Consider the following 576,716-nt stretch of genomic DNA (forward strand, 5'->3'; position numbering starts at 1 on the left):
GTCATGAATACAGCTTACAGTAAAGATTTGTTATTCTTTCTGGTTGCCTAGTAAATGAACACCTTTTCTGTCTTTGGGAAAATCCTTACATTATGATTCTCAGTGAGACAGCTTCCAATTATTGGAGCTTAAAAATGTTGATTATTCTTTTTTTTTTTTTTTTTTTTTTTTGCAATGGGTACATGGTTATGTGGCGTGGGCTCAACAGCAACAATAAAATAATCCACCCAGTCCTTAAGTTAAAAGTTGGAGATGAAAACAAGTGAGATGGCTAAAATCTGCCTCTGGCAACAACTACAGGAAGGCACATTTCCTGGAGTGATGAGGCACAGTGATAAAGCATGATCCTGTTGGCCATTCAAGCTATTTGGTGCCTGGAACCTGCATTGTGATTTGGAAGGTGGTTCCTGGATACACAGCCTGGTGCTATGACCCATCAGAAATTATGAAAGTTGCCCAGTATTCCTTAATAAAATTGTATCCAAATTTAGCTAGCAAAAATGGGATTCAGTTGATTTTAAACCAAAAAAATTTTTGATAAGCTGTTTTTTAATTTTGATGTCTTGATAGCTATGTCTTGTGACTACTACTGTCTTGAAAACATACAAATCAGTGTATATATTCAATTAGGTTTTCCTTTAATTTAATTATATAAAAAAGTATAAAAAATGTTACTTTTTTAAAAATAGCAAATGAAATTTAGAAGTGTTCTCTATGTGCTCCTACACATTTGCCCCACCTGTCTCCAGAGGCAACCACTGCACTGAATGTTTATGAAACAGAGGCCCTGTGAATCCTTACATTATGATTCTCAGTGAGACAGCTTCCAATTATTGGAGCTTAAAAATGTTGATTATTCCTTTTTTTTTTTGCAATGGGTACATGGTTATGCAGCGTGGGCTCAACAGCAACAATAATATATATATATACACACACACACGTACACACAGACACACATATATGTGTGTGTGTATAGTGTATATACAAACACAATATGTATACTGATTTTTAGTATATCTGGAAAATGTATTCATGACTTTTAAAAGTTATTGAGAGATACAAGGCTTCCTGACTGCCACTGATAATGAAAATGAATTTAGATATCACAGCTATATTCTATTTTCAAGAACTGATATTCATTTGATTCTCAAATGCAGAATTTTCAAGGACAATTCAGAATTCATAAGATAGAATCTCTGATTGGTAACTGACATTTTAAACAAGTTCTGGAGATAGTTGTTATACATTCTTAGAGTTGGAAAAGCTCTATTCTCTCATCTGCCGTGGTATTGAAAACAATACCACTACTCATGGAGACTTAAAAGCAATCTCGGCCTGTAATCCCAGCACTTTGGGAGGCCAGGGCAGGTGGATCACGAAGTCAGGAATTCGAGTCCAGCTTGGTCAAGATGATGAAACCCTGTCTCTACTAAAAAAATAAAAAAAATTAGCTGGGCATGGTGGTGGGCACCTGTAATCCCAGCTACTCAGGAGGCTGAGGCAGAGAATTGCTTGAACCCAGGAGGTGGAGGTTGCAGTGAACCAAGATTGCACCAGCCTGGGCGACAGAGGAGAATCTGTCTTCAAAAAAAAAAGAAAAGAAAAAAAAAAAGGAAAGAATCTCAAGAGGAACTGTCTTCTTAAGACATGCTCTAGGACTGGAATTGCTGAATAGTATTAGGGTATTTTATCCGCCCCAAATAACCTTTGTTAGCTATATGTATTCTAAAAAGTCGCTTTTAACTTTGATGACTTTTTTCATTAAGAAAGACAATTTTGATACAATGAACTTTGCCAATCATTTTCTCCATGTTTTGCATATTTGGCTATTTTATAAACATTCTTCTCTACCTGATGATCTTTTTTATATTTTTTTACTGTAGATAATTTACCTTCTTCAAGTTTAAGTTTTGCATATATCTGAAACTAATTTTTTAATATGCTATCATTTGGGCATTTAATTTTATCTTAGTATTATCATACATCTATTATCATTTTTGGCATTTATGTAGAATTTATTTATATTTCACCCATCGTTTCTCAAACTGTTGATGTGACTGATATAATATTCTTCCAATTAATAGGTGATATGGAATTTAATAATTTTCCATTAACTTAGATCAAATCCTGTTTTTAACATAAAACCAAATTAAGTATCATATCTATTGCTTGCATGAAACTGAACTATGATTAAACTAATGAAGCTGATTTTCTATAATCTCCAAAATTCAAGTCTCTTACAACACTTTGCTCACAATGTTCTCTCACTAACTGACACCCTTTGATCTAATTGGCACTTCAGTCATTTAACTCATCTTCACTGTTCTGGCCAATATTCCTGCTTCTAATTGTTATTTTCTTCATGATCAAATCTAAATTACATAGTCTGCAAAATCAACTAATCAAAATTACATCCCCCATATTCCAGTGTAACATGCAAGTATCTCTCTTCCAGATTATTCTACCTGTCTATCTTCCCTGCTCCTATACCATTGTAAGCAGTACGTGTTTGTGGAAGAAAATAAAAACTACGAGGCTCTGCATCACTGAAATTTGTCATTTTCAGTATCTGAATTCTTAGTGAAACCTGTTTTAACCTGTAAGTTTTTTGCTATTATTTTTACATATTAGAGGTTATCACTTAAAATAAAACTCATAAGGCTAAAATTCCTGAAGATGTTATTCAGCTAAAACATTTCTTCTTATACACAGACTCTTAACTAGTTTCTTTATTCCTGTCTAAGAAGAAGGAATTTTTCTTTGCTTTTGTTTTATTACTCTTTTTAGTGGATGTTAGCTCTTTCATCTATATCCTGGAACCCATCTTCTCATGTCTTTTCAGACAATATAAATGTCTTTCTCTAGAGCAGTAGATTTTAAATGTCAATATGCGTACCTTCAGCTCTGTTGCAGAGTCTACTAACGTACATTTTCAACAAGCCCACCCCTGTGAAACTGCTGCAGGCAGCCTCATAGCTTCACAACTTTGAGGATCACAGCTCCAGTACAGTATTTTTAATCACACATTCTCTCTCTCTCTCTCTCTCTCTCTCTCTCCTATGCCACCTTCCTCTCAGATTTCTTTAAACACGTTTAAGCTTCTTTAACATTATAGAAAATTCTATCAATTTGTTTTTTTGTTTTAAACATCAAAGTTCCCCTACCCTGCAAAAACGTAGTCTGCATTTTGTTTCTTCAACACTACCTCACATTAATTATTCACTATATTAGATCTGCCCTCATCTATCACAACTCCACTAAGACTGCTTTTGTTAGTAACCCCTAGTTATAAAATCCAAAGTCCTGTTTTTTAAATTTGCAATTTCTCTCAGCCATCTTTAGTAAGGTTCTTCTCCCTTATGTTGAATTATCTTTTGTTCTAAACAATTTCCTTAGTTGCATTTTTTTTGCTTTCCATAAGTTACTGGGGAACAGGTGGTGTTTGGTGCACCCATCACTGGAGCAGTATACACTACACCCAATTTGTATTCTTTCATCCTTCACCCCCTTCCCATCCTCTCCCTATGAGTCCCCAAAGTCCATTGTGTCATTCTTATACCTTTGCATCCTCACAGCTTAGCTACCACTTATGAGTGAGAACACACCATGTGTGGCTTTATTTATTTGTTTACATAAATATTATTTAGAAACTATTCATTCAGGAATAAAAATTTATCAACAATAAAGATGAGTATATTTGTGTGGGGGTGTGTGTATCTAGCATTTGACAAAGTTTCTGACAAGTTCTAGCTATATCACTTACAACAATATAACATTGAAAATAAAAATAGAAATGACAAATGCATGAAAGGCATATATGTGAATGAAAAACAACATTAGAATAAAATCTGTATCCTCCAAATTTTACTTAGAATTTCCAATTAATTTTACTAAGATAATTCTGAGAGTTTTCTTTTAACCTGAAAAATATTAGTAAAATTAATAGAAAAAAGATAGTAATCTCAAAAATATTAATGAAAAATAGAATTTTTTATAAGTATTAGAACATGCCATTACAAACCAGAGTAAAGAAAATCATGACACAATACCAAGGAGAATAGATCATGAGGAAAGCAAGAAAAACAACAGAAATAATCACTACTATGTATTATGTAACTTCTATCTTAAATTAATGAAGAAATATCTTTAAATATTTATTTTTGGTATCTAAGGTAGTAATCAGTGTTCTCCAAATTAACATGACCCATAGAAAATATACAGAACTGAAAGGTAGACGATGGACAGATAGAATGAGATTTATTATATGAAATTGGCTCTTGTGATTTTGGAGGTGATCATGAAGGTTAAGAAGTCCCATTATCTGCTCTTATATCTCCAAGTTGGAACCCCGTGAAGACTATTTGTATAGTTCAAAGGCCTGAGAGCCAGAAAGCAAATGGTACAGATTGCAGTCTAAAGGCCTGAGAAGAAAGATCCCTGACGGAAAGAGACTAATAACTCAGATGAAACAGTTAGGCAGAGTGGGAATTCAACCTCCCTCCACCATTTTGTTATATTCAGGCCTTCAACTGATTGGGTAGTGCCTACCCAATTGTTTGAACAACCTGTGCTTTACACAGACACACCCAGAAATAATGTTTAATAGTTCAACTAGGCATCTTGTGGCCCAACTAAGTAGACACATAAAACTAACCATCATAATAGATTTTTAACTTTTAAAAGAGTTGCTAATATTCTATTATTCTCCTTCTTAAATTTATTTCATTGAAATAATTAGAATTATAGGCAAAAGTTAACATTCAAAAATGGTAATTTTGGTATTACACATAATTATAAAAATAAAAAATTAACATTTCAACAATCTAGATATATAAAATTGTTATGTATCTTCATACAAACTAAACCAAATTATAAAACTGAATAATTTTATTATTCTATTAAGAAAAATACTCATTTTTATTTTTAAAAATAGAATGTTTCACAGAAATTTTCTTCTAAATGTATCTGATTAAAAATATTCAGTCAAAAAATACGATTTAAAAATTTCCTAAAATTTTACAAATACTCTAATGCAACTTAAAAAATGACAAAAGAAATTTTTAAAAATAAAAACTTTAAACACATTCCACAAATGTCACATTGCCTATGGTAATCTGGTATGATTTTCATACTGTATATTTTTCTACTTTCCAAGTGTTTCATTATATTGTTTTAACCAAAATAAATATTAATAGTTTATATTTACATTAAACCTCCTAAAATTTTCCAAATATGATATGCAAAATAACAATTAAATCAATTTTTATATATGCATTTTTTTAAGAGACATGGTCTTGCTATGTTGCCCAGGCTGAACTCAGAATTTCAGGCACAAGCCAACCTCCTGCACCAGCCTCTGGAGTAGCTGAGACTATAGGTGCCCACCATCCCAATAAACTTTTATTTTATACATAATTATAATTTTCAACATATTAAATGTTTTAATGGAATTATTTCATATTTACATAATATTTTTAAATATAATAAAAAGTGCCTTAGTAATATATACCATATTTTTATAATAGTGAGGCATCCTACAAATTCACACTGAGTAACTAATGCTAGATGTAAAGAAAGATGAAATATAAAATATTATTATTTGATTCCTAATACTTGAAAAATAAAGATGAATTAACACTTTTCCCAATTTAATCCAATACCTAAATACATTTAACAACTACCAAATACATCTGTTACAGATGACTTGAATCATATTGTATATTGTAGCCCTGATTTGGAATCTGGTACTTAACACTATATATATGACCACAGCATTGGAACTCAAAGGATAATCTCAAATAGTAACATTTAGATAGCTATGAGGTATAAATGGAACGTGCACTGGGGATAACTCATTTACTTTTATAGCAGAAGTTTTTCTTTTTCACTCAGTCTTTTGGTGGATGGAAGCACAAGGTGAAGATGAGAATTGTGCTAATTTTTAGGGGATGACAGCCTTATGCTAAATTATTTTCAGTTTTCACATTAGACAAAATACGAAAGCTGAAATTTTAAAAAGTTGGAAAACAATTCAATTTCAATAATTTACATAGACACAAGAACAGGTTGATTTGCTCTTTTTTAATTGAATATTTTAAATGGCTGGGGACTTGAAGATTTTCAATACTTTAAAATTGTCAATGCTCGGATTTTAGAAGTGTCTTTGATACCTGTACAATATTCACACTTTCATATAAAACAAACGTTTGTTTCTCCAATAGTTTTTAAGCCTTTACTTTTAAAATATTAAATACTCTTTCCTATGCAGAAAGAGTGATTCTAAAGTGTAATATAACTTATTAACTTTCAAAGTAAGTAAAAACAACACATAATTTCCTCAGGTATTAAAATATCAGTGTATGACAAAGTTTACCTAGAGCTGAATTTTATGTCACAAAATCTTCTGAGGACATGTGTTACTATTTCTCTCATCTTTCCCAATGTTGAACTAAAATGCATCCTTAAGGTTAATTGTAATTTTAAATATAGTCCATATTACTAATTTTAAAAGAAGGTGATTAGAATGTCTACATGTCTCAATTGTTTGTTCTCTTATTACCATAATTAATTTTATTTGAAGTCGAAAGAATAAAAAAATTTTCTGTACCAAATTATATTGCTAAAAATTGAATGTAAACATCACAAAATGAAGAAAAATTAGCTACATCAACATTAAGAAAAACTATAGGTGCCAGAAATATTTTTAAAAATCAACTTCTCAGTATCAACTGTATTTGGCATTCACATCTCCTTTTTAATTCTAGAAAAATATTATTACAATATTCAAAATGGTTACAGCCCTAGCATACAACAGCTGCAACCACCATTCAAAGTTTTACACTGATTATACTCATTAATTGCAACTGGGATGTAAAACAGATTTCATATTAATGCTATATCAAAATGAAATAAATTAAAACAAAACTATGTTTTACAAGTATGATATTATTTGGCAGAATGTAGGATTTAGGGCAGCATTGGCCAATTAAAACACCACGCTAGAGCTTGAAGCAAAAGGTTACTTTCACGCTTGATTGGTATATGTCAAAACAGGCATTGTGCCTCTTGGCCACCCTTGTAGCAAATGAAATAAAAAGCTAGACTATACAATAAAAGGTGACCATTTGTGCACTTCCATTTTAAGTAATGAGTTTTGAGAAGCCTTTTTGTCTCCTTGGTAGGCTGTCTAATCTCAGCTCCCTCCTCACTTCAGCAATACATATTTCACTTACTTATCCTTGTATATTCATCAGGCATCTGTGTTTCAAGTGCAAGAATTTTATTCATGACTAACTTTATCCTTTAAGGAATGAGCCTGCTGGAGTGTGACATATACAATGCCATGTAATTTAAAAATCGAATATATTCCTATACAAAGTGTGGATCCAATATTTCTAACTTCAGACACCAAATTGTTTACAAATGAAGAAAAGCAAACCACTCTGGCATTAGATTTTGGAACTATATGCTGGGTAAAAGTAATTTGTCTGTCCTGAAAGTAATTCCTGACCTGATAGGCTGATTGGATAAAGGTTTAGCATTGAATTTGAGATGAAAAAAAGTGAAATAGAATGATTCAAGAAGACTTTTGCACTTGCTGTTACTGTTCTGGTAACATTCTAGGCTAACTTCTATCTCCATGCCTTTGCTTATTCTGTTTTGTACCTATAATGATTATCTTTCTCATTCTCAGCATCTAAATTGCATCTACCTTTTATACTCTAGTCAAGTTACACGTCTTTGTGAAAATCTTCTCTACCTCATCAGTAAATAAACAAGTTTACTTCCACTAATCCTTCTAAACTGTCTTTTGTTTGTCTTATACACAGCTAATTCAGTGGTACTTAGAAAAGAGCACAAACATTGTAGTTAGAGGATAATCTGAATTTTATCTCTGCTATTTACTAGCTGATGTCATTATCTCACTCAAAAAGAAATAATCATAACATATTAGAAAATAGTTAAGATAAAATATTTTAAAGCAAAAGGAAGTGTGTGGTAACAGGAAAAGTTTTTATATTTTAAAATATATTTGTATTTACTAATGTACTTTTCTTTTTATGTAATAATTTTACATCTATGCACTTTCTAATATTGTTTAGATTGTAAATCCCTGAAGAGCTAGAACTGAGCCATGCACAAATGTTGATTTGTACTTTGGAGATTTTTGGTACATTTATGTAATCAATGAATGAACTAATGAATCTATCTATCTACCTATTCATCATCTATCTATTGTCTATCATGATATCAGAATGGATAAAAGGCCCAGATCATCACAGAGAATAACGCAAAGGAGAAATTTTTAAATAGTTAAACATATGTTGACATGAGCTAGAATATTATTTTTCTCAAATTGTATTATAACACATAAAAAGTCTAGTAAAACAAGTATAATTTTATTTAAGAAATAAAAATATAAAGTGGACTTGGTAAACAACTATAAGAAATTATGTAAGGAGAAACAGTAATATTAAACTGCTCACAAGTTAGAGCAACGAGCACAGGGTTAGAACATATCAATAGTAATTGTTTTTTGAATGATGAGAATTTAATTAAAAGAATAAACATCACGAAGAGCAGAAGTAATAGCTGTCTTAATTATTACAAATAATTAAATGCTGAAATTTATTTTTATCTCCATAATGTCTTTACATGTTTGCCATAATCTCTCCTTTATGCAATATAATTGTTATATTTAAAGGCCAGCAATTGTCTTCAGAAATCCACAGTCAAATTAAGGCCAACATATATTTATAAACCATTAATATGTCAAACAAAGTGTTTTAGGAGAGGTAAAATTGCCATAGTAGACAATCTGAAAGAGAAGGCATGTTTCCATGAATAAACATTGTCCTAGACATTGTCTTAGGAGAGAGAATTAAAACGACAAAGACTTGGTTATTGCTGTGAAACTTATAATTTATAAACAAAACTCACAAATTAAATAATAATATAAGATATGCTTCCCTAATTGTAAAATAGATCTTTAAAATACTTTGATACTGCCTCTCATTCCCACATTTCCTCTTTCAAATATTCACAATCCCCCACTCAGCCTACTTGAATCAGCTAATTTTAACTTCCATCTCTTAAATGGATTTCACTTAAGCAGGAGGAGATTCATTAATTTTTACACAGCACTCACAAGGTAATAGTGAGTGGTACTACTAGAATTGTTACTTAGGGTTTTACTTTTAGTATTTGGGTTTTTACCTTTTCCAGTTTCCCAAATTTTATTCTCACATCTAGCAAATAGAAGTTCCTCTATTACAGTCTCCATTCTTTTTTTTTTTTTTTTTTTTTTTTTTGCCTATCAGTAACTCAGTTATTTTGGAAAGTGCAACTCGTCCTAAAATATTTCCCTAACTGAATACCAGACTATGACCCATAAACCTGTGATCCATACACCCTGCTAAGAGTAAATAAACATTCTTGATGGCACTCTCTGTTCTATTAGAATTTCTTAATGTTGTGTCTTGACTTCTGAACTCTATGATACTAGTTTTATAGACACTCTCAATTTCTTTCAGTTACATATCCTAAGATTGCCTGCTGAACTACAAATCCCTGCAGTCTCTTCTTATATGGTGAATATCCTGTATGTCCTACAGATCTTTCTAAAATTCATTGACTTGTGCCCATCTTTAGTGTTTGAATCTATTTTCAGTTCTTATTTCTCTATAAGACATTCCCATCCTTACCCTTAAAATGCCTTATCTGTGTGCACTAAGATGTATCAAAGCCAAATTACAGAACAAATAATGATTATTATATCCCAAGCCTCACTAGGCTATGGGTGTTGTTTCTGTAAGATGTTTTCCTAGATTAAAGACCTTCCAAGGAAGAGAATCATTTTAATCTCTCCAAGTGTCTTCAGAATGGGCAGCCAAAACACTTAGTTGGGTTGTCAACCTGGTCACATTATGGGTAAAATTATAATAAGAAAAAAAAAATATCCTGGAGAATTGCTTGCAACTGTAGAAGGCAAAATAATGGGTCCTCAAATATGTCCATGTTCTTATCCCAGAAACCTTTGAATATGTTATGTTACATGGCAAGAGAGAATTAAACTCACCAAATGGAATTAAGGTTGCTAATCAGATAATCATAAAATAAGGAGAGTATCCTGGATTATCCAAGTTGATATAATGTAATCACAATGACCCTTTAAATGTGAAACAAGGAGTCAAAGGGTCAGAGTCAGAATGACGTAACATAAGAAAGATTCTCAACTGTCCATTAATAGCTTTGAAAATGGAGGAAGTGGCCATGCTCCAAGAAATGCAGGCAGCTGCTAACAGCTGGAAAATTCTAGAAAATGCATTCCCCCTTAGAAGCTCCAGAAGAAATATAGTCCTGAAAACACCTTGATCTTAGCCCGGTGACGTCTATGTCAGAATCCTGATCTCTAGACCTGAAGACAAGATATTTATTGTTTTAAATCATTAAATTTGGGGTAATCTGTTAACACTAGCAATAAGAATCGAATACAACAAAAGTTCAACATTGCTAATAAAGTTCCTCAGATAAGGACTTGTAATTCTTGAGCACGTGATGTTCCCTTTAATTATCATCATAGTTTGAATATAAAATAGCACCTCATTAAAGCAGGATGAATTTTATTGGGTTAGAATAGAGATGTCAAGACCAAAAGAATCAACTTCAAGTCTCAAAATGCAAAACAATTGACAATTGATCATCATATTCAAAAAGGTTTCCACATAGTTTCTTCATGTTTAAGTCCCTTCTCTCTGTTTTATCTCCAACTTCCATTCATAATCTATTCTATAAAACTTAAATGCTATTCATGAATTTGTTCATGTGCTTACAAAAAATAGCTGAAAGCATCATAATCTGAAACACACTCAATTTGGGTCTGTTGGAGCAAGTTAACATTCATGGGTAATTAAGCTTGGTCCACATTTTCACACTTTTTCTCTGAACACAAAACACCTTGAATATAGGGAATTTTGGCTGTGCCTCTCTTTTATGTAGCCTATCTTGTTTTATTGTTCCTAGTGTTATTTATGGTTACATTTCTAAAATATTCTCTTTTTATTTGTTAGTTGAACAAATCAGATAGAGAAAAGGAAAACAAACTTACTCTGCAGAGCTCAGTAACACAAGCTACACATTTCCACTTATGTTCTGAATGATGCCATGCCTATGCCAGCACCATCTAGTGAAATCATTATCAAACTTCACCTTGAAATATTTATGAATAGGCTGCTGTATGTGAGGTACTAGGGACCCTCCACCAAATTAAGAGGCACTTCATTTTTGTCTTAGTCATGACCTTTGCTGACTCCTAGAAAAGAAAATTTATGTATCCTCCATATCTTGGGAAGTGACATAGAACAATGTTAATGGAGTGAATTTTAAAATGTAACAAAAATAAGCCTGTCCAGCATCAATCTGTTATGACTATTATCTGAATTTTCCTCAGAAACATTAAAATTCAACTGGATCTATGAAGTAGTATTGTGTGTGGTATGAATCTTAGTTGCTACAAATATCAGAATGTTCTTGAATATTTGGATGCTTTGAGAGAAAATATTAAAATTCTAAAAATATCAGAATAAACAGAATTAGAACATTAAAACTTTTAAATCCTTTTATATAAAGGCAGATTTATATATTTATATAAAGATATTTTAAAATATTTTTATTACTCTATTTTTCTGTTTCTATTACCTGGTAAAGAGCTTTATTCCTCAACTGGAAATATGTTACTTTCTTCACAAAACTAAAAGATATCTTTGTACTAAAACATATAAAGTATCATGCAAAAACTGACATTTTTACAGGTTTGAGTTAAGAAAATCTGTGCATAATATCATTTGTAAAAAGATTGAAAAAGTTAATATATTTAACAATCAATTCAGGCTACACATTGCTTTTATCAAATTATTTAATTTGTGTCCCAGTAAATATATTAGAGATACTGCATTACTGTCATCTTGGTCACCTGTTTATACTTCTTCAATTATTTTTTTTCTGTGAAGCAATCTATATTTAAGTAATCAAATTGGGAAATGACTATAAACTTTTTTGTTAGAAAAATATTTAATACATAATGTAATTAGGAGATTATTTTTTAAGAGTGTGTGTGTGTATGTGTGTGCATGTATGTCGGTGTATGAGTGAGAGAAAAAATTACAACTACTGATTTATATATAACAATTAGGTCAATATTGTAGAAATTGGTACATTCAAAATAATCTGAATGATTAGCATTTCAACTGATTTTAGGTCAATTTAATATTTTGAGTCAACTAAATATTTTGGCATTATCTTTCAAATAATGATTAAATTATAATAACAGTTACCAATTGCTTGCTCTGTGCACACTACTGAATTAAGTACTCTCTAGGGAGTATCTCATTTACTGTTCAAAACAATGCCATGTGGTAGTTATGGTAATTATCCATATTTAAAATGAAGAAAACTGAAACTTAAAAAAGTTAAATCAATTCCTATGGTGACCACATCATCTAAGGTAGGTAGGACATGGTTAGATAGAGAAGGGGAAGCTATTAATAAGCATCTATCTGACTTTATCAGTATATATCAGAATTAACTTGGCAAATCAAGATATATGGTTACTCTACACATATAGTAAGCAGCAAAATTAAGACTCAACCCTAAGGAACCCAAGTTACTTTCCAAATATATGATTTAACTACATGGTGAATCTACATAATACAGAGAGTAGAATTTTAAACATTCCATGATTGGTTTAGCATCATGAGCCAATATCCTAATCAAAATTAAATATTTTCCCTGTCAGTTATTTGTCTCCTTTAACTTTCATTTACCCAATACCAAGCCAATCTGTATATCTGAAGTTGTAAGAAGTGACATAAGATGTTTCGCTTCTGTATTTCTGCAATGTTTTTCCTTCAGCTCTAAGTGTCAAATCTTTCTCCATTTACATGCCTTTCGAATTTGATTCTCAGGTAAACATTTCCTTTTCCAAGATGTCTTTCCATATTCATCCTTGAACATTTCAAAACATGTTATTTGTATTGTTATCTTGATAATTATTTCAATTCTCACAATATTCATTATACTTTTATGTACACTTTGTCACTCCTAAATAAAACCTCATCTTTTACACGATTGAAATGTTACAATGTGTTTAGTAATATGCAAATTCATGACTCATCTTTGTTTTTAAAATTTTATTTCTCTTCAGAATGAGCAAACCTTAAACATTTACTTTTTAGTTTACTCTGGGCTTGAGGCTAACATGTAGATGCCTAACATAGAAATCAAGTTACATGAAAACTGTAATATTCACAATCTACATAGGCACTATAGATAAATCAATTTGGGCTATCAATTTACTTTTGTAAATATTTGATGTAATCATATATTACACATTTTGATATGAGTTTAGATGTTTTTCTCATCCTGAGATTTTCTAACTTTAAAACTCAGGTTACCTAAGTTTGTCTAGTAAATACTTATTTCTTTTATTAAGCTGTGCAAGCTAAGCTTCTTGTATCAGAAACTTTGTCACATATATTTTCATCTCATCATTGCCTTTGTAATTGAGTACTATGCAGAAAAATCACTTTGCAAAATGATCTTTCTTAAAAAGATGCATACTCACATACTTTTACTCTGGCACTTTAAGCTGAAAGATAGTATTGGAAGTTATTTATATGTCATTATAACTATTTTTTAACACAAGAGATTCTCCTGAATGCCACTGACAGAGAGAAACTAATTTGTTCCACATGGATGATGCTTAACGCTGGTGTAAGGCAAAATGATAGCTGTCCATGTGCCGTATGTATTTACAGGAACCTTTAAAGAATCAATTAGCTTAAATAATCTGTCTAACTATATTTCCACAGGGTCTAAATTCCTATCAATTAAAGTCACTCCTTAAGTATATTTTCAAGAAAATGAGCCTTGAAGGCATTATTTTAGAGGAGAAGAACATGAGTATAGATTTATCTTTATTGAAACTGGGCTGGAGCAAATAGAAGAATTCAGAGGTATTAAGTTAGTAAAGAAGTCCATTTTGATGTTAGAAGCAAGCAGAAACAAATTCTAAACTAATGAGTCTTTACCAAGAGTATGAAATCCCAATGAGTTGTGTTTTTATAAACATAGACACTCTAATCCTACCAGCAAAGGATTTTAAGTTTCCTGAATCCTATAAACTAAAAATAAAATACTAAACTGCCCCAACTGACTAAACAGATATCCTCTTGGCCAAGGGCATAGAAACTTTCAAAACAGAATTACCAGCCATAATGGATGGGAGATAAGACAGGTCTCATTATATTCCCATTCTTTTGCAGCTTAGACATACAACTGATCACCACAATGTTAAAATAGAAATCATAAGATTGACAAAGCAGAATTTCTGTGGCCATAAGATACCAAATCATATACAAGGCCTAAAGCCATGCCAGACAAAGTTTAACTTATGCACCTCTACACTTAAAGAATAAACTATGTTCTGTCACAGTTTTTCTTCTTCTCTAGCAGCCAAAGCAGCACTGTCCTGAGATAAGCAATATTAAAACAATTTGCAGCTCATCCACTGCCAGATGCTGACTAACTTACCTCCCCTATTCCACAAGCCATAATTAAAGCTTTGGTTGGACAAGAGACTGATTTCAGTAACTTTCTCAGGATAAGAAAATCACCGACCATGGACAGGTTCTGGTTGGTTTACAGAGGCTGCGCACTTGAGTGCCTTTATGTCCCTGTGTCACCTTTTAACATATACAGCCTAATTGTAAAGCATTTAAATGTTTAATTCTCAACCCAAAAGTGAACATGGTTGATTTATATGCAACATGGATGTTTTTTCAGTACACATGCTTTAGGACCCCTTTCCTGAATATTCATAGCTCCTTCTGTAACCTGTTAAAGAGGTATACTTGGCCAACCTGTTCAGCATACACTCCTGTCTCATCTGTCCTTCACTTGTAGTGCCTGCTTTCAGTTTTGGCCAGAGGCATACTCCCAGCCTGTCAAGATTTATTTACTTATAAAAAATAAAGTCTACATTCTAAATGTATAGATATTGTGATTTTTTCTAGTTGACAACCCTAAATAATCTCAGTGTGCATCATAATCAAAGCAATAGACGGACATAATTGTGTGTTTTCTGTATCTAGGGAGGATCTTTAGGCCTGGAGAAGGTCCCCCAGCTCCAGAAGGTACAGAGGCAATAAAGAGAACAAGAAGAAACAAGATAATTTTGACTATATCACATATCCATCTAAAAGTTTTGGGTTGAATATTTCTCATGTTCACTCCAAGTACATCTACTGACTTTGGTACTTTAATTCTGAGCAACTCTGTTGAATACTAAGCAATGTTTTCGTTCTCAGAGAGTTATCCAAAGCAGGGCATCCAGCCAGTTTGAAACTGTATAGGAAGTAAGTTTCAGACTTAATGCCTTATGAAAGCTTGGTTTGATTTTTAACAATACATATCTGTTAGGTAATGCAGTACTGAAAAAGGAGAATTTCATTATCTCTATATAGAAGGAGAGAGATCTATCTTCTAAGCAATGGGCCTCAGGAGGAATTTCCTATAAAGTGACTGCATTTGGACTCAATGACTAATACTCCTGGACCCTGGTGAGGAAAATATTGCAGTGCTGTCACTGTGGGTCTTGATGCAAAGAAATCTGCTGGTCAAGATAAAAAGAGAAATAACGAGAGGAACAGACACCTGTTCAGTCTGGCTGAATTTTGATATTTTGCCTACTAAACAAGTTTCTATTTCATACTTTTAAAAATAGATGTATTGAGGCTCAGCAATACATTTTACATATGTATGTGTTTGTGTATATGTGTGTATATATGTATGTTCATATTTCCTTTTTCATGGATATTACATATTCATTATGTTCCCTTTCCAGAATGTTAAATCATTTGATACACTTATAAATATATATCCTTCAAACTCATATTAAAGATTTTCCTCAAATTGGCCAGGCACAGTGGCTCACGCCTGTAATGCCAGCACTTTGGGAGGCCAAGGCGGGCAGATCACGAGGTCAGGAGATCGAGACCATCCTGCTAACACGGTGAAACCCCATCTCTACTAAAAATACAAAAAATTAGCCGGCTGTGGTAGCAGGCACCTGTAGTCCCAGCTACTCTGGAGGCTGGGGCAGGAGAATGGTGTGAACCCGGGAGGCGAACCTGCAGTGAACTGAGATAGCACCACTGCACTCCAGCCTGGGCAGCAGAGCGACCCTCCATCTCAAAAAAAAAAAAAAAAAAAAAAAAAAAAAAAAAAAAAGAACATTTTCCTCAAATGACCTTCTGTAAGAAACCTATAAGAAACCTTCTGAAATGTACCTGGATACTCCTTGATTCTATTGTTCTGAAACTGAAAATTTCAGAATAAAAAACATGGAAATTCAGAAACAATTTATTGATATTTAGGTTTTTGAAGACACTCCATATACTTTTCCATAGTGGCTGCACCAACTTACATTCTCCCAAACAGTGTACAGGATTCTCCTTTATCACACCGTCTTCATCTTCTGTTATTGTTCTTATTTTGGATAAAGTCATTTTAAATTGAATGTGATCATATCTCATTGCAGTTTCGATTTATATTTTTCTGATGATTAGTGATTTGAGCATTTTTGCACATACCTGTGGCGATTTGTATCTTTTCTTTTTAGAAATGTCTGCCATATGATCCAGTAATTTCATTGCTGGGTGTATGTCCAAAATAAAGAAACTCAGCATATCAAAGAGGTGTCTGATCTCTCATGTTTACTGAAGCAATTTTCACAGTAGCCAAAATATGGACTCCACCTAAGTGTCCAGTAATGGGTGAATGGTTTTTAAAAGGTGGTATGAATACACAATGGAATATTATTCAGCCATAAAAAGAATGAAATACTTTTTCATTTGCAGCAACATGGATGAAACTGGAGGTCATTATGTTAATTGAAATAAATCAAGCACGGAAAGACAAATATTGCATGTTCTTACTCATATGTAAGACAAAAAAAAAAAAAAAACAAAAAACGAACTCATGGAGATAGAGTGGAAACATGGTTACCAGAGGATGGGAAGGGTAGTTGACCAAGTGGACCTAATAGACATCTACAGAACTTTCCACCCCAAATCAACAGAATATACGTTCTTCTCAGCACCACATAGCATCTAAAATCGAATAAATAATTGGAAGTAAAATACTTCTTAGCAAATGCAAAGGAAGGGAAATCTAACAAACAGTCACTCAGACCACAGTGCAATCAAATTAGAACTCAGGATTAAGACATTCATTCAAAACCACACAACTACATGGACACTGAACAATCTGCTACTGAATGACTACTGGGTAACTAACGAAACTAAGGCAGAAATAAAAAAGTTCTATGAAACCATGAGAACAAAGACAACATGTACCAGAATCTCTGAAACACAGCTAAAGCAGTGTTAAGAAGGAAATTTATAAATCTAAATGTCAACAGGGGAAAGTGGGAAAGATGTAAGATTGACACCCTAATATAACAATTAAAAGAACTGGAGAAGCAAGAGCAAGCAAATTCAAAGGTAGCAGAAGTCAAGAAATAACTAAGATCAGAGAAGAACTGAAAGAGACAGAGACACAAAAAAACCTTCAAAAAAAAAAAATCAATGAATCCAGGAACTGGTTTTCTGAAAAGATTAACAAAATAGATAGACCTCTAGCCAGACTAATAAAGAAGAAAACAGAGAAGAATCAAATAGATACAATAAAAAATGATAAAGGGGATATCACCACTGATCCTACAGAAATAGAAACTACCATCAGAGAATACTATAAACACCTCTACTCAAATAAACTAGAAATTCTAGAAGAAATGAATAAATTTCTGGATACATACACCCTCCCAAGAGTAAACCAGAAAGAAGTTGAATCCCTGAATAGACCAATAACAAGTTCTGAAACTCAGGCAGTATTTAGTAGCTTACCAACCAAAAAAAGCCCACGACCAGATGGATTCACAGCCGAATTCTACCAGAGGTACAAAGAGGAGCTGGTATCATTCCTTGTGAAACTATTCCAAACAATAGAAAAAGAGGGAATCCTCTATAACTCATTTTATGAGGCCAGCATCATCCTGATACCAAAACCTGGTAGAGACACAACAACAACAATAAAATGTCAGGCTAACATCCCTGATGAACATTGATGTGAAAATCCTCAATAAAATACTGGCAAAATGAATCCAGCAGCACATCAAAATCTTATCCACCACGATCAAGTCACCTTCTTCCCTAGGATGCAAGGCTGGTTCAACATACACAAATCAATAAATGTAAGCCATCACATGAACAGAACAAACGACAAAAATCACATGATTATCTCAATAGATGCAGAAAAGGCCTTTGATAAAATTCAACACCTCTTCATGCTAAAAAACTCTCAATAAACTAGGTATTGATGGAACATATCTCAAAATAATAAGAGCTATTTATGACAAACCCATAACCACTATCATACTGAATGGGCAAAAGCTTGAAGTATTCCCTTTGAAAACTGGCACAAGACACGGATGCCCTCTCTCACCACTCCTATTCAACATGGTACTGGAAGTTCTGGACAGGACAGTCAGACAAGAGAAAGAAATAAAGGGTATTCAAATAGGAAGAGAGGAAGTCAAATCGTCTGTTTGCAGATGGCATGATTGTGTATTTAGAAAACCCCATTGTATCAGCCCAAAAAAGCCTTAAGCTGATAAGCAACTTTAGCAAAGTCGCAGGATACAAAATCAATGTGCAAAAATCACAAGCATTCCTATACACCAATAACAGAAAACCAAATCATGAGTGAACTCCCATTCACAATTGCTACAAGGAAAATAAAATGCCTAGGAATAAAACTTACAAAGGATGTGAAGGACCTCTTCAAGGAGAACTACAAACCACTGCTCAAGGAAATGAGAGGACACAAACAAATGGAAAAATATTCCATGCTCATGGATAGAAAGAATCAATATCGTGAACATAGCCATAGTGCTTGAAGTGATTTATAGATTCAATGCTATCCCCATCAAGCTACCATTGACTTTCTCTACAGAACTGAAAAAAACGACTTTAAATTTCATAGGGAACCAAAAAAGAGCCCATATACCCAAGACAATCCTAAGCAAAAAGAACAAAGCTGGAGACATCATGCTACCTGACTCCAAACAATACTACAAGGCTACAGTAGCCAAAACAGCATAGTACTGCTACCAAAACAGATATATAGACCAATGGAACAGAACAGAGGCCTCAGAAATAACACCACACATCTACAACCATCTGATCTTTGACAAACCTGACAAAAACAAACAATGGAGAAAGGATTCCATATTTAATAAATGCTGTTGGGAAAACTGGCTAACCATATGCAGAAAACTGAAACTGGATCCCTTCCCTATACCTTATAGAAAAATTAACTCAAGATGGATTAAATACTTAAACACAAGACTTAAAACCATATAAAACCTAGAGGAAAACTTAGGCAATACCATTCAGGACATAGGCATGGGCAAAACTTCATGACTAAAACACCAAAAGCAATGGCAACAAAAGCCAAAATTGACAAATGGGATCTAATTAAACTAAAGAGCTTCTGCACAGCAAAAGAAACTATCATCAGAGTGAATAGGCAACCTACAGAATGGGAAAAAATTTTTGTAGTCAATCCATCTGACAAAGGGCTACTATCCAGAATCTACAACGATCTTAAATTTACAAGAAAAAAAAAAAAAACTCCATCAAAAAGCGGGCAAAGTATATGAAGAGACACTTCTCAAAAGACGAAATTTATGTGGCCAAAAAACATATGAAAAAAAGCTCATTATCACTGGTCATTAGAGAAATGCAAATCGAAACTATAATGAGATACCATCTCACATCAGCTAGAATGGCCATCATTAAAAAGTCAGGAAACAACAGATGTTGGAGAGGATACAACCAATGCTGGAGAAATAGGAACGCTTTAACACTGTTGGTGGGAGTGTAAATTAGTTCAACCATTGTGGAAGACAGTGTGGTGATTCCTCAAGGATTTAAAACCAGAAATACCATTTGACCCAGCAATCCCATTACTGGGTATATATCTAAGGATTATAAATCATTCTACTATAAGGACACATGCATATGTATGTTTTTTGCAGCACTACTTAGAATAGCAAAGACTTAGAACCAACCCAAACGCCCATCAATGTTAGACTGGATAAAAAAAAAAGTGGCACATATACACCATAGAATACTATGCAGCCATAAAAAAGAATGAATTCATGTCCTTTGTGGGACATGGATGAAGCTGGAAACCATTATTCCTAGCAAACTAACATAGGAACAGAAAATCAAACACCACATGTTCTCACTCATAAGTGGGAGCTGAACAAGGAGAACACATGGACACAGGAAGGGGAACATCACACAGTAGGGCCTGTCAGGGGGTTGTGGGTAAGGGGGGGGTGAGCATTAGGAGAAATACCTAATGCATGCGGGGCTTAAAACCTGGATAACGGGTTGATGGGTGCAGCAAATTACCATGGCACATGCATACCTATGTAACAAACCTGCATGTTTTGCACATGTATCCCAGAATTTGAAGTATAATGAAAAATAAATAAAAAATAAAAGATGGTACGAATACACAATGGAATATTATTCAGGCATAAAAAAGAATGAAATACTGTCATTTGCAGCAACTGCGATGGTATTGAAGGTCATTATGTTAAGTGAAATAAACCAAGCACAGAAAGACAAATATTGCATGTTCTTACTCAAATATAAGAAAAAAAATGAAATCATGGAGATAGAGTAGAATCATGGTTACCAGAGGATGGGAAGGGTAGTGGGAATGGGGCTGGGTAAGGGATGTTTAATGGGCAGAAAAATACAGTTAGATAGAAGGAATAAAACCTAGTGTTTGGTAGCACAATAGGGTGACTATAGTTAACAGTAATTAATTGCATATTTCAAAATAAATAAAGAATAGAATTAACGTTTCTAACAAAAACAAATAATATTTCAGGTGATGAATATCCAAATTACCCCAATTTGACCACTGTACATTGTATAGTTGTGGCAAATATTACCTGTACTCCATAAATATGTTCAACTATTATGTATACATGTAATAATTAGAAATAAAAATTCAAAAAATAAAAATAATTCTTCTAACTAAAAACACTTTTGGATAAATGTTCAAATACCAAATGGATACTATAGAATTTCTGTAAAGAAAAAAGATAATGCAAATGCTGCATACCAGCTTCTATGACATGCATTTAAACAGTGACTTGAGGGAAAATATAGATTTAAAGATAAACAGAGCCAACAGGAGATATGCAAATATACATGTATCTATATCTCTATGTATGGAGAGTGAGAGTAAGAGACAGATTTAGGTTAAAGAATTGACTCACATGATTGCGAGCTTGATAAATCCAAAATCTGCAGTGTCAGGCAGATTGGAAAACCAAGAGTGATCTTGTAGTGTTAGTCTGAAGGTAGTCTGCTGGCAGAATTTCTCTTCATTAGGTATGTTGCTTTTTTATTTCCATTAAGGGCTTCAACTCTTTGGATGAGGCCCATGGATATTATAAACATCTAGCATAAGATTTGATCAAACAGTTGGATATCACAGCATAGGCATGTTGATATAAAACTAACTGCCACAATCCATGTCAATAAAAACATACTTAATGTCTAACAGGACAAAGAGTAACCTACGAGAAATCTCAGGAAATTATAAAATACATTTTTAAGCAAGCTAAAAAAATAAAAAAAATACAGGTAATTATTTTGAAACCATTATATATATGGAAACAATTTATCATAATGTGATCCATGCTATGTTTGTAAATAAAATGTTTACGTGTTCAGAAGCTGAGCTTGCATTATCACTTTTTTAAACGTGAAAATAATGTAATCCACAAATTATTTTATTTCACTAATGAAAACTTTATTTTATATGTTTGATTGTAGAATTATCTGTTCTAAATTCAGTTGGAAATCAGAATGTTTCATGTATTGTTATAATAATAAATATATTATGCCAGATTGAAGCTGTAACACTTATTTGATGTGAAGCAAAATTTTAAGTTCTGGAGTTTATGAAATGCCAAACAATAAAAAAAATTGGAAAGGTTTTTATGAAGAGTTTAAAATTATTCTTTCTAATCTAACTTTGTTTCATTGTAAAACTTTAAAAAAGTTATAAATGTGTAATGTCTGTGCTATTTACATATATAAAATAGTATGAAGCTATTTACATATATAAAATAGATTGAAGCTTTCACTAAACATGATCCTCTACCAAATTAGTGGATAAAGAGATGATTAGATAACTGAAAGAAAAGAGTAACAATGTCCATAAAAAGATCAAGTTCACAAAAATGAGCTCTAAGAAAGCTTCAGTGCTGACTTTGTTTTAGATGCCTGAAATTAAATCAACATAGTTGTCACAATTTATATTCTAAATATTGCATCATTGTCACCTACGCACCATATGGTGTATCAAATGACAATGTAAAAGAGTCCATCAGCATAAGAGTAAAAACTGCCACCATTAAATCAATCCCATTACAGAAGAAATGAAAAATAAAAATATGATTTTAGTATAGCAAACCAGATGTTCTTTCATGAGTTCATGAAATTAAGAACTATATAAACCTGCAATACAATTAAATGTATCATCAGGCCTTACAGAATCTAAGATTAGGTTTGATTTAAAGAAGGGTTCCAAAAAATTTGACTCAGGATATGTTTCTCTTTTATATTCGAAAGATAAAGTTGATAGTTTAATAGTGAACCAGAGTAGAAATGTGGTTTACAAATAATCTAAATGAAAAACTATCCTCATTTTGAAAGAAAAGTCTAAAACAGAATAATGCCATTGTTGTCCTCCAAGAAGCCGCAATTAGATATTTTTTAAAGACATCTAAATTTACTGTAAAATTGATCTAAACAAGTATAATTTGCGAAAAAGTTATTGTCAGGTGATATTTAGTTGATATCTACATATATAAATATTAATAATAAATTGAACTATATAGAAGTTGATCTTAGGAGAAGCTTTATTATTAGCTTTATTTTCAATAAGTTTTCTAATACTATTTATTTTCCATGACAAGGTATTGAAAAGTAACCAATAATATAGAAAATTAAATCCTTTATTTTTCATATATAAAACCTGATCCTACCAAAAAATTGGATCTTTTAAAAAAAGAGTGAAAAAATTATTTCTTAACACCACATCTAACCATATATTTGGGTTTAAACAAGTTTTAGCCTTGTTCTTTGGGTATTGTAAAAGTCATTAATTTTAAAAAAAACAAGATTTTATGGTGCATTCATTTGCCTGAATATGTGTATTTGTAAAGACGTAAAAATTGCATTCATAATAATGTTACATTATTTCTTTTAAATTTATAGGCAGATGGTATGGGTAATACAAAGAAAATTATATTTAAGCTGATTCACAAAGTTAGAATTTTTATCATATTAGGAGCAATTTTCAAATAAAAATCTATGAAAGCTTTATTTTTTTATAACTTTTCACATAGTTCAATAGTAGAGACTAAATTCTTATAGCCAAAAGTTGAATAGAATTATTTGTGTATCTAAATTAGCCTAATGCAATTTAGCATATATTTTTGTTAGATGCAAGAGAGCATAAAATGAATTAATGGATACTTTAACGTCACTTGCTGACAAAGAGCCTATATAAGGAGATTTAACATTCCTACATGACTTCTAAAATATTTACTGAGAAGTATAAAAAATGAATAACTTATTTCAGCAATTTCTGCAATTTTTGAAAGTTGCAAGGGAGTTTATTTTTCACTTTAGTGGACTCCACTTTAATCAACTAATAATTTGAAATAAATTAATGCATTTTTGTAAAAACACAACTAAAGCATTAAATAATAGTACCTCTAAAAGACACAGCAATTTAAGTGTATTAACCCAAACAAATATTTATAGATGTGTTTTTTAAAGAAAATATGAATCCAATTTTTGGCTTATGTACCAAAAAAAATAGTGTGACCACTCTGTGTTAATCTCCATCTTCCACTCACCTCACTGCAGCCTCAGCAATGTGAAGCCAATCTGCAGTTTCAGAGGGCAAGCAGTTTCTGAGATGTTGATGAAGATGGGCAAGATATTAGCAGCCAAGCATCACCAGTTTTACAGATCTATGATTTGTTTTTCTGCCTGAAGTGTATCTAGAGAGAGAAAGTTACAGAGGTTTTCTTTCAAATTTAATCTGTCAACCAATTCTGTGGATTCTAACTTCAAAATGTATTCAGAAATTTAACATTGTTTATCACTTCCATCTTATCCAAGTAAACTTCAGCTCTTGCCTCTTAGCAGGTCTTTCTGTTTTTGCCTGTAGCAACACTAGAATCTTCTCTCCACAGAGTAGCCAAAGTCATCTTTACATGTATAACTCATAATGTTCACCGTATGATCCTGGCAAGAGTTGTCTTCTGCCTTTGCGTTAGGAAAGAGTTTTGGAATAGACTCTAACAGGTTTCATAAAACCATATGTCATTTTCTCTTCATATGTTTTATTAGGGATACTGACTTTGGTTTCTCACTTTAATTATCAACACCTTTGAATTCTTTTGATTCTCCTCTTTTTCTATCTACTTTTATTTTTCCATGGGATTGCTTCCTTCTTTCAGTACTCTTACGTGCTGAAGCATGATAGAGTTGGGGAGTGGCCCACATTCCTTGAAAAATCCTCATGGGTGAATGGATAACTCGTACTGCTTAGGACTGTCTGGCAAGGATAAATAACTTACTGCTCAAAATAAAGTATAGTGGTTTTTCACATCACTCAGGAAAAAAAAAAAAGGGAGGTCCCATTAACAGTATAGGTTTTGGAACCTTGCTTTCCCTGTGTTGCTTATTCCCTTCCAACACCTTGGCCTTCCTGGTATCCTTTAAACACTGCCACTGCATCAGGCCTTTTGTTCTTGCTGTTTCCTTTGCCAGAAATGCTCTTCTCCAGATTTCCTCACAGCTTTCCATGTAACATTCAGGCCATACTATAAAATTCGATTTTCTGTGAAGCCTTCTGAGAGATTCTCTCACCAGTACCTCCTATCACTCTCTGTTCTCTTGCAGTTTCAGTTTTCTTCTCAGCATCTATTAGCTATATCTAAAAAATTATCTGCACATAATGAAGCATTGAACAAACAATTTTTAGTAAATTAATGATTGTGATTTATATTATGTATAGGATAATATAGGATAATTCCTATCAAGTCAATTTTCCTTAGTTCCTGTTCTGTATTTCTCTCCATTCTGGGCTATAAAGCTGCCTTTAAGTATTAAGTATGGGAAAAAAAAGAATCATTTTACATTTGCAGAGTACAGACTCTCCAAAAGTATAGTCCCTGATTCCCTACAGTGGAACGACTTGTGTTACCTAGTAAATGCAGATTTTTGCTGCTTTCAGGAACTCCAAAAGTTAACTGAATCAGAAACTCTAGGGGTGGTCATCTGAAACTTTCATTTTTAAAAAGTATTTCAGGCGATTTTTATGCACACTGAAGCTCAAGAACCACTGCATAATAGCTTTACTTCTGTTCTGTCATTTTTATTAAACTGGTTTGTACTCTCCTCTTTCCATGAAAAACCTCTGATAATACAGGGTTATAAATAAGTAAAATTTTTGTACTTCAAGATCTTCAAAGCACAATATTAAATGCATTACTGTTGTGAATCTTAGAATATTTAAAAAATAGGAGGAAGTCTCTGAATTAGTATTAGAACTGTTTTCTCCTTGTTACTGAGTTTATCATGATGATAGGATAGTGTTAGAATTGAAAGAAGACTGGAAAAATATTGTATTATTTTCACTTCTATAATCACTGTGATACATTCTTTGTGCATGTCAAATTTTAAATTTCCCAAATCCCATTTTATTATGGCTACTATGTCACCAATAAAGCATTCCAAGATCATTCAATGCAAGTTAATTCTATTATTTCATAAAATATAAATGAGTTTCTATCTTCATTTAACTTTCTGTAGGAATTCACTGGCCAAAGAAAAGGTCAACTCAACAGTATGTGTTATAGTATTTACAATTATTAATATACTTTTTCACAGATTTAAATTTTTAATGTATAATGTTGCATTTGTCACCTAGTAAACGTTTTATTAAAAATAGTTTTCAATATACATGTAATAAGATTTTGTGCATGACCCTGCATAAGAGAATATATGTACATATGTACAGATATCAAAAATATATGCATATAAAAATATACATAAATTTAAGCATACATATAAATGTGTATATATGTGTTTGTGTGTTACTTTTCAATATATAAACAGAATGTTCTAGTCCTTTATGGAGGCCCAGACAAAAATAAGGGAATGAGGGAATGGGTATATATACATAGAAACACACCTAGTGTTCTCATATACATTTCTGAATACTTCCTTATTTTTAAGATTCATTTTAATGGACCTAATAATGGAAAAAAATCAGTAAAATAATACTCTAGATATAAAATATGAAATTAGAGGATAATCAAAATGTATTTAATACATGTTCTTATAACACAAATCCATAGCAGCTTACTTAGCCATATGGTAAGCAAATATATAACACCTTAATAATAAAGAATGAGTGTGAAATATGGTGGCTCCTCTACAAATTTTCACATGACTCTCAATCTTCAATATTATTATTGCTAAATCTCTGCTTCATTAGGCCTGTGTGAATTGTCTACAACAAATAAAAATGATTATTTTATCTTCTCATTGAACCTATGTAAATTGTCTGCAATAAATTTAAATGATTATTATTTTATTGTCTATTGACATGTAAACTAAAACATTGTCATACGGCTGAGTAACTGTTACGATTTTTAGCAACTTCAGATTTTTCATATAATAATGATTCTACTTAACTAGTACTTTAAAATATAGCAAACACTTGATCATCTATCACCTAATTCAGTCCCTAACAAGCAAATTACTATGATGTATTTAAAATAGACATTATAATCCTTCATTTCATACTATGCAAAAGAATGACCAAAGCAAATTGCCTAAGATTAGACTTTGTATTGGACATGCTGACAATGCAGAAAGATTCATATTTGAATGTTTAAATTACAGAAAAATCTAATTTTCTATATAGATATTTTATATATATAAATATTACATATTTATTTGTTTTTTGGTCTTGTTTTTGTTTTTATGAAACAGGAAAGAAAGACATTTTGATGAGTTGACAAAAAAGGAAGTCAAAAGAAGTCAGAAGAAAGGATATTGTGATCACATGAGGACAGGTAGAATATCTATAAAAATCACTCTGACCTTTTGATGACCTTGATCTATATGAGAGAATACCTGCACTGACAGAATAAACACAAGGGAAAGGCTTTTGCTGTTACTGTTAAATATTCTTCTGCACATCAAATATGTGTACTTAGTGTTTAAAAACTGTTATTAAACAGGCTGGGCATGGTGGCACATACTTGTATTCCTAGCATTTTAGGAGGCTGAGACAGGAGTATCACTCGAGGCCAGGAGTTAAAGAACAACCTGGGTAACATAGCAAGATCCTGTCTCTACAAAAAAATAAAACAAAATAAAATAAAAATAAAATAAACTTAGCCACATGTATTAGGCTGTTCTCATACTGCTATAAAGAATTGTCCAAGAATTTATAAATGAAAGAATTTTAATTGAATCACAGTTCAGCATGGTTAGGGAGGCCTCAGGAAACTTACAATCATGGTGGAAAGGGAAACAAACATTTCTTTTTTCACATGGCAGCAGAACAGAGAAGTGCAGAGGGAAGGGGAGGAAAAGCCCCTTATGAAACCATCAGATCTCTTGAGAATTCACTATCATGAGAGTAGGATGGAGGTAACTGTCCCCACAATTCAATTACCTCCCACTGGGTCCCTTCCATGACACATGGGGATTATGGGAAGTACAACTCAAGTGAGATTTGGGTGGGGACACAGCCAAACTATATCATCAGGCATAATGGCGAGTACCTTTCATCCCAACTACTTTAGAGACTGAGATGTGAGGCTGGCTGGAGCCCAGCAGTTTGAGGTTGCAGTAAGCTGTGATTGCACCACTACACTCCAGCCTCGGTAACAGAGCAACACTCTGTCTCGGGGGGAAAAAAAAAGTATATATATAAATTATTATTAAACTTAAAAATTTGGATGTGAAAAAATTCAAAATAAAATAACTTTCATGAAAAGTTTTTTTGAAAAATAATTGTGGTATGAATTCCAAATCACACATTATCTAAAATAGTATATACCCAGTGAAGCAAACTTTTTAACTTTTATTTGAATATTGATAAATGATTTAAGAACACTGGTATAAGATGACCTATATGTTAGCCCCAGCTTTGACCCTAAATAGCCAGTATCTTAAACCATCTGTGCTTCATTTTTTAATCCATAAAATTAGAGCCTGGATAAAGTGTTGCTTAAAATCTCATCCTAACTCCTAAGATTCTATGCCCTTAAAGCTTCCTAAAGCAGATTCTAATGCGATAGTCTGCTTCTTCTTTTAGCTCTCAAATATTGTCATGCTGAATATTACTTAGGATAGAAAAGCCATCAGCTACCTATTCAATTATTCCATTATATACAATGGCTTCTAAGCTTGGTATTAACAGTATATGACTGTTTTACCTTTTTAGTTTTTAATCATCATTCAGATCACCTTAAGAAATTATAATGACAGTTAAAATGGCATTGTCCACTATTAAGACTCTAACAGTAACATTAGTTTTCAATCTTTGAATAGTTAAATGAAAGACACACATAAATGATTTGAAGTTGTTTTAAAAACATACACTGTGAAAATATACTTCCTAGATAAGGAAAGGGATGTTACCCTGAAAACAGCAAGACCATTGAAATATTTGTTCTTTTGTTGACATAATTCAAAAATATTCTCTGGTAGTGGTAGAAATGACCAGTATTCCAGATATGAAGATTTGGGGTATTTTCTTTTGTGTGTGTGAAGTTTCCAAAGTTGTTTAGGATTCAAAATTTTTAAATGCTACTATTAATAGACTTAATAATTGGCAAATATAATAAGAAAAATAAGATATTAAAATACTGTTTCTAGATTACAAAATGCATATTTACTTTAAAGAGAGAAAATACCCTGAAATTAATATCTGTGCTAAATAGGTTTTATTTATTTATTTACTTATTTATTTGAGATAGGGTCTTGCTCTGTGGCCCAGGCTGGTGTGATCACAGCTCACTGCAGCCTCCACCTCCTGGGCTCAAGCAGGTCACCTCCGTCTCCCACACAGCTGGTACTACAAGCAAGCACTGACATACCTGGCTAATTTTTAAATATTTTGTACAGATGGGATCTCTTGTTCAGGCTGGTTTCAAGCTCATGGACTCAAGCAATCCTCCTGTCTCAGCTTCCCAAAGTGCTGAAATTACAGATGTAAGCCGCTGCACCCAGAGTTCTGCTAAGCAAGTTATTAAGCTCTCTACTGAATTTTTTTAATAAACATCTATGGCCAGTTGTGATATCACTAGCGCTGTGGGAATCAAAGATCCTGTTCACTATCAGCTCTCTGTCACTGCTGGCCCAACACCTATGCGTTAAATAAACATAAGATTTAGATATAGGAATCTGTCAAATCTCATTTATAAATTTTCTGTTTAGAGTTTAAAGGCTATTCCTCATTTATACACCTCTATATAATCGAAATGTTTCAATGGAATTCATATATTTGTATTATTTTGGTTAAAAAAATCTACCTAGTTTTTAAATAAGTTAACTGGATGCCTTTATGTCAGTAGTTTTAGTAAAATAGGATAGATTTTAAATTTTATAGAAATATAATACACAAACTTCACAAATGTGTTGGTTATCCCCTTTATTTTACAATGAGAATATAAAGGCATAAACAGATAAGATTTCCCTGTTACTAATGCTTAAGCTAGTGTCCATAGTTGCAGAAGTATGCCAGAAACTATGTGTGATATCATTTTGGTGTAATATTTTTCTGGTGAATGATATTCTTTAATTTAATTCATTTAATTTTATTTATTTATTTTGAGACGGAGTCTCGCTCTATCACCCAGGCTGGAGTGCAGTGGTGCAATCTCGGCTCACTGCAAGCTCTGCCTCCCGGGTTCACACCATTCTCCTGCCTCAGCCTCAGGAGTAGCTGGGACTACAGGCGCCCACCACCATGCCTGGCTAATTTTTTTGTATTTTTAGTAGAGATGGGGTTTCACCATGGTCTCGATCTCCTGACTTCGTGATCCGCCAGCCTGGGCCTCCCAAAGTGCTGGGATTACAGGTGTGAGCCACCACGCCCAGCTACGAATGTTATTCTTTAATTTTTTTTTTCCCTGACCCTCAAAGCTTATATGCTCCTTAAGGACTAGAAAATTACAAACTTTATTTCTCCATGGTTTTAGTAGTTGTCAGTTGGGATGGTTAGTTTTATGTTTCAAGCTGATTGAGTCTTTGGATTCCCAGATATTTGGTTAAAGATTAGTTTTAGATGTGTACGTGAAGTTTTTTCAGAAGAAAGTAGCACTTGAATTGGTTAATTGTATAAAACAAATGTTGCTTCCCAATGTGAAAGGACATCATCAAATTTCTTGAGGAACTCAACTGAACAAAAAGGTGAAGAAAGGGAGAATTTACTCTCTCTGCCTGACTATATGAGCTGGGACATCAGTCCTGTCTGCCTCTTTGACTAAAAATTAAATCATTAGCTCTCCTGGTTCTCAGGCCTTAGGACTAAGGCCAACTTTGCAAAAGCTATATTTTAAAAAGGCCCTTGCAAAGAGATGCCAAAGCAGCAGGGCCACCCAGCAGAGCTATGAGGATGACATTGCCACCCCAGTGGACCTGAAAGGTGGGGGTTATTGAGCCAAATAGGGTTACTCTCAAAACTTAAGATCCAGTGTAATTTGTCTTGCTAGGTTTAGGAATTGTCCAGAGACCTTTCTTCTTTTCTATTTTTCACTTTTGGAATGGAAATATCTACCCTATGCCTATCCCACTACTGAATTTTGAAAGCACACAGTCGTCTGGTTTCAGAGGTTCACAACTGTAGAGGAATTTTGCCTCAGAAAGAAAAGTAGTGCCAGTTGTACCCATAATCTGATACAGGTGAAATTTCTATGAGACTTTGGACTTTAGAATTTAGAATAGAGAGCTGGTACACGTTAAGACTTTTGGGGCTGTTGGGATGAAAATATGTGTTTTGCATGTGATAAGAACATGAATTTGGTGGGTCAGGGGCATAATGCGATGGACTTGTGTCCTAAAATTCTTATGTGGAAGTTCTAAGCCCTAATGTGAAGATATTTGAAGATGGAGCCATTAGGAGGTAATTAGGTTTAAAGGAGCTGATGAGGATGGAACACTTATCATGAGATTAGTGCCCTTATAAGAAAAGATATCAGAGAGCTTGCTTCCTCTCTGATTCTCTTGCCATAGCATGCACTGAGGAAAGGTCATGTAAGAACACAGCAGGAAGGCATCAATCGAAAAGCCAAAAGGAGGCCCCTCACCATGATCTAAATCTGCTGGCACCATGTTCTTGAACTTCCCAGTCTCCAGAGCTATGGAAAATAAATGGCTATTGTTTAGGCCTCCTAGTTTGTGGTATTTTGTTATAGCAACCTGAACAGATGAATACAGATTTTAGTAATGGCAATGGAGCATGTTAAGCTATCTCTTCTAAAGTAAAGAGTAAGTTCTTGCATCTGGCCCCTCCTATAACTAAAAAGGAGTTAACAACACTTAGTGGACCACTGTGGATTCTGGATGCAACACATATCTCATTTGGATGTGTTACACTGGCCCATTTATTAAACTACTCCCCAAAACCCTGCAGTAGATCCAGGCAGGTTTGCAAGCTGCTTTGTCACTTGTACATTATGTTCTAGAAGATCTAGGGTACTTGAAGTAGCTATGGCAAGTAAGGATGCTTTTGAAGCCTTTGGCCTGCCCCTGTAAATGAACTGCATAGCACATCCTTAGGACTTTTTACCAATCTCTGGCATCCTCCCCAAAGAGAGTAGATAACTACTCTCCACCTCTTGGCTTTCTACTGAGCCTAAGTAGAGACTGAATGCTTAACCATGGCCCACCAAATTAGTATGCAAATTATTTGTCAGTCATGAACTGGATGTTATCTGAGCCACTAAGTCATAAGGTTGGGTGTGCACAGCATTACCAAATCATCAAATTAAGTTGTATATATTTAATTGGGCTCAAGAAGGTTACGAGAGCTTGGAAGGGTAGTGAGAGGGTAGGGGAAAGCGACAATGGTTAATGGAAACAAAAAATGGAAAGAAAAAATGATATCTAGTATTTGATAACACAACAAGGTGACCATAGTCAATAATCATTTAATTGTGCATTTTAAAATAACTAAGAGTATAATGGGATAGTTTGTAACACGAAGGATAAATGCTGGAGGTGATGAATACCCCATTTACTCTGATGTCATTATTGTGCATTTCATGGCTGTATCAAAATCTCTCTTATACCTCAAATACATATACACATTATGTATCCACAAAAATTAAAAATATATATTTTTTAAAAGTCCTGAAGTCACATGAAAAAGTGGCCAAATGTTCATAGTCTCCACTTCTCCTACGTTGCCTTTTCTGTCTCATCCTGCACTAGGGACACAAGAGGACATCTCAGGCCAGGAATTAAGCCTAGCTAACAGATAGTTGTAAGTGATATGTTGGCATCATGCAGAAGTGGACAGCTGAGGCAATACAGGCTCTTTCTGGGACATCCCCCCCCCAAAAAAAAAACCAGTGTTGCAGGAAAATCTGCCCAGCTGGTAGAGACTTGAGAAGTTCACTTGGTTGTCCACTTTGTTGGGAAAGAGAAGGGGCCATATGTGGGATATGTGTATTGTGACCGAAAGTTTGGCTGGATGGTCAAGGACTTGGAAAGAATTCAGTTGAATAAATAGTGGCAAAGTCATGTGTGGATGAGGTATGTAGACGGATCTCTTTGAAAAGGCAAAAAATGGAGATAATTTTGTCCTATATAAATGCACACTGAAGAAGGAACTCAGCAGAGGACAATTTTATTAATCAAGTAGAACAGATGACCTGTTAGGCATTGGCTTGACAACATGTATTTCTACCCACAAAGGCTGAGTTAGCTCCAGCCACTGCTGTGTGCTCCATCTCAGTAAAGACCAGGCACCAGTAAAGGCCAACACTGAGTCCCTAGTATGGCACCATTTCCCGGGGTGATCAGCCAGCTAACTGGTGGAAGGTTGATTACAGTGGACCTCTTTCATCATGGAATGCACAGTGTTTTGTTCTTAATGGAATAGACACTTACTCTGGACATAAATTTAGCTTTCCTGCACACAATGCTTCTGCCAAAACTGCCAACAATGAGGTTATAGAATGCCTTATCCATCAACATGGTATTCAACAAAGCACTGCATCTAATCAATGAATTATTTCAATTATATAAACATCTTAAGCTTATGCTCCTAGTATATTGGTCTTTTCATATTCCTAACCATTCTGAAGTAGCTGGCTTGAAGATATGACAGAATGCTATTCGAAGACTCAGTTACACTACTAACTTGATGATGATGCTTTGTGGGGCTGATACAAAGTTCTTCAGAAGACTATGTATGTTCTCAGTTAGTGTACGATACATGATGTTGATTCTCTCTAGCCATGATTCATAGTCAAGATGCTGGACTGGATCCCACTAATGCAATCTCCAAGCTCATCTCTGGGCATTAAGACTCCAAGCCTGCCCAGCACGAGGCTGGACCCAAGATCCCAGACTCCAGGCCAGCACCCATGTGTATAACCAGAACTCACAGACCTAGCCTCCACATTTGCTCCCTCAGACTCAGGCATCAGGCCAGCACCCAAGGATTCAGGCTCCTGGCTTTCCCCAATGCCAGGCTAGCCCTAGATCCTAGGCTGCTCCCCACTGACCCAGCTTCAGGTGAACTCATGGTCTAGGCCTACTCTAATAGACCCAAGTTCCAAGCTTGTTCTAGTACATGCCAGCATTAGGTTGACCTCTATGGACACAGGCTCCAAAACCACTCTTACAAATCTAGGATCCAAGCCAGTATATGTGGAAACAGCACTTATGCTTGACTCCCAGAGACAAACACTTCTGGTCTACCCCAGTGCCAAGCCAGCCCCCACAAAATTAGGCTCAAGGCCCACCCAGCTCCAGGAGAGCTACCATAGACTCAAGTTTTAAGCCGGCCTCCATGGACACAGGCTCTATCATGCCCTCATGAACCCAGTAGACAGGTCTACCCCAGCTAATTCCATTATCAGGCCTGCCCCTACAAACCCAGGATCCAGGTCCTCTTTATGGCATATCCAGCCTCTAGGTCTGCCCTAGAGATTCCAAGTTCCAGGCATTACCCTAAAAAAACAGGTAACTGTCAGGCCCCTGTAAATCCACATGTCAGACACCAGGCCAGACTTTCCAAGGACAGCAACAGCAAGCCCAACTGCAGACTTTCCAGATAGCATATTCTGAAGCTATGGACAGTCTAACTGGTGAAGAGCTTTTACTCCTGAAACAAATATATAAAGACTCTAATAATCACCTACTTCTTCCAATGCACAAATATCAATGCATGGCCACAAGAATCATAAATAATTATAAAAACATAATACCACCCAAGGAATAAAGCACCAGTAACAGGCCTTAAAATGGAGATCTGTGAGCTGTCTGATCAATAATTCAATATAAACATCTTAAAGAAGCTCACTGAGCTATGAGACCACAAATAGACAAATAAACAATATTATGAGAACAATACACAAGCACAATTGGAAGTCTCAAAAAGGGAGAAGCCATGAAAAAGAACCAGACAAAACATCTGGAGACAAAAAAAGACAATGACAGAAATAAAATGCTCAATAGAGAACTTCAGTGCCAGACTTGATGAAGCAGAAGAAAATATCAATAAGCTCAAAATCAGGCATTTAAAATTTTCTAGTCAGAGGAAGAACAACAAAAACAAGAATGAATAAAAGTGAGGAAAATAAGCAGGAGTTATGAGACATTGTCAATAGGACAAAAATATGCACAAATCAGATAAAGAAATGGGGGCAGAAAGCTTATTTTAAGAAAATGACAGAAAATACCCCAGACATGGAGAGAAAATTGAACATCCAGATCCATAACTCAAAAATCTCCATATAGATTAAATATAAGTAGATTTTTACTGAAATACTTTAGAATCAAATTTTCAGAACTCAAAGACAAGGACAGAATTTTGAAAGAAACAAGGAAAAAGCAATTCACAACATGCAAGTCTGCTATAAAGCTAAATAATTTTCCAGCAGAAACACAGCAGGCCAAGAAGAGTGTGATGATATATTCAAAGAGCTGAAAAATAAATAAATAAAAACCTGTCAACTAAGATTTCTATACCTGGCAAAGGTATTCCTTAAAAATGAAGGATATATAAAAATTTTTCATAGAGAAAACAAAAGCAGTGGCTGTTCATCACCACTAGATTTGGCTTGTATTAAATGATAGAGTTCTTTGAGTTAAAATAAAAGGATGCTAACTAACAACATGAAAACACATGAGATTATACAAGTGACTATAAAGGTAAAATTATCATTAGATTCAGGATATTCTAATGATGGTGCATAAATCATGCTTAACTATAATATAAAACTTAAAATACAAAAATGTTAAAACTAACTAGAGCTTGATATTATCACTTGTTAGTGGGTTCACAATATATAAAAGTGGTAAATTGTAAAATAAATAACATAAAATGTGGAGCAAAAGAAGTTAAAATATGCAGGTTTGTATGCAGTTGAAGTTTAGTTATCAGGTTAAAATAGAATGTTATAATCATGGATGTTTTATGTAAGCTTCATGAAAATAACCAAAAGCAAATACTATAGATACACAAAACTGAAAAGAAATTAAGCAAAGTATATAACCACAAAATAATAAAATAGCAAAGAAAAAAGAGGAAGATAGAAAACAATTAACAAAAGAGGAGTATTAGAAGCTCCTTACTTATCAGTAACTACTTTAAATATAAATGGATTAAATTCTTCCATCAAAAAGCACAGAGTGGCTGAATTGATTTTTTTTTTTTTTAATCTAAACGTATATTGCCCACAAGAGACTCACTTTAGCTTTAAGGACATGCAGACGCTGAAAGTGGATAGCAGCAAATCCTTCCAAACTCTTCAAAAATTGAAGAGGAGAGTATACATCCAAACTTACTTTACTGGGCAGACATTACCCTTATACCAAAGTAAGACAAGGACACTACAAGTAAAGCAAATGACAGACCAATTACCTTGATGAACATAAATGCAAAATACTCAAGAAAATACTAGCAGACAAAATTCAACATCATATAAAAAGGATCATTTACCATAATCAGAAAAGGTTTATCCCTATATGCAACAATGTTCAACATTTACTAATCAATAAGTATGATACATCACATTAACAGAATAAAGAATAAAACCATATGATCAAAATGAGGCAGAGCAAGATGGCTGAATAGAAGCCTCCAGCAATCTTCACTCCTGGAGGAACACAAAACTGAACAACTCTGCACACAAAAAAGCACCTTCGTAAGAATGAAAAATTAGGTGGGCTATCACACAGTACCTGGTTTTAACATCTTAAGAAAAAGGGCTCTAAAAATAAAAGACAAGGCAATCTTAAATCACCTACACCACCTCTCCCCAGTCTGCAGGCAGTGGCCACATGGCACATATAGAGAATCTTGCAACTGGGGGAGAGAGTGTGTATCAGAACTCAATGCTGCCTTGTCATAGTGGAAAGCAACATGGGGCAGAACTTAGCCAGCACACATGAAGAAAGACCAGCCCTAGCCAGAGATAAATTGTCTCTCCCAGCAGTCAGAACTGGAGTTCCAGCAAGTCCCACCTCCACAGACTAAAATGCTCTGGGGTCCTAAATAAACATGAAAGTCAATGGTATTATCCCATTCTTGCATTGCTATAAAAAATACCTGAGAATGGGTAATTTATAAGAAAAGAGATTTCACTGCCTTATGATTCAGCAGAGAGTAGAGGAAATACAGTGTCAGCATCTGCTTCTCAGGCGTTCTCACAAAGTTCACAATCATGACAGAAGGCAAAGGGGGAGCAAAAGTCTCACATGGTGGGAGGAGGAGCAAAGGCAGGAGAGGTGCCAACACATTTAAACAAGAACTCATGAGAACTTACTTACTATCATGAGGATATGGCTCCAACATGTAGAGAACACCAGGGTTCTTGGTCCTCACGACAGTTTAGATAAAACAACACAAACACATGTGGAGTGGTTTTAAGAAGCAGAGAGTCTAATACGCAAGAAAGAAAAGAAAAAGAGAAGGCAGAAGGAAGAGGCTCCCCCATACAGAGACAGAAGGAGGAGGGCTCCAAAGCAGAAAGAGGAGGTCTGCAAGTGCGGCAGACATCAGCCAGGTATATATGCAGAGGCTGGAGGAGGCAGTATCTGATTTGCACAGGGCTCAGGGATTGATTTGACCAGGCATGTCATTCACTTAGCCCATGAAAAAGCTGGCTTTCTCACCCCAGCCTTTTAATATGCAAATGCACGGCGCCATGATGTTCCACACACATGGGGATATATGGGGGTGGCCATGTTACCAGGAACATGTGGGGAAAGGGCAAGAAGGCCTTAAGAATCGCCATGTTTGGGTGGATCCAATTGTTAATGGCCTGTATTTGCATATCAAAGGTTGCCTGTGGGCTCTAAGAGCTGGGAATTTACAAGAAACTTTTTCTGAAGATTCTTTAAAAAATGAAAACTTCCCAAGGACCCCTTTTCCTCTCTTATCTGCCTAAAATAATTTCTTAATAACTTCTACAACATTAGTACCAATCCAAGAGGGATTCACCTCTGTGATCCAATCCTCTCCCACCAGGATACACCTCCAACATTGGGGATAACATTTCAACATGAGATTCAGAGGGGACACATTTTCAAACTACATCAGCAATCTAGGCCACAAGGACTGCAATTCCTGGGCAAGTCCTGGTTCTGTGCTGGCTTAGAGCCAGTTGATTTAAGGAGCGGGTGACCTATTGAGATACCAGCTGGGGAGGCCAAGGGAGTGCTCTCATCACTGTTTCCCAAACCCCAGGCAGCACAGCTCACAGCTCCAGGAAAGACACCTTTATTATGATTGCGGAGAAGAGAGACGAGAATAAACAGAACTTTGCCTTGCAACTTGTTACCAACTCATCCACAGTAGAATAGGGCACCAGGCAGAGTCCTAAGCACCCCATTCCAGGCCCTAGCTCTTGGATGACATTTCTAGATACATTCTGTGCCAGAAGGGAACCCACTTCCATGAAGAGAGAGACCCAGTCCTGGCAGGATTCATCACCTGCTAACTAAAGAGCCTTTTAGCCCTGAATAATCAGTAGTGGTAGTCAGACAATACTTGCTGCAGATCTAAGGTGAGATTCAGAGCCATGCTGGCTTCAAGTGTGACCCAGCACATTCCCAGCTGTGGTGGTTGTGGGGAGAAACTCCTTCTGCTTGAGGAAAGGAGAGGGATGAGAAAACGGGACTTTGTCTTATGGCTTGGGTACTAGCTGGGCCACAGTAAGGTACACTACCAAGCTGCCTACTGGGATCCCCAGTTCCAGGATCTGGGTCTGGGGCAGAATTTATGGACCTGCCCTGGGCAGGACAGGACCCCATTGCCCTGAAGGGAGAGACACAGCCCTGGCAGCACTTACCAGAAGCTGACTGAAGAGCCCTCAGGGCCTTGAGTGAAGATTAATGGTAGCCAGTCAGTACTTTCTGTGGGCCTGGGGAAGTAGTGACCAAAGGGAAAGACTCCCCTGCTTGAGGAAAAGAGAAGGAAGAGTGCGAAGGTCTTTGTCTCACAGCTTGCGTGCCAGCTCAGCCACAGTTAAATAGGGCACCACAGTTAAACAGGTAAATTCCTGAGGCTCTTGACTTCAGGCCCTGGCTCCTGGATGGCATATGTGAACACACCCAGGACCAAGGGGGACCTTGCCACCCTAAAGGAAAGGAACTGAACCTGGATGGATTCACCAGCTGTTGATGGTAGATCCCCTGGGCAATAAGTGAACATATGTAGTAGCCAGGCAGTGGTGGCCCTGGGTCCTGGGCAAAACTCAGTGCTGTGATGACTTCAGGTCTCATCCAGGGCAGTTTTGGTGGTGGTAGCCACAGGGGTGCTTGTTTCACATCTCCTCCAGCTCCAGGAAGCTCAGCACAGAGAGAGACTCAATTTGATTGGGGGAATGTCTGGAAAAAGAACAAAAGTGTCTGCCTAGTAATCTAGGGAATTCTCCCAGGTCTTACTCAAGACCACTAAGGTGGTACCTCTATGAGTCTGCAAGAGCCACAGCATTATTAGTCTTGGGGTGCTCCTTAATACAGATACAGCTGTAGTAACCAAAGACTTAGATCACTACACCCAAGTACCTTTGAATACTTGAAGGCCTTCCCAAGAAGGAAGGGTACAAAGAAGCCCAGATTTTTAAGACTACAAAAAATACCTAACTCTTTAATGCCCAAACACTGAAGAACATCTACAAGTATCAACACAATAAAAAAGTACCCTCACCAATCAAACTAAGTAAGGCACAAGTAATCAGTATCAGAAAAACAGAGATGTGAGACCTTTCAGAAAGAGGATTCAAAACAGCTATCTTGAAAAAACTCAAATTCAAGATAACACACAGATGGAAATCAAAATTTTTTCAGATAAATTTAACACATATATTGAAATAATTGAGAACAATCAAGCAGAAATTTTGGAGCTGAAAATCCAATTGACATACTGAAGAACACATCAGAGTCTCCTAACAGCAGAATTGATCAAACAGAAGAAAGAATTAGTGAGGTTGAAGATAGGCTATTTGAAAATGCATAGTCAGAGGAGACAAGAGAAAAAGGAATAACAAAGAATAAAACATGCCTACAAGATCCATAAAATAGCCTCAGAAGGGCAAATCTAGAGTTATTGGTCTTAAATAGGTGGAAGAGAGAGAGAGAAAGAAGGAAATCAAGTTAGACAGTTTATTCAAAGGGAAAATAATAGAGAATTTCCAAAACCTAGAGAAAAAAATCAATATTCAAGTACAAGAAAATTATAGCTATCAAGCAGATTTAACCCAAATAAGACTGCCTCAAGATATTTAATAATCAGACTCCCAAAGATCAAGGATAAAGAACAGATCCTGAAAACAGTAGGGCAAAAGAAAAATAAAATACAAAGGAGCTCCAATACAGCTGGCAGCAGACTTCTCAGTGGCAATCTTACAGGTTAAGAGAGGATAACATGAAATATTTAAACTGCTGAAGAAAAAGAAAGCCTTTATCCTAGAATAGTATATCCAGCAAACATATCTTTCAAACATAAAGGGAAATAAGGACTTTCCCAAACAAACAAAACTTGAGGGATTTCATCAACACCAAAGCAGTTCTGCAAGAAATGATAATGGGAGTTCTTCAATCTGAAAACAAAAAAGTATGCTAATAAACAATAAGAAATCATCTGAAATTAAAAAAATACAAACAACAAAAACTCACTGATAATATCGAGTACACAGAAAAACAGAATAATGTAATACTGTAATTGTAGTATGTAAAATACTCCTATCATAAATAAAAACAAAAGATCTGATAAAAAATAATAACTTTTGAAGACATAGTACAATAAAATATAAATGGAAATAACAAAAAGGTAAAAAGCATGAAAGCATGGGGATGAAATTAATGTGGAGTTATCAGTTTTCTCCTTGATTATTTGCTTGTTTATACAGTTCGTATTGTGTTCATCTGTATACAAAATGAGTAATAAGTTATTATTTGTAAGCCTTATGGTAACCTCAAATCTGAAAACATACAACAGATACACAAAAAGTAAAAAGCAAGTAATTAAAACATACCACATGAGAGAAAGCCATCTTCACTAAAAGGAAGATATGAAGGAAGAAAAGAAAGAAGACGTAAAAACAACCAGAAAACAATGGCAAGAGTAAGTTTTTAGTTATCAATAATAACATTGTATGTAAATATACTAAACTCTTCAATCAAAAGATATAGAGTGGTGAATGGATAACAAAAATGACCCAGTGATCTTTTGCCTAGAAGAAAAATCACTTTTGTTATAAAGACACACATAGACTGAAAATAAAGGGCTGGAAAAATATATTATACACCAAATGGAAAACAAAAAAGAATATAAGTGGCTATACTTAAATCACACAAAATAAATTTCAAGACAAGAACTATAAAAAGAGACAAAAGCGTTTTATAATGATGAAGGTATTGATTCAGCAAGAGGATATAACAATTCTAAATATATATTCACTCAGCCACTGGAGCACTCGGATATATAAAGCAAATATTATTAGAGTTAAAGAGAAAGATAAACCCCAATACAATACCTGGAGACTTCAACATACCATTTTCAGTATTGGACAGATTATTCACACAGAAAACCAACAAAGAAACATTGAGTGCTATAGGCCAAATGGATCTAATAGATATTTACAGATAATTTCATCTAGTTGCTACAGATTACACATTCTTCTCCTCTGCACATAGATCATTGTCAAGAATAGACTGTGTGTTAGGCAAAAAAAAAATCTTAAACATTTTTAAATAACTGAAATTACATGAAGTATTTTCTCTGAGCACAACAGAATAAAACTAGAAATCAACAAGAGGAATTTTGGACGCCATAAACACATGGAAATTAAATAATATGCTCCTGAATGACCAGTAGGTCATGAAAACATTTGGAAAAAGATTTAAAAATTTATTCAAACAAATAAAAATGAAAACACAGCATACCAAAACATATAGGATACAGTGAAAGCAGTACAAACAGGGAAATTTATAGCTATAAGTGCCTACATAAAAAAGAACTTCAAATAAACAACCTAATCACAAATCTTAAAAACTAGAAAAGAGCAAACAAAACTCAACATTAGAAGAGGAAAAAAATAAAGAACAGAGCATAAATAAATAAAAGTAAGATGAAAAACACAATACAAAATATCTATGAAATAAAATGTTGGCTTTTGGGAGAGATAAACAAAATGGACAAACCTGTAGCCAGACTAAATAAGAAAATAAAGAGAAAAGACCCAAATAAATAAAATCAGAGATGAAAAAGGAGACATTACAACAAATACCAACAGAAGGTTAGAGGATCATTAGAGGCTGCTAAGAGCAGTGATATGCCAATAAATTGGAAAACCTCAAAGAAATGGATGCATTTCTAGACATATAAAACCAACCAAAATTTAACCATGAAGACATCCAAAATTTTAATAGACCAATAACAAATAATGAGATTAAAGCTATAATAAATAGTATCTCAGCAAAGAAAAACCCAGGACACAATGGCTTCACTGCTGAATTATACATAACATTTAAAGAACGAACATCAATTCTACTCCAACTATTCCAAAAAGCAGAGCAGAGGGGAATACTTCAAACTCATCCTAAGAGGCCAGTTTTACCCTCATAACCAAAACAAGACAAAGATATGTCAAAAAAAAAAAAAAAAAAGAAAACTCCAGGTCAATATCTCTGATGAACATTGATGCAAAAATTCTCAAAAAAATGCTAGAAAATCAAATTTGACATAACACATAAACTTAGTTGGTCAAGCAGTGACAGGGTTTGAGAGGTTTGATTTCAATTTTGAAAGAAGCTGTATGTAAGTAAAATGCTAGCAAACATCCTCTCATGATACAGAGAAATGTTTATGAAAAGAAGAGTCACTCAATATTTAAAATTTCATTGTTGTCTTATGTTAATAAGTTACCACAGCCACCCTAACCTTCAGAAATCACCACATTGATCAATGAGCAGCCATCAACATCAAGGCAAGACCCTCCACCAGCTGAAAGAGTCCAACTCACTGAAGGCACAGATGATCCTTAGCATTTTTTAGCAATAAGTATTTGTAAATTAAGTAATATAAACAAAGTAAATAATATATAATGCTACTGAGCACTTCATGGACTACAGTATTGTCCGAATGTAACTTTTATATGCACTGGGAAATGCAATGTTCACATTATTTTGTGGTCTGGAACCAGACCTGTAATATCTCTGAGATTTGCCCTTTATATACCCAAAGGAAATAACTTCAGTATGTGGAAAGAGATACCTCCACTCCCATATTCATTGCAGCATTATTTACAATTGCCAAAATATGAAATAAAGCTAAGTGTCCCTCCACAAATAGATTAAAATGTTTTATATGTGTGTATATATGCATATATAAAAATTGATATATAACATACAACATAAATTTTATATATACATACATATATTTTGTATATACTATATATATAAAATGGAATACCATTTAGCCTTAAAAAATAGAAGATAATCCTGTCATCTGAAACAACCTATATGAATCTCAAGGACACATTAAGCAATTTAAGCTAGGCACAGGAAGGCAAACACCACAAGTCTCATTTACACATAAAATCTAAAAGACAAACTCATAGAAGTAGACAATACAAGGATGTTTGCCAGGGGCTAGAAGGCAGGGAGCAGTATTTGTTAAAGGTTGCAAAATTTCAGTTAGACAGGAGAAAAAAGTTATGGAGACCTATTATACTGCATGATGACTTTAATATTAATTAACATTAATGCATGTTTTAAAATGTATAATTTATACTTGAAAATTTTAAATGTTGTCACTACAAAAAAGTATGTGAGGTGATGGATATGGATATGTTAGCTTGTTTTAATCAATTTACAATGTACCCATCAATCAATAAATCATATTGCATACCATTAATATATACAAAATTTATTTTTCAATTATACCTTGATAAAGCCAGGGGAAAATGAAAACAAAAACAAAACAAAATAATAACAGGAAATGAGAAGAGATTTTGTGCTGGCTGGTGTTATTGATCACGACCACGAAGGGGACGTTGGACTATTGTTCCAAAATCGAGGTAAGAAAGAGTATGTTTAGAATACAGGAGATCCCCTGGGGTGTCTGTTAGTATTATCATGCCCTGTGGTTATGGTCAAACAGAAAACTATAACAACTTATTCCAGGCAGAACCACTAATTGCCCAGACCCTTCAGGAATGAAGATTTGGTTTACTCTACCAGGTAAAGAATCCCGACCAAATGAGGTGTTTGCTGAAGGCAAAGGAGATACAGAATGAGTAATAGAAGTAGGTAGCTGTGAATACTGCTATAACAATATGACCACCAGTTACAAAAATGAATATTGTTAATTGTCATAAGCATTTCCTCTTTAGTTTTTTAATCAATACCTCTGTGTGTGTATACTGCAAATATATATATGTATGTGTGTACACACACACACACATTTTCTCTCTTAGTCCCTTACCACATAATTTTAGATGTATTGACTTTTATATTATAGACATTAAGTTATGGGATATCAAGGAGAAGAATAAACAGTGCCAAAGTCCTTTACCTCCTCTTCAGGGGAACAGGTTAGTGCATTTGGTATGTTATGTAGAATAGTTATATCATGTTAGGCAGAATTATTACTTTACTGTAGTCTTCATTTGGAGATTAAGTATGGTTTAAAGATGTACATATGGGCCGCTAGTTGACTAGGTTTGTACTTGTGATGATTAATTTTAAGTGCCAACCTGTCTGGCCAGAAGACTGGGTCTTCTGCTCTCAGACTGGAACTTATCCCCTCAGTTCTTCTGATTCTCAGGCCTTTGGCCTCAGACTGGAACTATACCACCAGTTCTCCTGGGTCTCCAGCTTACAGATGGAATGTCTTAGAACTTTCCACAGCCTTCATAATTGTGTGAGGCAATTTCCTTAGAATAAATTTCATAAATTTCATGTATCTATATATTGATATATTATATATGTATGTAATTAGGTCTGTTTCTTTGGAAAACCTGACTAATAACAGCAGTTAGGCACCCAGTAGTGCACAAATGTTGAATAAAAGCACACATTTTGCTATTGCACAGACTTGGGAGGATTCTGCCTTCGACAGTTGCTGCTATGTGATCTTAGGCAAGATGCATAACTTCTGAAGCTTTATTCTTGTTCATCTGAAAAATGGAGATAATATTATCTATCTCATATATTTTTCTTGAGGGGATTGAATGGAACATTCTATAAATTGCAAAAACGAGAAATATATGTAAAGCTCACCATAATGTGTCTGGCATATATTAAGAGTTCAATTGCTATTATTGGTAAGCTCCAAAATCTCCTTTTTTACAAAAATTCTCTTTTGGAAGCTTTATCTTGCAATCCCTTTCCTCCATTTATTTTATTTTTTTTTTAATTTAGTGTCTTAGGTTTTAGATAAATAGTTTAAGAACATAGTGAGTTTCTGAGGAGCTATTTGACAATTGAACCTGCTGAAAAATATTCTGCATAAATAATGTAGCTGATCTATTTTCTTAATATATCAATTTAGTCTGATAATGAATAATACATGCAATTCTGACCTGCACACATGTGTATGCACTGGCACACTTTTACTGAAAGTTTACATTGACATCAATCGTAAAAAAATATTTATTCAATAAGTAAATGACCATTATGTACTAATGTCTACTCTATTGCTCCAATATACTGTCTCCATTTTTGCATTCTTGAGATTTACAAAACATTCAATGGATATAATTTTCTTCAGCATAAAATTGGAATATATTTTGTGATAGTTCTAAAATATGCAGAGCATTTCATCAAAATAATGTCAAAGCCAGGAACATTAGGACAAGAAAAATAGGGCCACCATGCAGAGTTTATTTATATAAATAGCAGATACGATAAGATAATATAATATTTTCTTTGTCATATTTGACTTTCTAAAAAACTTTAAGCTTCATTCCCAGAGAGAATTTTCTCAAAAAAGACACTTGCCTCTTCAGAAGATAAATTATAAAAAGGAAATTTCAATTGTGTAACTGTTCTTCCTAGGATTAAAACTGAACCCTCTTTCCATAATGATGAGAACGTTTCCATTTCTTGAATCCTTGCTTTGAATTCATGCTGCTCTGCTATCCTCTTGAAGGTTGTTCTTGATTATAAGTACTGATAACAATTCCCACAAATAGAGGTTTGCTGCAGTCAAATAGAGTTTGCTTTCAGGAAATTTTTTTTGAATTCATATTTTAAAAATTTTTGTAAAAGCATTGCAGTGTTCCTTTTGGCTACAGAGAAATGCTATCAAACATTAAATTAAAAATATATTATTCATTTATGTGATAATTAAATGTGTGAATTGCTAAAGTGATAAAATTTCTCCTATAAATAGCTGGCAATTTTCATGGAAAGAAATGAAATGATTCAAATTTATTAATTTCTACTTGAAATGTAAATTTTGTCATATAAATTGTTCAGTCTTAGGAAAGTTTACTTAAAGACAGATTTGTATTTATTTTAATGACTTTTTGAGCTTGAGAAATACTACCATACCAAAACGAATTCAATCTCTGAGAAATAAAGACGTGAGACACATGGAAGTTAAGTTGAATATTTTTCACAGTGAGAAGCCAACACTATGAATATGGTGTTTCTGAAAAAAAAAAAAAATCAATATTTTACTCATCCCCTAAGTATGTACATGATTCATGCCTTAAAGCAATTTTTTTGCTTTATTTTTGATAGCAAACTATCTAAATGAGATATGCAGCTGTTATGCAATTGTAAATTGATTGGATAATAAGCTTCATTATTAATCAATTGTTATAGCCAACATAATTGCTGGAAAATTTAATTAAAGATAAAAGAAAACATCACTAACTAGATACCCTTAAGATGCCCCACTTTAAAGTTTTCTGAAATAGCATTCCTGGAGAATAGATAATGCAATACAGCCAACGAACAAATATGACCATATAAAAGAATAAAAATATAAAAAACACGGAAGAATCACAATGAAATGATAAACATGTTCAATTATGATATACGTGCTTTATGATAAAACTGTGATTAAATATGCATTACACTCATAAGAGCGGTGTTTTATGATAGAGATGCTCCTTATGATCTCTTCCACGATAGACCAAATGATTCCTGTAGAAATACGTACTTAGATGCCTAAATGCCACTTTCTGGTTGGAGTAACTTTGTTTATAAAGTAAGTAAAATGAAAGATCAAATTTGACAAATACACATTGAACAGAAATAGAACAAATTGATAAAAAATAAAAATATATATTGTAGTAAACATATTGTAGTTAAAATAGTTCATTGTTAATATCATTACAATTTCCATAATTGTGCTTATGTTCCCACAGTTGACAAAAATGCAATACATAAAATAAATTCATAAATTATAGGTAGGCAAAGACACAGTATTTTATCAGTTTTTCCTTATTGAACAAATAAAATATAAATATTTGACATGTTCAACCTAGAACAAGTGTGCAAAATAGCAATGATTTTTAAATCTACAGGATATGATACATTTACAGGGATGCATTATATTAGTCTCTCGAATTTTCTAATTTTAACATTTTATGTAATATGTTTGGAAGATAGATGAGGAAAAAAATCATTCAGCTCTTGAGGTTTCTACACTTAAACCTTGCTCTGAAAGTATATAAGTGTCCTACGTACTTTAAGAAAACTCATTATTGTAGCTATTGAAGATGGTAGCTTAAAGCAAGAAAGATCAGTCAGTGAACCCAGATGCAATTACATGACCTTGTTCTTTAGGTATACAGTGCCAGATTGACAAATAAGTGCATTATTATATTTACTTAAGCAATATGAATAACTAAACAAATGCATTAAAAGTTTTATACATTATAGATGAAAAGTTCATGTTATATAGTGATGCATATTAGTTTTCCTTTAAATAAAAAATAAAAACATCTTTAATATATTGGATTAATATTTACCTAAATTCTTTCAGATAAAAATATTTCTCTTTCATAAAGTAAAACTTATACCTACATAATGAACTATCTTTAAAATATTGATTTTTAAAGTGGATAAAGTTGTAGTTATCTCATGCTGCTACTTGTAAGTGAATATTATTTCTTGCACATGCTATATAGCAGAAAAATATTTTCTCTCATTTGCTTTTTACATTGGGAAACTCAGAAATACCAGCATAGACTTTATTAGCTTCTTCAGTGACACTCTATGATTCAGTGATACTCGAGTACATGATTGAAAAACGTTCATATGCTTTTATTATAGAGGGCTCTTTGTATAATTCTTTTGCAGTCACATCATTATTGAAGTTTTGGTCACCTATATAATTATCACTGCTTATAAAAGACTTTATTGTCCTTGTTTGAAATCCAAACTCTAGAGCTGAATTTTGACTTTATTCTGTGTTAAAGATCTGTATGTCTGTGTATGAAAGATTAGAGACAGTATAGTTTGACGATGCTGACTTTATTCTGAATTGTCTTATTTTATTTTAAAATTTTAATTAAATGTTTAATTTTATTTAAATTTTACTTGAGTAGCTAAGCTTTTATAATAAAATATTTAAAATTTCAACCTAAATATTTGGGGAGACATTTTCAAAATTCTTTTAGGAGACATACAAGAGGAGAAAAAAAAAAGAAAAAAAGACTCCTATGGCTAAATGTATTTTTGTTCATGATTATGTGTTTTGTCTTCTGTAAGAGGACTATACTGGCTTTTTTTTTTTTTTTTTTTTTGGAGAAAGAGTCTCACTCTGTTGCCAAGGCTGGCATGCAGTGGCACAATCTCTGCTCACCGCAACCTCCGCCTCCTGAGTTCAAGCGATTCTTTTGCCTCAGCCTCCCAAGTAGCTGGGACTACAAGCGTGTGCCACGACACCCGGATAATTTTGTATTTTTAGTAGAGACAGGGTTTTACCATGTTGCCCAGGCTAGTCTCAAAATCCTGAGCTCAGGCAATCCACCCACCTTGGCCTCCCAAAGTGCTGGGATTACAGGCATGAGCCACGGCACCCAGCCCCAGCCTTTCTTACTATACATTTATTTTATTTATTTTTTTTGAGACGGAGTCTCGCTCTGTGGCCCAGGCTGGAATGCAGTGGCGCGATCTCGGCTCACTGCAAGCTCTGCCTCCCGGGTTCACGCCATTCTCCTGCCTCAGCCTCCAGAGTAGCTGGGACTGCAGGCACCAACCACCACGTCCAGCTAATTTTTTTTATTTTTTTTTAGTAGAGACGGGGTTTCACCGTGTTGGCCACGATGGTCTCCATCTCCTGACCTCGTGATCTGCCCGCCTTGGCCTCCCAAAGTGCTGGTATTACAGGCGTGAGCCACCGTGCCCGGCCTTCTTACTATACATTTTTCTATGCTTTCCTAAACCATTGGAAGGCTTGCCTTTTAACTTATTTATTTATTCACTTATTTTTGGATGCCACTTTTGCCAGGTCTGAGAAGAAGCTTCATGATTATCTGTCAGCTCAGTTTCTTATGCTTCTTCCACCTATCGCTCAAACAGCAAGTCTCAGAAGACAGTGCGTTTTCAAGAATGAGAAGATACAGTTTGGAGCAGAATCACAAATCAGCCCACAGTCTACATATAATGTGAACGAGAAATAAATGTTTACTTTCTAACCCCCTGAGATTCTACAAGTTGTTGGTTACACAGCATAACTCAGTAAAGGTTGACTGAGTATTGCTAATGCCCACAAAGCTATGTTTGCATTTCCACTGGATGTTTCTGCTCCCATTGTGCACTACTACAAACTTGGGGAATATTTCCTCATGCAGTGGGCAGCACTGCATCTTCCAGGCACCATGACCTCTAACTCTCCTGCCATATCCCATCAGGTCATCACATTATTTCAACGAGGTTTTCTCATTTCCTTCTGTATTAGTCTGTTCTCATGCTGCTATGAAGAAATACCTGAGACTGGGCAATTTATAAAGAAAAGAAGCTTAATCGACTCACAGTTCTGCATGGCTGGGGAGGTCTCAGGAAACACGATCATGGCGGAAGGCACCTCTTCACAGGGGCGGCTGGAGAGAGAATGAGCCGCAGCAGGGGCAGTGCCTGACGCTTATAAAACCGTCAGATCTTTTGAGACTCACTCATTACCACGAGAACAGCACAGGGAATACTGCTCCCGTATGATTCAATTACTTCCACCTGGTCCCGCCCTTGACAGGTGGAGATTATCACAATTCAAGATGAGATTTGGGTTGGGATGCAGAGCCAAGCCATATCACCTTCTAAGCACAGAGTGTCTGCTTCCAGTTCCACTGGGCACTGTCTTACCTGATTGGCAACATCATCGTTTACATGTTTCATTACGTCATTCAGTACCAGAATCTACTCAAATGGACCTCCAATACCACAGAGTTTATTCTATGGGTTAAATGATCTGTGAACTTTCTAGTATAGCAAAGCTGTGTGAATTGCTTTCAGAATTGGAGATATATATCTTTTCCCATGATAATTTACTTTTAGCAACTCAGTTGTAACTATGTATATTGCCACTTTCCTAACTACTTCTACTTCTGCTACAAAGGAATAATAACACATCTAAATGATAAAACATCATTCTGTGCTTAGAATTTCCCCAAATATTTGCAAGTGAGAGGCCATATAAGTGATCTAAATTTTCTGACTTTCACAGCATACAACTAATAAGTATTTTCTAAATGTTGATTAACATTTTAATGCATAGTTTTAATACCATCAAACTTTATACATACAATGGTGTTTATTAAAAATTATAGGAATAATTACTATTTTTCTTCTCCATTAATAATACATTTTTGAACACTAAATTTTTAAAAAGAACTAATACTTTACATGAGTTAACTTAATCCTGATTCTCCCATAAGAATTCTAAAAGGAATCAAAAGGTTACATTAAATTTTGACCTTGATCATAGTGAAATTTATGTCTACAATGCTGAACATACAATGTCCAACCCCCAGTATAAAATATTTCATAGTTCATAATATTCTAATTTCTTTTCTTATGCATAGAATTATATGACTATATATACACATAAAAAATCTGTGCTATGTATAATCGAACTCTGACATTTTGGTTCTAATACCTTCAATTACATTGCATTTTTTAGGTTAATTATCAAATTGGAAATGAAATTCTGAAATAAAAATAAAAGTAAATTTGGTTACAATATATAAATAGGATAATTTTTGTTTTGTCTTACAATAAAACCTAAGAGAACACAGAGAAAACTAGGTAAAAGTAATAAGCTTCAGAACTTAACTCTTTTTTTTTTTTTTTTTTGAGACGGCGTCTCGCTGTAGCCCAGGCTGGAGTGCAGTGGCGCGATTTCGGCTCACTGCAGGCTCCGCCCCCGGGGGTTCACGCCATTTTCCTGCCTCAGCCTACCGCATAGCTGGGACTGCAGGCGCCCGCCACCACGCCCGGCTAATTTTTCGTATTTTTAGTAGAGACGGGGTTTCACCGTGTTAGCCAGGATGGTCTCGATCTCCTGACCTCGTGATCCGCCCGCCTCGGCCTCTCAAAGTTCAAAGTAAGTTGATAGAATTTGCTTTGTCTTAAAATTATTGAGTAACCTAATAGCTATATATCTTTCTTTTTATTGAAAAAGAGTATTTAAAAATTACTAGGTAGTCTGAATAAATGTTAATCCTCACACACACACACACACACACACACACACACAAATGTTTAAACCTTTACATTTATGGGTCCTGGACAGATCCAGGAAAAATGAATTAAAAAGTATCTGCCATATAAAATTAAAAATAATTTGAACATATGGTTAAAATTAAAGAAAAAAGATTTTTCCATACTTATTATTATAAGCACCAGTAACAAAGGTTTGTAAATGTGTTGATTATTTTTGGTTTAAAATATATTGTGTAGACAGATACTAAAAAGCTTTTTTTAATATAAGTGATAGCAGATGGAAATTGTACAGTATCTATTTTTTATTATTTTATGACATTATAACATTTTGCTTAGTAATAGCATTATATAATATTCAGTTTCCACTGTTTCATCTTCAAGAATATAAACATAACTTATTTGTTAAGATATTTTGTAAGTAATTCCAAATGCTTTTTAAACAGAATAGCATATTATAGGTCCATAGTTAAATTCAATTTTTTGTTGTCTTGTTTGTTTGTATTAATAAATACTTCTCAACATTGTATCGTTTTTGATTGTTACCCATTTAATTACTTTTATTTTAAGTCATTTTATAATGCATTACAAGTTTGATATTTATCTTTTGTAATCTAATACATTGTTTTTATTTTAGTAGCATGAATACGAACTATCTGAATTTAAAAATGTGAATTATTTTTATTTTTAATACAAATCAGAATATTTCTTGTGAAGTGAAATGGAAGAGAAAAATCAGCAGCATAAAATAAATACACAAACAGACAAATACATAAATAAATAAAAATGTCCTACATTAAGCCTGTCCTTACTTTAATCAGTATCTTTGGTCTGTTACTATTAGAGGAGAAAGGAAGTAACAGTCATAGTTCCAAAGACTCAGTGCATGTTGCAGCCACTGTAGCATAACACAGTGGGCAAGAGCACAGACTTTATTGGTAATAAACTTAAATTTAAGCTCTCACTTTGCCAATTACTTGCTATGGGACCTTGGGTCAGTTGCTTAATTTTTATAAGCCTTAAGGTCCTCATTAGTAAAATAGTAATGATCATATGTAACTCAACATACTGTGAGGATTAAATGAAAAGTGATATGTAGAAGAGATTAGCATGGCAAGCAGTAGTAAATGATAGCTCTTCTATTGAAATTATTATTATTACTGCTATTAGAGAAGTGACAGGTGGTCCAAAAACAGTCATAGGTTTAGAAATGTCACCTCTTCCAAGATTCAGAATTAGTTGAGTGAAAAAGCAAGAAAGAATGTTTTGCTGCATAGTATTAAATCTGCCATTACCACCTCTATTACTTCCTTTTATCTGGTGATCTCAGCAGTAATGTCACCAGAACAATGGATTCCTCTCAAAACAAACCACTACAGGGCAGAAGAAGATTGTGCTCTGACTTAATAGTTGACATAATTATTATTACTTACATAAGAGTTTTAAAAATATGTTCAATTATGCAAGCTATAATATTTAAATTTTAATATATGAAAATCCATAAATATAACAATTTTATTTATTTATTTATTTATCTATTTATTTATTTATTTATATTTATTTTTGAGACTGAATCTGACTCTGTTGCCCAGGCTTGAGGGCACTGGTGCGATCTCGGCTCACTGCAACCTCCGCCTCTCAGGTTCAAGTGATTCTCCTGACTCAGCCTCCCAATTAGCTGAGATTACAGGTGTGCATCACCATGCCCGGCTAGTTTTTTTGTATTTTTAGTAGAGACAGGGCTTCCCCATGTTGGTCAGACTGGTCTTGACCTCCTGACTTCAAATGATCCACCCACCTCAGCCTTCCAATGTACTGGGATTACAGGAGTGAGCCACTGTGTCCAGCCAATAATTTTTTGTTATACATGTGAAAACCGTATGTTTAAAATGAAATATTTAATTTTCATTATTGTGAAATTTTAGAAGTACTATTCTAGCATATTTACCTATTAAAATAGACACAGCCACACATATTCCTATACTTTTGCTAAAGTAAGTTCTAAAAATTCCTACTGACTTTTTTTGTATATATAATGCATGGAGCTTTGTAAAATAATTGGAACCATATCAATATTTTTAACTCAATAGCTAATACTATTTGAGTTAGACTCAAATAGTAGTAGCTACTATTTGTTAAGTGCTAAACTTGAGCAGATGTTATTCAACAATTACTGAATTGTTATTCAATCATTTTTAAAAACTTTGGGACAAAATATTATTCTCATTTTATAAATTAAGGAAACTATGATGTAGAGATTGTTGCTGTAATATTTCTACAATAAAAATGTTAAAGTAGTACAGCTTTTTGAGAAATCTCTGAAGTCAATAATTAACCCTTAAGTGTATTTTTAGCTACTAAAATGTGATTTTTTTTTTTTTTTGGTTAGTGCCTTCTTATTCTATATTTCTTTTAACATCTCACATCTATTTTTGGAATGAGATAAATAGTTCAGCTTATTAGAGAAAGGGCTAACATGTCAAGTCCATAGTTACACACTTCCTCCCTTATGTAAGGATCTATAAAACCACACTATATAAAGTAGTAATATTACCAGTATAAAAACGAAAACCACAGCCCAGTCTCTCTTGTGTATTATCTATTGTCTCCTTTATTGTCCTAATAGATAATATCTGAAATAGCGGCAATCCGAAGTGAATTTACATTTTCAAGTTAAAAAGCACAACTTGTCTTTCCATCTGCATTCCTCCTATTCCTCCTCTCCTTCTCTGTCCTTTACATTCCACACTAAACCCATTATTACAGTAACGGTTAATAATAAGTTTAAGAAATGAGTCCAGTGGAGAATATAATATGGCAATCCATTAGCAAATTAAAATTCAACTACCTTTAGTCAATGTTTATAAAGTTATGTATTGTTAGATATATTGAATCTACTTTAATTAGTTAATCGGGGAAGAAGGTAGAAGGGAAGTGAAGGATTACCAAGGGATGGGTTGAAAACTGGTTTTCCTTGGAGATATTTGTATGTATATGTAAACAAATACATACAGCTCTCAAAAGCTAATGGATTTGGAAGTGCACCTCATCTATATCAAAAATATTTTAAGCAGCCTGTAGAATATAGATGGATCTGGCGAATTATCAGCTCACTAAAACTAAGCTGTCCTTGTAAACACTGATGAAAACAGATACTCATCACCATATCAAATATATCGCGACCTTGCCAGACATTCATTTTGTGGTCAGTAACGAAATGGAAGTAAGCATGGGTGGGAGTCTGAGAAGCTTTCAGGACTTGGTGAGAAAGATCTTTTAAAACAGGTCTCCAGAGAGGACTGTATTGGAACTGGGATGACACTGTCAACTTATTGAATGACTCAGTCTCCATAACACTATCAGGGATAATTATTCATTGTGTACTTTACCATTCAATGGCAAATAAATATAAAGAGGCATATGAATATAAATATTCAAATTATCAAATGATACTGTGGCTGATAAGTGTTAGAAAACAAGAGAACAAAGTGGTTGTTTTGAGGGAGGAGGCGGAACTTAACTCCAGAGGCAGGGTTCAGAAACTGGACCAGATTGAGGACTGGCTAAAACAGGACCCAGTTGGAAGCAACTTTCCAATCAATCTCACCCACCAGTGTGCCACAGCAATGCATCATTGCCTTGAAAACACCTGGCAGTTACTGCCCATTTCTATGGCAATGACCTGATGACCCAAAAATTTCTGCATAAACCATCCTTTAATCTGCATGTTAGTAAAAATGGGTATAAATGTGACTAAAAAACTGTCCTAAGCTGCTACTGTCTGCCTAGGGTGTAGCCCTGTTCTGCAGGAGCAGTCATGGAACTGTTCACACCTCCACAGCTGTAACATTGCCTCTTCAATAAAGCAGTTTTCTTCTACCTCTGACTTGCCCTTGAATTCTTTCCTAGTCAAAGCAAACAACACTCGCAGGCTAAGCGTCACTTTGGGGCTCACCTGGCCTGCATTGGTTTTAGATTTTTGTAAAACTGACCGATTTCAAAGTTCTGTGTCTTTCATTCTGAGTAATTTGTACAGTCTGTTCTCTAAGACATTGGTCCCCAACTCCTGGGCCATCGACTGGACTGGTCCATGGCCTGTTAAAAACTGGGAGCACAGCAGGAGGTGAGCAGCAGGCCAGGAGCATTACCACCTGAGCTCCGCCTCCTGTTAGATCAGTGGAGGCATTAGATTCTCAGAGGACTGTGAACCCTATTGTGAACTGCTCACGTGAGGGATCTAGATTTCACTCCTTATGAGAATCTAATGCCTGATGATCTGGGGTGGAACAGTTTCATGCCAAAACCAACCGCCAATCCTCCACAGTCTGTGGAAAAATTGTCTTCCACAAAACCAGTCCTTGGTGCCATAAAGGTTGGGGACTGCTGCTCTAAGATATGACTTTAAGCAAAACTACTTATAGTGGATTTATGGCATGTTTGTGTTACTAATTATATGAGTAATACATACATTTTTGGCAATTATAAAAACATGAGGGAAAATATGCTCTTTAATGCCAATATCCAAACTTAATAACTGGTAGTAAGTTTAGGGATTCCCCATTCCTACTTAAATGTATATGTGGGAGTGGATACAAGAGGATACATGCATCAGAAAGTTATTTGCTGCCCAAACTGGAATATTAAACCTCTTCCTCATTCACTTCCAGCACTGATGTGTATGTATTGTGAATGAATAAAGAGGTATTGACTATGAACATAGGTTAAATAAAAAAGAACATTCAGATGTTTGGGACGTCCCTCTCTGGTGCTTTTGACTAAGTTTTTGTCCCTATATTCAAAATAATGAGAGATGCAAGTTAGTAGCTACTTTTCAAGAAAATATGTGATGAGATACTCAGTGAATAAATGAACTTCCGAAAATGAAGAAACATTTCAATGTAGACTGTGAGATTCTATGCAAATTGCAGCACAGTTCAAGAAAAGGGTATTACTCCTTTTGCAGGCAAAAAATTTCTAAAGCTGTGGGAATAGTAGAAGTTTGGGAAGACTCTAGAGAGACTGTTTTGATACAGATATTGGCATGGCTGTGGTGCAATTGTTATGCACTGTTTTCAAATAGTAGCAAATGTAGAAAAGAGAGAATGAGAGAGATACTTCTATGTAATATATTTTAGACTTCAAAAAATAGCCACCAGATATAAACCCAAACTTAACTGAAGGACATGGGACTGAAAATATTACGCTTACGTATGCATAGTTAGCATGGATGTATTTCATAACTGTAGGATGATTAAGGCAGAGCATATGAGTAATATAGCTAGATGATGATGATGATGATAATGATGATTGATGATAGATGTTAGATAAATTTTACTTAATCTTATTTTTCCTTATATCTGTTGTTTTTTCTTTAAATATTTGACTTATTTTACATAAACTCATATTCAGTTTTTTCAGTAGTTTCCTTGTCAACAATTTCTAAACAGAATACTGCTTCACACCATTATTTATGGTGTTTATTTTATAAGCCAGAGGCCACGTTACTTAAATTACAAAAGAATTAAAATAGATATATAACATTTTTATTCTTATTGGATTAGTTTTTTTTTTTTTTTTTGAGACGGAGTCTAGTGCTCTCACCCAGGCTGGAGTGCAGTGGCGCGATCTCGGCTCACTGCAAGCTCCGCCTCCCAGGTTCACGCCATTCTCCTGCCTCAGCCTCTCCGAGTAGCTGGGACTACAGGCGCCCGCCACCACGCCTGGCTAATTTTTTGTATTTTTTTAGTAGAGACGGGGTTTCACCGTGGTCTCAATCTCCTGACCTTGTGATCCGCCCGCCTCAGCCTCCCAGTGTGCTGGGATTACCAGCGTGAGCCACCGCGCCCGGCCATTGGATTAGTTTTAAGTGGTGATTGGACAGTTTATACTGAATGAAAATATAACCATTATAAACAATATCTCAATTTCATGTAGATTAACAAAGACCAATTCTTTATGTGGAGTTATAATTTATTTAGTAGATTATCATTTGATGTATATTTGTGATAGTACTATTGTGTCATATAATTTACCTTTTATTACCAATGTAGAAACTCATTTTTCAAAATATTTATCTTTTTCTTTATGGATAGATATAAAGGTAAAATATGTATCTTGGTGCTAGGCAGAATAATGGATTCCCAAATACGTCTACATACTAATACCAAAAATCTGTGAATACAGTAGATGACATAGCAAAGTAAAATTGATTATAAAGATGAAAAAAATGGCATTAGGTTACTATTCAACCAACTATGAGATGGGGAGACTATCCTGGATCATCCTTGTAGACTCAAGGTAACTACAAGTGTTCTTAAGTGTAAGAGTCAGGCGCAGAACAGAGAGACTCATAGAAATGAAAGCAAAAGAAAGACTGGCCTAACATTGTTGCTTTGAAAATAAAGGAATGGGACTATGAAACTAAGAATGTGGGTGTCCTCTAGAAACTAGAAAAGGAAAGAAAGAAAATCTTCCCCTAAAGACTCAAGAAGAAATGCAGCCTTGATCAGGAGTGATAGTCCATGCCTGTAATCCCAATATTTGAGAGACGGAGGCAGGTAGATCACTTGTGTCCAGGAGTTTGAGACCAGCCTGGACAACATGGAAAAACCCCATGTCTACAAAAAAAAAAACCACACACACACACAAAAATTAGCTGGGTGTGGTGGTACGTGCCTGTAGTCCCAGATACTAGGGAGGCTGAGGTGGGCGGATCATTTGAGACCTGGAGGTTGAGGCTGCAGTGAGCTGTGATGAGCCACTGCACTCCAGCCAGTGCAAGAGAGTGAGACCCCATCTTAAAAAGAAAAAAAAGATGCAGTCCTGACACCTTCATTGTATTCCAGTAAAACTTAATTTGTATTTGTGGCCTCCAGAACTATAAGATAATAAACTTGTGTCGTTTTAAGTAATTAAGTTTGTGGTAATTGTTACAGCAGTCATAGAAAACAAATACAATTTAAAATTTAATTTTGGTTACTTTCTGTAGACATACTTACGACTTTAGAAAACTGATTACCACTCAGCAGAAATTATTCTATAACGCATATTTTCATGTACTCTAAACTAGAATCGTCTTTCAGAGATTTCCTAAGAAAAATATACACCTTAAAAGATTAAAGTGGGGAGAAGTATAATTTTTGTGAATGAAATTTTGAATATTAACTTCAACATATAAATATTCCTCAAAACAATCCATTAATTTAGTGTAATATTTATTTTTAAAGACAAGAAATGTCCTGAGGAAAATCTATAAAGAGATAGCAAGAAAATCGAGGCTCTGTTGGATTTTACAGTGCATTATAAATTAACATTTATTGAAAAAATTATGGAAGTGAAAACATAAGTTAATGGAAGATTTATACAGTTAACAATTAGACCTAAATATGTCTTTAAAAACAAAATAGGTTTTCATCAATGGGCAAAGGACTGACTATCCAGTAATTGGTAGTGTGACTACTGGCTGAAAATTTGGGGAAATCCTTAAACTTTCATTCTTATCTCAAGAAAAGCATTAAAATAAATTTAGGTTGTTACAACAGGTGATTGTAAGGAAAAAAGAAAACTAAGTCAGGAAAGCCCAGAATATAATGCCCATTATTTCGAGGAGAACATTTCATTTACTTAAATATTGGGGGAATTACATATTTCTGTAGACATTATGGAGAAATCACAGTGACATATAAACTTTTAAAAGTATGTATCAATGACTTAGAAATTCTACAAATATGAATTTCTGCATGGAAGTTATTGCACAAGTGATCAAAAGTGCAAGTGCAAAGTTATTTATTGCAGCATTATTTATAGAAGGAGAACTGATTAAATATAACATGGAGTATAAAATATGTAGTAGAAAAATATGTATCAATTGAAATTATTAAATGTATATATGCATATGTCAATGACACAGAAATATACTTATAACATCCTAAAAGATAACTAATGTTTAAAAATTGAGGAATGATGGTAATATAGAGTTTATTTTTGAAGGTATAAAAATAGTCTGAATTTAAATTTTGATGATGATTGCATAAGTTTGTGAATATATAAAGTAACCTTAAATTGTACATCCTGAGGGGTGATTTTAAGGTCTATGAAGTATATCTCAATAAAGATATTTTAAAATATATATATATATCATTATTCAAATGTGGTGTTTATATGTGTTTATGTACATATGCAGATGGTAAGATTAATGTGATTATTTTCTTTATCCTTTACCTGCTTTTAAAATAATCATTCTGATTATAAAAATGATTTTAACTAAAAATGCATTCCAATATTAAAATACTTGTGTTCTGAAAAATTTAACACTTTTAAATAATTTTGCACTATTATATGCTGCACAAAAAGATAACTTCAAGGTGAGCACAAACTAGATGTTAAACTGAAGGATTGTATTATTAGAACTAACATTGCAAATTAATTATTTGAAATGTTTTCTATCAGTTTTGTGAGTCTACCAGATTCATCAAAGAACATTGACTTTGATATTTGTAGACTTCTCGATTATATTTTATCAAATAATGAGTTTCTAAACAGCTAGAGGCATAATTATAATGATAATTTTCCACCACTGATGGTTATAAAAATTAGTAAAATAGTAAATGATTAGTTGTGCCTTTATCTAAATAAAATAAATTGTAAGCATTTACTATTAATAGAAATGTAGGCCAGGTGCATTGGCTCATGCCTGTAATCCAAGCACTTTGGGAGGCCCAGGCGGGCGGGTCACTTGAGGCCAGGAGTTCAAGATTAGCCTGGCCAACAATGGCAAAACCCCATCTCTACCAAAAATACAAAAATTAGCTGGGCATGGTGGTGCGTGCCTATAATCTCACCTACTTGGGAGGATGAGGTAGGAGTATTGCTTGAATCCAGGATGCAGAGGTTGCAGTGAGCCAAGATCTCGCCACTGCACTCCGGCCTGGGCAACAGAGTGAGACTCCATCTCAAAAACAAAAACAAAAAAAGTGTGATTTATTTTCTATATTATCAGGGTTTTTTTTTTTAACAAAAATTATATATTAATTAATACATTGATTTGGATTTATTTTCTATAATCTGTAGAGATAATACTAAACTTTGTAATTTATTACACAATTACATATTGCCCAGAAACATCCATATTTTCAGTCATAATAATCATTACTAGGTCATGAAGGAACATTTACATGGCATACTTTACCACCTCTAAAATCTCTATGGTGTTATGTATCTATTTATTTACGGAATTAACACCTTCTATATTGTATTGGTTATTGAGAAAATTTAACCAGCACATCTTCCACTTATGCATGGCTGCATTATAAAGACAATAAAAGAAATATAAACTCTTCAAATTAAATTTAATTACAATATGTCTAAGGTTTGACATATTTGGTCCTTCATCTCACTATTGAAATCAAATAGATTGAAGATAATGTGGATGATGATGCTGTGATAAATATTGTCCCAGTACAGTTCTCTTATCCTTTCAAAGCTGACGATAAGCGTGTTCTTGATCTGTGATTGCCTTCACAATATACTTAAAAGCCAAGCAAAAACGTCTCTGGATCCCAGATTCCAAACTCTTTCTCCCCTCTGAGTTCCCATGAAATTTGGGTGCACCTATGTGACTTACGACTTTATTTTCCCACTGCTACATTTTAAGTTGTTAAGGAAGGTCTTGTTTCCCACCATAACCATTGACATCCAATTTACCTTGCATGTAGTATGTAAACAATGTAGTAGGTTGAAATAGTGTATAAATATAATATTGATTGAGAGAGTATACTTGAAAATGAATCATTAGATAATTAAGATTGAATTGTTAGATAAATACTGTTCTCTCTCAACTCACCTTGTATTAATCAGGGTTTTCTAGAGGGTCAGAACTAATAGGATAGATAGATGATAAATAGATAGATAGATAGATAGTAGATAGATAGATGATAGATAGATAGATAGATAGATAGATAGATAGATAGATAGATAGATGTAAAGGGGAGTTTATTAAGTATTAAATTACAAGATCACAAGGTCCCACAATAGGCATCGACAAGCTGAGGAGCAATGAAAGACAGTTGGAGACTCAAAACTGAAGAACTTGGAGTCCGATGTTTGAGGGCAGAAAGCATCCAGCAAGGGAGAAGGAAGTAGGCTGGGAGCCTAGGCCAGTATAGTCTTTTCACATTTTTCTGCCTGCTTTATGTTCTAGCAGCACTGACAGCTAATTAGATGGTGCCCACCCAGATTAAGGGTTGGTCTGCCTTTCCCAGCCCACTGGCTTCAAATGTTAATCTCTTTTGACAAAACCCTCACAGACACACCCAGTATCAATACTTTGCATCCTTCAATCCAATCAACTTGACACTCAGTATTAACAGTCACACACCTTAATTCTACTCTCTATATTTTTGAATGATTTTAAGGACAGTCAGGTCAAGTGGGAATGAAAAAATAAGCTTTCATTGTGTACCGTCAATCAGTGATTTACCACATGACTTTTTAACCATTCTTCTTACTTGAAAACAAAATAAAACCAAAAACCTGACCACTGTTAGCATAATAAACAGACAATGTTTTACAAAGAAGATAATAAAATGAAGCAGTAAACAGGTTTCAAATTCTCTATATGCTGCTCTACAGCTACAAGAGAAAGTCCCTAATGTTTGCTATTGCCGTAAATAACCTCTGCCCACTCTGTTGACTATTATGGAAGCTCACTAAGGAATGTTTCTAACAAAGTGCCATATGCTGCTCTCCTTTATATTACACACTAGAGCATAGAAGCAATATATCCCATTCTGTTAAAGAAAATATGAAAATTTATTGAAGTAGAATTTACTGCATTATTTGGTTTAAATCAAATTCATGAGATTTGCCAATCTTGCTAACTACTTTGGAAAATATGAGAAAAAAAGTTCTCTTTTTTTTATTCTGGAGAGGTCAGCTTATTCCGGTTTGAGATATCTCTCATGCTCTTTCTTAGAAACAGGGACTTGATTGTTTCATTACCGTAATCGCATGCATCCTTCAAGCCTTAAGGAGGACTTCGATACACTGAAATTTTAACTCTGTCTGACTCATTAGAAAAAAAAAGTGAATTACTGATCATTTAATTTAGTTTTTCAACAAAGTTATGTGTCACACTGAAGATTAAAGACATTGAAAATGTCTATTCCTTGATAATAAACTTTTTCATTTCTTTAAAATGGAAATCTCAGAGAAAGTGATTCTGAAATGAGAAATTAAGGTTTAAAAACAAAACGTCATACATAGTTAACCTCTATTATCACCAACAACTCACAAACCATATTAGTCTTGAGAATAATCAGATAAAATTTAGCAAATTACATAAAAAGGGGGTAAGAAAGACAATATCTATTATTAATAAAAATAGAAAATGATCTGTATTTTAACTCACATATTTTCAGCATTAATGCCAGTTATTGTAGGCATTTGTTGAGAGAAATATTTTTAAAGGAACAGAAACAGTCAGAGCATTGGCAAGCACTGTGATAGTGTGGAAATATTACCACTTACAGTCAACAGAGTTTAACTCTAATCTGCTACTTTGAAGGAAAACAATTCACTGAGTTTTGTTATTTTAAATAAGGAATATAAAAAAGAATTTCAAGATTTCTTTACCTTTTGTGTCCTTTGATTTTAAATTGTGTATTTATATGCATTATTTCATGATACAATTGATAACTAAAAATTCATGGGGATCTTTTGCAAGCATCATGTAAAAGGACAGCATGAGTTGAGAAAATTATACCAGTTTTAAGTAAATATCTAAATACTTATACTAATGTGGAGAATCAGATGTGACACATAATTGAGAATATAAAATATTGTGACATATGTGAGCATAGTAAGCACTCAAAATGTGTATTAAATGAATACATAAACAAATGACATATTTTAAAAAAGAGAGAATGAAAACATGGTTGAGTAGATCAAATTTGAAACAGCTTTAATGTCATGGGAAAAGGAAATGCTTAAGATGAAAAAGTGGGAAACAGATGGAAAATATAAATTTATATACTAAAAAGAGAAAACTGTGCCAAAAACTGTTTGGAGCTTTTAAAGGTTATCTTATTTAATCCTCATAAAAATACTTCAAAGTACCTGAATGTCAATCTCACCCTTTCACTTAAAGGAAATGAAAAATCAGACAACATAAAGGCCCTTTTTTATTTGTTCAGAACAGTGTAGAATAAGAAAGGTATATGTTTCCTTATGACCCCAAATTGATATTATATGGAATAACTTTGAGAAGGAGTGCCTTTTCAACTTTCATTGTACCTCCTTTTTACCTTTCAATACAAATTTCCCTCTGAAAAGGCAATTTCAAAAATACTAGTAAAGAGAAACAGGTGCACATATGAGTTCAGACAGAGAAGCTATGAGCTTTCAATAAATTAATAAATATTGCTACAGCCAAGATGCATTCCAGGACAGGAACAAGGTGACCTGATCATGTTCTGTTCCAGGTTGCTGTGTAGCCAATAACCCCAGAACCTTCTTAGAGAAGGTGGGTGGAAGCAGATGATCTACATCAATGGTTGCAAATTAAGGGCTATGAGAAGAACCCATCCACAGCCTATTTTGATGAAGAAAGTTATACAGAATACAATTTTGCCAATTGTCAGTGGCTGCTTTTGCACCACATAAGCAGAACTGAGTAATTATTGCAGAGACTATATGGCCTGCATAGACTAAAATATTTACTATCTGGCCACTTACAGAAAAAGTTTATCAATCTGTACTGTAGATGCCTAATTAGAAATGGTACACTCTCAGATTGTTCATTTTGTCTTATTCTCTACCCGTTAAGGTTCACAGCACTGTCATTGTAGAAGCACATAATTATTGCCCACTTTAATTTTTTTTTTACCTGGAAACTTACCTTTGAAAGATAATTTTTAAAAGAAGTTGTTTTCTTTAATATTTTCCTTTGTTGTTTTTATAGTGCAGCAAACAACAGAAAAAGTCTCTTACCAGAATGTAACTATAACAAAAATATTTGTCTAACTTTGGCATCATGCCAAGGAAAGACCTGAGATGTGTGAATATTTTCCTTGAGAAATGTTCATTTGTAATAATGCCAGTGTAACAACAAAAACCCGTATCAATGCAGGGTTTTGATTGCATTGTGTAAGATAAATTCATTTATGCTGTACATTAGCAAGCCTCCAGAGAAAATACAAAATGTAAATACATACAAACGTGAGTCTCAAATTCAGAATCCTTCCAACAATGGAGAAGATATTATGAATTTTGAACGTGATGAAAGTTAATATTGGAAGTGTATATATTTATATTTTAAACTAGCATCATCTCTAAAACAAACACGAAAGAAACTCAGAATTATTGGAATATTATTACTGCTGTGGGTAATATTACATAAGAAAGTAGTGGAAGGTCTTTGTTTAACCAAATTCTAATTGTAACGTTACTTGGTTTTCTGCGTTGGACCCAAGATACAATGTTTTGCTTGCTACTGGTAGTAGTTTCTGATATCAGTAAATTTACAATATAGGAAAGCAAAAACAATCCAAAATTGGATATAGCTTTTCTTTTAACATTGAGTACTAATGGCCCAGCTGCTTTGTTTCTTCAGCAATCACATATTTATTCAAAATTACTGGAACTGGTATGTGGCAATATGTAGAATTCTGTTGATAAAAATGATATAAATGACCAAAGTGTATACATTAATTCAATGATGAACTGTAAAACTTTTTCACAATATGTATTACAGATATTTATTATTTGGAATAGGTCGACTAATAATGGAACCAGTTGAGTCTCAACTATTAATTCCATCAGTTAGGTGAGGTATTTAACATGTCTGGGTCTCAAATACCATCCTTTTCAAAAAATACTTTATTTGATTAACACCATAAAATCAGTACTTTGGTCTTTGAAACCTTAGATATGAACTGGTAATTAAATCACAGTTCTTTTTATGTATTAATTCAGTATAATTATTAAAGAATTTAACATGTCTGGGCCTCATTTAGTTAATATTCAAAATTGGAATACCAACATTTAATTAATAAGAATCTGTGTGGTTTAAATAATAATAAATTGTTCTTATCACATGATATGAAAGAAACACTCAAAAGAGTCATCATTATTATCAATGATGAGGAACTGCGAAAATTGAGAAAGGTGCTAGGGAATGCTAAGAAAGAGCAATTGAAATTTTCCAGATTAGAATAATAATGAGGAAGACAATTTTCTTTGGCTAGACAAATATATATTTTCAGCATAGTTCTTTCTTGACTTTTACAATTGAGTCTGGAGAATAAAAATGTCACGGTCTTGGCCTCCCTTGTGTGTAAAGTTTGCCAATTGATACAGTTCCCAATGGAGGAAGTCAGAAGCACGCTGCCTTTATCTTTTCTTGTTTTTTCTTACTTATAATAAAAGGGACAGACCTTGTGTTCCCATTCTTTCTTTCATAATTCAAATATTATACCTAAAACATCAGTACCATATTAAAGCTATACTATAACATACATAAAGGACAAGAGAATTTCTGAATACCAAATCTAATTTTAAGCTATTAAGCCACTTACCTCCAGATATATAGTTTATAAAAAAATTAAACATATATTTTAGTATCTGTAGACTTTTTTCTTATTAGTAGCTCCATTCTCTCTTAAGTGACATATAATTTTTTAAAGCCAGATATTGTTAACTTTCCAGTTGATATTAGTCATGACATTTGGAAATAATACATTTTTTATAATTGTTATTCTAGTCTAAATTTATGGGCATTCAGGTTGATGATCTTTGGAAATAACATACATTTAAAAATTGTTGGCCAGGCATGGTGGCTCACATCTGTAATCCCAGCACTTTGGGAGGCCAAGGTGGGTGGATCATGAGGTCAAGACATTGAGACCATCCTGGCCAACATGGTGAAATCTCGTCTCTACTAAAAATACAAACACTAGCTGGGCATGGTTGCGTGTGCCTGTAGTCACAGCTACTCAAGAGGCTGAGGCAGGAGAATCATTTGAACTCGGGAGGCGGAGATTGTAGTGAGCTGAGATTGCACCACTACCCTCCAGACTGGCAACAGAGTGAAACTCCATTTCAAAAAAAAAAAAAAATTGTTGTCCTAGTCTATGATTGATGGGCATTTAGGTTGATTCCATGTGTTTGCTATTGTGAACAATGCTGTAATAAACATACATTAAAATGTGTTTTTATAATAGAACAATTTATATTCCTTTGGGTATATACTCAGTAATAGGATTGCTAAGTCAAATAGTATTTCTATCTTTTGGTCTTTGAGGAATCACCACACTGTCTTCTACAATGGTTGTTGGGAAACTAATTTACACTCTCACCAACAGTGTAATAATGGTTCCTTTCTCTCCACAACCTTGACAGCATCTGTTATTTTTTGACTTTTTAATAGTAGCTATTCTGACTAGTGTGAGATGGTATCTGATTGCAGTTTTGATTTACATTTCTATGATGATCAGTAAAGTTTAGCTTTTTCTCATATGATTGTTGGCCACATGTAAGTCAGCTTTTGAAAAGTATCTGTTCATGTTCTTTGACCACTTTTTATGAGGTTTTTTTTCTTGTAAATTTGTTTAAGTTTCTTATAGATACTGGATTTTAGATTTTTATCAAATGCATAGTATTCGCAAAAATTTTCTCCCATTCTGTTTGTGGTACATCTAAACCATGAAATACTATGCAGTTGTAAAAAAGAGTGAGATTAGTATAGGAGGCAGGACTAGGTTGCAGCTCCCACTTAGAAAGACAGAGCAGTGTGTGGAGACTCACATCGTGAACTTTTGTTCCAAGAACTACCAGAGGAGCATACCAGGAAAGCTGAGAGAATCCACAAACCCTTTGAAGCAACCGGATTACTACTGCAGTCTCCTTGAGATGCCAAAAAACTGAGCCTTGCTTTCCCAGGGGGGAGGTTGGTGTTCTTGGGAAAGTTCTGAGCCCTGGTCACCAGCTGCCTGGAAATAGACTTAGGTGGAGGGGCATTGTGGGAGTCAGACCAGCCTTTAGGGCTTTGGGCTGCATAGTAGTAGGGTGAGGTCTGTGACTGCTGGCTTTCCCCCACTTCCCTGGTGACCTGTATGACTCAGCAGATGCAGCCATAATCCTCCTGGAAACATAACTCCATTGGCCTGAAAACCATACCCAATCCCCTACAGCAGCTACAGCAAGCCCTACCCAAAGAGTCTGAGCTCAGACACACCTATCTGTGTCCCCACCTGGTGGTCTTTCTCTACCTGCCTGGTTGCCAAAGACAAAGGACATAATCTCTCGGGGGCTCTATGGCTCTGCCCATTGCCTGAGAAACCTGAATACTTAACCAAGCAACCTTAAGGCAAGTTTGCATCCTCCCTATAGTACTGCAGGTGATGAGTTCTGCAGTACTCCTCTTGGCTGGAGGCCAACAAACACAAGCCAGTGCACTAGACAAATATACAAAGAAAGATCCTCACAGAATCCACTTCCCTCCCCTGCTACCTCTACTGGAGCAGGTGCTGGTATCTGTGGCTAAAAGACCTGAAGACAAATCACATCATAGGATTCTTTGCAGACACTCCCCAGTACTAGCCTGGAGTCTAGTAACTCTGCTGGATGGCTAGACCCAGAAAAGCAAAACCAATCGCTGAAGTTTGGCTCCCAGGAAGCCCCATCCCTAGAGGAAGGGAGAGAACACCAAATCGTGAGAGCACACTGTGGGACAAAAAAATATGAACAGCAGCCCTTCAGTCCCAGATCTTCCCTCTTACATAGTCTACCCAAATAAGAAGGAACCAGAAAAACAATTCTGGTAACATGACAAAACAAGCTTCTTTAGCACCCCCAAAAGTTCACACCAGATCACCAGCAATAGATCCAAACCAAGACAAAATCTCTGAATTGCCAGAAAAAGAATTCAGGAAGTCGATTACTAAGCTAATCAAAGAGGCACCAGAGAAGGAAAAAGTCTGATTTAAAGAAATCAAAAACATGATACAGGATATGAATAGAAAAATATTCAGTACAATAAATAGCATAAAAGACAATCACAACTTATGGAAATCAAGGACACACTTCACATAATGCAAAATGCATTGGAAAGCCTGAACAATAGAACAAACTGAAGAAAGATGTCAGAGCTCAGAGACAAATCTTTCAAATTAACCCAACCCATCAAAGTCATAGAGAAAATAATTTTCAAAAAAATGAAATAAAGCCTCCAAGAATTTTGGGACTATGTTAAATGTCCAGACCTAAGAATAATTTGTGTTCCCAAGGAAGAAGGGAAATCTAAATGTTTGAAAAACATATTTGAGAAAATAATCTAGGAAAACATCCCAGGCCTTGCTAGAGATCTACACATCCAAATACAAGAAGCTCAAAGAACACCTGGAAAATTCATCGCAAAAAGATTATCACCTAAGCACATAATCAAAGTCAAGATGAAGGAAAGAATCAAGAGCTGTGAGAAAAAGCACCAGGTAACCTATAAACAAAAACCTATCAGAGTAACAGCAGATTTCTCAGCAGAAACCCTAAAAGCCAGGAAGGACTGGGGTTCTATTTTTAGCCGCCTTTAACAAAGCGATTCTCAGCCATAAATTTTGTATCCAGCAAAACTAAGCTTCCTAAATGAGGGAAAGACACAGTCTTTTCCAGACAAGCAAAGGCTGAGAGAATTTGCCACTACCAAGCCAGCACTACAAGAACTGCTAAAAGAAGCTCTCAATCTTGAAACATATTATCAAAATACACCAAAATAGAACCTCCATAAAGCATAAATCTCACAGGACCTATAAAACAAAAGCACAATGTAAAGAAAAAACCTTATTCAGGTACCATGTAGCACAATAAATAGAATAGTACCTCAGATCTCAATACTAATGTTCAATATAAATGGCCCAAATGCTCAAATTAATAAATACAGAATGACAAAATAAAAATTCAACAGCCAAGTTTCTACTGTCTTCAACAGACTCACCTAACACATAAGGACTCAAATAAGATTAAGGTAAAGGGGTGGAAAAAGCTATTCCATGCAAGCGGACACCAAAAGCAAGCAGAAATAGCTACCTTATCTTAGATGAAACAAACTTTAAGGCAATATCAATTTGAAAAGACAAAGAGGGACATTATGTAATGATAAAAGGAAAATATCACAATCCTAAATAAATATATACAACTAACACTGGAGCTTCCAGATTTATAAAACTATTACTACTAAACCTAAGAAATGAGTTAGATGGTAACACAACAATAATAGAGGACTTCAATACTCCACTGACAGCACTAGACAGGTCATCAAGACAGAAAGTCAACAAAGAAACCATGGACTTAAATTATACCCTAACAACAAATGGACTTAACAGATATTTTCTTAACTGACGAGTTAATGGGTGCAGCACACCAACATGGCACATGTATACATATGTAACAAACCTGTACATTGTGCACATGTACCCTAAAACTTAAAGTATGATAATAATAAAATAAAAAAATCAAAATACTGTAAAAACAAACAAACAAAAAAACAGATATTTACAGAATATTCTACTCAACAACTGCAGAGTATGTATTGTATTCATCTGAATATGAAATATTCTCCAAGATAGACTGTATGATACGTCACAAATCAAGTCTCAGTAAATTTAAGAAAACTGAATTTATTTCAAGTACTCTCTCAGACCACAGTGGAATAAAATTGAAAATCTACTCTAAAAGGAAGCCTCAAAACCATGCAAATACTTGGAAATTAAATAACCTTCTCCTGAATGATCACTGCGGCAACAATGAAATGGAGATGGAAATTAAAAAATTCTTTGAACTGAATAATAATAGTGACCCAACCTATCAAAATCTCTGGGATACTGCAAAACCAGTGCTAAGAGGAAAGTTTATAGCATTAAATGGCTACATCAAAAAGTCTGAAAGAGCACAAATAGACAATCTGCGGTCATACCTCACAAACCTGGAAAAACAAGAACAATCCAAACCCAAACCCAGCAGAAGAAAATAAGTAACCAAGATCAGACCAGAACTAAAAGAAATTGAAACAAAAAGGACACAAAACATAAATAAAACAAAAGCTGTATATTTGAAAAGATAAATAACATTCATAGAACATTAGCAAGATTAACCAAGAAAAAACAGAAGATCCAAATAAGCTCATTTAGAAACAAAACAGGAGACATTGCAACTTGTATTAGCCCATTTTCATACTGCTATAAGGAAATACCAAGACGTGGTAATTTATAAAGAAAAAGAGGTTTAATGGATTCACAGTTCCACATGGCTGAGGAGGTCTCACAGTCAGGGAGACAGTGAAGGAGGAGCAAAGGCATGTCTTAAATGGAAGAAGGCAAGAGGGTGTGTGCAGAGGAACTGCCCTTTCATAAAGCCATCAGTTCTCATGAAAATTCTTCACTGTCACAAGAATAGCACAGAGAAAACTGAACCCCATGATTCGATTACCTCCCACCAGGTCCCTCTCACTACATATGGGGATTAGGGGAGCCACAATTCAAGATGAGAGATGGGTGGGCACACAGCAAAACCATATCATTTTACCCCTGACTCCTTTTAATTTTCATGTCCTCACATTTCAAAACCAATCATACCTTCCCAACAGTCCCCCAAAGTCTTAAATCATTCCAGCACTAATTCAAAAGTCCAAGTCCAAAGTCTCATCTAAGACAAGGCAAGTCCATTCTCCCTATGAGTCTGTAAAATTAAAAGCAAGTTTGTCGTTTTCTAGATAAAATGAAGGTACAGGCATTGGGTAAGTACACATGTTCCAAATTGGAGAAATGGGCCAAAACGAAGGGACTACGGGCTCATGCCAGTCCAAAATCCAGCAGGGCAGTCAAATCTTAAAGCTCCAAAATGACCTCCTTTGACTCCATGTATCACTTCCAGATCATGCTGATGCAAGAGGTGGGCTCTCATGGCCTTAGGCAGCATCACCACTGTGGCTTTGCAGGGTACAGCTCCTCTCTTGGATGCTTACATTGGCTGGTGTTGAGTGTCTGCAGCTTTCCCAGGCAAATGATGCAAGCAATTGAAGAATCTACAATTCTGGGATCAGGAGGATGGTCGCCCTCTTCTCACAACTCCACTAGTCAGTGCTCCAGTAAGGACTCTGTGTGGGAGCTCTGACCCCACATTTCCCTTCTGCACTTCCTTAACAGAGCTTCTTCATGAGAGATCCACCCCTACAGCACACCTCTGCCTGGACATCTAGGTGTATCTATATATCCTCTGAAATCTAGGCAGAGGTTTCCATTCCTCAATACTTGATTTCTATACACCCACAGGTGCCCAACACCATGTATAAACCACCAAGGTTTGGGGCTTGCACCTTCTGAAGCAACTGCCTTAGCTGTACATTGGCTCCTTTTAACTACAACCAGGATGTAGGACACCAAATCCCGAGACTGCACAAAGCCTCAAGGCCCTGGGGCTGGCCCATGAAACCATGTTTTCCTCCTAACTCTCTTGGCTTGTGATGGGAGGAACCACTGTGAAGATCTCTGACATGTCCTGGAGAAAATTTCCCCCATTGTCCCAGTAATTAACTTTTGGCTCCGTGTTACTTATGCAAATTTTTTCAGCCTGCTTGAATTTCTCCTCAGAAAATGGGTCTTTCTTTTCTACAGCATCATCAGGCTGCAAATATTCCACCCAGGTCACCTGTTGAACACTTTGCTGCTTAGAAATATCTTTTGCCAAATACCCTAAATCATCTCTCTGAAGTTGAAAGTTCCACAGATGTCTATGGCAGGGGCAAAATGCCTCCATTCTCTTTGCTAAAGCATAACAAAGGTCACCTTTATTCCAGTTCCCAAAAGTTCCTTATTTCTCTCTGAGACCACCTCAGTCTGGAGCTTTTTGTTCAAAACCATTCAGCAAGTCTCTAGAAAGCTCCAAACTTTCCAACATCTTCCTGTCTTCTTCTGAGCCCTCCAAATTGTCCCAATCTTTGACTGTTACCCAGTTCCTAAGTCACTTCCACATTTTTGGGTATCTTAAAAGAAGTACCCCACTCTACCAGTACCAATTTACTATATTTGTCCATTTTCATACTGCTATGAAGAAATACCTGAGATTGGGTAATTTATAAAGAAAAAGGTTTAATAGACTCACAATTCCACATGACTGGGGAGGCCTCACAATCATGGCAGAAGATGAAAGAGTAGCAAAGTCACATTTTACATGGTGGCAGGCAAGAGGGCATGTGCAAGGGACCTGCCCTTTTATAATAACATCAGTTATCCTGAGACTTATTCACTGTCATTAGAATGGAATAGGAAAAACCCACCCCATGATTCAGTTACACGCATCAGGTTTCTCCCACAACACGTGAGGATTACAGAATCTACATACAATTCAAGATGAGATTTGGGTAGAGACACACCCAAATGATATCACTACTGATAGTGTGTCCAGAATTGGTTCCTTCCAGTGGGTTATTGGACTTGCTGACATCAAGCATGAAGCCATGGACCCTCATGGTGAGTGTTACAGTTCTTAAAGATGGTATGTCTGGAATTTGTTCCTTCCAATGTTCAGATGTGTCCAGAGTTTCTTCCTTCTGGTGGGTTTGTGGTCTCGCTGACTTCAGGAGTGAAGCTGCAGACCTTTACAAAGAGTGTTACAGCTCATAAAGGTAGTGCAGACCCAAAGAGTGAGCAGCAGCAAGATTTATTGCGAAGAGTGAAAGAACAAAGTTTCCACAGCATGGAAGGGGACCTGAGCAGGTTGCTACTGCTGGCTCAGGTGGCCAGCTTTTATTCCCTTATTTGGCCCCACCCACATCCTGCTGATTGGTCCATTTTACAGAGCGCTGATTGGTCCATTTTACAGAGTGCTGATTGGTCCGTTTTTACAGAGTGCTGATTGGTGCATTTACAAATCTTTAGCTAGACGCAGAGTGCTGATTGGTGTGTTTTCAATACTTTAGCTAGACAGAAAAGTTCTCCAAGTCCCCACCCAACCCAGAAGCCCAGCCAGCTTCACCTCTCAATAGCACAGAAATACAAAAGAATATTCAAGGCTACTATGAACACCTTTATGTACATAAACTAGAAAATTTAGAGGTGATGGATAAATTCCTGGAAATATACAACTTTTCTAGATGAAACCAGGAAGATATGCAAACTCTGGACACACCAATAACAAGCAGCAAGTTTGAAACAGTAATAAAAACACTGCCAACAAAAAATAGTCCAAGACCAGATAGATACACAGATGAATTAAATCAGACATTCAAAGAATTGGTACAAATATTATTGATACTATTTCACAAGATAGAGAAAGAGAGAATCCTCCCTAAATCATTCTATGAATCCAGTATTATCCTACTACCAAAACCAGGGAAGGACATAACAAAAAAAAAAATTACAGACCAATATTCCTGATGAACACAGATGCAAAAATTCTCAACAAAATACTAGCAAACCAAATCCAACAGCATTTTAAAAAGATAATCCACCATGATCAAGTGGGTTTCATATGAGGGATGAAGAGATGGTTTAACATCCACAGATTAATAAATGTGCTACACCACATAAACAAAATTAAAAACAAAAACCACATAATCATCTCAATACATGAAGAAAAAGCATTTGACAAAATTCAGCATCACTTTATAATTAAAACCCTCACCAAAATCAGCAAAGAAGGGAGATACCTCAAGGTTATAAAAGCCATCTGTAACAAACCCACAGCCAACATTATACTGAATGTGGAAAAGTTGAAAGCACCCTGCTTAGAACTGGAACAAGACAAGGGTGCGTACTTTCACCACTTCTATTTAACATAGTACTGGAAATCATAACTGGAGCAACTAGAGAAGATAAATAAATAAAGGATATCCAAATTGGTAAAGAGGAAGTCAACTGTCCCTGTTTGCTGATGATATGATTGTATACATAGAAAACTCTAAAGACTCATCCAAAAAGCTGCTAGAACTGGTAAATGAATTCCGCAAGTTTCAGGATACAAAATTAATGTACAAATCAGTAGCTCTGCTATACACGAATAGCGACCAAGCCGAGAATCAAATCAAGAACTCAATCCCTTTTACAATAGCTGCAAAAAAATAGTAATAATAACAAAATAAAATACTGAGGAATATACCTAACCAAGGAGGTTAAAGACCTCTACAAAGAAAACTAAACAACACTGATGAAAGAAATCACAGATGACAAAAAGAAATAGAAACACATTCCATGGTCATGAAAGGGTAGAATCAGTATTGTGAAAATGACCATACTGCCAAAAGCTGTCTACAAATTCAGTGCAAGTCCTATCAAAATGCCACCAATATTCTTCACATAAATAGAAAAAAAAAATCCTAAAATTCATATGAAGCCAAAAAGAGACTCAACATAGCCAAAGCAAGACTAAGCAAACAGAACAAATTTGGTGACATCACATTACCCAACTTCAAACTATAAGGCCACAATCACCAAAACAGTATTGTACTGGGGTAAAAATAGGCAAATAGACCAATGGAACAGAATAGAGAACTCAGAAATAAAGTCAAATACTTACAGCCAACTGATCTTAAACAAATCAAACCGAAACATGAAGTGGGGAAAGGACACTCTATTCAACAAATGGTGCTGGGGTAATTGGCAAGCCACACGTAGGAGAATAAAACTAGATCCTCATATTTCACGTCATACAAAAATCAATTGAAAATACATCAAAAACTAATCTAAGACATGAAACCATAAAAATTTTAGAAGATAACATCAGAAAAACCCTTCTAGACACTGACTTAGGCAAAGACTTCATGACCAAGAATCCAAAAGCAAATGCAACAAAAGCAAAGAGAAATAGATGGACCTTAAACTAAAAACTTCTTCACAGCCAAAGAAATAATCAGCAGAGTTAACAAACAACCCACATAGTGGGAGAAAATCTTCACAACCTATATATCTGACAAAGGCTAATATTAAGAACTCACAAGGAACTCAAACAAATCAGCAAGAAAAAAAAATCCCTTCAAAAAGGTGGGGAAGGACATGAATAGGCAATTCTCAAAAGATGTGCAAATGGCCAACAAACATACAGAAAAATGCTCAACATCATTAATGATCAAGGAAATGCTAACCAAATTCACTATGTGATACCACTCTACTTTCTGCAAGAATGGCCATAATTAAAAAACCAAAAAATATTAGATGTTGCCATGGATGTGGTGAAAAGGGAGCACTTTTACACTGCTGGTGAGAATGCAAACTAGTACACGCACTATGAAAAACAGTGTGGAGATTCCTTGAGGAGCTAAAAATAGATCTATCTTTTGATCCAGCAATCCCACTACTGGGTATCTACCCAGAGGAAAAGAAGATATTATACAAAAAAGATACTCGCACATGCATGTTTATAGCAGCTCAATTTGAAATTGCAGAAATATGGAACCAGCCCAAATGCCCATCAATCAATGAGTGGAAAAAGAAAATATTATATATATATATATATATACACGTATACATATACAGATATATATATACATATACACATATATGTGTATATATACATATGTGTGTGTGTATATATATATATATACACACACACACATACATACCATGGAATACTACTCAGCTATAAAACAGAATAAAATAATAGCATTTGCAGCAACCTACATGGAATTGGAGACTATTATTCTAAGTGAAGTAACTCAAGAATGGAAAACCAAAAATCATATGTTCTCACTCATAAGTGGTAGCTAATCTATGAGAACTAAAAGTTATAAGAATGATAAAATGGACTTTGGGTACTCAGGGGAAAGATTGGGAGGGGGTTGAGGAATAAAAGACTACACAGTGGGTACAGTGTACACTGCTTGGGTGATGGTATTACTACAATGGTTAAATATTTGTACAAATACAATGGTTTAATATTTGTAGTAGAATTGTATGAATAATTCATAAGTCTTTATGGATTATGTTGAACATTATGTTACATAAAAGTATTGAGAACTTATGAATAAAAGTACATGAAGGAGAAGTAAATGTTTATTCAGTAAACCCAACTTAACTGAATTTAGGAAATGCCCTGGAGGCTTAATGATACTCAATCCAGCACATCACTAGCTAACAATGTTTTATAACTTTTACTGTAAATTATATTTTGTTGTTTATTGAAATTAGCCTGGCAAACATCACTTTTAAAGTGAGGAGTTTTAAGTGTTGAGTAAGTTGTAGTGAGGTTGTTTTCAGTTATCTCTTTACATATCATTTGAGTAAAAGTTGTCAGTTTAAATTTAAACTAATAAGTAATATAATAAGTCAAGGCAGCCTCTCTAAGTCTCAGAAAGTTAACTTCAATATTTGAATCTCTTTGGCTTCATTATAGCAGAAAATTCCATTATGTAAATAGTCTTCTTAATTTTATTGAATTTAGTAACAACAGTTCTGATTTAGATGTTTAAATCATAATTGTGTGCTTCTAATATATTTTTATTGTGTGTCTATCAAAAGCAAGCATTTAAAAAATCAAATCTTTTAAGGCTCTTTTGCTAGAATGTTTTCATATTGAGATGATCTGATATTGGTAAGTTTAAATTACATTCTTAGAAAATACAGTCGCCAACAAGACTACTTACACCATTTTAAATGTTACTGATACTAAGACTAGCTTTTGATAAATAATTTTTTCTATTCTGCTGTAAAAACCATTGTTAAAAATGTACGATATAAACCCGAGATATTTTCCAAATATTTAAAGTGTTTAATATATGCACACAGCAATACTTCTACTTAGAGGCCATGAAACTTGATAATTATAAAAATATAATAGTAATATTTTGTGATTAGATTAAGCATTAGTCTAATGTTTAATAAGGATCTTTCAGTTTAACTTGCAAAGGTAGCTTTGAACTTCAAATGAGTGTAAGTATGGAAGAGGATTTGTAATTGCTTTGCTTCTGTGGATAAGCACACAAGAAAACCATTCAGTCATATTTTTCTATAAAACTACTGAAATTGGTGGATGCAAAGAAGCCTTAATGAGTTGAATTTAAGAAAAGTGCAAAGCTTTCTAGTTAACTGGAGAGTCACATTAGCAAAAGCTAGGGTAAATCATGTCCAGGATGTAAATAGTTTGAGCAGTGTGTCTGCAATAGAGAAATGGATTTTGCATGGGAGAGGAGAAATCAGGAAATTCTAACAGTGTGGACAGTTAGGGCAGATTAAAATCTAATAGAATTCTCAACGTAAGAAAAACATTAACAAACCCACCAGTTTTTCACCCTCTCCAGCTCAAAAATTTACAAACAAATTAATATTCATGAAAGGAATAGAAATTTAATAATTTATTCAATCTTTCTTGTTATCATGGGGTTTGAATTCCTGGGAACTTCAGAGTTGAAGCTAACTGCAAATCAAAAGCTCATGGAAATACTGCGCAACCACGTTCCAGCTTAAACTCTGTCAAAATCAAGAGTCGGCTGGGAGTTAGTTTACCCAGATATCAATTCAATATGAGGAAAGATGCAGGCCTGCCTCCAAATCAGCTGGACTCTTGTTTATGCCAATAACCTCCCAAACAAAAGGCCTTACACTATGTGGAAAACACAAACAATATTACTTCAGACTCCACTGTTCTTTTCTACATTATGTCTGTAATGGAATAAGAAAAATTATATAATATATGAAAGAAGCAAGAAAATATGGCCCAAAAGGAAAGAGGAAAAAGGTAACCAATAGATAAGAATCACATTTGACCCAGATTCTATCATGAGAAGATATAGGAAGACAAACAAATTAAAACATAAATAAGTTGAATATATAGTACAGATTACAGCAGCAGTCACTGAAGTTTATTAAAAAGCCAACTGTAGAGCAAACTAATAAAGCCCAACATTTTTCTCCAAAATATTAAAATGCTTAAACAGCTAATGAGGCTAAGTAAGGAAAAAGAAAATGCAAGTTACCGACATCATGAATAAAGACAGGATTCCAGTGCACGTTAGAAAGGATAACTGTGTGATATTATGAGCACCTTTACACCAACAAATTCAAAAACTATGTTTATATAGACAAATTACTTCAAAAACACCATTCACTAAATCACACAGAAGATAAACTAGAAAATCAGAAAAGCCCTATATCTAAAGTAAATTAATTTATCAGACAGTTTCCCACTCAGGAAACTAAAGGCTCACATGCTTATCTGATGATTACATTAAACATTTAAAAAATACCAATTTTTACAAAATTATTCCAGATAATGAAAGAAGAAATAATACTAGGCATATCATTTCATGGCCAAATTAACCATCTAAATAAAACTTGACAATGATATTATATGAAACCACAGATCAGTAACATCATGAACATTAAAGCATAAATTCTTTGCAAAATATTAGCAAATCTAAATAAGCAATATACAAATATATAATACACCATGATTAAGTGTGATATATCACAAACAAATTAGCATTCAAGAGAGGAATAGAAATTTAATAATTTATTCAATCTTTCATATTATCATGGGGTTTGAATTCCTTGGCCCTTTAGAGTGCAAGATCAGTTTGTTTGAAAAGCAAACAATGCAATTCATCAGATAAAGGAGAAAAAAACAAGCCAAGAAAAGTAGTATCTCGATAGATTGAAAAAAATTTCTGAAAAAATTTAACACGTTTTCTTTTTAAAAACCCTGGGAAAATCAAGAAATAAGAAAGCTATATCCTAAATCTCATAACGATTATCTACCAAAAACCTACAACAGATATCAAAATTAATAGCAAAAAGTTAAAATACTGTCTTCCTAAGATCAAGAAGTCATGCATATGTGCTCTCAGCATGTCTATTCAAAATTTTTTAAAGAAGGTCCTAGTTGTTATAACAAGCTAAAAATGTATATATAGAAGTTATAAAGATAGAAAAGGATGATGAATAATCTTCCTATTCATAGAAACCATGATTTTTTAATATAAAAATTCTACCAGAATCACAAAACAAATTCTAAAAATAATTTCATTTAATGAGGCTACAGTATATACTATAAATTAATTAAATGGGGAGATAATCTTTTCATCAAATATATAGGAACAAAAGGATACCCATAGAAAAGAAGCCACAATTCCTGGCCTAATCATAGAAAAAAATAATTAGAGGTTAAATTTGGCCAAATTTAAAAGGTAAAATCATAAATCTACTCAAAGAATACAAAGGCAATCTTTGAGATCTTGAGGTAGGCAAAGATTTTAGAGACATAAAGCAAAAAGCAACATCTATAAATAAAAATAAAAGATCAGCAAACTAAAAGCCTTGTGCTCATCAGTTCACCATTAAGAAAATCATTTCCCTATAAAGGATTAGGAGAAAGTATTTACAAAACATACCTCTGATAAGGTATTTATATCAAGAATATACAAAGAGCTCCTACAAATCAACAAAAGATTTAAAACTAATGGTTGAAAAAATGGTGGAGTGTGGGAGAACTGCCTCTCCACAAGGAAAATACACACATGGCTAATAAGAAACACTAAAATCTACTTATCTTCATGTATTACTGAACCAGTGTATACTATTTCAATTACCTAGGTGAAATAAATAACTGTTTATCTCCTAAATTTTGTGTTGGTATCTAATTACCACACAATAAAATGATACCTCTTTAGTGTTCAATTTAATGAGTTTTGACATTGCTTACTCTCATATAACTCAACAATGTAGTAAAGATATAGAATATTTTAATCAACCAAGAATATTTCCTTTTTCCATTTCCAAATATTTTCTTTCTACCACTGATCCTTCTGCCCAAAGGCAACCAAGTTCCAATTTCTCTCTCTGCAGCTTAATACTGCATATTATTTTATTTCATATACATGAAATAATATATAATGTAATCTGTTGTTTCTGGCTTGTATTGTTTAACATATTTATAATTCTCTTAGTTGGTATTTAAATAGTGTGATTTTTTTTATGGGTTAGAAATATTCCATTGAATAAATAGTATATGGTTCTTTTAAGCATTGTCCTGTTGGACATTTGTGTTGTTTTCAGGTTTTAGCTATTTTGAGTATGGTTGGCATTAATGTTTCTTATATACTCCAATAGCATGGATATTAGACCTTTTTAATAATTGTTTCAAAGTCCTTGGTGTTCTATTTATTGTTTTCTCAGTTTTATAACTTAATTATTATTGACTTACTCAAATTCAATGCCTGTTCTCTCAACCACATCCATTGTGCTATTGAGCCTAACAAGATATATATTTTTTTAATTTCAGAAATTGTATTGTTTGGTCCTAAATTTTTTATTTATTTATCTTTAATAGTTTATATTTCTTTGCTGAAACTTTTACCTTCCTATTTTTTTTTTCAGTGCGTTTACTTTTACCTCAGGGAACATGTTTATAATAGTTAATTTAAACTCTAATAATTTGAACAGATCCATCATCTCAGCATTGTCAACTATTGATTTTTTTTTCCCTTGAGAAATGTCTACATGTCTCAAATTAGTGTATGTTGTGTAATTTCGGATTGTATCCTGGACAATTTGAATATTATGTTGTATAGACTATGGGTCTTTATGCAGTCCTCCAGAAAATTTTTACTTATTGTTTGCCTCAGCAGGTAATCAATATGATTGGTTTTAGATTGCAAGTTCTATCTTGTCTTCTACGTAATTCTTTCACATTTTTATTACATTATTTTTCATCTGCCTGATGCATGTGCCACTCAAGGCTAACTCTGAGAATTGAACCGTAATTTACATCTGAATCCAATTTTCAATGCTTTTACTATGTTAATTTATGTCGGTCCTACATACTCACACCTCAGGAATAAGCCTGACACTTGTAAGATTTCATTAGAGAAGGGGTCCCCAATCCCCAGCCCACAGACCAGTAGCAGTCCTGGCCTGTTAGGAACCGGGCCACACAGCAGGAGGTGAGCAGCAGGTGAGTGAGCATTACCGCCTGAGCTTCTCCTCTCAGATCACCTGCAGCGTTAGATTTTCACAGGAGCGCAAACCCTGCTGTGAACCGCGCATGCGAGGGATCTAGGTTGCGCACTCCTTATGAGAAGCTCTAATGCCTGATGATCTGAGGTGGAACAGTTTCACCCAGAAACCATCCTCCGACTCCGTCCCTAGGGCCAAAAAGTTGAGGAACTGCTGCATTAGAGGATTCCCTTTTCCAGCTTTCTACTATCTGGGATGCCTTCCCACGTGCTATGGCCCACAGGGCTACTATTTTTCAGTTCCTCTAGCTAAAACATGATGATCATCTCGGAGTTTTAGTCACCCACGCTGCTGCTGTCATGTAGCTCTATGATTAAGGCCCACAAGCAGAAAGAGTTTCTACCAGAGTTTTAGCCACCTTTATCTCCCACTTTACAGCTTTGCAACTGGGACCCACACATGGGGCAAAGTCATGAGAAAATAACTAAAAATAAACTTAACTCTCATACAGATTACTTCTTCAAGTGCTATCTTCCCTCTACCAGCTGCCTTCTTTTATTTAATTTCTGAGTCCTCAAATTATTTTCTTACCAGAATTTTTAGTTGCAGCACTATTAACACCAAACTCATCAGCATGTAAGAGAGGCTGTGGTGAGCTTATCCTCTATAGATCAGAACTAGAACTCAAATGTATGGAAATTTTGCCTCAAAACTTTAAAAACATACATTGAATTCCTCTTACCCAGTTTTGCCTTTACTATAGTACAGGTTAGAAATTCTGAACTATTTTCCGTCTCTTCCATGTTTGAACAAAAATGAAATATGTTGTTGATAATAGGAGTCAAGATTTTCACTACTGGATTTGTAAATTAAAACTCAAAAGGGGAAAATTAGAAAGTTTTATGTAATTGGGGTTATAGCAAGAACTCTGAAATCATATATATATATATATACACACACACACACGTATGTATGTATATTATAAACAGGTTAGTATCCCTTATCCAAAATGCTTGGGACCAGAAGTGTTTCAAATTTCAGGTATTTTTGTATTTTGAAATATTTGCTTATATATAATGAGATATCTTTTAGGTGGGACTCAAGTCTAAACATGAAATTTATTTAAACTTCATATATACCTTATATACATAGTCTCAAGGTAATGTTATACAATATGTTAAATAATTGTGTGCATGAAACAAAGTTGTATATGTTGAGCCATCAGAAATAAAGGTGTAAATGTCGAATTTTTTATTTATTGCACAATTTTGGCATTCAGAAAGTTTCAGATTTTGGAGCATTTTGGATTTTGAATTTTTGGAGTAGGAATGCTCAATCCATATATGTGTTTAGTTTATATATGTGTGTGCATATATCTTCTAGCTTTTTTCACTGAGTGGGTCTAGAACAGAATTATCTAATAGAATTTCCTGTGATGACAGAATGTTTCCTATCTGTGCTGTTTATCCTATCACTAGCCACATTTGGCTATTAAGCACTTTGAATGTGGCTAGTATGACTGAAAAACTGATTTTAAATAGTATTTATTGTAATCGATTTATATTTAAATTAAAATAGCCACATGTTGATGTAGCTATTATATTTGACAGCAAAGAACTAGTAGCACACATATAGCATTAGCAATGAGTACACATAGACCTATTTTTTGATTTTTAAATTCCATATCTTACTAAAATAAAATAATCAGAGAAAAGGCTGATTGCAGAGCTGGGTCAGGGAAACTATGAAGTGAGCTTAGAGAATCATTCTATAACAAAAGGTAAATAAGCATTCAAAGAATGAAGAGACATACAAAAATAATATGATAACTGACTTGAAGGATTCCTACCAGTCAAATCTAGGGCAATTATGAGATTAAAATAAATATCAATCATCACAAAATATAATCTGTTAGATAAAACAGGATTCCATGAGCCCTTTTGACTATAAATTAATAAATGCATAAATAAAAAGAATATAAAACTACTTCTTACTGTGTAGCATCTAATGGTAATGATGGAGGGAATGATGGAGTTAGAAAGATACCTGTGGATGCTAAAACTACTTAGTGAACATGTGATGAATAACCGGATATTTATAATTACTTTCATGTATGTGATATTTATGTTTTAAAATATTTCATATTTATATTTTGAAATATCTCTTATAAAACAAACCAATTACCAAGAAAAATAATATTAACTTTACAGTGAGGAGATTTGGCAGACACAATCTTATGAAAGTGATCTAATTTTATCTATATCAATATAGGAACAAACCAATATCATGTGTTTCCTGATATTGTGCCCTGAGAAGAACACAATATTATTTCTGCAGTATTTCTGCCAAAAATTTATAAACTGGATTCAATTATAAGAAATTATCACAGAAAACAAAATTAAAAGTCATTCAACAAATTAACTTGACTGTACTGTTTAAACGTCAAGGGCAAGGAAAAACAGATAATTTTCTAGGTTAAATGAGACGGAAAAAAATTCGCAATTAAATGTAATGCATTGTTCTAGACTAGGAAAACAAGGAGCCATTATGGACATCAGTGAGACAATTGACAAAATGTGAGTATGGACTGAAGTTAGATATTAGTATTATATCTATGATATAATTCCCAGTTTTGATAATTGCATTGTGGTAGTGTAAGATAATGTTGTTGTATTAAGAAAATGCACACACTAATTTAGGGCAAGACATGGCAAGACATGAATACACTCAAATGGCTCAGAAAAAAAAGATCAGTGTCATAAAGCATATGGGAGGAAATGTAAGGAATTGGTGAATCCAAATGAAGACTTTGTGTAATCCTTGCAACTTTTCTGTAGTTGTGAAATAAGATAAAATTATATAGAGAGTGTAAATCAATGTGTTTCTTAATAAAAGCAAATGTATATGTAGTATTAAAAAACATAAAACACTTAGAAATACTTTTAATAAAAGTTATGCTAAGTCTCTTACAAAACATGACAGACTCACTATTTTAAGATGTCAATTCACTTCAATGTAATCTATAGAAGAAATTCAGCCACTGTCAAAATTCTGTCAGGACTTTTTATAGAATTTGACAGGCTAATTTTAAAACTTTATATAGAATAGAAAAGACCTAAAATATACAACAAAACTTTTTTGGAAAAATATAATAAATAGAATAAATATAATAAATAGAAAATACACAGTGTGATTTCAGGACTCACTGCCATGTTACACAAGTTGAGATATTGCAAAAGATAGATAAATAAATCAATGAAAGAGGATAGAGAATCTAGAAATCAACCTGCACATTATATATTAAAATGACTTTTTACAGAATATCAATGGAAATGAGTGAATCCTGGAAAGTCACTTTCTTTTTCTCAACATAAAAAAAGTCTTCATAGTTTTGTCTTTCTAAAATTGTCACATAATTAGCCTTATATAGTATTTAGTCTTTTCAGGTTCCTTCACTTAGTAATATGCATTTAAGCTTTCTCCATGTCCTTTCATGGATTGGTAGCTCATTTATTTCTAGCAATGAATCATATTCCATTGTATGGATACATCACAGTTTACACATTCTGCTACTTAAAGGCGTCATAGTTTCGTCCAAGTTTTAGCAATTATGACTAAAGCTGCCATAAACAGCCATATGCATACTTGTTTGGACATAAGTTATCAATTCTTTTGAGTAAATACCAAGGAGTGCAATTGCTAGATTTTATGGTATATTTAGTTTTGTAAGAAACTGTCAAACTTGCTTCCAAAATGCCTGTAACATTTTGCATTCCCACCAGCAATAAATCAGTTTCTTTTGTTCACATCACCACCATTTGGTGGTGCTATGTGTTGGTCATTCTAATATGTAGTGGTATCACGTTGTTGTTTCAGTTTGCATTTTCTGGATGATATATGATGGGAAATATATTTTCGTGTGCTTATTTCCCATCTGTATATCCTCTTTTGTTAGGTGTATGTTAAAGTCTTTCACCCATTTTTACATCAGGTTCTTTGTTTTCTTCTTGGTGAGTTTAAGGAGTTTTAAAAGATCAGTGGTTGCCAGGGATTAACAGAGGAGGGAAGGTGAGTAGGCTGAACACTGAAGATTTATAGAGCAGAGAAAATACTCCTCATGGTATCATAATGGTAGACACATGTCACTATACATTTGTTCAAACCCATAGAATGTACAATAGGAAGAGTGAATCTTAATGTAAGCTATAGAGTTTGAATGACAAAAATCTTTCAATGTAGGTTATCAGCTGTAACAAATGTTACAACTCAAAATGTTACTCAAATGTTACAATGTTAAATCCTCTTGGAGGATGTAAATAATAGAAGAAGCTACACATGAGAGAAAGCAGGAGTTAAATGAGATAGCTCTGTACCTTCCTCTCAATTTTACTGTAAACTTAAAACTGTTCTTAAAAATAATAAAAAAAATCTTAAAGAAAGAAAAAGTGACCCAAAGTATATATGCTATGAGTAGTATTACTTTCATAATAAAAATTTATTTTATCACAAGTAATGATTACTTGCTTTTAAATGCTAATTTTAAATATTTTAAATAACTAATTTACCTACATTTGACTATATTTATTCTGAATGTGCCTGAAGTGGGTCAGACTTTGTATGCATTAAAGTTTCCATAAATGTCATTTTGTTAGGAAATTAACATGCAATTCAGCAAACATTACTTCTTAAAGAGCCCAAAATAATAAATGAGCATAAATAAGTACAGAGTGGTATGAAGCATTCATAGTAATCTGTGTACTAGTTCTTATCTGAAAATGTGACTCTACTGTGACATGTAGTACACATACAGAATGTATTACTGTGCTATAAGCCAACTAAAATATTAAATGAATTTATCTTATATATTAGGAATGAGAAAAAATTTGTCACAAACAATAAGCATTACTGACTCTAATTCAAACTGCAACATCTTTTTTTCTTTTGGTAAATGACTTAAGGACATGTTCCTTTTTTTACTCTAAAATATGTGAAGCAATCTTGTTGCATTCAAACCCCACCTACCTAATAACTCATGAATGCAAATTGAGCGTATCCGTGGGGTTTCTAGTGATTTGTTTCTGAAATGCTACCTTTCTCTCGCTTTGATTTGATACCACAATTTTAGTACCACCACGGAATCATCAATTCTTACACAGAATTACTTTAGCTTCTCTGTCTCTTGACTCCTGGTTTCCCCACAGATTTTCTTTATTTTATACTAATTAGAATAACCCTCTGTGGGGAATGGGGGAGGCAGGCTGCATAGAGGAACCAAAATGAGAGAGTTATAAAATCATAAACCTTTGCTAAGTATATTCCCTCATTTACTGAAAATATTTAGAAATTAGGGAAAAAAGAAAAAAATTAAAAATTGATGGAAGTGGCCACTAGTTTAAAATTACAAGTCTTGCTCTTAAGGTCTACTGATTGGCCTTAAGCCTTTTTTTATTATAAATATAATTATAAAATTTTTTAAGTAAACAATATTTTTATTCATACAGTGAGAAAAAAATACCTGGAATGATAAGAATAATTATTTTAAAAAGAGTAGTAAAAACCAATAAATACACTTAAAATATTAACTTTAAAACTTAAAAGTGTAATTTAAAGAGAAGTGCAAACCCCAAAGTATCTGAGACAGTTCTTAATCAATTTAGAAGTTTATTTTGTCAAGGTTAAGGACATGCCCAGGGGAGAGTTCCCTGCCTTTTCCAAAGATTATTCTGAGGGCTTGAATATTTAAGGGGAAAAGCAAGCTGGAGGGGAAAGACAGAGGATGTGGTCACATTGCTGAATCCACATGTTGCAAGAGAAAAGGGGCAGGTCGGGGAATAGTCAATTATGTATTCTTCTCATGCTCAGTAAATCATCACTTAAGGTGAACATAAAGTAGCTACCCGTGGAGAAAGCTATCTGCTTAGGAACAAAAGGAAAGGCAGTTTAATGTTATTTCTTTTAAAAAATTTTTGGAGAAATCATTTTTGAAGAAAATGAGTCTCTGATCTTGATTTTTGTTTGATCTCTCATGTCTAGGACAGTTTATTCTTGGATGAATAGGTCCCACATTGTTAGAAAAGCTCATTTTTAGGAGGTTGTGAAAAAAACAAGGTCCTATGAAGTAAAATAGGGGGAAGAAGAAAAAAAAAGAGGGAGAGAAAAGGAGAAATAACAAACAAAAAAGGGAGAACAATCCTGAAAACTAATATAAGCCATATTACTGTGAAGTCCATAAACCAGTAGGTATGTATGAAAATGGCTTACGTATATGTGCATATATATATATATATATATATCTGTAATTTACTTCTAACATTTAAATTGTCTAGATTTAGTATTTCAAATTCAGAAAAATGGAAAAAAGAAAAAGAAGGAAAAAATTAACATTATTTTGTAGATTTATGGTCAGGATAAGTTTTAGGATTCAGTCCAAACTGTAGAAAATAATAAGAATTGAACAACATTGGATGAGACTAGAATCCAATAACAGGTGAACTATAGTTTATTTTGAAACATTACTTTGCTCTTTTCAATTCCTCAATTTTATTAAAGACAAAATCATAATAGGACAAACTCATTTGTAAAATAAGTTTTTGTCTAATTATACTTGGTGTAAGTGTTAAAGAAAGAGGAAAGAGACATGAAAAGTGGCTCAACCATCAAAGACTGGTTTATTTTAAAGAACTTAAACAAATTTAAAAGAAAAAAACAACTGCATCAAAAAGTGGGCAAAGGATATGAATAGACACTTCTCAGAAGAAGACATTTATGCAGCCAACAAACATATGAAAAAAAGCTCCTCATGACTGGTCATTAAAGAAATGCAAATCAAAACCACAATGAGATACCATCTCACACCAATTAGAATAACTATCATTAAAAAGTCAGGAAACAACAGATGCTGGAGAGGATGTGGAGAAATAGAAATGCTTTTACACTGTTAGTGGGAGTGTAAATTAATTCAACCATTGTGGAAGACAGTGTGGCAATTCCTCAAGGACCTGGAACCAGAAATACCATTTTACCCAGTAATCCAATTACTGGGTATATACACAAAGGATTAAAAATTATTCTACTATAAAGACACAGGCACACATATGTTTATTGCAGCACTGTTCACAATAGCAAAGACTTGGAACCAACCCAAATACCCATCAATGATAGGCTGGATAAAGAAAATGTACATATACACCATGGAATACTATGCAGCCATAAAAAGGATGAATTCATTTCCTTTGTAGGGATACGGATGAAGCTGGAAACCATCATTCTCAGCAAACTACCACAAGAACAGAAAACCAAACACCACATGTTCTCACTCATAAGTGGGAGTTGAACAATAAGAACACATGGACACACCAGGGCCTGTCGGGATATGGGGGACTGAGGGAGAGATAGCATTAGGACCAATACCTAATGTAGATGACCAGTTCATGGGTGCAGCAAACCACCATGGCAAGTGTATACCTATGTAACAAACCTGCACGTTCTGCACATGTACCCCAGAACTTAAAGTATAATGAAAAATTTTTTTTTTTAAAAAAGAAACGAATAAACCTGAGAGGGACTTCCTGCTGAGTTAGGTCAGGAGCATTCTCTCTTAGGGCCTAAGACTGTTTAAGGGTTCAATTCGGTAGAGATTATCACAGGCTTGCAATGTTTTTGTGTCTCTTTGTCTTGCTTATCTGGGAGGGAGAGTTGTGTGTTGGTTCTCATACATTTTCCTGCAGCTGCAGGCATACCCTCTGAGTATGCTTTTAGCTTCCCTATCTTAATGCACCTAAAAGGAAAGGAACGTGCTTATTAGGGTCCACTGTTTTACTGGGGCCCATTGTATGAGTGTGAAATTTGGTGGTTATCCAAGAGACTTTGCCCCCTCCTTCCCTGCCTGAGCTGTTTTATCTGTGATTTCCTGTCTGCTCTTTTTGGCTGCTTGTTGTTAGAAATGATTTATTTCAAATGCATTAGAGGTTAGAAAGGGAGCTGGAACTTAAAATGGCGGTGTTTTTCCAAGATGATGGTGCTCCTGCTCTGTCACTTTCTTTGATTATTTGCATAAGGTTCAGCAAGAATAATATTTGCCGTATAGGCTCTCTCTCTCTCTTTTTTAATTGGCTTTGCAGTGAGCTTTTCCATAATGAATCTAAGACTGGATCCTTTTAAAAGTCTCAAGCCCGACCAAGGATTTATCTGTGCCTGAAGATACCTATATGAATTGGGTGAATTCCTCTTTTTTTGGGATCTGGGGAAAACTTGGGATTTCTAGGCCTGCCAAAAAGTGACATTCTTTATTTACCACAAGTCAGGTATCTATAAAGGAAAAGGTATAAGGCCAGTTTTTCCAAAGAACTTTTATCAGCTCTATAGGTCAGACTCATTTTCTCAAGGCAATCTAAAAGTATTCCATTTTACTCAAAGCCTTGGTAATATAACCAGTGACTCCAATTATGCCTTGTTATAAAGTAAAACATATATTTTTTTTTAATTTTTTGAGAAAGAGTCTTGCTCTGTCACCAAGCGGAGTGCAATGGTGTGACGTCCGCTGGCTGCAACCTCTGCCTTCTGGATCCAAGCAATTCTCGTGCCTCAGCTACCAAGTTGCTGGGATTACAGGCACACACCATCAGGCACACACCATTACAGGCACACACCATATTTTCAGTAGAGACCAGTTTTGACATGTTGGCCAGTTTGGTGTTGAACTCCTGGCGTCAGGCAATCCACCCATTTTGGCCTCCCAAAGTGCTGGTATTACAGGAATGAGCCACGTCACCTGGCCCATAAAACAAATTCTTATTAAACTTATGCAAATAACTATATTGTCAAAAATTAAGAATACTCTCACTCTCTGAATTTTGAAGAAATTGGGTAGGGAGAAAAGAATTATATTTTAAAATTTGCTCATTAGAGTATATTTTACTCAATTTTCAAAAATTACAAATAGCTTAAAAGAAGAAAAAGTTTTCCTGACTCTGAAAAACAAAACAAAAAGAATTAGCAAATTTTTCAACTAAAAAGTCATAAAAGATTATTTTAGTACTCTATTAGTTGAGCCCATGCAATTTATTTCTGTTCTGCTCGGTATTGGATCAACGATCCTCACGAATACATCAGCTTTCCATGAGAGACTTGAAAGTTATTTTTTCTATTTTAATGGCACAGTCTGTCTCTAAAGTGATCAGAAACCTGTATTTAAGAGTACTCCTCAGATATCTATAGATGATTATAAGCTGCCCTATAAAAGGATCAAAGTGAAACAACAATTATGGATCATAAAAACTATAGAACATCCATGGTTGAAGACACGGTTAACAAAGAAATCTGATTACTTCTGTGGCATATAACAAATTTACATGGCAATCATAATTACTTCTGATAAAATATACTAAGATTTATCACAATCATAGGAATCTCACACAATTTTGGAACACATACTACTAACGCATTCATGTAACTTTAATTCAAAGATGATTAAACATTTCATATTTGAAAATGCCTCCTATATGATTTTATTGTACTAAGTGAACCAAACATGTCTCTTTTGGACTTAAGGGAACATGATATTAAAAAAAATTAATGAAGTCTAAAGGACAAACTTTGGAATTTGATTTGAAAATTTATCAGGTATAAAAATTTTAAAACACTGATATCACAAAATAGGATCACAGGTCATTGTAAAATAAGTCATTCATTTAGCCAAAGTGATAACCCAAAGAGTTCACAAAAAAAGGCAAAACCCTTTATTCTTTGAGTAGACTTAATTTTTCAAACAGTAACTCCTAATAAAGAGAGCATGAGGCCAATTAATATTGTCTCTCAAATGTTATAAACAAAGCTATTAAATTTTAATCATCTTGACCACAAGATATAATTTTCATGAATGTCACTATAACCTCTTATGATATTTTTTAAGTTGGTTAATGTTCCAAGAAAATCTTGTTAATCTGACACAGGGGCCCAGATGCTTGTCTTGTTTCACTGTGCCTTTGATATTAATGTTTAATTTATAGAGAAAATCCAAACTAATTTTCTGTCTCAAAATGAGCCCTTACAGTCTCCTGTGCCTGTCTCTTCCATGATAATCCCTGGGCCTGGAGGGGTTGAATAGTTTCAATTTCTGGCCCTGTGTCTCATGAAAGCAGTTTATTTTGATTGTCATCTTCACCTGGGTTTGAAGATGAGGCTTTAACTGCTGCCAGTGTTTAATATTTAGCAGGAGTTGGTGTCCTATTTAGACATAGGAGTCAAAGCCCTGCAACTTAACAGTATAAGCACTTTAAAAGCAATAAAGTTACAGAGATGTAAAAAACTCGTTTTTCTTAAGCAAACCAAAAGTTAGTAACAACGTCATAAGGATTATTTTAATAAAAAATAAAACTGTTTTTAGCCTAGTTACCAAAAAGGAAAAAAAAAAAAAGAGCCTCTGTAGTGTGATTGTTTTTCCCTACGGGTAGACTATTTAGACATAAGAAGAGTGTGTCCTTGGTCATAAGTGAAAATTTTCAGTTTCAGGGAACTTTTTTTTTTTTTTTTGAGACAGAATCTGGCTCTATCACCCAGGCTGATGTGCAGTGGTGTGATCTCTGCTCACTGTAACCTCCACCTCCTGGGTTAAAGTGATTCTCCTCAGCCTGTCAAGTAGCTGGGAATACATGCAAGCACCACCATACTTGGCTAATTTTTGTATTTTCAGTAAAGATGGGGTTTTAACATGTTGGCCAGGCTGGTGTCAAATTCCTGCCCTCAAATGATCCTCCTGCCTCAGCTGCCCAAAGTGCTGGGATTACAGGCATGAACCACCGCACCTAGCCTCAAGGAACAATTTAAAGCCAAGAGCACAGAATATTATATAGGAACGAAATATTTTCTTTAGATCTTTAAGATAAACATTTTTAGCATTAGGCCACAACAGCAATTAGAACCTGTGGGAAAAAAAAAAAATTACTGTATCTGATGAAAAAGTTGAAAGAGAGTTATATCATGCCTTGTTTTCAAAGAGGAGAGAAAGCTAAAAACAGTGAAATGCAATTAAAAATTGAACTTTTGGGTTAAAAATTAAAATCTCTGTAATTTTATTAATAGTAAATCAATAACTTAAGATTTTCTTTCTCTAACCAATTCTTTAGTGTATTAGTGTATTCTTTTTAATATCAAACACCAATTACTAGAAAGACTATTATAAATAATTTTATTTTAATAGTAGCCAACTTTATCACATAAAGATTTTGTTGTTCTCATAAATCCTCTTTTTACAAGCTTTATTATTAGGTTGGTGCAAAAGTAATTAAAGTTTTTGCCATTGCTTTTAAAGTACAACTTAGACAAACCATTTATCACATGCTTGGACTTCTGTTTTACCCTAACCATCCCAATAGCCAGTCATTTTATTTTAAAACAAAAATTTACCATCAAGATTCTCATATAAAATTATTTTCCTTTTAATCTTTCTTACCAAATATACATCTTTATATTCATAACTTTATTTACAACTATCTTATTTACTGGTTTCTTTTATCTTGCTTCATAAATAACCTTTAAATTAAGCAAAAATTATTTTCCTTTAAAAAATACTTTTTTAAAAAAATGTTTTCCTATAATAAATGGTATAAATACATGGAAATGATCCAAATATTTCACAAATATCTATTATTTAGTATAATATAATGTTATTCTAAATTATAAAAAAGTTCATTTACTAGGATTATTTCATTACATTTGCCTATTGAATTTATTTTTTAAGTAATTGACCTAGATTACTTATGAAAACTGTGATAGTCATCATTTAAAGTTATTCCCCTATTCTCTATTTTTATAGCCTGGAATTTCAGGAGTTTACCTTAGTAAGAAACTTAAGGTTAAATAAATGAGTTTTCTTTGCTGCTACCTCAGAATCGAGCTGTTTTCATTAAACCAACACTATTAAGTAAATTATTTATCAAAAATTACTCAAAGATAAGTCTCTTTTGACAGTATTTATAGCTTTATAGCCCTCATGAAAAATTTTGACACCTTGTAATATATAGCAGAGATAAATATAAAACTGCTTGACTGATAAATCTAAACAATATATGTTGAAATTCTGAAAACATTTCTAATTTTAAAACCAGTTTATTTATTAAAGATTTACTTATGTCACATGAAATTGAAAAAAGCATTTGGGCTTAATGTCTCTATTTTTCTGATAAAGTATTTGATTTAAATGCTTCCTTTGGTTTTCTTTATGTCAATTTACTAGAGTTCTTCTATATATTTTTGGTAGTGAAACATATACATAAAACGTAAATACGTAGTATTGAGATGAGATTGTTACCTTGACCTTGACCTCCTTTGTAGGCAGAAACTTGCGTGGCTCCTTTCACTCAGCCTACCACTGGCCACTACCGAGAAGAGGCAGTGTGCAAGCAAGCATGTGCAGGAACTAGAGGGAACAAAAGCTGGAACCGGCTGGTGACTCCTCTTTGGAGAGAGCAGGCTCTGTGCTGGCCACACAGCAGTGCCCAAGCCCCTGCCTTCTCAGCACCTGGGTTCTTGTTCAGCATCCAGGAAAAATCAGGTCACATGAATGGATTGAAGGGTAGGGTATGCAGAGGATTTTATTTGGAGATAATAGTAGCTCTCAGCAGGATGGGAGTTGGAAAGGAGACGGTGCTGGTAAAAGGTGATCTTTTCCTGAAGCCACATCATCTGAAGTTAGCCTCACCAGTCCGTAGTCCCTGACGCTCAGCCAGTAGTATCCCCAACCGCTTGCATCAGCTGCTTGTGTTGCTCTTCCAGCTGACGTCTTTTTATGGGCATAGGATAGGGGCATGGCAGGCCAAAAAAAGCAACGTTTGGGTGGAAAAGTCAGGGTCAGCTGTTTTCTCTTAGGGCCATTGTTCCAGACTTAAGGGTGGGGTTTAGCTGGGAGCCCAGCCATTCTGTATTATTTCTCCCCTCTGAAGAGGCACATCTAACTGCCATTAGAATATGAACAACAACCGATCTTAGCTACTTCCTTCTGAGGGGGCGTTGTGTGGGAAAAATGGCAGTTAGATTCCTCCGAGAAGTCTACCCAAGGGTCCCCAGCAAAAGGGAGCCATTATCTGAGGCTCTGGCTGCCTGCTCATCTGGAGTTTGATGGTCTCTAGGTGAGAGAAAAAAATCAAGCTTTAAAACAAGGTTAAGTGTGCGTGTGTTACATATGTGTATTAGACAAAGGAAGAATCTTGTGGCAAAGATTATAGAAAAGAAATAAAATATGCTAACAATGCTGTACCCCAAGCTGTCTCACCATGGTGAAAGAAATTAAACCTTGTATTAAAACTATGAGAGAGATTACTGCTCTTGCCACATCTGTAGCAGTTAACAGGTGAATCTTAGAAATTCTGGGATTTGTGGGCTTATGTCCTGGCTATTAAAGCTTCTGCCTCCTTTTAGGTGTCAGAAAAACTAAGGTGGCCACTTTCAGGAGTTTCTCTAAGGTACTGTCTGGTCCCAGGGTCCATTTCTGAGTATAAACTGGACATGGTGAAGTTTGTGGGTTGCTCATTCTGCAAGACAGGGAATTAGGTGCTCCTCAATTTCCTTCTTTCTTTCAGCAATAACCTGGGCTGTGAGGGAAAGAGAAAGTGGGAATCCTGCCTTTCCCTTCTGTCTTTATGTCCTGCAGTCCTGGCGACCTTAGCAGGTGTCACGCATGGTTGTGAATGCAGCTTGCACCCATGAAGCAGGGAGGGCCTAGAGAAAAGGAATTATCCACACTCACCTATGCCTCTACCTCCCCTACTGTTGACAACCTTTGAGTTCCCTGGGCCTCATTTATGCCATGGAACATGCCCTCCCTCCCTGATGCAGGGGTTTAATTGTCAGGAATTGGCCTACCCATTTACACTGTGCTTGTTGCCTGGCTTTGGATCCCTCAGCTCTGTTTTTCCTTTCCAGGCCCTCAACCTAAAGCTTGGAACTGAGTTTGAGACAGAAAAAAGGCATTTCAGGGGCTGCATGGATTCATTTAGATTAAGTCTCAGATGGGCTTTTCCAAATTAATGACTAACAGCCAGCAGGGGTTGCTCCTCTATTGCCTCCCTATCACAAGCAGATTGCTGAGTTACAAGAGAATCCTCTTGCTTAGAAAAGAAAAGAAAGCTTAAAGTGCTTAAGGTCGGGGGTGGGGGACCTGGGAGAAGAAAGAGCCTCTTCCTCTGTGCAAATGGGTTTTTTTAATCACTGTATCCCTCCCCCGGTTCAGACCGGCTAGACTTCCATGAAGGAGAACAGAACCAACATTCCTTTTACCCAAAAGAAAGAGGTGACAGTTTATTGGAAAAGAGACAGATTCAACAGTTCCACATTTTGACTTACCCTTTCTCATATACCATATGGGTCCCCAGACGAGACAGGATTGTTCCCTTGATCCTAACCCCCTTCGTGGGTGGGAACTGTAGTAACTTGTTTCACTCAGCCCGCTCTTGGCCACTCCTCACAAAAGGGAGTCTGCAAGCGAGTGCAGGAACCAGAGAGAATGAATGTGGGAACTGGCTGGTCACTACCCTTTGGTGGGAGCACCGTCCAAGCCCCTGCCCTCTCAGTACCTGGGTTCTTGTCTGGCATCCAAGAAAAATCAGGTCACATGAATGAATTGAAGGATAGTGTATGTGGAGGATTTTATTGGGCAAAAAAAGTGGCTCTCAGCAGGTTTCTAGTTGGAAAGGAGATTATGAGGGAAGGTGATCTTTCCCTGAAGCTGCACCGTCTGAAGTTAGCTGTGTCTGCCTGTCTATCCATAGTCTCTGACACTCAGCAGCTTGTATCCCCAATGCTCAACAGCTTGTATCTCTGACTGCTTGCATCAGCCAGCCTCTTGTGTTGCTCTGCCAGCTGAAATCTTTTTATGGGCATATTAAACAATTCAGTTGACTGAGAAGAAAAAAAAAATTCTCAAAAACTAAAATCCCAGGAAAGAAAAATAAGCATAAATTTCTTTTAAATATATATAGTACATATATACATATATGTACATATAGATATGTATATTTATTTATTAAATAAATGGTTAAATATATGGGTTTATATCTTTATGTGTATATATACACTTATATGCATGTGTGTATATGTGCATATTTGTGTGTATATGTGTATATTTAACATATTTATTTACCACATATATCTTTAAAAGCATATATTTATGCTTATTTTCTCTCCCAGGATCTTGGTTTTTCTATACATACATATATATACATACACACACATAAACACACACAGGTATACACACACACATATATATGTACACACACACACATATATGTATTCAAGTACATATATATATACACGGCTGTTTCATGCACATCCATGTGAAGAGACCACCAAACAGATTTTGTGTGAGCAATAAAGCTTTTAATCACCTGGGTGCAGGTGGGCTGAGTCAGAAAGAGAGTCAGTGAAGGGAGATAAGGCTGGGGCCATTTTATAGGATTTGGGTAGATAAAGGAAAATTACAGTCAAAGGGGGGATTCTCTGGCAGGCAGGAGTGGGGGTCACAAGGTGCTCAGTAGGGGAGCTTTTGAGCCAGGATGAGCCAGGAGAAGGAATTTCACAAGACAATGTCTTCACTTAAGCCAGGAACAGGCCACTTTCACTTCTTTTGTGGTGGAATGTCATCAGTTAAGGCAGGAACTGGCCATCTGGATGTGTATCTGCAGGTCACAGGGGATATGATGGCTTAGCTTGGGCTCAGAGGCCTGACATTCCTGTCTTCTTATATTAATAAGAAAAATAAAACAAAATAGTGGTAAAGTGTTGGGATGGTGAAAATTTTGGGGGGTGGTATGAAGTGATAATTGGCGATGTTTCTCAGGGCTGCTTCGAGCAGGATTAGGGGCGGTGTGGGAACCTAGAGTGGGAGACATTAAGCTGAAGGAGGATTTTGTGGTAAGGGGTGATATTGTGGGGTTGTTAGAAGAAACATTTGTCATTTAGAATTATTGCTGATGGCCTGGATATGGTTTTGTATGAATTGAAAAACTAAATAGAATAAGAGAAGGAGAAAAACAGGTATAAAATGTCTAAGAATTGGGAGGATCTAGGACATCTGATTAGAGAGTGCCTAAGGAGATTCAGCATAGTCCTGCCAGCAAAAATTATTTACTTCAAGAGTTTAGAGTGGCAGTTTGGGGATAGCACCAGGAGATATCAGCTGCGATGGCTTGGAGAAACAGTGTAAACTGGCAGTGTAAACAACAGCAGGGCATGTATGAGTAGTTGAGAATGGTGAATAGGAGTATGACAGAAGATAGTAGGGATGACAAGTTTTTTGGGGGCACAGTCTAAGTTGGTCTGGTGTCTGGAATGAGACTGGGGCCTAATAAAAAGGAGCCTCTATACAGGAGCTTAAATGGCCTGTACATTGTAGCATGCTGAGGACAGGTCTGACTTCTGAGAAGGGAAAGTGGTAAAAGTATTGTCCAGTCCTTTTTAAGTTGGTGGCTGAGCTTGGTGAGGTGTGTTTTTAAAAGACCTTTAGTCTGTTCTACCTTTCCTGAAGACTGAGGACTGTAAGGGATATAAAGGTTTCACTGAAAACTAAGTCTGAAAAACTGCTTGGCTGATTTGACTAATAAAGGCTGGTCTTTTATCAGACTGTATAGAGGTGGGAAGGCTAAACTGAGGAATTATGTCTGACAGAAGGGAAGAAATGACTGTGGTGGCCTTCTTAGACCCTATAGGAAAGGCCTCTACCTATCCAGTGAAAGTGTCTACCTAGACTAAGAGGTATTTTAGTTATCTGACTCAGGGCATGCTGACTAAAGCTAATTTGCCAGTCCTGGGTGGGGGCAAATCCTGGAGCTTCATGTGTAGGGAAGGGAGGGGGCCTGAATAATCCTTGCGGAGCAGTAGAATAGCAGATGGAACACTGAGAAGTTATTTTCTTGAGGATAGATTTCCACAATGGAAAGGAAATGAGAGGTTCTAAGAGGTGGGCTAGTGGCTTGTACTATAGCATAGTCTGCCTTTGCTGGTATGTGGCGATTAGTCCTGGTGGAACTGCCATCAATAAATCAAGCGTGATCAGGGTAAGGAACAGGAAAGAAGGAAATATGGGGAAATGGGGTGAATGTCAGGTGGATCAGAGAGATGCAGTTATGAGGGTCAGGTGTGGTGTCTGGAATAATGTGGGAGGCCAGATTGAAGTCCGGGCCAGGAACAATGGTAATTGTGGGACCTAACAAAGAGTGAGTACAGCTGAAGGAGCCGGGGAGCAGAAAGTATATGCGTCAGGTATGAGGAAGAAAATAGATTTTGGAAGTTATGAGAAATGTAGAGAGTGAGTTGAGCATAGTTTGTGATTTTTAGGGCCTCTAAAAGTATTAAAGCAGTGGCAGCCGCTGCACGCTGACATGAGGGCTAGGCTAAAACAGTAAGGTCAAGTTGTTTGGACAGAAAGGCTACAGGGTGCGGTCCTGGCTCTTGTGTAAGAATTCTGACCACACTAACCATGCCTAGGAAGGAAAGGAGTTGTTTTGTAAGGGATTGAGGTTTGGGAGATTAATCGGACACGATCATCAGGGAGAGCACGTGTGTTTTTATGAGCATTATGCCGAGATAGGTAACAGATGAGGATGAAATTTGGGCTTGACTGAAGTAATGGGGGCTATCTGTGAAGGCTTGTGGCAGTACAGCCCAGGTAATTTGCTGAGCCTAATGGGTGTCAGGTTCAGTCTAAGTGAAAGCAAAGAGAGGCTGGGATGAAGGGTGCAAAGGAATAGTAAAGAAAGCATGTTTGAGATCTAGAACAGAATAATGGGTTTTAGAGGGAGGTATTGAGGATAGGAGAGCATATGGGTTTGGCACCACGGGGTGGATAGGCAAAACAATTTGGTTGATAAGGCGCAGATTCTGAACTAACCTGCAAGCCTTGTCTGGTTTTAGGACAGGTAAAATGGGGGAATGGTAAGAAGAGTTTATAGGCTTTAAAAGGCCATGCTGTAGCAGGCGAGTGATAACACGCTTTAATCCTATCAAAGCATGCTGTGGGATGGGATATTGGCATTGAGCGGGGTAAGAGTGATTAGGTTTTAATGGGATGGTAAGGGGTGCATGATGGGTCGCTAAGGAGGGAGTAGAGGTGTCTTATACTTGTGGGTTAAGGTGGGAGATACAAGGGGAGGATGTGAAGGAGGCTTTGAACTGGGGGAAAAGGCGGCAATGAGGTGTGGCTGTAGCCCAGGAATAGTCAGGGAAGCAGATAATTTAGTTAAAATATCTCGGCCTAATAAGGGAACTGGTCAGGTGAGGATAACTAAAAAGGAGTGCTTAAAAGAGTATTGTCTAAGTTGACACCAGAGTTGGGGAGTTTTAACAGGTTTAGACGCCTGGCCATCAATATGCACAACAGTTACAGAAGGAAGGGAAACAGGCCCTTGAAAATAAGATAATGTGGAGTGAGTAGCCTCCGTATTGATTAAGAAGGGGACAGATTTACCTTCCACTATGAGAATTACCTAGAGCATCTGTGATGGTCCTGTAGGCTTCTGAGGCGATCAGGCAGTGTCAGTCTTTAGCTGCTAAGCCAAGAAGATCTGGGAAGGAGTCAGAGAGCCTTGGGCCAGAGTCCCAGGGGCTCTGGAAGTGGCTACCAGGTGAGTTGAACAGTCTAATTTTCAGTGGGGTCCTGCACAGATGGGACACGCTTAGGAGGAATCCTGGGCTGTGGGCATTCCTTGGCCTAGTGGCCAGATTTCTGGCACTTGTAGCAAGCTCCTGGGGGAGGAAGTTCTGGAGGAACCCCTGGCAGCTTGTGTTTCAGGCATTTGGAGTTCTCGTGTGCTGGAGATGTGGCTGGGGTTTGTCTCACAGTGGAGGCAAAGAATTACCACTCAGAAATATGTTGCTACTTGGCTGCCTCTACTCAATTATTGTACACCTTGAAGGTGAGGTTAATTAAGTCCTGTTGTGGGGTTTGAGGGCCAGAATTTAATTTTTGGAGTTTTATTTAATGTCAGGAGCAGATTGTGTAATAAAATGTATATTGAGAATAAGACGGCCTTTTGACTTTTTAGGGTCTAGGGCTGTAAAGCATCTCAGGGTTGCTGCCAAGTGAGCCATAAACTGGGCTGGGTTTTTCATATTTGATGAAAGAGCCTAAATGCTCACTGATTTGGGAGAGAACTGATAAAGAAAAAGGAGCATTAACCTTGACTATGCCTTTAGCTTCAGCCACCTTTTTAAGAGGAAATTGCTGGGCAGGTGGGGGAGGGCTACTCCCAGAATGAAACTATAAACCACACGAGGTGTGAGGAAGTGAGGTGATAAAAATATTATAGGGTGGAGGAGCAGAGGCTGAGGAAGAATTGGGACCTAGCTCGGCCTGGCAAGGAGCAGCCTGGGGAGGAGGAGAGAGGTCAGATGGGTCTGTAGAAAAGGAAGATTAGAAAGACTCAGCGACGCTTGGAGTTGGGACAGAGGGGACAGGTGGGAGGGAAAGAAGGAAGATTGGGGATGAGTTGCACTGGGCACAGAGACTCAGGAGGGACCGATATGTAAAAGAATGCCTGGACGTCAGGCATCTCAGACCGTTTGCCTATTTTACGGCAAGAATTATTTAGATCTTGCAGGATGGAAAAATTGAAAGTGCCGTTTTCTGGCTATTTGGAACCACTGTCGAGTTTGTATTGGGGTCAAGCAGCATTGCAGAAGAAAATAAGGCATTTAGGTTTTAGGTCAGGTGTGAGTTGAAGAGGTTTTAAGTTCTTGAGAGCACGGGCTAAGGGAGACAGAGGAATGGAGGGTGGAAGGTTGCCTATAGTGAAGGAGGCAAGCCCAGAGAAAAGAGAGAGTAGAGACATGGAGGGAAGGGGTTCGGGGGTTCTTACCCTCCAGAAAAGTGGGAAAGGGGTTAGGGTGCAGAAATAAGGGGTTGAGGCGCAGAGATAAGAGGTCAGGGCATGGAAATAAGGGATCAGGTTGCAGAGATAAGCGGTCAGGATATGGAAATAAGGGATGGGGCATAGAGATAAGAGGTCGGGGCATGGAAATAAGGGATTGGGTCACAGAGATAAGAGGTTGGGGCACGGAAATAAGGGATTGGGGATTCTTGCCCCCTAGAAAAGTGGGACTTGCCACTAAGGGTGAAGGAGAAGGGATTGAGGGATTCTTACCCCTCCCCGAGAAAAGCAGAGAAGGGGTAGAGGCATGGAGAGAAGGGGTTGGGGTACTTGCCCATCCTCCAGAAAAGTGGGACTTGTCGCTAAGGGTGAAGGACCAAGGCAGGCATCCCTGTGTGGTCTGACACCTCTGAAATGTGGGTGAATTATCAGAGAGGTGTCCTTGCAATGATTAAACACCAAGGGAAGGCTGCCTTCCCAGTCCATGACTGGCGCTGGAGTTTTGGGTCCACAGATAAAACGTGTCTCCTTTGTCTCTACCAGAAAATGAAAGGAATTGAAATTAAGAGAAGGGAGAGATTGAAGGGTGGCACCAAGATTGGAAGGAGAAAGTGGTTGAGGGATTGTGAGGGAGGTTGGAGAAGAGAGTAAAAAGAGGCCACTTACTGGATTTGAAATTGGTGAGATGTTTGTTAGGCTAGTTGGTCTGAGGACCTGAGGTCATAGGTGGATGTTTCTCATGGAACAAAGAACAGGAGGACACGGGATTGCTCTCCCAAGGAGGTCCCCCGATCCAAGTCATGGCATCAAATTTCATGAGCGTCCGTGTGAAGAGACCACCAAACAAACTTCGTGTGAGCAATAAAGCTTTTAATCACCTGGGTGCAGGCGGGCTGAGTCAGAAAAGAGAGTAAGCTAAGGGAGATAAGGGTGGGGCCGTTTTATAGGATTTGGATAAAGGAAAATTACAGTCAAAGGGGGGTTTTCCTCTGGTGGGCAGAGTGGGGGTCACAAGGTGCTCAGTAGGGGAGCTTTTGAGCCAGGATGAGCCAGAAGGAATTTCACAAGACAATGTCATCAGTTAAGACAGGAACAGGCCATTTTCACTTCTTTTGTGGTGGAATGTCATCAGTTAAGGCAGGAACTGGCCATCTGGATGTGTACGTGCAGGTCACAGGGGATATGATGGCTTAGCTTGGGCTCAGAGGCCTGACAGTATGTACATAAACATGTATTTTTTTAATTAAGCTGACATTTAACTATTGAGCTCTTAAAAAATTCTTTTAAATCTCATTACTATTTTGTAGCTGGTACAAACTGCTGCTGTTTCAAAAGTAATGCAAATATCAAGCAGAAAGGACTTGGCTTAGGATCCATACCGAGGCTGCCATGGTGAAAAAAGGGCAGAATCTTAGCTACTGAATTATAGCATGGGCAACTGCCATTACTCTGTCAGTTTGGCTTGGCTAGCAGAAGTTGGCCTTGTTATTTAAATAAAGTCCTTCAGGTAATCAAAATTTATCTCTTTCTCTCTCTCTCTCTCTCACTGCAAGAATTTAGCCAATTGAGAGGCCTTGTTCCCTATAATTTGAAACTTCCCTTCAGATTTGATCAAGTCAGGTAGAATTGATCAAACCCAATGAACAAAAAATGGAAATGACAAAAACAACAAGCAAAACAGAAACAAAAAACGTTGAGCAAAACAAACAATTGCACAATTTATACAATTACTGTATGCTCTAATTTTAAGTAGAAATTAAGACCAGCTAGTTGTTAATCTTAACTTTTAATCATTAAAGATAATTTCCAAGAATAAACCCCAATTCAGCTACTTACCTAGGAATGGGGCCCAGGCTGAAGACTGCTCTGCACCATCTTAGAAGCAGGAAAAAACTCAAATTTGCCTTCCCTGTTGGAAGTGAGCTGAAACTACAGGAAGGAGTTCCCTGCTCTCTCTCCATCACTGCAGAAGCAGAAAAATTCACCTTCCTTGTTGGAAGTGACTAAAACTCCAGAAAAGTAATTGAACAGGAAAATAAAACTTAGATGTCAAATAAACTTGGGGAGATCATGGATTCTCTGGAGGCAGGAGCTCCCAGGCCTCAGAAAATTGTTCTATTGGTTTGAGCAATCTAGATAACTCAAAGTGGTGTCAAGCACTGATACAAGTCTTGTCAAAGGTCAGGGCTACCTCCACTCAGAGTCCCTTTGTGGTCACCAATTTATAAACCAGAAAGTGTCTAAGACAGTTCTCAATCAGTTTAGAAGTTTATTTTGCCATGGGTAAGGATGTGCCTTGGAGACAGATCTGTGCCTTTATCCAAAGATAATTTTGAGGGCTTCAATATTTAAAGGAAAGGAGCATGCAGAAGGGGACAAAGGGAGGGTGTGGTCACATTACTGAATTCACATATTGTAAGACAAAAGGAACAGGTAGGAGAATAGTCAATTATATATTCATCTTGTACTCAGTAAATCAGCATTTTACATAAGATGATGAACATAGAGTAGCTACCTGTGAAGATATTTAATCCGTTATCTATAGCTATCTTCCTAGGAACAGAAGGAAAGGCAGTTTATTGCAAAACTCAGCTTTAAGCTTTATTTTCATTTTGGCATAGTAAAATGGAATCTCAAGTTTTAATTTTCTTTTTACAGAAGAAAAAACAATATCAATGATTATACTTTTGCAGTAATGTAACTATTGGCAAAGATTGAGTCAAATATGCAGCCTCACGTTGATGGGGTGTAAATTGCTATAACTCTATGAAACACAATTAGCCAATGTGTCTTAGATTTTTACAAAACCTTTACTCATAACATTTAATCCACAAATCAATTTTTTAGGAATCACCCTTAAGAAAATAATTATACAGGTGGACCCATATCTGTGTAAGATGTTCATTAGTAATTTTTGCCACAGTAAAATGTAAGAAACTATTAAAATGTCTATAAAAACTAACGGTTAAGAAATAATATGGTAACTTTATGATGAAACACTTTGTAGTAGTAGAAGCTCTTTATTTTTTAAGAACATTCACTTACATGAAAGGATATTCATAATAAAATATTAAACAGTGTCTGCATATAATACTATTATATTTTGTTAAAATAGCGTTAGAAAATTGGAAGTCAGTACTCTGAAAACTGAGTAATTATTTTGTTTTTTCATATTTTCAAACTTTACCTTACTTCACTCATCAGAGATTGCTAGTTCTGACCTATATCCATTCGCTGTTCTTTATAAGTACTGTAGGATTTCTGTGCTTTAGCGCTACACAGTCTTCCATCAAGAGACAATATTTCCCAGCCTTAGTGTAATCAATTGGTCCTAGATTCTGACCAATAGGCATTAGAAGATGTTTTCCATTGGAAATGCGTATATACTCACCACCTATTTTCCCTGACAGCTGACTAGAAGTGAAGGGCTCTAGAGACACTATCTTAGATTTAGGAAAACTTATATTGATGATGTGAAGCCATCCTATTTCCTGAATCACTTGTTTCTGAACTTTTTAATGAGAAAGAAATAAATATCTTCCTTGTTAAAGCCTCTACATTTGGACTTTCTATTTTAGCCTATGCCATGTACCATAACTAACATGTTTTATAAAGAATATTTTATTACAATATTTTTATAATAAAACAAAAGAAATCAAATGGGTTAAAAACAGTTTTGTTATATAAAATGCATTACAGTATTTAAAAGTCATGAGCTATCTCTAACAGACCGCCTAGCCTCTTCATGCACTGATTATAAAATTTGGAAAGTACTCTTCATATGAAGCACACACACAGACAAAATTTAGGAACATGGCAGTGGGACACAATTCTTTATCTGCTTCAAAGTTTTTCTGTTTGACCACTACTGACCTTTTAAAATAGAAATTCTTTCTTGTGAGGGATTGTCCTTTGCATTGCAGGATGTTTAGTGACATTGTTGTCTCTACTCAGTAGATACCAGTAGCATTCACCCAGTTGTAACAACAAAAAATGTCTTCAGGTACAGCCAACTTTTGTTTCAGAGGCAGATTTAAAATATACACTTTTAATTTATTTTAACATCAAACTTATAGTGTAGTAATGAGCCACATACAAAAAGAATATGATGATACAGTTTCTACCCTATATCATTTCCTTTTACTGTATTTATTTGTTTGTTTTCCACTGCTAAGCTATAATATAATTGTATCATCAAATAAATTCAAACAATAACCTAGATACAGACATTGTGTTACCATTTTTTCTCTAAATAAACCAAAGTCACCCTAATAAATCATCAAAACTCCCAAGCTGTTTTTGTATGGAGCCACTAAAGCAAAGTTCTTTGCAGCAAACAAAATTGCCAGAGGCTTTTGGCTAATAACTCTTAAATACTTAATGACTATTAAAAGCCTGAGTCTCCAGCTTTGGTTTATTCTTAAGTATTGAAAGCTTTGTCTGACCTTGAATCCACATTCTTAATAGCCTCAGAAATGATTGTTTTGTCCTCCTTCAGATAGCATTTTCAAAACATATAAATACATGATGTGACAATTAAGAATTTAAGAAATACAACCTCAGCGTCTCACCACAAATGTTTTCTTTTAATAATAAAACAAAATCTATCTGCATGTGTCATCTTAGGTTTGAATGGTGACTTGATAATAGATAATGGGCACTTAGCAAAACGCATAATCTTGTAAGAAGACTTCAAAAATAAAATACTACAGAGTACTTTTCTTGTTTTTTCAAAGAAAGAGTATGCTCATTAAATTATTTTTAAAGAATTTATATAATTATTTACTCATACCTAATTTCAATGATATAATTAAATAAATGTAATTTGGCAGTATTATATTGTTTTTAAGCTTAAGTGTCATTCTATACATTTACTCTTCAGTTAATTTTCAGTCACCATTTCATTTTATAGAGAAAATTACCATAAATACTCAATCTGCTTTCTGAGATGTGATTTTACATTTCATGCAGGATGAGCTGCAGGAGGTTTAAAGTGAAACACAAAATCCATTCCCACAGTATCTCACACAATCTGAATTAGAGACCTTTAACAAACCTCTCCTAGAAGATCCAAACATCTGTGGGATTGCTTCAAACATCTGTTCTAATAACAAAATTATTTTTTTATTTTTGAAACAAGAAAATAAAAGCCTCATCATACGTATATTGGAAATTGCTCTAAACCTAGTTGATTTGAAGGAGTCAATCAGTCAGTTGATTAGTCAATCAACTGCAAAGCCATAAGACAAGGTGTTTATTGGGGTTTTATGAATTTCATTTCAGGAAACAAACTCCATTAAAGACCAAATTGTGTTCTGAAGAGAGGGATGAGAGTAGGGATTTTTAAAAGGACTCAGAGTGATCATACCAGTTGTTTTGAAGGAAATATCTTTGGTGTAGGCAGCAGGCTTAGTACATATTCATAGTTCATTGGTTGTCACTGTGTAAGAGTTGCAGCACTGAGGAAATTCACCTGTTTTCCAGGGTGATGTGGTCATGGCACTTTGGCCTTGTTCAAAGATTTAGGAGAAGTTAATGTAGTCATTCTTAGAATGGCTTCCGAACTCTATCTTAGAGCTCTGAACCAGGAAGACACCTCTTTGTATATTACATTACATTTCACAAAGGTTTAACATTTTACTATCAAGCTAAATATATATTCAAATACCATGGCTGTGATAAGTTAATATACAGTTACTAAAATCTACAAAAGATACTGTATTATGAAAATACATCTCACCTATTTTAAAAGTGAAGTTAAAAGAAAAAACTAATATTTACGATAGTTTAGGGTCTCTGGAACTCAACAAGCATGAAGTCAAATAATATTTATGTCAGATTTAAGGTGATTTTCCTTCTCATACTTCCACAAAGGGTTAGTTAACTATATCCTATAGTCTGAGTAAAATGTTGAAATAAAATCTTTTCCCTTTCCCATATGTTATGGATATAAATGGATTGGAAGATTATAAGTCATAAGATGGGATTGCTGTTGAAATAAAAATATTGCATGGTTCACCTGACTTCTAGATGAAACCAACAAAAACTGTGCTTTATCCCTTGCATATTACAATAAAACAAAATTGGAAATAGAACTAGAACCTGAAAAAAATAAGTACAAATAGGACTAGATACAGTTATAGCTATAAAATATATATTACATATATAATACCTGCAGCTATAATCTATAAACATATGTGTTCATGGTTATATTCCACTTATTTAAATGCCTAGAGCAAAATATGTAATCTATGTATTATTGAACCACCTAAAATACTTCTAAAACTATCAATAAACTTTTGAATACTGGAATTTAATTAATTATATCAACATTTAATGCAACGCCTGAGTATAGTGTATAGCTTAGAAAAGAATTAAAACTAATGTAATACCTGATTTCTGTTCTTAAAGAGCTCATAGTCTACAGAATAATTTAGATATAGAAATTAAAATATGAATTTCTGGAAGGGTACTTAAATATAACAAAAACAGAAAACAAGAATAAAGAATCAGTAACAGAATTTTCTATAAACTTTTTGTGGAATGTTAAATAATCCAAAATATATCAATCTCACAAGAGATATTTTTTTAAATAGTGCCATTTTGAAATCAATAATTTCAAGCTAGTGCATACCCAGACCTACTCCATATCTCACTGAAACCCTGTCTAAAATATAAAACTAAAAGAACCAAAGGAAAAGCCCAAAAGCACAAAGAAAATCAAGAGAATAAAGCATTTCCAGCACATAAAATCAAAATTAATTTTTCAAAAACAAAGAGGATAAAGGTTGTTTACTGATAACTACACATTCCATAAATAGAAAATTTAATGTGGGTTGAGGGGATCTTTATTGAAAATAGGGAGATTCGGCCGGGCGCGGTGGCTCACACTTGTAATCCCAGCACTTTGGGAGGCCGAGGCGGGTGGATCACGAGGTCAGGAGATCGAGACCACTGTGAAATCCCGTCTCTACTAAAAATACAAAAAAATTAGCCAGGCATGGTGGCGGGCGCCTGTAGTCCCAGCTACTCGGAGAGGCTGAGGCAGGAGAATGGCGTGAATCCGGGAGGCGGAGCTTGCAGTGAGCCAAGATTGCGCCACTGCACTCCAGCCTAGGCGACAGAGCCAGACTCCGACTCAAAAAAAAAAAAAAAAGAAAATAGAGAGATTCAACTGAAAATATAGGCAGCCTATTAATAATCCTTAGTTAAAATACAGGATATTTTGGCTAAAGAAAAGAATTATTTTTAGGGGCAAGAAAGAATTATTCTGGGGAAAGTTAATTAGTTTAGTGTAGGCATTAGTTCCACCAAATAAAAACTTTGCATTGAGGCTTTGGAGAAACCTCATCCTGACAATCCATTGTCTGACAGCTCTTTCTAATGTGAAATTTGTCCTGACAAAATACAAACTCTTACAGTAGCAGTTGTCACACTGAGATACCTAGCAGAGAAGTCCTACTTACAATATACCACAGGATAGCTCCTAGCTCTTTTGTTCTTATGCCTGTACTATGAAAAGACAAATAATGACCAAAAACATATAAACATATCAGTAATACATTAAAAAAAGACAAGTTTATAACAATATCAGAAAAAATACAATATTTGAAAAAGATATAATAATTTGACAAAGAAAAGAGAACTTTAAAAAACAACTTTAATAAATATACTCAAAATAGTAAGATATCCTTAAAGTAAGAATTTTGTGCAGTGATGTGAGCAGAAAACTCTGTATAGTGCTCTTGGAGATTAAAACGCAGGCAAGAAGGCAAAGTCTTCATAAAGTTTTGGGGTAATATTTGTAACCGAGCAGGATATACTCAGTAAAGTATCGAGAAAATATAACATCAAATCATTATCAAACAATAACATCCTTAAAATATTTCTCTTTTGTATGCTTTTCTTAGAAAGTTAGTTGAGATTATCTTCAGCAAAATGGGGAAGTAAATGAAAGAGTAGAAGGGTATAAGATCTAGAAAATGGCAGTGCTATACCGGAGAACATGAGGTTTCAGGGATGGAAAGATAGGGTTATCAGGAGAGACAACTGATTTTTTTAAATGAAACATTTGAAAGAATAATAAAACCTTAATATTTAATAAAAAATGAAAAATTTAGGAGAAACAAATATTTTTAAAAAAATTAACAGTTCAAATATAAAGCTAATTAAAATGTGGCTTGATTATAAAAAACAAACAAGAAACTAAGAACATATAAAAAAGTGAGAGAAAAAGAATCAATTTAGTCTTGATACTACATAAAAAATCTCCTTCAAGTGCCCTAGAGATCCAGACACATTACCACAGAGAAAAAATAAAATCCCAGAAATCTACTTGAAGTGAAAATAATTGCATAATCACAGTAAGATAAATGCCATTAATTTTTTTTTTTAACATCTAGGATCAACCTATGGAAAAAGTGCAGAAGACTTGGCAGTCAGAAAGAGCATGAATATTAATGACTTGGCAATAATAAAAGCAATAGTGTAGATATTGATAGAAGGCAGACCACAGATATTGAGTGAAGGTAGGAGGAGAAAAGTTGGAAGTATGTGGAATCTAATAGCATCATTTCACATAAAGTTTTCTTGAAAGACCGTGAAATAAAAGTGTATTGTTAATAATTTATAATTGAAAAACAAAAAGTATATCAATGTCAGATATTAGGAGGTGTAGGGGGAGGGATAGTTTCAACTTACATAGCATAAATACATCTTGGCACTGAAAATTAAAGCATATCTTGAAACTACTTTTTCTTGATTACCATAAACTAATTTCCATGTTACTTTTTCCTCCCGTGTTAACTGAAATTACCCAAAACAATTACCACCCTTCAAAATCTGAGCTTTTCCCTTTCTTTGTCACTACCATAAGTTCTTCATCTCAAGTAACCATATAAATCTCAAATGCAAAAACGTATTCTTCACTGTTGATACACTGAGTCTGTGTATCAACTGTTTTCTTTTTTCAGATCTTCAAATGTAAGCTGAGATTCATTTTGAAATCACCATGAGGAATAGAAATCATTTAAGTGTTGATGGCCTCATTTGTCTCTGCTTTTAAGCAGATTAAATAGCTCACAAAAGATTCAATAACAATATTTAGAATTTTAAAGTGTAATGTCAGGGGTCATTAGAAAGTCCAGGATAACAGAAAATAGCTGAACTCAAAAATACCTGAGATTTTCTTGCTATGTTTTGCTTTTGTTCTGAATAGTTATCTTATCTGGGCTGAAAAGACAGAAGGTACTGGAGAGTCCAGTGAGAAATTGCTACCTATCATCATTGTTTTTCAGGAGCTCAAGATGTTAGTTTTTTTACTCATTGGAATTTAAAAATATTGTCTTTCAAAATATCTCTATTGGTTATAAAATAAACAGAGAGAGAAAAATAATATTTGTAGAAATTATATGAGATAAAGTAAATGTAGATATGAAAATTTTCTTTGCCAAAATAATTACACATGGCCATGCACACATCTAAAGATATTTCTAAAAGTCATAATGAACATTTTCAAATATGAACAATTCAGCCTATACTAGAAGAGAAAGGGAATTGAAATATTCAGTGGATATTGAAACTAAAGTATTAAGAATATATTTAGGCAGAAGTTACTATTTTAAAAGTTTCAAAAACCATAGAACTGAAAGCAGCGCAATTGTCTCATAGAACTAATATTTACAAGTTTTTATAATAAACATCAAAATTGATCCTCTGTCTTTAAATTTGAAATTTATCTTTGTCTCATCTGAGTCCCCTCCTCTGGAACCCTCAGGCGAGGAACTAAAACTCAGACCACTACATCCAGACAATGAGAGGCCAGACCTCTCATCTATCATAATTACTCCTTAGCCCTCCTTAATTTTTCTCAATTTCTCTCACTATATAAACTCCACAGTTTTGATCTGTTGGGTAGACAGATGTGAGACTGATATCTTGTTCTCCTCAGCTATAGCACAGGAATAAATCCTTCTTCCCTGGTAATACTTGTTATCTCAGTGACTGACTTTTTGTGCTGTGAGCAACAGATCCTAGGCTGCACCCCTGCTGTTTGGTAGCAGAACTGTACAACAAAAAGAGTAAACTCTAATGTAAACTTTGAATTTTACTAAATAATAATGTATCACTATTGGTTCATCTTATAACAAATGTTCAACTTATAACAAATGTAACAAAAAAAGCAAGCTATAAATTACAGAGAAACGTGCAGGAAGGAAAGATAATATGGACACTCTATTTTTTATTCAACTTTTCTGTAAACCAAAAACTTCCTGAGAAAAGCAAGTAATAAAAAATACTTGATAAGTGATTTTCCAAAATGATCACATTATTACAGTCATCCCTCAGTATACAATGAGGATTGGCTCCAGGACATTCTCATGTAACAAAATCCACATATACTCAAGGGCAGTGGGCCTTGTGGAACTGGTTATAGGAAAAGTTGGCCTTTGTATTTGTGGGTTTTGCATCCTGGAAATACTATATTTTCCATGCACGTTTGCTTGAAAACAGTCCACTGAAATTGTACCTGCGCAATTCAGGCCTGTGTTGTTCAAGAGTCAACTGTACTTAGATTTGGCTTTATTCTACCTAATCAGTATTAACCCTGTGTCTTCTAAACCACTCCCATTATTTTAAGCAAATGCCCTATATTTGATTTAGGGAACATAGAATCTAGACTACTTGAATGAGTTCCCAAAGTTGAATAGCTTACAAGAAATAGAAAGAGGGAATCAAATCAAGTCTTAGTTGTTTTGTTTGACATAAGATTATTTTGTATTATTTACTATTAAAAGTAGTTTAAGGAAATACTGGCACTTGGCCATACTCAAATTAAGTACAATCACGGACTCCAATGGAAAGTTGGAGCTACAAGAACATACAATAATTTCATAATAGAAATTCACTGGTTTCCTACCTGATTTTAATTAGACTTGTCCTGTTTTTCTTCCCTCCAACCTACGACTACATTTTGCCATTAGATTTTTGTACCTAAGTCACAATCTTCATTCTTCAGTTGAACAATATGTTCTTAGTTAGAATTCATCTCTTTTTTGCAAGCAGTGTGAACCTTCTTAAGCAGCTGTGCCAAAGGAAGAACTGAATATAAAAATGCCTATGTTCCTCTCACACTCCACAGTTTCCAGTATAGCCAAACCTCAGGAAGATACTGGAATTAGGAACTAGAAATTTCTTTCTCATCATCTACTTTCTGTTTCTGTCTCTACAGACTTGCTTTTTCTGCCTTCCTAAATTCATAGAGGAATATGACTGTCTCATGACACATCAGGTTTTTCTTCTTTAAAACATCCCTAGTTCCCACGTAAAACACAAACTCAATCAGAAATTCTAATTAAAAATTGTCTGAAAGAATAATTCTGATAGGTCTAGCTTTAGGAAGGAATCTAACCCTAAATCTCTGAACCATAAGCAAGTTTGGGAGTGATGAGAGGGTTTTAAAATATTAATATGGCTTATGGGGAGTCACCCTGGTAAATAAGGGGACAGTTTTCTTAAAAGACATTATTAATATTGATCTGGATTAATGTCTGCTATATATTGGTTATTTTACTAGGTAACAGATGTATAATGATACATTAAACCCCCTTCTGGGTAGGGCGCAGTGGCTAACGCCTGTAATCCCAGCACTTTGAGAGGTTGAGGTAAGTGATCACCTGAGGTCAGAAGTTCGAGATCAACCTGACCAATGTGATGAAACCCCGTCTCTACTAAAAATACAAAAATTAGCCAGGTGTGGTGGCATGCACCTGTAATCCCAGCTACTCGGGAGTCTGAGACAGGAGAATCGCCTGAACCTGGGAGGCAGAGATTGCAGTGAGCCAAGATTGCGCAGTTGCACTCCATCCTGGGAAAACAGCGAAACTCTGTCTCAAAACAAACAAGCAAACAAACCAACAAACCCCACTTCTGGATTTCACGGAATGCAACCTCTGAGTGGAGTAATAGGCACATATGTCACTAAACTACTGCATAATAAGATCATACATATATTGGATTCACTGCTGAAAAATCTTTGATGGTTTCAAATTTTTTAAAAGTTTCAACTTCTCAGGATGGAATCAATGTATTCAAGTATCTAACTTACCTTTTTAATGTCTCTTCCAAACAGGCACAATACAGTACACAGTGAATGTGTATCTATATTTTGCTAACTAAATTATATGTTCCTTTTGTGTTGAGTTCATTCTAAATGACTTTTCAAGAATAATTACTGTATTTTATAATTCTGTCATGACACTGAAATAAGCACATACTTAGGTACACTGTGTGCGTGTGTGTGTGTGTGTGTGTGTGTGTGCGTGTGTGTGTGTGTGTATGTATAAAATGAACAGATGCACAGATAAATGTAGCCACTGTTTATATTACTTGGTAACTTAAACTTTTAGCAACAAATTTATATTGGTAAATACTGATTAATGGGTTTCACTTTCTGTTTCTGGCCTAGTCAGTCTTTTCAGCCTGTTTAAGAAAGTGATGGAAAAAATCCCCTATGGTTAATTACTAAATGTTTATGTTAGTAAAAATACATAAAGACATAATCGACTAAAATGTCTGGAAATAATTTATTGCAGGGGACCCCTACCACCAGACCTGTCCGTGGACTGTTAGGAGCCAAGCGGCACAGCAGGAGGTGAGCAGTGGGCTAGTGAGCATTACTGCCTGAGCTCCGACTCCTGTCAGATCAGCAGGGGCATTAGACTCTCATAGAAACACGAACCCTATTGTGAACTGCACATGTCAGGGATCTAGGTTGTGTGCTTCTTAAGGAAATATAATGCCCCACACTTCATTTATGGAAAATTTTCCTCCACGAAACTGGTTCCTGGTGCCAAAAAGTTAGGAATTGCTGATTTATTGCCTTAAGATATCCAACAGGCCGGGCACAGTGGCTCAGGCCTGTAATCCCAGCACTTTGGGAGACCGAGGCAGGAGGATCACTTGAGGTCAGGAGTTCAAGACCAGCCTGGTCAACACGGTGAAACCCATCTCTACTAACAACACAAAAAAAAATTAGCTGGGTGTGGTGGCACATGCCTGTAATACCAGCTACTCAGGAGGCTGAGGCAGGAGAATCGCTTGAATCCAGGAGGCAGAGGCTGCAGTGAACCGAGATCGTGTCACTGCACTCCAACCTAGGCGAGAGAGAGGGAGCGAGACTCCATTGGGGGTGCGGGAGGTAGTTGGGGGTGCGGGAGGTATTGGGGGGTGCAAAAAAAAAGATATCCAACAAAATGAATAAGACAACTGATCAGTTGATGAGCAGAAAGTTAAACATATTTTTTACATAAAGTCTGGAACATTTGCCTAATAGGAGTTTAATATTGCCAATGAGACATTATAGAATTGTTATTTTGTATAAATTTAGGAACACAATCAGTTTCTCTCTTTATCCTCTTTTTCTCACTCTTTTTCTTTCCTTCTCTTTCTCTCTTTAAATAATCCATACTGATTAAAATCGTTTAGTATATCAGGGCAATGGCTTTAAATATGATTCAATAGATACCCCTCTATTTACAATACATGTAAAATTGATATCTGTGTGTAGACAGGGTAGGAATGACAAAGAAATTACGTGGGAATTGATTCATTTCTAATATTAATTTGAAAAAAAATTAATGAGACATGTTATATTGACCAATGCCATTTGTGAAAACCGCGTTTTAACTTTATATTATGTAAATCTTTTCTTTGAAGAAAACTTTTATATGTTCAATTTTAATGATTTCTGCTAGATTTCTTGTAGTTGTGTTTGTTCTTATATCAAAAAATTGAAGATGTAATATGCTAATAGTATTGCATTGCTCTAATGTTGCATGTATGGCTTGACAAACCATTTTATTTATAAATTACAAACTCATGAGTCAATTTATATTTGTCACTGAATAAATGGGCTCTTGAGTCCTGTTACTTTTTGATTAGGACATTAATTGCATCAAGCTGACATGGACTCTATCCAAGATAGTCAAAAATAAGGGAAGTTTAATGGTGCTGTGGCAAAAATATTGGAGGTTTTATTTTCCCTCTGGATAGGCAGAACCATTTAGTGGATTTTGTAAAATATTAAATGTGTATAGAAAATTAATCAATTACTGAAAATAATGTCATGTCAGTATATCATATTAATAACAGATCACATGTATTGGTCTTATTAAATTTCTATTTAGCTTTTTGTGAAAAAACAGAAATACTAATTATTTCCCCTCTTTATCCATTGAGAACATTATATACACTCTCATGCACACAACATCAGGTAGCAAACATGAAAGTCTGTGCTGTTTTACAGGAGGCTATAATCTTTACTTTCTTCTGGAATTTTGATTCACACTAGAAGTGAAATTCTGCTATCAAGTACTAGTGTAACATGTTGGCCTTCAATGTAAGTTCACTTTCAAAAATGAGTTTCTCTATTGCTCAAATGCCTCATCTAGCAAAGAAAATATTAGACAGAAACCAAGTTTTGCATGTTTTCACTTATAAGTGTGAGCTAAATGATAAAAACTCATGAACACAAGGAAGAGAATAATAGACTCTGGGGTCTGTTGGGGATGGAGGAGTGCCGAGTGGAGTGGAGGGCAGGAGGTGGGAAAGGAGCAGAAAAGGTGTCTACTGGGTGCTAGGCTTAATACTTGGGTTATGAAATAATCTATATAACAAACGCTGGTGACACGAGTTCACCTATGTAACAAACCTTCGCATGTACCCCCAAACCTAAAAATTAAAAAAATAAATAAATAAAACTAAGAAAAGAAAATATTAGATAAGAAAGATGATTAAACTTCAGTTCACTTAAGTTACAAATTTTCTCATTTTTTCGTGTATGCCTTCTAATTTCTATGTATTGGAAATCCTATTTTCTGCACCTCCAGGAATACTTAACAAGTGTTAATTCTGGTGCCACTTCTATTTATGGAAAAAGTAGTCTAAGAAGAAACATTAAAAAGGAAAATGTTAAAATGTTTAATGTAAAATGTATCCAGTGAAATCAATGCAAAAGTAGCAACACACACACACACACACACACACCCTTTCTTTTCAAATTTCCCAAACAATTTCCACATGAATGCTATTATGCAGAGACTGTTCTTTATTTCTAAGAAGAGGTAAATTGGGCATTATTTTTACTGAAATTAATAGAAGAATTTCATGTACCCTTTCTCTGTAGCTGGAAAAAGTACTTACCTAGACTGATTTTCTTTTTGTCTCAGTAACATTTTTAGTTTGGACATAGAATTATTTCTTAATGTTTTCCACTATGATTATTTCAGAGCTCTTTCAGCTCCTATGTATGGTTTTCCTAAAGCAAAATTGAAAAATATGTATCTTTAGAAATAAAATAACCTCAATGCCTAGGCTATCATATTATCTCCACTGACGTATTTATAGAATCAAAATTGAAGGTTAAATGTCTCTTGATATGAGGATTCAGTATCCCTATGCCTGCCACCATAATAAGTACAATAATATACGATAGAAAATAGTAATTCAGAATATTTTATTAATGCACAAATACTTCAAAAAGTCACCAAAGAGGGGAAAACCCCATATAAGTGGATCTCATGGAAATGAAAAAATGACTGTGAACTGATTGTGGCTGCTAGGGTCTTAATATTTGTATACTTCTAAAATTCGTATGTTGAAATCCTAACCCCCAAAGTAATGATAGTATGAATTTGGACCTTTGGGAGATCATGAGGCCATGAGGGCAGAGTCCTCATGAAAAGGATTAGTGTTCTTATAAATGAGATCCCGGGCAGTGTGTTTACCCCTTCGTGCACATGAGATGACGGTGAAAAGACAGCTTGTCAATGTGGAAGCAGGCCACCAACAGATACTGAATCTGCCAACACCTTGATCTTAGACTACCCGGTCTCTAGAACTGTGAAAAATAAATTGCTGTTGTTTATAAGCCTCCCAGTTTATGGAGTTTTCTTATAACAGCAGGGATGGACTAAGACAAAGACCTTCTTAAACTGGGGAAAAAAATTGTTTTCTCAATCACGAACTAGAAATTACAAAATAAAGTATTGCTTCTCTGTGTATTTCCCATTTGGTATAATTTTACAATTCACCCTTTGACCTGTGAAAATATCATTAAAATACCCACTAGAGTTTCTTGCACTGTCTAAACAGAGAAGGAAAACTTCCTTGTGGATACTGTGACGTTAGTTCTTTGTATAGCTGCAAAACTCATCAGCATGATAAACCTGGCAATGAAAATCAGAGAATTTTGGAGCTCACACATGCTGTTTTATTTAATACATTATAGTTACTTATGGTATAAACTTTGATTTAATGCAGCCTGGAGAAGCTTCATCACCTCATAAATGGTTAACAATTAGATAAGCCCACACTACTCGCTCATAGATCTGAATAAAATGTTAACAGTTTCTGCCAGCCACATCATTAAAGTCAATTGTAGTTCATCACTTATGCCCATACCTGACAGAATTATTACACCATCACTATTAATATATAGCAATTACTTGGTATATGTTTTTATGGAAGGTTATCAGTCAGTGACTTTTGATGTAATAAACACGCTTTAGAGATCAACTTCAGCATCAAAATGAAGCTGTTTTGAGTACAACAGAAATAACAGAAATATAATAATATCATATGTTCCCTTCTTCAGAGAATCCTTTATTGACAAAGTTAGAAAACTTGTCTTTACTGAAAATTCCACATGTCGTCTATTAAAGCACTTTTGAAATTGGTGCTTCTAAAATTGCAAGATGACTCACAAAATTAAAACCACGAAGTTAACTTGCTCAGTTGAGTCTTAACCTTAAAAAAGGAATAGATTCTGCTTCAAGTCCTGTGCCACTTCTACTACATTATGCCAACTCTGAGAATACAGCCAGTTCTTGGTATTGGAGCTGCACTTATAGCAATGTCTACTTTGGATTAAATTCACTTCAATGACAAGTGACAGCAGTGTTCTTAGGCAATCTATTGTTGAGTGTGCAGAAGCAGAGAAGACAAAGTAAAAAGTGCTAGGACATGGTGAAGGACAAATAGGAGCAATGGAGCAAAGCTGTTTCACATTAGGAAACAGTAGCAGTAGAGAGAATCCTTGAAGTCTGGAAATATAGTATCAGAAGGATCATTTTTAAGCAAAAGTGTCATCAGTTTCTCTGTGAAATATAAAAGGTACTCCTTGATTATAACTCTATTAATTTAGAAAAAAAGCATTATAAAAATAGAAGGGTTCAAATTATTGATGTTTTTAGTCACATTGACATGTCTTACCACTTCAAAGTGATTGTAGACATTAAAATCACATCATTAAAATAGAGAATTATATATCCTATGACAAAATAATACACAATTAACTAAAATTAATATTTTGTGTAGACCTAATTCTAATTTCAAATATATCACCTAGACACAATTTTTGAAACTCTCAATCATGGGTGATCACAGGAAAGGTTTTGGTCCTATCCATTTTTTCCCCCATATATTTCTAGAGCCATATGCTGACTTGCTTTGAAATGCTGTTTTCGTTAAATTGGTCTTTAAATTTCAAATAGAAAGAATCTGCTCTTATCCCTCAGATCTTCAAAGTTTATGTTTTACAAATACTTTATCATTTGTGTTTCTATGGTATTTTTTTAATCCTTTATTGCCTAGTAAATGCTGATGCCTATTGTCACTGCCTTGAGTTTCTGTGTCATCCAACTGTTTTCCTCCCAAGTGTGCTCTTCCAACTTGATAAAATTCCTAATATCCTTGTCCACTAGAATATCTTCTAGAATAAACCTAACCTCAAAATGTCCCCTTCCTCATTAGAGTCATAACCTGTCAGGTTCTAATTTATCTCAGTTTATTATTTTATTCCAAATACATTTTATTTCAAGAACAATTTATCCCAAGTATGCTTTTAATAAGTCTACAAATGTCTCACATTCTACTTTCAAGTCACTTTCTTAGATTTTTTAAATAAATAGGTGTTGTATAAACAATAAATTTAGAAATTCTTTCATTAGACAATTAAATCTTTGTCATTGGGCCAAGGTCTAAACTTCTGGCTTATTTTTATCTTCAGAAAAGATTCCCCATACCAGTAGACAAATCGGTGCCATAAGATTCCCCAATTGCTTAGTCAAGTTGGCTATTCAGTCCTATAGAGAACTGAATATGTCAAATTGTATATAGAGTTTGCAGTATTTATTGTAAAAACCTGAATCAATAGCTAATTATATCTAAATTTAGAGAAATGTTTATATGTAGTTGGAACCATTTATTAGTAATTGGATTATGAAATTTTATCAGAATTTGTAATCAGTAAGATATGGAAATAATGCACATTTTGGGTACCTTTCTAACATTTATACCTAGGTTTCAAAATCAAGTTGAATCAAATGTCATCACAGGGGCCCTCTCAAACACTTGTTGAATTCTTCCTATTGTATAAAACTTGAATAAATGTATATGAGGAAATTCATAATTCTTGCTTAGTAATAATCTGAAATTTTGTGCATTTGAGCTATAAAAGTAAATATTATATCCCTTTAGTATTTATTATGCACTGGGAAAATTTGTGAGTACTTGACATGCATTTCCTTATTTAATTAATATATTATGCCTTGAGGTGAGTACCATGATTACTCCAATTTATTAAGGAGGAAATTGAGACACAATAATATCATCACCATGCCCAAAAGCCACAGAAACAAAATGTGGAAGCCGAGGTTTTAATTCTCATGCTACTGCTCTTAATCATTGAGCAAAAAAAAGTTGAATATATATATATATATGTATACATATATATATATATACACACTCACATATAATTTTGTTATAACAAACATCTATATGTGTATGTGTGCGTTTTTCATTATAGCATAGTGATTCCGTACTCTGGGGCTAAACTGACAAGGTTTGAAATTGAATCACATTACTATTATAAACTGTCTATAATAAGCCAAACTACCTGAACTCTCTGCTTAAGTTTTCTTATCTATAAAACAAATATAATAATAGCACTTAAGTCATATAATTGTTGTGAAGAATAAATGAGTTAATATATGTAAAGTGTTTTAAAAGCTTTTGTATGCTCACCTGTATGTACATTTATAGATAAGAATGAGTTTAGAATATGTTGAACTTTAATGAGCATCTTCTGTTACTTCATTCCCCCCATAATTTTAAGGTTAGTCTTACGTTTGCTTTCTCCTTAATGTCATGATTTAGGAAATATTCTTTGGTATGTCTATGAGAAAAAAAATTCCAATTTCTCTAACTTGGATGTTCTTGTTGGCAATGTGGAATAGTAGAAAATGTGTGTGGTCATTAAATTGCATTGGCCAGTAATCAAATCAAGTAGCATCTGTGGTTTGCTCAGACTAAATATCTTACCTTTGATGGTTTATCATATTGATTTGCTTCTCATATAGCCTTTCAAAAGTGATAATATGAGAGTCAGCATTGTGATTCAGGATCTTTTGTACTATCTTCTGTGTTATCATGATGCAATAAAATAATTAGTAGAATTATGGTTTTTGTGACCCGAACAAACTTATAATAAGGGCATTATAAGTATAATATTATAAGGCTATTATAATAAGGGCAGGCCACACATTGATGCAAACAAAAAAATGTATAGTGATGGTTGTCACATCCTCAAAATAGTGTCATGTGTTCTGGAAGTCCCCAAAATCAGCCTCAGGTTTAATGATTCATTAAAAGAACTCCAAAAACTCAAAAAATCATTAAACTCAAAATTGCATTTTATAAAAGTGAAATAATATAGATTAAAATCATCAAAGGAAAGAGACACATAAAGTAGGGTTCAGGAAAGACCAGGCATGGAATTTGATGTTGTTCTCTTCCTGTGGAGTATGTAGAGTGCCTACTTTTCTCAGCAGCCATGTTTGACAACAAATCACTGAGCATTAGCAATCAGGGAAGATCATCTGGGCCTTGGAATCCAGGCTGCTCACTGGGAGTTGGTCACTGAGACGTGGTTGACTATCCATACGTCTGACGTTATGTGAAGGAAGGAATTTAACCTTATAGGAGGTATTGTTATTTAGATAAACACTTGGAATTGAGTGATAGGAGTGCCTTTGCTATTTATGGTGAGATATTTGACCCACATCTCGTAGTTTATGCTAACAAGATGAGTCGGAGTTGGGGCTGGCCATGCCAGAAAGACCAACAATACAATTAGAGGTTTGGGGGTTTGGGTCACATATCAGGTTGATTTTAAGGGTTGGTGAGAGGGGCCAGTTAAATTGAGTTCAATCCCTTGAACAAATGCATCAATCATATATAGATAATAAAGTATCACAATTTCAGGATACCAAAGCTCTCATGAGCTTCCTGAGTTGGCAATACTCCATGTATATTGCCACACATTGATGCCAGAAAAATAATGCATCCCTGAGGACAATGGAAACTTTGCATTTGGAATTCTCCCAGACTTTGCCCCATGTGTCTCTTTCTTTGGTTGTTTCCAATTTGTATCCTTTTCCTGTCGTAAATGTGACCACAAGTACAATAGTTTTAAGGGAAACATGTTAAGCCGAGCAAATTGTTGAACCTTAGGTAGTTTGGGAAAACCCCTAAACTTGCAGTTTGAGTCAGAAGTCTTGGGAAGACTTAGCAGTCTGGAGGATTATGCCCTTCATTTTGACTAAACTCCTTTGTAACATTATTCTCTAGCTCCTCCAAAGGTCAAGCTGATACCCTAAATTCAAAGCCCCCACCATAAATCACACTGTCAGCATGGACTATCTGGCATGTCTACTCAGGTACCCCCTAGTATATGAAGACAGCATTAGGAGGCAGAACATTTCATGGGCTCAGATGTTATCACCAAGGACCTTAAGGAAAAAAGGTTCACACTTTTCTTTGGGCAAGGATAATCTTTTATTGTATATCCACCCGCTAGCATTTGAAAATATAATTTCTTCTACCTTTTCCATGCTTATGAACCGAACAACAGTAAAAATTAGTATGTTGAAGCCTTAACACAGAGTGTGACTATATTTAGACATAGGCCCATTAAAGAGGTAATTAATTTTAACTGAGATAATAAGGGCAGAGTTTTCAGTTCAGTAGGACTGATATCCTTATAAGAAGAGGAAGAGTCACCAAGGATACACACACTCAGAGAAGAGACCATGTGAGCACACAGTGACAAGGTGGCCATCTGTGAAGCAAGGAGACGGACCTCCAGAGAAACCAACTCTGCTGGCACCTTAATCTTGGACTTTCAGCCTGGAGAAGTGACAGAAAATAAATTTCGGTTGTTTAAGTCATCCAGTCTGTTGTATTTTATTATGGCAGCCATGGTAAACTACTACACCTATGAAAAACCACAAAGTGTTAAGATATTAAATGTAAAATATTGATCAGCTTTATAAAAGATGCCAATTAAAGTAAATGTGTATCTCATGCCAAAAAAGAAAAACCAGGTACAAACATTTTTGTAATATATTCACACAAAAATAAATACAGTATTTCTACCTACTGACAACTCAGGATTTATTATGAGCAGCAAATGTATCCAGTCCTGCTATTGCCATATTTTTAAAGGGTTCTTCTATTCCTTACCTCTGTTTAATGAAAATAAACTGGTTGTTATAAAATTCAAATACTCTGTAGAGAAGATTAGTACATTTTTATTGTCTAATATACATGTTTTATTTTTATTTTTTATTTGAGTTTTCATGTATTGAAATCAAAACAGTCACTTTTTTTCTATTTTAAAGAATTGCCAGCAAAAGGTACAAATTGCTGTACTTTTCTCCTTTTTTTTTTTAATTGAGGTTAGTCATATTTTCTGCACACAGTATTACCTATATAAACAGGATTTGCTTTAGGTTTAGAATTTGACTTAAACAGTGAAAATCAGTGTTTTCTCTTCCCTCAAATGGCTGTGCTTCCTTTACTTTGAAATTTTATAGAATGATGAATCAAATTTGTTCTTAAGAGTTGGGTAGAAAAATCACCAACATTTAATGATAAAGAGATGTTAAAATGCTCATATGTATTCTGCACTTGTTACATAGAAGCCATTGTCATGGGTCTTTAATATGTGCTATCTCATTTTAACTTCATAGTTAATTTTGTTCTTTTTGAACTTTACAGTTGCAAAGTTATAAGAGGAGGGAGTTCAAAATAGAAGTAAAAACAAGTAGAATCATTTCTCATGTGAGTATTTTCAGTTTTGTTTTTCTTAAGAGTCTAATAATAAATGTTCTTTTACTGCATCAAAGAATTTCAGATTATTGAGATCAAGTAAGCATATCTGTAAAATGTTTCTTATTATTGGCTATTGTAATATCAGAAAATCCTATATAGATGTTGTGATTGTTATTTTTCTTCACTTTATCTTATTTGCAAGAGATAATACTGAGATTTTAGGCAATACTGCAGTGTTTAAACTAGCTATATATCTTTTTGTGTATTTGTGAATCAAGTAGAAACTGTTCCTACATGTGTTGTGCTTTAATTAAACCAGCTGTGAACTTATCACAGGGTTGTAGATAGCACCATGCCAATACATAAAAAATTAACTGAACACATATGGGTGATTTCTTTATGCTAGTTGTCCTGAAATTCAATGAGTGCAGCCACAAGGTCATGTTGACAGCAATGATCAGTATCCCTGTCAAGAGAGCTGTGCCAAAAAATCAACTGTAGGTCAGGCACAGAGGCTCACACCTGTAATCCTAGCACTTCAAGAGGCTGAGGTGGGAGGATCTCTTGAGCCCAGGAGTCTGAGACTGACCTGGGCAACACAGGGCAATCCTGTCTTTTCAAAGAAATAAAAATAAATTAGCCGAGCATGCACCTGTGGTCCCAGCTACTCAGAAGGCTAAGGTCGGAGGATCACTTGATCCAAGGAGGTTGAGGCTGCAGTGAGCCATGTTCACTCCACTGCACACCAACCTGAATGACAGAGCAGTAACCTGTCTCAAAATAAAAATAAAATAAATAAACTTTATTTCTCCCCGTATTACAGAGGCAGGACAGGAGTGTCCTAGAAGCTCGAAAGTAAATGTACCTCTTTGGAAGCCTAAATTATATACTCTGTGAATTAACAGTATGCCACTCCACTGCACACTAACCTGGATGACAGGGCGGTACCCTGTCTCAAAATTAAAATAAATACATAAAAATAAACTTTATTTCTCCCCATATTACAGAGGCAGGACAGGAGTGTCCTAGAGGCTCAAAAGTAAATGTACCTCTTTGGAAGCCTAAATTATATACTCTGTGAATTAACGGTATGTTAAAACTATGTTAAATTCTGCTTTGCTATTTTGTTGTGTGATAAAAAGACTTCTAAACTGGAAGTCAGGAAGCATGGACCTCAGCCATGAGCTGCCCTGGCAGGATGTGCTTATCACAACAGTTGGTACTGCCCTCATTGCAACAAATGGGGAAGTAGATTTGACTGCACTTTTTAACAAAAATCTTGAGAATACCAGGAAAACAACTAGCATGAAGGGAAGGCTGGGCAGAATAAATTTCTCATCTTCTTCTCTAGTTTGCTTCTAGAACAAAAAGCAGCTGGAACACAAAGGGCAAACAATAAATATGTATAGAATAAATGAAGGCTTTCCAAAGCAAAGAGATAAAAGATTCAAAGTATACTTCTGTCTTCTATATGCTGTATGACCTTGGAAGAAGGTCTTGGCTTTCTAAACATCAGTTTCCTAATCTATGACATATTCCTCATAGGGATTAACTGAAAAGTAATAGGCTAGAATAGAGGTATAGATACATACATATAAATTTGAGTGTAGGTAGCACAGTATAAGCATTCAATATATAACTGTATAACAATAATGGTGGAAGTTATGCTTCTGTGACTCCTTATATTGAATGTGATCGTTAACTTTTGCCCATGAATATAAAAATGGAGCAGCTTTTCAACTACTCATGAAAAATTATCCCTGCACACTAAGATGATTTAATTTTTCATGGAACATAGAATTCTATGAATCACTTCATACTTAGTTTTCTTAGTCAAAAGTCAAATCTGTAATTTCATTTTCAGATTTAATTCTCTCTGCATGCTAAATTTTTACCTAGGCTGTGAGGGAAGGTTTCAGAGAATAGAAGATTCAGTTAAGAAAAAATATTAAAGATTTCTACTGAGAATTTTCCTTAATGAATTGTAAGCTACTGACCTTTCAAAATAGAGAAATTTCTGTGATTTAAAAATTCTTTTTCATAAAATTTTATTTTTCTTCTTTCTTAAAAAATACATAAAGTAGGCCGGGCATGGTGGCTCACATCTCTAATCCCAACACTTTGGGAGGCCAAGGTGGGTGGATCACAAGGTCAAGAGATTGAGACCTTCCTGGCTAATATGGTGAAACACCATCTCTACTAAAAACATAAAAAATTAGCCGGGTGTGGCAGCACACGCCTGTAATCCCAGCTACTTGGGAGGCTGAGGCCCAAGAATCTCTTGAACCTGGGAGGCAGAGGTTGCAGTGAGCCGAGATTGCACCACTGAACTCCAGCCTGGGTGACAGAACAAAACTCCATCTCAAAAAACAAAAAACAAAAAACAAAAAAAAAGTATTCTTATTATCTTTGGAATGTTAATAATTGTTAAGTATAATTATATGTCAAATATTAATAATATAATAAAACACAAATTCTTATATCTATATTGCTAAGTTTTGTCCTAATAGCTATCGCTGAGGTACACATTCTTTTCTGAAATCCTCCACTCCCTTCCACTCTAAAATTTCTACTTATTTACTACAACTTTTTATATTTTTAATAAATTATTATAAACTTTCTTCTGTAGATCTATCAACCAGGATAGTTCCTTTGCAAATTGTCCAAAACACTGTCTCCTTATCTTTTTCTTTACTTCTAAATATATTATGAGTAAATACTCTTGGCTAGGCACAGTGGCTCACACCTGTAATCCCAGCACTTTGGGAGGCCGGAGCAGGAGGATCATGTGATATCAGGAGTTTGAGACCAGCTTGTTCAACATGGTGAAACCCCATTTCTACTAAAAATACAAAAACAAAAAAATTGGCCACCATGGTGGCAGGTGCCTATAATCCCAGCTACTTGGGGGCTGAGGCAGGAGGATCGCTTGAACCCAGGAGGTGGAGGTTGCAGTGAGCCGAGACCGTGCCATTGCACTCCAGCCCGACAAAAAGAGTGAAACTCCGTCTCAAAAATAAAATAAAATAAAATACTCTCAAAATATTTTAGTACTTCTCTTAACAACTTTCACATAAAACACATTATTTTTTGCAGTTTTAAAAATGCAACCACAAAATAAATATTATTTTTCTTTAAAAAAGTTTCATAATAAAGTGTTATATTATTTAGAATATTATGTTTGATTTGGGTAACATAAAATATAAAGTAATTAATTGAAAGACTTAATGGTTTAATCACTAATGGGGAATAATGTTCATCATTAATATTTGGGTTCAACAAAATAACTTGTGTTCTTGGGGTTAGATGGTTTTCAGAAAGGCTTTTAACAATAAAATGCGTTTTGTTTTTCAGTTAGTAGAAACCTAGAACTAATCAGTAAAATTAAAGTAAAACTTACTAATATATTCTATTTGGAAAGCATTTTTGGCTTCATATATAATATAGTGACTAAGTATTTGTGCAATATTGTCAATAGACAAGTACTTTATTATTATCTAAAAATTGTGAATGAACATCAAATGCCTTGCCTAAGATGACACAGTTTGTGTTCTACAGTTTGTCTCAAAACCTAGACTATCAGACAACCAATCTCTTTGTTCTTTTTACTCTGACAAATTATATTGAAGCCAAAATAAATGAGCATAGAATTTAGCTGATTACTTGGTTTTGACAAACAAATAAGATAGGCTTTTTATGAGAATATAAAAATAGGCAATGTTTTCACTATGAAGTAATCAATATTAGCTGACAGTAATAATAATATTGATGATGCATTCTGTAACTGTTCTCATAAATCATAACCATTTGGTTATTTATTATTTATTAGTTTTAAGCATATTTAATTGTAAAATATTGATGCAAAATAAATAAGTACTATATTGGAGGAACGACTGAAATGAAGTTCTAGCTTCCCTATTTCAGAAACATTTTTTTTTTTTTGCCAAGGAGTTTCTATTCAATATTTGCAGTAATTTTATATGACTTTTTTTTTTTCAGTTCTAGAGGTAATTGGGTACATTACAGATTGTCTCAAATTTCAAGGGCTGTATTCAAAAGTAAACCTTTTTTTAACTGTGTGTGTGAGCACAATTTTTACAAATTTAAACTCATGGCTTTCAAATGGATATTCAGTGGCAACCATCATAAAGTCTGTTTTTGACAGATTTTTAAAAATAATTTAGACCAATAAATGGACTAGTTTATAGCTCTTATTAGTGGATTCTTATTGGTAAAAACCACACTCACAGAATAAGTAATGGTAATGTATAGTGCTTCCTCACTGTTCTACAGTTCTTTTATGTCTATTTTGCATGAGTTAAATGTTATAGATTCATTTGTTTATATATTGATTTTTTAGGGAAGAAAAATGGGGGGGGAAGTAGCATTAGGATAAAAAAATGACAGCTCAGAGGTAAAAATAAACCCCCTTTTTAAAAATAATAACCATAAGCAGGAGTGATAGAGGAACATCTCAAAATAGACAAGGAGTAGAATTGTAGGGAAGAAATTATGAAGTATGAAGGAGGTTTTGGACTATGTGCTCATCCATTGAAAGAAAGAGGGAAAAATAATCCAGTAAATGGAATTATGTAACACTTACAAAAATATAAGTAAACACATTGATTCACATATGGACTAAGAATCTCTTGTACTAAGAGTATACAGTGACCAAAACACTACACATGGGCCATTTTGATATTTAACAGAGGTTCAACTTCAGCTTTGGGGTTATTTAATAGAATATTCTCAATAAATTCTATTCTCAGGGCTTTTTAATGTGCAATTTGAGAGTTTCTCAGAATGTGGTGCATAAGAATTTTTTAGAGTACTTTTAAAGTGCTAATTTCTGAATCCCACTTCAAATCTATTGAATCAAATTTTCTAGGAGTGACAACTGGGAATTTATGTATATAAAATGGTTTGCGAGCAATTCTTAGGCCCAGGAAAGTTTGACGCCTCAGTATTTAAAAAGTTGCTCAGGCATCTAAGATGATTTCATCATCCTTTGCCCTGAGCTTCAAATTTGTTTCGTCAAGCATTGTTTTGCAGGGCAAATTTTGCATCTTGGAGAATGTTGGTTGAGGAACTTGTATAATCATTTGAACAAATGTAAATTTAGTCCGATTCACTTTTATCAAATTTATTTCTCTTTTTCTCTTTTTCTCTTTTCTAAAAACTTATTTAAATTGTTTCATGATACCTATTCATTGTTCTATTTAATGTTAACCTGGGTTAAAGAAAGATACTGTTAAGCTTCTTATTGCATTCTATTGAAATTTAAAAAAATATGTATGTCTGAGTGTTTTTATGTTACACCAATGAAATCTAACAGATCTCTGGTACGCTTTTAGAATGGGCTTTACTCCTGTGGTACAGGACTAAAGGTAATTTTGCCTATCAGGGGTTCTCTGCCAATATCTAGAGACAGTTTGGTTGTCATAAATGAGGCATGAGGAGAGAGGTGAACTATTGGCATTGAGTAGGTGGAGGTCAAAGAAGCTTTTAAACATTCTACAGTGCACAGATGGCCCCCTACAACAAGGGATTATCCCGTCTAGAATATCAATAATGCTGCTATGGAGAAACTCTGGTTTACTCATATTCTATAATAATAATAATAAAATCTACCTCATAAAATTTGAGTTAGTGCTTATAAAATTACATACTATACAGAAAGTCTTATCATTGGTGTTTATAATCATCACTGTCAGCACAAAATCCCATGGGGCTTTGGGACCTTCCTCTGGGGCCCTTGTTTGATAAGTACATTTATAGCCATTAAAAATAAGTGGAATGAGGCCGGGCACGGTGGCTCATGCCTGTAATCACAGCACTTTGGGAGGCCAAGGAATGTGGATCACCTGAGGTCAGGAATTCGAGACCAGCCTGGCCAACATGGTGAAACCCTGCCTCTACAAAAAATACAAAAATTAGCTGGGCATGGTGGCAGGCACTTATAATCCCAGCTACTTGGGAGGCTGAAGCAGGAGAATTACTTGAACCTGGGAAGCGGAGGTTGCAGTGAGCTGAGATCGCACCACTGCACTCTAGCCTGGGGACAGAGTGAAACTCCAGCTCAAAAATAAATAAATAAATAAATAAATAAATAAATAAATAAATAAAAAGTGGAACTATTATTATCACGTTTTTAATGAGAAAAGTGAAATGAGATGTTTTTTGACTTGGCCAAGGTCAAAAAGCAATTTTATGTCAGAGCCAAAACTGACATTTTTGTTTTTATTTGTTAAATCAAAACAACATGTTTATTTAAACTTTATAAATGTTGCAATAACCTGAAACTTATTCATATAATAATTAGGCCACTGTACTAGGGGTAATGGCATTTGTTTTGTGAAGTCAGAATTTATTTTATATCATTTCCCTATATATTTTCAATATTACAACTTATTTTTTTTTTTTTTTTTGAGATGGGGTTTGACTCTTGTTGCCCACACTGGAGTGCAATGGCGCAATCTCGGCTCACCGCAACCTCTGCCTCCCAGGTTCAAGTGATTCTCCTGCCTCAGCCTCCCAAATAGTTAGGATTACAGGTGCCCGCCACCACACCTGGCTAATTTTTTGTATTTTTAGTAGCCATATTGGCCAGGCTGTTCTCAAACTCTTGTTCTCAGGTGATCCACCCAGCTTGGCCTCTCAAAGTGCTGGAATTACAACTTATATTTTTAGTAAAGAACTAAATTACTTTTAGGTTTCAACCACTGGAATTAGTTCAAAATGTTCTTTTTGCCTTTAAAAAAAATGATGGAAGTAAAGCCAGTTATTATACGCAAGACTATATAAGTAGAGCACACCTATGTAAGTATAAACTTACTTCCCACACCAATTTCTCATTTTAGAATGTCTTTGATGTTACAGAAGAGTGTGGGTAGTGCAGGAATACTACCCACATTTTTCTCTAACACATAAACTCAGTCTATGAGAAACACATGAGTCACTCTGAATACATTTATTTGTTTAATTTTAGAATTTTGTAAATTTTGAAATCTCAATGCTTCCTCCTTCAATGCTCAGTGCTTTGTCTTACAAGCAAAACAAGGGTTTGAATGATCACTTTCTCAACAGATGCAGCTCTAAATTATAGTAGAGAGGTTACTCTAAATAAGGATTAGAGGCTGCAGCAACCATCTGTTAAAAACATTCTTCACTTTTATATTCATAACTCCCATGAATGTGTCTGTAATATTGAAGAATTTGAAGGAATTAGCTATTTACAGACAAAAGAATTTTACCTTCTTAAAAAACAGAATCATAACTATGCTATAACTTTAAAAGCATCATTTAAAAAAGTCAAATTTTATTATAAAATACAATAAAATTATATTAAATTTTGACTTCAGTATCTCTGGATCTTTAGTTACTTGTATCTTCAACTTCTTGGAAAAATGGAGCCAAGGGAGTAGGAAAGATGTGTGTTGAAATAATAAATAATAAATAAGTTTTCTTTAAAAAATAAGTATAATGAGAGCCACTTATTTTTATGAAAATGTCATCATTAAAAATATTCTCCACAATTAAAATAAAATGCTCAAGAACTTTTCCTTAACTCAAAATGTGGGTACATGACATATATTATGTGCAGTGTTGGAAAAACAGAATACATCAGATTGAAGAAAACTAGACCAAAAATTGATTATTTTCTGAAGTAGAATCTATAACTCTGAAACTTTATAAGATTTCTAAAGCCAAGCTAAACTTCGCACATAATATTTTTTGACATGTTTCCCTTGAGGTAAAGACTATTCCAGATTTATGAGTGTTACTTTTACATCTACAGAGAAGGTCACATTGGAAACGTTCGTAAAAATCTCAAGAAAATAAGCAAGTTGCTATGTATAATTCATTTTGATCTCCTCTATTCTTGAGCTTTATTATAGGTCTTAAGTGTTTCAAGTAATATTGTATAAAATGATCAAATGAGTATTCAGTAATGGAAAAGTAACTGCATTTGTGTTCCAAGATTTTTAAGAGAAAAGAAATATCAGCTATTAATACAGTTGGCATCATAATCTCAGATATAATGCCTAGAATAGAAGTTATTGCCTGAAGGAAAAAAAAGCCACAAAACTTCTGGCTAAGGAGCTAATTCTGCATGAAAACTATCATTCTAAAACTAATGTTAAACAATATATTTTTTTATTTTTTAAAAGTTGTCCACTAATGTAAAATAAACTCACACTACATAGTCAATCAAAAATTTAGAAATATAAAATTAATACACTAGTATTGGAAGACGGCTAGAATCACAAACTCATAAAAGTGTAATCTTGAAAATAAACTACTTTGTCCCTGTATATCAAAGTATCTAATTGCCACTGGCAAAATTACTAGGAAGAAACTTAAAGTCTCCTTTTTACAAGAAGTTACTTTCTAGAACTATTTTATATATATATATACACACACACACACACAATATATATACATAATACATATATTGTATATATATATGAATGTATATATGTGTATTCGGTAATGGAAGTAACTATTTTCAGACAAAATAATTCTACCTAAACTTTTTTTTAGAACTCTAAATATACATATATATAGGGTTTGGCAGAAACATTCAAACACCTGCATTTACTTTAATAATTTGTATTTAAAACATCTCTGTTCCAGGCCGGGTGCCGTGGCTCATGCCTGTAATCCCACCACTCTGGGAGGCCAAAGTGGGCGGATCAGGAGGTCAAGAGATTGAGACCATCCTGGCTAACACGGTGAAACCCCGTCTCTACTAAAAATACAAAAAAATTAGCCGGGCGTGGTGGGGGATGCCTGTAGTCCCAGCTACTCAGGAGGCTGAGACAGGAGAATGGCATGAACCCAGGAACCCAGGAGGCAGAGTTTTCAGTGAGCCGAGATCGCACCACTGCACTCCAGCCTGGGTGACAGAGCGAGACTCTGTCTCAAAAAAAAAAAAAAAGAAAAAAGAAACAGACAGACAAAATCTCTGTTCTAGTAAATTGCTCATTAATGTAGGTAAGTACACCTATACAAGGCTATGAACAAAAATATTTAAATTTAAAATTTGTGAGGATGGATGTACCACATTTTTCAAAAAGTAAAGATTTCCAGAAATACTGACCCCCTTGGAAACTACCCATCCAGTGTGCATTAGCAATCACAAAGAATAAATCATTGGTTACATTGCTCTATTTTTTTCTAAGGTATTACAAAGCAAAAAATCTTCCACGTGTCCATATAGTATCTGGTTCAAATATATTTGCCAAATATTTTTATATTACAATTTTCCTTTTGCTATTCATTTACTTGAAGTTAATAGAAGTTGTTAGAAAGCAGAGTTGCTTTTGTTGGTGTTGGGGCTGACGGAAAGCCTCCTCTTTCCCTCTGAAGTTTTGCTAAAAATCACCAAAAAGGCAGATTAATAGAAGAAAAATCCTACAAATTTATTTAATGTGCACAGAGGAACCTTTAGAATCAGGACAGAAAGATACAGGGAAAATTGTTCATTTCTATGCTTTGTTTCAGCAAAGTATGGACAGTTGTGTAGAAATATGACTGGACAATAAGGATATGATCTAATGCTGATAGACTGGAGTGTTGAAACCCAGCAGGACCTGTCCTTCCAGATTCTCCTTGGCCTCTCTGTGCAGCATCCTTCCCTTCTGGGTATGGGGCAGGACACTTTCTGGAATAGGGGCGTTATGAACTACAGTGATAAAGTTAGGTCATATAGTTTCTTTATGGCCAGTTTTTACACAGGAATGCAGAGGGAAAGTTAAAGTAATATTTTTAGATTTTACAGTGGGCTTTGTGAAAAAGGGGTTCTGGTTTCTGACTAGCTGTGGAAAAAGGGATTCTAGTTTCTATGGCTAGCCTGGGGGAAGAATGGGATTGACAGTTAGGAGGTCAGGAGAAGGTTAGAGAAAAGCTTTAGCTTCTGAGGCTGCTTCTAAGGCTTTCATTTTGGGGTACTGTTTTCTGAGTTCCAACATTGGAAAATCCATTAGTACTATAAAAATGTGGTAATCGATGTTCTCTAGACACTAAGAAAATTGTGAAAACTGACGGAAGCAATGTGTGTGCTTAAAGGTAATGGCTAAATGAAACAGTATGTTTAAGTTTAATCACTTTACTTCTATCATTGTTGATTTCCTTTACTTCCCTTTTCTAGTATGCCATACTCAATAACTTTTTGATCACATACCAATCAGAAATCAAGCATAGGTCTTAGAGCAGGAAGAAAAATGTCCTTACCAGTTTCGGTTGGTCTCAATATTCTTGATTCTTTCTTACTAATAGCCTTTTGGAACAACTTGATTTGCTTATTTAATCATATTTTCCTTGCAAGTTTTGTTTTCCCTGATCATAGCTCAGCCAGATGTGAAGTTATAATTTGACATTTTAATGTAGGCAAAGTAAGCATCAGCTCTAAAGAAGATCGTATGGAGCTTTAACCATAATATGCATCCACGTATTTTTCTGGCAGATTGTTAGTCTAGGCAATGCCTACTGTTGGTGAAAACAAATTATGACCCTAGTGTTTATAGAGCTTGTAATAAAACAGGGAAAAGAGGAATGATTCAGCTATGATAGTTATATAAAAGTGAGGGCTAAATTATGTAGCATTCATTATAAACACACTCTAAGCCCATAAAATCATCTGTTAATACTAGCTGGAGTGGTATCCTAAAGCATTAAAGTGAAATAGAAAAATTTAGAGACACAGTGGCTCGATTGAAATCCCAGCTCTGCCACATGCTACATTGGTGACCTTTGCCAAGTTTCTTAACCTTCTTTGCCTTGTGTTTCTCATCTGTAAAATAGGAATAATACTGTACTCAGCTCATGAGACTATTGAAAGGATTAAATGAGATGATACATTTACAGCAGTTAGCACTCAAAAATTTATCAGCATAATGGAAGAACAATATGAGTGATAAAGTTTCAGTGAGAATTGGCCTGGCTTGTGTGATATTTCAGGATTGAGTTGACCTGAGTTTTAAGGACTGATAAGCAATTATTAGAGACAAATGAATTTCATCCTCATGGATGGTGTTAAAGTTTTCCCTGCCAGATAAATTGTCAAAAACTTGTAAAACAAGGCCGTAAAAGAGGGGTGGTATATCATACAAGGGGACAGGCACCTCAAGGATTTGGGGTCACACTGTGCCAGTTAACCACATGTGGCTATTATGTACTTTATGACTTGTCCTAATAAAGAGATTCTACTTAAAATATATAGTAGGTGCGTAAGACTTAGTGTAAAAAAATGTATATATAAATCTTTTTAATTTTTCATGTTAATTAAATGGTGAAATGAGAATATTTTAGATGTATTAGTTTACATAAAATATATACTACTAAACTTAATTTTATCTTCTTTAAATGTGTTTACTAAAAAACAAAATTATGTGTACAGCTTGCAATATAATTTTATTTCTCTGTGCTGGTCTAGGGCAATGTATTTCGCTTATGCCATTAATCACTATTGATTAAAGTTCTTAGACTTTTGGAAGTTCCTAGCTAACTTCTGGATATTCAACTAACAGAGATACAAGTAATTTCTGTCCAGTGGAAGAGATAACTCTAAAGATACATGACCTTGTAGACATCAAACTGCTTCAGAAAATATATCTTAACATGACTTTGTTAAATTGTCTGTATATGTTAGTTTTGGTCATGCTCTTTGCACCATCATGAAATCTTACTGATTCCCTCATTAATTAATGAGTTAAGTAAAACTTTTGGCGTGTGTTCACTTTCTGTTTGCTTCAGAGTCATACATTTCTTTGAAAATCATACTTTACAACAAGTAAAACACTGAATTTGCTATAGTTGGTAATAAAAAGCCCTTTGACTATGCACATTATGGGAGAGTAATCAACAGATTTTCATTATTAACTCGGTTTTGGATATGCTACATGAATTTTGTAGGCTGCCAAACTTATCTGTAAATTGCATTAATAACAATTCAAAAGTGTTACATTTAAATATGATAATGTACTTTAATGTCCACTACAGTATTTGAAATATAACAATTATTCAGTAAATGACAATTTTTATTGTTATTTTTAATGAACAATTTATTTTTAAGTAGAATATTCTATAAAGTTTATTTAAATTACATACATAGAGTAGTTACAAGAGCAGAAAAAGAAATATTGAGAAAAGCAACTTGGAAAACATAGGATGCAGAAGACCTAGAAAATTGGTGACTGGAGTAAAAAGAAAAATGGGGGAATGAATTCATTAGGCAGAATAAGATTTAATGACATATTAAAAAGATTTAATGACATATTAAAAAGATGGACTGTTAAAGGAAGAACAAACATAAAGAATGGCAGTGCCATTTATAGAACCATCTAATTGTGAAGTGGAAGGTGGTTTGCTGAGAAGCATTTCTGTTTTTCTCATGTTGTCATTGAAGTATAGGGAAAGTTCTGTGGTTTGAATGTTTGTCCTGTCCAAGACTCATTTAGAAATTTAATTGTCAAAGTAACAGTATTAAGAAGTGTGACTTTTACGAGGTAATTAGGCCAGGAGGACTCCATCCACATGGGGAGGATTTGTGCTACTGGAAAGAACAAGCTTGGCCCTCTTTCACCCTCTCTGCCATGGAATGATGCAGCAAGAAGGCCCTTGCCAGATACTGGCCCCTGGATCTTAAACTTTCAGACTATGAGATCTTAGAGTTTCAGACTGTAAGAAATAAATTTGTACTCATTATAAATTACCCAGTCTCAGGTATTCTGCTATAGCTGCCCAAAGCAAATGAAGAATTCAGAATGATGATTTCTGAAGTCTTCTAGAAATTCCTGGAAACATACAAGTGAAAATTTAGAATAGTTGGGTTTCTTCGGAGATCATTCACAATGGCTTTGACAGTTAAAGCTATGAATGGATGATCTCAGAAGTGAGTAGAGGAAGATAGAATAGAGCCTTATAAATCAGAATGAAGAGGAATAGAAGACAGAGATGGTTAGAGTACACAAATATTGGGAGAGAAACTAAGTGCAATATCAACTTCTCTGGAGTTTTACCTGATATTTTCTATTAAAATAATTTGATTAATTTCTATTTGCTGTTATTTCCAGAATCTGATATATATAATATACATGTTTTATAATGAATGCAATCTTCCTTATATAACAATAACAACAGCTGAACTATGGATTTGAAACCATCATCTCATTAGGCACACTAGCTTCTGAAATCAGGAATTATCTATTAACCAACAACAGAAGTATTAAAATTCATTTTGACAAGATTTTACATTTGAAAAACTAGGTAAAAATTGCCTGCATGCCTGTGCTTGAAGATCTTAGTCTTTCTTAAATAATGGATTTTATCTCTAATTCTATATAATTAGAAAACAAAACATATTTAGATAAAGCATGTATGTCAAATGATAAAGTTACTTCTACCAGTTCATTAGCCTAATATTCATTGCACATTAATATTTTCATATAGAAACTTAAACAAATAGAAACTCTGTTTTATAAAACTGAAGGGTAACCATCTAAGCCATTTATTCTCAAATTCAGCCATTGCTGTTATTACTGCAGAGTAATAAGAACTTAATTTTTATTGAAATAGGAGAAAATTTTAAAATGCTGACATTAATGAAATATAAATATTTAATGAGATTGTCTTCCCTGCATGACTGGCTTTATTTTCAATTGTTTATCTTCATTATAATTCAAAAAATTAATTATACTTTTATTCAGGATAATGTGTATTTACATCTATAGGTCACATGCCAGAAATTTTGACTGTTCTCCCTGAAATTTAATTAGAGTTTCAGAAGCCTCCTCAATAAGGAATTAACCTAACCCACTCTATTTTGAATTCTCTCAGAGAATACATGACAATAATGACTGGTATATATCCTGGATAAACATATTTTATGAAAATTGTTGTTGAACCAAAGTGATAACTTATTGAATGCAATGTTTAAAAATCACAGTGAAAGAATCATAATGAAAAAAGTATAGGTTACAGTTTTTTTCTTTTCCAATTATTTTCAATTAATGCAATACATATTTATTTTTTACATGGGGTTAATATTTGTGTTTCTTTAAGACAATTTCCCTAGTGCAGTACACTCAGTGTGGTAAATTTGAATGGCATCATTGATCTATCATTGACAAAATGATATTATGTTTTCCTTTTATTTAGAAACTACTGTGTCCATTTGTTGAAATACCTTTCGCAAATATAGAGTATAAGGTCAAGGAAATAATAAGTCTTATGGAATATACTTTTGAGTCTTTCTACATTACCAAATTCTCTACCTTCTAATAGAACCAAGAAGTATCAGGAAGCTTAAAAAACATAGTGAGCCTTGGATATAAGAATTAATTTGTTACAGTAGAATTGATACAGTAGATATCAGCTGATTTTCCATTTTTTTAATTAAAAATAAATTCTCTGGGATAATATGTAGAACTTAAGCATTAGTAAAATTTAATTTTGTTTGTTCAATTTATTTGTCTCAAAAGATGCCAAATTAAAGTGCTGTAGCAGTTAAAGATGCTTTTTTACATTAACAATTAGTTGATTTTCACATAATAAAAAATGTTCGCTGGGTCCAATGGCTCATGCCTGTAATTCCAGCACTTTGAGAGGCCGGGGCAGGTGGATCACCAAAGCTCAGGAGTTCGAGACCATCCTGGCCAACATGCTGAAACCCTGTCTCTACTAAAAATACAAAAAAAAGAAAATAGCCGAGCATGGCAGCAGGCACCTGTAATCCCAGCTACTTAGGAGGGTGAGGCAGGAGAATCATTGAATGCAGGAGGCGGAGGTTGCAGTGAACCGAGATTGCACCATTGCACTCCACCCTGGGCAACAAGAGCAAAGCTCCATCTCAAAAAATAAAAATGTTCGATAGTAAAGCATATTAAAATAAAATAGAAGGACAGAAATCATTTGTACCCCGAACATCAGTATCATGCAATATACCCAGGTAACACACCTGCACATATACCCTCTGAATGAAAAGTTAAAAAATAAATACATATCAATAAATAAATAAAATGAAGATCTGACTTATTCTGAAAATTTAATTAGGCTCACCTGACCATGTTTAACCTAAAGTGTTATACCATGATAACACTATATTAAAAGGATAGTTTAAAACAAAACAAGATAATAGGCTTCCACAATGCAGACTCTTGGCCAATCTAGAAAGGTTGGGCCATATGTAATATAGTTTTTGTCATCTCTTTTTTCTAAAATGAATGCTAGAAGAATAGGGAAGAATTGAAGCGCTGATTTTTGTAGTAGTGAATATCCCCAGAAAAAAAAATCTGTTTAATTTATATCACAAAGATAATGTGTGTGTGTGTGTGTGTGTATGTGTGTCTCTCCCAAATACTAACATTACTGACTTTTTCAAAGCCAAGAAAGGGTTGTAAAAGAGGAAAAAGGAAAGAGTATTTTATAGTACTACTTGCTAACTACCTGCTATGGTTTGAACATGTTTTGTCTTTGCCAAAATTTATATTGAAATTTGATTCTCAGTGTGGCAACGTTGGAGGTGGATCCTAGTGAGAGGTCTTTGGGTTATGGAAGTGGATTCCTCATGAATGGCTGGGTGCCTTCTCAAGGTAGTGAGTAAGTTCTTACTCTGGAGAGCCTGGATTAGTTCTTCTGGAAATGGGTTAATTCCTCAGAGAATGAATTGTTTATAAAATGAGGATGCCCCTTGGGTTTTCCCTCTTTGTATGTATCTGCTTCCCTTTGACCTTCTGCTATGTTGTGACATAGCACCAGAAGCTGAGCAGATGCTGGCACCATACCTTTGAACTTCCTACTCTATAAAACCTTGAGCCAAATTAACCTTTTTTCCTTATAAATTACACATATTCAGGCATTCTGCTGTAGGAACACAAAACAGTCTAAGACACTACCCTATTCTTTCTTACATTCTTGTAGGTCAGTTACTAAACAAGGAGCTGGTATGCCTTCTTTAAAAAAAAATGGCATGCCAATTGTTTCTACATTTTTGCCATTCTTGCTATGTATCAAACATTTACATTTCTTCTTGGAACCACATTTAAATGGTTTTTCTTCCCCAAGGGTAAACCTCTTTAACACATAGTATAGGTCAGCTATCCTTGTCTTTTAATTGTTAATTGGACCAGTATACAAAAAAAAAAAAAAATCATTGCAATTTCAAAGGTAAATAATTTAAGTTTTATAAGTGCCTAATTTTTAAAGGGTCAAATGACCTTTTAGATATTTAATTTCTTCCCATTGTTAGAATGGAAAATAATTTTATTAAAAAATGTAGTATAAAAATAACACACATTTCATAAAAAATTTCAAAGAACTGTGGTAAATCAGTGAATTCCAATCAGTTCTTGGAAAGAAGAGAAGTACTTTAAAAATATTTCTTATTTTATTTTTAAAGAGAAATAACTTTGTATTAGTTTGTTCTCATGCTGCTATAAAGAAATACTAGAGACTGAGTAGTTAATAAAGAAAAGCGGCTTAATTGAATCACACTTCTGCATGGCAGTGGAGGCCTCAGGAAACTTATCATCGTGATAGAAGGCACCTCTTCACGGGGAAGTAGCAAAGAGAGTCAGGGCAAGCAGGAGAAATTCCAGGCACTTTTAAAACCATCAGATGTTGTGAGGCTAACTCACTATCAGCAGAACAGCATGGGGGAAGCACCCCCATGATCTGATTACCTCCACCTGGTCCTGCCCTTGACATATGGGGATTATGGGGATTACAATTCAAGGTGAGATTTGGATGGGGACACAGCCAAATCATATAATCCTGCCCCGGCCCCTCCCAAATCTCATATCCTCACATTTCAAAACACAATCATGCCTTTTCAAGAGTCCCACAAACTCTTAACTCATTCCAGCATTAACCCAAAAGTCCAAGTCCATAGTCTCATCTGCGACAAAGAAAGTGCCTTCCACCATTGAACCTGTAAAACTAAAAACAAGTTAGTTCTTTCCTAGTTACAATGGGGGTACAGGTATTGAGTAAATATACACATTCCAAATGGGAGAAATTGGCCAAAACAAAGGGCTATAGGCCCCATGCAAGTCCAAAATCCAACAGGGCAGTCATTAAACCCTAAAGTTCCAAAATGATCTTTCTTTACTCCATGTCTCACATCCACGTCATGCTGATGCAAGAGGTGGGCTCCGATGGCCTTGGACAACTCTGTCCCTGTGGCCTTGCAGGCTACAAGCTCCCTCCCATCTGCTTTCACAGGCTGGTATTGAGTATCTACGGCTTTTCCATGCATGTGGTGCAAGCTGTGTGTGGTCCTACTATTCTGGGGTCAGGAAGACAGTGACTCTCTTCTCACAGCTCCATTAGGCAGTGCCCCAATAGGGACTCTGTGTAAGGGCTTCAAACCCACATTTCCCTTCTGCACTGCACTAGCACAGGTTCTCCATAAGGGATCCACCCCTACAGCAAACTTCTGCCTGGACATCCAGGAGTTTCCATACATCTTCTGAACTCTAGGCAGAGGTTTCCAAATCTCAATTCTTGACCTCTGTGCACCCACAGGCTCAAAACCATGTGGAAGCCACCAGGGCTTGAGGCTTGCACCTCTGAAGTAATGGCCAGAGCTGTACCATGGCCCCTTTTAGCCACAGCTGGGGCTGAAGCACCTGGGATGTAGGGCACCATGTCCCTAGGCTGGACAGAGCAGGGGTTCCCTGGGCATGGCCTATGAAACCATTTTTCTCTCCCAGACCTCTGGGCCTATAATGGGAGGGGCTGCTGTGAAAGTTTCTGACATGCCCTGAAGTCATTTTGCCCTTTGTCTTGGTGATTAACACTCATCTCCTCGTTACTTATGCAAATTTCGGTAGCAGGCTTGAATTTCCTCTCAGAAAATGGGTTTTTCTTTTCTATCTCATCATTAGGATGTAAATTTTCAAACTTTTATGGTCTGCTTCCCCTTGAATGCTTTGCCATTTAGAAATTTCTTCTGCCAGATACCCTACATCATCTCTCTCAAGTTGAAAGTTCCATATATCTTGACCACAGGGGCAAAATGCCTCCAGTCTCTTTGCTAAAGCATAGCAAGAGTCACCTTTATTCCAATTCCCAACAAGTTCCTTATCTTCATCTGAGACAACCTCAGCCTGTACTTCATTGTTCACATCACTGTCAGCATCTTGGTCAAAACCATTCAACAAATCTCTAGGAAGTTCCAAACTTTCCCACATCTTTTTTTGTTCTTCTGAGCCCTCTAAACTGTTCCAATTTCTACCTGTTACCCAGTTCTAAAATTTCTTTCACATTTTTGGGTATCTTTATAGCAATGCCTACCAATTTACTGTGTTATTCTGTTCTCACACTGCTATAAAGAACTACCTAAGACTGGGTAATTTATAAGGAAAAGAGCTTTAATTGACTCATAGTTCCACATGGCTGGGGAGGCCTCAGAAATCTTACAATCGTGGCAGAAGACACCTCTTCACAGAGAGGCATTGGAGAGAATGGGTACAAGCAGGGGAAATTGGGGACACTTTTAAAACCATCAGATCTCATGAGACTCACTCACTATCACTTATCACGAGAACAGCATGGGGGAAACTGCCTCCAGGATCAGATTACCTCTACCTGGTCCTACCCTTGACATATGGGGATAAGGGGGATTACAATTCAAGGTGTTGGACACAGAACAAAACCATATCAAACATCAGTTTCATTGTGCAATAATTATGGAATATACAGTTTTTAAGTGGGCATGTTAAGATCACAGAAAATTTCAAGAAAACATTTTTTCTTATATGGTGTTAGGACAAATCAAAATTCTAGATAAAGGTGTAATTCTACCTATTGAAAATAAATAGAAGAGATTCCCTTCTCTTCCATTTTCTTAGACTATATACTTCAGAAAACTTAAAATTGTGAATAAATTGTCCTCTCTTTTTGTATGTACAAAAACCCTTTTGAAATTTAGATAGGCCTTTTGTCAGCGGTAGACCCAAGAATGTCTTTCTCAAAGACACTGCAACCATATCTTTGAAATGTAAACACAGGGAAGAGATCTCCTTATCTCTGATTCTGTAGGAGGGTAAGAGTCTAACTTTGGTGGACACCTTGCTCTAAGTTGCAAAAATACTTGTTATCATAAAGATATGAGAATTCTATTTTTCCTATGAATAAAGCTAACAAACAAAGATTAGTACCCCAATTACCAGGTAAATCTATGATAAACCCCAAGTGACAAATGGTGCTATCAAGTTCTCTTACTTCAATGCTAGTTATTATTATCTTAAAGACATATATGTAATTGATTTTACTTACTTGGCTACATAAGAGTGTGAAATATCTTTCTGTCTTGGAGGATTTTTTATGAGGTGGTCACATTCTGGTTTAAGTTTTTTTTTTTTTTTTTTTATAAAGCTATTTTCTTTTTCTACTACCTTTGTACAGGGGACTTCTGGGTTGGAAGAGGTTTTGTTTTCAATTATATTCTCCCAACAATAGCATCTATGAAACTATCTTTGCAAGTTCAAACACAAAAACAAAGCTAAACTAAAAGTACTTTTAAGACTAGTGGTAAGGAAATGCAATTGCAACTATAGTGAACATTTACTATCATGCAAATAATTTTTCAATCAGTGTAACATACTCAATTTTTTGCTCATGATGACATTTATTAGGAATCACAGTTTCCATTGTTCCCACAAACATTAGTTAATGTTACATTCTTATAGTTATTCTCAGTTTCAATCATTCTTTAGAAATAAACAGATTTAGTAATACTATTCAAGATCAAAAAAACTAAAAAAATAATTTAGTACATATAGTTTTTCAGCATTTCAGCCTCGGGAGTTTTGAAAAGAAGGTACTTAATTTGCTTTCTATTTCCACAATTAATATGTTAAACCTTCAGAATTTGTTTGATTTCCTTTCTGAGGTAACAAATCTATTATTGCATATACATGTCAATAAAATAGATATCATTGTTATGTAAGTTTCAATGAATGATTTCTTTTTGATAATTAACAGGCAATTTTTGAGATACTTCATATTTAATGATATATTTAATTAGATATTGAAAACACTCTAGGAAGATACTGCGTGGAAAATTGCCTTATTCAAATATGTTTTATGTTTGATATTTTTAAAACAAATAAATATTAAATATTGAATATATTATTTAACTAGTCATTAATCAAAATATAACATTAATTGGGAATTTGCCATTAATATACTGAATATATTCAATTTTTAATTTCATTATTCGAATTTTGGTAACTTTCAACAATTTGAAGTACTTCAGATATTTGACATCATAAAAATTTAGATCTTGATAATTTTTTTAACTTTTTTAATATAAAAAGTTATAAAGATATGCATGATTAAGTGTTTCATTTAGCAGAAAAGCACAGAAGGTTTGAAGAAAATATTTTATTTCAGAATTTAATCTCACATGTGGTCAGATAATCACAGTGTTTTGTTTTTTTGTTGTTTGTTTTGCTTTTTGGGATGATGGAGGTAAAATAATAACTGCAGTAGGAAATTTCTCTTCTAAATAATGATAATCAAGATTGAAAATCTGTAGTACTGGAATGCAGTGACTCAAAGTGCACTAATGTTTTATAAACTGTTATAACAAGGCCACATTTACCTTAGCATTTATTTCATTATTAAATTCACATTTTTACATCTTGTGTGATTTGTAAGAGCAGAAATTTTTTTTAATTCCAAAATGTTTAAATTTACTTTTTAATCAATGATCCTTTGTCAAATAAAGGGTAAACACAGGCTTAATATTTTCAATATGACTCTCGCTGATACGATGGGCTATACATTGCTAAGCCATAGAGTGTAGGTTTAAGTATTGGATAGGGCACTATTAGTTTAATTTATAGATACTAAAGACAATAGCAAACAGTGTCAAGTGAGAAATACATAGCTCAGGGGAAAAATGGGAAGAACTGTTTTCTCATTTTAATGTCTCCCCCCTGGGCCTGATAATTTAAAAAAATAAAATAAAAAACCTCACATTTCTGAGATAAAAGTTATTTTCTCATTATAAACTCCCTAAACTGTGAAAGCACGCTCCAAGACACTTACAGTTTCAAAAGTAGTAGGTGAAAATATTACTGACTCAAGGATCTTCAACACAAATTCTGACTAATGAGCATCTGATCACAAAACTACTGTGCTATCTCAGGGGCAATCCCTAAAATATTAGGCTTAAATATAAAAAGATGGAAAAAAGCAATCATATCAGAATCAGCAGAGACCACACTAGATGGGAAATAGTCTTCACAGAGTTAATCCAAGCAAATCACTAAAACAAACAAAAAAGCAAATAAGCAAATGATAATAGCTACAAGCCCTGGGGAAAAGAATCAGTATCCAGAGTTGCTGCAAAATGTTATAAAAAAAAAAAAATCTCATTTTAACAACAACAACAAAAAATGAGACTTGAAAAGAATTAGGAAGATATGACCCATACACAGGTACAATCAGGCAACAAAAACTGTTTTTGAGAAGAGCTAGATGTTGGACTTTGCACAAAAGGACTTCAAAGAACCTATAATAAATATGTTGCAAATACTAAAGGAAGCTATGTTTGAATAATTAAAGAATGGTATAATACTAAACAGTTATTAAATAGAGAATATCATTAAAGAGTTAGGAACTATTTTAAAATGGAAATTCTAAAGAAGTAAAATAACCAAAGTAAAAAAAAATTACTAGAGAAGCTGTGCAGTAGATTGGAGCTGGTACACGAAAGAATCAATGAAATTGAAGGTAGTTCAATATATACATTTTACAATTTGAAGAACAGAAAGAATAAGGCATTAAAAAAATAAAATCTCAGAGGAACTAGGACATCATTGAGCATGGTAATATATGCAAAATTGGAAGAGCAGAGGGATAGGAGAGAGAAAAAGAAATGAAAAATAAATTACAAATAATGACTGAAAATTTGCCAAATGAGACTAAAAAAACTCAATAATCTTTAAATAGAATGCATCTTCCTCAATATGTGAAAAAGCATCTGCAAACAACCAACAACTAACATCATACTTAATGGTGAAAAAAATTTTTCCCCAACATCAGACAAGGATATCCACTCTTGGAAATGTAGAGACGTTTAAGATGTGATAACTTGAGTCTACTAAAAAAACTGATAATAGACTAACAGGAAAAAAAGGCATACAAATTTTATAACATACACTCTTGTGTATGAGAGGTGTACAAAATCTAAAACCTCAAAGGCAGGATGTCTGGTGCTTTTCTACTATTTTAACGTTACAGAAAGAATAGGAACTTGAACTGTGGCAAAGACAGATATTGGCAAAACAGGTTATGGGAGGGAGAGAAGAGGAACATAGGCATAGGGAAAAGGCCGTCTTGTTGTGTAGATGAAATCTCACAGGTAGCAGCCCTTAGTAAAAATAGATTATAAATATTTCTGTCAGATCTTTGAAGATGTCAGACTCTCAGTTAATTGGACAAGGCAGACTTCAGAGAAAGACTGTTTGCGTCTGTTGTTTTCTTCAACTTATTTTCTCGGCAAATGCAAATCTCCACGGAAGGCAGCATTTTAGCTTTAATTTTTTTTTTCCAGCTCTTCTGAGTAGCCATCTTGAAATATGTTAAAGAGGTATATTTTAGGGTAAAATTTTTGGTCTCCTTCACCAGTTCTGTTTAACATGGCACTGTAAGTTCTAACAAGGGCAATAAGGTAAGGAAAATAAATAAATAGCATCCATATTAGAAAGGAAGGAGTGATACTATATTTGTGGGTGCCATGATCTTGCATGTAACAACTCAACAATCATACACTAAAAACTATTAGATATAAGAAATGAGTTCAGCAAATTGTAAGGTACACAGTCAATATACAAACATAACATTCAGAAAATAAAATTTATTTATTTATTTATTTTTTTTATTTTTTTATTTTTTTTTTTTTTGAGACAGAATCTAGCTCTTTTGCCCAGGCTGGAGTACAGTGGCGCTATCTCGGCTCACTGCAATCTCCGCCTCCCGGGGGTCATGCCATTTTCCTGCCTCAGCCTCCCGAGTAGCGAGTAGCTGGGACTACAGGCACCCGCCACTGCATCCGGCTAATTTTTTGTATTTTTTTGGTAGAGACGGGGTTTCACCTTGTTAGCCAGGATGATCTTGATCTCCCGACCTTGTGATCTGCCCGCCTCGGCCTCCCAAATTGCTGGGATTACAGGCGTGAGCCACAGCGCCCGGCATAAAATTTATTTTATATAAAATTAATTTATATAAAATAAAATTCAGAAAAACAATTTTATTAAAATCTTATCAAAAAGATTAAAGTACTTTTGTTAATAAATTTAACCAGAAAAGTAGAAGGCTTGTACACTGAAAACAATAAAACATTAAAAAAAATCTAAATAAATAGAAAAAAATTTTATGTTGATGGATTAGAAAACAATATTATTAAGGTGTCATTACTTCCCAAATTGATCTACAGATTCGTTGAAATCTCTATCAATATCCAATAGCTTCTTTACAGAAATGGACAAGTTGATGACAGAATTCATATGTAATTGCAAAGGGTTACAAATAGCCAAAACAGTCTTTAAATAAAGAAGCACAGAGTTAGAGGGTTCACACAGCTTGATTTCATTAATTAGTATACAATTACTATAATCAAAACAGTGTAGTACTGGTATCAGGATAGATATGTAGATATACTGATACATATGTAGATATACTGAATAGATATGTGGATATACTGTATGGAACTGAAAGTCTATAATTCAGCCCACACATCTATGGTCACTTGATTTTGGGCAGGGTGTTAAAACTAATATTGGGGAAGGGATAGTCTTTTCAATAAATAGTGCTGGGAAAACCATATATCCAAGCAAAATAATAATAATAATGATAATGATTTTTTTGTTTCACACTGTATACAAAATTATTTCAAGGTGATTGGAAATCTAAATGTGAGCTTAAACTATAAAACACTTAGAAAAACATAGGAATATTAAAAATAAACAAATAGGACTTCTTCAAAAAAATCTTTGTCTTCAAACAACATCATTAAGTGCAAAGACAACACAGAATTGGACAAAATTCCTCTTTAAGTCATATATCTAATTGTAATCTCCTGATGGGTTCATCTTGCCCACTGCCCCGAAAGGCAGATTCACTGAGAACAGCAGGTGGAACTTAAGAAACTACAATCACTAGGTTGGAACGTGTTCTTGAGGATTTCAAGATATTTGAACCCTCCCACATTGCTGATGGGGTTTTAAAATGACACAGGATATTTTGAATTCAGTTTTCCAGTTCCTCAAAACATTAAATAGGCAGTTAACTTATGACCCAGAAATTTCACTCCTAGGTATGTACCCAAGAGACATGAAAACATGTCTACACAAGAAAACTTGTACATTATTGTGCATAGCAGTGTTATTTGTAATGACCACAAATTGCAGATAACCCAAGTAGGGGAAAAATTATAATTTCTTTTCTTTCTCGTTTTAGGTTCTTAGTTGAGACACTCTCCTGAAAACAAAAGTCAGATTAACAAAAGGAAAACAAACAGGTTTATTAATGTGTGGCATACCCATCATGCTGGAGAGCCCTCAGTTCAAAATTATTTCTTTCTCAAGGCAATGGCTTAGGGACCCTGCTTAAATAGTATTTTAACAAATAGCCATAAATTCTATGTAGTGACAAGATCAGAGAGTCTCTTCAGGCTTCCAATAGGTGTGAACATGCAGGAAGGTGACTTTAATGGAAGAGTGAGTCTGCTCCTGGATCCTCTGGTGCTGCTGTCCCTGAGCTCTGTTTCTGAGCTGATAAGCAACTGCTGTAAACGGGCCTTCCTTTAGGTAGAAAAGGCAGAGAGGAAGGGCAGAGTGTCCCTGCGTCTTAACCTTTTTCTTTAATTAAAATCTGCAGCATTTGAAAGAGGAACATTTTGGTTTCCTTCACCTGATTGTCTGTTAAATAATGAATGGGTTAATAAAATATGGTATATCCATATTGATATCAGTATATCCATCTGATACTCTCTAATGGTATATCCATATAACTGAATATTACTATATCAATGAAAGTAATGAAGTATAGATACATACCATATTGTGGATGAATTTAAAAATATTTTGCAAAGGTAAAGAAACCAGTCACAAAAGACCACATATTGTTTCCATTAATAAGAAATGTCCATATAGAGACAGAAAGTAGACTAGCAGTTGCTTAGAACTTCTAAAGGGTAAGAGACATATTTTTGAATTGATGAAAAAGGTCTAAGCTTAGATTATGATGCTAATTGCACAACTCTGAAAAACATACTAAAATATTAAATATCATAATTTAAATGAGTGAGTTTTATGATGTGTGAATTTTCTTTCACTAAAGTTGTTAGGTAAAAATAAAAGGAAGCACTCTCTAATGCTTCGTTTAGGAATGAAATATAAACTTTGCAAAAATACACAAATCTTGTGATTATATAAGGTTTACATATTTGCCTGAAATATTGCAAGTGTTCTGTTTTCTTGCTAAAACATTTTTATTTTTACATATTTCTAAATCTTCAATGATTCATTTGTATTGTCTTGAGTGAATCAGAAGAGGAAAACCCAAATTTTGCATTGGGAAAAGGCCGGAGTGTAAAAAATAAGGTATTTATATGTTCGCTAGTGACATAATAAAGGACAAAGAAATGATGCAGGTCAATCGTTGTGAACTCCACTCTTCTGTATTTTTTTTAAGGTAGGCTGGAACACCCCTTGCAAGTATTTCCCTTCTTTTAAGTGCACATCGGTTGGAAAAAGTTTATTCCCACAGAATATAGTGCTGAATAGTAATCTGTCACTGGAGAAATTTGACTGTCTTTTAAGAAAGAATTAAGAGGTTTTTAAAAAGGCTCTATTATTTACTTTTTGTCTTAATTCTATTATTTTTAGATAAAAATTTCACTGAGGTATTTTTAGAGATTAATTCAAGCCATGGTCATTTAATTAGGTTGTTGCAAAAGTAATTGCGGTTTTTGCCATTACTTTTAATGAAACAAGAAACAAGACAATCAAACAAGAAGCAAGACTGAATGAATATTATTTCATGGCCTCTTTCGGTAAAAATCAAAGAAAAGTCTTCTGTCAAGTTAACAATGCTTTCATCATTTTTCCTCTTTACAGTTAAAAACTGCAAGTTGTGTTATCTTATGGTTTAAGATATTAAACTTTATTTTCTTTAACAAATGAAGGGAGAAATTTCTAGAGAGATCTGGTATGCTCTTACCTCTGAGAGTCATCATTGGATCTTGAGGCACATATGAACCTGAGGCTGAGTAAAATGCATAGAGAACATTTGAAGAATTGGTATCTTTGATTTAGGTATTTTCTACCTACTCAAAACTGTAATTGTTTAATGACAGCTGAAAGATCATTTAGATATATAGTTTTATTCCAATAATTTTTTTCTCTTCATCTGAATTAGTATATTTCAGTATGTGTGTTTTTTCCTAACACTCTCTCCCTTGTCTTGAGTAATTTACATTCATGCTTTACATAGCCTTGCCTACTAAATGTACACAATGCACAAGTGAGTGTGTGTGTATAATAAATAACTTAGAGAGTTTGCTCCATAACCCAAAATTTAATAATGAAATTACAGGAAAAAACAACTACTCAAAGTCAACATTTAATAAAATAGCTTAACAAATCCTAAATGTCTTAATATGTGCTTTAAGCTATTTATTAATAAGATCAAAGTAATATTAGCTTCTCAATTACATCTTGTATGAGAACTTTAATAAACACAGTATCTTTAAGAAATCCAAATAAATAGGTGATTTAGAATTTGACTGGACTGAAAAACAATTTGAAGGGAAAAACTCATCAAGATAATATTAGAGATTAGATACAATGATAAAATGTTTTGTCACAGTATATCAGATAATGGATTATATACTACTTATTATTTATACACATTTATTTAATATACATTGTATTAAAATATTTATAAGTATGAAATCTTTAATAATAATATGTAGGGATAATTGTATAGAGTTCTTATAATACATTTATACTTTAAAAAAATCATCACATTGCATATCTCCTTAAACAATAATGGTTAAGGTGGGCATAAGCCAAGAACAATTTTTGGCAGTAAATATCCCCAGCTGTTCAAACTGAGAGCTCTTAATCCAGTTAGTTATTAACTGCCAAGTAATGTCTAACAGTGGCACATTTCTCAAACTAAAAATTCAAGATATATATAGAAAATTCTATTGTGTCATCAGAAAATATAGCAGTCCAGCTATAATGTATATACATATAGTATATATATATAAATATTTAACCTAATATACTGATTATTGAGGCAATTAAATAATTTGAGAATGTATTTTTAACTATGATTGCTAAAAATTGTGTTTACATATTTTTAACAATAACTGGCAAATATTAACGTTAAATAAAAGTTAGTTGCTTTGGAAGGTTTGAGGATATTTCTATCCCAGTATTGAGTAACAAGTATGTGGATTCTTTCATGCTGCCATATTGGCATGAATATCTTTTACACCTTCAGGAGCTTCAGTATTGCAAAAATAACACATCTTCCATATTCTTAAGTCTCTCAATAACAATAAATGTTAGTTTCAGAGATTTATAATTTCTCAGTAGAGTTCACTTTTCTTGTTTCTTGTTATTATTTTTATCAAAAAAGATATATTTTACTCACTATACAAAAATAAAATTAAAATAAAACAAAAGTAAGCATAGTGGTTTTATCTGTGGTGAGTCTTTTAAAATTCTTTTTAGAGATACATTTGTAATTATTTTAATTGTTAAGAATTCTTCCCTTCCACAATTTACTATCCCACACTTGTCTCTAACTTTCAGATATACTTTTTCTCTTTTAGCAAAAGCACTCCAGGGCAGTCACTCTAACAGTAGCTGTATAAGTTCCACAGAATGCTATTTCTTACTGGTTAGACTTACATTCTTCCCAACTTAGCTATATGAAGCTATTTCATTCATTTAAAATTTAAGTGGCTTCTGGTATGTTCTGAAATAACATTAAAAAATAACAACTATTGGCCTGGCATGGTGGCTCACTTCTGTAATCCCAGCACTTTGGGAGGTCGAGGCAGGAGGATCACCTGAGGTCAGGAGTTTGAGACCAGCCTGGTCAACGTAGTGAAACCCCGTCTCTACTAAAAATACAAAAAATTAGCTGAGTGTGGTGGCAGGCGCCTGTAATACCAGCTACTCAGGAGGCTGAGGCAGGAGAATGCTTGAACCTGGGAGGCAGAGGTTGCAGTGAGCCTAGATCACACCATTGCACTCCAGCCTGGGCAAAGAGAGCGAAACTCTGTCTCAAAAAAAAAAAAAAAAAGTATGCTGGAGGTAATGGATTAATATATGAATTCACTGCATTTTAAAAAAGTATCACTACATTTTCTCTAGTTTGAGTTTCCCTAATGAATTGTCTATTCTGGTTTTAAAGTGTCCTGTAAGGGCTTTCTGCCTATTTTTCCTTTAAATTCTTTCTCTATGCTACTAACAGAGAAGTATTTCTAAAATGCAAAATGTTACTTCTCACTTGTTCACCAGTATCTGATAACTTAGCAGAGACTATATAAAACAGTGCTTTAAAATTGTGCTAGCTACCACAACAGGTAAACCTTGATGAAAAAGAGTATCACACAGTAGTTTGACAAAATTAATTCAGATACTCAGATGACAGAATTTCTCTAACCTCAAAGCTTGGTTCCAAAGTTTACCTTGGACATTGGAAACCATCAAAATGAGAGAAGAGAGACAATACCATATATGAGATTTAATTAGCCCAAGACTTATGGCTTTATGTGGTTTTATATGGCAAATATAATTTTTACCCTTATTTCATTGGCCAAACCACAAGCCCAGACCACCAAAAAAATACGTCAGAATTATATGGGCCAGCAATGTGTTCAGGAAGAGAAAGAAGGTTAAGGTTACTTAGTTTTTACTTGCTGAAAAGCTAAGCAATCTGAAATTCTGGACAGTGCAACCAGGATTTTACTTAAACCTCAGTTACGGTCTTAACTTTGTACCTTTGTCATATATCTTCCAGCCCAAACGTATCATTGCTCATAAATTAGAATTTTATGTGCCTGAACTCATGTTCTTTCCTATACCTTAAAATTCACTGGCCATTGCCAATCAGAATTGCCAATCTTTTAAAATTTGGTGAGTATTTTCTATTCCCTCTAATGATATTCTATTAAATTCTCCTTATCAGAGACACTTTTCTCATTTTTTCTTCCTATTTTAACGCAGTATTAAAAAGGCTTCCACCACTGAGTTGTCATTTTACTGCAAAATTTAAAAATAGTTACAAATTAATTTATAGTTAAAAATAATAGAATATATAATCACAATGTGAATATTGTAGAGAAATTAATTTGGTTTCATTAAATAAGCTTATCACATTTTGCATATATTGATTCTTATCTTAATGTATCAAGAAAATGAATAGAAGTTTGTATCAAATCCCTCTAGCATTTTCAATCTGTTACTTTCCCTCAAATAATATTCAAGTCCTTTAAGACGCTTATGAAAGTTATCAGAGCAAGACCTAATGATTATTATTTCCATAAATCTTTTAATTTAAATGTAACACAGACTTCAGCTTTCTACAGTTTTAATATTGTTTAGCCCCAAACATTTTCCATAATCTAAACCACCTGATATAAAGAAACCAATAAATTAAATAAAAAATTCTTCAATGAGCCAAAGTATTAATCGGGATTTTTTTTTTTTTTTTTTTTTTGACATGGACTCTCACTCTTTTGCCAGGCTGGAGTGCAGTGGCACAATGTTTGCTCATTGCAACCTCCGCCTCCTGGGTTCAAGTGATTCTCCTGGCTCAGCCTCCCGAGCAGCTGGGATTACAGGCGCATGCCACCACATCCAGGTAATTTTTGTATTTTTAGTAAAGACGAGTTTTTACCATGTTGGCCAGACTGGTCTCGAACTCCTGACCTCAGGTGATCCACCTGCTTCAGCCTCCCAAAGTGCTGGGATTACAGGTGTGAGCCACCGTGCCCAGCCTTAATCAGGATTTTGATGTGACTGAGTGTTCTTGGGTTTCATTTTATTCTGCTACTTTTTAGAAGCTGCTTTACCAGAAAAGGAGATACATCTATTTTCACAGTGGGTATTCTATTCTAACTTCGGTATTTCTATTCTGCCTTAAAGCACTACTATTCAATTAGGTAACCACTGTGGTCACTGATAGTGTGAGGCATCAATCAAAATTTTCCTACAACACCCCATAAATGTCACAGGATATTGAAAGGCTAATTTTTAATGAAACACTACCTTTGAGATTTTTATCTTAATGACAAAAATCCATCCATCATGGTTGTGTATTCACACTTTGTGGACATAGATATTAATTATACATTTCTTTGATTTAAAAAATGTTTGCTATTGTATAGCTACATTAAGCCCAAATTAACAATTGTGAACATGGCTAATACCTGCTCCACCAGCCTTATAGCAAAAGGTAGTATGAGAAATAAATTTGAGTAAAAATACAGATATAATGCAGGGGGACATGATGTTATGAGACCTAATGAGAAACCACCTCTCTCGGTTGTAGAAAGTCATTGAAGATTGCCTGGAGGAAGCCATGTTCAATGGGCACATTTATAGAATGATGTGAGCCAGGTACATGTGTGTCTGTGTGTGTTGGGGTTATGGAGAAGGGAGTTTGGTGTAGAGGGGGAAAGTTTAGGAGTTTGTAAGTGTAAAGAAAAGTGTTTTAGACACTGGAAGTAGAACATTAATCAACCAGATGATGAAAATGGATGTATTAGGTTGTTGCAAAAGTAACATTTTATAATAAAATTGACAGAAAACAAGCAGTCATTTAGAATAAGAGATGGTCATGATTGGGAAGAGATGAGGCTTGAAAGGTGAGAAAAGATGGATTGACTTGATAGATCTTTAGATAACATATATTTAGGTAACATATAGATATAATTTGGAGACTTATTTGAATGAAAGGAGGGGTGGAGGTAAGAAAATTTATTTATCAAAAAGACTTTCAGATTTATGGCTGGAGGTGGATACCTTTTCAAATGCTGAAATGAAAAGAGATTCTGTGGGGATATAGTCAGGTTTTGGAGATGTTAAGAGTGTGTGTGTGGGGATACCTGGTAGTTTTTGGCATTTCTATTACAAACAGCATGAAACTCAGGGCAGACATATCTTTTGGAGATAAAGTTTACGAGAAGGACAACTTTTCTGTGGATTCTGATATTCAGAAATCTCTTTCTCAGCAGTATTCAAGCTGGAGTAGCATTTCAAAATTTTGCTTTTAACAGATGTCAATTACCATTAAAACCAATTTCACATTAGTTGATGAATTTAAATTTTATAGTATCTAATGCATGGGCATATGACATCTGTTTCAACTCTCTGGTTTTCAAGAGGTAGTATATGTCTGAAAAATCTATTTTGTTATTTATGCTGTAGTCAGAATACTTGGAGCCTGGAAGTAAAGACTTGGCTATTTTCACAATTATAATAAATGATTCACGAGGGAAATGTTTCTATCTTTCAACATTTATCCTCTGCTATTTTAGTGTTCTTGGTGCATAAGGGGAGAATGCATTTACTAGAAGACACAATGATTGTTTCATGGAGCTGAAAGACAGACACCTGACCATTTTGGCTCTTCATAACCCAGAATCAATAGGCAAATAAAGGCTTTACTATGATCCTGGAAGGATTGATCCAGATTCTTAAGGGACCCTTATACAATGGGTTGAGTGTGTCTGAAACTCAGAAACCTTCCAAAGAGGCTCTAACTAGCATGTCTCTTGTGGAAAATTCATGTCATATTACTATTACACAATAGTCGGATGTCCAGAAGTTTGACATATGCAGGAATAAATAGTTGGTGCATCCTATTTGAAGAATATTAACTGACTGAGGTTTTACTCAAGGAAAAGGACACATAAAATGTGCAGTGAAAGAAAGAAATTATTGATAAAAAGTACAGCATTGTGGCCTGTTACAGAAAAAAGGATATTATTTGCTACCCATACTATATTGTTCAGTCTGTCATCTGTCATCTCTCATCTATCTATCTATCTATCTATCTATCTATCTATCTATCCATCCATCCTTCCATTACTCTATCATATACAAGTCCTTATTTCCTTCTCTCTCTAATATTTTATGTTACATACAGGTCTTGGTGGTGAATCATTTTTAAACTTAGCTCATTTAATATAGAATATAAAGATAGGAATATTGATTTAATTATGAAAGGAATGAGTACCACACAGAAACAGGTATATTGATGGTTGGAATGTTGGATCCTTTCTCTGTAGGTAGAGGGTAAGTTCTTCATTTTTATGGGCATAAGTGTATTATGTTGAATGAGAACATATTCTTACTGCTGGTGTGATTGTTTGTAAGTTTGCATGTAAATAGAAAAGCATGTTAGGATAATTAGTGGCCACATAGGCCAGGGAATTGTATCGCATTTAGCATCAATTTTTTATGGTGAACTGTCTAAAGTGCTAAATATGGAAAGGTAAGAATTGCATTAATCTAATTTTCTTATACCTGAATGAATGTATTTTATTTTTATTTACAAGATGTAGTTGTATAAAATACTGTATGTGAAAACCATGTTTTCTGAGACTTCTGCAGCTTCATTTGGTAAGTCCTATGATGGAAATGTTTGCATTTCTGATGTAGACTTTAGATTGTGGCTATTCACTCTTCTGACTGGTTCATTATTGTGAAAGCAAATTCCAGTTCCCTTGATAACCCAGTTCTATAGTGTAGCTTTTGAAACCATCACTAAAAGCTTAGTCTGCAGTCTTCCTTCAACATCTGCATGCATTTTGCAAGCCATTTAATACCAGTGATAAATTCCTTATGTTTAAACTGGCCAGAGTGATTTTCCTTTCTTGCAGTGGAACACTGATCAATACAATGGAGATATCAAATAAGAAAGTAAGTTTATTTTACGTCTTTTATAATTTTTTTTGAAAAAGGAGGATTTCTGAGTTTGATATGAGCAAAAATTCTGGCATAGTCAATACCATTTGAGAATACTAGGAGACAAAGAAGAGGGGAGAGGCTTCTTATTTGGTATTTAGCCATTTGTGGTCCTGGGTAGTTATAAATTAACTCTACCCTGGTCATATTGCAGGTCCTAATTATGCAGATAATTTTTTATTAATTGGTTAATAATATGAGAAATTATTAAAAATGATACCTCCTCTTTCCATCTTCCTCCTTATATACATCACATTGTAGATGAATCTGTCCCTTTCTAACAGTAAAGGTAAAATAAGGGAATACTAGTTAATAAATATGTCAGCAAAGGCAATTTGGGTGACTTTGGTTCTTTGAAAAGTATCATAGTATGAGAGAATTTTCCTAAAGTGTCAATGTATTTCAAATAGAATATTAAAAAGAATAAATGCATTATTGACAGAACAGGGACAGCATCGAGTGAACAGAGAACCCAGCCATTTATTTCATTCTTTTAATATTTGAATGAGCTTAGAACTTGTATTTTTGAGATGTAAATGGATCCTGAGTTTTTATTGACACAATTTTGTATCTAGTGATACTGTACCTTCTCACAAAGACCCAAAATTATGCTGTGCTAAAATGCCTACTATTATCTCTCCTTCCTTATGACACTGAAAGAGATGTTCCTCAATCTTTATGTGGACCTCGTGGATAGGAATAGGAGACATACACAAAGACTTATTACATTACGAAAAAAATGTAACTACCATTTTATAATGGTAGTTACCAAAAAGCAGTATTTTAAGTAAATCATTGTGCTTTGTGGGCATCACATCCAGTCTAGCTGGTGTGAGTAGTAACTGACTGAACTCAGTCAAGCTTTTTACTACATGTCACTTAAGTATTTCTGCATTTATTACAAGCCTATGGTGTACAACACTGAATCTAACCAGCAAAAAGTAGTATTTTCTATTATCACCTTATTAAAAAGTCCTGGAACTTACAAAATAACATTCTTTAAAAATATTTCTTTAAATTGATTCCCCACACTTACCTTAGGAAATGTTGTGGAAATTAACCCATATTACCTCCTGTTAACAAGAAACTACAAAAAACTAAGCAGAATGAGGTTAAAGTAAGAAATACTGAGTCAAAAATAATTTTCAAAAAAAGTGGCTCCAATTAAAATATTTTCCAAAGCCTGGTTTATTTACACTAACTCAAACTGGTCTTTAGAATGCCTATCTTCCAGTGTCCAAAAAGAAGCTCCAAAAAGGAAATGTACATTTAATTTGCCAAGGATATCACGGGGTTAATTTAAAGGGGCAAAGGAGCTGCAGGCTGCTACCTGAGGTAGGAAGCAAAGCCACCTGCTCTTTAGAATATGGCTGGGTGCCTTATCTTAGTTTTCTTATAATTGCCTAGCTTTGCACAAGATTTTGCTTGTTCATTTATTTATTCTTTTAGGATTTACCTGAGCTTATGTCCTGCAGGAATTTGAGACAGTTTACAGAATTAAATACAATATAAAACAAGGAAATACATTATTTTTTAAAATGAAAACATGCTTGGATTCCTTGCCCTGGTCCTTCCCATATCCAGTTTCAGGTTTGTCCTTGACTTAGGCATTAGCTCCACTTCAGTTCCTACTTAAAGGGAAATAGGAGATCCCGGATTCTTGCAGGTAAGAAGTGCCCAAGTATTAGATGCAGGCCTATTAAGGTATTGGAAATCTGAGAAGAGCGTCTTTGCATTACTTCCTATGTGATTGCTTAGTAATCTAGTTTTTTGCTATATATGAGGTTGCTATATTTGGGGGCCATGGATCCAGAGTATATAGCTAGTGGGAGTACTGATTGAAGTCAGTCAAGCTTTTGACTACATGTCACTTTAGGCTGGAATCCTACCTGCATCCCAACCTTCACACACTAATTCAATTTATCAGATTAGCAAATAAAATGTAGGATACCAGTTAAGTTTGATTTTCAGATAAGCAACACATAATTTCTTTGTGTTTAAGTATGTCCCAAATACTACATAGGATTTTCCTTAGAATCTCAATTTCCTCTTTCATCAAAGGATTATAGTTAACACACACTTGGCAGGATTGTTAAAAGAATTAAGAGAGAGAATGTGTTGTATGGGACCTAGTTATACTAAAACAATTATTCTGCATTTACCTGAGAACCAAATTTAACTGGGCACTTTCTATCTTATCTGGTAACCGTATGCTAACTGCTAAAAGAGTTTCCTGGTGCCATTATTACCTACTGTATGTCCCAAGTTGATAGCTATCAAAGCTTTCTAGCTGACACATACTTGCCTTCTGTTTCCTTTCTGGTCTTCACTAACTTAGGTGAGTTGATTACTTCCCATTTCTGTGAGTGGCTCCCTCTCAATAGTGTGACCTATGTCTCTATATGAATTTCTAGACTTGCCTGCAGTTTTCTGTGTGGCTGGTATTTTCCCAACATGCCCAGTCTCATAAACCTCTCCCATCTGGCCTGTTACTACCGCTTCACTGACATTAAGTCCTAGTTTTGTTTGGGGCAGTTCTATTAAAAGCAGCAAATAAATATGCAACATCTCCTTGGTTCCAGGTATTGTGAGAGAGATTCTGCAAATGCAAAGAGGAACAAGCCATGAGCTCTATCCTCAGGGACCTCAGAATCAACAAAGAAATAGGCATTAGAGTGATAATAATATTAATAACTACTTTTTTTTGATATTTAGTACAGGCCAGAAACATTTTCTTCCTTGACTCTGGAGCAACCCTGCCAATCATGTGTAAATATCACCTCTTTAAGAGAGAGAAAATCGAAATTCTGAGGATAATCAATTTTTCTAAATAAACACTTTCAATGACAGAACTGGAATGGGGGTCCTGATCTCTCACTCTAGATTGATCGTACATTGCCCTGGCCCAGCCTCAACTGAACCCTGTGCAGACAGCTTCTCGTGCAGATAGCTCAAAGGGGCTTCCTCAGTTCCAGGCTTTACATGACATTTCAGCTCAGCTGCTCATAGCTGCCTTGAAAATAGCCCCTGTTTCCAAATTTCACCTTTCCAGGAAGGATATTGATTATATATCCCAGGTCCTATAAGACATAGTATTTTGTTCTCCTGATGATGGACTTCCTGGAATTAGTTGTCTAACTTTGGTTTTTAGGAACTGGGCTAAGGAAGCTCAAGGTTTAAACAAATGTGGCCACTTGGCAGGCATTGTGAGTGGGAGGAAGGGCAGATTCACTGCAAGGAGGACAGGAACATTTCAAACCATGTCTAGCGAAGATGTGTTTCTAAATATGGAGGTACTGGGAATTTTAGGCAGCAGCACTGATATTTCAAGAGGAACAGAAATTCAAAAATTGCTAGTTCAAGAAATTCCTCAGTAGATGTGAATTCACAGGAGTGAAAAGGTATCTTTACATCTCTGATGACCTGCTCTAAGGAGCCCGGGTATAGTTCAGTTTCAGAAAGTACTAAAAGGACTTAACTGATACAGGCAGTAGAACCCAGGTGCAGGATCTTTCTCAGTATCTTTTTTTATATGATTGGATATATAGTCCAATTAGTGCAAGCCCTTGAGATGACTAATATTTCACTAGTGTCAAACTTCCCTTTTAAGCTTTTATTTAAAATATGCTAAGTATTCAAATAAATAAATACACATGGCACAAATAATACAAATGATGAGACATCTTGAAATGTGATGACATAGTAGTATTCTATTCTATGTTGAGGCATTCTAATCCAGAATCTGAAAATAAAAGGACACGTTATTCAATATATAAACATTACTTTGTAAGTGCTTTTCAAATTATTATATACCTCCTTTTCACTGTCTCATAAATTCACATCAAATCTAGCTTAATACAGTATCTCTCTAACCATTATTTTTCCTAACATAGAGGCATTGTCAAAAGAGGAAAAAACAAAAGGCAGGTAACTAATTCAATGAATAGTTCCAAGTACTAATACTGGTAGAATACTTTTTCTATATTCTGTGTACACATTGAGGCTAAAAATATTAAGGGAATGAACAGGAAGAAGGTTATGTAAGCACAAAATATGTGTATATACAGGTAATATATACACACCCATTTGAAACAAAATAAGGTTATTGCCTGTAAATATTAAAAAGCTTTGTGAGACTATGAGGTAGTCATAGCAATGAACACAAGACTACATGTACAAGCTGTGAATTTATGAAACAGATACCCCGATACATGTCAGAATTTTAAAGAAACTGAAAAATATGTTTTTTTGCTATTGGTGCTCTATTTTTTCCAGGCTACTGCTGACCATTACCACCATCAGTTGCACTGCCACTTTTTTATTGCTAAGCATGAGAAGTCATCCTTAACATTCTCCTCCCCATGTTGGTTGAAAAAACCAAAGCTATCAAGGCTAAGTGAGGGCATGTCTGGTTATCACACCCGAATCTCAGAGCTTGAACTAGCTGGCCCAGGAGTCTGGGAGAACAACTTTGCTGATTTGACAATAAATAAGAAAACCTTCCAGAAATTACAATGTAAAAGTAAGTTTTATTGTACATGATTGATGGATCTCAAATACCTGCTAAGTTTAATACTCAGACAGACATGTCTAAAATGGATTTTGAAAGTCTGGCTATCAGCACTTTCAAAGGGATCAAATTACAATGAAAACACAAAATTTTCAGGTTGGCCAGTTTGCTAACTAAGGTTTTGAAGTTAACTGAAATTTTTAAGTTAACTAATTTCTCTCTCCCTCCTTCCCTCTGTTCCTCCTTTCCTCTCTTCTTTCTTCTTTTTCTTTTTCTTTTCTTTTATTATTATTAATTTTTACTATACTTTAAGTTCTGGGATACATGTGAGAACATGCAGATTTGTTACATAGGTATACAGGTGCTCTGGTGGTTTGCTGCACCCATCAACCCATCATCTACATCATGTATTTCTCCTAATACTATCCCTCCTGTTGCCCCTCACTCCTTGGCAGGCCCTGGTGTGTGATGTTCCCCTCCTTTTGCCCATATGTTCTCATTGTTCAACTTCCACTTATGAGTGAGAACATGCAGTGTTTGGTTTTCTGTTCCTGTGTTAGTTTGCTGAGAATGATGGTTTCCAGCTTCATCCATGTCCCTGCAAAGGACATGAACTCATTCTTTTTTATGACTGCATAGTATTCCACGGTGTATACATACCACATTTTCCTTATCCAATCTAACAGTAATGGGCTTTAACATTAAACATTAAAGTAAACATTAACATTAAAGTAAACATTAAAGTAACAGTCTTTGCTCTTGTGAACAGTGCTGCAGTAAACATACTTGTGCGTGTGTCTTTATAGTAGAATGATTTCTAATCCTTTGGATATATACCCAGTAATGGGATTGCTGGGTCAATGGTATTTCTAACTCTAGATCTTCGAGGAATCACTACACTGTCTTCCACAATGGTTGAACTAATTTACACTACCACCAACAGTGTAAAAACGTTCCTATTTCCACATCCTCTCCAAAATCTGTTGTTTCCTGACTTTTTAATGATCACCATTCTAATTGGCATGAGATGGTATCTCATTGTGGTTTTGATTTGCATTTCTCTACTGACCAGTGATGATGAGCTTTTTTTAAATATGTTTGTTGGTCGCATAAATGTCTTCTTTTCAGAAGTGTCGCTTGATATCTTTTGCCCACTTTTTGATGGGGTTGCTTGTTTTTTTCTTGTAAATTTGTAGATTCTGGATATTAGCCCTTTGTCAGATGGATAGATTGCAAAAATTTTCTCCCATTCTGTAGGTTGCCTGTTCACCTTGATGATAGTTTCTTTTCCTGTGCAGAAGCTCTTTAGTTTAATTAGATCCCATACGTCAATTTTGGCTTTTGTTGCCATTGTTTTTGGTATTTTAGTCATGAAGTCTTTGCCCATGCCTATGACCTGAATGGTATTGCCTAGGTTTTCTTCTAGTGTTTTTATGGTTTTAGGTCTTACATTTAAATATTTATTCCATCTAGAATTAATTTTGTATGAGGTGTAAGGAAGGGATCCAGTTTCAGTTTTCTGTATATGGCTAGCCATTTTTCCCAACACCATTTATTAAATAGGGAATCCTTTTCCTTTTACTTGTTTTTGTTAGGTTTCTTGAAGATCAGATGGTTGTAGATATGTGGCATTATTTCTGAGGCCTCTGTTCTGTTCCATTGGTCTATATATCTGTTTTGGTACCAGTACCATGCTGTATTGGTTACTCTAGCTTTGTACTATAGTTTGAAGTCAGGTAGAGTGATGCTTCCAACTTTGTTCTTTTTGCTTAGGATTGTCTTGGGTATGTGGGCTCTTTTTTTGGTTGCATGTGAGATTTAAAGTAGTTTTTTCTAATTCTGTGAAGAAAGTCAATGGTAGCTTGATGGGCATAGCATTGAATCTATAAATTATTTTGGGCAGCATGGCCATTTTCATGATATTGATTCTTCCTATCCATGAGCACGGAATGTTTTCCCATTTGTTTGTGTCCTCTCTTATTTCCTTGAGCAGTGGTTTGTAGTTCTCCTTGAAGAGGCCCTTCACATCACCTGTAAATTGTATTCCTAGGTATTTTATTCTCTTTGTAGTAATTGTGAATGTGAGTTCACTCATGATTTGGCTCTCAGTTTGTCTATTATTGGTGTAAAGGAGTGCTTGTAATGTTTGCATTGATTTTGTATCCTGAGACTTTGCTGAAGTTGCTTATCAGCTTAAGTTTTTGGGCTGAGACGATGGGGTTTTCTAAATATACAATCATGTTATCTGCAAACAAAGACAATTTGACTTCCTCTCTTCATATTTGAATACCCTTTATTTCTTTCTCTTGTCTGATTGCCCTGGCCAGAACTTCCAATACTATGTTGAATAGGAGTGGTGAGAAAGGGCATCCTCGTCTTGTGCCTTTTTTCAAAGGGAATGCTTCTATCTTTTGCCCATTCAGTATGATATTGGCTGTGGCTTTGTCATAAATAACTCTTATTATTTTGAGATACATTCCATCAATACCTAGTTTATGGAGTGTTTTTAGCATGAAGGGGTGTTAAATTTTATCGAAGGCCTTTTCTGCATCTATTGAGATAATCATGTGATTTTTGTCATTGGTTCTGTTTATGTGATGGATTGTGTTTATTGCTTTGCCTATGTTTGAACCAGCCTTGCTTCCCAGGGATTAAGCCAACTTGATTGTGGTGGATAAGCTTTTTAATGTGCTGCAGGATTCGGTTTAGCAATATTTTATTAAGGATTTTCTCATCAATGTTCATCATGATGTTGGCCTGAAATTTTCCTTTTATGTTGCATTTCTGCCAGGTTTTGGTATCATGATGATGCTGGCCTCATAAAATGAGTTAGGGAGGATTCCCTCTTTTTCTATTGTTTGGAATAGTTTCAGAAGGAATGGTACCAGCTCCTCTTTGTACCTCTGGTAGAATTCGGCTGTGAATGTGTCTGGTCCTGGATGTTTTTGGTTGGCATTCTATTAATTACTGCCTTAATTTCAGAGCTTGTTATTGGTCTATTCAGGGATTTGACTTCTTTCTGGTTTAGTTTTGAGAGGGTGTATGTGTCCAGGAATTTATCTGTTTCTTCTGGATTTTCTAGCTTATTTGTGTACAGGTATTTATAATATTATCTGATATTAGTTTGTATTTCTGTGGGATCACTGATGATCTCCCCTTTATCATTTTTTATTGTTTCTATTTGACTCTTCTTTCTTTTCTTCTTTATTAGTCTGGCTAGCAGGCTATCTATTTTGTTAATCTTCTCAAAAAACCAGCTCCTGGATTCACTGATTTTTTGAAGGGTTTTTCATATCTCTATCTCCTTCAGTTCTGCTCTGATGTTAGTTATTTCTTTTCTTCTGCTAGCTTTTGAATTTGTTTGCTCTTGCTTCTCCAGTTCTTTTAATTGTGATAGGGTGCCAATTTTAGATCTTTCCCGCTTTCTCCTGTGGGCATTTATTGCTATAAATTTCCCTCTAAACACTGCTTTAGCTGTGTCCCGGAGATTCTGATACGTTGGTTGTGTCTTTGTTCTCATTGGTTTCAAATAACTGATTTATTTCTGCCTTAATTTTGTTATTTACCCAGTAGTCATTCAGGAACAGATTGTTCAGTTTCCATGTAGTTGCATGGTTTTGAGTGAGTTTCTTAATCCTGAGTTCTAATTTGATTGCACTGTGGTCTGCGATACTGTTTATTATGATTTCCTTTCTTTTGCATTTGCTGAGGAGAGTTTTACTTCAAATTATGTTGTCGATTTTAGAATAAGTGCTGTGTGGTGCTGAAAAGAGTGTCTATTCTCTTGATTTGGGGTTGAGAGTTCTGTAGATGTCATTATGTCCACTTCCTTTTTATTTTCAATTTTATGATTAGTGCAATTTCCATCAGTGCAAATTTCTATATATATATATATATATATATATATAATCCTATATATATATATATAGGATATATATAGGATATATAAATCCTATATATATATATACACACACACACATATATTAAAAAATAGGATATTAGAGAACACTGACTAATACATTAACTAAGAAGGATACTCAGCTATAAAAAGCAAGAGCATTCTAAGCAAAGTCAATACCAATCCAAAATTGTGCCAAAAAAGATGGTAGATCTTTCTAGAAATGAAGAGTAGTTTGTGAAAGTAGGTATGCATTTGGGGAGAAGGTTTAAATTGGAAAGGAAAATCAATAGGTCTTAGGTCCTGAATGTCTGATACATCGTGGTGCAAATTTTACCCTGAAGCGAGCAGTGATTAAACGATTTACAGTAAGGAATTGCTGATGATGTTTGCTTTTTTGGACTATCACTGTTAAAAAAATTTGAAGTTTATGATACTAGTGACAGGGAAACTAGGAAATAGTTGCAGTAATCCAAATAACAAATGAAAAGAGTCTGAACCAGATTTGTTGGACAACTGAATTCAGAGAACAATGAAAGCTTGTATTCTAAAAATACACTTAAAATAATTAAAATAATTTAAAATAATTAAAATAATTAACATTAGGCCAGGCGTGGTGGCTCACATCTGTAATCCCAACTCTTTGGGAGGCCAAGGTGGGTGGATCATTTGAGGTCAGGAGTTCGAGACCAGCCTGACCAAGATGGTAAAACCCCGTCTCTACTAAAATACAAAAATTAGCCAGGCAGTAGTGGTGCACGACTGTAATCCCAGCCACTCCGGAGGCTGAGGCAGGAGGATCGCTTGAGTCTGGGAGGTGGAGGTTGCGGTGAGCCAAGATTGTGCCACTCCACTCCAGTCTGGGTGACAGAGTGAGTCCTTGGCTCAAAATAATTAATTAATTAACATTAATATTAACAATATTTATAGGTTTGGTTAGCTTGTACTTTAAAAATAAACAGTAAAGATTTTACATTGAAAAAGTACATATCTAGAGAGTTAAGTTCACACAAATCTGGTTGAAAAGTTATGTTTTTAAGCTGGATTTTGCTCTCATTCTAATCAGTTTTGTGTCATATTGCTGTTTTTTATTAAAATTGTCATATTTTTCTTTAATCTGTTTATGGACTTACAGAGGGGGGCTCATTTGCTTACTCTTGATGCTCTTAAAGGGTAAACAAACCTCCATGTTGAAGAATTGTGGTGCCCATGGGGATATTCTTTACATAATACTTGGTTGCAAAATACTTTCTCAGTTTACATAGGACCACAATAACCGCTAAAATGTGAAAGAATAACCAGCAATCCACATTCCATAGAGAGTCCAGGAAGGCTGTCTCTGGAACGACAGAAGATGCTTAAACTCAGTCACCAAACCAAAATTGAAACAGATGCAGATGTAGGTTTGCCAGAGTCAATTTTTGAATCCTGAGAGCTTGTCAGAACCTTCCATTTACACAGGACTAGAGAAGAAAACAGGAATGACTGGATTTAAAAAAGACTAAAGGCCTTAATATCATGAGCTTCTTTTAGTGGCCAGAACTGCAAATCAGAGACTGCACATCACGGGATGATTGCCTTGCACTGTCAATTTGTAAATTCTAATAGTACAATAAAGTTTTTCAGTGTTTTGTAACTCTTTTTAAAGAGAATTTACAAATATTTCATGAGCATAATTCCTTTGGAATGTGATACTCTTAGCAAAGCAGCTACTGTCTTAATCTTTTAAATCCTTGTGCAAACCTTTATAGATACACGTGAAACTCTTCGGCAGGCTGTCTGAGCTCTTGTCCTCTCAGAAAATGTGTAGAAGTTTTTCTTTAAAGTTGCACTTGCTGTTTTATTGAAGGAAAAACATCATAGACCCATATTTTCTGAATTATTTTTGAACTTTTGGTCACATTGGCCAAAGACCAAAAGCTTCAGGAACTTTTTTTTTTTTTTTTCTGGAAATGAAAGAGGCAAATTGCTAGAGCATGAGACAAATTTAAAGACATTGAATAAGCAGTAAGAATGTTGTTTAGGCAATATATAAAAAGGGAAGGGAGAAAAACCTGATTCATTATATCTTGGTATCCTAAAATCTTTATTGATCATTTAAATTTAGATGATTCCTATTTATGAAGTGTTTATTGTGTGCCTTTATTGCAAGACTTTGTAGATATACTGCATAACTTATTTTCCACTAATCATTTTCATGAATGTATAGAATAGAGTGGATAAATACATACCCATGATTACATAGCTACAAATATAAAGAGTGGAATTCGACACTAGGTCTGTCAAATGCCATAATGTATTTATAGAATATAGTCAATAGTGACTATCCAAATAATATTAATGTAAGACTGTATGGTGGTGTAAGAAGACATGAATACAATACACACTTGTGTGGATGATGTTCTTGCCTTTGGAGAAATGCCTATTTAAATAACTGTTATACTATGTTGAAGTGCCATTAAAAAACAACCAAAACAATGTTTAGATAAAATGTTTTAGACATTCAGAATAGGGAAATGTGTCATTAGAATAGATGACAAATGAACTAGTCCCTAAAATATATTTAGCTTGTGAAAATGTGGATATCTGGAGGAAGGCTTCTCTAGGTGAAAAGATAATAATTATACAGAATCTTAGATCTGGGAAATAGTATGGCATGTGTGGTGAATAGAGTTAGTTAGATTTGACCAGAGGAGAAAATGCATGGTGAGTGGAAATAAGATACAAAGTAGATTGAGCAAGATTGCAAAGGGCCTTCAGAGTCAAGGAGTGTAGAATTTCTTCACAGGCCATTATGGCATTAAAGGTTTATGAGTCATATTATTACTTTCCTGTGGTGTAGTTACAGATAATTTATATTATCTATAAATTGTTCCTTTGAAACCATTCTTAGGAATTGTATTCTTCGATTCTTTTTCAAATCAACTTGTATGCAGAACCACCATTTATACAATAAAAGTTTTTAGTGCCTCTTTTGAATGAATACTTGTTTGCCTCTGAGAAACACACTTTGGAAAGCCTTTGATATGGGACATAAATTATTTTCCTTGTGTTTCAGAGAATGGGGTACTGAAGCAGAAAAGGATGCCCTTCAATTTGATAGAAAAGCACTACATGAATCCCTGTAAGACTCCGAAAATTAAACTAGGAGCTATGTCAACCTGCTGTCTGTTTTACATCCATGTGGGAGGGTCTACAAGCACTCATGTGGACAGTAAGTGGGGGTCAAGTGCAGTCAGTACACCCTGCTGTTGGCAAGTGCCCAGAATAGCAAATGTTCCTTTGTATAAGGATGAGCAAACAGAAAAAAATCAACATGAGATCTATAAAAATTCTGCACCATATAGAACCAAAGAGTATTACCCCGAAAAAGAATTGCAAAAATAAATCCTACTTCTAAAAATCACTTTCTAAACCAAGTAGAAAAGTGGTCTTCTATGTTCACAGAAAGGTATTAAAAATGTGACCACTGATACAGCTGACATTTGTGTAGTGTTTACTATGTGCTACTTTTAAAACATACATACAAGTATGTATATATTTATAGAAATATATAAAGTTAGCATGTCACTAGTCTACAGCTTGATCATGTTTCTACAAACTGACTTATGTAATCAGAATCAGATAAATGGAACATTATCAGGCTCTACAAGTCTCTTTTGTCTTCCCTTTCTGTTGCTGCCTTATCCCTTCTACATGCTCACCAATGTAAATCACTCCTCTCCAACAGTGTAAATTAGCTTCATATGTTTTTACTTTTACATCACTCTTGTAAAGTGTAAGTTGAACTTTTTGCTCATTTTTTCCCTATTGGATTATCTGTCTTATGGATTTGCATAATCGTTTATAAGGTACTGGTTACACGTATGTTTGTTTGATGTAATGTATGTATTTTGAGTATCTTCACCACTCTTTGGGTTGCCTTTTCACTCTTTTACTGGCCACTTTTGGTAATCCTAATTTCTTAATCTTAATGTATCTGATTTGTCTCTTTCTGTTTTTTGTTCACACTAGGTGTCTCTGTGCAACCGTTTAAGAAATTTTTGCCTACACTGAAATCACAAGGATGCTCTCCAATGTGTCCTTTAAAGTCTTATAGCTTTACTTTTAACATTTAGACCCGTGATAAGTTTGGAATTGCTTTGTGTTTACAGTGTTAGATAAGGTTATCTAACTAACACAATCATTTGTTGAAAATATTTCTGTACATGACTTTACTCTTGCCTTTGTAATAAATCAGTTGATTATATATGTATGAGTCTGCCTCTGGAATCTCTATTTTGTTCTATTGGTCAGTGTCTATCTATTGTTTTAACTACTTCACAGATATTAAGCACCTTTACACCTTTATCCTCACAATGACACAGAAATAATAATTATTATTAACCCCATATTATGATTAAGGAAACTGAGGCAGTGAGATGTTAAGTAACTTGGCAAAAGTCACATTGCTGAGGCAACAGCAAATCCAGTCATTTAAGCTCTGGTAGAAAAAAATGCAACCTGAGCTATGGGTTTAAATGGGAAGAGAGTAGACTGAAGAAATGATTGTGAGAAAATAAAAACTCAATAGCAAAAAAATTTTACATACTAATAGTTGTGAAGTATAAAATTAAGAGGGCATAAAACTCAGTGTTCTTTCAACTTCATCAATCTATATTTCCATCTCAAGATAAACCTTATCCTTATCTTTTGAGACCTTAACTCACCTATATCATTTCTGTAGACAAATTACATACTTTATATGATCACCCTGATCACCCTAGAAGGAGAGGTCAAATAAAATACTGAAAAGTAACTGTAGATATTAGCAAGATCAGTTTTAATGAAATTAGGCCGAAGGCAGAAGCCAGATTTCCAGATATTTTAGGAGTTGATGAAAAGCAAAAAAAAAAAAATGGAGGCATTTAAAAATACCTGGCTGTGAGGAGCATGAGGGAACTACAGTGTTTAGACAGAGCAATAGGTTAAATAGCATATTTCTTTCTTTCTTTTTTTTTGAGATGGAGTCTTGCTCTGTTGCCCAGGCTGGAGTGCAGTGGCCTGATCTCGGCTCACTGCAACCTCCGCCTCAGAGGTTCAAGCAATTCTCCTGCCTCAGCCTCCTGAGTAGCTGGGACTACAGGTGCACACCACCATGCCCAGCTAATTTTTTTATTTTTAGTAGAGACAGGGTTTCACCACATTGGCTAGGTTGGTCTCGATCCTTCACATTGTGATCCACCAGCCTCAGCCTCCCAAAGTGCTGGGATTACAGGCATGAGCCACCGAGCCCAGCCCGGTTAAAAAGTATATTTCTAATATTATTTTTTTGTTTTGTTCCTAAATGCTTGGAAAGAAAAGGTGCTGATGCAGAAAAAGATGAAACAATAGGGGATACTTATATCTGCAAATTCTATGTGGCTACTTTATGCCATTTGTGCTGTCTGGGGAGTAAAGAAACAAAATCATAGGTCACTTAAATTTTTTACATTTAAATGAGACTAACTTTAATGATAAAAAGAAAACAGAAATCAGTTTCTGAATTATTTAGAAATATCACAGGAGATGAAACTGCTTTAATAGTTTCCACTGTGTAGATAATGCATCATGATCAATAAATAAATACTACCCTTATCTTAAGAGCAAATATAGGGATGCATTATTGAAAAGGACTGAAATTGGTTGCCTTCATTATTCCTGCAAATTTAATGGTATGTGTATGGCTTAGAAGCCATACTTAAATTTTAATATGGCTCATTTTAATTGGACGAAAGACGAGTCAAAAAGAATTTTTATATAGTTGTTTTTCAGAGACTTTATTAGTTTTAACCAGGGAAGTTTCTCTCATTTTGCATACTGAGAACTCCAGACTTGCTTTGGATCCACAAAGAATTTTGGCTTTTTGGAGGAACCCAGTGAAGAGAACAAGCCTCTCAGGAAGTAGATGTTTAGATTCAAGTCACCTAATGTTAGAAGAAAAGATAGGTTCCATTCATCTTCGCCATTTATTTTGAAACGATTTTAATTTGGAAATATTTCAATTCATGAGAATTAACGTAATAGCTACTTAGTAGTCACTACTGAGATTAAATAAACTAAACATAGGCTTAGATCTGTCTTACTTTATTTTTTGTTGTTAACAATTATATCACCAAAATCCTATCTTAATCCCATTACTCTCCATCCCCCAAAATAACCATCTTGATCCCTTTACCCTCCATCCCCAAAAATAACCATTCTCCTGACGTTTGAAGTTTGTGTATATTAGTCCTATGTATTTTAAAAGTATTTGGCCCTTACATGTACATTCATATAAGAATACATTGCATTATTTTCTATTTTATTTGAATGATTTCATACTATTAAACTTTTGCAAGTTTTCTCTCTGTATTATGTATTTTTAGCTTGAGTCATGCAAAAACACATAAATTTAGTTATCTATGGAAATAATGTTATTATTGGAATAAAACATAATTTATTACTGTAATGAGTCTATGTATACTTTCAACATTAAATAGTAAAACGTTGAATCTCCTGAACCATTTAAACTTTTTCTCTTGTACTAGAGTATCTCTAGAATGAAAACTTTAAAAGGAAATTGATTTAATGATTTCCACTTCTACCAAAATATATAAGCTGTCCCATTTGCTGAATGTCCTTGGAAGCACTTAATACTGTCAGATGCTAATTTTTGACAATATAATAGTTCCAAAAAGTCAAAATGCAAAATGACGGTTGTTTTGGATTTTTTTCATGTTTCATTTTTAATTTTTTTTTTTTTACTCCTCAGTTCGAGATACGTGTACTTTTTTTTTTTGATAAAGGTAAGTTACACATCATGGAGATTTGGTATATAGGTTGTTTAGTCAACCAGGTAATAAATGTAGTACTTGACAGGTAGACTTTGATTGTCACTCTCTTTGCATTCTTCACCCTCAAGTAGACCCCAGTGTCTTTTGTTTCCTTCCTTGTATCTATATGTATTTGATATTTAGCTCCCACTTAAAAGTGAGAACATGAGATATTCAAGTTTCTGATCCTGTGTTACGTCACTTAGTATAATGACCATCAGCTCTATTCATGTTGCCACAAAGGACATGATCTTGTACTTTTTTATTGCTGCATAGTATTTCATGATTGATTTGTATTTCTCTGATTATTAGTGTAACTAAGCATCTTTTCACAGTTTTATGGCTGGCCCATTTGTTGATGGTAGTGTACGTGTGTGTGTGTGTGTGTGTGTGTGAGAGAGAGAGAGAGAGAGAGAGAATTTCCTGTTGATAGGTTTTCCCATTTTCATTTTTTTAATGTTTGATTTGTCCTGACTGGTTATTGTTGCTTTCAGAATTAATACAAAAACATTATTATATATTCCAGATACCAATATTGCTTTTGTTATTAAAATGTAAATATATGTTCTCAGTTTGTAGCATGTTTTATTTCTTTTTTTATTAAAATGTTAATATATTTTCCCAGTTTGTAGCATGTTACAAAACTAAAGATGCTTTTGTATTTTAATGTGACAATATTTATAATCATTTTCTGTAGGTTTTTGCTTTTTGTCACAATATTTAAAAATCTTTTCTACACCAATGTAATAGGAATTATCATGATCATCTAATAATTTTACATCTGTAATTTTTCCTATGCTTAAGTGTTTTTGTATGTATAGTTTAAGCTAGAAATGTTTTCTCCTATTTTGATATGCAGTTGTTGTAATGCCATTGTACCTTATCTTTTATGTTAATGCATCTCTTTTTAATTTGTTTTATTCCACACAAAAATATTTGAGTACCTACTGTATTCAATACACAGTGCTAAGTGGTAGAGAGGAGAAATAAATATGAACAATACATGGTTGAAAATCAGTTTTTACAAAACTTTCTGAGCCCAGTGATCACTTGGATGGTATGATAGAATGGGTGGTGGTGGGAAAGTGTATTTTCAGTTTCTGCTTCAAATTTTTATTACCTGCATTTTCAGCCCCCTTAAAGCTTAAAACAATCTCAGGATATTTTATCATAATTAAATTTTTTTTCAAAATGATTTTTAGCTAATTTCCAGGAAATCAATATGCCTGGAATATTTACAGTTTCAATTTCTTTCAATTTCAAATATATTTGGAAATTCATCATACTTTCTTTCTTGAAGATCTTTAATCTCTAGGCATAACCCTTATGCTAGTATCCTTTTCCATAGGTTGGAAAATAATTACTCCTGATGTCTCATCCTCACCTAAATTTCACACTTTAAACACTTTATTTCCCTTGAATAAGAAGTCATTTCTCTATTATCTTATTTTAAAAAATAGATTTCACTATTTTCCTTCTCAAATTTTTGAAAACACATCATACATACCTCCCTCTCCTTCATCTTCCAAATTTAGTTACCCCACCTACCACTCTAACTACCATGTATCATGCATGCATTGCATTCTTTCTATAGCTTTCTAGGGGGTACTGAAATAGTCTTCAGGGTGTATATTCCCTCTGTAATCTGATTCTTCATCCATTCATTCATTGGTGGGCACTTAGGTTGATTCCCTATTTTTGCTATTGTGATTAGTGCTGCAATAAACATGAGAGTGTAGACATCTCTCTGAATAAACTAATTTTCTTACTTTTAAATATATGCCCAGTAGTGGGATGCTGGATCATGTAATAGCTATATGTTTAGTTTTTTTTGAGGAACATCTATACTGTTTTTCATAGTGGCTTTACAGATTTACATTCCTAGCAACGGTGTATAGGGGTTTCCCTTTCTGTGCATCCTTGACAATATTTGTTATTTTCTGTCTTTTTGGTAAAATCAGTTTTAACTAGGGCGAGATGATATCTCATTGTGGTTTTGATATGCATTTCTCTGATGATTGGTGATGTTGAACATTTTTTTTTATATACCTTCTTACTGTCTTGTTTTATATACCTATAGAGCTTGTCTTCTTTGGGAAATGTCTGTTCAGATACTTTGTCCAGTTTTTAATGTGTTTTTTCTTTCTGAGTTGTTTCTACTGTTTATTTTTTCTGATTATTAATCCCTTGTCAGATGGATAGTTTGACAATATGTTTTCCCATTCTGTTGGTTGTCTCTGCACTTTGTTGATAGTTTGTTTTACTGCGCAAAAGATTTTTAGCATGATGTAACCCCATTTTTCTATTTTTGACTTTATTGTTGGTGCTTTTTAAGGTCTTACCCCCCAAAAAATCTTTACCCAGATCACTGTCCTGAAGCATTTTCCCCAATGTTTTCTTCTAGTAGTTTCAGGCCTTAGAGTTAATCCATTTTGATTTGATTTCTGTACATTGTGAGAAACAGGGTCTAGTTTATTCTTTTGCTTATGATTATCCAATTTTCCCAGCACCATTTATTGAAGATATGATCTTTCCTTACTGTATGTTCTTGGCATCTTTGTCAAAAATGAGTTGGCTGCAAATGCATAGATTTGTTTCCGGGTTCTCTATTCCTTTCTATTGGTCTATGTGTCTGTTTTTATGCTAATACCATGCTGATTAGGTTACTGTAGTTTTGTTACATACATTATATTATATATAATTCCAGAATTCCATATGCATTACATGATATGTAATTCCAAAATTTCGTATTTTGGAGTCAGGTTGTTCTTTTTGCTCAGGATTGTTTTGGCTATGTGGTGTTTTTTTCTGGTTCCATATGAATGTTAGGATTTATTGTTTCTATTTCTTGTGAAGAATGTCATGGGTATTTTGGTAAGAATTGCACTGGATTTGTAAATTGCCTCTGGGAGCATTGTCATTTTACAATATTAATTCATCTAAACCATGAGCATAAAATATATTTTAATTTGTTTGCTTCCTCTTCAATTTCCTTCATTGATGTTTTATAGTTTTTCTTATAGAGACTTTTAACTCTTTGGTTAAATTTATTTCTAAATATTTGATATTTTTTGTTGCTATTGTAAATGGGACTGCTTTCTTGATTTCTTTTTCAGATTGTTCACTGTTGGTGTAAATAAATGCTAGTGATTTTTGTATGTTGATATCGTATCTTACAACTTTATTGATTCTAACAGATTTTTTTCATGGAATCTTTAGGTTTTTCAAAATATAAAATTATTACAATTAAATTAATCAAAATTAGTTAAATTAAATTAAATGAAAACAAGGCTACTTCCATTTCTCCGTTTCCAGTTTGAATGCCCTTTATTTCTTTTTCTTGCCTAAGTGCCCTGGCCAGGATTTCCAGTTTGAAGTTGAATAAAATTAGTAAAAGTGGACACTGTTGTCTTCTTCCAAATCCTAAAGAAAAGACTTTCAATATTTTATCCGTTCAGTACGATGTTGGCTATAGATTTGTAATATAGGATATTTATCTTCAGGTATGTTTCTTATGTATTCAATTTGTTGAGGGCTTTTTTTATCATAAACAGATTTTGAATTTTGAACTTTTTTCAACATCTATTAGACTGATGGGTGTTGTTCTTTATTCTGTTCATGTGATGTTCTACTTTTATTGATTTAGAAATTGATTCATCCAAATCTTCCTATAGTGTCATTTCTAATTAATTAACTGTAATGATATTTAAATCTAATTTTTATTTCTAATCTTGTAATTTGATTTGCTATGTTGAAGCAGTTTTCAAAACTAAAAATTCTAAACTCTTTAAAGAATTCTAATAACTCCTTGATATGTTTATTACAATGTCCATGTTTATACTTTTATTTTATTATAATTTACTGATGAAGTTTACTGTCTAAACTGCTAATGCTTTGTCTAATATATCTCCTAAAAATGGACTATTGCTCTTACAGTCTATTGGCTTTACTTTTACTTTACTTTCTGGTTATAAGAATAACAATTACCTTGGAAAACTTGGGTCACCAATAAAACACAAATAAGATTACTTCCTAACTATAACCACTGCTAATATTTTGCATTAGATTCCATTACATGTATTTTCATATTTTATTTGGGATTATGCACTATGTATTTTCCATGTCATTAAATACTGTCTGAAAGCATGACTTTAATAGCTGCATAACATGTCACCAAATTGCTTTAAACCATTTGTATTCATTTCATTTTGGTTTCTTATACCACTTTGGCATCATGTGGGAAAAGGGAGATCTTTTGATTTGGTTTTCTGATATCAGTTTCTCCATTTCTTCATTACTCTACTGCCTGATATTATTTTCAACTGTGGTTATGATAGGCAGAATTACAAGATGCCTCTCAAGGTTTCTACCCTTTAGTGTTCATGTCCTGTATAATCACCTCCCATTGAGTGGGAGTAGAGACAGTGAATATGATGAAATATCATTAATTAGCTAATTTTAAGTTAATTAGAGGGAGATTACCCTGGTTGGGTCTGACCCAGTTAGGCCTGACCCAATCAGATGAACCATTATAAGAAGGCAAGGCTTGAGAGGGGCTGTCCTGCAGGTCTGAAGATGATGAAGCAAACTGCCATATTATCAGGGATGTAAGGAACACATCAAGGAACTCTGGGTGGCCTCTGGAAGCTGAGAGGGGCTCCCAGTTGGCAGCTAGAAAAAAAATGGGGACTTCAGTCATACAACCACGAGGAAATAAATTCTGTCAAGCACCAAGGAGCTTGAAAGAGGCCCCAGACCCTCATATGAGATTGAAGACCCACCTACCACCTTGATTTCAGGTTGGTGAGACACTGAGGAGGTAACTCAGTTAACCCACACTCAGATATCTATATCATGGAAATTGTCAGATAATACAATTTTGTTATATCAACCTGGATTGTGATAATGTATTATGCAGCAATATAAAATGAATACAATTTCTTTCAAATTTCTATCAAAACTGCCTGACTGCAGCAACTGTAGTTTAACAACTGTAGTTAAAATAAGTGCGTCTGTCTCATGGACTTTTAGATGGGTTAAAGTTTCCTGCTGGGAGACATATTTTGCTATAGTTAACACACTCCTGTTTTAAACCATCCTACCAACTTGCATGTGGTGGCATGCACATTTGATTTACTACATCATCACAATGTAAATGAATCTTTTGGCTTTTCTCTAAAGGCAATGAGCATAGATCCACTAGAGTTAGGGAAAATGCCTCACTTTTATGGTTGAATACTTTTTATACCTATACTTCAACTCTCAACTAAATATCAAAACTTTTTTTAAAATTTTAATAAAAGGTAAAAGAATAACCAGCAACAGAAATAATTCAATTTACTTATGGTGAAAACTAAGAAAGCTAGGAAAATACAAATATTTTATGAGCATTTTCTAGAAATCGTAAATTCTTCTGCTTCACTAATTTGTCTAACCTCTTATTCACCTGATTTCTGAGGCCTGATTATGTAGCTTCTTTTGTAAAACATTGACATTTTAATGACTCTTCTAAAGAGATACTCTTCTTCTGTCATTGCTAGTAGCTTTAACTTTTTTTTTCTTTTTTTTTTTTTCCTGAGGCAGAGTCTCACTCTGTTGCCCAGGCTGTAGTGCACTGCTCTGATCTCAGCTGACTACAACCTCTGCCTCCTGGGTTCAAGCAATTCTCCTGTCTCAGCCTCCAGAGTAGTCGAGATTACAGGCACCTGCCTCTACATCCAGCTAATTTTTGTGTTTATTAGTATTGACAGGGCTTCTCCATGTTGGTTGGACTGGCCTTGAACTCCTGAACTCAAGTGATTCTCCCGCCTCTGCCTCCTAAAGTGCAGGGTTACAGACATGAGCCACCACACCTTGCCAACTTTTATTTTTAAGTTTTTGGCAAATATAGTTTTAATTAGTTCCAGCCAAGAACACCTTGTTAGCATCTACTATGAACAACTTAGGAGAAGTGGGAGGGAAACATTTCTTTTTATAATTATCTTATAAAGTTGGCCAGGTGTGGTGGCTCATGCTTGTAACCCCAACACTTTGGGAGGCCCAGGCGGGCAGATCGCATGAGCCCAGGAGTTTGATAATAGCCTGAACATCATGAGGCCATGGCAGGAGAATTCCTTTGGTCCAGGAGAGGGAGGTTGCAGTGATTCAAGATTGTGCCATTACACTCCAGCCTGGGTAATGGAAGTTAAAAATCTGCCTCAAAAAAAAAAAGAAAAAAAAAGGTGATAACTACTTATATTTATTCATTTTCCTGATATCAATCCTGAAAATTTTGCTTCATTTTCCAGCCTCACATATTTGTTGTAAATTTATAATTTCTTCTAAAGCCTTACTATACCTTTCCCAAAGAAACTGCAATGATAAATTCTAGAGACAAAGTGTTAAATGTTTCTCATGTTCTTCTCTCCATTATACTTCAATGGCTTATTATACAAATCATTTTAATCTCCAGAAATCTCTTTCCTTAGTTTGTCTCATGAAAATATATTATTTTTGGCTCGGATTCCAGCCTTTTTTTTTCTTTTTTTAGTCAATATTCAAAAGATCTGTCTAACCTCAGCATATGAACCAAGTCCATGTCTATCATAATTAACTTGTTTGTTCTTTCTCATCTTGACCTATGTGTTTTGTCTCTAAAACTAGTATCTAGAGAATCTTCTTTCTGTCCTTTAATGACAAAAATATAACAGGTTTCTTCTGCATAAAATTTAAATATTAGTTTCTATATTATAAAATTTTACATAATAAAATTATTTTCACTGCACACTTTGTACTTTAAACATTTGTGACATATCATTACCAAAATCATTTCTGATATGTAGAGTGAATCTTATTTTGATATTAGTTTGTATGTTCTTATCATATTTGAAGAGCTCAAATTGGTTAAATGTATTCTTCCGATATATTAAAGGGAATTGCTATATAACCTAGTTCTTATATTAATGCCATGTTACAAGGTTACATTTTATTATATTTCCACAGCACTCATTGCTTTATTTTTTTCCTTCTTAATCTCTTTTATGTATATAATTTTAGCATAATTATTTTTAGTTTCTAGTATCAAATTAAATCTCTCTACATATCTCTTCTCAAAAGAGATTGTGTGGGTAGTTAGAAAAACTTCCCTTGGGATAAGAGTGAATAAAATTATTCACACATTCATACACATACACATATGAAAGCAAGTTCTAAAAAAGGATGCAATCTAGTTACCAAGTAATATGTTAATGTCAATTTTCTGGTGTTGCTATTGTACTACAGTTATATGGCATAACTGGGTGAAGTTAGGTATGGAGCACACAAAACTCTATTATTTTTGAAAATTCTTGTGAATATATAATGGTTTCCAATAAAAATTTAAATAAGCAGTTTAGTCACATGGGAGATACTCAAAATTGGTATTGTTATTATAACTGTTAGTCAATGTAGCTTCTTAATTGAAATTTTTTACTGAAAAAACTCTAATTTCTAACATTAGTAAGGAATCTTTAATTTATTGATAGTTTTGCACAATTTAACTGGATGTATTAAGTATGTGTAAATATGTGTGTATGGGTTTCTTTTTTTTTTCTTTTTATTGTTTTTTGAGACAGGGTCTCACTCTCTCACCCAGGCTGGGCACCGTCTTGGCTCAATTCAACCTTCTCCTCCTGGGTTCAAGTGATCCTCCCACCTCAGTCTCCCAAGTAGCTGGGACTAAAGGTGCATTCCATTACACTCAGCTAAGTTTTGTGTTTTTTGTAGAGACAGGGTTTTGCTATGTTGACCAGGCTGATCTTGAACTCCTGAGCTCAAGCGATCCTCCTGCCTCTGCTGGGTTTCTCAAAGCAAGAGAAACTTATTTTTTTAATATACAGATAAATTTTGAGGTGAAAGGGAGGATTGAGAAAAGCAAGTTAATGTTTATAAACAGCACTTCTTCCCATTAATACCAAATACGGTTTTAATTAAATATAATGCTAGTAAATCAGTCTATAAGCTAATCAATTGACAGGAATATATGGGAAATTTACTTTCTTTTGTATTGAGCAGAAATAGTGTTTTAGTTAGCTAACAAGATGTACCTTATCAATGTTTAAAATGAAAATTAATAATACATTAATACCTCACTACATAAAGAAACCTGAGTTCTGAGATTATTGATTATGTAGTTGATGGTTGCGCATTGATGAGCCATTTTTTCCCTGACATCCAAGTCTCTCCCCAGCTAGAAGTCCTGCTCTCAAGGAGACATATTTCTTCTTTCAGGTCATTTGCATGCCACTTAGTGCATCATTAGTTTAATAGAGACTTATGCTCTTGTGTACCAAATGGTATCCCAGAGGCCTAAATTTGGTCAATCTAACAAATTCAATGCTAGTCTGAAATCTTAGGAAAATGGTGCTGAATCCAAATGTGAGTTAGCTGAAATTCGTATTATAACTTTGTATTGGGAACAAGATCATGTGAGGTCTCAAAGGAAACCAATCACTATTTATATAGGCCATGGGTTCTGGAAGAATCTATTAGCCTATTTTGGAATAGGAATGTGATGTGGGAGCGTGAATGGAAAATAACTCTTCAGGGACCTTATAATGTAATGTTAAAGCCAATACTCTTTCAATATATCATCTAATGTGAAATGGAAAACAAATGTTTGGTTGTGTGTACTTAGAGTAATATTAGTAAGAACATCTTCACAGTCACTTTGAAGACTAAAGTCTCTTATTCCATGGTTCTACTATTTTTGCCATCTGACTCATTACAAACTTTCTTCTACATTATGTATGATTTCTTCATTATAACCTTTTATAATTTCTAAATCTTTGGTATTAATATTTAAATATACGTAATCTTTATTCAACAAATATTCATTGAATGTCTATTAGTTTTAAAGTACTTTGTTTTATAGAAGAAACACAAAGATGATGAGAGTACAGCTTCTTTGCTAAATTGTTTCAAATGAAAAGTCAGTTACACTAAAAAATTAGTGTTTATCATATAACAGTGACATGCTAGATATTTTGTATTACTACTCCAATTAATTCTTATTATAACCCTATGTCGTGTCTGTTAATAACCAGCTATCAAATCACACCAGGAATAAAACCGTAATCAAATTTAGACATTCTGATGCTTGTGATAGCAAGGAGATAGCTGCCTTTGGGAAACTCTGAAGTGTCTTAATAAGGTGTTAGGAATAGCTTATTTTAGGATTTGGCTTTGTGTTAAGTGATTTTAGGGAAGGATTAAGGAATTGAGGGTCAGTCTGGGTGTGTAATTATTCAGAGGCAGAGATAATTCTATGATTGAGTGTCTTAAAGAACCTTGTTGATGAAGCTGGAATAACAGAAGGAGACTGAAATTCTAATAGCTTAGAAAGCAAAAGTAATCCAAGTTAGCATGAAAATACATGTTTGGTCATTTATATAGTTCTCACTGTGACCTTGTTTTTAATTTGTGCTCAGGCATGATGACTCTCTTAATCATTGTCACAAGTGACCTTATCTGAGGTTGGTGATCTGTGAGAATGATTAGGTTCATCAGAAGTACATCAAGACCTAGCTGTTCCTGTTATACAAGATCCTGGCTGTCAGCAGCTGCTTTTCTATTGAAAGTGTGCTATTATTATTCTAATAGTTTTAAATTAAATACTGAGGCTTAAGAAAGCACTCAAATTTTAATTCTATTAGCAATCTGATAACTTCATTTTGGTTTTTCATTTAAGAGAGAATATCAACATTTCAAATAATTACAGAAAATTTATAAATTTTTTATCTTAGACTTTAAAATTGTATATTTATATACATACATATATGTATGTGTATATATATACACATATATATACGTATATACACACACATATATGTATATACGTATATACACACATGCATATATGTATATATGTATATACACACACATATATATGTATATACGTATATACACACATACATATATGTATATACGTATATACACACAAAATGTCGTGCATCATTTAATGATGGGGATACTTTCAGAGAAATGCATTGTTAGGTAATTTAGTGCTTTGGGAACATCATAGAGTATACTTCTAGAAACCTAGGTGGTTATAGCCTACTACAGGCCTATAGATTGTTCCTAGGTTACAAACCTTTACAGCATTTTTCTGTACTGAATACTGTAAACATTTGTAACACAATTGTAAATATTTGCATATCTAAGTATATCTAAGTATAGATCAGATACAGTAAAAATAAAGTATTATAATCTTATGGGACTACCATCTTATATGCAGTCTGATGTTGACTGAAACATTATTATGCAGCACATGAATATATATATATCAAGAGCTTTGAAATACAAGAAGTAGTAACTACTATAGTTCAAAGAAAAATGGACAAATTCGTAATTATATTTAGATGTTTTAATATTTCTTTTCTAGTAACTGGTAGAACAAGTAGGAGAAAAATCAGTATGTATATAGGTGTCTTGAACTTCACTATCTATCAATTTGACCTAATTTATATTTATAGAACACATCAATCAATAACAACTGAATGAATATATGTTTTTCTCAAGAACACATGAAACATTCACCTAGGTAGACCATATTCTGGGCCATTAAACAAACTTTTGCCAATTTTAAATAATACAAATTATACAAAGTATCTTCTTAGTCGATAGCAAGTTTGAGCAAAAACCAATACAAAGATAACTAGAAAGTCTCAAAGTAACTGGGAATTGTACTGCAAATTTCTACATAATCTATGAGTCAAAGAGTACATCTCAAAAGAAAATTTAAAAATTGAAGTGAATGAAAAGTTAAAATACAACATAATAAAATTTGTGGAATGTAGCAAAGACATATCTTACAGAGAAATGTATAACAGTGAATACTTATTTAAAAAGCATGACTGAAATAAGTGTGCTAAACTTTATCCTTCACATACTAACAAAAGAATAATTAAATAGAAAGTTTAAGTAAGGTAATAATAATAATTAGAATACATGTAAATAAAATTGTAAACAGAATAATAACAGAAAAATCAGTGAGACAAAAAGTAGTTCTTTAAGATCAATAAAATTGACAAATGTCTAGCCAAACTGACCGTGGTGGGAACTCTTTAATGACCCCCAAGATTTTTATCTCCTGGTGTTTACACCCTTGTATAATTCTCTCCTCTTTAGTGAGGATGGCACCTACAATTTGCTTCTAATCAATATGATCTTGCAAATAGGATAAGATTTCACTCCCATGTTTACAGTAGGTTATGCAAATCTCTGTTTTGCTAGCAAAGATTCTCCTTGCTAATTTCATGAAATATGTGGCCACATTGAGGAAATCCATGTGGCAAGAAACTGTAGACATCCTCTTGGAGGTGCAGGCAGTCTCTAGAAGCTGAGTGCAGCCTTAACTGGACGTCAGCAAGGAACTGGGGAACCTAAAACCTGCAGTCACAAGACAATAAATTCTACCAACAACCTAAGTGAGCTTAGGAGAGGATTTTTCTCCACTTGAGCCTCCAGATGAGTACACAGCCCAGTGATATGTTGATTGTAATCTTGTGAGATCTTAAGCAGAGGACCCAGTTCAGCTATACTCAGAACCCTGACCCATAGCAACAGGGAATAATACATGTGTGTTTTTTAAGCCTCCATATTTGTGATAAATTTTTACAAAGGAATAGAACATTGATGCACTGAACAAGAGAAATAGAGAGATTACGTAGACTACCATTACCAGGAATGCAAGAATGGACATCACTGTTGATGATGCTGACTTTCAAATGATAATAAGCAATTACTATAAACAATTCTATGCCCATACACTTGACAACTTAGATTAAACTAAACTAACTCATTCCCCGAAAGACAGAAACAACTATAAAAATCCACTCAAGAAACAATAGATAATCTGAATAGCTCTACATCTACTAAAGAATCAAACTTGTAATAAAAAACCTCCAGGACCATATGGCTTTATTGGCAATCCCACCAACCATTTAAGAAAGAAAAAAATACCCATTCTATACAATATTTTTCAGTAAGTACAAGAGTAGAGAATATTTCACAACTCATTCTATGAGGCCAGCATTTTGCTAATACCTAAGACAGGCAAATACATTATAAGGAAAAGAAGAAACACCTCAAAAAACTGCAGATCATGATCCCTGATGAACATAAAGATACAATAATTATTAAAATATTAAAATTGAAATCAGCAACATATATATACACACACATATATGCACACATCCCTGTATATATACACATAACACGTCTGTGTGTAAAATTATACATTATGACTATGTATATTTTACCATAAGAATTCAAAGCTGTTTAACAATCAAAATCAACAGATATAATTCAAATATAATTTAAATAAGAAAAGCCATATGATAATCTCAATAAATGCAAAAAAGCATTTGACATCTAGTCATGATAAATATTATCCATAAACAATAAGTAGAAATTTAAAAACCCTAAACCTAAGTAATATAATCTAGACAATGAAGTATAACCCAGCAATTAATTAGAATTAATTATTAATTCATGCAATAATAAGAATTGATCTTAAATGCATTTTACAAGGTATAAGAAATCAGTTGCATAAGCTTACATATCATCTGGTGCCTTTACATGATTTTTGGGAAAAATCAAAACTATTGGGGGTGGGGAGAGGGGAGAGGGACAGCATTAGGAGATATACCTAATGCTAAATGAGGAGTTAATGGGTGCAGCAAAACAACATGGCACATGGATACATATGTAACAAACCTGCACATTGTGCACATGTACCCTAAAACCTAAAGTATAATAATAAAAAAAAAATAAAAAAAAAAGAATATAGGAAAACAGCAAAAAAAAAAAAAAAAAAACTATTGGGATGAAAAATATGTCGGTGTTTGCCAGGGATTGGATTACCATGAAGTTGACTATAAAGGGGCTGCACAAAGAAATGTTTAGTCTGATGAAACTTTTATGGATAATATAATTTTGGTGGACACATCTCTTAGTGGTGGACACACATTCTTTACATTTGTCAAAACCATAATAATTACATTTGTCATACATTTGTCATGTATGCAAATTACATTTGTCATAACCAGTAATAAATGTTTATGTATGCAAATATATATATATTTTTGATAAATGCATCAATATATACATATTGTATATATGTATATATTGTATATATGTATATGTGTGTATGTATGTATGTATGTATGTATCTGTCTATCTACCTATGTACCCATCTATCTATCTATATCTCACAGCGGAATGTGGGAAGAGCCAGTATGGATTACAAACTGTAGGAATTGTATTTAACTGTATTTCAAGTATATTAGATAATCTTACCAAAGTGGCTAGGGAAAAAGGAAGCTGAAATACATAGCAGGAAAACAATGTTTTGGCAAGAGATTGTGAGGTGAAAGCAAAAGCTAAAATGTACATAGATGCTGTAGTATAGTTGATAATATCTTTCCCACTGTGCTACAAATTAGAAATTCTGACACTGTGTAAATTAGGGTTAAATAAATAAGTGCACACATTGTAGATAATGAGGTCCAGGTTTCCCTATGTCAAAGAAAAAGTTACAATAATAATTAAGTCAAGAAGGCTAGAATTAACATTGTTTTGCTGGAATCGTCTAAGATATTAGTAAAACTCGTATTTTATATATATATACATACAAAGACTAATACCAATATATATGTATAAATGAATTAGCATGTATTAACACACAATCTCTATATGTTGAGCATATCTATACATAATATATAATAGTTTTACATTTTATAATACTTAGTATACTAAGTACAGAAGTATATGTATCATTTTATATATAATGTACGTAACATGAAATAGTGATATAAATACATATGTATGTATGTGTGTGTATATACATATTTTCTAGCTTTTGTCTATTTAGAGGTACATGAAGTTATGACATCTGAGTAACTTTGATCACATCTACTACCTAGATCTTGGTTTCTAATACCCTCCTCCAAGAAAGGAAGCTGACGTTAATTCCAGGACTGGTAGAGAAAAATTATAAGATTAGCCTGGAACATTATCTACTACTACAATATGTAAGTGAAAAAAAAAGCGTCGTGTCAAAAGGACATAGAAGCCCACATAAAAGAGCAGAAACAATTTCAGTAAATAAATAAATAATAATAGTACAGGCTTATAAACCAAAAAAAATACATTGATGATGTTTATTGATACAAATACATGAGATAATATTTTTTAAATGTATAGAGCAGACAAATCTTTGAAGGTCTGAAAATGCTTTTCTAAAAAGTTTTGTACATTAATTTTTAGCATCCACCAATGGATTTAACTGGCAGCAATTATTACTGTGTTGTTGTAATGGTTTTCTATCATAAAAGGAAAATAAATCTTGGGACCCAAAATCAGTAAGCCATTACTAAGTTATGTCGATACCATGTATATGAGAAAGGCATTCTTCCAAAAAGTTCGTAATTCTAGTCTAATAATAAAAAAAAAATCTCAGAAACCTGTACTGGGAGATGTTCTACTACATACATGACTGGTAATTTTCAAAATAGTAAAGAACATAAAAGACAAGGAATAAACTAGACAGTATCACAGAATGGAGGACTAAGACACAGCAACTAAGTACAATGTAGATATATGCATGGATTAGATTCTGGACTTGAAAAAGAACATTTGTGGAAAAACGGGTCACTTCTGACTAAAATCTGTAGTTTAATTAGTAGTATACCAACATTCATTTCTTTTTTGATAAATGTATCAAAATAAATTTTTATACAAAGTATTTGCATAATGGAGGTTGAGTTAAGGATATGTGAGAACTCTCTGTAGCGTCTTTGCAGCTCTGCTGTAAGTATAGTAGGTTTGCAGTAACATTATAATTATTTGTCTTTATAAAAAAGTGTTGCCGAGTGAGATGAAAATATTTTCTAGTCATGCTGTCTCTTATTTGCAAAATGCAGAGTCTCATAGTACCCCTAAAGCTTGTATGATTTAAGATTATATTCTCTTATATTGAATATACTGATTTTATTATCAACAATGTAAAGTAGCTTTCGGCGTAGGTCACTTCGTCTTCTAAGAGTTAAGAAGAGGTACCTTCAGCCCCAGGTCTCACACCCAGTTGTAATTCAAATGCCGGCATGAAGATTTCTAGAAATTTTTAGGTCTTTGAATACTGATAGTGCAGGTCAACAGCTAATAACCACCTAAAGAAAAGCTCAATTGATTGGAATCTCTTTCCTCTACTGGATCCATAAGTAGAGGGATAAAACTCTTAATAATCAGATGGTATAAAGTTCTGTACTATTACTGACTCTGAGTTTTGTTTTCCCATAGAAAAAATGAGGGTTTGGATGTGAAATTAAGTCTAGAGCTGGGCAGTCAAGCTTGTTGGTTTACATGGGACATGCAGACTTTGGGTTAAGCATTACTGTTTTATGTACTAATTATATTTTGTTTATTAAAGATTAAGGTGCATAGCATTTTAATGAAAAGCTGTGTATTCATTTGTATTATTTTAGAGATTCTGGAGTAGAAACAATGTAGGATTTAAGTTAAAATAGTTTTAAGATTGAGACACATCTCTTTTGTTTAATATAGGGAGCCCTTTAGTAGGAACCTTACACATTTCAGTTCCAGGTTTCTTATATGTAAACTGTGTGAAACAGTACCTAAAGTATTTTGGTAAATATTACTTGGTAGACTATTTTTGAATGTCAGTCTATTTGATTTTATCTCATGTACTTCAGCTGTGGACTGAAGATTCATAATATACTTCGCAAGATCAATGTACTAGAGTTCATTAGATTTTTCACAAAGCAACTGGAGCAAGTGGGGCAGGGGGGTGACACCATCCCAAGTGGTGTATTAGAGCGTCAATCCTTAACTTATGTATCACTCTTTCTACAAGCAAAATTTGGTGAAAATATGGTGAAGTATATGTATTGGACTATCTAATTTCATTTGTGGTGGTGCTTTTTTTTAATAAACTTTTTAATTTTTATTTTAGGTTCAGGGATACATGTGCAGGTTTGTTATATAGATAAAATGTATGTCATGTGGGTTTGGTGTGCAGATTATTTAGTAACCCAGGTAATAAGCATAGTACCCTTTAGGCAGTTTTTCTGATCCTCTCCCTCCCACTCTCCACCATCAAGTAAGCCCTAATGTCAGTTGTTCCCCACTTAGTGTCCACATGTCCTCATTGTTTAACTCCCACTTATAAGTGAGAACATGAGGTATTTGGTTTTCTGTTCCTACATTAATTTGCTTAGAATAATGGCTTCCACCTCCATCCATGTTACTGCAGAGGGCATAATCTTGTTTTTTATTTATGGCTGCATAGTATGCCATGGTATATATGTACTAAATTTTTTTAATCCAGTATATCACAGATGAGAATTTAGATTTATTCCATGTCTTTGCTATTGTGAATATTGCTGTGATGAACATACACATGCATTGTGTGTTAATGGTAGAATAATTTCTATTTTCTTGGGTATATGCCCAATAATGGGTTTGCTGGGTTGAATGGTAATTCAGTTTTAAGCTCTGAGAAATAGCCACACTGCTTTCCACAATGGCTGAACTAATTTACACTCCCACCAGCAGTGTATAAGCATTCCGTTTTCTCTGCAACCTTGCCAGCATCTGTTATTGTTTGATTTTTTAATAGCCATTGTGACTGGTGTAAGATGATATCTTATGGAGATTTGGATTTGCATTTCTCTGATGATTAGTGCTGTTCAGCATTTTTTCATATGCTTCTTAGGCATGTGTGTCCTCTTTTGAAAGATATCTGTTGCTGTCCTTTGTCCACTTTTTGATGGGGTTGTTTTTTCTCTTAAATTTGTCTAAAATCCTTACGGATTCTGAATATTAGAGCTGTGTCAGATGCATAGTTTGCAAATATTTTCTCCCATTCTGTAGGTTGTCTGTTTACTCTATTGATAGTTTATTTTGCCGTGCAGAAGGTCTTTAGTTTAATTGTGTTCCATTTGTCAATTTTTGTTTTTATTGTGATTGCTTTTGGTGTCTTGGTCATGAAATCTACCCTATTTCCACAGTGATATGTTCTAGGTTTTCTTCCATGGTTTTATAGGTTTAGGTTTTACATTTAAGTCTTTATTCCATCTTGAGATGATTTTTGTATATAGTATAAAGTAGTGGCCCAGTTTCAATCTTCTGCATATGGCCACTGGCTATCCCAGCAATGTCTATTGAATAGGGAGTCCTTTCCCCATTGCTTGTTTTTGTCAGCTTTGTCAAAGATCAGATTTTTGTAAGTGTATAGCATTATTTCTGGGATCTCTATTCTGTTTCATTGGTCTATACATCTGTTATTGTACCTTCACCATGCTGTTTTAGTTACCATAGCCTTGTAGTATAGTTTGAAGTAAGGTAATATAATACCTCTAGCTTTGTTCTTTTTGCTTAAAATTGCCATGGCTATTCGGACCCTTTTTTGGTTTCATATGAATTTTTACTTTTTTTTTCTAGTTGTGTGAAGAATGTCATTAGGAGTTCAATGCAAATAGCATTGAATCTCTAAATTGTTTTGGGCAGTATGGCCATTTTAAAAATATCAATTCTTCCTATCTATGAGCATGGAATATTTTTCCTTTCGTTTCTGCCATCTCTGTTTTCCTTGAGGAGTGTTTTGCAATTCTCCTTGTAGAGATCTTTTACCTCCCTGGTTAGCTGTATTCCTAGGTGTGTGTGTGGCAGTTGCAAATGGGAATGCGTGCCTGATTTGGCTCTCAGCTTGCATGTTGTTGGGTATAGAAATGTTACTAATTTTTCTATATAGATTTTGTATACTGAAACTGCTGAAGTTGTTCATCAGATCAGGGAGCTTTCACGCTGAGATTAGGGGTTTTTCTAAATATAGAATCAAGTCATCTGCAAACAGGGATAGTTTGACTCCCTCTCTTCCTATTTGGGTACCTTTCATTTACTTATATTGCCCAATTGCTCTGGCTAGGACTTCCAATAATAAGTTAAACAGGAGTGGTGAGAGGGCGCATTCTTGTCTCATGCCAGTTTTCGACCGTAATGCTTCCAGCTTTTGCCCGTTCAGTATAACGGCTATGGGCTTGTCATAGATGGCTCTTATTATTTTGAAATATGTTCCTTCACTACCTAGCTTATTGAGAGCTTTTAAAACGAAGAAATGCTAAATTTTTGAATGCCTTTTCTGCATCTATTGAGATAATCATGTGGTTTTTGTTTTTAGTTCTGTTTATGTGATGAATAAGATTTATTGGTTTGCATATATTGAACCAACGTTGCATCCCAGGGATAAAGCCTACTTGATTGCGGTGGATTAGCTTTTGATGTGCTGCGGGATTTAGTTTGCTGGTATTTTGTTGAGGATTTTTGCATCTGTGTTCATCAGGGACATTGGCCTGAAGTTTTCTGTTAACATCGCTGTGCCTCTGCCAGGTTTTGGTATCAGGATGGTGCTGGCTTCACAGAATGAATTGAAGAGCAGTTTCTTCTACTAACCTTTTTGAAATAGTTTAGTAGAAAGGACTAGCTCTTCTTTATACATGTGGTAGAATTCAGTTCTGAATCTGTCTGGTCCTGGGCTTTTATTGGTTGACAAGCATTTTTACTAATTCAGTTTCAAAACTTGTTAATGGCTTGTTTGGGTATTCAATGTCTTCCTAGTTCAGTATTGTGAGGTAGTATGTGTCAGGAATTTATCTATTTCTTCCAGATTTTCTAATTTGTTTGTCTAGAAGTATTCATAGTAGCCTCTGCTGGTTATCTGTGTTTATGTGGGATTGGTGGTAATGTTCTCTTTGTCATTTTCAATTGTGTTTATTTGGATCTTCTCTCTTGTTTTCTTTATTAGTCTAGCTAGTGGTCTAACTACTTTAATAACTTTTTCAAAGAACCAAGTCCTAGATTCATTGATGTTTGGTTTGGTTTTTCCTGTCTCGATTACCTTCAATTCAGCTCTAATTTTAGTTATTTCTTGTCTTCTGCTAGCTTTGGGGTTGATTTGCTCTTGCTTTTTTAATTTTTCCAGTTGTGATGTTAGGTGGTTAAATTGAGATCTTTATAACTTTTTGATGTGGGCATTCAGTGCTATAAACTACCCTATTAACACTGCATAGGTGTGTCTCAGAGATTCTGTTATGTCATATCTTAGTTCTTATTAGTTTCAAATAACTTATTGATTTCTGCCTTAACTTCATTGTTTACCTAAGAGTCATTTAGGAGTTGGTCATTCAATTTCCACGTAATTGTCTGGTTTTGAGTGAATTTCTTAATCTTGAAATCTAATTTGATTGTGCTGTGGCCTGAGAGACTATTCATTATGATTTCAGTTCTTTTGCATTTGTTGAGGAGTGTTTTACTTGTGATTATGTAATCAATTTTAGAGTCAGTGCCATGTGGCAATGAGAATAATGTACATTCTCTCGGTTTTAGGTGGAGGGTTCTGCAGATACCTATCAGGCCCACTTGATCCAGAGCTGAGTTTAAGTCCTGAATATCGTTGTTAATTTTCTGCCTCAATGATCTGTTTAATACTGTCAGGGGGGTGTCAAAATCTCCCACTATTATTGTGTGAGAATCTATGTCTCTTCATAGGTCTCTAAGAATATGCTTTATGAATCTGTGTGCTCCTGTATTGGATGAGTATATATTTAGAATAATTAGGTTTTCTTGTTGAATTGAACCCCTTACCATTGATATAGTTTGGCTCTGTATCCCCACCCAAATCTCATGTTGAATTATAATTCCCAATGTTGAAGGAGATACCTCTTGGAAGGTGATGGGATCATGAGGGTGGATTTTCCCCTTGCTATTCTCATGATAGTGAGTGAGTTCTCATAAGATCTGGTGGTTTATAGTCTGTGGCACTTTCTCCTTCACTCTCTACCTCTCGTATCACCATGTGAAGGTGTCCTTTCTTCCCCTTTACCTTCTGCCATGAGTAAGTATCCTAAGGCCTCTCCAGCTACACCTCCAGTACAGCCTGTGGAACTGTGAGCCAATTAAACCTCTTTTCTTCATAAATTACTGAGTCTCAGGTAGTTATTCATAGCACTGTAAGAACAGACTAATACAGAAAATTGGTACAAGAGAAGTAGGTTCTTGCTATCAAGATACCTGAAAATGTGGAAACAGCTTTGAAACTGGGTAACAGGCAGAGGTTGGAACAATTTGGAGGGCTCAGAAGAAGACAGGAATATGAGGGGAGGTTTGGAACTTTCTAGAGACTTGTTAAATGGTTTTGACCAAAATGCTGATAGTGATATGGACAGTAAAGTCCAGGCTGAGGTAGTCTTGAATGGATATAAAGAACTCTTTGGGAAATTGAGTAAAGGTCACTCTTGCTATGCTTTCGCAAAGAAACTGGTGGCCTTGTGACCGTTCTAGAGATCTGCAGAACTTTGAACTTGAGAGATGATTCAAGATATCTGGTGGAAAAGATTTCTAAACAGAAAAGCATTCAAGAGGTGATGTAGCATTCTAATAGCATACACTCATACAAATGAACAAAGAGATTATCTGAAACTGGAACTTATATTTAAAAGGGAAGCAGAGCATAAAACTTTGGAAAATTTGCAGTGTGACCATGTGATAGAAAAGGAAAACTTATTTTGGGGGGAGAAATTTAAGCCAGCTGCTAAAGTTTGCAAAAGTAAAGAAGAATCTAATGTTAATAGCTAAGACAATTGGAAAAATGCCTCCAACTCCAAAGTATTTCACAGATCTTTGCAGCAGCCCCTCCCATCACAGGTCTGAATGCCTAGGAGAGAAAAATGGTTTCCTGGGCCAGGATTAGGGCCCTGCTGCTCTGTGCAAGTTCATGACATGGTGCCCTATGTCCCAGCCACTCCAGCTCCAGCTGTGGCTAAAAGGGGCAAAGGTACAGCTCAGGCTGTTGCACCCTCAGAGGGTGTGAATCCCAAGGTTTGGTGGCTTCCACTTGATGTTGGATCTGCAGGTGCACAGAAGGCAAGAGCTGATGTTTGAGGGCCTCTGCCTAGATTTCAGAGGATGTATGGAATGCCTTGATGTCCATGCATAAGTCTGTTGCAGAAGTGGAACCCTCATGGAGAACCCCTTCTAGGGTAGCGCAGAGGGGAAATATGGGATTGCAACTCCCACACAGAGTCCCCACTGGAGCACTGCCTAGTGGACCTGTGAGAAGAAGGCCACCATCCTCCAGACTCCAGAATGGTGGAGCCACCAACAGCTTGCACCGTGAACCTGGAAAAGTCACAGGAACTCAATGCTAGCCCATGAAAGCAGCTCCACGAGCTGTACCCTGTAACCTGCAGGATTGGAGCTACTCAAGGCTGTAAGAGTCCATTCGTTGAATCAGCATGCCCTGGATGTGAGACATGGAGTCAAAAGGGATTATTTTGGAATTTTACATTTAATGACTTCCTAGTTTTTAGACTGGCATGGGAACTGATGCCCCTTTGTTTTGGCCAAATTTTTTCATTTGGAATGGGAGGATTTACCCAATGCCTGTACTTCCATTGTATCTTGGAAGTAACTAACTTGTTTTTTATTTTACAGACTCATAGGTGGAAGGGACTTGCCATGTCTCAGATGAGATTTGGGCTTGGACTTTTAAGTTAACTTTGGAATAAGTTAAGACTTTGGGGAACTGTTGGAAAGGCATGATTGTGTTTTGAAATGTGAGAAGGATATGAAATTTGGGAGGGACCAGGAGGACAATAATATGGTTTTTCTCTACCTCCTCACACAAATTTCATGTTGAATTATAATTCCCAATGTCAGGAGAGGAATGTAGCAGGAGGTGATTGGATCATGGAGGCAGATTTCTCCCTGCTATTCTCATTATGGTTAGGAGTTATTTTGACATATGATGGTTTTAAAGTATTTGGCACTTTCTTTTTCACTGTTTATCTCTTCTATTGCCATGTGAATATGCTCTTGCTTCCCCTTCACCTTCCATTATGATAATAATTTTCCTGAGGCCTTCTCAGCCTCCTGTGCAGGCTGTGGAACTGTGAATAAATTAAACATCTTTTCTTTATAAATGACCCAGTCTCAGGTAGTTCTTTATAGCAACGTGAGAATAAACTAGTACAAACATTATGTCGTGCCTTTTTTTTTTTTTTAATCTTTTTTTGTTTAAAGTCTGTTTGGTCTGAAATTAGGATTATAACCTCTGATTTTGTCTGTTTTCCACTTGTTTGATAGATTATTTCCATCAATTTATTTTCAGCCTATGCATGTTATTTCATGGGAGATGGGTCTCTGGAAGATAGCATACAATTGAGTCTTGCTTCTTTATCTAGCTCATCACTCTGTCTCTTTTAATTGGGGAATTTAGCCCATTTACATTTAAGGTTAGTACTGATATGTGTGGATGTGATCCTTTCATTGTGTTCTTAGCTAGTTATTATACACCAACTGGTTTGTGTGGTTGCTTTATAGTATCACTGATCTGTGCACTTAAATGTGTTTTTGTAGTGGCTGATGATAATCTTTTCTTTCTGTATTTAGCAAAATACACCTCTTTTAAGGCAGATCTGGTAGCAATAAATTTCTTAAGCATTTGCTTGTCTGAAAAGAATCTTCTTTCTCTACTTATGAAGCTCAGTTTGGCAGCAATAAAATTCTTGTTTGAAAATTTTTCTTTAAGAATATTGAATATAGGCACCCAATCTCTTCTGGCTTGTAGAGTTTCTGCTGAAAGTTCCACTGTTAGGTTGATGGCGTTTCCTTAGTAGGTGGCTTGTCCCTTCTCTTTAGCTGCCTTTAACAGTGTTTTTCTTTCATTTTGACCTCGAAGAATTTGGTAATTATGTGTCTTAGGAATGGTCTTCTTATATAATAGCGTGCAGGCATTCTCTGCATTTCCTGAATTTGAATGTTGGCCTCTCTAGTGAGATTGAGAAAGTTTTCATGAACAATAACCTGAAATATGTTTTCCAAGTTGCTTGCTTCCTCCCTATCTCCTTTACATAAACCAATGAGTTGTAGATTTGTTCTCTTTGCCTAATCTCCTATCTCTTGGAGATTTTGTTCATTCTTTTATTTTTTTTTCTTCAATCTTGTCTGACTGGGTTATTTTAGAGAGCCAGCCTTTGAGCTCTGTGATTCTTTCCTTGGCTTGGTCTGTTCTGCTGTTAATACTCGCATTATGCAATTCTTGGAGTGTGTTTTTCAGCTCTATCAGGTTAGTTTGTTCTTTTTAAAAAAATGTTTATTTAACAGCTCCTGTTTCATTTTATTGTAATTTGTAGCTTCCTTGGATTGGGTTTCGACATTCTCCTGAATCTTGATGATCTTTGTCGTTTCGACCATTTCAGCCTGGTAAAGAACCCCTGTTGGGAAACTAGTGTGTTCATTTGGAAGAAAGAAGCCACGATGCCTTTTTGAGTTGTAAGAGTTCTTGTGCTTTTTCTTTCTCATCAGTGTTGGTTGGTGTTCCTTTAACTATGGTATAAATTGAGTACAGTCAGTAGATTTCTTTTCTGTGTGTTTTCAGAGGGCCAAGGCTTTGTTCAGAGTCTTTATTTGCAGTGAAATTTTTGTCCTGGGTTTCACAGGGAAGTGTTATTAGCCGAGTATTTTGGTGTTCATGTTTTGGGCTGTGATCCAGTAGGTGGCGCTTAAGCGTAATTTCCAGCAGATATGTGTCCGGAATTGGTGAGTTCTTGGTCTCACTGACTTCAAGAATGAAGCCGTGGACCCTCGCGGCGAGTGTTACAGTTCTTAAAGGCGGCCTGTCCGGAGTTTGTTCCTTCTGATGTTCGGATGTGTTCGGAGTTTCTTCCTTGTGGTGGGTTCGTGATCTCGCTGGCTCAGGAGTGAAGCTGCAGACCTTCGCGGTGAGTGTTACAGCTCATAAAAGCAGTGTGGACCCAAAGAGTGAGCAGTAGCAAGATTTATTGCAAAGAGTGAAAGAACAAAGCTTCCACAGTGTGGAAGGGGACCCGAGCCGGTTGCCACTGCTGGCTCGGGCAGCCTGCTTTTATTCTTATCTGGCTCCACCCACATCCTGCTGATTGGTAGAGCCCAGTGGTCTGTTTTGACAGGGCGCTGATTGGTGTGTTTACAATTCTGAGCTAGACACAAAGGTTCTCCAAGTCCCCATCAGATCAGTTAGATACAGAGTATCGACACAAGGGTTCTCCAAGGCCCCATCAGAACAGCTAGATACAGAGCGTCAATTGGTGCATTCACAAACCTGGAGCTAGACACGGGGTGCTGATTGGTGTGTTTACGAACCTTGAGCTAGACATAAAGGTTTTCCAAGGCCCCACCAGAGTAGCTAGATACAGAGTGTCAATTGGTGCATTCACAGACCCTGAACTAAACACAGGGCGCTGATTCGTGTATTTACAATCCCTGAGCTAGACATAAAGGTTCTCCACATCTCCACCAGACTCAGGAGTCCAGCTGGCTTCACCCAGTGGATCCTGCACCGGGGCTGCAGGTAGAGCTGCCTGCCAGTCCCGCGCCGTGCACCTGTACTCATTAGCCCTTGGGTGGTCGATGGGACTGGGCGCCGTGGAGCAGGGGGTGACGCTCGTCAGGGAGGCTGGGGCCGCACGGGAGCCCATGGAGGGGGTGGGAGGCTCAAGCATGGCGGGCTGCAAGTCCCGGGCCCTGCCCCGCGGGAAGGCAGCTAAGGCCCAGTGAGAAATCGAGCGCAGTGCCGGTGGGCTGGCACTGCTGGGGGACCTAGTACACCCTCCGCAGCCACTGGCCTGGGTGCTAAGTCCCTCATTGCCCGGGGCCGGCAGGGCCGGCCGGCTGCTCCCAGTGCAGGGTCCGCCAAGCCCACGCCCACCCGGAACTCCAGCTGGCCCGCAAGCGCCGCGCGCAGCCGCGGTTCCCGCTCGCGCCTCTGCCTCCACACCTCCCTGCACGCTGAGGGAGCCGGCTTCCGCCTTGGCCAGCCCAGAAAGGGCCTCCCACAGTGCAGCGGTGGGCTGACGGGCTCTTCAAGTGCCGCCAAAGTGGGAGCCCAGGCAGAGGAGGCGCTGAGAGCGAGCAACGGCTGTGAGGACTGCCAGCAGGCTGTCACCTCTCAGGTAGGCTGTTGCTCAGTCATGTGGCTCTTCACAGTTGTATCTGTCCTCCCTCTTAGTGCTCTGAAATCTTGGGCTCCTCTCCCTCTTGATTGCTGGCTGAAAATCTTGGCTTGGCACTCCCAAGCTGCACACCACAGCTCTGGGACAATCTCGCTTTATATCCCTTCCCATCTTGGAGGAATCAGGGGAAGGAAAGTTAGCAGTTGTGACAGAGGGTTTTTCACTTGCCTCTTGGAGCTCCACCTCAGAAAGATGCAGAGCTGCTGTCAATCAGTGTGATTCGCCTAGGATGGGGCAGCTGTGCTGTGAGCCCAGTAAGTGGGGCCCTGCCTTGCAACAAATAGCGGCGGTGGGTGGGGCTTGGGGAGACAGACTGGCCTCTTTTCTTTTTTTTTTTTTTTTTTTTTTTTTTTGAGACAGAGTCTCGCTCTGTCGCCCAGGCTGGAGTGCAGTGGCGCGATCTCGGCTCACTGCAAGCTCCGCCTCCCGGGTTCACGCCATTCTCCTGCCTCAGCCTCTCCGAGTAGCTGGGACTACAGGCGCCCGCCACCACGCCCGGCTAATTTTTTGTATTTTTAGTAGAGACGGGGTTTCACCATGGTCTCGATCTCCTGACCTCGTGATCCGCCCGCCTCGGCCTCCCAAAGTGCTGGGATTACAAGCGTGAGCCACCGCGCCCGGCCTCTTTTCTTTAGGGTTACTACAGCTTGTTGGAGGTGTGGTTAAAGCACTCAGAGTCTTTGCTCCTTCCTCGGCCTGAGGGCGGAAACGGCAGTACCACTACAGGAACAGTGGCAGAGGGGCTTTCAGTTGCCTGTGGGAGCTGCACCTCAGAGAAACACAGAGCCACTGCTACTGGGAATGTTCAGCCAGGGGATGGGGCAGCTGCTCTGCTGGCCCAAGCTGCAGCCTCTGTTTGTTAGAGAGTGAGGGATCAAAGGCACACAGGGATGAGATACTGGGCTCCTCTTTCTGTGGTAACTGTGGTATGCTGGAAGCTTGGGTGAAGCCCTTGGGCTCTTTGTTTCTTTCCCAGACTGAGGGCAACAGGTGGAAAACCATTGCTGTGGTAGTGGCAGAGGGGCTGTTCGTTGCCTCTGGGAGTCCCTCTCTAGGGAAACACAGAGTCACTACCAGTGAGTATGCTCACCACTGGTGGGGTGGCTGCTCTGTGGTCCCAAGCCAGGGACCCTGCCTGTTGGAGAGTCAGGGATGGGGAACTCACTGGAAAGAGAGACTTGATTCCTCTCTGTGTGATGGCTATGATGTGCTACAGCATGATGCTTTGATCCTCCAGGAGACCGCTTAACTAAACATTTAATCTGGCTAAACTGGTAGTTCCAGCAGCGAATTATTTAGGCAAATAGCCAAGAGCAGTGCATTATTTAGGTAAGTGGCCAAGTTGGGTTTTTTTGCTAACTCCATTCTTTTTTCTCCATCTTGTGCTACTTGGCAATGAATCCTCAAGATGCATCTGATTTATTATGTAAGTTGTAATATTTGTCAGTTGGGAAAATGCTAAAGAGTCAAGACCCTTAACTCTTTTTGAATGGGAACTTAACTTGAAATTTTTGAGCTACAAGTGATGCGTGGATGACAGTAATGTGTGGATGATGCACTCTGCTAGCTAGTGGTGACAGCACTGATATCTCTTTTCTGGGGAGGAAGAACCTCACAAATGCTTTGATTATCTTTAATACTGGCTCAGTAAGTAGAGGAATCTCTTGCTTTTTTGCCTCTTCTGCCAATGTTAGATTACAAAAATGTAGTAGTGTGTTTTGTTGGCAAAGTGAAAGCTGACTTTAAAGAAATGTTAATATTCATAACTGAAAACCTAACATCATTATGAAATCATCCGTAAATTTTATTGCAAAAGCAATGACAGTGACCAATAACTATGGTGTTCTTTGGAGAAATGTCTATTCAAGTTATTTGCCCATATTTTAAGTGAGTTATTTGTTTTCTTGTTGAGTTGTAAGAGTTCTCTTCAAATTCTGAATATTAACTCCTCCAATAACTGGGAGGAGGGCAACTGGGTTGCAATTCAGAAGTTAGAGTACACTTAAGTTAGTCATGCTTAGAGATCTTGTGATGTGGAAAGAAAGCTCTAGAGAAAAGAGTCTGTCTAGCATGAATACTCCCAGGTGAAGGCAACAAGAAAGCAGCCCATTCTTTCATCTCCTCCAGCTGGGAACAGACTCCGATGTGGTAGAGGCTGTTAGCTATACCAGGAATGAAGCAGAAAAGTGAGGATGTAATTTTGGTTATTACCCCACAACAGGGATCAATAGAAGTTCAGGAATTTACAGAGGATTACAAAAATGGGCAGAAATAGCTTAGATTTTAAGACACACTAGACATTTAGGAGAAATTGACACATACAAAGATTATTATAGTATGTTGTTTAAAGTGTCAAAACTAGGCGTGGAGTATCGTGGGACAATAGAGAAAAAGTTTCTTGCCTAATGAAACTTTTTTTAGGCAAGTGTTGGGCAATGTGTTGGGCGATGTGTTGGGCGAAGTGTTGGGCGATGAAAGTCTTGACAAGGAGATTCATATGAGCACAAGTACAGGTGTGAAACAGTATGCTGTATGTGTGGAGAATTTGGAGGAGTTCTGGATAGCTAGGCTGTGAAGTTTAAAACTGACCGCAGTAGACAATGATTCTGGAGAGAAAGTTGTGATCAGTGAGATATTTTCTATCTTATTTGAATAAATGGTTAATTTAGTATCATTATTTTATAAAGCTGATTTATAATTTTTTCAACACAAAACATTATTTCTTTTATATTTATTGAAGTCTTATTCCTCCAGTAGAGAAGTTTTTTTAATAGTATGATAACTTGATCTTATGTCCTCATTTTATCATATAATCTTCAGCATTTTCCACTATTTGTCAGAAACTAAAGGATTAAATAACTGTAGATTTCTTAAAATGAAGCTGGAAATATTTCAAAAACCCAAGTCTGCTCCCTCAACTTATTTTATGTTATTAAACTAACACCATTTCTGTTAGTAGACTGCTTACTGAAAATCATCTGTCAGTGATATGTTCTAAAATCTGGATGCTCGTGATAAATTGACACAATTGAGTGTCAAACATGCCAACATTTCTGTGAGCAAAATGTATTGGAATATTATATGTGTCAGTTTATTGCTTCTCTAGAAATAGATTGAAAATGAAGTGTTAGAAATAAAGAAGTGTTTATCTACACATTTGGCATGCTCAGTGTTTTTCTTTTCATCTTTTAAATTTCATAGTTTCCAAGAAGTGCAGAAATGTGAAAAGAGTAATTTTTGTACAACTCAGAGTAATAAATATTCACGAGCACTTTTCCAATTATGTGAAAATTGCTTTTTGTAATTTATTTCAGATTTTGTATTAAAGTGTTATAATTACGAGATTACATGTGAATAAACTGGCTGTACATACATGTTTTCCCATGTCAATTGGGAAATATGAAATAAGCATGTTAAGCAGAATTTTCACAAATTATATCTAGTATAATTTATGAAAAAATGCAGCACATATATTTATAAGCATAAAATATATGTATATTTCCAAAAATAGAAAACTCATTCATTTGAGTTTTGCACAACTTAAGTCAATTTGTACTGCATTTCTGTTTTCTCAAGTGGGGCTCCTTTAACTCCAAGAAGATAATAAAGAAAGATTAAAGTCAAAAAGGTAATTCATTGGAATGATATGGATGTATCTCATGAGACCTGATGTCTTAATTACAATGAGGCTTTTGAAAAGTCTGACTCCAGGAACTAGCAAGCCATAAGAAATCAAGGATATTGCTCTTTTTTTACTCACTCTTAATCTAGAGCTTGTTCTCTCTATCTCTGCTTCTTAGTATTCCTCTTTATCTAAAGTTTTAAGATTTCTTTTTCTGCCTCTTTTGTCTTATCTGTTTCCATGTTCTCTATTTCAGGCCCAGCATTTCTTCTACAAGACTTTGTTGTTCACAGTCTTTGGGGAGTGATTAGAAACATTAGGGTCCGGTTTAAATTCCAAAAAGGAACCCTCTCTCGTTAGCATGGCTGGTGAGATATCAATCACAGTTCAATTCCCCATGATTCTGACAGAGGGCTATGTGGATGTAGGAGGGAGGCTTCTAAAAAAAAAAGCCGATTATACATCAGTTATATATCCTTGAGAAGGAGATGTGGGAGTGGGAAGAAAATGATCAAAGGAAAAATATTTGTCATTTCTTGAAAGTGTAATATTTCTTGGAATTCTTCTCGTAAAGAGTAAGGTTGAAAGGGATATATATTTTTAGGGGCTGAAAGTAATTTTTTTTTCTAGAATTTTCAGTTTGTATGTTTTACATGCCAGGGTAAAGCTCATTTGATTTCCCAACAGATCTTTCCGCATAATGATATTTTAGAATACTATTTTTCTTCTCCTAATGACAAAGAAAGATAAAACCATTTGGAATCTTATAGGCCTAAGTTTGAATATTGACTTTAATTTACCAGTGTTTGAATGTGAAAAATACTACATTCTCTGTGCTTATGCTTTCTAGTTTATAAAATGAGGAAAAGTAAACCTAACTCATAGGATTTGTATGTTGACTAAATAAACACTCTATCTCTATTATTATAGTACTTCACATTTAGCAAGTGAGTACTATGCACTCAATTCTCTTGGCATTCATGTATTTGATCTATTAAATAATACAACATAGGTACAGATCTAGCATATACTATCTACTGCATAACTGCAAGCTGTAATCAATTCCGATTTACCTGTGGTGATTTAATCTGTTTCTAAATTAATTATATTTTAAAGAATAGTAAATTTTTTAGAATAAATAAAGTTAGAAAAAAATTAGTGTATACACATATGTATAAAAATATATTCTATTGCTTGGAGATGCCATTTTGCCAAAGGTAATATGCTTCTGTTTACCAATCTGGTATGGAACCTAGTAACTAAAAAATAAGATGTCAAGCAAAATATAAACTGGTTGATATTAAACAAAGGCTAACATTATATTAATGAGAAAAATGCATTTTAAAAATAACTTAAATTTTAATATAGAAGAGAATACAATTTAATATTAAATATAGTAAGTATTTTATAGCCTTTTCTATTTTGAAAAACATAAAAACAAAAATTGAAATAATCTTCATACATTCAGAAGGCAATGCTAGATAAATTTATTTAAAAATGAGGTATTAAACAGAAAGTAACTCATGAATATGAAAATCTTTTAATGGAATTTTTTTAACAGAATGGTATATTTGGTATATATTTTGGGTGGTTTGTCAAATTCATACAATTCATAGAAGAATATGGAATTTGAGGCAATTAAGTTATGGTAGGTCTCATTTATTATCTGCTAACAGTCATAAAACGTCATTTCTCTGACTTCCCAGGGGAGAGACAGTGATGGATTCTAAGACAAATTTTTCTTTTTGAGGAAAAGAAAGGTGCAAGAACACCACCATTCCTTTCCTGTCTGGACCATTTGCACTTTATAACAAAATACAATTGTGTGAGAATATGATAATGCTAAGACCAGCAATGATGAAAAAAACAAGCCCAGATACAAAATGTATTCTATTAAAATCTGCAAAGATATTAAATGTAAGTCCATACATAGTCAAGTGAATGCTTGGAAATGTTGGAACAGCTTACATCCTTAATCAGGTTGAGATGTTGAAGCAACCGTGAAAAGACTACTGTCTATTTCTCATGTGAAATAACTGATTTTTTTTTATTGTAGTGAATAAACACAGCACAACTTTTGCCATCTTAACCACTTTTAAGTTCAGTGGCATTAAATACATTCATAATGTTGTGCAACCCTCACTACCATCCATCTCCATAACTCTTTTTATCTTGTAAAACTAAAACTCTAGACTCATAAAACAATAACTTTCCATTCTCCACTCTCCCCAGCCCCTGCCAGTCAGCATTCTGGCTCTATGATTTTGGCTATGCTGAGTACCTCATATAAGTGGAGTTGTACAGTATTGATCTTTTTGTGATTGGCTTATTTCACTTAGCATAATATCTTCAAGGTTCATCCACATTGCAGCATATGTCAGAATTTCTTTTCTTTTTAAGGCTGAATAATATTCTATGTATGTATATAGCACATTTTGCTCATCCACTCATCAGTTAATGGACATTTGGGTTGCTTTCACATTTTAACTGTTGTGAAATTCTGCTATGAACACAAATATCTCTTCAAGGCATTGCCTTCAATTTTGGGGGGGATATAGCCAGAAGTGGAATTGCTACATGATATAGTAATTCTAATTTTAATTTTTTTAAGGAACTGCCGTACTGTTTTCCACAGTGGCTGAACCATTTTACATTTCCACCAACAGTGCCCACACACACGAGTTCTACTTTCCTTATATCCTTGCTGATATTTGCTACTTTCTGGCTTTTTGGTAGTAGTCATTCTAATAAATGTGAGGTGGTATCTGATTGTAGTTTTGATTTGCAACATGATTAGTGATCTTGAGCATCTTGTCATGTACTTCCTGGACGTTTGTATACCTCCTTTGGAGAAATGTCTACTCAAGTTATTTGCCCATATTTTAAGTGAGTTATTTGTTTTCTTGTTGAGTTGTAAGAGTTCTCTTCCAATTCTGAATATTAATACCTTATAGGTATAAAATTCACAACTATTTTCTGTCATTTTGCTGGTTGCCTTTTTATTATGTTGGTAGTGTCTTTTGATAAACATTTTTAAAAAATGTTATAAATTCCAATTTGTCTAATTTGTCTTTTGTTTCCTGTGTCTTTTGTGTCATATCTGTTAAATCATTTCCAAATCTAATATTGTGAAGTTTTTGCCCGATGTTATTACCTAAGAGTTGTGTATGTTTTGGTCTTACATTTAGGTCTTTGATCTATTTTGAGTCAATTTTTGTATCTGGTTCTAGGTAAGGATCCAGTTTTACTCATTTGAAAGTGAGAATCCAGTTTTCCTGGTACCATTTGTTGTAAAGATGGTCTTTCTTCCATTAAATGGTCTTGGCACCCTTGTCAAAACCCATATGACCATATATGAGAAGGCTTACTTCTGGGATACCTATTCTATTCCATTGGTTTGTGCATCTGTCTTTATGCTAGTTCTACACTATTTTGCAGTAAGTTTTGAAATAGAAAGTGTGAGTCCTCCAGCTTTATTCTTCTTTTTCAAGATTGTCTCGGCTACTAGTGGTTGTTTGAGATTCCATATGAATTTAAGGATAAATTTTTCTATTTCTACAAAAAATATAATTGGAATTTGATAGGAGTTGAATTGAAACTATAGATCACTTTGGACAATATTGATATCTTAAGAATATTAAGTCTTGGCCGGGTGCTGTGTCTCACACCTGTAATTCTAGCACTTTGGGAGGCTGAGGCAGGTGGATCACCTGAGGTCAGGAGTTTGAGACCAGCCTGTCCAACCTGGTGAAACCCCATCTCTAATAAAAATACAAAAAATTAGCCAAGCATGGTAGCAGGCGCCTGTAATCCCAGCTATTCAGGAGACTGAGCTGGGAGAATCACTTGAACCTGGGACGGAGAGGCTGCAATGAGCTGAGATCACACCATTGCACTCCTGCCTTCCCAAGTTTTGGGGAATACTGTTTGGATAATAATAAAACTGGTCTTTCATGCAGCCAGTGCTGTGTGAAAAACTTTTTTCTGTTGCAATTCCTCTGTCTTGATAAGTAGGTTCTGTCTACGTAGCCAGGAAAGGTGTATCTGTTGAGTGGTAACACATGTGTTTTGTTTGTTTGTTTGTTTTTGGTAGAATTATTTTTATTCCCTTTGGTATATACCCAATAGTGGGACTGCTAGATAAAATGGTAATTCTGGTTTAAATTATTTCAGAAATTGCCAAAGTGCTTTCCACAATAGCTGAACAAATTTACAGTCCCAGGAGTATATAAGTGTTTCTTTTTCTCTGCAACCTCACCAGAATCTGTTATTTTTTAACTTTTAAATAATAGCCATTCTGACTGGTGTGAGATGGTATGTCATTGTGGTTTTGATTTTTCATTTCTCTGATGATTAGCGATGTTGATTTTCTCATATGCTTGTTGGCCACAAGTATGTCATCTTTTAAAAAGTGTCTGTTCAGCTGGGCACGGTGGCTCACACCTGTAATCCCAACAGTTTGGGAGGCCGAGGCAGGCGGATCATCTGAGGTTAGGAGTTTGAGATGAGCCTGACCAACATGGTGAAACCTTGTCTCTACTGAAATATAAAAATTAGTTGGGAGTAGTGGTGGGTGCCTGTAATCTCAGCTACTTGGGAGGCTGAGGCAGGATAATCGGTTGAACCCAGGAGGCAGAGGTTGCAGTGAGCCGAGATCGCACCACTGCACCCCACCCTGGGCGACAAGAGTGAAACTTCGTCTCAAGATAATGATAAAAAAAATTGTCTATTACTGTCCTTTCCCCAATTTTTAATGGTCCTGCTTGTTTTTTACTTGTGAATTTAAGTGGATTCTTTGAGCCACTATTAGTCATTGTTTTCATCACCTCATCTTCACCCCATTGGTATGAAAGGGATTTCCATCCTAGAGTTATGCGGATGGCTGGACACTTGATACCCAACACTGAACGGATGATATAGACAACAGTCTATTAGTCACATAATCACAGTTCAGAGAGAAAGACACTGCATTTCATGCAGGGCCCCACAGAGAGTGTACTCAAGAACAGCATGAAAAACAAGGGGTTCTTGGAGGAAAGCTTGTAGTATTAAGGATTTGAGGTAATTCCTGGTTCCCATAGAGTATGTGACTGGCTTGTTTGAATAACTATTTAAATGGCAGTAAACTGAAACCTGCTCTCTAGAGATAAATGAGAACTACATTTGGTCTATTTGATAAAGAGGGCTGTTTGGCTAGGGGACTTTATCCACAGGAGCAGTGTATGCTAGAGAACTCATAGTTAGGCCACTTGAGATCCTCTAAATGTTCCCAGATGTAAAAGCAACATATAATATTAAACTGTAATTTTAGTCCTCATGCCATGGCCACATATTCTGTTACTTGCAAGTGAAAGTGCCCTAAGTAACAGACATGTTGATGAAGTGGCTTAATTAGTTTTCATATGAACCTGGCTTTGAGAGTTTTACCAAAAAGGATATGAAGATGTAATTTGATGGAGAAGACATTTAAAGTGATAGTAAATACCCGTATATGTCTTTTTTGCCACTCACCAAAAGTTCAGAAGATCATTTATTCAGTAATAATAGATTATATAGGCTTAGCTTAAATATTTAACAAAAAGGGACAATCTACCAACAAGAAAAACGGCCAATTATTTTTTAGCAAAAATTACACTTGTACCACTTTTATACTTCTAGATGATATTGGTAGACGGAAATATGTGTTTTTAAATATTTTGAATAGTTTTAACTAAATAACTTTGTAGTAAATTCATTTTTATTTTACTTTTACTTGCTTTATTTGACCAGAATTTAGGTTTTATATTAAATAAAATTATATATTCTTGCTCTTATATCCTTTCTTCCACCACCCTATTACACAAATTCCTAGATAATTTAATTATGTAATAATTATTGTATCAGATGTTTTAGGTGTTTGGCTACAAGTTCCCCTACTACATTCTTTTAGGATTTCTCATTTGTAATCTCCCCCCTCATTTTCCAGCTTCTAGTAAAAGGCCTAAAAATGGCTGCCATTGTATGTGACTCTATCTTTCCTTCTACAACTGCTTATGTGAATTTCTGACTTCCTGCATGTATCCAACCTAGAAACTCTATTTAAAATTTGAAGTTTTGCCTGTCAACTTGAATACTATGCTTCTGAGTGACTCTTCTTGATATTGATAGCACTAACTTTCAATTTTACTCCCTGTCCCCCTGCTCAGTTCCAACCGCCTGCCACTCAGACCAGTGACTTATTCCTCCACATTTCATGATCATTGCAGAGTTTAATTATTCAATTCTGGCTGAGCATTCCTTTACTCCCATTTTCTTAACAGCTGGCCTGATAAGACTATCTATTTTTAGATCAACTGAATTCTAGTAGTTTCATCTTGATCTCGTGACCATTATTAGGTGAGGCAAGAAAAGGAAAAAAAGAATACCATACAGCCAGATTATTCTTACTGCTTTTAGTGGGTGAATTCTTGAAAAAGTACTTTCACTGTTAATTTTGCCAAGGATATTTAATCTAATAATTGGAAGGACAAATTTAAGTAAAAAATTATTCATACAATATAAACAGTTTAGTGACTTCCAATATTTGACAAGGAGTATATTAAATTCCTATTAATACTGCAGAACTCATTATTTTAAATGGGCATACAGATTTTGAATTTACATGAAAATAGAAAAAGGAAGTTTGGGTCATCATTAATGTTGCTTGGGCAACCCTAACTACAATTAGTTTAAATATATAATTAAACTACATTCTTTCTAATAAAACAAAAAGTATTTTAGCATCAAAGGCCAAATTTCAGCAGATATTGTAAAGTTTCGGAATGTTCAAATGAGGTATGCATATTCTGTTCTTTTAATGCATTTAAAATTTTGACTTCAAGTTTTTGAAGAGATTTTATATATATAAACCTACATATATATATATATATAAACCTACATATATATATATATATATGTATATCTCAACATTATGAAAAGAAAGATCAAACAAAGGTTGAACAATTTAAACTTTTTTTTCTCTAAAACACCATATACATTCAGATGTAAATTCAGGGTAACTTTTTTTTGTAGAAAAATGATATATTTTATTTGTTAACATGTCCAAAATATCATCATTTCAATATGAAATTAGTGTTTTTTTAATTAAATCTTTCTTTCTTTTTCAACATATATCTTAGATTCTGGGGTACACGTGCAGACTTGTTACAAAGGTATATTGTGTGATGCTCGGGTTTGGAGTACAATTGAACCTGTCACCCAGGAAGTGATCATAGTACCCAATAGGTAGTTTTTCAACCCTTGTCTCCCTCTTCCCTTCCCCTGTTGTATTCTCCAATGTCTATTGTTCCCATCTTTATGTCCATGTGTACCCAGTGTTTACCTCCCACTTATAAGTGAGAGCATGTGGTATTTGGTTTCCGGGTTGTGCATTAGTTTACTTAGGATAATCACCTCCAGCTCTATCCATGTTGCTGCAAATAACATAATTTCATTATTTTCTATGGTTGCATAGAATGTCATGGTGCATATGTATCACATTTTCTTTAATCCTCCACTGATGGGCACCTGAGTTGGTTTCATGTTTTTGCTATTGTGAATAGTGCTGCAATGAGCATATGGGTATGTGTATTTTCAGTACAGTAATTTATTTTCCTTTGAGTATATACCCAGTAATGAGATTACTGTGTCAAATGGTAGTTCAACTCTGTTCTTTGAAAAATATCCAAACTGCTCTCCATAGTGGCTGCACTAATTTATACTCCCACCAGCAGTGTATAAGCATTCCATTTTCTCTGCAACCTAGCCAGCATCTATTATTGTTTGACTTTTTAACAAAACCATTCTTACTGGTGTGAGATAGTATTTCATTGTGATTTTGATTTGTGTTTCTCTAATGATTATGATGCTGACCACTTTTTGGTATGTTTGTTGGCCACTTGGATGTCCTCATTTAAGAAGTGTCTGTTCGTATCTTTTGGCCACTTCTAAATGGGGTTATTTGTTTTTTAATTGTTGATTTGTTTAGTTCCTTTTAGATTCTGGATAGTAGGCCTATGTCAGATGCATAGTTTGCAAATATTTTCTTCCATGCTGTAGGTTGTCTGTTTACTCTGTCGATAGTTTCTCTTGCTGTGTGGAAGTTCTTTAGTTTAATTAGGTTCTACTCATGGATTTTTGTTGTTGTTGCAATTGCTTTTGAAGAGGGCCATAAATTCTTTTCCAAGGCTGATGTCAGAAAGTTATTTTCGAGGTTTTCTTCTGGAATTTATATAGTTTGAGAATTTATACTTAAGTCTTTAATCTATCTTGAGTAAATTTTTCTATATGGTGACAGGGGCCTGAATGTTACCCTGAATGTCTGGTTAACATTTTTAATAAATGATGTTAATGCCTCACTAGCAAATACAAATAGACTAATAAATATTAAGTTGATATTTATAAACTGTTTTTTACTCTTCTGCCAATATTTTAGACATAGGAGTTTAAATTTTAAAAAGATATTAAAACATTATAAAATATTCCAGTTTTGCCAATACCTTGAAATTGATTAATCACATTAGGAATGGGTTTAACATATAAACAAAGAAATGTTGTAAATGAACTCTTTTCTTCCTCCTCCAAAAATTTTTAAAATGCCAGATTTTTTTTTTTTTTTTTTTTTTTTTGACACGGAGTCTCGCTCTGTCGCCCAGGCTGGGGTGCAGTGGCGCAATCTCGGCTCACTGCAAGCTCCACCTCCCAGGTTCACGCCATTCTCCTGCCTCAGCCTCTCTGAGTAGCTGGGACTACAGGCGCCCGCCACCACGCCCGGCTAATTTTTTTGTATTTTTTTTGTATTTTTAGTAGAGACGGGGTTTCACCGTGGTCTCGATCTCCTGACCTTGTGATCCGCCCGCCTCGGCCTCCCAAAGTGGTGGGATTACAAGTGTGAACCACCACGCCCGGCCGAAAAACTGAGATTTTTTAAAAAATCAATTAAGGTTATTACATCCATGTATCTTTCTTTATGTGCTTTTAAAGTACTTGTGACATTGAGTTACAGGGCTTTGACTTCTGGGTCTAAAAAGGATTCCAAGTCCTGCTAAATCTTAAACACTGACAGCAAGTAAAGCCTCTTCTTCAGGCCTAGTAGAAGATGCCAATCAAAATAAACTGCATTCCTGAGACACAGGGCCAGAAATGAAAGCTATTCAATTTCTCAGGGACCAGGGACTATCATGGAAGAGGTGGGCTGTGAGATTGTAAGGGCAGATATTGAAAGAGAATAAGTTCAGCTTCTCTATAAGTTAATCATTAAGTCAAAGGCACACTGTTGTAAGATCAGCATATGGGCCCCTGTTTCAGATTAACAAGGTTTTCTTTAAGCATTAACTGACTCCTTAATAAATGTTACAAGGGTTATAAAGGGCTTATGGAAGTTATATCATATAATCAATAAAATTTTATCAATTGTTTATAAAATTTTGAAAAACAAATTTAATTATCTTCATGCTTCTTTTATTAGGCCTTATTGTTTTGAAAATTAAATCTACTCTCTCAAAGAATGGTGGTTTTTACCTTTTTTCGAAATCCTTGAGTTCTGACTTTGGCCAATTGAATGACTTATTTTACAATGACCTGTGATATCAAGTGTTTTAAACCTTTGATATTTGACAAAGTTTCCAAAGTCAAATTATAAATTATGTCTTTTTCTGATCTAATTAATCTTTTAAGATATTAGGTTTCCTAAGCCCAAAAATGACATAATTTGGCTTATTTGGTAGAAAAATTATATAGGAAACATTGTCAAATATAAAATGGTGTTTTATTTTCTTTGGGCTGTATTTGTATAAATGTCATTGGTATGTGTTCCAAAATTATGAAAAGCTCCTATAAGTCTGATATGAGTTAATGTACATTGTCACTAATAATTATAATTGTTATGTTAAATTATGTGTGACAGAGCAATAAAAATTTTCTTGTCAACTGTGTCCTTGATTATGGCTGCCCTAAAACTTTTCATCATCCACCTACAATTGTTGTCTTTTTTTGGTCCTCTTTAGAAGGCGGTTTTATAATCTGCTATAAAACTCTAACATATACTATCAAATACAAGTTTCTGATAAGTTTGGGGATTGTGACATCAGAAGAGAAAACAAAACCTTTACAACTCATGAAGAACTGAAATGTTCATGAATATCAAGCAGAACAGGAATTAACTACAGGGACTGATCTAATAGAAGACTGAAGTAATTTTGTTGACTTTTTGCTTAAAACGTTGCTGATCCTTTGTTTTGTTTTTTCAGAGTCAAGTAAACTTCTCTTGAGCTATTGACAGCTTTTAACGATTTAGTATACACTTAGGAACAAAATTTAGAACATAATCATTTCTCTTTTCCTGATTTCTCCAGAATTTGGAAACTATTTCTGAGTATTTTTAACTTATGGCAATACAGTTATTCACATGAGTGCAATAAGAATCTGTTTTCATTTATAACAGGACACAATTGGAGAAACTGATTATTTTACCAAGGCTTTGACTGGAATTGTGTGCTTTCGTTTAAAGAATCAAACTTGACTTACAGAGTATACAAAAGCCCCTTGAGAAAACTGGCCTAATACCTTGTCTACACCATCCCTGTGCAGGGTTTCTGACCTGTGTTAAGTAAGGAATGTCACTTTCTGACAGGTCCAGGAGCCCCACATTTATCTTGGAACCTCAAGAGGAGAGGAATTCACCCAACTCACAGGTTGATACAAATATACAAATATGATGGTACAAATTCATGGCTGGGATCAGCTTTTAAAAAATCTTATCTGAGACTCCTTCTATAAAACAAGGTTTCATCAAAGCCAATTTAAAAGCCTATGTAAAAAATAATCTTGCTGCACCATATACAGATAATCAGGCAATGTAAAATAAAACAAATCAGTCCTACCATGATTTGTCTTGAGACAAAATGGGAAACTGGAAAGAGAAAAAAATTGTTTTAAAAACTATAGTACATCTGTTTTAGATTCTACTTTTACCTGTTTTTCAATTTTTATTATTTTCTACAGTTTGGATCAAATTTTAATTTTTCTTGGCTACAAGAATTCAAAATAATGTTTTCAATTTTTTTCCTTCTTTCCCCCCATTTTTCATAATTTGGAGTCACTGAAACCTAAGCTGTGCTTTTGTAAAGCCCTGCAAACTGAAGCTAGACAAACAAACTTCAGAAGAAAATAACAGCAACCTATTTACATACATAAACCAATTTCATACCTGCCTACTGATGTATGAACTTCAGAGTAATATCACCTATATTGATTTTACAGGAATGTTCTTTTGTTTGTTTTTGTTTTTCTCCCTTCCTCCACTTATTTTCTTTTCATAAGACATGAAACTTCACAACTTGCTAAAAATGAACTTTCCTAATAAACCATCCTAGAAATAAACCATCCTAGCCATGAAAGATCAGACAAACCTTGAAACCAGAGACTGATTTTCTCCTAAAATGATTTCTCCAAATGATTTTTAAAAAGGGAGAAATGTGAAAGGAAAATAAATCTTGGGGCCCCAAAATCACTGAGCTACAGGGAAAAGTCAAGCAGGGAACTGCTTAAGGCAAACCTGCCTCCCATTTTATTCAATGTCACTCCTCTGCTCAGTGAGATAAATGCATATTTGATTGCCTCATTTGGAGAGCCTAATCAGAAACTTAAAAGAATGCAACCATTTGTCTCTTATCTACCTATGATCTGGGAGCACCCTCCCCACTTTGAGTTGTCCTGCCTTCTCCTTGAGTAATCCCACCTTTCCAGACTGAACCAATGTACATCTTGCACATAATTGATTTATGTCTCATATCTTCTTAAAATTTGTAATACCAAGCTGTGCCCCTACTGCTGTAGGCACTTGTCAGCAGGACCTCCTGAGGCTGTGTCATGGTCGTGAATCTTCAACATTGACCAAATAAACTTTCTAAAATAACTGAGATTTTTCTCAGATTTTTGGGGTTGAGAGTGGTGTGGTAGATTGTTTGCAAAATTGGTCACAAAATTTCTTCATTTCATTTAATCATATACTTAGTAATGAAAATTGCTATTGCCATTATCAAAAAGTAGAGTCTATTTTCCCTTAGTTTGAATGGTGAGGATGGTTTCAGGCATGCCTTGACTAATGGAATGCAACAAGATTTTTGTGACTTTTGAACATGAAAACATCATGTTGTAAAGAAGCTGGAGCAAAAGACCCTATGGAAAGACAGCTAGAGCCATGCTTGCCATCTCAGTTGAACCTAGCTTCCAGCTGCCAGGCAGAAGAACACAGCTACATGAGTGAGCCCAGAGTGACCCCATTCAAACTAAAAATCATGAAAACCAATATACAGTTGTTAAGTTACCCAGGTTTTGTTGGTTTGCTATGCAGCAATAGATAAATGGGAAAAGAGGACAGTAAGACACAAGGTACTTATCTAAGGTACAATAGTGAAAGTGGAAAAATCTAGAGGCTTAGTCAAATCAGGTAGAAAGGATGTTGATATAAGGAATCTTGAGGGTAATTACATAGAAAGGTTCTATACATTCTTCAGGGATATATGTTTGTAAATAAGATTTCCATTCCTTTAGTAGGCATATGTGGAGTATTCCTTAGGCCTCTAGCAAGAATTACACAAAGGGTTGGAATTCAGGGTCTCAGTTTTAAAGAACCTAGACTGCTAACATATCTATTAGACCCACTAGGATGAGGTATGGGATACAAATCTAGTTCTTAGGTTTTATTAAGCATGATGGGTACAAGATACTAGGTTGAGGTTCAGTGTTTACCCAAGATTTATGGAGTGAAGAATTCAGACAAGCATTTTTCTAACCTTGGACTGTGAATCCAAAGATCCTGATCTACATTTCTACTAAAATGAATGCCTGAGGCTGCAGGCTTTTTTATAAATATTTGATCAGTTCTCAAGGAAATCTTAGACCAAAAAGGAGATGGGCATGAGAGGGTAAAGAAGAGCAGAGACCCAGAGTCAGATAAAGGAAGGTAGAGACATGAAATATGCTCTTCTTATATAATCTATGTTTGATTTATGACTCTAAGTATTTTGTAAGATATGCCAGTTTAAAAACTTAATCTCTTTTACTATTGTGTATCTTAAAGAATGTTTTAAAAACATCTTTTCATAAATTATATATATTTTGGCTAAGATACCCTTTGAAGCCAATATCATCTCCTTTTAAAATGGAAAATGAGGCTCAAAAAAAAAAAGTACCTGAGATCCAAACACTGTAGCTCCTAGCAACAGTAGGAGCATGTGTTGCCAACACTATTAATATGTTCAATGAATATCAAAGTAAATAATGGTTCAATTTTACCTTAATTGAAAAATAGCCAATAAAGTAATTGATGTACACATTTGTTATATACTACATATCTTCTAAAGATATCAGCTTATATGATTTTAGCATGGTATTAATCTCACGAACACGAAAATAATATTTATTTTAATTATATGATTTCCTTTTAGATTTTTATAACATTGACAGTGAATCTAAAGTAATCTATCAAATTTATATCTGTACAGCTATATCTGCATAGCTGTATCTATATAGCTACAGATAAATAGATTAGGTTAATAGATGAAAATGTATATACGTAGACCTATATGTGTATGTAGAGAGATACTTAGATACTATCAGAAGAACTTAAAAATATCAGTCAACTGAATTATTAGCTTCAGGTTTTTCAAGGCTATTTGTTTATAGCAGTTTTAAGTTCATAGCAAAATTGAGGTGGTACAGACATATTTCCATGCCTTTATGCGTGCATGGCATCCCACATTATCAACATCCCTCTCCAGAGTGGTGTATTTGTTACAACTGATGAACCTACATAGATATATTATTATCATCCAAAGCTCATAACTTATATTAGGGTTCATTCTTGGAATTATACATTCTGTGGGTTCGGAAAAATATATAAGGACATGTATCCACCATTAGAGTTTTATACTGAGTATTTTTAATGCCCTTAAATCCCTCTCTGATTTACATATTCATCTTCCCCCCTCACTAGCCCCTGTCAACTCTTTTTACTGTTGCCGTAGTTTTATCTTTTCCAGGATATCATTTATTGAAATCATAGCCTTTTCAGATGAGTTTTTTTCACTTAGTAATATGCATTTAAGGTTCCTGTACATATTCTCTTGGCTTAATCACTCATTTTTCTTTTTAGCATTGGATAATATTCTATTGTCTGGAGTTACCACAATATCTTTATCCATTCACCTACTGAAGGATATCTTGGTTTCTTCCAATATTTGGCAATTATGAATAAAGCGTCTGTAAACAGACTTGTGTAGATTTTTGCATGGACATAAATTTTCAAATTCTTTGGGTAAATACCATGGAATATGACTGTTAGGTTGTGTGGTAAGAGCACGTTTTGTTTGGTTTAGTAAGAAATCAACAAAATGTCTTTTAATATGGCTGTACCATTTTGCATTCTCACTGGCAGTGAATGAGAGTTCCTGTTGCTCCATTTGCTCACCAGTATTTGGTGCTATCAGCATTCTGGATTCTGGCCATTCTAATAGAGGTAATAGTATCTTATTGTTTTAACGTGCATTTTCTTTATAATACATATTAAGAAAATCTTTTTGTATGTTTATTTGCCAACTGTATGTCTTTTTTTTTTGAGAGGTTTGTTAAGGTCCTTGGCCTATTTTTTAATTCGATTGTTTTCTTATTGTTGAATTTAAATATTTATTTATTGTGAATAATTTAAATATTTATTTGTCCTTTATCAGATATACCTTTTGCAAATACGTTTTTTCAGTCATCAGCTTGCTGTATCATTCTCTTGATAGTGTCTTTTACAGAGAAAAAAATTTAATTTTAGTGGCTTAGATTATAAATTATATCTTTTAGGGACCATACCTTTAATGTTTTATTGAAAATCCTCACCAAACTCAAGTTCTAAGTTTTTTCTTCTGTTATCCTCTAGTAGTTTTATAGTTTTGCATTTTATATTCAGGTCTGTGATCCATTTTGAGTTAATTTTTGTGGTAGGTATAAATTTGTATCTAGATTTTTTTTTATTTTTTAATGTTGATGTCCAGTATTTCCAGCATTGTTGTTGAAGAGGTTGTGTTTTCTCAGTTATATGTCCTTGGCTCATTTCTCAAAGATCAGTTGGCTACATCTATATAGGTCTATTTCTGGATTCTCTATTGTATTCCATTGATATAGTCGTCCATTCTTTTACCACACAACATGTTCTTGATTATTTTAGCTTTGAAGTAAGTCATGAAATCAGGTAGCATTAGTCCTTTAATATTGTTCTTCTCCTTCAGTAATGTTTTGACTACTATACTTTGCTCATATTAACTTCATAATTAGTTTGTCAAAAGCCAAACAATCACATTTTGGAATTTTTATTGGGATTGTGGTGAATCTATAGATTATGTCTTGACAATATTTAGTCTTCCTACCCATAAAAATGGAATATCTCTCCATTTTTTAGTTTTTTAATTTTTTTCCTAGGAGTGTTGTAGTTTTCTTCATATGGATATTTTATAGATTTTGTTAAATTTGTATCTAAGTGTTTACTTTTTGAGTGCTATTATAAACAATATTGTGTCTTTAATTTTAAATCCCATTTGTTCATTGCTGATCTATAGAAAAGTGATTTCATTTTGCATATTAATCTTGTATCTGCAGCCTTCTTATACTCACTTGTTTGTTCCAAGGGTTTTTTTTTAAATCAATTATTTTAAATTTTCTCCACAAATAACCATGTCATCTGTGAATAATGGCAGATTTATTATTTTCCAATCAACATACTTTTAATTCATTTTTCTGATCTTATTAAAATAGTTAGGACTTCCAATACAATGTTGAAAAGAAATGGTGAAAAGAGACATTCTTGATTTGTTCCTGTTATTAGTGGATTAGTTTGAGTTTCTCATCAATAAGTATCATGTTAGCTATAAGATTTATTGTAAATATATTTTATCAACTTCAAATATTTTTATCAATGCCATATATGGGCATTAAGTTTTGTCAAATGCTTTTGCAGGATCTATTGATACAATCATGTGATTTTTGTTTTTTTTGCTTTTGGTGTGATGGATTATGTTAATTGGTTTTTGAATGCTAAACCAGCCTTACATACCTAGGACAAATCCCACTTGATTGTGGTGTATAATATTTTATACATTGCTGGATTAAATCTGGTAATTTTTGAGAATTTTTGCATCTGTCTTCATGAGAAATATCGGTCTGTAGTTTTCTTGTAATGTCTTTGATTTTTGTATTAGGATGATCCTGGCTTCATAGAATAAGTAAACATACCCCTCTGTTTCTACTTTCTGAAAGAGAGTGTAGAGACGTGGTATAGTTTGTCTCTTAAATACTTGGTAGAATGCACCAATGAATTCATCTGAGCCTGCTGCTTTCTCATTTTAAATATTATCAATTATTGATTCAATTTCATTAACAGTTATAGGCCTATACCCTTTGTTCAATTCTTGTGTGAGTTTTGTCAGGTTGTATCTTTTAAGGAATTGGTTTATTTTATCTAGGTTATCAAGTTTGTGGGCATAGAAATGTTCATAATATTCCTTTATTAATGTTTTACTGTCCATAGAATCTGTAGTGATGTTTTCTTTTTCACTTATAATATTAGTAATTGTATCCTCTTTTTTTGTAAGACTTGCTGAAGGCTTAATGATTTTATTGATCTTTTCAAACCATCAGCTTTTGTTTTTATTGATGTTCTCAGTTGATTTTCTGCTTTCAGTTTGAGTTTTCTCTAACTTTTATTATTTTTTTTTCTTCTTACCTTAAATTTAATTTGCTCTTCTTTTTCCTGTTTCCTATATGGCATTTTAGATGAGGGACTTAGACCTTTCTTCTTTTCTAACATATATATTCAATACAAAAACTTTTTTCTAAACATTGCATTTAAGCATGTGAAAAATTCTAAGTTGCATTTTCATTTCTATTTAATGAAAATATTTTTAATTTATTTTGTGATTTCTTACCTGACCTATGTATTAGAGATGGTTTGTTTATACATAGCTGTGATTGTCTAGTAATCTTATTATTATTGATTTCTACTTCAATTACACTGTAATCTGAGAGAAGACAATGTATAATTTCTAGTCTTTGAAGATTCTGAGCTATGTTATTTTCTTTCTCTAAAGAATCTATGTAAAATTTCTTGCAAGGTTGATCCACTTGCAATGAGCTTTCTCAATTTTTATTTTTCTATTCCTCTTTCAATTTTGAAGGATAATTTCACATGGTACTGTTATGTAAGTTGGTTGTTTCTTTTATTCTCTCTTTACACTAAATATTTTACTCTACTATCTTTTTGCTTGCATGGTTTCTAAGAAGTTGAGTCCAATTTTTATTTTTCTTCCTCTAGAGGCAATTTCTTTTCGGGTTTCTTTTAAGATATTTTTCTTTATTTTTTGTCATTTGAAAATGATACGCCTTGGTGCAGCATTTCATCTGCATAGTATTCTCTGAGCTTCCTGGATCTGTGGTATGGCTTCTGATATTAATTCTCAGGCATTATTGCTTCAAATATTTATTCTGATTTTTTCCTCTTCTACTCTCTCTGGTAGTCTCATTTTCTCTTTATATGTATGTTACATCTTTTGTAGTTGTACCACTGTTCTAAGATATTTCATTCTTTGTTCTTTTTGCTTCTCAATTTTGGAAGTTTCCAGTGAGATATTTTCAGGACAGGTATTTTTTCCTGAGCTGTATCCAGCCTATTAATAAGCTCATCAAAGGTGTTCTTCATTTCTGTTACAGAGCTTTTAATCTCTTGCACTTATTATTGATTATTTCTTAGAATTTCTATCTCTCCGTTTGCATTGCCCATCTATTTTTGCATGTTGTCTACTTTATCCATTAGAGCCCTTAGCATACTAATGACAGTTATCTTAATTTCCCAGCCTGATAATTCCAACACCTTTTCTCATGTTTGGTTCTGATGTTTATTGTGTCTCTTCAATCTGTTTTTCGCCATTTAGTATTTCTTGTAATTTTTTCTTAATAGTTGTACATGATGTAATTGGGAAAAAACCTTCTGTAACTAGGCCTTTATTATTTGCTGGAAAAGTAGCTCTGTCCAGGGAAGCCTTCTATAGAGTTGTAATTGTGTTTCAGTCTTTTAGTAGGCCTATGCCTCTGCCTCTGGATGGTGAACATCACAGGATTTCTCAGCCCTCCAACATCACACTGCTCAAATTGTTCAGTATGGCTAAAGTGGGCTAGAGTTGGATATTTCCCTCCCCCACACCTAGGTCAATTAGGCTATGAGAGAACTCTAGTAGGTTAAGCTCTGGTTAACTAGTTTCTCCTGAGGGAAGGCCTTGTTAAGAACAGGGCATTCTGGTGTGTTTCAAAGTGGTTTCTGTTTTCCTCCCCTACAAGATATTTTTCTCTGATATTTACTGTGAGAACCCAGTCAAACTCCTAGAGGCAAAACTTGCAAAAATGTGGGGCCCCCTATGACTGGGTCCTCCTGGAGTTTTTAACTTTTACACTTGTCCACACTGAATCTCCAGGAATTAATCCAGTATAGTTCAGGTTTTTCTATCCCAGCACTGCTTTCCACTTCTTCCTGGGGAGGGATCTGCTCTGATATGCTGTAATTCTCTGCGGCCACCTGTCTGTCCTATTTTAGGGGCAGCAGTTTGTCCTTTGACTCACCTCTTACAGATCTAAGAAGATTTTTTGATTATTCAGTTTATACAGCTTTGCACTTGTGGTTAGGATAGAAATGACAACTTCCAAGCTTTGTTTTCCAAGTTTCTTGGTTGTGGTTTATTTCTCTGCTTTTTTTCCCTTATAAACCTACTTTGTAGGCTTGAGGTTATTTTTAATCCCACTTTTTTTCACTCTTTGGACACAGAACTCCCCTACAGCCTTCTTCATACTCTCCCAAACTTATTTAGTTATTTGGTATTTATCATGATAAATGTATAACTGTTTGATGAAATGAAAAAAAAAATACCATCAGTGGAAGCAAAACTTATAATACTCAGATTTTGAAGGATAACAGATTATACTACACGAGAAGTCTTGTTTATAGCAATGATGGCAGTGGCAGCCCGTCTGGAGCAACCACGGCCAAGACACCGGCTACAGCAGGGTAGGTATGGTCAAGGCTGTGCCCTCTATGGAGACAGTGGAAGCTGAGAAGAGGCAGAAGCCCCGCTGTCTTCCGAGTTGGCTGTGCGGGAGCCCCACCCTCCCAGGTGCAGCTGCAGGCACCCAGATTGACTTTGGAACAGGACATCCCTATGCTCTTGGTGGCCCAGGAACCTCCCTCCTGCCCCCACAGGATTAGAAGTGCCTGCTCCCACTGCCTGACCTCTCTCTGCTCCTGGCATCCACTCCAATTTTGGAACAAAGTTGATGCCAAACCTGGGCTCTATTGTGACACAGCCAGGTATGTGCATGTCTGAAGTGATGCTAACATACCAGCCCTCTGCCACCTTGGCCCCCTCTGGACTTTGGACACAACAAGCATAGGAGGGAGGCAAGAGGGGGTTGAGGATGGCTTGGTGCAGGCCTCCAGGTGCCCTTCAGCACAAATAGCCTGAGTGCCATGAATGGCCGTTGATGGCATGAGGCAGACAGGCTCCTGGGTGGAAAACAAGGGGTCTCTGGTGAAGCCCCACTTTCAAGCCAGGGACAGCCTAAAGAAGGGGGACCAAGCTGCCAGAGTGAGAACTTAACGGTGTTTTTTCTGGGCCTTCCATGGACCAATCAGCACACAATTCCTCCCTTCTGAAGCCCATAAAAACCTTGAACTCAACCAGACTTGCAGAGACCACGTAATAACCTGCTTGCAGACTGGAGCTACCCACTCCAGGTCTCTTCTCTGCTGAAGGCTGCTGAGAAGATAGGAAGACCTGCCTGCAGATAAAAGCTAACCACTTCAGGTTTCCTGAGAGCTGTAGTGTTGCTCAATAAAGCACCTCTTTGCCTTGCTCACCTTCCAGTTGTCCAGGTACCTCATTCTTCCTGGATGCAGGACAAGAACTCGTGTCCCACTGAATGACAGGAATGAAAGAGATGTAACACAAACAGCACTGAAACACACCTTCCCCCAACCCCCATCACACTGCAGGCTATGAGAAGCAGAGAAGAGCTGTGGCCCTTTAGGGATCCCAGACCTAGGGGCTCCCCAAACTTGGGCTGTGACATCTTCTTTGGGGCTCTGCATTTTCTGCATCTCCAAGTTTCTGGGTGCTACTGTGTTCCCTGGTGGCCACAGTGGAAGCCGCTTGTGGTACGCCTGGTCCAGCTGCAGCATTGCATAGAGTCATTGCCCGTGCCAGTGCCTGAAACTGCCCATCCCACTGCACCCAGCATGTCTGGCTGTGCTCAGTGGCTGGACCACACACTCGCTCACACACCCTTCACTGTTCTGTGCCTAGCTTGCCCTTGGCAGTTACAGGATCTGGGCTGGTAGTGCAAGTGGAGTGCAGCCTGCAGGGCTGAGTGGGCTGAACAAGCACAGCAGGCCCAAGCAAAACTCAGGCAAAGGCACCGCTGGCCAAAGAGGTTTCCAGCTGCTGAAGCGACAACCCAAGGATGCTGTGACAGTGACATACCATATATTCATTATCTAATTCTGCATAATAAACTTATCACAGTAATAGCAGCTTAAAACAAAACATACTGATTATTTGTAGGTTTCTATGGCCCAGAAATCTGGGCACAGCTTAGCCAGAGCCTCTTGCTTCAGGGTATCGCCAATGGTGTTCACATAAGCATTCAGTTAATTCTTAACCCCAGATATCCCACAACATTCATCTTGGATTCCTAAGGCCACTTGACAAAACACAGAGGCAAATGGATGTGCCATGAAATTAGGATTTGATCTGGCAAATGAGCAGTGGTAAAATTCATTTATTAATTGTATCCTATTAATGGAGATGAATATTTCAATTTCTCTCAATTTCTAAATTAAGTTCATAATTAATTTTGAAAGTTTTTTTTAAATCAGAGATTTCATTAATTTGGAAAAGAATTATTTAGATTTGTCCAATCAAGCTGTCATTGTACCAAAATTCTTCCGCATATGATGTTTGTAACTTTAAATAATGTATATGATGTTTTGTATGCATGTCTTACCTCCCATACTAGATTCTACACCTCTTGCAAAGTGAGTCCCAAAGTGTTCTGCACATAATTGGTGCTCTTAAAAGTGGTGGAAAGAATGAAATAAATGTAATACAATGACTTCAGGCTATTGTATTAATGACTATTTGTAACTTTAATGTTTCAGTTTAAACATACATTGTGTTTAACAAACCATGTTTTACCTTCTTTAAACTGAGAAAATGCATTAACCTTTTTTTGTTGCATAAACCTGGCACTTAATAGCACATTTTTGGCATTGTAAACAGTAGGATTAGGTTGTCATTTGAATGCCAATTTCAAACTCCAAGGTTTCTTGTACTAAATGTGACAGCTTTGAATACACTTGTATGTCTGTGATTCACTCACACCATGGGATGCAATTTGGCAAGTAGTAATTTCCACAGCAATAAAAAAAAGTGAGATTCAGAAATGTAAAAGACACACACTGATAAAAATGGCATTAAAAAGATCCATACTAGTTAGTTTTAGTTTTTTGTTTTAAACTATACTCTAGAAATTTAGTTTCACCCATACAATAAACTTCCTTTACTTATCATTAAAATTGAGAAATATTTTGTCAAGTATTTAACAGAAAAAAATATATAAATGTTTAGGTATGACTAGGGATAAATATACTCTTGACATCATATCAACTTTTCCCCTTGTTTTAATTTGGCATGTTTAATTAAGGTATAAGTGATACTTTACATAAATCACTCTTTATCTTATAAGTGTTTTAATTCTTGGTAAAAATACAATCACATGAACAATAAATATATTAAAAATCTAGAAGAGTCAAAAATGACAAAAATGCCCCTGTATGAGCAAATAATCTTGTGGTTACATTGTGACTATATTTAAATTCAGTAAGAGGAGAGCTACAAACATTTTACTGTGTACTTTGGACAAATTAATTACATTCTTTCTGTTTACAATATTTAGTGACTGCAGATGTTTATCAAGCTTGTAATGATACTGCATTATGAATTACATTAAAAGAACTTGTCAGAAATATTTTGAACTGAATATTTCTGAATAGGATTTGAAAATCTGTAAGTGTAAGTTTTAGAAAGCTAACTTGGCCATTATCTGTATGTTGATTCATTAATTAATACATGTTTATTGAACTCTTAGAACACTTCTCATTTATAAAGTGTGTGGTAATTTTGGGAACACAAACATGTTAAGACAGAGGACTAATGGGAGAGAAGAGGCAGATAATGCTGGAGATAAGTTTGAGTTGGATTATGTTACACAGATGGCAATTGTCAGATGACATCCAGGAGGTAGCATCTCACAACTCTCAGAAGCTTTGGTTTTGTATCAGGCAGAACAGGATTAAATTACTCATCTGCCATCTATTAACTGTTTTCGATATGTATTTTATTTATTTTAGGCAGATATAAAAATGTATCAAATTTTATATCTTGCTATTATTTGCAATATCATTAAAACTTTAATATAGCATCTGATTTTCTAAAGTGGTCACTTTATTTTTCTTACAATGTTATTAAATAATAGATTCTTTAGTTGCATTACAGTATTATGTAGGAAACCTTTGATGCTTGGGACAATTAGCCCATAATATGCAATGCATAGAAAGCATAAGACAACCAACCCATGAACATAAATAGAAACTGTGTATTATAAAGTACATTATATAAGAAAACTGACCATAAAACTACTAACACATCATTAATATCTGTTATTAAAGCATAGCATTAATATTTTGAAAACTGCTATCTTAAAATATGTATAAATTAAATGTGAATTATTACTATGCATTATTAATTCTACTCCAAACTTTTAAAGGGAAACGTACAATTTTCAATCTTCTATTTAAAATAACTTCTGAAAGAGTAAAATTAGATGATGTTTAAATTTCTTGGTAAGACATTAGGCATCTAAATTTTGGAAAACTTGTAGAATATAAATGCAAATTAAAGAAAGCATTCTAAATGTAGGTATTTGTTGAGATTTAGGAAGTTTAGATCACTTATGCTACTAATCAATCTATTGTTAGCATGAAACACAGTACACAACATCACTCGCAGGATTTCCCCTATTTTGTGAATCCTCAAGGCAAGTTATACTTTAAGGAAAAATTCAATATTATTGGGCTTTCAGTTGAAAGTTATATAAAAAGATAAATATCTCATTTTTTATTCATATCACTTCATTATTTTTTCTTTATGAACTTTACCATTGGTAATTAGAATGTAAGAGCAGTGAATAGTCAGAGAAAAAAGAGGATCAAAATGAATTTGCATTTAATAAGACAAAAGAGCATTGACCAGTTTTAACTTTACTAGTAATTTATTTTAAAATCAGTTATTATCATTTTGTACTTACATGCCGAAGGCAATTTTGGATGAAATATTTTAAAGACTTTATTGTGTTTAAGTAACCATGAGCTAATCTAAATTAGTAGATATTTAATCATGGAAAGAATATACTAACATAAAAGGTTCTGGAAAACTGAGAGCTGAATGCAGTTTCTTCCCTTTTACTCTGAACTTCACAATTCCTCTATCTAGGGCTCTATGGGGGTTCCGTGGTATCATGGGTTGGACTAAAGCTCTCGAGTGAATATTAAAGTGCATCTTATCTTAGAAAAAGCTGGATTCTCTGAAATAATTTGATTCATACATGAAATGTTAACACAATGAGGATGTGAATAAGTCGCCTGGGTCCTTCCCAAACCTGAAACCTTATGAGTAAGGAGACCCAGGTATATACTTCTCCCGGTGTGTCAGTTGGTGAATGGCAGCCTGTCTAATACTGTATCCTCATGCTTGCAGAGGTGGAAAATGCTTTTTATGTCATATGCACACAGTTTAGGTGGTGCTGCATCAACCGGACCAGAAGCCCAAAAAATAATTTTAAAAAATATAATAACAAAGATTTCAAGTAGCAAGACAAGAAGAGCACTTAAAACAAAAATAACACAGACCAAGGAAAACAGAGCTGTTGGTGCTGACAAGTATCTACCTGAATAACAACAATAAAAAGCAAGTTATTATATTCAAGTGCAGTATACACATGGAAAACATTTATTTTAGAGCTAGAATGCATAAAAATATAATTTCCCAAATGAACAATTTAGTAAATGAATTGAAGATATAATCACTGTTGAGATCAGAATTTTGGACTAAAATATCAAGTGAAACATTCAAAGCACAGAAGAAAAAAAAATGTGATAAGTCAGGGACAAATAACACAATAGGAAAATATGGAAATGATATTGAAGAAGCAATTCACAGAGGAAAAAACCCAAATGGTTAATAAGCATATGAAAAGACATTCAAACTAATTAGTAGTCAAGATGCAAATTAAGGTAACGTTGAACAAATATTTTATACCCGTAAGACAGGATATTTTAAACATGGAGATAATACTTAATACAGACGAAGAATCAGAGAAAATGTATCATACATAACTATTGGTAATGTAAATGGCTATAGCAATTTTAAAAACAAAATTATTACTTCTGTTAAGAAGATAAAAACATATGCTGGACTCTGAGCCATTATTTCCACTTCTGAAAATCTGTTTCATAGGAATTGCTATGAGTTGAATGTCCCCACCAAACTCATGTTGAAATGTAATTGGCAATGTAATCATATTTGAAGATGGAGCCTTTAAGAGGTGATGAGGTCATGGTGGCTCTACTCTCATGAATGGATTAATGCCTTTAGCACAGTGTCCCTCATGCTTGCTGCTACCTTCTACTCTTCCACCATGGGATGATCCTTGCCCAACACCAGTGCCATGCTCTTGACTTCCCAGCCTCCAGACCAATAAGCCAAATCAACTTCTATCCTGTATAAATTACCCAGTGTGTTGTATTCTGTTGTAGCAGCAGAAAACGAAAAAATGACTTTTAAAATATGTATACTTATAAAATACTTTGTTGAATTTAAAAAATATATTTTCTTTGGGAGGCCGAGGCAGGCGGATCACGAGGTCAGGAGATGGAGACCATCCTGGCTAACATGGTGAAGCCCCGTCTCTACTAAAAATACAAAAAATTAGCCGGCCGTGGTGGCAGGCACCTGTAGTCCCAGCTACTCAGGAGGCTGAGGCGGAAGAATGGCATGAACTTGGGAGGCGGAGCTTGCAGTGAGCCAAGACTGCCCCACTGCACTCCAGCCTGGGCAACAGAGCTAGACTCTGTCTCAAAATACATATATATATATTGTATATATATATATAAAAATATATATTTTTAGGGTTTTTTTTTTAGTACCTACTCCTGGAATTAAAATATACATCCTATCAGAATCTACTAGAGATTGATACTGACTTAAGTCTATAACTACACCTTTCCCTTTTTGTGCTACTAAAGTATTAAAGCATTGTTGTCACCTATACTTCATACACTGTTATATGCTTTTTATGAGATATAAAACATACACTATTGTTTATATTTAGTACATAACCCTTTATTATTTTATATAATGATTATTTCATACTCACTTATATTTTCGAAGAATTTAAGAGAAAAAAGCAAAAAAAAACCCATGCATTTACATGGTCTTCTATATACATTGCATGTTTATTGCTTCCAGTCATTTTCATTTTTTCCTGTGGATTTAACTTATAGTATGGCATCATTTCCTTGCTCCACTATCATTCCATGTCTTCCCTCACATTTGCCATATTGCATTACATATTGCATAAAATATTATATGATTATAAGGCCTACAATACAATTTTAAATTATAATTTTATGTGACAGTTTTTAAGTCACTTAAGGAGAAGAAATAAGTTAGTATTTTTTAATGTTTATTTTTAATTTTGTGGGTACATAATAGGTATATAAATTTATGGGGATATGAGATGTTTTGATACAGACATGCAATGCATAATAATCACATCGTGGATAATGGGGTATCCATCCCCCAAGCATTTATCCTTTGTGTTACAAACAATCCAGTTATAATCTTAGTTATATTAAAATGTACAATTAAATTATTATTGATGATAGCTGCTATGCTTTCAAATAGTAGGTCTTATTCCTTCTTTCTTTCTTTTTTTTTTTTTTTTTTTTTTTTTTTTGAGACGGAGTCTCGCTCTGTCTCCCAGGCTGATTTTTGGAAACATTAACCCTCTTGCATCCCTCCCCTGCTCCTTCTTCAACTACCCTTTCCAGCCACTGGTAACCATCCTGCTACTGTCTGTCTCCAAGAGTTCAGTTATTTTGATTTTTAGATCCCCCAAATAAGTGAGACCATGAATGTTTGTCTTTTTGTTCCTGGCTTATTTTCCTTAACCTAATGATCTCCACTGTCACTCATGTTGCTGCAAATGACAGAATCTCATTCTTGTTTTATGGCTGAAAATTACTTCATTGTGTATATCTACAACATTTTCTTTCTTTATTTATTTGTTAATAAACACTTGTGAACAGTGCTGCAACAAACTTGGGAGTGCAGATATCCCTTTCATATACTGATTTCCTTTCTTTTGGGTATATAACAAGCAGTGGTATTGCTGGATCATATGGTAGCACTATTTTTAGTTTTAGGAGGAACCTTTAAACTATTCTCTATAGTGGTTGTACTAATTTACATTCTCACCAAAAGTAAAAGAGGGTTTCCTTTTCTGCATATCCTCATCAGCATTTGTTATTGCTATAAGCTATAAGCCATTTTCAGCTATAAGCCATTTTAACTGGGGTGAGATAATATCTCATTGTAGTTTTGATTTGCATTTGTCTGATGATCGGTGTTCCCGAGCACCTTTGCATATTCTTCTTTGCCATTTGTATGTCTTCTTTTGAGAAATGTCTATTTGGATCTTTTGCCCATTTTTTGAATGAGTTATTAGATGTTTTCATATAGAGTCATTTGAGCTCCTTTTATATCCTGGTTATTAATCCCTTGTCATATGAGTAATTTGCAAATATTTTCTCCCATTCTGTAAATTTTCTCTTCACTTTGTTGATATGTCCTTCACTGTACAGAAGTTTTTAAACTTGATATGATGTAATTTGTCCATTTTGCTTTGCTTCCCTGAGCTTCAGAAACATTACTCAAGAAATGTTTGCCCACACCAATGTCCTGGAGAATTTCCCCAATGTATTTTTGGAATTTCATAGTTTGAGGTATTAGATTTAAGTTTTTAACCATTTTGATTTCACTTTTATATATAGCAAGAGATAGGGGGTCTAGTTTAATTCTTCTGCATATGGATATCCAGTTTGCCCAGCACCATTTATTGAATACACTGTCTTCCCATGTATGTTCTTGGCATTTTTTGTGAAAAATGAGTTCACAGCAAGTGTGTGGATTTGCTTCTGGGCCTCTGTTCTGTTCTTTTGGCGTACATGCCTGTTTTTATGCCAGTACCATGCTGGTTTGGTTATAATAGCTCTGTAGTATAATTTTAAGTCAGGTAATGTGATTCCTTCAGTTTTGTTGTTTTTGCTTAGGATAGCTTTGGCTATTCTGGGTCTTTTGTGGTTCCATATAAATTTTAGGGCAATTTTTTTTTCTATTTCTGTGAAGAATGTCATTGGTATTTTGATAGGGATTGCATTAAATCCGTAGATTGCTTTGGGAAGTATGGACTTTTTAACAATGTTGATTATTCCTATTCATGAACATGGAATCTTTTTCCATTTCTTGATGTCCTATTGAATTACTTTCATCAGTGTTTTATAGTTTCTAATTATAGAAATCTTTCACTTCTTTAATTCTTACATATTCAATTTTATTTGTGGCTATTCCTAAGGGATTTCTTTTAATTTCTTTTTTAGATTGTTCACTGTTGGTACATAGAAATGTTACTGATTTTTGTAGGTTTATTTTGTATCCTGAAACTTTACTGAACTTGTTTATCAATTCTAATAGTATTTTTGGTGGAGTGTTTAGGTTTTTCCAAATATAAGAGCATATAATAAACAAACAAGGATAATTTTGTCACAGGATCCTTAGGGTGTTGCTTTGCTAGCTGGACACCTCTGTGGCTGGTGGTGCCTTCTGTCTGAATATTGCTCCCACCCACTGGGCTTCTTCCACCCACTCAGCCTGGCAGGTTGCGCTCAGCCCACACTACCAGCTCGGAACCCATGCCTGCCAAAGGCAAGCTTGGTGCAGAGCAGTGAGGGGTGTGTAAGCAAGTGAGTGGGGGTCCAGCCACTACACACAGCCAGGCACTTTGGCTGCTGTGGTGGGGCAGACAGCTCCAGGTGCTGGCTCTGTGCGAGGTTGCAGCTGGACATGACATATCACAAGTGGCTTCTGCTGTGGGCACCAGTGTCTGGATAAGGGGAGCGCAGTGGCACTCAAAAGCTCAAAGACACCAGAAACCATGAAGCCCAAAAAGGGTGTTGCAGCCCTGGCTCAGGGAACCCCTATGTCTGGGCTCTCCACAGGATTGCAGCTCTTCTCTCCTTCTCATTGCCCACAATGCGATAAGTGGGGAGGCATGTTTCTGCCCTGTTTGTTCTACAACTCTTTCAGTCCTACTATTCAGTGGGTCCCCATTTCTTGTCCCATGTCCTGGAAGATTCCACCCAGAACTGACAGCCGAGCCCATATACTTCAGCCCATCTTTGGCTTGAAGGTGGGGCTTCACCGGAGACTTGTTCCTTTCTGTCCAGGAGCCTATCTTCCTCCTGCTGCCATCAATCATGTCGTCCATGATGCCCAGGCTGCTCATGAAGAGGGGTGCCTTTTGGCCCACACTGAGCTGCCATCCGCAACCCCCTTCATCTCCCTCCCATGCTCGTTGGTGCCCAAAGCCCAAAGGGGGCCAAGGTGGCAGGGGGTGGCATGCCAGCCCCACCCTGAGCACCCACAAACCTGGCCAGATTAGGACAGTGCCTGGGATTGGCCTCAACTTTGCTCCGAAATCAGTGAGTGCTGGGGGCAGGGAGAGGCCAGGGAGTGAGAGCAGGCACTTCTGAACCTGGAGGAGCAAGAGGGCAGCTTCCTGGGCTCCCAAGAGTGCAGGGATACCCAGGTTTGCAGCTTCAGCTGGGTGGCTGCAGCTGCACCCAGCTGGGTGGGGCTCCTGCCCCACAACTCAGAAGGAGGTAGGACTCTCGCCCAAGCAGTTCTGAAGGGTTCGGGGCTCCTGCCTGTTCTTGGCTCCTGCTGGCTCCATGGAGCATGCAGCCCTGGCTGTGCCTCCCCTGCTGCCACTGGCATCTTCGCAGTGATCGCTCCAGATGGGCTGCTGCTGCCATCACTTTTACTTCTTCCTTTCCAATTTGGATCCCTTTTATTTATTTCTCTTGTCTGTTTGCTCTAGCTAGGAATTCCAGCACTATTTTGAATAACAATGCTGACAGTAGGCATCTTTGTTTTGTTCCAGATGTTAGAGAAAAGACTTTCAGTTTTTTCCTATTCAGTATGATACTAGGTGTGGGTCTGTTGTATATGGCTTTTATTATATTCCTTCTATACCCAGTTTATTGATGGTTTTATCATGAAAGGATGTTGAACTTTATCAAATACTTTTTCAGTATCAATTGAAACGATCATATAGTTTGTGTCCTTTATTCTGTTGATATGACATATCACATTAATTGATTTGTGTATATTGAACCATCCTTGCAAACCAGGATAAAACCCACTTGATCATGATAAATAATCTTTGTAATGTATTGCTGAATTTTCTTTCTAGTATTTTGTTCAGAATTTTTGCATCAACTTTCATCAAGGATATTAACCTATAGTTTGTCTTCTGGTTTTAGTATCACAGTAATACTGGTCTTGAAGAATGAGTTTGGAAATATTCCCTACTCTATATATTTTGAACAGTTTGAGTAGGATTGATATTATTTCTTCTTTAAATGTTTGGCAGAATTCAGCAGTGAAGACATTGGGTCCTGGGCTTTTCTTTACGGGGACACTTTTTATTACAGTTTTCATCTCATTACTTGTTATTGGTCTGTTCAGGTTTTGGATTTCCTCCTGGTTCAATACTGGTAGATTGTATGTGTCTAGGAATTTGTCCATTTCTTCTATATTTTCCAGTGTATTGGCATATAGTTGTTTATAGTAGCTACTAATGATCCTTTGAATTTCTACAGTCTCAGTTCTAATGTCTCCTTTTTCTTCTCTTATTTTGTTTATTTGATCTTCTCTCTTATTTTCCTTGTTAGCCTGGCTAAAGTTTTGTCAATTTTGTTTAACTTTTCAAAAAACTAACTTTTTTAAATTGACGTTTTGTATTATTTTCTTCATTTCAATTAGGTTTATTTATGCTTTGATCCTTATTATTTCTTTTCTTCTGCTAATTTTTAGTTTGGTTTGCTCTGTTTTTCTAGTCCTTAAAGATACATCATTAGATTGTTTATTTGAAGTTTTTCTTCTTTTTTGATGTAAACACTTACATAGCTATAAACTTTCCTCTTAGTATGGCTTTTGCTGTATCTGATAGGTTTTGGTGTGTTGTCTTTCCACTATCATTTGTTTCAATAATTTTTAAATATTTTAAAATTTTTTTTCATTGACCCACTTATCATTCAGGAGCATATTGTTTAATTTCCATGTACCTCTGTAGATTCCAGAATTCCTCTTGTTATTGATTTCTAGTTTTATTCGATTGTGGTCAGAGAAGATTATTGACGTTATTCCAAAGTTTTGAATGTTTTAAGACTTGTTTTTTGATGTAACATACGATCTATCCTTGAGAATGACCTGTGCGCTGAGGAAGAGGATGTGTACTCTACTGCCATTGGATAAAACGTCCTATAAATATCTTTTAGATCCATTTTGTCTGCAGTGCAGACTGAGTCCAATGTTTCTTTGTTGAGATTCTGTCTGAAAGATGTGTCCAATGCTGAAAGTGGGTGTCGAAGTCTCTAACTATTTTTGTATTGGAGTCTCCCTCTTTAGCTCTAATATTTTCCTTATATAACTGGGTGCTCCAATGTTGGGTGCAGGTATATTTAAAATTGTTTTGTCCTCTTGTTGAATTGACTATTTAACATTATATATGGACTTTCTTTGTCTCTTATAGTTTTTGTCTTGACCTGTATTTTGTGTGATATATGTACAGCAACTCCTATTCTGTTTTGGTTTGCATTGGCATGGGATATATTTTTTTCCCTATATTTTCAGTTTATGTGTGTAGGTTACCTGTATTTCTTGTAGGCAACAGGTCAATATGTCTCACTTTTCTTTTTTATTCCACTTAGCCACTCCTGCAATTTTGTTATTTGTTTTCTGATTGTTTTGTGTTCCTCTCTTCCTTTTTTATTTCCTTTTTATCTTTCCCCACTGAAGGTGATTTTCTCTGGTAATATAGTTTTTTTCTTTTTATCTTTTGTGTATAGTTGTATGATTTTTTTTAGTTTGAGGTTATCATGAGGCTTGCAAATGCTATCTTATTACTCATTATTTTAAGCTGACAACAACTTAAAATTGTTTGCAGAAGCAAGCAAGCAAAAAGGAAACTAATAAAAATACTAGGTCTTAACTTAGTACCCCTGTCTTGCTTTTTAACTTTTAGTTGTTTTTCTTTATATCTCATTGTACTCTCTCTGTCTTGAAAAGTTGTTGTAGTTATTAATTTTTATTAGTCTTTCTACTTAGGATAAAAGTAATTTACACATCATGGTAATAGTGTTATAATATTCTGTGTTTTTCTGTGTACTTACTGTTACAAGTAAGTTTTGTACCTTCTGGTGGTTATTTGTTGTTCATTAATGTCTTTTCTTTATGATTGAAATACTTCCTTTAGTATTTCTGGTAGGATGGGTCTGGTGTTGATGAAATCCCTCAGCTTTTGTTTGTCTGGGAAAGTCTTTATTTCTCAATGTTTGAAACATATTGTAAACAGATATACTATACTGGGGTAGAAGAGTTTTTCTTTTCCTTCGTTACTTTAAACATGTCATGCAACTCTCTCCTGGCCTCTAAGGTTGCCACCACAAAATCTGCTATCATACTTTCGAGCTCCATTGTGTGTTGTTTGTTTCTTTTCTTTTGTTGCTTTTAGAATCCTTTCTTTATCCTTGATCTTTGGGAGTTTGATTATTAAATGCCTTGAGGTAGCCTTTGAGTTAAATCTGCTTGTGTTCTATAACCTTCTTGTACTTGGATATTGATATCTTTCTCTAAGTTTGATAAGTTCTCTATTATCCACTTGAATAAACTTTCTATTCCTATGTCTTTATCTACTTCTTTTCTAAGGCCAGTAACTCTTAGACTTGCCCTAATGAGGCTATTCTCTAGTTACTGTAGGCATGCTTCATTATTTTAAAAATATTTGTCTCCTCTGACTGTGTATTTTTACACTGCCTGTCTTCAGGCTCACTAATTTTTTCTTCTGCTTGATCAGTTATGTTACTGAAAGACTCTGATGCATTCTTCAGTATGTCTATTGCATTTTTCTGCTTCAGAATTTCTGCTTGATCCTTTTAAATTGTTTATAACTCTTTGTTAAATTTGTCTGATAGAATTCTTGAATTTCCTTGAATTTACTCAAGATAGCTATTTGTAATTATCTGTCTGAAAGGTCAGATAGCTCTCTTTCTCAAGGATTGGTCCTTCATGCCTTATTTAGTTCATTTAGAGAGGTCATTTTTTCCTGTATTGTCTTGATGCTTATAGATGTTTGTCTGTGTCTTGGCATTGCAGAGTTAGGTACCTATTTTACTCTTTGTAATCTGGGTTCATTTGTACTTGTCCTTCTTGGGAAGGTTTTCCAGATATTAAAAAGGACTTAGATGTTGTGATCTAAGCTGTATTTGCTATTGGGAGCACTCCAAACCCAGTAATGCTGAGGTTCTTGCAGACTCTTACAGACACCATCTTGATGGTCTTGGATGTGAAAGAATTATCTGAATTACTAGACTGAGACTCTTTTCTCTACCCTTACTTTCTTCCAAACAAATGGAGTCTGTGTTCTGATCCACCTGAAACTGGGGGTGGAGTGATACAGTTGCACCCTTGTGGCCACCACCACTATGACTGCTAGGTCAAACCTAAAGCCAGCACAGACCTGGCTCTTGGCCAAGGCCTACTCTAACCACTCCATGGCTACTGCCTGTGTTTTATCAAGGTCCTGGGGCTCTGTAATCAGCAGATGGCAAAGCCAGTCAAGCCTATGTTCATCCCTTCAGGGTGGTGAGTTTCCCCAGGCCCCTGGAAGTCCAGAGGTACTATCCAGGAGCCAGGGAGTAGAATCAAAAACTTTAGAATCAAAAACCTGCTTGGTTTTCTACCGTACTATGGCTGGCCTGGCCTTCAGTCCACTAGATGCAGTTCTTTTCACTCTTCCCTTCCCTTTCCAAAGGCAAGGGAGTCTCACCCATGGCCACCACCACCACAGCCCTTGGGGAGTATTGCCAGACTATTACTGATGTTCCCTTAAGGCTTGAGGGCTCTTCTGTCAGCTTGTGGTGAGTGCTTCCTGGCTTTGAACTCATCCTTCAGGGCATTGGGCTCCCCTCGGGCACAGGACAGTTCCAAAAATGCCAACAAGAACCCAGTCCTGGAATGGGGGACCACAGGAGCTTGTTTGGTGCTGTACCCCACTGTGGTCAACCTGATACTTAAAGCCAGCAAGTCTTAAGCACTCATTCAAAGCTCTTGATGTAGTACGTGGGTACTGCTGCTTGTTGTTCAGGGTCTAAGGGCTCCTCAGTGAGCAGGTGATGAGTGATACCAGGACTGGATTCTTCCATTCAAGGAAGCGTGTCCCTTTCTGGCCTAGGGTGTGTCTAGTAACGTCATCTGGGACCTAGGGTCTGGAAAGGGGACCTGAGGACTCTCATTACTGCCTTATACTACTGTGTCTGATCTGCTATCCAACATTAAAGACATAGTCTGCCCTGCCCTTCCTGCTCCTTTTCTCAGGTGGAAAGAAGGGGTCTTCTTTGGAGCTGCAAACTGTGTGCCTGGGATTAGGAAAGGGGTGATGCCAGCACTCCGTTAGTTACCCCAGCTGGTGTCTCATAGGCTACATGACCCATAGTCCACTTGCTCTGGGCCCAGTTCAACACTCAGACTTGCCCAGGTGTTGTAGACCTTGTGGCCTAAACAGCCTTCCAAGTTTATGTAGAACTTTTTTAGCTCATGACAGTGAGGCTTGAAAGAACTTAAGTTTGGACCACTTTCCCCTCAGACTAAGGCTGATTTAAATGCTCCCTTAGTGGGTAGGCATCAGCTGAGTTTGGTCCAGTTATTTTTTCTGCTATAAAGGACAGCAGTGAGATCAATGCCTCACAATTACTGCACTCCTCCTCCCTTTGTACACTGAAACACTCTTCACACAATGTTGCCACTGTCAGGGGGTGGGAGAGGAGTGGCATCAGCGATTCAAGATTGTTTTTCTCAATCTCTTCAGTGTCTCTTTCAGCAATACTAAATTAAAACCAGTATTGTGAGTGTTCACTTCATTGTTGGTACTTATGAAGGTGTTTTCTGTGTAGATAGCTGTTAACTTGGTGTCCTTGCACAGAGCACAATCCAGGGAACCATTTATTCCACCATCTTTTTTCCCAAATTTGAGTTATCCTTTATAATTATCTACCTTATTCTCTATACCAGTGCCCTGTGTGCCTTTACATGGCTTTGATTTACTTTCTAATATTGTCACAGAATCCTTGGGGTGTTGCTTTTCTGTCTGGAAAGCTCTGTGGCCGGTGGTGCCTTTGCCTGAGTTTTGCTTGGGCCTGCTGGGATCATCGGCCTGGCAGGCTGCACTCAGTTTGTGCTACTGGTCCAGATCCCATGCCTGCCAAGGGCTACCCAGGTGAGGAGTGGCAAGGGGTATATGAGTGAGTGAGTGTGGGGTCCAGCCACTGCACACAGCCAGGCACACCATCTGCAGCCAGGTGGGCAGCTCCAGGCACCAACATGGGAGCTGACTCCCTGTGAGGTTGTGGTTGGACCAAGCATACCACAAGTAGGTTCCATGACTGGCACCAGGGAACACAGTGGCTCCCGGAAGCTTGGAGATACCAGTAACTGCAAAGCCCCAAAGAGGGTGTCACAGCCCTGGCTTGGGGAGCTCTGAGGTATGGGCTCCCTGAAAAGCCACAGTCCTTCTCTCTTCTCTCCTTCTCATCACCCACAGTGGGCAAGTGAGGGGTGTGTTTCAGTCCTGTTTATGTTACAACTCTTTCAACACTGCCATTCAGTGAATCCTAAGTTCTTGTCTCATATCTAGGACAAGTGGAGGGTGAGCAAGGTGAAGAGGTGCTTTATTGAGCAACAGAACAGCTCAGAGGAGACCCGCAGTGGGTAGCTCCACAGGCAGGACATTCCAGTGTGTCCAGCTCTCAGCAGTGAGGAGACCCACAGTGGGTAGCTCCTTTCCACAGGCAGATCATCCAATGTCTTCCTATCTCTCAGCAGTGAGGAGACCCACAGTGGGTAGCTCCTGTCCACAGGCAGATCATCCAATGTCTTCCTATCTCTCAGCAGTGAGGAGACCCACAGTGGGTAGGTCTTCTCCACAGGCAGGTTATATGATGTCTTCCCAGCTCTCAGCTGAGAGGAGACCCACGGTGGTAGCTCTTCTCTGTGGGCAGGCCATTCTGACATCTGCCTGAGTCTTGCTGAGTCCAGGGTTTTTATGGGCATCAGAGGGGAGTAAGTGCATGCTGCTTGGTCCATAGGTGGCCATGGGCAGCCTGGAAAAAGCACCATGAGTTCTCATTCCAGGCCATAGAACTGGCTTCCCAGCCCCAATGCCTCAGGCCATCCCAGGCCTGAAGATAGGGCTCTACCAGGGAGCTGCCCATTTCCACACAGGAACCTGTCTGCCTCCCACTGCCATCAACCTGACATCCCCAGTGCCCAGGCTGTTTGCACTGAGGGGGCGGGCCCACACCAAGCTGTGTTCAGCACCCCCTTGGCCTCCCTCCCATGCTTGTTGGTGCCCAAAGTCCAGAGAGGGCCAAAATGGTATGGTGCTGGTGTGTTAGTGCTGCCATGGGTGCACACATACCCGGCTAGGTCACGACAGCACTTTGGCTTGGCCTCAGCTTTGCTCCAAAATCAGAGTGGGCACCAGCAGTGGAGAGAGTCCAGGCAGTGGGAGCAGGTATTTCCAAGCCTGTGGGTACAGGGTGGGCTTTCCGGGCCCCCGAGAGAGCAGAGATGCTGGGTTCACAGCCTAGACAGGGCAGCTGCAGGGCTCCCACCCCTTCAACTCAGAGGGGGCCAGGGCTTCTGCTTGTTCCTGGCTCCCACTGGCTTCAAGGAGTGTGCAGCGCTGACTGCACCCCACCCCTGCTGCATCTGGAGTCTTTGCAGCAGCCACTCCAGAAGGGCCACTGCTGCCATCAGTATTACTTCCTTTAACCCTGAAGAAGTAGCTTTATTTAATAATTATTTTAAGGAAGATATGCTAGCAATAAATTCTTAATAACAAAATTATCTGTTTACTTTAAAATGTCTTTATTTACCTTCATTTTAAATAATACTTTTGTTGGATATAAAATTATTAGTTGTCATTTATTTCTTTTCTAAATTTTGGATATATTTGATCTCCATTAATTCTGATGAAAGGTATTTTTTTTTGTTTTGTTTTATATTGGTCCCTTTGTACATGTTAAAGTTGTTTATCTCTTGCTACTTTTAGGGACAATTGTCCATTGTCTTTCAATGGACAATGATGTGTCTAGTGGTGGTTCTCTTTGTGTTTATTATACTGGGAGTTACTTGAACTTCTTGGAAATAGAGATTAATGTTTCATCAAATTTGGGGAGTTTTGATCCATAATTTCTTCAAATATATCTTCTGCTTATTCCTCTCTCTTCACTAATTCTGAGAAACCTATTATGTATATGTTGATACTTATGGCCACAGATCTCTGAGCTTTTGGGTTTATTTTGTTCATGTACTTTTTTGTGTGTGTGATGGAGTCTTGCACTGTCTCCCAGGCTGGAGTGCAGTGGGACGATCTCAGCCCACTGCAACCTCCCCCTCCAGGGTTCAAGTAATTCTCCTACCTCAACCTCCCGAGTATCTAGGATTACAGGCACACACCACCATGCACAGCTAACTGTTGTATTTTTAGTAGAGATGGAGTTTTATCAAGTTGGCCAGGCTGTTCTCGAACGTCTGACCTCAGGTGATCTGCCCACCTTGGCCTCCCAACATGCTGGGATTACAGGCGTGAGCCACCACTCCCATCCAATTCATGTACTTTCTATTCTACAGAAAGTATAGAAAGCTTTGTAAACATTGTTGATCTATCTTCAAGTTCACTGATTCTTTATGTGCCAGTTAATATCTGATGATGAGTCATTCTAATTGAGCATCTCATTTCAGTTTTTGTGCACTATCTCCAGAATTTCCATTTGGTCCTTTCTTATATTTCATTGTCTCTTTATTGATATTCTATGTTCGATGAGTAATTGTCATCTTTCTTCCATTTAATTCTCATAATTTCCTTTGGTTCTTTGGATATGTTTATGACATTTACTTTGAAGATTTTGTCTGCTAAATTCAACATGTAGATCCCTCAAAAGGCAGTTTCTATTGATTACTGTATTTCTTGTATATGGAACAATCTTTTTTTTTTGCATGTCCAATAATTTCTTATTAAAAGTCAGCTTTTTATATAATATATTGCTACATCCATGGATTCTACTCCTCACCCCCATGCAAACAATTATAAGAATACTTGCTGCTATTTTTTGTTTGTTTTTAATTTGTGTAGTAACTTGCCTGGACTGTATCTGGAAGTCAGTTTCTTTTGAAGTTTGCAACTTCTAATGTTTTCACTAAGATTTTTCTTTAATTTTGGTGTTTATTTTTAAGTCTATGTGTTTAGGGGTTACTCATGGGTCATTATAACTTAATGGTCTGTCAATGTGTGTTCAAGGATTTTACTTAGATATGCTGGGCAAGTAGGGCTTCCATCCTTATCTGATGAATTTCTGTGTATCTGTTTGGGAGTGGTTCAAAGTTCAGGCAGGTGACAGGTCTGCCCTAGTTTACTCTGGATACACAGATGCACATTTAGTCTCACATTTAGCCAATGATGACTAACTCACTAGGGCCAGCTCCAGTAAATGTGCAGCCTTGTACATGCATGCATGCAACTTTTCTGACCATCCCAATAAATGGGATTTCAGCAAGATTCTCTGGCAATCTTATATCTCAGATATTCCTGTTAAATTTCAGGCTTGTTTTCCTTTCTGTTGCTTCCCTCTGCCTACTTAATAACAAAAGATAATCTCATTTTTGTCACTGAATTCACTATTATTTTCATCAGCACCTCTGCACATGGAATGTACATGGTTTGCTCCAGTAAAATTGGCCTGCTCCATAAGGGAAAAAAATATTCTATTCTCTGTGGGCTGCACTACCCTACTCTCCTGGGTAGAACTTCTTTGCCAAAGAGCTGGGGCTGAAAGCTAGAACTAGGAGTAGTTCCTCGGTAATATGCCACAACCACTCACTGTTTTTATATAAATGTTTCTTGATTTGGTATATGCCTTTGGTCAATGATACAGTCTCTTTAAATGGTTGTTTTGGACAACTTTGTCAGATTTTACATTTGTTTTTGGTAAGAGGATTTGCCAAGGTTCTCACTGAGGCACTCCCTTAGCCTGCTGGCAGTCATTTTTGTTATTCAGTAAATGGGTCAGAGCAACACACTCAAATGTGCCTCTAACATCCAAATAACCTCATTGAGTGAGGTTTTGTCAGTCATTTATAATGATAGGAGCAATATAGTGGTAGTCATGGCACAACAACTTGCACTTCATTTTGTAGGGAGTGATTCCAAAAATGAAATCTCTTAGAAATTTCACTAAGGTGGTGATGATAAGATGATTAATCTCTAATTATCTGCCAGACATATCTTATCAAGATTCATGATGTTCAATCAGTTTTCAATATAATAGATCAGCATTTTATTTTGTTGTGTGTCCAAGCAATTATAATTTCTAAAACTACATCATGAAAGAAAGCAAAAGAGTTGACAAAAGGCAAGAGAGGGAAGGTTTACCCCTGTTTTTGCTAGAAAAAGTAAACGGCTTCTGGTAGATTCTACAAATAGAGAAAAAAGTATTTGTCAGTTCAATAGATTTACATCAGGTAGATGAAACTGTATTGATTTGTTCAAGAAAAAATTATATCTGGAACAGAAACTAAAATTAGAATCATCATCTGATTATGTTCACAATAATACACAATTAATCTCCAGTATTCATATGCCTTCTGATTAGGCCAAGCTGAAGTTAAACAGGCATGTGATAGAAATCACTACTTTTAATATTTTAAATAACTGGTGATTGTGGAAGTGAGACTAATCTTAGGAATTTCTCCATTATGTGATGCCATATTTTATTTACTATTCTGGCTAGTAGGAAAAGTTCTTAAGACTTTCCTTTAACCCTTCTGCTGTAATAGTCCTTATTTCAAATCTTAAGTAATCAATTAGGAAATTCTGCCATTTTTCACATATTCCAATTTCAGTTAGTCATTCAGGACCATGGGGAATAAACACAGATCACATAAAAATATATTTAAGTCAAAATTTTATTTATCTCTTGAGCTTCATAAAGCTTTACTTTGGTAGATCACAGTGTCATCTTCCAAACTCTGGATTTTTTTCGTTTTCTGGCATAATTGCCTAGTAGATTACCTCAGGAATTTAAGAGAAGACCTGGAAAAAGTTTTACAGCAAATATTTGTGATAATGTTACAAGGCAATTTCTGAATTGGTCCCAGTGATTCTTTCAATCAATAGCTGAGTCTATGACTTGGTTAAAACATTTATTTTGGCCATTCGAGGCACTGCATCTCACATTATTGACTGATTTTGTGTTCCTACTAAACATACCTAATACCTTTGAAAACTTCTCAAGTATTTTCTAGAAACATGGCCATCAATTAGCTACCATACCTCTGAAGTCAAAACTGTCAGGTTGACACTTCATCCCTGTAGTCCATTACAGTAATTGTGTAAATCATATTTCTGGTAATTAAGCACTGTCACTTAGCTTATGACACTCTGGAAGTTCATCAGTTCCATTGAAATTAGAGAGCAGTTGTCAATCACGGTGTTTCCTCTATCATTCCTGGACTACAGAGTTCAGTTTTCACAGACCTTGGCAAGGATGATGATATTCAACTCAATTATATGAACTTGTAGGGAGGAAGATATATGCTTCCTCAAGAAATATAGCTCATAGGTGTTTGTTCAGGAAAAGTAAAGCTACTTCAGGGTCAAATATGAGCAGTTGTATTTCTCAGCCCTCAATAAAGTTGGTGCAAAAGCAAATTTTTATCTAGATATATAAATAGACACAAGTTGCTTCTATTTTTTTAATAGCTGCAAGAAGTTCTATGAGAATAGTTAAGGCAAAGCTTCATTAGCAAGATTTACATTTTATTTTAAGATACTGTTCTCTTTCCTCCATAACTTCATTGTAGATCAACTTATTTTTTAGTTGGCTATGAGGTAAATAATCAAGTTTATATTTTATATGAGTAAACAGTTAATTATATTCTAGATAAATTATAGCTTTATAGTATTTCTTATCATTATTAGTGCTTTTATCATCCTATGAATGCTATCCACAAAGCAGGAGCAATAAGTTACCCCACATTAAAAGCAGTGAAAGCAGAGAGGACATATATTTTATTAAGTGGCAATCCAAAAAATAAATAATAATAAAAATTTGTAAAGCATTCATGCATAGTAATGCATATATTTATCATTTAATAATGCAAACATATTGGCCTTATATTATTTTGTCATGAATTCATAGGGATTAATAACGGTGAGTTATTGAAGCACGAGCTGGTTCTTTCTCCATTCAGATACTTGTGACAAACTGATTATCTGAAGTCTTACTCTTCATGAATATATAAAATTTTATTTATTTTGATGATCTAATAAAATACCTTATCTGACAAAATACATATCTATATACACTCATATATCAGTCTTTGACATATATGCTTGAAATAAGAAAGTTTGGTTAAAAAGATAATTCAGTTAGTTATATTATTCAAAATATGTTAATCCATTCTCTTATTACATACCAACAAATCACACACACACACACCCATGAAGAACTCTATCACTATGGCTATAGTTCCTGTTAATATATCTATAATAATATGTTATTTATTCATTAATTTTATTTCCTGTTATAATTAAATATTGCAATGTATTACTTAGTCATAGTTTTATTTCTTATTATAAGTAAATAAATGATAGGTTACAAATGACTGTTCTGAGAGCTGAAAATCATTCACTAGCTTGCCACATACAGAAAAGTTAGTGAAGCAGTTGCAATATTCATATCTATGAATTGGGAAATTAATGTATCCATGAGCAGAGGGATTTTTGTATACTTTGTCTAATGTTGTACCTCAATTGTCCAGAACAGCACCTGGAATAGTATAATTATTAAATAAATAGATGTCTACGGTGTATACATGATGAATAAATGTGGCTTTTTTATTTAAAAAAAATTTTGAAACCTCAAACTTAGAAAAGCTTCAAGTGCAATACAAACAATAAATATTTTTTCCTGAACGTTTTGAGTGTAATTTCCTAACATAAAACTTTGTCATTCTTGAATAGTTTAGTATGTATTTTCTACAATGACGATCTCTCACATAGTCACTGTACAACCATCAAACTTTAAAAATTAACACTGATATATTACTAATATCTAATCCTCTTACTCCCTTCAGCTTTTACTCATTGTCCTTATATTATCCTTTATAGCTCAAATATTAGTTATAATAATGTTACACTTTGTTAAAATGTCACTTTAGTTTCTTTTAATCAGAGATAGTTTTTTTAGCAGGTTCTTAATATTTGTGACACTGATGCTTAAATATTACAGGGCACTTATTTTATAGAATGTTCTTTAGGTTGGACTTTGTCTTATTTCTTTGTGAATAGATTCAGGTTATTCATCTTTAGCAGAAACAACACAGAAGTGCTATTTTATTCTCATAGCAACCTATCTGATGGTACGTGATTTTGATCTATCTGATTACCATTGTTAAATTTTAAAATGTTAAATGATGTCTGCCAGGTTTCCTTTTGTAATATTACATTTTCCCCTCTGCAATTAATAAATACATTATTTAAATGTGTGTGAGAGGGTGTAATTTGAGACTCTGTAAATATTCCATTCCTTTTCAAATTTCAGTGTATATGTTTATTTGCTCATATAATCATGAAGTCATGATTTTGCATTTCATCCAGTGGATTATAATCTGTTCATATGTGTATTAATTTCTGAGGGCTGCTGAACAAAGTACTTAAAACTAGGTGGTTTAAAACAAGAGAAATTTATTTTCTCATAATTTTGGAAGTTAGAAGTCCAAAATCAAGCTGGAAGAAGAGCCATGATTATTCTTAAGGTAAAGGAAAATCTTTCTTGCTTTTTCTTAAAAAAAATTTTAGTTTTTATTTTAGCTTCAGGGGGTATTTGTGCAGGTTCGTTACAAGGGAATATTACATGATGCTGAGGTTTGGGCTTCTGTTGATCCTGTCACCCAAATAGTGAACAGAGTACCTTACAGAAAGTTTTTCGTCCCTTGCCACCCTCCCTTCTTCCCTCCTATTTGAGTCTCCAGTGTCTCTTTAGCCTGTCTTACGTCCATGTGTGCCCAAGGTTTGGCTCCCACTTACAAGTGAAAACATGTAGTATTTGGTTTTCTGTTTCTGCACTCACTTAGGGTGATGGCATCCAGCTGCATCCATGTTGCTGCAAAGTAGATGATTTTATTCTTCCTTATAGCTGTGGAGTATTCCATGGTGTACATGAACCACATTTTCTTTATTCAGTCCACCACTGATGGGGACCTGGGTTGATTCCATGTCTTTACTCTTGTGATTAGCACAACAATGAACATATGAGTGCATATGTCTTTTTGATAGAAGGATTTATTTTCTTTTGGGTATATACACAGTAACAAGATTCCTGGGTTGAATGGTAGTTCTATTTTTAGTTCTTTGAGAAATCTCCATTCTATTTTCCATAAAGGTTGTACTAATTTACATCCCACCAATAGTATATAAGCATTCCTTTTTCTCTGCAGCCTTGCCAGCGTCTGTTATTTTTTGACTTTTTAACAGTAGCCACTGTGACTAGTATGAGATGGTATCAAAATGTAGTTTTGATTTGCGTCTCTCTTATGATTAGTGATGTTGAGCATTTTTTTATATTTGTTGGCCACCTTCCTAGTTATTCCTTCCTTCTGGTTGCTCTTAACAACCCTTGGTCTTCCTTGGCTTGTAACTACACTATTCCAATCTCTGCTTCATCATCATATGCTTTTCTTCATTGTGTTTATCTCTTTGTGTTAACTTCTCTCCTTATAAGGACTCCACTAATCGAATTTAAGGCGCACCTTAATCTTGTTGACCTCAACTCAACCTAACTAGCTACATCAGCAAAGACCCTATTTCCAAGTAAGTTTACATTCTGAGGTTCCAGGAGGACATACATTTTGGAAGGGGGATGCTATTCAACCCACCACAGTATAATAATTTATTCTGGTGTTCAAATGTCCTAGATTTTGGCCAGTAGGGGCCTGTCAAGCTGAATTTTGCACTCTATGACATGTTCCTATTACATTTTGAGCACTTTCTTACTTTTTGGTCTGAGATAAACCAGTGTGGTCTTTTGCTGCTCTTATTGTCCTGGTTCTGGAATCTATAATTTCTTCAAGTATATCTGGTTCCTGTTTGTAGACCTTGGTATTTAGAAACTGAGATCTGACACTGGACATATTCATTGCAATTGAGTTTTGGCTGCTTCTAGGTTCACTCAGTGGAATAAAAGTTATAAAATGTGTGTGCATATGTGTGCATGTGTGTACACATGCAGACTCTCTCTTCACATAGTCTGAGCTCAGATCCCTCACCAATAGCTCCTTCAGACGGCCATAAAGCAGGGACACTTTTCATCGTGTAGCTGGGCTATGTCACCATGTGGAAGCTCTCTTAACCATGCAGGGACTCTAACATGCAAGCCATGCTACCATCCCTTATTCTTCAGGCATGCCTTTCTGACCCTCCTTGGACTCCAACACCTTTCCTTGGGTCACAATAGCTGTCTTTTCTCCCTTGGCACAGACAACTACTTTGCTCAGCCTTACCTGATGGCTACTAGATTGAATTAAGAAAGGCAGAAGAGGAGGAAGAGAAAGGGAAATTCCCCTTTGTTTTTAATAATGTCACTGTTTTATATTTTATTTATGAAAATTTTAAGTGAGCAAACTTAGCTTTGTAAATTCCCTTGATTTCATCTTTGTTTTTTATTTTCTTATTTCTTTTTAGTTTGTTTGTTTTTCAGTTAAATTCTGAGGTTGTAAAGTTAAATAATTTTTAGCCTTTATTCTTATTAATATATGCATTTAGAAATAGATATTTCCCTCTACCACTTCCTACAAATCACATAATTTGTATTGTAATTTGATATGTCTAAGTGTTTTATTCACTGTATTAAGATGTATTTTTTTACTATGGAGATTTTTTATCGTGTCCAAAGTTTTAGGGTGTTTTTTTCTTTTTTTTCTTATTCACTTCTTGCTTCAATGTATTGTGTTCACAGAACCTGTTCTAAATGGTATTATTAGAAATTTTTTTTATGGAGTTTATCAACTTATACAAATAATTCATGTTCAATTGAAAAGAATAGATATGTTCTAACTTTTGGGGTCAGAGTTCTATATAAGCCTATTAGATGAGGTAAATTAATTCTTTAAATTTACTGCATATTTCTTCTATGATTTAATTATCAATAATTTAAAAATATTTTGTTCACATTTCTCACATAATAAAGGCTTGTCAATGTTTTCTTCTAATTTTCTCAAATTTTACTTTATTTTATTGTTATTTACTACTTCTATCCCTACTAATGTTTTATATTGTAAAGTTTATTTTATTTGAATATACAGATTTCTTTTGGATAATATTTATTATATATTCTTTATCCCAGACTTTGATTTTAATTTATTTTGTATTTTCTATTTATATTTTATGAAAAACAAATAACTAAATTTCTTATAAGCGAATTTGGTAACATCTGTCTTTTTTTTTTTTGGTGTTTTGCTTATTGAAGTTGGATGGCTTTTCAAAAAGTAAACACACTTTTGTCACCATTATCAAGATATAGAAATATTACCTGTGTCTTCATCACCGTTCCCTGCCTCCTACTGCCTCCCCAAATATAGCCAGTACTCTGTTTTTTAACATTATAGATTATTTTTGCCTGTGTTTCAACATTATATAAACAAATTCGAACAGTGCATACTTTGTTTCTGACATCTTTCCTTCAAGGTTATGTTTGCAAAATTCATACACGTAATTGTATATACTTATTGATTCATGTTACTGATGAATGGTATTTCATTGTATGAATACACCACAATGAATTTATCCACTTTATTTTTGATGGACATTTGGGTAGTGTTGACTTTAGTAATCTGGAAGAAAATGAAAATTAAAACAGTAACAATCAACTTTATCTGTCTTCAGGAAAATGCAAATTAAAACTAATGTTATATCATTACATATTCACCAGCATGAATAATGAATGATTGAATAAATAAATAGAAGAGAGACAGTAGTATGTAGTACTACAAAGAGTATATACTGATACAACTGCTTTGGAAAATTGCTTGGCACTATACTATTTACTAGAGTTGAATGTAATCATATCCTATGACCCAGCAGTTGTACTCATATTTCACAGAAAGGTATACTTATATTCCTCAAAACACATTTATAAGAACACATATTTTATGATTTGCATATGCTTTTACTGTTTTATTATATCAGTTCTTTTTTTTTTTTTTTTGAGACAGATTCTCCTGGCCCAGTTGCCCAGACTGGAGCGCAGTGGCACAATCTTGGCTCACTGCAGTCACCACCTCCTGAGTTCAATTAATTCTCCTGCATCAGGCTCCTGAGTAGCTGTGAGTACAGGCATGCATCACCATGCCAGGCTAATTTTTGTATTTGTAGTAGAAATGTGGTTTCACTGTGTTGGCCATGTAAATCTCAAATTCCTGACCTCAAGTGAGCCAGCCACCTCGGCCTCCCAAAGTGCTGAGATTACAGGCGTGAGCCACTGTACCCGGCCACCATGATTTCTTGTGTCTGAAACCAATTGCTGGGGTAAATTCTTTAGGTTTCATTATCTGTAGGTATTTTTTACAGTCAGAGACCAATGTTTTTGTCTTCTGACTCCGTTGTTGCTTTCAAAAAGTCCACTATCATTCTAATTGTTGTTTTGCTGTACATAACTTCTTCTTTCTCTCTGGCTATTTTAAAATAGTTGCTTTGTCTTTGGTGTTCCACATTATTTATAAGTGGCTATATATTATTTTTATTATTTTTGTATAGAGTGTGCATCCTTGATCTGTAGATTCACATATTAAACAAGTTCTTAAAAAACTAATATTTCTTAAACATTGCCTCTCCTTCATTCTCTCTTGAGGACTTATAGTCAAGGTATTCTTTTTAATGTTCTTTTAAATATTTTCCAATTCATTTCTTTCATATGGTGTTCTTTAGTTGTTTCTTCCAGTTCATTATTTTCCTCTTCAAGACTGCTTATATAACACTTAATTCCTAGTAATACCTCATTATCACTTAGCAACTGTGTATTTTATATATTTAAATATTTTATGCATTTGTTATAAAACCTGTATCTGATAATTCCAAAATATGCAGTTTATAGTGAGGAGCTAGGACTGTTGGTTGTTTTGGCTGACTGGCATAAATAACATATCAATTATTTCTAGGCATAATTATTACCAGCATAAATCCTATGTTTATTGACTTTATGATTTTCAACTTATTGCTTTATCACAAATCTGTGGATAGCCTGTGGACCAAGTTGGAAAAGTTTTCCTCCAAAACAGGTGTACTTTGGCTTTTGCTAGTAGCAATTGCACCAACAAACTCAGATCACTTCAGTTCCCCTTAGGAGTATCAGCTCGTTATCGGCATTTCCAGCTTTGTTTCCTCTGTGAATTACACAGGGCTGAGTGTCCTGTTAGTCAGGATATTGTCAGCATTTGCAATCGAGGTAATGCTACTTCTCATTGACTGCAGTGATGTTTATAGTTTCCTGCCAATTATTTGCTTCCATCTCAAAATGTGTGTGAGTGTGATTGTGTTTGTGTGAAAAAAAGTCAGTCTATGGAGAATTCTCCTTTTAACACTAGTAATGCCTCAAAATGTTTGGGCAGAATTTTCCCCCAAAATAAGCCACATTAATCTGTTTTTTTTAAATGCATGAAAAATAAATTTGAGTCAATTAAATATTTATTGTGTGTAGATTCAAAGTCAATAGGAGAACAGGTGATATGTGCTTATTACTAAACCTGTGAAGACTGTCCATGAAGAATGACACATTGGTAAATGGTGCTCTAGTTCATGCTAATTTCTCCCTCCTTGAGCATCTGTTATATATAACATGTGTCCTATTTATTCTGATAATTAGTCAATTTTACCCATACTCCTTTATTTGTATTGTCCATTTTTATTTTTATGTTATATACAAGTGTATTTCAGGGATGGTGATTTAGATTACATTTAAATGTCCCAGGTCTTATTGTAATTCATTTCATAAATAGTATAAATAATTATTCAATTGACTATAACATGAATATTTTTCTGACAAATATGTCTTTCTACTAGAGTTTGCAATTATAGACACCTGTAATCATCTGTTTCCCCTAGAACTTCCATACTAAAATGGATATTTGAGGTGGAATAGCAATTAAATTCATTTTGCATTTACTAATGATACATGTTGCATTCCTTATGGCTAGCATGTTGATAACATAAATATTCCTTTGTTTTCTGAATGAATAATCTTTTACGGCCTAGAAACTGGATGCTGTCCTTGGCATGACTGTATCATGCATTGCTGGCAAACAATAAGCACTATCATAAAAATCTCATCATTTTGATCTATGCCTTTTATCTCTATACTAATTGTATTACACAATATATTGATTTATCTTCTTCAGAATAACATGTAGACATTGGCTGAGGAATACTCTAATGTTTAGAACTGGCACTCCTATTTTCTGAAGTCTGTGATGTTTTGTTTTGTATCACGTATTTCATGGTTTGTAATATTCTAAATCCTGAAATTGTCCTAGACTAATTCATGTGAAATATTTTAAAATATATTTAAATTGTAAAGTATTCCATTTTCATTCTGAAGAGACTACATTTCCAATTTTTAAAAGGCAGTTTATCAGCTCACTTAAATCAAATCTAAAGAGAAGCATTAGTTTTATCTTCCAGATTTAAACACAAATTTTTAAACTCATTATTACTTATGCACAGTGTAAAAGTTTTTCTCATCTAAATATCATGTTAATCAAATTTATTGTGCTAATAGACACAGATATGGTGGTTGGAATAATATGATTACTCAATATGTAGATATCTAAGGGCCTATTTAAAATGTAAGATGTTTTTCATAGATGAGTTTTCATTGTACATATTTTAAAGCCTTTTTAGAATAAACTTTAAGCTAATAGAAAGTCATTGATGTATCTCCAGATTTTGTATAATAAATTTTTGAAAATCTTTTAAATCATATTTCTTATGACAATAGTTTTCTGCAAATGATGTAGTTCATTTTCCTAATCTAAAAGAAAAGTCAGGGAGCGTTTTTCCATTTTTTGTAATTATCCTAGTTAGACATACGTAATGAAAAAATATTCTACTTAACTGTCACAGATGGGCTCATCATCTTAAAGGCTGTGCAGTAGTTCAGAAAGAAATCGTAAAACAAAACATGATCCAAAGACCATGCGATTATTGTGCTTGTTAATTTATCAATTTTAATGGAGAAAAAGTTTTGTGTGAACTACTTGCTTGAATTGTATGTTTTTCCATTTTCCATTACATACTTCTAGTAATTATTTTTCTGTAGCCTAATATGAAATTGATAGAGTTAAAACAATAATTTAAAAAATTTAAGCATTTGTGCATCTGTTACTCCTGTCCCAGACATTTGGCAAATTGTTATGTTTCTCAGGACCTCTCTTATTCATATGAAAAAAGAGTACTCACTGCTTATTGCAAATGAAAAGAGAAAATTTCCTAATTATTTTTATAATGTCAATCAAATTAATAAATTTTTTAATATTAAATAATAACTATCAAGAATAATAACTATGAAGTCTTTTACAGATTATAGCCAGTTTAAAAATATGTTTGTGGCAACAGTGCAAATGATACACAATAGTTAGGGAGAATATTCGTTTCATGAATATTTGTATAAGTACTTAAAACTATGCAAATACTAATGTTGAAATGGAATCCAGAAAGGTAAATGAGAAGAAGAAACAGTAACATCAGCATAGTCAATTTATGTGTATGTATCAGTGGCATTGCATCTTTTGTGGCATAAAAGAAGTGGGGTTTCACTCATACAAATGAAAGAGTAAATGTCAAACTAGAAAGGTAAAATCTTTTATCTGAGTCAATTGCACAGTGTACGAATTGTTTGATTGTAAAGATAAGCCTCCAATTATTAAGAATGAGACATTTAAATTTTAATAATTTCCAAATTACTCCAGAAATTATGCTTCTGTAGTATGACGTATAACAGAACATTCTTGAGCAGACGAAAATGTTGTTTTAGCCTTCTAATAATTCAGTTATTAGAAAAGAAATAAAGCCATTTTTAGCCACAGCATTCAACAGATGTCCTGGATCTGTTTGGTAAGTTTAAGATGATGATGGTGAAAACATTTAGAGCATTTTTCTACTGTTATACAACAAGCTATTTTGGAGCTATCTAGGCATCTAAAGGACTTCCAAAGAGCTTTTAGAGTTTTAGAATTTCCTATTCTGTTCTATTCTATTCTTTTTATTATTATTATTATTATTATACTTTAGGTTTTAGGGTACATGTGCACAATGTGCAGGTTTGTTACATATGTATCCATGTGCCATGTTGGTTTGCTGCACCCATTAACTCGTCATTTAGCATTAGGTATATCTCCTAATGCTGTCCCTCCCCCTTCCCCCCACCCCACAACAGTCCCCGGAGTGTGATGTTCCCCTTCCTGTGTCCATGAGTTCTCATTGTTCAATTCCCACCTATGAGTGAGAACATGTGGAGTTTGGTTTTTTGTCCTTGCGGTAGTTTACTGAGAATGGTGTTTTCCAGTTTCATCCATGTCCCTGCAAAGGACATGAACTCATCATTTTTTGTGGCTGCATAGTATTCCATGGCATATATGTGCCACATTTTCTTAATCCAGTCTGTCGTTGTTGGACATTTGGGTTGGTTTGAAGTCTTTGCTATTGTGAATAGTGCCGCAATAAACATATGTGTGCATGTGTCTTTATAGCAGCATGATTTATAGTCCTTTGGGTATATACCCAGTAATGGGATGGCTGGGTCCAATGGTAATTCTAGTTCTAGATCCCTGAGGAATCGCCACAGTGACTTCCACAATGGTTGAACTAGTTTACAGTCCCACCAACAGTGTAAAAGTGTTCCTATTTCTCCACATCCTCTCCAGCACCTGTTGTTTCCTGACTTTTTAATGATGGCCATTCTAACTGGTGTGAGATGGTATCTCACTGTGGTTTTGATTTGCATTTCTCTGATGGCCAGTGACGATGAGCATTTTTTCATGTGTTTTTTGGCTGCATAAATGTCTTCTTTTGAGAAGTGTCTGTTCATGTCCTTCGCCCACTTTTTGATGGGGTTGTTTGTTTTTTTCTTGTAAGTTTGTTTGATTTTATTCTATTCTATTCTATTATTTTATTATATTCTATTCACAAACCACTTTATAAAATTTTCCATAATCTGGATTTGGCAATTTTTATTATATTATGTACTTGAGCCTTAGTTTGATGAACTGCTGCCAATTTCTGCTAGCTTACATATAGGATGACCCTTAATGCATTTCATGCTGATTCTATTTCTTTTTTTTTATTATTAAACTTTAAGTTGTGGGATACATGTGCAGAACGTAAAGGCTCGTTACATAGGTATACACAGGCCGTGGTGGTTTGCTGCACCCATCAACCTGTCATCTACATTAGGTATTTCTCTTAATGCTATCCCTCCCCTAGACCTCCACCCACCAACAGGCCCCGGAGTGTGATGTTCCCCTCCCTGTGTCCAGGTGTTCTAATTGTTCAACTCCCACTTATGAGTGAGAACATGCAGTGTTTGGTTTTCTGTTCTTGTGTTAGTTTGCTGAGAATGATTGTTTCCAGCTTCAGCCATGTCCCTGCAAAGGACATGAATTCTGTTTCTTTATTATGGTTTGTTACCAGCCCGGTGCTTTGGTGCCAGTCCTGAGTGTCTGTAAGTAGTAGTAATATATATATTATATACATATTTTTTTTTACATATACACACATATATGTTTAAAATATTTATATATTTTATATCTATATTTTATAATATATATATTTTATATGTCTACTATAATAAGTATAAAATATTTGTGTGTGTGTATATATATGCCATATATATGAATATATCTACTCGTAAGTGCAAGGGAAAAGAGCATTCTATAGTTATTGGTAAAGAGTTCACCCAATTAGAAAAAGGATTTTTATTATGTCAGTTTCATTAAGTTATACTGGAACATCTATATTAAACATTGATCTAATTTATTCTTATTTTCAAAGGCAAATTTGCTCTTTCAACGAAAGCAACAAATGTAGCCACAATTATCTCAGATTTGTTATTAATGCATGATTTTATTCCTTATTCTTAAAATATTGGTTCATTTTTGAAAGTGAATTACTGCTCAGTTTTCTCCCCTATTTAAAAATTAATTTTCACTGAATTATTTTATTTATTTTTAACTATAAACTTTGTGTTGTGTCTTTAACTCATTTTTTTCCTTTGCAGAGAAGGAAAACTTAAAAGAATAAAAAGAACTTCCTTACTTCATATGGCTTTTTAACATTTCTTCTCTAATAAGGATGATTCATATCAGTCATTTTATTGATAAAAAGTATTGCAGGGCTAGAGAACAGATGGTATAGCTAGTAACCACGATTAAGGGCTTTATTCACAAAGCATTTGTGGATTATTTCTGCATTTTTTTTTTTTTACTTTCTGGCATTGTGCCCTCAATTTGCATAGCAGTAGTTCTGATGTAGTAGAAAGTTCTGTTTGCCATTATCATTTGTTGAAACTCACATTTAAAAAAATTGAGTCTATGAACTGGGAAAAAAAATAAAATAGAAACAACAAAAATTTAATAAGAAAAACTAAAAACCTAGATACCTAAAAAATATGAAGCTCTTAACTTTACAAAAGCAACATATTACTACAGAAGAGATCACATTAATACTTAAAACTACTTTCCTTTATTCTTAATTGGTGAGGATTCAGATGAAAGGTTTTCTTATCTGTGATATATATATGCTTACAGGCACACACACACACACACACACAGACACACACACACGTTACCCTATCCACTGGAGCTAACTCTTTAGAAATTGTCTTACTCGAGGTATTACATATAATTTTAAAACTCTCTAAACAGAAAGTTTCAAGGAAATGAAAGAGATGAGACGAGTACTGGGGAAGAGAGTAAGATACAAATGGAAGCTGAAAGTGTCAATATAAACCTCACCTCATTAAATGATCTATGCCAAGACCAGAACATATTTTGTGGTTTTGTGTATATAATATTTTCAGCTTCTTCTGAACACTGATGTTACATATTCAACATCCAGAGGAATTAGCTATAAATTAACTTTGTATGTTAACCAGGTTCCTCATAGCCTCTAGCAATGCTATGGAGCACTAAATCTTTAATAAATAACTTATCTTGCATAATTACAAATATTCTTTTCCCAAAACAATTGTTGCATTATTTTTAGTGCACATATTAACACATTGCTTTCAAAACACAAACAAGATAGATACAAACAGAAAAATCTTGTATGAAAAGAGTCAATCTTCTGTCCTACCAACCCCCATTTCCATTCACTTCTTAAAGTTTAATTATTTTAAAAGCCTCTATTTTAAGTTGGTGTGTGGCTTACTTTCATAACTCTAATTCATATACTAATAAATCAATTTTGCTTTATCAGTTAAGGTAAGATAACATTGATATCCTATTCTAAAAATGACATTTTTGCTGCCTTATTTAACTCCCATTCAGCTCTCTTTCTTTCTTCCTTCAATTTTTATAATGATATTGCTATTTTAATACATTCAATTTTAAAATTTCATATTCCACATCTTCATCCATATCATGACTCATCATGAAACTTGAGGGTATGAGATATACTCTTTTTCCATCCTTTCTCTCCCCTTCTACATCACCGTCTCTGTCAATGTTTTCTCATATTTTCATTTTCAGAGATAAAAATATTTGTATTGCACTTTATCATCTTAATAGCCTCAGTTGAGCCTATAAGGCTAAATTTAAATAATTTTTAAATTATTATGTAAAAAGTATTCTGTGAGACACTGCCTTGATCTTCATTTTTAGCTGTTTGTAATGAAGCTAGGAGATGGCCCTCAGCTATCAGATTTCTTTTGGAATTCCTTCAACTGAGGAAAACTGCCTTGCTTTTCCAGGACAGCTCTAGACCAGGGACTGAATGAAATGCTGTAGTAAAATGCTTCATTACCTTATCCCAATTTGGGACAGCTCTGTGGGACAGAGTTCAGAGCTCCCCATCTGCTTCCTGTGAAACTCAACCTGCTGTGACACCTGGTACCAGAAGCGATTGGAGAAAGCAACTACTCAGATTGGATTTTGGCAGTGTTCCTGACACCTCTTCGGCATGAGAACCAGATAACTAGTGGTAACTAGGGCACAGATATCTTGACACAAAAAGGCAGTTGTTAAAATTTTCACTCATAGTGAACTAAGGAGGCACATCTGAAGGAAAGAAATGCACTAAACTGCAATGTATCAAGATTTTCAGAATTACGTGGCAGGGGAAAAATATAACTGTAAGGACAGTAGAATTGTAGAGCTATTGTTCAGATCACTGATGTTCAAGGAAAGGACAACAAAAAGATGAGAGAGAACAGTAAATTGTTTACTTAAAGCCAATTGTGAAAGCCACAGGGCCTCACTTGTCTCATTTAAAGATGTTCTCATCTGCATGTAGCAGGCAGATAAAAGATAAGATCAAGACTAGGAATTTATTGTAAGAGTAACCAAATTTCAAACAAGCTTAAAAGTCCAACCAAAGAAGATCTGTTATGCCAAAATCAGATCTCTAGTCAGAAAGAATAGAATCTTGAATCATGATGTAGAAATATCTAGGTTGATGCACCCAAATCTTGAAGCTCTTGATTCCTCTGAACTACCTGTCCATTAATCTACTCTTCATTAATGACAGCATTTCATCGCCATTTACCCTTACTTTCATACACATCTTGTTTAAATAAAAAGAAGATAACTCTTTTCTGAAAGATAATAGGCCCCCACTCATAATATGCCTCTACCTTCCCTTCTTCCTGGACATTAGGCTATTAAGTATAATTAAGTCTTAACAGAATCCTGGCAGAAGCATGGTGAGCCTGATGGAAGAAAAGGAACTATAACATGAAGAAACTGCAAGACCTAGCCAACATGTACTGTTAGGGTCCTGGAGAGTGCACATATTTTTGGCTTCCAAGAGTCTTGAAATAGAGGGACTGAAGCGTACATTTGGATACATTATGATTTATTAACATAGCAGAACTTTTCCAGGATACAGGATTTAACATACTGAGAAAGACACTGAGAGATGGTATGAACATGATTCTGGGGAGGCTCCTAAATGTATAAAGAAATTCATTGACCCCTTTAAGTGAGGTGAAAGGCCGGAATTACAAAAATAAATGTTGGAAGAAGGAATTAAAATGCTCAGAGAAGTGGGCATATGAGATTGGATACAATCTGTAAGGCTAGAAAATGCCCAGGTGACTACATTCCCATGAATGACATGGAAAATACATAATTTCCCGAAGCAATAAGACCTATGCTGATGAGGGGCACCGTCATCACTAAAATGTCAGTGGTAGCTTCTCTGAAACCTGGAGCTAATGGTGGGCGATCCTGTTGCACAACTGAGCGCACTAACTGCACTGGGGGTAATAGGAGCTGCAGCAATAAATGCCACATTGAAATCAAATCCTCAAAAGCCATGTGGGCAAAGTCTTTGATTTCAAAACTTTGGTATGGCAAGTTGGAGAAACAGTCCAATTGGTCTGACACAAAATAATGGACCAAAACACATATAGGAACAAAATAGGATGATAACAATTGTGAGCATATCTCGAGTTGTACCATTAAAGAATTCAAAGGGGCAGATTGCAGTGGCTTTGGGTGACTGAGATGGGTGGATCACAAAGTCAGGAGATTGAGACCAGCCTGGCCAACATGGTGAAACCCAGTCTCTACTAAAAATACAAAAATTAGCCAGGTGTAGTGGCTCACGCCTGTAATCCCAGCTACTTGGGAGTCAGGAGAACCACATCAACCCAGGAAGCAGAGGTTGCATTGGGCTGAGATCGTGCCACTGTATTCCAGCCTAGGTGTCAAAGTAAGACTCCGTATCAATCAATCAATCAATCAATCAATAATTCAAAGGATGATCATGAGGCTGAGACAGTTGTTCCAATAGAAACTGCCTAGTTCTTTCTCAGTTTCTGAACTAGAGCCCATTTTCATACACAGAACTCATTACTTGAAAAAAAAAGTCTGATTCCAAAAAGGAAGATTGTACTGACAAGGCAAGTCTACTCAGTAATGAGTCTCATAATACATGTCAAAAAGTACATAAATATATGTATTCAGGTACCTGGAGAATAAGGAGATACTCAAATATTTTAAGGACTATTAGACTTAGAGTCAATGCTGTCATTTATGTCTGGAGATTAGAAGGGCCACTATGGCTCTAGGTTATATAAGAGTATATTGGGGCCAAATATAAATAGTTTTGGCCTGGATCTAGTTCACAGTGAGTGAGTTCATGGGATTTATGAACATACAAGGTGCTCATTGCCCAGCCACTGAATTTCTTATTAGAGTAGGCATACATGTTGGTAGGCACAAAGCTCAGATCTGTAAACAGCAGAGTAAGAAATATTATAGCGAACAAAGCCAAGTAGGAGCCTCCAATTCTTTACCTTTTTCCCTATCCAAAACAGTAAATCAAAACATGAGGCCTGTACTACCTGATAATGTAGCTTGCTTGTGCCTTCTGTCATACCATATCATGGGGTTTGTTATTACAGGCCTTGTTTCATAGCATATAACGGGGAAAATGGCAGAAATTGGTGACATACTTAAAGACTTAAAAATGCAAGTTGGTAGTCATCCCTATTTCAATTTAATTTACCAATCTGGTTCCTGAAAAAAAAAAAAAAAAAAAAAAAAAACAGATGGATTCTGGATAATGACAGTGCAGTGAACTATCTTAATTAGCCAAGCCGTAATCACAGGTACTGTGGCAGATATGGTGTTTCTGCAGGTGCAGATTTGCATTTTCAGGGGCAGAGTGTGGAGCTATTTAGTTAGCAAATGAGTTATTTTACATTCACATTAGAAAAGTGGATTGTATTTATTTTCAACAAACAAACATGCAAACAAGTAGTTGTTCTCTAGGGTTATGTTAATTATTTCACCTTTGCTTGTAATACGGTTCAAAGAGATCTGGACCTGTTTGACACTTTGTAGAATTTCATACTAATCCATTCTACCGATGTCATCATGATTAGTGGAGCAAGAAAAGGCTACCCCATTGACGACCTTGGTAAGGCATGTGAAATCCGGATCATGGAAGGAAAACTGTAGACAATGAAAAGACTACATTAGTAACACTTTTTGTGTTTGTGTGCCAATGGCCTGGGACATACTGGTCATCCCCTCCATAATAAAGGAAAATATATTGCATTTATTGAAGATGCCAAAATCAATAAGGGACAATAATGCCTAGTAGTCCTCTTCTGCATATTCTACTCCTAGGAATACTGCTCTGACTAATGCACATGGTGACAGAAAACTCTCCTAGCTTTAAATGAAGTCCAGAGAAGAAAGGGATGTGTAGAATGTTCAGGTTGTGATGCAAGCAGCCCTGCTGCTTGGAACATACAATCAGTAGACTCTATGCCACAGAATGTTACAGGTATAATACTATATTATGGTGGTAGAGGTGGTAAAATACACTCTTAAGAGTTTATGAAGTGCCCCAATGGGAAAATTAGAACCCTGAACCATGTCTTTATCCAACAGTTTAAAGAAATACATACCTTTTAGGAAAATACCCCTTGGCTTGCCATTGGGCACCTGTAGAGACAGAACACCTCATAATTGACCATGTGCCTGGAATAGATAGTCATAAGTTGGGCTCTATAAAATTCAGCAAGTCAGAGACAGACCCAGAAATAACCAATTTTAAGATGGAGATAGGTTAGCCAGGATTGACTACAAGCAGGAACTGAAGGCATAAGCAAGCGACATCATCAGATTATACAGGCCTCATGTCATCCACCACTACTGCACAGCTCAGTTCAGACATATGGCAGTAAAAATTCTTGACTGGTTGGCTGATACTTTGATGCAAGCAAAAACAGGTTAATGACCACAGTGGAATTCCACTCAATGAAGATCTTGAAAGAAAGTAGTAAGAAAAAAATCTTCCTCTGGGTCAAAGCATCAGCTTGTAGACCTATTCATACACTTTGAATGAAAAGAGGAGTGGAACATAGTTCAAATATACACTCATGAGAAGTTGTTCATGGCCTAGCTGTCAAGAACATGCAAACAGAAAGACAGGAAGGTTGGTGTGATAGGCAGAACAATAATCTTTTAGAGGTCCACATCCTAGTCCTTGGAAACTGTAACTATGTTAGCTTACATGACTAAGGATAATTTACAGATAGGATTAAAGTTAACAACCTTGAGATGGGGAGATTATTCTGGACTATCCCAGTGGACCCAGTCTAATCATATGAGTCTGTATAAGTGGAGAATCTTTCCCAGCTGTGTTCAGAGAACTAAATAAATAACAGCATGAGAACAATTTGGACCAAAATTGCTGTTTTTTTTTTTTTTTTAACACTTTAAGTTCTAGGGTACATGTGAACAACGTGCAGGTTTGTTACATATGTATACATGTGCCATGTTGGTGTGCTGCACCCATTAACTTGTCATTTACATTAGGTATATATCCTAATGCTATCCCTCCCCCTCCCACCACCCCACCAGGCCCCACATCCAACATTGGGGATTACATTTCAATATGAGATTAGGGCAGGGACACACATCTAGACTATATCTCTATAAATGCGTGTTTGAAGTGTTAATTAAAATTTTTATGCAAATAAAAATTAGTGTAGCTGTTCTAGTTTTAAAAATGATAAAGTGGCTCTTATTGAATTGACCTTCTGCAAATAACAATTACAGACAGATCAACGAGACAGAAAGTTAACAAGGATACCCAGGAATTGAACTCAGCTATGCACCAAGCAGATCTAATAGACATCTACAGAACTCTCCACCCCAAATCAACAGAATATAAAATTTTTCAGCACCACACCACACCTATTCCAAAATTGACCACATAGTTGGAAGTAAAGCTCTCCTAGCAAATGTAAAAGAACAGAAATTATAACAAACTGTCTCTCAGACCACAGTGCAATCAAACTAGAACTCTGGATTAAGAAACTCACTCAAAACCGCTCAACTACGTGGAAACTTAACAACCTGCTCCTGAATGACTACTAGGTACATAACGAAATGAAGGCAGAAATAAAGATATTCTCTGAAACCAATGAGAGCAAAGACACAACATACCAGAATCTCTGGGACACATTCAAAGCAGTGTGTAGAGGGAAATTTATGGCACTAAATGCCCACAAGAGAAAGCAGGAAAGATCCAAAATTGACACCCCAACATCACAATTAAAAGAATAGAAAAGCAAGAGCAAACACATTCAAAAGCTAGCAGAAGGCAAGAAATAACTAAAATCAGAGCAGAACTGAAGGACATAGAGACAAAAAACCCTTCAAAAAATTAATGAATCCAGGAGCTGGTTTTTTGAAAAGATCAACAAAATTGATAGACTGCTAGCAAGACTAATAAAGAAGAAAAGAGAGAAGAATCAAATAGACGCAATAAAAAATGATAAAGGGGATATCACCACCGATCCCACAGAAATACAATCTACCATCAGAGAATACTACAAACACCTCTATGCAAATAAACTAGAAAATCTAGAAGAAATGGATAAATTCCTTGACAAATGCACCCTCCCAAGACTAAACCAGGAAGAAGTTGAATCTCTGAATAGACCAATAACAGGCTCTGAAATTGTGGCAATAATCAATAGCTTACCAAGCAAAAAGTCCAGGACCTGATGGATTCACAGCCGAATTCTACCAGAGGTACAAGGAGAAACTGGTACCATTCCTTCTGAAACTATTCCAATCGATAGAAAAAGAGGGAATCCTCCCTAACACATTTTATGAGGCCAGCATTGTCCTGATACCAAAGCCTGGCAGAGACACAACCAAAAAAGAGAATTTCAGATCAGTATCCTTGATGAACATTGATACAAAAATCCTCAATAAAATACTGGCAAACTGAATCCAGCAGCACATCAAAAAGCTTATCCACCATGATCAAGTGGGCTTCATCCCTGGGATGCAAGGCTGGTTCAACATACGCAAATCAATAAATGTAATCCAGCATATAAACAGAACCAAAGACAAAAACCCCATGATTATCTCAATAGATGCAGAAAAGGCCTTTGACAAAATTCAACAACCTTCATGCTAAAACTCTCAATAAATTAGGTATTGATGGGACATATCTCAAAATAATAAGACCTATCTATGACAGACCCACAGCTAATATCATACTGAATGGGCAAAAACTGGAATCATTCCCTTTGAAAACTGGCACAAGACAGGGATGCCCTCTCTCACCACTCCTATTCAACATAGTGTTGGAAGTTCTGGCCAGGGCAATCAGGAAGGAGAAGGAAATAAAGGGTATTCAATTAGGAAAAGAGGAAGTCAAACTGTCCCTGTTTGCAGATGACATGATTGTATATCTAGAAAACCCCATTGTCTCAGCCCAAAATCTCCTCAAGCTGATAAGCAACTTCAGCAAAGTCTCAGGATACAAAATCAATGTACAAAAATCACAAGCATTCCTGTACACCAATCACAGAAAAACAGAGAGCCAAATCATGAGTGAACTACCATTCACAATTGCTTCAAAGAGAATAAAATACCTAGCAATCCAACTTACAAGGGACGTGAAGGACCTCTTCAAGGAGAACTACAAACCACTGCTCAGTGAAATAAAAGAGGATACAAACAAATGGAAGAACATTCCATGCTCATGGGTTGGAAGAATCAATATCGTGAAAATGGCCATACTGCCCAAGGTAATTTATAGATTCAACGCCATCCCCATCAAGCTACCAATGACTTTCTTCACAGAATTGGAAAAAACTACTTTAAAGTTCATATGGAACCAAAAAAGAGCCCGCATCCCCAAATCAATCCTAAGCCAAAAGAACAAAGCTTGAGGCATCACGCTACCTGACTTCAAACTATACTACAAGGCTACAGTAACCAAAACAGCATGGTACTGGTACCACAACAGAGACATAGATCAATGGAACAGAACAGAGCCCTCAGAAATAATGCCACATATCTACAACTATCTGATATTTGACAAACCTGACACAAACAAGCCATGGTGAAAGGATTCCCTATTTAATAAATGGTGCTGGGAAAACTGGCTAGCCACATGTAGAAAGCTGAAATTGGATCCCTTTCTTATACCTTGTACAAAAATTAATTCAAGATGGATTAAAGACTTACATGTTAGACCTAAAACCATAAAAACCCTAGAAGAAAACCTAGGAAATACCATTCAGGACATTGGCATGGGCAAGGACTTCACATCTAAAACATCAAAAGCAATGGCAACAAAAGCCAAAATTGACAAATGGGATCTAATTAAACTAAAGAGCTTCTGCACAGCAAAAGAAACTACCGTCAGAGTGAACAGGCAACTTACAGAATGGGAGAAAATTTTTGCAACCTCCTCATCTGACAAAGGGCTAATATCCAGAATCTACAATGAACTCAAACAAATTTACAAGAAAAACACAAACAACCCCATCAAAAAGTGGGCAAAGGCCATGAACAGACACTTCTCAAAAGAAGACATTTATGCAGCCAAAAAACACATGAAAAAATGCTTATCGTCACTGGCCATCAGAGAAATGCAAATCAAAACCACAATGAGATACCATCTCACACCAGTTAGAATGGTCATCATTAAAAAGTCAGGAAACAACAAGTGCTGGAGAGGATGTGGAGAAATAGGAACACTTTTACACTGTTGGTGGGACTGTAAACTAGTTTGACCATTGTGGAAGTCAGTGTGGCGATTCCTCAGGGATCTAGAACTAGAAATACCATTTGACTCAGCCACCCCATTACTGGGTATATACCCAAAGGACTATAAATCATGCTGCTATAAAGACACATGCACACGTATGTTTATTGCGGCACTATTCACAATAGCAAAGAATTGGAACCAACCCAAATGTCCAACAACCATAGACTGGATTAAGAAAATGTGGCACATATACACCAGGGAATACTATGCAGCCATAAAAAATGATGAGTTCATGTCCTTTGTATGGACATGGATGTAACAGGAAACCATCATTCTCAGTAAACTATCGCAAGGACAAAAAACCAAACACCGCATGTTTTCACTCATAGTTGGAAATTGAACAATGAGAACACATGGACACAGGAAGGGGAACATCACACTCTGGGGACTGTTGTGGGGTGGGGGGAGGGGGGAGGTACAGCATTAAGAGATATACCTAATGCTAAATGACGAGTTAATGAGTGCAGCAAACCAACATGGCACATGGATACATATGTAACAAACCTGCACATTGTGCACATGTACCCTAAAACTTAAAGTATAATAATAATAATAAAAAATAAAACTGAAAATAAATTTTTAATTACTATTTAAAATCTCTGGAGAGTGAATAAAAGCAGGCAGAAGTTGGAAAAATTCGACACTTGAAAAAAGCATACTGGAAAAAATCAATTCTTACATGTTTTTTATATTGAGGGAACTCACTGGTCTGTTTGGTGTGATGTAAATAGAACTTAAGTAGAAAGATTTTTGGCCTGAAGCGCTGAATTTGTGGCTGCCACAACAGGTGAAGTATCTGCATCAAAACTGCCTTTGAATCATTGGCTGACTCCCAAACTATGCAGGCATGGGAAGACTCCAAGCAGCTGAAAAAACCAAAGAAAACAAAACAAAACAAAAAGAAGCACACAACTGGATGGCTGAGAGAACTGTGCAGAGATTTCAATTTTTGCTCAATGCAAGAGAGAGAGTTGTTGTTATTGCTATTTATTATTATTTTTAAGTTCAGCTATGATTTTTGGTACAGGAGGTACATGTGTAAGATTGTTACATGGACATGTTGGATGCGGGTAGTGAGCATAGTGCCCAATAGTAGTTTTTCAAACCAGGCTCCCTTCTCACTCTCCCCACTCTAGTATTCCATAGGGTCTATTGTTTCTATGTTTATGTTCATTGGCGCTCAATGCTTAGCTTTCACTTATAAGTTCAAACATTCAGTATTTGGTCTTCTGTTCCTGGATTAATTCACTTAGGATTACAGCCTCCACATCCATCCTTTTTGCAGAGGACACGATTTTATTCTTTTTATGGCTGTGAAGGATTTCATGGTGTATATATACCACATATTTTCTTCATGCAATACACCATTGATGAGCATCTAGGTTAATTCCATGTCTTTGGTATTGTAAATAGCAATAGCACAGCGATGAACATACAAGTGCATGTGTCTTTTGGGTACGATGATCTATATTTCTTTGAGTATATACCCAGAAATGATATTTATGGATCAAATGGTAGCTCTGTTTTAGGTTCTTGGAGAAATCTTCAAACTGCTTTCCACAGTGGCTGAACTAATTTACATTCTCCCCAACAATGTATAGGCATTCCCTTTCTCAGCAGCCTTGCCAGCATCTGTTACTTGTTGACGTTTTAATAATATCCATTCTGTCTGGTGTGAGATAGTATTTATTGTGGTTTTGATTTTCATTTTTCTGATGATTACTGTTGATGAGTATTGTTTTCATATGTTTGTTGGTTGCTTATATGTCTTCTTTTGAGAAGTGTCTGTTCATGACTTTTGGCCACGTTTAATGGAGTTATTTGTCATTGCTTGTTGATTTGTTTAAATTTCTTATAGATTCTGGATATTTGACCTTTGTTGGATGCATAGTTTGTGAATATCATCTCCAATTTTATAGGTTGTCTGTCTACTCTGTTGATATCTCCTTTTGCTGTATGGAAGCTCTTTTGTGTAATTATGTCTCACTTGTGAATTTTTATTTTGGTTGTGATTGCTTTGGAGACCTGAGCATAAATTTTGCCAAGGCCAATGTTGAGAAGTGCATTTCCTAGGTTTTCTATAGTTTGAGGTCTGTAATAAATATCTAAAAATACATTTGAAAGAGTATATGAATATTGTTATTCAAGCAACTGATATTTATTTACAAAAGACCCATGCTTACGTTTTGAAGCATCTACCTTATGGATAGCAAAGTACTTGTTATGGACTGAATTTCTGTGTAGACAATATGTACATCAATGTCATTGCTCTAATTGGCCAGTACGAAAAATAAGTGGCTGGCATGATGGAGGCCTTGTGAAGAGAAATATCTTCCAATGGGTGGGAGATAAATCTTTCAAAAATTCAAGGATCTGCCAATTCAGTAAAGTTTTTAAAGGTCCAGTAATGAGAGGCATGTTAGGATATCACCTTCAAAATAAAAGACAAATTGTCCATTTTACATTCCATACTACCAAGAGGGAAGCACAGTGTCCACATGTCTTTTCAATTTCTGAAGGACATATTCCACCCCTAAAAATAATTCTCCAGCTCATATATCAGGTGACATAGAAGGGTGTCAGTTTTTAACAGCTTCTTAAGGCCACCCATTTTCCTTAGCTCATGGCTCCTCATTTCATCTTCACGCAAAAGAAGACATTTATGCAGCCAAAAGACACATGAAAAAATGCTCATCACAACTGACCATCAGAGAAATGCAAATCAAAACCACAATGAGATACCATCTCACACCAGTTAGAATGGCGATCATTAAAAACTCAGGAAACAACAGGTGCTGGAGAGGATGTGGAGAAATAGGAACACTTTTACACTGTTGGTGGGACTGTAAACTAGTTCAACCATTGTGGAAGACAGTGTGGCTATTCCTCAAGGATCTAGAACCAGACATACCATTTGACCCAACCATCCTATTACTGGGTATATACCCAAAGGATTATAAATCATGCTGCTATAGAGACACATGCACACGTATGTTTATTGCGGCACTATTCACAATAGCGAAGACTTGGAACCAACCCAAATGTCCATCAATGATAGACTGGATAAAGAAAATGTGGCACATATACACCATGGAATACTATGCAGCCATAAAAAAGAATGAGTTCATGTCCTTTGTAGGGACGTGGATGAGGCTGGAAACCATCATTCTGAGCAAACTATCACAAGGACAGAAAACGAAACACCGCATGTTCTCACTCATAGCTGAGAATTGAACAATGAGAACACTTGGACACAGGTTGGGGAACATCACACACCAGGGCCTGTCGTGGGGTGGGGGGAGGGGGGAGGGATAGCATTAGGAGATATACCTAATGTAAATGATGAGTTAATGGGTGCAGCACACCAGCATGGTACATGTATACATATCTAATAAACCTGCACGTTGTGCACATGTACCCTAGAACTTGAAGTATAATAATAATAAAAAAAGAAAATATCATGAAACTGAATAAAATACTTGACCAAATGACAACTTTAAGTTATCTGTCAGATGACAATGAGAATATATAGCATTTTAAAATTTATGATATTATCAGATATTCTCCTAAGTGTACCGCATGTATGCATATTAACTTGTTCAATCTGTATCACCCTCTAAGGATATAACATTATTATTCCAAGTTCAAAGTTAAAGAAACTGAGATTTTCAGTAATCAAGTTCATTGGCATAATTGAAAGGTTAAAACAAGAAAAGTAATTTCAAAATTAAAATATTGTCAAATAACAAAATCAATAAAAACTTGATTTTTTTTCTGTTGAATGCATTTCATACAAAGTAGACTTAATACAAGAAATTTTTTATGCAGGTTTTGAAAAACTGAAAATTTTTAGGACAAGTACCAAGATTTGAACCCTATTAGTCTGGCTGAGTTTCAGTGTGTGAACTTATACCTACCTCACCACAGCTACCTTTTTTTTTTTTTTTTTTTTTTTTTTTTTTGAGACAGAGTCTTGCTCTGTCGCCCAGGCTGGAGTGCAGTGGCGCGATCTCGGCTCACTGCAAGCTCCGCCTCCCGGGTTCACGCCATTCTCCTGCCTCAGCCTCTCCGAGTAGCTGGGACTACAGGCGCCCGCCACCACGCCCGGCTAATTTTTTTGTATTTTTTAGTAGAGACGGGGTTTCACCGTGGTCTCGATCTCCTGACCTCGTGATCCACCCGCCTCGGCCTCCCAAAGTGCTGGGATTACAAGCGTGAGCCACCGCGCCCGGCCACACAGCTACCTTTTATGTGTTTGGTTTACCACTTCATTTTAAAAAGAAAATTAAATTATGTTAAATTTAAATACTATTTTCAAATGCTTACTTTTTACTTGAGAATGACTCTGCTCTTTGATTTCTTGCATTTTTCTGGAAACTCTCCCCAAATTAAAATGACAACTCTGTATTTTCCAAAATCATTGTTTTCCTGATTTCAAATTTGAATAATCCTAAACTACTTCTGCTGCCCACCAAGGGACTTAAAATTAATAGCTAATTACTTTGCAATAGCACCTGCTGATTACATATGAACGCTGTGGTGCAAGACATCAACAAGTGCTAATTAAGAACACTGCCAAAGGTTTTGGCTTGTTCTTTTTAATATTTTTTTTGACCCTATATCTTCATTCTTCCAAGTAGAAACCCTATACTCCATTAAAATTCACCAATAATTAAAAGAACATAGCTTTCATCTCATAAAAATGACAATGATTTTTAGATAAATATATGTACCTATATTACTATTTTTTTATGAGATCCAACGTTCTCTCTAAACAATCACTGCACACAAATAATTGAGTGGTTTTTTTTTTTGTTTTCGTTGCTGTTAACAGGCTTCTCAAGCTGCATTGCCATTTTGTGTGCACTGCTTTCCAGCAGCTTTCCTATATGCCTGTACTGTTTGTTTATACTCTCCCTTTGTGGCTTGTCCTGATTTCCTGTATCAGGCTCAATCCTATTTTTCTATTGAGTTTACTTAGTTCTGGACTAAGGCAATTTGATGCCTTGATTTCTTTTTACACTTTCTACATAATTAGCTAATTTTCCCATGTGCCTGTGAAAGTGGCTGCTTAAGGAACATGAAGTGTACTTGAATTTCTTCAGCTCTTAATCTATTCTTATTATTTTAAGGTTAATATAAAATTTGTCTAAGTTCATTTTGTTCTTATTTTTTCCTTTTCGTTAAGCTGGTAGATTGTTCTCATTTTTTTCTTTCTTCCTAAATAATAGAACGCCATGTATGTGCTACTTATTTATTTCTGTCCCAATCACTCTTTTTAAATCTGTTCTGTGCTTGAGATGAAAACAGGAAAACTGCATGTCCCCAACACTATTACTACCTAGTTTCTTATTAGGTTCAGGATGGGAGGCACTGAGGAAAGATTGAAGCAAATAATGAAGCAAGAAGGTACTTGCTTCTTTTCCACCTCTGGTAGACATCCCCTAGAAGCTATCTGGTAGACAGGTATAGCTGCAGTCTGAGCTCCCATGGGAACTCTGAAAATCACCATCCCATGTTTCCCTAAGGGTCAGTAGATAGTACCTTATGGCATCTGAGGACATGTGTGGTCCCCTCATCTAAGCAACTATATTCTGATAGCACCAATCCTTTTATTTTTCCTCTTGTTGTAGGGTTTGCAGCTACATTACCACTTTCTCCACTTAAAAAGAAAAAAAAATAAGCCTTTCATAATCTGAGTAAATAATTGATTCCTTTCATTAAATCTACTTTGTTTAAAATGCCTCTGGTAGTAGAATTATAAAGTTCACTTTGATTTTTTTTTTAGTTTTTACATTTCACTTTTATTGATTTTATTATCTTGAAATATTTTAATTCTTATTTTTTTCCCATCGTAACCTTTCAATTATGCCAGTGAATATTTATTAATGATTTTTCTACCTGGAATTAGAAACATTGGCATTTTACATGAATGAGCATAGCCAGTGAATTAAAAATATAATAATTTAAAAAATGGCTGCCCTTTTTCAGAGAATACTATATGCTAAGTATAATCTCTTTTTAGAAATATTATTCCCTTTAATCTTTATAACAACCTTATGCAATTATTATTTCTCAGTGTTAAGGACAAAGGAATTGTGGTCAGAAGTAAAGTGAATTAAGTTCACAGCGCTAAGGATTGGTAGAAACTGCTTTTAACCACTGATGTGTTCACTTGAACCCTCCGCTTTTCACCACCCGGAGGAAATGCTAGCAGACTTGCAACTTCCAACCAATAATTGTTAAGCCTCCAATAAGACACAAGCATATCCTCATGCTTCTATTTCAGAGTATTGCCTTTTAAGTAGCATTTTGAAATACTAACTTGTTCCAGTGGAAGCTTGAAATTTGTAACATCAATTTTTTCAGACACTTTCTACTTTAGATAAAAATGGTAAAACAAACATGCAAATGAAATTTAATATTACATTATCACAGTTCAATAATTGTGGTTTGAAATTTTAAAAATATGAAACTCTTACCCTCAAATTTCTGAACCACTTCTGTGGAACATTTTTTTTTTTTTTTTTTTTTTTGAGACGGAGTCTTGCTGTCGCCCAGGCTGGAGTGCAGTGGCGCAATCTCGGCTCACTGCAAGCTCCGCCTCCCGGGTTCACGCCATTCTCCTGCCTCAGCCTCTCTGAGTAGCTGGGACTACAGGCGCCCGCCACCACGCCCGGCTAATTTTTTGTATTTTTAGTAGAGACGGGGTTTCACCGTGGTCTCGATCTCCTGACCTCGTGATCCGCCCGCCTCGGCCTCCCAAAGTGCTGGGATTACAAGCGTGAGCCACCGCGCCCAGCCGGAACATTTGTTTGTTTAATTTAGAAGGCATTTTTTAAATGTTTAAACATTTATCAACAAAATAAACATTTACATTACCACATAGCCAGGATAAACATTCCAAATAATTGAGGGGTTAAACAGATGAAGACTGGTTTAAATGTAATAGTAAGCATTTTATTTAATTTACAAGCATTATAGACTTACTGAAAATAGAATTTTTAGAAATATTTTAAGGATTAGTTTAAACAAGTTGTGGAAAGAGAATTTTAATAATTTAAAAATCCATATGCATATATAAAAAATTTACCAATACATATTGAAGTGAAAAATTCTACAAGTAAACTATAAATGGTAGCCTGTAATGCAATTGCATTAGGTCACTTTTCTACAGTTCTAAGCAGTCTTGATTTTCTATTAATTGTGTAAGAAGACCCTATAATACAATCAAAACAAGTAAAAGGTAGGGTTATAATCTTCTAGAAATAAGGAGGTGCAATTAGTTTAGAAGTATATTTAAAAGTGTACTTAAGGGTAGTAAAGTTCTCTGTTATGATCAGAATTAGTAGAGAAGCAGCAATTACTAGAATATAAATGGTAGCTTTTCGTGTATTGTAATAGACCAATAATTTGCCCTTAATTTTGATGTTTATAAAATGATGGAATATAAAAATTACTCCCACATTATTCCACATTGGATCAAAAATTAAAAGCATAAAACGTTATGTGATGGCCAATAATTTATTGATGATTTTTAATTAAAAAATATAAAACAAAATATTGAACTGGAGTGCCTAATTATTTGATGCCATAAATCCAAAGAAACATCGGTGAATCAGATTATTTTATACCAAGACTTTTCTCTAGTTTTCCATTCAGCTCTTTGGGGAGCTGTATGTATTTGTTGGAGATACTAATATACTATTCCAAAGGACAGGTGTAATGTTTCAGTGTTCCTTGGTTCATTGCTAAAGTTAATTCCTTATTTACAACTGGATAATATTTATACATTATGAAAATCTGGTTCAATAAATATTAGAGGATTGAGAATATTTACTTCCTAATATAAGTATTAACTCCAAAGTATAACATGCTGTCCACAAAGTCTTCACATTATTTTATTTCTCCTCTCTTTCTCTGCTGTAGGTAGGAACATAAGCAAAGTTCAGTCAAAATTTACTGTGTCCCCAGGTTAACGGGAAAATCAATAGATACAACTTATGTTAAGAATATTTAAATGCAGCCACTACCTCTGATAGGATTCTTACACAGTGTCTACAACAAAAAATACTTGAATACAATCATGCGTTGCTTAATGACAGAGATATGTTCTGATAAATGTGTTATTACGTGATTTTATCAATGTGTGAACATCATAGAGCGCATTTATGCATACCTAGAAGGTATAGCATACTACATACCTAGGCTATATGGTATAGCCTATTGCTCTTAGGCTGCAAACCTGTACAGCATGTTACTGTGCTGAATGCTGTAGGCAATTGTAACGCAATGGTAAGTATTTGTGTATCTAAACGTATAAAACTATTATGTTGTGCTAGGATGTTACAAATGGATACAACATCAGTAAGTGAGGAATTTTTCAGCTCCATTATAATCTTATGAGACCACCGTGGCATATGTGGTCCATCATTGGCCAAAAGATGGTTATGAGGCACATGACTGTATTAATATAAATCCCAAAAGCTAGCTTATATTTTACCAAATTAAACATACATAATACAGCACGTTGTAGAGGTTATAATTTCTGATACACAGGGAGTTGGCAACAGTGAACTGGCCAGAGGTTTTGAAGGCAGTGTTTATTGACTTTTCTCCTCATCCTTAGTGTGTATTATCCATCTACAATTTGCTGTGTAAAAATATAGTACTTGTCTCTCAAGCTCAACTATTAATTCTTAAAATATGTCTAACTTTGTTGCTATGACAAAGACATTAATCTATCCTTCTTTTCCCTTCTCTCTCTCTTTTCCAAAATGCAAAACGAAAGTCTTTAATTTCTCTATCTAAACAGCAGGCTTTATACCAGGAAAACAACCAAACAAACAAGCAAAAAACAAACAAAGAACAACAAACCACCAGAAACAGAAACACTTGAGTTATAACTTAAAGATGCATTGGGGAAAATGAGAAGAAAGGTTACCAGATTCAATCATACGTTTTGCAAGTTCATAAATAACTCCTCAGTCACAGTGACGCACGTTGCCAGCATTGACGGCTTCATCCCACTGACCTCCCTGCCCATGTCCTCCACAAACAATATCACAAAGTCTACCAATATGTGTCTATACATCTGCTCTGTATGGAAGTTGGTGATCAGAAAAGTAACACCATTTCACTCACTAGTTTCCTTCAAAAGGTAAAGAAGTTTTCTGCTGGCACCATCATGATGCATGTATTGCTACTGGGTCAATCTTCATCTTCTGTAATAGTGTGATCACTATTGACACCTGTATTGCTTCTCAAGTTATACCTTCACCTTTTTTCCAGGGGTACAATTCTTAGTAGGAGGCTACTGTTGTGACTACCACTTCCCCAGGATTTAATTTATCTGTATAGTTGTCCAGCAGAGTATGGGTTGATGAATCCTGCATAGAGCCTTCACAGATAATTGTTGCCTAACACTTGTTCGCTAATACATTTGCTGTCAATTCTTGGCGTCTCCTTGAACTTCCCATTTAGACATTATGCTTGAGATTAGCATGGTTCTTGAGCCTCAGAAAAATACACACAGTGCTTCTATCCTTTTCCCTTAAAACCAGGTTTGTTTTCATAGAGCCTTATCATACTAGATTTATTAGGCACTTAACCTAAATCTTGCCTCCTTCTGGCTTGTCATATATTGCCTTTCTAATGTCTCCAATTTTCAATATATAAGGGAAGAATTTTAATTACTACTACCAAGACATTTTTCACCTTTAAAATTGCTTTATATTTCTGTAAACATTTTCATATATATTTCCTCTGCTACCTTTACCATCTCTCTGCTTGTCTTCACTTTATTCCACTCTTTCTTCCTTCTTATCTTACTGAATAGTGCATATTCTGCACATTGGTTTTTACTCCATTCTCTGGCAGTACATTCTTCTTTATTTCTATTGAAGGGGTCAGGAAACATTTTCTATAAAGGACCAGATAATACATATTTTAGGCTTTGCAAGCCATGCCAAATATTCTATGTCACAAATCTTCAACTTTGCCTGTGAGTGCATAATTAGCCACAGAAGGTATTTAAATGGATGACCATGGCTATGTTCCAATAAAACTTTATTTACAAACACAGATGACAAATTGTAGTTTCCTGGCCCATACTCTATACTCTATGCTTCTATTTGAAGGGGAAGAATAAATACACTTTCAGGATATTTGATTAGTGTGATGAAACATTACTAGAACACCAATCACGTTTTTCCCCAATGAACAAAATCCTCTCTTTGCTAGGACTTTTTGGATTCTTCTTTAAAATAAACAAACTAAAACAATGACAGCAACAAAAATAAATGTTCAGTTGTATAACAGGGATCAAAGTAATCATAGTTCAAGTTCATTACAGTTCAAAAATGACCTATAACCATCATACAATCATGGAAAAAGAACATGTGACATCTAATTTTTCAATGGGAAAAATGAATCTGTCAAACAATTGCTCTGGTAACACCAGTTCTGTATCCAAAACATCATTATCTCTTGAAAAATTTATTTAAGTATGAAAATAATCTTTTATTCTTCCACACGCTATTTTTTCCTATTTATTTGTTTGTCTAATTGCTACATTGCTGGCTTTCGATTTCTCCACCATCGTTGTACTGACATTTAAGCAGCAGCAGTCTTCCAAGACAAAGGGCTTTTGAATTACTCTGCATTTAAAGAGTGATGGTAGGTAAATCTTACAAGGAAGAAAAACAATCAAAACAAAACAAAAAAAAATCACCTCACACTGAAAACAATTCCCCCAATCTATTTATTTATTTATTTAGAACAAAGATTAATTAGCATGATATCATGATTAGATTTATGCTAACAATTTATAGCAGCTATCTACCTTCTCCATATTTGCTATTTGGTTTAGTGTATAGTCAAATGCTATAAATGCTACTGAATTTAAAAGGTAGGAAATAGTACTTTATGAATAACAGCTGTATTGGCTGGCTTTTATACTAAATTGAATAAAAATTCCTTTAAAGTAGATTTGTTTTTCTAATTCTGTACTCCAAGTGCCTTATACACAGTAGCATTCAGAATGTATTATTTGAAGTAATAAGTCAAAAACTTTATGGAGTACATTTTTATTAAATATGCATCTCCCTTGATGTAGTTTGTGATTGTATAATATAATCCGAAGACTCTTGCTAACTTTCTCCACACTATTGCATAAAAGTAAACAATGATGCCATCTTACTCTTCCACATGACTTCCATATCCGGTTATTAGTGGGATGCTATTCTTTTGAGTGTTATGTAAAGAAACTAAGAGCATTGTCTACAGAGTTAACTGATAAATTGCAAAGGTACTTTCTAGAAGTGAAGAATTTTTCAGACTAGTATTTTATATCCAAATTATTATGTAACACTATATGTCACAGTAATTCAATATTCTTTAAAAATGAAAATCCTTAATTGAGTAGAGATAAATTTTACCTAGATATAGAAAGGAGAGCAGTAGTGACAAATCCTGGGTAGCTGCTATTCATGGCATGCCTCAAAGTAATTTAAGAATGACTGGAGTAATACAAATTAAAAAGAGATACCAAAGTCTTTTCACTACAAAACGCTTCCTGTGGTGTGATGGTTTTATCTAATTAATAATATTATTAAAGAAACCTGGGAGAATTTTAAGTAAATCCCAATGTACAGATATTGAAGGTCAGGAAATCACTAATTTAAATCTATTCTTATTTGTGTTTCAAAGTTTTAGGTATACTTTTAAGAAAATATCTTGATATTCTGTCTGAATGGTAGGGCTTTTTAGAGGAAATCTAGTATTCTAACAAGATGCTTTTTAGAGGAAATTTAGTATTCTAACAAGACATTTGTCTTTGTTTAAGGTCATCCTTACAACTTTGAAGAGAGAACATGCTGACAATTTATGAAGCAAATGTCGTCTAACTACCCATAGAATAGGGCAAACTTACATTACCTGTCAAAGCTACACTGAAAAATGGCAGGAAAAGACAACAGTACAGAGAGTGTATCTATACTCTTGTGATTATTTTCCCCTATGCTGAATATGCCACTAGAGAGTTAGAAAGAATCAGACTATTCTCTGAATGGAAAATTAACAATGATGACTCTAACAAAGATGTGTAGGTTGCTATTTCAATTATTTTTGGAAAAAAAAAAAAAAAACATAGCCTTAAGGTATATCAATTTTAGTCATTAATCACATAATCTAATTGGAAAAAATACACTGAAGCACATCTTCAGTATGAGGACAGTTATTACAAATGCCCAGAACAGTATTTGGATTGCTATAAATGACCAATAAATAAATTTGATTTAATTGAATAACTGAATCTACTTAAAATTGAATGGGTTGCCTTGAGTGTCAGTAAGGTTTTTTGTTACTACAATTATCTTATTACTGGAGGTATTAACAGAAATTCTGGGTGACTATCCTTAATGTATGAAATGTAAAAAGTTCCTTCACTGAGTGTGAATTTGAACTAGATTGCCTGCCCAATCGTTTCTTATTCTAAGAATTACAGTGCTAGTAAGAGCCTAATAATTATGATGACACATGAGAATTTAATCAGACGATCTATTATGCTCTGAATATACAGACAGAATGATAATACAGAGAGAATGTGTGTGTACATACATGTACCCATTTTACTTATGATGATATTAATATCTGTATAGTTAAGCATAACTTTCATATGCCATTGGATAGTAAAGAATAGATAATTAAGTTCACTTACAGATTATTAAAAGCTGACTCTCTATGAATCAAAACTATTTGAATTAGATGATTCCTTAGAAAGCACGTATTCCAATTGTGTAATCTTGTGATGGAGGAAATGATGTGCAGAGGACATGTGCCATGTTCAAGACTCCACTCTAATACTGACCACTGGTTCAGTGCTATTTCCTTTTTAAGTAGTATTTTACTAATGTGTCCAATACATTTTTATTACCTACTCTCAATTCTGTGTTTTGGATTTTGAATGAGTAGATCTTTTCATTTTTAGAAGCCACATTTTTCACTTAAAATATCACACACTGTCATAAGTATATTTTTATTTTGATGAAATGAAGTAAGAGGAAATAGTGAATAAAAAGGATTATTATTCATAAGTTTAAATAAATGGAAAATGAATATCCAATAATAATCTTGAGCTACCTGAATTCAGCAGTATAAGAGGCCAACTTGCAGATTACAAATGTGACTAGATTCAGCAAGTTTGAGGTATTAAAAATTTTATTGATTACATGACAATGGAAGAAATTTTAACATCCATTAAAATTATGTGTGAAACAAATTCTAATAGCTAAATGGACATTGCAGTTAAGGTACAACAAATCACAATTCCTCAAAACCAATGCAGGAAAAGAAGAAATATTAATTCATTAAGTATCAAGTTGTGAATATTGCCAGACCAAACATGAATGGAATCTCTTATGTCTACTGCCTAAATTAACCAAACAAGGTTAGCTGTGTATCTAATAAGGTTTCACAAATCTTATTGAAGTTTATTATATTGGAAAGTGACATTTCAAGGGTGTAACAATTTGGAACTGACTCAACCCTTTGATCTCATCTGTGACTTATCTGGATTCCACACTATCTTTAGCTTGACTATATTACAGATATCTTGATGATCTTTTAACCCTCCCTAGTCAGGAAGAATTTTCTCTTAAACTTTTAAAAATTTTGTCACAGAGGCAACTCTCTGTCTCTTTCTCTCTCTCTCTCTCTCTCTCTGGTTTATTGGTATATGAAATGGACCAACATAACATGCTAAAGATCAGTCACAAGAGGCAGTGGTATAAGTGGTTGCCAAATCAGCATCAAAATGAAGTACAGCTATGTTAACAAACACAAAAGAAGTAAAACCATACTGAGGCTTATATGTAAAAACTGAAACAAACCAATGAGGAATTGAATAGAAAGTTTCCCTAGAGGAATAATTCTAACTTACATTTATGTACTTTTTGCAGCATTTATTTATTGCCTCTGGGGCTCCACTTCCCAACAGGTATGTGACTCCAAACATAGTTACTGGGTCAAGGCTATTAAAAGGGCTAAGGCTGGCCAACACCTGCTGCTTGCCACTTCAAATTCTCCTGATTGTGGCTACTGTAGTGCGAAGCTCCCTGCACATTTAAACCAATGTTGCAGAGATGCAACCTCATCTCAGGCGTCAGTGTGTGCCTCTCCCTTCTTGTTGCATGTCCTCTCTCAAGTGCCCCTGAGCAGCATGAAAATCCACTAAGTACCCATGACATGTGCAATTTGGAAGTGGGTGCTCCTAGCCCATGGGGATACTCTTGACCAATGGAGAACAGAAGCCAATAAATAAACGAGTACTACCTCCTTTTGTACACCAGGAGGAAAGTTTGTGCCTTGGCCTCAGTAGCTCTCAGTAGTGGCCATCATGACAAAATGCATCCTTCTTTCTGTGTCTATCATTTCCACTTCCTGTTTTCACTTTCCAAATAAACTATCCCTATCTGCAACTCTTTTTCTCGGGGTCTACTTTGGGATATCTCAGTCTAAGACAGCCAATATTTATCCCCCTACATCCTTAAGTGTGGTTAAGTTGTTCTGCAGTTGACTAGAGCCCCCTTGTCAATCATCTACTGATGAAAGCAGACCCAACTCTTTACACCAGTGTATTGTGTAGACAATATAATTTTTCAAGCACACTATGTGTATTAGTTTATTTTCAAGCTGCTGATAAAGACATACCCATGACTGGGTAATTTACAAAGAAAAAAGAGGTTTAACGGACTCACAGTCCTAAGTGGCTGGGGAGGCCTCACAGTCATAGCAGAAGGTAAAAAAACACATCTCACATGGTGGCAGGCAAGAGAGAATGAGAGCCAAGCAAAAGGAGAAGCCCCTTATAAAACCATCAGATCTCATGAGACTTATTCACTTCCACAAGAACAGTATGGGAGAAACTGCCCCTATGATTCAGTTATTTCCCACCAGGTCCCTCCCACAACATGTGGAAATTATAGGAGCTACAATTCAAGATGAGATTTGGGTGGGAAAACAACCAAACCATATCACCATGACATGAAAAGTTTCAAAGTTTCTGATAAACTAAACACATGATGACTTGCTATTATTTATAAAACTCATAATTTACAAATAACTAAGCAAACCACAATTTATATAATTTCATTTCTGAAAATAAAATGCTCTTGGTTATTACTCTATCCAATTAAATCCATTACTAATTTAGAGGGTGATGTGGCTAACAGAGTAAGACAAAAATAAATTGAATGTATAAGGAGCATAATGACAAGGCATGAACATGAACATGAACAAGGGCACAAACCACAATGTAATTGTGAAACATTTTGGAGTTTAGCTGACATATGATTTAGTATTACCTAGTCATTACCATGTAGAAAAACTCATCTATAGTTTTTGCATTGTATTTTGCATCATATTTTAAATTGTATTTTAAAATGAAAACACTCATTATTCTTATGGGAAAAGAGCAAAACCCTATGGCATAACCACATTATACCTTTCTATCTTGCTTTCACTTTTTATATGAACTAATGGTTTGAAAAGGTGACTCTCAAATACTCTAGAACTGCTACTGACTTTCTTTAAAGTGATGTCTTCTTATAATATACATGAAGTCCTATGAAAGTTTTCTTTCAATGTATGAGTTGTAGGACAATGCTTTAATACTCTATGAAAGGATGACATTCTCATGTAAGAAAAAGGTATACACATAGGTAGTTACCCCTTCCTATACCTATCAATAAATTTTAACGAATTATTTTTAAAATAGATATGTTTGGTTAAAAAACCATATGTAAGGCACCCAGTAGTTATTTTTTGTTTAATTTATAATATTTTATGAATAAATTTTTAAATATTCACTTTTCTCTTCCCTTCCCCTTTTCCCCTGCATCATTTTTAAAACACTAGACTATAATCCTTTTGATCTAAATTATGTTGCCAATAGAAATATATATACATATGTCATTTTTCATTATATTTACAACCCGGTTTCCTATGACTCTTCTGCTGTCTCTAGGATGGGTATACATATATGCGTATTCACTTATAATGAAAGGTGAAAAAACGTATATTTAATGCAAATATCTATTATAACAACCAGTTTTCATAAAGACACAGTAAATAATTTAGACTTTTCAAGTGATATATACTCGTTTGCAACTACTCAACTCTGCTATTGCAGTATGAAAGCAGCCATAGATAATATATAAGCAAATTAGTGCACCTGTGTTCCAGTAAAACTTTACGAACACTGAAATGTGAATTTTGCATAATTTTCACATGTCAACATATGATCGTTTGATTTTTTTTCAACCGTTTACAAATGTAAAAATCATGGGCCATGCAAAAATTGGAGAAAGACAGAATTTGGTCTATGGGCCATAAGTTGTTGACAACTGTACAATATGATAAATATAGATATAGATGCACATGCATTTGTGTGTGTCAGGGGATGGGGTGGGTGGGGGATGGAAAGAGAGGAACTAAAAATCTAGAAATAGCACTATATTTTAATCACGGTTGCATTTCTAGTGAATTCCTATAGCTTAGTGCATTGCCTAACATCTAACAAATATATAGTAATGTGTTGACTATATATAAAAGAAGGAAATAACAAATTGTTCTGTTGTTAATTACATTAGTGTTTCTATGAAAAAAAATCACTAAGCTAGAAAAGAAATTATTAGGTACAACTGTTAACAATAAGAAATTAGTAAAGAATCAAACCATTGAAGATAGCTAACTCTGTCAGAGTTGGTTGTTTGTTGTTGTTGTTGTTGTTGTTGTTGTTTGAGACGGAGTCTCACTCTGTCGCCCAGGCTGGAGTGCAGTGGCACGATCTCTGCTCACTGCAAGCTCCGCCTCCCGGGTCCACGCCATTCTCCTGCCTCAGCCTCCCAAGTAGCTGAGACTACAGGTGCCCACCACCACACCCGGCTAATTTTTTTGTATTTTTAGTAGAGACGGGGTTTTACCGTGTTAGCCAGGATGGTTTCGATCTCCTGACCTCATGATCTGTCCGCCTTGGCCTCCCAAAGTGTTGGGATTACAGGCATGAGCCACCACACCCAGCCCAGAGTTTTTAAATTAAAAGAAAAAAACCATATTACTTTAACTTATCTACTTTTGTATACCATCTTTGACATGGCTTTTATACATCCAAATACTTGTATTTTGAGCATTTCTAAGTGAGCATTCTAGGATAAGAACATTTTTAATTGAGCATCTTTATATTTATGGCTAATATAAATCCAAACATTCTTTTCTTTTTGCATTTAAATTTTTTTCTGCATCTTACCTATTTGTTATCATTTATGTTTTTATTTTGGTTTATTTAGTTTTATTCTTTCAATATTCTTTTTGAACATGGTGACCCAAGCTGATTGCAATGTTATACATTGTAGTACAAACTACAAAAAGATATTAACTTAGTCTTTCTGGATTATTGTCATATAATTTCATTAGTTTGTTTTATATTGAATTTTTTTCTCAGAAACATTCTATGCTTTACCTGCTACTTAGATAAAATCTCAAATATCCCAATATATTTATTACTAGCATGCTTTCTTCAGCCCCTATATTTACTTTTTTAGGGTATTTTTTTTTTAAATTTTTGTTTCTCTTTTTGTTGTTTTGCTTTTTGGTGCCTAAGTATATGGTAACTAGTAAGCAATAGGAAATGATCCACAACATTCAGACGCATGGTTAATTTCCTTTACTTTCTCTCTCAAATTAAATTCATTTTGGGGACCCGCTGGCTAGAGTGGCAGAAAGCCTAATAACTTTTTCTTTAACACCTCATCCATCCCCCATTTTCAATCTTAAAGATTGTTTCTTATAATCCATTTCCAAATAATCTTCACATTCTAAAAGACATCCAATCATTTCCATACACAAACAAAGATGGCTTTGGTTTTCAATCAACCCATGGCTGCTCTTACATATAGCTGTCAAAATGTGTTGCTGTTGAACTCTAAATTTGCCTAGTCTGACTGCTGCAGTCAAGATCCTGATGCAGTTCTATCTTGCTTGACCTGATTTAGGCAGAGTCTAGAGCAATCTTTCACATGAAACTGATTCCAGTGGCAACTCCACTCATTCTTCGTGACTCAACTTAGATTGTTGCCTGAGTTCCCAGGGAGATATTCCTTAGGTTTCAGTTCTTTCAAACGCATAATCCCCTAAGCTGCTTGGCACCTCAGAAGCGTATGTTTAGCTGTTCACCTTGCAAATTTACAACAGTTACTGTTTTTACAAGCTTGGTTATCCAACTAAGGATCAGAAAGCTTTCTCTTTCTTATTATGAAACTCAAAGTGCTCTTTCACCTTGCCTCCTTTCCCAAAATGGTAGAGATTAACTGACTTCTTCATGAGGCTGAACACTATCAAAGATTCCAAAAAGAGAAAAAGATAACTTTCCATGACTTAGTTACTACAAGCAGAAAAGAACGAAACAGCAGACAAGGAATAAATACGCATAAATTAAGTTGTGTTTCACTAAATTGTCCACTATATTAATTGTTAATAAGTGATGATTGATTGAAATTTCTAAAAGTAAAATTTACTGTTAGATTTCAGACCATCTATATTTAAGAATTAAATGTGAGACATTAAATATATCATATAAATTATATATTTAAATGTATATATAATATACATTATATATTTAATGTCTCACATTTAATTATATAATACATATGTGTGTGTATATATATACATACATATATAGTGAATTTTACAAAACTACAGAGAAAAAATTTCCATGTCAGAAATTCCTACATTGTTATAGTGAGAACTGCTGCGAAACTAGACTGTTTTTCAGAAGTATACCTTGTGACAACTGCAGAAATGAAACTTTTTATTAGCATTCATAAAAACTATAGAAACTTTTAATTGAGTTATATGACTTATTCCAAAGCACACTTATTTAAATATGGCTGTCAATAAGTTACTAAAATAATTATGAATACATTTAATTAAAAAACATTTAATTTTTATGGGCACATAGTAGATGGATATGTTTATGGGGTAAATGAAATATTTTGATACAGGCATACAGTGCATAATAATCACATCAGGGTAACATCTAACTTTATAGACTTTTAATTCACATTTATAAGCTTCATACTTTTTTGTGCTTTCTTATATTCAGTTTCCATTCGGTGTATGATGAAGACTTATTCTTATTTCCTAACTTCCATTTTTTTCACAGCTTTTTATTGATATGTATGTAAAACAGAAAAGTGCACAGAAATAAATATACAGCCCAATGCATTTTCCCAAAAATGGAGACATCTGTGTAATTAGCACTCAAATTAAGAAGAAAAATTATCTGCTTCTTAGAAGAGGTCTCATGCTCCTTTCACTCAATAACCCCCCTCCAATTGAAGACACTCACTTTCTTCTAACCTATAAAATAGTTGGGGCTGTTTTATACTTTATGTAAATAGAATCATGCAGTGAAATCATTTAAGTTTGGATTCTTTCACATAATTTTATGTTTATAAAATCTATCTCCATTTTTTTCAGATAGTGTTATATCATTCGTGCTTGTTGTTGCATAGTATTCCACTTCATTAATATACCATAATTTATTTATTCATTCTCCTAATAATTGTACACAAATTAGCTGAAACTTTAGGGTTAATAAAAATAGTGCTGCTACAAATACTTCAATACATGTTGTTTGGTGAATATACACAGGCATAACTATTGGGCGTATACCTAAGAATAAACTACTAGGTCATATGATATGTATTTGTTCATGTTTAGCAGATACTACCAAACACTTTTTAAAAGCGTTTGTACCAACATATTTTCCTATCAGTATTACATGAGAGTGTTGGTTGACTCACATTACTTTCTGCTTTCCCATTATCTTGAAGTGCATGCAGTGGTATCAGCTTGTGGTCTTAATTTGCATTTATCTGAAGACTAATGAAATTGCACAATTTTTCAGATATTCATTGGCCATTTGGATATCTTCTTTTATCAAGCAATCTATTCAAGTGTTTTGTGCATTTCTTTCCATCGAGTTATCTGTGTTTTTTTAAATTTGTGGCTCTTTATATGTCTTTATATGTATATAATGAGTTCTTTGAAGGATGTATATGTTGTTAATATTTTCTCCCAATTAGTAGATTACCATTTACTTCTCTTAATGGTGTATTTTGTTAAATGTAAGTTTATTAATTTTAATAAAGTTTATTTTAGCTTTCTTCCGTCATTATCATAAATTTTGGGTTCTTTCAAAAAAGACTGCTCTTCCAAGGTCACTGAGAGTTTCTCCTATATTTTCCATTAAAAGTTTTATTGGTTTACTTGTTGTTTAAAATTTCAGTCCATCCTAAAATGACTTCTGTGTATGATGTGAGGGTAGTGGGTCAAAAGACTTTCAAAAATACCATCTTCTCCTCTTTTTTCTGAGACAGAGTTTCATCTTGTTGCCTAGGCTGGAGTGCAATAGTGCAATCTTGACTCACTGAAACCTCCGCCTCCCGGGTTCAAGCAATTCTCCTGCCTCAGCCTCCCGAGTAGCTGAGATTACAGGTGCCTGCCACCAAGCCCAGCTAATTTATATATATATATATATATATATATATATATATATATATATATTTTTTTTTTTTTTTTTTTTTTTGTATAGACAGGGTTTCACAATGTTGGCCAGGGTGGTCTTGAACTCCCGACCTCAGGTGATCTGCCCGCTTCAGACTCCCAAAGTGCTGGGATTACAGGCATGAACCACTGCACCCAGCCCATCTTCTCCTTTTTACACTGCATTATTTCCTTTGGGATAAATCAGGTGACCACAGAAGTATAGCGTGTTTTTGGACTCTTTCTTCTGTTCTATTGGCCCCTTTGTCTCTTCTTAAACTAGCACAATATTATCATAACAATGATATATTCTAATACTATTTTATATAAGAAAATATGATAGCTATAAATTAATGATTGTAATGAAGTAGAAAGAATTCTATATTTAAAATGTAAAAAAGTTTATTGTATATTGTTTTTAACTTTAATATAGACCACTATGTAACTATAGATTATTTTAAAGTCATAAAATGTAGATTAAAAATACTATTCTAAAGCAAACCATTAAGTATACAATGTTCTATTTTTAAACTTAATCTTTTAGAAATGACTTATATTCTATAATTTTTGACATGAGATATTACAGGTTTATGTTGTGCTTTGCCTCTCTCAATTTTAGAAGTAGCCATTTCTTCAAGGAGATCTAGTTCCTTTTAGTGGGAAACGAATTCAGAAACCAAGATTTCAGCACTTACTTTATTGCTGCTTGGTACTCTGTGGCCTTTTTACTGGACAAAATGAGGACAAAGATGTGTGTGTGTGTGCGCGTTTATGTGTGTGTGTAGCCGTATACTATGCAGATGAACACATGTGTACATAATTATGAATGATACATATGTATTTGTATGTAAATATGTATGTAATATATAAATATCTATATATATCTATTTTAAATACATATGTATATATGTGTGTGTCTATATTAGTTTACACTAATAACTTCAATTCTATCCTATCACCATAATCTTCATTCTAGGTTCCCTCCTTTTCAAACTTGTAATTGTTTTATCTAATATTGAGAAACCTATATACTAATTATTTCTCAATCCCCTGTACATAACCAACATTCTGACACCAACAGCTTACACTATATTTGTCTTGCTTCCTCACATGGACCTCAAGACTCACCAGGCCTCCTTCTATGCTTGTCTGTTTCATGGCTTTTTGATGACATTATTAAAGAAGGTAGAAAGGAAGGAAATAAAGAGAAAAAAATCATATTTTTCTTTGAACAAATTTCGGAAGACAAACCTAATTTTGCTTCATGACACAATTAATGATGGAAGGAAAAATACGAAAAGGGAAAGAAAATGATGTAATCTATTTCTATTTCATGGAAAGGAATAATGTCTTTCTCCTGGTCTTTATTTTGTAATATTACTGTTGCTCTTGTTAACAGGCATCACAAGTATTATCAGTGGTCACATTTTAATCTTGATTTTATCCTATTTTATTAAAGACTATCACACATTTATCAGCATCCAAAGCTTAATTTATTAAAAGACAGACCATATTCTTATCTTTTATAAGATTCTGAAATAGAGGTTGAAAAACTGAAATCTATATATGGCTTAGTGTTATTTTCTTGTGACCTGAAGCTGGAAATAATTACTAAACTTCAAGCTTGTAAGATCACATTGCACTTTTTTAAACAACTTGCTTTATTTTATTTCTAAAATCATCATCTTTGCCACTATTATTAGAAAATTAAGTTATTTATTCTTTCAGAAATTATATTTAAAAATGAGTAGGACATTACTGAAACAGAGTACCAGCCTTCAAAAGGCTTTTTTTCTGCTTAAGTCATGCAATTATTAGTTAGGTTGGTGCTAGCTGTGTAACAAATTGATTCCAAAGTGTATCATGGTTCAAACATAATACTTTTTTAAACAAATTATTTTTCCAAGATGAGTTTCTCTAGTGAGCAATAGGATTTTCTACCCATAATCACTTAGACTTACAGAGCTTCTCCAAGCTTCAAAATGTGGCTTACAAGTTCACCAACCATGATAGCCTCCTCTGGATCAACCAGAAGGAAGATAGATGGAGGGTATGTGGGACACTTCTATGGGACGAGCTTGGGAGTCACTGATCTCATTTGTTCTGCTGTTTTTCCACTGCCTAGAACTCTGTCACACAGCGACAAGTAAAAGCAAGGAAAGCTAGAAAATACAGTGTTGATGTATGCCCAGGGAAAGGAAAATGGATTCTGATGGATAGCTATCAACAGCTACCATAGCAATATATTAAATGTATAAAAGGAAGACTTCTCTGGTTGAAACATGAAAGTTAACCCAGTACCAACCAGCAGACATTTCCCTCAGCCCCTTTAAAAAACAGCAAAAATAACAACAAAAGCCTTCTCAAAACTCTTGGTTTTCTTACAATGGTATTTGAAAATTATTACATTAAAAATGTACACATTTACTCAGCAATCCCATTCAGGGAACACTGTCGTATAGAAATAAAAACGTAATTCAAAAACAATTTCATTACAAATGTACCCATTGATTCAGCAATCACATTTCTGGGACTCCATACTATAGAAATAAAAGTGTATTTTTAAAACTATTGCATTAAACATGTACTCATTGTCTCAGCAATTCAATTCCTGGCACTCTATATCAAAAAAATAAAAGAATATCATATTAGTAAGCTCTGTTCTAAGTAATTTATTCTTTAGAATGTTTTATGTACCATTGTTTGTAGTAGCAAAGGCAAAAAAATGAAATAAAAACAGAAAGAAAGTGAAAGTGCTTCAGTAAGGAAGCATTAGGAGAAAAGTTGCATAAATATTTCAAGTTTATAAAATAGTGTATGACTATCCCTTAGAAGTAAATGTCATATGGATATCAGAATTTCTACACTGTGCCTTCACCATAATATAAGTGATAAAAGTAAGATATTTATCATTACATATGTGCCTGTTTTCCTAAAATAATGAGAAAATAACCAGTGTTTCTAAGTGCAGAGGGTATGTTTCTGGGAGTATTTTTTTATATACATAAATATATATATAAACATATATAAAAATATATATAAACAGATATATTTATATATAAATATATAAACAGATATATATATCTGTTTATATATTATCTATATATATTATCTATATATCTGTTTATATAGATAAAATTTATATATATGATAAAATGTATGTTTAACTTTTTGTAGTCAACACTTTTTTGATTGAGGTCAGGTGAATACTGGAATTAGGAAACATAAAGACCACATGTTAATATAACTCAGTGTAAAGACAGCATTGAAAAAATAATAGATGAGATTTCAATGGGTGCATAAGCCTATATATATAATAAAATAAGTGGAGATATTCACTACAATTATGGTGATGTGTGTATTAGAGTAATGCAATCAGTGGTAGGGTTTACCTTTTTTAAACTTTATGTAGTCACTGATAAATATGGAAATGCTCCTACAAAGCCTTATTTATACATTTTATTTTCTTTTTTAATACCATTAATACAAACATTGCTGGGTTATAAAGGACCAGAAATAACATTCAAATTTAAATCCTCTCATTTAAATTTCCCTGAAAAATTCCTATGCCTTTCATTTCTTTGAAGAACTTCTGATGCTTTCTACATTAAATCTCTCTTTGAATCCATTAAGTTTTAAGAACATGGTTTTTATATATAAATATACATATTTACATGTATATTTATACATAGATGTAGATACATATATATGTATGTCTTTCATTACTTGATTGGTTCAAATAATTTAAATAGTTTACATAAATATGGCTATGAGATATATCACATAATTGGCTAAAATATAAGACATATATATTTAAAGAATATTTTAGACTTGGGTTTGTAGCAATAAGTATTGTGTCAATACTCTATTTGCAGAAGCTTTTCAAAGAACCTAATGGGCCGGGCGCGGTGACTCACGCCTGTAATCCCAGCACTTTATGAGGCCGAGGCGGGCTGATCACAAGGTCAGGAGATTGAGACCATGCTGGCTAACACGGTGAAACCCGGTCTCTACTAAAAATACAAAAAAATTAGCCGGGCGTGGTGGCGGGTGCCTGTAGTCCCAGCTACTCGGGAGGCTGAGGCAGGAGAATGGCATGAACCCAGGAGGCGGAGCTTGCAGTGAGCCGAAATTGCGCCACTGCACTCCAGCTTGGGCGACAGAGCGAGACTCCGTCTCAAATAAAAAAAAAAAACAAACAAACAAAACCTAATGGACTCAAGGGAAGATTTTAATTTCTCACTGTTTGTCAATATGAAGAGAATGATGTGTATAGCCTCTTAAAATCCTCAATAATTTAAATGAATATTCTGACCTTCAATGAGGCTCTCTCATCACACTTTCATTTGCATATTTTAGAAAATTTTATTTGTATTTTGGTTTCTTTTTATTCAGTTGTTCCCTAGATTGAAAAGAGATACTTACAACAATCTATAAGAGAATCTCATGACTTGATAATCCAACTCACTCTCAGAGGACTCAAATCTATCTATCTATCTATCTATCTATCTATCTATCTATCTATCTATCTATATCTATCTATCCATTCTTCAAACCTAGGAGTTTTCCACTTTTAATCCAGCCATTTTAATTGAGTCAGAGAAATTTTGAGGATTACATTGCATAATCCTTGTTAGGATTACCCTGGTTAAGATGTCACGAAGAGTGGTCTCAAAGTCCCAAGCTGTTTAATATTTAAAGAGCCTGACAGGAGGGGTTCTTTTTACCCTGAAATAACCATTTCTCAAAAGAAGACATAGAATAACAAATAGGCATATATTTTAAATGCTTGACATCACCAATTATCAGGAAAATGCACATCAAAACCATGAAGATACATCATCTCACCTCAATTAAAAAGGTTATTTTTAAAAAGTCAGGCAATTTTGCATGGTGGCGAGGATGTGGAGAAAGGCGAGCACACTTTCACTGTTAGTGGAAATGTAAATTAGTACAATCACTATGAAAAACAATATGGAGACTCCTCAGAAAACTAAAAATAGAACTACCATATGATCCAGAAGTCCTACTGCTGGAGATATATTCAAAAAAAGAAATCAGTATATCAATGAGATATCTGCACCCCCATGTTTATTACAGCACTATCTACAATAGTGAATACATGGAATCAACCTAAGTGTCCTTCAACAGATAAATGGATAAAGAAAATGTGGTATATGCACACAATGAAATATTATTCAGCCATAAAAAAGAATAAAATCTTGTCATTTGCAGCAGCATGGATGGAATGGAGGACATTATGTTAAGTGAAATAAGCCAGACACAGAAAGACAAATATTGCATGTTCTCACTTACATGTGGAAGCTAAAATAATTGAGTTCATGAAGGTAACAAATAGAATGGTGGTGTTCAGAGCCTGGAAAGGATAGTGGAGAGGGGCAATAAAGAAGGGTTGGTTAATGGGTAAAAAAAAAATGCATTTAGAGAGAAGGAATAAGATTTAGTGTTCAATAACAAAATAGGGCAACTACAGTTAACAATAATTTATTTCATATATCAAAATAACTGGAAGATCTGGGATGTTCCCAACACAAAGAAATGATAAATGTTTGAGGTGATGGATATACCAAATATCCAGATTTATTCATTACACATACATGTATGAATAGATCACCTGTATTCCATAAATATGTACAACTATTATGTATCCATAAAAATGAAAATAAAACAAATTAAAGGCATAGATGCCATATTATTGCTCCTGTAGATCTAAATGTCCTAAGGATAGATCAGGAAAAAAAATGTCACTAGGAAAGAGCTGTAAATCATGCTGGAGTAGTGACTGCAAGGTGTATAGGCAAACACTCATCTTTTTTTCAGTTGTAGCTGTGGTCTTAGAGAAACTTGAAATTTAAGTGTTCAAAATAATGTGAAATGTAAATTAGAGATAACCCCAGTAAACATAGAAAAATGTTTTGAGAGTTCACTGTATCTTAGTGGAATGGCAACAACAAAAACAATGTCATATTAGCTAAGATGAGACTGATCTACCTCAGGAAGAATCCTAATGGCAATGGGATTACATATTTGTTTTGGGCTGCAACTTTGGATAGTCCCTTAATCCAGCTTCACAGACTCTGTAATGGGGATGACAGCAACATATCATAAACAAAGTGTACAAGCAATAGCTGGTAATTCCAAACATTCTGGGAAAGACCTTGCTAAAGTCCCATTGTAATGTCACATAGGAGGCAATAACAGAGCCACCACAACATGGGGCACAGCAAAGAGAAAAGACATTCACATTAATTTGGAAACAAACATCTGGGCATGATTTCTTATCATGTTCTTATCATGTTTCTCTACTTGACAGAAAAATGAAATTCATATTGCCTGTAATTTTATAAGAATTAAATGAGTTAATTCATGATATTCCTTTATATAATAAGACATTTGCAAGAACGTTGGAGACAAGGGGAGAAAATATGTGTGATACCCTGAAGAAAAAGATTTGTACAGAAAATGACATGATTTACCTGCTCATCCTGCTGACTCTTGGTCAAGAGCAGGGAACCCTTTTTATACCTGGAACCTTAAAACATCATTGATCCTGCTCTCTGAGAATCACATCATCAAACAGCAGGGAAATATACGTAACGGTTAGAAAGTAGCTGAATCTCACTGTAAGATAGATGAAAAGAACTTAGATTCAAACTGAGTGGCTCTACCTATGCATTAAAATAATGATTTACCATTGTTAAATGAAATGACTGACAAAGAAAGGAATTTGTTTTTTCTCTAAAGTTTCTTTTATCCAGGTGCTAGTGGATACCATAACCAATTAGATCTCATTTTCTATTTATATGAAGCAAATAGAGTTAAAAACAATGTTGTTTAGGGATGTTTTATATGGCAAAAGAAAGAATGAGAGACAAAGAAAAGATGAAGAATTATAATGTATATTAATAAAAATGAAAATACATAAAATATTCATAATTATTTTAAAACAATTCAAAAATACAAGAATCTTTCATGAAAATAGCTAATAACAGATAAGAAACTTCACTTATCACTTACTTTAAAAAGCCTTCAATGGAAACTCCTTATAAATTAAATTAACTTTTAATATTCCTTTTGTATTTCCATAGACATAGTATTGTACACATTTGCTTTTTTTCTTCCAAAACATGAACTTTACAAATGAGAGATGAGGTTACAAAACTCACGACCTAATGTCTACACATATTCATCTGTACTCATTTCCTGACTTACACAGATCTAACTTACATACTTATTAACAAAACTTACCCTACTAATTCAGCCTCTGCTGGGATGATCTCATCTGTTATTCTCACAAAAAAATAACCATCCTTTGTTTAGTAAATCCCTTTTCCACCCCCTTAGAGGACTGAAACATTGGTGTCATCAATTACTCCTCTTATTCCACCTCATGAAATAACCACATTCTATTGATTCTATTCATAACAGTATTTTAATCTACGCTTCCTTCCATTCCCATGGTCACCACCTTGGATCAAACATACTCTCCCATTACGGTGCATCTTGGTTTAAGAATTCAAACTCTTTAATGCTGTCCCTCCCCCCTCCCCCCACCCCACAACAGTCCCCGGAGCGTGATGTTCCCCTTCCTGTGTCCATGAGTTCTCATTGTTCAATTCCCACCTATGAGTGAGGAGATACACCTAATGCTAAATGACGAGTTAATGGGTGCAGGAAATCAACATGGCACATGGATACATATGTAACAAACCTGCACATTGTGCACATGTACCCTAAAACCCTAAAGTATAAAAAAAAAATAAATAAATAAATAAATAAATATACCACAAAAAAAAAAAAAAAAAAAAGAAACCAGTCCCAAGCCAGTAACAAAAAAAAAAAAAAAAAAAAAAGAATTCAAACTCTTTGATCCTTAGGTTTGAATCTCTACCACTTAGTAAATTTTGATACTGGGGAAATTATTTAACCATAATGGGATTTATTTTTCTAATATTTGGAAAAATACAGTAATTATTATCTACAAAACGGATAATAGAGCATATTATATATATAATAATTTATACTTACAGTCTAGGTTGGCTAATAAACATAAACTACATATTATTTATTGTTATATCCTAATTTAACTTTCTGCCGCCATTCTTTTTTGAAACCATGCTATAAACTTGATCTTTTGAATCTACCCGATAACTCAAATTTGCCTTTATTCTAATGTGACACATAAATAAAATCACAATTGCTTAGTTTAGCTTTTAAAGACTTCTGTATATCCAAAATTTATAGCTTTATACTTTGTCACGTATTTGTTTAATATTTGTTGATCAATAACTATATAAAATTTTGAGTCAGATTTGCAGAGGACCCAAAAAACCTTCCACTGCTTCTCTTCAATTTTTTCATATTCCATCTAAATCCTTTGCTGGCTCAGAATTTCTTGTTTTTATATCCTCCTTAAATCCTATGGACCTATTAAAATCCAAACAAATACAATGGCCATCAGTCTCACAACATGTTATCTGGGGAAAATATTTTCTGCATCTTGCACACTCTTAAAAGTATCACAGGCCGGGCGCAGTGGCTCACGCCTGTAATCCCAGCACTTTGGGAGGCCGAAGCGGGCGGATCACGAGGTCAGGAGATCGAGACCATCCTGGCTAACACGGTGAAACCCCATCTCTACTAAAAACAAAAAATTAGCCGGGAGAGGTGGTGGGCACCTGTAGTCCCAGCTACACGGGAGGCTGAGGCAGGAGAATGGCCTGAACCCCAGGGGGCGGAGCCTGCAGTGAGCCGAGATCGCGCCACTGCACTCCAGCCTGGGTGAAAGAGCTTACTCTTTCACTCTTCTCAAAAAAAAAAAAAAAAAAAAAAAAAATCTCTATACTATTGTTGTTTAAGCACAAATCAGTTTACCCTATAAGACTGCAGGGTCTAGATTTAGGGCCTATGAATTTCTGTCATATTGCCTTTGAAGAGTCCATGTTTACTTCCTCCTTGGCATTTATAGAGTTCTGCAATGTTGTTATTAATTGTTCTTTTTTTTCTTTCCCTCACTAGAATGTAAGTTTTATGAAGATAATAAACTTGACTATCATATTCCCCAGCATTTTACTCATGCTAAACATAAATCCTGACCCATCCTCCTGCCAAAATAGTTGCTAACATATAGTTATTAAACTAATTGAAGACCTATACTTTATTTGTTACTAGATAAATAAATAACTTTTGGCTAAGAAACTTTTGGCACTCTCAAAGCCATACATCAAGAATGTCTGTCTTGTTTCTCACCACTCCCACTCCCACTACTGGTCCCATCCATAGTTAGATAACATAAATTCCTTGAGAAAGTCTCAAGGGTTTGACAATTTTTATTATATTTTCACTTACCTTTTTGTACTTTTTATTTAAAATAGTTTTAAAATAGGCCAAGGTGGGAGGATCGCATGAAACCAGGAGTTTGAGGTTACAGTGAGCTGTGATCACACTATTGTGTTCCAGCCTGAGCAACAGAGCAAGACCCCATCTCAAAAAAAAAAAGTTATAGATTTACAGAAGAGTTGCAATGATAGCAAAGAACTCCTATATACCTTACACTCATCTTCCTCTAACCATAATCATGGTATATTCATCAATACTGAGAATTTAATAGTAATACAATCCTATTATTAAGTAAACTACTTATTCCACCAAGTTTTCCACTAATGTCTTATTTTTACTCCAAGGCACAGTTTATACCACACTGCGTTTAGTAATAATGTCTCCTTAGTGTCCTTCAATCTTTGGTAGTTGCCTGATCCTTTCTTGTTTGTCACGCCCTTGGCACTGTTGAAGAATATTGGTCATGTGTTTTGTAGAACATCTACCAATTAGGGTTTTTCTAATTTTTTTTCTTATTAAAAATTTAGATTCGACTGGGGTTATAGATTTTTGGGAAAGATACACAAAAAGAGAACGATTTACTGTTAAATGGAATCAAATAACCTGTACCCCCACTGAAAGCACTCCAAAGAGGCAGAATATACTGCTTGGCCAAAACGGTGAAGCAGCCACCAAACCTGGCAACTGAATGACAGTTTCAGTGCCGATGGCAGCAACAAAAACTTGGCAACTCTGGTGTAGGTTTAACTCAGAAAACAAGGGCAAGATAAGAAGAGACAATATAACAATGGTGTTAAGTTTTAAAAATCCATTAGTTCTATAAAGAAATAATTTTACAATAGACCAAGTTTCAAAGCATTATAAAACTTCCTGTATTTCATTAATATTTAAATTGATTTTCCACTAATGTCTTTCCTCAAATATTTAATTCTAGAATATTACTAGAAAATAAATTAAGTTTTAAAATATGTTTTTAGTTCACATTATTTTGGTCACTTGTAAAACATTTTCATAATTTTCTGAGTTGCAAGCATTTATGATAAACTAAGTTAACATCCCCTGCAGCTGCTAATACTTTTTCCTGATTTGTTTACTTTTGCTGCATGTCAAATTTGGGAAATACAGACAACACTAATTCAGTGTTGAATTAGACAACAAGAATACAGACAACACTGAGCTCATATTTCAAAGTAGTTCAAATGAATTCAGAATTAGCTTGAAATATGTCGTGATAAATGTAATTGAATATTACATCCTATGGCTTCAAAATTAAAGACATGTTTCTAAGCCTAATTTTCTGTGTTATTCTAAATAATAAGTTATTATTTTTATTTCCAGAAAAGGTAGTTTCAAAATGATAAGCAATATTTTGTTTCTGATTTATCTAAAATGTTTTAAATTTCAAATCAATTTAAATACTGATCATCACAAATTTATTTGTCTCTAATATGCAAATATTCATTTTTCTGTTCTAACTATAATTTTGTCTAGCAAAAAATTATTGAACTTCAAATTGTAATGTAATCAATTTAGCACTCCACAGATTGTCAAATTAAGGTGCTTGCTCTTTTGAGTGTTCTCCATTTCAATAAATTAAATTCCAGTTCCAGTATATAATTTTCTGTAAATATATAACACATATATAATTTTAATTCATTATTTAATAATAAATATTTAAAAACTCAGATTTGCAGTTGCAATATAACAATTCTGTCTTTGTGGCTAGGAAACCTCACCTACAAAACAAGTATAATATCACCTTTCCGACTTCAAATCATGTTTTCTACAGCCTTTGCTGTCTTAGCATTTTTGTAGCAATTACAAAAAATAAAAGATAAAATCAAGATTAGAATCTTTGAGTTCCTTTACACGTAAACAATTTTTTAACTCCTGCTATTTTTACATATTCTATTTTAAAATTTGAAAATATTTTAGTTGGTTTTTATTAGAGTTTTGTTGACACTGAACTTTAGCTACACAATTTTATTTTTCTTCAACTGAGCAATATAAATATTTTATAACCAAATTATATGTGCAACATTGTATCATGTAATACTTTAAATAATTTTTAAGTAATTATTATTGAATTATACATATATGTATAAATATGCATATGAGTCAAATATTAGGATTAAAGACTTTTTTATTCTTTTCTACGTGACAGTTTTAATTTTCCTCCTTAGGAGCTAATAGATGTAATGGACATCTCTCAATAATAAATAATTTAGTCCAGTTGCAGTGGCTAATGGCTGTAATTCCAGCAGTTTGAGAGGCTGAGGTGGGCGGATCATGAGGTCAGGAGATGGAGACCATTCTGGCTAACATGATGAAACCCTGTCTCTACTAAAAATACAAAAATTAGCTGGGCATGGTGGCGGGCATCTGTAATCCCAGCTACTTGGGAGACTGAGGCAAGAAAATCACTTGAACCCGGGAGGCGGGGGTTGCAGTGAGCAGAGATCTCGCCACTATACTCCAGCCTGGGTGACAGAGACTCCATATCAAAAATAAATAAATAAATAAATAAATAAATAAATAAATAAATAAATAGATAAATAAACATAGTAACAAATATGTTAGTAATACAAAAGAATTATTTTATACTATATTTCTAATCCAATGGCCCTCTTTGCATGGAGAGTCAGCAACTTTTAGAACCAGTTAAACAGCACACAGGTGAAAGTAAGCATAGAGAATAACAATTTCTAAACTCAGTAACTAATTTTTGAGATTAAAAAAAATCTGTGACTCATGACTGCAATATTTTTGGCTGTTGTTTTACTTAAAGTTGTGTTAGCCATAAACAACAAAATCAATTTAAGGGGTTCTAAGTAATAAAAATTATGTTATTTCACAAAACAATAATTAGAGAGTGTTTAATTCAGGGTGAATTGATAAGGCAGTTCTCATAATGTGGATCTGAAATATTTTCCTGATAATACTCAGATATTATTTGCCTATTTCTCACTTTCTCTCGTGTGTACAGTGACGTTTTCTAGCAGCTACATTATGTGTGATATCACAACTGGACTGAATGCAAAAAATGATATAACAATCCACCCTCTGCTATTAAGCCAAATATTAAAGAAATTAGAACACGATGTAAAGTTATGCTTTCTCTCACACAGTTATCTTTATTTTATTTTATTTTTGAAACAGAGGCTTATTCTGTCACTCAGGCTGGAGTACAGTGGCATGATCTAGGCTCACTGCATACTCCACCTCCCAAGTTCAATCGATTCTCCTGCTTCAACCTCATGAGTAGCTGGAACTATTAGGCGCGTGCCACTATGCACAGCTTTTTATTTTTATTTTTATTTTTTTACTAGAGATGAGGTTTTACCATGTTGGCAGCATGGTCTCGAACTCCTGACCTCAGGTGATCCACCTGCCTCGGCCTCCCAAAGTGCTGGGATTACAGGTGTGAGCCACCATGCCTGGCCACAATTATCTTATTTCGAAAAATATAGTTATCACTCATAAAAAAACATGTTATTCATGATAGCATGTAATAAATATATTGATATCAAGTGAATTAATATATAGTATGTTTTATTTTCTTTTTTAAAAATTCTAATACAGCAAATATTAACAGATATAATCTACATAAACAGAAGCTCTTTGGAATCCTCAGTAATTTTCAAGACTGTAAAGAATTCCTGAGTCTCCAGAATTTGAGAACCGCTGGTTGAATGATAGATATCATGGGGATCCAGGTGCTTTTAATCTCCTACTTCTGTCATTACCACAGGTGTTAAAAATTTCTCTCCTCCACCCTTCTCTACAGTTAGATGACTGCTGCAGTAATTCTAGGTATCACATGCAGTTATGTGATGCAGCAAAGAAGACAGGCAATTACTCCCAAGTGCTTCCTTTTATAAGGAAGACAAACCTTATTCATGACTCCCACAGAATTTATTTCATATCCCACTGGCTGGAAAAAAATACATGTCTCTGTTAAAACAATCATTCTAAGAAGAATGTCATCACTCTGCCTAGCTAAGACCAGCTGTGACCCATCCTTGAGGAGAGAGGGAGAGCCACTTGCTAGATTCTTCGGCCAAGCAGAGGCTAAACATTCAAAATAGAAAGGACCTCTGAACACAGGAAAGAATGATAGCTTGAGAAAGGATTTTGATAAAGTCACTGTGTCATTTGCATCTGCTGTGCTGGATTTACTTTCAAAAATTTAGGCAAGTATTAGATACTGTAACCATCTCACATGTGGCACTGGTCATAGTCTTTTGCCATTTAATCATATTCAGAGATTACTGGGGTTTAAAGTTGAAAACGTTTTAAGAATTAGTATTTGAATATTAATTAAAGTAATATAACAGGTTAAATGTGTTTTTAAAGTAACTTGAGACAGTAGTTTATTGGTAAGCACACTAATACAAAGAAGTGAAGATTTAAAATAAAGGAAGGCCATAGATCTCAAAGAACATTCAGTGTGTTTATTAGGGATTATTATATGCTTCCTTCAAAAATGCACATATTTTTAAGCATATTAAAAATAAATTATACATTTGAGAGTGTGTGCAGATAGGACACTACAAATAGCACCAATTTTATGCCTATATATACTTGCTATTTTATTATGTTTTACTTGGGTTTCATTCTGGACCTTCTAATAGCAATGGACTGTGATGAGATGTTTTGGCTACTTAACCTAGGCCTATGCTAAATTTCTGTGACTGTCTTCATGTAAAGTTTCTGATATTCGTTTTCTTTTTATAATTAACTTAAGGAAAAGAAATGACGGCAGAGATAACTCAGATGCTAAACACTGCTTCAGTAGATATACTCTTAATTGTTTGCAAGAATTATACTCACTTAAATTGGTTGGCCTTGTGATTCACTTTTTTTTCAAAGATTTGAAGACTATATATGCTAAAGAAATGATATTTTAGGCATCTATTACAAACGGACATGAATGACAAGTGTGTGCATATTTAATCACTTTGTCCATTTTAGGTGTGGGCACACTTTTGCCTGGTATTTTTAAATATAAATATTTGATATTGCTCTGAAAAGATTATGGTCTCAATTTTAGTTTTAGAATAAAGATCCCAAATTCATCTATTTTGCTGTTATAACATCCTCAAAATTTTTGCAAAATTTAAATTAAATTATTTGGAAATGAATTAATATCATTTCAAACATATTTGCATATGTACTTGTCATATAATTTTTTAGGGGGGAGCTTGATTTTTCATCTTTCAAGTGAATTATACACAATATTAAGGGTTTTTATTGGTAGATATTATATATTTTCTTTTGTAAATCATATGCATGTGACACTGAGGCATTACAATATATAATAATTAATATAAAGCATTTATTTTTATCTTCAAATTAAATACCAATTTCTACAACTGGAAATATTTTAGAGAACTTTCAAGCATAACCATACTTTTGTTCCAATTTTTAGACTAGAACTGACATATAATAACCTCAGACTGATAGCTCTATATGTGTGTGAGTTATTTTAGTTGTTTATTTTGTTTTTGTCTTTATTTATTTTGGTTGTGTTGACAAGTTATTTGACCATAAACAAACAACACATTTGATTTAAAATGAAAATCTGACATCCAATTTGCAACCTTCTGTGAGCTAGTACATTTTCAGATAAATTAATTCTATCATTGAATTGAATAGCAATTATAAGAATGTAGTTAAGTCAGCCAATTCAGTTGTATTTGGTGAAGCAATTTATGGTATTGCCCATAAATGTGAAGCTCCAATTTATGTTAAATGATGTCCTCCAGCATCTCCTGTGGAGAAGTTGCTTTGCTGATGGCAAGCTCATATCACCCGTATCTCTAGGGGAAGTAGTTCAGTATGGTGATGCATTAAAGGAAAATTAAAATTAAATTTTGGTTGTCTTATAATAGCTTTTTATAATTATTTGACAACCTAGTTAACACCACCAACATATTTTCTCTTCTGAAAACCTAACAGGTGTTTGCTGGATTTTCTTCATCTGTTACGAATCAGTACTGATTCCAACTGGACATGTTCCATTCAATAGATGGATATTTTTTATATTTGTAGATATCCTGCACCTGTTCAAACAGTATCAGCTCCAAACCTGTCTTCTTAGTTGATGCTGGCTGTTATGTTCTTGACACCTGGCCCATCCAATCCACATCATTGTCTGTATAGAACAGATTTATTATACGCATACTGTTGCACCTGTCTCAAATTGTCTAAATCTGTCTCTGTCTGGAATATTGTCAGTTATAGAGGGATTGTGGAAAAATAGGTTTACCGATGCTGAATCATATTTTTCCTTCATGACAAAATGATACTTCAATTATCTAAAAACTTCATCGAAGTAAATTCTAAGTGTATTACCATTAGAAACAAACTGAAAATTTAATACTTCAATGTTTTGTTATTTGCCCACTAAAATAGGCAGATTTTAAAGGCCAGAAGATTGAGACTCTCTTCATTACATACGCTGAGAATATGCTGACTTCATTATCCTTAGTAAATGTGACTTCATTGTCCTTAGTAAATTAGGGAAGGTAGTTACCACTTGCCGGCTGTGGGAAGGGGTGGAAAGAAAGTATGTATTTTCATGGTCCATGGCAATTTAAGTTAGCTAATATTAATTTCTCTGGAAAGGAAATAATTGAGGAAATGTACAGAATCAAAAGAAGAAAAACTAGGAGACGGAGTTCCTGGTTCTATCAGAAAATGGCATTTGTGGCAGGGTGCAGTGGCTCACGCCTGTAATCCCAGCACGTTGGGAGGCTGAGTCGGGTCTATGACCGGAGGGCAGGAGTTAGAGACTAGCTAGGCTAACATGGTGAAACCCCATCTGTGCTAAAAGTACAAAATTAGCTGGCCAAGGTGGCTCACTCCTATTATCCCAGCTACTCAGTAGGCTGAGGCACAAGAATTGCTGTGAACATGAGAGGCTGAGGTTGCAGTGAACTGAGATCTCGCCACTGCACTCCAACGTGGGCAACAAAGTGACTCCATCTCAAAAAAAAAAAAAAAGCATCATTTTTTTTCTTTAATGGGAATCTAAAAATTTTTAATAATTGTCTAACTCATCACATTGTTGGGGTGACTCCTTATTTTGCTATAAAAATCAGGGGAATTGGAAATACATTTTAGGTCCATGTATTTTTAGTTTTCCTGTAAGTCAAAAGATAATTCTGGTTTATAATAATATCACACACACAAAAGTGATTTTAAAAGATCCAAATTGTATTCTTACAAATTAGACTAGTTTTTTTTAAAAAATAGATATTTTATCATGCAATCCAGACGTTCAGTTCCAAGAAGATAACAACCATGGCATAATTTTAAATCTTCCAAATTTCTTCTTGATAACTAGACAAAGCAAGTAGGTGAAACAAAAAATAAATACAGAAATGAAAGCTAAATTAGGATTAACACAGAGCAAATATAGACTTCATAAAGCCCTGTAAGATAAATAGAGACTAGAATAGAAAAATATTGAAAAGTTCAAGATATAGAGAAAGGCATGAAAATATTTCAAGAGAAAGTAATATAAGCAGAAGATAAAGTTATTCAGCACGTTTAATTTGAGCTCCCACAAAAGTACTCCATCTTTCCCCCAAAATCAAAAAATAAATTAAAAAATATATAGACCTATGTCAAGAGAATCTTATTTCAGAAATATTCTCACTGATAGGGCATACTATTTATGTGGAAAAACTGAATAAGAATTATTGACACTGAGAACTATCATAGCAACACCGTTAGACTTCACAAAGAAAAAGATTTCTGAGAACCTAGGCATGAATACCAATTTTCTTAAATTAAAAAAAATCAGGCTGTCATCAAACCTCTGAAGAGTAACATTGCATACCAAAGATATTAGTTACAAACAGAAATAAAATATGAATCAAGTATTTTTCTCTATCCAACTAAAAGAAATTTCAGTACATAAAATAAATAAGGCTAAAAGCATCTAAAACAAAACAGAACAACAATAAAATCCTCTTGTTTTAATGTATTCAGGCAGTGTTCCTGAGGAACAAAGAAAGAACTTCAAATAAACAAGATATTGAAGATTTTGCGACAGGTCATTTGTATACATTGAAGATATTTAAATACAAAATTAAGATTAAAAATAGAGATAACTGCAATAGGATATTATGTAAATACAAATGATCTGACAGTGTAAGAGTACAGATATTTGAAAAAAAGGCAAGGTGTATGTCAGATAGATGCAAAAAAAATTCATTTCATGCCAAAAAATTAAATAGTTCAATTATACTTACCACACTAAACAGGACAAAGAAAATACCCTAATTAAAATAATATTAGTGATAATATTTTAATAGAGTGAGAGAAGGTAAATAGAATAAAAGGTTGTTTGCTAACCATATTTATTCTTATTTTAAGCAGCCAAGAAATCTTACTTACTAAATTCCAAATATATACCAAAACAAAAGAAAAACGATAAAGAAAGCTCATAGTAATTTTTTTGCATATGCAGTGGAATGAAACATTATGACAAAATTGAGATCAAATATCTATCTTATCTATAAAAATATGTCAAATTCTCCCTTTAAAATACAAATTTTTAAGATTTGTTAACAATGTAAAATTCAGCAAAAATAAAAATATAAATAAACTAAATTATTTTGGGTGTTTAAAAATTAAAAAAAAAGCATGGCTGAGCACAGTGTTTCATGCCTATAATACACATACCTTGGGGTGCTGAGGCAGGAGTGCTTGAGGCCAGGAGGTCTAGACTATCCTGGGCAACACAGTGAGACCTACATCTATTTTTTAAAATGAAAAACAGTAAATAAGTAAATTTTAGAAAAACATTGGGAATGATAAACTTGACAAATGCAAATAAAAGAAAAATAAGCCATAACTTTTATATCTAAAAAAATAGCATTTATGCCAAAAATAAGAAAAAGAGCTACTTCATGCTCTCTAAAAGTCCCATAAAAATATAAGGATTATTATCTGTGCATACTAACCTGCAGCAACTTTGCAAATCAGAAATTATAGCAGCTAAAATAATTGACAAAATCATCCCACAAAGGGAAACTGTAATAATCTTATATGACAAACAAATGTTAATGTCCCTAATATAGAAAGAGCTCCTACAAAATAAAAAAGATATATACCAATGATATGATAGGCAAAAATATATAAATTCAATATATAGGAAAAGAAATGCAAAAATCCCTGAACATATAAAGAGGTGCTTAATCTCACTCTTAAGGAGATACGTAACACTGCAATGAGACTATTTCTCATCTATCATATTACATAAAACCAAAAACTTAAGTAGAAAATAGTTTTTAGATGTTTACAGAAATGGCATACTATTGGTGGTAATATAAAATTGTGCAAACTTTTTGCAGGCAAATTCGACACTATTTAGCAAATCACATATCCACTTACACCTTGACTTGTTTATAGGAATCTAAACATATTCAGGCAAAACTACTAACTGAAATGCACAAAATTTCTTCATTATTAGTGTCATTATTAGTAATAGCAAATATTAGACATAATTCAAATATTCATTAAGGAATTGATTGAAATAACAATGACACATTTATAAATGAGTTACTATACACACATGAAAGGAAATTGAAAATGTTTTCTGTTTTTTTTTTTTCTATGTAGTGATATGGAGTGTTTTCCAAAACATATTGTCAAATGAAAACATCTCTCTTGCTACATGTGTATAGACAGTTACAGATGACTGAGATAGACAAATGACAGATAGCAGAAGTTACTTTTTTGTCACAGACGCGTCTAATGCTTTCAACTTCCAGGGAATGGCCTGAAGGGTAAATTACAATGAACTATTTTCCATTTCAGGTCTCCATACAGTAGTAGCTACCCATTCCCTACTTCCAGCCCTGTGGCAGGTAGCTCTACACGTTTCTGGAGCACACAGCCAGAGTGGGCAAAAAACGGCCCTAAATGTCAAACATTCAGGGCTCGCATTCTGATTACTGATTGTTGCTTCTAATCACAGAGGTACACAGAGGTGAGCAGCCATTGTTGCTCTACCTGTCCCATTGTCACAATTCTCCTTTTTCTCCAGCTGAAGTGACTTCCAGATTTAAAGGGATTATATTCTTTTTTCCCTACTCTTCAATTTTCTTTCTTTCCCATTTTGAGAGCCAGACATTAAGAGCTAGAATATGGGCCGGGCGCAGTGGCTCCCACCTGTAATCCCAGCACTTTGGGAGGCCGAGGTGGGCGGATCACGAGGTCAGGAGATCAAGACCATCCCGGCTAACATGGTGAAACCCCGTCTCTACTAAAAATGCAAAAATTAGCCAGGTGTGGTGGCGGGTGCCTGTAATCTCAACTACTCGGGAGGCTGAGGCAGGAGAATTGTTTGAACCTGGGAGGTTGCAGTGAACCGAGGTCACGCCATCGCACTCTAGCCTGGGCATCAAAGTGAGACTCCGCCAAAAAAAAAAAAAAAGGCTAGAATATGAAAAAGTTTATATATATGGAAAATTAAAAATGACCACACATGCCCAGGGAAACACAAGGCTCAAAAGAATGGGGAAGACCTTAAGTTTATGCTTCAAGCTGATGCTTGGCACAGGCACAGCTCACAACAATCAAAAAACAGAAACAATAAACAAAAGTCATAACCAAAAAAAACCTCAAAGCCTACCCTGGGTAATGGAAGAATCTGATTTCCAGAATTACAAATGATCAGATTTATGTTTCTAATCTTCAACAAAATAAATCATAAGACTGACAAAGAAGAAGAAATGTACTGCCCATTCAAAAGAAAAATAAATAAATAAATAAACTGACAAGAACTGTTCATGAAAAGGACTTGCTGGCCTACCTATTAGACAAAGATTTTAAAGCAATATTTCAAAAGATGCTCAAAGTACTAAAGAAACATGTTTAGAAAGTTAAGAAAATAATATATGAACAAAATAGAAATAATAATAAAAAGGGAAAAAAAACTAAAAAAAAGGAAATTTTGCATCTGAAAAGTATAGTAACTACAATGAAAAATTAGACAAATCCAAAGGCAAATTTGAGAAAGCAAAATAAAGAATAGGAATAAATAATGAACTTTACAATAGGCCTGTGGAAATTATCGAGCCTGAGGAGCAGAAAGAAAAAAACAATTTGAAGAAAATTGAACAGATCCTAAAGAACCTATGCAACACCATCAAGCTGATTAACATATGGATTGTGGAATTTCTAGAAGGAGAAGATAGAAAGAAGAAAGGCACAGAGAGACTATCTGAAAACTTCCCAGATGTGATGAAAGACATGAATAAAAACATCCAAGAGACGAAACATATGCCAACTAACATGCACTCAAAGAGACACACACCCAGTCACATTATAATCAAACTTCTGAAAGACAAAGACATTCTTGAAAGCAGCAAGAGAGAAGTGACATGTCACGTACAAGAAATCCATTCAAATATTATAAGCATATTTTTTATCAGAAACTCTGGAGGCCAGAAGGCAGTGGGCCAACATGTTCAAAGTGCAAATAAAAAAGCCATCAGCCAAGAATATCCTACATTCAACAAAATTATCCTTTGAAAGTAAGGTAGAGATTATGACTTTCTCAGATAAACAAAAGCTGAAGAAGTTCATTACTACTACCTGTCTTGAAAGAAAAACTCAAGAGGGTTTTACAGAATGAAATGAAAGGAGAAAAAGGACAGCAGTATAGCCAACAAGTAATCTCTGTCTTGGAAATATAAAAGCACTTGTAGCACTACATAAAGGACAGTAATTAATCTCACTGCATAAAGAACAGTAATGATTAAATGAGACAACTCAAAGTACTTACAGCACGCCATAAAGTATTTTAGTATTACATCATGACAATCTTTTTTGTTTGTTTTTGGTTTTGTGTTGTTTTTGAGAAGGAGCTTTGCTCTTGTTTGCCCAGGCTGAATCTCAATGGCACGATCTCAGTTCACTGCAACCCCTGCCGCCCAGGTTCAAGCGATTCCCCTGCCTCAGCCTCCCGAGTAGCTGGGATAATAGGGGCCCACCACCATGCATGGCTAATTTTTGTATTTTTAGTAGAGACGGGATTTCACCATGTTGGCCAGGCTGGTCTCGAACTTCTGACCTCATGATCTGCCCGCCTCGGCCTCCCAAAGTGCTGGGATTACAGGCATGAGCCACTGCACCTGGCCCATGACAATCTCTTTTATCTCTCTATTTAACTGTTTACCATTTCATGTTGGCATCATAACAATGTTTCATAATTAGATTTAATTACCTAATAATATATTGTAAGAATATCTACAGATTTATAAATATATTTAAGAATATTACTTAAAGAGACTTTACTTTTTAGAAGAGTTTTAGGTTTATAAGAACGTAATTTTGTGGCTCTATAAAAGTCGTGTAAAAAAATTTTATCAATTATGTAATTCAGACCCTCAAAGTGGCAAGTTATAGCTCGTTGCTTTTTTCTCCGTCATAAACAATTGTATAATAAATATTCTAAAATAAGTATTTCTGTTTACTTTCTGTTTTTTTCATAGAATAAATACATACATATGGTATGCCTTAAGTTTGTTTTGAAATTTTTGTCAAATATTCTTTCATAAATAAGAACCAATCTGTACTTAACACTTACAGTATCATCCTTTTTTATCTCTCTAAATTGGTTGCTGAATATTGGTAAGTTGGATATGCTTTTGTATATTTATGGGTCACTGGTATTTCTTTTTGATAACTTTCTTTTGGGGTGCTTCATGCATTCACTTTAACTGTGAAAGATATTTAACTTATAAGTACAATTATACTGAAAGTTTAGATCTTGTACTATTTGTTAATTATAAGTCATTGATCATCATTTTGAAGATTTTTCATAGTTAGAGACAAATTAATATTCATTTGTACATATTTAATCATCATTTAGTAAATAGAGTTACTTTTAACATATATGATAAAAATTTTAATGTAATGATTCTACTTGATAAGCATTTATTTTTAAACATATAAATATGTATTTCCAGCTTTGTAGAAAGAAAAGTAGGCACAATTTTACAAGAATTCAGATTCAGTCAACACTGGGGGAATGCTTGTCTTTGACTTCATTGGAAACTTTAATAAAACACGCTAGAAATCACAAATGGCATGTTTATAAAGCTGATACTCTTACATTTCTACAAAGGAAGTGGAGTTTTATGTGCTTTTTTTTTTTTTTTTTTTTTTTCCCAACAGAGTCTCGCTCTGTTGCCAGGCCGGAGTGCAGTAGCTCGATCTCGGCTCACTGCAATCTCCAGTGATTCCCCTGCCTTAGCCTCCTGAGCATCTGGGACTACAGGCACACGCCACCATGCCCAGCTAATTTTTGTATTTTTAATAGAAGCAGGATTTCACCATGTTGGCCAGGATGCTCTCGATCTCTTGACTTTGTGAACCGTCCGCCTCCAGCGAAAATATTCGTGACTCTAGAGATTAAAAGGTCAGTGGTATAGCCAACAAACAATTTCTGTCTTGTAAATATAAATAAAAATAATGAATATTTCAAAGAATCGACGAGCAAGACAGAAATGAAGTCCCAGTTTGTACAAATCAAAATGTTGATGCCCGAAGTGATATAACTAGAGACATCACCACAACATTACTGTTAGAAAAAAAAAGTATTTTTTCAAAGCAAAAATTATTCAGCAGAAATTTAATTTCAAGAAATATTTCAAATAACCCTCTGAGAAAAACAAGAGTTTGATTACTTAAGTCATGCCAATAATTAGTTTAATTAATCATCCCAATTCATTTGGTTAAAACTGAATTGTTCTTTGAATTTTATTTTAAATTATACCTTAAGATTGACTGTCAAACTCATTTTATGGACTGATCTAAAAATAGGTATTTAATATAGAAGTAGTATATCTCTTCTACATTTTTAGTGAATACTTTTGTTTTCAATTTAAAAAACCATAATCACTTTTTCTTATGCTATTGTTGTTTTTATAAATTATCACATCTTCTTCCAATAAGTCTCACAATTGGCATAGTCATTTGTTAACTTCTGGAAATTAGTGAGTCTTGGAAATTAAAGCAGATGATATAAGTGAAACGGATCAATCAATAAAATCCTATCAAAACCATCGGGCTTATTGATTATCTCTCTAGATAAGAAAGGTATGTTAATTCCTACCTAGATGTGCCTTCACTTGTCTACTGGGGTTCCATGGTGCACTAGTCCATGGACTAGTAAGTGTCATACAATAAACTTCTTCACCTTTATGAAAATGTTCTAAATTCTTATTTTCCAGTGTGGTAGTCTCTAGGCACATGGGACTATTGAGTGTTAGGAACACAGTTCCTAGCACTAGGTAGAAGCACCACTGCACTCCAGCCTTGGCAACAGAGAGAGAGAGAGAGAGACCCTCTCTCCAAAAAAGAGGAAAAAAAAAAAAAGAAAATGTGGCTAGTAAGACTGATATATATATAAATATATATATAAGACTATATATATATAAATTTCAGAGGTACATGTGCAGGCAAGTTTGTTACATAGATACACTTGTGCCATCAGGATTTGTTGTGCAGATTATTTCATCACCCATTTATTAAGCCTAGTAGCCATCACTTTTTTTCCGGATCCTCTCCCTCCTCCCACCCTCTACCCTCTGAAAGTACGCACTGTGTGTTGTTCTCCTCTATGTGTCCATGTGTCCTCATCATTTAGCTCCCACTTATAAGTGAGACCATGAGTATTTGGTTTTCTTTTCCTGTGTTAGTTTGCTAAGCATAATGGCCTATAGCTTCATCTATATTGCTTCAAAGGACATAATCTATCTTTGTTATGGCTGCATATTCTATGGTGTATATACATCACATTTTCTTTATTCAGTCTACCATTGATGGACATTTAGGGTGATTCCATGTCTTTGTTACTGTAAAAAGTGCTGCAATGAACATATGCATGCATATGTCTTTATAAAAAAATGATTTTTATTCCTTTGGATGTATACCCAGTAATAGGATTGCTGGGTTGAATGATAGTTCTGTTTTTAGGTATCAGGAATCACCACACTGTTCTCCACAATGGTTGAAATAATTTACACTTCCACCGACAGTTTATAAGTGTCCTCTTTCTCTGCAACCTCACCAACACGTTATTGTTTTACTTTTTAATGAATAAATAAAACACTGACTGGTGTGAGATGGTATCTCATGGTGGTTTTGATTTGTATTTCGCTAATGATCAGTGATGTTGAGCATTTTTTAATAGGATTGTTGCCCACATTTGTGTCTTTTTATGAAAATTGTCTGTTCTGTTCATGTCCTTTGCCTACTTTTTTTTTTTTTTTTGAGACAGTCTTGCTCTGTCGCCCAGGGTGGAGTGCAGTGGCGCCACCTCAGCTCACTGCAACTTCCGCCTCCCAGATTCACGCCATTCTCCTGCCTCAGCCTCCTGAGTAGCTGGGACTACAGACGCCCACCACCACACCCGGCTAATTTTTGTATTTTTAGTGGAGACGGGGTTTCACCGTGTTAGCCAGGATGGTCTTGATCTCCTGATCTCGTGATTCGCCCGCCTCAGCCTCCCAAAGTACTGGGATTACAGGTGTAAGCCACTGTGCCTGGCCGTATTGCCTATTTTTTAATGAGATTGATTTTTTCTTGCAAATGTGTTTAAGTTCGTTATGGATACTGGATATTAGACTGTTATCAGAGGCTAGTTTACAAAAATTTTCTTCCATTCTGTCAGTTGTCCATTTGTTCATAGTTTCTTTTGCTATGCAGAAGCTTTTTAGTTTAATTAGATCCCATTTGTCAATTTTTGCTTTTGTTGCAATTGCTCCTGGAATGTGCATCATGAAATTTTTACTCATTTGTATGACCAGTATGGTATTGCCTAGGTTGTCGTCCAGAGTTTTTATAGTTTTGGGTTTTACATTTAAGTCTTTAATCCATCTTGAGTTAATTTTTGCCTGTGATATAAAGAAGGGGTCCAGTTTCAATCTTTTGCATATGGCTTGCCAGTTATTCCAGCATCATTTGTTGAATAGGGAATCCTTTTTCCCATTGCTTGTTTGTCAAAGAACAGATGGTTTTAGTTGTGTGGCCTTATTTCTGGGCTCTCTATTCTGTTCCATTAGTCTATATGACTGGTTTTGTACCAGTACCATGCTGTTTTGGTTACTGTAGCTCTACAGTATAGTTTGAAATCAGGTAATCTGATGCCTCCAGCTTTGTTCTTTTTGCCTAGGATCAGCTTGGTTATTCAGCTCATTTTTGTTCCTTCTGAATTTTAAAATAGGGTTTTTTTCCAGTTCTGTGAGGAATGTCATTGATTGTTTGATAGGAATAGCATTGAATCTACAAATTGTTTTAAGCAGTTTGGGCATTTTAACAATATTGATTCTTGCTATCATGAGCACAGAATGTTTTTCCATTTGTTTTTTTGTTTTTCCATTTGATTTTTTGAGCAGTTTTTTAGCTCTCCTCGTAGACATCTTTCATCTCCCTGGTTAGCTATATTCCTGGGTATTTCTTTCTTTCTGTGTTAATTGTGAATGGTATTGAATTCCTGATTTCGCTCTTGACTTGGCTGTTGCTGATGTATAGGAATGCTAGTAATTTTTGTGCATTGATTTTGTTGATAAACTAATTTTTAATTTTATTTTAATTAATTTAAATTGAAATAGCCTATCATAGGGTATCATAAAAACTGAGCCTGAGACAATGGTTTGCAAGAAGTTAGTTTGTTTGGTAATGTTATACCAGGTAGTGAGGATGAGGGAAAAGGAAAATGAGATGAAGAAGAAAAGGTTAATATATGAATGCATTTTCAAGTTGGCCACAGATTATAGCAATTCATGTTCAGTTTTTCAGGACTTCTGAGGAGCTTTGTGACATATATTTCAAAACTGTCCACTCAGAAGATTAAAGGGACAAGCATTTGTCCTTTGCTCTTATTCCCCATTGATCCAGAAATTCACAGGCATTGACTTCTCCAGTTTGAAGTTTTGTGTGTGTAAGGGCTAAGTGGGTTTACCGGGCATGTCTCTCTCAGGTGCATAAGAAAATTACATAAGAAGAAGAAAAGTGATGGATATGGGTCCCAGATGAGGTGCTTTTATGAAGTTGGTGCAAGCCTATGAGGACCTGGTCACCACAGCACTGGACTGACAGGAGCTAGAGAGCTAGCTGAAAAGATTCCTATGCAAAATTATAAATGTTTTAAGTAAGTGCATAAAGCAGGAATGGTCTCTGACCTTGTAGAAATTATAATAAAGTGAAGTAGATAAAAAAGTAAGAACATAATTAGAAATTTTGATGAGTGTTGTTGAGGGAATAAACAAGGTATACAGTTAGAACCCAGTATAAAGAGAGCTAATTCTGCAGAGTGATTAGTGAAAGCCTCTCTTAAAAAGATGCTATTAAAGCTGAAACATGTTGGATGAGGAGGAAGCCACAGAGAAAAAGCTGTGCAATCAATCAAGAAAAATATGAATAAAATCACATTTTTAAAATATTCCCTTTTTAGTGTTTTTCCAAAAAGAAATCCTCAACCCACTCAACAAATGGAAAATGAGTCATGATAGCCAACCTATCAACTCAACTAATAGTGTCACCAAAAAGAATGATCCTTGGTAGATTTATACAGTTGTTAAATCTAGACTCATATTCTGCTTTTCAATGGTAGGCAATAACAGGCAACTTCCTTTTCTCTAAATGAAAATATATAAACCTATCACTGAAAAATAAAAAGTAGTTGAAGCCATAATTTTTGCTTTCAACATTGGTAACAGCAAGTGTGTTTAAAATAGTAAATTGTTCACTGGAAAACAACAACAAATCATAAAAGAAGAGAAAAAAAGAAATTTTAAAGAAAAACAGTCAATAAATTTACCTATATATTAGAGAAATCAAACTGGGGGGGTCACTTTTGATCACTGATGCATGAAAATTTGGCAGATTTCAAAATAGAATCTGACAGCACTGAAACAACGTTACTAAATGTTGGTGACTAAATTAATTTCATTCTCCTTGGGAGTGTAGATTAACTTGATTTTCTAATATCTTAGTGTGGGAAATTTAATGCACTTACTTGAGGAAATTAAAGGGAAGGTAGAAAACAGAAAGTTTGAGCCAAGCCAATTAACCACCACTTGCTAAGTAATAAATCATAGATTTAGACTTTAATTTTTTAAACTATATTTTATGGGACCCCAGGTTCTTCCCAGTGAACCTCAAACCCTTAGAATATTTTATTTTGCAGGAAGCATTGTCTTTAACTGTTTGCATACAATTACTTACTTAACATTCAAATTTCAATCAAATGTATTCTTCCAACTGTAATTTGCACTCTCAGTTTTATTCTATAGTGGTCACCTTTTAACAAATATAATTACTATGGAAAAGTATGGTTATTTATTTATATAATCCTCACACCTTCATTTAGTAGACACCAGTTTTACAGAAGAGTGAAAATGAGGCTTAGAGATGTCAAGAAACTCTCTACCTTGTTTCCTTGTGTCCTTTAGAGACTATAACAGTGTGTGACATAAAACAAGAGCTTAAAAAGAGTTGTTGTCAGTAACTTGCTGACTAACCAACTCACTTTTATGTGTCATTTTGTAAATTTTAAAGAGAAACTCTTGACTTTAGCTCCCTCCCACACTACAGCCCAAACAGAATCTATATCTTTACTATTCTTCACCTTCTAATAGTTTAGTCATGCCCTGAATAAACATTGATTTCTTCAAACCAAAAACTTCCAAAGCATTCTTCAATATTTCCTATTTTTATGCCTTATATCTAATCTATCGTGTCTTCAGTAGTTTCTTCTTCTAAAATATATTTAAAATTTGTTTCTTCTCCAACTCTATTGCCACCACTGTCCAAGCCAACATATTTAATCTCAAACAGCATTAATAATCTTTCATGATCACATTCCTTCAAAGTCCACTACTGTCAATTCTCCAAACATCTACCAGGCTATTCTTTTATAAAACACTGAAAAGATCTTGAAAATTTCCATAACTTATAATTAAATTTTTACTATAGCCAGCTAATTTTCAGTTGGTATCTAAGAATAATTTCAACTTAATGCAGTCATCTTCCAGGTCCTTTCTTTCCACTGCACAGACAAAATCAATCCACTAAGAGCACAGTATTGTAGTAGAGAAAGAATTTAACTGATGCAAGGCCAGTCCCCAAGGGAAAACTGGAGTTATTACTCAAATCAGTCTTCCCAAAGGCTCCAAAGTTAGGAGATTTTATGTACACACTGGAAAGCAGGGGACTAGGGAATGGGTACTGCTACTTGGTTGAAGATGAAATCATGGAGGTGTGGAAAGCCATTTGCATCTGCCTCTGGGTGTGGCCACAGGATCAGCTGAGTCCTGAGTCAGGAGTCTGGGTGAGGTCACACTAAAAAATATCTCACACAAAAAATCTTAGGTTCTACAGTAGTGATGTTATCCATAGGAGCAATTGGGAAGGTCACAAATCTGCCTGAGCAGTAAGGGACTATAGAAACTACATGTATCTCATAATATCTCTTCAGTCTTACAAAGCACTTTCAGCTGCAGGAAGAGGGAGGGAATTAGTTTTTGATAGGGATTATTATTATTGTTGTTTCAAAGTTAAACTATAAACTAAATTTCTCCCAAAGTTAGCTTGGCCTATTTATAGGAATAACCAAGGACAGCTTGGAGGTCAGAAGCAAGCTAGGGTCAACTCTGTCAGATTTCTTTCACTGTCGCAATTTTGCAAGGGCAATTTCATTAGCATGTTTAAAATGTAACACTGAACATTACCCCCAAATCAGTTCAAGCCTTTATTCTTACCTTTTCTGTAATATCTACTTAGACCATAATAAAAATTGTAAGTCATTCTCCATGGAGCTACTCCCTCTTTCCCTTCATGGTTTTATTTCTCTCCAAAGCATTGATCACCTATCAATATACTAAGTCTTGTTCTTATCTTTTGCATTTACTGTCAGTTTTCTCTCATGTAAAATGTAAACTCCGTAGAGAATATTCCCAAATGCCTAGAATAGTTCCTGGCACATAATAGGTTATCAGTAAACATTAATTGAATAATTGGGTAGATTAATCAATCATTCATGATTGGTCTACAAGACACTGCAATATGTTTTGCACTTTTTCTCTCTCCAGCATAATCTGGTGACACTGTCATTTTTATTTTCTATAGTCACCCTGTGTGCTTCCTGTGCCTAAAATATTCTTCTCCATGCTTCCTCACGTGGATTTTTTCATCCCTTAGGACTCAATCTAGAACTCCCCGCCTCAGAGAAATATTCTTATCCTATCCCATTTAAAGTAACTTTTTATTCACTAACATTAACAATTTCTAGGCAACACTCAACCAGTGTCTTTCATAGCACATTTAAATCTCTAGGTTTTTGTTGTTGTTCCTGTACCTAATTCTTATTTATTTAATAAAATATGTGCTCCTTATGGGTATAGCTATATTGTTTGTCATTTCATCCCCAGTAATCAACCAAGTGCCTGAAACACAACTGCAATGAAATTGTTGGGAAAAGACAAATGGGACTTTCACATTTCATTCCATTATCTCTATATCATGGTGATGCAGGAATTTTTCTCGACCCCTGCATTGGACTTACAACAGGGAGTTGTAACAGCTGCATTCAACCTCTTATGGGAAGGAGAGAGTGAGCAAGTAAGCGTGGGATCTGGCTGGCCATTTTGGGCACTGGCAAGAGAAGGCTCTGTGCAGGCTCCATGGTGGAGCCCAAGTGGGGGTGCCTGTGACCCCCAAATCCCCAGAGTGTGTGTTACAATGCTCTCTTAGCTCCACCATCCATGGACAGCAGTATGCTATCAGCTCAGTGGGTACCTTGCCTTGTCAGTTGGGGCAGCTGCCCTCTGACAGTGATGGCAAAGGGGCAGGTGTAACAGCCTTTTTTGAGTACCCACGCTCAGTGGGTCCCAAGCTCTTGTCCGAGATCTAAGAGGAATGAGGTCACATGGACAGTTGAAGTATGGTGGAGGTGGTGAATTTTATTTAGCAATGAAAATGGCTCTCAGCAGAGAGGGGAGATGGAGGGGTGGAAGGACAGGCAGGTAATCTTCCCTGAAGTCCAGCTATATCTGGCCAGCTCTTCTCCGAAGTTAAGCCATCTCTCCTCTAAAGTCCAGCCGTCCCCCTCAAATCAAGTTGCTTCTTTCCAGTCAAGCGGCTTCCCCCTCTCTACTGACTGAGTCTGGGGTCATTGCAGGCACAGAGTGGGGGCTGCTGGTGGGGCATAGATACTTTTGGAAAAGGCAACATTAGATTTGTAAAAAGACATTATTTAGAAAGAACTAATTAGGAGAGAGCCGGCAAACAGAGATAGAAATTCTCACTTTGGGCCACAGGTTTCAGTCTTTTCAGCTTGAAGGTGGGGTTTTGCTGGAGACCCACCCCTGTCCACCTAGAATTTCTCTGGTTTCTGCCTCTATCAATGGGATTATGGAAGGCATTTTAATATTTTTGAATCTGTATTACCTGTATTTAACACGTCACTTATTTACCAAAAGATTTACACACTTGCAAAGATATTATGTCATTGATTATTATAATTAATATATCCTTTACTGGGTCTTTTTTTACTCTATGTGTGTTTGGAAAATAAGTTTCTAAGCAGGTAGATCCTAGTATACTGGGCTAGATTCGCTCCCAAGCAGAAAACCAACTGTATGATGTGGACTCACAAAGTTCTCACCAGACCTCATTTCTAGAAGAGGCCTTGTATCTTTTGTCGTTCTAGACTCTACTGGTTGATGACATTTTAAAAACAACTGTTTATATTTTTTGTTTCCCACTGATTTACTTCATTTGCAACTTTTTTTCCCCAAACAGTTCCATACTTTGCTTTGGCAAAGAAGCTGCACTTTCTGATATGCCTTAAGATTCCCAGGGCTGTTTCACATTCCCAAGGGGTTTGGCAGAGTCCTTACTGGAGTTTCCCTGCTCCTTTTCCTCTTCCTCCTCCTTATCTCCTTTTATCTTAAGGTTTACTATCTGGGGTCCTTTGGTGATGGCAAGGAGACAACTCATTCACCAATGTTTTGATATATGAAGTGACTATCTCTTTGCAGAACCCAATTCATTTACAAGAAAAAATTCATTGCTCTGAGCAAGCCTCATTTCTCTCTTCAGTGACCTCCTTCGTAAATGTCATTAGTATTTTCACCATTCTTTGCAAGTGTTCTTCATGATTCAATGTAAATTCTTATTGTTTCACTCTTTCAGTAGTTTTCATGAAATCGCATTAAGTACCGTGTCTAGTTCTCTTTCCACAATCTATTTTCTTCATGTGTCCTGACTGACATGCTTACTTATCTCTCAGACCTATTTATTTGGAGAGCTCACTTCCACCTTGAATCACATATGACAAAAACACAATTCCCATTCAATTTAATTTCAGTGCAAAAGTACACAAAGAAAAAGCAGTAAAAGGCACATCTTTAGCACTTTATTGACTTTGCTACTGTGTGAATAAACACTTTTACATATGAGTTAAAAATATAAAATATTTATTGAAATGATTATATTGAAAACATGAGAGTATTAACATTTAGTTCATTTTATACGCAAAGGAAAGTTTTGGATGAGTATTTTTGTGTTCTTTTTCAAAAATAAAATGTTCCAGTTATGTTTTTGGCATGCAAAATGAATCAAGAACCCTCTATCAACATGCAGTTAGAATTAACAGGTTCAAGTGGTGATAGACTTTTCCTAAGTGTTAAGTTTACTAAAATAATTAAACTATATTTTATAAACCTAACTAGTTTTATAGTGCAGTAGGAGAACATTTAAAATAGAGACAAAATACTTGAATTCTAATTCATTTGCTTATTCAATACATTTGTTGATTGGCTTTTTAAAATTTTTTTTGTTTTTAACTCAGTGTTCTCAGACACTATTTTAGTTACTAAAGATGCAAACTTCAACATTCTTGCAAGATTCAACATTCTTGGCCTCAATTATTACTTTTTGATTCAAATTTATTGTATTTGTCTCCAATAAGGTTCATACAGAAGGTATCGGGCAAAGACGATATGTCAAGAACTTTGCAAGTTCTGATACTTTCCTAGGATGGTAAGCTAACAAATTAGCTGGACAGTTTCATAGATACTGTGAGAAGGTATGAGATTCTTAGGTTCAAGGAAAAACGCTTTTCTATTTATGGCACACCAGGCAGTATGAAGTTTATGTTTGCGTTGTTTTCCCTTGACTCCATAGTCCACAGGTCTTGATATAGGTGGATAGTGCACCCTGGGTGTGTTTGTGTCACATTGAGAAATCCAGAGAACATGACATTCCCAATCTTTTAACCATGGTGCTAGCAAATTTAGCTGACCTTTCCCTGGAATGAGACATTATCTTTATTATTCTGGTGTGGAAACACATCTGCCATTTCCCTCAGAGGGGATGTTATTTGCCATTTGCTATACAAATATCCTTGCAAACGTAGTCCAGAACATAGGCTGATATAAGACTTGCAGAAGTAGCTAAAAAGCATTGTTTTCATTATAAAGATACATTTCCTGTAGCCAATGAGCTCACAGTATAGTGATGTGAAAGACGTAAAAATGAATAGAAGCTCATGATCATGTGTTTTCCAGCGTTTCATGTGACTTTAAATTTTGTACTTTCTGAAAATTAAGACAGTATTTCTGTATTCAAAACTACCTCTATCTTTATAGTTTCTTCCTTTGAGGTTATTTCTAGGCGTTTCTCTGCATTATAGGAGTTTTAAAAGTTTTTAGATGTATAATTTGTTTTATATTTAGAAAAGTCATAAAAATATGTATATAACTTGTGAATGTCAACTGGAAAATAAATTCATTCAGAGAATAGAAACAAAACCAGGAAGGGGGACAGCGGTTTTATTTGTAAAACTTGTAATTAAAAATTAATGTCAGCATTTAGGTGAACTGTGTGTTCAAAAATACAGTAACCTAATGAGTCATTCTCTGATACATAATGAACATTAGCAAAGATAATACAAGACCTTAAAAAGGTCTGTACCTAACAAGTTAGAGAATATCTAGAAAACATATTGAATGGGGAGAAAGCTATGTATTTGTTACATTTTAATTAAACCTTTAATCAAAACAAAGATAAATGATCATGTATGTGGCTTTCAAAATCTTTAAAGGCATGTGAAGGAGATTAGAACGTCACACCTGAAAATATGCTACTCTAGCGAATTGACTATTTTGAGTTAAAGCCATTTGAAAAACAGCAGATGTAAGAAGAGTACTCTGATCCTCTTTCTTTTAAAATAAGAAATACAATTTCCATATGGAAGCTTCCTTTTCTATGTCAGGAGGATAAAAGAAAAAATTCTTACTGGCCTGACACAGTGGCTCACACCTATACTCCCAGCACTTTGAGAGGCTGAGGCAGGTGGATCACCTGAGGTCAAGAGTTCGAGACCAGCCTGGCCAACATGGAGAAACCCTGTCTCTACTACAGGGGAATCTCTTGAACCTGGGAGGTGGAGGTTGCAGTGAGCTGAGATCACACCACTGCACTTCACCCTAGGTGACAGAGAGAGATTTGTCTCAGAAAAAAAGGAAAAAAGGAAAAAAAAAAAAAATATATATATATATAATATATACTTACCATGAAGGAATGGAGGTTAAAACTGAAAGCTTTCTGTACAACCTTTTTTTAAATAATTACCTTCATTGGTCTCCCCACATATTTTAGTTACATTCCCATACACACACACACACACACACAAATTACTTCACATTGGTCAACTTAGAATTTTAAAAAAATAGTTCTTGCTACTGCTTTGGGTGTTTACTTATTTAACAAGGCTCCCAGATCATCTAAAACTTTCATTAAATAAATTTGAATGGTTTCTGTCTGTGAATCTATTTTATACCAAGTTGATTCTCAGGCCCAGCTAGGGCTTAAGAGAGTAATTAGAAAGTTTTGCTTCCTCTACACATGTATTCTTTTATCTTTAGATTTAATAAGGGAGAAATAAAACAAGAAAAAATAATTTAGGTTTGCTTGTTTTTGTTATTTTAATATTTACTTTGGCATAAATATTTGGCTAATGTACTTAACTTGGTATACCCGATAATACATAATGATCTTTCTTAGTACCCATGAGATATATTATTTTTCTTAATATCTGATGCTACATTCTTGTATCATAACTTGAACTTAGGTGAAAAAAATGAAAGAAATATATTCATAAAGAAAATTGATACATTAAAATATAAAAACTATTTCTGGTAGCCAAGAAGTGACTTCTAACCTTTCAGTACTATAATATGTATGTGTGTATTTATACACATATTTGCTATTTCTGTTGTTGTTTTGAAACAGAGTCTCACTCTGTCACCGAAGCTGCAGTGCAGTGGCGCAATCACAGCTCGCTGCAGCCTTGACTTTCCAGGCTCATGTATACCTGCCACCTCAACCTCCTGAGTAGCTAGAACTACAGGCAGGCACACACCACCACACACAGCTAATTTTTTCTATTTTTTGTAGAGATGGAATTTTGCCGTGTTGCCCAGGCTGGTCTTAAACTCTCAGGCTGAAGGGATCTGCCCGCCTAGGCCTCCCAAAATGCTGGGATTACAGGTGTGAGACACTGCACTCAAACTCTAAGTATAATTTTTAAAACACTTTGATCTCATATAACATAATAAAAAGATTCAAATAGGTAACTTTGGGAAAAAGTCAGAAATATTTCTAAAAAATTACTTTCTGATAGGATTATAATTATTTGTTGCTGTTTATTTTGAAAAATTTCAAATATAAAGAATTTGAGAGAATAATGTAATGGGCTCCCGATTACTCATCAATGACACTAGCTTTATCTGTATACCTAATGACTTCCCTCCTGATTTACTTTATAATAAATCCCACACATAATTTCGTTTTATCTATATATATTTCGTAAGCATTGTTTTAATGTGTTGTTTTAATTGAAAAACTTTACAATTTTAAAAGTTAAAAAAAGGAAACAGGATGAATGTAGTTAAGATTGTCCAAAATCAAGTATTCCTTAAAATTATATTATAAATATTAATCAGAAGATGCATCTATGAACACACTGGATTATTCATTACACTATAAGCAAATAAATACTAAACCAACAGATACCATAGAATTTGAAAAGTATTTAAGGGAAAAAACATACAAACAATAAAATAGCTTGAACTAGTGGTCTAGACTACCTACCCAATGGAATTTTTTGTTATATGCCATTTCATAATTAATCAAAATGGTATATAATTCTAGATGGGGCCACGAGATCAGTTGAGTCATGAGTCAGAAGTCCAGGTGGAGTCACTCTGGAAAACATCTCAAAAAAAAACAATCTTAGGTTCTACAATAATGATGTTATTTATAGAAGCAGTTGGAATGGTCACACATCTTGTGACCTCTGGCCACATAACCCCTGAGCAGTAAGGGATTACAGAAACTGCTCAGTTTGGTTTTGGGAAGCACTATTATCATCCTTGTTTTAAGATTAAACTATAAACTAAATTCCTCCCAAAGTTTGCTTGGCCTACTATGCCCAGGAATGACCAAGGACGGTTTGGAGGTCAGAAGCATGAGGGAGTCAACTATGTCAGACTTATCTCACTGTCATAATTTGGCAAAGGGATTATTTTCTTTCTTTATTATTATTATTATTATTATTATTACTATTTTTTGGAGACAGTCTCACTCTGTTGTCCAGGCTGGAGTGCAGTGGCGCGACCTCAGCTCACTGCAGCCTTCATCTCCCGGATTCAAGTGATTCTCCTGTCTCAGCCTCCCAAGTAGCTAGGATTATAGTCATGCGCCACCACGTCCAGTTAATTTTCATATTTTTAGTAGAGACAGGGTTTCACCATGTTGGCCAGACTGGTCTCCAACTCCTGACCGCAAGTGATCCATCCTCCTCAGCCTCCCAAAGTGTTGGGATTACAGGTATGAGCCACTGCGCCTGGCCTGCAAAAGCATTTTCAGTAGCTACCCAGATACTTCCTTTGGCCTAGGAGATTTTCCTAGGCTGATAATTCAACCTTCTGTGAAATGTAATAGTCTTAGGAAGACCATTCCAAAAGACAAAGGGTTGCAACTGCTGAAAGTACTATTGCTTACACTCTGTAAAGCATGATTTTTCATTTAGATAAATTAATTTTATGCATTTAAAAAACATAGAACATAGTTTCCTTTTGTCATGTATACATATTAAGGAGTTGGTTACTCATGTGATAGCCAGTTAGCAGAACATAGCAAATAATTAAATGATGCCAGTTTTAGATCAATGATATCAGATCTTGAAGTAGAAAATTTATTATTTTGCATGGTTTTATTTCTAGACTTTCTATTCTTTTCCATTCATCAGTATGTCTATCTTTATGACAATGCTGTGCCATTTTAATTCCTATATCTTTGTTTTACATTTTGAAATCAGGAAGTATGCAGCCTCATATTTGCTGTCTTCTTTGGTTCCATGTAAAACTTAGAATTGTTTTTTCTATTTCTGTAAAAAAAGCCAATGGAATTTTGATAAAAATTGCATTGAATCTATAGATGGCTTTGGGCAGTATGGTTATTTTAACAATATTAAGTCTTCCAATCCTTGAACATAAAATGTCTTTCCATTTTTTGTGTGTCTCCTGTAATTTTTTTCATCAACGTTTTGTAGTTTTCGGTGTAAAAGTCTTTCAGTTTTTTAGTTAAGTTTATTCCCAAGTATTTTATTCTTCTTAGTGCTATTATAAATAAAATTGTTTTCTTACTTTCCTTTTAATTATGCTCTATTATAATACATATCAGATCATGTCATCTGTGAACAGGGACAATTTTATTTTCTCTTTTCTGATTTGGATGACTTTTATGTCTTCCTAATTCACAGATCAGAATGTCCAATACTGTGTTTAATAGAAGTGGAAAAGTGGACATCCTTTCCTTGTTCCTGGTCTTACTGGAAAAGCTTTCAGTTTTTAATGGTAAAAACTGATTTTTCACAAACTATGATGAATGTTAAGTATGTTAAATATAATGTTAGCTATGGGATTTTCATATAAAGCCTTTATTATGTTGAGGTAATTTTCCCATATTCCTAATTTGTTGGGAGTTTTTGTCAAATGCTTAATTTTAATCAGCATTAAAATTATTAATGCATGTTAATAATTTTAAGTGCTTCTTCTGCATCTATTGAGGCAATCTGTTAATGCTGTCTATCACATTTATACATTTGGTTATGTTGAACCTCATTTGCATCTTAGGAATAAAACATGCCTGGACATTATTGCTGGACATTATGTAAGATCCTTTTAATGTACAGATGAATTTGTTTGCTAGTGCTTTGTTGGATTTTCGCATCTATGTTCATCAGGATTATTGACCTGTAATTTTATGTTCTTCTGGTGTCTTCGTCTGGTTTTGGTATCAGGGTGGTCCTGGCCTCCTAAAATGAATTTGGAAATGTTTCTTTCTCTTCACGTTTTTGAAAAAAATTGAGAGGGTATGACATTATTTCTTTTTTAAATGTTTGACAGAATTCACCAATTAAAGCCATCTGATCTTAGATTTTTACCTACTGGGATGTTTTTCATTACTGATTCAATCTCCATACTCATTACAAGCCTCTTCAGACTTCCTATTTCTCCATGATTTAGCCTTTGTAGGTCATTGAATTCTAGGAATTTGTTCATTTCCTCTAGATTTTCTAGTTTTTGTTGTTACATAATTATTCATATCTGTCTCTCAAGATCTTCTTTATTTCTGTGGCACTAACTGTAATGCCTCCTCTTTCATGTCTGATTTTATTCATTTGAGTTTTCTCTCTTTTTTAGTCTAGCTAAAGTTTTGTCAATTGTATTTTAAAAATTGACAATTATGAGTTTTGTTAATTTTTTCTATTGTTTCTGTAGTCTCTATTTTATTTATTTATGCTCCCATTTGTATTATTTGATTCCTTCTGATAGCTTTGCATTTAGTTTGTTCTCTTTTTCTACTTCCTTGAGATACAAAGTTAGGTTGTTTATTGGAAATATTTCTTCGTTTTAGTACAGATATTTATTGCCAAAATTTTTATGCTTAGTACTGCTTTTGCTGCATCCCATAAGTTATAACATATTGAGTTTTAATTTTTGTTTCTCAAAATATTATATGATTTCCCTTTTGATTTCTTCTTTGACACAGAAATTGTTCAAGTATATGTTGTATAATTTCCACATATTTGTGAATTCTTCAGTTTTTCTTCTGCTGTTGGTTTTTAGTTTTATTCCATTGTGATTAGAAGATACTTGGTATGTTTCAACCTTCTTACATTTGTTAAAACTTGTTTTGTTACTTAATATGTGATTTATCTTGGAGAATATATATTTCACCATTGTTGGCTTGAATGTTTTGAATAGGTCTGCTAGGTGCCTGTGATCTATAATGTTATTCTAGTCTACTGTTTCTTAGGTAATCTTTGGCCTGTTTGTCCTACCTATTATTGAAAGTGAGATATTGAAGTCTACTACTATTGCTATGTTAAGTCAAGCCAGTCACAGAAGGAAAAATACTTTATTACCCCACTTATATAAGCTACCTAAAATAGTCAAATTCATAGATGCAAAGAATAGAATGGTGGTTACCAGGGGCTGGAGGAGGGACAAAGGGGTATTTACTAATCAATGGTATAAAATTTCAATTACTCTAGCTGACTATGTTATAAGAATCCACTGTACAACATTGTGCCTATAGATAACTATATTGTACTGTACAATTACAGTCTGTTAAGAGGCTAAATCTCATGTTAATTGTTTTTACATGATAAGATTAAAACACATACACACACACCAAAAACAATATTGGCCATCTCTAGGTCACATTGAATGTTCTCAGTTGTCAGGTTGTGTCCAGCATTGTGTTGGCCAAATTTGCAACATTACAGTAACAATTTGTAGGTAATATGTTCCCTGTAATCATGACTATTTTTTATTAAGCACTTTTTATTGATACTCAGGAATATTATATTGCTTTTGATTCACCATTGTTAAGTTACACTAAATTTGGCCTAAGCCTGCTTTTGTATTTTAATTGCCTGCATATCAAACTGTAACCTAACATAGCATGCAAACAAACTCCAGGCTAACTAAGGAATACATTCTTTGAACAACTAGCTGGGCCTAAGCAAATCACAGCAACCAAACTTCTGCCAATTGCAGGCTTCCAACTTATGAGACCATGTCCATATAAGGGAAGGGCCCAGCTGTAATCAATCAAGCTATTTTTGTGTGCTTCTTTCTTTTTCTATCTATAAATATGACCTGCTCACATTAGTGGGTTGAGCTCTCTGAACTTCAGCTGGTTCAAGCTTCTACCTAATTCATGAATCATTCTTGGCTCGCATAAACTCTGCTAAATTTATTCATCTAAAGTCTTGTAACAGTTTGGTGTGTCAGTATTTAGATCCACAGTAGACCTCCATCAACCCTAGGAGCATCAAGTGACCAAGCAAAGGTACCTTCCAGGGATCATTGTGTCCATTAATCTCTTACAGCAATTAGGGTTATGGGTGAGTTCTCTCTCATATTAGAGCTTCCCAAATTTGTGTGTTAGGCTCTCCAACTTTTTATGACTGAGTCTACTTAATTATTAGATCCAATCTGGACGCTTTCATCAATTAGTAAGTTTTGTAGTACTGTACTGGACACATGTTTTTTAATATGTCTGTGTATGTCTGAATGTATGGTATTTATGTGTGATTTCAAAAATCTTATATTGTCAAATTACATTGTTAAAGAGCTTTAATTGGCTTTAAAAATACATACATTAATTGTTCTTTCAGAAAAATAATTACTAACCCAAATTCTTTTCAAGTTGACATGATTTAGGTGATCTTTGATAAATAAAAATATTGTTGGTGTAATACAAGCACACATGTCATCAGAGTTGTCAGCATTAAGTACAATGCAGACCAATAACTTGTATCTTTATTAGATTGTTTAAAATAATAAAACTATAATTTCTAGTTAAGAACAAATATGCAAGCTGAGCTATAATATCCATTATTTCATATATATCAAGGACAGCAACAAAACATGAAAAAAATCTTGTTTCTAGCTCTTTAGGTTCATTACTTTTGTGATGACTATATAAGATGAATATGCAGTAAAAATACTTAGCAAGGAAATAACTTGGGTGCCATGCTCTGTTTTGGGTTATGACATGTATACTTAAAAATAGCTTTACAAATCTCTTTGGAAACTTACACCATTGGAGGCTAAGTTAAATTAAATGATAGATATTCATTAAGCATCTAGATTATTTACAAATATAATACCAAAACATTAATTGCTGAACAGGTTTATGTTTCTGCACTTCTGCCGTATGTTTTTAATATGGTATAGAGAAACTGAATATATTTGGGATTGTTAGTAAACATGAAAACTTACACTTTGAGGAAACACATAATTCCAGAAATTATAAAAGTTCATTAATCTATAAAATCATGATTCATAATTGCTAAGAATTAAGATTCTAATTAATATATGGCAATTAAAACTAGAAACAAAAAAGGAAACAACTTCTTAGATGAGAAACAGAAGACATAATTTTGGTAAGTGAAGCTTAAATCAAAGATGCGTTTTTTAAGGGAAAAATAGTAATTTTTGTCCTAGAGTATAATGGTGATTTCAAAATGAGAAAAAGCAAAAATATAACACAGATAACCAAAAGGATAAAAGAAGATTATGGAAGTTTATGAAAGATGAATATTGTAAAAGAAACTTTATATGTGATCAACTTTAGAAGGGAATTATTCATAAGTGTTTCTAAAACTTTAAGATTAATATCAAAAGTACACTTATGTAAAACTAGAATTTGGTCCTCTCTGTTAACAAAAAAGATTTTCTTAGGGTACTGAACTGCTCTTAATATGAAATTGTGGAAGGTTTTCCTTTACCTTTTGAGAAACTGGCCTAGGAAACAAAGATTTAGTATTTTACCAAGATATCTTGCACTTACTGTTGTCATTATTCGATTTTTTATCACTTGAGAAAAAACAAGTCTTCTCTATTAAAAAGTTAATATTTTTTTTTCCTAAAACTATGTTACTTACTGTATTTTCCTTTGAATTATTTGGATTATCACTCTGGTTAAATACATAATTATTTTGTGAGAAAATATGCTTGCTTATGGAATATCCCTGGAGAAATCTCCAGTGATAGAGGTGCTCATTTTACTGGACGAGCTGCAAAATAGTCAAGTATTTCAAACACAATGGCATCCCGGAATCTAACTGAATAAATTAGATTGGCCAAAGGTATTATCAATTGTTGGCAATCAGATCCAATCCCACTGGGGAACATTAATTGACCCCTTACAAATAGTCATTGCAAGGCCTATGCCCCTAATAATAGAACTTCGTGTATCTCTCATTCATGAATTCTGACAGGACTCAATATTGCCAGGCTTTAAAGCATGTTGCCCAACTATATTTTCACCAGGTAAAAGCCCTTCATGACCCAACAACAACCTAACCATTTACAACCTAGAACCTGAAGATTGGGTCTTTGGAAATTACACCACAAAAAGACTGTTTTCGAAGTTTGTTGGAAGAAACCATACCAAGTTCTACCCACATGGCAGTATAACTTAAGGGCCTCCAGGCTTAGATCCACTTTTCTCAATCTAACAGAACCCCTTCAGAATCTTGGGACTCTAAACCCACTGAAGACCTCAAGGTAAAACTAACAAGAGAGGTTTTTCTTCAAAACCAGGTGACAGCCTAGACAGCTTTCCTAAGATTACAGATCAAGACCTCTGTCCGCTGCCATCATAAAATCTCTTTCCCCTGTCTTCTTTGCCTGTTTCTTTTCCGTTTATGTATGGCAAGATAATTAAGATTTCCTAATCAATAGCTTCCACAGGGAACTTAACTGAATGTTAGCTATGTCATGATAAACTTAAATCCTTACATGCTATTAGAGATTATTTGGTTTATCCTGTAACAAATTTTACTGATATTCCAAGTGGAATGTGTGTTTTTTTCTATAGGATTACACTTTCTATAGATTACACTTTTAGTTTCAGGCATTCAGATGCAGTAGGAAAAATGTATAATGAGGGTTTTACAGTTAAATTATGCCAGAAATTTAAAAAGAAAGCAAAAAAAAAAGAAGATAATTGAAAATTTAGAGGCAAATGTATCACCTTAATCCCTTAATGATCAGTAGCCTCCAACCAGGTAATCATATAATAATGGAGCCTCAGATAAATATTACTAGTGCTTCCCTGCTTGTGACCCCTAATGCACAAGGCATCTCACAGGGACCTGACTGTTGTGCCCCACTAGGATATACTTTATCTCTACAGGATTTAATGTTCAACGTGTGGGCAACTTCATGCACCCATAAGTGGAAAATTAGAGGCCAACGTGGATTAGAGATTCTAATAGTACCACTGTCACGCCAAAGCAAATTGGAAACTGAACACCTCTTAATTTGCACTATGGAATAAAAAGGAATTTGCCAGCAGGCATAAATTCCTCCAAATGGGCATATTTTGGGAGAATGCTCGTTCTCTGTCTAAATGTAAATAAGGTTATGATTAAAGATCTGTTTCAAACATTAGCTAATATCCTGACTCCACTGCAAAAGCTACAGTTGCCCAGCAAACTTCTTTTGCTAAAATTGTTTTAGATCAAACAATTGCTTCAACCTACCTGTTGGCTGAAGAGGAGGTGTGTGGCATAGCTAACACCTCCTACTGCACTTGGATAAATGTGCCTGCTATGGTTAAAACTCAGCAAGATACCTGGCTACAACAAGTAGATTCCTCTTTTGGCTCATTTTTGATGTGTTTGATTTTCATCAGTTTGGTTTATGGGAGCTCCTTCTAAAGAGCATACTTTAGTCTCCTAGTATTATTCACCTAATAGCTATCATAATAATGTACCTGGAATTTCATATCTTCTCAACAGTCTTGAATGTTCATATGCAGCCATGCCTTATACATCAAATTGTGTCACTATGGTTAGAAAAGTGAAACTGTGAAGAGAACATAAAGAAACATTTAGCTGACTTATCAAGAATTGTGAATTCCATACTGAGACGAAGAAGTCAATTATGATGGTAACAGACAGTGCTATCAATGTCCAGGATTTTGGTCATCCTTTCAATTTTGAAAGGAAAATGTTAAATTAAACTAAATTTAGTCTGAGACTTCCTTGGTACTTTGCGTTCCTACATAACAAACTGCAACCTGAATTAGTATATAAACAAACTGCAACCTAACTTGAGTATATTTCTGTATCTGTATCTTCAGCCCATGGCAGACATCCAACTGATCAGACCATGTCCACATAAGGCCAATTTTGGCTGTAATCCATCAAGCTGTTTCTGTAAGTCATTTTCTTGTTCTGTCTGCAAATACTGCCTGACCACATTGCTTGATGTGGTTTTGTGAAACTCTTTTGGTCCGGGGTGCTGTTTGATTCAGGATTCATTTTTGCTGGAATAAACTCTGCTAAATTTAATTTGTCTAAGTTTTTTAAAACACCATACACAGCTCTTGGTTTCGGGTAATCCAGAAATTCCTAGTTTAACATATCCAAATAAAGGTCATTTCAGTTGTAAGGAAAGGGTTTCCAATTAATTTGTAGTAACCATGCCAATTTTAGTTTTTGTTACTGTGATAACCATACTAAATTTCTCTCAAGAATGCATCTTAAATATATAAAAATTTCAAAATAAACATAATGTAAGATTGCAATAATGCTTTCTTTAATATCTGGGTAAAAAATATGTCATGTCAAAATTTTTGGCCACATTTATCTTAAAAATTAGGATTTTTAATTTAATTGAAAACTGTGTTACTTTAGAATTTCTCTACCATTAACTTTGAAAATCAGTGATCGCTTGGGAGTAGGAGAATCAGATTTCCAGAGTTACTACATTAAAACCTCTTCAACAAATAATGCTGGGCAAACTAGATATCCACATGCGAAAGAATGAAGTTGGACCCTTACATTGTACCTCTAAAAGTAGCAACTAAAGAGAACAATAGACCTAAACTTAAGAGCTAACACTATAAAACTCTTAGAAGAAAATATGGGGAAAAGCTTCACTGCATTGGATTTGATAATGTTTTCTTGGATGTGACACCAAAAACACACAGAAAAGCAAAAATAATAAATTGGATTTAAATTCAAAAATGTATGTGCATCAGAGGATGTTATCAATACAGTAAAAAACTATCCTAGAGAATGGCAGAATATATTTTGCATATATCTAATGAAGGATTGATATCCAGGATGTATAAAGAACTCCTTCAACTAAAAAATAAACAACCAAATTTAAAAAGATGGGCAAAGAACATGAATAAACATTTCTCCAAAGAAGATATACAAATGGCCAATAAGCACATAAAAAGATGCCCAATATATTAGTTATTAGGGATACACAGATCAATATTATATTACTTTATACCTACAACAGTGGTTATTAAAAAAAGAATATAATGAGTGTTAGCAAAGATGTAGGGAACTGTAAACCTTGTGTATTGCTAGTGGGAATGTGAAATATTGCAGCCTTTGTGGAAAATAGTTCAGCAGTTCCTCAAAAATTTATTTAAATGAACCATCCATTCTACTCATAGGTATATACATAAAAGAATTGAACACAGGGACTCAAAATCATACTTGTATATCAATGTCCATAGCAGCATTTATTCACAGCAGCCAAAGGTGGAAATAATCCAAATGTTCATCAATAGATGAATGGATAAACAGATGTGCTATGTACGTACATTGGAATATTACCCACAATAACAGAAATAAATTTCTGATACATGCTACAATGTAAATAAACCTTGAAACATTATGTTAATTAGAACAAGGGAGTCACAAAATGACAAATATTGTATGATTCTATTTATCTGAGGTATCTAGAATAGGCAAATGCATAGACACAGAAAACAGGATATAGCTTACGAGGGCTAGGAAGAGGAAAGCATAGAGAGTCATTGCTTAATGGTTTATGGAGTTTCTGTGTCAGATGATAAGACAGTTTTGGAAATCAGTAGTGGTTATGGTTACACAGCATTGTGACTGTTCTTAATAACAGTGAATTACACACTTAACCTATTTAAAATAACAATGTTATATTATTTATACTATACCCCAGTGAAAACTAGTAAGAGTTTATATTTAGCATGGGATGATGTAGTATAGGTTTTATGAGGCAAATGATACTTTTTAAAGGTAGTACTTAACAACATGATGAAGCCTCAGGGTCGTATGCCACAGTAATAATTATATCATTAACTTAGCATAATGTTTTCATGGATGTGACACCAAAAACACATAGAAAAGCAAAAATAATAAATCGGATTTAAATTAAAAAATTCATGTGCATCAAAGGATGTTATCAATGCAGTAAAAACTATCCTAGAGAATGGCAGAATATATCTTGCATATATCTGATAAAGGATTGATATCCAGGATGTATAAAGAACTCCTACAACTAAACAACAAACAACCCAATTTAAAAAGATGGGCAAATAACTTAAATAAACATTTCTCCAAAGAAGATATACAAATGGCCAATAAACACATAAAAAGATGCCCAAAATATTAGTTATTAGGGATACACAGATCAATATTATAATATTACTTTATACCTACAACAGTGGTTATTAAAAAAAGAATATAATAAGTGTTAGCAAAGATGTAGGGAACTGAAAACCTTGTGTATTGCTAGTGGGAACGTGAAATATTGCAGCCTCTGTGAAAAACAGTTCAGCAGTTCCTCAAAAATTAAATGATTACCTGTTAAAGGTAGTACTTAACAACATGATGAAGCCTCAGAGTCCTATGCCACAGTAATAATTATATCCAAAGATTTTAAGTTATTAAGTATATTTGATAATAGCTGGTAATATTACATATGTTAAAGTAGTGAAAAAATTCCACATAAAATATTATTTTTGAGCCAGTTCACATAAGAATCTTGGGAATATGAACCTAAAATCTATATATTTGCCTTATAATTGATGTAAGAAAAGTAAAAGATTATATGCAGCAGGAGATTTCTCAAATGATCCAAGAGTATTAGTAATGTAATCTTCACATAAATATGAAAATAAATCCTGAAAAGTGATGTTATTCAAACATAATTGTTTCCTGCCTTACAGTTGAGCTTATATTTAAAGATTTCCTAGAAAATTATAATTTCAATCATGAGTGGCTTGATTTTTCTCATATTTTTTCAATATGATATATTCACAAGATAATCAGCTCATATAAAGAAATGTCTTTCTAATAATACTTTTCACCACCTCAATTCTCCACTATTCAGTCTATTGTCACTAAGATGAATTATTCTAAATTTTACTTTTTAAAATATATTTGAGAGATGAATATTACCTATCAGACATACAATACAAATCTATGATAATACAAACCTGGAAATCTTAATTACTACAGAATTTACTTATTATACCAGAAGAGTTTTTATGTCTTTCTCTCTATGTCGCCTTAAGCTTACAAAAGTAGACTAAATAGTAATAGACTTTAATTTTAACAATCAAATGAATATCACTTGATTTTAATTTTATACAGTCACAAAGTTTCTTGGCTTTTAAATTTTCTTTAAAGAAAAGTTTTATAAAATTTGATATTGAGTTTCTAGGTATAGAATCATCTATCTGTCTATCTATCTATCTATCTATCTATCTATCTATCTATCTATATTTTTTTTAGATGGAGTCTAGTCTGTTGCTAGGCTGGAGTGCAGAGGCGTAATCTCAGCTCACTACAACCTCCGCCTCCCAGGTTCAAGCGATTCTCCTGCCTCAGCTACCTGAGTAGCTGGGACCACAGCCCCGCACCTCCATGCCTGGCTAATTTTTGTATTTTTAGTAAAGACAGGGTTTCACCATATTGGCCAGGATGGTCTCTATCTCCTGACCTCATGATCCACCGCCTTGGCCTCCCAAAGTGCTAGGATTACAGGCATAAGCCACCATGCCCGGGCATAATCTTAGATATTTTTAAATTAGTAAATGATTGGTTTTTCGATTGTGTTAGGCAAAATTTTAGAATGGCACCCCAACAATGTCCTGACCTTATCCTCAGATACTACAAATAAGAAATTTACCTTAGGACGGGCACAGTGGCTAACATCTGTAATCCCAACAATTTGGGAGGTTAAGGCAGGAGGATCATTTCTGCTCAGGAGTTTGAGACAAGCCTGGACAGCATAGTGAGACCTCTCTCCAGAAAAGAATAAAAAACTTAGCTGGGCATGGTGGTGCTTGCTTGTAGTCCCAACTACTTGGGAGGTGGAGGCAGGAGGATCACTTTTGCCCAGGAGGTCGAGGCTGCAGTGAGCTGTGCCTCTGCATTCCAGCCTGAGTGACAAAGTGAGACCTTGTCACACACACACACACACACACACACACACAAACCTTAAAATGAGGATATAATGTATGAAGAACTGATTTAATTACATGAATCATTTTAAAAATAGAGAGCTTTCTCCAACTGATGGCAAAAAGGGAAGTCTGAGAAATGCCAGTTGTGAGAAAGACTTAATATACAATTCCTGTATATTATCTGATCATTTGTTTTTCTGTGTAGCTTATTTAAAAATTAAGTATGAGTTAGTCAGATTGTCTCATCTGTCTAAACCAATTCCTAATTTGAAGATGGAGGCAGTCACATGAGAGTAAGGCTGTGGCCTCTAGGAAGAGTGAGTGGCCTGTATCTGACAGCCAGCAAGGCTACAGAGATTCCAGACTCACCACTGTGAAGGGTGGCAGAATATACCACTCCGTGATATAGATTACTTTGAGCTAAAGGCACTTGACAAACATTAGATGCAACAAGGCCATTCTAATCTCCCTTTTTCTTCCTGCAAAAAAAGAAATAAAAACTCCCATGTGGGGAGGCTGAGGCAGGAGAATTGCTTGAACCCAGGAGGCGGAGGTTGCAGTTAGTGGAGATCACGCCATTGCACTCCGGCCTGGGCGACAGAGCGAGATTCTGTCAAAAACAAAAAACAAACAAACAAAAAAACTCCCATGTGAAGGTGCCCTCCCTGCCTATACTAGGAGAAAAGAAACATAACCAAAAGTCATAATGAAGGTAATTCTGCACAAGCAGATCATGTAAAGATAATTCTTACGTGTCTTTTATCTCCCCACAGCATTTAATTTTCCACAATCGCCTGTCTTTGTTTCGCCTAATATAAAAACATTTAGGTTTTGCTACTTCTTTGGGTCCTCATTTCTTTATCATGGCTCCTGTGTCACATAAAACTTATATAAATGTGTACTTTTTCTTCTGTTAATCTGTTTTATGTCCATTTAATTCTCAAGCCCAGCCAAAAATCTAAAAGGATAGAGATAAAATTTTGCCTCCTGTACAGCTGTTAAAATTAGATTTTGCTAACCACATGACTTAGCTTAGAGTGGATTCTTTCAGTTTCCAGACAAGTGCCTATTTGTAGGTTAGGTATTGTGAGATATTGTTCAGACAAACCAGCCAAACCCACCTGGACATCTGACCTACAGACCTCTGAGATAATAAATAAATGTTTACTAAGCTAAAAAGTTTATGTTAATGCATTATGTAGCAATAGAAAATTAATACACATGCTTTCAAAAACGACATAACTTTGCTTTTGTGATTATTAAACTTCTAGTTCATTCAAGGAGCAAAAGTCGTATGCCTCATCAGTTCTAGGAAATAAGGTAAACAAGATTGTCCTCTGAAATCAAAATTGTGAATTAAAGAGAAAGATGCCCAATTTGACTTAAATCAGTGGATTTTAAATTTTTGGACATGATTCCAATTTAATAAAACTACGAAATCCTTTTCTCAGAGAAGAAAAGAAACTTGCATTTATAGGCACAACACTTTGTGTGGAATATCAAGATTGATTATAAGACACTGTATCTAACAGGACAACTCCAGTACCCATAGAGCATAAACATAAAATAGTTTAACATATCAACCTAATCAGAAAAAAATTCTAAATCATTTAGAATAAGAGGTAAATTTCACACACATTTTGAAGGGTCACAGGCACAAAGGAATGCAATGCCAGCGAAGTCACTGTCCTGAAGCAGTTCCCTGATGCCCTATGTAAGTATCTGGCAAACTTTGCTATATTATCTCCAACTGTTACAGCCTGTTGGATTTTTACTTTTATTTGTTAAACTATGTCTCTTTTATCTGAGCATAAACTCAGCCTCTGATTACTTGTTCTACTGGGTAGCTTATTTTAAAATTAAGTATGAGTCAGATTGTGTCACCTATCTAATATCCTGGGAGTGATACCTCATATCTTTTAAATTTATTCTAAATCTTAGCTTTACTGACATAAGTTAACATTACTCAGCTGAAACAGCTTTAGGATGGTGATGAGATTGAGTTTCTTGTCCTGCAAGCCAAATATCAATCTGGACAATGATTAATTGATTAAGATACAAGTATGCGTGGCCAGAAGGTCTCCTCCAGATGACATCCTCACTTCCTTTTGTGAGTCTTAATTGAACTTGTCCACTTTTAAAAAATAATTTCATAGGCTTAGTATTAACAATCTTTTTTTAAAAATTTAATGTAGGAGTTAAATTAAATTTCATTATAGTACATTGTTCATAGCTGAGGTTAAAAAGGCCAGTAATAAATTAGTGCTTAGAATGGTCAACATTCAGGGTACTAATTAAAAAGGTGGACTTCATTTACAACTTTTTGTCAAAACAACTTATGTTATTTCCTTTGACACCACTGGAAACCTTTCAATTAACTACCAACTGCAGGCACTGAGAACTCATTGGAAAATTAATGAAAACTATTTTTCTATTTTTTATTGTGCTTCCTTCACTCTTTTCTTTCCTAAAAGGTATATAATCATAAAAAGTAAGACGTAACTCAAATGTCTGAATAAATTATTTCAAGTGTCAATACCTAAAAATTTGAGGGCTTTGAGATATATACTTTGTAATTCACATTTTTTTCAGATAGAACTCCAGTTGAATTTGTACTATTTTGCATTGTTAATAATATGGCATTATTTCATTAGTTATCTTTAAATGTCGGTGCAACATAGGGTTATAAAATACTCCACTAAGGTAACATCATCATCACTAGTGTGTTGTTCCTAAGGGTAATAACAAACATAACAGTAATTGTTTTCTATGATTTTATATTTTTAAAATGTTGTACTTTTAATTCAGATATTTGTACTGTGAAATTTTCTGAGTCTATTTCCTTTTTTGTTTTCTTCATGATATATTTGAAGGACAGAATTTTAAATTTTGATGATGTCTAAATCTTTTCATTTTTTTTTTTTTGTCTTTTATGGTTTGTATTTTTTTGTAGTTTTTTTATTATTATACTTTAAGTTTTAGGGTACATGTGCACAACGTGCAGGTTTGTTACATATGCATACATGTGCCATGTTGGTGTGCTGCGCCCACTAACTCGTCATTTAGCATTAGGTATATCTCCTAATGCTATCGCTCCCCGCTCCCCCCACCCCACAACAGTCCCCAGTGTGTGATGTTCCCCTTCCCGTGTCCATGTGTTCTCATTGTTCAATTCCCACCTATGAGTGAGAACATGTGGTGGTTGGTTTTTTGTCCTTGCGATAGTTTGCTGAGAATGATGATTTCCAGCTTCATCCATGTCCCTACAAAGGACATGAACTCATCACTTTTTATGGCTGCATAGTATTCCATGGTTTATATGTGCCACATTTTCTTAATCCAGTCTATCATTGTTGGACATTTGGGTTGGTTCCATGTCTTTGCTATTGTGAATAGTGCCACAATAAACATACGTGTGCATGTGTCTTTATAGCAGCATGATTTATAATCCTTTGAGTATATACCCAGTAATGAGATGACTGGGTCAAATGGTATTTCTAGTTCTGGATCCCTGAGGGATCGCCACACCGGCTTCCACAATGGTTGAACTAGTTTACAGTCCCACCAACAGTGTAAAAGTGTTCCTATTTCTCCACATCCTCTCCAGCACCTGTTGTTTCCTGACTTTTTAATGATGGTCATTCTAACTGGTGTGAGATGGTATCTCATTGTGGTTTTGATTTTTGGTTTGTATTTTCTTATCCTGTCCTAAAAGTGCTTTGCCTAACTCATGGTCACAATGATATTTTCCTTTCTTTTTTTTTTTTTCTCCCGAACTTTAATAGTTTTAGCTTTTGTGTTTAGGTAAATAATCTATTTTTTAATTGCATATAATGTAATTCCTATATTTCCATTTTCCTCTCATGTATTAATTTTATATTTATAACTAGAAATAAAAAGCAACTATTTGTATTTGTGTAAAAAATTCTGTACAAATAATTATTTATAAGTTACTAAGTCAAAATTGTTTCAAAATGGTTGAAAAACACCAAAACTTCCCTAAATGTATTTAGCAGCACACTCCTTTCAGGGAACAGCATTTTGAAAATCCTTTGAACAATAATAAATTTAAATCCTAGTGGAGTTATTTTAAAAATTGTGGGAGAAATTTTGTTGTAGATAAAGGAACAGTGCAATATCTTTCTAGTAAGCTTGCTTCAAAGTCCTCCAAATTTAAGAGATTTATCAAGGAAGTGCCTAGCAGCTATTACTATTATCAAAGTAATCAGTCCATTTACTAATGTTCTGAGGGTGAAATAACCATTGAATTTTAATGATAACATCAAGCTAAATTCCTGCAAAAGACATACAAGATTGGGAGCATTTTATCTTATTTTGATATGAAGAACTACCTACTCCATTGGTCCTGTATCTCTTTAAGGAAACGATTAACAAGGTATACAATTTCTATATCAATTTTAATATTTCTAGATCATTTCAAATACATAAAATATGACATTTCTGATAGAAAAATGCCTCGATTTTATCTGTTTATTGATATCCTCCCCCTCCCTCAAATTATGCTATATGTATGAATATTAATCCTCATTGCTCCAGTGTAACTATGCACTGGTATTTTCTTCCATTCTTTAGAAATCACCAGATCTACTCCATGGATGATAAAGCAATGCAAATTGCAGAAATTAGAGTTGACATCAAATGGTTGAAATGAACCCTGCTTTGATGACTTTTTGGCTAAATTGGAGAATTCATAAGTGTTTAGATCTCAGTTAATGTATAGGAAAAAAATGTCTTTCTTTTAGGTTTGTGGAGTGTCTTAGACATATAATGTTTAAATCTGTGTATAATGCTAGCCACAAAATCTGTAATCAGAAAATATATTTCCTTTTTCTTCTTTATTGATAACAAAAGGAATGAAGGAATTATAGATGTTGAGAGATATCAGTGTCTTCAGATCATGTGATCTGATGGACAGAAAGAAAATTACTATTATTTGAGTGTCAGGGATATAGTAATTGCTTTCACCTATCTTGTTGTATTCTCATGATACCTTATTGGGTGTAACCAACTGAATATTTGCGTTTCTTCACAAACGTTAATCCCCATTGTGATGATATTAGAAAGTGGGACTTTTAAGAGGTAATTAGGTAATAAAGGTGGAGCCTTCATAAGTGAAATTAGTGCCATTATAAGAAGGACCACAGAGAGCTCTCTTATTCTCTTTCTGCCATGTGAGGATGCCAACAGAGATAGTAGTTTCTAAGGTGGAAGAAGAATCTTACCAGAATTGACTCTGGTCTTGGACTTCCAGCCTCCAGAACCATGATAAATGTTAGGTTAGTGCAAAAGTAATTGTGGTTTTGCCATTTTAATGACCAACCTAATAAGCTTCTGTTGTTTATAAACAACCTAGTAAGTCTCTGTTGTTTACAAACCACTCAGTCTATCGTAATTTGTTGTAACAGCTCAAACTGACAAAGGCATTGAGTGAGTTTTATTGTTAATAGTTTTATAAAATAAAGATCTCAATTGGAAATGTACACTTGTCCGATCTGTACCATGAGGTTAACAGATCAAAGAGTGGAAACTAAAATTCAGATTTGGTTATAGATTCTACCATCTAAGCATTTGCATCAAAACATATTGTTCTCAAGTTTGTATAGAGCAACAGTTGTTGAAGTATAAGACTTGTGGCATTGTTCTATATACTTAGAAATACTAGTGTTTATATTTAGATATAAAAATGTACTTTAGACAATTTAGTAAAAGATATTAAACAATAGACCTGTTTCCCTACTTATAAATTAATAACACACTACATTAATTTAACACTATATATATATATTTAATTAACTGATATGTAGGTAATGGCAGTATTTTCCTTTAGCAATTAAAAAATGGGTTCTGAATTTCTTTTCTTGGAAATTTAAATATATTACATTAAGACATTAGGACATCTCTCTTAAACTAGAGTTACTTCAAAAATTGGTTAATCAATGTATTAGTGATAATTAGAAATTTTTAATATTATAAAAAGAGGTTTTCTAATGAATGAAAGCTAGAAGAAAATTGAACTTTGATCTCAAAGGACAAATCATCTTGTAATTACTAAATTCTGAATATTATATCTATTTGATATGCTCAGCACTATTTTTGTACTTTCAAAATATTTATTAAGGGAATTCAGATTGCTTTTAATGGCTTTCTTTGCTAATACCTTTATTCAAGGCTCACCATAAGCAAAATTAGACAAAAGTCTAATTGAATCATAGGGTTTTTTTTTTCATTTTCAACTGAATCTTTCCTCTTTCCCTCCTTCTCTCTCTTCTTTGTTCTCCACTCCAACTCTCCCCACCACAAGGCGTATTCTAGTTCAAACACTATAACTAAATAGAAGTAAAGTTTCATGACATTTGTAAGAGCCTTAAAGGAGTATGTCACCTCCAGTCTGTGGCATATAATGTATCTAATAGACACAAGTGTTGTCCATATGTTTCAAACTGAAAATAAGAACTTAAAATTTGGCAAAGTTTGGGAACATGATTTGTAGGTAGATAAAGTAGAGTTAGTTTTAGGTGCCAACATTACAAAATATTCCTGTCTTTCAGTGATTTATGGTGACAATGTGACAGCATTCATAAAATGAGGATAATAATAAATCTCTTGTTTGGTTGCTGTATGGACTAAGAGAAATAATATTTCCTGCCTTCACAGAGTATGGCATATGACAATTGTCTAATCCACGATTAGATAAAGGTTAAAATGCACTATGCTCATTTTCTTTTGCCACTAGGGATGGACAAGAGACTTAGTTTTCGTCAATGGGATTTAAAGGAGATTTGTGCTATTATTAAAATCTTCCCAGACCGGGCGAGGTGGCTCATGCCTGTAATCCTAGCACTTTGGGAGGCCAAGGTGGGTGGATTTCCTGATCTCAGGAGTTCAGGACCAGCCTCGGGAATACAGTGCAACCCCGTCTCTACTAAAAAAAAAAAATACAAAATATTAGTCGGTGGTGGCGGCGTGCGCCTGTAATCAAAGCTACTTGGGGGGCTGAGGCAGGAGAATCACTTGAACACGGGAGGCGGAGGTTGCAGTGAGCTGAGATTGTGCCACTGCACTCCAGCCTGTGTGACAGAGTGAGATTCCATCTCAAAAAAAAGAAAAAAAAAATCTTCTAAATAGGAAAGCATTTCCAATTAGGATTTATGGAAAATGTGATTTAATTCTTGGAGACATAATGTTAAGATTGTCTGCTGAAACATCACTGTGTTAAAGTAGAAAAAGATATTTAAGCATTTGCATGAATTTTTTGTTTTTTTTAAATGTGCGTCTTTTCTTAATCCTGCAAATAAATGTTAACACATTTTTTAAAAAACTTAAGTAGAAAATACATTGTTTGATGAAATGATCATTTTAATCCCAAGAAAAGAAAAATTATAAAGCCTGTTCTAAAGGGCAGTAATAGTGTAAGCTTTATCAGTAATAGGAAAAGGTTACTTTTTAATTAGAAAGTTGGATGTTCAGGTAATTAAAATAGAGTTTTCTTATGTTATGCATTGCATTTAGAGCATATACAGAATTGTTTTTAATCTTTAGCCAAGAATAATAATTTTGATGACTATGGCTATTAGCTCTAGATTATAGTAGCATCCAGCTGAGAGGCATTATAGTTATTACTATTATCCTATACAGACTTTTTTTGTGTATTTTACTTGGTAAGTTTTAAGTTTGTGGAAATAAACATTACCTTCAAGGAGTTAATGTGGGTAAAATTTTACTGATACTGAACAGACTTAGTGTATGGTTTAGTAAGACCAAAAGTTAATAAACTAATTCTAATTAGAATAAAAATCACTTCATAGAGACTTTACTGAGGTTTTTATGACACTGTTGTGATCATTATTGTTTCCCATTGTGAGTGGTTGCTGTCATGATCTATTAATTGCGAAATATTTTTAGTATCATCTCTGTTGTGGAATGAGTTATGTTTTCTCACAATTTATGTACTAAAGCCATTACCTCCAATGTAACTGTATTTGAAGACAGGTTCTTTAAGGAGGTAATTAAGGTTAACTGAGGTCGTAAGAATGGGTACCTAATCCAATAGGACTGATGTCCTTATAATAAGAGGAAGAGACACCAGAGATTTCTCCTTCTTTCTGCGGGCATAGAGAAAAGGCCATGCGAGTACACAGCCAAAAGGTGTCTGTCTGCCTACAAGACAAACAGAGAAAACTTACCTGAAACCAACCCTGATGGATACTGGACTTCTAAGCTCCAGACTGTGAGAAAATTAATTTTATGTGCTTTAAAGACACTCAATTTGTGGTATTCTGTTATGGCAGCCTATGTTATTCAATTTGCATTACCATAAAGCAACATCTGAGAGTGGGTAACTAAAAAAGAATAGAAGTTGAATCAGCTCATGGTTCTGCAGGCAGTACAGAAGCATAGTGCTGGCATTTGCCTCTGGCAAGGGGCTCAGGAAGCTTACAAACATGGCAGAAGGCAAAGGGAAGCCAACATATCACATGGCGAGAAAGAGAGAGAAGCAGTAGGTCCCAGACTCTTTTAAACCACCAGATCTCATGTGAAGTGAGGGGAAACTCACTTTCACCAAGGAGATGGTGCGAAACCACTCATGAGGTATCTGTCCCATGAGCCAATCACCTCCCACCAAGACCTACCTCCAATTTTGGAAATTATATTTCAACATGAGATTTGGAGGGGACAAACATCCAAACCATATCCCAGCCCGAGCAGACTAACAGAGTCTCTGAATGAATCTATGAAAATGACTAGAGTATTATTTCGTTGAGTGATTTCTTCTTGTATTAGGATTGGTCTCCATGAAAATATTATTCTCATATCTGTTATAATACATACCGGGAATCATACTAATTATACTCTAAACTTAGATATTTAAGAGTGTTGGATTTGACTGATTGCTCTGATGTTGCTGACATAGTCAAAGACTTTTCAAAACTAAAGTGTAATATTATGTCATGCAACCTTGAGAAAATTGCAATGGACAAAGCAGAACTATAATTCACAATTCATCTCCCAAACAAATTGTGACACACCTTCATTCCAATCCACTTAAATATGCCTAAAATGAGAAAAAACGGAAATCTTAAAAAAAAAACAACAACAACAACAACAAAAAACAGAAAACAGCAACATTCAGGCAAAAAAGAATGTGAAGACTATGATGCTGGCGTGCTAAACTTAATTAATAATAAATGAGAGAGTTTGGCATGATTATATGTGAATGAGTTTCAATCCTGATTTCTTTTCCCTTCATTTTTTCACCTCAAAGACCTAGTCCATCCACATCTTTTATTACTATCATCAGCCTTCCAGAGCCTCTGCCAAGATATCTGCTGCCTGGAGCCCACGGGTATATGTCCCAATTAGTCATAGCTCAGGGTCAAATGTGTCATTCCAGAGAGCCAACAGTTCATAGCTAATTTACGTTTCCTTGTCAAAATGCTTAAACCACGTATTTTAGAGCACTAACTAGAAAAACTAGGAAATAAAAACTTGAAAAATGTCAACGGGAAATGACTTTTTCCTTGGTTAGCATCTGCATTATATTTATCTTAAATATTTTCTGCCTTTTGACCATCTTCCATGGTCAATATTTATATTATAATTTGTCATTATCAAAAATTGATCCCTGCATCAATTTCTGCTTATCTTTAGACAATATTGAAAATGACCCTGGATTTTGTTTTTTAAGCTAAAAGATTCTGGTTCACACATGAAATTTCCAAAAAATAATTGTTTTCCTGTATTTTGAAGAAAACAAATTACATGCTTCAAGAACTCAAGTTGTTTTTAAAAACATGATTACAGAGTATCCATTTGTGTCATATTATTGTCAAACAGAAAACACCTACATCATTCGACCATCTTAGCGTGCTTTCCATTGGAATCTCTATAGCACCACTGATTTTTTTTTTTAAATGGGTCCTCACTGTGTCACCCAGGTTGGAGGGCAGTGGTGTGATCGTAGCTTACCATGGCCTGGAACTTCTAGGCTCAAGTGATCCTCCTGCCTCAGTCTCCCAAGTAGCTGGGATTATAGGCACCAGCTACCATGCCAGGCCTGGTTAATCATTTGTATATAGCATGTGTCAAATTCATATAAATGTTTTGTTATTGCTTATAACTACTCCAAGGGTTTTGATAATTTACATACACCCTGTTGTACTCACTGTCTCTTGGTCGCTGAGTTGCATGTTGAGATAATACTTGTGAATGAGATAGATGCCTGGAGGTGAAAAACAAACCTAGTCAAAAGATATGGTTCGCATAATTGTTTATAAAGTAAAAAATTAAAGGTAACTGAATGCTTATCAATATTGATCTGTTTTATATCCATACCAGAAAGTATAAGGCAATACTTTAAAAAATGTGTAAAACCTTGTAAACTCACATAAAAAAATTTAGAGACATGTTAACTGACAAAAGGAAGACGAACATTTTGTATTGCTTTATCTCATTTATGGGAAAAACTGACAAATCAAAACTCCCTTGTGCGTGTGTGTGTGTGTGTGTGTGTGTACATGTGAACATGCCCATGTGTAATTATAAATATATAGAAAAAAGAACTAGATATCTTAACTTCTCACTAAAAAAAATACCTTCTGTACAGGAGAATGGTCTGGAAATTGAGACTAATCAAGGAGTAACATTAATTTTATCTTTACTATTTAATTTTTTATTATCAAGATTATATCCATGTGTTACTATTGTATATAAACAAGGCATGAAAGACAAACTTCAATGAATAAAATAGTTAATAAAGTTTAGATATAAATTAAATTTAACCAGCAAATTATAAGAGCAGCTAGCAAAATTCTTTCAAATACTAGATAATTATTTCTTTAAGCTGAAGGAAATACAACTACATTCAAAAAGCTAGTCAGTTATTAGGTAAAATTTCTTAGAAGAAAAATACACGTAGTGAAAATCTGGTAAGTATAAATTTTAATAATAAAGAAAGAGATTTGCCGACAACCAGCCTGTAAAAACAAAAAATAAGACCCCAAAACAAAAAACCAAAAAAGTCATCCAAAACAGTAACAACAATATATTATCTTTATTTCCAAAGAAGAAAACAATCAATGTACATCTCAACTTCCCTGTGCAATAGATAAAAGGCTGATAAAAGGCAAATAACGCAAAACAACATACAAAATAACATAATTGCTGTTGAGTTAGACACATGTCAAATAAAATTTGGAAAAAAGGCAGTAAAGTAAAAATAATTAACAATAAAATTAAATATTCAAAACAATAAGCATCTAAAAATTTCAGATTGTAGAAATAAACTATATAAAGACATTGTGAAGAAAAATTTATTTTCTCATTTTATATCATATATAAGAAATTGCTCAAAAGAACGTTATCACTGATAATTAAAATAGAAAATGAAGAATAATATTTTAGCAACTTTAAGAATAGCAAAATATGTATGTGGAATTTATGATGATAAGTATTTAAAAATATATTCAAATTATGATCTATAGAGACATAAACTAATGAAAATCAAAAAGTGTAAAAAAAAGACATTCTACACACTATGATACAAGTAACGTCTGATGAGTTAGCCATGCTAATAACTGTCAATTTATTAAATTTTTCTATTAAAAATACATTTTGTATTAAAAATAAATTATATGGTATCGTTGATTGTAATCTTAGATCTCAAAATGACTAGAGTGTAATTTATGTGTTTATTTATGTATTTATATAAACATACATAAACTAAACATACACATATCCTTTTATGTAATTGAAACATGAAAAATAGATGTATTTATATAAGTGAATATACACGTAAAAGTATATATATTTGTCTGTCTGAGTTTAATAAGTGCTATATATATATATATATATATATATATATATAATCTGGTTATGTCTGAATTTAATTCCTACTTGGAGACTTATTCCACTGATATCATAAACCTAATCTGTCAGTTTTAGTGAAGTCTTTTCAAGTTTTCCTCAGTCAATGCAGGCATCTAGCTCACTTACCAGAGTTGTTTTTAACCTGTCTGTGCTGATTTTTCTAATACATTTATGCTTTAAAAAAGTCTCTGATTTTTAGTAGATCATGGCAGCTTCTCTTTTAAACCATACATGAAGCTCTCTTAGGCCTATCCCTTTCCATTGGCTACTTCTATACCTCTCCTGACCTTATGAGAGTCATTTGGTTGCTTCTCAATCAAAGTGAACACAGGAAAACTTGGTGAAGGGATATGGGGCCAAGTATTTCTGTCCAAATAACAAGTGGAGCCATATCTTCGACTACTGCTTGTATGCTGTACACTTTAGTTTCTCCTTCGTAACAGCAATAGATTGGCCCTCTTCTCTTAGATCCTTCAAATACACTTGTGTTTTCAATATGTATCTTCTTCTCCTCTACGATAAAATTTAAATTTACAAAGTCCCTTCTTTAAGATACATAGAAGTTCAAGAGAGTATAACTCTTGATTTCTAACTAATTCTTTTCACTCCCCCAGCTAAGAGAATCTTCATCTTCTATTATCAGAAGAGAACTCCCAGCTTTCACATATTTTCTCCTCACATATTTATTTATTTATTTAGGCCCTGGAATTTAAAATCCAAAAGCGAATATTTTACAGTTTGATTGTAAGAGCCTTTCCTTGAGATAATGCTGTATTTAGGGCAAAAACATATAAAATCAAGGATTGTAAAAGAGGAAACGGGCCGGGCGTGGTGGCTCACGCGTGTAATCCCAGCACTTTTGTTTGTTCAACATTTCAAACAACCTCATTGAAATTGTGACCAGAAATCCCTGGCATTGCCAATTTAATATTTTCAACACTGAATTATCTTCCCTTCACAAAAGACTAAAAAAGTCTAGATTTCTCAGTTTCTAGTAGCAGTATACTGTTCCTTCAAAGTAGAATGTGAGGTTTATCTTTTAATCACCCTTCTCCCTCATGTTTCTTAAACTTCCAAATTAAACAAGTTACAAAATATGTAATATTTTATTTACTGATTTGTTTATTCATTTTTTATTCATTATATCTATGCTTCCCTGTTTGTATACTCTGGGAATTTTGGAAATTGACCATGGAACTCACTTACTGAAACATGTCCAGTCTTTCTTTGTTTACCTAAAGCTAAATTAGTCAATAGTGACATTCAAATATTTTCCCTCTGCAAGCAGCATGACTAAGCTAATTAACCAAAGAATCTACTTATAAGCCTTTCAGCACCTTAAAAATTTCTTTAATTCAACTAAAAGTACAGCTGAATGTAATCATATCCTTAAGTGACAGGTTTTTTTTTTCAATTTTATATTAAAATATATCTGAGGGCTGGGATTAAATTTTATTCAACTTTGTATTCTCTCAAAGGCCTTAGAATAAGATTTAATTTATTCAGCAAAATATATTGAATTTATATTAGTACATAATGCCTGTGGAATCTAAAATACACAGGCAAAATAAAGTTGCTAAATCAATTTTAAAATTTCTCAGGGGGAAATACAACTCATAACATTTCAAGATGTGATACTCATGCTTAAAATATCATTGCTGCATTCCAATTTGTAAACTAAATAAAGCCTATTCCGTGTAAGCATGAAGAGGACAACTTGCAAGTAATAGAATCAGAATGGATTTGTGGTTTAGCGTTCTTTCCAGCATAACACAGTTGGCCCCATTTCCCAACCCCTTTGTCATGTGAACTAATTTTACTAATCAGGATGCAGAAGTACAGCATAGCCAAGGAAGATTTCGTTGAAATAGTGTTTTAAATACCGCCTTGATTTAGTCCATGCCACCGTAGCATTTACACTTCCTTAGTCTATTCTAACTCAAGAAATGGCATGCATTTTTTGAAACAAAACTTTCTGTTTATAAAGAGAAAATATAGTCTGAAATCTGCCTCAAAATGTTTTGTGTTATGCAGAGTAGGAAATAATTAAAAAGAGAAGTCTTCCAATGGGAATTGTATTCACTCATTTGAAAGTACTTAGCACAAAGTTTGGAGCAGCAATACCACTGGCCTCCCCTTCCACTCATTGCCCAGCACATGTGTTAAGTAATGATTTTTATGCATAAGTCTTCCTATCCTGCTTAAGCTGATTCAAAATATTAAGAGGCTTTACACTTTTTCTGTCTTTGCAATAAATATCTCTGCAGCAATTCTGGATCATGACCCGGACTGTTGAAAACCATAAAAATAAAAAAAAAATATAGCCATGTCATTTTATACAGTTTTGTGGAGGAGCAGGTGGCTGATAAAAAGCCCCACTCCTTAGTGTAGAGGCAAAAGCAGCAGTTGAAGAGCAAAGAGCACCCTTTCCCGTGGAGTTTAAATTTAATTCAGATTTGTTTCAGCAGGGCCTTAATAGAAGCTCTATGATTGGGATGCTTTGGCTTAGCTGATATCTCCACATGCTTTTGCTATGTCGAAGCCCATTTAGTCATTTGCTACACTCAGATAGTATTAGTGATAACCAGCTGCTATATGTATTAAATGTATGATCATTATTTGTGACCTTGTGCCACAGTTCTTATATATGCAAGTTATAAGAAAAGCATATCAATATTGCTGTCATCCCCTTTTGTATTTATGGCCAGTATTTAGTCTTCACTATTGTACTTTTCCAGTCACAACTGCCAATCCTATTGCTCCATATCCAGCTAAATTTACACTCCCTGAAGAATCTCCTTCTGTCTGTAATCAAGGAAAACTCTGCCTCTGGAACACCTGCCATTGTGAAAAGGATTTAAAGTTCCTACCAGTAATGCACCACTGTGCTCATAGTAGCAGCCACTACGAGCACAGTGGTGCATTACTGGTAGGAACTTTAATAAATGTTTCTTTGAGTTGTCATAGAAGGATAGAAGAAAAGGTAGAATGTTTCTTTGAGTTGTCATAGAAGGATAGAAGAAAAGGTAGAGGAGGATAATAATTAGGCAGATAAGAAATTAGAATTGTTGGTCTTTTGACACTTAAAAGTGTAAATTTATTAATACACAGTGATGTTTGTTTCTGTTAAGTAAAAATCAATTTTCTACAAAATATAATATATAAAATATAATCTCAGCTATTTTTACATTTATGTGTATTTATGGTGATCTGAATAGATAAACACCAAAGTGATAAGGCAGTTTATCAATGGTTGTAGGGAATTACTGATATTGTTTTTCTAAATTAAGATTCATTTTCTAATCGCAATTTAACCAATTTTTTTAAAAAAGAAAAAATAAAAAAGGAAAATAAGGAATATCCTTAACAATAAGAAGAAAGTGTCCTGGATAAATTTGGCATAATTTGCTGAAGAATTCAACAGCTTCGAATTTTCTGAATGAACCAAGCCTCATCTAACTGTGTTTATTGTAAAAATATAGTGATTCTTAGCCAAATTAAGAGTCCTGGAATTTGAAGAAAACTTGTCCTCATGGTGTAAATGGGACACAATGCCCCTTCTCTTTTGAGTAATGGAAAATAAACAATGTCAAGAAAATACCTATGAAAATGATACCCAGTTATCATGTCAAAACTAAGCAGTTTGGAAGTACTTTGAAACCCAGAAATAGATCAATGAGTATAGTCAAGCTAGACCCACAAGTAGTTTGTTTTCCTACTGTCTTTTCCAGTCTTCCTAGTGCCCAACATCAAACAACTGATAGATGTGGACTGATGGCAGAATATTTGCATTCAGTTCTTATCAAAGATCATTTATTCTTATCAGTTTCCCTATAAGGAGAGCTCAACTCACATATATTAGGTTGGAAGAAAGAAGAGTCTTCCAAGGAAGGAGTAAAGTTGATCATTTTAAAAGTAGCCAAGCAAGTAATCCTCCTAAGAATAAAAGTATTCATTCCACCAAACTGGGATGGCGGTGTGGGGCAGGGCGGCAGCAGCGGGGGATGCGGGGGAGGGCGGGGGAGGACCGGGGGAGGGCGAGGGGGGCGGGGGGGCCGGGGGTGGAGGGGCGGGAGGGGCGGGGGGCGGGGGGAGGCAGGGGGGCGGGGGGAGGGCGAGGGGGACACGGGAGGGTGGGGGGAGGGGGGTAAAGAAAATTAAAGAATATTCTGTAAGGAATACATTACTACTAGTGATAACTATTTTCTTAGATACAGAAGGAAAGACAACCAGACATGAAATAATCATTCTTTGTGAGAATAGAATAATGGGAAGGATTAGGTAGAATTTTAGTGAATCTTTTCTTAGTGCGTCCTTCTATCTAATATACTTCTCTCTTGATTCATATGGTAGTGATAGATTTCTATGAACAATGCCTTTGAGCAGGGTATAAATAACCTGAAGCTGATTTTCTGAATACATCTCCAAATTGATAACAAAAACCACAATCTTTGAAGCAAAGTTGTTTGCAAAACTTGAGCGTTTTGAGATACATACATGCATGTATGCACACAATTATCTTAAAAAAATTACCTACATTTATCAAGATGTAATCAGTGGTAAAGCCTTTTATTTGTTTTCTATTGCTAGTGTAACAAATTGTCACAAACTTCATAGCTTAAAACAGCACAAATGTATGAATATTTGGGGCATCTTACAGTTCCGGAGGTCAGAAGTCTGAATGGGTCTCATTGGGCTAAAATCAAGGTGTCACCGGGCTGTGTTCCTCCTGGAGGCCTTATGAGATGGTCTGTTTTCTTTCCTTTTCTAGCTTCTAGAGGCTGCCTACCTTCCTTAGCTTGCATTTGGATTCAAAGCATGTCTATCCCTAGTGCAACCGTGTGTAACAGTATTTCAGTGTTTGGTTCACCTTCTGTTTCAGAATTAATCAAGTTTGTTTCATCACCTTTAATTTTCCATTCTATGCAGCTTTTTTATTTTTATTCTTGCTGCTGCTATAAATATTTTATAGCGAAATGATAAACTCAAGGGAAAGAAAGACCATTTCACACCTACACTGCTGAAAATTAAACAGGCATTCTTTGCACACATTTTAACATCTTTGATGTGTGGCCTTGCACCTTTAGTTTCCTATGAAAATCTCCTTTTATGAACTGTAAGTAGTTATGATTACATAAACTAGTCAGAACATTTTAAATGACTCAAAGCAACCGCAGGGCAAACCTATTTACATTTTGAAATATGTATATTATATATATGTACATGCATACAAATATATATTCACACATATACACTTGTAATGGTATTGACAAACATGATGGTTTAAGTGAAAGGATAATGTCTATTCTTTATGAATTAAATATAATTATATATGATAGTAGAAATGTGAAAATGTCTATAATAGAAGTTATTGATATTTACATAATGAATGTAAACAAAAATGGATTTGAAAGTCATAGAATAAAATAGTCATAAAATTAGTTTCATAATGTACATAATGAAGTATTTTCAAGAGATTATTCCTTTGTGTCTATCTTAACCTTGGGTAAATAAAGGAATGGCGTTTGAGCAAATATCACTCTCTTTATGGATTGTTTGTTACTCAAAGAGTAAATGTTTGAGTGTATGGATACTCCATTCTCCATGATGTGCTTATTTCACATTGTATTCCTGTATCAAAACATCTCATGTACCCCATAAATATATACACATACTATGTACCCACAAAAATTTAAAAAATAATTTAAAAAAATTAAAAATAGACAAGTAATGATGATATTCCTGAAGATAACAAGACTGTAAGTCTGCCTCAACTAATCATATTATTTTATATTATCTGGAAACTATTAATATATCTAGTTTAGAACCTAGTCCCTTTTGTCTCACATGATCAATGATTGAAAAGGAATCTTTGAAAATATATAAATATTGAGTAATTTAGTAATTAACAGGTAATTTTTATACACAAGTATATTTGTTATGGGCAAGAGAAGCATAAGTCCTAGTATACATTGAAGGATTTATATTCTTATAAGAATATAAAATAATATAAATATAAACAGAATATTAGAAAGTGATTTAAATATATCCTTCTTATATTCCTTTTCCTATATTTTATCTTTCTTGTTTTATATTTTATCAAGCTTCTCTCAATTTTCATAAATCCAAAGCCATCACATTTTATCTGGTTCAGCTGTATTATTTCTTCTAACTAAATTCCTTTAATAGGATGAGTTTGCTTGGAAATGCAGAAGTCTGATTATGCATAGTGAAGCTGCCACTTTGACTACTACAAAGAATTCACCTGTGTACCCCACCACACTTATTTTATTTTAAGCAAATTATATCAATTGTGTCAAAAGCACTTGATAGGTTAAGTCAGGTGAAATCTGAGACTTCATCATTGGAAGTTAGTACTAATAGTATAATAAAATTTTCAGTAGCAACAGATATGGCAAAGGCCTGATTGGATTGGTTTAAGTAAAACCAGAAAGTGAGCAACAGGAAATAGTATGGATAGAAAATTCTTTAAGATTATTTTTCTAAAAAGGGAGAAGAAAGTGGGATTTAGCAGAAGAGGTAATATATGTTTAGGGTAAGTTTTGTGTGTCAGCTTGTTAATTTATATAAACTCTGGAAACAGCAACTTTTTGTATGATTATGGACTGATCCAATAAAGTATGAGTACCAAAGCTAATAAAAATGGCGTTGTTGAAAAGATGAGAGGGTCTGGGTTTTCATGCACATAAGAAAAGACTGAATTTAGTGCATCCAAGAGGAAAAAAAATTATATAGGAAATGGTTGTGATAAGGAAGTTTTATAGGATCTCTTTTTGTGGCTTTTGTTTTGCAAATGAGTTAGGAAAAAAGACAATCAGCTGAGACTATGGAAGGAGAAAATTTTGGAGGGTTGGAAAGAGAAAAAGAATGAAATAGTTATCTAGGAGAGTGAGAGAATAAATAGAATAAAAAGCATGTTGTAGTAATCCTTGGCAGTCATCTGGGATCACGTAAGGTTAGTAGTCATGAATTTGAAGGGAATCCTGTCTGCATTGTTGTGTCTTTTCCTTCAGCTAAGTTCAGCTGAGCTTAGGTTTCGAGGTCTATGTAGCAACAATGCAACTGGGGCTAAAAAGATGATTGTGAAAATGGACACTGCATAGAACAGGAAGGGAGACTGATTTAGACTGGAGGTAGGAGGCCTGATCCCTAATTGGGTTTGAATTGTGAAAAATGCTTAGGAATTAGCTCTGCAAAGTGGGAGATATTCCAGGTTGATGATTGTTGAGATGAAACAGATGAAGCGATTATGAACAATGAATTGGAAGGAAAGAACGTTGTCAATAACAATCTAAAGAGTCTGGCCTTAGGAGCCAATCAGAATTGAGGAGTTTTGGACCTAAGAGGCCAGGCGGTAGATGTGTCATCCTTAAGAACAACATAGAAAAATTATAGGATTTAGAGTGGAAAGAAAAAGCATGAACTGGCACTATAGCCCAGGCTGGAGTACAGTGGCAAGATCACAGCTCACTGCAAACTCCATCTCCTGGGTTCAAGTGATTCTCCTGTCTCAGCCTCCCTACTTGCTAGCTGGGATTACAAGCACGTGCCATCACACCCGGCTATTTTTGGATTTTTAGTAGAGACGAAGTTTCACCATATTGGTCAGAATGGTCTCTAACTCCTGACCTCAGGTGATCCACCTGCCTAGGCCCCCCAAAGAGCTGGGATTACAGGCATGAGCCACCACGCCTGGCCTGGCCTATATTTGTGATATTAACATTTACTTTTCAATTGTCTCATTGCCTTGGTCATCACAATGCATAATAGAAACCATTAAATATGGCTCCCATGTTTTCTTTTTAAAGGAACTCAAGAAGCCTATCCTAAATGTAACATAAAAGTAAATGGCTAAGAATAGGCAGGACAATTTGCAGAATAAAATATGGAAATTTCTCTGTCAAATTTCAAGACATGCTATAAGCTTAGTAATTCAAACTATGTTATTATGAAATAAACATAGAGAAATAGATCAAAGATACAGAATAAAGAACCTAGAGGCAGACCCACACATTTAGAGGAATTCCATCTATGACAGAGATGATTTTACAAATCAGTGCAAAGAGAATAGTTTATCTAATAAATGGTTCTGAAACAATGGGTTATTAAGATAAAAGGTGATATACTTCTGAGGCCTTTTAATATTTACCTGGTTTTGTTTGGAAATAAAATATTTCACTTTTGTGTTCATTTACGAACAACTTTCTTAAGCCTTATGAAATAGTTTCAATGCATCTTTAATGAAGGAAGTACAGTGACTGGGACATCTGAAGTCTATATTTAATACCCAGAACCATTTTGAATTATTCTAAGTTTGGAATCATGCCTGTGTTTCAAGTTGCCAAGAGTCTGATCTCCAGATGGTGAGATCGTAGGACATGACTATATTTTGCATTAGAATTTTAGGGCCTTTTACAGTAGCTCTTTATTAAATCAAGGAAGTGTAACTTCTGCTGTCACAGAATATTGTAAACAATAATTTTTTTTTTTCAAAATAGTACCTGAAGCCTAGGCAGGTATAATTATTTGCACTATTTGACTCAAATGTGAGAGAGAGAGCATAAATAGTTCTATGTCTTCTGGATCTATTTCATTATTTTCCAAACTAAATTACACATACTATTTTTAAATCAGTTTGTATCTAAAATTTGCAAAGAAAAAAATAAGTATGTCCTACGCATTTTGCGAGGGTAGAAAGAAGGTAAAGTGGGTAAGGAAAGAAGACTGTCTTTTGAATTTAAGGTTAGAATTGCTGAAAATAGGGCTATGTCTTAAGGAATTGCAGGGTGGAGTGTCTGGATGCAGATCAGCACCAATTCTGCCATCTGGAAGCTTTAATTCCCCGCAGCTAGACACTTTTAAAAAGCTGCTCATGCCTTACAGTAAACTTAGCATTTCTGCTGTCCTGGCAACTATGTACTTGGTGCTCAGGCTGCCTCTGGCTATTAAGTTATTCTTGTCAGATTATCTCTTCCCCCAGACTGGAGCCCATGAAGTGAGGGCTGGGATAGGTGCAACGTGCAGCAAACCTGCATCAAGGTCAGATATAGCTGAACAACTCACTGGCTGCCTTTCCTGAAGATGTGGGGAGCAAGGCAGAAGTAGCATCTTGGGGAAAAACCACAGTTATGCTCAGGAAAACCTTTTAATCAAGCTTTCATATACAAAGAACAGGGGAAAGGAGAGAGGGCAGAGGGACAGAGACTGAAAACCTAATTATCAAAGAAAGAAATTGAGACTGGGAAACAAACAAACAAACAAAAATTAGTGCTTAAACACAAATTGTAGGGCAAAATCTTAAGCTTAACATCATAGCTTTAAGTGCCTTTAATAAAGTACCCATGGTGTCAGGCATGGAGAAAAAGTGAACTATTTATAAAGTAGAGGCATTGTCTGGACAATTTAATTCATTCCTCAAGATACTTGACTTGAAAAATATTTAAAGAGCCTCTTTCCTTTATTTTACTTACAAAAAATGCTGTCTTTATAGACAGCTAGATAGATGTTGATATAGATATATAAAATGTATACAGTCACCTCTAACCAGGGAATTGGTTACAGGACTCCTATGGATAACAAAATTTATGAATGTTCAAGTTTTTTACATAAACCTTAAATCATCTCTAGATTACTTGTAGCACCCAATACAATGTAAATGCTATGTAAATTTATTTTATAATATTTAGTTTTTATATTTTTTATTGTTGTTTGATATTTCACTTTTTTATAAATATTTTTCATCTGTGTTTAATTTTGTGAGTGTAAAACCTGCAAATACAGAAAGCAGACTGTGTACATAAATGGATGATAACAATGGCAAACTCATTATTTATTGATATAACGATATAATGAAATATATCAATTATAATGAAGTGAACAACAGATAAGGAGCAAATTTTACAAAGATGTTTTTATAAAAGCTTTGACTTGAAATAAAGCTGGTTCCTTTAGGGATTCACATGAGTAAATGCTTTCCAGTTGTCAATAAGCAGTTAGAATCTGGTTAAAAACAAAAGAATAACCACAATAAAGCATGAGAATCAAGGTAGTTCAAAAATTGCTAGCTCTACCATAGAAAGTCACATATAATAAGAGTATATCACATTTATTTATATAATTAAGGACATAAAAAGTTTTGAACTATGGGGAAGTTTTATTTTTAGAAGACAGTGTTTTAAGTATTTTAATTAATCTGTTCCTTACATTCATCAGGATTATTAATTGCAAGCATCAGATATTGGTTTTGACTAATTTAAACAGAAAGGGAATTCAGATCAAAATCTTGATAGCTCACACAAGTTATGGGGGATCTCTGGAATCAACTTTAGAAGCTATGTAGCCAAGGGTAACGTCAAAAGTTAGTTATATCACACAATAAATGCACAAATGCTCCTTTGCTAATAATGTCCTTGTGTTAGTCCATTTCATTCTGTTATAATAGGATACTATATATTGGGTAATTTATTAACAAAATTATTTCTTACAGTTGTGTAGCATGAGAATTCCAACATAGGGACACCCAAATCTGATGAGATCCTTCTTGTTGCATCATCCCATGGTACAAGGCTAAAGGATAAGAGAGCCAGAGAGCAAGAAGAAGCCAAACTTGCTTTTATAAAAAGCCCACTGCTGTGATGACTACACTCATGAGAAAAAAACATAAATTCATTCATGAGGGCAGATCCCTCATGACCTATTCACCTCTTTTTAGGCCCCACCTCCCAACACTGTTGCATTGGGCATTAAGTTTCCAATGCATGAATTCTGGGGGATACATTCAGACCGTAGCTGTCATTTAGTACAGACCCTTCAATATGCATCTCTGATTCCACCAGCTCTGCACACTGAGAGCATTGCTCAAACCATTTCCAGTACTGCCACCTGAATGTAAATGTAGCTGCCTTCCCTGGTGCAGACCTCAGGAGAACAGCTCCCTCACACTTACTAGCTTTTGTATTTCCAACTTCAAAAGATGCAAGTGATTGATGAGGTCTACGTCGTATGCCAGCACCTTGACTGCTGGTGTGCCTAAGAGAGCAAGTAACAAGCAGTTTATTCTTCAATATTGGGAAATGGACTATACCTTATTACTTGTGGTAATTCATGGTCAATGGCTCTACAGCCTCTTACTTGTATATATGGATATGATTTAGAGTATACTTTTCTTTATAGGATGTATCAGTTTTACTCAAAAACACTCGTATCTTGTTAGAGTTTAATGTCTCAAATTTGATACAATATTCTCAGAGATTCTGTTTACCTCCTAGTTCCAATTTTCTTGCTGGCCTTTTACATATTACTACTATGCTCAGGAATACTTTAACGTATAGCTCAAGTATTCACAATGGATTTGTGCCACACACTTTTTTTTTTTTTTTTTTTTTTTTTTTTTTTTTTTTTTTTTTGAGACGGAGTCTCGCTGTGTCACCCAGGCTGGAGTGCAGTGGCGCAATCTCGGCTCACTGCAAGCTCCGCCTCCCGGGTTCATGCCATTCTCCTGCCTCAGCCTCTCCGAGTAGCTGGGACTACAGGCGCCCGCCACCACGCCCGGCTAATTTTTTTTGTATTTTTAGTAGAGACGGGGTTTCACCGTGGTCTCGATCTCCTGACCTCATGATCCGCCCGCCTCGGCCTCCCAAAGTGCTGGGATTACAAGCGTGAGCCACCGCGCCCGGCCGCCACACACTTTTAATTAGAATGAATGTATTTTATTGGAGCCAAACATTTCACTTTAGTTTGATGGAGAAATTTACAACCCTCAGTCAAGTCATTTACTAAAATATCATCTAATAGGCCAGATACTGCAGCCCAGCTACTCGGGAAGCTGAGACAGGTTGGGGAATTTCATGAGCCCCATAGTTCAAGTCCAGCCTAAGCAACATAGCAAGACCTCTGTATCAAAAACAAAACAAAACAAAGCAAAACAAAAACCTGCTATGACTAGATAATTATGAAGCTTTGGAGTGACATAAACATTATTTTTGATTTATAATTTAAAAATAAAAACAAAGTCAATTTCTCATTTCTGAGTTGGATTTTTCTCTTGTTTGATTCCATTCCTAATATTTTTAGCCTGTGAAAAACAGCAGCATTATTCCAGCAAATGTTAACATTTCTATCAAGTACATAGTCTCACTAAGTAAAAATTGGCTGATAGATATGAATTATTACAATGAAACTTTCATCGAAACATGCTATTTGTCTTAACTGTATAGGTCAAAGAATGCTATGTGGATTCGATAAACATGTAAACTAAATATAGACAGATTAATGCCTTTATTTCTCAACATTCAGATAATTGAACATAGTATCCCACACATTTCTGTTAGACCCACACAGGTTTTTAATTCATTGTTACTATCAAAACAACAGTATCATTAGAACAAAGTTCAGGTAAACGGTTTAAAATTTTAATAAAAAATTAAGAGTATACCGTAATAGTGATTCTGTACCTCATAGAATTTAGTCTGGTATTAACTGTCTGTATAGACAGTGGTAAGAGGAACCACTATTGTGTCCCTCACACTCTAGAGAAACCTGTACATCACAAGCACATATATGAAATAAATACACTGAAGAAAATATAGATGACACTTAAATTCAGTGCTGCACTCAAGGACATCATATATTGGAAACATTCTCTATCATTACCAACATGCAGATCCACATCCTCAAAGCCAAAGGTGATAATCCCAAAGCATGAAAGTCTGTGGGTTCTGCTGCTACTGAACCTGGGAATCAGACACTGCTTGTGAATGTGGAGGATCTGAATTACAGAAACAGGTAAAAGATAAATTCATTATCAAATAATTTTTCTCAGTTTCAGGGATAAAAATAGATTATTGCAAAACAACAAAAGCATAAAAAAGATGAATTTTAAAATGAAACTTTTCAGCCACAGTTATTTCAAATATGTTTTCTTCTAGTCCTCCCCACCTCCTTCAGAAACTCCAGTTACACACACACTAGTGCTGTTGTAGCTGATTTTCTGTTCACTTTTCTTTCTTTCAATACAGTTGGTCCTCTGTATCCATGGGTTTTCAATCCATGGTCAACTGAATGCTTGAATGCAAAATCCAGGGATACCGAGGTTCAACTGTATCACTTCTGAGTTGAGATTAATGTCCATTTTCTTGCTTATTTTTGTGTTCCAGTTTGTCTGAAGGAATTGAGAATCCTTTGTACAAAGTGGCTGAGAAACATTTTGCCCTATTTTTTAAATCACGTTATTCTGAAAATTGGATAGATAGATCTAGATAAAACATTCAAGATACATGGTCCCAATTCTTAACATAGCCATCTGTAGAGACATTGAACATTAGAATTGTAAGTAAAGCCATTTCGTTTTTATCAAGATATTTTAAAAGATTTGTAATTATGCTTTTATAAATTCACTTTTAAATATTCAATTTTAATTATTTAGATAAAAAAACTATGACAACTATAATGTATATTTTCCTTTCAATATTAATATAACATTTGAAGAAAAACATATAATAGTTTAATATTTTTTAATTTTAAATTTATTTTACATTCAATTTGTATATTTCAAACAATTATATCTTGATTTTGACTTTTTAGGGCATTATTGTTAATAGTGATTTTGACTAAATAAATGCAAAAATTATATATGTAATATTATATAAATAATGCAGATTTTTATTTTATTACTTATCCAAGTAACAAAGATAAGCATACTGTTTTCCTCAGCTTGACTAAACTATAGACATGTTTCTTCCCGTCTCTAGACCTTGTTCTCACCCTGACCATTACAATATCTGAATCCGAATAATCTCAGAGGTCTCTTCCTTCTCTTTTCTTAAAGTATTTACTTTTAAAAACTTGTGATTATAAGTTTTCTCTGCCCCTGTGAGATATAAATCTTTGCAAAAAGCCTCTGGCCAATTTTATAATCCAGGACTGTCCTTTTCAAGAACATGACAGCCATGCCTTTGAAATATAATTATGAAAGAAGATAGAACCCTTATCTCTTACTCTCTGTGAGTAGAAGCCTATCTTCTGTGGATACTTTTCTCTTACTAATAAAACTATTTTCTACTATGACAATATGAGAAAGTTTATTTTTAATAAACACACGTGTCCTACAATCCTTCCCTATTCCCCATCGTAACTTAGCTCTTTAAAACTCTCCAGGCCTCTGTTTCAGTGGAGTGGAATTTAGGTTGCAGTCTCCCTCTCCTAATGTATTAGCCTTGAATACATTCTTCCTTGCCTGTTTAACTTTGCCCAGTGTAATTTTTGCTTTGACACAGGTATCAACAGAATCAAAATAATTAAATATACTTATCTTTGATAAATTCATGTTTTAAGTCATAGTATAACTATATATTTTTTTAATTTTGTATAATTAACATATTTACCAAGGCAGAAGGAATGTTTTATTTAATAATTTGGTGCATTACTTATATTTTGAAATACGTGGACATATGGTATGAAGTCCTCCTCGGCTCTGCAAATACCTAAATGTGGTTGAATCCTAAAATCTCTATGAGCTCTTAAGTTAGCCTGTGGATGTCTTTATAACAATGGCCATTAGAAAAGAAAAAAAAAATATATATATATATACGCACATATACATACACATATATGTACACATATATACATACACACATATATGTATATATGTACGTGTGTGTATATATACATATGTGTATGTATATATGTACTTGCATGGGTGTATATATACATATATATCAATATACATAGATACATGCCTGTATGTATATATGTACATATGTGTATGTATATATGTATATATATACATACACACATATGTGTATGTATATATGTATATATACATACACTTCTATATCTATATATACATACACATAAATGTGTATGTACACATCATTGTATGTACACATATATGATATAATGATGTACACATCGTTAAACCTTGATAACGTTTAGAATTCACACTATTTGTATTCACAACACATGCAAAATAAAGTGAAACTCAATATACATATATACATATGTGTATGTATATAGATATAGAAAGTCAATATACATATATACATATATGTGTATGTATATATATAGAAGAACAATTTAAGATAAATATGAGCAATTTATGTGCGGAAGTAAATTTTGTATAAAGATGGTGTGGGAAATGATGCCTACTAATCTTGATTAAATTCTGATTTATGCAAGGGCCGTGGATGGTTGTACAGATTTTATAGCTGATGAGGAGAACTATTATGACTGTTTCTCTTGTCTTCACGTAAAAACATCTTCAAAAATAAAGCATTTTGTTTTTTTCTAAAAACGTAATGGTTTCAATTAAAAAAGGTATTCCTGAAAATACCATATTGACCAGTTTGAATAATTTGAATGGCGCCTTTTCCTAATAAGTCATTATGTTCTTAACAACACTGAAATATTCTTCTGTCAAAGTCAATTCTCCTCATGGCCAACATCTACTAATATTATTAGTTTTGCTCTTAAAATGCATTACTATCACCCAAATATTCCATCTCCAAACATCTTTACATTTAAGGAAAATAAAAAAAAGGGAGATGTCATAGAATATTCAGGCAACTATCATAATGGAATGTGATATGTCATATAACAGAGAGAGTTATTAGTAGTTTCTTTCATATAAATTGCCTTTAAAAATTGCACATAATCAACCAGGTGCAGTAGCTCAAAGCTATACTCACAGCTTTTTGGGAGACTGACGGAGGAGGATCACTTGAGGCCAGGAGTTTAAGACCAGCCTGGGCAACACAGTGAGATCCCCTTCTCTTCACAACATTTCTTTAAAGATAAAATTATTGATAATAATCATTGCTCAATATGCATTTTAATTAAAATTGAAGCACATTAGTGTAGTTTACAAATGTAAGCTATGAAATTGTACATATCTTGGACTTCATCTGGACTTCGTCGTTTCATATTTATAAACTATTAAGAGAGAAACCTGGAAATCAAGTTATCTTATATTGTTTTATGAAAAAAAGGACTCCATTCAAGCAGGTATTATTACTTACGTATTGTTTCCCTACAAAAGTAGTTTTTACACTATTATTGATTATACTTATTGAATATCGTTATGTGTATGTGATATCACACATTCGTATAGAGCCTTCTGGTCCATAAATAATTTATGAAGCTATATAACATGTTGCATTTCAAATATTTTCTACTCGGGTAACATATTTTAGAGACAATGTTAATAGAAAAATGATGCATCATATAAACATTTCTTGAGTAACCATTTTAAAAATGATTTAGGAGCTCAAAACACTTTCCTAAAAGTTGTATTCCTATAGAGTTCTAACATAATGTACCAGGTTAGAGACTTCAATGGCCTGAGTAAATCTTGGAAAATTTATCATTAAACATAAGAGGCCTGATGACGTTATAAAAACGGTATTAACCTTATCCAAGCCTTACACAGAGATAAATTTTTTGTAAAACCTTTTTTAAAAACAAATACGATTCCAGCAAGATTACAATAATATCTTCAACTTTCTCCTAATTGTATTCTCTTCCCATAAATCAGTCTCATGAAGTATCTCTCTGCCATAGTCCTGACTGGTCCACAGAAAAAGTGCAGAATAAATATATTTTTATCATGCATTCTGATTAGCTAAATTTCCTTTAGAATATGTGACCTCCCTATGTTTAATATAACATCATTGCATCATTAAACCTCGATGAAGTTTAGAATTCACACTATTTGTATTCACAACACATGCAAAATAAAGTGAAAATCAATGCACATGTTACAGTTTAATAATCTTAAATTAAAACATACAATGACAAATATACGTGTAGGAATATTAACCAATTTCGAAGAAAATTTTTAAATAGACAATAAATAGCTGATATCATGTCCTGGTTGATCTATTTTGAAGGAAATAAGTAAGAAGAGGAGACAAAATATAGTGTGAGAATTAAGCACACTTAATCCAGAATTTACGTAGGTTGTATGACTTCTCTCAATTTTTTCCCAAATCTGTAATATATAAATAATGATTTTGCTTTGGTAGGTTTTTGTGAGAATAAAAAAAAATGTAATACATGAAAAGCACTAGGAAACAGCATGGTGAGGCTATTATTAATATGTTATAGGTATTTAATAATGTTTTAGTGTTAAAAGCATGACAGGTAATATAAAATAGAAAACAATTACATAATAGTGTCTATTATTTATAGTATCCTTTGTTGGATTAATACTAATTATTGTCTTTTATCTCAAAATGAAGCAATGAAAATTTTTATTCCATATGTTTTTAATGGTGATGTTTTGATATAAGCTTTATATTTCATGGCATTTTGAATTGTTGTTCATTTCCTTTAAGTAAAGTTGAAAATAATTTAATGTAAAATTCTTCCTAATGGTGCCTAGTTGCCAAAAGGATTCCCCTTATTAGTAACGTAGGAACACATGCCACATCTGCACAATGAAAATTGAGTTAAGGAAAATAGGAAATGTATATGACTTGCTGAAGCTGAAAGCCCCCTCAATTTCATGACCATTTGAGCATGAAAATTGCTTAAAAATATTTATCATTTCAAGTGAATAGATTTCACTCGGGGCTGCAAATTGAGGACCAGGGGAGGTTAAAACTTATGAAAGTTCATAATTTACAGACTCTGGGCTAGAATTGAAAAATATATTTTCTGTGAATATTTATTTTCTAATGTATAATTCAATAAACAATCAAGAAATTTGGGAAAGGACATTAAAAAAAAACTAACCCTTAAATAACTACCTTACAGTCATGTTTATATTTACCATCTATCCAATTAATTATGCAAGTTTAATTCTTCATGTCACTGACACTTAAAATTTGTACGCAAATGTGTGCACATATAAGCATACATATATTCATCATTAAATAATTACCATGTACATAGCCAGAGTTAATAGTAATGAAATTGAATGGAGGAAAATTAAGGGATGCGGGGAATATGAACTCAAAATATTTTGGATTTGTTCTCAAAATGTGAAGTCAGTTATTGGGAAAAAGGTAATGGGCAGCCTCATTACCAGTGATAATTATCCAAAAGAATAGTGTCACTTGGCAGGGCATGGTGGCTCACACCTGTAATCCCAGCACTTTGGAGGGCCGAGGCGAGCAGATCTCCCGAGGTCAGGAGTTCGAGAACAGTCTGATCAACATGGAGAAACCCCGTCTCTACTAAAAACGCAAAATTAGCCTGGCATGGTGCACATCCCTGTAATCCCAGCCACTCAGAAGGCTGAGGCAGGAGAATCGCTTGAACCCAGGAGGTGGAGTTTGCAGTGAGCCGAGATCACGCCATTGCACTCCAGCCTGGGCAACAAGAGCAAAACTCCGACAAAAAAAAATAATAATAATAATAATCATGTCTCCAATAAGCAAATTAAAAAGAATCCATAGCTGAAAAGGTAAATGTCTTGAGGACTATCTCATAGTCTTTTTCAAAAAGATATAAGCAGAGATGGGAAAAGATGTACATAAAAGGCTTATCCGAGGTAAACATGGCATAACTTGTGTATCAAGTAGTTTCCAAATTACAAAGATTATGATAGTGGTGGTGGTGAGGAGACTTTCAATAAGTTTCGTCTGGTTACTAACTTCTAATTAAGAGTTGGCATTGATACAACAAACAACTCTGTAGTGCTGGACATGGAAGAAGTCCAGGCAATGGACTTAGCCTCCACTAATGAAACCATAGTGGGGAAAATCAAGAGTGGCACATGGAATTCATGGATATAAATCCTCAAACGATAAACAAAACATTTACTTTATGTTTCTTATGAAATTCTTAGGAAGCCAAGATCATTAATGAGAAACCATATTGGAACATATGAAGACTATTTACATCTAACTGCAGAAAGGACAGTGTTTTCCTGTGATTAGATCAAGATACATGTTTATTTGGTGACATCTTTTGTATATAAAGAGCCCTGCTAAATAAAGAGTAAAAGTAAAAGGGCCTTATTTTATTATATAATAATAACTCACTGCTTCTAGATTAGAGAATAAATGGAATCCAGGATAGTAAATTCCATGTCAATAATGAAAGATATGAATGATTGACTCCTTTACGTTTCAGTGATAAAGTTTCAAGAGTTATAGCTGTCTCAATTTCTGATCATGTGTTACTGGCCAGAAAGTTGTAAAAAGAATAAGAAATATGAAGTGATCGCTCCCAAACCCATGGTGACCCAACAGTGACCTCTGCTATCTAATATTATCACTGCCAAATCTATTGACCTAGGAAGATAAAACCACTATATTGCACTAATCTTGATAAGTTGTATTTTCATTTTACTTAGTTCAAAATATTTTTAAAACTTCTCTTCAGATTTATTGTTCAAACCATGGGTTACTTAGAATTATGTTGTTTACTTTCCAGATGTTTGAGATTTTTCCAGCTATTTTTCTGGTTTCCTATTCTATCTGATTCCTCTGTGATATGAGAAGATACTTTGTATAATTTCTATCCTACTAAATGAGTTACTTTGTGTTTTATGACAAAGAATATGGTCTTTTTTGATGAATGTTCCAACTCATCTTGATGATCCTTTGAATTTCTGCTGAATCGTTTGTAATGTCTCATGTTTCAGCTCTGGTTTATTGGAATCTTCTCTCATTTTGTTCTTAGTCAGTTTTCTTTGTCTTTTAAAAAAGTGACTTTTCCTTCTGTTCATCTTTTATGTTGTTTTCATTGATTCAATTTCATTTATTTCTGCTCTTCTGTCATTTCTTTGTCCTATAAATTTTGTGTTTGGTTTGCTGTTGTGTTTTTCTAGTCTTAATATACATCAATAGGTTGTTTATCTGAAGTTTTCTACTTTTTTATTCCTTTATGTTTATGAATTATCTTCCTTAACCATTATTATGCAAAAATTACAAACATTCCTATAGACAAATAATAGACAAATAGAAAGCCAAATCATGAGTGAACTCCCATTCACAATTGCTACAAAGAGAATAAAATACCTAGGAATACAACTTACAAGGGATGTGAAGGACCTCTTCAAGGAGAACTACAAACCATGGCTCAAGGAAATAAGAGAGGACACAAACAAATGGAAAAACATTCCATGTTCATGGACAGGAACAATCAATATCATGAAAATGGCCATACTGCTCAAAGTAATTCATAGATTCAATGCAATCCCCATCAAGCTACCACTGACTTTCTTCACAGAATTAGAAAAAAACTACTTAAAATTTCATATGGAACCAAAAAAGAGCCCATATAGCCAAGACAATCCTAAGCAAAAAAAACAAAGCTGGGGGCATCACACTATCTGACTTCAAACTATACTACAAGGCTACAGTAACCAAAAGAGCATGGTACTGGTATCAGAACAGATATATAGGCCAATGGAACAGAATAGAGGCCTCAGAGATTATACCACACATATACAACCATCTGATATTTCACAAACCTGACAAAAACAAGCAGTGAGTAAAGGATTCCCTATTTAATAAATGGTGTTGGGAAAACTGGCTATCCATATGCAGAAAACTGAAACTGGACCTCTTCCTTACACCCTATACAGAAATTAACTCAAGATGGATTAAAGACTTAAATGTAAGACCTAAAACCATAAAAATCCTGGAAGAAAACCTAGGCAATATCATTCAGGATATAGGCATGGGCAAAGACTTCATGACTAAAACACCAAAAGCAATGACAACAAAAGCGAAAATTGACAAATGGGATCTAATTAAACTAAAGAGCTTCTGCACAGCAAAAGAAACTATCATCAGAGTGAATAGGCAAACTACAGAATGGGAAAAAAATTTTGCAATCTATCCATCTGACAAAGAACTAATATGCAGAATCTACAAGGAACTTAAACAAATTTAGAAGAAAAAATGAACAACCCCATTAAAACGTGGGCAAGGATACGTACAGACATTTCTCAAAAGAAGATATTTATGCAGCCAGCAAACATATGAAAAAAAAGTCATCATCTCTGGTCATTAGAGAAATGCAAATCAAAACCACAATGTGATAGCATCTCATGCCAGTTAGAATGGCGATCATTAAAAAGTCAGGAAAAAACAGATGCTGGAGAGGATGTGGAGAAATAGGAATGCTTTTACACTGTTGGTGGGAGTGTAAATTAGTTCAGCCATTGTGGAAGACAGTGTGGCAATTCCTCAAGGATCTAGAACCAGAAATACCCTTTGACCCAGCAATCCCATTACTGGGTATATACTCAAAGGATTATAAATCATTCCACTATAAAGACACACACACGTATGTTTATTGTGGCACTGTTCACAATAGCAAAGACTTGAAAACAACCCAAATGCCCATCAAAGATAGACCAGATAAAGAAAATGTAGCACATATACACCATGGAATACTATTCACCCATAAAAAAGGATGAGTTCATGTCCTTTTCAGGGACATGGATGAAGCTGGAAACCATCATTCTCAGCAAACTAACACAGGAACAGAAAACCAAACACTGCATGTTCTCACTCATAAGTGGGAGTTGAACAATGAGAACACATGGACAAAGGGAGGGGAACACCACACACCAGGGCCTGTCAGGGGTTGGGGGGCTAGGAGAGGGATAGCATCAGGAGAAATACTTAATGTAGATGATGTGTTGATGGGTGCAGCAAACCACCATGTCATGTGTATACCTATATAACAAGCCTTTATGTTCTGCACATGTATCCCAGAACTTAAAGTATATTTAAAAAAATTAATTAACTGACCATTTCATATGATTTTATGTTGTTCCTTTAATCAGTTTTGTTTCCTTATTAAATCTTTTGGTATTTTCCATCAAATCTATAATGTACATTTTGTACATTTTTAACAAATATAAGCCTACCTTCATATAACAGAATATCAATTTATGTGTAGTGCAGATGCCTTTTAGCAGAGTGTGAGGGCTAATTTAATGGGTCAATTTGACTGGGCTAAGGGATGCTCAGATCGCTGGTAAAATGTTGTTTCTTGGTGTGTCTCTGATAGTATTTCCAGAAGAGATTGGTATTTGATTCAGTAGACTGAGTAAAGATCACTCTCACCAATGTAGGTAGGCATTATCCAATATTTTCAGGGCCTGAATAGAAAAAAAAAAATCAAGGATGAATTTTTTTCTCTCTGCTTGAGCTGGCACATTAATTTTCTTTTACCCTTGGAAATCCGGACCTTCAGGTTCTCAGACCTTCGGACTCAGACTGGGACTCACACCATTAACTCTTCTCATTCTCAAGCCTTTGGTCTTGGACTGAAACTGTATCAACAACTTTCTTGGGCTTCCAGCCTGTGGACAGTATATCATGAGACTTCTCCATCTTGATAATACATGAGCCAATCCTTCATAATAAATCTATTTCTCTCTCTCTCCCTCTCTAGATATGCATATTTAATTGTTTCCCCCCTAGAGCACCTTCAGTGATACACAGAGTATTTTTAATTTCCCCTCATCTTTTGTGATACTGCTGTCATTCACTTCATTTTGCCATGTGCTATAATCATTCAGTACACATATTTTATTAGTAAATATTACTTTAAACATATTTTAGATCAATTACAAATAAAAACAATAAATTACGTTATGTAACCCACATTTTTTCTATCTCTGGTGCTCTTCTTTTTAAATGTAGATCCAAATGACTGATTATACCATTTTACTTCTGCTAGAACAGTGTTTGTTAGCATTTATTGCAACGCAGGTCTGCTGGTGATTAATTCTCTCAGTTTAATTTGTCTAAGAAAGTCCTTATATCTCCTTCATTTTTTAAGAGTAGTTTAACTTGATATAGAATTCTAGATTGTGTTGTTTCTTCTTTCAAGACTTTAAAAAATTTGTTCCACTCACTTTTGGCTTGCACGGCTTCTGACAATTGAGGTATAATATGTATGCTTCTTTATCATTAATTAAGTTGTTCTCACCCCTCTGAATTCTTTCAGGATTTTCTCTTTGACTTTATGTTTTTCAGGTTGACTATTAGATGCCTAGATTTTTTTTGTTTGTGTGTGTTTGTGTATTTTTTCTTCTCATGTGCTCCACTCTGTTCTCTATTCTTTTTATATTTGAATTGTGCATATGTTACATCTTTTGAAATTGCCCTGCATTTCTTGAATGTTCTATTCTGGTACTTTTTTCTTTCTTTTTTCTTTTTTTTTTTTTTGTATTTGCAATTCAATTGGAGAAATTTTGGTTGAACTAAGCTCACCAATTATTTGTTTGACTGTGTTATGTCCAATAATGAGGGCGTTGAAAGCCTTCTTCAATCACTTTAATGTGTTTTTCAATTCTTGCATTTCCTTACGATTTTTTCTTATAGATTCCATTTCTCGGCCTAAATTGTACATCTTGTCTTACTTTTTATCTACTTTTTTCATTATAGTCCTTAACATGTTCATCATAGCTATTTTATATTCTTTGTCCTACAAGTCCAACATATGTCAGGTTCTGATCATGTCTATATGATAGATAGACTGTTTTTGCTGCTTTTTGTCATGGCTTGTATTTTTTTTTTCTTAAAACTTGAGTATGTTACACTGGGGACTAAGAACAAACATGAGGTAAAAAGGTCTTTAGCATGAAGATTTACAGTGACTTTAGTAGGAGTCAGGCTGTGTTTAATGTTTCCTGTATGTAGTTATAAGGGCTTGAGCTTTCAAATTCCTCTAGTGTCCTTATTTTTGTCTCCTTTCTTCAATTTAGACTTCATTAATCAATTCTACTCAGCAAGATTCTGTGCTTTAGATCATATTTGGCTGGTGTTAGACTGGAACACAGTTAGTGCGATGTTAAAGTGTGAAGGAAGGGCATATTCCTTCATCTTCTGTTTAAATTTCAGTGTTTTATAAGCCACTGTCTCTGCGCTATGACTGTCACAAATATTTCTTGAGTTGTAAAGCTTTGTTTCTCATGCCCATTAGCTCCTTCCTTAGCTGTAGCATTCTCAATCTATTTCCTTTAATCCCAAACTCTTTTTGACTATGTTTGTCCACTCCCTTAGATGAAATGACATAAATATAGGTGACTGGATTGGAAGAATACACCTTCCCCCACTGGGATAAAGCTCTGGAAAATTATTTTTAACCTGGAGTACAAGGCTTTAAAACACACACACACACACACACACACACACAAGTTTTAGGTGTATTTTACAATCACTACTTTCCCCTTATTCCTGACAGAGACATGACATTTTTTGTCAGGTTGAAAAAATGTTAAGTGAAAAATGTTAAGTGAAAAATTTTAAGGTTCTTGGAGGTAAAACTCACAAAAGCGAAAGTAACCCCAAAGAGCACGTACCCCACAAATTTCTCACTCTCACACTAGTTTAAAATCAGCCTCCAATAATTCATCAAAACTACCATTTAAGTGCTCTCTGTGCCTTCTGCTCCAGGTAAGCAGATCTTGCTTGTGTCCCTGTGAGAGTTTGTGTCTCCAAATTTTGTAATGCTGGTTTACCTGACAACTTAAACATAATTTATTTTCAATTTATCTCCCTTTCTTGGTTGTAAGGATGGGAATGACAATGTCCAAGTTCTTTGTCAGTGCTGAAGCTGGACATTCTCTTTAAGTCCAGGTTTTCTTTTCATTTCTTGGGCTTTGAAATAACATTTAACCGTATGCATTTTACATTCATTAAGACTTCCTACTTGTTCAATGTCAAAAAGTTCTGATACTATATAGATGATCATGTTACTAAAGTTAGACCCCCCCATTATTTAATGTGTAGCTCATTCGTCCACAGTACAGTGTGATCCTCTTCTTTCCCAGCAGGGGACCCTGCGTTTTTATTGAAGAAGCAGCAGCTAGTCCACCTTGCCTTCATACTTTCATTTCATGTGTAAGTTAGTAATAAAAAATCATCTGCTTCTTTTTAAGATGAATGTCTGTGTATAAAGGGTATTGTTGAAGCTCTAATTCAACTTATAAAAAAAACTGAATGTGACTCTTGAATTCTGCTTTTTTGAAAAAAATAAATATTTAATTTATCCACACCTTGAATTAATTACTAGTGATTTTGTGTGGAAACAGAAAGTTGAAAATTTAAAACATAGCATCTAAATTTAAAAATTACTTTGCAGTTATAAACACTCGACTGAATAATAATAATAGTAATAACATTAATTAATTTATTCATGAATAAATAATATTTATTATTTATATTGTTTATATATTATATATTATATAAATAAATAATATGTATTATTTATTCATGAATAAATAATATATATCAAAATTTACAATTTACTCCCACGTAATAAAGAAAATAAAAATTTGATTTAAAAATATTATGAATACAGAAAACATACCTATTCAATTAAGAAAGAAGAGGCCCGGGAGCGGTGGCTCACGCCTGTAATCCCAGCACTTTGGGAGGCCGAGGCGGGCGGATCATGAGGTAAAGAGATCGAGACCATCCTGGCTAACACGTTGAAACCCTGTCATTACTAAAAATCCAAAAATTAGCCAGGCGTGGTGGCACGCACCTGTAGTCCCAGCTACTCGAGAGGCTGAGGCAGGAGAATCGCTTGAACCTAGGAGACAGAGCTTGCAATGAGCAGAGACTGCACCACTGCACTTCGGCCTGGGTGACACAGTGACACTCTGACTCAAAATAAATAAATAAATAAATAAATAAATAAAATAAATAAAATAAATAAAATATAAAAGACATTCTTAGAGAACAGAATACCAAGGAGATAAAAATTATTAAAAATATATCATAAGAAAGCTTTTTGAGATAAAAATGATGAATATTTTTAAATTTATCAAGCTAATTGAGAAATACATTTCAGGCAAAATTATTGAAAAAAAAGGTATCTACTTTTATATATAGCCAAATTTAATGGTCAAGTTTTAGAATAAAAATACAATCACAGAAGAAAAATCCATTTTTATTTTATCTACAAAATAATAAGTATCCTACTTGCCCTTGTTCTTCTCTCTCAACGTGCGAATAACAGACTAAACTAAAGCAATGTTTACTGAGATTTAATAGAGAAAGTTTGGCATTAAGACACTTATATCTTTACTAGATACTAATTCGTTTGTGAAGAAACAGAAAAATATTTGTAGATATTTCAATATGCAGAAAGAGATGCCACAGAAACTTATGTAATCACTGATAGGTTCTTTCTGCCTACTACCCTGACAAGAATCAGCCCACTAAGACCATGGCGTTGCAGTAAAGAAAGAATTTAATTCCGAATTTTGTTTAATCAAAAGTAATTTTATCCATGGACTGAATCACAAGGGGCCAGATCCTTCTTTGAAAAAAAAAAAAAAAAAAAAAAAAAAATGACAGAGAAAGAAGGAAATCTCTGTGTGTATCTTGCCTATCAATCAACCAGAGTTCCCTGCCTTTTATTATTTTTGAGCAATTTTGCAATTCTGTAAGTTGTAGATTATTGACAGCAGTGCCAGTTGAATTGTTCTTTCACAAAGATATGCAAATTAATTATTTATATTGAAGGAAACATAATTCCGGACCCTCAACATAGTTTTGCATTTATTTGTAAATTCATATCAGCAATCTTTACTTCCCACTCTCCAACCTGTCCCAACTCCTCTCCATGTCTGTGGGTGTAGATGTAAAACTGAATTATTTTTGGAGTCCGTTGTAACATCTTGCTGGTTTTCTAAATAATTAGTTAAATAAAATCATTGGCAAGTTTTTTTTTTATTTGTATCAGATCCATAATTATATTTTCTTTAAAAATTTACTCTTTTAGAGTTTACTCCCAGGGAGATGTTTCCTCCCAGGGAGATGTTTCCTGTTGAAATAGTAGACAACCAAAGTTATGTATATTCAAAAAGCTTCCCATGAAGCATAGGAATAAAAGTATTATATGAGAATAAAAATTATTTACTTAAAATACTAGAATTCAAAGGATATAGTATAAAATTGTGGAAAATGTAATGAATCTAAGTTCTTTAAACTGAGAAAAACATTATTTTATTAAAAAATGGGTGTTTTTGTGAACATTAATTAACAATGTCAGTTAGTATTATCAGTTGTAGAAAAAACTTCAATGTAGAAAACTCAAACTAACCCCACACAATGAATGAAAATTTTAAGTCAGGTCTTGACTTAAAATATGAGGAAAAAAATTTATAGATCAATTTGGGCTTTATAAAAGTTTTTTTTTAATTCTAATTTTTTTTTTTTTTTTTTTTTTTTTTTTTTTTTTTTGAGACGGAGTCTCACTGTGTCCCCCAGGCTGGAGTGCAGTGGCGCGATCTTGGCTCACTGCAACCTCCGCCTCCCAGGTTCAAGTGATTCTCCTGCCTCAGCCTCCCCAGCAGCTAGGATTACAGGCGCATGCCACCGTGCCTGGCTAATTTTTTAGTAAAGACAAGGTTTCACCATGTTGACCAGATTGGTCTTGAACTCTTGACCTCAAGTGATCCACCCGCCTCGGCCACCCAAAGTGCTGAGATTACAGGCGTGAGCCACCGCACCCGGCCTTTAATTCTAAATTTTTAAATAGGTGTTTCTTGTATTTTTAGTCTTTTCGTTCTGATTATACTGTTTCAATTAAGAATGTAAATGTGGGCAAAGTAATTTTTACAAAACAAATATTAAATAGAATTTTTAAATAAATAAATTGTTATATAAAACAAAAATTATGTTCATTAAGCTTTAGAAACCTGTCAAACCCTCAATAAAATACTTGCTGTGTAGGTTCAAACTACAGTTTATGATAAAATAACTCTATCTGGTTTGGCCAGATGTCTACCTTTGAAAAAAGAACAGCAAAGGAAATAGTCTAAAAATTATGAAAAATTAAAATTAAAGAATACGGGTTAGAAGTAATGGTAGCATAGCAACAGAGAGATATTGCTCTTAGACACATTCTTAAATCTTGAAGTACCATTTTATTCAGTAAGCTGATAATTATAAAATGCTGCATGTAGTGACAATCTGAAAGAATTAATTTTGGAAAAAGTAACATGTAGCTAAAATATCCTTGAAGTGTACTTAGTCATATGATTTTCAACTAAATTCAGCAAATTAAAATCATAATGAGCTCTAACTGCATCCTTATTAGAATCGCTAAAATTATATGTGTGTGTGTGTGTGTGTGTGTGTGTGTAAATTACACCAAATGCTGGCAAGGACTCACAACAAGACCTCAGTAGCAAAGAACATACACAGTACCTGGTCTTGATTTCTTCATACCACTCTTCAATAAAAAGACAAAATCTCCTTGGGAAGATGGCTTATTTTAGGACCCTGAAGCACATTCTAGGGCCAGAAAGTGGTAAATTGCTAAAAGAAATAACACGTAAGTAAAAAATACAAGCAGCAACTTGAGTGTCCCCAGTGATCAAAGCTGAAACAATTTAAGTAATAAAATACATAGAGTGTTGGATTCAAACCCTAAGAAAGAAAGAAATATTCATAAGTCCACAATGATATAAATGATTGAATAAATGTATAAATTCAGGAGAAATAAAAAATTTCTTACAGATGAATTCCAAATAATAATCGTAGGAGGAATGAAGAAAATAAAAACTCACCACTAGAATTCCATAATAATAGTTGCTGCAGGCAGAACCCACTGATAACTGTTAAGAAGAAATAGGATATTTGCATATTCTCAGACTCTGTCTATCAGCAAACTTATTAATTAATATGATAATTTTAGCACATGCCCACAAATTCTTTGGTAATTCTTCCCCATGAAGATAGAAGTTAATTCTTATCTTCTGGAATTTAAACTGGATTTGGTGACTCGCTGTTTATGAACAGAGTGTGGAAAGGAAAACAATACTAACTAAAACAGTGAAGAAACCTGGCAGACACTACCTTAACCAAATGATCAAATTTAACATTTCCAGTATTAATAGTGATATCATGTAATTTCTGATAGGAGTCGCGAGAAGGACACTTTACCTGTGTTATGTTATTTTCCAAAATCTATATGCCTAGTTCAGTCTTGACAAAACATCAGGCAAACCCAAATTGAAAGACATTCTACAAGATATCTGATCAGTAATCTTCAGTTATAAAAGACAAGACTGAGAAATTCTCAAAAATTAGAGGACAATAAGAAGACATGATGATTAAATACAGTATTGTGTCCTAGATTGGATCACAGATCTATCAAAGGATAACAGTGGGAAAACTGGTGAAATCTAAATGAAGTCTTAGTTTGTACCTTAACATTGTACCATTATTAACTTCTTGTTTTGATAAAGAATCCATGGTTATGCAAAATGTTAACCTCAGGAAAAACTGGGTGAAGTGAGTAGAGAAACTCTCTGTAATCTCTTTGCAACTCTTCTTTAACCCAACCAAATGTTATTTCAAAATAAAAAGTTCAAATGTGAAAGAAGTCTACTTATATCCTGACAAATTAAATAGGCCTTTTTCTTACATTTTCCTGTCACCCCTCTATAGCTAAATAGTGTTTTAGTAGTTAACTCTCACCATAAACATAAATGTTTTCTTAAATTACTTGGTCCAGAGGCATTTGTTCATAGAATGCATGATGTCTATATAGGGATAGATATTGTTCCCTCCATATTTTTCTTGCCATTTTCCAGTGTGTATAAACGTGAAGCCTGGAAAACAAATCATTTGGGTAAGCAACATAACGTGCTTTCTTTCTATGCATAAGAGAAAGCAATATCAAGTACAGAACGCTAATCCTGGTTTACTAAATGTGTGATACCTTAATGCATACTGTGAAATAACTTGTTACTTCAAAATTTCATTTATTATTCAGCATGGAAAGTGCAAATCTAGAATAAAACAATATGCGTGTAATTTACATGAGGACATGCAGGTGTTAACAATATTTTTAAAGTAATTTCAGTAATGTCTACTTACTAAGTTAAAGAGATCTTTCATGGTGATTGGTGGGATTATGAACATTTCTTGTTTAACAGTTACACCTGACTATAACATAAAGAGAAAAGCATTGGAGTGGCTTAACATTAGTTTTTCTATCACCATATTGTTTAGCATATACTGAGAAGAAATGAAAAGGAACATTTCTATTTAATTTGTTAGAAAGTTTAATATTAATAAGTGAGTATGTTTGCACAGTAAATGAAGATAAATGCTCTTTTAGGTAACGCATTTCCTATCTCGGATGTTCAATGTAGAATGAAAAACTAAATTATGTGCTCAAAAACACAGAACTCTTAAATGCACACGTTTCATCTCTGATCACTGTGATGAAATAATGAGGCCTTTATTTCCACTTAAATAACTTTAGGGAGAAGAAAAGGGATGAGAATATATTCGATAAACATTAAGATGAATCATTAAAAGAAAAACACTTTAAAACAAAACAATAGTATATATATCTCCAATTTCCATCAGTTTGATGGGGTGTTGAGAGAGTTTTCTGAACAAGAGAGAAAATCCTTTGGAATGGAGAGTGGTTAAGAAGTGTGGTTTGTTTACTAGTAATAAGGGCCTAAGAGAGAGAAGCAGGGAAAGACACATACCGACACCTGTGTGGATCAAGACTTAAATTCTTGTGGATTTAGTAATGGAAAAATCTCCAAGCAGCTACAAGAGACTTTGAATGTGATTAACTGTGGGACTTAGTGTGAAACTAGCATCTGTGGAAAAACTGAGCATGTTTCATATGTATGCTGCTTTTTTATAAACAATCCCTGTACTAAAACATTGGATTTTTGCAGGGGGAGTAATGTGAAATTTAATAAGCTGTATTTCTCAAATATTTTATTGTTTTATTGTGCTTTTTAAAAACTTACTGGTTCAATCAAAATATTATTGCCTAATACTCATGAAACAGTGTGCTTATCACTGAGGATTCAATTATGCCCAAAAGAGACATGATCTCAGCCACTGCAGAACTCACAGTCTAATTAACAACATAAATTAAAAAGAAATACAAATTAATTCTGTGTTTATAAAATTAATACAGTTTTTGAAAGAGACAAGCAGAAAATTAGGTGTACAACACTGAAGAGGCTGAGTTGCAAAGCCTTCTCTGTGAAGGTGTTAATTAAACTAAGACAAGAAAACTGAAAAGAACACATAATTCGAAAATTTCTCAAGACAGAGACAATAGCATGTTCAAAAGCCCCATAGTAAAAGAGCCTAGAAATTGTCAGAAAAAAAAAAGACAATGCATATAAATTGTGGTAGGTAAGGGGAGAGATCTGGAAAGGAATTCCACTAATAAATTAATTAGTTATTTCATTCAATGAATAAATATTAATTTACTAGTAAAACAATTTTGGAAAAAATGTATGTAACATGCACCTTTGAAAAACTTAGAATCAGTGAGAAAGAAAGAGTAACATTTCATCTTGCAAACAAATATAAATGCATCTGGTCCCAGGCAAGCACTATGAAGCTTTGGGCTTTATGATAAAAATATTGACCTAGACAGGGGTGTTAAAGAAGATGACTGAGGAAGTGAAATTTATGCTGAAATCTTAAAATGAATACAAGTTAGATTGATCGGGAGAGAAGAAAAATATTTTCTTTTTATTTTATTTTATTATTATTATACTTTAAGTTTTAGGGTACATGTGCACAATGTGCAGGTTTGTTACATATGTATCCATGTGCCATGTTGGTGTGCCGCACCCATTAACTCGTCATTTAGCATTAGGTGTATCTCCTAATGCTGTCCCTCCCCCCTCCCCCCACCCCACAACAGTCCCTGGAGTGTGATATTCCCCTTCCTGTGTCCATGAGTTCTCATTGTTCAGTTCCCACCTATGAGTGAGAACATGCGGTGTTTGGTTTTTTGTCCTTGCGATAGTTTACTGAGAATGATGGTTTCCAGCTTCATCCATGTCCCTACAAAGGACATGAACTCATCATTTTTTATGGCTGCATAGTATTCCATGATGTATATGTGCCACATTTTCTTAATCCAGTCTATCGTTGTTGGACATTTGGGTTGGTTCCAACTCTTTGCTATTGTGAATAGTGCCGCAATAAACATACGTGTGCATGTGTCTTTATGGCAGCATGATTTATAGTCCTTTGGGTATATACCCAGTAATGGGATGGCTGGGTCAAATGGTATTTCTAGTTCTAGATCCCTGAGGAATTGCCACACTGTCTTCCACAATGGTTGAACTAGTTTACAGTCCCACCAACAGTGTAAAAGTGTTCCTATTTCTCCACATCCTCTCCAGCACCTCTTGTTTCCTGACTTTTTAATGATGGCCATTCTAACTGGTGTGAGATGGTATCTCACTGTGGTTTTGATTTGCATTTCTCTGATGGCCAGTGATGATGAGCATTTTTTCATATGTTTTTTGGCTGCATAGATGTCTTCTTTTGAGAAGTGTCTGAAGCTACTTCTAAACCTCTTTTAGAGTTTGACAAATCCTCAAATCATAAAAATAAATCAGTTTGTCATCAAGTTTCTTTGTACTGACATATTAATGGAATAAAATACACTAGCAGAAATAAAAGTTATTCTTCATAGTTTTGTGATTCAGCTTTGCCATATGAACCAGGATAATAATGGCAATGAAAAGCCTTCAGACTTCACTACTAGAGAACAACGAAAAAGAAAACTGATATAAAATCACTATAACTCTTAAGATCTATAGCAGTAGTTTATGGCAGTATTGAGTATGGCACTTAAAGATATTAACATATTTTTAAAGTGTCTTTATAATACTATAGCCAAACTTAAGGAGTGGAGGGGAATGAAACATCAATGAAATAAGAAAAATTGTTTCCTTCACAGTCACTTGATTTTTTTTCCCACAAATGATGAAAACAAAGTGTATCTCCATCAAATTTTATAGACCCAATTTTGAGTAAAATATTTCTCCCAACAACTTAAAAGTAAAGTAGGAGTTTGAGGCTTCTGGATGAATTTGGATTGAGAAGCTAAATAATCCAGATGTTTACAAAATTTGATAGGAAAATTTTACTTGAAGTTGATCCTGTTCTATAAACAAACAAATGAAAGACTAAATAATCTTAAACTACTAAATTGAAGAGACCTGTGTATTTCCTCGAAGTATACTAGAAATATGAGCCACACAGTAGGAATTTGGCTCAGAGGCAATCTCTATTTAAACTGGCATTAGTAGTATCAAGTTCTATATGGTGTTAAACTGTCTGGATACTGGAACAAACTAACTGGAATCAAAGCCTGCTTCTGTTGCAAATGACAGAATAACTTTCAACTCCTTAAGTCTCAGTTTCCTTTTCTGTACTGCGATAAAATGATATAAAAAACCACCAACACTACTGAGCCAATTTTTTATTCATTAAAAAAAATTATTGGACACCATATAGTGGCAGATACTGTTCAAATAACAGAGCAGAGAAAAAGATGCTTGCCCTCTTGCAAATTTCATGGATTGCTGTGATTATTAAGAATTCAGATAGGCCGGGCAAGGTGGCTCACCCCTGTAATCCCAGCACTTTGGGAGGCTGAGGCAGGCAGATCACCTGAGATCAGGAGTTAAAAACCAGCCTGGCCAACATGGCGAAACCTCATCTCTACTAAAAATACAAAAATTAGCCAGGCATGGTGGTGGGTGCCTGTAATCCTAGCTACTCGGGAGGCCAAGGCAGGAGAATCGCTTGAACCCAGGAGGCGGAGGTTGCAGTGAGCCGAGATTGCGCCACCGCACTTCAGCCTGGGTGACAGAGCCAGACTCCATCTCAAAAAAAAAAAGAAAAAAGAAAAAAAAAAGAATTCTGATAATGTACTTAACACTGCACCAATAATTGTGTTATTGCAAAAGAGAAGCTCCTGTGATAAAAATTGTAATGATTCATATTATTATTTCAGTGAATAGTGATCTAACATAAAATCCTTTTTCATCATGCTGTCATGTGATTTGATGTAATGCAGAATTGATCCACACTTGATGGCTGATAATAATAGTATTTTTCATACTTTCTTACGTAATATGTGTGACTTTGATGATAAATAAAATGTGATCTGAGTTCATACCTACTGATGATTGGCCACGATCTGGCAACCTAAAGAAATGTATTTAATCATTTTATTTAGACAGGTCTGGAAGTTAAGTATATTTGCTGAAAGTTTGCTTATCTTAATTTACAAAAACCTTTCAGAACCAAAGTGTATTTTTTAATTGGGTTAACATAAAAGACATAAATTACAGTCTTCATGTAGCTCTTTATATTGGCTACCCTAATTGATAATAAATGCACACTTACAGCTACAGAATATATTTTTTGCACAGAATCTATGGGAAGTTAATAAAGAATTACTTACACATACTTAGAATTATATTGAGGGGATAAAATGTAAATGCAATGAAAGAATGAACTTCATTCCATCTCAATGACAAAAGAACTGAAAAACAGCTCTTGTTTATTATTAGAATTCTAAATTCTTGCTCAGAGGGTTCTATTAAACTTTATTTCCTCCTTCATTAGCTTCATTTTATTATTTATTTCCTTCAACTGTTAACTTTCTGAACAGATAAATATATCATTGCATGTGTATATATTATTTACCTTTGAGTGATGTAACAAATTAGCACAAACTTGGTGGCTTAAAGTAAAACAATTTATTAATTTAGGTTTCAGTAGGTTAGACGTCTGATGTGAACCCACTTAATAAAATTCAGGGTGTCAGCTAGGCTGCATTCCTTCTGGAGGCTTAGAAAAGAATCATTTGCCTGCCTTTTCGCACTTCTAGAAGCCACTCACATTCCTTATCTAGTGACCATTCTTCCATTATCAAAGCCAACAACGTTGGGTAGAATCATTCTCAGAATGCCATCTCTCTGGTTCCCTGAAGCCCAAAAAGGTTCTCTGCCTTTAAGAATCCATGTGATTAGATTTGACTGAACTGGGTAATCCAGGATCTTCTTCCTATTTCAAGGTATTTATCTTAACTACAACCGTAAAAATCTCTTTTGCCATGTCCTGAAGATTAGGGTATGGGTATGTCTAGGGGCCATTATTTGCTGACCACAATGTGTGAAATAAGTAAGTACAATAAGAAATCACAAAAAAATAGTTAAATGTAAGAAAAATTATTTTTCAAGAGAACATTTTGTATTAATTTTTCAAATAAAATATCAAAGAATTTCATGAAGAATATAGTGTTTGTTAGAAATTAAACATTTTATGCTAAAAATTTTCAGGTGACTTTATAATCCTTTTCTTAGTATAGATTAATTTTTTATCATGATTATTTTCTCATTTATTCAGTCTCTGTTCTTCCTATTTATACACAGGGAAACATGGAATAAGAAACAAATACATTGGATTTTGTGAATGTGTTATATAGGGAATATCTGTCATAATCATTGAAATGTGGACCATATCACATCTCACACATACATCCTTACACTGCTACAGGCATAGAATTATTTTAATGTTTTAATGAAGGAAAACACCTTGAAATGCACAATAGCATAGAGACTGCTTTAAGAAGTAGATAAAAGACTGATTTCGTTTTTTTTCTCTCTTTCCATTCTTCCAATATTTCTACCGTGAAAACATTATCTCCTATTTTGGTGGTATTTTATTTTATTATTTTTGACCGGAGTCTCACTCTGTCGCCCAGGCTGGAGTGCAGTGGCGCCATCTCAGCTCACTGCAAGCTCCACCTCCCAGGTTCACGCCATTCTCCTGCCTCAGCCTCCCCAGTAGCTAGGACTACAGACGCCCGCTACCACACCCAGCTAATATTTGGGGTTTTTAGTAAAGAGGCGATTTCACCGTGTTAGCCAGAATGAATCTCGATCTCCTGGCCTCGTGATCCTCCTGCCTCGGCCTCCCAAAGTGCTGGGATTACAGGCGTGAGCCACCGCGCCCAGGCCCTATTTTGGTATCTTCTTAATAAGGTAGTTCATTCTACTCAGGGTCATTCAAACACCTCGGGTCCACCTGGGGCCAAAAGGGAAGTCAAAGCCTGGTTGTTTACTGGATTTAACTGCAATTTTATGTCCCTGACTTCTCAAAAACCCCTGAGAGCATAAAGAATATTTTCAAATTCCCTAGAAAAGAAATCATTCTTTTTTTCTTCTCCTTTCTCTTGTTTTCATGTATTATAGTTTTAACTTTTTTCACCAAACATTAATTTATCTTTAGCCCTTTTTTATCTTCTACCATGTACTTTTCTGAAACCTGTTCCCCTCCATCAAGTGTCTTGCTACTACAGAAACAGAGCATTCAGGTATACTTTATATTAATTGAAAATATTTTCACATTGAAAATAAATTCCTATGGGTGTAAAGATCTTTATGACTTCTTGCCTTTTAAATTGTTCTGTTACTCTAGGAATTTAACTTCATCTTTTCCCTTAAGATCACCACTTTTTAGATTTCAGGGACTCTTTTTGTCATAATTAGGTTGATCTTTAATAAGTTCTAGTTTAATAGCCCAAGTGAGCCCACATTAATTCCACTTTGTTGCTGGTCTATTTGTGCAAATGATAATTCGCTTTCTTTCATCACTGTCATCTCTACACTGACTCCTAGCTCCACTTACTGAGAGTCTCCATCTGAGTTCTGCCTAAACTCGTAGGTTAGTCTCTGATAACCTTTCTCCTAAACCTCTCAAACACCAACAGGCTGATTGCTGGATTCTCACGACGTGCCTCTTTAAATTGCTCTCTCCTTTTGGAATTTTGCAGTGGCTTCAATAATCACTTACTTCATGTCGCTATACTCAGAATGTTCACAGGACCACCTGCATGCTTATGTTTCTCTTATTACCTGCCCTCTAGCCTGATTCATGGATAGTTTCATGTTAAAAGTTTATCATTTATAATTAAGCAAATAATTAAACCAATATTGTTGATAAAATATTTTCACAAATATTTAGAAGAGTTTTATAAAAATGTAGTTATTTAGCCCCTGTAATTACTCAGATATTTTGCAGATTTGCAATAAGCAGAAAATAGAATCTTGTTCTCAACGAGTTGACAGTCTGGAAAAGAAAACAGATATTAATGGAATAATCATTATAATGGATATATAATGACAAACGAGATAAATGTTCTGCAGGAAAAATCACTGGGCTCTATGAATGCATTGTAAGAAAGTCCTATATTGTACAAAAGAATCAGAGAAATCTTTTTGAAAAAGTAACACCTGAGCAAAAGAAAAGAGGTGAATAGTGGCTGAACATTCAAATGGTGGGGGTGCTGGGATTCGGAGAGGGTCTTTCTGGTAGATAAAAAGACCACATGCGGCCGGGCGCAATGGCTCACACCTGTAATCCCAGTACTTTGGGAGGCCGAGGCGGGTGCATTACGAAGCCAAGAGATTGAGACCATCCTGGCAAACATGGTGAAACCCCGTCTCTACTAAAAATACAAAAGTTAGCTGGGCCTGGTGGCGTGAGCCTGTAGTCCCAGGTACTCGCGGTGGTGAGGCAAGAGAATTGCTTAAACCCGGGCTTAGGTTGAGTTGCAGTGAGCCGAGATTGTGCCCCTCAGCCTGGCTACAGAGCGACAGTCTGTCTCAAAAAAAAAAAAAAAAAAAAAAAAACCAGCACATACTCGGTGATGGAAGAGTGCATGCCAAGTCTGAGGGACAAAACAAAATGCCACTGTGCCAGAGTTTGTTAAACCAGGGGAGGGCTACATGATGAAGCTCCAGAGAGAGGCAGGGACCAGATAACATACAGCTTTATAGGTCATGTTGAGCAATAATAGATTTTAAGCAGCATGAGTGACATCACAAGTTTGCAAAGATCATCCTAACTGGAATGTGAGGAATAGACTGGAGAAGGACCAACTTGGATGAGGAATAGCACTTAGATTATGGCAGAATTCAGCTAGTTACATGACAAATGTGCCAGAATTAAACATGGAAAACGTACTCAATACTCCATAGTTCCCATTTGGAATAACTTGTATTTATAGCATTTTGCACACAATAAAGCACATACAATAATGCTTATGTGTGTACCCATGTATTTTCCTTTTAATCATCAGAAACATCTTATGAGGTAGCTATTTCTTCATTTTTTCCAAGTCAGTATATTTTCAGAAAGTTAAATGTCTTGTCAAAGGCTACACAAATTGCAAATAGCAGAATCCGCCCTCCTGAACCGTTACTTTCACTTCTTTCTCTTTCTTCTTCATTCCATCTATTAAATTTAAACCTCTTCTCTTCCTTAAACAAACAAACAAACTATATGCAGTATAGGAGAGTTAACAGCTTTCTGCATATTCTCAGCTTCAGTTGCCAACTCTTCTACAGTTTCCTTAGCATCTTAATCTGCTAAACACTTAATGACGATAACTGATGACAACAAACGCAGAATACAATGTTGAGCCTTCTTAGTAGTTCAGTTTCTCCTCTTTGCATATGTTAATGAATAATTTTAATTCTACATGGTCAACAATTTAAAAGCATGCTTGTAGCTCAAGCAATTTGGAAGTGTACTTTAGAATCCATAAATACATTTTGGACAGATATGATCTCGTGCTAATCTCGAGGATACGACAAAAGGCAAACACCAGTCAGCATCATTTAAGAGTTATTTTCTTCATTAAATTTTCTTCCCAAAATGGTGGGTAATTCTAATTTTTTAAATGTCTGAAAAAGACTGAAGGCTCCTATCAGCTATAGAATTATATAATCTTACATATAAATTTGTTACATAGTTATGTGGAAAAGGGAATAACTTGTGTGCAATAAGCTAAAGTTGCTGACATAGTACTCATAATAGGTTGTTTCCCAGAGGTTTTATTGCAGTTATATAAAAAAGTCATTCATTTATGATGTTCAAAAAAACTTTTTGGGGGGTTACATTTTTGAAAGATGTAGCAGGAAAATATTAGTTACTATTTATAATAACTTAAGCAACAAACATTTGCGCAAGTACAAACACTGTGATAGTTTGCATTTTCTTACTTGTTCAAAATTCAGAATTTTAAAACTTCCTAATGTAAAAATTATTTTAAGTTCTGTAGGAACAAAATTATATCACTACTGAAAACAGAGGCCTTGTTTCTTATTATTACAGTCATACCTTTTCTTTTTCTGACATTTTATTGATGTATACATAAAATATTCTTCAATACAATCGCTTTGTAATGCTAGTAATTTGAGGAAAATTAAATTTTACAGGTTTCTGTATGCTACTGTCATATTCATCTTCCTTCTTCATAATTAATTCAGACTTGCCAGTAAGCTTTCTGTTATTTTTGCCTCTCTTGAGAAGTTTTGGAATGAAAAGAGAAAAGAGAGAAACTTCTCAAGGTAAGCATATGCTATTCAAAAGAAAATCATCTTGGAAAATTATCATTATGTAATACATTATTTTAAGAGTTTCCCTAGGAATGACCTTCCTTCTAGAGAGATGAGAGTGCATATTAAACATTTATAGTCTGAGAGATTAACTTTTGGCAGAGGGGGAAAAGGAAGAAAAAACGATTAAGACATAGAGTCTGGTTCGATGAATCTGACTATGAATAATTACATTAAAATTGGCTCTTTATATTTTGCACACTCTATAAAGTTATACATTTAACAGAAATTGCTTTGTGAAATAAAAGTAAATAATTAAAATAGAAAAACATAAAAGAAATTATTTTGCTAAATAAATTATTTTAAATGAAACAAGATATTATGGGGTAGTGTCTTTTATTTAATATCTACTTATAAATTATGTTTCACAAAGTATACACTTTTCATCCAAATTTACCATATCTAAAGACAAAATAATCCACAAAATGTTTAATTATATCTTGACTTTTAGTATTATTATTATTTTATTTCAATAGCTTTTGTGGTATAAGTGGTTTTTGGTTACATGGATGAATTCTATTGCGGTGAATTCTGAGATTTTAGCGCACCTGTCATCCAAGCATTGTACACTGTGCCCAATATGTGGCCTTTTCTCCTTCAACCCCCCTCTTCACCTCTCCGTCAGTTTCCAAAGTCCATCATATCACTCTGTATGTCTTTGCATCCACATAGCTTAGGTCACACTTATAAATGAGAACATATCTTCTGACCTTTTTTTAAGATGATAAAGCTACCCTTTTCTTGAGACTCCCCAGTGTCCAAAGGAGAAGGGTCTACAATTATGAATATTTTTGGATACATCTGTATGACACAGAGATTTTTCTTCATCCACATAGCCATGTACAAAATTTGAAGAGGGGATAAGGCAAAAAATTGGCCCTAGTTGTCGTATTTCAAACTTAAACAATAAAAAGTCCTTACTCTAATTTTTGTTACAGTGTTTGTGCTTTGAGATGTTAATGCAGAATTCTACATGATATTACAAAAAGATTAAAGGCCTGCAATTGCATCTGAAGCAAAGTTTACCCTAAAGCTAAACTGCATTAATTTTTCCATCATAAAGCCATGACACACTTTATAAGTTGCATTATTATATAATGTTGTCCCCCCTTACACCTAGAAGTTTCAAATTGAAATCAATGTCATCCAAATCTAAAACTAGCTTTTTTATTAACATCTTCATTTTAAAGTAAATTGCAACATTATACCTTGTTATAAAAGATGAAAAATGTTGCCTGGGGTCCATCAAATAATTTCTAGATGCCAACCATATTTTATGTAATTCTTTAATACCACTGAAATGAATGTGTCTTAAACCTTTTGTGTCCAAATTCATAGGAAACATCACCATGGTAACATAATTCTAAGGAAAAGATATTTTAGAGCTTAAGAAGTCTGAAGAGTAAATGTCAGAGACCAGTAATTCTGAGCTTTTTGCTCTTTGAAGAATTCCATATATTTGCATCAATATTTAAACATTAAATCATTGGTTTATAAGATTAGCAAAAGTGCATTTACTTATTAGTAAAGTTACCAGCCTTATCCCAACAATGCATGTAAAATATGTTACCATTGTTGGGTATTTCTGAAATGAATATAAATATGGTACCACCACATTTTTGTTTATGACTGTATTCAATGTTCAATATTTGTATAGTGCTTTGAAATTTTCAAATAATTTTGAGTGACGTTATAGATATTTTTACAATGGTTTATTTTATATGAAGAACATTAAACACCATATAATTGTGTTACCTTTGATCACACACCTGTCTGGGTGTTAAGTAGATACAAAAGGAGTTTCAGAGAAGAATCTTAGTCTTTGGACCTGTACTTGCCAGTCTCATTTAAAAGAAAAAAAAATGAGTGAGTTGTCACATATTCTAATGCTGTCCCTATTAAATTCCTCTTTTTCTAAAAAGATGCATAGTCATAGTCTCATATGCACAAATTGAAAATGTGTAAGAGTCTTCACTTCAGTGAACTGACTGCTTTGAAATATTTCTCAGAGTATCCCTGAAAGTAAAAATAAATTGTCATAACTTCTCAGCACAACTGTGCTAACGTTTTTTTAACCTTCTCTTTGTTTCTGTTTTTGTTTTTGATTTTTGTTAATGGAGAAATTTCTATTGAAATACCCTGTGAACTGCAGAAATACAAAAAAGTCTGAAATGCAGAGTAATTTATTTGAACACAACTAAATGTCTAGAATCATAGAGCATTTACATACCAGTGTGGAGAGACCATATTTTTTGAAATTGTTACAATTTTGGTGAATAATTTACTAGTTTTATTTTAGAGTGTTAAAAAGAACATAAGCAAATAATCTACAGTTTGTGAAATGTTTTTCTTTAGAGTTTTAATACTTTTAGAAAAGTGTTCAATAATGTTCTAATATAATATTTTGTTTTATAATACCAATACATTAGTTGGGCATTATGAGTGTTCATAGATAATTTGTTTAAAGAGAAGAACAATATATAAAAACATTATGCTAATGTATATACTTTCAAGAAAGGCAATTAATGTTTGAAAAACTTTCTTAAAGTTCCTTAGATTTTGAGATGATATTATCCTTTTTTTGAATGTATAATTTAAACTCTGGAAAAAAAATCCCTGACACTCCTCTAATTAAATGATTCTCGGGTTATTTCATCCAGATAAGGCTTTTAGGAGAACAATACTTGAAATTATATTTGCTGAATGAGATAATTGTTTAAATTATACTACTAGATAAGAGTCCAGGGTAATTATTGGTTATTTGAAGACATCGGTCTCTTCTAATTCTGTAGTTAAAACAAGCTAATTAATGATTTTTATATGCTGGAAACGTATTAAAAACAAAATCTACAATAGATTTTTCACACAGTTCTAATTATTGAATCAGTAAATGCTTCCAGAAGGTTTTTGTAAAAAAATCATTTTAAAATTAGCAAGAGAGAATAACACATTAAATTATCAAAGGAATAGAAAAGTTATATGTGAAAGGCAACTGTATTAGAACTCTTCTGTCTAGAATAACACACACTAGGGAATTCTGAAATAAAATTACACAGAAAAATAACATGCCAAGTAAAGCAATAGTATGAACTTGGCTTTGTTTATCAAGTCTAACCTCAAGAACTAAAAGAATCACTTGAATGAAAAAGATTTTACAAAGGAAAAACAAACTAAAATAATTTTGCTTTTTTTGTGGAAAAGCAACTTTTTTGAGGAATAAGCTCTTTATGGTTAGGATTATAATTTGAAACACTATGTTATTAAAATTAGTATGCAAATTATTTCTGTAAAGTTTTTGAAGGCATACATTGCTTATTATAATATAATTATAATTATAATATTTTAAAATTATTTTTCATTAAAAGAAACTTCCACAAATCATTTTTAGGAAAAGTGAAATAAAATTAAATGAAAACATTATGTATAACATATGAATTGTCTTACTGATTAAAAAATTAAATATATAGTGCCCAAAAAGTTATTACATCCTTATTAGTATCTTGTTTGAAAAAAGATTAAATACATTTGGATTTTAAAAACAAATAAATAATTTATGTATTTATTCACATGATCCACCTATTCAACAAATGTTTATTGAGAACCTACTGTGTGATACATACTGCAATGCACTACAGAAATAAATATCACAGAACAACCTCTCTCTCAAAAAGTTCATAAAATTATGCTTCTCTCAATTATTTTAAAATATTTTGTAAATACATTTCTTTGACTTTGAATGTTCTTGAAAAAGTACCTTAAGTCTTGACTTTGCATTGCTTATATAGGTACAGTTTCCATGGCATGCATTTCTCCAAGTGTCCAAATTTCTCCTGAGTAGTGTTGAGACATCTAGGGCAGAAAAGCTCTTCAGTCCACAAGGGAACCCCTTGGATTGTTATTGCTGCAGTTCATTAAGTGGTGCTCTATTGGTATAGAGTTAATAGGCTTTCTAAGCACCTAAGTCACTACCTGTGATGTGTTATGCCCATAGAAATGTTTACACATGGATAATAAGGTTAACTGTTAAAAGGTTAATTTGTCTTCTGTTCACAGGTAAAAAGGAACTACTAAGTTTATATTCAGACTAACAAATTGTGAGTTTTATTCAAACTAACGAATTGTGAGTTTTAATCATCTGAACAATGAAATTACCTTAACTCAATCAGGATGCTCAAGATTGCGGAGTATTGATAATACAGAGATCGACCATTTCCAAATTTACTACAAATTTGCACTGGTGATCACAGTGTATTATGTTAAAAATCATTATTGTTTAAATATCTAAAATGTATGTTTATTTCTGAAAAGACCGACATCATTTTAACTCCTCTTAATGTTTATCCTAAAATGATATTATACAGTAAAAGATTATATGCTAAAGAAAAGGCAAGTCAAAAGAGTAATTATCACTATGTGAGCATAGTTCTCTACCTAGATTTAGAAAGAGGGAGAAGAGGGAGACAAAGAGAGAATGTACTATGTACAATATTATCTTACATGGCAAAGAACAGGAAGATCAATTATTATTTGAATTAAAGCTATTTTACATCTTAATCTACATTTTACCTTCCATCTTTAATCATTTCTGAAAATGTAATGGAAGTTTTATATTTCATATTTTATATATATATATGTATAATTTTGATTTAGGGACAGGATTTATTTCTATTCTGGCTTACAAAAAGTGTCATTAGTTCTTTAGTTCAGACTGATTTTTTAATTTGCCAGACAAAAAAGGTTCGTCTTTGGCTTTTGAGGTATAATATTACATTAAGTTTCTTATAAAAAAAGCTTCAAAATTTTTTTAGAGAATGCAGTTTTAATAATTTGCCTGTAAATGTTACTTATAACTACTGTCCCTCAGCTATTCATTCATTTGCTTATTCCATCAACAAATATTTATTCAGTGCCTACTGTGTACCAGAAAATACTTTTGGCATCAAGGATGTAGTTGTGAACTTTAAAGGTAGTTTTCTACTTTTCTGGTACCTATATCTAAAGAAGAACCTGAAAAGTAAGATGAATGAATGAATGATTGGTCAAATAAATGAATGAATAAACAAAGAGAAATAAGACAATGAGAAAAATAAATGAAGTACTATGATAAAGAATCATGACCAGTTAATATTGGGAGGGCAAGGAAGAGGAGGTGTCTCTGAGAAAGTGAGACATAAACCAGGACCTTAGTGACAGTGGAATGTAACCATGCTAGGAGCTCTGGCAAGGACATAGTAGGCATGAGGCTTAGCAAATCCAAAGGTCTTAAATTTCAAACTAATTTGGGGGTTTTCAGGAACACACCAAAGTGGAGTCTAACTTGACCAGTGTTATAACATGAGGTTGGAAAGGGAGGTAATGGCAAATTGTGTAGGGCTCTGAAAGTTAAGGTAAAGTGTTTTGGATAATATTTAAATACAAACAAAACTCATTTGATGAATTTAACTTGGAAGTAACATGCTTTGGTTGGAATTTTTAAAAAACCATTCTGGTTTCTGGAGTATGAATAACAAGGGACAAAAAAATAGAAGCAAGAAGATTAGTTAAAGACAGAAATCAAGGAGGACATGTAGGTTTTTAGCTCAGCCATCTGGGTATATTTCCTGAGGTAAGCAATATTTAAACGGCTGCCTTAATTGAGTTTTAATGCTAACATTAATAAAGTTTTGAGTAATTGCTTTTAAAGGTAATATAATCTAGAAGACAAAATAAGGCAATTCTATGCCAGTAGAAGCTTAAAATTGAAGAGTGGCAATCCCCTAACTTTTGCAAGTATAAAATTTTTGAGATTAAAGAGGTAGGTTAGATATACATTTCTCAAAATTCCATCTTTAAAAATTAATATATTGTAGATACAAAAAAATTTAGAACATCCTAGTCTAATATTTCTTTAACTGCTCTGATGGAGGCTATTCAGGAATGAAGTTTAGCTTCAAATATTCCATAAAGAAGTAATGGTCCCAATATCTATTGATTTATCTCACAATTCTCTGAGGATTTCACACTGCTAAAAGTTTTATAGGAAAATTACCAGCTGGGAACTAATGTCATTCAAAGGACACATTCTGATCATCAGAGGTCCCTTGATTTTTGTAGCTATGCTGAACCAAGGCTGTATAAAATACACTCTTCCTAGGAGATGCCCTAAACAGCTTTGGAAATAAAGAAAGACTACAATAATAAACTTACTCAGGTTAACAATCAAAATATTCAACTCAAGAGAAACTTTTTTTTCACATCATGCCAAGTTCAAGAGCAGAGTTATCTAATTATTGAGGAAACTAGAAATGCTATATTTCTCAGCTTTGTTCTTGTAAAGCTCTATTTCACTTGCACTTTTACAATGCATTTTTTTATTTTCCTTTTTTTCTTACAAAGTTTATATTGCTTTAAAGTTAAAAGTTCAGATTTTGAAGAAGTTAGCCCTTTGACAATAAGAATTATTTCTAATGTCGCTCCAGTTTTTAAAGAAACATCATAGTAACTTCTAATCGTACACCTTTTCATGCCAAGTGGCAGCTTTTATTCAACCGTGAGTCACACTAAAAGCAGGAGTTGCTCTGTTGTTAATGAAGTTTACTAAAGTTACAATTTTAAGTTAGTTAAGAGTACTAATATGTTTTAAATAAGGCATTAGTGTTAGCTTGAAATAATAAATATTTCATTGTTGTTACTTATTTTAGGAAAATAACTATGATAATTAAGGCACACATCAAGTATCTTAGAGCATTAAGACAAGCCTTAATCCAAAGGCCAATGCTTGAGGGACAGACAATTATGTAACATTCTCTCACTGAGATGCTGAGATCCACACCTAGATTGACCTTCCTTCTGCTTATGCATAAAGTCTAGCTAGTTAATGGTGCATAAATAAGAGGAAGTGGTAGAGAAAACATGATGGTAGGCGGTGTAGTAACAACAATATGAATGCAAGTCATAAGCAGCGTTATTGGCTTGGGGGAAGAAGATGCCAAAAAATGAATTCAAATCCATTTCACTAGATGCAATTTTTACTTAGCATGATATCAGAGCTGGAATAGTGCTTGGATGGTACTACTACTGGCCAACTTCTGTTTAACTCCTTAGATTAATTTTTCTATTCTTGAATTTTCATTCCTTTGATTCAAGGACTTATGCTTTGTTGAAATAAAAAGACCACAGGGAAGGGTAACGCATTAGGCAGTCTACAGTGATTTTTTCAATAGGATTTACTTGTTAAATGGTTACTTACCAACTGCTGCTTGAGTAAGTAGCTATATCTTATAATAGGAGATAAGCAGACATGAATTTGAATTCTTGCCTTGCATTTTATTAAAGGTAGCGTCTTAGGCAAACTTAAGTATTTGAGCTTAAGTTTCATGATATACACAAGAGATGAATTATTTTGTTATTATGATGAATCATATTATTAAATGCATTTATATGAAAGAAGTAGAAGGACTTGTTTAATACCATAGGTAGTAATAATATATTAGTTAAATTCATTTAACAAATACCAGCAAAACAAGGTTTATATATTGGTGATGTTTGGAGCATAGAGTATTATTCTGAAAGACCTTGGAAGACCTAATGAAATGAGGGTGATGGAATAAGCTGAGGCTTGTAGAGCATATGACCCAAATATAAACATATTGTGCATATGAAATATTAGCACAGAGGATGAAATATACTGGAAAATATAATATATAGTTTATCCTCGGGAAGTGGAAATATATCTGAATAATTAAACTCAGGCACACAAATTATATTTCCTTGTTTAAAATTAAGTCCAGCTTAATCACAGAACTTACTGTAGCCCTCCTCTAATTCTTGAGTTTGCACAAAAATTTTGGAAGGTCGGGTTATGCTCCCCAAATAGTAAATTAACATCCAATTTCCAGTCTGTTGCAGTCATCGATGATGGCTCTTTTCTCCAGGGCACTTTGTGCCTGGAGTAGTGCCTACTTCACCTCTGTGCCACCCTTGCAGAATGGTTTACTGGTTTCTCATTGATGCATAACAAAATACCAAAAACTTCTTTGGAGGGCTTCAGTTCCACAATGGTGAAGAAGTAAGCTAGTTTACTCCTCCACACAGAAAACCTAAAACAATTATGCAGTACCAATATTATCACCAGCAATATACCAGAACTAAAATACGAAGATGAGACAGTTCCCAGGACTACAGAAATTTGAGAAAAATCCTGAATTGTATTGCCTAGGCCAAAAGCAGTGACAACAAAAGCCAAAATTGACAAATGGGATATGATTAAACTAAAGAGCTTCTGCACAGGAAAAGAAACTATCATCAGAGTGAACAGGCAACCTACAGAACGGGAGAAAAAGTTTGCAATCTATCCATCTGACAAAAGGGTAATATCTAGAATCTACAAAGAATGTAACAGATTTACAAGAAAAAAAAAACAACCCCATCAAAAAGTGGGCAAAGGATATGAACAGACACTTCTCAAAAGAGGACATCCATGCAGCCAGCAAACGTGAAAAAAAAAGCTCATCATCACTGGTCATTAGAGAAACGCAAATCAAAACCACAATGAGATACCATCTCATGCCAGTTAAAATGACAATCATTAAAAAATCAGAAAACAACAGACACTGGAGAGGATGTGGAGAAATAGGAACGCTTTTCCACTGTTGGTGGGAGTGTAAATTCAACCATTGTGGAAGACAGTGTGGTGATTCCTCAAGGATCAAGAACCAGAAATATCATTTGACCCAGCAATCCCATTACTGGGTATATACCCAAAGGATTATAAATCATTCTACTATAAAGACACATGCACATGTATGTTTATTGCGGCACTGTTCACAATAACAAAGACTTGCAACCAACACAAATGCCCATCAATGATAGACTGGATAAAGCAAATGTGGTCCATATACACTGTGGAATACTATGCAGTCATAAAAAAGGATAAATTCATATCCTTTGCGGGGACATAGATGACGCTGGAAACTATCATTCTCAGAAAACTATTACAAGAACAGAAAACCAAACACCACATGTTCTCACTCATGAATTGGAGTTGAACAATGAGGACCCATGAACAGAGGGAGGAGAACATCACACACTGGGGCTTGTCGGGGGTGGGGGGTAGGGGAAGGATAATATTAGGAGAAATACCTAATGTAGATGATGGGGTTGATGGGTGCAGCAAGCCACCATGGCACGTGTATACCTATGTAACAAACCTGCATGTTTTGCACATGTACCCCGGAGCTTAAAGTGTAATTAAAAAAAAAAAAAAGAATGAGAAACTCAACAGATGGTAATGAAATTAGACTTCCATATCTGTGATTCCCCTCTCCCCATTCAGCCTGTCACCAATGCATGAAGATTTCCTCCCAACTCATGGTTTCTATGTTGGAAAAGGTGAGATAGAAGTGGACAATGAGTTTCCACACCATCTTGGGTTCTCTGGCAGGATATTGCCCCTGCCTTAATTACAGGAAGCAATGCAAATGCCTGAAGCAAAAAATTATATATATATTCTTGAGGAAAACAGAGGAAGCAGCACTACTATTCCCTACCCTGGAAATTATGCCCTGTGACTCAGCCAAAGGCAAATCAGAGTGGCTTTTCAGCAACACACACTGTAGGAGGTTTGTTCCACAGGTCTCCTGGACACAAATCCCTACCCTGTTTTCCCACATTGCAAGGATATCCCCTTTGGAGCCTTTGTCATTTGGAAATGGCAGCACTCCAAACCTTTACTATAGGCGAAGTGAACCTGGAGTTAAGGCACAATCTAGAGCTTAAAAGGAAGCAGCAAGCACCCAGCAGTAAAGAATTTTTAAACAAATATATTCAGTAGACATCAAAACAAGCAAGACAGAGAAGACTGTAATCAATATCTAATCATTCAATACAAAGGTATAGATGTACATTTACATAAAAAAACAGAGAGGGAAAATAGAGAACCATGATATCCCCAAATGGAAAATGTCAGGAACCAGTGATGATTCTGATGAGATGGCAGTATGTGAGCTCTCTGACCAATAATTCAAAACTGCAGTTTTAAGGAAACTCAGTGACCTCCAAGATAACACAGAAGATCAATTCACAAATTTATCATGAAAAATTAACAAAGATATTAAAACATTTTTTTAAATTATACAAAAATCTTGAAAATAGAAGTATATTTTATGACTAAAAATTGTATTAGAGGCTCTCAACAGCAGAAAGAATCGAGGAAAGGAAAGAATTAGTGAATTTGAAAACAGGCTTTTTGAAAATACAGTCAGAAAAGAAAAAAATAATGAAAAGGAATGAAGATTGCCTATGAGATATAAAAAATTACCATGAACATTCAAATCTAAGAATTACTAATATTCAAGAGCGAGTTGAGCAAAAGCAATGCATAGAAAGCTTATCCAGAGAGGTAATAACAGAAAACTTTCCAAAACATGAGAAAGAAAGAAATATCCAGGTAAAGGAAGGGTAGATGACGACCAAGAGATTTAACCCAAATAATATTACCCCAAAGTGTATAATATTCAGACTCTCCAAAGTCAAGGACAAAAAGACGACACAAAAAGTCAGAATGAGAGTGGGTGGTGTTAAAGTGTAAACTTTTAAAATATTTTTTGTTTCTATTTGTTTTCCTTGTAATTTAAGTTTTTATCTCTGTAAAATAGTTTGTTATATCTATGCAATGTTTATGCTAATCCTCATGGTAGGACCACAATACAAAAATTTATAATAGATTTACAAAAATAAAAAGCAGCAATTTAAAACATACTACTAGAGAAAATTTTTTAATTACAAAAGAAAGGAAGAGAGGAATTACAAAACCAGAATACAAACAATATAATGGCAATAGTTTACTTATAAACAATGAACAGAATGTAAGTGAGTGCAATTCTCCAATTAAAAGGCATGAATAAGCTGAATGGATAGAGACAAGGCCCAACTATATGCTGCCTACAAGAAACACACTTCACCTACAAACAGACATTGACTGAAAATAAAAGGATGAAAAATATATTTCATTCAACTGAAAACCTAAAAAAAGCAGGAATTGCTGTACTAGTCAGATACAACAGACTAAAAATCAGATGTACAAAGAGATGCAGAAGGTAACTATATAATGATAAAAAGTTTAATTCAGCAAGCGCATATAACAATTATTAATATGTATGCACACCAGACCAGAGCTTCTAAGAACATAGAGCAAACATTAATAGATTTACAGGGAGAGATACACTGCAATATAATTATAGTGGGGAATTTAAGAGCTTACTCTTAGTAATGGACAGATCATCCAGACAGAAAATCAACAAATAAACATCAGAGGTAAGCTATACACTAGACCTAATACATCTAACTGATATTTACAGAATATTTCACACAACTGCTACAGGGTTTACACTCTTTTCATCAGTACATGAAACATTCTTCAGAACAGACCACATCTTAGGCCACAAAACAAGTCTCAACACATTCAAAAAAGCAGAAATCATATCAAAGATCTTTTCTGAGCACAATGGAAAAAACTAGATATCAAAAACAAGGGGAACTTCTGGAACTTCATAAAAACATGAAAATTAAACAACATGCTCCTCAATGACCAATGAAACAATGAGGAAATAAAGAAATTAGAAATTTCTTGAAACAAATGAAAATGGAGATACAACATAGCAAAATCTATGATATACAACAAAAGCAGTAGTAAGGGGAACGTTTATAGCAATAAATGCCTATATCAATAAATAAGAGGACTTCAAATAAACAACTTAATGATGCACTTCAAGGAATTACAAAAACAAGAACAAATTAAACCACAAATTAGTAGAAGGAAAGAAATAATAAAGATCAGAGCAGAAATAAATAAAATTAGGACTAAAAAATACAGAAGATCAATGAGACAAAAAGTTGATTTTATGAAAAGATAAACAAAATTGACAAAGCTTTATCTAGATGAAGAAAAAGAGAGTAAAGACTCAAATAACTAAAATAAAAAACGAAGGGACATAGTAACTGAAACAACAGAAATACAAAGGTTCATTAGAGATTATTATGCCAACATATTGGAAAACCTAGAAGACATATAGGTAAATTCTAGGATACATATAACCTATGAAGATTGAACCATGAAGATATAGAAAACCTCAATAAATCAGTAACAAGCAATGAGATCAAAGTCATAACAAAAAGCCTACCATCAATGAAAAGCCCAGGACCTGATGCCTTCAGTTCTGAATTCTACCAAACATTTAAAGGATGACTAATATCAATTCCACCCAAACTCTGAAATTTGCAGAGGAGGAAATACTTCTAAACTCACCCTACCAGCCCCACTTTACCTTGATACCAAAATTAGACAAGGACACATCATAAAAAGAAAACTGCAGGCTAGTATCAATGATGCACATAAATGTAAAAGTCTTCAAAAAAAAAAAAAACACTAGCAAACAGAATTCAACAATACATTGAAAAGATTATTCATCATAACCAAGTGGGATTTAACCCAAGAATGAAAGGATGGTTCAACATATGCAAATCAATAAATGCAATACTTCATATTAACAGAACCACTAACAAAAAATATGATCACCTCAATAGATGCAGAAAAAGCATTTGATAAAATTCAACATCCCTTCATGATAAAAACTGTCATCACTCTGGTTATAGAAGGGACAAGTCTCAAAATAATAAACATCATGTATAACAAACTCACAGTTAGCATTGTACTGAATGGGGAAAAATCAAAGGCCTTTTCCTTTGGAACAAGACCAGGATGCCCACTTTCACCACATTTATTCAACATAGTACTGGAAGTCTTTGGCCAGAGCACTTTAGGCAAGAGAAAGATTTGTGCATCCAAAATGGAAAGGAGTAATTCAAATTAGCATTGTTTACAGACAATATGATCTCATAGTTAGAAAAACCTAAAGACTCCACCAAAAACCTCTTAGTACTGATAAAAAAAATCAGTAGAGTCACAGGGCACAAAATCAATATACAAAAGTTAGTAGCATTTACATATGCTAACAGTAAACAATCTGAAAAGTAAATCAAAAGTGCAGTCTCAATTACAATATCTACAATTATAATACCTAAGAATCAATTTAAGCAAGGAAGAGAAAGATATATACTGCTAGGAAAACTGTAACACACTGATAAAAGATATTAAAGAGCATGAAAACATCAAAAGATATTCCATGCATGTGGTCTGGAAGAATTAACATTGTTAAAATGACAATACTACCCAAATAAATTTACAGATCCAATACAATCTCTATCAAAATACAAAATACCAGTAACAGTCATTGCATAAATAGAAAAAATATTCTAAAATGTATATGGAACCATGAAAGTCCCCAAATAGCCAAAGTAATCTTGACCAAAAAGAACAAAGCTGGAGGAATCACAATACCTTATTTTGAGATACACTGCAAAGTTATAATAATCAGAAGAATATGATACTGGCATGAAAACAGACATACAGACCAATGGAACACAATAGAGAAGGCAGAAATAAATCCAAGTGATATGGTTTGGCTGTATCCCCATTCTAAACCTCATCTTATAATCCCCATAATCCCCATATGTCAAGGGTGGGACGAGGTAGAGGTCATTGGTTCATGGGGGTTGTTCCCCCATGCTTTCCCTGTGATAGTGAGTCTCATGAGATCTCATGGTTTTATAAGTATCTGGCATTTCCAATGCTTGCACTCTCTCCATCCTGTTGCCCTGTGAAGAGCGTGTCTGCTTCTCCTTTGCCTTCTGCCATAATTGTAGGTTTCCTGAGGATTTCCCAGCAATGCAGAACTGTGAGTCAATAAAACCTCTTTCCTGCCAGGTGCGGTGGCTCATGCCTATAATCCTAGCACTTTGGGAGGCCAAGGCAGGTGGATTATCTGAGGTCAAGAGTTTGAGACCAGCCTGGCCAACATGGTGAAACCCCATCTCTATTAAAAATACAAAAATTAACCAGGCATGGTGGTGTGCACCTGTAATCTTAGCTACTTGGGAGGCTGAGGCAGGAGAATCACTTGAACTTGGGAGGCGGAGGTTGCAGTGAGCCGAGTTCACGTCATTGCACTCCAGCCTGGAGAACTCCATCTCAAAACCAAACAAGCAAACAAAATAACTCTTTCCTTCACAAATTACCCAATCTCGGGGATTTCTTCATAGCAGCTTGAGAACGGACTAAGACAACAACTATTTTTTGATAAAGATTCCAAGAATATACAATGGGTAAAGGAAAGCCTCTTCAATGAATATTGTTGAGACAACTGGATAGCCACATGAAGAAGAATAAAATTAGCCTCTTATCACACATCACTTACAAAAATCAACGGAAGATGAATGAAAGACTTAAACATAAGATCTGAAACTTTAGAACTACTAGAAAAGAGCATAGGGACAAAGCTCTATGCCTTGACCTGAGCAATGATTTTTTTGGATATTAACAGAAAAGTACATGCAACAAAAGCAAAGTATACAAATGGGATTACATCAAACTAAAAAGGTTCTGCACAAGAAAGAAAACAATCAACAAAGTAAAGACACAACCCATAGAATGGGAGAACATATTTGCAAACCACCCATTTCACAAGGGATTCATAACCAGAATATTTAAGGAATGCAAAAAATTCAATAGCAAAGTCATCATCATCATCATCATCATCATCATCCAATTTAAAATGTGCAAAAAAATCTGAATAGACTTTTCTCGAAAAACATAAAAATGGCAAAACATGTGTATGTAAAAAATACTCAACATGAGTAATCATCAGAAAAATTCAAATCAATACAACAATGAGATACCATCTTGCCCCAGTTAAAATTACTTTTATAAAAAAGACAGGCAAAAATACATGCTGGCAAGGATGTGAGGAAATGAATACCATAATCCATACACTGTTGGTGGAAATATAAATGAGTACAGCCACTATGAAGAACAGTATGAAAGTTCCTCAAAAAAACTAAAAATAGATCTACCACATGATCCAGAAATTCCACTACTGGGTATATATTCAAAAGAGACTGATACATCAAAACTAAATCTGCACTCCCATGTTTATTACAGCACTATTCACAATAGCCAAAATATGGAATTAACCTAAGTGCCCATCAATGAATGAATGGCTGGATAAATAAAATATAGCACATATAATAATGAGTGGAATTATTCATACATTAAAAAAGAGTCATTTGCAGCACAATAGATGGAAGTGGGAGACATTATATCAAGTGAAGTAAGCCAGACACAGAAAGACAAATATTGTATGTCTTCACTCATGTGTGGGACCTAAAAAAATTTATCTCATGGACATAGAGAGTAAAATGATAGTTATCAAAGACGAGGAAGAATAGTAGGAATAATGAGAGAGCTGAATAATTAGATAGAAGGAATAATATCTGCTGTTCAGTAGCACAAAAGAGGAACTATAATTCACAATAATTTATTATATATTTCAAAATAACTAGAAGAGCGGAATTGGAATGTTCATAACACAAAGAAGTAATAAATTTTTTAGGTGATGGATATTTGGTTATTAAACTTTGTATGCTTGTATCAGAATTTTACATGTACCCCATTAATATGTACAACTATTATGTATTCATAAAAATTTAAAAAATTGATTAGTGTTGAATTATATGACCAGAGAACAGGAATCTGCTGGGACCTCTGTAGATTTCTGTCTATCACACATGGATATGTTGATAAGGCTGGAAACCTATATGTCTGGGTTTTACCTCACCTGTGCAGGTGCACAATAAAATCAATTCTGAGATTTTATCCTTCTCAAGGGTTCTTCAAGGAGATAAGAATCCTGCTAATCTGCACAACTTTATTATCCTTATCTTGTAGGAAATCTATGCCCTCTCTCTTTTTCTTATGCTTCCCCAAACATAATATTCTCAGTGAGGTGAGACTACCACAAATGAGTGTTAGAGATGGGTCTTTAGTTGCCTTGTGTTTTATAAGTTCTAAATTCCCACACCACCCATTTACTTGAGATAAGAAAATAGAAAAATTCTGGCTACATTTCTGTACTAAGAAAGTAGAAGGAAAACAAATACAAATTAATATCTCAAAAATTATCTCACGATATTGGAAAAGTAGTGTTTGGGCATTATTAATTTTTTATTTTAATTGATCTGAAGTTATTGCTTTATTGACAGAAGACTAAATCTTGAAGTAAAATATGGAATAACCAGAATGAACAAAGTAGATGAAAGCAAAAAAGTTCTTAAAAGATTAAAAAGGGGTTAGATGCTTATAATAGCTGTGACAGTTGCCATAGCAAAGTATCACAAATTATATGGTTTAAACAGCAGAAATTTGTCTCACAGTTCAGGATGCTGGAAGTCTGAGATCAAGATGTTGGCAGCGCCATGCTCTCTCTGAAGGCACTAAGGTAAGGTCTGTTCCAGGCTATTCTCCTAGCTTCTGGTAGCTCCTTGGCTTCTCTATGCAAAACTCCAGTCTTCACGTGGTATTCTGCCTGTGTGTCAGTCTCTGTGTCCAAACTGCACCTGTTTATGAGGACACCAGTCATACTGGTTTAAGATGTACCCTGCAGAGCTCATTTTAACTTGATTACCTCTATAATGATCTATCTCAAAATATGGTCACATTCTTAGATACCGGAGGTTAGGACTCAAATTTTATCTTTTTGTGATGGACACAATTCAATCCATAAAATTGACTTTCTTTACGCTTAATACGGACATGTTATATTTGCAATATTTACTTTTGTGTCACTCCGAATGTTTCCCAGAAAGAGCATTATGTTTGAATCTTAAAAATTTGGGTTCGATTTTAAGTTCTGCCAGTTATCTCCAATATTATAGTTATCTCATGATTGACAGGAAGGTGGGACCAGGGGGGATAGTGAGGAAAGCTGAGCATAAAGCAGACTCTCTGCAAGCTCCTGGCTTGCTCTCTCTTCCAATGCTCTTCTGGTATAACAAGACAACTAAATAATATAGTCCTACAGTTGGAGTCTGTAGGGGACCCTAAAGAGAGCTGGAGCCAAAATAAAGCCAAATAAAAACCAAGTTTTCTAGAAAAAAGTGTAATAATGGGTTCGTGTGTGTGTGTGTGTGTGTGTGTGTGGTGTGTATGTGTATTGTGGTTTTAGAATAAGTGAAATCCTCATGGATTAGAATACTGTTTTTCTCTTCAAGTTTAACTGAAATTGGTTTTTAAAACTCTATGCAATGTATTTTTTTGAGTGGCAGTGAGCCTTCTAAGGAGAGCTAGTAAATCCACTAATAGTGGAAAAGGGGACCTCTCAGTGCTGCTTGCTACTTGCTAAATGCAAGATGCTAATTGTCTCAGGTTTTGAATCCAAATATTTTCAATCCATTAGCTCCACAATCTGCCCTGGTACTCCCCTCCATCATCAATCATCATTCTCTACTTAGAGTGTTGAGAACATTTGCTTATTGTTCCCCTTTCCTCCAATCTTATCCCTCCCGAAAAATGATACACAGTGAGGCCAGAATTAGGTGGCAAAAATATAAGGATGGGCACTTCTTAATCTAATTACTGTTTTCTTTAAGTAGCTATGAACCCATCCATTTTGTAACTATATTCATACAGTTTCTCTTTCTAGAATGGCACAGCCCCAGCCGTGTGCAGTGGCTCATGCCTGTAATCCCAGCACTTTGGGAGGTTGAGGTGGGTGGATCACGAGGTCAGGAGTTCGAGACCAGCCTGGCCAATATGGTGAAATCTTGTCTCTACTAAAAATACAAAAATTAGCTGGGTGTGGGAGCGGGCTCCTGTAATCCCAGCTACTCTGAAGGCTGAGGCAGAAGAACCGTTTGAACCTGGGAGGCGGAGGTTGCAGTGAGCCGAGATCAGGCCACTGCACTCCAGCCTGGGCAAAACAGTGAGACTCTGTCTCAAAAAAAATAAATAAATAAAAATAAATTTAAAAAGCCACAGCCCCTTTCTGTCTGTATACATCTATACAATAATAAAGATTCAACTCAAAAGCCAGCTTTTTTTCCCAAAGCTTTCTTTGAATTCTGCAGTTAAGTTTAGAAGTTTATTTTTCAAATGTTGCCATAAAACCATTTAATTGTTACAATGTTTTGTCTAGGGCACACAGGAATCTGGGTTCGAGAGGCCTAGAGCTGGTCTGGAGTCTATGAACCATTTGGGAGCTAACTTGAATCTAACCCATAATTGGAGTTTAGGCATGTACAGACTTGCTTAATATACGTAAAGAATACAAAGAACATAAGACAGTGACTGTGCTGTCTTTCCTTCATATTGCATAGTACACATTGCTATAAACAGAAGTTTTACTTTGTAGGGTAGCACAAATCCCTTTCAATCAACCTTATCTTCATCAACATGCCATGGTGCTTACAATTCCCTGTATTTGGTTTTCTTCGGTAGAACATTGTCTCCAGAAATCCTGTTGAAAGATACACAAGTTTTCTGAGAAACTGTACATTTCCAGTTATGTTTATATGTATCTCCTCTCCATCACTCTTCTTCCACTAATGATGCTAAAGCTTTATTCATACACCACTCATGGTTTATGAAGTATCTCTCCACTGACTTTATTAAATGTTGATGATACTATAAGAGTTATTTTCTTAGAACTCTTATGAACACTTCAATTCTATCCTTGTCGTCAAATATTTTCCAATATTCTACTGGGCAGAACCCAAATCTCTTTTGAATTCATACCCGTATAACCTACATTGGAGCTATACTAAATAGTTACTTAAAAAAAAGACTTTCTCTTCAGTTATTAAAGGATGCTTCAGAATCATGCGAGAGGCATGTTAAACACAGATTGCTGGTTCCCACTCCTAAAGTTTCTCATTTAGTAGTTCTGGGCTGGGTCCAAGAATATGCTTTCTAACAAGCTACTATGTGATGCTGATGTCCCTGATTCTGGGAGCACAAATTTGAGAACCATTTCTCTCAGTATTTAGATCTCCATTTATTTATTCTTGATAAGCTTTTAGCATTGCTTTTCCTTCTATTTAGTTTTTCTTTTTTTAAATATGTTAAATGATACTTTCCTGAAAATAGAAAGTGTTTTCCAGAAAAAGAAAAATTTTTCTTTCCTTTGCAAATACATTTTTATAAAAAAGCATTTTGAGGCATATTTGTTTGTCCTTCAATAACACATACATCTTAAAAACATTTTGAGACATTATTATAACAATCATTAGATAGTTTTCCAATTTGTTGTTTTTATATGTCTTTTACATCTTGCTAGATACATTTTAGGCAATTAATTCCTAGAAGCCATCTTGTATCTGGCACACAGCAGACATACCATATCACTAAATGTACAAATAAATGTTTGGATAGGAGATAAAATTATAGATAGATAGATAGATAGATAGATAGATAGATAGATAGATAATCTGACAGTAGCCCTTTAGCATCATTTAAGATGGATTAATTTATCATAACTTCTAGTATAGAATATAAATATCCAAGAAACAGAAAATCTTCCAGTTTTGGAAGAAGATAGAATAATAATTCTGAACAAAATGAGTTGGTTGGGCAAGGATAGCCTGAGTACAAGTCCTAAGACATAAAAGTCAGAAAGATACTGGTAGGACATGAGCCCACAGGGAAAGCGCATTTGAAAGGGGGATAAAGGGTAAATAAAAATATACCTTCCACCGCCTCTCAATATGTAGCTGTTGCACTTTAGTCAGGCAGTATGAAAATGCTGTTAAAAGCTTCAGAAAGCAGGATTTTTCCAGATCTCCCCTCTCTTTCTGAGTTGGGATACCCCTTTTATATTTAAACCATAAGTATCGAGCTCTCATCATCTTACTCATTGTTTCAGATTCAACTCGTCTTCAAATAGACTATAACTTGAATGACTCAGACCTGAAAATGGAAGAGATTTCCACTCAAAATATTTTCTAGGCTTACCATTTATAGTAGATAGGCAAATTAGCAGAATGTGATAATTGATCATGTAGGGGAAATTATTCTAGATGACAAAAACAGACATTTATTTATTTTAAAATTTAACTTGAAAATATTGGCTGCTTATGCTTCATATTCATAATAGTTATCAATAAATCGTTGAGAAATGTTGTCCATATAAAAATTATATGGATTTATTTCTTACATTCAAACGATGTGGTAACAAAACACTTAACTTTCTTCAGTTACTGTTGTCAGTTACTCTAATGTTTCTTCTCATTTGTCTCTAATATTTTCCTCAGGCTGGTGGCTGGTGATACAAAAAAATAGCATTGAAGACAATGTATTCCACTCCTAGCAGCATCTGCCACTTTGACAACTGAATTTAGCATTTTTTTTTTTTTTTTTTCTGAGACGAAGTTTCACTCTTGTTGCCCAGGCTGGAGTGCAATGGCGCCATCTCAGCTCACCGCAACCTCCGCCTCCTGGCTTCAAGCAGTTCTCCTGCCTGAGCCTCCCGAGTAGCTGGGATTACATGCATGCACCACCACGCCCGGCTAATTTTGTATTTTTATTAGAGACGGGGTTTCTCCGTGTTGGTCAGGCTAGTCTCGAATTCCCGACCTCAGGTGATCCGCTCACCTCGGCCTCCCAAAGTGCTGGGATTACAGGCATGAGCCACCACGCCCGGCCAAGACATTTTTTAAAATTTCCTTTTAAAAATTATGGATTTATTTCACATGCATTGTTCTACACTGGATCAACTCAAAAATAGTCACATAAAATTTCCTAGGAGATCAGTAACAAAATCTGGGTCATTTTCTGAGCATATATTTTAAAAATAGAGGAAGCTAAAAAAGACCAGAATCAGAAGACACTCTGTCTCAAATAATTAATTTACGCATATAATAAAAGGCTTTCTGTCTCTTATTTAACCAGAACTTTTTCTTGACTTCTCTCTCCCTCTCTCTAATACATATATACAAAGAAATATATATATTTATTCATATATAAAAATACATACCTATATGGATACAATAATATTTTATAGTCTTTTATTAAAAAATTATATGCATAACAGGTAAAAATAGTCTTTTATTTCACTTACTATGCAAAACATTAATAACTTGCTGGGCATTATTCTACTAAAACAGAAAATATGGTTGACCAATTAACTATTATTGTGATATTGTGTGTGTGTGTGTGTGTGTGCATGCATCTGTTGTGGTAGAGCAATGATAATTCAAAAACTCTTTTAGAAGCCACAAGACAAAGTGGATTTAGAAAAACAGTGAGGTTGAAATGCATCTTCTATTCACTATGCAAACTTATTGCACATTCATTTTTTTATCTGTAAATTGAAGTAATACTACCTAATTTGCATATTTTATTTCAGTAAATATTAAGATAAGTACCCTATCTCACAAAAATTATTTAATAAGTAGAAACTTTATTATCATCATTTTCAGTATTTAAAGAATTATTACACACTTTGCCTCATACCCCCAGTATTTCTTCTAAACCCTGCACTGAAAGGGTTAACTAAAATTCTTCTTAATCAAGCTATCTACTAGTATTACGTACTTGAGAGAAAGAACTCCAAGAAAGAAAAAAGGAGGTATGAAATATCAGCTATTTTACAATACCATGGTCTATGTCTGAATTCAAAGATCTCCTTGGCTGACAATATCTAAGACAGAGAGAACTCACAACAAAATAGGTTAAAAGTAATCAGAGATAAGAGCTATCTCTACATGCATCTATTTTAGGACATATTCATGAAGACACCAATTTGAGAAGCTCTATTTTGCTAGGCTAAAATATAAACAAAATAGGAATATAGCTGAAATTCACAAATATACAAGCTCATCATGTATTTTACCACTTTCACAGCAATTGTCCTTTTCCTGGCTTAGCTCTTTCTTTTCTCTTTAAATACACAATTTTTTTATTTGAACCAAAAAGTTATTTCAATAAAAATATGAAGAAAATAGTAAAAGTTCAACCACACCATAATTTACCATAGGACATATATCCACGGACAGTTTTTATTTATCCTTTTTATTTTTTAAACATTTTTATTTTAGGTTCAGGGGTACACACGCAGGTTTGTTATATACATAAACCCTTGTTGCGGGGATTTGTTGTACAGACTATTTCATGACCCAGGTACTAAACCTAGTACCCAGTAGTGATTTATTCTGCTTCTCTCCCCTACTCTGTTACTCTCCACCCTCAGATAGGCCCCATTGTCTGTTATTCCCCTGTTTGTGTCCATATGTTCTCATCATTTAGCTCCCACTGAAAAATGAGGTCATGCGGTATTTCGTTTTCTGTTCCTGCATTAGTTTGCCAAGAATAATGGCCTCCAGCTCCATCCATGTGCCTGAAGAGAACATGATCTCATTCTTTTTTATGGTTGCATATTATTCCATGGCGTATATGTATCACATTTTCTTTATCCAGTCTACCTTCGATGGGCATTTAGGTTGATTCCATGTCTTGGCTATTGGGAATGGTGCTGCAATGAACATATATGTGCATGTCTTTGTGATAGAATGATTTATATTCCTTTGGGTATATACACAGAAATGAGATTGTTGGGTCAAATAGCTTCATTTTTATAAATACTTGCTGCAGTAGCAACAAAGATAGAATGAACATACAATGAACACCACTGTATTCACCTGCAACATCTGAATGACAAGTTAGAACACTAACAGGAGCTACAAGCTTGTGTTCACTAACCAATTGAGATAGCATTATAATTTGGCTCTGCTTTGTTTTTTTCCTTTAGTTAGGTGTGACAGGACTCTTATACTAAGAAATATCTTTTTATTGGAAGAAATTGAAACCAGGATAGTCTATATATATTAATTGGAACCTCCTGTAGTTTCATGTAACTAATTTTACACTTTCAAAGTAAATATGCTGAATGGGATTTTTGAAAAGTCTGCACGCATATGGCAGGTTCCAGGGCCAGGGTAGAGGGTTAATATTGGGTAACACCAAAGAGAGCAATGATAATTTCATTTTTTAGTTAAGCTATCTGGTAGGTATTTTGCCTTATGGTTACCCTCCCCCACAGAGAAAAAGTCTCAAGTTTTCTCACAAGAATGCAAATTTGAGTCACATTTAGCAAAATTTAAAAGGATTTTAATCCAGACAAAAAATAACCTCCTTGCAACAGGAACAGCAAGAAGTCTCCCTCACTTACTCAATTTCCCCATGTTCTGCTTCTAATGATATAACTTGGAGGAATCCTAAAATAAGAAAAGTAAATTAGCCTGGAGGAGCAAGAAAATTAAACTGTGGATTATTTTTATTTTATTTTCCATATGTCAATTGTGTTCTCTAGATTTTTGCTATTTCTAAAATATTTGGTATTTATTTCCTATCTCAGGGAAAATCAGTCTTCCAAGCTATTTCCTTGTCTTTTATTCTTTTAGAAAAGATTTTTGAGATACAATTTATATATCACAAAAATCAAAGGTTTAAAGTATCAATTTCAATAAACTTTTAGTATATGTGCATAGTTCTGAAACCATTACCATTAAAAACCTGGAAATATATAGTTATAAGTATTGTTTTATAAAAGTCTTGTTTTTTAAAAAAGCTAAGATAATAAAGGAGAGCAAATATTTATTAACAGACATTTTACAGTAAACTTCATATTTACCATTTCAATTTTTCTTCATTTTTCCCATATGGATTTGATTTATTATTAGCCTTATTATCCTATTAGAAAATCACTTCATTCTCACCCTCTCCCATTGTCAAATATTTACCTTTTTATAAGTTATAAGCTCAACAATATAATTTTATAGATATTGTATTATACAGTTTCTTTATAAACTACATAAGAGAAGAAAGGAAAAGAAATGTGTAATTTTACTGTGCTTCTATTTTCTATATAATTACCTTTACCAATACTTTTCATTTATTCATATGCATTTTAATTACTCTTTTGTGTCACGTCTTTACAGCCTGAAGAACTAGCTTAAGTATTTCCTGTAACACAGATCAGATAGCATTTCCCTCCATGTTTTCCTCTGGGAATGTTTTTATTTCACTTTAGTATTTGAAAGATAGTTTTGTAGGCTGTAAGCTTCTCAGATGGCAGCTTTTTGAATTATTTTTTCTTTTAGAGTTTTTTTATTTAATTTTTTATTTCAATAGGTTTTTGGGGAACAGATGGTGTTTGGTTACATGAATAAGTTCTTTAGTGGTGATTTCTGAGATTTTGATGCACTCATCACCCGAGTAGTGTACACTGTATCCAATGTGTAGTCTTTTATCCCTTGCCACCCTCCACCCTTACTCCCCAGTCCCCAAAGTCCAATGTATCATTCTTAACGCCTTTGCATCCTCATAGCTTAGCTGCCACATATGAATGAGGACATATAATGTTTAGTTTTCCATTCCTGAGTTACTTCACTTAGAGTAATAGTCTCCAATTCCATCCAGGTTGCTGTGAATGTCATCATTTTTTTCCTTTTTATAGCTGAGTAGTATTACATGGTGTGTGTGTATTTATATCTGTTCCTTCCTTTTTCTTCTCTCCTAATAAACACATGGTACCATTTGTTGGTACATTTAATGGTGTCCCACATTTATGAGGTTTTGCTCATTTTTCTTTATTTTCCGTATTTCATTTTGCATAAATTATATCACCAGGCTTGCTGATTTTTTTCTTCTGCCAGCTCCAATTTGTCATTGAGTGATTTTAAAATTTGTTATTGTAGTTTTTAGCTTCAGAATTTTTAACTGATTTATTTTTACATTTCAATTTTATATTGGTACTCTAATTTTGCTCATACATTGTTTTCCTCATTTCCTTCAGTTCTTAATTCATGGTCATCTTTAAGTGTTCAAGAATATTTAAGATTTAAGAGAGTTTATTTAAAATACTTGTTTATTCAGTCCAATGCCTGGACATCCTCAAGGAGTTTCTGTCAATTTAAATTATTCTATGAATGGGCTGTTTTCTGTTCCTTCTTATGTCTTGTAATTATTTTCTGAAAAATTAGTGTTTTGGATATTATAATGTGATAACTCAAGAAATCACATTCTTCTTCTTCCCAAGGGAATTCTGTTGTTGATAGAAAGACATGAGACATCCATTTATTTCATGACTATTTCAAATCATTTTTCAAAATCTACATTCCTTGTGTGTGGTGACTGGAGCCTCTGTTCTGATATCTCTGTGGTCACATTGTTATTGGACAGAAATTTACTTAAATGTCTAGTCCAAAATAAAAGATAATAAATACTATTTTCTCAGTCTTTGCAGCTTGCCTCTGAGCTGGGGTACTGCTTTACTAAAGCCAAGCCTCATACAACTCTGCCTTAGCCTCACCACCTGCTTGTGTGGAGCCCACAGATCCATCACAGATTCAGGGTTAAGATCCTCTCAGGTATTTTCAAACTATGCATCTGACCTTGGGCATACACATTGTATTCTCTTTGCCCCATCATATGTGTTGCCTCTTCTTGGCTCTTGTTACTTCAAGAAACTTTCTCCTCAGGCTTCTCTTTCTTAGGCTTTTAAATCTGCCTGCTGCTGGCTTTATCCAATACCCCCTTCCTCAAATAGGTACAGTGTACATCATTCAATTTTTCAACAGACACCCCTGCTAATACCCTGATACCCACTGAAGTACAAGAGAGAAGCAGGAAACCAAAGGCCAGCTTCTTTATCACTCAAGAAACCACAAGACTAGTCAAAACACATGGCCATAATATTTTAAGCATAAAGTTTATATTAGCTCCCTGGTTCCAGCAAACTATAATGGGAATGCAGGCCACCATCCACACGGACACAAACCCACTGGGAAATTGAGGGATAATAAGCTGGTGAGTGAAAATCCCACAACATTCTCTTACAGAAATTCAGCTGTCTTTTTCTTCATTAGTCACCTGTCTGCTATACATTTTGGATTAGATTTTATAGACTCAAAATAGTTGATTACTTTAGTCTTTCCTGCTTAAACTTAAAAGTTCAAAGTCCAACGGGTCTTATTTAAATACATATAAATCAGATATAGGTGAGATTCAAGTACCATCCATCCTGAAGCAAATTTCTCTCTAGCTATGAGTCTGTGAGACTAAAGGATTATATGCTTCCAAAATATAATGATGGGACAGATATAGAATGGACATTCCCAATCTGATAGGGAGAAATAGGAAAATGAGAAAGCTGTGACCAGTCCAACAGGGTAAATCAATGTCACTGGACCTTAAGTCTTGAGAATTATTATATTTGGCTCAATACCCTAACATTCAGCTGCATTGGAAAGGAGATCCTACCTTTTGGACCCACTAGGTTGTGGGTACTATCTGCAGACACACTGGGGCCTCAGTATTGTCCCTGCAGTCTTTCCAGGCAGGCTTTAGGTCAGTAATGCTTTTGGCAGCCCAAGTCACAAAGCTTGATCCAGTGTCCTCTCTACCTGGACCTCACTTCCACAGAGCTATGTGCTTGGTCCCTGAAACTCTCCTGGGCTTCCCTGGACTCTCTCAACCCCACAGCTCTGCAGGAGGTCCTATCCCTTGAAATCTAGATTTCCAGCTTGCCTGGAAAGACTGCAGGGACAATACTGAGGCCCCAGTGGTTCTGTAGATAGTACCCACACTCTAGTGGGTCCAGAAGGTAGGATCTCTTTTCCAGTGCGGCTGAATGTCAGGGTATTGAGCCAAAAATGATAATTCTCAAGACTTAAGGTCTAGTGGGATTGACTTACTCTGTTGGACTTGCCACAGCTTTCTCATTTTCCACAAAAATTTGTTCAGAATTTATTTGGTACTCTCTGAGATAGAAATTTCTCCCTAGCTCACCTTTTTTCTTTCTCAGCCTTCACCAAAATCACCATTGGCAGTTCATTTACTAGAATGTAGATGCATGCAGAAATGGCATGAGGTGCCAGTGGAGTGAGGGGCACACAGCAATGATATGTATCTCAAAACTCTTTCAGTGTCTACCCGTTATCCAATTCCAAAGCCTTTACACATTACTCAGCTCAGGGTTCTATAAAACTGGGTGGTTCTGTTTTTTATAACAGAAATTTACCAGGCGTGGTGGCTTGTGCCCATAGTCCCAGCTACTCAGGAAGCTGAGGTACGAAGATTGTTTGAGCCTAGGATTTTCGTGACCAGCCTGAGCACTATAGCAAAACCCTCATCTCGATACAAAACAAAAACAACTAGAAATGAATTTTTCACACTTCTCGAGGCTTAGAATTTTATAATAAAGGCAATTGCAAGTTTGATGTCTATTGTGACCCAATTCCTGGTTCATAGAGGGCCAACTTCCTGCTGTAACCCCGCATTGTAGAGGGGGCCAAGATTTGTCTCTATGGTCTATTTTATAATGGCACCAATCCCATTTATGAAGGCTACTGCCTTCGTGACCTAATCCCTCCCAAATACCTCAACTCCTAATACCATGGGATTTGGGGCTAGGATTTCAACACATGAATCTGGGGGAGACACATTCAGTCTGTTGCATATAGTAATAGATTATTTAGGATTGGACTATCTTACATTTCAGTAATAAATCAAATTTAATCATGGTGTACTATTTTGCTTTATACATTTTTGGATACATTTTGCTAATATTTACCTGACAGGTTTCCCTAACCATAACCCTAAACCTAATCCCTGTAGTTTTCCCTAAATCTATGAATATGATGAGTTTTGCCTATAATTCTCTTTTTTCATGATAGTAACTTTTTATTTTTGCTCCACTATTACTCTAATAATGATTATAATTGTATTAAAACAATGTTTCTAAAGTTTCATTGAACAAACGAAGAAACAAAAATCTATCCCTCACAACGTTGTTCAGTTTTGTTTATCTTGAGGAGATGTGTTGGTGGTAGTTCATTTTGAAGTACAGAATTAGTATATGCTAAAGAGTTTTTGATGCACTACTGTTTAAACTATCTTTTAAGATTTTTTATTTATCTTCTAGTTAATGTAGGCAAGTTCTAATCTATCCAATTCTATTTTCTCTTTGAAATGGGAGATGAGGTTATATACTGGTAAAGAGTGTGAGAGGGCTGATGGGATCACAATTTTAAGAAAATTTTAGACCTGGAGAATGTGTTAAGTAGACACTATAAAAAATTGTCAAAATAATTTTTTAAGTAGGGTATTTCAAACTGGAGTTTAAGGTTCAGTAGAAGATGGAAATCTCAAATTTATTTTTTCACCTCAATGTATGTTTGTGAGAATTTCCCAGAAATATTCAGCTGCTCCAAATACAGACTGACAAGATAGAACAAGGACTAACATGAAATTGTTTGTGTTTTGTGTAGTGCATATGAAGGAATAAGCTGAGATAAAAAAATGCATTTAGTAAGGTGCATAAGTGCATGAATCTCAATTATAATATTTAATTTCTAAAAAAAATACACACCCAAGCAACCACTATCCAGGTCAATATTCAGAACATCTTAATGACCCAGAAAGTCCTGTTATGCCCCCTTCCAGTTCACCTCCAATCTAGCAGTAATGACTGTTCTGATTTCTATCATCATTGATTAGGTCTATAATTTCTTGAACTTTATATAATGAAATCATATATTATATATTCTTGAGTGTTTGGCTGACTTTTCCCCACAAAATATCTATCAGATTTTGTACTAGTAGTTTGTTTTCTATGCTGTGGAGTGATCCATTATATGAATATTTATCTATTTATCATTTACTAATTGATTAATGGATTTGTGCTTGTTGAATTCTCTGGAAAGCACGTGCTAAGACAGAATTTGGTGTGCAAAAGCTAAAATAGCAAATAACACCTGTAAGAAATAGGAGAAAAAGTCACTGGATTGCAAGGTAGACTAATTAATATCTTAGCCAGCCTTCTGGGAGGACTCAAAGCAAAAATTGCCTAGTAGAATGGGCTCTTAGTAATTCATTAATTGGGGGTTGCTCCCAAAAGATGGTGACCTCAGCTACTATTCCCTTGCTCATACATTAGCTGAAAGCTGCTCAAAGAAGACCTCAGATACCACCACATTGCTCACTCAGTTGCCACAGGCCATCCTGATAAGACCACGAAAGAAGCCCAAAAAGTAGGATAGATACTAAAAATTAGGCAGCAAGTTTTTTTCTGTTGAAGTTGAACCCAAACAGTGCATCTCTATTTCAGCCAAAAGGTTTTTTTTCTAGTATTTGACAATTATGAACAAAGCTGAAATGAGCATTCTTGTAAATGGTTTTGACTCTAATAAATGATTTCTCAGATAAAAATGTGAGTTTTAGGTTAGCTGTATTTTCTCTTTAGGATATACTGTCAATTTGCAAAATGTTAAGACCAATTTACCTAAACACAAGCAAAATAGAAGTACTTGTTGTTTTCTATTCTCTTCACCTCTTAGTTTGTTCAGTCTTGTTCCTTTATACCACCACAATTTCTTTATCCATTTACTGATAGCATTTGAATGAGTTTATTTTTGCATCTTCCATAATTATGCATGCATATATCTGCTGGTTTGTATGGTATGTATAAGTTTAAATTTTTAAGAAACTATAAAACCATTTTTCACTTTGCTTATTTATTTCGCATTTTAAGTAGATAGGTAAAAAAAAAAATCCAGTTGCTCCACATTTTTGCTAAAACTCTATAGGATCATTATAATTTTACTCAGTCCACTGGGTGAGTTGTAGCATCTCACTGTAATTTACATTTGAATTTTCCTAATTAATAGTGAAGTTGAGCATTTTCTTTTGTATTTATTGGCTTTTATATATACTCTTTGATAAAATATCCATCAAAACCCTTAATCATCTTGTTAATCAGAATGTTAGATTTCTTATTACTGAGTTGTAAAAGTTTTATACATTCTAAATGAAATCCTTTTGCCAGGGTGTTTTCTTTTTTTGCAAGTATTTACTCCAATCTATAGTTTGCCTTTTTATTGCCATAGCAGTATTATTTGTTAATGTATGTACAATTGTTTAAGCTTTGATAAAGTTACTGATTCAGTACATAATTCATACTGTCTATTTTATATAGCTTTGTAAAATACAAAGTACTCAGATTTTTTCAATATTTCATTTTAAATGGCTTTAGTTGTAGTTCTTACATTTGAATCTATGATTTATTTTCAGTAGATTTTTGTACATTGTATGAGGTTAGAGACAAAGTGGTTTGTTTTATGGCATTACTATATGATTTTTCCACCACTGCTTGTTGAGAAGGTTGTTTTATCTTGATTGAATTGCACTGGCAACCTTGTAAATAATTAATTGGCCATATATATGTGGTTAAATTTCAGGGCTCATCTTTCATTGCTCTATTTATCTTTCTTTGCACCAATATTCCAGTGTCTTGATTATTTACAATAAGTCTTAAAATCAGGTAGTGTAGTTCCCCAATATATTTTTTACAAAGTCATTTTGCTTATTCCCAGTCCTTTAAATTTCCATATAAATTTTAGAATTCTCTTGTCACTTCCAAGAAAATAAATCCTGCTTGGTTTACTGCAAATAAAATATGTGGTAGTAAATAGAACCTCAGAGCAAAAGCCAATTCTGTACTCAGTTCTGTAGGAAACAAATGCACATTCCCCAGCATCCACACTTCACTCTTACAACGTGTATAATAAACTTCACATCATCCTGGATGGAAAGTGGTATTTGGTAGCTGGAAACCCTGCTCAATAATTGTTTAATTTAAGAACCAAATATTTATATATAGCCTATGTCAAAAAGCCTAACTAAAATAATGTAACAGAATGTGAAAAGAAAATAAAGAAATAATAAAAAATAAGGTATAATTTACTCAAAATGTCTGAGGCAATAAAGTGAAGACTAAAAGACCTAATGATCATCATTTGCATTAAATGATGTAAAGTGAGATTGAGGGAAACATTACTGATTTCCAGAATCAATTTCCTTATTAAAAATGGTGCGAGATTTTTTGTCTATAGAAGTGTTTTCTTTCTCCTTTACTTCTGTTATTTGCCATCAGTTACACATCTCTAAACACGTATTGAATGTCCTGCCTCTAGTCACCCCCTTTATATTTCTGAGCAGCCAAGCACCTATATTTTGTAAACCTAAACTTTATTCTTACCACTTGATTAGTTTCTCCAGTGAAGCCAACACGCATGCAGGAACCCTGCAGATCCTGTGGTTATTTTATGTTATCTGTAGACAGCCTCTCCACAGGGGCTGCCGTATCTCTGCCAGTCCCATGCCTCCGCCACTTACTCCTACTAATTTTCCTGCCAAGTTCAGTGCTCTGAGAAAAAGAATAACCAGCTATGAGCAACACGTTCTTTTTCTGCAGACTGACAGGGCTGTGCTTTAATCTCTTGTGTCTCGTAACAGAAGCTTTTATAACAGTTTTTGCTGACTGTCAGACTACTGTAAGCCACTGATTATGATACAGTGAGGGGGAGAAGAATTTAGAATTATTTACATTTAGTTGACAAGAAGAATGTTGAAAATGAAACATACATATGGTAAGACAGTAGGTTATGCTTTAGAATTGGTATTCTGAATGGAATGTTTTTCCTTAAAAAATGCACACATATAGAAGTTTTCCCTGTATTTAAGGAACACAAATATGGCTTACTTCATAAAGTGGAAAGATGGGTTCTAAATTAAATTAATCCTGTATATTTTAAATAAAATCTATATAACATAATTTAAATAAACCATCCTTCTACTCTAGGCCTGACTCCAGCATTTCACTAACCATCTTACTCTTTTCACTTATTATAAAGTGAGCTGAGAAAACCATCTTCTTAAGTAGGTAGAATTTGATTATGGGAAGGTTACTGAAATAGGTTTAGTATCATATAAAATGTAGAATACAATAATTATTTGTTTATGTATTTTTCAACTTCACTAGAGTTTCCTGGAAGGAGAATCTGTGACTGGCCTGTGAATCTATCCAGTCTAAATACAGTATCTAGCATCTGCTAGGCACTCATTAGTTTATAGGTACTAATACAGTAGTCTGGCTCTACACTACACTATACCACACTATACTACACCACACTACACTAATGTTGAGAACTTACCACTTAACCTCCTAGACATCAATTTCTTCAGTAAATGAGTTGGAGCTGGATTAAATGTTACACATTCTTTATCTATACTGCTTAGCCTCTATGAGTTCATAATAATTGTACTTTAAAAAAATTGAGTTCACATAAAATCTGAATCTTAGGAATGTCTCAATTATCTTTTTTTATATAATAAACAACCCTAAAGTTTAGTGATTTTGATAGTGTAGGATATGAGGCTAGGGTACCTTATAAAGTCTAGATGTAAGATTGGGAGCCCTGCTGGTGCCATTGACTGGGTGTTTGATTTTCTTCTGTGTAGGCATCTCCACTTAGCTGTTTTGGCTGTTTCATATAATGGTGGAGGGGTTCCAAAAGGAAACCCTGTAAGAGAACAGACCCTAAGTGCCAACACTTATCATTTACTGATGCTTCACTTGCATCACCCTTAAAGGTATCCTACTGGCCAAAGCTAGTCACATGGCCAATTCCAGAAATTCTGTGGAAGGAGATTTCACAATAGCATGAATAACAGAAAGTGTGGTTAATTGAAGGGCACCAAAGTCACAGTCTGCTGGAAATATTTTTGGGTGATCTGAAATCTCTGCTTAAACCACTTAGCAGCTGATTTCCTTATGGGCCATGAATTTTCCCAATTCCATTGTCTTCTCCCGGCCCAGTACAGTTGTCCCTTGAAGTATACAGGTTTGAACTGCACGGGTTCACTTATACATGGATTCTAATCAACCAAAATTAGACTGAAAATACAGTATTTGTGGATGCTAAATGCTGTATACAAAGGGCAAACTTTCACATACACATTTTCAACAGGGCCAACTGAAGGACTTGAGTATACTATTTTGGTATACATGGCGGTCCTGGAACCAATCCCCCATGTGTGCTAAGGGAGGACTGTACTTAATTGCCCTGTATACATTGAAGTTGCCTGTCCTTATATTAAATGATTGATATGCCTCTTGATATTTGTTTCTGGGACTATATTAGATTTTTGATAAGGTCTAAAAAGTATGCTGTGAAAATAACTTAAAAAAAATTTTTGACATATAATGTATTCAAATGCTTTAAAATCTCTTAATGCTTATCTTTATCAAAACATTTGTATTAATAGTATTAGATACTTATAGCTTTAAAAGAGTTCATTTGATTTAAATCTTTGCTAGTGAATTACTTGTACATGTCCTAAAATCAGTGTAGTAATTTAAGTATGCATAATTTCCTGTGATTTATTTCCTTAAATTCAACATGTCCATCTGCATATTCCAATAGGACTAAATCAAAATGGAAAGTTCAATTGAAAATTTATTTTTTCAATGTGTATATTTTACAAGCATTTTTTGATATGAATGTACTTACTCAATTTTTGGCATATAGTCAACATGCATAACCTCACGTTGTAAAAAAAAAGTGTAAATATATATATATAATTAAAATAATTATATGTTTAAGTTATCGCTACTTTGCCATTTTTATTGTTTGGCTTTGCCCTTGTGCCTACTCCTCTTTTAATTTGTGGATTATGTATAGTCATCACATATGTCACAATAATTTTCAAGTGAAAAAGGAGCATGAGCTCTGTCTTTCTTGTGTCTCTTCTTTTGGGGCAAAAAATACTTTGTCAGAAGATAATCGGTGTACTTCACCTTAATTTTGATTGCCAATAAATGGTCCACATTGCTATTCTTAAACTAGGTATTAGCGAAGATAAAGAGAAAAATATTACCGTGAATAACTTAGATTAATCATTTGAGATGGAATGAGTCTTGAAGAATCAATCACCATGGATATTATAATACAATAGCTATTTTTTGCCAGCTACTCATATACAATTTTAATTATATGATCCGATGCATTTTTGGATGGGAGCTATCTTTGTGTAACAGAAAGAATGGGGAACAAAGAGTCAGAAATACTGAGTTCTAACCACTCCTCTGCTTCATCATGTTCACGTTTTTATTTAAAACCTTTATAAAGAAATATGTTTTTAATTCATGAGTGCTTTTAAAATATTAGAAAACAATGCATGTACTCTATATTGCTTAATGTCCCAAACAGGAGTGAAGCAGCTCCCATAATCAGATACATTAGTATTTCAGCAGGAAAAGCTATGAATTGTCATACTAAGAGGAATTAAAATAAAGACAGTAATTTACATCATGTTAGTTGAGGAAAGAAATTATCACCTGATATGTTATTTTAAAATTTCATTTCAGATTATTTTTTCAGATTTTTGAATTATGGGTAATATATTTTGGATCTATAACTAGATATAATGTTTGATATCACTGAGTTGCCTTCCAGATAAATTTATGTGTATGAATTACATAATTTCTAAGTTTCTTTACAAAACTGATGCCCTATGAATCCATGATCTAATAAAAAGCAAATGCAACTATCTGTTTTATGTCATTTGCTTTATAATAGATATGAAACCCACAAGCAACATTTCCATAGATAGGCTACACAAATGTCTCACAGAGAAGACAATTCTCGGGGCGTGGCTTACCTCTTCTTAATGTCACCCTTTTGGTCTAGGTATGGCTCAAGATAAGAGTGAGGAGACTTCTGATTTGGATAATAGTTTTACCTTTGATAAAAGATTAAAACAGCATCATTAAAATTACGAAAAGTTCAAGTAGATGAAATTTGTATTTTCCTCTATCTTAGTTTTCTTTCTCTCCTGTCCATCTCCAAGTGGCCTCTCTTTTGTGTTTCTCAAAACCTTAATACATTATGCCCTCCACCAGAAAGCTCCATATTCCAAAGGTAGCACCTATGCCTTCCTCTGATCTCTTTGAAATGCACTCTTTTCACTAACTATCTGTAATTTCAGATAGGTGAACTTACAGGCATCTGGAGTGAGGTGGCCCTGGGGGAAGTTAGCATGGAAGATCAGGAAATGTATTGAGGCTTTTTTGAAAATTCCTGAGTCTAATATCCATTAGCATGCAAGATGGCACTGGATTGGTGAGAAGAATGGGGGCTGGTAATCCCACCCTTTCTCCTTATGAACTTTTGATATAATACTCAAAGTCCAGGTTTACACATTGCATTTTTTTTCCTCAATGAAAGAGCATGGAGAGAAAACAAAACAAAACAAACTAAAAACAAAACAGAATATGCAAGTGGTCATAAGATGATTGTCACCACCAAAGTAAATGTGCTTCTTAATTTCCCAAAGCTTTGAAAACATCAAAGGGTAGATGCAGGTCAGAGGAAACTTCCATTTGCATTTCCCTGAGAATTAGGGGGCCAACTGGCCTCAGAAAAAGAAATGCTATGAAATGGAATTTATTTGTGTATTTTTTTGGACTCACTAAATTCCAATGTCTGGTCCTCACTCAGCCCTGCAAGTCCCGAAATCTTGTATTTCAGAACAAAGAAAATGTACCTATCATCCTTATCCTAACCATCAAATACTACACACATAGAGATGAGCACTTAAGAACAAGTATGACGATTTGTCAATTTAATTTTCTTTCAGCAGAAAGCCAAATTATAACCAGAGTACCAGTTTCATAACTTATAATAGCAAAGCGAAGCAATTATTTGCAGAGAAGCACATATATCCCCTTGTTCAGAGCATTTTCTTTCCTTAAAGACAAATTGTGTGAGAGCCTAAACTCTCAATAAAATATTTTTGTGAGAAGGGAATCAGAATATGTCATAAGATGGCATTCAGTTTTGTGTCCCAGATATGGTGGTTTAAAACACATTAAAAACCAAGGAAATCATATATTCAGTCAAGACTTATATCCTGGTCAGGGCTAAAAGTTACCATCAACACTGACCTCTACAAATCACTTCTTCTATGATTCCAGGACAGAACAATCATCCTTTCATCTTTATATAAGTCCATTGATGAACTTACTTTGAATTATTTTGGTACTGAGAAGCAGTCTGTTTCTTGGGAGACACTGCTTTTCTCTGTTCTAATTCATGTGTTAATTTTAATGTTATGCAATGAGGATAACATTTATTAACTAAGAGTGCCCAGAGTCTCACTCCTCATTACCCGTGAGAATATTATACAGAGATACTAATCTTTACTTTTGTTTTCAAGGTTGTATAAGGTGAAATTCTATCAATTTTTATTTTTACACACAATTAAGAACTGTTGATTAACACAGTAACCCAGTTGTCTCCTTATGCCTCTTTGTTCTTTCAAAAAAGACTCAAACTTCTTAAATCCTCTGAGAAGTCAATAACCCTCCCTAAGATCTCTGTGAATTCCCAGGAGTTAAAATAGTTAGGTAACTTAAGGCTTGTACATACTTATTCCACTTATTTTTTCTTCTTTATTCAATATCTTTCAACAGTCATTTTAACTCTAACGCTAATATTATCCTGAACATGGATCCCAACCTCATATCTGATTGTCTTCTAAAAATAAGCAAAATCAAGTCAGACAAAAAGGGAAAGATGGAAGGAAGAAACAAAGGAAAAAAGAAAGGAAGAAAAGCCAACTTTTTGTAACTATATTAAATATATTGTGGAGAGAATCGTTATTTCAACATTAACATTTGTAAACGTCTTATCAAACAATCTTGTTCTCTGTGTGTGTGTGTGTGTGTGTGTGTGTGTGTGCCATTGTTATTAAAATAATACGTGTTTCTAGTTTTGTAAGATGAATGACATTGGCTTATAAAGAGAAACATCAGTCCCTTATACAAACTGTTCTTATTCCTGATTGTTGTTTGCCAAAACTATTTTCACCTCCTAGTCATTTTCTCTGGGATTTAGGTCCACATTTTTAAGTAATTTGCATCTCTCCCTTAATTTTTCAGTTTTAAAGATATCCTTTGTATACGAAAGTTACTATAGAAGATAAGGATTTAATGTCCTTAAACCTACTCCACTCATTCCCGTTTTCATATGAACAGAAAATGCACAGGTCTCCTCCCATCCTCCTAGTCTATTCATATGCTGTTTTCCTTAAATTGATATCCAGTGTTTATTAATGTTATGAACATATAGTTCAATATGTGTTTATATTATGAGCATATTGTTCACTATACATATTACTATATATAGTAATACTTCTATAATATGTAATATAAATATGTTTATTTACTTTTTTTCACACTTGAGCTACCTAGCTTACTAAGATTATATGTTACAGTAAAACTTTCAGATTTACATAAAAAATTAATAATGACATCACTTTTCACTTTTGTTAGAAAAGTGGTTCTTAGGAACCGTTTCTTGGTTCCTATTGCTAACTCATTCCCAATTTTTCTAACAAAACTGAAAATATATATTATTACTTGATTCTGTATGCACCAGTTGCCTTACAGGACAACTCCACAACTGTTATTATGAAACCTGTTCTATTTTGGATATTTGTCCCCTCCAAATCTCATGTTTAAATGTGATTCCCAATGTTGGAGCTAGAACCTAGTGGGAGGTGTTTAGGTCATAGGGGTATATCCCTCATGAATGGCTTGCTGTTCTCACCAAGGTAATGAGTGAGTTCTGGCTCTCTCAAGCCACAGTACAGCTGGTTATTTAAAAGTATGTGGCACCCCTCCCCCAACTCACCCTTCCTTCTTTCCTTCCTCCCTCTCACTATATAATGCCTACTCGCATTCACTTTCTGCCATGAGTGGAAACTCCCTGAAGTTCTCACCAGAAGCAGAAGTTGGCACCATGCTCCTTGTACAGCCTGCAGAACTGTGAGCAAAATATTCCCTTTTCTTTCTAAATTACCAAGCCTCAGATAGTCCTTTATAGCAACAAAAACAGACTAACACAGAACCCTTCTCATCTTCCTGGGAATTATTTATGTGTTCTTCCTGGGTTGAATTATTCATTCCCTGCATTCCATTTTCTTTCTCTTTTGGTGTATTCCCTGGTTTTGATGAAGCACAAATTTCAATGTTTTTCCAAGAAAGAATGAATGGGAAATACATTGAGAAAACATTTTGCATGTCTGAAAATGTCTTTACTTTCACATTTTGATAATAATTTTTCTGCATGTAGATCCTGATCAAAGAACATTTGTCTCAGAATTTAAATTTATTTCCATGACATCTTCTACCTTCCAGTTTTGCTACATAACCGCCTAGTGCCATCTTGATCCTCGATATTCTGTATGAGACTCAATTGTTTCCTTCTGGAGTATTTGGTTTTCTTTTTTTCACCAATGTTCTGAAATTTCAGAATTATACATTTTATTGTGGATTTCTTTAAATTCATTGCATTGGGCACTCAGTGAAATGTCATAATTTAGACACTATATCCTTCAGTTTTGGGATGGTTTTATTATTTCTTTGATAATTTTCTCTCCTCCAGTTTCCTTGTTTTCTTTTTTTACTGGACATTTCATTATATGAATGTTTGCTTTCTTAGGTTAACCCTATTAAAATATTTTTTCACTGTGTTTTTTCTCTTCTATCTCATAGATTAGAGGTTTTTGTTGGTTATTTTTTGCTTTGTTGTCATGAAGTTTTTTGCTTTATTTTGTTTTTGGTAATTTTTCTTCTGCCCTTTGCATTGACTCCATTTCTTCCTAGATCCTCTTTCTTGCTTGCAAGTTTATCCTGTGATGCCCACTAAAGAATAACACACCAAAATGCTGATTATCAGACTTCTTCCTGTGTGAGTAGATTTCATCTTAATGTGATTTTGATGCAAACCAATTAATTTTCTGCCACTCTTTGTTTTCCCTGGTTGTATAATCCTGAATACCAGCATTGTGGGAGACAAGAAGGTGAAGGGTGAAGGAAGTCTCACCATTAACTATTCAGATTTTCACTTAATCTTCCTCTTTCCAGTATAGCATCTCACTCCTTGGTCTCAGCTTGCCTGATATGTCAAGCCCAGAAAGCAAAGCTCCAGTTTTACACTGAGGAAAGACCAAACTGCCCTGCAAGATAGGGTGATTTGTGGTTCAAATCAGGATTGTTTCTTGTTTCTTTTACCCTACAGACTAGCCCTTGTCTTTCTCCAATTTGTCAGTTACCATTTGTGCAACCCATTCTATAGACTCCAAAAATTGTCATCTCAGCTTTATCTTCACTCTCATTCTCTTTGTTATGCAGTATACACCCACACACATACATATGTATACACACACGCACACACACACACATATTGTGTTAGTTTGTCCTTCTGTTGCTATAAATAAATACCTGAGACTGGGTAATCTGTAAAGAAAAGAAGTTTTATTTTGGCTCACATTTCTGCAGGCTATACATGAAGCATAGTGTTGAAATCAGCTTGTAGTGAGGGTCTCAGGAAGCTTACTATTGTGGTGGAAGTTGAAGTGGGGACCAGCACATCACATGACAAGTGAGGGAGCAAGAAAGAGAAGGGGGAGGTTTCAGACTCCTTCAAACAATCGAGTCTCCCATAAACTCATCAAGCAAAAACTTACTCATCTCTAAGGGGATAGTGCTAAGCCATTCATGAGGGATCTGACCCATGATCCAATACCTCCCACTAGGCCCCACCTCCAGCACTGGGGATCATATTTCAACGTGAGATTTGGAGTGGACATGCATCCAAACCATATTATTGCACCCCTGGTTCTTCAAATCTCATGCTTTTCTCACATCGCAAAACACAATTATCCCTCCCAATAGTTCCACACAAAGTTTTAAATATTTTCAGCATGAAGGCAAAACTATTAAGTCTCATCTGAGACTCATCACCTTCCACCTATGATCCCGTAAATGCAAAAACAGTTATTTGCTTCCAAGGTACAATGGTAATACAAGTATTGGGTAAATATTCTCATTTGAAAAAGGAAAAAAATGGCCAAAATAACGGGGCAATAGGCCCCAAGCAAGTGTAAAACCCAGCAGGGTAGGCATTAAACCTTAGAGCTACAAAATAATCTCCCTTAACTTTATGTACGGCATCTAGAGCAGACTGGTGCAATGAGTGGCTTCCCAAGGGCTTGGGCAGCTCCACTGCTGTGGTTCAGCAGCAGGCAGAACTGGCTGTGGTCACCAGTTGTAGTTGAATGCCTGCAGCTTTTCCAGGCCCAGGATGCAAGCTACCAGTGGCTCTATCATTCTTGGGTCTGAAGGGTATAGGCCACTTACCACAGCTCCACTAGATAGTGGCCCCCTTAGGGACATTGTGTGAAGGTTCCAATCCCACATTTCCCTTTAACATTGTCCTAAAAGTGTTTCTGTGTGAAGGAAGGCTTCTGTCTAGGCACCCAGGCTTTCCAATACCTCCTCTGAAATCTAGGGGGAAGCTGCCAAGCCTCCTTTGCAGTTGCATTCTGTGGGCTTCCAGACTTAACATCTAATGGAAGCCACCAAGGCTTCTGGTAGCTTGCACTCTCCAGAGCAGCAGCCCGAGCTATACCTGGGACACTTTGAGCCACAACTGGAGCCATAGCTGGAGTAGCTGGGATGTGGGAGGCAGTGTACTAAGGCTGAACAGGGCAGTGGCACCCTGGACCTGACTCTCAAAACCATTCTTTCCTCCTTAGCCTCTTGGCCTGACACCTCATCAGCCTGGCCTTCATTATTCATATTTCTATTAGCATTTTGGTTGCAACAATTTAATCAGTCTCTAAGAAGCTACAAAAGTTTCCTCATTTTCCTGTCCTCTTCTGAGCCCCCAAAACCCTTCCAACTTCTGCTCATTACCCAGCTCCAAAGCCAATTCCACATTTTCAGGTATCTTTATAGTAATGTCCCGTTCTTTAGTACCAATTTTCTGTGTTAATGCATTTTTGCATTGCTATAAATACATACCTGAGACTGGACTGGGTAACTTACAAAGAAAAGGATTTTATTTTGGCTTATGGTTCTGTAGGCTGTACAGGAAGTATCGTGCTGGCAAATGCTTTGGTGAGGGCTGGAGAAAGCTTACAATAGAGGTAAAAGGTAAAGTGGGAGCCAGTGCATCACATGGTGAGAGAAGGAGCAAGACAAAAGGGAGAAGTTCAAGACTCATTTAAACAATTGGATCTTATGTAAACTAACTTAGTGAAAACTTATGTATAACAAAAGAGATGGTACTAAGCCATTCATGAGGAATACACCACTATGACCTCCATGATCCAAACACCTCCCACCAGGCCCCACCTCCAACATAGGGAATCACATTTCAGTGTCAGATCTAAAGGGGACACACGTCCAAACTACAACACACACACACACACACACACACACACACACACACGTATTTAATTCCTTGACTATCATTTCAGTGAGATTGTCAGAAAATAACAAAGATAAGGAACTGTCTACCATACTATCCTTGAGTCTTTCAATGTTCTTCATATATATGTATATATAGTCCTTGCCTGTGGTGCACAGCCACACATTAGTACTCATCCTGAAGTCACCACTATATGTGTATATATATATATATATCTATATATATATGGATTCTTTTAGAAAATATCATTTGTTAAAATGCAGCCAAGTTATTTGCTAAGGAGAAAGGTGACCTTCACTCCAGTTCACAATAACTTTCTCATTTCCATCTGAGACTTCATCATCCTGGACTTCATTTCACAAGGTTTCTTCATTTTTCTTCCATTTCTGTTTTTCTCTATGAACTACTCACAAAGATAAGCATAAGCAGGCACAGAATCTTCCATCAGAGTAACACGGCTTCCCTCACCTCTCTTGTAACCCTAGAACTTGCTTACTCTGGTTCAAATTTTATATAACAAATTTGTGAGTTGCATTTCAGTGCAGCAGACCCCCACATTGCAGGTTACATAATTGGAGCATGCCCAGGTAAGTATGCCAGGTGCATGGCCTAGGAGCCAGCAAGAGTGAAAGAGTCACCCAGAAGCAGAACCAATCTACTTGGATCAAGGAATGGGGACCAAATGCAGAAACAAGGGATGCCTGCTTTTTTTGTAGTATGGACTTAAGAGCCAAGGATGTCAGCATGACCTAGTGAAGTCATGCCTCATTGCGTTTTCTTATCTGTTTCATTGTAACCCTCTACCAATAAAACCTATCCCCATACCCCAGCCTCAGAAAGACAGACTTGAGCATTTCCTCCTGTCTCCTCTCCAGTGACTTTGCCATGAAGCTTTTTCTTTTCTCAAAAACTGGTGTTGTGGTATTGGTTTCTATGTACACTGGGCAGTATGCCTTTGCTTGGTAACACTCTATCATTACACTCAGAAAGCAGAAGCATGGTAGGTAGCTGTTGGCGGTAGCAACTGTTGCATCCCTGAGCACCACCTCCTCGGCATGGCTGGGATGAAGAGAGGCACAGGGGTGCACTGGTGACTTCAAGGATGAGTACTCATGTGTGGCTGTGCACCACAGGCAAGGACCACCATCAGACCCGGGGCAGTCCTGCCACCTGGGTCACACAAGCCTCATTTGCCCAGCCTGCTTCTACCTGGACAAGGTCCTGCTTACCTGGGGGAGCCTCCTGCACTAGAGATGCTGCTCACACTCTTAATCTTGATCTTAAATGTTCTTTGGCCATGTTGCCATGTTGCTGGAACAGTCTCTTCTGTCTTCTACTGTCTGATGAACTTATCCCCCAAACTGCTGTTTCATTTCATGCAGAGGAGTTTAGCTACATTATGTATTGTTTTTTTATTTCTCATTGACTCATACTCATAGACACGCTTTACATAATCTATGTTTAATCTAAATTTTCATTGATTGTATGACGCACCATTATATAATTTGCCACTAAAGAGAAAGCCCGGTAATTATGACTTGAAGACATCTTGAATTGTAAGACAGGTCTTGATTTTAAAATAGAAAAATATTAATTTTGGCATCAATTAAATATCATAAATGGTTTATCCCATAATCTTTCCAAATGAAAAATCTCAGAGAATTCTGGTATTAAAACAAGAAAGTGTTGATTGCAATAGTCTGAATGAGGACTAGCGACTTAAGTGGCTGTAAATCGAATTTTTTTATAGCTAGACTTTACTGAGATCTCTAATCATTAAAGCTCCTACTACACAGATGCAGATAATTTGAAGATACGTTTTTCATGAAGGAAATTTTGCTTTGCTTCCAGAGTAATAACAGTGTGATATTTAATTAGTTGTATTTTAAAATTTTTATATTAAAAGTAAACATTAATTTAGCTTTAATATTAGCTATTGAATTTGATGTAGGTTATTAACTTAACTCTAAAATGTGTGAAGAAGCAAATATTTTTCTTCCAAATATCCATTCAAATTAGATGTATTCATACATATTCCCAAATTTACTTGCAGAGTGAGATTTCATTTTTGACATGATACTATTTGAATAATATGAGATAGTCTACTAAAATAAGCACGTTTATAGAGTTATTTGAAGAAAATGGAACATGTAACATAATATTAAGTATATAATCTAATATGCATCTTATATAAAATACTAAAGGACCATATATGTGGTTAGCAAACTTTTTGCTAAAACTTTTTATTATTTTTCTGTAGAATTATTTTTTTGTCATATTTTCCACATAGAAAATGGAAATGTATAAAAAGGTAAAATTTGGGGTTTCCTGCCCTGCTTAAATGCCACTGCTGTAGGCAAAAGTAATAAACGAGAATGAAATACAATAATAAAATCATCTTGTCTTTTCATTTAGAATTACGTAATTTGAATTTTTTGCTGTTGTTATGTTCTCACCTACCCATAGACATTTCTGTGGTGAATGTATATTCATATGATGCACTAACCAAGAGTAGGTATTTATTTAACAATTACATTTAATATAAAATTAACATAAGATCCTTACTGACTGACTTTTCATATCTATTGTAAATACACAACACATATAACAAATGGAGAATCAGGAGTTTACTTCTACTAGATCAGTTAAAATGGCTTGTGGTATGGAAATACATTCTGTAATGAGCTATTACTTATCAATTATATAGTTTGCATTGACTGAAGTTGCAGTTAGATCACTCATGTTGGATGTCTTTTATATCATTTAGAAAAGTTTTATTAGTTCTAAGAAAATAACTTCCAGTGTCCAGCACAACAGACTCTGAAGATTAAATACTAATAAAATATCTTTTTTTTTTTTTCCAAGACAAACTCTTACTCTATCCCCTAGGCTGAAGTGCAGTATCATGATCACAGCTCACTACAGCATCGATCTCCCAGGCTCAAGCTATTCTCCCACCTCAGCTCCTCCCCATCCTCAGTAGCTGGAATTACATGTGTGTGCCACTGCACCAGGGCTAATTTTATTTATTTCTTTTTTTGTAAGATAAAATACTACAGGTCTCAGTTTGTTGCCCTGGCAGGTCTGAAACTTCAGGCTTAAGTGATCCACTCACCTCAGACTCCTCAAATCCTAGGATTACAGGCATGCCTGTCCTAAAATAACTTTTTAATCCTTAAGAAGAGTCACCTGTAGAGGCAATGGCCCTGTTAGCACTGGCCTCTGTTTTGAGTGTTGGAGAAGGATTTCCATTAAGACAGTGTGAAGATGCTGGTAAATCCTTCCCACACACAAAGTATAAAACTGGACAAAATTGTCAAAAAAACATCCTTTCAGGTTTGCAAGTTGCCAAAGTCAGATAACAAATTGAAGAACATATATTCTTGAGAAACAGGAGAGCTTTGGGAAAGCTCTGCTGCCAACTTGCCTTGAGCAGCTCCCATCAACAATCCCAGTTCAGTTGCCAAGGAAAGTAGCTTTACAAAGGTGAAGATGGTAAGGCAGGAGAATGAAGGGGGAAGGAGATCAGAATCATTGCTTCCAGAGGAGTGGAATTGATTTGAAGTGGGCCACAAAACTTTGCAGTTTTGTAATTTAAAAGCAACAAACTTGATAGAAAATAATGGGGGAGGGAGAAATACAGTTTTACTAACCTAAGTCCCAGTTGTGGTAAGCAGCAGACCCTTCAGAAAATTAGCAAAAAGATGCTGGAAATAAGAGCCACCAAAGAACTTAATATATTTGAGCACAAACTCTGGCTAATTCATTGGTTGGCCACTAGGCTAGACAATTGCTGGTAAGCCAGGCTAAAAGAAAATAATAAAAAGAAAAAAAACTGAGCAGAGATATCAGCAACTATACAACATGGAGGAAAAGTTTCTGCAGTTTGAGTCCAGGCAAGGTAATTAAAAAGTAAAAGTAAGACAGAATCCAGATGGATCAATACATTATGTGATCAAAAATTTGTAGTTTTCAATAAAATACTGCAAGACACACAAGAAATAGGAAAGTATCATCCATACTCAAGAATAAATGCTGTCAGTAGAAACTAATTCTGAGTAGGCACAGATACCGGATTTGCTAGACAAAGGATTCGAAAAGAATATTATAAATATGTTTATAGAACTAAAACAAAGTATGAAAATAATTAACACATAGTGAATTTCAACAGAGAAAGGTAAACCATAAAAGAAAATCAAGTGGAAATTCTAGAGCTTAAAGGAGTGAAAACAAAAATGAAAAATTTGCTAGATTAGCTCAACAAGAGGTATAAGATGGCAGAAGAAAAATCAGTGTGCTATCAGAGGAATCAATAGAAATTAGTGCATGAAACAAAGAAAAAAAACTGATGCAAGAACTTCAGTGAATTCAATAAAAATCTTAAGCATTAAAACATGTATGTAATGGGATTCCTAGGAGAATAGGAGAGAGAAAGGGTATAAAAAAATTGAATGAATACTGGTTAAAAACTTCCAAAATTTGATTTTAAAACATATTATTCCAAATAATTTATGTAGATTCTCCATCTTATAAGGTGATGAAATATAATTCCGCATGCCTTAAGTGTATGCTATATTAGAGACTTTCCTTCAAAGAGTACAGTATGGTGAGGAAGGGAAAAATAAAGGAACTTAACAATGGGGAGACTTTGTGACTATTACCTAAAGCCAGGTGATCGAGGTTAACATCAACAGTAATAAGACATTGATAATATACATTCTAATATAATATGATAAGAATGATAATTTACTGCCGTGATTTTCCTCCCCAAGACAAATTACCCCAGTCTAATAATGAGAAAAGCATCGAACAAATCTCAATCGAGGGACATTTTACAAAATATCTAAACAATAATTAACAAGACTATCAAAGTCATCAAAAACAGTACAAGTCTAAGAAATTGTCAAAGACAAGAGAAACCAAAAGAGAGTACTAAATGTCATATGTTATCCTAGACGGAATCTTAGGGTAGCAAAAGGACTTTAGAGAAAAACAGAGAAAATTTGAATATAGACTTTAGTTAATAATAATGTATTACTCTTGATTAATCAATTCTGATAAATGTACCATCTTTATGAAAGATGTTAAGCCACTAAATTTGCTATAATTTGTTACATCACTAAAAGCATACTAATACACATTTCCACCAATATTATGTAAGAATTTGTTTCTCCACATCCTCACCAACACTTGATATAACCAGTTTTTTCAATATTACCATTCTAACAGCTGTCTAATGTCATCTCATTTGGGCTTTAATTTTCAATTTCTTAAAAAATAATGGTGTCGGCAGGGTGCGGTGGCTCACGCCTGTAATCCCAGCACTTTGGGAGGCCAAGGTGGGCGGATCACGAGGTCAGTAGATCGAGACCATCCTGGCTAACACGGTGAAACCCTGTCTCTACTAAAAATACAAAAAATTAGCCAGGTGTGGTGGCAGGCGCCTGTAGTCCCAGCTACTCAGGAGGCTGAGGCAGGAGAATGGCGTGAACCCGGAAGGCTGAGCTTACAGTGAGCTGAGATTGTGCCAGTGCACTCCAGCCTGGGCAACAGAGCGAAACTCCATCTCAAAAAAAAAAATAATAATAATAATGGTGTCAAACGTCTTTGCATGTACTTTCTGACATTTGTATATCTGCTTTCTTAATATTTGTTCAAACATTGTCCCCATTTTGATTAGGGTTAATTTTCTTTTACAGTTGGGGAAGTTTTATATATATATATATATATGTATATATATGTGTATATATATGTGTGTATATATATATATATGCGCACTGGATACATGTCCTTTATCAGAGATATACAAATATTTTCTGTGACTTTCTATTCTGTGACTTGTCTTTTTATTTTTTAATGATGCCTTTGAGAGACTGAAAAACAATTTGATGAAGTCCAATTTATCAATTTGTTCTTTGATGGACCATTCTTTTGCTGTCATAGCTAAATAATTTAGCTAAACAAAATGAATGAATGCATAGTTGAAGGAATAATCTAATAATGGCTTCAACTCTGCTAGTGTATTATGTTTGTCTCAGGCATGCACTTTAGATATCCAACTCTTACACCTTAGCCACCCCCAAACTGCATATTTTATAAGTACTCTTTTTAAATTTAATTTATTATAGAAAGATGGGATAACTAAAAATACTCATATTATTTGTGCCAAGAAGAAAAGGACCATATGTTTCAAATCATGAGCCTTAGCTTCAAAGAAAGAACATCAGGAAGTTAAATACTCTTTTAGCAATCCTTCCAAACCATGGGTATACACTACTATTTTTTCTTCATAGATTCTGCCATCTTTACCTTATGCTTTTATCTAGGTTGAGGTGGGGAATATATGTACTTTAGGACAAGTAATAATTCTTTCAAAATATTACTACTCTGTATTTCTCATAGTTCAATAAAATTTTGCAGGTTTTTAAAAAGTTTTGACAAATGTAGCTAAAGAAAAAGGAAAACTAGACACCAATTAACCCGGCGTGTATCATGAAGATAATGAAGAATCATTAAATATTTTTAGAGTAGAAAATAATAAATAAGAAGTGTACTATGTGAATATTAATCGAATAGTTTGTGTGTATTAGATAAGTCAGTATTTGTGGAAATAAGAATCAGTTAATAGATGTCAGCTAGAAGTAATTTTGCAACAATACCAGAATGACCTGATATGGAAAGGCATATTAAATTTCAATGAATAAATGCTTGATTGAATGTGAAAAATGAGGCAGAGAATCCTTAGAGCAAAGTAAATGAGAGAATGGGCCATAGGCAAAATCAGAAACTGTAACTAGAAATCACTATGCAAAATTTTCCGTGATCTCATCCCAAATTACTTCTGCCTTGTCCTTCTTCTCCACTCAAACCCACAGATTCCACCAAAGAGAATTATGTCCTAACTATGCTATGAATATTTAATCTCTGAAGACATTTAATTGGGATGCTTCCTACACATTGGAATACACAGAACTTCTAGATTCCACTGGATCATTCATTCTTAGAGTAACATAAATAAGTATTTCTTAAACTACTACTTGAGGAGATTGTACTAGGTTCTATGGTTGGCTGCTGGGAAATCAACTAATAAACAATTCTAGTGGAGTTTAACAAGCGGTATGATAAAAGTATATAAAGGCAAAGGGCAACAGCACCTATTGCTATTAAGTGAGGAAGGACCAATGAGACTGGGCACAAACAAGAACTTGATTCCATAAAAACAAGTTAGATTTTGTTTTTTATGATGCATTTTTCCAAATTTGTCTAATAAAAATCACCAGGAATACTTGAGTTTTGATATTGGGAAATGATTTTGGCAGATACAGAGAAAAAAAATTGAGGAATGTTTACCCTATCCACAGATGGAATGTTTGCAAGAAATAATTTAGGCATTTAAAGTTGTCGGACAGGAGATAAAAGGGGAAAATTTATAATATACATTTTGGGGGTAGTATAAATTACACCTACTCATTGAGACTTTCTTTGATCATTTTTAGGTAAAAAGAATCTCTCTATTGCTTATGTACTTGCATGTCTGTGTGTGTGTATAGGTACATTTGTGAGTGTGTATGGGTGAATGTGTATACATGTGCATGTCTGTATTCGCTTGTAAGTTCTTTGTGGATGCAAGATAAGTTAATCCAGAAATTAAGTGCTGTATAGAGTTGTTGCTCAACTACTATTCACTGAATATTTGAATAAACTTGACCTACATGATTTTAAGGCTAACTATTAAAAGAAAACTTTGGTTGAGGATTAAGCTGTGTAATAGGCTAGAATTCAGCTTCAGGGTTCTGGCTGAGTCACTAAGAGTTTTTTTTTAAACCATTTTTACTATTTTTTCCCCAAGTGTAAATGAGAATAATGGTTACCTGCCTCAAAGGGGTGTTGTGCAGACTAGCTGGTTGACAGTTTTAAACTATTTTGAAGATAGAGTGTACTATAAATGCTCTAAAGAAAAAAACCGCAATGGAATAAAACACTTGAACCAAAGCTTTAGGAAAGTTAGTATGTCTTTTAGGCCGGCAATCTTCTACTAATAAAGAATTCTATGGGAAATTAACTCCACAACATTTTCTGTTTTCTTACCTCTTTTCTACTTTCTTCTGTAGCTAATGTCTGCCTAGTGACTCAATTAAACAGGAAAGTTCTAGTAATGCCACATGTCGTAATAGATGTTACTCATAAATAAAGAAATGCAATGAAGACTATAAAGTGGTCATTAATCACACCACAAAATTTAGTCAGTTCAAAGACATCACTATATTCAGAAATTACCAGAACTATTTTAAAATTAGTTTTATCGTTGGAAATTCTGGATATAGTTGTAGAAGGCTAGAAGCAAAAGTTCACTTTTGTGCAGAAATATCTAATAATTTTTCTGAAACACAAATATCGGAGCTAGATATGAAGTTCAGTTTTCAAAATAATTGTTATTTTTCCAAATGAAAAATGATATATTAAACACTCTGAAAAGATATTATTTTGTTTAGTCATTCTTATTGAGAATATTTACACAACTATGCATTTACATATCCTATTTTGTAAACCCAAATCAATACACATATAGCTTAAAACAGAACAAAAAACTGCATGCCACAAAATTTTTGTGAGACAAAATTTTAAAAAATGAAACAAAGTGACCAATTTTGCATGTTCTTCAATAGAGTTGATATACATCTTTACCATTCTATGTTCTATATTTTATAATAATGGATCATGAATCTAACGTTTCAATCCATATTTTAAAACAAACAGAAACAGAGATTTAAAAAAATATATCAAATTCCTATGTAGAAATAAGCACTATATCTCATCATTTCACTAGTTCTTGCCACACAAAAACCTATTGTATATTAACTATTACATTTTGAACTTGAATAATAAAGTCAAAAATGGCATATTTCTCAAGTATATTATTGTACATCATTAAAATATCAGAGTAGAAAATGCTAGTCTCTTTATTATTTTTAACATTTAGTAAAATATTTTATTCTTAAATCTGTATTGATATTGTTCATTGAAAGTAGCTTCTGATTTTAGAGATCAATGATTCAATAGATATTAGATCAGTAGATTCATCAGATAGTATCTAGAAATTAAGTACACACTGGGGCGAGGATATTAGAATGCTCTGATTATATACCTCGAAGCCAGTAATTTAGTTGGGAAGATAAAATTAACAAATGAAAACATATTAACAAATAATTAAATGATAAACTGGATTTTGGTGACTAGCAAAAATGTGTGATGTAGAAAAACTATAAATGAGCTTGCAGAGAAAATAGGCTTACAATAATTTGGATGGGATAAAGGAAGAGGAATGGGCATTTGGGTAAAGATTGAAAGGCAAGTTGAAAGGTATAGAATTTTAAAATTCAAATTGTATTAAGTGGAAAGCAGTCAGGATATATAAAAACACAAATGCAATTTCCATAATGTACTTAAGTTTGTTATATTAGATATATTTTATACATTCTGAAGAATTTCATAAATAGAATGTAAGGCTCTCGAGCATTTGTTTGTTTTAATCATCACAGCCTCAGGAACAGTTTCTTTTCTAGGGTAGGAGACCAATAAAGATTTGCTGAGACAATAAATAAATAAAAGATGAATTTGTAACTGGAAGTGCTAAGCAGTATGGATCAATTGTAGCTCCTTAACAAGCAGAGTGGCAGGATGAAACGTGTTTAGAAAGCTGATTTTGGCAATGGTTATGCAAGATGACACTAGAGGAATAATTATGTGGCACTGTCAGTGTCAGTGGAACCATTCCTTTTTTTTTTAAATTATACTTTAAGTTCTAGGATACATGTGCAAAATGTTCAGGTTTGTTACAGAGGTATACATGTGCCAAAGTGGTTTGTTGCACCCATCAACCCATCATTCTACATTAGGTATTCCTCCTGATGCTATACTTCCTCTAGCTTCCCACCTCCTGACAGGCCTTGGTGTGTGATGTTCCCCTCTCTGTGTCCATGTGTTCTTCGTTGTTCAACTCCCACTTATGAGTGAGAACATGCGGTGTTTGGTTTTCTGTTCCTGTATTAGTTTGCTGAGAATGATGGTTTCCAGCTTCATCCGTGTCCCTGAAAAAGACATGAACTCATCTTTTTTATGGCCACATGGTATTCCATTGTGTATGTGTCACATTTTCTTTATCCAGTCTATCATTGATGGGCATTTGGGTTGGTTCCAACTCTTTGCTGTTGTGAACAGTGATGCAATAAACATACATGTGCATGTGTCTTTATGGCAGAATGATTTATAATCCTTTGGGTATATACCCAGTAATAGGATCAAATGGTATTTCTGGTTCTAGATCCTTGAACCATTTCTGTTGGAGGTTATTGCTTGACTTGGCCATGGTTTGAACATCCATCATGTATGTTTTCAAATGTCAAAAAAATACAGCATTACAAATATTACCAATTGAATCAATCTGGCATTTGTGCCTTATGATATTTTGCTGAGCTATCATAGCATTTGAATTACACATAAGCAGTGAACCAAGAAGGAAAGGCTTTGTATACACTACATTTGGCAGCAAAGCTATATCAAACAAATTTATTCTACATTTATATTAAAGTTGACGTCAGTGTGCCTATGCCTGCAGAAAACGAAGGGCCTAAAAAGAAAGTGTTTCTTCTTAATTGTTGGTCCTAAAACAAATATGAAACTAAATAAAAATGACAAAAATAAAAGCATGAATAATTTGTGCAATTATTTGTTTAGTGATGATTAAAGAGTAAGATAATAATTTATTTATTTATTCTTAAGTTTCAGTTTTGTCTCACTTCCCTGGTACCAAATAGGTGCAGAGATATTAAAATCTACATGTCCCAGTTTTACTATCATTATTATTAGTAAAATCTGTGGACACTCTTATAACTATATTGTCAATAATTTACTTTGTTTACTTATAACAATACTCGTCACTAACATTTGTATAAGGCTATAATTTTATATACATTATTTCAATTAGCCTCTGTAAGTAAGTTGTTCGGATGGGGCATGTATTACTATCTTTATTTTATAGATAAGAAATCTAATAATCAGAGAAACAATAATTCCATATTGTCCAATAATTGCAGAACTATAGTCTTTTAACTCATTTATTTTACTCTATGACACTGCTATTCCTCCTACTGCTTTGCTTTCACTAGGGACTTCTTTTTTTCCTTTAATCTCTTACCAAAATTAAAATTTATCATTGAAATACTACATATGTCCAAATTCATTATTGATCTAATTAAGAATGAAACATTTTGTCTAAGTTTAAATATATGAAATTCTACTTTATGTACAACTTGGGAACAAAAGAGCCATATTAGATAATTTAATTATTTCTCTGCAAAAACACATGCACTATAATGTAACCTGATCATGTTCCTCACAGTCATGACAGAAGGAAATGTAGAAGCGAAGATTCAGTGGATAACTTTTAAAAGTTTTCTGAAGCCATATTTTTAACCTACATATATCTATAAGCCTCAGCATAAGTAATTCTGTGCTGTCTAAACTAGCAACAAATTCAGATAATTAACATTCAATAAACATTTTACTACTCTACAGAAAAGTTATTTTCTTCTACCTTCATGTATTTGAGTAGTCAGTGTTAAGTTATTCAATACTAGCTCACTACCACAAGTTTCAAAATGTATCATTTACTAAATAAATTATATTATTATTTCTTGTAGTATTAATTACCCCACAAATGGTAGAGAAAAATGACAAAAACTAGCTGCTACCCAAAAACCCTGCCTCCCCTCATAGAACAGAAATAAAATGAATCTTAAGCAAAATTACTAAATTATCCTACAAAGTCATGTCAGAGATAGGAGGAAATCATTGGGAAAACAATTACTTTAGCAAGAATTGACTAAAACCTCATTAAAGTAATTAACATAATTAAGAAAAAGTATATTTTTAATATAGCTCCTTGACTCTAGAAACATCAGGAAAGCAAATTTTGAACGTGCTTATTCAAGCACCATGATACTTGGTTGTTTGGTCTTAATAAGCACAAAATTCCATATTTTGGATTTGAATGAATAAGGTTGCCTTCGTGGAATGATGCTTTCACACATTCAAAGCACACAGTGACTTTCCTTTTTCTGATTCTGTGCTTACCAAACACATTTCTGATTGTAATTTGACTTTTAGTCTAGCATAAGTACAGATAGCATTTTAGTTATATTTGAGTATAGCTTGCCGAAGAAGAGAAAATATGCTGATCTACCTTTGAGTTCAGGCTTTAAACATCTGTCTCTCAGGACTTGGTTAATACGAGCCTTTTCCCGTGATACAAATCTATTCTTAGTATGTTGATACATCCAGTTCTTGTGCTTGCCAAGGCTTAAGAACTGACTGCAGGCAGCTGCAGCGAACGTGAACACTGAAAAATAATGAGGACAAATGAGGCATCTTGTAGAGAGCCAACGCCTTTCTAGCAACTCATGTGCCCAAGGCAACTTTTATTTTAACTTTAGAATTGAGCATTTACTATGTATTCAGAATCATGCTAATTGTTTCTGAGAATTCAGAGTTAGAAAGCTTAGGCCTTTTTCGAAGGAACTTAAAACCTCACTTATGAAAAACTTGTATTCTTGTCCTATGAAAGGCGGTGATTGAGAAGTCTAAATATGAAAGGCAACATAGGATTAAGATTAGAATATCATCATAAAAGAAAAATTATGCCAATTCTTTTATTTTATATTAACAGGTGAAAGACAACTATTCCTTTTCTATTTCTATGCAGTGACTAGTGTTACCATCTTAAGTCGTATTTCTTAACCACTCTGTTAAATACGCTTTAATGGCTACATATTGCACTTAGAATTAACTGTGTTATCTTCAACGTGAGCTTGTATCAGTCTTGTGCCTAACTGCCCAGGCTCACCTGAGGCTGCTTTACCCCTTTTCAACTACCCTCCATTACAATGGCCTTTTTTTCTTTTTGGGCTCCACAGTTTCTGTATAAACACACTCTAAAGTCAGAGGCCTGGGCTCAGGTTTATTATGGAGCTCTATTAGAGCTACAAAGACTTGAAGGAGGAAGCAAGAGTAAGCAAAAGGAAAATCAGAATAGAAATGCATTCCAAGAACAACCTCAGTTGGTACTACAGGGTACTCCAGAGCTTGGATGGCCTTTCAAAATCATTGCAAATTGAGGCAAAGGGCACAGGCCTGTGCCTCCATCCTAAGACAGAATCCAGGTAACTCGCAGCATCCACTATTTTTGATTTATCTCGAGCCGAACAATATCTCTCCTAATTCAGGGCTTTTTTGCATGTTATTCCCATCTTTTTGCCCGCAATGCTCCACTCTTCCTCCAACGCACAACCACTGCCTCAAAGTTTTGGTTCATTTTTCAGGTCATCTTAGAACTATAAATTCCTCAGAAAGTTTTTTTCTGACCCTGAATCTAAATTACATCTTTCTTTTAAACTCTTTCATAGCAATTCATACTTTGCTGTATGTAAAAGTATAAAATATGTACTTATACTTTAGGTATGTGCTTTTACGGTTACTCTTTTCCATTTGTATCATATTGTATGCTCCGAGGGCACGGATTTGTCACTTCTCTATGATTAGCACATAGTTCCAGCAACTTGAACATCAAAGATGCGTAATCAATATCTGTAAATGAATTAGCGAGTCTCGGTTCTTCTCTCCCTTAGGCCCTAGTAATTGCTGACATTTCCCACTAATTATTATGATGATAATTTAACTCATCTAATTTTTTTTGGTAAACCATATGCTGGTTTGCATTAGTATCTCTGATATTATCACACAGATGTTCTCACAATTGGCTTGCACTAGAATCACCTAAAAGACTTGTAATATACTGAGTTTTGACCCCAACATCTCTGCTTCACTAAGCCTGGGTTAAGGCCCTGCATTTGCATTGCTGATGCTACTATTCCAGGAATGGCCCTCTGATAATTGTCTGTGAATACAGATAGAGAGTTATCTATTTTCAATATTCAGTTTATTACAAAATGCAAAATCAAGAAATTTTAGAAATTTGTGTTTGGAAGTTCAGGTAAATGAAACTGGGATAATCTATAATACTTTAGAAGTAACAGGTAGATAAATGTAAAGCATTTTATTAATGTACACTATAAAGCAATAAACATTATTTACTGAATATAGAAAGAGCCAATTTGTAACCATTATGTTTACCTTCATTTGGATATCCCACAAGAGAAAATGCCAAGATACCTTATAATCTAAAAGCTCTATGAATTTGTTCTTTACAGAATTAGCTGTAAGTTCTGAAAAACTATTTTACAATACATAGTAAAATTTTTCTCCTTAAATTTAAAATTAATATTTGTATAATTTAATAAATTTATATCTTTAAAATGTTATTTATTATTTACACAATATCTGAAAACATAAGCATTAACTCTTCCTCAGATAAAATAGTTATTCATACAATTCCTAAATTATTCTGTCTAAAAAATTAAAGACAGCTACAATGGACTCAATCTTCTTTTAAAAAAGGTAAAAAGAAAATTTTATTTATTTAAAATTGTTTAAATCCATATAGTAAAATTCACATTTTGGTGTACAATTCCAAATTTTAACACCACTTCTAAAACCAGGATATATAATTTTATCACCCTGAAAAATTCCATGAACATTTACAAACTCTAATTTTTACTGATTAAATTACAAGTTATTAAGGTCTGTGTTTTTAGAATTTCCATATCTGTTGGATATTGATTTTTGCATTCAGCATATTTATTATATTTCCTGGGTTTTTAAAGAACAATACATATATGTACGTATTTCTATCCATATTATTATTCAAATCAGAAATCTAGACTAGGGACAGCAAGAGTGATACCAAAAGCCTATTCTGAAGTTTATGTTAGCTCCTTAATTGGTAACTTTGGAGTGTGTCTTTTGAGATTTTTAGATGTCTCATTAGATCACAATTTTCTATTTTGGCCTAAATATATTGTGTTAGAATGTTGTTAAATATTTCTGAAATATAAGTATTTATAACACTGCTTGAATTTATTTGTGCAGTGACCTTATAAAAATTTATCCAGTTTAGATTAGCATAGTTTATCCTGTTTTTAGATACTTTACGAAGTATCTTCGTATAACAATAGTCTGTTACAGATTTCTGCTTGGTATTAATGTCATAATCATCAATCTACACCCTTCCGCATATGTGAGAATATTTACTAGTGAAATTTTCTCTTTGTTCCCATTTATTTTTTCAATGATAAATAATAATTTTTCTATCATTTCCAAAATTTTCCTCAGCTCTTTGCATTGCAATCCAAATAAAACTAGAAATTGTATCTCCTTTCCATTCGTTGGTGATCTCACATCTTCACCAATGCAAGACTTTCATAATCTTATTCTTATAAGAACTTTTCCATAATTTCAAGAATGAAAGCATTTATCTTGACAAAGAAGAAATGTTTTTAAAAGTTGTCAAGGCATTCTAACCTCCTTCATTTATTATTATTATTATTTTTATTTACATTATTCCATTTGACCTAAGCTTTAAGACTTGGAGCTTACCTTTCCTTGATTCTATACCTACTGAAAACCAAAACTCAATTGTTTCTCTCTTTGTAAGTTTTTGAAAGCCGCAGATAATCTGAACAGTTGTTTTTCTAACATCATCCTCATAGAAATTTTATCACTCTGTTTAAATGGGCATAGGCCATATGCCCTGTTCCAGAGTCGTTTCTATTAATGAATGAATATGCATTTGCAAATTAACACACTAAAATGGAAACATAAAGGGGTAGGCCTACTTAGATGTTGTTTACACAAAAGTCCTGTCTTACATTTAAACTAAGAATTGAAGAATGGAATAGATACAGATAGTTGGAGGGCAAGTATCAGTCAGAAAGTATCACAATATGGGACATATCTAGAGTGGAAACAAGAGCCATATATCCCTAGCCCACAAGAAGGGTGAACAAAGAGGTGCCCGTTACAGTTGGAGGATACTTAGGGGCAGATTCCACAGGCTTCAGAGGCAGCGGTAAGAAATTTGCATTTTATTCTGAGAGTGACAAGATGCCATTAAAGTGTAAGAAGCAGAAATGTGACAATATCCAGTTCATATTTGGTGTATTCTAAAAGATGAGATTGTTCATTTTGAGGAAACCAGAGAATCAAAGATTCTCAGCCCAGAAGAGGTATAAAATAAAACTCTCAAAGCACCTCATGAAATAATAAAAAAAATAAGTATTTAGAATTTTAGAATACAATGTAGCTACAGGACACCAAATGCAGATGGTAACTGTACCAGTTAAGTAGGACTTTTCTCTTGTGCTTCTCTTCTTTGCTACTCACTCAAATTCTAGAGCTGTCATATACAGCCTGAGAATGGGGGAAAAGGAGTGAAAGAATAAGTCGAAAAAACAGATCTCAATGTAGAAGGAAGAAAGCATTGCATTAGAAGGAAAAAAGCATTGCATTAGATGAGTTTGTTTAAATATATATATATATATATATAAAATGTATATATATATATATATATATAATGTATATATACACACTCATCTGGATACCAGAGCATGATTAAAGAACATTGATGACAACAAGTCAATCATTCTTTACTTACATCTTACTCTTTACTTACTCCTTAGACACTATGTTTGTATTCTGAAAGTGCAATATGCAATCAGTCTTTTTGTAAATTGAAATTCAAGTTATTTTTTATATAATTTAAGTGGTAGCTCATTTTCTTCAAACCCTGGGTTTGGCATGTGCATAGACTGTGAGCACTGCATGAACTCCATTATTATATAAGCCTCCTGACATAGGTTTTGCCATTCTTGCTTACTTGCTGCATCCCCAGTGCTTTGAAGAGTGCCTTGAACATAGCACAGTACTCAACATTGAATCAGCTTGAACAGAGTATGCAGCGCCGGCTTACTCCTATCAGCCTCAGGAGTCTTCAAAATAAAACCTTATTGTGTACTTGAATTTGATGATTAAAACTACAGCCAAAATCCTAAGGAGCAATTTATACAAACCCCATTCTAAAACATTTTAATACGACAGAATTATTGTAGATGAATAGAAAAAAAAATTTATTTATGAGGAGTTTATTCAGATCTCCTCTGGGAAAAGGTACTATTTATGATTCTGTAGAACATGCAAACTTGCAAAAGCTGCAGTCCTTCTTTTACAGATCTAAGGATTTAATTGTCTAATGGGAGTTTTAAGACTATCCTTAACTCATTTGTGAAGATTAAATCCTATTGACTGGGGAAAAGTATTTTACCTGATTCCATACAATAAACAAACATGTACATGCCAGTCACACTCTCAGGGATCTAATAATAGTCAAATTGGAAACTTGTGAGCACCTCTGGCGACTCAGGTAAGTCCATTTAATTGAAGGCCCTATGTGAGATTTAGCTCTTAAGGCAAAGAAGTCCAAGCAAGACAGGCTGATTAATTAACAATATCCAAAATTATAAGAGTGCAACTTAGTGACTGTCATTAAAAAATTGTTTCACAGCCTAGACTCTGGTTTGGTAAGAGTAGGGCTAGGTAAATAAAAGGAAAAGTTTTTTCAATACACCTCTATAAGACATTGGTGCTATAAGCAACACTGCTTTGGTGTTCAACTGGAAGAATGAAGTTCTCAAGGAAGAAAACACTGCCTTTTAACTTCTGCACTAAATAGAACATGGCTTTTGTACAAAACTACAGCTTCAATCAATACACAGAGAAATCTAGAGTGTTGGCAGAAATAACAGCATTTAGTACAGGTTGGCAATCACTGGAAAAATTCAGCATAGTCCAGAGGAAACAAAATTAATAAACAGATAAAAAGTTATATATGGCAGGAAACCACAGTATCTGTACCTGATGGGGTGTTATGGAAGCCACATACGATATTTATGGAACTGCCACTGGAAAAGTCCAAAGGAGGAGATTTGAAGGGAAAAGTAACAGAAAACGTATGATACCAAATGAGTAAATGTTTGATGAATGCCAAATGTATTTAGGTGGAAACTTCACAAGGACTGTATGGTGTGTGGCTAAACAATTTTTGAAACATATTTTAGCTAAACTGTTAATACATCTATCACTTGAAATATGTAATTATTCATTCTTCATATGTCCTTTCTTCTTTGTACCCTTATCCAATCAACCACTATATCACCCAAACCTGAAGCCTGGTAGTCATGTTAGAATTAGCTTGTTTCTTCGCTCCTCACATGGTGCTGGCAGCAAACACCATAGATTCTACCTTCTAAAATGTCTTGGAAAATGCTTTAATTTAAGCCGTTGTCACTTCTCACATGAATTGCAATAGACTTTGGGTAGTATCCCTGCTGCCAATATTTATCTCCATCATAACCCAGTGAGATCATCATAAAAAATATAATTTTTACAACTTCAGTCCTTTAATTAAATTATTGAAGATATTTTCAATAATTTCAAACTGAATTCCAAATCCTCAACTTATTCTTAAAATTCTTTTTAAACTAACATCTACCTACGACTCTTTTCTAGAATGTCGCAGCATGCATAAATTATTGACTACTTTCTTATTCAGTAATTTACACAAGTTATTCATTTTTGTTCAGTTATAGGGCATGCTCACACCCACTCAAATATCAACTATTTTACTCATAATTATTCTTTACATTTACCTTAAATATCTTCATTTCTAGGATGTTGTCCTCACCGTCTTTGTAGTCCCATCCATATCAACAGGACACATTCAATGGCAAGTAAAAGCATTAACTATCTTTAAAACACAAGCTGGGGTAGGATTAGAGGCTCAGATTTTCAGAAACTTTTCTATTTTTTGGCACAGCTTGCTTCTGCTTGATTTCACTCACGCATAAATTTGGGGACCTAAAATTGTGACCAGGACGCTATCTCTTTGGATCTCTTGTCTTTGCTAGTCTCTGGTTTTATTCTTCTCTAGTGTGGGCAACATGACTGTTGGCAAGCCTACATTCACTGGCAAACCCACACCCACATCATTTCTATTTAGTAATCTCAGCTCTTTTTCAGTGTTCATATCTCAATCTGAATCTTTGAGAAGGCTTGGATAAGACACCATTCCACACCTAAATACAATGGCCTCGGAGTTGAGAAACACATCTTCGCTCTGTTGGGGTATAGGCTCACTCAGAAGTGGTAGGGGAACATAGTAATGGGCAGTCTCAACAGAACCACATGGAGTGGAGATGGAGATATCCACATAAACCAGAAGAAGATTAGACAGATTAAAACACTCATACATACATCATACATACACTTACACACGTGTGTGCACACATGAACACACAGGCACAATTACGATACTTCAATAATCACTTTTACTTCAAAAGGTAAGGTAGTCCTACCTCCTCCATGCACTTTGTGGTACCTTACACAAAAACCTATCATGATGCGTATTTCATTGTACCATTCAAAAAAAAAAAAAAAAAAAACTTTTCAGACCTTATGGTAGGTAGTAAATTCCTCAATAATAGAGTATTTAGTTTTTATACATGTATCACCAATAACTTGTAAATGCTGGCAAAAAATAGACATTGCACAAATGTTCGATGAATGAATAAGTGCCCAAATCACAGGATGTGCACTATGTTTTTCTCTTAAATTGTACTTACTTGCAATCCAATTTTCCATTTGTTTTCCTGTCATTTACTCAACAATGGAAAGGACTGATTTCGTACTTGATAAAATATTTACTGTTTGATTTATATATTATGTTTAAATATCAGTGTTATCATATATAATGGTGACATTCCCCAAAGACAAGCACTCTTACAGACCCTAACACTAAAAATGTCCTTTTTATCAATCTCAGGACAAAAGCCTTGGAAAATTTGAGCACCACCATTTAATCTACATGCTGCACTGTATATTAAAAAGTTTTTTTTTCTCTTATTTTTTACTTTCTTTGTTGTACCTTTGTTGAGTAACTCTAAAAAAAGAACATGAGTCTAGCCACAGCCACATCAATTTTTCTGATTATATAGAAGAGGAAAATGCTTGTGCATTAACAATTATTATGAGTACATTTAAGTCATTATTCATTTATGGAATTGCATTAATTTCTGAATAACATGGCACCATAGATGGATGATTCGAGAAAGGCATTACAGTGTCTCTGTCTCCTGGATTCATTTAGTTCCTCAAAGTATCAGTATGTCATTCACTGTGGCCACCCACAGACACTTCTCAATCTGAAAAAAACTCATTACATTATCAGTCAGATGACTGGATGAGACTTAAAAAAACAAATACAACAGTAATTTTAGTTAGCTCAAAGTATTAAAATTCCAAGGCCAAAATAATTTTTCCAGTTATGTGAGACTATTAGCTATGGAAATTCTAAAACATCATTGAATTAATTTATTTTAAGCAATAGATAATGTTAAGTTTTTTTCTATTGAAAACAAATTCTGCATTTTCACCATTTGAATGTGCCATTTACTTTAATGAAGACAATCTTAACACCAATATAAACTTTTCTTCAGAATATCAGGAGGTTTATTATCTGGGAAATAAGAATGCCTAAAAATATTTAATGCATTTATTGCCTTATCACTCATGCATCCATTTGTACAATGTGTATTTATTGGGTATAAACACGAACTAAACTATACTGTTAGATGTTGAGGTATTTAGTTGATACAAAATTAAAATCTATGGAGTATATGTTATTAGTCACTTGTATTGTTCATTTTCTTATGATTATAGCAAATTAGTATGTATCCATTGATAAATTTAGTTGGTAAATCAGTCATATGGATTGGTTAAGGGCAAAACTCTGGAGCCAAATAGTTTGTAGCCAAAATGCAATGCTATTTTACTACTATTTATGTACAAGACACTGAAACCTTCCGTGCCTCAATTTACTGATTTGTCAAACTGGAATGATAATGATTATATCTCATAGGATTATTGTGAAAATTAAGTTTTAACTACTACTGATAGTTTTTTATTACTAGACATGATAAAAAGTACAAGATATACATTATCTACTGGTGATGAAATAGGAAAATGTGGAACATTCATTGCTTCTAAATATCTGTGCATTTACAGTCTAATATGAAAATCAATTACCAGAGGCTGGGAAGCTTAAGGGGGAGTGGAAGATGGGAGAAGTTTGTCAATGAGTATAAAGTTATGGTTAGGAGACATAAGTTCTAGTTTCCCATCAAACAGTAGGATGACTATAGTTAGCAATAATATACTATACATTTCAAAATAGCTAGAATAGAGGATTTTCAGTGCTCTCACAACAAAGAAAGGATACATGTTTAAGGTAATAGGTATGCTAATTATCCTGATTTGATCATTACACATTGTATACATGAATCAAAACATTGTACTGTACTCCATACATATATGCAATTATTATGTGCCAATTAAAATCAAAACAAAACTTAGAACATACTTAACTCATTTAATATAAAGTTATTTTACAAAGTAGATGGTTGCCATGGTCTCATTTTAATAAATAATTGGAAAACAAATTAGGATAACTTGAAACTAAAAATATAACATTTTAAAAAAATAGTTATCCAGTAAAACTGAAAACTTTAATTTTAAAATATTACTAATCTTATTTTAAGTTTTCAGGATCAAGGTGCTTGGTATTTCTTTAAACTGCATTTGTTTTTTCTTATTGTAGCCACAGGTTGAAATCTTTATTTCACTGGTATTTGACTTTCCTTGGGAATGCTGGTTTGAGATTAAGATGTTGTTAAGCTACAACATTGACCAGTCAGTGTTTGTGAACTCTGAGGGAAAATATACACTGAGGAAAAATCAAGACAAACAATCCATAGAACTATGAAGTTATGTTGGCCTATTTAAAAAAACACCTATTTATTGAGGGATAATTGACATGTAAAAATCTATATGTATTAATATTTAATCTTGATGAGTTTGAAGATAAGTATATACCTGTTGAAATCATCGAGACCATAAACATATTCATCTCCTCCCACAATTTCCTCCCAACCCCTTTATTTTTATTATTTAGTTGTTTTCTTTCTAAAAACACAAAAGACCTACTCTCTTAGAGATTTTAAGTATACAATACAGTATTGTTAATTGCAGACACTCTGCTGTAGAGTAGACTTCTTGGACTTATTTATCTTGCATAACTGAAACTCTGTATCCTTTAACTATCACTTCTCCATTCCTCAACCCCTATTTATCCCCCAATTCATGTCAATCACCATTCTACTCTGTGTTTATGACTAGACTATTTTAGAGTCCACACATAAGTAAGACCATGTAGCCTTTGTCTTTCTGTATCTGGCTTATTTTACTTACCACATTGTCCTCCAGGCCCATCTATGTTTCCATGTTGTCTCAAGTGACAGAATTTTCTTCTTTATTTGACTAAATAATATTCCATTGGATAAAGAAAATACATATGTATGTATATATACACATATATATGACACAGAATTTACTAAATAAACTATCCTGTTTTCATTTTGTATTCTTAGAGCCCTTGTCAAAGATTAATTGGCCTGATATGCATATATTAATTTTGGGGACCTCTATTCTGTTTCACTGGGCTAATTGTCTACCTTTTATGTCAGTACCATATAGTTTTGATTACTATTGTTTTGTGACACAATTTGAAATCAGAATGTGTGATGCCTCTAGCTTTGTTCCTCTTGCTCAAGATTGTTTTGTTATTAGGGATCTTTTGAGGTTCTTATGAAGTTTAAGATTTTTTTCTATTTCTGTGAAAAATACCATTAGAACTTTGATAGGTATTCCAATGAATAATTAGCAATATTAATTCTTCCAATTCATGAACATGGAATATTTTTCCATTTATTTCTAATATGAAGCTGACCCAATAGTCCTAAAGACAGGTTTTTTTTTGGATAAACATAGAAATTGATCCTTGTGGTCTTAAAGCTTGAAACTTACATAAATTTTGTCTGAGTTTCTCTCTCAGTAAAGGATCCTCAGGCCTCTCAAAATGTATCAAAGAACTGAAACTCACCAGATCATCATATTCAGACAATGAGGGGCCAGGCACCATCATTCATCATGATTGCAAACTTCTGCCTCCCAAATTCCTGTTTTCCTACACATTGTTACATTTCTTCCTGACTATGTGAACCTCTAATTTTAGGCAGTCAGAGAGACAAATTTGAGACTCATCTCCCATCTCCTTTGCTGCAACACCCAATTAAAGGTTTCTTTCTTGGCACTATTTGTTGTCTCAGTGATTGGCTTTCTGTGCAGCATTTAGGAGGACCTAGAACAAACGTCTGGTGTTTGAGTAACATATATTTTAATATGTTTTATCAATGTTTTATAGTTTTCAATGTATAGGTCTTACATATTTAAATTTATTCCCAAATATTTTATTCTTATTGATTTTATTATAAATAGACTTTTTCTCAAATTATTTTTTAGATAGTTCATGTCTTTTTTTTAATTATACTTTAAGTTTTAGGGTACATGTGCACAACATGCAGGTTTGTTACATATGTATACATGTGCCATGTTGGTGTGCTGCATCCATTAACTCATCATTTACATTAGGTATATCTCCTAATGCTATCCCTCCTCCCTCCCCCCACCCCACATCAGGCCCCAGGGTGTGATGTTCCCCTTCCTGTGTCCACGTGTTCTCATTGTTCAATTCCCACCTATGAGTGAGAACATGTGGTGTTTGGTTTTTTGTCCTTGCAATAGTTTGCTGAGAATGATGGTTTCCAGCTTCATCCATGTCCCTACAAAGGACATGAACTCATCATTTTTTATGGATGCATAGTATTCCATGGTGTATATGAGCCACATTTTCTTAATCCAGTCTATCATTGTTGGACATTTGGGTTGGTTCCAAGTCTTTGCTATTGTGAATAGTGCCACAATAAACATGCATGTGCATGTTCTTTATAGCAGCATGATTTATACTCCTTTGGGTATATACCCAGCAATGGGATGGCTGGGTCAAATGGTATTTCCAGTTCTAGATCCCTGAGGAATCGCTACACTGACTTCCACGATGGTTGAACTAGTGTACAGTTTTAGTATATAGAAACAATTTTTAAACGTTGATATTATATCCTGCAAATTCACTGACTGCGATACTCAGCTCTAACAGTATTTTGGTGTCATATTTAAGTTATTCTGTACATACTATGTCATCTGCAAACAAAGACAATTTTACTTCTTGTTTGATTTGGATGCCTTTTCTTTCTTGTCGAATTGCTCTGGCTAGGTCTTTCAGGACTATGCTGAATAGAAGTGGTGAGGGTAGGCATCCTTACCTTGTTCCTGATCTTAGACGAAAAGTTGAAAGCTTTTCATGTTTGAATATAATATTAGCCATGAGATTGTCATATATGTTATTTATTGTTGAGGTATGTTTATTCTATTCCTAAATTTTAAGTGCTTTTACCCCAAAGGAATATTGAATTTTGTCAAATGCTTTTTTTTTTGCATCTATTGAGATGTTCATGTGATTTTTATCCTTTATTCTGTTAAAGGGGTTTATTATATTAATTTTTTGATGTCAAACCATCCTTGTATCCCAGGGATAAATCTCACTTGATTATGGTGTACGAGCCTTTCATGTGCTGTGGAATTCGGTTTGCTTATTGTGTTGAAGACTTTTACAACTTTTTATCAGGTATATTGGCCTGTAGTTTAGCTTCCTGTACTATCCTTGTCTGGTTTGGTATCTGAGTAATACTGGATTGTTAGAATGAGTTTAGAAGTGGTCCTCTTCTTCAGTTTTGGAAGAATTTGATAAGAATTGGTGCTAATTATTCTCTAAATGTTTGGCCAATTCATTGGTAAATCCATGTGGCCAGGGACTTTTCTTTCTGGGGACATTTTTGATTATTAATTTAGTGTTCTTACTCATTTTTGGTCCATTTACATTTTTTATTTCATCATAGTTGCTTTGGGAAAATTGTATGTTTGTGGGAATGTATCAATTTCTTCTAAAATATCCAGTTTGTTGACATATAACTTTTCTTAGTAGTCTCTTTTGAGTCTATATATTTTGTAGTATCAGTTCTAATGTCTTGTCTTTCATTTATAATTTATTTGAGTCTTCTTAATTTTTTTAGTCTAGCTAAATGTTTGCCAATTTTGTTCACCTTTTCAAAAAAAAAACCATTTTCTATTGTTTTGTTGTTCTTTTCTATTGTTTTTCTTATCTTTTTCAATATGTTTCTGCCCTTATCTTTACTTTCTTCCTTCTGCTAACTTTGGACTTAGTTTGTTTTTCCTTTTCTAGTTCCTTGCAAAATAACCTAAAATTAGGTGTTTTTTTGAGACATGTTTTTTCTTAACGTAGATATTTATTGCTATATAATTTCCTCTTAGAACTACTTTTGTTGCATTCTATAAGTTTTGATGTGTTGTGTTTCCACTTTTATTGGTTCAAGGTAATTTTTAATTTGTATTTTGATTCCTCTTTTGTCCCATTGATTGTTCAGGAATGCATTGTTTCATTTCCACATATTTGTGTTTTCTAGTTTTCCCCCTATTATTGATTTCTAGTTTCATACTATTGCAATTGGAAAAGATAGTTGATATTATTTTAGTCTTCTTAAATGTTTTAAAACTTGTGTTGTAGTCCAAAATATAAGCTGTCCTGGAGAATGTCTCATCTGCACTCAAGAAGAATGTGTGTTCTGCTGCTGTTGGATAAAATGTTCTAAGTATGTCTATTGCGTTCATTGGGCTTAGAATGTTATCTGTTCTGTTATTTTCCTATAGGTTTCCTGTCTGGATGATTTATCCATTGTTAAAATTGGGGTATTGAAGCCTGGGTTATTGAATTGCTGTGTTATTGAATTGCTGTGTTATTGAATTGTAGTCCCTTCAATTCTGTTGATATTTGCTTTATATATTTAGAAGCTCTACTGTTGGGTGCATATATTTATAATTATTATATCCACTTGATAAATTTGCTCCTTTGCCATTATATTATGACCTTTTTTGTTTCTTTTTACAATTTTAACTAACATTATATTTTGTCTATGTACAGGCACTCCAGCTTTTTTTTTTTTTTTTTTGGTTACAACATGAAATAGCTTTTTCAGTTCCTTCACTTTCACTCTGTGTGTTTCCTTAAGGTTAAAGGTTTCTTTGATTATTTGTTTTTGTTTGTGTGTTTGTTTTTGTAGGCAACATATAATAGAATCTTTTTCTAAATTCCTTCAACCACTCTATATCTTTTGGTTAGAAAATTTAAGGCATTTGCATTTAAATTAATAATTGATAAGTAAATATTTACTATTGCCATTTTAATTGTTCTGTGTTTTGTAGTTTGTGTTATTTATGGAAAACTGCTTGTATCTAATTTGGAGAAACTCATGTACTGAAAAACTATAAACAGATTATATAGGTAGGCTAAATAATAGAGAAATTGGCTCTTGACTTTATTCAAAGAGATTGGGAAACAAGATGTTACGGATGTTCGGGAGGCTAGGTTGCTATAGACAGCATTTGACAAAAAGGAAAGAGCTCAAAAATAATTGAAATAAATAATAAAAATTAAAATGGCAAATATTTAGGGATATTAGAAATTAGAGACATGTGGCAGGTAGAAAAGTAGAAGTGATATTTCTGTCCATCTAGGAAGAGACAAAACTGAGATGTTTGAGCAGGAAAGGTATATCTAATTCACTGCAAAGATGTCTGAGTCAAAAGTTGGTGCTCAGTAGATTTTCTCAATTACACAATGAGGTTTAAGGAAAAAGAGACTAAAGATATAGCTCTTCCATTGAAGCCTAATAGATCCAAGTTACTTTCAGTTAAGTCTAGAGAGAGAGAATTTTGTCTCAAAACATTATGAGTGTGGCTAATAACACTTGGAGATGACACAATCTAATTCATTATAATCTTACTGTTTTTGAGAGGTATACTGTTAAAGAGCATGCATACTGGACTGACAGGGACTGTAAATGTTCAGGAATTAAAATAAATCTTTGGCCCCAACCATGAATGGATAGGAAGCAAGTTGAGAAAAGAGTGCCATTTTTATGAAATGCCTATGTTTTTATAGAGTCCTCACAAGTGGCCAAGAAATATATTGGGAATAGAAAGGCCTGCTTGAAAGAACAGCTAAGAATAAAAAGCAATGGGCAAGGAACAACCTCATAGACAGAAAAATGGAATATTACAAAAGAATATTTTCAACCCCCAGGCAAGGAGACCGTTACTATTTCTGACCAAGAGATTTTACAATTGCTATTAACCAGTGACAACTGTGTGTCTTCTTTTCTTTCCTTTTTCAAAAAGGTGTATTTAGGGTCATTTATCCTATCTCTCTCCAACTTTCACTTTTAAATATATAAGAGTGTCACAGCACCAGTGGAAATAAGTTTTCTTTTTGTTTTCAGTTTTCCAGAACAAGAGGAGAACATATACATTCTCATACTTGATTTGAAAAATTACAAAGTCCTGGACTTTAAGCTTGGTAGAGACTTTGGATGAAATGTTTAGGTTGTCTTATTTGGTATCTCTTTCATGTGAGAGGGTGATGGAAGTAAAAATTTAAGAGCAGGAGAATATGTTGTGATTGATTTACAAAAGTATTTGCTTCCCAATTCCAAAGGAGGATTATACATTCCTACCCTTTAATATCAGGCTAGGACATAAAAAGAAAAAGTAAGCAGGTATGACCTGTATTACTTCAATGCATAAATGATAAAGTCAGCATATAATTTGGCATATTGTGTTGTTTCCCAAGATTCACAATGTTTAAGAGACAGTTGCTGTTATAGCCTGAGTTCTGGTGTAAAGATGATGTGAGATGAGTGAACATAATTGAATAACATAAACCGCTATAGAATTTTGTATTGTTTTTTAAGACAACATAATTTAATCTCAGCTAACTCATACTCAGAACAGACAACTTACTTTCCCCACTTTCATGCCAAGCCTAAATCTAAAATCCTACACAATTCACTCACATATAAAAAGACAACTATATAAAATAACACCTAAGGAGGAGAACCAAAAGAAAATAAGTGAAACTAGACTTTTGCCCAATCCATTCCTGTTAAGGCTACACTCTAGAAAATGTGGTCAAGTCTGTGAAGTGGTACTTGATTTGTCAATAACAATATTTCTTTATTCTTTCAATAAAATGTGGATTCACATAAGGGAGTGAGGAGCAGCAATGCCATAGAGGTCATTACTCATTATTAATAATCCAAAGTATAAATGTGCCACATAAATACAGTACAAACAAACTTTAAATGTTTTCTAGATGTTTAATTGATGTTAGAATTAATTGTATTCATGCTTTATAATTTCAATGAAATTTTAATTGTGACAGGCATTTTTTTCTTAGTTACTTGATTAAAGTCAAGGCATATTCTCAATAAATCCTTAGCACTAACTAGTAGCAAGGTTTTTTGTTAAACGCTTATACGTAATTATTACTAAGGCCCTATGGGTTTTCTTTTTTCCACCGATGTACCCGTTTTATAGACTTCAGCTGCCTGCACGCATTACCATCATCACCAATGAAATCCATATTTTCATATGGAGACTTCTTAGTACTCTCTAATGTCTGAATAATTGTTTATCTTTATTGATTCCTTCTGATGGGCTGAACTGTCACAAACACTAAGTATATTTTCTGTAATCTAAAAAGAAATAATGGAATATATGTGTAGTATAATTCATAAATATTGATTTTTACTTTTATGTAGTCAGTCCAAACAATTCAAAAGAATATGCAACACGGTTCATAATTTCAGCTTTGAGTTGAAATTTTAAGCTCTTGTATAGTCTACAGGTGGTGAAAGCAGCTCATGGGTATCCACCCTATTCAAATTAATGATAATAGGATATTTGTTTTAATAGAAACATTAATAGTTTACATTATAAAGGAATATAAAAATGTACATGGTAGAGCCTGCAAGTGGTGAGCATTAATCCTGTTTTCTTTTTATCTTCGGGACTCACAGCAAACATGTTTTTTCTGCCTTACTTAAAGTTAATGTGGTCATGTCCTTGGGTTCTGGCAAATTGAATCTGACTGGAATTGATGTTGCCAGTTCCAGAAAACCTGTTTTAAAATGTCCCATGTGATGGTCAGTCTCTTTTCTCATATGCTTATGAATTTTTATAACCTAGTGGTGGTGAGAGCAATGCAATCAGAAGAATCCCAGTCATTCGTTCCAGTGAGATATAGGTCTACTTTCCAGAAATCATTTACCTCCATCTGCATTAAACTCAAGTGGGAATGGGAATTTAATTTCAATTATTAAGTCACCAATACTCACTAGAATTTTGTTATAGACTAATAGAATATTTTACAAAGTGTACTTTAAGTTTACATCTTTTACCGTAATTATTACTCAGACTAATTGAGCAAGGTAGAGGTCCAATTTGAAAATAATAAAATTGAAGCAAAAAGAAATTCAGTAAATTGCTAAGTGCTAGAAATGATAGATGATAAGTGGCAAAATTGAAACTTGACCATAAGAAATCTGTTTTGACATTTTCTTAAACATTATACCATCTCTTAACCAGCTTTGTTATGGTTGGCAGGGGCATTTCTATTTAAGACCTTTCTCTCCCATCTTCTTTCTTCTCATAGTCTCTCAACAGCTGTAACCATTCTGTTTCCTTTGCTGTGTGCCACATTATTTTCTGCTTAATTATACTCATTTTGCTCTGTCAGGCTCTCATGTTGTAAGAGGCTGGGGGAAGGCAGGAGAACTTAATTTTTTTAATTTTACTTTTAATTGATACATACTAATTTCATATATTTGTGGGGTATACAGTGATATAGTGATAGATGTATAGATTCTGGAATGATCAAATTTGAGTCATTAGCATATTGATCACCTCAAATATTTATTATTTCTTTGTTATAAAAGTACTTAAAATCTTCTTTTAGCTATTTTTAAATATACATTGTTATTAATTATAGCTACCTTTCTGTACAGTAGAACACCAGAATTTATGTCTTTTATCTAACTGTAACTTTGTGCCTCATGGCCAATATCTCCCCATTTCCCTTCCACCGTCACATCTACCCTCTAGTAATCACCATTCAGCTCTTTATTTTATAATTGCAACATTTTTAGATACCACATATAAGCAAGATAATACAGTGTTTGTCTCTCTTTGTCTGGCTTTTTTCAGTTAACGTAATGAACTAGCTTCATCCATATTGTCACAAGTGACAGAATCGCCTACATTTTAAAGGGTTAATAGCATATCATTTTGCACATATATCACATTTTAAAAATATTTTCATCTGTATCTTGACTATTGTGAATAATGCTAAAAAGAACATGAGCATGTGGACATCCTTTCAGCACATTATTTTTATTTTCCTTTGGATACATACCCAGCTGTGTGATTGCTGGATCATATGGTAGTTCTGTTTTTAGTTTTTTGAGAATGTTTATACTATTTTACAAATGAGCTGTACTAATTTAAAACATCATCAACAATTTATGTATTTTATTTTCTCCTTGTCCTCACCAACATTTGTTATATTTCATCTTTTTGATAACAGCCAATCTAACAGATGTGAGGTGATAATATCTCATTATGTTTTTAATTTGCATTTCTCTAATTATTAAAGATGTTGAGCATTTTTAATATATCTATTGGTTGTTTGTATGTCTTCTTTAGAGAAATGTCTATTCAATTTATTTGCTTATATTTTAATATGATTATTTGTTTTCTTTTTATTGAATAGTTTGAGTTTTTTGTATATTTTGGGTTTTAGCCCCTTATCTGAGGTAAGGTTTGCTAAGATTTCATCACAATCTGTGGGTTGTCTCATCATTTCACTGTTTCTTTTGTTGTGCAGGAGCTTTTTAGTTTGATGGTATCTCATGTGTCTACTTTTTATTTTATTGCCTGTGCTTTGTGTGTCATATTTATAAAATCTCTGCTAAGACCAGTGTACAAAGGCTTTCCCTTATGTTTTCTTCTAGCAGTTTTATAGTTTCAGGTCTTACATTTAAATCTCTGATCCAATTTGAGTTGAATCTTGTGTAAGGGTTGAGATAAAGATACATTTTCATTCTTCTCTGTATGAATATCCAGTTTTCCCAACACAATTTATTAAAGAGACTGTCCTTTGTCCAATGTGTGTTCTTTACTCCTTTATTGAAAATTAATTGACTACAATTATACGGCTTTATTTCTGGGTTCTCTATTTCAATGGTAAGTGTGTATGTTTTTGTGCCACTACCATGTTGTTTTTGTTACTATACTTTGTAATATATTTTGAAATTCAGTATTGCTGTATGTCCTGCCTTTTTTTTGGGTCAAGATTGTTAAGACTATTCAGGAACTTTTTTAGTTCTATATAAATTTTAGAATATTCTTTCCATTTATTTGAAGAATGACATTGGAACTTTGATAGGAGTTTTATTTAATTAGTAGATTGCTTGGGGAAGTATAACATTTTAACAACATTAATTCTTCCAACTCATAAGCATGGTCTATATTTCCACTTATTTATGTGTATTTATGTCTTTAATTTCATTCACCAATATTTTTAAATTTTCAGTACACAGAAATTTTACTTTTGTTGTTAAATTCACTCTCATGTATTTTATTTTGCTCTTGTAAGTGGTATTGTTTTCTTAACTTCTTTTTCAGAGAGTTTGTTGTTAATGTATAAACATGCTACTAATTTCGTAAGTTGAATTTGTATCCCACAACTTTACTAAATTTGTTTATTAGTGGCTACGGTTTGAATGTGTCCCCAAAATTCCATATGTTAAAAACTTAAGCTCTAAATTTATGTGCTGATTGGAAGCTGGAAGGTAATAATCATCAGTTAGGCTGGGTCTCCCATGATAGTACTGATTGCTTTAAAAGGAAAGGAAGAGAGATCTGGCAGGCACACTCCAATCATGTCATGTCCTTCTGCCATGTTATATCACAGGAAGAAAGCCCTCACCAAATGTAGCCCCTCAGTCTTGGTCTCCCCATCTTCTATAACAGTAATAAATTTATTTTCTTTATGAATTACCCAGTTTGTAATATTTTGTTATAGCAACAGGAAACAAAGTGAAACATAAGTTTTAACAGTTTTTTGGTGGAGTCTTTAGGGGTTTTTTTGTAGATAAGATCATGTATTCAAACAGAGACAATTTTACTTCATCCTTTCTGATTTGAATTTTTTTTTTTTTATTTCTTTCTCTTGTATAGCTGTTCTGGCTAGGACTGCCTTTACTGGGTTTACCAAAAGTAGTGAGAGTGAGAATTCTTACCTTGTTCCTGATCTCAGAGTAAAAGCCTTCAACTTTTCACCCTCAGGTATTACATTAGCTGTGAGCTTACGATATACGACCTTTATTGATTGAGGAACAGTTCTTCTTCAGCTAATTTGCTGAGAATTTTTATAATGAAAATTTTAAATTGTGTCAAATACTTTTTCTGCTTCTATTGAGATCATATGGTTTTTGTTATTTATTCTGTTGATATGGTGAGTCATATTTATCGATTTGCTTATGTTGAACTAACCTTGTATCACAGGTATAATTCCACTTGAACATGATGAATGATTCTTTTAATGTACCATTGAAGATGGTTTGCTAGTATTTTGTTGGGGATTTTTAAATCTATTTTTATGAGTGGTACTAGCCTGTAGTTTTCTTTTCTTGTAACGTCTTTGGCTTTGGTGTCATGGAAATGCTGGCCTTAGAAAATGAACTTATTCCTTCCTTTTGCATTTTTGGGATGGTTCGAGAAAGATTGTTGTTCTTTGACTGTGTGGTAGAATCTAGCCATGAAGCCAGCTGATCCTGAGTTTTTCCTTGATTAAAGACTTTTATTTACTGATTTGATTTTCTTTTTCAATTGTTAATCTGTCCAGATTTCCATTTTTTTGGTGATTCAGTATTGGTAGGTTATATGTTTCTAGTAGTTTATTTTCTAGATTGTTCAATTAGTTGGCACATAATTGTATATAGTAGTCTCCTTTTTTATTACTTGTAATTTCTCTATTACTTCTTTCATGAGACTTATCTCTCTTTTTTCTAAGTTTAGCTAAGCATTTGTAAATAAAAAGCATAAAAACTTTGATGGACTCAGCCTCCTCAAATTTAGCTAAGGAAACACAGCATTTTGAGACTCAAGTTTTCTGGCTCAATTTTTCTCAACAGTAAAAGGTATTGATTAATTAAGGAAGAGCGTAAAACTAGAACAGTTACTTCTTAGCTTAGTATATTTTAAAGCAATGGATTGCATTCTCACAAGTAAACATATTTTTGGCCTGGTTCCTAAAGGAATACATTATCTAGGAAAATCAGAACTGTTTATAAATGATTTAAATTGTGAACTCCTTAAGAAGACATCAAACTTAACTTTCTGTCCTGAGCAATATATATTATTGTTACTTATACTTTTTTCTTTTTATATGTGTTTTAAGTAATGACACTTAATGTGTACACACATAAAATGGATGTATTATTCATGTAAAAGAAAAAGACCTCTTGTAGAAAGAAAACATATTTTTTTTTCTATTATACTAATCTCTAGACTGGGATCTCTATTCTTGTCAAACGCTTTGGGCAAGACTTCCCCAGAAAACTCTGGGCAAGCTGATGTAAATCACACTTTTTAGTTGGGGCATATTTTCTCATATTGGTGACAGTGATTGGTTTCAACTGAGATGATCCAAATGAGATGGAATTTTGAATATTTAATTTACTAAGAATTGATAAGTAGCTAGAGAAAGAGAGAACTTCTTTTAAATAGAAATCAATGTTAAGGGATATAGCATTTTAGCACCCCACATGTTACGAAGAGGAAAGAACTTATGACTTTGGAGTAAAATTTATTTGCAAAGAAATTTCCTAAATGGACATTTTAATTTTACAAAGTGAAAACAAAACAATCTGTTTAGTGACAATATGAGGTGCAAAGCACCCATCTGCTCTATAGAATAATAGACATTACTTTTTACATTTTAGATAATAATGCCTATAAGCTAGTTATGTTTTCTTTTAGATGTTCTTATGCCTTTAAAAAGTACAGCTTTTTCTTCTTGATGTATATAAACTTATGCAAATCTTTACCGATGGCAGAAGAATTGTTAAGTGACAAACCCCATCTTTGATTGTAACTCTGAAAACTCAATATACATCCTTTAATTTTCTTGGTTGTATTAATGCCATCATGGAGTAGGAGGGAGAGTCCATTCAGCTTTACAAAATAAAGGCACAAACATGCAAGCATTGATTTATATGGTAAATTGTAGTTCAAATTTTTTTACTAATTATATGATCATCATGCAAAAGTCTAATACGTATAAATTGTTGTGATTTTGTATTAATTATGTAATAGGTAATTATAAAAAAATCACTAATTTTCAAAATATCCTAACAATACATTCAGCCAATTGGGAACATTAAATTTCACAAGAGAGGTAGGATGTAGATATTTAATATCTCATTTCTGAAATTATATATTTTTAAGTATCTAACATACATCTTATATATGAGAAATCTGAAATGATGTACATAGGTATATAATTTAATGTTAACTTTAAAGAGATTTCTAAAAAGCCACAATACAATAGAAAAAAAAATTTACTGTTTTCTTTATGTTCTTTAAATGAAGTCTTAAGCTTTAATACATATATTGTGATAAAGATACAATTAGGAAACATTTTCCTACATTTGTTGATATGCTTATTTAATATGTCTAGAGTATATTCTTTATCCTTAGGCAAAACATTCCTTGAGGATAAATCTGCCACAATTTAAAAACCATTTGAATATTTTATATTAAAGAGCCTTAGGCAGATAAGTAATTAATGAGTATAGCTTACTGTTAGAACTAATGTTAATATGAGTGGAAATCATGGACAAAATGAGATGATAAATTGTCATATCCATTTTATGTATCGTGACTTCTAATTTTCAATATGGATTTATCATATGCCTAACATTCAAAGACATAATTCATTTAACTTATTTTCTGAGTGCTAACTATGTAATAGGTATTATTCTAGACATTGTTAAAACTTTATTGAATAAAATTGATACATACCTTGCCCTTACAAAGTTTACATTCTATTAGCAAAAATTAAATAAGTATTTAATGCCATATTTGTTCATGATAAGCACTAGTGGAAAAAAACAGAACAGAGTACTAACATGGTACTATTTTGGTAAGGGTGATTATTGAAGACCCTTCCTAAAAAAATGAAATTGAACACAGACTACAATAAAGTGAGGAAAAGAACTACACAGATATCTGGGTAGAGAGAATTTCTTGTAGAGGGAATACCAAGTGAAAAGGTCATAAAATGAGACAATGTTAGGCAAGTTTGATTTTTAGCAAGTTTGGATGACTCACAGTCATTAGGCTGTAGCATATTGCCTTCCAAATCATTATACATCTGCTCATTGTTTTCTGAATTTTGATTGACATACCATTGTTTCAGATAATATTTAGCTGTCATATAATACAGTTATATCTTTATTTTTACAGTGGAACATAAAACAAATTATTAACCTTTTAAAAAATTCTAGACAAAAATATCATGTTGGCATTTCTAAACGACATTTGTGTTTATATACATACACACAGAGGGACATATTCACCCATTAAAATAATTGATTGAGTTCATTAAAATTAGTATATATGTGTAAATATTCTACAGACACAAACCACATGCACACACACACATATGTATATATGTGTGTGTATATATATACATATACACAAATTATCTCTGAAAAGTAAAGTGTGTATATATATATATAGATATATATATAAACTCACATATCTGTGTGTATGTGTGGTCTGTGCTTGTATAGTGTCTTCTGGTATTTCATATACTGTCAGATACTTTTTCTACAAATTGAACATTCTGGAACACCATTTTTCTAGACAAGCTGATTATTATGTAAGCTTTGTTTTTCAGGTTGACTTCTTGTGTGTCTTCCAACCACATAAGACAGTCATAGCACAGGCAGACAGTAGACGGTGCTTTTTAAGGTGGTAGCAAATTTCAGTTTGACTTGCAGTCTAGAGCTGAAACTGGGTGAGCTAGTTATGAATGAGAAGTCATTGACTGTTGTCTCAAGGTTTTGTTTTGTTTCGTTTTTATAAATCACAGCAATATATATTGAAATACTCAAGGAGAGTATTATTTAGGCATGCAGTCTACTGAAGATAGGAAATAGTTATCTTTTCTCCCTGAAATCTCCTACAATCATTGTGATATACACAGGTGAGCTCCTAGGAGCAGAACTGACAAAGGTAGAAAGCATATCTGGACTAAGATACAGGGAAGACATCTAGCACATAATTGACAACCAAAAATGTGGCTTGTAGCTTTGACATAAACATCAAACTGGAAACGATTCTCCTACTACTCCCAAATTTGAAACATGACAGTTAGATGTTTTAAGCAGATTCTCTTTAAAAATTTATTTCTTTAAGGATATCTAACCGAGGGTAATTTGTAATAAAATTATAATTTCTCTAAAATCTTGATTACCAAAAGGCCTCAGAGAATTTATATTCAGACCAATTAGATATTAATAAGCCAATGTTTTCTCTTCAGCATCCACATTCTTCATTCTCCTATGATCCAAAAAACATTCAAAAACCGTATATTGAGTTACTAGTATACAGTGAGCATTTTACTGAAAATAAAAAGATGGATAAGACAAAAGGACTGTTTTCATACTTGTGAATGAAAGAGAAAAAAGCGAAACCAAAATAATATTATTTGAAAATATCTATGGAATAAGAAAAATCTGTTGCTTGAGATACCCCATCCAGTCAATCCTTGTTATTCATGATAGTTGTGTTTTACTGCAAACACTGAATTAGTTAATTCTGAACCATTGTTCCTAAGTGAGATATAGGGCTAGGTTCCTGTGAGCCTCTGGTCACAACATTATTAGCAATTCTTAAATAGCATAAGCTTGATTTTTGTGTTACTGTTTAAAAATACATTATTTAATAATACAGGCAACAGTAATATAATTTATACCTGAATGAAGCTTATTTAACATACAAATTATCTCTGAAAAGTAAATCAATGGCTTCTGGTATTTAGGGAGATTAGAAAGCACTTTAGCACTATGCTTGCGGCTGTTTTACACAGTGAAATCACCAACAAAACTCACAAAATTGTGGCTTTAAATGGACCTTGTAAAGAAAAAGTTTACAGTATAAGAACTGAAATAATAAGGCAGAGTATAGTCTTGTCTGACTTCAGCTGGGAACAGGCATGTCAGGTATCTGAAATATTTTTCACTCTGCACAAATCTTCAAATGTCCATGACATTTTCACAAGTATTGGCTTTGTGATTACACATAAATTTTAGTGAGTAGGCAAATTCACAAACATGGAATTAATAAATAATGAAGATCAACCTTTTTTCTAATCCTGAATTCTGTTCCCTTTCACCTGATTCTGTGATCCTTACTTTTCTCCCAGGGCCTCTTAGAGTTCGCCAGTCTTTCTTGTATGCTTCCAGAGCACCTTGTTCAGAGCTCTCAGTGTAGCACTTACTCTGCTGCTGTGGAGTTGTGTGATTAATCTACTTTTATTCAAACTACACAGTGATCACCTCAAAAGCATAGATAGTAAATAAACCATTTCTGTATCCCCAGATCCTCAGTACCTGACACATACTAAGCATTAATTTAACATCTGTGGACAGAAAAAAGGGAAAGAAAGAGGGAGGGAAGTAGTTAGGATGGAAAGTGAGCAATTCATTTGTAATAAACCATTAACAAACAAGTATCTCAATAAGTCTGTAATTTACTGCTATATTACATATCCTCCAGAAATTCATTTTCTTTAATTTTTCTATCCTTGAAGTAATAATAGTAATAATAGTTTTTACTTAGTTTGCAGGAATCTCTGAGGATATTCAGGGGGAAATACAATTATTTTAAGCTCATTAGAAAATGTTATCTAAATTTGAGGCCAGTGATATTATTAGTAAGTTATAATTACTTTTGCCAAATGGCCTTAGAAGAATATATAAGTGAAATCCTCTGAATTTGTTAATTTTGCTTGAGGTGAAATAAAAAGTAATAAAAATGTTTCTTCTGTAACCAGGATGACTTCAAAATGAGGCTTTTGGATTAAGAAAGGAAAAACTAAAACAACCTTGCCTATGATATCATACTTTTACCTATAAACAATCGCCTAGCATCACTGGCAGCATGTTTGATACTTTTCTGAGTGCAGAAGGCAAGTTTTCTACTAGTTCTCCAGTTATTTTTAAGCTCTCAGCCTGAGCAATATGATTTTGGAGCAGATTTAACGTGCATATGCAGAGTACCAACTAATTCTCTTTTTCTTCTGAAATAAAGTTAGTAGGTTAGTTCCTGTTGTTCAGCTATATCATTTTAAGATCTCAAAAAGAAGAAATGAACCAAAAGTGGTGATAGCTTGTCAATAAATGGGTAAAGGGAGAAGGCATAACTCCATTTATTTAGGATACAAATTCTATACTATCCATATATATTCTCTCTATTTTATGTTAGGGACTCATGTCAAGATTACAAAAAGGCACAGCCCAGCTTATCTTCTCTAATGAAATAGGTGGTTTTATTTGATAATAAATATAAGAAAAAAACACATGAAGAAACATTGTTATACTATCTTCTATGCATTGTATGTTTATAATTCAGGTGATTTACTTAAAATAGACATTTAAATATTTGAAATTAAATTTACAATAGGGGTGGTCTGTGCTTTAGAATAAATACTACAAGTATGAGTAAGAAGAGAAAACAGTATTTCCCACATTTTTAGAAACACAAAGCAATTAACTGTTAAGTATTTCAAAATAAGTTTTTGAAATAAAGCAATCTCCCAGACAATATAAAGGAATAAAAGCTTAATCGTTACACCATTTCAGATGTTTATAGTTAATAGAATTATGCTATATTTGACCCAATTTATTTAATACTGGTTACATAATTATAAAACTGATGATTATTTTATCCTGTTACATGTGTATGTGTTTTTTGCTCAGGTGGGGATTTGTAGACTTAATACTAGTTTTGTTAAATATGTACAAATATCATGACTGTGAGTTAGTAGAAAGAACCATAGTTTGCAGTATTTCTACTCTGAATATTTAAATAACAAACAAGTCTATCCTCGTCTCAGAACTTGCCCTAAATTTCATCTGTTCCTATTATTTGTTGCTAGTTTTTAAAAAGCAAATAAAAAACACTCCAGAAGATAACAGCTTAAAACAATGACATTTATTTTGCTCAAGTATCTGTAATTTAGCAGACTTCTGTGTGGAAAGCTCCTATCTGTTCCACTTGGCAGCAGAGGCTTGAAGGTTGAGGGCTGAAATCATCAGAGACTCACTCACGTGTCTGGTACTTGAAGCTGTTTATCTTCTGCGATTACTACCAGAAAACTGACATGCATTCTTTCTGTGTGGCAACATGTTTTCTTTAAAGCATAGTGATTGTGATCCTTGCATGAGCATAACCTAGGGTGAGATAACCATATGGAAGTTGTATCATCTTTTATAAACTACACTCAGACATCATAAAGTGCTGCATCTGCTGCATTCCATTTATTAGAATCACTACCAAGTCCATATTCGAGTGGAGGGGTATTCAGTTTCATATTTCTAGAGCATGTTAGTGTGGAATATGTATGGATGTGACCATCTTTGGAAAATATAATTTGCCATTATCTCTTAGCTCGGTTAAATTCCCTGACTTATTCTAATGCTACTCCTCTATTTTTTCCACTTTATGTTTGATCGTTCAGCATGTAGAAGGACAATTTATCTTGTTCCAATTACTTTGGGTGAGAAGAAACTATTTCCTGAACAAGTGCAAGTAAACTATTTGTTGTCCATCATATAGGTAATAAAGTTCCATCTTATAGTTGGCTATATTCAGTTGCAGAAAATTATTATAACATTTTTGAAAATTCTAATACTTCTTTCCTTCATCTTTAATGTCTGAATTATATAATATTTATTACAAAAAGATAGGTATAAAATAATACATGTTGAGAAAAGAAGATCCTAAAAATTAAATTTAACAATAATTAAATAATATTCCCAGGATTGTAAATATAGTAAATCAAGCAAAGATTAATTGTAAATCAATCTTTAGTGTGAACTTTTTACAAAGTTTACCATAAGTGCATTTTCAGGCTGATGATGAAATTAATACTATTTTTTCGGGAATACTTTAAACTGGTAATTTTTTTGTTTTTTGTCACCTGTAGCTGTGGCAAAAGATAGCCTCCATATAAATGAATGAGAGAAGAAATCATAAAAGATTTATTTCTGCTGCTTCATTTTTCTTATTTATATCTAACATTCTGCATATTTACCATGAGCTTCCTCACATTTCAAAAACAGCTAGTCATCTTTGAGAACAAATTGTGCTATTTACTTCGGTCCTCAGAGAAAACGTATGGCTTAGTGGGTGAGATGTCCAGAACAATAAGGAAAACTTGTGTTCTGTATTCCCAACAGAAGAAATAGATCATCTGTAAATAACTGCCAGCACAATCATGGCAGGTCTCAGAACTGCACAGAGTTATATAAACTCTGAGAAGAAAAAAATCAGCAGAATGCTGTTATGCAGACACATAAAGCTCACCACAAAGTTACGAAAACAGAATACTCATAACAAAGTGTTTTAGTTATATTTTTATGTAATTTAGTGTACATACACATACACATATTGATTTTCAGCAGCAATGACAGAAAATTATTTAGGTTAAATTAATATGACCAAATAAGAATAGGAGAAAAATAATTTTTAGTACAAATCAAAGTGAATTGATTATAAAGCTTAATGAATTATTATGGTATAGTATACGTGATTTCAGTCTTAAATGTGCTTCAAAGTTATTACAGATATATGAAAATTTTGAATTATAATCATAAAACTAAGAGGTTGTATTATATAAAATTTTATACATTAAAATATGAATTATTTTCTATGTGATTTTCCCTTCTAAATCATATTCTAATATAAATAATTACATGATAAATAACTTGAAGGAAAATATCTAACAAAATTTGTTGCTCTGAATGTATTTGTTCATGTGTCATATACTATTTACATTTTGCAAGCGGATTAATATGGTAAAACATATACCTCCATAAAAACGGAGTTTCTATTAATTTTTTTGTTTTTTATAACATATTAGTGCCTTCTTACAAATGGTCTTGAAGAAAATTATGTTTATATAACATAAAAAAGAAAGAACTGTTAGATTCTAACACTTACTGAGTTCATACCACACCACATGCCAGGCTTATTTTACAGAAAATTAACATATTTTTAAAAGCTTGGCGAGGTGCAGTGGCTCATGCCTGTAATCCCAGCATTTTGGGAGGCCAAGGTGGGTAGATTACTTGAGGTCAGGAGTTTGAGACCAGCCTGGCCAATATGGTGACACCTCTTCTCCACTAAACTATAAAAAATTAGCCGGGTGTGGTGGCCCTCACCTGTAATCCCAGCTACTCAGGAGGCTGAGGCAGGAGAATCGCTTGAACCCGGGAGGCAGAGGTTGCAGTGAGCCAAGACTGTGCCAATGTTCTCCAGCCTGGGCAATAGAGTGAGACCCCATTAAAAAAACACACTTAATTGTCACAGATATTTTGTGTGAGAGACACCTTTATCTCATTACACAGATGAGAACATTCAGATTGATAGAACTAAACAATTTCTTCTTTTCCCCCACTTGCCTCCCCAAAACAGGAAATAAATGATTTTTTCTTAGCAAATGAATGTTGTTCATGATTTCATGCAGTTAAAAGGGAAAGTAAACCTTTGATATTGTAAAATTTGGAAATCCTAAGATCATACTCAAACCCCAAGTGCAAATTTGGGGATTTCCAAGACCACTCCCCAGTTTGATAATTTACTAGGAATCACAGAACTCAGAAAAGCTGTTTTATTCACTGTTAGAACTTATTATGGTGAAAAGATACAAATTAAAATTGGCAGAAGGAAGAGATACGTAGGGCAGGGAGACACTAAGAACAAGGTTACCAGTTGTTTTCTCTCAGTGGAGTTGTATAGACAACACTTTTTCTCCCTGCAATGATGAATAGAAATATGCATGGAATATTGCCAACCAGAGGTGCTCCTCTGAGCTTTGGTGTCCAGAGATTTTGTACTGGATTTTGACTGCCTTTGTGGCTGACTCTAGTCTCCAACTTCTGCAGAAGTTAAGATGACACAGAGTGGTCCAAGATCCCCCACCAGAAACTACACTATTAGCCACTCTTAGCAGGCAAGACATTCCAAGGGCTTTGAGGTAACCTGCCAAAAGCCAAGGCCAAAGGCCAGAACTCTATTTGGTCAAGGTGAATCTTTCTTTGCACAGATGCCCTGACACCATAGGTAATGAATGGAAGTATACTCAGTAATATATATTCAAAGATTAAGCAACAATAACAACAAAGTATTTTACAATTGCCAAATGAAATGCTTTGGATTTTCATTGTGAATTATAAAATAATTTATTTTCTTAATGCTTCTTCTCAATTTACCAAAGATTATTTCTTAAACTCTAATTTGTCCGCAATTGTATAACAGAAAGGATTTTTATAAATCCCACTAAAAAACTATTTGATATACAAATACCATTTCTAACTTTATCAAAAAGCATAGAACCATGTACACTTTGAGGTAGAAAAAATCTTATTGATTATCATGAATGCCTCTTGCTTTTTACATGCTCTGACTCACCATTTGCCATTGTGGTTAAATCTTGGATGTCCTACAATGACACCTTCACATTAGATATCCCTGCCAAGAGGCATGAAACAGGTTGGGAGGCTTACATGCAAGAAGCAGAGTAGAATAGGGTCTGTTTGTATTCTTCTATATTTGTAAGCCCAACTATCCCAAATTTGTGCATTAATTTTATTTGAAAACGTAGTTAATATTTCAATTGAGTTTACTTTTATGAATGATCACGTTCTAGTAAAACTAACTACTATAAAAAATTCTCTGTGACATTCTGAAACAAGGTTTTTCATATGTATTTTTAGTTAGAAAATCAAAGTTAGAATATAGTCCTTCCTGACTCATTTGTTTTATCCTACAGAAATATCATGTCAGCAAAAATTTCATCTTCATAATTAAACACTGATCTATAGCTCTGAACCCATGTGTATGTTTCAAATAAAGTGAACACTTGGGTGTAATATATCTGATAATATGGAGTGTGTTTCAGTTAAAGAATAATACTATCCCATAAAAGTGCAGATTTCAGAAAGAATGGAGAGGGTTTCCCAGGTAAAGCAGCACATAAAATTTTCACTTTCAATTTCACTTTCTTGGTTAGTAAAGAATCAAGGCACAATGGCATAAAATTTGTGCTTTTATTTATTTTTAAAGCTGTTATTTCTTCTTCTGAAATAATTCTTATTGAAACTAATGTTTAATAAAAGTTTCAGGTGCAGCTGTAAAACTATGACTGTACAAATATACTCCTATGCCTCATTTTATTTCTGACAGGTTTTTTGTGTGTGCGTGTGATGGAGTCATTAGTTTTAAAAGCCATGACTAGTTTCTTTCATGTCTATCGTCCTTCTGATTACTCAGTAATAGAAAATGTTGTATTCCTATATATTTGAGTTGTGAAGAGAGCAATTATTTGGGGGAGAGGAGTGACAGAGAGATTTCTGTACTGAATGGAGATAAACTTCGGTGCTACCAATGTCAGATTACATCAATTTATTTGGCATCATACATTTGAAAAGGAAAATGGATCTTGATTCATTTTGACATATATGTCTGATCTGAATATAATCTGCAAGGTGCTTCATGCTGCCTTTCAAATTTAATGGAACACTGTGCTTCTTGAGGAGTAGGAACATATGCTTCATGAGTTTTTCCAGATATGTGATATGGTTTCTTGTGAGATTATGACAAGAGACATTCAGTTTACTATAATAAGTGAGATTATTACATGCTTGATTTTTGTTATTTGGTTGAGAAGTGGAGAAGGTGTTGGTCTTATATCACAAATACTTCAAGCTGCATATTAATTATAGGTTAGAAACCCTGATATAATTAGAAAGTAACATTTTAATCGTACTAAAAGAAAATCAGGTACTTGGAATAAAACGATATTGTAGACCTCTGCCCAGGTGGTATTTTATGTAAGAAAAATTAAGAAAAAGATTTCTTATGAATTTAAGGCTGTAGAGTACCCATGGTTCTGCCTAATGGTAGTGTGATGAGCTTCTGTATGAAATGAAGCTCTCAAGTCTATAAAAGTAGACTAGAAAGAAAATGTCTCATACATAATTCAAAGTGTTGCATGTATAATTCAGTCTTAAATGATAATCATGTTGGGCCATCTGAAACTGCTGGTACTCAACTATTTTTTAACTTTTATTTTGAATAATTCCAAACTATAAAAAGTTTCAAGAGTATATCAAGAACTCTTGTATTCCCTTTACCGAGATTCACAAATTTTTAATATCTTGTCACATTTGCTTTAACTTTCTTTCATTTTAAATATATACATTATAGATTTTGTTCTGAAGTACTTGAGAGTTTATTACATTTATCCTCTTCTTTTACAACTTGATACTTTGATGTGCATTATCTAATAAGGATATTTCCTTTTTATAACCACAGATTCATACATTTGTATAATCAAATTTAGAAAACTTAATATTGATGCCATCCTTTAATCTATGTCAGTTCAAGATCATGTATTGTGTTTAATTGTTATGTCTCTTTCATCTCTTAATCTGGGACTGTTTTCTGCCTTTCCTTATCATGTATCATATTAATATTTTTATATTATATATTTTATATTATAACATTAATATTTTTAAAGAGAATAGATCAGTTATTTTATTAAAATATGTAAATTTCATATAGTTCCACCTAATAAAACCAGGGATGGATATTTTTCTACATAGCTCCATTTTCCAGAATTGTCTTTATCCGAACTTTGTCCAGTTAAGTTTTTAACAAATGCTTTCTTGATGACAATGTTAAAACTTAAAGTATTTCTTAGGAGAAATTACAACAAAATTGCATGATATATAACAGCTTTCAACATAACATTTCCTCTTTCGCTTTTCATCAATTCTTTGACAGTAACAGAAATATGTCTTGGCAAGTACATAAACTGAGAAAAAACTATCTTGAAGACAACCAGATTTTTTTTTTAATACAAAGTCCCATTCTGTTGTACTGGCTGGAGTGTGGACTATAATGGCATGGTTGTACCTCACTGCAGTCTCAAACTCCAGGGCTCCTTAGTTTAATTAGATCCCATTTGTCAATTTTGACTTTTGTTGCCATTGCTTTTGGTGTTTTAGACATGAAGTCTTTGCCCATGCTTATGTCCTGAATGGTATTGCCTAGGTTTTCTTCTAGGGTTTTTATGGTTTTAGGTCTAACATTTAAGCCTTTAATTCATCTTGAATTAATTTTTGTATAAGGTGTAAGGAAGGGATCCAGTTTCAGCTTTCTACATATGGCTAGCCAGTTTTCCCAGCACCATTTATTAGATAGGGAATCCTTTCCCCATTGCTTGTTTTTGTCAGATTTGTCAAAGATCAGATGGTTGTAGATGTGTGAGATTATTTCTGAGGGCTCTGTTCTGTTCCATTGGTCTATATCTCTGTTTCAGTACCAGTACCTTGCTTTTTGGTTACTGTAGCCTTGTAGTATAGTTTGAAGTCAGGTAGCGTGATGCCTCCAGCTTTGTTCTTTTGGCTTAGGATTGACTTGGCAATGCAAGCTCTTTTTTGGTTCCTTATGAACTTTAAAGTAGTTTTTTCCAATTCTGTGAAGAAAGTCATTGGTAGCTTGATGGGGATAGCATTGAATCTATAAATTGCCTTGGGCAGTATGGCCATTTTCACAATATTGATTCTCCCTACCCATGTACCCATGAGCATGGACTGTTCTTCCGTTCATTTGTGTTCTCTTTTATTTTATTGAGCAGTGGTTTGTAGTTCTCCTTGAAGAGGTCCTTCACATCCCTTGTAAGTTGGATTCCTAGGTATTTTTTTCTCTTTGTAGCAATTGTGAATGGGAGTTCACACATGATTTGGCTCTCTGTTTGTCTGTTATTGGTGTATAAGAATACCTGTGATTTTTGTACATTGATTTTGTATCCTGAGACTTTGCTGAAGTTGCTTATCAGCTTAAGGAGATTTTGGGCTGAGATGATGGGGTTTTCTAGGTATACAATCATGTCATCTACAAACAGGGACAATTTAACTTCCTGTTTTCCTAATTGAATACCCTTTATTTCTTTCTCCTGCCTGATTGCCCTGGCCAGAACTTCCAACAGAAGATGGCCAAATAAGAACAGCTCCAGTCTACAGCTCCCAGCGTGAGCGATGCAGAAGACGGGTGATTTCTACATTTCCAACTGAGATACCAGGTTCATCTCACTGGAGCTTGTCAGACAGCGGGTGCAGGACAGTGGGTGCAGCACACTGAGCATGAGCCGAAGCAGGGCAAGGCATCACCTCACCCGGGAAGTGCAAGGGGTCAGGGAATTCCCTTTTCTAGCCAAGTGAAGCTGTGACAGAAGGCACCTGGAAAATAGGGTCACTCCCACCCTAATACTGCGCTTTTCCAATGGTCTTAGCAAACGGCACACCAGGAGATTATATCCCTCACCTGGCTCGGAGGGTCCCATGCCCACGGAGCCTCGCTCGTTGCTAGCACAGCAGTCTAAGATTGAACTGCAAGGTGACAGCGAGGCTGGGGGTGGGGCACCTGCCATTGCTGAGGCTTGAGTAGGTAAACAAAGTGACCGGGAACCTCGAACTGGGTGGAGGCCACCACAGCTCAAGGAGGCCTGCCTGATCTGTAGACTCCTCCTCTGGGGGCAGGGCATAGCCGAACAAAAGGCAGCAGAAACCTCTGCAGACTTAAATGTCCCTGTCTGACAGCTTTGAAGAGAGTAGTGTTTCTCCCAGCATGGAGTTTGAGATCTGAGAACAGATAGACTGCCTCCTCAAGTGGGTCCTTGACCCCTGAGTAGCCTAACTGGAAGGCACCTCCCAGTAGGGGCCGACTGACACCTCACATGGCCGGGTGCCCCTCTGAGACGAAGCTTCCAGAAGAACGATCAGGCAGCAACATTTTCTGTTTGGCAATATTCCCTGTTCTGCAGCCTCCACTGCTGATACCCAGGCAAACAGGGTCTGGAGTGGACCTCCAGCAAACTCCAACAGACCTGCAGCTAAGGGTCCTGACAGCAAGAAGGAAAACTAACAAACAGAAAGGACATCCACACCAAGACCCTATCTGTACGTCACCATCATCAAAGACCAAAGGTAGATAAAACCACAAAGATGGGGAAAAAAAACAGAGCAGAAAAGCTGAAAATTCTAAAAATCAGAGCACCTCTCCCCCTCCACAGGAATGCAGCTCCTCACCAGCAATGGAAGAAAACTGGATGGAGAATGACTTTGACCAGTTGAGAGAAGAAGGCTTCAGACGATCAAACTTCTCCGAATTGAGGGAATTATTTCTAGAGGATCTATGAATATCAGGATACCAGTGCACACTGTGATTTAGAACATATCACCATCATCATTGTCATCATCTCTTCTTAATCTTTAATAGTATAGCATTGTTTTATAATATGTAAGTATTACATTTTGGAAATTAAAATTGCTAGGAAATAAAACCCACAATTCACAGAAATAAAAAAGGCAATCATTGATTTCAAGTTGTTATTATAAGCTTTTAATTGACCTCAAAGAGAAATTTAGATACATGTAAATATATATATATATACACCTAAATGCCAGAATGATCTATTGAATACCAATTAAAAACTATGAAACTACATATCAGTATTATAATACCTATGGAAATTATCAAATTAAGATGCTGATTAATTACATTGAATTATACCAAAAAAAGTGTAAGTGTGACTAGAAAATTTTCCTTTTTTTTAACACTGAAAATGAGTTTTATTTAAAAAAAAAGTGGAAGTAACACTCAAGAGTTGCCTAGGTTCATAGGTTAAGCATTGTTTAATCAGTTCTAAAATCATTGCGAGCAGGAAAGAAAGGCCTAGGCCTATAGTAAGCAAAACTTCAATGGCTAACTCACTATTTCTATATATTTTATCTAGTAAAAAATCTACCCCATTTCCTAATTGTTTTTTTGAATATTTCCAATGCTATTATTGAAGTCTGAAATACAATTTAAGACTTCTCTTAAAAGAGAGAATGTATTATGTACTTAAAAATGTACATGTACAATGTATTGAAAAATACATTGTAATTTTTACAATGGCAATGTCATTAGAGTTTAAATTACTTGTTAGGCTGTAAATCTAGAGAGCTCCGTTTTAAAAATTGATTACACGATTTTTAGAAACACAGGTTTCAGAATTAATAACGCTGATTTTTATAGCTATGTTTTTAAATAATTATAATTTAATAAAGGGTTATTGCTGCACCATATGTATTTATCGTCATTTCCATTATTGTCAAAATCATTTTATAATTTTACTTTTTAAGAAATAAAGTATTATATATTAGATGGTCTTTTTAAGTCACAAATAAAACTAAAACTTACTATTTAGAGGAGTGGTGAATTTAATCACTCTAGAAAATTTAATTTAAGAAACCACTGAACCACCAGTTATAGTGAAACGTTTGCCAATATTGTCTTCAGCTTAACCTTGACTTACTCCACGTATTTTATGCCTCCAATGTTGAAGTGACTATTATCTTTTTGGTTTCCTGTTGACAATAGTGTTGGGGTTAGCCGGCCCCTGCCCCCCACAACTTGAAGTTGGTGTTTTGTGATATTTAGTAAGCCTGACACCCTCCTCTAGATATCCGAACTCCTCTTGATTGTATAAGATCATAGGGATATCTTTAACATATGGATAGATTTAAGATCAAAATTTGTTCATTCTACTAATTTACTATGTACTAAACTCTTATAACCAGGTTGCCATCTTTAACTTCACTGCGTATCTGCTAAAAGTAGTTGGGCGGTATTTAAACAGTATAGAGATATTGGGACTCACTAGATAGGGTTGCTTCCCATAGAATATTGATGCCTCAAGTTAAAAGATACTGGTTTCTGAAGAAATCACCTAAATTTACTTCCTCCTTGCTCTCAATAAAGTGTCCTATAATTTAATATAGAATATTTATTTTTGCGGTGTTGAGAAGAGGACTAATTTGGAAGTGGTATAAGTGATATAATTGGTGAGGATTTGGACTATTTAAAATTTATTACTATTTTGTGCAGAAGTTTTAGCAACCTTAGTAACTACATACATAATGATAGAACATATCAAGAAGTAAAAAACATTTCCAAACTTCAGCAGACCATACTGCTTTTTATTGTCATAAAGGTAATAAATCCTCTAAGATAACTATATTTTACAGAAATGAACTGTTAACTCAGCTTCCAGTTGGCTAAATAACTTATAGTGTATTGAACCTCAGGTAATAATCACAATCTCTGAAAAACATGTTTTAAGTGGACCAGTAGGTACAAAAATGAATTAAATGTATATTTTAGGTCAAAAAGTTACAATATTTGTAATTAAGAAAAAAAAATACACTGGGTGGTCTAAATTGCAAGATGAAAATGACAGGGGAAAGAGTCTATAAATGTCAACAGACGCTTATGCAAATTATCCAATAAAGTACAGTGAACAAAAAGACTGAAAGAAAATTTTAGAATAATTAAATTCAGACATGCTGTTCAAGAAATAAAAAGGTTCAAGTGAACTTTTCCTAATTAATACCAAATTTTAAAATATCTGTGTGCTATTTCATAAAATGTATTTAAGCCATATTTATTTCCTGTGACTCATTTTTAAAATCATTATTTAGCAAAATCAAAGCTACTTTATCAACCGCTGTATACTTTAATATCATAAATAATTTGTATGAAAACAAATATTTTTCAAATATACCAGCTAGCTGCACTGTTTTTTACGCGATATTGAAATTAAAATAATGGTGGATGAGGCCCAAGAAAACACATGGCAAGTATTTTTAAGTGCCTAATACTTTTTTTCCAGATATAGGAAAGTGTAATGAATAAAGTTTAATGAGAAATTGACATTTAATTAAATACTTATTTGCTGTTGCAATGCTCTTTATTTTGTTTCCTTGTTTTGAATTTTTTATTTTGATTGACACAATACTATTATATCATTATCTAACACAATATTATGATTTAATATACAGTCTACATATAAGTTAGAGTTTTTTTTTTTTTTTTTTTTTAGAAGGAAATTTTTTTTTTTTTTTTGTTTTGTTTTGTTTTGTTTTTTTTTTTGAGACGGAGTCTCGCTCTGTCGCCCAGGCTGGAGTGCAGTGGCGCGATCTCGGCTCACTGCAAGCTCCGCCTCCTGGGTTCACGCCATTCTCCTGCCTCAGCCTCTCTGAGTAGCTGGGACTACAGGCGCCCGCCACGACGCCCGGCTAATTTTTTGTATTTTTAGTAGAGACGGGGTTTCACCGTGGTCTCGATCTCCTGACCTCGTGATCCGCCCGCCTCGGCCTCCCAAAGTGCTGGGATTACAAGCGTGAGCCACCGCGCCCGGCCAGAAGGAAATTTTTTTAGGGGAAGCTTTGATAGTCTCTGAATCTCCTTTCCCTCCTTCTCTATGGAGAAATGATAGAATGTGCTTTTACTTTCAGGTCAAGCCTGGAAAAGATTCACCAGTGTAACACCTAGAACATTTGATTTATATTTTGGAGCTACTGATTTTTGTTTGGGGAATCAGAAGGATTGGGAACTGTAGATGGCCAGTGTTGTAATTATAAAGCTGTTCTTGAATTGATGACTGCCTATACTTCCAATTCTGGGGGGGATTAAGGGGCACATAAAAAAAAGGACATATATGTTTCCTGTGGATCACATGTAGACTACTCAAGACACGGCTCACAAGAGGTTGTTTTGGATTTTGACCAGTATTTTGAACTACAGTTCAAGGAGCTCCAAAAGAAGCTCATTTCCAGAGGAAACAATTGTTAAGTGATTGGGTGTTAAAAAAAAACAAAAAACAAAAAACTGAAGGTGAGACATGACCCAGGATGGAGTGTCTTCAAAGAACATGTAGTAGGAGCCATCAGAGAGAAGGTTTAGCTTTAAACATTAGCCAAACTCCCAAAGCATGTAAATCATCTCATGATAGCATTACACAGTAAGTACGTTTCACTGCTTCACTTCACTGTTTGCCTGCTCCAAATTAAAGCAAGTAAATAGCCTATTGAGTGGAGAATGTGAGTAAGCACTACAAATTTTATTAGTTACACTTTCAAAAATGTAGTTTTGGATACGAATTCTGAGCATGTGGTAAAGAACTTTCATAAACACTCTGGTCATGTTATCTCTCAGTATTTTTAAACCCTATGAACCAATAGCTCATTGGCTACCTCTCTGTTTGAGACTGATGAAGCAAATTACCAATTCTGATGCAGCTGTCTTCTAGGTATGTAGCTCTCAGACTTTCGGATTGTCTGTGTGCCACTGTTAGATCTTCTGCTTTGCATGATTTTAATTTGTGCTGTAGATTACTGCAAATCTCATTAACCCTCACTACTTTTCTGCTTAGTTCATGCTCCCATTTTATAAGCACTTCCAAATCTCATTCCAATATATTAGTGTTGCTGCACTAATATAGTGTCTCCTTACAGAAATTCTGTGCTTTAGAAAGTCAGTTTTCTTGACTTTATAACCTTTCTCTTTACACTATACTAATGTAGCATTCAGTCATATGAGAAATTTTCAGAGTCCATGTCTTTTCATTAGGAAAGTTGGATGTGTTTTTCTTCAATAGCCAACTTCGATGACCTTGGTCTTATCTTATTAAATTGCTACATCAAACTGTTACCTGTACCATTCAAATCACAAGATGTGAAGTACTGCTCTATTAAGCACTCCTTATGATACACTAAAGATTGAACAAAGATAGTGTGTCATGTTTCCAACATAATATTCAGTATTCAAATCTTTATATTTCTCAAAGCACAGTGTGAGTCACCTGAGAAAACTCAGTAAATGTAAGCTAAATATATTGATATTGAGACTAATTATGATCAAAATTTATTAACGGGTAACTGAATATAGTCATGCATCACTTAAAGATGGGTACTTATTCTGTGAAATGTATCATTTAGTGATTTTATCATTGTGCAAACATTAAAAAGTGTACTTACACAAACCTAGACAGTACAGCTCACTAAACACCTGGGCTATATAGTATAGCCTGTTTCTTCTAGGTTACAAACCTATACTTCATGTTACTAAACTAAATATTGTAGGCAAATGCGAGACAATGGTAACTACTTGTGTATCTAAACATTAAAAAGGTACAGTTAAAATACAGTATTATGATTCAATGGGACTGTCATCACACATGCAGCCCTGTCATTGATTGAAACATCATCATATGGTTCAACTGTAAGTAGGATACAAGTGAGAGTCAAGGACTAAAAACAACATGGATACTGAATGTATTGAACCAAAATCAGCCATGCTTAATATACAACTCAGTCACTTTTATATTCATTTCTAATGATGAGCCATTAAATTTTCTATAACTTATTTAATTTTCCACCTCCCAGGTCAACCATTTGCTCTACACAGATGACAATCCTCTTATTACATTGAAATGGTCAGAGAACATGTAAATTATCTGTTACTTCCTATCCACCTCCAAATTTTGTTGAATATTTATTCTTACAGTAAGGATTTTTTCCTCACTTTTTCAAGTACTGCATTTTATTTCTTTTGACTTTATTGATAATTGTCTCTTTTTGAATCTTGTCCTATTTATCTATCAAACCATTTTTGAACTTCAAGGGTTCATGAAGTTTAGCTATAATAAATGAATCATTGAGAATTATTGGCTGAATGTACTCATTATCCAGGTACTTCTAAACCTTGCTTCTTGGTGTCTATCTCTACCACTTTGTAAAATGTTTCTCTTAAAGGTGACCATTGTTTCCTCTTCTCAGTTTACATCCCTTTGACTACCAGGAACCATTAACACTACTGATCAATTTCTTATAGTTTAATTTAGTTCAACAAATAACAATCTACCAATTATGTTTCTGAAGCTAACTGACCAATAAGGCCACCGATTTTTTTTTCTTGCATACAACCTCAGGTTGCTTTAATAACTTTAGAGTTTCAGCAAAATTGAGTATATGAACCCTTAACTCTCCATATATAATTTCTCAGAAAGGAGCCTTTATCTTGTGCCTTCAAGGCTGAAATGTGTAAGTATGCTCACTATGATACTTTCATGGTGAGAAAATTGACTTATTCTGGTGGACAACTCTAATTCACACATTAGCTTTTCAATTAAGAGAGATTAAAAGAATAAAAATTCTGTGGCACTTGAATTCCCTATGAATATAAAAATATTATGATGCTGCTTTCCAATATGCTGATTTATATGCATATAATTTGAGTATTACTTCAAGCCTAATCCCCAACTTTTTGAAGTTACACTTTTTTTCTAAAAATACATTTTAAAAACTCTTTGAATCAATTTAAATGCTTGCTTCTTGAGGAGATAATGCATATTAAAAATATAGTTACTATGAAATTTACATAGAACTGTATATATTTAACATAAACTTAACATGGCCTCTAAACGTTATTAATAGTTGTCTTCATTTAGATGGATCACATGGTATTAACATATATTATCTAAAAGATTAATTAACAGAGATTTAAAAAGTCTTTCTTTTCTTTTATAGTACAAAGATCTGTAAGATAACATGCTCAGGATTAAAATTTAACAAGTACTATTTATTGATTGTATAACTTTAATACAATCTATACCCATTTTGCATATCTATGATGAATTTAAAACTTCACAATTACGAATCACCAAGGGCATTTGCAATCAAGAGATAATTTGTGTATGGTCTTTTCCTATACCTAGCTCACTTTTCTTTGCAGATTTAAATAAATGGGTTATTCAGATCCATAACACACTACAGTATTTATCTAAACTTGTGCTGACTCTGCAGATGTCATTTGGAATATTTTAAATGCTCATGTTTAAACAAGAAACCTACATAATTAATTTGCAAATCACCCTTCATTATTCCAAGTTTAAATTAAGAAAATAATGCCTAAAGGAAATTCAGACTAAAAGCCTGCTTCTGGTCACACTGTTTCCACAGGGACTTTATATGCTATCAATTTTTGTAGGGCATCATTGCCTTAATTTAAATTTGAAGAAATTTATGATGAGTTCTTAAAGTTGCTCTGTGTATTTGTAGAAACGGGCATTTATATTTTTCCTTCATTAAATACAAGTAAAAATTTCCAAACACTGATCTAATTGTCATATTTTGGTAATATTTATTGTCATATTTTTTCTCAAACTTCAGAATGGGAATCTTAACAAAGCTAACAATAAATAATATCTTTGCCTTTTTTGTTTTTTGGTTTTTTTTGAGACAGAGTCTCACTCTGTCGCCCAGGCTGGAGTGCAGTGGCACAATCTCAGCTCACTGCAAGCTCCACCTTCCGGGTTCACGCCATTCTCCTGCCTCAGCCTCCTAAATAGCTGGGACTACAGGCACCCGACACCGCGCCTGGCTAATTTTTTGTATTTTTAGTAGAAATGGGGTTTCACCATGTTAGCCAGGATGCTCTTGATCTCCTGACCTCCTGATCTGCCCGCCTTAGCCTCCCAAAGTGCTGGGATTACAGGCGTCAGCCACCGCGCCCCGCCCATATTTCCTTTTTATGAAGTCTCTTTCTTCAGAAAGTTTGTTATTAGGCACATGTTATCTCTTGTGGCATGAAATGACAAACAGCAATAAAATTGGCCCACTGAGAAATATCTTAGACCTAAAATTCCACAACTCCTGTGAGCCGCATAAGTTATTGAGAACCTGCATAAACTTTTAGTGACTAGAAGTCAAAGATAAAGTGATATCCAGAAAGGGCATGTCAGAAAGTAGATGTAAGTCCAGAGAAACAATATGCATAAGGAAGAGCCAGCCATGAAAAATTCTTGAGTATAGCTAAGGGACTCCAGCAACAGGAAGATTCGGAATAATCAAGAATGGAATACTCAATAGGCAGCAAGCTTTCCATAGGCTCTGAGGTCAGGCACTTGATTCTAAACGTTGAGGACACAAGCAAAAGGTAAGAGAAAAATCTTCAATGATGGAAACATGGGGCAAAATATTAAAACAATGGCCCAAATTTAGGAAAACAAAAAGATATAGGAATAACAACAGAAGGAATATTAAGGTAGATTATAGATCTAAAAACAAGCAAAGATTCATTATTATACGTGGGATATGAAGACAGAGTGGGAACAGCAAATTTAAGTTGATGAATGGTCTTTTGAATATGAAAATAAATGTTTCCTACAGATACTATTGTAACCAGAGACTCAACATGGATAGATTACTAGTTACCTATCAAATACATATTGATAGTGAGAGCTAAAGAAGTCCTGTGGAATATAGATTTGAATAAACTGTTTCAGTGAAAATGTTAACATTTTAAAAAATATAATTTAATACAAAATATTTAAGTCTATGAGAAAAATATAAACTATTTTGTATTCATATGAAAAACAATTTTAATTCTTTAAAAATGTACAGTTAATGTAAAATTAATTGCATGTGAATTACAATTTAATACAATTTGACAAACATATACCATATCGCCACAATAAAGATAATGTACATATCCATCATCCTTCAAAAGTCTCTTAGTTTCCATATTAATCCCTCCTTCTTTCTACTCCCTGCACCTTATCCAGACTCAAGGCAGACACTGATTTACTCTCTGTTATAGATTTGTTATTATTTTCTAGATTTTAATATCATGATACTTACAAAGTATATATATTTTGTCTGATTTTTTGACTCAGCATAATTATTTTGAGATTCATCTATGTTGCTACATCAGTAGTCTACTTCTTTCTATTGCTGAGTAGTATACCATTATATGAATATACTGAAAATATTTTTATCAATTTACCTGTTAATGGAAATGTAGACTATTTTCTGTTAACATATTTGTAAAATGCTGATAATTCAGTAAATGTATGTTTAACTTTTCAAGAAACTGTCAAACTATTTTTCAAACTGTGTGTATCATTTTACTTGTGCACCAGCAATGAAAATCTTCAACAGGTCTTTATCTCTATTAACACTTGTTAGAGTGAATCTTTTTTTTTTTAATTTTAGACATTCCTTTTTATGTAATTTATATACAAATTCAACACAATCCTAATCACATTCCCATGGTTTTACTTGTAGAGATCTACAAGCCAATCTTGTATATAGAAGCAAAAAAGAAGTAATCAAAACAATTTTGAAAGCAAAGAGCAAAGGTTGATAATTTACATTTCCCAATTTCAAAAATATGAAGATAGTGTGGTATTTTTATAAGAACAGACATATCAATTAATAGATGAATAGATCTGGATGCAAAGTCCAAAAATAGACTTTATGTTTATTGTCAGTCGATTTTTGTGAATGAGTCAAGGAAAATAAATGAAGAAGAGAAATTCACTTTAAGAATTTGAAATACTTGCTGGCACTGCACCTGGATTTGTACTGAAAGACCTGACTACTCATAAAGGAAAATGATTTCTAAAGCAACAGCAGGTATTTTTGTACAGGGAAGTTTAAATGTGTTTGTGTATGGAAAACTCTCCACTCTCCTGCCCTAGATGCCATGCTTCCTTTTGTCTGTTACGGTTGCCATGTTCTTTGAATAACAAATTATATAACATTTTACCCTCTCTCACCACAAGGGCAAAGTATGGATGTGGCAGAGTCCTGATGAAAGATATATCCAAACAAGATAACTTATATGTATAAAATTAAGTTATATAATATCCAAAGAAAAGAAATTGTGCTAGTCAGTGTAATTTGCTAAAAAATTGAGCCTAGTCTTAAATGTAAGCACTAAAACCATAAATTATGTAGAAGAAAATATAGTAGAAAACTTTAGTTGTTTTGGATTAGGCAAAGGCAGACATATCTATTCACACATATATATGACCCTAAAATAATAAAAGAATAATCAGTAAAAGAAAAAATTATAAATTAGACTTTATCAAAATTAAAATACCTATTTTTCTAATAATACGGCTTTGAAAAGTTTATAAGACAGGTCATAGCCTGAGTAAACATATTTGCAAATCATATATCTGATAAAGAATGTGTATTCATAAACTAAAAGGCAAACTTACAACTAACTAATCAGAAGACAATCCAGTTTAAAAAAAATGGCCAAAGAATTAAATAAATATTTTACCAAAAATATTTATATATGATGAATAGCACATGTTTCATTGGATAATTTCTATTATTGCATATTCAAAGTCACCATTCCTTTCTTCTGTATTTTCTACTCTGTTGTTAATCTCATATAAGGGATTTTTGAAAAATCTTAGACATTTTATTTTTTCTAAGTTTTATTTGAATCTTTTCCACTTCTCCTATGTCGCTACTGAAACATTTTAAATGCTTCCTCTACCTTCTTGAACATATGAATTATAATAATTTTAATGGAATTGTATACTAAGCCTAACATCTGTTTCATTTTTGTATTAATTTTGATTTTTTAACCATCCCCCCATTCCCACTAACAACACTTAACTGCCATATATTTCACTGATTTGGTTTTCCTCATCCATTTAATTTTTCTTTTCTCCTTTTTCTTCTTCTAGCTAGTACATAAATGTAACAATTTTTCATTCATCTCTGTTTAACACTATTTCCTTCTCTTCATAGTATACCTATGTAATATTGTTTATTTTCTTGACTTCAGAGATTTCCAGAATTTTATTTGCTTTCTGTGTGCCTAAAAGAAATATTTTACTGTATCTGCTCTCTGCTATTATTCACTTCATGTATGCACTTTGTTTCTCTATCTGATCACCCATGAGATATCTATGCTTTTATGTACAAATAGAACTGATTTTCGCACTTCCAAATCTGTTTTCCATCTTACATTTATTCTTGGTCTGTCTGCTAGATTACATCTTACATTTACTCTTGGTCTGTCTGCTAGATTACAGCATGTTCTTATGATCAGTCTTGTTAACTTGGAAAAGGTTGCTTAAGTGTTCCATTATAATACTAATACCCAGTTACCTTATCTGTACAATTAGACATTAATTACATTATTTCATTCACTGAAACTGACATAAGACCCTAATATTGGACCGCACTAGGATTCTATCCTCAGGTCTCTGTTGACACTCAACTCCTTTTGTGACCTTATCCAGAATAGTGGGCTCAAATTACCCCTTTGCACTTGCAGTGCAACACTCAAAATCTTCCCTAAATGCCCGACTCCTTTATATGATTAAAATTTTGATAGATATTCAAAACTAAGTCTAAAGCAGAGCTCCTAACATTCTCATTGAATGTGTTCCTCTCGCATGCTTCCTCATCTAAATAAACACGGCGACTCCATCATTCCAAGTGCTCAGACCACAAATCTTGAAGTCAACCTGTCTCCGCTTTCTTTCCCATTATAGAATCCATCCATCCTCAAAATCTGTGGCTCCACTTTCAAAATATATTCAGAAGCCTATGACTTCTCATAATCTTCATCTCTATAGACTGGCCTACACTTCTAAATCAAATAGTTGAAAGAGCATCTTAATTTGTATCTGCGGTTTCACGCTTTCTCCTCTTCAGTCTCCAGTTATCTTTTTAAAGCATTTACTCAAATCAACCACCTTCCCACCTCTCTGACCTCATCACATACTGTCCTTCCCTCTCATTCAACCTCCAGCCACTTTGGCTCCCTGGTAATCATCTGCCTGTGATGCTTTTAATTTGGGTACTGGAATGGCTCAATCCCAAACTTGTTTCATGTTTTTCTTCATGTGTTACTGAGGCTTTTCTTATCTACTTATATAACAATAAAATCCTTCTCTCATTCTGGTGCCATTTCCACTTATACACAAAGCAGGAGATAAATTATTTCTCCCAAATATTTACTTCTATTTCATGTAAGGCTTTACACATCTCTCTTTTTCGGAAGAATATACTTGCCTGCACCATTGAAATCACATTTGGCCACCTGAATTGCTTGATTGATAAGGCAAGAACAAAAGTAGCTGTATTCCAATTAGAACAGAGGTTTTAATAGCCATCATACGGTTTTGTTAAAGAGACTTCAATTAAAAGTTACTTGCACTTTTGAGTCTTCCATGAGAATGCTTTGTCCCAGATTAGAATTGCTTCTTTTGCTTAGATTACATAATGAATAAAATACATAGAGCAGAATCAGAGCTAGAAGAGAGCCATATCTCACCCTGGTCAATAGAAGGCACAGTAATTTCAGAATTGTTGATTACTACAGCATAATTTAACAGTTAAAGTGGACCATATAGATATATTTTATATTTTCCATTTTACTTATTTATTATCTTCCTCACAAATGTATACCTTCCATGAGAGCAAGGACTTGGACTGTTTTGTTTCCTCTTTTAATCCAAGAACTGAGAATAATGCCCAATACATGGTTGGTACTCAGTAAATGTTTGCTTAATGGATGATTGAATAAATAAATGAATATGATTATTTAATGTAATAATACAGACTAATCATTACTAAGTATTTGGTAAATAATTATCAAATACTAAAAGAATTATAATTATCAAATACTAAATCAGAGTTATAATAAGTACCATGTCTTTTTAACTTTGATAGTCTCCATAGTGTGGAACTGAGAGATTTGCATGTAGTATGTGCTTAATGTAAATTTTCTGGTAATTAAATTGATATTTACCATCAGTTGGTGTCAGAGGATAAGAAATTTCAAATATGTTTTTGAATTATTAATGGGTTTCTAAAGTAGCATGTGAATTTTAGTCTTTTTACAGATTGTGAAAGACACACTTTAATTGACTCAAGCTGTCTACTGATGATCTGAATACTAATGAGTCCCCTGTAGGCTCATACTGGAAAGATCATGAACCCTCGGTCTTATTAGACATTAACAATTAAGATTAGATTTGATTTAATATGTCAACAAAGATGTACTGAGTACTTATTATATGCAGGCACCATACAAGGAGCTGTGAAAATAATTTAAAAGATGATTATAGATGCATATATCCTATCACTGTTTTGGGTATGCTGGCTGAAAACCCCAAGATAAAGTGACAGATACCATTATATTTGAACTAAGATGTGTAGCGGAATTTTTCTTTTAGTTCTTGATGGAAATGAGAAAATAAAGTATATGAGAACTTTGATTTTATTTGGCATAATATTTTCATTATTCTGTAATTTTTGTTCACAGAATTAGAGAGAGAGAGTTAATTAATAATTTACTCAACAGATACTCATTGAATGTGTGTAACGTTCAAGGTGACCTGATAGGATCCTTGTACTAAAATGATGCAGAGAGGGTTTTTCCTCTGAAAAAGCTTCCAAACAGCAACTTCTTGTGAAAATATTGTTAGATACTAATATGTTAAAATCCTGTTAGAAAAATCATCCTGAAACTGTAAGTCACCTAATTAATTATAGGCTATGGGCAATGAATGTTATTTCCTCCTAATGAAGAGAAAATAACAGTTTTTAAACTAGTGTGACTGGAAGACAGATTCCCCCTAGGAAGCTGGGAAGGTCCTGAGATGACTAAATATCCAAGTACAGTCACTATCAGCCCATATTATCCCCATTTGCTTGCCTCAGTGTGCCTTACAAATATTATTTTTTTTCTATATGCACAATAATATGAAAAAGTTTGGGATTTACTACTCTACAGGTTTCTACTCTTTTATCAGAACAATTAAAGATTTTGTCATGAAAGTTTCATTACATAGTTTAACTATCTCATAAATGTTACTCAGACTTATTTATTTATTTATATTGTTATTATTATTATTATTTTTGAGATGGAGTCTTGCACTGTTGTCCAGGCTGGAGTGCAGTCGCATGATCTCAGCTCACTGCAAGCTCTGCCTCCCAGGTTCACGCCATTCGCCTGCCTCAGCCTCCCAAATAGCTTGGACTACAGGTGCCTGCCACCAAGCCCGAGTAATTTTTGGTATTTTTAGTAGAGATGGAGTTTCACCATGTTAGCCAGGATGGTCATGATCTCCCAACCTCGTGATCCACCCGCCTCGGCCTCCCAAAGTGCTGGGATTATAGTAGACAACAGAAGAGAGACAACACTGGTATAGGAAATAGGCTTCCTTGGATCTCCCTATGTCTTTATAGAGTTAAACCTCTGGATTCCTGGCATTTGCTTGCTTCCTTTTTTTAACTATTTTTTTTACATTTTAGATTTGGAATTTACGTGTGTGTGTGTGTGTGTGTGTGTGTGTGTTTTCTCCCCTCTATGTTTCTGTCTGACATCACATTTTGAATTTTTTTTTAATTGTTAAGTTAGCCATAGCAAATATCCTATATCATCTTGTATTAGGCCATTTTTATGCTGCTGATAAAGACATACCCGAGACTGGGAAGAAAAGGAGATTTAATTGGACTTACAGTTCCACATGGCTAGGAAGGCCTCAGAATCATGGTGGGAGGTGAAAAGCACTTCTTACATGGCGGTGGCAAGAGAAAAATGAGGAAGAAGTAAAAGTGGAAATCCCTGATAAACTCATCCTATCTCATGAGGCTTATTCACTATCATGAGAATAGCACGGCCCCCATGATTCAATTATCTCCCCTGGGTCCCTCCCACAACACCTGGGAATTCTGGGAGGTAAAATTCAAGTTGAGATTTTGATGGGGACACAGTCAAACCACATCACATCTAGTCACTTTTGTGTATTTCTAAAATATGCACATTTTTATTTTGTATATTTAATGTGGAAACATGAGTTACTATTTTAGTAACACTTTATAAACTGTTTCAAAGTTTCTACTTATTCTTTCTGGATACTTTTTTTTTTTCATTTTCAATATCCAGCTTCAGAAGTGCCCCACTAAGCTAAGTAAAACAGTTTTTCATATTCCTATGAAAACTTTCAAGATCTGTAATATATTACTGTACCTATAATATTTTATGTATAACATCCAGTGTTTTTCAAATTTATTTAACCATATATACCATTTTTTGTTTTCCTGTGAGCAATAAAGCATTTAATAGGAGTAATAGTCAATGAAATACTGGGAAACAGATATTGAGTTAACTCAAAATTGTAAAATTTTCAACCATCCTAATATTGGATTGTCAGGATTTAATGCAGTTTCAAGCAAAATCTAATGAGTCTTTATTTGGTTGTTTAGTGCAAAATGACACAATGAAGTTACATTTATTTGGAAATTCAAGGGGTCCAAAACAGCTGTGGTCTATCAGTCATAAATTGCTATATTAAAAACTGCCCCAAAACACAGAGGCTTCCAAAAACATTAATTTATTAGCTCACCATTTTGTGGGTCAGTAATTTAGGATAAGGTTAGCTGAGCAGCTCTTCAGTTGGTCTCACCTGAACTCTTTCATGCTGTGAGAGTAAGCTGGTAGCTCAACAGAGGCTGGCCAGCCCAAGAGGGAGCTAGTCATTTGTTGGCAGTTGGTATGGGTGGTCAGCTGGGCCTCTCTCTCTACATAGTGTCTCATCCACTGGGAGGTTAGCCTAAACTTTTTTACTTGACAGTCAAACGGCTCCAAGGAGGCAAAAATGAAAGTCACAAGGCCTCATGAACCTTAGGTTCGGAGTCACATAGTAATGATTTCCTTCACTTTTACTTTATTAGAGCAACTCATGAGGTCAACTCAAGATTCAAACAGAATTCGTGGACATTTTTAATCTACCACAAAAGAGTATCTTGAAAGAGAATGAAAAGGTTGGAAGACTGCGCTAATGAATAGCGTCTTCATCACCTCAAACATTTATCATTTCTTTATCTTGAAAACATTTCAGCTCTTAAAGCTATTTTGAAATAAATAAAAAATTATTGTTAGCCATAGTCAGCCTATTGTGCTATCAAACACTAGAGCTTTCTATTGCTTCTATGTTTGTACGATTAACCAACTTCTCTTCATTCTTACCCAGCCTCTGGTAACTATAATTCCATTCTTTATCTCCATGAGGTCAACTTTTTTAGCTCCTACATATGCGTGAGAACATGTGTCGTCTTTCTGTGCCTAGCTTATTTCACATAACATAATGACCTCTAGTTCCATTTATGTTGCTGTAAATGACAGATTTCTATGCTTTCTTTAAGGCTGAATGGTATCACATTGTGTTCATATACTATGTACAACCATTGTGGAAAACAGTGTGGAAGTTTCTTAAAAAACTAAAAATAAGACTACCTTCTAGCAATGCCAGCACTGGGTATATATCAAAGGGAAGAAAATCAATATATCAAAGCAATACTAGCACCGCCATGTTTATTGCAGCACTATTCACAATAGCTTAGATGTGAAATCACACTAAATGTTCATCAACAGATGAATGGCTAAAGAAAATGCAGTAGCCGGGCACAGCGGCTCAAGTCTGTAATCCCGGCACTTTGGGAGGCTGAGGCGGGCGGATCACGAGGTCAGGAATGTGAGCCTGACCAACATGGTGAAACCCCGTCTCTACTAAAAATAAAAAAATTAGCCGGGCGTGGTGGCACGCGCCTGTAATCCCAGCTACTCAGGGGGCTGAGGCAGGAGAATCGCTTGCACCCAGGAGGCGGAGCTTGCAGTGAGCCGAAATCGCGCCATTGTACTCCAGCCTGGGTGACAGAGTGAGACTTTTAATTTTAATTTATTGCAGCTAAGTAAGACAATAACCTTGTTTTCAGGAAATAGACACTAAAAAAATTAACGATTGAGGTGATGGTATGTGCAACGGCAACCCCACCTGAAGGTCTTCTGAGACTCAACTAGACATTCAAGTGACAAGATTCACTTGAATGACTTGAGTGATAAGATTCTCACGGGTACCGCTCCAATCAGAAGTAACAGGGCAGGAACCACAGCTTGCCAGAATGAGTGTCAGGTATTGCTTTTCTCCAGGAGTCCTTATTGCAGTGCAATTTTCAAAGTCATGATAAAAATCAGGAGGCTACAGGAGCTGATATAGCTTTAAAATATCTGGCCCCACAGGCTCAATATCTCTTATAATATTTATATAAGCCATTATTTTAGGGTTTCTGTAAAGGACATGCCAGTTATGGGATTTGGTATAGTCAGAGAAGACCCCAGTATAGTTTTCTATCAGCTACTCATGCAGTTTATTAATTAAAGGTCATTTTTACCTTAAGCAATGCTATGGTTTGAATTTTTGCTCCCTCCAAAAATGTTAAAATTTGGTTGCCCCTGAGGCAGTGTTAGGAGGTGAGACTTTTGAGAGGTGCCAAAGCCCTGCGAGCTCTGTTGTCAATGATGGGATTCCTGCCATTATGAAAGGGCAAAATTGGACCCCTCTTGCTCTCTTTGACCGTCTCCCTTTTACCATGTGATGACACAGCTAGAAGGCCATCACTAGATGCCAGCTCCTTGATCTTGAATTTCCTGGCCTCCAAAAATGTGAGCTCTTTATAAATTACTGAGTCTCAGATACTCTGATAGCTGCACAAAACAATCCAAGACAAGCAGCCAGTAACACCTTTATACATACATACATATATATATATATATATATATATATATATATATATATATATAAAGAGGAGTAAAGAGGAGTTTATTAAATATTAACTCACATGATCACAAGGTCCCACAACAGGTCATTTGCAAGCTGAGGAGCAAGGAGAGCCAGTTCAAGTCCCAAAACTGAAGAACTTGGAGTCTGATGTTCAAGGACAGGAAGCATCCAGCATGGGAGAAAGATGTAGGCTGGGAGGCTGGGCCAGTCTAGTCTTTTCATGTTTTTCTGCCTGCTTTATATTCTAGCCATGCTGGCAGCTGATTAGATGGTGTCCCCCCCAGATTAAGGGTGGGTCTGCCTTTCCCAGCCCAGTGACTCAAATGTTAATCTCCTTTGGCAACACCAACACCCTCACAGACATACCCAAGATCAATACTTTGCATCCTTCAGTCCAATCAAGTTGACACTCAGTATTAACCATCACAAATTTATTTTATAAGTCCACTTACCTAACAATCTTATTCAGTAGGTTTAATCATGGACAATGTATTAAGGGCATATTTTCTTAAAATTTTACATTCTTTGAAACATTTTATTAGAAATTCCTTCAGTAAGCATTCTCTAAGCATCTATTACGTTTCAGAATATGAAAAAGCATTTAGGAATAATTCACAATCCTTCTGAGGTATGTGTTTTTCCTTCCATTTTGCAGATAAGTAAAGCTAAGGATGAATATAAAGTCTAACCAGATGGGAAAATATGATTTTTTTTTACTACAGAGAACAATATTTTTCATAATTATGCAATATATTTTATTTTAGCAATGTAGAACTATACACTAATGTTGTGTAACATAATGCATAGTAATACCTAAATGATCTTCACAAGACATAGAAAACCCTAATATTTTGAGCAGCACCTCCAACATCTATATTCATATAGTTTAACCGTTGCTCAGTGAGTAAAAGATGTACATTTCTAGTAATTTTAGTGAGTCATAGATATATTCTGTGTAATTATTTTATATTCAAGTACATTTGAATTTGACAGTATTATTTAACCTAAAAATTTATTTTGGATATAGTAAGTACTATGTCAACATCAATAACCATTATAGTGGAAACATCTCACATTCCTAAAAATTATGAACAAGTTAGTATCACAAATATTATTGCTTATTATTCTTACATGAATCTTGTAGATATTATTTCCATGTTAGATGTGGGGAAATTAAGGCCCATGACCAGCTCAAATACATATACTTAGTAAGAAATAGATAGAAACAATATCATATTAAAAGTTTTCTAGCCAATATTTTTCCCAAAAGTAAGTAAAGATTTTCCCCCAAAACCTTTATGTAACAAGATGAGCAATAACCTGCCTTTTGTCTAAGCTTAAGCTCTTTAGGAAAGAAGAGTAGCCAAAGCTGTAAGTCTTGGAAAACTTGACTTTTATTACACCACGAGAGATTGCAGAGTTCTTAAATTTTTAAAGCCTATGCTCATAGCAACTGTTCTAAGTTGTCCTTAAATGTTGCTAAGACTTGAGGGAGAAAAGGTGGCCAGGTCTCAGAGAAAGCTCGATTCTCCACATGCAGGGTGCAGATGCAATGAGTGGTGATATCCTACTACTGCAAAGGACAGTGGCCTGAAAGTTGAGGAAGAGTCTGTGATCGCTAGAGACTCATCAATAAACATCTTAAAAATTATAGTGAACATACTGGTTCCAAAACTTATATGTGGAGAAAGTAGATACCATAAGCAGCAGAGCCACCTAAATGCCAACGGGCCAAATGGACCCAGCCAATAAGCAACACAGCACGGTTTTTCATGAACTAAAGAACAAAGCACTTTGGCAAAAAATTCTCACATTGAGTATGCCCTGGGCTCTGTGGGAGCCAGAGTTCCCTAGAAAGCAGAATTTGAAAAAGGTTTAAATTCAAGGACTTTATTGCATAATGTGATCTAGAGAGCAGGAGTGAGTAAGAAGTGTGATACCAAAAAAGGAGGGAGAGTCGATATATACAAATAATTGTTTGCTCATTCTAACAGGAACTCCTGAAGAGTAAAATGAAATGCATCTCAGGAGTAACCCTCAGGGACACAGAGAATTATACACCATAGGTCAAAGGTTGTCCCTCAAGGGGCATAAAGGTAACCAATTTAGGAAATACAAGAGCTGTTCTCTGTATCTCTACTGCTACCTTAATAGCAAAGCCCAAGGGCAAAATGCAACAGAAGCTCACAGCATGAGCTGCAGAGCTGGATACAGCAGTAGTAAATAAAATTAAATTTATATTCTAGCCACACTGGCAGCTGATTAGATGGTGCCCACCCATATTAAGGGTGGGTCTACCTTTCCCAGCCCACTGACTCAAATGTTAATCTCCTTTGGCAAACAAAACAAAACAAAACAAAACTATAACACAAAAACACAGAATCAACCCAAATGCCATCAGTGGTGGACTGGATAAAAAAAATGTGGTACATATACACCAAGGAATACTACATAACCATAAAAAATGAAATCTTGTCCTATGCAGCAGCATGGGTGAAGGTTGAGGCCAATATCCTAAGTGAACTAACACAGGACCAGAAAACTAAATGTCTCATGCTCTCACTTGTAAGTGGAAGCTATACACTGAGCACATATTGACATAAACATGAGAACAATAGACACTGTGGACTGCTCGAGTGGAATGGGAGGGAACTGTGCATGGGTTGAAGAACTACCTATGAGTACTATGCTCACCACCTAGATAATGGGATCTGTATCCCAAACCTCAGAAGCACTCAATATTCTCATGTAACAAACCTGCATATGTACCCGTTTATCTAAAATAAAAGTTGAAATTTAAAAAGAAAGAAAGAAAAGAAGAAAGAAAGAAAAGAGGAAAGAAGAAAGAAAGGAAGGAAGGGAGGGAGGGAGGGAAGGATGGAAGGAAGGAAGGAAGGAAGGAAGGAAGGAAGGAAGGAAGGAAGGAAGGAAGGAAGGGAAGGAAGGAAGGAAAATAAAAGAAACCTGTGAGGGCATATTAAATAATGCACAAGAGAGGTTCCATATCAACTGCTCTGTTATAACTCAGATACAGACATAACCCTATTAAGGCTACTTCATCACAAAGCTCCCACTAAGGGAAAGATCCACTTTGGTCTCTGAAAAGAATGAAAGTAAGAGGCTTATGAAAACAAATCTTCATTGCTGCATTTATTTGTAAAGATATTCATCCCTATTCTCCCTTTCTTCTTTTCATTTGCCTACACCCTTAGCTAGCATTCTGACTAGTCTCCATTGTTCAATTTATCACCGAGGAGTCTATATACTTTTTTTGCTCTTGTCAAGCTATGATTCTTCAATTGTGCATTTACCATTTAATTATCTGGATCTGGATGATCTGGATGTATTTTTCCATGTTCCTACTGCCTACCAGCAATCCTGGTTCTTGACGGAAATCAGAATTAAACGATTCTTACCAATAGAGTAACCTTTTTTCTATGCCTACTGCATTGTTCGTGTTAAGAACCTCCCTTTGACCAGGTGGTAGTCATAGCTTCAAGTTCAGTGAACCTTTATTACATTCCCTTGAAAAAGAAGCTTTAATTCTGAAAACATAGACCTTAAAATCCACTACACCTTCAGAATAATACATTCAAGTAGGAAACTGAGAATGAGGTTGAGGAGGACCAATACCACTTCCTCAGTTTCAAAATCCATGTATTCTAGGTATAGAATATATATGCCATTGTTTCCTTACATATTCAGGATCCTGAAGAGATAGCATTATAATCTGCAGAGTATTGTCCTTAAATCATCCCCTTAGCTCAACTTTCAATAGACCCTTCTTTATTCTATTAGATCAGCTGCATCAGGGTGTTGGTATATATGAAAATGCCAGTGGGTCCTATGACCATGAATCCATTTTACCATCTCTTTTGCCATAAAATATATCTTCTGGTAGGAGACAATATTGTCCTTGCTACGTCTATAAACCCCAGGGTAGCAGAAGAGTGATGCTTGCAGAAATAGTGCATTGGGGAAGCAAATATATATCAACAATAGATGCAAACTGAGAAGTCCAGGGCTGAGGGGGACAGGCACAAGGGAAGAGGCTTGGACCTGAAGTGTTCTCAAATTAAACCTTCATGAAGCTAGTCAAAGCCCAGACATAACAGGTTGATGCAGCCATGGATTTATGGGTCTGAACTGGTGAATATTATGTTTGATGCCAGGTTCTAGGTATCAAGGGAGAGAAAGGAGATTCCTTAAATTACTAAGGTTTGATTTTCAGCTCACCTGCAAGATACCTGAATTATTTAATTTCACTTAAGAAATATGGCCTTCCTTGCAGTAAAGTATCTTATAAAAATTCACACACTTTATATTCAATAATATTTATATCTATGGAAAATAGTAAAATGGATCAATGGGCCTTTCATTTCTAGAAACAAGGTAAAACATACCTGGAATTTGAAACCTAAACAATCCTAAAAAGCAACCACAAAGAGTTGCTGGAGCTATGCCGTTGCTGCTTAGGCACTGGACTTCTGGCCTATTTGGCCATATTTGGACAAATATTCCAAGTGCTTATTCTAGAGTGATAAGTTATACAAATTCTTGAGTCAAGGACAATATTCTGAAATCCAACAGTTACTGTTTTTGGTCTCTTGAAAGTTGCCTTCCACTGTACTAACAGTTTTTTTACTAACAGTTAAAAATCAGAGCAGCATTAGCCCTGAGGTAGTCCGCACTTACCGTGTTAAAACTCTTGGTCACCCACTGTTTTAATCATAATTCTCTCTCATTGTTTATTATAAAATCAAAACGACCTGACATTTCCGCAGCTGATATTTGTTTTTCTATAGGTAAAATCCAGCTGACAGTAAATATTAGACACCAAATGCTTCACACGTATTGCTTGGGTTTCTTTTTTCAGCAGACTTGCAGATAAGGATATTGTGAAGCACATGCTTACTTATGCTTGATTGCTGTTACAATGCTTATAAGGATGAATTCTCAACTAGAAAGATGAACTTCTGGAATTTTCTACTGTAATCATCAGAACTATGAATATATGCAAAAGGTGTTAAAACCGAAAATGAATTTCAGCCTTTTCCTTCTTTGCATGACAAATTAGTTCCTTGGTTATTTGAAGAGCAAGAGCAAAGCATCCCAGGAGTAATAGTTTAGATTGCTTAATATAAACATCTTCCTATTAGAAAACAGAGAAAAATGAGTTTCAACAGGAATTACCATAAATGTTGAGCTTTCCTTCCTTTACAAAACATTCATCAACCAGTAGAGCAAAGAGCATGCCTTGACAGAAAAGGCTCTGTACAAAGCATGGGTTCAAATTTCTTCTCTCATATGTGAGTCATACAATAGTTGACCAGTCTCTTAAACTTACTGGTCCTTTGTTTTCTCATTTGTTTTTCCCAACTGAGAGTAGACAAATAAATATTTGGAGGTCATTTAGTGTCTAAGTGTGAGCTTTCTACAGAATGTAGGATAGTGTTTTAAGAATTTCAGATTCAATTTGTGTAAGATTTTTCAACTTTTTCTCCTTTCTAATCCTACGGGGTAATACTTACAACAATGCTTCACATTTTTATATTGTGAAATGTTTTCCAAAGTGTTTTATTATATATTACATCTGAACTTCTAAATCATTATGTGAGGTAAGCTTCACAATGCAGATGTTATCATCTGCAACTCAGTGAGGTAAAAACTCAAGATATTATACCCATTAAGCCTTAAAATAGTGTCTGAAAGTCAAATCCTCTCATTGTAATTAAAAACTAACTTTTGGGCTTTTTTTCCTTCTACTCTATGTCTAATTTATTGATAATTCAAAGGCAGATTATTTAAGTGAATATATTGATTAAATTTTTTGAAAAGAAGAAATTGAAATGAATTTAGAGAAGGAGGAAAAGAAGAAGGGAGAGAAAGAGGAAAGAGAGAAAGAAAGTATGAGAGACAGAGAGGAAAAGAGAAGAAGGGAAGGAAGGAAAGGAAGGAAGGGAAGGAAGGAAGGAAGGAAGGAAGGAAGGAAGGAAGGAAGGAAGGAAGGAAGGAAGGAGAGTTTAAGAGATTAATTTAAAATCCCATATTCTTTGGTAATCCAAGGATTACCTTATACCATCTACATTCCATTTAAACTTCTTTATATAATTCTTTTATTATGGTGATGGAGAGGACAGTTTTCCCTTAAATTTAAGGCAAATTAAATAAACCACTGGAAGTTTTAAGACATGGTCACACTTCTAAATGTAAATATTAATGAAGAATAAATTAATTTTGAAGCAAACCAGATGAGATATGGCAAAAGATAAACAATCAAATGAAAGAGTATGCTACAAATTTATGCACTTACTCATTCAACTGTGTGCAATACCAAAAACAGAAACACAGTGGACAACTCCATTGTCCAGTTTAGTTATCTTTACTTGTGTTTTGATTACTGGAACTTAGTAGGGCTATTGGTAAGAAAAATTGGTTTTCTTTTTTGTGTTTTTTTTTTTTTTTTTGACTGAGTCTTGCTCTGTTGCCCAGGCTGGAGTGCAGTGGTGCAATCTCAGCTTACTGCAAGCTCCGCCTCCCGGGTTCACACTATTCTCCTGCCTCAGCCTCCCGAGTAGCTGGGACTACAGCTGCATGCCACCACACCCGGCTAATTTTTTGTATTTTTAGCAGAGATGGGGTTTCACCGTATTAGCCAGGATGGTCTCGATGGTATTTTACTTTCTGATTAAAAAAAGAAAAGCAGAAACCTCTCCATTCTTCATTGTGCTGACCTGGAAAATATGTGATTTAATGACTCTCTTTTAGAAATGATTTGAAGATAAATGAAGTAATGTCTTTTTGTTCATTATAAAATATGGCTATTACTTACTTTGCTAAGATGTAATTAGTCATTAAAGAACTAGAAATGCCTTTGCAAAAACACCTCTTCCACAAGAGTATAAAAAAACACAGTACATTTCAGTGACATAGGTAATACAGGACTTTTGTTTTTTATATACCATCCACTTTAGATATCAAGTTTCCTTGTACCAAGAAAAACTGAGCATAGAGAAAAATGATCTGAAAAACTTTTCATATGCCAATAGGTTAAATCTTCTCCCATAGATAACCCAATCAATATTTATTAACTATAAATAACATTTAAAATAATAATATTAAATGATATTTCTGAGATTTGAGACAGTATATTAACATGGATAAAGTTATTTGATACCAGTAAAATGTAATGGCAAAGTATTTCCCATTTATGATTGTAACAAACTCTAAAATAGTTTTCAAGACAAAACGTTTACAAGACTTGTACAAAGTCTTGTATGGAGAGGATATTTAAAAGTGTAAAGATTTTCATTTTCCATGTTTATTATGGAATATTAATACAGTTTCAGTGAGAATCTTTCTAGGATTATATTGTTATTTTTACCTTGCTGGATTTATAATCAGATTGCTATAGAGTAAATATGTTTGTGAATAGCAAAAAATTTGAAAAATGAAGAATACATGCCCATCGTGTATTAAAATAAATTTTAAGGCCGGGTATGATGGCTCACACCTATAACCCCAGCACTTTGGGAGCCCAAGGCGGGCAGATCACCTGAGGTCAGGAATTCGAGACCAACTTGGCCAACATAGTAAAACCCTGTCTCTACTTAAAATACAAAAATTAGCCAGGCATAGTCGCTCATGCCTGTAATCCCAACTACTTGGGAGGCTGAGGCACAAGAATCGCTTGAACCCAGGAGGCAGTGTTTGCAGTGAGTTGAGATCACGCCACTGCACTCCAGCCTGGGTGACAGAATGAGACTCTGTCACCAAAATACATAAATAAATGAATAAATGAATGAATAAATAAATAATTTTAAAAATAAAATAAATTTTAAAATTTCAGGAGTTAAAACAGTTGATTTGAGAGGTACAGGGCAATAATAAACAAACAAACAAAAAAACCCTGGAGCTTCCAAAAGCATGATGTTGAGATAGGACTTCTTAAAAATGCATTTTATGTGACAGTTATAAAGGAAAAATGATATGACACCATATTGTTCAATTAATGTCAATATTTGTTGCAGATGTGGAGAGTATGTATGGGAAAAGAAAGTCACCTGTAAATCCATGCCAGGGCAAGTAACATTGGCAATATAAAACTCAAACATTGAATCTTGGGTTTTATGTACCATGTGCAACACTTCAAAGTTTGTGCAACAAATTTTTAGTGTAATCTTGATGAATTAAGTAAAATCTCATTGCTTTACATTTAATTCCCAGAGAAGCTAACAAGGATTTGAATACACATAGTGGATTTGGGAAGTGACTACTGGAAACACTACTAAGAGAGTGGGAAGGAGAGATAGAGCAGGAAACAAAGGCAATACAGGTAAATGAAGAACATATTTCAGCCGGGCGCGGTGGCTCATGCCTGTAATCCTAGCACTTTGGGAGGCCGAGGCGGGCGGATCACAAGGTCAGGAGATCGAGACCATCCTGGCTAAAATGGCGAAACCCCTTCTGTACTAAAAATACAAAATATTAGCCTGGCGTGGTGGCAGGTGCCTGTAGTCCCAGCTACTCCGGAGGCTGAGGCAGGAGAATGGCATGAACCTAGGAGGCCAGCTTGCAGTGAGCTGAGATGGAGCCACTGCACTCCAGCCTGGGCGACACAGCGAGACTCCGTCTCAAAAAAAAAAAAAAAAAAAAGAACAGATTTCTACTGTGACTCAATCCTACTGGGGACTTTCTGGGAAAATTAATATAATGTGACTTTGAGTTGTCCCAGTCTAGGGTAAACTCAGAGGTATTTACTCACTACCTCCCATCTGTGATTTATTAGGAATATCCCCAGGATTAACTCCCTGAAACCTCTGGTTTGCTTCACACACGAACTGAGAATGAGTTTGTAGACAGCAAAAGACATTAGCAGAGAAGTGTTGGTGTTTTCAGTAGAAGCCATAAACTTGATTTTATGTGATTTATAAGGGGCAACATATGAAGGTTCGGTGACTGCTGAGGTATATAGGCAGGACATGGACAGATACTGTACACTGTTACTTTGCTGATATTTAGAATCCAGACAAAGCAATCAATATCCAGTCATTGTCACGGTGTCCAGTGGAATCAAGAATATTCCCACTAAGAGAAACAGCTTCTTGAGTTTGGGAAAAAGAAGTTCAACTCATAGAAATTTAGTCTTTGTGCTGAAGTGATGCTTCAAGTCAGTGTTAGAAATGGTTCATTACATGTTTAAAGAGCAATAGGATAATTCGTTCATAATAATATATCACTATTTTTCTAGCTGCTCAAATCTATTTTTCTTCCTATAAAATTACTCAAATTTCCTTCCCATTTTACTATCATGAAGCTCAAGGAGTGGTGCACGAAGTTCTAGCCAGCAATACCTCATGACCCAGGCCATGTGTGCTTTGGGAATGAGCATTAGACCCAATTCAAGTCAATAAGAAGTAATTCCAGGACGTTTATGCAAATTGCAGAAAGAATCATCATCTTTCCGCTGGTTTAAACCTGGGGCCCGCTAACTAATGATTTATGAACCAGTTGACATGGGTCTAAAATTGAAGGCAAGGCAAAACTAAGAGAAACAAACAAACATTAGAAACAAAACAAAACAGATTCTGATGACCCTGTCTGAAACCTGAGATGAAGACCATTTGAAATTTGAGATGAAGATCACACTGAAGTCAGACGAACCACTGAACTTTCAAGTGCTGGGAGCCAATAGTGCTCTTTATACTGCTGAACAGTTTAAATTGAGTTTTAAATGAGTCTGATACATAATATTACTGAGAGGTGACAACATGCTAGCAGCCCTCACTCGCTCTTGGTGCCTCCTTGGCCTCGGCGTCCGCTCTGGCAATGCTCGAGGAGCCCTTCAGCCCGCCGCTAGGCTGTGAGGGCCCCTCTCTGGGGCTGGCCGAGGCCGGAACTGGCTCCCTCTGCTCACGGGGTGGTGTGGAGGGAGAGGTGCCGGCGGGCTGGAGCCGGGGCTGCACGCTGTGCTTGCAGGCCAGCGCGGGTTCCGAGGGGTGTGAGCTCGGCAGGCCCTGCACTTGGCGTGGCTGGCCAGCGCCTGCTTGGCTTGATTGGGGACAAGCTCCCTCTGGGCTGCCGGACTAGGACTGGGCACCTCCGGGCTAGGTGCCGCAAAGTCCCGCAGCAAGTGCAAGTGAGAGGTGAAGCCGGCTGGGCTTCTGGGATGGGTAGGGACTTGGAGAACTTTTCTGTCTAGCTAAAGGATTGTAAATACACCAATCAGCACTCAGTGTCTAGCTAAAGGTTTGTAAACGCACCAATCAGCACTCTGTGTCTAGCTAAAGGTTTGTAAACGCACCAATCAGCGCTCTGTGTCTTGCTAATCTGGTGGGGACTTGGAGAACTTTTCTGTCTAGCTAAAGGAGTGTAACTGCACCAATCAGCACTGTGTCTAGCTAAAAGTTTGTAAAGGCAGCAATCAGCACTCTGTCAAAATGGACCAATCAGCTCTCTGTAAAATGGATCAATTAGCTCTCTGTAAAATGGACTGATCCGCAGAATGTGGGTGGGGCCAGATAAGGGAATAAAAGCAGGCCACCTGAGCCAGCAGCAGCAAGCCGCTCAGGTCTACTTCCAGTATGTGGAAGCTTTGTTCTTTCACTCTGCACAATAAATCTTGCTGCTGCTCACTCTGGGTCCACGCCACCTTTATGAGCTATAACACTCACCAAGAAGGTCAGCAGCTTCACTCCTGAAGTCAGCGAGACCATGAACCCACCAGAAGGAAGAAACTCTGGACACCTCTGAACATCTGAAGGAACAAACTCCAGACGCACCATATTTAAGAACTGTAACACTCACTGCAAGGGTCTGCAGCTTCATTCCTGAAGTCAGCGAGACCAAGAATCCAGCAATTCCGGACACATTGCTATATGGGAGAAAATAAATTTACCTCCATTCTTTGCACCATTAGATTAATAATTTCTATTTGTTCAATTCTGAATCAAAGATTAAATGATGATTCAAATTTAGACCTCCAAAACCAGCCCAAACAACTAACAACAAACAAAATCTACTTAAAAACAAACCCCCAAAAAAGAGTGCCCAAATTACAGACATATTGAGATATATATCTATCTATCTCAATATGTCTGTAATTGGAATAAGTGAAAATCACTTTTTTGCCTGACCTGGAAGATAGTAAATATAAGGGAAAGTATTACGTTTTTAAGTTTATTAAGCTTCAAACAATACTATGTATAAATCTGAAAGGCATTTACCACATTGAAGATGATATTTGAAAAAGACAAAGCATTAATTGCACTAGAAAAACAAGAGGCCCTGCAAATGAAGAAAACTTAACTAAATATGAAAGTGGGTAATTCATATTAAAATAAACACAATTGTGGGTAATAATATAAATATATACCAATCTAACTAATAATTAACCAGTCAATTAAAGACATTAAAACATTTGTTTAAAAAATCTGATCTTTGGACATTAACAAAATATTAGCAATGCTTGATTATTCCAGAGTTTGATTAATAAAACATATCATTTCCAGAAGCGATAGCAATCTATAAGGCCTACTGTAACCACTTGGAACAAATTAATAATATATATCAAAATATAAAATATACGTAATCAATGGAGCATTTTTATATTTAAATATTGTCATATGGAAGTACTTACAATAATTATGAAAACTTCACTCCATATTGTTGGTAATAGCAGAAATAAAGGAAGCAAATGCTAGTCAATCAACAATGTTACCATTAATTGTGGTGTTCTCAATGAACTACTCTTTAATATTTAAAGTCATAGCTTTATATGTACTTTAAGATAAAATTTACCACAGAGTAGGAAATAAAACACAAAGCCAATAGCAAGGTATTATCCTTAATATAGTGTAATTGTAACAGAAAATAATATTTTCTTATATATAAATACGAAATCTGAAAATATAGATAAAAGACAACAGTAACTGTGAAAAATCCAGGAATATTCCATGCAATAAACAATTGTGATTATTTTGTGACTTCTAAGATTATAGCAGCCTAGTGCAGTGGCTCACATCTGTAATCCAGCACTTTGGGAGGCCAAGGACAGATCACTTGAGTCCAGGAGTTTGAGACCAGCCTGAACAAGATGGTGAAACTACAGCTCTGCAAAACATATAGAAATCAGCCCGGCATTGTGTCATGTGCCTGTAGTCCCAGGTACTCAGGATGCTGAGGCAGAAAGATCACTTGAGCCTGGGAGTTGGAGTCTGCAGTGAGCCAAGATTGCGCCATTGCACTCTAGCCTGGGCAACAGAGTGAGACCCTGCCTCAAAAAAAAAAAAAAAAGAGAGAGAGAGAGAGAGAAAGAAAAGAAAAGGTTATAGCATACTTTGATCTTTTATATTATATAGTGTATGTATGCGCTATAATTTTTAAAATTATAATTAGCATGTAGGATTTTTAATAATCAGAAATAAATTACATAGTTAACTAGAAACAGAAAGTAAAGGGGGCTGGAGCCCATTACTCAATGCCAAATTTATAATACATAAACAACACACTTTCTTTTTACAGAAAGAACAGATGCCTTAGTGTTACAATTGGAGATACTTAATTATATAGTGATTATTTGCAATTTTCCCAAAATTATAGGCTCCTTGAGAGTCAGGATAGAAAAAAGCCTTAATATATGTACACCAAAGCATCAAGTCAAGTATTTGATTCACATAGGGAGCAAATTAATCCATTATAAAACATGTGAGTGAAATTTAATTTGGAAGATTTGATATTCAATAATTATATTTTACCTGGCATGCTGATCAAATAATTCACAACTTAAAAAAATCATCAACATTAAATGTGTATTAAAAAAAGGACTCCCCCATTCTGTTTCACAACCATGCTCCCAAAAGCAATTATTTTAGTCATTTTATATTTGTTTTGTATTTACCTCTACTTTAAATAATATGCTTTCATAAAAATGTTTTATCAATTTTAGAAATTGTGTTGATGTTATTATTTGATTGATAAAGATTTAGCTTACGCTGTTCCTAAATTTCCTTATATCATCGTCTCAATATATGTGTGTATGATGTTTGTGTGTGTGTGTGGTATGTGCTGTGTGTATGGTATGTAGGGTGTGTGTGCATGAGTGTGTATTCTGTTGCTGGAATTTAGTAGGAATAACGTAGCCAGTTAATGTGCTAAAATTTTGTTTTTGTATGTTTGTCTGTTTTCAACAGCTTGATGTATCTGGTGTTAATAAACTGCTTTGGATTTTCATTTACTTAGAATTCTATGTTTTTATATTGATCTCTTCCATGTAGTGAATCAGATCTATAATATAATGACATATATAAACTAATTTTTTCTTTATTAAAAATTATTTGAATGCTCACTATTCAAAAGTGATTGTTTATTTTTTCCTCCAAGAGATTTTCCTCATGATGCACTTTGTCCTACTGTTTCAAAATGGACTACGTAATTGCTTTTGAGTCGTCCTATACATTACATTATCTAAAATTTCTCTGTTTATTTTACTGGGCTTAATCCCCATTTTCTCATAGTCAATTTTATCCTCTTTTGTTGGTTCTGTCCTTTTTTTGCTGGCAGATAGCCTTCAGCATTTCCCTAAAGATGAGTGACCAGAATATAAATATATTTAATCCTCATCTATCTGAAAATAACTTTATGCTACTCTTACTTTTAAAAATTACATGATTGAGCAGAACATTTTAGTTTGAAAATTATCTTTTCTTAGTATTTGCAAAGCATTACTCCATTACCTGTCAGATGCTCACTTAGTTTACTGTATATTTTTCTGAAATAGTTTAGGATATTTTTCTCATTTCAGTTGTTTTAACATTTTATTATGCTATGCCTTCGCTTCAATTCTTCCTTCCTTCCTTCCTTCCTTCCTTCCTTCCAGGTGTTTTTGGAGCTGGCAATAAGTAAATGCTTAAGATATAGAGATTATTTCCTTAAGTCAAGACATTTTGAAATTACTTTTGTTAATCTTTTCCCTCCAATTTACTCTTTTCTGTCAGTATCCCTACAGTCAGATTGGTAGATGAAGTCTGCAGAACATAGAACATGGAAAGTCTTCCTCAAATATGGGCTTTACATCTTATTGTGGTGAATTCAAAGTGAATTATTTATTGTCAAGGGTCCAAAACCTGATGGTTGCCTACATTCAGAGTTCAGATGGACTCCCTTGGGCCACAGCCACTGCCAGTCTCCACAAAGCTGACACAATTGGTTCTTTATGCCACAGGCCCTACAACTTCCAGTTCTTGGGCTGGCCCTGAAACTTATCTCAGGATGAGTTCTGACTTTGGCTGTTACATGAACCTAATGACCAATCACCTTTCCTTTTTTTTCTATCCCCCTTCTATGGTACTTCCATCTCAATCTTTATGCCCAAGATTTCAAAAGCTTCATATTGCTCCCTTTTTCCAACAAAAGAGATTGATTTCTCTTCAGAAAAAAAAAGTCCCAAATTTATAAGGATAAAAGCTTCCTTCACTTCTAACTTGACAGAGGGCCTATTGGCTTTCACGGTTAAATATGAAAAGCTGGTTTCTGTCTATTTCAAACTGAGGAAACAACACAGGCAGCATTGCTAAGACTATATTCTTTCTCTATTTCAAGTGCTCATTTAAGTGAATAAGACCATGTATGCTTGAATGGGAAAGCCATGAAGCAGGAAACCAAGGAATAGCAGATATCAAATTATTGGCATAGAAAAACAAAAGTGGTTACGACTTATAGAAAAAAAATAAATTGTGAAATAATTTATGGTACGGTAAGCACAACTCAAAAATCTCTGAAAACATTTGAAAATATTCCATAGGTTGGGAGTGTTCTCCCTGAGTTTATACCAATTGAAATACATATATATATATATATATATATTTTTACACACACACAGAGAACAAGAGAGCAATAATAACAAAAATGGCAAAATAATTTTTAAAATTAAATATTAAAATATTTAAAATCAAGCCAAAGCACTCACCACCATCTCTAAAAACTTTGTAATTTTAGAAGTTAACTCTTCTACTTCATTTTCAATTGACAACTCAATGCACATTCCTCAAATGTCTTTCTAGAGTAGCAACACATTACTGATTTTGAAATCAAGATGTGTCTGTAGTTGTAGCTCTATTGTGAAATAAGTGAGTCTTAAAACAGGAAAATACTACATTTTAAAAATTATTATTCATAAACCCATTCATTCATTAAATATGCATTAAGCTTCTGTATAAAATTGCTAAACAAATTTATTTCTGCTTTTGTAGGAGTTTTAAGTTTCAGTTAAGAGGAGTTTCACATATTTTCACTATATTTTATATTTTTATTATATATAATGTATATAAATGTATATAAACAGTAACATAAATACATACAAACACACACATATGCGAATTTAACTATAAGGCTATGGAGAAAAGACACATAGTCCTAAATATATAAAATGAACCATTAATTGGTAACAATTTCAGGCTGGCACTGCCTAGTGGAAAGAGGTAGGAATCCATAAACATTTACTTATTTTTTGTATGACAGAAAAAATAAAATGATTTCTTATCTGATTCAAATGCTCTGATGTCCTAAAGTAGAAATTATGTGTATTAAAGGGGACTTTACCCTGAGTATCAGCTTTTGAAGAGGAAATACTTTAGACCATCATACATCATACACATTATAACTAGATAATATTGCTTAACTTTTACAAGCATTCGTTCTATGAAATCCAAATGTTACAAGCTTCCTGATAAAGCTGATCAGGGAGAACTTCTTGTGTTGACCTTGGTAGTTGCATTTAAATAACTGTCAATAAATAACAAGTTTCTTTCATATGTTTTTAATAATTTTATGCTTTTCGTAGGCTTAGTAACAGTCTAATATCTTTAAAATCCTTTTAATTTAGGTAATTTGGTTGATGACGCAGCACTAACCAAGTAAATAAGAATTGTGGTATAGACATTTTTTTTTAGTTAATTCTCCCAGCCCTGTCAAACTTCCTGTAACCCCTTTTATAATCCATTTGTCCATTTTCTTCTGTGAAGCACACGTTTGAACGTGAGCACAAGTTTCTCATCGTATGAAGAGGGGTGCATCTGCATTTGAAGTCAGCTATGTTTTAACAGAAGCTTTTGCATTCTATTAGCAAAGTTATTACCTTTAGAAACTTCCTTCCACCCGGTGTGAGCTGTTCGATGAATTACTGATATCTGAGCAGGCAGTTGTAAAGCCTCTGACAAAGCAACTGTCAGGTTTCCATGAGATATTTCAGTTCTCATTTTAAGTACAAAACTCTTTATATTAAAATAAAATCTCTTCTATGACAGATGGGTATATTTACCCATAGCATGTTAGCCTGCTGGTGAGCAGGGTGTTGTCTGTACTATCTGGATTAAACCTGGGTTTTACTAAGGTACTATATCCTGACATTAGTATATGTGACCTTCACAGCTACATTACTCTTCTCCAGCTATAATGTTGAGCGCAGCACAGATTCTTCCCCTCCTCGCTGGTTAAAAATGGTGTGTGTGTGTGTGTGTGTGTGTGTGTGTGTGTGTGTGAGATTGTTTTCAGTCTTTCCCCAGCTGTAGTGAGTTTTCATTAGTGCCCTAAGGGCAAGAATTTTTGTTGCCCTTCTCCCTGAATATTATGGCTTTTTTTTTTTTCAACAACAGAGATGACACAGTTGAGTCTAGAAGCTGCTACCTTTTCTATCTAGGCCAGCACCAGGAGGAAAACTTTCTCAAGCTTCTCCCTAACCATAATTCTTACAAGATAATTTTTTTTGTATTATTGTTTTTCTTTACTTTAAAAAATGTTTGTTCATATTTTGATATGAGGGAAATCAGAATATTAATAAGCTTCACAATTTGAGGTTTTCATCAGCCCTCCTATAGGCAATTTATTTTGCTTATGAGAAAATTAAAATTATATTGAACTATGATCGATTTGTATAAAAAGAGATGTACCCAAACATTGTGAAATCTGTCCTCTTCTCAGCAAAAAATTCATTCAAGCATTTTATTCCATTTGTATAACTGCTTACATACCTTAGATCTATTCAGAGTGTGGAAGTAAACCATTGTTTGCATCATCATTGGCATTTCTATGAGCAGTTTTAATCTAAGAGCTTATTTGTTTCCAAAAATTATTTTCCTTATTTTAATTCACAGTTTCTTGCCTTTGGTGCCTATTGTAAAATATCCCTTCATATTTTCTCTCCTCATGAAATAGCTTTCATTAACTACAAGTATATACTTAAACTGCAATTATGTTTTATTCATTTCTTTGAGAAACTCAAGTTAAATATAATTATAATTTGTAATTATATTTCCTCCTCTACGTGATTATCATATACCCTCAGGACTTGTTGATCTGTCCTAGTCCATCTGGTATATTGGATGTCTCATCATATATTAAATAATACTAACCTCATCAAAATATATTAACATAGTGTTACAATATCTGATACTATGAATCACAAGAAATTTTTCAGTGATTGTTTTTAATAGTAGACATGAATGTAATTTAATTATGTGAATGCACATCAGTAACAAAAATTAAACTTAATTAAATATGATGCATGAACTATTCTATAATATTAAATATTTTAGATTTATGCCAAAATATGATGTTTACTATCCTGGATGAATACGCATTTGAGAGAACTGAGTTTTGGAAAAAAAAATGCAATTATTAATAAACTATTTTAAGTGGAAGATATTTCACCTAAGTTCTAAATTACTTGCTAAAATCTGAAAGGCAACAAATTTTAACTGCTGTTTTTATTTGCAATTCCCAGTTAAGTTATGTAGCAATTATAAGGAGTTACAGGCTTTAGCACCACATCTTTATTTATAAAATAAGTGTTTTCCTTTACTGTTGAAAATTTGATCAGCTGCTATATAAGCAACTAGAAGTACTGTGGCAGGCCAGGTCTCACTAACACAGGCCTCCATAACAACTGTTTCAGCACTGACTGAATGGTAAGGTTAAATATTAAATCTCAAAGAGTCAGTGACCTTTTGCAAAGCCCGGAATATAAAAAAAGCCCACCAAGAGTTTTGCCTAGGCCTTGCCTGGACCTTGAAGCATGACAAGATAACGAAGGAATTCTTAACAGGACCTGTTTAGGATTAAACAAGTTTTATTGGGGGTCTGTAGAAACTCCCCAAGCCTCCACAAACAAGTTTATTGAGGATCTAAACAAATCACCCCAGCACCTGGCCGGGCGCGGTGGCTCACGCTTGTAATCCCAGCACTTTGGGAGGCAGAGGCGGGCGGATCACGAGGTCAGGAGATCGAGACCACGGTGAAACCCCGTCTCTACTAAAAAATACAAAAAATTAGCCGGGCGCCTGTAGTCCCAGCTACTCAGAGGCTGAGGCAGGAGAATGGCGTGAACCCGGGAGGCGGAGCTTGCAGTGAGCCGAGATTGCGCCACTGCACTCCAGCCCGGGCGACAGAGCGAGACTCTGTCTCAAAAAAAAAAAAAAAAAAAAAAAAAAAAAAAAAAAAACCATCACCCCAGCACCTAGACCCATTGAGATTAAGAGAATTTACTGAGGCTCCAGAGGAAGGTCTTCAGGACTCAGATCTTAGTTTTAGATTAGAAGAAGTTAACTACTTATGTCTTTAGATGAATTCATAGTTAACACAGAGACATATAGCTTAGAAAGCATATAAATTCTGGAAAACTTTGTAATTTTGAATTGGTCTGGTGATAATTTCCAGGCTTTCTCCCTGTAACCGGTTACAGAAATAGATACCCCTTTCTCCCATTTCATGTGCATCTCATTATTGGGCCACAAGAATAAGCAGCCCGACCCTCAGTTTTTTTCCAGGAATAGTACTGGAAATGATGCTATTTGTTATTATTTGAAAAGACATTTTCTTTTGTTGTCAGTAGATCACTTCTTTTCACTCTACACTTTGTGTATCTGATATGTAATAAACTTATTAAAAATACTTCTGGAAAATTATATACATGCAGACACACACACAGAGTAATAAAAGACAAAAAAATGTGAATAGTACTTTGAGAACTAGATAAATAATGTAGGTATACATTCAGTGAATGTGTTTTGCTTGTCTTTTCATCATGTAAAATATGCCATGCTGGACAGTAAGAATAAAAAGATGATAATTGGTAGGGTCTTCCTTTCAAGAATTTCAGAGTTCAATGGGACAATTATCAATTTCTCTGAGAGATAACTATGAAATATCAAAAAAATTGAACTCAGTAAAAAAAAAAGTTGTTTTTGCTATTGTTATTTATATTTTTCATCAGAATTTGGAATACTATGTGTCTCTCCCCTTCTACATATTAAAAAATAGATAACAAAAATGGAATTTTTGTGTACATTAGGCATAATAAACTGGAGCAAAGAAACACAGTCTCCTGACGCAGTCCAACTCCCTCTCAAAGTAACTGAAATGTCAATGAATCTTTAATTCATCTCTAGGAAGGATGGGTTTATAAAACCATAGAGGAATGGTGTACTATAAAACCAGAATTTAAAAGTTGGCATAAATAACAGCTATCCCAGATTTACCAAGGAAGAAGATGTCCTAGCCGCTTAATGATAAGAATCTCAGTTCCGTTGAAATGACTCGGATCATTCCTAATATGTAATTTGATACTCCAGGCAATTTGTGACTTATTTCACAACAAACTGAATCTATCCAATCTGCTTTGTTCATATTACTTGCTTTGTTCATTATCACAACTAAGCAATGAGAACTTCACCATGAGAATGTGGCTTCATCTATTATTGGACTAAATATCAATATTCGCTATCACTTTATCAATTAATATAGGTAAAGCAAAAGTCACTGAACTCTTAGGAGTAGACCAAAAAATGTATGCTGAGTGATGACTTCCCTTGATTTCACACCTTGCCTAAGCCCTAGTTTTAGAGAGTTATGTATAAACTGGAGGGTTACATATGAACAGCTCGACATGGGAGACAACATCATAGACATATAGATAGCTGTAAGAAGATAATCTGGACCAAACTGAGAGAGACATAATACCCTAGCCATCCTACATATTGAAAGTTCATGCTATATTTGAGATATTTCATATAGAGGAGGGAAAAGGTCTTATTGGGGGAAGCAAGGTTATCAATTTTGAAATTAAAAAAAAAATTTCCTAGCTTTGGCTGTACTCAGCATATAAGCATCACCTCACTAAACACACATTGGGAATTCTCAACCTTACAATTCTCAGATACTGAGTGTTTGCGGGTAGGGATGGTTAGTATTTGTTGATTTTGTCGTCTTGAAATGAATTGTCCTTACCCACATGCATTCTCCTTGCTATTTATGTGTCATGTTGTTCTTCCACTCAGCGATGGTGACTAGATTGAGTAGTCTATGTTTGCCTAAATCTCCATCAATATAATCACCACTCTACCGTTCCACTGTTGCTTTATTTGTACTTTTAATGGGGAGGTTCTGACCTCATCTTTGTCTTCTGGATCTTTCTAGGTTCCCTGCTTGAAGTTTCTCCCATGCCCTACTGGTCTTTGAAAGGTAAATTTCACAGAAAAATAGCTGAGCCACTTATTCACAATCATTATGTCGAAAGTATACTGGTTCTAGTATAAAAATATCTGGTCCCAAACCACTGATTTTGTTACTTAGAAGCTATAGGAACTGACACTAACTAAGCTCCTGAGTTGCCGTTTCTTCCCTAGTAAAATGGGATAGATCATATATTATTCCAAATAATCTTCCACAGTAATGTGTCACCATAAACACACTTCTATTATTTGCAAGTATAAAACAGTTGTTCAGTCACAGGAACCAAATCAGTAAATGGTAAATTGATATCAAGATACCTAAAAGTAATTTTTAAATTGCATCATCAAAAAGTTTTTCTTTACCTTTGGCTGTTTAGCATAAGGTTGGAAATACTCTTATATATTTTGCTTACTTTTTTATAAGTCAAGATTATTTAGAGTTATGTATTTATTTATTTACATTCTAGTTACCTCCAAAAAGAAAATGAATGGATGTACCATAAAAATGTAATACAATAAGATTAGATACTATTAATAAGAGATGCAAGATAATTTGTAAATGGGAAGAAAAGAATATATCAGGATATTTTGCTAGTTGAATTTTACAACAATCAAGCACGAATAATCTCTAAGTTGTATACCAGTGGTATGTTATTCTGAAGATCTCAGCTTTATTTTTACAATGCTTATGAATAGCTATTTAGCGAAAGCAAAAGAAAATCTCATTTATGTATTAGTCATTTATACTTAATTCACTGGGATCTCAATTACATATAGTAAGATGCTCAGTTTCCAAGACAGAGGAAACTGTGAAGTTGCTAGCAGTTTGCATACAGTGAAGCCTCAGGAGAGGTTATAGTGTGCAACAGTTAAGGCATGGGTTTTGTAGCCAGACTGCAAGGTTAGAAATCTGACTCTGCCTCCTCATCACCTGCACAGCCTTGGGAAGTTATTAATATCTCTATGCCTGTTTCCTTACTTGTAAAGATCCTGGGAAAGTCTACCTCACGTTGTTGTTTTGCAGAATAAATGAGTTAACACATGTTAAATAGAGTAGTATCTGTTCTTAGTCATTGTTTGGTATCAGTTTTTAAAAATCAAGTAATGCTGCTATAGAACAGATTTATGTTTGAAAAGTCCTCAATTTAGGTACCTCAGTAAAAACAAATGTATTTTGATTGTCCATCCAATGTCCTGATACTTGACCACACTCTCCCAAATTTGAATTTAGTTGGTGTCAATTTAGATAGGACAATCACTGTTTTTTAAAGCTGGGGTATATCTGCGTGACTGCCCTTCATTGGATGGCTCAGATGGGTGAGGGAACAACAAAAACCGAGAGAACAGGGTCTTTCTACTTTTCATCTTTATCAGTGGAAACCTATGTTTATTACTTTGGACCAAGTGAGCAAATATTAGAGATCATCAGGAATATCTGGTGAAAATAACCTTGAAATGATAATTCTCAAAATAGCGTTATTTAAGTGATATGAGGCCTTATTTTATATTTCAAAATAAGGTGGAGGAAATATCAGATACTGATATTGTGGTGTAGGACATATCAGATACTATAGTGCTTTGTGTGGAATTGAAAAATAACATTTTTGGTTCAGTTAACAGAAAAAGTGTTCAAAATCTCTTTTCTTTGGTTATAGATACAGAACCAGTGCTTCTGCATATCTATGCAATATCACCAGCACTTTATCTTTTTTATTTAGAAATGCTAAATAATAACAACCAAGTTATCATTTTCACGTGTATAAGTACTTGAGTTTCTTTTTGTTAAAAGTCAAGTTTACTTTGTAACAATAGCTTTAACCGAATAGCTAGGATTATTTACTTTTTATGCTTATGAAGGTTTTCAATTGTATAATCCATAAAATTATCACAATTCAGAATCAATCCCTTGGGTGTAAATCACAAACTGAAATATCTCTTCCCCAGAAGTTAAAAATCCCATCTTCAGAAAGATTTTCTTTACTTCTGGCTGCTTGTCATAAAGCAGGAAATGCTCCAGAGGTTATTGAAGAGATAAACATGTTCCAGGCCACTCAGTAGACTTATATGTAAACAATAACTTTAACCGGAGATACTTGAGGTCAATGGAATCCATAATCGAATGCTAGGTGATTAAGGGCCTTTTAAAATAAGAACTTCTGATGGATGCTATTCATATATCACTTGCAATGTCCCCCGACAAGACATTGCTGCCAAAATAGTCTAGTCAGCCTCCTTCCATGGGGGGCTCCCCTCTGGAGCACGTTAACTATTACTCAGAAAATTCTCTAGTAACTCAATGTGTATGTGGAATTACTTTAGAATTCAGGACTTTGGGGGAATCATTCTGACTTAAAAAAATGATCTCTCAAATATCTCTGAATCCTGTCTGATTTTGAAAATATGAACAACAAAACAGATTCTACCCTTAATAATCTCTGATCATACCCCTTCCAGGGACAATTGTCTAAGTTCCAACATAAGCCATATAGTTAGTTAAGGGCTTCGTATATTGTTATCTTTTTAAACTATAAAAATAAATAAATATGTAACATTTTATAACATTATACAGTATTACATATATGTGTGAAAAATCACAAATACTGACCACAATAACTTGATTTGTCCAAGAATATTTTGAATTGATTTGAAAATAGAAACACATTTCCAATCTTCAGCAATTCTTACCTTGATGGAAAATAACAAAATAGTAATAATATAGTAATAATACTTTTTTCTAGTTGATAATGGTGAGTCTCCTAGGTTAAGAATAGAAAATTTAGTAAAACTGGATAGACGATTATATCAAATTTACTTCTATATAATTTAAGGGCTTAAACATTTATTCAATTTCAAAAGACTTTTGGAATATAAAGGATGCACTGACTGGATTCTTTTCTCTTATAAAATGAACAGGCTTAATTAGGAATCAAATGACAAAGCTGTGTTACACAGGTTTTACTAAAGGAAAAGGAGCAATTGCTACAATTGGCAAAGAGAGAAGTCTCTCATAGGTAGGTATTGCAGAATATCTACACATATTGAAAATCTAACCACCAGAAAAAAATTAAAGTGTAAAATATAACTTATATTCTACTGTGGATCTTCATAGAGAAAGAAATATAAAGCACAAATATAGACTGCGTAAAATTGGTCTTTTTAATATCTTTTAATATTGTGCTTACAATTTATGGTCAATTAAGTTTTGGTTAAGTCTTCAATTCTTCAGAGAACACTCAAACTAGTAAAACAAATTGTTTAATTTTCTCTGATTTTTCTAGTTATTTTTGTGAGGATTTTCATCTATCAGTTTTGTAATCTTAGATAAATAGTGTTGGTTTAGTAAATTATTAGAAAAAAATTGTAAATTTGTTTGAGTTCATTGTAGATTCTGGATATTAGCCCTTTGTCAGATGAGTAGGTTGCAAAAATTTTCTCCCATTTTGTAGGTTGCCTGTTCACTCTGATGGTAGTTTCTTTTGCTGTGCAGAAGCTCGTTAGTTTAATTAGATCCCATTTGTCAATTCTGGCTTTTGTTGCCATTGCCTTTGGTGTTTTAGACATGAAGTCCTTGCCCATGCCTATGTCCTGAATGGTATTGCCTAGGTTTTCTTCTAGGGTTTTTATGGTTTTAGGTCTAACATGTAAGTCTTTCATCCATCTTGAATTAATTTTTCTATAAGGTGTAAGGCAGGGATCCAGTTTCAGCTTTCTACATATGGCTAGCCAGTTTTCCCAGTACCATTTATTAAATAGGGAATCCTTTCCCCATTGCTTGTTTTTGTCAGGTTTGTCAAAGATCAGATGGTTGTAGATATGCAGCATTATTTCTGAGGGCTCTGTTCTGTTCCATTGATCTATATCTCTGTTTTGGTACCAGTACCATGCTGTTTTGGTTACTGTAGCCTTGTAGTATAGTTTGAAGTCAGGTAGTGTGATGCGTCTGGCTTTGTTCTTTTGGCTTAGGATTGACTTGTCGATGAGGGCTCTTTTTTGGTTCCATATGAACTTTAAAGTAGTTTTTTCCAATTCTGTGAAGAGAGTCATTGGTAGCTTGATGGGGATGGCACTGAATCTATAAATTACCTTGGGCAGTATGGCCATTTTCACGATATTGATTCTTCCTACCCATGAGCATGGAATGTTCTTCCATTTGTTTGTATCCTCTTTTATTTCATTGAGCAGTGGTTTGTAGTTCTCCTTGAAGAAGTCCTTCACATCCCTTGTAAGTTGGATTCCTAGGTATTTTATTCTCTTTGAAGCAATTGTTAATGGGAGTTCACTCGTGATTTGGCTCTCTGTTTGTTATTGAAAAAATTATGACATGTGTAATATATATTATATTTGTTTAAATTTGACCCAACCTAATATGCATTTTTAAATTTTCTCTTATTAAGTTCTTCAGTGATGTTTTGACATTTTATTGCTTAAGTAATGTCGTTAATTTTTTTTTTTTTTTTTTTTTTTTGAGACGGACTCTCGCTGTGTCGCCCAGGCTGGAGGGCAGTGGCGCAATCTCGGCTCACTGCAAGCTCCCCTCCCAGGTTCACGCCATTCTCCTGCCTCAGCCTCATGAGTAGCTGGGACTACAGGTTCCCGCCACCACGCCTGGCTAATTTTTAATATCATTGATTTTTATGTTAAATTCCCCCAATATTTTAAACCTACTGTATCCTCTTTTGTTATCTAATCTGTGTGGCGTTACCACTTTCAGGACAAAATTGGTTTCTACATTCTTCTAGGGGCAGGCAGTGAGTGAAGTCTATTTATGTCAATTTTGTTTCTTCTTGTTCATGGTTTTCTTCTACCTTGATTAATTGAAAAGCTTTGAAAGACTGAATTACCGTTTGTACCAAAACAATAATATCAAACATGCAGTGTCCCTCCTATGTGTGTTAATTACAAAAAATACATTAAAATGACTGAAATAGAGACAAAAATTGATCCTAGGAAATATGCACTTTCTATATGTGTTTCAATATTTTATTATTTCTGATATTTATGGCTACTGTTAGTTAAAATTATGTGTTAAAATTTAGAACATATTGGGAAATTATAAAAAAGGTAAAATAATTTACATAATTATATTTATAATATATTACATTGGTTAAATGTGTATAGAAGTGGAGATAACATAAGAATTCCCTGTCTGTTGAGCAAATATGAAAGAAGGAAAGATTTGTAATCACACATGAAGTAAAAAAAAGCAATTCTGAATGTTAATGGTCAGAAAATTTCTAGGATGACAAGTCTTACTGTGTATCTGTGATGTCAGGAGACAGAGCTTCAAAATTCTGAAGTTCCCAAGGCCATTCAGGCAGAGGAGTGTGAGGCAGGTCAGGAGGCAGGAGACAGGTGAGGCTTTGTTCCGGATTACGCTTTCTCTGTCCTGGAAGTCCCAGAATGAGATCTGATACTAATTTTGACATTGACCCCTGATATGGTTTGGCTCTATGTCCCTACCCAAATCTCATCTCAACCTGTAATCCCCACATGTTGAGGGAAGGACCTGTTGGGAGGTGATGGGATCATAGCGGTGGTTCCCCCCTGCTGTTCTCCTGATAGTGCATTAGTTCTCACAAGAGCTGATGGTTTAAAAGTATTTGGCACTTCCCTTTTCACTCTCACTCTCTTCTGCCACTATGTAAGACATGCCTTGCTCCCCTGTTGCCTTCTGCCATGATTGTAAGTCTCCTGAGGCCTCCAGTCATGCTGAGCTATGAGTCAATTAAATTTTTTCTTTATAAATTAACCAGTCTCAGGTATTATCTTTGTAGCAGTGTGAGAATAGACTAATACAAGCACTGTTAAGTACATTTTTTAAAACTAATATATCTGGTTATAGTTGGTTGAACAGAATCAGGCTAATAAAATCTCATGTGATGCTATTTATTGCTTTTGTCCTTGAAGAGCCTTATAAGTCTACAGAGATCCATCCAGAGAAGTTCATACTCTGGTTAAAAAACTATGCGTGATTTTTCAGGCCTGACAATAGGCAATCACAAAGCCTCTTCCTGGCCAGCCCCATGGGGAATAACTGTCTTTTCTACCCCAGACATAGTACACAGTCCTTGCTTTAAAGTTTCTGGGGGAAGTTGCAGTCAAGGACTCAGGCCTTCCTCATTGGTCATGCTTTTCCCATATTTACATTCCCAACCTTGGCATATTCCTTCCTCTACCTTTAATCTGTAGCCTTGGACACACGTCTGCTTCAGGCACCTCTGCTGAGACTTCTTTATGGAGAAATGAGAAATCTTGAAGAGTATTTGCCCCACTGTGACTCAGTATGTAATACATGTCCACTCCTAACTCTTTCCCCATGCCCTCCCCTTGACCTCAAAGTCTATACACCTGCCTGAGCCTTTTGTTCTGAATTCCTTCAACAGTGAGACCACCCCCACGACTACACTGATCTACATGATTCTAGCTGAATGTGCTGCTTCATAGGGGAAAATGGAACAAGGGGTGAGTTGGTGCTTCCACTAATTTAAGACTCTTGCTTATATCATCATAGTAAGTAGTTAAAGGTTTAACTCTTGCATTTCTGATTTGTTGCTTTATTCAGCTGCTCTGATACCTGACAGTTAAGCTTTCTCTCCTAGCTAAGATGGAAGAGAGACATATATTTGAAAAAGATGTACATGCTGAAACAAAACATGAAATAAATCACAGGGCCATATCCATTTTTAATTTTCTAATTCTGACTTAAAAGCAACTGTTCTGCTGTGGTGACAGCAAAAAATAAAATACAAAAATAAAAGTAAAAGTGTCAGGAGCAAGTTAACATCTGTATTTTAAAGGTAGTGGGAAACCTGGAAAATATAAAGCATTTTATTAGCAATTAATTGTTATCTGTGACTCAGATGGCATAATATTGGAGCCACAGGAAAATCTAACCAATGAGACATTCTCACATTTTATCTCTATTCCTCTGCTGTAGCCCTGACCTCCAGAAGCAAACTATAATTTTTCCAGCATAATGAAGGGAAGTGGAACTAAGTCATAAAAAATGTGTTTAAATTCTCTACTAAGTCTGAATATTCTTTGTAACTATAGAAAATAAATAGTCACATGGTTCTGTAAACTTTTCAATTGGTCCTCAAAAATGCTATGTCATTAGTTTATATGCCATCTTAAGTTTATATCCTATAGTTACAAAAAAATGTTAAAATAAGCAAAAGAAGCTGTTTAGTAAATTTTTCTATTGTCTGTTGACTCCACTGCTATAAAATGTCTTCCCAGTAGACTGATTATTTTTTATATTCAATATCCAGTCCACTAATTCTTCAGTAGCTATGTTGGTTTCCGAGAAAGTCTCCATTTCTTTTTGTTAATACTTCATAGGCACAGAATCCCGGTGCTGCTATTATGTCATTCACACTATACTTTTCTGTTTAAATATATTTCTGTTCAAATAAATTTCCATAAGTTCAATCATTCTTCAGTCTCAAGAAGCATTTTCAAAAAAAAAGCTATCTTTATAATCTTAGTTTTGAAATATAACACTTTGGTAGGTTCTTTTTAAAATTCTCTACTCGCTTCTCATTTAGAAATTTTAGGTCTCTAAGGATATTCTTAATGATGAAAGTATAAAGTACTTTTTTCCTTGGGCTTAAAAAATTGTTATGTGTGTTTTCCAGTGCTGTTATTCTGGAGATATAGATGTCACCTAGAGAGCAGTTCTTCTATGGCTCTATCTCACCCACTTTGTAAGAAAATCTGTTCCTTGAAATTTCTCCTTAATAGTTCTGTCAATCTAGAGGAATTGATCTCCAATAATGTCTTCTAAAATGGGACTTCTATTTTAATATTCTATCGCTCCTGTTAAAGATGCAAAGAGCTTTCTAATTGCTACTGATACTAAAAGTAGAAGGTATGGTGTCAAGTTCCCTTGAAGGCAACAATGAGTTGATGCTGCTGCTTCTGTAATTAGTGAGAAATCTGTAGATGCCCAGGGTTTAAGGAAGTGAGTTTCACAGCAGGAGCAGGATGCCCAATGTTGAGGAGCCAAAAGTGTAACTGTAACCGTAACCAGTGTTAACTGCTTCTATTGCCAATTCGTTGACCACTGTCATGCTGAACCTACTGCCATCTTGATTCCACTGTTCACACTTAGACTAATGCCACTCACATTTTGCACTGAAGTTGTTGCACACACATCTTATTAAAATGCTTCCTTGGGTTTCCCATTTGTTTTTCAGATTTTTACCACAGCAACCCTTTATGCCCTATTTGGGCATAACTATACATGAGCAGATCTAGGATATATTGTAAAGATCAGATATGTATAGCTCTTAGAATAAGTCCAGCCTTTCACTGCTTATGCAATTTTTTTTTAAACAAAGTTTTGACCTTTCCTAGAAAAGCCCTTGTAACATATGGAAATAAAGCCCAATCATTCATCCAGATGTTCTGTTTGCTACAACGAATGCAGTTCTTACTCAACCCGGAAAATTCACTTTACCCAATACACACACCAAATTGTACCGTTTTTCTAACCAGTGTTTTGATCCTGAGACTAATTAGGGCTGTTTTATGCAAAGATGATAAAATTAACCCTTGAAATATTATTTGCTATCATAAACTCCAAAGAGATAATTTTAGTATTTCTTTTATAAACCTATTCATGTGTTTAGAATGTTGCATACTTATTACTTACCGCACCTCATACAGGAGAAACCTGTCATGTTAAGGTACAAAACTGGATACATAATTATGTTATCAGATTATCCTCTGTAAAACCAGTGAGAGCTTTACAGAGGATGCAATTTGTTCCTAACGCCTGAAAACAACCTAAGAAAAAGTGGACCGCTAATATTATTAAAGAATCAAAATATAAAATAAATATCCTTTCTTTTCTATGATGACCTGTGTACTTACTTCAGGCTATCTCTTATTTAGATGGTCTAAACTGGAGACTTACTACTCAAGATGTATGGACCAGCAGCAATGGTATCATCAGGGAGCTTGTTGGAAGTAAAGAATCTCAGGTCTTACCCAAACCAATGCAGCCAGAATCTTTTGTTTTGTTTTGTTTTGTTTTTCGAGATGGAGTCTCACTCTGTCACCCAGGCTGGAGTGCAGTGGTGCACTCAGCTCACTGCAACCTCCGCCTCCTGGGTTCAAGTGATTCTCCTGCCTCAGTCTCCTGAGTAGCTGTATACCACCACGCCCGGCTAATTTTTTGTATTTTTAGTATAGATGGGGTTTCACCATGTTGGTCAGGCTGGTCTCGAACTCCTGAGCTCATGATCCGCCCACCTCGGCCTCCCAAAGTGCCAGAATTACAGGCGTGAGCCACCGTTCCCAGCCCAGAATCTTCATTTTAACAAGATCCCTAAAGAGTTTTTTATGCACTTTGAAATTTAACAAACACAAATTTAATCATTCACTGTCTGTTATTTATTATTCCAAGTTTAAATTTTCCTCCTTCAATCAATACATTTTCAGCTCTATTTCCAAATATCTTCTAGTCTTCACTGTCACTTTTGGTTTTTTGTGTACAACCTAAATTGGAGAATTCGTTATTAAGTAATACTGGTTATGGATACGATTATTTTAATTTAAATCGTTGGAACCTCGTGACGAATTTTTATTTAACATAGCATCACCTAGGTAATTTCTTTCCTCATTTCACTATTCATACTTCCAAATTTCCTTCTGTTTCTTAAGTATTTTTTAAAATTATTTTTGTTGAGTGTTATTTACCAGAAGTCTTCAATCCAAGAATTAATCACAACATGATCAATGTAACCTATATCCCATATGTGAGAATCTGTCCACATTGTACTCTGAAACATCTTGGTTTTTAAAGGATTACTTTAATTCACTGGGTCTACAACATTCTCAGGGTTCATAACAATGGATGCACATCAGAATTACCAAAGGAGAGAGATTCTAGTGGCTCAAATCTGCCTTCTACACCCAGATGTTTTAATTACATAGAAGTGAGTGGCTTTCTAGGTACAAGGATTTTGAAAAATAAAGAAGAAATTGGTAAGAGAGAAACCGAAAGAGAAGAATCCAGCTAATGCTAAAGTGAAAATCTGTTGAGGACCACTACACTAAATTAGGAACTAAGAAAAGGTCATTTATTCCTCTGTTACAAGTGCCCATCTTCACTATAAACAATGTATTCAGCTTTGCCACAAACTCAGAGCAGCCCTCTCCCTAGATATGAGTTAAACAGTAACTGTTTCTAGTATCTCATTGACTTCTGTTTCTTTGGCTGTGACTGACTTTCAGGCCTTTGGCCTCTCAGTGCTGGATTCTTTTGGCCCAGAAACACATCTTCTCTAACAAAAAAATACCGTCCTATCAATCACCACCTATCTTATTCACTAGAATTATCTGCTGCTTGTATTTTAACTGATTATCTATGTTTCCTCTGCTGTGGTGATCATCTTGGCTCTAGATTTAGCTTTAATTTTAACTAATTACCTTGTATGCCTCCTTTCTCATTTTGTAACATGATTCTTATTTTAATGATATATTTTTAATTTTTAAAGCCAACCTCTGGTCTTTCTCTTGAAAAATGACCATCAATATGCACCTCTCAAAAACAAGATCTCCCAAACTTCTATTTTCACTTTTCATTATTTTATGGTTACATCCCTTTCTAGTCACTAAACCACAGCTTTGAAAGAGATAAGAAGAGGCATTTCTAGAGATAGCAAGTGAGATGTACCATTTCAGTATGACAAACTGACTCTAAGAAATAAGATAAAATGAATTATTATGTGTATCACCTTTAAAGATAATTTTATTTTTCTAAGAGAGGAAACAATACTCCCAAATAGTCCAATCAGTGGTAGTTAATAGATTAATTCATCAAACTCCAACTGATTTCAATTTGTTTTCTCTTTGAATTTGCCATCAGCTCTTTATTATTTGTTGAATGACCTGGAAAAGCTTATTATTTCTTTGTGCTACAATTTATCAACTATTATACTGGAAAAAAATAATAAATATTTTATTATTCCCTTTAAAATAAAGGGAACTTGTGAGTATCAATCATAGTTCCCATATTTTTACATTCTATAAAACCATAACACTTATCAAAACCTCCAGGAACTCATATAGGATTTCTATTTTTTCCAAGTAAACAAAAGCAAACTCCATATCTACCTGTTCTATCGTATAACAAAATAAAAACTTTTGGACACCAAGAGAGGGTTAAAACTCAGAATAAAAACAGAATCTTAGGAACTTCAAATATATTTAACTTTTTAAAAAACTCTAATTTACATACTGTTTTTCTCATTTTACTTTAGACTTTCGAGTATTTTACAATGAACAAAGCAATAGGCATGCAGCACAATATGAGCCATAGAGCAGGTGTTCAAAGATGATTAGTTCTCTTCCCTTTTTAATGGTACAATTAGCTAGAAAATTTCAGGAGAAAAATTATTTTACTTTGTAAAAGATTAAAATTTCGCTACTCACTCTTTAGACAAGTGAGATATAAACACTTATTGTTATTCTTATTACATTTCCTATATCACATAATGAGACCCCAGGGTGAGCCCTTTATTAATATTCATTGTCTCATCAGATAATTTTTGTTTAAGAAAATGCAATTTATTTTTGGATGTCTGTCATATGCATTACAAGGCAAAACAATAAGGGTGGAAAGCATGACAACCATCGGATTTCTAGAAGGCTTTGAAATTAGGTTATTACAGTTGAATGAAAATCACTACAAAAACTATATAATGAAATTTAACTAGACTTTTAAGATGTTTTTGAGTACAATGTATACAATTCTGCTAAACTGTTTAAACAGAAACACTTTAAATACTTAAAAAAAGACTTTCTTTATTTCATCATTAATGCCTATTAGTCTTTCAATTAGATAATTGCTTTTGCAGCTAGTGTTTTTATTTATAAGAGGTAACCAACTGTTCAATGTTGTAATTTAAAAATACATTCTCATTTTCAACTAATAAACATTTCACATTTCCTAACACACTGTGTCCCCTTGAGTAATATTATAGTATATTCTCTTTGATGTATTTATATCCCTGGTTGTCAATTAGCTGAGTAGAAACTGTTGTTATTTGCAGCATCTTTATTTCTATGACTGGAGATTTTCTGGTATGTCATCTGTCAAAGCATTAACAAGAAAATGTAGGAGTTTCTTGAACATTAAGACTGTTTCTCCAAATTACTATTTTATTATATGGTATACATTTAAGTCAAGTTCTTTTCAAGTAATTTTGTTAAGACATTAAAACATTAAAACTTCACATACAGAAGCAAAACAAAATTAAGAATATCATTTCTTTTGCTATGGCAGAAAAGCATCAAATATGACTTGTGGAATTTTTTACCTAAGAAACTGAAAGGGAGGTGATATTTTTTGCTAAAGGAGGAAATATCGAGCTTTCTGTGTTGGACATACTAATTTTGAAAGTTAGAAATGCCTATTAAATACGCTAATAAATATCAGGGATAGAAAAAGATTTGCACATTATCACCAGGTAAAACCTAGTTAGGGCTATGAAATTAGATGAGATCACCTAGGCAAGAGGTAAAAATGAAGCTCCCAGCAGCACTCGCATATTTACAGATGAATTAGAAGAAGAAACAAATTAAAGGAAACTGAGGAGCAGCCAGTGAATTTAGAGGGAAACAAAAGTAGAAATATCACAAAAATAATGGGGGAGACAGCAGTGGGGATTCCAGGTATGATAGAGTGGTTGTGAAATACCACTAAGAGGTAAAGAAAGTAGTGAGGAAGAAATTAGCATCAAATTAGGTTTGATCCAGATTGCTGGTCACCTTGACACAAACAACCTCTGTGAAACTGAGGAACATGAATCAAAGAAGTATAGGTTTAAGAAAGCTGAAGGAGATAGCTGTGCATGAAGTAGACAATTTGAGACTTTTGAGAAGCAAGCAATACAGAGTTTATATATCTGACCTCTCAAAACTATTCACATTGGATTATAGTTGCAGTTGATGATTTCATTTCATTTGTTAATATACGAGGTGTCCCAGTTTGTCTAAAGTTGGAATTCAGACATAGCTGAATATGTTTGGTAAATATTGTTCTAGATTTTGAAAAAGATGATTTCCCAGAATTTATGAACTTTCTTTTGGTTTTCTTAACAGAAAAGGAACAGACTTGTGGGTGTATATAAAACGAAAAGCTGCCCATATTTAAAAAATATTTACCCAAATAATCAGATATAACAGTCCAACACCTTCGTTAACTAAAGTGTTATATAGGGAAATAGTATTTTCCCATGGAGGGTTATTTTTAAATTCAAACTTTTTGTACCTTCTATATCCTACCAATTGTTATTGGAAGTATTTCTATTGCATTATTCACAGATTACTCAAATCAACTGATAAAAACTGAACTCAGCAGGTATTTATTGCAAACCTACTTATTTATTTTCTCTACTTTTATCTGTCCAGCTACCCAAATGAACCAAGACACCAAACTTAGGTCTTCCCTAATTCAATCCCTAAGGCATGTCTTTGTTATTTCCTACAATTATCTCAAATCTAGTCACCTTGTCTTGTCATCCATCTACCTATCTTATTTCAGCAGGATTTCTTTGAATTTTTTATTGAGCTTCTTACACTGGCTCCCTTCTTCCAGTCTTGTTCTGTTCTAATTTATTATCCATCTTGCAACCAAAATGTTCCAAAATAAAAATCTGACTAAGATACATGCTTATAAGCCCTGCAAGAGCTCTTCATTGCTCTTTGGATAATGGCTTTTATTATAGATCCATACACATCAGAATATTCAGAAATAATAAAAATAAGAATGTAACAGATTGTACTCAAAAATAATCATTAGAGTTAAATGCTTAGGCTTAAAAATATGTTATACATCTTATAACTAAATCACAGACCAAATGAATTATCATGAATTTTGCTATTTCTTCCCTTGAATGTTATGGTTTAACATATACAATGAAATTCTTTTAGTTCTTTGAATTCCCTGCATTTTTCACTTTACGTTTCATACATGCTTTTCTACTAGACTGAAAAGATTATCTCCACCTTTGAAGTGTATAAATCCTACTTACACTCAAGTCTCAGCCTAGATATCACTTTTTCAGGATGGTATGTCTGACTACAGACTCTAGCTGGTCTAAGAGAATTTTTCTGACAAAATAATTTTTGTCAGCACAATAAACATACTCCACTAGACCCTTTATAACCTTTTAATACAACTGTCCATTTACCTCTCTTAATCCTCCACTGGATTCTCAGCTCAATCTCTTTCTCCACTCTATTTTCAGGACTGGGCATATTGCTAGCATGCAGTAAACACTAAAATGTATTCGTTAGGTAAATGAATGTTTTGAGAATATATAATTTTATGACTATTGTGTTTTCATATAATCTCTTAAATACTATTCCTATTTAATCATCATGTTGATATTTTCTTTTTACTTCTCCTTGAACTTGATTTGAGCCTCTTGAATTATGTTTTCTCCATTTTAGGAAGGACTTTTAGAAAAGTTTTTCTGCAGATCTTATTTCAATATTAGACTTTTGCAATTTCTTTTTTAGGAAACTTTCTGAAAGTTAGTTAGCTTTCAACTTCTCAATCCACATCCAGTAATTATTAGATGCGTATTTTGCTATCTGAAAGTGGAAGGCAAGATACTACTACATAGGGTGAACCACATGTTTTTTTGCTCTTAGCGCTCAATCAGCTAATGCTTGTTCTTCCAATAGGACTCATCTGCTCGAAGGCCATATAAAATGGAAACTCAACCCGTGCATGTAGATAACAGTAATAAAGGCTTTAAGAGTGGGATGTGGTTTTAATGAATACTACAAAATTTGAAGTATGCTGGAACTGAATTATGATGATTCTTTCTCAGTAGCATTGCTTAAAATGCTTTCCAAGACCTTTACTGGGAAAAGCAATGTTAACTAGAGGCAGTATTGTTTTTCCTCAATGCTTTGGAGCAGTCCAGTTAATGCATAATCTAAATTGATGTGCTTAAATATGCCCAAGAAAATGGCATAATATTTAAGGTAACAATTCTCACAGAATAAAAACCAAATGCTACATTTAAATACAAATATTCTACAGCTGCCAAATAGCCGTGTAACTTTGGAAGTGTTAGGCTCTCTAGTCACAATATTGTCAGCTGTAGAATTACGATTATATGACACATTTACATATTTTAGCCTTGCTATGACTTTTTTTTTTGAGACGGAGTTTTCCTCTTGTTGCCCAGGCTGGAGTGCAATGGCCCGATCTCGGCTCACTGCAACCTCCACCTCCTGGGTTCAAGTGATTCTTCTGCCTCAGCCTCCCGACTCGCTGGGATGGGATACAGGCATGAGCCACTATGCCCAGCTAATTTTGTATTTTTAGTAGAGATGGGGTTTCTCCATGTTGGTCAGGCTGGCCTCAAACTCCCGACCTCAGGTGATCCACCCGCCTCGGCCTCCCAAAATGCTGGGATTACAGGTGTGAGCCACCGCACCGAGCTGCTATCACTTTTCATAGGAAGCTAACCCTATGGAGCCTCCGAAAGTCTTGCCTGATTATCTGACTCAGACCTACCAAAGCAAAATGCATATTTTCTGTTGCAGCCTTGATTACCCTCTTTTATTATTTGCGCTTTCTTCTTTTTATCACAACTAGAATTTAAGCACAATCATTCTCTTCACTGCATCTTTATCACCTACCAGATTATTAGCATTTATTGATAACTGATTGCATTTGTTGAATCAATATGAAAATATATATCCTAGTGAAAATTTTAATTTGACTGCTGTGATTTTCATTTTATTGCATTCACATTTCAGAGATTTAAAAATATTAATTTTGTTTACCTGAAGCAATACAGTATGTTATCTGATTTTCATGCTAATATTTGTCATTTATTCATCTTTGGGCTTCACTTGAAGATATTGTGTAACCTTTTATTATCTCTTGTATGACTATATTTAACAGCTTTTTTTTCTTATTTTTTGCAAATCTCATTTGATTATACCTGCCTAAAATATATATTTTAAGTAAAATGTTGCAGTTTCTATTATTTCAAATAATTAACATGAATAAAATTTATATTCCAACAAGATTATGTAATATGATTATTTCCTTTATAGCTCTTCTAATGGACATTATAAAATAGATCTGAAAAAGTGGCTTCATAACACTCAAGATCCCTCAAGAAATTATTCTTTAATTCTCAACTCACCTTTATATAACAGGGAGAAGGTGTAGTCCCTTCAACATGAGAAACATATGGAAAAAATGCAGAGATAGTTCCTACTTTACCTAATGCTTTAGCTCTCAATACTCTATAGAATTGATAGGTAATGTTGGGAATCTGTGCATAACCTCCTACATCAGATCAATGTTTCCTAATTTGGGTTGATTAGTTGGCGTTTTTGTTGTTGTTGTTGTTTTGTTTTGTTTTGTTTTTCTTCCAGATTGAATTTAGAGGAGATGGTGCTAGTATTATAATAGACTCTGATTTTCATTGGTTATGTCTGAGAATCTCATGTCTTTAAGCATATGAATCCTAGAATGTCAAGTAATTCTCCCCTATGAAAAAATCCCTGCAATAAGAATTTGTTTGAGAAGCAGATGTTGAACTTATTGCTAGCCTCAAGCTCTGCTATAATTTTTACCCCCACATTAGCTCTTTAATTTCATATCTCTGTAAAATGACAAATTACTATATATCACTAAAGCTCACTTGTGACAAGTTAAATTCATGAATGCAAAGTCTGCAAATGCTGAAGTAAAAGTACCAAATGTTCTAAAGTAGCAAAACATTTTACACAGTCAAAGTTCATTTTGTATTTTATTCTTGTTTCTTCCCTCCCATCTCCAGTCAGGTAGTAACAGTTCATCCATAGCTCATTTTTTTAAAAAGCATCCAGTTATTTTTAAAGAATGACTCATCCTCACACTCCTAAATAAAATACATGTGTTTATAAAGGCCAATAATTCTAGATTGCATGATTTATGCACAAGGCAACATAATGGAATTTGGAAACCCTGACCAGAAGTGAAATCATCAAATTGAAAGTGAGTTTCAAAGTAAATTCTTATCATCTGCCCCTAAGCAACAGAAAAAAAAAAACACTTTATTATACCTATTAAACATTGTCATTTATATTTTAAAACAGTTTTCTCTCATTTATGACTTTAAAACCTGAATGGGCTTCAGAATATCTGGAACCATGTAAAATTACATGCAAAATTGTATATGTATAAAATTATGAGCATATTTGTAAGGATGGAGGCAACAGATTCATAGAATTCATTAGATTATAAAGGCATCAGTAAAAGAATATAGATTAAGAACCACCTGCAATCCATAGAGGAAAGATAACAATTTGAACAACATCTCAGAATCTGATATTAACTGAGGGTATACAAAATGCTACATTTAGAATACAGTGTTAATTAGAGTTTCTGGTAGTTGTACTGTGTTATTATTTTAAGTGTTCTCTTTAATGTAGGTAAATAAATGTTTCTAGATTTGCTTCAATGAGGTAAATGGCTGGAAGCCTTGTAACTAATGTTGAAAATATAGGCAGCTCTTACCATAACAACATAGCTCCTGCTGACTGATAAAAACCCGTGCTTAATAAACAAATTTAATCTAGACTTGACCAAAACAAAGTTTATGTTCTATTGTTTAAACATCTTTCATAACTACACATTTATACACATTGATTAAAATGTAGTATTTCTGCTGAGTGTGGTGGCTCATGGCTTTAATCCCAGGACTTTAGGCAGAGACCAAGATGGGAAGATTGTTTGAGCCCAGGAGTTCAAGAACAGGCTGGGCAACATGGTGAAATGCTGTCATTACAAAATAAAACAAAATAAAATAAGAGTGGCCAAGCATGGTGGTGCATGCTTGTAGACCCAGCTACTTGGGAGGATAGAGAGGGAGGACTGCATGAGCCCATGAATTTGAGTCTACAATGAGCCATATTCATGCCATTGCACTACATCTTGGTTGACAGAGTAAGTTTCTGTCTCAGAACAACAAAAAAAGAAACATTTCTTTATAACAACCAATAAATTGCACTTTTTTTATTCTTAACTATCAATCATATCAATCTGGAAACAGAGTTTTAAAACTAAAAAATAATAATCATGGCTTCTTAGGGTTCTAGTATTTAGTTGATGAAGACTACCATAGTCCCCCTCTGGAAATTTTTGGTATTAATATATCCACTTGTAAAACTAATAATAAAACTTATACCTGCATATTAATTAGTAATCTTCAAGGAGCTTCAAACAAGTAGCAACGTATGTTATCACAAGAACTTTATAGGCTAATAGAAAAAAAAGTACTCCATTTTGCAGGTGAGAAAATTAAGAAACAGAGAGATTAAGGAAATTTGCCAAAGTGACATAATGTGATACGTTCAGGAAAAGATCTGTGGTTACCTATTTCTTTCTCGGAATTTACCCCATTAACCCAGACAATAGTTTTATATTTAGTCACTATAGTGTGAATAGAAAATATATTTTCTGAGAGTGATTTTAACCATTAGCTCTATAATTTCCTTCGTATGTGTGTGTATCTGTCATATATGTCTTATCTGAAGATAATTTTCTTATCTGAAGAATTATTAATTGTTTAATCAGAAAGTCTAATAATTTACTGTTTACTACTTCTTTATGACAAATGTAATGTGTATACTAAGAAAATTGAGTATTATAAGATTATAGGCTTGTATTTAAATTCTGATTTAAATTTTTATGCTTATAATATACAGGACACTAGAGTATGTACTTTGAAAGAAACATAAGAAGAGAAACGGCACTAAAAGAACTGTTTTTTGTTTGTTTGTTTGTTTTAAGGAAACAGGTAAAGCAAGTACAAAAACATGTCTAATAAAGAGAGGAGCAAAATTAGGATCACAAGTCAGATAAAAATACTATGGGCTTTCAAGGTGGAGAGCCTTAGTTCCAGGTGAAATTTTAAGTGTTTAATGAAATACTTGCCATTTGAAAGGATAAAGAATCAACTTGCAGCAGATGTGGTGGCAGGAAATGTAGATATAGGTATACCTCATTATTGCTCTTTGCTTTATTGAAGCTCACAGATACTGCATTTTTACAAATTGAGGGTTTGTGACAAGTTGAGAACATCTATCAGTGCCATTATTCCAACAACATGTCCTCACTTCCTGCCTTTGTATCACATTCTGGCAATTTTCATACTTCAAACTTTTTATAATTATTATAAAATAAATTTGGTATGTGTGTCCACTACAAATCACATGCTGGAATGTGATCCCCAGTGTTGGAGGTGGAGCTTAGTGAGAGGTGTTTGGGTCATGGGGGTGGATCCCTCATGAATGGCCTGGTGCCCTCCCTGCGGTGCTATATGAGATCTCACTCTGAGTTCATATGATATCTGGTTGTTAAAACGAGTTGGGATCTCCCCATTCTCTCTCCTACTCCCTTTCTCTCCGTGTGATTTGCTTGCTTCCCCTTCACCTTCTGCCATGATTGAAAGCTTCCTGAGGATCTCACCACGAGCAAATGCCAACACCATGCTTCCTGTTTACCTTGTAGAACCATGAGTCAAAAGAAACCTAGTTTCTTTTAAATTATCCAGACTCAGGTATTCCTTTATAGCAATGCAAATGGACTAGTACATTATTTTTTTTATGGTGATCTCTATTTGGTGATCTTTGATGTTACTATTGTAATTGTTTAGGGAACCACAAACTACACCCACATCAGAGGGTGAATTTAATCGATAAATATTTTGTGTGTTCTGACAGCTGCACTGATTCCCTCATCTCTCCCCATCTCCTCAGGCTTCCCCATTCCAGAGACACAACAATATTGAAATTAGGCCAATTAATAACCCTACATAGCCTCTAAATTTTCAAGTGAAAGACTCTGCATGTGTCTCGCTTTGAGTCAAAAGCTAGAAACGATTAAGTTTCATGAGGAAAGGATGCCAAAAGTTGAGATAGGCCAAAAATAGACCTCTTATGCCAAAGAGCTACATTGAAATGCAAAAGAAAAGTTCTTGAAAAAAATGAGAAGTGCTACTCCAGTGAACACACAAACGGTAAGAAAGCAAAACAGCCTTCTTGCTGAGATGGAGAGAGTTTTAGTGTTCAGGATAGAACATCAACTAGCCACATTTTTGTAAGCAAAAGATTAATCCAGAGAAAAGTCCTAATTCTGTTTAATTCTATGAAGGCTGAAAGAGCTGAGGAAGCTGCAGAGGGAAAATTAGAAACTCACAGAGATTGGTTCATGAAGTTGAAGTAAAGAAGCCATCTACAAAACGTATAGCAACATAACATAGCATAGCATCACATCGCATCGCATCGCATCGCATTGCATCGCATCAAATCTCATCTAAGGTAAAGCAGCAAGTGCTGATGTAGAAGCTGCAGCAAGTTATCCAGAACATCTCAATGATCGATGATGGCAGCTACACTAAACAATAGATTTCAGTGTTGATGAAACAGCTTTCTGTTGAAAGAAGATGCTATCTAGGACTTTAATAGCTAAAGAGGATCTGTCAATGCCTGTCTTCATAGCTTCAAAGAACAAGATGACTCTCTTTTTAGAGGCTAATGTAGCCAGTGAAGCCAATGTTTATTTACCATTCCAAAATCCTAACACTCTTAAGAATTATGTTAAATCTACTCTGCTTGCGCTCTCTAGATGGAACAACAAAGCTTGGGTGACAAAGCATCTGTTTACTGCGTGGTTTACGGAGTATTTTAAGCCCACAGTTGAGACTTACTACTCAGGAAAAACGACAACAACAAATATCTTTTTAAAATATTGCTGCTCACTGACAATGCATCTGGTCACCCCACAGCTCTAATGGAGATTGACAGAAAGGGAAATGTTGTCTTCATGTCTGTTAATACAAAATTCATTCTGCAGCCCATGGGTAAAGGAGTAAACAAGACATTATTTAAGAAATACATTTTATAAGGTAATAATTATTATTATAGATAGTGATTCTTCTAATGGATCAGGGCAAAGTAAATTGAAAACTTATAGAAGAAATTCATCATTCTAAGTGCCATTAAGACCACTCATAATTCACGAGAGGAGGTCAAAGTAGAAATACTTATAGGAGTTTGAAAGACGTTTATTCCAGTCCTCCTGGATAATATTGAGAAGTTCAAGATTTCAGTGGAGGAAGTCACTGCACATGTGGTAGACATAGCAAGAGAAGTAGAATTCGAAGTGGAGCCTAAAGATGTGATTAAATTGCTGAAATTTCATTGATATTCATGCTGAATATCAAAATTCATGATAAAACTTAAACAGATGAGGCTCTGGTTCTTATGGTTGAGCAAAGAAAGTGGTTTCTTGAGATGAAATTTGCTCCTGGTTAAGATGGTATAAACATTGTTGAAATGACGACAAAAAATATTATACAAATGACAACAAAGAATACTACAGAAATGCAGTTGCCAATGCAGTAGTAAGGCTTGAGAGGATTTACTCCAATTTTGAAATAAGTTCTACTGTGAGTAAAATGGGATTAAACTGTATTGCAGACTACAGAGAAATCTTTCATGAAAGGAAGAGTCAATTAATATGGCAAACTTCATTGTTGTCTTATTTTATGAAATTGCAAAGCCACAACAACCTTTAGCAACCACTATCCTGATCAGTCAGCAGCCAACAACATAGAAGCAAGATTTTCCATCAACAAAATGATTATGACTTGCTGAACGCTCAGTGTATTGTTATAATAGCATGTGTTTTAATAATGAGTATTTTTTATTTAAAGTATGTATGCACATTTTTTAGACATGATGCCATTGCACATTTCGTAGACTACGGTATAGTGTAAACACAACTTCATATGCACCAGGAAACCAAAAAATTTACGTGACTAGCTTTGTTGAAATATTTGCTTCATTGTGTTGAACCCACAATATATCTGAGGTTTGTCTGTATTACATTTCTAAAACAGATTTTATATGCAAATTATGCTGATGAAATATATTGGATTAATTTATTTAATATATGCCAAGTGATGATAGTCACTTCAAAGCGTTGCCATGATACATGTGATTAGCAGTCTGTAAAATTTGTGAAAATTGATTGATTAATCTAAAGGCAATCATTAAAATTCATTTTCTTTATGTGAGTGAAATTGCTCTCTTAGTGGAATTAACATTTTCTGTTAATGGTACTCTAACCTTTATCTTCCTCAAAAATAAAAGTTTTTAAAACATTTTATTCAATTAGGCACATTTATGATAACAGGAACATTAGAAAAACATTTAATGGTTTTTATTCACCATATCATGTGTGGGGCATGAATAATAACTTAGGAGCTTATTCTTGATGGAGAAGCACATGAATACAGTAAAATCAAAAGGTCCAAAATGAAAAAATGAAAACTACCCTGAGATGGCAGAGAATGAGAAGATTGCCTAATGATTTCCTTCCCTATTCACATAATATATATTCAGGTGCTCTTTTTGGCAGAAAGTTAGACACATTACATTGCAGACTTCCCTTCCTTTCACAAAAGGAACAAGGTGAAGCTCCTATTAAATCAGAAAAAAAAAGCCTATATGTTTAAAAAATTATTTCTATTTTTATTTACTATCAACATCCAAAAAAGTATTCACAATGCTTTATAGTTAAAATACAAGACAAAGTAAAGCACACATTTTATGGTTTTATAGTAAAACACAAGTAAAAACACAAGACAAACATCAAATAATAAATGAAGGTACAATTTTAACTTTCTGCCTATAAACATCACTGAGCAGAAAGCAACTCTAAGCTTTCAAAAATCAAGGAGGAAAGGAAAACATTTTAAATAATAACTCATCTGTTATTCTATTAAAAAAAAACCCTATTCCTTGGAAATCTACCAGCTTGTTGGTATAAACTGACATCTTTTAAGTCTGAGAGGGCTTCATCACAGGAATATGAAACAAGACATCCTTAATAAGATATACAATATTGTCTTAGATGTCCTTTTATAATAATCATCTTATGATGTTTTCTAATTCTTTCTAGTCCTTAAATAAAAATCCATTATTAATTGAAGTTAATGCCTACATACTCAAATGAACTTTAGTTGACATTTCCTTCTGCATAGGTCTTCTGAGTTTCAGATTGAGCTAAGATAATTAGTAAAAATAGTTAACTACTCTTTCTCCTTGTTATAACTTGACAATTCTCTTCTTTTCATTTGCGTAGGGTAAACTTCCTACTAATTAATTTTATATTTCAAAGGCCAGCAGTTGCTATGTGGCAGTCTTCTGTTTTTTAACAGATTGTTAAATTTCTTAAAAGATGACTTTTGACTGAAGACTTTGCACAAAATACATAAATTTATTTCTCAAAATTCTATTTATTTAAGTTGTACCAAAAGAAAAGCCCTTAAAAAACATTGGGAATTCAGAAGTACAGGCATCACCAAAAGCATGACATTTTGCAGAATTCCTAGTAAATGGAACACAGAGGTGGCTATTAATACAACAGTGAATACGGGGTAGAGGAAAACACAGCCCAAATTTTGTGTAATAAAATCCAGTTTACAGGCAGATCTTGTCAGGTGTGAAGAGAAGGAGTGGTTTGCAGGCACAGTAATCAGAGTAACTAAAAGACTATAGACACAAATAGCCAGGCCATGTCTTTGCTCCAGCTAGCTGCCCTAGCGAGAAGCCATAGGGAGAGCTGGCAGGTCTCCAGAAAGAGAAAGCAAAGATTCTCAGGAAAATCTAAGCTCCTTGTGTCTATTTAGATTCCTGAAAGGAAACAGAATAGGTGAGGTGGTAACTGCAAAGCATCAAAACAGACAAATAGAAAGTCATGAGGCAAAGACATTGTGGTTGGAGTGGGTGAGAATAGAATCCACCAGGAAGCTCCCCTTAAAGGAACTTGCATGATAAAGCATCCTCACCGGAGATAAAACAAGACCAAGAGCTGAGCTTTTTATTCCAGAGATAATTCTGTCTGAAAAAAAGGAATGATAAATCTACAGGGAAAACTTAATTCTAACTACATATACATATAATTATTATAAATATGATTAACAAATTTCTGGAATCTACGATTGAAGAAAATAATTTTTAAAGAATTGAGATTAGCCATGGAAGACCACAAGCTGACCGTCTAGACTGAAACAACAAGTAGACCTAATTGCATAGAAGAAAGTAATCTGAATCTTAGGTTGGAATGATAGGAACTGATTAGGAGCCCATTCATCCTCACCATGCTCTTCTAAGCACAAAGAGACAAAAAAGCCAGAAAATCTAATTAGTATGCATTGCTGTTACTAGTAAAGCCTTCACGTTCCATGGCTTGCTGAGTCCTCTTTAGGGGACCATGGCTCCCCGCTCCCCAAATACAACTTCCTTGCATGTCAAAATTTATTATTTTTCCAATCTGTTGGAACACTATAATATTATTGCCATTATACACATTTTAAAAGTTTACACTTGATTAAATTGGAGGGATGAGAGGGGGAAGAATCCCAAAGCTATAGACAAATAATTCTAATCAGTCAGCTATTCATCCAGATTGTTCCTCAAATTATCCAGCTGACCTAGTTTATTTATAAGTTTTTCATTGTTATAAAAACTGCATTTTCAAATGCATAAACAACAAACCTTTCTACTGGTTATGTACTTTTATAACTCCAAGTATCTCAGAGTTCAACTGCCAATTTAGAAGGGTATGCACTACATGAAATCTGTACTGACTATTGAACTATATGTTATTTCCATAATTACTACAATAGGTTAAATGTTTTTTCTAGTTGTATTATCTATAGTCTACCCTCATTGAAATACACACTCTTTTGTGTTGTGAAAACAAACTTTTATATATATATATATATATATATATATATATATACACACACATATAGGTGTATATATATATAGGTGTATATATATATACACCTATATATATCAAAGTTAGTATATATATACACCTATATATAGGTGTATATATGTGTGTGTATAGGTGTATATATGTGTATATATAAATATATATATAGGTGTATACATATATGTATATATATGTGTATATGTGTGTGTGTATATATGTAGGTGTATATTTATATGTGTATATATAAATATATATAGGTGTGTGTATATATATATACACCTATATATATTTAGGTAACTCATCACAGTAGATTTCTTATGAATTATTCTACAAACGGGTGAACTACAGGCTGTATAAAAGTTTTTCTTAAGTCAGGTATGTATTAAATTAAATTAAATAAATGACAGTTTTCAATAGTATAGATTTTCAACAACTATACTTTTCATATGAATGTCTAGAAATTAAATAGCTAATACAGCTGATTATTTACCCTTTCTCTGGCAAAAATGTCTTATATATTTCATGTCACAACGAGTTGTGTGCTGTCAATTCTAATGATCAGTGAACCTGTTTCAGCCATCTGTGATGTTGAAATAAGAGTTCATCTATGAAGGCAATGGCCGCTGAGTTGCAATTACACAATAGGTTGCCCGAACCTGGCTGTAGTTGCAACACCTGCAGTGCTAGGTGTAGGCACTGTGTTATAAAAAGTACAGCTTCTCCATATGGTGTCTGTGAATACAGTGAGTGTCAATTTATCTATCATGTTGCAAAACAAGAAAATATTTGGTACAGATACTATTTAAATTAAGTGGTCCTAGTCTAGTTTTTGTAAATAGTAAAACACCTGGAATGCTGATTCTAGACAGTATTTTAATAGTTTAATAAATTATTTAAAAGGATAATTTAATAATTTAATAAATAATTTAACAGGATAATTTAATAAGAAAGACGTAATATGAAGCTAATTTTAGATAAAATGTTGCCATTTTAATTATTTTTTTAATTCAAGAAGGGCTACAACAGTTTATAAACTACATACTCTCATAGGGAATGAGTCTTTATAACAACTGTCTCATTATTTTTCTAAGGATTAGTAATGTAATATTGTGTCCATATTTTCTTACAAAGAGAATGATGTATTATACTGGATATAGGTTTTGTTAGGACTATTAAATTTACTCATTTGTTAAAATACAGGCAAGTAAATCACAAAAGCTAATGAAGAAATTGCATGAAGCATTATAGAAACACTATATTAATTCCAGGCAACTTTAGAGTGTTATATTATTAGACCAAACCAATGGTCCATCCAACCTAATTTTCTGTTTCTGAGAGATAGCAACTGGTGCATCTATTTAAAGGGTTCATGAAAGACATGAAAGTTGTATTGTGTACTGTAATTCTGTAAGTTATTAAACACACATTATCACGTCAATATTATTCAGTAGAATAAAATATTTCAAGTAGATAAATTAGTGTAGTAAGGGGCAAATGCACAGAACTGTAGACCTTAAGAGTATTTAAGACTTGTGGGAAGTCAACCTTGGTTTGGCTTCATAGCCTCAAGAAGTTTTTAAACCTGAGCTTTCTATGTAGAGAAAAAAAAACTGATGTTTCTAAAGAAAAATTATAATATACCCGTTATAAGATTGTAGCACTGTTTATTGTTTTTAAGTTCTTATTATCCACATGTAGACTAGAATAAATCCTGAATTCCTCTAAAACTAAATAAATAATAAATGCTCCATGTTGTCCTTTAATAAATTAACCTACTTAACATTGTTTTAACTTGTATTTTCTTAACATATCTGAGCACAGGAAAAACACCTGACAGAAATCAATGTTACACAGATCACCAATCTGCTAGATATGGCAATAAATGCTTGATGTACAAGGTACTTTGCTCATATTTCCATCTTAAACTGAAAAAAGTGTTGTGAGCAATGACTTTTGGGGTTGGTGTCACAGGTGGTAAAGAAATTTGCCAAAACACCTGGGTGACAGAGCGAGACTCCGTCTCCAAAAAAAAGAAAAGAAAGAAATTTGCCAAAACAGCTGTAGATAAAGAAAGGCAGATTTATTAGAGAAAGTACAAAGATACATTGCAAAGATGCAACGTGCAGCATAGCAGAGAAGTGGCTGTCTGCAAAGAGGCAGATGCTGGAGGTAAGTTTTACAAGGTCCTGCTGGAAGGGGGTACATGGGGGTGAGTTTGTGCTGTACGCTAAGAATATGTTGGAGTAATTTTTTTACTGCCAGGCCTTTCCGCTCCAGCTGCCCGAAGGAAATGCTCTGCCGCTTTTATCCATTTTGCAACCCGCATACTGTCCATTTGCAAGGTAGTGGCTGTGGTTTTTCCACACAAAGTGAATGCAAATGGGGTAGGTCTCTGTTCCACCAGCCGGGCTCCTTCCAGGTTCATGTTGACTTATTGATCTATTAGCGTTCCACATAAGGGGCATATCAAGTTTGGTAGGATATTGATAACTATAAACTATATAGAAGCTGCATGGAGTGTTTATTGCAATGACTGCTGGAAGTAGAGGTGAGGTGGAGAGGATGTGAGGTGTGTCACACACACACACACAAAAATCACTTACAAGGCATATCTCCAAAAGGATTTTTGCTAATCTGAAAGAAATGAATTTCAATATTTTCACAAGAAGACTGTGACATTTATTTTACTAAATAGTAAAACTTCAAATGTAGATGGATAGTTTGAAGCACTTAAAATAGCCATCTCTCTTTCTGATTAAGTGCTAACTACCCTAGATGATAAGGGACTGATCTGAGCACCATGAATTCACCCGGAATGTAACTTAATGCATATTGCACTTCATATGCTCAAGCATTTTTCAAAAAATTACAAACATTATAACAAATGTTATTTGGTCGCTATAGGCATTTGAGTTTGTGTTCTCTCCAGGGAAATCTTATGAACTGGAATCTGCTCATCTTTCTATTAACTACCTCATAGATTGCTGTCTAGACTAATTATAGGCTGCCTTTTAGTCAGGAGGCCATCCCTATGTTATAATGGAGTTATAATGCATAATGGAGATAATGGAGTTGTAATGCAAACATGATGACCTAAATCTAAACAGCTTCTTATTGTCATTTCCTTGTTCTAAAAAATTTCCATTAGGAGGGTTATAATTCTAAGACTATCCAGAGGAGAGTGATATAGTTAAAAAATACCCTGATTATAGGCTTATTGTAATCTTGATAGAAATGTTCTCATTGGTATATGTAATTTATATGTCTTGATCAAATTTATTTTCTGCAAGTAGAGAGCTCTGCTCTGACATACATAATCCTGTTATCTCAGGATGATGAATATAACATTTTTTAAATGTTTTAAAAATTATACTCCTAAATTGAAAAGAAATCTGTCACTATTAAAACATGAGTTTAAATTTTATGGTTAGCATTGTTTGAGACTACTTAAATAACATCTTTATCAAGTGCAATTGTTGAAGAAAATTGTCACTGTATTGAAATAGATTGAATCTAATTTTGGAATGATTTTTCATTTCTCAGGTTCTACTTAAATTCATTCATCAAGAATAAACAACACATAAAATGATATAACTGTTGGAAATAAAATGATACTTTTAAAAATCAGAAATGAAATATTCATTTTCCTTTGCTTTATTCCTAGGATTAATATAAGGAAGTGAATCAAGTACAGTAATATAAAAAATTGTGAATGTATTTAAAATTGTATACATAATCTCTTTGTCTTTAATAATTTGTGAGAAAGTAGGCTGACATAAGGTATTTGGTTTAATTTGATTCTATGTAAATGATGAAATTATAAGAAGCCTGACTTATTTCAGAGTCTATGAAATAAGACAGTCAAGGCTCAATTATCACTAGGATATTGGTTATGAAATAAGACAGTCAAGGCTCAATTATCACTAGAATATTAGCTTTCCCATGGAACAACTTACTCATTATCTCATTATTTACCCACCCCCAGTACACAGGATTAACTTGATAATTGTTTGCTCAAGGATCAGAGTCCAGTTACTCTGTGCCACTGAGGACCCTTATTTTGTTTTACTGGTATTTGTTTTAAGACAACATTAACATCATAAAGTGTGCCTTTTTAATTTTACATAGAAAAACAAACCAAGTCTAATTTGAGAAGTTCTCTAACATGAAAGAATGCACTAGACACGTTTGGGAAAACTGAATGTTTATGATCTAAATGAATGGTTGACTCATTTACTTAAACTCAAATTGAAACCTCAACATTTAATGTTAATTACAAAATATTATCTCACAGTTAAATATAATAAACTTTGTGGGGTTTCGCTTATACTATTTCCAGTTTGAATTTAAAAGACTGAAAAATATCACATTATTAGAGTTTGATCAAAAAGGAAAAAGTTTTTAATAGTCTAAGTCAGAAGTAGTACATGGCTATTATGCTATTACTTTGTTCTGGAAAAGAATTGTGACATGTATACCACCTGTAGAATAGAACGAAAGAAAGAAACCCTATTACATAAGTGAAAATGAAGTGACTTAAGAGGGTTAACGAATTTTATTGAATTTTATAAGTAGACGTAACCATTTTTTTTTAATTCAGCCTCTCAGTGGGAAACCAAGACTCTTAGGAAAGAAAACCTAACAAAAATTTAGCATAGAAATGATATATTTTATTTGGAAAAAAAACAGACTTCTTAGAAACGTACACAGATTTATCACGTAAGGAACAAAGTGTATTTTCTTTATACAAACTTTGGCCACATTTAATCAGCATAAAAAGGCATATTATTTAAAATATGTCAATTTTAATAACACAGAGAAAGTCATGTTCTTAAACTGGTATTTGGTGAAAAATATTTATTGCAAAAAAAATTACAAGATACTAGAATTACCAGGAGAGTGTAAGAATTAAATAGGAAATTTAGAATACCTCAATATAATGTTCAAATAATAAAACTCCTTAAAAAGAATTAGACTTGTAGCTGTTAAGTAAACCAAGCCTTCTACTTGTTGTAATAATAACTTTAATGTGCACATGACTTAATAATTTAAGCACTTTAATACATTACCTCCTGTGAACTAAGTTCATTATTTTCACTTAATACATGAAAAAACTAAATGCCATGTGAATAGCTGGAGGTGGAGCAAACATTCAAAAACAGATCTTTGGCCTCCAGATCCACAAGATAGTCTCCAAATTAGAGAAGTTAATTTTATTTATATCTCTCTACATGTTTCCCTGATAGATTTGCTGTGACCAGAAGGAAGTCTGAAGTAAACTGCAGGACTCCATTTTTTCTTTCTTATTTGGGTGCTTTATTTTATATTTTTGTTTTGTTTTATTTATTGATTAATTAATTAATTTATTTATTTTGAGACAGGGTCGGGCTCTATTGCCCAGGCTGGAGTGCAGTGGCATGATCTTGGCTCACTGCAACCTCTGGCTCCTGGGCTCAAGCCATCCTCCCATCTCAACCTCCCGAGTAGCTGGAACTACAGGCACACGCCACCATACCCAGCTAATTTTTGTATTTTGTGTAGAGACAGGGTTTTGTCAATTTGCCCAGGCTGATCTTGAACTCCTGAGTTCAAGCAGTGCATCCATCTCAGCTTCCCAAAATGCTGGGATTACAGGCGCGAGCCACCACCCTTATCTGGGTGTTGAAAACAAGTCGGGTTCAGAATTCATCCAGCTTTACACATATAATAAGTTCAGTTTTCTCTAAATATACTTCAAGAATGAACACAATAAAAATAAAATAAAATAAAAAGGTATTTCTCTTCAAGATTGTCCATTTCACTCAGAGTAAATGTTAAAATATTTTCCATGCTTGATAAGGCACTGTATGATCTGGGAAACTACTCCTCCCCACCCTACTTCTTGTATTTTTTTCTTACTCATTTTCTGCCTTATTTTTTTCTCATAAACTTTTCAATCTAACAATATATCTTATACTCACTTTTTAATAAATGTCTATCTCTTCACTAGAACAGAAGCAATAAAAGGCCAGGAATGTCTGTGCACTTCATGTACCATTACCAATCTCATGCCTAGCACATTCTAGGTGCTCAACAAATATACTAAATGAATAAATGAATGAATCAAACAATCATTCAATGGAAAAACATACAAAGTATCCACAATTTCCTTATAGTCCTACTATATAATATGTAGAATTCTGTAAAAGCAACTCTCTCATTTTATTATACTATTTTTATTTAAAATATATTAAGATAATTATATGTTCACATGCAGCTATAAGAAATAATAGATCCTATGTACCCTTTACTTATGTTTCTCCAATGGGAAGACTTTGTAAAAGTGTACTCGAATGTCACAACCAGAATAATAGAATCAATACAAACCACTGATCTTATTCAGATTTTGTGATTTTTACTTGTCTTCATTTGAGTATGTATGTGCATTTAGTTTTATACAAGTTTACCACAACTGTATATTTGTGCATCCATCAGTACAGTCAAGATCTCTCATCTTGCTTTTCTATAAACTCATTCACTTCTCTCTCTCTTACCCATTGTCCTGAATCCTGGCAGCCACTAATCTGTTCTTCATTTCTAAAATGTTGTCACTTATAAAATAGTATATAAATATAAAAATGTAGTACGTAACCTTTGGGATTGGATGTTTTTCATTAAGCACAAATTCCTGGAGTTTTTTCTAAGTTGTTGAATGTATCAGCAATTAGTTCTCTCTTTTTTTTTTTTTTTTAGATGGAGTCTCACTCTGTCACCCAGGCTGGAGTGCAGTGGCGCCATCTCAGCTCACTGCAAGTTCTGCTTCCCGGGTTCACACCATTCTCCTGCCTCAGCCTCCCAAGTAGCTGGGACTACAGGTGTCCGCCACCACGCCCGGCTAATTTTTGGTATTTTTAGTAGAGATGGGGATTCACCATGTTAGCCAGGATGGTCTCGATCTCCTGACCTCGTGATCTGCCCGCCTCAGCCTCCCAAAGTGCTGGGATTACAGGTGTGAGCCACCGCACTGGGCCAATTAGTTCTTTTTCATTGCTGAGTGATACTCCATGATGTGTATGTACAGTTTGTTAACCATTCACCTTTTAAGGGACATTTGAAGTGTTTCCAGTTTGGGCTATTACAAATAAGGCTGTTACAAACATTTAGGAACAACTTTTTATGTGAACATAAATGCTCATTTCCGGGGGATAAATTCCCAGGAGTGTAACAGCTGAATGATATGGTAGTTGCATGTTTAGTTTTATAGGAAACTGCCTAACTGGTTTCTACAGGAGCTGTACCACTTTTCATTATCATGAGCGTTGTATGAATGATGTCATTTCTTCACATCCTTGCCAGCTTTCTGTATTGTCACATTTTTAAGCCAATCTGATAGATGTGTAGACACTATTTGTGGGTGGTCTCTCTTTCTCTAAATAACTGTGAAGCTGAAAGCCAAGACTTGAATTGCTCATTTTTGTATTTTCAGTACCTAGCATACCACATGGCACATAATGAGCTCTCAAAAAATATTTGTTTGATGAATAAATTAATAAATCAATAAAATAGCACTTTATACTCTAAAATTATAAAGTCCAATATATTTAAATATTAATGTAAAACAAAAAGAAATAAAACTCAAACTTATAATTAAAATAGGCTGCCTTATATATAACTAGAACGAGGAAAAATTTCCATTATAATAATTTAATTTCATGGGTTTATTGTTCTAAATTATGATGCTATCAACTGATTAAATTCCAGAAGACATTTATTGCATTATGAGGTAAAAAAATGATCTTTGAAAACGTACTGATACTATTTCAAAAATGGAAAGATTATCTCAGGATAAGCATTATAGTTATTCCTCAATAGAATTATTCTTGAAACTGAACATATATGATTGTTTTTAGACAAGACAGCATTTTATAATCAGTAATTACAGCAACATTAAACTCTATTACCAATAGTAACATGTTCACCTTACTTCACAAAGCAGGTCAGCTATTATGTCATCAGAACAAATTACTATAGGCTCCATACATAAAAAAATGTTTCACCATTAGGTGAGAAGAAAGAATTTTATGTTTAGTACTCATTTTGGGCAAAATACTTCTATTATCTGAAAATGTGAGTTGTCATGAAGTAGGTATTGAACCAGCTGAACTCAAGGTTTCATTTCTTTTTAATTTAGGGGGGAAGAAATATGAAAAGCTCAAAATGAAATTACTTCATCAGAATTCACATTTGATTTTCATCTTTTCAGCCACCCAGCTGCATCAATGCTCAACTGACTATACTCCCAGCTGCATTATTCAAGGAAGTTATTCAAGAAGGAATACTTGTAATATGTGTTATACTGAGTAGTGAGCTAATTAAAAGAAACTCACAGCTGGATTTTTAGAAGGCTTTGATCTTGATTGTAAGGTGCTAAAAATGCTTGTTGGTTGGATTATGTTCCTTATACTCTAGATCTGTAGTCTTGTCCTGTAAGAAAATGAGTAAGGACTCTTCATAAATGAATAAATGAGTGATTCCTTATATCTTTGCTCTCTTCTTTCTGTTAGAGCTTAATAAACTACAGGTAATATACAATTTCTTGTATTTCAAAGAGATCCTCCAGGAAGGTACTGTTGTTTGCGGTGAAGTAAAATTCCTACATTTAAAATGGTGTACTCTAAAAGCTGCTTTCCCTTCCCTGAATGCTTGTGAAATGCTGTATTGTTTGCCTTGGATTTATTTTTTTCTCACCAAATTGCAGTACTTTGCCAAAGTGTAAGCTACATGAGAGCTAGTGGGGAGGAGGGCAAAGATAATAGGGGGATATAAACAGGAAAATAACATAAAAGTGAATAGAATGGACTATATGAAAATAATATTTAACAGTAGAATGGAATAACTGAGTCTTAATGCAGCTTTGTCACTGACAAACAGTTTAACTTGTGAATCTGCCTCTTGCACTGGATACAATATTAATTTCTTCAATTGCAAATACAGAAACTATGCAAGCCAGTGCATTTTTATTCTTGAGGCAAGTTATTTTGTTGAAGGTAAACAATATTTGCTCCTACTGGCTTAAGCAGAAATGGAGAATTTAATATAAGCGAAAAGGGTGCACCTTAATTAAACCAAGAGCAGAAAGCACAGTTGGGACTTACGTGAAAATCAAAATCTGCTAGGATAGTAGTCAAGTTTCTAGAGCTACCTGGTTTCTTCTCTCAGTTCTACTGAGTCTGATTCCATATATATATATAACATATATATATGTTTTTTATTCTCTCTGACTATTTTCTTTCTCTGCTTCTCTGGCTAAGCCATTCCCAAAGTAGAACTGAGGTATCCTTGACAGAAATTCCAGCTTCATAGACAGAATCACAGACTAATGAAGTGTGAATCAGAATCTGTCCCTTTTGAATTAACTGACACTGGAGATGGGGTTATATGGCTCACTGTGTGTGCGGCAGGTACTCTGAGTGTAGTTACACAGAGAAAGACAGAAAGAGAACAAAATATGATTGAACATGTCTACCTCACTCAGGAAGAGATTATTATGAAATTTTGAAGAAGGAAACAAATTTTTTTCTTGATGTCTGCAATGATAAACATTCACTGTAAACATGAACATGTATGTATATGTATATTTCAAAAGTATTATGAAAGCAGACATGCTTGAAGAAAGAATATGTAAATTTTTGTGGCTTAAAATCTTTGCCACTCTTAGGACTAATTTAAAACACTCCGTATGAATAGAATTATCAATTTCACTTAACAGTTATCAGTCCATTAGTCTTATTTCTGACTTTCCACATAGCAAATTTTCTTCTTTTAGTCTTTACACTATAGCCATATGGCTATAAAGAATCAAAATGCACATATGCACCCCAACTCTGATTCAAATTTACAATTCTTTCTGCTATTCTCTAGGGTCTAATATTCACTAATAATATCTATGTGTATAATAATCATTTTGCTCAATTAAAATAATCTAACTGAGCTAATATTTTGTCTCTCACAGAAGCAATAAAGATTTCTTTGGGAAGGGAATTATCATTTTCTTCCAAATTATCCTTAAAAAATCTTAGAATGTAATTATGTAACCTAAATATCCATAATTTCCTCAGTGCATTATTTATGATATATGTAAGTTCTTCTTGAGCCTATTTAGAAATTCATCCTGAACTCTTTCTGAATGATATCTAGGATTACTGACTACCATCATTTAAAATAATTTTCCACATTTAATCCTAAGGCCAAAGTCTTTATATTAGAACTCTGCAATTTGGAGTTGCTTCCATATCCATTGTAACCCTATTTTTAAGATTTTTATTTTTTGTGAAAGCATGAAATAATTATGATTCCATTTAATTTGGGCCAACCTTTTTTGACATATGACTACAGCTTGAACCCCATCTCATTTTAAGTGTAGAAAAACAACTATTGGGCCTAATAAATCTGAGTAAATTGTTTCTTACATAAAGGCACTAACCAGAATTATTTTATTGCCTATGCTAACATGAAATTTGAACATTATTGCAGAAATAAAAGCATATTTTATTTCTCTAATTTTAAAGACTAATACTTGAGGCTGAAATATTTACCATAGCCTCAAGTATTAGTCTTTAATACTAACATGCAGAATGTTATAGCTAACATGCAGAATGTTATAGCTGCATACATTAACTTTTTATTCAGATGTATTGATATTTTCTGATTTTAGAGATGCAGAAACTGAGGTACAAAGAGAGTTAAGATATTTCTCTATATATGGCTAACAAGTGGTAGAACTGAACACAGGGTGTCTGGATATCCTGCTCCTTCAGAGGATCTTCAGGAATTTTCCTGCTGGTGCTGTAATATGTATGATCTACTGGCTGGAACCTCCTGTTACCTACCTGAGTGTCCTCTGCCTGCCAAGCCCTTGATTCTCCTTCTGTAAGTTTCTGACAACTTGAGGTTTTTTTCTGTTGCCATTTTCTAAGGACCTTTTCTTGACTCTTTGCTAATGTATCTCCTGCCCAGGCTACTTTTCCTCAAACTGAAGGTGTTTTCTGGCTTTGTATGAGCTGTATTTTCCAAGCTGAACTAATAACTCAAAAAAAAACATCAAAATCAAGAATTTACAGACTATTAACCAAAAAGAGGGTGACATAGTTATCATTCAGGTGACCTCTCAAGTATCTTTGAGGTCACAAATGAAGAATTTGTTTTTAACATATACTGTTACCTTTCTGTGTAGATACTGCAAATTTCAGAGGGAAGAAAATCTAAAGCTAAAGAGAGAGTTAGTATTTGGGTCATAGTATCATGACTTGTAATGGAACTAGCAGGAATGGGTCTAATTATTGGGACAGAATCGATCATATCATTAAAACTGAGATTGGTTCTTTGCCTTTAGACTATGTAGTGCAATTAGACTAACAACTTCAAGTCTTACCATCTAACTTATTACATAAACTTGACTATTACAATTTTGTTTACAATATTAACCATTTTTCTAGCTAACCAAAGAAATCAAATTTATCTAACTAGTTGATCAGTCAACTTTCTGCAAGTTGCATCTTACAAACAATAGGAAAACATATCTATATCTAAATTGACTCCTCTATGTTCTAAAAAGGGGAGGCATGAATAATCCACCCCTTGTTTAGCATGTCATCAAGAAATAACCACAAAAATGGGCAACCAGCAGCTGTCAGGACTGTTCTGTCTATAGAATAGCCATTCTTTTATTCCTTTACTTTCTTAATAAACTTTATTAAGCTTTCACTTTATGGACTCACACTGAATTCTTTCTTGCATAAGAACCAAGAATCCTCTCTTGGGGTCTGGATCGGACCTCTTTCCTGTAACATAACCACCCTCCACCCCAACTTTCCTTTTAGTATTCTTTAACCCAGTTCATCATATATTTTCAATTACCTTTCATGGTCCACTGCTTTGAAGTTAGGTATGGCTACGTGGCTTACTTTGGTCAATGTAAGGAGAAGTGACATGTCTTCACCAGTAGAAATTTTAAGAGCTAGTATTCAATATGCCTCATGCTCTTTCCACCTGTCAGGAGATCAATAATTTTCCAGAGAGCTGCTTTAGCATCCTAAGTACTAGAGTGAGGAGCACATGAAGCAGAATGCCCAGATGACCCATGATGTATATGTAGCATGAGCAAAATATAAACCTTTGTTATTTTAATTTACTAAGATTTGGGAGGGGACTATTTGTAACCACAGCCTAGTCTAGTCTACTCCATATTATTGAAACTGCCTTTGCAAAAATTGTAACAGTGAGAAAATTATGGCAGTGAAGAAGATCTGATTTGGCTAGCCCTCATCTTGCCATTGGCCTTCAAACTGCCCTTAATTGTTCCTGGACTTGGGCCGAGCTAATTTTTGGATATATTTACTTTATAGTTTAAACGATAATAAACTTTTCTCAGAACTCAACACCCTGTGTAAAGCTAATGAGAGAACACCAGGCTAGGAGACTAAAGGAGACTAAATTCTGCTAAGGTGGAGACATAAATGATTGCCAGCCATTATTCCAGAGGTCATGGTAGGCAACTTTCCCAATTGCTTCTGCAGACCACATCACTATTGTGGACTGAGGATTGGCCTTTTGAGATATCTTTTCACAGTTTTTGCATGTCTGACAACTAAGGGCTTTACCCGGATCCACCAACTGATGGCTCCACCTAGACCTACCAACTGCTCTTGTGGTCCCATCAGAAGCAATTCAATGCAAGAGGACAGTTTCGACTCCCTATGATTTCATCTCCAACCTAACCAATCAGCACTCCCCATACACTAGCCCCTGCAGTCCAAACTGACTTTGAAAAAACCCTGACATCTGAGCCTTCAAGGAGACTAATTTGAGTAGTAACTCCATCTCTCACATTGCATGGCTGGCCTCTGGCAGTTAAACTCATTGCTGAAATGCCATGATCTCTGTGAATTGATTTTGTTTGGGCAGTGAGCAGGAAGAATCAGCTGAACAGTTACATTATGAGTACCAGTTTACTCATATTTCCTCAAAGTAAATACATACAGAACATTGAAAATAGTTACACAGCTTCATCAGAGAGATGATCAGATTTCAAAGATATAAAGAGACAAGGAATGGGAGATGTTTTGTCCCAGAGCCTGCTGATCTTCCTTTACTACACCACACAAGAAGCAAATCCTCGCTAGCTTTGCCTATATGTAAGGGTTGTCAAAGTGATTCTGTCTTCTTCAAAACATCCTATTCTGGTACTCCACCCATTCCTTTTATGCTAGGATGAGTGTCTTCCCCTAAATACATAATCAAGTTCAAGTTTATGGTGACCCTCTGGCAAATAGACCCCAAAGTGACCCAAATGATTCACATTTCTTAGTTGCATCTTTTTGTATTCCCTCCCTGTTGAGTGAGGGTGTGGTGAGTGGTTGGGCAGGGTTATTACTGTCTTATAACATATAGCATCTAACAAAGGAGATAAGATGTCACTCCCTCAACATTGTATTATGCGATATAAGCAGACTGGAGTAGACTTTCCTTGCAGGCTTGAAGTTTGCAGCTACTTGAAGGAACTGCAGGCTGACTCTAGATCCTGAAGATCCATCTGACAGCCAGGTAGAAGCTGGGATCTCAGTCACATAACTGCAAGTAAATAAATTCTTCCAACATCTTGTATGATCTTGGAAGTGGATTCTTCTCTAGTTATGTCTCCAAAAGTGAACACACTTTTGCCAACATCATAATGTCAGCCTTGAGAGACCAAAAATGGAAGACATGGTTAAATTGTACTTGGATGCTTAACCCACGGGGAATGTGAGATAATAAATGTGCGCTATTATAAATTACTAAGATTACCGTAATTTGTCATGTAGAAAAGAACACAAGGCCATTCTTGATTCTATAGTATGTTGTTTATTACTTATCTGACCAGTTTTTTGCTTCTTTGATACAAAAGAGTAAATACTTTTCACTGGGCTGTTATAATCTGCTGGAGGTGGAGGCAGATGGGTGTACATGTGTGATATTGTGAAATACATATTTGATCTTTGTCCCTGTTTCCTAGCATCCAACTCAGAAAATCCTTGGAATCTTCAAAGTGATATTGAAACTACCTTTGCAAAATTACGACTGAGACAGTGAAAGAGATTTAACCTAACCAACTCCACATTGGGTCTAACATTTAAGCTGTCTTTGTTCCTTCCTGGGTGTAGGCTGGACTAATTTTGGGAGAAAGTTAGTTTATAGTTTAAAACAAAGACGATAACAAGCCTTTCCCAAAACCAACTTCCTTCTTGCCTAGGGACTCTACTGCCTTTGTAGGACTAAAAAATTAGCCACAAGATTAGAAATTATGGTTTAGAAGTCATGCAGCTGGAGGCTACATGATTATGGCCCTTGCTAAACTACTCCTAAAATCAGTGCTTCAGATATTTTGCAGACCCTGCACTTGATGGATCAGCTGGCACCACCCAGACCAATAAACTGGCTCATCTGGTCTTGTGGCCCCCACCCAGAAACTGACTCAGTACATAAGGACAGCTTCAACTTCCCATGATTTCATCTCCTACCTAAAAAGTCAACACTCCTGGCTCACTGGCTTTTCCTGACCCAAAAATTGTTCTTAAAAACTCTGATCCCCAAATGCTCCAGAAGACTGATTTGAGTAATAATAAAACTCCAGTCTTCCACACAGCTGGTTTTTCATGAATTACTCTTTTTATATTGCAATCCCCCTATCTTGATAAACCATATCTGTCTAGGTAGCAGGCAAGGTTAGCCCTTTGGGAAGTTACAATATCTTTTTGTATGCTAACGAGTTGACTGGTGACTGGAAGCCCCCAAGTAGCTTCAGGATGGGGACGCATCACCAGCAAGAGTAAGGTAGTCAGGATTAGAGGGTTGGAAGTTTTAGCTAGTCTTACCACCTTTAACCTCCACGGAGGGAAGAGGACCTTAAGGTCAAATTGGCTACCAAAGCTGTAAGTAATCATGTCTATGTAATGCACCTTCCATATAAACCAAAAAGGATCAGGTTTGTGTAGCTTCTGGATAACTGAACATGTGGAGGTTCTTGGATGGTGGTGCACCTGTGGCATGGAAGCTATGCACCCCTTCCCACATATCTCGCCCTATGCATCTTTTAACCTGTATCCTTTGTAATATTCTTTATAATAAACTGATAAATGAAAATCCAGTGTTTTCCTAAGTTGTATAAGCTCCTCTAGCAAATTATTTGAACCTGAGGAGGCAGCTGTGGGAACCCCAGCTTACAACCAGTTGGTAAGAAATACAGGTAAAGTAAAACAACCTGGGTTTTTTTTATTTTCATGGGAAGTGGGAAGAAGCCTTGTGGAAATGAGTCCTCTATGTCTAGTATCTGATGCTATCTTCAGGTAGAGAGTGTCAGAATTGAATTGAATTAGAGTATGCACATTTATTTGACATGTATACAAGGGAGCCTTCAAAATGAAGACCCAACCTCCCAGTGAGGTACAGAAATGATATACCGTCTTTTAAGAATGCTGGCTCAGAGCACAGCCCAAAAGATACTATCTTGGTAAATAAAGTTTCAGTGGAGAGACAGGTATAGGAGGGAGAAAGGAAGGGGCCTGGCTAGCACAGGTAGCCTTGTTATGTAGATAAAGCCTCAGAGGTGGTAGTCCTCACAGAGAATAGAGAGTAAATGTTTCTTTTCAGATCTTTCAAGATGTCAGAGTCCCATTTAAAGTCTCCTAGATCTGAGAAAGGCCTAGAAAAAGAAGGCTTGGCTGATTTAATGTAGATTCTCTACAGATGCAAATTTTCCCCACCTCATTCAGCTGGCCCTGTGACAGCTATTTCAAAATATGTCAAAGAAATATATTTTGGTGTAAAATATTTTTATTTCCTTTAGTGATAGCACTGATTATGCAGTGGGAAAATATTTTATGTTTAAAAACACTGATGAGGAATATGACAAAAGAATGATGCATGAGCATCAGCAGGTAGTCCAATTCACAGCTCAACAGGTACTTTTTTGATTGACTATAAGATGCCAGAGGCCGGGCGCGGTGGCTTACGCCTGTAATCCCAGCACTTTGGGAGGCCGAGGCGGGCGGATAGTGAGGTCAGGAGATCGAGACCATCCTGGCTAACACGGTGAAACCCTGTCTCTACTAAAAAGTACAAAATAATTAGCCGGCCGTGGTGGCAGGCGCCTGTAGTCGCAGCTACTCCAGGAGGCTGAGGCAGAGAATGGCCTGAACCCGGGAGGCAGAGCTTGCAGTGAGCCAAGATTGAGCCACTGCACTCCAGCCTGGAGGACAGAGTGAGACTCCGTGTCAAAAAACAAAAAAAACAGAAACAAACAAACAAAAAGATGCCAGATACTGAATTCTTTTATCATTGGTGGTAACCAAAGCAGAAGCAGAAATATAATAAGAGATAGGTAAGGTCCTGTCTAGTACTTTGTTTCTGTGCATTTTAATAAAATAAAATATATTCATACACTTATACATGTGCTAATAGTAACCAAAAACCCATACTTTTAATTCTAACCAGTGGTTCTCATCCTTCCGTTACATTAGAATTTCCTAGGGAGCTTTTAAAAACTGCCGTTCCAGGGATGCCATCCAGGCTGATTCAATCAGAATCTCTGGGACTGAGTCCTCAGCAATGACACCTGTCAAGTCTCCCCAGGGAGTGACAATGGGCAGTCGGGGTTGAGAAACTCTACTTTAAACTATTGACAGAGACTGCTAAAGGGAGTCTTACTTTATACATTTTGTAGTACAGATATTGGTAATACATATTAAATGTTTACTAATTTTCTTAAATATGCATACTTCCTACTGAAAACTCAATGCTATGAATTTTAAGATTTCAAGGACTTTCGGCCGGGTGCAGTGCCTCACTGTAATCCCAGCACTTTGGGAGGCCAAGGCAGGCGGATCACGAGGTCAGGAAATCGAGACCATCCTGGCTAACACGGCGAAACCCAGTCTCTACTAACAATACAAAAACAAAATTACCCGGGCGTGGTGGCGGGCGCCTGTAGTCCCAGCTACTCCAGAGGCTGAGGCGGGAGAATGGCCTGAACCCGGGAGGCGGAGCTTGCAGTGGGCCCAGATAGCGCCACTGCTCTCCAGCCTGGGAGACAGAGCGAGACTCCGTCTAAAAATAATAATAATAATAATAATAATAATAATAATAATAATAATAGATTTCAAGCACTTCCGTTTGAAACTAAGAATGTATCCTGACATCTGGGCCATCAGTGTTGTTGTTTTTTTTTTGGCAATTTTAGATTTGCTTTTCTTTTCAAATAGACTTTGTCTGCTATTTTAGATTGAATTTTTCTTGTCTACAAGGCAATGGTGCCATCAACAAATAAAATTATTATAATTAAATAAAAGCAGTTAATGTGCATTAGGTCCTAGGTATCTTTTCTGAACCGTCATTCGTCCACATCACTAAATGCATAAAATTAGACATATTGAATAAAATAATCCTTCCACCTGCTAAAACTTATTAGAACTACTATATATTTTATGAAATATATTTTGCATCTAAACATTTTATTTACTTTTATCATTATGAAATAAATACTGTACATAAAATTTGATATAAAGAATTCTACTGTATCTTTAATCAAGTAATAGAAAATGTCTGAGGAACTCAGTATGTGCATAATTCAAATGGAGATAAAAGAAACAAAGGAATTGTGAGCTGACAGGACAAGTGTGGATTAAGCATCAGTTCTTTTTTTTTTTTTTTTTTTTTTTGAGACAGAGTCTCTCTCTGTCACCCAGGCTGGAGTGCAGTGGCGTGATCTGGGTTCACTGCAACCTCCGCCTCCTGGGTTCACGCCATTCTCCTGCCTCTGACTCCTGAGTAGCTGGATATACAGGTGCCCACCACCACGCCCGGCTAATTTTTTGTATTTTTAGTAGAGATGGGATTTCACTGTGTTAGCCAGGATGGTCTTGATCTCCTGACCTTGTGATCTGCCCGCCTCCACCTCCCAAAGTGGTGGGATTACAGGGGTGAGCCCCCGCAACTGGCCCAAGCATCAGTTCTTTTAAAAAGAACTAACTTGAAGGTAAGTCTTGACTCAAGCTTTAGAGGAACTAAGGTGACTTTGGCAGGCAGTGGAAAGAATCACAAAGAGAAATTAATTCAATAAAAATGTACCGATTTTTAATACTTTTGCTTAATATTTCACTTAAAAAAAAAAAAAAAAAGCCGTTACACTGTTCATAGAAAGCCAGCATGTATTTTTGGCTCTCAGTTTCTCATATTTCCCTTTCTCTGTTAATGTGGAGAGGAAACAAGTGTGGTTACCTATGGTAGGAAAGTTATAGAAAATAGTTTTGTTTCTCTTGCAGACTATATGATCTTTAAATGAAGTAGGGTTTGTTGACTCTGATTATGCCCCATTTTTCTAATATATCAGGCAGATACTTTGCAGGAGATAGTGTCCTTCTTCATGGCCATGCCAGTCCCACTTAATAGATTCAAATCTGGAAAGCTAAAGTTCAGGAATAAGACATAGTGCTTCAAGTCAATTCCATTTCACAAAGATTTATTGAGAACTTAGTTTGTATAAAGTATAATAATGAAGGACACTTTAATATAGAAATGAACGTTGAAGTAGATATAAAGCTTGACAGAGTGAGACTAGTTCAGAAGGAGAACATTATTGAAGATAGAAATGGGTGTACACATTAAGTGTAGGGTAAAAGAAGATAAAGTATCACAAATATGGAGCAAAATTGATCAAGGGTTAAGAGTGCCACAATAACCTCAAGCTAGCAAGCAGCCCCACAGTTGAATGCAATAGTCTAGCTGAAATAAATCCTAAGCATGTGGTTTGTAATTGATAATCTTTTTTGGGAAATATTTTCATGATGGTTGTTGGCAGAGCCCACAGCACGTAATGCAGTGAGATGCAAAAGAGCATAGGGAACATGGATACCTTATGTATTCAAAGAATTAGACCTAGAAAGACAAGAAATAGGAGAGCACAGTCAAGGAATGAATTTGTTAGGTTCTTAGAGGCCACGTAAAGGAGTCACTAGAGGGAAAATTACTAAAAAGATACAAAGGGAATAGGGAAATCCTGAGGATATTGAACAGGAATGAGACCAGCTGTTAAAGTGAGTGTTTCTCTGAAACTAGAGAGTATAAAATACTTGAAGATATGGAAACATTTGAAATGAAAAGGACAAATGTGAACTAATTCTCAATGGCCAGTTCCAATTATTTTATCAATGTAGAAAACCAATGTCACAGGATTGAAAGTGAGGGCTTCATTTGTTCTTTTACTAAACAAATTAACAGTTTATATATATTAGGCACACTGCTGATCGTTGAGGATTTGTTGAAAAATAAATGAAACATGCATGATTTCTTCTCCAGTAAAGGAAGCAAATTGAAAGATGAGAAAATAGATAAATAATACATCTAAAAACAGATAATAAGCTTTGAAATATACTCAGTGGGCTGAAAACAGAAAGGCTGTTGGAATAAGGGTTTGGGCTTTAGAATGGTGACAGAGAATTCCTCTTTGAGCAGTTGAATTTAAAATGAGACTTGAAGGATTAGATGAAACTAGTAAAGTAGAAAATGGAAGGAAAGTCATTCCCAGTGAGGACTGCACAGATCAATAAAGGCTTGCCAGTAGAAAAGGGCACAGCATGTTGAAAGAACTGAAATAATTTCAGTAAGACTGGAAATAAGTGAGCATGTGAGACTAGGACATGAGCCTGAAGAAGCAAGCAGGGGTCAGATCATGCAGAACCTTGTACAACTAGTCATAGTATTTGAATGTTGCTCTAAAGACAAGAACAAGTCTATCATATTCTAAGCAAGGCCCAAATATGATCCTTTATATTCTAAGAAGATAACTTGGGATATTATATAGAGAATAGCTATCAAAAGGGATACGAGGAACTGGAATGAAAAAGCTAAGAAACAATAAGGGTTTCAGGAGTAGGGTGTTGGCAGTAGATGTGAAAAATTAATAGGCAAATTTGAGATACATTTTGGACCAAATGATGGTCCTTAGGAAGATGATTGATGTAGGGCTGAGGGAAAAGGAGGCATCAGTAACAACTCCTAGATTTGGGGCATAATTACCTGGGTAATTGTGTCATTTAAAGAGAGTTAAGATTGTGGATTAGGGGACGCATTTGCTAGGGATAGAGGTTTTTATGGTGAAATCATGGTAACAAAAGAAAAGTTTTGAAATGGAGTAGAATGGGAAAAATAATGAAATTGGTCATCAAGAATGTAAACAATGATGCCAGGTGCGGTGGCTCACACCTGTAATCCCAGCACTTTGGGAGGCCAAGGCGGGTGGATCATAAGGTCAGGAGTTCGAGACCAGCCTGGCCAACATGGCAAAACCACCTCTCTACTAAAAATACAAAAAAATTAGCCGGGCGTGTTGGTGCACGCCTGTAGTCCCAGCTACTCAGGAGGCTGAAGCAGAAGAATCACTTGAACCTGGGAGGCGGAGGTTGCAGTGAGCTGAGTTTGTGTCACTGTACTCCAGCCTGGGTGACAGAGTGAGACTCCGTCTGAAAAAAAAAAAAAAAAAAATGTAAACAATGTTTGAGTAGAAGAAAAGAAAAAATTTAGTCGTGGAGGCCCAGCTAGCACATTGATGTGACTTTTCTAACAGTGCATATTGGTTGACAAGGAAGAACTAAGACAAAAGGCTCGGGATCACCTGGTTGAGGAGGAGCAAAAGTTGAGAATCCAGAAGACAGCTACACTGGGTTGGAGGATTCATTTTACACTGGAGCACAAACTAGGGCCAGGGGGAATGAGGAGATGAGAGAGATGAATAGGTGAGAGAAAATTGTTTCAAAGAGGACAATTTCAGAATTTCCTTGTAGGAGGTAGAACAATTATAATATGACAAATTTCAAATGTGGACGTGATTTTCAGCTGCTAAAAAATAAGACAAGGTGAAACCTTATGGTTTTCAGAAAGCCAGGAGACCAGGAGTTTGAGAAAAACGAGTTTGAGAAAAACAAGTTTGTTCACATATCCTTTCTAAGCAAACATAAATTGTGAGATATTAAAAAATATTTTGTTTGGCCGGGTACGGTGGCTCACACCTGTAATCCCATCACTTTGGTAGGCTGAGGCGGGCGGATCATGAGATCAGGAGTTCAAGACCAGCCTGGTCAACATAGTAAAACCTTGTCTCTACTAAAACTATAAAAATTAGCTGGGCATAGTGGCGCGTTCCTGAAATCCCAGCTACTCAGGAGCCTGAGACAGGAGAATTGATTACAATTGCTTGAACCAGAACCCGGGAGGCAGAGGTTAAGGTGAACCGAGATCGCACCATTACACCTGAGCCTGGGCTACAGAGCAAGATTTTGTCTCAAAAAAAAAAAAAGGGTTACAATTAAAAAACAGAAAACAGGTCATAAATTGCCATTAAGTACATAGTCCACCTATGAGACTGATGACCATATAGAAAGCATAATTTCAAGAACACATGGACAGCCCATCTGCTCCCTAAATAATTATCTTCAAGTGGTCAGGTTTTTTATAAACTTACACGATTGAAGTTTCATTAGTTTGACTTTAGAGTCTCCTGTTACTAAAATGCAAAAACTTTCAGTCTTATCATACTTTATTCTATGTCACCTATACTTTAATGTGAGCAGATCACAGATTGTGGAGGGGAAGCCTGTTTTTTTGTAAGGACATGAGTATGAACTACTATATACGACTTTCAAGAAAATGTATCTGCTTTACTGTTTTACAAGATCATCTTTCTCCTTTTCTCCTCATTTTCCCTTTCCTGTTTATTTTATTCCCACTCCTCCTTACCCTTTGCATTAGTTTCTTATTAGTCGTGTTACTTCCTATTACTATTGTAATAAATTTCCATAAACCCTTCTGGGGGTCAGAAGGCTCATAGGGTTAACATCAAGGTGATGACAGAATTGGTTTCTTCTAAAACCTCTACAGAGAATCCGTTTACCTGTCTTTTGAACTTTTAAAGTCCACCTGTATTCTTTGGATTATAGTCCCTTTCCCTATCTTCAAATACAGCAGCATAGCACCTTCAAATCTCTTGACCTCTGCTTCTATGGTTGCATCTTGTTTGTCCTCGCCTCCCTTTTTCTCTTGTAAGGACTTTTGCACACAGATAATACAAGCTAATCTTCCTGTCTCAAAATCACATCTGCAAAGTCACTTTTGTCATGTAAGGTAACAGGTTCACAAGCTCAGTATACTAGGATGCAGACATCTCTGGGGAGGGAGTGATTATTATTCTGCCTACCACACCATCTCACCACATGTCCAAAATTATGAAAGTGACAGCATTCTGAAGGTACAGAGGCACCTCCGAAGAACACGTGTTCGCAAAATGTCTATCATTCCTTACTGATTGTCAAATACTTATCATCTGGAATTATTCTAGAATAAAACTGTAGATTCTGCTAATAACAACAATAATAATAATAATTAACATTTATTGAATAATTATTATGTACAGTTATGCTCAATCCTTTTCCAAATATAATTAATTCTTAGAAAAAAGTGCTCATATTTCTGTGTATCATTTATCTTTGTAATCATTATTTGTGTATTCCATCTCTCTCTCATTTATCTGTTAATTTATCCATTTTCATTCTGTCTTTATCTATTATAAAAATAATTACCACCTAGAAGTAATTTGGGGTCAGAATATACTACATTGTATTCCACTTGTATCAATAATAGACAATATATTTTGCTATTTAGGGAAGATAACTTTGGGATCATTTGGTTCAATCACTTCATTTGGTAGGCTTGCACAGCAGGACTGAAAATAAAGAAATAATTTGCTAACAGTTATATAGCTACTTACTTGTTGTTTCCTAAAACCATTTTAAGTAACTTTGGGGTCAGGGTAGAAATAGTTCAGAAAAATTATATTTTAAAAAGGCATTAAGTTATAAGTAATAATTCAATAGTTAGATCTTCCAGAAAAATGGAATACAGGAATTACAAGCATTAGAATTGTTCTTTTTTAAAAAATTTCAGAAATGAATTTGACTTTGGCATAAGCTAGGGGTTTATATATTATAATAAATAGTAGAAAACGAGTTATATATTATGGATTTAACTGTATACTAAATGAACAGAGGCTAAATTCAACTGAAACAATTGTCTTTTATTGGGCCAAAGATTACTTATATTTAACCCTTATGAAAGAATATAATTCAGCATCTAATGGATCTAGGTGAAAATTTTGTCTCTGTTCTTTGTCTACATGTGGTAGGGCTAGTTACCAATAACTTTTCTCAATTTTAGTTTTCCTGTCAATAATGTGAATATAACAATGCTTTTTTTGTGTGTGTGTGTGCAATGGAGTCTCGCTCTGTAGCCAGGCTGGAGTGCAGTGGCGTGATCTCGGCTCACTGCAACCTCCGCCTCCCGGGTTCAAGCGGTTATCTTCCCTCATGCTCCCGAGTAGCTAGGATTACAGGCATGTGCCACCACACCTGGCTAATTTTTGTACTTTTAGTAGAGACGGGGTTTCACCATGTTGGCCAGGCTGGTCTCCAACACCTGAGCTCGTGATCCACCTGCCTCCGCTTCCCAAAGTGCCGGGATTATAGAAGTGAGCCACCATGCCAGGCCAATAATGCTTCTTTTAAAAGATTTTTGTACAGAATAAATGAGATAATGATTGTGGAGTGTCTTATATAAATAAATATTATAGTATGTACTATAATTACAACTACTACTACCATGGCTGCTACCATAATAATATAATTTACTAAATAGGTAGCTGAATAGATTGATGACATTAAACCAACCTGCGCTTAGCCTGCATTAAAACATATTGATTGAACACATGTAATGAAGATATTTGAATTCCAGTACAATTCACTTAGATTTTTGTACTATAGACTTTTAGTGTCCACATTAGTGTTTTGTTTTGTTCTTTTTACAAAGTAAATGATTATATGAATTTAATACTTTAGAAAAATGTATCTAGTGATACTAAAAATTGAGTATAGATGCAAAGAGACTGATTAGGAACCAAATGGCAGAATCTAGGAGTGATTTAATAATTAACTGAACAGTGGAATACGATACAAAGTTTCCTCAAAAAATTAAAAATAAAACTACTATATGATCCAGTAATTTCACTTCTCAGTATATGTCCATAGTAAATAAAATCAGTAAATCAAAGAGATGTCTGCACTCCCATGTTCTCTGCCATATCTTGGCTATTATGTTTAAGAGTGAGTATGAGTGTGAGTGTGAGTATACTATTATAAGTATGAGTAATGTTACTTATAATAGCCAAGATATGGAATCAATATAAATGTTCATCAGTGGATCAATCAATACAGAAAATGTGGTATATTGCACAATGGAATAATATTTAGCCTTAGAAAAGAATATCCTGGATATTTAAAAAATATTCTTGTCAATTAAATGTAATTATATATCCTCTGACCAACATCTCTTTATCCTCCCAACCCACTAGCCACCAAAGCCTCTGGTAACCACCGTTCTACTCTCTACTTCTATAAGATACACTTTTTTAGATTCCACATGTGAGTGAGGTCATGCAGTATTTGTCTTTCTGTGCCTGTTGGTCAAAGGATTTAACTACAGTTAGGGAGGAAAAATATATTTTAAATGTCCAGAATAGACAAATACATGACACAGAAAGTAGATAAGTGATTGCTTGGGGCCATGAGGTAAGGGAGAGAGGATAGGGGAGAGGAATGAGGAACCACTACTAATGGTTATGAAGTTTCTTTTATGGGTGATGAAAATGTTTTAAAATGGACTGGGGTGATGCTTGAACAACTGTTGTGAACATACAAAAAACCATGGGATTATACATTTTAAATGGATAGATTGCATAATATGTAAATTATATCTCAATAAAGCTGCTGAGTCTTTTAAGACAAATATTGTTATTTGCAACAACATAGATAAACATGGATGACATTATGCTTAGTGAAGTGGGCACAAATAGACAAAGATTGTGTGATTTCAGTTATATATGAATCTAAAAATAAAAATAAAATCAAACCCATAGAAACAGAGTAGAAATGTGGTGAACAGGGGCTGGGGCTAGAAAAAGAATAGGGAGATGGTTTAAAGGCACAAAATTCCAATTAGACAGCAAGAATAAGTTCTGGAGATCTGTTATACAGCATGGTGATTATAATTGATAACAATGTATAGTATACTCAAAAGTTTCTAAGATGATAGATTTATTTCATTAAAGATAAAAGGATAGCTAGCCACTACTCATTAGTTTGAAAAAAAAAATACATTGAGACAATTTACATGTATGTCTAAAATTAAGATTTATAATTTATTTCATTAATTATTCATTATAGGTTTTTTCTTTTTTATTCTTTAATAATCTTTGCTTTCACAGCTGAATTTACCAAGTACTCATCTTTTTCTTAATATTAAGCTAAAAATGCACATTAATTTAAAGGGATAAATACAGTTCTGATCACAAAATGATAATTATGTTAGATGATTAATATGTTTATTAGCTATATTTAGTCATTTCACAATGTGTGTACACATATCTCTCTCAAAATATCACATTCTATACCATAAATATACACAATTGGTCTTTCATCAATTAAAAAACCTTAATATAACGAACTTAACAGAAGGTTGATTGAAAGAAAGGGTAACCATGGCAACTGAAGTGAATATAAATAAGTAGAAAATTGAATATAAATAAGTAGTTGAATTAGAATTATTAAAAAAGTAGTTAACACACTCTTTATGTGTTAATTTTAGCAATAAATCTAGAAAACTAGAACTATATTTCATATGTAAAATATTTAATTAAATTTTGCTCATCTTATTCACAATATAAAAATTAAAAGAAGGAGCAGGTGTGCTTTATTGATTGTTCTCTTTCACTGTAATTGATGTAAAGTTTTCCCAGAACTTTAATGTCAGAAAAGCTCAAATTTGTTTCTTCAGGACATTGTGAACAAACACAAGTCAAAGCTAAGTGATTGTGATTCTGAAAGAAAATGAATGCATTAGTTATTAGAGTATCTATTAAGAACCTAAAATGAAAGCGGCATAAATATCACTGAGGAAGTAATGCTACCACAGTATCAATGTTATGCCTAAAACATTCTTTCCAAATAGGGTGTAACTCAATATGCTGTGTCCTTTTTTCAACTTCCCATGGGGAGTCATATGGTAAGAAACAACACAACCACCAAAGGTACCTTACTCTCTTTGCAAAAATAATAAACTAAACTCTGTTAACATAAGTGTATTTGTTTTATGATGCTAAAAATTTTATATTTCCAGAATGATAAAATTGGTTTATAAAAGCAAAGAGTAATGCAGTTATCACATTTCATGGGAAAAAAGGCACTATAACACAGAAGTCAGTCGTGCTTTCATAGTTTCGTCAAGCCATGCCTCTGCTTTTTACATATACGATTTCCTTGAGAGTTAGCAATCTATACTTATTTTTATTGTGCTATCTCATTAAAGATTAAAGGATAGCTAATCACTACTCACTAGTTTGAAAAAATATATATTGAGACAATTTACATGTATGTATCAAATTAAGATTTATAATTCATTTCATTAATAATTCATTATAGGTTTTTTCTTTTTTCATTCTTTAACAATCTTTGCCTTTCATAGCTGAATTTACTAAGTACTCATCTTTTTCTTAATATTAAGCTAAAAATACACATTAATTTAAGGGGATAAGTAAAATCTGTTTATGACCAAAATGAAAATTTAAAAGCTAGCTTACTAATTTCAGGGAAAAGCCATCTAAATATTATTTTAAGTGAAATTTGAAACACACACCATATGTTTAATCACAAGACATAAACAGCATGAAATGCAAAACTTTTCATTATTCAGGCACACAAAAAACATTTTATTCAATGAATATTCTTACATTAGAGATTGAAAATTCATAGAGAATGTAGTTATTATTCTCCATGCTACCTGAAATTTAAAAAAAAGATAAAAAAAGAAACACAATTTCAAAGTAGGTCTAGAGAACTTCTAGAAGACTAATCTTAATTGTTATGTATTAAGAAATGTATTAAGAGGGGAGTTAACCAAAACAAGCTAGGGAAAAATTCTTAAGTGGATAGGTTTGTCCTGATGGAACCCAGAAAACAATACTCCAAAATGAAGGCCTCAGCAGTAGCCTCAGAAGCAAACGTTTCTCTCTGACCTTCTCCTGTTCTCCTGTCTCTCAGTCCCATTCTCCCCACAGGCTGGCCATAGAAACTAGAATCCTTCTTCTCCAAGTAAGGTCATACAAACCAGAGTTTCTTTTCCCAAAAGCCAGTCATAAAACCTAAAAATATTCTCCTTAAAAACTGGCTATTACAAGATTATCTGAGCTACCATGTTTGACTGTAGGTCATAAGACCCCCATTTCAGCAAGGGCTTCACCCCACACCCAGAAGGAAGAAATGCATGCTCAGAGAGGAAAGAAGAATCTAGAACAAAAGGCCTTGCTGGATTTCCCTACTCAGTCAATTAGCATTAGATCATGGCCTTTTCATCCAATCATATTTTTACACACCTTTCCATATTTTGTTAAATCTAACGATGAAAAGAGATAATGCCCTTGTATCTTTGGGTCTTCATTCTGAAGGATCTGTGTATGTACATTAAATCAATTTGTATGCCTTTAATCCAACTAATCAATCTGCCTCATGTCAGTAATTTTTCAGCAAACTTTTAGGTGGCCAAAGGCCTTTGCCGTAATAGTCCAAAACTAAATACACATTCTAATTCTTAATGAAAATAAACTCACTATTCTTGATTTTTTTTTTCTTTCCTCCTCAAGACAAAACATGACTGTGTTTGAAAAGGAACCTCTCTCTCTCTCTCCTCTCTTCACAGCAAAACAGTATTTACATATAGGATACTTTTATTGTTGTTTAATTCAAATTAAAATAACTTGACATCCATCAATTTAACTATTAGAATAATGAGAATGATGATAATGGCTCTAGGTATAACTTAGAGTATATGTATGAATTTTTTATAGCAACAACTATGAGAGTTTTTTTAAAAATAACCATTTGACAGAAGAGAGTCTTATAGAAAGGTTATATAATTTATCCATAGTCATATAACTAGTTTTAATCAAATTACAAATTGAAATTGAACCTGTTTGATTCCACAATAAATATCTAGAACCAAATATTAGGTTAATGAGGTATTTATTTGTGGGAAAAAACGGAAATGATGCTGTAGCATGGAAAATGATGGTGGGAGACTAAGTTAAATTGTAAAAAAAGGAATCCTGCAAATCTTTGGAAGGCAACTACTTTTTTAAAGCATTCATTTAAATGTGCTTTATATTCTACTGAAAAAATAAATTTTGAATCAGGATCTGCATTCATCATGACTGAGAAATCACTTGTGAATTTCAGCAACAAGTGTGGCATTCATTAAAGTTTTAAAAAGTCTTGTACTTTAGTAATACAGTATGTAAATGATGAATTATGCCAGTAATCCTTTCAGCCCATTTCACAGTGGTTCTTACTTGTCCTCTTAAATTGTCAATAGTACTCTGGAGAGAGGAAATAACTTCTTTATGAAAAACTTCCATTCAGCATACATTGTTTAATCTAAGTGATTTTTCATTATAATTACTAACAGGTCTCACTATTATTATATCTATTAAAAATTCTCACTATTATTATAACTACTAATAGTTCTCACAGTTCCAACCAACATCCTTAGTGTTAAACATACAGTTATATATCTTAAATAAAGCAAATGAAGCAAACCTTTTCTGGAGTACTGCTATTTCTAGCAAATTTTGTTATGTTATCATTTGATATCACTCATGATAAAAAAGATTATGACAGCAAATGAAGTGATTACTAGAACACTTGGCTAACTAACTTGAGTTATCAACATTTCTATTGTACTTTCATTTCCTGTATACAATGTGAATTCTTGTTGAGCAGAAATGAAGTCTTACTATAATCACCTGCTTTTCTACTCTTCAGATGATAATTTGTACAACCTTAGGTTTAGCAAATATCTATTGAAAAAATAATATAACCAACAGACTAAGTTGTTATGACACTGAAAATTGCAGATAAATAAAAAGGACATTTAATTTGGAATCAAATCTCTGTCTATGAATCCCTTCCCTCTCAGTAGTTTTCGAAGGTCAGATAAATTATATATATTCTGTGATTCTCTGATTCTAATCTAATAAATGGCATCACAAAAGCTAGATCAAGGTTACTGTGAGCATCAAATGAGAAAATGCAGGCAAAATTATTTTTCTAAATTTGAAATTGTGATTATGAATGTTTTAGTTCTTATTTATTTTTATAATGCATAGAAATAACTCGAGCTGTTTTGTCACTACAGTTTTAAAGCATGAGTCAGTCTCCTAGCATATACCTGACAAAGACGACATGGTACAATATAAAACAAAATTAAGGAATTTAGGCTTTCATTTTGACGGTGACAGGAGACAGACAAATCCATAGGCAGACAGGGACAGGTCCCTGGTGAAACCGACCTTCAGGCCAAAGATAGTCTGAAGCCTGAAAACCAAGCTGCCAGTTCCAGACAGAGTCCACGACCAGAATGAGAACTTCCATCCTCTTTTACCCACTCTCTCTCGACTGATCCCTTCTGAGTGATAGATGATGCCCTTTAACCAACTGAATGGTGCCTTTTCCAAGCCCACACATGGATCCATGCATTCCCCCATTCTAAGCCCTAAAAACCCCAGACTCAGCCTCACAGACGGCAACAACCCACTTTTGGGTCCCCTCTTGCTGCTGAGAGCTTGCTGAGAGCTTTCTTTCTGCCGCTCCATAAAATTCTAATCTGCCTTACTCACTCTCTGATGTCCATGTACCTTATTCTTCTTGGTGGTGAAACAAGAACTCAGAACTTGTAGAACTGTGGGAGTGAAGGAGCTGTAATGCTCCTGCTGGCTAAGCTGCAGATGGCAGGAGTAAAAGAGCTGTAACACTCCCTCTCGCTCACCGAGCTGTGGGAGTGAAGAAGCTGCTGAGTGCCACTCCCTCCTGCTCACTGAACTACAGGAGCAAAAAAGCCGCAAGATTTCAACTTTACCATTACAATTTTTTATTCTTACTGATACCTTTATTCGCCCTGAAACTTAGATTTTTTCATTTGTGACATAAGAATGGAATACTGTAATAGTTCTATAGATTCTCCATTTTGCCAGGTTCTTTAGGATTCTTCAAGATACATGGTGATGTAAATTAACTTATATTATATATGCTCATTTTATAAATGTGAATACAGTTTTGTGACTGTACAATTTTAGAAATGTTTTTTAAAATATAAAAATATAAATTATTTGAATGATATGAGTATAGTCCAATGTTTTCATCTTTTGTGATGCACCAAATATAACTCATTTCATACTCACTGGATGTTTATTGTAGTGATGCTGCCAATATTGTATATACATAGATATTGATTTTTATGTCTTTCAATGATGCTTTTGTGGGAACCCATATTCTCAGTGTCAGAAAAGTTTTGCCTCTTATGAACAACTGGTATTAATTTTTTGACAGTGCCTTCAACATTACATCTAATCATTCATTTCTCTTTCCTTTGACTGCTAATACTATTATGGCCAAATATTTAGTTTGCATTCAATAAACATCATAGAAATTTATGAAGCATATTTTTGTAAAACAAATCTTTTGTTATTTTGGTTTTTACTTTTTTCTCTTTTCTTTTTAACATCTTTGTATGTGTAAATGTGTGTATACATGGTAAATTCTGTTTCTTAGTTTCTATTCCTATTAATTCTCACTTTATTTTATATTTAGTTATTTGCATGTCTATGTGTAAAAACATCGTAAACTAGCTCAGTATCATTTGGCAATTACAACATTCTCTCCTGACTTCCATAAACCACTTATGAAATCAATCTTGGTTACCCTTAATTTTAGATCAAAGCAAAGTGATTGTGCTTGATGATTTATTGTATTGTAGATTGTTTTGCCATTTATTAATCTATCTTTTTTATATATAATATGCCTACCTTTATACTTTCCATCATCCTGGAACAAATTTCCTTTTGTTAAATTATTATTATCTAGAATAATTATGAGTTTCATGGGATTTTGACAGCTATAATAAAATACATTTAAGCATGCAAATGATTGGAACATATTTAGGCAACATGTATTCTCAAAAATAAATTTTAAATTATACATACTTTCTTAAATCTTTTCTAAATGGAAGAATACTTAATCCAGTGAATAAAATGGTTACAGGGAAGACAGAATAAAAATTAGACAACAGATAGAAGCTAGATTTCTCTAAATGTACCCTGTTTTGTAGGTTTGTCATAGGAGTTGCATAAAAATTTTGCATAATTATAAAACAAAATTATATCAGAGTAGAAGAAAAAAGAGCAATTCCTAAACACTATGAGCAAAATAGAACAAATAAACTTGAATTAGTGGCTTTGTCATGCAGAGAGGAAATCCTTCAAGTGAGCTTAAAGCTACTCTTTTCACAAATAATTTTTTAAAAGCAGTTAGAAGTTTATAATAAATAAAACAAGCATTTACAAATTAGGCTTCTACCATGATTACAAATTTCAATAGACTTCACTAAGATAGAGAAATACAATCCTTATGTATTAATTAAGCATATATGTATGGGTGTGCATTTCACACAATGCTGGGGGATAAATGCCTTTAGGGGCTGTTATGTTTTCAGATGCCTGAGGGACACCAAGATGAAGAATTTCAGGAGATAATTAGATATACAGATTTGGTACTGAGAAGCAATTTTGGAAATGGAGGAAGGGATTTGGTAATCTTATGTAAATTCATAGAAATTGAGAGGGGAAGCACAGTTTGAAGAAAAACGGATCAACATAAAATCGTTTGAAAACAAAAATGTTAAGGCATGAACAGAAAAATAACTAGTTAAGGAGAAAGAGAAGGGATGTTCAAAAATATTTAAATAATAGGATTTTCAACAGCTTTCTAAGAGAAAGATTTAAAAAACTGTATCTTTTACAGAGGTGGGCAGGGCTGATTTTTGACATAGTATTTACAGCATATTAAAAGTAAACCTTGAAACTGAATTCAACCAAAATGAGCTGGGTGCTTGAATTTTAAAAGGTAACTATGTTTATAAATTTGAAAAATTATTTTATTTTTAATTGAAAAATAATTGCATTTATTTATGGGGTACAATGTAATCTTATGATACAAGTGTATTTTGTGAAATGATAATTAAATCTGTCTAATTAACATATTTATCACCTTATATATTTATCATTTCTTTGTGGTTAGAGCATTAGAAAATCTACTTATAAAAATTTTGAAATATACAATATATTATTAACTGTAGTCACGACACCATGTAATAGATGTTGAAAACCTATTATTTCTCGCTAACTGGTACTTTGTACCCTTTGACTAACATTTCCCACTTCTTTGTCCATCCCAGTCCACCTCACTTTCCATTCTTCACCCCACCCGCGATTCCACCACCGTTCTATTTTCTACATCTCTCAGCTTGACTTTTTGAGATTTTACATATGTCATATCATGCATATGATAAATAAATAAGATAAATCTTATGCTGGTTTTTTTCAGTTAGCATAATCTCAGCATGTTGCAAATGACAGAACTTCCTTCTTTTTAAAGGATCAGTAGTATTTTATTGTGTATATATTATGTCAGCATTGCTTTAAAAATATGATATTAATGCACAATGACTTAATCTTTGAAACTATTCAGTAAAATATAAAAGAAAAATACCTCAACCCCATTTGCATGTTAAGAATTTGAAGCTAAATAGAGTGGAGGTGGCTTGCTTTCAAATTTCACTGAGATAAGCAGTTTGGTGATCAAAGTCTTCTAATTTACATCTTGATTTCTTTGTTGCAGGATGTTCCAATTCACTTGAGCATCCTTCAGTATATAAAATAATAATGAATTTTGTATTTATAGACTGAGATATGACTGCAACCTGTCTTATTAAAAATTTATTATGGATCTTTAATGTATCTTATCATCAATTAAAAATTACTTATAGTTCCATAATCATACCATTTTTTATCAGGGATATAGGCATTTGCTGACATTGCACTCCGAAATGAAAGCAAAGCAAAGCAAAAGAGAATAAGACTATTGGAAATCACTGAATTTGTAGATAAAATTGAATTCTGTTCTCAAATCAATATTACTGAAAAATCTAGGAAACATTTCCTTTATAGAATAATAAATGCTATGGTAAATTAATTAAAAATATTAAATAGATAACACACTCAAACTTAGTCCTTCTCTTGCATGGCAGTCAATTTTTAAGTCCATATATCTGTAACAACACCATAATACCACAAGGCTAACAGTCATTACAATATAAACTTCATAACTACACACCTTATCCACAAATCTCTGCTCCTATTAGCCACATTCAGAAACTAAATGATCTACTAATGGTCTGAATTCCCAAGAGCCATAGTGTGGATCTTTTCCCCCTAGTTATTCTCTTATAAACAAAGGAAATGCTTTTATTAACTTATCTTGGCTTTATATAATTATTTTACCTTGTTTCTCAATAAAAGATATTTGAAATAGCTTACAAAATATATACCATAAGGTAAAAATGTAACTAAAATATCATGTGATGGAAAAAATAAGGGCATGTAATGTTACAATTTAAACTGAATGTCATTTCTAAGGAAGTTGAAAAACGTTAGAAATCTTTGAGATTTGTAACCAGCAATCATAAAGTAGTATGTATTAATAGTTGATTCATTTTACACCCATAAGATAAAAATAAGCCAGCTAATGAGCAGAAGCACATTTTCCCCTAAGAATCATCATGAAATAGTTATTATACTGTGTTATAAAGAATGTTTTCTAATGATAAGACTGCAGGAAATACAGCAGAGAGCATCAGAGTCTTTGTAGCATCTTGTGAGGCAGAGTTCAGCATTTTTGAAGCACACTTGACTTTAAATAGCAGCTCTCTGATCATGTAGCTGAATCCAAGGATTCTTTTTCACATAATCTCCAAAAGGACAGACTGTATTTTTTTCATGATGTATTTTCTACATAGATTTTTTTATTCCAGCACAGCTTTTGCTAAGGCTTGAGCTATAGTAAATTCAGGGAATTTACTGACAAGAGAGTATATTGTACTACTACTCTCTTAAGGGTTTTCAGGGTAGGTATTAAAGTTTCAATAACAAATGAGTCATTAAAGGCCTTCTTTAACTGAACTGACATATTATTGACCTGGAAAGTTTCCCTGATAATTTAAGTGAGAAAAAATAGATAAAATATTGGGTAGCAAAATCTAATTATTGTAAATAAGAATAATAAATTAACAATTGTATGTATTTAAAGCTTAAATACTTAGCAGGATATTCAGTGACTGAAAAGTCAGTATCTCAAAATAGGTGACAGATGCTCTTTACGTTTTTCTCTTAACTGATTTTTTAAAAATATTATGAGGGCATATACATTTTATTCAGATTGGTTATATTAGCTATGATCAAATAATCATTGTAATATAGTATGATCCATGGTAAAATGATAAAATTAAGGCTATTAAGTTAGGAATTATTACTGAAAATTGGGCAGATATTTACATCTATGATTAAGAATTACATTGAGGAAGTATGCATCAATATTCTACAACTTGGCTGGGCATGGTTTCTCATGCCTGGAATCCGAGCATTTTGGGAGGCCCAGGCAGGAGTATTACTTCAGCTTGGTAGTTCAAGACCAGCATAGGCAACACAGGGAGACCCCAACTTCACAAAATATTAAAAATAATAAAACATTAGCTGGGTTTGGTGGCCCATGACTGTGGTTCCAACTGCCTTAAAGACTGAGCTGGGAGGATCCTTTGAGCCCCAGAGGTCAAGGCTGCTGTGAACCATGATTGCACCACTGTACTGTAGCCTTGGAAACAAAGCAAGATTCTGTCGAAAAAGAAAGAAAAGAAAGAAAGGAAAGGAAAGAGAGAAAAGAAAGAAAGAAAAGAAAAGAAAAAAGAAAATTCCAAAACTTGTATTTACTTGTTTTAGGGCAGGAGTAGTATAGAATGCAGAATGCTTAGTCTCATGATAACTGTGTCCTCAGTCTAGATATTTGCAGCTGAATAAAACCTAAGATAAAGCAAAATGTTGTGATATGACTAGAAAAAAAAATAACGTAAATTTATTGTTTTAAGTAAATCTTTCTGCATCTCCATGGAATTTTTAAATAATTTCTTCCCATATATATTTTTATTTTTATTCACAAGTCATAATTTTGTATCCTTTAGAAGGAATGTGTCTTCATTATTACAGGGATCTTTAAGTAGAAACAAATATGTTAAAATTAATTATATAACCTACTTTACATACTTTAAATTTCTTTTTAGGAGGGTAAAATATATAATTCCACTCCGATTATGCCTTTAGCTTTTCTTACTTTTAAATCTTAGCATTTAATATGGCTTTTGAAGTGTCTGAATACAAAATATTAAAAATATTAAGTCATACATTTAATCCTTTCTTGCATAGTATTATTTTCATATCACATTATGTTCCATCCATCTTTTTCTTCATTGGTAATATTTAGTATTGGTTGTTCAATAAATTTTTCATTTCATTTCTCCATAACAAAGGGGAAGTGCTGTAAAAAGTAGGGTGGCCTAAATTTTATCCTAAAAATATTATACAAGTATGGATAATATCCACAATATTTGATGACTGTTTCTGATTAAGTTGTTTGCTAACTCTGAGAATCTTTACTGAAATTGCTAACTACATTTTTTTAATTTTAAATTTCTTACAATATATACCAAATGATCTTTCAAACTATTACTGAATTTACTTGAAAGGTGAATCAAATTTGTGAATACTTGACTTACTCATGAATAATTGGCCTTGATATTGTGTTCTCATTTACAAGGGCTTTATAAAACCAAGTATAGAGTAAGGCAATATCTTATCCAGCAAATGTTCAAATAGATGTTTGACACCTTAGCCAAAAGAGAGTAATTTGCAACATATGCTAGGTCATGAAGCTAAAAATATTACATTAAGAAATGTTATTAACATGATAGTTTCTCTGTGTTTAACCTCATTTGTTTTAAGCATATATTTTATTAACTTATTATTGTTATTTTTTAGTTAAACAACTAGCATTTATCGCTCATTGCAGCATGAAAGAAGACACACCCCAGCCATCTTTGTATGAAGCTATCAGCACTCATTGCAGCAAGAGAGAAGACACACCCCAGCCATCTTTGTATGAAGCTATCAGAAAGAATGTGATATAGGATTTGGGCTTTGGGCCATGATTGTGCCACCGCACTGTAATGCCTAGCAGTGGGATTGCTGAATGATATTGTGGCTCTATTTTTAGTTTTTTGGAGAAGCTCAAAACTGTTCTCAACAGTGGTTGTAGTAATTTATGTCCATATCAACAGCATACAAAGATTTCTTTTTCTCCACATCCTTGCCATTATTCATTATTGCCTATTTTTTGACAAAAGTTATTTTAACAGTGGTGTGATAACTCACTGTAGTTTGATTTACATTTCTCTGATAATCAGTGATGTTGAAAATGTTTTCATATACCTGTTTGCCATTTGTATGCCTTCTTCTAAGAAATGTCCATTCTGATCTTTTGCCCAGTTTTTAAATTGCATTGTTTGATTTTTTTCCTATCGAGTTGAGCTCCTTATATATCCTGGATATTAATCCCTTGTCAGATGGATGGTTTGCAAATACTTCCTCCCATTGTGTGAGTTGTCCCTTCAATTTGTTGATTGTTTCCTTTGCTGTGCAGAACATTTTTAACTTGATATGATTCTATTTGTGCATTTTTGCACTGGTTGCCTGGGCTTATAGGGTATTACTCAAGAAATCTTTGCCCAGACCAATGTCCTAGAGACTATTCTCAATATTTCCATTTAGTAGTTTCATAGGTTGAGGTCTTAGATGTAAGTCTTTAATCCATTCTGATTTGATTTTTGTATGTGGTGAAAGATAGGGGTCTAGTTTCATTCTTATGCATATTGATACCCAGTTTATCCAGCACAATATATTGAGGAGACCATCCTTTCCCCAGTGCATGTTCTTGACAATTTTATCAAAGATAACTTCACAGTAAATGTATGGATTTGCATCTGGTTTTCTATTCTATTCCATTGCTCTATGTGTCTCTTTTTATGCCAGTACCAATGGTTACTATAGCTCTGTAGTCTAATTTGAAATCATGTAATGTGATTCATTCACTTCTGTTCTTTTCACGTATGATAGATTTGGCTATTCTGGGCCTTTTGTAGTTCCATGTAAATTTTAGGATTGGTTTTTCTATTTCAGTGAAGAATGCCATTGGTATATTGGTAGGAATTGCATTGAATCTGTAGACTGCTTTGGGTAGTATAGATATTTTAACAATATTGAGTCTTCTAGTCATTAAACATGAAGTATCTTTTTTTTTTTTTTTGAGACAGTCTCACTCTGTCACCTAGGCTGGAGTGCAGAGGTGCGATCTCAGCTCACTGCAACCTCCGCCTCCTGGGTTCAAGCTATTCTTCTGCCTCAGCCTCCCGAGTAGCTGGGACTATAGGCGTGCACCACCACGCATGGCCAATTTTTGTATTTTTAGTAGAGACACACTTTCACCATGTTGGACAGGATGGTCTTGATTTCCAGATTTTGTGATCGACCTCCTCAGGCTCCCAAAGTGCTGGGATTACAGGCATGAGCCACTGTGCCTGGCCTATATCTGTTCATTTTTTGTGTCCTCTTTAATTTCTTGATTCAGTGTTTTATCATTTTTATTGCAGAGATCTTTAACTTTTTTGGTTAATTGCTAAGTATTTAATTTTATTTGTAGATATTACAAATGGAATTACTTTCTTGACTTATTTTGCATTGATCACAATTAGTATATAGAGAGGTTATTGATTTTTGTATGTTGAGTTTGTATTCTGAAACTTTACTGAATTTGTTTATCAGTTCTAATACTTCTTTGATGGAGGCTTTAGGTTTTTTTGAATATATGATTGTATCATTTGAAAACAATCATTTTACATCTTCCTTTCCAATTTGGATATTTCTTTCTATTGTCTGATTAATCTATCAATAACCTCTTGTCCTATGTTGAATAACAGTGGTGAAAATGGGCAGCCTTGCCATGTTCCAGAATCTAGAAGAAAGTCTTTTGATTGTTCCCTGTTCAATATGGTACTAGCTGTGAATCTGTCACAAGTCGCTTTTATTGTGTTGAGGTAGGTCCAGCATACCTGAATATGCAAAGTTTTTTGAGGATTTTTATCATGAAGAGATAATTAAATTTTATCAAATGCTTATCCAGCATCAATTGAAATGATTATGTTTTTTTATCCTTCATTCTGTTGATATGATGTGTCACATTTATCGATTTGTGTATGCTGAACCATCCTTGCATTCCTGAGATAAATCCCACTTGGTCATAATGATTTATATTTTTAATGTATTGTTGAATTCTGTTTGCTAGTATTTTGTTGAGAATTTTTGTGCCACAATTACAGTGTTATAATGTGTTTTTCTGTGTGTTTATTACTACTGAGTTTTGTACCTTCATATGATTTCTTATTGCTCATTAACATCCTTTTCTTTCAAACTGAAAAACTGCCTTTAGCAATTATTGTAGGATAGATCTGGTATTGATAAAATTTCCCAGCTTTTGTTTATCTAGGAAAGTATTTATTTCTCAATTTTAAAGGATATTTTTGCTGGATATACTATTCTGGATAATTTTTTTTTCCCTTCAGCACTTTGAAGATGTCTTACCAGTCTTTCTTGGTTTGTAAAGTTTCCACTGAAAAGTCTGCTGCCAGACATATTGGAGCTCTTTTGTATGTTATTCATTTCTTTTTTCTTGCTGCTTTTAGGGTCCTTTCTTTATCCATAACCTTTGGGAGTTTGATTATTACATGTCTTAAGGTAGTTTTATTTGGATTAAATCAGCTTGGTGTTTTATAACTTTCTTGTACTTGAATATTGCAAAGTTTATTTGGATTTGGGGTGTTCTCTGTTATTTCCCTTTAAATCAACTTTCTACCCATATCTCTCTCTCTGTCTCCATTTTAAGGCCAGTATCTTTTAGATTTGCCATTTTGAGGCTATTTTTTCTAGATTCTCTAGGTGTGCTTCATTCTTTTTATTCTTTTTCCTTTTGTCTTCTCTGACTGTATACTTTCAAATAGCCCATCTTCAAGCTCAAAATTTTTCTCCTTTGCTTAATCAATTCTGCTGTTGAGACTCATACATTCTGTGGTATGTCAATTGCATTTTTTATCTCTGGGATACTTACAAGATTCTTTTTAATTATTTCAATATCTTTGTTAAGTTTACCTGATAAGATTCTGAATTCCTTCTTCGTGTTATCATAAATTTCACTGAGCTTCCCCAAAACAGCTATTTTTAAATTCTCCGTCTTAAAAGTTACATATCTCTGTCTCTCTAGGACTGGACATTGATGCTTATTTAGCTCATTTGGTGAGGTCATGTTTTCCTGGATGATCTTGTTATTTTTAGATATTTGTCAGTGTCTGGACAATAAAGAATTAGGTACTTATTGTACTCTCCATAGTCTGGGCTTGTTTGTACCCATCCCTCTTGAGAAGGTTTTCCAAGTATCTGAAAGGACTTAGGTGTTGTGATCTAAGTCTTTGCTCAGTGCAGCTATATATGCATTAGGGGAGACCCCAAGCCCCGTAATGGCGTGGCTCTTGTAGACCTATATAGGTACCACCTTGACGGTCTTGGGTAAGATCTGGGAAAATTCCCTGAATTACCATACAAAGACTCTTGTTCTCTTCTCTTACTTTGCCCCAAACAAAGTCCCTCTCTGTCTATGGTGATCTGCCTGGAGCTAGGGGAAAAGTGATATAAACACCCCTAGCCACCACCACTGGGACTGTTTTGGGTTAGATCTGAAGCCAGCACAGCATTGGGTCTCACCCAAGGCCCGTGATGAGGACTACCTGGCTACTGACTAGGTTCACTAAAGGCCCAACGGCTCTAAAATCACCAGGTGGCAAATCCATCCAGGCTTGTTTTCTTCTTTTCAGAGTGTCTAGTTTCCCCCAACCCCAGGCTGGTCCAGAGATGCCATCCAGGACCCAGTACCTAATGTTGGGAACCTTGGCAATCTGCACAATGCTCTATATTACTGCTGAGGAGCTGGCATTCAACCTACATTACAAAGTCTTTCCCACTCTTTCTTCCCCTTTCCTCATGCAGAAAAGTCTTTCCCTATGACCACCACCACTCTGGGTCTGCAGTGAGTACTGCCTAGCTACCGCCAAAGTTCAGTCAAAGCCCAAAAGCTCTTCGGTCAGCTTTCAGTGAATGCTGTCAGGTTTGGGTCTCTCCCTTTTGGGTATAGAAACTCCTTTGGCCCAGAGCAAGTCCAGAAATGTCATGCAGGGGCCAAAGCCTGGAATTGAGCCCCTGGGAAGCCTATTTGGGGCTCTACTCCACTATAGCCGAGCTGGTACCCAAGATGCAAGACAAAGTCCCCTTACTCTTTTCTCTTATTTCCACAATTGGAAATCTTTCCCTGTAGCCACCACAGCTGGGAATGTGCTAGGTCAGACCTGAAGCCAGCATGATTCTGAGTCTAACCCAAGGCCTGTGGTGTGTACTACCTGGATAGCATTGCTGATTATTGAGGGCCCAAGGACCCTTTATTTAGCAGGCAATGAAACCTGTTAAAACCAGGTACTTTTGTTCAAGGCAGCAGGTTCCTTTCTAGCCCAGGGTGTCTCTAGCAATATCTAGTAGTTAAGGCCTGAAATGGGAGCCTCAGGATTCTTCCTGGTGCCCTATTCTACTGTGTGTCAGCTGGTATTTAATTTGCAAGACAAAGACCTCTTTACTCTCCCATCTCCTCTCCTCAAGCAGAGGAAAGGAGTATCTCTGGGAGCTGCAAACTGTACTGTCTGTGCTTTCATGAGTAATGATCCAAGCACTTCCTTGGCTGTCCTGACTGGTGTCTCTTTAGGTCACATGAACCCCAAGTCCACTGGCTCCAAGCGTGCCCAGGAGTTGCCCAGGAGTTTGCAGTCCTTGTGGCCTATACTGCCTTTCAAGTTTATTTAGGACCCCAGTACACGTTAGCTTTTCAGTGTTCTCTTACAGAGCCTTGTGGCTGAACAGTTTCACCAGCAGCCCTATAATTTGTTTGAGCAGTAAAAACTATAGAAGTCAGGTGTAGACAAAAGTGAACAGCACCTGCAACAAAACTGCTGATCATGGTTAACCAGCTTCCCAAGCCAGTGGCAAGGCTTTATGGAACTCAAGTTCTGAGTGCTGGGATGAATGATTCGCCTCTGTCTAGGGCTGGTCTAAATGCTCCTTTCAGGAGCACCAGCTGAATTCTGCTCATGTCACTTTGCACTGTAACAGCACAGCACTGAGTTACAATGCAAAGTTTCACAATCACTACCCTCTCCCTCCCGCAAGCACATAAATTCTCTCTCCACACCATGAGGCCACTGCCAGGGGATGGGGGTGGGGACAGTGCATGCAATTCAAGACTGTCTTTCTTACCCTCTTCAGTGCCTCCTTCCTTAATAAGATCTCAAAAGCCGGTTTTGTGATCACTCACTAGATTTTTGGGTCTCGGAGGGTGCTTCTTTGTGTGGATAGTTGTTCAATTTTGGTGTTCTAGTAGGGATTACAATTACTGGAGTCTTCTATTCTGCCATCTTGTTCCACCTCCTCTTTATTATTAACTTACATTTGACGTTGAAACTCTACATTATTTTATTTAAAGTTGTGAATGAATCAAGCAGAATTCTAGTTCAACTATTTCCTTTCAAAAACAAATGCGATATGTTATTTTTAACCTAAAAATTGTTTCCTTGTGCATTTTGTTTATTTTTTTTTTGTTCTGGATTGGTTTTACATGCTACATCGGGACAGCCCAAAAAATATTAGAAAGGAAATTAAAACAAATTGTATAAAGTATTAATGATTAATTTTAAACATATACAATGAAACCCCATGAAAAATGTTTTCTAACATTTTAAAAACCATATCCAATATTATTTCTGAAGATTAGGGAGTAAAATGGTTTTCCTATGCATACACGCTATTTAAAATCAAGTAGCAAATAACATTTTCCTATGAAGTAGTGATAATACCATTGCACTGAGGCACTGAAATGTAGATGAGTCATAAAAAATGTAGACATACTTTTGTGTGTGTGCTGATATAAGACTACACAATTAAAATAAGAAGGCTTCTTATCATTGTTACCATTAATTAAGTTAACATTCTCATTGACCAAGACACTACTATTATCATTTTATCTCTTAAGCAATAGAAAATATTTTACTTTTATCTTGCACCTAGGCTTAAAATTAGTGGCTACACTTAAATTAGTTGCTTTTTCTTTACAAGAGAACATATAATTATTTAGACTATATATGGATTCTCAATTTTCAAGAAGTAGAGAATTTAACAGATTTGTTAATTGGAATGTTAAGATTTGCCAGGAGTTTTTCCACCATTGATACTGCTAACAAATGGGTAAAATGCTCAAAGTTGCATTTATTCTCTGCAAAATTTTTCTGTAGTAACATAAAGGAACCCACAAATTTACTTCAGCCTAGAAAATTATAAACCATTTAGTAGAAAATCTCCATTTTTTTACGCCCAAGCTCTTATATTCCTATTCAAGTTAATTTATTATATGTTATTGTTTTAAAAACTCTTGTGTGTCCTATACTTGAAAACAAAAATTTTTTTATATTGTGACATTAATTTACATTTTTTTTCCAATTTTTATCATAACTACCTCATTTTTCTTTCCCTTGCCTTTAGTTTGACTCTTACAAAATCATAAAATGTGAAAAACAATGAGAAACGCAAAAAAATTATCAAACACAATATTAAAAGAAAAACATTAAGATTATTTAAAGGAACATTTGAACAGTCATTAATAACTCACTATAAAACATTTATAAAATATTCACAAGGAGATAGAACTAGGCTACTTACTGAAGATACAAAAATAAAATACTTATTTTCTACCCTCAAAGTACCCAAAGTCTAATTGGGAATTATTATAATACAAGCTGAGGCTTTTCTCTCACTAGACACTACAAAATACTCACTTCTATTAATAGACCTAGCCTCTTAATTCCTCTCAGAAATTACATAATTTCTATGTTAACTATTTTATTGTTTTTCTCCACTCTTAGAGTATAAAACAAATGAAGGCAGGAATTTCATAACCTCCTGTTTCCTCAAAGTCTTTAAGAGTATCTTGAACTCAGTAAAATTTAATAGAATTGATAAAACCTCAATTATAAGAATATTCAGATATTATTTTAACCTACAGAAGGAGCATGTGGTCAAGACTACAGAAAGGTAATTTCACAAGAGAATGACATATAAGAGTAAGACGGGTTTTAACTAAAGAATAAATAAAGTTGTTTTAGAGGACACAGCAGAGTAAGTTTCACTTAGAGGCTCACTGTGGCTGAATGAGACACCTTCAGAGAACTGCAAACCCTTGGAAATTCGTAAGGGAGCAAAGCAATGGTGAAAGTTAGGTAGAGAAGTGGGCATGAATGACCTTTTATGGCTTGAGAAGTGGATTAATTTGAGATCAACAGAAAGATATTGAATAATTTTAAACAAGAAGAAGCACAATTATCTAATTAATCTTTTAGAAAAATTATTCTAGGAAAAATACAGGGGATAAATTAAAAGCAGAGTGACCATACATCCCAGCTTGAATAAGAGAATTCTAGTTTATCACGTTACCTCAATTAAAAGTGTCAAAATATTCAAGTGTAAAAAATAAATTAATTAAACATGGTATATTTATGAGAGGAGTTAAACCCCAAAATAGGTTAGTTAGAAATTCAATGCACAAATTCACATAAGTATTAAAAGCTGACTGAATCATGGGCATTAGTTGTAAAATAAAGTGTGGCATATTGGGTATAATAAAAAAAAATTCTATATGACTGGAGCATTAAGTACTGGAAGGGAGGAAAGGATGAGGCTGCTGATGTAGGTAGAAACCCAGTCATTGGAGGTTTTGCAAATCAAATGAAAGCATTTAGATTTTAGCTAAGAAAAATGTGAAACAACAAATGGACCTTGAGAATTAGGGGAACATTGTTACATGTGTGCTTAAAATTAAATATTCATGCTTCAGTATGGGGAATAAATTTATGAGATTAAGACTAGTGTCAGAGAAAATAGAGACTTTTGTATTAAATACTAAAGCAATTCGGCCGGCACGGTGGCTCACGCCTGTAATCCCAGCACTTTGGGAGGCTGAGGCAGGAGGATCATGAGGTCAGGAGATC

At 34.5% G+C, this 576,716-nt stretch overlaps 1 long non-coding RNA gene across 1 annotated transcript in view; it reads left to right on the plus strand.

Moving 5' to 3' along the window:
* The first annotated feature begins 575,657 nt into the window (after window positions 1–575,657).
* The window catches only part of LOC134733306 (uncharacterized), a 6,580-nt gene continuing 5,521 nt past the window's right edge, over window positions 575,658–576,716 (plus strand). Inside the window, exon 1 of the long non-coding RNA XR_010116789.1 lies at window positions 575,658–575,763. This is a non-coding gene — a long non-coding RNA (uncharacterized lncRNA). The remainder of the gene's footprint in view (window positions 575,764–576,716) is intronic.

This window comes from Symphalangus syndactylus, chromosome 17 (assembly GCF_028878055.3).
Source record: "Symphalangus syndactylus isolate Jambi chromosome 17, NHGRI_mSymSyn1-v2.1_pri, whole genome shotgun sequence".
NCBI lineage: Eukaryota > Metazoa > Chordata > Mammalia > Primates > Hylobatidae > Symphalangus > Symphalangus syndactylus.